Source organism: Coenobita brevimanus, chromosome 33 (genome assembly GCF_032717465.1).
Source record: "Coenobita brevimanus isolate Jiangsu-jjx chromosome 33, ASM3271746v2, whole genome shotgun sequence".
Taxonomy (NCBI): domain Eukaryota; kingdom Metazoa; phylum Arthropoda; class Malacostraca; order Decapoda; family Coenobitidae; genus Coenobita; species Coenobita brevimanus.
Genome location: NC_136986.1, coordinates 1,595,692 through 2,172,407, shown reverse-complemented (window position 1 = coordinate 2,172,407; position 576,716 = coordinate 1,595,692). Strand labels below are relative to the sequence as shown.

Below are 576,716 nucleotides of genomic sequence, written 5' to 3'. Positions count from 1 at the left end.
ACAACTATAGCACAATTCTGTATTACCAGTATCATCATACAAGTTAGGTGAAATATTAGACATTACTAAAGTGATAACTCAATATGTAATGTATAACCTGGCAGTATTACCATTGCACAATTATATGCGTATGTCTGTTATACATACACATCTCACAAAATGTATACAACTTGTTTAAAATGTAATATTACTGAATAATTGCTATTTACTATGAATATTATATGTATACAATATTCATACAATTATGTTACTTTTACAATATTATGTATTTCACTTAATTAGCTTATAAGTTCATTATAATGTGTATATAATATGTATTAATATGTTATGACTATTAACTGTCGATGGTACGCCATTTTCGCGTGACCGAGCATATGTTAGGACTCCATATTATAATTACAAATCATAATAGATAGATAAATAGATAGTTAGAGAGACAGATAGAAGCAGCAAGTCAGATGATGAGAAGGTATTGCGTCTGCAAGAATCGAGCAATGCTAAACATGCTTACACACTCTTAACTCAAGGAATGCTTTATATGCACACGACAGCGCCTCGTGACCATACACACACATACACACATACTCACACACAGGCTTCTAGAACTTTCCAACCACGGTGGACACACGTGACACAACCCCTGCTACAACGGATTTTAGGAAAGAGAGCTCAGAAGGAGAGAGGCCATAGAAGCGGCAGGGAGTGGCAAGAAAGGCTTAGCAACTTGGAAAAGAGAGAGAGAGAGAGAGAGAGATAGGGAGATAGCTAGCGGGACTCTACTTTATACTTCGCTCTGTGTGAGAGACTTGTTAATATTTCCAAGACAAATAAAAATAGTCCCATACTATTCTTTACCTCTCCTTGTCATTGAATGACAAATGGTAAAGATTATCTACTTACAAAGCTACTCAAGTATAACAACCGCTCATCGACAAGTCTAATATATATAACTTCTCTACAAGTAACTACAAAGTCTTTTTTTTTTAGACAAGGTGCGTTCTTGATATGTTAGGACTCCATATTATAATTACAAATCATTATAGATAGATAGATAAATAGATAGATAGAGAGATAGATAGAAGCAGGAAGTCAGATGATGAGAGGGTACTGTGTCTGCAAGAAAAAAAGACTTTGTAGTTACCTGTAGAGAAGTTATATATATTAGACTTGTGGACGAGCGGTTGTTATACTTGAGTAGCTTTGTAAGTAGATAATCTTCCTTCCCATTTGTCATTCCATGACAAGGAGAGGTAAAGAATAGTATGGGACTATTTTTATTTGTCTTGGAAATATTAACAAGTCTCTCACACAGAGCGAAGTATAAAGTAGAGTCCTGCTAGCTATCTCCCTATCTCTCTCTCTCTCTCTCTCTCTCTCTCTCTCTCTTCCAAGTTGCTAAGCCTTTCTTCCCACTCCCTGCCGCTTCTAAGGCCTCTCTTCTTCTCAGCCCTCTTTCCTAAATTCTGGTGTAGCAGGGGTTGTGTCACGTGTGTCCACCGTGGTTGGAAAGTTCTAGAAGCCTGTGTGTGAGTATGTGTGTATGTGTGTGTATGATCACGAGGCGCTGTCGTGTGCCTATCAAGCATTCCTTGAGTTAAGAGTGTGTAAGCATGTTTAGCATTGCTCGATTCTTGCAGACACAATACCTTCTCATCATCCAACTTCCTGCTTCTATCTGTCTCTCTATCTATCTATTTATCTATCTATTATGATTTGTAATTATAATATGGAGTCCTAACACAATTACAGGGGAGAGGGAAAAGAGGAGACATGATTATGCTAAATCAGTGCATTACAGAAAATGGGTACATAACCTATGGGAAAGCAACATTAAGAGGACACTGCAGAAAACTGTACAAAAAGGGAATAAAGACATAAGGAACTTCAGTTTCTCAAATAGATCAGTTGATCAGTGAACTGCACTACCGAATGAAATAGCGTGCCAAAATAATTCATAAATTTAAAGACGTATTATAAAAATGTTTTGAAACATGGACAGTACAAGCTTCACTCATTCCTATAAACATACAACTAGGTAAGAACACACACACACACACACACACACACACACACACACACACACACACACACACACACACAGAGGGAATCAAAGGAGGCAGACGTGCAACATCGGCGCTCTGTACCGAACCAACACGGCCAGTGGCATTACCTAAATTAGTACCTATATATGAGTCAAGCTCTGTACCAGGTTAGACTAGATGATTTTTCATTATTAAAAGAAAAAAAATAAGAAGTTTAAACAAGACTTGTTCAAACAGAAAAGAGAACCAAGACGAAAAAATGCGCTCAGTCAGCTGAGGTTTGTTTTAGACTACAGCAGCACGGGGAATGTAAGTACATACTTTAGTAAAGGAAATTTGGAAAAGAAAAGGGATAAAGGTAGAAAGCAAGATGATGATTTCTACCAAGAACTGGTTGAAGTGGAGACTCACAATAGACTGGTTGAACGTGTACACAAACTAGAAATGGCTTTCAAAATTGAAATTGATGAAATAAAGAAGCAGATGCACTTGCAAAAGGAATAAATAGAAAAACTAGGAAGGGAGGCCAACAAGAAAGACACAACCATCAGTGAACTAACAGTGGAATTGAGTACACTTAGGAAGAAAATGAGTGAAATGGCAAGTACAGTAGTCAATCACAAGAGTGTTATGACACAGAGACAATTAGGCAAGTAAGCAGTCTGACACACCAAAGCAGTGATATTGAGGAGAAGATAACACAGGTGAATGAAGCTGTGCAAAGCTACAAAAATGATGTGGAAACCACGTATGCTGAAATGGTGAAAGTAAAGAAAGACTTAGAAACAAGGGTGGAGGAAAAAAGCATTAAATAGGAAGTGAAAAGAACAATCCAAAGTTAGTCAGAGATTCAGTAGATATAAACAAATCTATAGTAATCACTGGTATAGATGAGGAAGAAGTAAAAAACAAGATCACAAGAGACAAAAAGGAGATGGCAAATGAAATGAGCTTGTTGAAGGAAGTATCAGAGGAAATCTGTAGTAAAGACATAGAGGAACACAAAAGGTTAGGGAAATACGAGAAAAGCAGGACAAGACCTCTAAAGGTGACTTTCCAGAGTGTAAACACTGTGGAGGAGATACTAAAAAATGCAAAGAATCTTATGGAAAAAGAGGAGTTCAAAAATGTATGGATAAAAAGATGCCTAACACAAGAGGAACTGGAATTACTGAAAGAGAAAAGGGAGGAAGCAAAAACAAAAAATGAGAGAAGATCAGAAGAGAAGAAGAATTTTTTTTACAAAGTAATAAGATTGCAGGTACGAAAGTGGTACACAAACAGGATGGAATAAAAAGAAGGAAGGTAGTAAAGCCATGTCATGACAAGTATATAAACAAGATAATAAAGTTGATGTACTCAAATGTGGATGGAATGGTATCTAAATTACTAGAGATGAATGATTATGTCAGAGAAAATGAACCACAAATAATATGCCTAACTGAAACAAAATTAACACCAAGGATATCCAATGACATACTAAACTTAGAGGAATACAATATATGGAGAAGAGACAGAAATTTAAAAAAAGGAGGAGGAATTATAATATTAACTAAGAAAAATAAAAAAGTCAATGAAATAAAACTAGATATACCATCACAAGTAGAACTGATTGCAGTAGAGATCAACACATCTGAAGGGAAAGTAATTGTAGCCAATTTGTACATGCCACCCAGATCAAACACATGGGAAAGAGACGAATATGAGGACCTGGCAGAGAGTACAATTCAGAGTTTAAGATCATTACTACATAAAATGGAAGAGAAATCGGAAAGAATTATACTAACTGGAGATTTTAATACAAATATAAATTGGAATACTTTAGATATAATTAGCCAAAAAAGCTGTTGGGACCAAAAGCTCATGCATCTGGTGCAAGAGTTTTTCCTAATGCAACATGTGAGGGAAACCACCAGAAAAAGAGGACTCGATGTACCTTCAGTGCTAGATCTAATATTTAATAGGCAAGAAAATGATATTGACAGTTTAATATATCACCCTCCACTCGGCAAAAGCGATCATGCAGTACTAAATTACAACTTCAGGATAGCATATGACATAGTTAACAGCAATGAAAGTTACAAAAAGAGACTAACTATAAAAACGGAAATTATCAAGACCTAAAGAAGTATTTCTTAGAAGTTGATTGGGAAAATGAGCTTAGAGGACAAGATTTAAATGCTGTATATAAAAAATTCTGTGAATTTTATGAAATAGGAGTCCAGAAGTACATCCCACAGCACAAAGAAGCAGATAAGAAAATACAGAAATGGTTCAATACAGAATGTAAAAAATCAAAAGAAAGAAGAGATTTGTTGTGGAATAGATACAGAAGACACAATAGTGAAAGGGCATATAATAATTACAAACAGGCAAGAAACGATTACACAAGAATAAGGAGAGAAGCCCAAAAACAGTTTGAGGAGGATATAATAAATAAAAGTAGTGATCAACCAAAGCTGTTTTACAGCTACATCAGAAGTAAAACCAAAGTAAAAGATATAATACAATCCATTACGGATGAGGGAATCACTTATACACAAGAGAAATATATTTGTGAAGCACTAAATAAGAATTTCCAATTAGTTTTTACAGAAGAAAAAAATTTTGAGAGGGACTATGTGGAACATGCATGTCCACACATACTACCAGATATACAAATAGCAGAAAAAGTAATACAGGAGGAGTTAAGTAAATTAGACAGAGGAAAAGCAAGTGGTCCTGATGAAATTTCATGTTGGGTACTACGAGAATGTGCAAAGGAGTTAAGTAAACCATTATTTTTAATTTTCAAGAAATCCTTGAGTCAAGGTAAACTACCTGATATTTGGAACAAAGCAAATATTGTCCCCTTATTCAAGAAAGGAAATAGACAAAATCCACTCAACTACCGACCAGTATCACTGACCAGTGTTGTAAGCAAGGTATTAGAAAAGCTTATAAGAAAAGCTTGGGTAAATCATCTAGAAGAACACAGTATGATAACAGAAAGACAGTTTGGTTTCACAAAAGGAAAATCATGTGTTACTAATCTGTTGAGCTACTATGACAGAGTAACAAACACAATACAGGAAAAAGAAGGCTGGGTAGACAGTATCTATTTAGATTTCAAGAAAGCTTTTGACACAGTACCACACCAAAGACTTTTATGGAAACTGTACCATTAAGGAGGAATTCGAGGCAAACTGTTTTGTTGGATGCAAGATTTTCTCATAAAAAGAGAAATGAGAACAGTACTAAGAGGAAACTAATCATGGAAAGAAGTGACTAGTGGAGTACCACAGGGTTCATTGCTGGCACCAATCATGTTTTTAGTGTATATAAATGATATAAACAGTAACACTGGAAATGAGAGCTATCTGAATATTTTTGCAGATGATGCAAAAATACAAAGGAGAATTACTAACACAGACTCTTGTAAAGAGCTACAAGAAGAATTAAATAAACTTCATGAATGGAGTAATACATGGCAAATGGAATTCAATGTGGACAAGTGTCATGTAATCAAGTCTGGTAAAAGTGGAAAAAGACCTGATTGGGATTATAAGTTAGGAAATAAAACCCTATACACATCAGAAAGAGAGAAGGACCTAGGTGTGATTATCAATAACAGACTATCTCTGGCTGACCACATCAGCGAGAAGGTACGGAACATGTATACACTGCTTGCAAATATGAGAATAGCATTCACATACATAAATGAAGACATGCTAAGAAGGATACTAACATCATTCATTAGACCAACCCTGGAATATGCATCAGTAGTCTGGAGTCCTCATCTCAAAAAACACATAGATAAGATTGAAAAAGTTCAAAGGGCCGCTACAAGATGGATACCAAGCTTAAGAGACCTAAGTTACGAAGAAAGACTAAATAAACTGAATCTACCAACACTACAGGAGAGAAGGAAAAGAGGTGACATGATAATGCTATATAAGTGTATATCAGGGAAGGAGAAAATAGACATAAATGATTACTTAACATATGGAGAAGCATCAGCAAGAGGACACTGCAAAAAAATGCATAAGATGAGAGGTGATAAAGACGTAAGGAAATTCAGTTTCCCAAACAGAGCAATTGATCAATGGAATGCACTACCGAATGAAATAGTGTGTGCCAAAACAATTCACAAATTTAAGGATATGTACGATAAATATGGTTTAAGACACGGGACGTTACGAGCTTGACTCATTCCTGTAAAGATACAATTAGGTAAGAACACACACACACACACACAAATTTATCGCCTCTCCTTGCTAAAACCAGACGATAAAAATCATTTCTTGTCTGTATGTAGCATCCCAGCTCCGTTTATGGGTCTGGTAAGAGTGTGTGCTATGAAGAAGTATGAATATCAAACTCTAATACCAGATTTATGTTAAATAACCAGCATGTGAAGAGAAAACCATGATGTAAAACGGATATATGACTGATCTACTTATGGTATTTTGTTATTTTCCTCTCAACACTACCCAGTGACTAAGTTACTTTTATTATAATAGCCTTGTTACTCTATCTGAATCGGTTGTTGATACCCCTCCAGTGACGATTCCACATGATACGTTAGGCATTTTTTTTTTTTTTTTCACGTATAAGATCTGTTGTATCTGGAATCATCTTCCAGCACAGGTAGTTGACACTTTGTCGACAGAGTAGTTCAGGGTTATGCCAGACCTGACTTTGTAGTTCTTTGAATATTTCTTTCAATTTCATAGCCTATCCTTTTTCTCTCGGGTTAGGTGTGCTTCCTTTTACGTGCCCGTTCCGCAGGGGGAGGAGGTGGGTGGAGAGAGCCATCATCTCTGTTGTACTTTCGTCATACGAACTGAGTAGCAACCTATATCTGGTAAATTCATTCATGGTACCTCTGAGGTACAGGTCGTAAGACCTTCTGTGGTATTAATTCTTGGAAAGCTCCCCCCTCCCTCTCTCTCTCACTTTGTGTTTGTTTAACCCGTCACATCCCGAGGTTTTCCGCACCTCCGACATCCCCCAGTCCCGAGGTATTTTCGATTTTTTTTTTTTTGGCTAAAACCTTCGCTTTTGGTGAGAAACATCGAAAATTCATAGAGAAATCGCTCACCTGAGGTTTAAAGTGCCCAATCCAGGTAGGAGTTCCTCCTTACCTGAGTGGGTTTTCTAACATGCTGGCACCAAAGAAAACGAGTTCTATGGGAGGGTAACTATTTTATCCACTCATAAACGGTATTTATTTATTTACTTGGTACGAATGTATATGTAGTATGACAGTATATTGGTTTTCAAGCAGTAATAAAGGCATTATAAGCATTGTTTCACTCACTAACTAATCACCATACCTGACCTATTTTTGCCACACTACCTGATCATTATTTCTGGCTGTTTCTTCTTCTAATGCTATGTAAACATTGTCCTCCACATTGTCATCGATTGGGGAATCACTCTGGCCCTGAATAACTTTACTAGCCAGGTCACTGGTAACAGGTCCTTTGCCAAGACAATGGCGTGAGGGGGGGAGGGGGGAGGTTATGCAGTGTAAGGCATTGTCCCTGCTTGGTATCTTGTACAGGAATAGAGGAAGGTGTCCCGTATATACATACGAAAAATCACATGCGAAAATTGAAAATTATGCAAATTAGGTACCTTGCAATTGCACGACGTACTGGTACGTCGCCGGGACTGGCAAATGCAAATCGTGGTGACGTACCCATACGTCGTCGGGACGGGGCGGGTTAAGAAACATTTCCTATAATGTGTTGCACAGGAATCGTATAGGCGAAAATCGGTGTAATCTGCTTATACAATTACTTTATCTGGGTGTCATTACAGGTAAAGTTTTCTTTGATGAATAAAATATGCATTAACATGCACAGTCATTTGCAGTGTTTTATACAGGCATTTTATCAGCATAAACTAATAAATGACTGATTTTACAAGAAATGTTAACGGACTGTTCTAGTGGCTTTTCATGTGCCCGTAGGAGCAGGTGTGTAAACAGTTATGTCAGTTCGTGGCAGGTGGCCCTTGAAAACGTGACATACTTCATATGTAGCCCAAACATGTTATTCATTGAAATTTATACCTGTATCCCCCAGTAAGAGTAGTAGACTGTAGCACCAGTCGAGCAGGGCAGTACTCCCGAGGTGGATGGAAAGCTGATGACAGGGAGTGATGGAGCACCCGTTTCATCAGCCCTCAGGACTAGTTCCTGACCATCCCCCTTTGCTGAACTTTTTCATTGTCTCAGTTACACAGAGAGTAGGCCAGCATGCTCTCCAACACAAATTTCTCTATCTACACCAAACTACATGCACAGTACACACTGCACTTCCTTTTCCAAAATTCAAAAAAATCATGGCGTCTCATCACCCAGCCTCGGAGTCCCCAGAGGGGGGGACCATAAACGCCCCCACCTTCCGCCCCTCCCCCAGTGACAACTCGAGATGCCTGGAACCACTGTCTGACTCTCTTCTTCTTCATTTCTGCAACATTCGCAGCCTTTCCGCTAACTTTCGCTCTGTTCAGCACCACCTCTACTCCTCTAAACCTCACCTTTTTCTGAGATACAGCTGTCTGAGGCAACTGAAAGCAAACCCCTTTCTGTATCCTCCTACTTTCTCTATACTCATTTCAAAGCCAAAGGTGGCTGTTGTGTATATATACGCAATGTCTTATCTTGCTCTCATGTTCCTGAACTCGTTTCTTCTGAAGTCTCTACACTCTGACTTCGGCTTTCCTGTCATTTTCTGACTAAATACATCTGTCCTGTTTACTTATCCCCTAATTCTACTGACTATCAAAAATTCTTAGACTGTCTTATTTCTACGATGGAACACATTCTATCCATTTCTTCTTTCTCTGAAATCTCCATTCTAGGAGATTTCAATGTTCACCATCACCTTTGGCTGTCATATCCTTTCACTAATCCACCTGGTGAACAAGCCTACATCTTTTCTATCCTTAATGACCTAGAGCAGCTTCTACAGCACCCTACCCATATCCAAGACCGCCTTGGAGAGAGCTCCAACATATTTGACCTCTTCCTTACAACTAATCCTTCTGCTTACACTGTCAATCTTTTCTCTCCATTGGGCTCCTTCAATCACAACCTTACCACCTTAACCTGTCTTATCACTTCGGTACGGCCTATGGACCCTCCAGCGAAACGTCGTCTGTGGCATTTTGGAGCCTCGGATTGGGAGGTCCTCAGGCAGTACTTCTTTGATTTTCCCTGGAATGATTATTGCTTCCATGGCCGGGAGCCATCTGGGTGTGCCTTGCGCATTACGGAGGTTATTCTCTTGGGCATGGAAGCATACATTCCTTTCTCATATCCTTTGACTAATGCAAGAAAGCCTTGGTTTAACCCGCGGCATCCCGTCGACGTGAATTAACATCCACATGTTTTGTCACTGCCAATCCTGTTGACATACATAAAAGCAAATCAATTGCAAGGTCCCTAATTTGCACAATTTTCAATTTTCGCGAGTGATTTTTGGCACATATACACGGGACACCTTCCTCTACAAGATGCAAGGCAGGGACAATGTCTTACCCAGCATGACCTCCTCCCCCCCCCTGCACACCATTGTCTCAGCAATTCACCTGTTATCAGTGACCTGGCCAGTAAAACCATGTCATGCCACGGTACGAAAATCAGGGCCAGAGTGATTCCCCAATCAAGGACAATGTGGAGGACAAACTATACATAGCATCAGAGGAAGAAACAGTCAGAAATGATGATCAGGTAATGTGGTAAAAAAAGGTCAGGTATGGTGATGAGTTAGTGAGTGAAACAATGCTTATAATGCCTATATTACTGTTTGAAAACCAATATACTCTCTTACTACATATAAATTCGTACCAAATAAATAAATAAATACAGTTTATGAGTGGTGTGAAATAGTTACCCTCCCATAGAACTCGTTTTCTTTGGTGCCAGCCTGTTAGAAAACCCAGTAAAGTAAGGAGTTACTGCTACTTGGATCGAGTATTTTAAACCTCAGGTGAGTGATTTCTCTATGAATTTTCGATGTTTCTCACCAAAAGCGGAGGATTCAGCCAAAAAAAAAAATTTTTCCAAAAATGGTCGGGACTGGGTGGAGTCAGTAGTGGAAAAGTGGTCAGGATGGGGCGGGTTAATCACGCTTGTTCTAATGCTGTCCGCAACAAGGAGAGGGCCTACAAAAGGTACCAGAGCCAACCCACCCCTGAATCACATAATCTTTACGTTTCTGCCCGGAATCGTGCTAAATCTGTTCTTCGCTCTGCTAAAAATATTTTCAGCCGTACTAAATGCTCTCAACTCTCCAACTCGAATTCTTGCTGCTCCTTCTGGCACCTTGCCAAAAACCTTTCTAACAACTTTACCTCATCATCCTTCTCTCCTCTTTTCTACTCTAATGGTTCTGTAGCCATTTCTTCTACTGATAAAGCAGATCTCTTCACACAGACTTTCTCCTCCAATTCCACCTTAGACGATTCTGGTGCTGTTCCTCCATCACTTCCTCCCTCTGACTTCCTCATGGCTGACATTAATATTTCTTCAGCTGATGTATTTTCTGCCATCACTGGCCTCAATACTAACAAGGCATATGGGCCTGATAGTGTCCCTCCTGTTGTTCTCAAGAATTGTGCTTCTGTGCTTACACCCTGCCTAGGCAAACTCTTTCGCCTTTGTCTGTCAACTTGTACCTTTCCTCCTTGCTGGAAGTTTGCTCTCATTCAGCCAGTCCCAAAGAAGGGTGACCACTCCCAACCCTCCAACTATCGTCCAATTGCTTTAACGTCCTGTATTTCAAAAGTTTTCGAGTCAATTCTCAATAGAAAAATTTTAAGGCATCATTCTTATCACAACCTTCTTTCTGATCGTCAGTACGGGTTCCATCAGGGACGATCCACTGGCTATCTTCTCACCTACTTTCAGACTCCTGGTCATCCTCCTTTCGGGACTTTGGCAAAAGCTTTGCCATTGCTCTTGACATGTCAAAGGCTTTTGATCGAGTCTGGCATAAATCTTTAACTTCCAAACTGCCCTCTTACGATTTCTATCCTACTATCTGTGCCTTCATCTCTAGCTTCCTTTCTGGTCGTTCTATAGCTGCTGTTGTAGACGGCCATCGTTCTTCTCCTAGATCTATCAACAGTGGATTTCCTCCGGGCTCTGTCCTATCACCAACTCTCTTCCTTTTATTCATCAATGACCTTCTAAGCTGTACAACAAACCCTATCCACTCATATGCTGAAGACTCCACCCTTCACCTTTCCATTCGGTTTCCGCAACGCCCATCTCAACAGTTACTTCAACAAACAAGGAATGAGGCTATGACACACCTAATGTCTGACTTGGCTCGTATCTCTGACTGGTGTAAAAATAATCTTGTTTTTAATGCATCAAAGACTCAGTTCTTACACCTATCAAACCGACAAAATCTTCCACAGGTATACCCACTAATATTTAATAATATTCAGCTTAATCCTGCATCATCCTTGAACATGCTTGGGGTTTCATTTACTCGGGAATTATCTTGGAAAGATCATATTACATCTCTTGTAAAATCTGCTTTTAAGAGATTGGGTGTGCTAAGCTGACTCCGTTCTTCCTTTACCCCTGCACAATTGTTGATTCTATACAGGGGTTTCATCCGCCCCTGTGTGGAGTACAACTCTCATGTGTGGGGAGGCTTCCCACATACAGCTCTTCTCGATAGGGTGGAGTCAAAGGCTTTTCGTCTCATTATCTCTCCTCCTCTTACTGACTCCCTTCAACCTCTGTCTCTTCACCGCACTGTTGCATCTTTATCTCTTTTCTATCGCTAATTTAATGGTCACTGCTCCTCTGAACTATCTGCATGCATTCCTCCACCTCTACGACGGGCGCGTAGCACCCGTCTGGCAGCAAACTCTCATGCCTTTTCTGTCCAACTCTCCAATGCAAAAGTTAACCGTTACTCCCAGTCCTTCATTTATGCAACAGGTCAGCTCTGGACCTGTCTCCCTTTGTCTGTATTTCCTGCTGCCTATGATCTCCACATTTTCAAACGCAGTGTTTCCAGGCATCTCGAAATGATCGGATCTTGAATTTGGCTCTCTATTGTATTTTGTTTTTCTCTTGGAGGGAACTGTTATTGCGGGCTCATGGCCTTTGGTTCCTTCTTCCTCGCATAAAAAAAAGTAACAGTGGAGATACATGGGAATATATCAAACGGCTCTATAAATCACATTAGTCCTATATAGGCCTATGTACCGAAGAATTATCAAAAGTTCATAACATGAAAATAATGCTTTAAATTGAAAAATTAAGATTTTTGAGGATTGTTGACATTTACTTGTATACAGGTAATGTGATGTGGTTCATATTTGAACGAAAGCTATATGAATTAAATGAGATAATCTGTTCCAAAGAAGACTCCGTTCAGCGATAAAACACCAGTGTTTTACAGATTTCTACTGAATGTAACTTGAAAATATATTAGCATTGATATTATTTAAAAAGTGCCTTCTTATATTTCCACCCTGTAACAAAGCAAACATTCTTTTCAGATTCATTATACAGTATATAATATAGATAATTTTCCAGCATTAAAAAGTATAGGATCTCATTTCATTGCACTAAGATCTGTTTTAATTTTCCGAAATACTGCACATTTTACCTTATGTGTACGATTCACATGCACCGTACCATTTTCCACAGAGTAAAACAAGGATAAACTGGGGACGAAGAATAAGTTCCTAATAATAAAATAAAGAAATACTGACAGTGTGGCCTGACTGTTCAAAAGCATGCTACACAGAAAGAAGCAGCGACCACATTGTTTTAGGCCACGTTACTGTATATCAAAATAGTCCAAACAGCCCGATAAAATGTGATGGTACCACGGAGTACGAGGGACCGGTACAGTATTCTTAGCAGTTATCTTAGTTACAGCCCGAGCAGCCACTTTTCTTTGAATGAGAGACAGGAGTGACCAGCCTAGATTGATGCATTATATTTAATGATTTTGCTATATCAGAGTAATAGAACAGATTGTTGAATCGATTCTTAACATGTTGTATTGTCATTATACACTGTGCATGTACCGCTATGCGTACAACTGGTGACTATGCATAAATTCATTATGTCCAATGCATCAGAATACGGAAAAATAAATATATGTGTCATAATACTATAGGTTAAGAAATGAGAACATTTGCTACACTGGGACATGACGATGGCTATTTTAGGTTCTTCCATGACTCACTACTGCAACTTTCTGTTCTCAGGCTGGTCTGTATGAGCAGTGGAAAAAGGAAACACTGGAAGCCGCTGCACGTGAAAGTCGAATGGAACGGAGGGAAGAAATAAAACAGCAAGGGCAGGATGGAGCAGAACACAGCCAAACTAATTTCAGGAGTCTGTCTGTTTTCCATGTGCAGGGACCTCTGCTGCTTCTCCTGGTGGGCATCACCCTGGGCAGTGTGGCCTTTGCAGTGGAGAGGTTGCTGGTGTCGGAGCCTCACCCTTCACATACACCTGGACCTACGAGACTAACAAACTGATTAATTTTCCATATGACTCCTGCTGGCAGATTTTTTTTATTATTGATATGAAACAGGCCCGTAATATAATTTAGTATCTGACCTCTTCAGCCTTAGGGCATCATTACTGTTGCATTCATAACATTAGTAATGATTTGGAGGAAACATGAATAATGTAGAAAAGGCGTCTAGGGGTACACAGTGTATTAATATTGTATTTTTTGTCCAGAGAAAATAAAAATAGTTCATAAGTCCTTTTGCTCTTATGAGGTGTATGTAAAGTCTGATTCAGAAAAAAATAAACACGAATTAATTCACATGATATATTTTTTTTTGTCTGTAACAGCTCGTAAGAGAAAGGTGTTAACATTAACTATTCTTGCTACTTTTAGGCAATGATTATACTATAAAGAGAAAGAGGTATGACCTTACTTCTTAACATACTTTTTTACCATTTTATTAATAGCAGAAAATAAAAATGCATTTTATTCTTCTTCACCCTTCATGCATTGAATTGGTGACAGTACAACAAGACAGAAATGTATTGTTGACATTTGATAAGCCTTGTATCAAGAGAGGTATTAAAGAAGGAAGCCCTCATGATGTGCCATCGATATAATTGGGCAGTTCCATTGCCTTCCTATAAACGTCCCTTAACACCCTGTCCCCCGAAATGGCAATGCTGGATCTCAAGAAAAGGACGGCTTTAAAATTCACTCTATTGAGTTCATGTTCAGATAAACCTGTGACAACAAAAACAGTAACAACAACAACATCACCACCATCACTATCAACCACCACCACCACCACCACCACCACCAACAACAACAACAACAACAACATCACCACAATCACTATCAACCACCACCACCACCACCAACAACAACAACAACAACAGTATCAATGAAGCAGATAGTTCAGATAAAGGCATCAAGTATTTCAGAATTTTAACATGGTGGTAGGTGGGGGCGCTCACCATCCACTCACTCGATGTAGTGCTGCTCTCGGGTGTTTGCCCTTTCCTCTCCTCCCTGCTTTCCTTCCTTCTTCTTCCGTCTTTCTTTACTTCATTCTTTCCTCCTCCTTCTGCTTATGGGTGACTTTACACTCCCTCTTTTGTCTATCTTTCTTTCTTTCATTCCAGTTCCCTCTGCCTATTGGTGACACTACACCAGTGCTTCTTAACCTTTTTACTACCACACCCCCTCTAGCAGTTGGTCCTTCCCTCCACGGCCCCATCACATCCTCAACCAGCTTGATAAAATTCCCTCCCAGACTTTAAAAACTGAAAAGAAATTGGTGTTTTTAGTCTTTTTACTGAGCATGAATTCTGTGTAAACAATATACCCAGCATATTTAGTCAGGTTACATTCTTACAAATTAAATGAGTTACTTGACACTGCTTCTTAGCTACCAGATCTTGAATGCGTGGTCGGAATGTCAGAGATCACACAACGTAAGTCCCCTTCATCGTTCAGCCGGTTGCTGTACTTGGTGTTGACAAGAAGCGTGGATCCAAACATTGTCAGAATCCGAAGTACTTGATGTGAGATCAGAGGGTAAACAGGAAGGTACTTGACCCAGAACGTCTCAAGATTCAGATCTTTGAAGTCTTCCTCAGCTGAGGAGTTGAACTTTAACTCAAGAAACTCCTCTTGCACTTCATCCGAAACATCAGCTACTTCTTACTGGAATGGGTTCCTGATGAATTTCCAGGCTTCACGTTTCTCATCTATATCTGGGAAGTATCTGATGGATTCTGCTTTCAAGTCAGTCAGATGAGTGATTATTTGTTTCTTTAACTCATAATCAAGGTAACTGTGAATGAGAGCAGAATCCAAGTTACAAAAACTGGCTGTATTTCCATTCTCAATTCAATATTTCCAGAGGTCGTGTTTGGCCGTGAAGGCTCGAATGGTGTTGTGGTGCTTGATAATGTTGATGTTTTTCCTTTGTAGTTTAAGGTTGATTGCATTAAGCGCTTCGAACATGTCCACCAGGTAAGCTAGAGATCGCAGAAAGCCTTCAGACTGGAATATGTCATGGAGATCTGGACTGTGCTGCGATTCTAGAAATGTTGCTACTTCTCGTAGTTCATAAAGCCATCGAAGCATGTTTCCCTTTGAAAGCCATTGTAAGTTTGTGTGAAAAAGCAAAGGCTTGATGTTCAGATTCCATATCCTTACACAACAGTTTGAAGATACGACTGTTTAAGGCTCCAGTTTTGATAAGGTTAGCTACCTTGACAGCCACGTTCAGGACATCCCTCATTTCAGTAGATAGAGTTCTGGGTGCTAAGGCTTCACGATGAAGTATGCAGTGTATACCAACAGCAGATGAGCTTCTTTCTTTCACCCTTGTTATGAATCCAGACTGCAGACCAAGCATGGCTGTTGTTCCATCAGTACACACCCCTACCAGCGAGTCCCAGGAGAGTTGATTTTCCTGAAAGAAATCTGATACCACATGAAAAGTAGCTGCTGCTGTTGTACAACTTTCCATGGGGTGGCAGAAGAGCATTTCTTCTATTATGCTGTTTTCTGACACGAAACGAGCATACATCAGTAGCTGAAAACACTAAGCGATGTCAGTCGTTTCGTCACACTGGATGGGAAATACAGGAGAACTCTTACTTGGTCAAGAATTTGATCTTTGATGTCTTAAGACATTTCATCGATCCATCTCTTGAAGGTATCGTTTGATAGAGAAATTTGGGAAAGCTTGTTTGCACTATCTTTCCCCAGAACCTTTAAAGTTTGTTGCCGAAGTGCCCTACTGCCGTCCGTCTTAGCTTGCTTCAAGGATTGCTTTTTTGTTTCAAAGAATGCCTTAGGCTTGTCGGCAAGAGCAGGATGTGTTGTCCTCAAGTGGCGTTCCAAGCATGAGGGCCGCATTCCATCATTATTCAGATTCTTGTAACATATCACACACTGGGGGACCTCTGTGTCACTCTTTTGGAGGGACAAGAATCCAAATCGAATATATTTATCAAGACACTTCCGCTTCTTTGCACTCATTGGGAATTGTTTGATGTGCATCGAACAACGCAAATCTGTGAGCAAAACATAACGCACGTGTAAGGTAAGATAAACATCACCATATGAAAAAAAAACACCACAACATGATTATTATCAAACACAACATGATCATAAACACCACAACATGACGATAATCACAACCATATGATCAAGAACAAACACAACATGATCATAAATACTACATGATCATAAACACCACCACATGATCATTGACAAACATCACGTGATCATAAACACTGCATGATCATAAACACCACCACATGATCATTGACAAACATCACGTGATCATAAACACTGCATGATCATAAACACCACCACATGATCATTGACAAACATCACGTGATCAAAAACACTGCATGATTATTAACAAACATCACAACATGATCATAAGCACCACTACATGATCAAAACGCCACCACATGATTAACAAACATCACAACATGGTCATAAGCAACAATACATGTCTCGATAGCAGGACAAAGGTGAAATGCATGTAATGATGTGCGACATGTGTGTTCAGCTGTTGTTTCACTAGTGAATGTAAGAGCGTCCTGTTTCTTGGAGACCACGATGACTTCTGTTTTGATGTTGATGGCGACTAATGAGTCATCTTTCTTAGGAAGAAATGGGTATAATTGATAGACTGTGAAAAAAATCATCCGTTACGAATGGTACATGAACTGCTATTTATGTTGTTGTGAGTGTTGCTTCCGAATAGGGATAATATAACATCAGATTTCTTTCCTCAGACAAAGGTTTCAATGCATGCGGTGGCTCAATCGGTAGAGAGGTGGCCTGCAGTCCTTACGGACCCAGGTTCGAATCCTGGCTGGGGCAGGGAACAGTTTAAGGATTTGAATTTCTTTAAATCAGGCTTTACTGATCTACCAGAAGACCCGCCGACATGTCATAAAAATACCCCCGCTAATACCAATACACCAGTCCTGTATGAGACAGCCCTAGCATGTATTCAATATGGACGGTGGGTGTTAGCGCCGAAGTGGTGACATGTAGAGGTGTATGGTATGTAGGAGGACTGCTGGGCCTTGATAGCAGGCTGTGAAGCCTATGCCCAGAGTCGGACACATAAAAAAAAAAAAAAAAAAAAAAAAAAAAAAAAAAATGTCTTGATTAATTATTTGCCGGAGGTTGTGAATGGGTAGTAAATTAATGGTGATCTTTCTGTTACCAGCATTAACAATTCCTTTCATGAAGGCCTGATACTGAGCTCTTGTATTGTCTAACTGTAGTATTATTACATCAATATGTTCTATGATCACAGAGAGATGTTGGAATAGTGTACTGTTACCTTCTAGTGCATTTACTTTCTCTGCAATTCCTAGAGTTGGTGCCTCTGTCTTCCTTAGGTTCTTTACAATAGTCATCATTAAGGTGTTCTGAGTATCAGCTAACTAATATTGGTATGAGAGAATTTGTGCTATTTTGTTAAATCTTATTTATTTCCTCTAGATCATTTTCTGTAGCTAGTCCAAAAATGTTGCCCAGAATTGCTCCACCTTGGTCGAACAAACCGCGTCTGTTACGTGTATTTGTGACGTCGTTTCTTGTCTCAAGTGTGTTACTCCCAGCTGATGGGATATCCTGGATCATGGTGATCATTACGTGCTTAGCCTGTTCTAGCTTTCAGTCGGTTAATTTAATTAATTCAGCTACTTCGTGTGTGGGGTGATCATGTGAAGAGGGGTGTTTTAATACCACTTCCAGAGTTCTACGTGGTCCTGATATTTTCTGTAACATTATTGGTATGTCTTGCGGGACGTCCAAACTAACTTCGGTACTTATTATGTCCTGTACTATTGCTGTTGAGGCTGTTGGAGCTATTAGGAACCTTTGTCGGACTACATATTGAGGATGTAAGTGAGGTGATTCTCTTGATATCAACAGGAACATGATCCATGGAATTATTCGCCTCATCTTTATCTACCGAAAGAACAACTGTATTAGAGATCTAATCCACTGTTGTTAGCAAGCTATGCTAAGGGTGATGATAGTGATGATGAATAATACAGATATCTTGGCCTGTTTAATCCTATTACCTATAAAAGGAGTCTAAATCGATTCCTAAGTCATGCAAATGCCTTGTTATGGTGAGAGCTGTATTGGTTGCACCCATGTTTGTCCATTTGGTATGCGACCGCAATTTATTCCGATGTGTTGATTGCTTCAGGCATATTTACACCGTGTGAACTAGGGTTTTCGGTCGTTTCTGGTGTTTTATAATTGCAAGCTGAATTTATTGAGATCTTTTTTAAGTGATCAATATGTGTTTCTTTTCTTCATCACTCGATAGTGACTTAATCGCTACCTTATTGTCTCTGCTCTTGATTACCCTGTATGGGCCTTCAAATATAGGTGACAGTTTGTTATTTCTAGTGTGAATGAGGCTATAGACAATATCACCTATGCTGATGTTTGATTCTTTTGCCATCTTATTAAATGATTCTGTCATTTCTTCCTTGCACATCGCTAACTGTTTCTTTACCTTTGTGTGTATTTCTTGAAATTCACATAGCGAAGTTTAGGATAATCGTCATAATTACATATGGGACTTTGCTCGCCCTTTAACGTCTCATAAGGGAGAAGTTTGTCTTACCCGTAAATGATGAAATGAGGTGTATCTCCTATTGATTTGTTAATTGCACAGTTAAGTGATGCTTCAACTCTAGGGATCTATTCATACCAGTTTGCGTAATTTTCACTGAGAATGTGCCGTAGTACATCTAATACTTTTTTATTCTGCCTTTCCATTGGAAGCTGGATGGTAGGCCAAGATATTAACTTCTTTATATTGTATTGTTTACATATTTCTTGTCGCTTACTAGCACCTTTGGCGTGGTGAACCTACAGATCACACTATCAATGAATACTCGTGCGACTGTTTCTGCTGTTTTATCCTTAACTGGAACCAAGATCACATAACATGAGAAATGATCAGTTGCAACAAAAAAGATACTGACTGCGATTGGTAATTAAGGGTAATTTAAGTAAATCGACCGTGACAGTGTCCCACGGTTGTCTAGGTACAGGATATTCTCCTATAGGTGCAGGTGATTATGTATAACGTTTATGTTTCACACATGACTCGCATCTGTCTATGTGATTATGTATGTCTTCTGCGTAACGTTGGCCAATAATACGATATTCGGGCCTGCCGGACTGCCCTGTCCTTGTCAGGATGCCCTGCATGTGGACTATCGTGTATTACCCTTAAAATGTGAGGTAACACTGTACTAGGGATAACTAAATGCCTATTATTTTTTCTATGATTTGTTTGTCCTGGATTTATTCTACGATTTGTTTTTCCTGTATTTACCCTATATAAGGCATTGTTTACCATTGTGAATTGTTCAAGTGGTACCTGTAACTTGGGTAATGGTAGATCATCGCCTGACTCGAGATGATATATTACTTTAGACGATACTGGATCCTGTCTTTGTGCCTGTGAAATTTCTTAATTTATGGGGATCGTTTTATCATTGTTGGAGAGTGATTCCCGTGGACTGATTGTAGCAACACTGGCTAACGGGTTTCGTGATAAGGCATTGGTAGCTAAATTTACCTTACCTTTTATGTAGTGAATGTTTACATTGTAATTCTGGATTTTACATTTCCATCGTGCTCTCCTCCCAGAGAGGACTTTTTCTTGGAACATGCCCACAAGAGGTTTGTGGTCTGTGTATAGGTGAATTTCGTATCCGTACACGAGGTCACGAAATTTCTGTAGAATTAATACTACTGCTAGGGCTTCAAAGTCTGTTGTACAGTAATTTTTCTCTGCTCCTTTTATTTGTCTACTGGCAAAAGCAATGGGTTGGTATTTTCCTCGTTTATCTTCTTGCATCAATACAGCACCTAAACATTTGAGGGAGGCATCTGTGCAAATTATGAATGGTTTTGTGAAGTTAGGATTGGCCAAGCAAGGGGCACATGTAAGTTTATCTTTTAATTCATTAAATGCGAATTTTTGTTCCTCTTCCCACTGGAATACGGCATCCTTATTTAGTAGAATGAATAGCGGTTGTGCTATATGAGAGAATTGGTTAATAAAGCAGCGATAATATCCCACTAGCCCCCAAAATGTCTTACTTCGTCTATATTTGTTGGTTCTGGGAAATTCCTTACCACACGTATTTTGTCCTCAGACGTGGGAATACCTTGGGCATCTAGTCTGTGGCCTAAGAATTTTATTTCCCTAAAGCAAATTTTGCAATTAGATAGCTTAATTTTTCATCCAGCATCAACAAGCTTTTGTAGGAGCTGGTCTAGTTTCAGAAGATGATCGTCTATACTTCGAGTAGCTATAATAATATCATCTAGATAGACAAATATTCCTTTTCCCAGCATTTCACACAATATGTAATTCATCAGTCTCTGGAAAGTGTCTGGTGCCGTCTTCAACCCCAAAGGCATTCGTTTATATTGGTAGTGCCCTGTATTCGTGGAGAAAGCAGTGTATTTGGGTGACTCTTGCTCGAGGCTAATTTGGTAATAGCCATTGAGCAAATCGATTGTGGAAAATACATTATCTTCTGGTCCAATATATTGTAAGACGTCACTTAACAATAGCATAGGAAACCGGTCAGGGATTGTGTGCTGATTTAATTTACGGTAATCTACTAATGCACGCACTTTTTCGTTTCGTTTGGGCCTAAAAAATAATGGGGCATTCCACCGGGATCAGATGGTTCAATAATACCTAGTTTTAACATTTCCCCAACATACTGATTTGCCAGGGTGCATTGAGAATGCACGACCCTATAAGCTGGTATATATACTGGTTGTGTGTCCGGATGTACAGTTGCGGACATATCAAACAGAAACACCCCAACCACCAGGGAGGTGTTGTAGTGCTTTCCGCATCTGGCAACACTGATTGGTATAGAACTTCACGAGTTTTGTTCGGTCGCTAGGACAAACTGAACGTGGTGATTATTGTCACTGTGCGCAATTATTGGTGGTAATATATGAGCAATGTTCTGTCAGAAAATATACTGATGATGGCAAGTTTTTTAACCCCTAAACCGCGGGGTTATTTTGGCTTGACTTGCGTGTCCTGCTTCCATATTCGCACTCCAACAGACTCTCTAAAAATATTTACCAAAAATCAGTTATTAGTCCTAGAATATTAAAATTTTATATGCATATGGCACATACCTTCAGCTTTCTCCTGAGCCTTCATCGAGTACCGTAGGACTTGTGGAGACTTCTGAAGTTGGGTAACGAAGTCTCCATTTTACACTTCCCGACACCCCGTAATATGATTACCACAACCTGATATTATCACTAGAAACACTATTCTATGATTTTCAAATAGTTTGGAATCCATACTCCAAAAAAAAAACCCACTGTGAAAGCAATGAAAAATACAAGTGTTATGAGTCCATATCATAATTACAAATCATAATAGATAAATAGACAGAGAGACAGATAGAAGCAGCAAGTCAGATGATGAGAAGTATTGTGTCTGCGAGAATCGAGCAATGCTAAACATGCTTACACACTCTTAACTCAAGGAATGCTTGATAGGCACACGACAGCGCCTCGTGACCATACACACACATACACACATACTCACACACAGGCTTCTAGAACTTTCCAACCACAGTGTAACACACGTGACACAACCCCTGCTTCACCAGAATTTAGGAAGCAGGGCTCAGGAGGAGACAGGCCATAGAACCAGCAGGTAGTAGGGAGAACGAGCCTAGCAATATGGGCGAGAGGAGAGAGAGAGAGAGAGAGAGAGAGAGAGAGAGTGAGAGAGAGAGACAGACAGACAGACAGACAGACAGACAGACAGAGACAGAGAGGTAGCTCGCAGGTCTCTACTTATACTTCACTCGTGTGTGAGAGACTTTGTTAATATTTCCAAGACAAATAAAAATAGTCCCATACTATTCTTTACCTCTCCTGTCATTGCATGACAAATGGGAACGAAGATTACTTACAAACTACTCACGTATAACAACCGCTCGTCCACAAGTTAAATATATATATAACTAATCTACAAAACTTCTCTACAAGTTTATACAAAGTCTTTTATGACATTTGGTTGGCAGCGAAAGTACGGACCTCGTCTTTGAATCAACAGTGAATTTCTATAAAAGCAGGCGAGACTCTACAAGATTAGCTTCAGTTCTACAATGAATTCCTACAATATACATGCCCACGAGTGTACAATTGATTCTGCATTATAAAGATTGAAAAAAAATACCTCTCACAACCAACAACTCACAACCAGCTCCTGACAGTATTCTCTCCAACCCCCCCTCCGTCTCCACGATCATCATGCTGATTTAGAAGTGATCACAGGACGCCTTGCAAGTAGTTTAACAAAATACTGATACAAACGATCTTGCAATTTCTACGACCAACCAACGAACTACAATCATCTACAATCAACTACAAGTAACAACTCTACGAGTCGTCTGTATGTCAGGACTGCAATTATTACAATTGTGTAACTACAAACGATATGTAACAATTATGTAACGACAAACGATTGCATTATGTTACACTTGCTACAATTATGTAACTACAAACGATATGTAACAATTATGTAACAGTTGCATTAACAAGATGTAACTTTTATGTAACTTTAACTACAATTATAAGGCCAACACAATTATGTAACAGTTGCATTAACCAAATGTAATTACAATTATAAGGCCAACACAATTATGCATTACCACAATATTATGTAACAATTCATAAAATATTACAATTATGTATTACTACAATGTTAATACAATGTAACAATTACAATACAGTTATGTAACAATTCATAATGTTACAATTATGCATTACCACAATGTTACTACAATATTATAAGTCATACAATTATACCACAATTCTTTATTACCAGAATCATCTTACAAGTTAAGTGAAATATTAGACATTACTAAAGGGATAACACAATATGTAATGTAATAACCTAGCAGTATTTCCATTGCACAATTATATGCCTATGTCTGTTATACATACACATCTTATAAAATGTCATACAACAACCATTGCATTTATTCAAATATGTATACAACTTGTTTAAATTGTAATATTACTGGATCATTGCAATTTACTATGAATATTAGATGTATACAATATTATAATCAATATTATGTACTAATAGATTAGCATATGTCAATAATGATTGCTGTTGGAGGACCTGCAGTGGCGTGGCTGAGCAATATTATGAGTCCATATTATAATTACAAATCATAATAGGTAAATAGATAGATAGAGAGATAGATAGAAGCAGCAAGTCAGATGATGAGAAGGTATTGTGTCTGCAAGAATCGAGCTATGCTAAACATGCTTACACACTCTTAACTCAAGGAATGCTTGATAGGCACACGATAGCGCCTCGTGACCATACACACACATACACACATACTCACACACAGGCTTCTAGAACTTTCCAACCACAGTGTAACACACGTGACACGACCCCTGCTTCACCAGAATTTAGGAAGCAGGGCTCAGGAGGAGACAGGCCATAGAACCAGCAGGTAGTAGGGAGAACGAGCCTAGCAACATGAGAGAGAGAGAGAGAGAGAGAGAGAGAGACAGGGAGGTAGCTCGCGGGTCTCTACTTATACTTCACTCGTGTGTGAGAGACTTTGTTAATATTTCCAAGACAAATAAAAATAGTCCCATACTATTCTTTACCTCTCCTGTCATTGCATGACAAATGGGAACGAAGATTATCTACTTACAAACTACTCATGTATAACAACCGCTCGTCCACAAGTTCAATATATATATAACTAATCTACAAAACATCTCTACAAGTTTATACAAAGTCTTTTATGACACAAGCGCATTATGACCTTCCCACTTTCGCTCGTTCGCCGCTGGTGTTCTGTCATTTATTATTCATAAAAATACTCACACTTCATATTTCTATTACTATATAACACTTAAATATATCTACAGTCTTTATCCATAAGTTTCCTTCAGTAATAGTAGTTTTTTGTCAATGTAGGCATTCAATTTCTCTTTCATTAAAATACGTAGCATTCACTTTCTCGTCCTGTATACTAGCGTTGAGAGCAAATCTGTCACTTTCACTTTCACTTTCAAAACTCATAGTATTCATACATGCTAGAGTGAGACTTTCACTTTCATTACTCCTAGTATATATACTCGTATTCTTATATTACTACTCATTTACATTTCTATTTACATTCTCTATTTTATTTACATCATTTACATTTCTATTTTATTTACACTGTTATGCACTGTCACTTGCAGAAACTTATAAAACTATTATCCACTGTTCACTTATATTTACATTCACTGCTTTCACTTGCTGTTTACACATTATTTACACATTATTTACATTTCCACGTGCAGTGTTTTAGTCACCAAAAAGTTCATAGTAACTGTCCATCATTTTCATTGATAAATTAGCCAGTTCGTGTTCCACAGCAGTCACTTAGCCCTTTACCCCTTTCCACACGAGGTATAGTAGGGGTAGAGGTCACAGGGCCCTTTGCATGGGGCTAAAAAGCGGCGAAATAGACAGGCACGAATCCGACGTGGTTTCACCTTGAAAGACGACAGTAAACTGAATACTGTGGTGGCCTAGGGGGAGTGCAATGCTGCCAATGTCAGCGTGGTGACAGCTGCTAATATATACGCTATGAAATGATTGGCAGGAAATCTAGACAATACATAATAAATTAGGTAGTTCCAGGTGAATGTAAATATCACTTAGGCTTCTCCCTTCCTTTCTTATATATATTTTTATTACGAGAATAGATTATACGGCATAATTCAAGGGGAAATAAACAGGGAAAATTAGCGAACGAGTGCATGTGAGGTGTTGTCAGGTGATAATTAGCCCATAAACTGCGGGCTTGTTTTGCTTTGACTTGGGTGTCCCGCGGGTATATTCATCCTCCGACAGACTCTCTAAAAATATTTGCCAAGTATCAGTTATTAGTCCTAGAATACTAAAATTACATATGCATAGGTCACATACCTTCAGCTTTCTCCTGGGATGTTTGTTGAGCCTTTGTCGAGTACCACAGGATTGGGTAACGAAGTCTCCACTTTACACTTCCCAACAACCCGTAATATGAATACCACAGCCTGATGTTATGACTAGAAACACTATTCTATGATTTTCAAATAGTTTGGAATCCATACCCCCCTCCAAAAAAAAAAAAAAACTGAAAGCAATGAAAATTGCGAGAGAGTATGACCTTCCCACTTGCGCTCGTTCACCACTGGTGTTCTGTCATTTATTATTCATAAAAAAACTCACACTTTATATTCCTATAACTATATAACACTTATATATATCTTCAGTCTTTATCGATAAGTTTCCTTCAGTAATAGTAGTTTATTGTCAATGTAGGCAATCAATTTCTCTTTCAGTAAAACACATAGAGAGCCACGGTTTCAATATCACTGTCATAACTTCAAGTATTTGTACTCATATTCTATATTACTAATTATTTACGTTTCTATTTACATTTTCTATTGTATTTTCAATATTTACACTTGTATTTTACTTGCACTATGTAATGCACTGTCACTTGCAGTAACTTACAAAACAATATTACACTGTTCCATCATATTTTCATCCATTGCTTTCACTTGCTATTTACACATTATTTACACATGATTTACATTTTCCACTTGCACTTTTAGAACTGCTTCAGGCTGTGGTAATCAAAGAAGCAGGTAACGCAGAAGGGAACCTGGCACTCAGCACACTGCCAAGAGGTGCGTTTGTGCTCAGGTGTGCATCAGGTGGTATGTGCACACACATGGGACCTGCGAATCGCAGCCTTCCTCTTGGTTATGGCAGGCATTTGCACCAGTCTTTGCCCATCCATGTACGTCCTCTGCTCAAGTCTGTCAGGAAGTCTTACTGCATGGCGCCTTGGAGCTGCTGCTGTCACCCTACCATATCTTTTAAGCAGCTGCTGAACACAAGTCCTGGCGAACAACCTCAGGGAGAAGGACTTGGATTGCTTTACCTTCATCTTGTACAGGATGAAGGCGTTTAGCATCGTCATGTCTATGAGATGCAGAAAACTTTCCTGTACCACCTAGTGTTCTTCCTGAGGCAGTCGATTTCTCCAGTCATCATGTCAGACTTGTCCACCAGCCGCATGTTGATATTATAGTCTATGACAGCATGAGGTTTCCTCACAGGTTCGCCTGTCCTACCACTGTCTTTCATTTTCCCCCTTGTGTACGGTGGTGAGCATGTGCACGACCCTCTTGTCATGCCACCGTATTGCCAGCATCTTCTCAGACTTGTGTAGGTGCACATCTCCTCCCTGCGAGTTTCCTGCGTCTAGGAATTTGGGGAAGTGGGCACGATAACTCTTCACAGCGCCACAGGAGCCGATGCCGTGCTCTGAAAGATATTTAGCAAGTTTCGGTGCTGTATAATAATTGTCTGTATAGAGCACATGATTCCCACCAAAATACCTTTCAAGCAGCACTTTCACTACACAGCTTGAGAAGCCAAGGGGGTGTGTTTTGTCCAGATCGACAGTGCTGGCTGAACAGATGATGAAGTCAAGGATGTTCCCCGCCTTACAGTCGCACAGTACAAAGAACTTGATTCCAAAGCGATGGCGTTTGCTTGGAATGTACTGTACAAACCTAAGACGTCCTCTGAACAAAAGCAAGGATTCATCTATGACAACCTTCTGAAAGGGGTGGAAGAATGACATAAACTTATCCTTCATTCTGCTCAGAATCTCCCGGATCTTCCAGGGTGGGTTGGTTTGGGAAGGTACATCGTTGTTGGTGAAGTGCAGGTTTCCTATGATGTTCCGGAAGCAATCTCTGGCCATGTACTTATTGAAGGTGGGTGAGGGTAGTAAGTGATCCATGGACCAGTATTCTTCCAACTCATGCTTCTTTGAGTGTGGCATGAGAAGCATGAGGGCGAAGAACACATACAGCTCCTGCACTCCCAGCACGGTCCACTGTTGCATCTTCGCTGCACTTGCACAACTTGCAGGACGTTGTGATTCATACCTGTTTGTCTCATCACATATGTGCTGCATGACTTCGTCATCAAGGAAGGCCAAAAGGAAGTCCACACACTCAGCATCCTCATCAAGAGTGAAGGCAGGCTGTATCCCTGAGGAACTCTCGTCAAAATTTAGATGTTCAGGGACGAAATCTGAACCTTCTGTCCACGCAAAGGCATGCAGGATTCCCTGTCGTGCCGGTGTAGGGTGGGTGAGGGTGGAGGGTGGCTGTGAGGCAGACTGGGCTGTTTCAAGGTCACTCGCACTGACCCTAGGTTGCCGAGTAGCACTAGCAGCCCTTACTCTACTTGCTACTCTAATTTTATGTGTCAGGGATTTACCTCTTCCCCTACGGCCTGCCTTCACTGTTGGTGCTGGTGGCGACTCTGACGATGAAGACTCAGGAAAAAATTCCGCTGAAGATGAGGAAGAAATTAGTGAAGTAGGGTTGGGGGAGTGGGGAGGTGATTCACCTCGGGACTCGTGACAGGCTGGGTCACGTGGGGCCATTGTTCCGGGGCTAACACGCTGCCTTTTCACTCCCTTCCCAAATTCCTTCCCTTGCTGCACTAAGGGCTCCTTTCCTTTGGAGCTAGGGATAACTTGGGACACTGAAGCACTCGTACTAGGAGTTTCTGTCACGATTTCCTCCCCCGGCTCATCACACGATTATCCCGAAAGATCAAAGTCACTATCCATCATTATCATTGATAATTCAGCAAGTTCACATTCCACTGCTGAGTCACGTAGTCCTTTCCTGCTTCCCCCACGAGTTTTTCTAAGGGTTGAGGTCACAGGGCACTTTGCAATGGGCGCAGAAGTGGCGGAAATGGAGGGGCACGAGCGCGACATGGTTTGACCTCAGATGACGACAATGAACTGAATGGCTAGGCGTATATGGCCAGGGAAGGGTTGACAATGACAACAGGGTGACAGCTGCAAACTTACATGCTAAGAAATGACTGGTAGGAAATCTCGACAATACATAAAAAAATAGGTAGTTCCAGGTGAATGTAAATATCACTTAGGCTTCTCCCTTTTCTTATATATATTTTTATTACGAGAATAAATTATACGGCATATTTCAAAGGGGAAATTACCATGGCAAATTAGCGAACGGGTGCACGTGAGGTGTTGTCAGGTGATAATTAGCCAATTCCAGGTGTATAGCACTATCACTTACCTTATTTCTTTTTGGTATATATTATTTTGTATAAGAATAGGGCATAGGGCTTATTCAATGGATGAAATCAGTGGAAAATTCAGGGGAAGCTTTGCTCTAGCGCAGCGCGGCCGGGCAGGCAAGAGGAGAGGGTAATGGAGGATAGGTAGGGAAGGGAGTCAAGAACGAGGGAAAATGGCTAAACTGTCAACAATGGATGGGAGTACAGATGAGAGAAGGAGTGCTGACTATTGTAGGACATTAGCAGTACATGGTAAAAAAAAATGATTGGTAGGAAATCTCGACAATACATAAAAAAATATGTAGTTCCAGGTGATTGTAAATATCACTTAGGCTTCTCCCTTCCTTTCATATATATATTTTTATTAACCCTAGTTCAGTAGCGTCATCCGGGATTCCTAATTTAGGCCTACTTTGCATTGCAGAGGAGACGCCCCAAGGCCTACGGCACTCAGCTGCCATGACATCTCAGTTTGTACCCTGTCCTGTGTGTGTGAGGTGTGTTCATGTTGCTCCCGTTTTTTTCTCATCTGCTGTAGCCAATTGTCCAGTATTCAATATAACGCTATTAAAATAGGACCTTGTGAGTGTGCCTACGAAACATATCCTGTAATGTGCCAAATTTTGTTCCAGGAAAAATAAATTTTTTCAGGATTCAGCCTAGGGAGGCTGGACCACATCAGGGGATGTCTGGACTTCATTTTATGTGTTTTTTTTTTATAATGTTGTTTTAGTGAAATACATTTAGTTCATAGTTCCTAGAGTTAAGATTAGCATCTAATTTAAGTGAAAATTTTTACAAATAAACTGTACCATACCTATATGTATATTTCTACCCCCAAAGTTTGTCCGGGATTCCGGACATCGCTAGTAGGCACTTGATGCTGACAACGCTACTATAGCAGGGTTAAGAGAATAGATTACACGGCATATTTCAAACGGGAAATTACCGTGGGAAATTAGCGAACGAATGCACGTGAGGTGTTGTCAGGTGATAATTAGCCAATTCCAGGTGTATAGCACTATCACTTACCAAATTTCTTTTTGGTATATATTATTTTGTATAAGAATAGGGCATAGGGCTTATTTCAATGGATGAAATCAGTGGAAAATTCTGGGGAAGATTTGCTCAGCACAGCACGGCCGGGCAAGCGAGAGGAGAGGGCAATGGAGGGGAGGTGGGGAGGGGAGTCAGGAACAGAGAAAAATAGCTAAACTGTCAACAAAGGATGGGAGTACAGATGAGATTTGGAGTGCTGACTAGTGTTGAACATGGGCAGTACTGACAGATGATACAAGCCACCACTTGTAAGCCTGGGAGAATTCAAAATAACACAGAATCACAAAAGTGATGCCCCCCGGTATGATCCATTGTTTCCAAGCATCACGAAAGTGACGCCCCACGGTTAAGGGGTTAGCCAATTCCAGGTGTATGGCACTATCACTTACCTTATTTCTTTTTTGTATTTATTATTTGGTATAAGAATAGGGCATAGGGTTTATTTCAATGGATGAAATCAGTGGAAAATTCCAGGGAAGATTTACTTAGCGCAGCACGGCTGGGCAGGCGAAACAAGAGGGTAATGGAGGGGGCGTAGGGAGGGGGAGTCAAGAATGGGGAGAAATGGTTAAATTGTCAACAATGAATGGGAGTACAGATGAGATTAGGAGTGCTGACTAGTGTTGGACATTGGCAGCACTGATAGATGATACAAGCCATCACTTGAAAGCCCGGGCGAATTCAAAATAACACAGAATCACAAAAGTGATGCCCCGCGGTATGATCTCTTGCTCCCAAGCATCATGAAAGTGATGCCCTGCGGTTAAGGGGTTCATACTGTCACACAGAATACTCTCTGCATAATGGCAGTTATTATGAATGACACGGATTTCATGAAGCACTTAAGGTTGCTATTCAGCAGGAGATAGCCGCTGTTCCACCCAACATGACCTGTCGAGCCATGGCAACCTTCAGAAATTGCCTCCAAGCATGTGTAGACAAAGACGGCCACCATATGGAGGATGTCATCTTTAAAACAAGATGAATAAAAACTGTGTTGAATGAAGTTTCATTTGTGCAAATAATATTTTGATTATCTTTAACCATTTTTTTTTTCATTAACCTTTGAAATGTGGGAGTTTTTTCTGGGTCACCCTGTATTATCAGGAGATGAAATTTCCTCTATGAATTCTTTGTCATAGTGAATTACATTGAAATGTGGCATCAATATTGTATTTTATGTTCTCATTGTGTTAAGTCCAAGCAGCATTTCTCATCTAACTGATAATTTTTCTACTACATAAAAGGTGGTAGTGAATGATTTTGTGGTCTCTGTGAAATTCATGTTTAATTCAATCACACCAATAACTGGTATTTCTTTACTATCCACTGTGTATAAATTTAAGTCCGAGTTTTCCAAAAAGTCACTTTTTTTCTATTTCAAAAAATTCTTGCTAACTCATCTTTTGTTATTAAATTAACTGGTGAGCCAGAATCCAAAAATAATGAAATCTCTTCCTCCTCACATAAAACAGGGACCAAAAGCATTCATTTCCAAAGAGACTTCCTATGCTGACTATTTGTTTATCTGGGTGTTTTATGTGTCATCGTCTTTTGTGCTGGTACGATCTTCCCCCGACCTATAGATCGATAATAATATTTTTATCGTTCTACAATCTGAGGTCCAATGACCGGAGGACCAATGGTATCTGCAAAATGCCTCGAAACTTCTTGCTTTTGCCTATCTTCTGTCGTTTTAATGTAACACTCCGATTTTGTGTGACAAGGCTTTGCACAATAGTAACAAAGAGTGTTACTTAAGTTCGACCTATAAGGTGATATTCCATTTGATTGTCTTTGTGCTGATCGATGTCTACTGGGACTGCGGCCAGACTTTTGTACCGCCCTGTTACCTGGTGTGCGGGAACGAGTCCTTGAGCTACCCTGACTGTGCATGTTTTTGAACTGGTCGAGACTGTCTCTGGTCCTTGCCAGGACTTGACTTATTTATCCCTGCTACGATTTCTGGCACTTTGATCCCAAACCTGTTTGCCTGTGATGCGTTAGTCACGCCAGCTTTACTGCAGTTTAATTCCACCTCATAAATGAAATCAAGTAAACTCATCCCTGGATTATATGGGATGTTTTTTTTTCAATTTTTATTATCCTGTCAGGATATTGGCCTAGGGCTGATACTTAGCCAATGATGTCAACGACATGCACTGGTGATATATTACCATCCTCTGTGACCCAGTCGTTTTCTAGGCTAGATAAAAGTGTCTTCTTATGGTGGAAATATCTGCTGTAATCTACCCTAGATCTGAGCCTGAGTGTGTTTGCCTAAGTAGGTTTGCAATTTTGTTTAATTCTGGGATTATACCACCAAGAAAAATCTTGCTTCCAGAGAATTTCCTAAGGAAATCTGTCTTACACTGCTCAAATGTTGAAGCTCTCAACAGCTTGTCTGACTGTAGCAGATTGCCCGCTGGGCATCGTTCTTGGTTTTTTCTAGCTGAAAAAAAACTAGTCCTTTCTCATCTGTAATGTGTCTCCTAATGAAATACTGCTGATATTGTTCAATAAGTGTGTTTATGTCGATCTTGTCTTTTTCTGTACCGGAGAATTTTCGCAGTTCATTGTCTTCATGACATATATACACTGGAAGTGGAGTATTACTGAGATTCTGTGGAGAAGGTACTGCACTAGTACTTGCTTCATCTACATTAGCCATCTTTACCGTGTTTTTCTTGCTGATGATTCCACCCTTCACCTTTCCATCCAGTTCCCGCAATGTCCATCTCAGCAGTTACTTCAGCAAACAAGGGATGAGGCTATGGCACACGTTATGTCCGACTTGGCTCGTATCTTGGAAAATCATATTGCATTTCTTGTAAAATCTGCTTCCAAGAGATTAGGGGTGTTAAGCCGACTCCATACCTTCTTTACCCCTGCACAGTTGTTGACCATATACACTGGTTTTATTCATCCCTGTTTAGAGTACAACTCTCATGTGTGGGGAGACTCCCCCCATACAGCTCTTCTCAATAGGGTGAAGTCAAAGGCTTTTTGTCTCATCAACTCTCCTCCTCTTACTGGCTCCCCTCAACCTCTGTCTCTTTGCCACTGTTGTATCTTTATCTCTTTTCTATCGGTACTTCAATGGTCACTGCTCCTCTGAACTGTCTGCTTGCATCCCTCCACCTCTACGACGGGAAAGTAGCACCCGTCTAGCAACAAACTCTCATTCCTTTTCTGTCCAGCTATCTAATGCAAGAGTTAACCGTTACTCCCAGTCTTGCAACAGGTCAACTCTGGAACTGTCTCCCCCTGTCTGTATTTCCTACTTCCTATGATCTCCAGTCTTTCAAACACAGTGTGTCCAGGCATCTCCAAATGAATGGACCTTGAATTTGGCTCTCTTTTATATTGTTTTTGTTTTTGTTTTTTCTTGGAAGGAATGGTTTGCAGGCTCCTGGCCTTTGGTTCCTTCTTTCTTGCATTTAAAAAATCGTCATTTACAGGTAATTTATATGTGTTCCCTGATTTTAATACTCTATAGTCTAAGTTATAGTAAACTGGAAATAAATTTTTATAAAGTTCACTATCTACATCTGAAATTTCTGACAGTGTCATCGTCATTTACTTCAGCATAAATTGCATCTGTTTGCTGTTCTTTATCTAGTGTGTGTTTTGTTTCCTGAGTTTGGTTTTCCGCTTGTTCTTGTGTTTCTGATGGTTTCTGATGGTGTTTCGAATTTATATTTTGTTGATCGTTTTCTTTTGTTTATGTCAGGATATTTGTCATTGTTAAGGTTGATCCTTTGGACACTAATTGTGGAACTTTACTTAGCATAATGGGAATACACAATGAATCATATTTTACTTTTCTCTTGATTGCTTATAAAATTAAAATTATAAAACACATATGTAAGTGTAAATAGTGTAATTGTCTCTCACTGTGTAGTTTGTAATATTTATGATGATATATATATATATATATATATATATATATATATATATATTATATATATATATATATATATATATATATATATATATATATTGTGAAAAATGTTTACTAGTTCTGGTAAACAAATCGGGGCCCGCTTTCTGGGCACCAAAATGTGGAAAATATTTAACGTATCCAAGTCGGTATCCCTGCCGGGACACCGCAATGCAAGAATTTTCTGGCACACAACTCGTAGGGTGTTACCTTTCCCTAAAGTTGTCTAAGTAAATTAAACAAGTCTCATAGAGTTAGGCGAAACGTAAATTAAACTTAACTCACCTACAATAACTATCTTCTATTTCATAGCTAATCCCCCCTTGAATTGGCCAATTCGTAAAGGTTACTTAGCTAGTGAAGAGGGAGTGATCGTTAACCGATGACGATGAGGCTGCTTGGTGAAGTTGCTTGAGCAAGCAAGCGTCCTTATGGTGCTTCTGTACAACCTAGCTTGAGAATGACTAGGAACAAAGTGCTAACTCCACGAGATCTAGGAGCAGAGTGTTAACTCCACAAGGTCTGGGAGCAAGGTGAGTGAACGCGGCAAGCCCCAACTCTTCATCGAATTGTGGGTTGCCAACTCTGATTTAATTACAGTACTAAATACAGTTATATTACATCATGATATGTACAGGGCAAATCTAACAAATTAATCTTAGTTTTACTTAAACTAAAGTTAGACCAAATATTCCCTTTACCTGTGTAAATATCTTAATTCCACATCTGCCTTAACAGCAGAATCTTTCCCTGCTTGCCACGTCACCTAACGCGCAGACGCAGTTTAGGTCAGTGGAAAATACCACATAATTACATGTATTTACAAAGTATAGTTGTCCACTGGGGTTAAATGCAGTAGCATTTAATTTATCAATAACAAGAATTATTAAAGAGAACGTAATTTCTGTGTTATTAAAACCGCTTGAACAATTAACAACGGTCTCAATTTTTCCTCTGCCTTTAACCAGGGATAACTATGATAAAAATAGAGCGCAACTACTCTGGGGGAAAATATTTCACACACACACACACACACACACACACACACATATATATATATATATATATATATATCATTGCTTTTCATTAACTATCTGATAGCATTATATGGATAGTTATGTAAGTGGTGAAGCATTAACTAATACAAACTTGGTTAGAATAAATCAACTCACTAGAACAGCAGTGGAGAAACAGTCGTGGTGTCTGTTGATTGTTGATTACATCTGGGGTCCAGACTCTCTCCTCTTCCTGATGGTGGAGGTCAGATGTCACACACGTCACTTGGTAGAGTTTAGTTGAGGTAGGTCAGGTCCTGGTATGACAGCATCAGCACTCGGTGTCGTTGCTAGTGTAGGCAAACAGGCTGGCAGGCAGCAGGTGTAGGATGGCAAGCTGGTGTTGTCAGGCACTCGGACTGATTGATGGGTTATGACGACCTTAGCAAATGATGACAATGCTGACCTGCTTGCCTCACTGTGGTAGTGGTGGTGGGGAAGAAGACGGTGGGGATCGTGGTGGAGAAGGTGGGGGCCGTGGTGGAGGTTCAAAGAGGGAGAAAATGTTCTGATGTTACATGACCAGTTTAGGTCAACACACAGATGCACTTCCTCCTTTCACACTTTACTTGTCCACTTGTAGTGTTTGATTTTCCTTACTCGTTGACATTAACTTGTAGGCTTGTAGAGTTGTTGATCAACGTAGTTTATCGTTGATACTGTTTCTCGCGCCGGCTCTTGCGCTCTGCTTTGCTTGTTTGTTTTTGTTTGATTGCGTGAAGTCGCCAAATAGTGCGTAGTCGTAGATTGCTCTGATTGAGACGTTAATCAGCATCGTTTACAGCTCGCCACCACCCTCAGTGAACGTAGTGAGGTAGATATCATAGTTTACCATTGTAGCGGTTGTGTAAACTCGTAAGGCGTAGTTTGTCTCGTAAGGCGTAGCTTGATTGTGGTTCGTCTTTGTCGCTTGCCACGTCTTGAGTGGCGTAGTTTATCGTAGTTGGTTCGTTGTTAACGCCGTTCACCAATCTCGATGGCGTAGTTTATCGTACTTGGTTCTTTATTACCGCTTGCCACCAATCTCAATAGCATGGTCTTAAGTACTTGTAGGGAGATAGGGCAATCGATTATGGATCGTTAATCTCCGCCAGAATAAAGTAGTGAGACGTAGTGTCAATGAGGTGAGTTACAGCACTCTTGAGTCACTAAGTTTATTGAACACAGTTATGAAAAGTGAGTTGCAGTTTAGCAGAGCGTGACACTAACGTCAGACCTTCTCCCTAGCCCTTCTCTCTCTGAAGGGAATCTCTTTGACATTATATACAGCGTGGGGAGAATGTGTGTGTCTAGTAACTTTCCTATCACATGGACTAACTGGCTAGGGCTGGTTACTCCACGTGTTTGAATACGTCATGAAATTCTTGTTCATCTGGACTATGAGGAAGTTTGAGATACATTGTATGGTTAAGGATTCTTGATGGTCTGAGACAACAAAGGTTGTGGATATACATTATGTGAAATGACATTCCTGGTTCGTCTAGGTAACAGGATGAGTTCTGTAACTCTTCCTGAAGAACTCAGACATAACTACCTGTTTTACATATTGTTACCTATAGCTATATAGTTACATACAGTATTGTGTTATATTATGCCTACACATGATCATAAACACCACATGATTATTAAAACACCACAACATTATAGTAAACACCACGTCATGATCATAAACTCAACATTATTAAGTCCTAATTGCATCAATTCATGCGATTTGAGTTCTATGCCAAAATGCCTAATCGCATCAATTGAACGCGGCCTGTAAAAACTGTGGAGCGCCTGCTCCACCCCGATTATGATGTATATGGCTTCAGGCAAAAGAGAAGTCACCCCTGATGTTGCGTGAGGGGGGATCGGACCAACCCGGGCAGTGGGGGGCACCCCCCTCTCGGCTGCCTCCATCCCACCCTCTACTCCACTCCCTCACACCCTCCTTGTCCCCCATCACTCTCCCACCCCTCCGCGCAACTGCATCTCTCCTCCCACAACAACCTGCGTCCCTTCCCACCCTCTCTTGCCCCTCCTCCCTCCCTGCTAGCCTCGTCCCTCCCCAAACCCCACCCCATCTCTCCCTCCCTGTCCTTTACTACCCTTCCAACCCATAGAGGTAGGAGTAGGTAGAGGTGGCATATGGGATTAACCAAGGGTAGGTCAGAGTGAGGCCGACAGACTTGACTCGACCAACATGGCGGCGGCCTCTTTGACAGCTGTCTGACTTGGTTTCACTGACCAGGCGCGAGTGTTTTCTTAGTTGCAAAAAGAAAAAAATATGTTTTATCTTTATTTATTTATTTATCTATTTTTGCATACTAACCTACAAACTATAATTCACTCTAAAGGTACTCACCGGTGAAATGTAATGGGTGGGTCAGATTTCTTATCTCCTCTTTCATTACACCCAAATGCGGCACAGGTGGTGGGCATTTTTGAAGACTTAGGTTATTTGATGGTGAGTTACAACTTAGGACAGAACGTCTCACACCCACAGCTGAACTACAACTAAAACCAGAGGTAGAATGAAGTCTACTTTGTTTCTGGCATTCTCCCTGAGGAATACCAGGTGGACACACAGCTGGAGGTATTAAAGGCTTAATAATCTCATGGCCACACCCATGGAGGTAGGATTAGGACTCGTACCTCTATGGGCACAATCATAGAGGTAGGAGTGCACAGCAATCTTCTTCAAGTCAGGTAGGTGTTGCCGTGACCTCTTGACTTGACCAATATGGCCGTTTGACAGTTCTCTGGCTTCACCGGAGCCTTCTCACGCCGACTCTACCCTATTCCTACCTCTATGTTCCAACCCCTAACAGGCCCCCGAGTGTCAGGCCTGATGTACGTACCTGTTTCATATTATTTCTACTTCTTCCCAAGTTTTTACACTTCACTCTGTTCATTTCTCACTTCGTACCTACCAGTTTCTGTACATACGTAGTTGGAGAATGCTTTATGTTGTCCTACAAACAACAGATCTTTTTTTTTTTTTTTTTTCATTCTCCCTACCTGCCCAAATTAGCACCTCTGAGTAGTGTCCGTGTTAGTTTTTGAAAGACTATGAGGCCTTGTAGGGCTACTCCCCGCACCTGTTTCATCTCCCCACACATACAAACACTCCTGTTTTCATGGCTGGTGTGATAAATTCCAATGAAATGGAGAGTTTCCACAAGAGAATTTGGTTGTTGCCGAAATCGTGATGATAAGTGTGATGAAGTGTAATGATAATGTGATAATTGTAAAGGTGTGATAAATGTGTAACGAGAAGAGGGACAGTAAAAAGAGAAATCGGAAACAAATTATTGTTTATTTTTTCCTTTCTTATGCATGCATTTATAATATTATTCAGCTTTATTTTGATGTGCTTGATGGTTATAAACATTTATATGCGTCTGTGTTAGAATGACTATGAGGCCTTGTAGGGCTACTCCCCGCACCTGTTTTATCTCAATACATCTACATACACACCTGTTTTTATGGCTGGTATGACAAATCCAATTGAAAATGGAGGGTTTCCACAAGAGAATTTGGTTGCTGCCAAAATTTTTCTCCCCAAGTACCACCAAGGCCTTGTAGGGCTACTCCCCACACTAGTTATCTCCCCACACCTACATACACACCTGTTTCCATGGTAAATGTTACAGAACACACTGAAGTGCTTTCTTTTCATGCAAAAAGCTGGTTTTTTCCAACCCCCGGACCTATCGGCCTATTCTTCACGGCCTACTTTATCTCCCCTAAACCTAGTAATCTCCCCACACCTACATACACCTGTTTTCATGGTTGGTATGACAAAACATTTTGAAATGACCTGTTTCAATAAGAAAAATAGGTAGTTATAAAAATTTTCATGTTTTCGATTGTTTTCGAGGGGTAACTATCATAAACTTTTTGAAATTGACGCACGATTGTGCGGTAACCATTAGGCCTACGAGGGTATGGACTGCATTGTTAGGTGTGTAAATTCTTCCTCTTTAGCCAGAACACAGTCAATTTGCCCTTGGTGAAAGTTGCTAAAACACCCCCGAATTGCGACTGTGGGAGGTACCCTGCCTAAAACAATTGCGGTCTTAAGGGGTTAAGAAACAAATCAACGTGATCATATACACAGCATTACCATAACCACCATATGATTTTAAGCACCACCAACTACTAATAAAATACAATCGGAATTCAAAACTTGCGACGAACTGCATGTTCACATGTTTGAGGGCCGCTTAAACCATTTTTAGGTAAATATAACAACTGAGATAAAACATACCTTAACAGGCTTAGCTGAAGAAATATGTGAAAAAAGAGGAGTAATTGTCATGCGTGCGTGTGGGAGGTGACTGACAGTGAAGGCCCAGTAACGCATAAGGACATTTAAATTTAATAAGTGCAGAAAATGGTAAGCCTAGAAGAGTATAGAAAACTCAATTAGTAAAGGCAATACTTTTGTATTTTTTTTCATAATCATCTTGATATTAGCAACGATCTTGTTAAAAGACTTACAAATAAAATTAAAGAAATTCCTGGGGTGCACCCCCCAGGTTAGGAACCTCTGCTTTAGACATTTCACACCACACTCATCCACACATGCAGCTTTCCCTGCTTTCATCTCCTTAATTGCTTCCTGCACTTCCTCCTTCATGATCAAAGAATTATTCAGCTTTCCCAACACATTTATTCCTTGCACCCTTCCATCCACCACAATCTTAGCCTCCCTTTCCTCCTCTACATTTGAGTCTTTCAAAAAACTCTGCCTGTATCTTCCTTCCTGCATCCATCTCAGTTAACATCCTTCCATCCTCTGCTTTTACTCGCTTTTCCTTCCCAGACTCTCCCCTTCACACTCTCCTCAATTTCCGAAACATTTTCTTATTCTGTCGAAAATTCTGTCAACCGCCTACCCCACCTCTCATCTGCTGCCACTTTAGCATCAAGCACAACCCTTCTTGCCCTTTTCCTCTTTTTCTTATACCTCTCATGTGACACTTCATCCTTCCTATGCAGCCATACTTCATATGAACCTGTCTTCTCAGCTACAGCCATACTTACTTGCTCGCACCCCCATTCACTTCTTACACCACTACCTACTCGTCTCACACTACACATCTCTTCTGCATATCCCACTACAGCACACTTAACCCGAGGTGTCCCGTCGACGTATGGGTACGTCGCAACGTTTTGTCACAGCTAGACCCATTGACGTATTGGTACTTCGAGCAATTGCAAGGTTCATAATTTGCACAATGTTCAATTTCCATGCATGATTTTTGGTATGTATACATGGGACACCTTCCTCTACAAAATGCCAGGAAGGAACAATGCCTTACCCCGCACGACCAGCCTCCCTCCCGCACGCCATTGTCTCGGCAATTCACCTGTTACCAACGACCTGGGCAATAAAGACATTCAGGGCCAGAGTGATTCCCCAGTCGATGACAATGTGGAGGACAAAGTTTACATAGCATTAGAGGAAGAAACAGTCAGAAATGATGATCAGGTAATGTCGCCAAAAAAGGTCAGGTATGTTGATGTGTTAGTGAGTGAAAAATGCTTATATTGCCTACATTACTGTTTGAAAACCAATATACTCTCGTACTACTTATAAATTCGTACCAAATAACTAAATAGATACCGTTTGTGAGTGCTGTGGAACAGTTACCCTCCAATAGAACTCGTTTTCTTTGGAGCCAGCCTGATAGAAAACCCTTTAAGGAAAGGAGGTACTCCTACCTGTATCGAGTATTTTAAACCTCAGGTGAGCAATTTCTCTATGAATTGTCGATGTTTCTCACCAAAAGCAGAGGTTTGAGCCAAGAAAATTTTGTTTCAAAATTGGTTGGGATTGGGGGGAGTCAGTGGTGGAAAATCGGTCAGGATGGGGCAGGTTAAACAACTGCCATTCCTTCTCCACACCGCCATTTTCCTGACTTCACTGCGTTCCACTCATCTTTCAACTTCTCCCGATTCTCCACCATTTTCTTTCTTTTATCCAACTCAGGGACTTTCAAAACCTCTGCACCTAACTTTCCTAGATCTCACCCACCTCATACCTACTCTCATCTTTCCATCCACCAGGTAGTGGTCAGACATATTTCCACCCTCCCCTCTCAAAACTCTCACATCCAGCAATCTTTCTTATACATTCCTGAACACAACCACATAGTTTATGAATGTTCTGTCAACAACTCTTCCACCCTCCTGTCTCACCCATGTATACTTATACCTTTCTTCCCAAACAAGGTATTTCCAATCGTCATCTCTTGCACAGCAGACAACCCTTTCATACTTTCCCCATTACCATTTATTGCAGGCACATCATGCATACCAACGAAACCTTCAACTGCTACATTTCCTACTCTAGCATTCAGATCTCACATCATTACCACATTCACATTTGCTCCAAAACACTGCAGACACTCATCAATATCATTCCAGATAGACTTTCTCAGTCCTTCATCCTTTTCACTACCAGACCCATATGCACTCACAAATATTCACAACTCACGTCCAAATTTCGTTTTCACCCACATCAAAGTCAATGACATCTCCTTCCATTCAATCACACACTGCTGCATTTCTGGGCTCACTATCAAGGCCACTCCTTCTCTTGCTCTCCCTCTATCAACACCTGACATCCTTCCAGTCACACTTCCAAACTTAGCTTCATCTTTCTTTTTCATCTGTCTTTCACTCAAAGCTAACACATCCAACTTTCTTTTCACAAACATTCTTCCAATCACTTCCCTTTAGGCCTGAATTATACTACATCCACTCACATTCGTAGACCCAGTCTTCAGGGTACGGGGATAACTCAATCCCCCCTCTCTTTCTATGCCTCTTCTCATTGTAGGAAAAATAAAGAGGAGGGGGGTTCCTTGTCCCCTCACCCCGTCGTCTTTAGTCGTCTTTTACGACACGCTGGGAATACAATGGCAGAATTCTTCCTAACACAACCTGGTCGCAGAGTGGTGGTACCACCCCATCATATGGCCAGATTGTGTTCCCTAAGCCAACGCCACTGGGATGGAGACAGTCATGCATACTAATAAAGAAACAGGGAAAATATCAATAGTCTGCCACCAGAGGGCAGGTTAGTCGCACACGTCCACTCCCCCCCCCCCCAAACACACACAGAAACACTGTCCTCACCCCCACCAAAGCACTGATTTGCAAAGTGCATGAACAAATCGAAATCTTCTCTCTCTCTCTCTCTCTCTCTCTCTCTCTCTCTCTCTCTCTCTCTCTCTCTCTCTCTCTCATGTAATAATGGTTTCATTTATCCTATAAGGTTTCTTGTTACGTATACAGATGCATCTTCACTTCCAGGTTAAGAAATTATTTTAAAGTTTTAGCAGGATTCTGTAAAATGACCCAAGTGTACCATATCTATTCAAACTTTGTCCATTGTCTTCTAAACTATATACTAAAATCCAAGTAAGAGAGACATATTATATAATTACAAGCGGTATAAGTCCATCTCCTGCCTTGTTATCTGGTGAGCCACATACCTACCTACCCACTCATCCACCTACACACTCACCCCACCAAACATAACCCCACCTAGGCCGTTTATGTTTTTTTTTTTTTCCCCTTCGGCAGCACTCATTCCTTCGGCAGCACTCATTCATTCAGTCCTGTTGGCAACATTGGAGTGAGTTCAGTGTGAATGATTCGGCATCGTCACACCTTCGCTTGTAAATAATCGAAACAATTGGGGAAATTGTTTTCCCATAAGGACTTCCTCATAAGGTTTTCAGTAACCATAGCTTGGTAAAGGTTTTCAGTAAATGCAGCTCAGTAATGGTTGAGAATTGAAGCCATGTAGATCAACATTTATACCCTTCACCTGACAGAGTCAGAGCAGGGTGTTGTTATCACTGGGATCAATAAGTGTTGGGTGGCAAGGCGATTTCCGGGCATCGAGATTTCGTTTCCGGGCCAGAAATCAGAAAGAATTCACTATAGATTCATGAAATTTTACATAGTCATGTGTCTTATAGTGAACTGGTGTATTTTGATAGGTAGAATGCTGTGTCTTAGTTTTTTTTTTTTTTTTTTTTTATAATGGAAAAAGTAACAAATATCAGGACTCCATTTATAATAATACAAATCATAATAGATGGTATGATAGATAGATACAAGATTTTACATTATCATAATACAACTCATAATAGATAGCATAACAGATAGGAACATCACTCAAGCTAGATGTGGGAAAAGGAAATGAGCTTGCAAGATATAAGTGAAGGAATGCTAGAAGTGCACTGGAAATGCTACATACACACAGACATACAGGCTTCTAGAAACTCCACACACAGCCATTACACGTGACACTAGCCCTCGCAGAGAAGGATGGCAGAGTTAGAGAGTCAGAAAGGGGCTAGCCATAGAACCGAGAGGTTGTGCAGAGAGGAAGAGAGAAGAGGGGTCCAGCGAGAACTTAGCCAGTATATTACATTCCTGTTTAATACATACACTGCTCAACTTAAACTTTTCCTTGAAGATAATAAACTACGATCAAGACCCTGTATCCATCTTTACCTTCTCCTGTCTTCGACTACACGATAACTAAAACCAAATCTCAGGATTTACATATTATTTTACATATTATATGGTTAAGATTTTACATATCATAGTTGGTGGCAGCGGTGGGGTCGAACCCACGCCTCCAAAGAGATTGGTGGATCAATAATGCCAATTTTTAGTATTTCATCGACATACTTGTTTGCAAGTGTACGTTGTGATTGTGGGACTCTATAGGCAGGTACAAAAACAGGTTGTGTGTCTGGGTGCACGTTAATTTTGTGATTGATCAGGTTAGTACACCCTAACTGTTCTCCAGGTAATGCTACCATTTGCTTATGTTTTTATGACAGGTTTAACAAATCAGTTTCTTCATGAAATTCACCTGAGTGAATTAAATGATCTTACTTGTCACTCCAGCTAAAGTTATTTCCATCACGGGGGCGGGACATTTTCAATATTAACTATACAAGTCCCCTTTTTCAACTGTAATTCCCCATTCATGTAACTAATTAGAAAGATATGAGTTCACCCATCGTTATTCATGTGACATAATGCGTTTTGTACTGATCCTTTCACTTTACATAATTCATCCAAGACAAGAACAATGCTATCCTTCAGTTTACTCTTAATGGCAACTTTCATGTATGAGTTAGGAGGAATAACTAAATCACTGGTGAGATGGGCGGGAAAAACTGATGAGTCAGTACTGTTACCTCGGTCTCTAGTGCAGGAGGCTGGGGGAGGTGGTGTGAGTGGATCTATACACTCATCTGTTTGTGTATGTTTGTTTAGGCTTTTAATATTTAGGGTTTTAATATTTCCAATTCATTTTGGTTATGTTTTACTAATAGGGGAGAAATCTGGTGGTACCGGTATTTCTTCTATGAATTCATTATCAAAGTCTTTTCCATTCATTTGTGGGAGTAAAGTTATTTTCTCTGTTCTCATGGATCGGAAGCCCAGTAACATATCAGCTTTTATTGCTAAGTTTTCAATAATATAAAAAAATGCAGAAATTCGTCTTGTAGTCTCTGTGAAACTGATATTTAACCGTATCAGGCCTTTTACTGTAATTTGTTTGCCATTTACTGTGTATAAGTCTAAATCAGATTCTTCCAGAAAAGTTACTTTCTTCTTATTTCTAAAAATTCTATTTAATTCTTCTTCTATCTATCTATTGCCAGACGCCTCAATCCCGTTTGGGGTGGCCACAAACAAATCGCCTCCAAGTCGCCCTGTCCCCCGCCATTTCACTCCCCTGCTCCCAACTCACACCCCCCTCTCTCATATACCTCTCCACCCCATCCCTCCATCTCATCCTCGGCCTCCTCCTCCCTCTTCCTCCCTCCACCTCACTCACATACACTCTCTTCGTCAGTCTTTCACCCTCCATTCTCTCCACATGGCCAAACCACCTCAGTGTGTTCCTCATAACGCTTCCTATCACATTCTTCCTATCACATTCTTCTTGTGTTAATAAATTCACTGGAGAGCCTGTGTCTGATAACAATGAAACGGTTTGACCTTCACATACAGCTGGTATCAAGATACACTCACTTTCCAACATGCCTCCTATGTGAACGTTAGACTTGCTTTTGTTTACGATTGATCGTTTTTTGTAGTGACTTGGCCTTCCTCCGATTTGAATATTGAAACTATTTTCTTTACTGTCTTACAATTGCTGGTCTAGTGACCTTGGGACCGATGATGCCTACAGTATGGATCACACCCTTGCGCCTCTTGTTTACCTTCTTTTGCATTGATAAAGCAGTCATTCTTTGTGTGTCCTGGGTTACCACAGTAATAACATAGAGTGGACCTATCTCCTGAATGTGATCTTCTAGATGACTTCCCATATTTAGTGGTATCTGTGGCGCGGCTTCTGCTCGGACTGTGCTCAAACTTGTGTGACTGCCTGTGACCTGGTGTTTGAGAATGCTGCCTCGAAATGTGTGGGCGTTTGTTTTGTCTGTTTTCGGGTTGCAATCGATTTTGTTCTTTGTTTTGGGTAGTTGTAGTTGTTTTCACAGCTGATACTGTGTCTGGCACCCTCATTAAAGTAGCATGTGGTTGTGTTTCGGTCACCCTTGCTTTGCTACAATTCATCTCTACCTCGATCATAAAGTCTAGCAAGCATATTCCTGGGGTGTAAGGAATCGTCTTAGCGATTTTGAGGATCCTATCAGGTAATTTACACAAGACAGCTACATAACCAGTGATGTCTACGACAAGCTCTGGTGACATCTTTCCATCTCCTGTTATCCAGTTTGAGTTTCCTAAAGTAGCTAATAAGGTTCTTTTAATCGTAGAGACAACAGTTGTTATTTCACTTAGCACAAGAACTGTAGTGTGCTCCTCTACAAGATTCACAATCTTATGTAATTCTGGGATTATGCCTGGCAACAAGTTTATGCCTCCAGAAAATTTTTTCAGGAATTCTGTTTTAAACTCATCATATGTCTTAGCTTTAAGAAGCTTATCTGACCTAAGCAAATCACCTGCCGGGCATCTTTCCTGACTAATCCAGGAGGAAAATAATGCTATTTTCTCCCTCCTGTTCATCCATTGCCTCTTTACAAAGCGTTGTTCAGACTGGTTGATCAAAGACATTACATCAATGCAATCTTTTTCTGTGCCTGACAGTTTTGGGATGTTTTTTATCCTCATGATACACGTAAACATGAGGTGGGGATGTTTGATCTGTGGTATTGCTTGTGTTATTCATTTTGACTGGTTGCTTTATTAGGTTAACTTGGACTTGTTTATCGTTGTGTGAGGGAATAGTGGAATAGGTTTTACCTGAGCGATGAACTCTGTTAAGTATATTTTCATAGACGTGCAAGTCAGAGACAAAATCCTCACTTGCTACATCAGAGGGAGTTTTCCAATCATCATCATCATCATCTAGAAATGATGTATTTCTTTCATTGTCTTTAGAGTGCGGTGAATTTTGTAGAGTGGATGTGTTGTCCTGTTGTTCTCCTAATTGTGGATCTGCAGTGGCCACTAACTGTGTATCATTTGTTACTAACTCGGGTGGAGACGAAAATATCCTGGTTATCTCACTCATCTAAAATGAACTCATGTTGCTAGGGTATGGTGTTATGAAACACTTCTTTTATTTATGTCTTAATTGAATAGATGCGTAAATGAGTTGTAATGAATGAAAGATATTAAGTATATAAAAATAAGTCAAGGAGGTGATTGTGCCTAATTTAAAGCATTGGGAAGAAATAAGTAAAGTATAATCACATCCACTTGATACAGATGATGTCACTCGGAGAGGCGTGTTGACAGATGTCAACCTCGGAATGTAAGTGCTTGGTTGATAGAAGATCTCACTCTCGGTAACTCTAGGGCTGTGTTGATAGATGATATTACTCCCGGAATGTTCAGGGTTTGGTGATCTCAATGTTGACTATAGTGCACAACAGGTTTAGTCATAGTTGAACCTCACCATACACATCGAATTCCCACTCAATAGCTGTTGGAAACAAATTAGTATGAGTAGGAATGTGTGAATAAGGATGAGTAATGGGCAGTGGGTGAGAGGTATATGGTGTCAGACACACGTTGACTGACGCAGCAGCGTCTCAGCAAACACGCACAGTGATGTCGACTTCCCACCCTCTGGTAGCTGTGGTGAGTAAAGTGAAGAAAGGTGAGTAGGATGAGTTGTAAATATGGGCTTGGTATTTGCTGCTGTCGTCTTGACCTTCTTGTACTCCTGCATCAGCTTGGATGGAGGTAGGGGGGCAGTTGGAGAGAGAAGTGGGGGTCAGGTGGTTGTTGCTGTGATCTTACTTTATACAACAGTTCTCTCACATAGCTTTTCCTCTATTCAGACTACTCAAAAAAGATGCTATATTCCAATGGGAAGAAGAACAAAAACAAGCATTTAATGAATTAAAGGATAAACTCACAAATGCCCCGTGCTTAGCCTATCCTGATTTCACAAAACCATTTATAATTTCCACAGACGCATCTGTTAAAGGATTAGGGGCTGTATTAATGCAAGAAGATAAGAGAGGAAAGAATCAACCAATTGCATTTGCCAGCAGACAAACAAAAGGTGCAGAATAAAATTATTGCACTGCAGACTTAGAGGCATTTGCAGTAGTCTTTGCATTACAAAAGTTCCGAGATTTGATATATGGTTACGAAATTCATTTAATCACCGACCACAAAACCCCTAGTGGGTATGTTTAAAGAAAAATTCCTCTCTGGGAGGACAGCAAGATGGAAATGTACAGTCGAAAACTACAATGTACACATTCATTACATACAAGGCAAAATGAATCTAGTAGCTGATGCTCTATCTAGGAACCCGGATACACTTCCTGTCGCGGCATTAGATCTCGAAGGAAACATCCCACACCATGATGAAATGACGAAAGCACAGAGACTTGATCCAACGTGGTCTAAAGTTATATACAAGTTAGAAAGTGGAGATGACATACAGTTACCCAAGCTACATGTACCACTCGAATAATTCACAGTAATCAATAATGCCTTATACAGAATCAACCCAGGACAACTGAAAAAAAACGCCGAAGAAATAACAAACAATTAGTGGTCCCTAATGACATGATGCCCCAAGTATTACGAACGATACACGATAGCCCGCATGCAGGACACCCGGGAAAAGACAGGACATGTAAACTAGCCCAGCTGTTATATTACTGGCCATCATTACGAAAAGATATAAGCATTCATATAGACAGATGCGAATCGTGCAAAACAGAAAGGGTACCCAATCATACCTGCACCTATAGGTAATTACCCTGTACATCAACCTTGGGACGTTGTTGCGGTTGATTTTCTTAAGTTGCCGTTATCATACAGTAATAACCAATACCTATTCGTAGCAACGGATCATTTCTCCCGCTATGTAATCTTAGCCCCGATTAAGGATAAAACAGCAGAAACAGTAGCAAAGGCAATAATAGATAATGTAATATGTCGCTTCACTACTCCAAAGGTACTAATAAGCGATAATGGAGGTGAATTTAATTCTGATATCTTACAAGAAGTATGTAAACAATACAATATCAAAAAGGTTAAAGTTTTGGCCTATCACCCAGCATCCAATGGATTAGTAGAGAGACAAAACAAAAATGTATTAGATGTACTACGACACATTCTCCATGAAAATTATACCTTGCTGAGATGATTGGATTCCCAGAGTAGAAGCATCAATTAATAGATCTATAAATAAGTTTGTAGGAGACACACCACATTTCATTATATTTGGGACAGATAAAAAATTACCGCATGAAATTCTAGGTGAAAATCTGCTCATATGCAACTACGATGATTGCCCTAAACTCCGTTTACGTGAATTCCAGGACATATATAAGAGAGTGAAAAAACAATTATCGATGTCCAAGGAAGAAATGACGGAGGCAAATAATAACAAGGCGAAAGAATCACCTGTCAGCTTAGCAGACATTGTCAATGGTATCATTCATACGAGAGACAATAAATTATCCCCGAAATTTGAGGGTCCATACAGAGTAATCAATAAGACAGGAAACAGAGTTGTAATTAGGTCACTGTTAAGTGATGAAGAAAAACAACTTCATGTTGATCATTTAAAACGGGTACCAAGGTAATTAGCGAACAATTATACAACCTCGGACACCACCAAAAAAACGAAAATTACTCATGAAACCAATCAAGAAGACAACAACAATTACAAAAATAAATTAAAGTTGCATACCAAACAAACAAACATAGGCGCAACTGATCCTAAAAATGCTACAGTACAACATTTACACGATCTAGATATCGATTTAAACTCCCTCTATAAGTGAAACAACGAGCAAGTTATTGTTCTCCATGAGCCAACCGTAACGCACATCATCACTATCATCGACCACAGCATGACTGGATTATGAAATTAATAGATTTTTTTTTTTCCGGTAGGTAACGATGAAGGGACTTATACCATGGATTTTCCTCTACATAGCAAGAGGATATGCTCACTTAGACCCTCAACATATAGTACTGCAAGGATGCCTCATAGCTCCAACGGCCACGACGTCAATTGTGAAAGATGTCATGAGTACTTATATAACCTTAGACGATTTATACGAATTACCTACTTCTTTAGAGAACATTGCCAAACCAATGAGAACCCTGGACTTCATGATAGGAGGCTATGTTTCATAAACACATAACGCAAAGGAATTGATTGAAATAGTGAAGTTAGCGAAATGGAAGATAGAACAGGCTAAGTCAGTTACGCTCACCATGGTCCAAGATCTCCCATCTCATGGAACAGAGATATTGAGTGACACGAACAACATCACACATGCTTGCCAAAGGTGCGGTTTGTTTGACCTGGGTGGTGCAATTCTTGGGAACATCTTTGGATTGGCTACAGAGGAAGACCTTCAAGAAATAAACAACATATTTAATAAAATAGCTCAGGTACTAACATACCAAAACAAGTTCGTCGCCAGACAAAACTCAGCGCTGAAGGCAATCGTGAAAAAAAAAAAAAAAAAAAAAAGGCAGAAAATATAACTCACCAGAGTGTAGACGAAGTAAATGCCATGGAAGGGAACATAACACTTTTTGAACACTTCTCCATCATCACAGAACATATTGACACAATTATACTCCAGGTAGATAACACTAGAGTTCATTACAGGGGACTTATGCAAGGAATTGCAAATTCTGGTAATGGTAGGATCACAATTGACCTACTTCCAGTTCATGAGCTATGTCAGATAATTAGTCAAGGCATACATAAACATGGTTTGATGCCTTTGTTCCAGAGTAGTGATTTCATGTTATATTATCCATATTTAGAAGCAACACTAACACCAACATCATTAGTAGTTCATGTACCATTCATAACTGACGACCTGTTCACTGTGTGTCAAATATACCCCTTCCCTTCTAAGAATAATGACACCTTGGTCATCATCAACATCAACACAGACACCGAACTCATCATGGTCTCCAAGAGACGGAACACTGTCACTATCGCCAGTGAATCAACGATTGAACGAAAGTACCGTACATCTTTACATGCTGTTCACCTTTGTCCTGCGTACATCTTCACGTTTCAGCCTATTGGAACAGTCCCTTGTGAAATGACTGTCATAAGAAATCATGACATTCAACACCACTGCAGATAAGCTTATACAACATCAGCACATCGGACACTCAAAGTTTTTTGTATTTCACTCATAACACATCAGTTTACATAATATGTCCAGATATACCACCATCTCATACTTCAGCATCAGGATTATACATGGCGCCACTCTACTGTGCAGTAATTAAACCATCCATGTCCACTTTATCCACCATCAATCACTATGCCATCCTTAATCATACACACAAATATTTCCTCCCTCTGCCTAATAATGTCTTAAACAAGAGCACAAGTATTACGTTGACTTCACCTAAGTTTGAAACTATGCAACTAATCAATGAAACAATGAAGCCCTGGGAAGATCTGAGTTTGAGTATGTTCAACCCATATTATGTGAATAGCCCAGCACCTATAGTTTTTATAATCTTCTCTGTTGTATTTGCAGTAGTGCTGTTCGCAATGCACAGAATGCATGCAAGATATGCAAACTTGGAGTTGGTATTTACTGGAGGGAGAGTAAACATTCAAGTGAGACCCCCGAATGAAGTGTAAATATTTTGTAAATAGTTAATTTTATTTTAAATAAAGAAAAAAAGGACAACAATTGAATTAATATTACCATGATACCTATACAGAATACAAATTTATCAGTAACTCTTACTATAATCTTAACTTTGAACTATTTTTTGCATATATGTGTCTATTATACATACACATTTTACAATATGTTATACAATATTCCATACTCAGTTTAACTATAATGCATTTGCTTCATTATGTATAAAATATGTTTACAAAGTAACATGTTTTTAGAATATTATTAGGTCATTACAATATTATCATGAATATTATGTCTATTCAGTATTATAATCAATATTATGTATTAACAGATTAAAGCATGTCAATGATGAATGCTGTTGGAGGATCGCCAGCTGGCGTGACCGAGCGATGTCAGGACTCCATTTGTAATAATACAAATCATAAGAGATAGCATGATAGATAGATGTAGGAATTTACATCATCATAATACAACTCATAATAGTTAGCAAAATAGGAACATCTCTTGAGCTAGATGTGGGAAAAGAAAATGAGCTTGCAAGATTTTAGTGAAGGAATGCTAGAAGTGCACCGGAAACGCTACATGCACACAGACATACAGGCTTCTAGAAACTCCACACAAAGCCATTACACGTGACACTAGCCCTCATAGAGAAGGATGGCAGAGTTAGAGAGTCAGAAAGTGGCTAGCCATAGAACCGAGAGGTTGTGGAAGAGAGAAGAGGGGTCCGATGAGAACCTAGCTAATAAATTACATTCCTGTGTAATACATACACTGCTCAACTTAAACTTTTCCTTGAAGAATATAAACTACAATCAAGACCCTGTAACCATCTTTACCTTCTCCTGTCTTCGACTACGTGATAACTAAAACCAAATCTCAAGATTTACATATTTTATGGTTAAGATTTCAAATATCACAAAAATAATTTTTCCATAGATTTCAATACGACCTGCACAAGAAATCTGATGGAGCCACATTATGTGTTCTCAAGGCGTTCTCCTTACGCCCACCTTTAAAATAAAAGATTGGAGGGGGGGGGACGGCCTTTATGTGCTTGGTTAGGTGCACAGGGAGGTAGGAGGGTATGTGCTTTGTCAGGTGGAAAGTTGCAAAAGCGTAATGTTGCCCATGTCTTAGAATTATTTCGCATTTTATTTCCCAACTTTATGTCCACCTTCCATACTCGTATTTTGTTGGTCTTACACCTGCCAGACGCTTACGAACAATTTATAACTACCTGCTAGATAAGTTAGTGAGGGCTATGTCCAACTTCTCGAGTTTAATGGTCTCTAAGGTAAATGAAGGTCTTGGAGAGGGACACCTTCATGTAGGGGGCATTGGTATAACTGAGCTGAGGTATGTGGAAGGTATTAAGAATACCGGTATATGGAGTGGAGGGGAAATTGTTGAGTGCTATGAAGAGTATGTATGAGGGAGCTAGGGCTACGGTGCGAGTGGATGGTGAGCTGAGTGAGTTCTTTGATCTCAATGTGGGACTGAAACAGGGTTGTGTGATGTCTCCATGGATGTTTAATATATACATGGATGGGGTTGTAAAGGAGGTGCAAGGTAAGGCAGTGGATGTGGGGGTGGCTCTAATGAATGAGAGTGAGCTTTGGAAGATTCCGGGTGTTGCTGTTTGCTGGTGATACAGTATTGTTCAGAGAAGATGAATGGGAGTGGCAAGGTTTGGTGAATGAATCTGGGACAGTGTGTAGGAGGAGGAAGCTGAAAGTTAATGCAAACAAGAGTAAAGTTATGGTGTTTGAGAGGAATGAAGTCACAGAATGTACAGTGAGGCTGGATGGTCAGGGTATGGAGAATGTGAGTGCATTCAAGTACTTGGGTAGTGTGATGAGTAAGAATGGAGCTTTGGGGGATGAAGTGCGTGAAAGGGTACAACAGGGAAGGAAGGTTGTTGGCTCACTGAAAGCAGTGATGAGAAATAGGGAGGTGAGTATGGAAGTTAAGAAGTCACTGCATGACAGTATTGTGATCCCTACCCTGACGTATGGAAGCGAGGCGTGGACCTTGCAAGAGGGGAACAAGTCAAGAGTGAGAGCAGTGGAAATGAGTTACTTGAACATGTGGAGTGACATGGAGGGACAGGTTGACGAATGAAGTGAAGGAACGTTGTGGAGTGGATGTGGATGTGGTTGAGAAGATTAGGAGAAATACACTGAAGTTTGTTTGGACATGTGGAGAGAATGGAGAATGAAAGACTAACTAAGAGGGTGTATGTAGGTGAGGTGGAGGGAGGGGTAGACCGAGGATGAGGTTGAGGGATGGAGTTGAGAGGTATATGAGGGAGGGGGGGGTGAGTTGGGGGGAGGGTAGTCAAATGGTGGGTGACAGAGCGACTTGGAGGCGTTTTGTCTGCGGACACCCTTTGCGGGATTAGGGCGTCGGGCTATAGATAGATAGATAGATAGACTATTTATACTTTTACCAATAAATTAAGTCAATCAACCGTTCGTGTAGCCGCCTTTATTATCACATTTTTGTAGATTTTTTTTTTTTTTTAATGTTAGTCGTCTGTAAAATATTTAAATGTATGTTGCAAAATTATTAAAAGTTAGACATCAAATTAAAGAAAAATATCATCACATCGACATTAAGTATTGTGATTATTTACACTACCCATGTCAAAATATTATAACCTCACTAACACGATTATTTACACAGCAGTAGCAATCGCCTGGAGGTTAAGGAGGTGTTGCCAATATATCTGTAGTCACAGCGAAGGTCAATTTGCAGTTTCAACAAACAGTAATTTTTACATTGGTTCTAGGCTTTCCTAGTTTATAGTGCAGAAATTTGGTCAATGGTAGTATAAGGTTGGGCTGTAATATTTCTACCTTTTGGTGTGTGTGTGGGTGTACTTAACTAGAAGGCCTTTCTGATGAGCGAAAATGTCTTTATTTCAGTTTGTCTTGCTAACGGCGAGGTGAGGTTCGGGTGATAAGAGGCAGTTAATTACTCTTTTCCATGGCAAAGTAGTGCGATCTGTATTATCCAGCAACTTTCTGATCTCTCCAGGGTAAATTTGTAGTTTTGGACAGTCAGGGTTTTTTTTTTTTTCTTATCCATATCTCAACATGGCTAACTTAGTCTGCTTACCGCTTGCTGGTAGACCTACCTGCTCTAATCTGTAACAAAACTAACCCAATCTAATCTAACCTAACCAATAACCAAGAAGCGTGACTGTCCGAAACTGCAAAAATACTTTTTTTTAGGTTAGGTTTGTGTAGGTTTATTAACCGAACTATAACATATCCTGATTTAGGCCTAACCAACCAAACCTTCGCCGTATAACTGACTAATAAAGATCTCATTACCTTATGAGCAACTAAATTTAAAATGAAATCCTACATCACCTTACGAGAACACAATTCCTATGACAATTTGTCTTTCAGGGCGCGAAGAAACCAATATATAAATAAAAAAGATCTTTCCGTATGTCAGTAGAGTCTCCTGAGTAAGGGAAAAGCACAAAAAAGAAATCCCGACCAAACGGTAACAACAATGTAAAATAGGTGAACCTTGTAATGCTATAAAAAAAAAAAAAAAAAAAAGTCCGTCATTCGATTTTGTTGTTCATGCAGCTTACATGAGCACTTTGTCACGCTGAGCTTCTGGTGTATACTATCTCATCAGGAGCAGCAACTTTTACCAATATACTGTACCATCTCTATCGGAAACCGAGATATCTCGGAAAACAAAGGAAAAATATAAGGAAGCCTGCAGACTAGGTACTGTGTTTAAATATACTGAACATTTTGCCGCCCATTTATTTTCTTTCACGTGATTGCAGATGATACTGTGTTGTTGAGTGAAGACGAAGGGGAGCTGCAAGGCTTGATGGATGAGTTTGGGAGAGTGTGTAAGAAACGGAATCTAAAGGTGAATGTAGGGAAGAGTAAAGTGATGGTCTTTGAGAAAGGTGAAGTCAGTGAATGTACAGCGAGGTTGGATGGTGAGGAATTGGAAAATGTGAGTACGTTTAAGTACTTGGGTAGTGTGGTGAGTAAGGATGGGGGTTTGGAGGGTGAAGTGCTTGAAAGGGTACAGCAGGGAAGAAAGGTTGCTGGTTCCTTGAAAGCAGTGATAAGAAACAGGGAAGTGAGCATGGAAGTGAAAAAGTTACTACATGACAGTATTGTGATACCAACTCTAATGTATGGAAGTGAAGCTTGGACGTTGTTGGAAGGGCACAAGTCAAGAGTGAGAGCAGTGGAAATGAGTTAAGAGGAGCCTGTGGAGTCGCATGGAGAGACAGGCTGACAAATGAGGATATAAAGGAGCGTTGTGGTGTGGATATGGATGTGATTGGAAGCGTTAGGAGGAATGCACTGAGGTGGTTTCGCCATGTGAAGAGAATGGAGGGTGAAAGACTGACGAAGAGAGTGTATGTGAGTGAGGTGGAGGGGGGGAGAGGGAGGGGGAGGCCGAGGATGAGATGGAGGGATGGGGTGGAGAGGTATATGAGAGAGGGGGTGTGAGTTGGGAGGAGGGCAGTGAAATGGCGGGGGACAGGGCGACGTGGAGGCGATTTGTTTGTGGCCACCCCGAACGGGATTGAGGCGTCTGGCAATAGATAGATAGATAGTGATTGTTACACATTTACGACAAAATTACAGTAAAAGAACCCTTTATTCCAATCTGAGAATTTATGAGTGGTTTTGGTTTCGCTACGAAAGCCATATGAGTCCCCGTAAGAAAAAAAAAAAATCAATTTATGCTACAGTTGGCTCGTATTTTAGTTTTCCAAGCCTGAGATGGCCTAATCTAACATGAGCTACATTGGACGGAGCATTCTTGCTTTATCCAAATGCCTCTGCATAAGGCCAACTTTCCTATACTACTATAGTGACTTTACAAAGCACCGATGTCACATACACTAAGTTCGTGCGTGCTCAGAATACCCATGAACTCCTCTTTTTCGACGATTCTTTCATTTTTATCAGCATTTTCCTGTGTGGGTTGATGTACGTAATCGGCAGTGTGGTTTTAGAGTACGGTATAAACTCAAATCATTTGTTCCCTTAGTATATATATCATCAGCCGCTGAGGTCCACTGCAAGACCCGCCTATCCGTACCGAGGCAGGGACGACACAGCCAATGTATCTCTATTCAGTGGCTTAGGCTGTCTGGTAGAGAATGTACAGTACGTACTGTAGGCTGAGATGTGCTTGTGGGTGTGACTGTAGTGGCTTTGGATGTGTGTGTAGTCTGTGAACCATGTGTAGTGAGCCCGCCTTAAGCCGATCGGGTGCAATCATACTAGTATGCGACACTGGTTCAACCACAGCGCCCCTCATGTCCGCCAAAGTAGCAAGTGGCTCGGTGAACGCTTCCCGAAGTTTTTACAACTCTGGGGGGAGGCGAACCCCCGTCCGCCAGGGTGCGAAACGCACACTCTACCACTGTACCACAGAGGCGCTCTCTCTCTCTCTCTCTCTCTCTCTCTCTCTATATATATATATATATATATATATATATATATATATATATATATATATATATATATATATATATATATACTGTATATATGAAAATTTTGATTTTTTTTTTGCGCGTGTCGAAACAGTGGGTTTTATATGAGTAATATCCCTAGGCTAGGTTAGTTGAGGTTAGTTAATATCTAGAAATACGTATTTCCGACCTCCTATAGCACCAGATAAATTCATTTAACTAATAATCTGTTGAAAAAAGAAAAGAATAGGACCTCGTGGGTACTTCATCCCTCCGCCAATTGTTGAGACTTGGGGAACACGTATGGGTTAGTTATATGGTTACTCCCCAGCGTTGTAAATTGTTTCCTGGCTGTTAGGCTTGTCACTCAATGCAATGTCACCTGAAAAGGAAAAAAAGTAATAAAAATTGACAGGAATGATAGGAAAAATAGGAAGAAAGGAAGGCAGGCACTGAAGCAAATGATAAAGGTGAGGGAAGTAGGCAGCACCACATACATCAAGTGTGTGGCATGATGGTCGCCACCACCTACCATTTGCACAAACTTGAACACGTGACACCAGTAATGTGGCGGGGGAAAAAAAAAAAAAAAAAAAAAAAAAAAAAAAAAGCAATGAGCCGGATGTACAGTCACCAAACTTTCCACCTGGGCCACCTAGCCGCGAGAGGTGGGTAACGGGTGCTGGCAACAGTGTATCTGATTGTTCGTGTGTAAATGCTCGACGAAAGTTCGGATCATCAACTCTCGTCTTCTGTAGTGAACCTCAGTCAGAGTTCATCCTGATGTTCAGTCGACAATTTTTAGCCAGTAGAATTTCAAAGGAACTTCTTGAAAGTATTGGATCATGCGAGTATTGAAAACAATAAGTAAAATAATCTAAAAGACTGCATCTTTACATATATTACATATTTATAAACGTATTCTTTTTCATTATTACATGATAATCCCATGGCTGAAAATTGTCTACTGAATATTGGGGGGAAGAACAAGAAGATACCGGTGTCTGACTATTCGTTTTGCATTCCGCCAGTCCTGGGCCGGTCTCAATTAAACCTATTGAAATATCATTCTCGATTCGAGAGATGATTAGATAAGTTAGGTCATTAATCGATACAAGATTACTCATTGGGTGGATATTAATTTAAACTAAGTAGGAGAGATAGTAACTGTAGATGTCGGGGGTTGAAACTCGTTCGTTGAGGCAGAGCACTGCCTCGAGTCAGCTAGTCTTGAGTCCTTTCGTTAACAATAGAAAACCCAAGCATCTCATCACTTAATCATTACGTGGATCACTGTGCTTGCAATGCAAACGCGGCAATTGTTTTAAGAATTGATATATATTAAATATGTGAAACAGTACTGTGGGTGACGTGGTAGTTAACGTTTCCGCCAGCCGGTCCGTGTGACGTGGTTCCACCCCCGTCAGAAGAGATGGGTTTCGCCTATTAAACACCAAGCCTTTATCTTATGACCCAGGTCTTAGTAGCAGCCAGTCAGCAACCAACATCACATATCCTCGCACCTCGGGCCTCGGTGACGGGCGCCAAAGCGCCTAGGTTCGTGGGATAACAAAAAATAAATAATAAATAAAAATAATAATAATAAAATAATCAGTGTTCCAGCCTGTAATGATAATTTCATGTTCATTTACCAATCACATACGTAATATCACAGGCAATGGTGATAATGTCCCAACATTTCATGAATCAATAGCAATTGTGCTTAAAATGACTTGAAGCTTTTGCATACTGTGATGGAGAGGTGGTGTCTTCATCTTGCTATAATGTGAGATAATGTTGCGTGTCAAGTGGGGTTGGTGGAGGATTAGTGCCCCTCCCTGTAAAACAATTAACTCTAAGCCGTTGGCCACCCCGTTTGGGATACATGGCGTCTGGCAATGAATGAATGAATGAATGAATGTTGCTCGGTGAATAATCGATGAACTTATAAATGTGTGACCTCACACATAAGCGGCACCACTCACAATCATTTTTCCTTGTAATGTGTAAATCAGTCATCCGTTAGATGAATGGACTATGAAGGTGTGCTGTAATGACCATAGTCAAATGAAATATGATACGGTAAGTCATTATCATAGTTAATATAATAGCCACATTCGACAACAGTATGCATAAACTCTTTGCCTGTTGAGATGACAGTATTTTAACCTCCTGCCTCTTCGTGGTGCACCATAGAACACACAAAAAAACATCTACCTGAAGCTACCAACGAGGAAATAAGCAACGGTTAACAGTGTCTGAACATCATCCTAATCATTATTGGTCAGTGTCATTCATGATGTGAATATGGCAGGTAATCTTACTTGTAACTGGGCGTAGATGTTAGGTAAATGCATTCCCCATCAACCTATACTGATAATGGTATCAAGTGGATAACCCTATGAAATGGAATGACTGATATAAGGAGAGAGCGAGAGAGAGACAGGCTGGGAGCGATTCCAGTATTTAGTGAATGAACATGTTATGGTGACAATGTAAAAACAACATAGAAAATAAAGTGTTTAGTGTTTTTAAGAAAGCAAATATTTAGTAGAATGCTAATGGATCTCAAAAACTCCGGCGCCTGCCCTGGCCTTCACTATGCCAAGCTTCCCCTTTAAATAGCTCTCCCACGGCTCGACCAGTTGCAGAAAACCAGTCGCATGGAATTGTTGTGTGTCACACGTAGAACGGACCAAGGCCAAATAAGTATAGTATAATATATATTATTGTATTACATACTGTATAACAGTATATATTTATATCATATTATATATATTACCTTATTATAAAATTAATATAGTCGTGTTTACTTGGCCTTGGTCAGCGCGACCTGTGGCACGCAACAATTTTCCGTGCGACCAGTTTCATGCAACTGGCTGAGCCGATGGGAGAGCCGCCATACTCCTGAGACATTTTTCTCCTCACCCAACTCCGTACCCAGGCATCTATGGGATGAACTCTGACGGAGGTTCACTACGGACGAAGAGAGTTGATGATCGGAACTTTCGTCGAGCATGTACACACAAACAAACAGGTACACTGTTGCCAGCACCCATTACCCACCTCTCGCGGCTAGGTGGTCCAGGTGGAAAGTTTGGCGACTGTACATGGAGGACAATTTGGCTGAAGATTTAGACCCTAAGCTTGTGGAAGACCCAATAAACAAATAGGTAAATAAAAACTGGTACTTTGCAGGCTCTGAGTTTTGAACATTAAAAAAAAAAAAAAAAGTTTGAGGCAACCAGAAAGCCCTTATTCGAATATTAATAGACTGAGAACTCCATTTATACACCTTAAGCCTAATAGCTAATTTTACTCCTATTTAGCCTACACTTCATTTTGTCTGTCCAGTTTATTATCAACGGAAAATAAAATCATTTTGTGTGTGTGTGTGTGTGTGTGTGTGTGTGTGTGTGTGTGTGTGTGTGTGTGTGAGAGAGAGAGAGAGAGAGAGAGAGACATGAAAGAGTATGTACGAAAATGTAAGTATGTAACTGAAAGGGTTTTCACGTGACAAATACATGCATACTCAAGAGAAATTAATAATAGCGATATATATATATATATATATATATATATATATATATATATATATATATATATATATATATATATATATATATATATATATATATATATATATATATATATATATATATATATATATATATATATAATGTGTATATATGGTGAGTTCTTAGATAAATATATTTTTTATTTGACTATAAAGCCAAAATTATATATTAGTGTGAAACTGAAAACTGAGCATTACGTCCCACATCCACTTAAATATTCATTGGGTTGGTGTGATAGCAAGAAAACTCCAGAAAGAGGCCACTATTTATTCAGACGAAGAGGCTACTCGAGGTGAGAAAAAAATAGGACGTAAGTGCCAGAAACTTGAAGTGGAAGCTTAGTTCGTGAGTGGTAGAAAGTTGGCATGGAATCCCCCTACAAAAATATGAAGCTTGTTGATCCTGTTTTTATTAGCAAGATAGTAAAATGCACTGCAAAGACTATCCTAGATATTTCGAAGGATTTAGTGGAGTGTACTGACATGACTGAGACTGTAAATTTGTGCTCACGATTGGTCGATGATGGCCCATACATTTACATTGATAAATACGATACCCTGGGCCGGACGGAACCACTTTACAGCGAGAGGATTACCATTCTGGAGGCTCACTTCCGAATTGCCTCAGCCATTAAACTATTGATTGGTGAGAAGGGATTATCAATGGTGCCGGAAATAGGAGAATGGGTATCTGCGGCTCAAACCCCACTTGGCCCAAACCGACCTGACCCACGCCACCCACATCTTGACATTCTCCTCGCTGCCCTTCCGAAAGTGCACGAAGAACAAGTGAGACATCCAATGATGATGAAGGAGAGACGAAAAGATCAGAACAGCTGGATGACGGATGATGAACAATGGGAAAATGAGGAGCAGAGGGAAGATGAGGGGCAGAAAGAGGATGAGGAGCAGCATGAAGATGAGAAACAATGGGAAAATGAGGAGCAGAGGGAAGATGAGGAGCAGCATGAAGATGAACAGAGGGAAAATGAGGAGCAGAGGGATGATGAGGGGCAGTATGAAGATGAGAAACAATGGGAAAATGAGGAGCAGAGGGATGATGAGGAGCAGCGTGAAGATGAACAGAGGGAAAATGAGGAGCAGAGGGATGATGAGGGGCAGCATGAAGATGAACAGAGGGAAAATGAGGAGCAGAGGGATGATGAGGAGCAGCATGAAGATGAACAGAGGGAAAATGAGGAGCAGAGGGATGATGAGGAGCAGCATGAAGATGAACAGAAGGAAAATGAGGAGCAGAGGGATGATGAGGGGCAGTATGAAGATGAACAGAGGGAAAATGAGGAGCAGAGGGATGATGAAGAGTGGAGAGAGGATAAGGAACAGAGGGATGAGGAGCAGAGGAACAGGCGAAGAGCAGATGGATCAAAGAAAAGCAAGAGGAAGGAGGAGTGGGAGCAGGGTGAGCGGCCTAGGAAATGGAGGAAGATGGAGGAGGAGCAAAGGGAGAGAATGAGGAAGGGTGAGCAGTTCAGGAAAAGGAAAAGGGAGGAGGAGGAGCGGGTGGAGGGTGAGCCGCCCAGGAAAAGGAAGAGGGTGAAGAAGCAGCAGCAGCAGCAGTGGGAGGGAAGTACATTTAAGGATCAATTGGAGTTTTAAAGGGATGAGGAGTTTGAGAAGCTGATGGCGATGCAACAAGAAGTGGAGGAGGGAGGAGAAAGAGCAGAAGAAATGGAAGTTGGGAGGTAAACACTAGGCTTTGTGCTGGTTTTAATTTCCACTTCGATGACATATTATACGTTTTATTCTTGCTGTTGTCAGATATTTTATTTATATTAGCAGACTTTTAATAATGAGGGGAACAGAACAAACTTCACTAACCCCTTTTGCTACGAGAAAGCTACCAAAATAAAAATGAAATTAAGGCAATAGTATGGAAAAAACGAAAAATAGGTCATTGGACTGAAAGGGTTAAAAAGTATGGGCTAAGCAGTCTGTGGGTGACGTCATGCAGTCCGTTTTGTTTTAGTATTGTGTAGAAATGTATTCCAGTCTAACGGAATATTTTATTTGGTTAAAATGTAGCCTATACCATGCAGTCTAATGAAATATTTTGTTTTAGAAATGTATCCCATTCTAACAGTCATATTTATTACGGAAATTTACCCGTTATTGAAAGATCAAATTTTCTTCTGTTCGAAAATTCTCCAAAGCTTTAGGTTATATAATCGTTTGGGGCTGCCACAGAGAAATATCAAATAGGTCTAATAATCTAAGTGTGGTGAGTAACCTTTTCAGCCCAAAGATATTTTATTTCATTCTCCTATTACCCAGCGATTTCATTTTTCTCTGGGGAGACCTTCACAGTGGAGGAGTTTAATGAAGAGCGTTTCAAACTCCTTCAACGTGAAAGGATTGTCAGGGTTAAATAAAATTATCGAGAGAGAGAGAGAGAGAGAGAGTGTGTGTGTGTGTGTGTGTATGTGTGTGTGTGTGTGTGTGTGTGTGTGTGTGTGTGTGTGTGTGTGTGTGTGTGTGTGTGTGTGTGTGTGTGTCACCATAGTGCATAGGTATAAAATGTCACTCGGTATGTTTTGGTTTGCTCATTGTGTATTAATGAGTTATCCATTTAGCTCGTAAATATCATTGGCCTATAGTAATATATATTTGTGTTGATGCTAGATGATAATCAGTGGCCTTTGAGATTTCGCAACACCCCTTCTTTAGCGACTTACTCTACATATTACAACTCAGTAACATTTTGTGTTTTGTTGACAAATTATATTGATATTAAAGCTATATAAATAATTTACAGGAATTTTAAGGTACCGTATAATATAACAGTTCAATAAGGAAACCTCCTGTGCTACGTCAAATGCCTTATCCATTCCGTTCCCTGATGTTTTGTAGACTTTTTTTTTCCTTGTGTCCATTTAGCCAAATGATTTTATTCAGCTCGAGATTTATTATTATTATTATTATTATTATTATTATCATTTTTATTTATTTATTTTTTTTGGAAATGGAGTTGTTCGATATAGGCTACTATGCATTACTCCCCTCTCTACTGTGGCATCTGTGTTGATTATAATCGTATGGTAGTGGCCAATACACGATATAAATAAAGACGTGACACACTAATTGTTTACCAGTTTATATACATAAAGACGAGTAGATAGATAGATAGATAGATAGATAGATGCGTAATGACGGTTAGGACTCTGACCTACCTTGCTTCCATCAGACGATTTGATTCGGCCTTGGTCTAGGAGGTAGTTTTGCAACTGGAGACATTGACCTATTTATCTATCTATTGCCAGACGCCTCAATCCCGTTTGGGGTGGCCACAAACAAATCGCCTCCACGTCGCCTTGTCCCCCGCCATTTCACTGCCCTGCTCCCAACTCACACCCCTCTCTCTCATATACCTCTCCACCCCATCCCTCCATCTCATCCTCGGCCTCCCCCTCCCTCTTCCCCCTTCCACCTCACTCACATACACTCTCTTCGTCAGTCTTTCACCCTCCATCCTCTCCACATGGCCAAACCACCTCAGTGTGTTCCTCATAACGCTTCCTGTCACATCCACATCCACACCACAACGCTCCTTTATATCCTCATTCGTCAGCCTGTCTCTCCATGTGACTCCACAGGCTCCTCTTAAATAGCTCATTTCCACTGCTCTCACTCTTGACTTGTGTCCTTCCAACAATGTCCAAGCTTCACTTCCATACGTTAGGGTTGGTATCACAATACTGTCATGTAGTAACTTTTTCACTTCCATGCTCACTTCCCTGTTTCTTATCACTGCTTTCAAAGAACCAGCAACCTTTCTTCCCTGCTGTACCCTTTCAAGCACTTCACCCTCCAAACCTCCATCCTTACTCATCACACTACCCAAGTACTTAATCGTACTCACATTTTCCAGTTCCTCACCATCCAACCTCGCTGTACATTCACTGACTTCACCTCTCTCAAAGACCATCACTTTACTCTTCCCTACATTCACCTTTAGATTCCGTTTCTTACACACTCTCCCAAACTCATCCACCAAGCCTTGCAGCTCTCCTTCGTCTTCACTCATCAACACAGTATCATCTGCAAACAACAGTACAGGGAGTTTCCAAACACTATCCTCTCTCACCAGGGCCACTCCAACATCCACTACCCTACCTTGTACCTCTTTTATTACCTCATCCATGTACAGATTGAACAACCATGGAGACATGACACATCCCTCTTTCAACCCAATCTTCAAAGAGAAAAATTCACTTAGTTCACCATCCACACGCACTGCAGCCTTCGCACCATCGTACATACTCTTCTCAGCATTCAACAACTTCCCATCTACTCCATACATTCTTAATACTTTCCACAATCCTTGTCTATCCACCCTGTCATATGCTTTCTCCAAATCCATGAAAGCCGCATACAACTTCTTTCTCTTCTCTAGAAACTTTTCCACTAAAGATCTAAGAATGAATATCTGATCTACACAACCTCTTCCCTTCCTAAAGCCTCCCTGTTCTTCTCCAACTAATTCCTCTGTTCTTTCTCTAACTCTGTCAATAAGTATCCTACCATACACTTTTCCTATCATACTAAGAAGACAAATGCCCCTATGATTACCACACACTTCTTTTTCCCCTTTTCCTTTGTACGAGGGAATAATTATAACTGACTTCCAATCCTCCGGGACTCTACCTTCCTCCCAGGCCAATGTGCACATCTTCCACATCCATTCTACTACTGTCTCTCCCCCATGCTTCAGCATTTCACCACACACTCCATCAATTCCTTGGTCTTTCCCCAATTTAACTTTCTTCATTGCTTCCACAACTTCTATCCTACTGATTTCTTCCTGTCTTCTCACCTCCCTCCTTCTCCCAGCCATTCCCCAGCCACTTATACTCGCATTACTTCCATCCTCTATGTTCAACAATTCCTTAAAGTGTTCTCTCCATCTGCTCACTTTTTCTCCCTTCTCCACTAGTAATCTACCATTTTTATCTTTCACTCCCCTGCTAACCTCACTTCCACCCTGTCTTACTCTCTTCACCTCTTTCTAGAACATTTTCTTCCAGTCCCTCCACTTTACACTCAAATTCCTTCCAAATTCCTCATCCACTCTCTTCTTACTCTCTCTTACTAATCTTTTCACCTCTCTCTTTCTTTCTACATATAACTCTCTCTTCTGCCTCTCAACTTCTTCCACGCCCCTATTTCTCATCCATTCATTGTATGCTTTCTTCTTTTGTGCCACAGCCTGTTTCACCTCATCAGTCCACCACTCTGTCCCTGGCACCCCCCTCCGTCTTCTCTTCCTTCCACACACCACATCACATGCTGCACATATTTCTTCTGTAAATATCCTACACACACCTTCCACGTCTCCCATCTGCTCCAATTCATACTTGCCCAATCGTTCCTCCACTTCTCTCTTATACTCTGCCTTTTTCTCATCCTCTTGTAACCTTTCCACTCTCCTTGCAACGACTCCTTCCTCTCGTCTTTCCCTTCTATTGATATGACCATTAATTCCTTCACTACTATAATAGGGGTTCATCTTCGCTAAATTCATTCATGTGTTATTAGCAAGAATTATGTACAGTATATATATATATATATATATATATATATATATATATATATATATATATATATATATATATATATGTGCGTCTTTCTGCCTGTCTGTCTGCCTCTCCGTATGTATGTATGTATATATGTATGAATGTACTGTATGTACGTGACATCAAATTAACTTGTAACTTAGCGATATCCTGACTGTGATCCAGAGGCTTGCTCTCACCAGACGGTTTGACTCAGCTTAGGAGAGATTTTTCGAACTCTGCGGGTTATAATGCTTCATTTATTTCATTCATTCATTCATTCATTGCCAGACGCCATGTATCCCAGACGGGGTGGCCAAGGGCTTAGAGTTGCCTTCACTAATTTTGTTGAAAGTCGGCTGGACGCAGCAATATATATATATATATATATATATATATATATATATATATATATATATATATATATATATATATATATATATATGTGTGTGTGTGTGTGTGTGTGTGTGTGTGTGTGTCAAAGGGTCATCAGATTATCTCAAACTAAAACTAAACAGTTCAATGGTTTCCCAAGTTAAAAAGGCTTAGAGAGTGTGGCATTAGTAATTATTAGTCCGGAAGCCAAATCAAGCTTTTAGGGGTACCTTCAAATATTGTCTATAGTTCTTGGTGCCATATGAAAGTTTGCATAGAGCAGGAATCTACCGGGTGCCCTCTTGTCATACCTGAGCATTTTGAGTAATTTAAAATGGCGTCCAAGGTGGGCGCCAAGTACAAAATGTGGTGATGTGATGCTTGAAAAACCTAACAAAATGTACAGCAGTGGTACAGTTTCCGTCATTTCCATGAACACCATGACAATGAAAATATTTTGTTTATAGAAATTATTCTCTGATCAATCATCTAAATCAAACTAGTAAATGAATGGAGAAATAATGATTTCACTACACTGGCTCATTGCATTTTTGCATGTTTGTTCCTAACACATAGTATTTATTTCAGGTATCTTATATATCGATTGCTATATGACTGATGGTGGCAGTATTAAATAATGCTTTCATGGCCATAGTAATTTCTGCAGAAGAAAAGGAAAAGGTACAAACATTATATGAATGTGATTGTCCAATAACATCATGTTTGATTACTCCATAAATTACCAATCAAATGAATGTAAATTTCAGGTAGAAAAACTGTGCAATGCATGATGGAGGATTTGGTGGAAGAGCAATATATAGTATGTGGTGCGGGGTGATCGCTTAATATCGCAGGGTTGAAAAATGACTGACCGCATCTGTCTGACTATTTCGCATTTAAATACAATTGCTGTGATAAACAAGACCAACTGATTGAATATGGTTGCAGTCGGATTAGCAATATTAGTAAGCGCAGTAAACGTTACAGTGATGGGGAAGCAGATCACCTTGAGGAAAATATGGTCACAGACTTTAAAATACTGTGCTTTATATACGTCAAGACGCACATACAAAGACAGCTAAAGAGAAATGAAAAGCAAGCGTTTAGGGAACCAGGTCCATAAAAAAGAACAAGACTCTCGGTGGATATGGAATATTCATTCCGTGAGCATTGCACCTTTTGTAGTGAACATTGTTCGTTAAAAAAAAAAAAAAAAAAAAAAAACAGGATGGAGACCAGCTTATGTGCCGTGTAATTGTTGGGACAAGGACCAAAAAGCCTTTCAAAGATACCATCCTCAACATCTCTACAAAAAGAAATGATGAGTGAGCTGCTGATGTTAGACCTCGTCTGGAGGAAGCTGTCAGTGAACTCCATGCAGCTGGTGCAAGATATGTAGACAACAGGTCGAAATTCATGCCTCCAAATTCAATAGCATCAGCTGGAAATTTGTTCATGCCATGACAGAAAAAAACACGTGTTTGTAATTCTGTTGAATTATTTGATAGCCTACTTACAGAGCATATGATGGTACAATTAAATATGTCAAAATGGTTTGTAGTTCAAAAAAGGCAAGGAATACTTTGGTTCAGACCTGCTAATGTTGACATCTTCAGGTTTATTTAGCATAATCATCTTTCGGTGTAAAACATCAAAATTCGTGACACTGGCTGATGACCAGGAAGATGAAATAGATGATGCATTGTCCAAAGCAGTTAAAGGTAGCAAGTCAGATATAAAAGGTACAGATGTTCAGAAATCTCACTAATCCACAAAAATCAGTTTAAACGAGGCATTAGGAACGACAGGCAGTACTATACTAGAACTTCTTAGGAAGTTATCTCCCAAATTAGATAAATCGCTGTCAGCTGTTCTTATAACAAATTTTGTCACCGGTGTTTTCGTTAACCATCCAACGAGCCTGCAGGTGACTCTGGGGGGTTTTGTGAAGGAATCTAAGCAACTCATAAACTGTTTACATGCTTTCAGTGTCTTTTCACAAGTGACAATGAATATCATTTCACAAGAGGGCTTTTTTTTTTTTTTTTTTTATCTAGGCCTAATTAAGACGTGATTTAGGTTTGGTAGTTTTGTGGATGTAACATTTAGTCATATATAAGTAGAATTACACTGCTGTGTTGGTCGTAAGAGTGGTATTTTCATGGTGTTTCGATAATGTTGATTAATGTTCATTTTAATCTATATAGAACCTTAATATGCATTTTATGGTACATACAAATAAAATTTTCCTGTTTTGAAATGTTAGAAACGATTTGACTTAATGCTTCACCAGCATCTAGATTTGATATGATCGAATATTTTTTTTAAGTAGTTGTCATTTCTTGGATATTTTATTTTCCATCTTAATTATCTGCATTACCATGCAACATTTAGTTGAAATACTTCTCACAAGGTTTTGGTTCACAATTACCACAGAAATATGCAAACTTACAAAATTGAAATGTATATTACTTTTTGAATGCAATTTAAATCATTGCTAATGCGACGGCCATTTTGGACGCCATCTTGAATTATGCAAAATGCTCAAGGGTGAGAAGAGGGCTCTCGCAGATTCTTAATCTACACATTTTTAGCTTTCAAACGACAGCAGAACCAAAACTATAGACAACATTGAAAGTTCGTCCCAGTATCTGCTACACTATATGTATTAGATGTCATCAGATCAACATAAAGTATAACTATACTGTCCTCTGTCCTGTCACCCTATCTTGCACAGCCAGGGACAAAATTTCTCCCAGTATTTCATCTCTGCTTCCCAGTTTCCTCTATTGGCTGATAGTCATAAGCCAAGAAAGGCTTGTTATGTTTTTCTTGCCCTAGATGATTCTCTGATACGATGCGCCATGAGTGAAAAGTTAAGTACATATCCTAAGCAGAGTGGAATAGTGGGCGAACTTTTGTACCTAACTGTACATCCTAGGCTCTTCCGTAACACACGCAACACACTCCCATACCATCCTTCCAAACGACTGTGTGCAGTTTGAGGTTTTTTACTTTCCGTTATTCTTACTACATCAGCCGCTTTTATTAAGCCAGGGAGATATTTTTCGAACAGGAGGAGTAATGATATAACCATCATTAATACACTGTCACATGGCAGGTCTGCAAAGCAGGGGCGTACCTAGAGATTTGGGGGCCCGGGGGGCTAGGTTCTTTGCGGGGCCCCCCTCCCACAAACAACCTAGCCCCCCTAATTTTCAAAACTTATCTAATATCTCAACCGGGATTGTCGGGATGATAAATATATATATTTTTAAATATTAATTTAAAAGCTTTTAAATTTTTAAGGCTTTGGGAGACCCCCCTCAATTGGGGGCCCGGGGGGCAGTTTCAAACAGACCCCCCCCCCACCCGCCCCCAACTCAGGTACGCCACTGCTCCAAAGTTGAATTTAGTCATAGTGTGGCAGTAGCAAGAAATTCAAGAATGAAATATACATACAAAAAGTCGCCATTAAATTACCATAAAATATAATCCTGACTAGGACCTACCGTACCCTGTCATTAATCCATTCACTGTTCATTTCACTGCCTCTAGTTTGAATTGTGATCTATAAGAAGGGATTAATATTAAAATAAGGTGCTAGTCACGATGCAGTGGTACGGAAAGGACATAGAGGCGACTATTGTTTGATTGTCTCATTAAGATATGTGAAAAACTTCATGTTAACTAAAATCGGGGCCAAATTATGGTGAAAGAACTATGGTAGCAACTCTCTTGAATTCAGTCGTGTGGTAATGGTAAATCTAAAGTATGTATGTATAAAAAAGACGACCAAATTATCATAAAATATAATGCCGTCTATAACCCAACCTATTTATACGAGACTTCCATATCAGCCATTTGCCATTCGTATCATCCCCTCTGAAACACCTGTTGGCAGTTTCACTCCTTTTGATATTCCAATACACCAACTTAGCTTTAATTACCCTAGCCTGGTGACATATAGGTGTGTATGCCGTGATGGGAGAGCATTACTCGACGCGTGGTAAATAGAGATGAAGGTTTTTGATATCACTGATAGATATGTATGTGATGGATGTACGTACCCAGGCTAGTGGGTTTTCTGAGTGTGGTAATAGCCCTTATATGTAATCGTCTCCTCCGCTCTGATTTGCCACAGAATATATATATATATATATATATATATATATATAGATAGATAGATAGATAGATAGATAGATAGATATAATATATATATATATATAGTATATATATATATATAGTATATATATATATATATATATATATACATATATATATATATATATATATATATATATATATATATATATATATATATATATATATATATATATATATATATATATATATATATGTGTGTGTGTGTGTGTGTGTGTGTGTGTGTATGTATCCATTGCATGTGCGTCTGTGTGTGTGTGTGTGTGTTATATTTAATAATAATAATAATAATAATAATTTTTGGTTTATTTATTCATCGCTGCTAGTGGCAGAAAGTACACAGGTCTTTAATCAAGTATCCTGCCCTAAGGGGATCAACAGTCTGACCCTGGCTGCTCCTGAGGAGCGATAACACACTACCAAGTCTCACCGAGGCTGGGGTGAGGTGTAGGCACAAGAGGACAAACCGCTTAATCTGATTCCCGCTGAGTTTCGAACCCTTGCGGGTCTTCCACCACAGTGCGGCTTGAGTTGCGGTTGACAGATGAGCTCACCTCACCCACGCTAGAAGCGCGGCCTGAGCAGGGCTCCAACTGGCTCGAACTCAAGTCACCTGAATTGGGAGTCAGGTGCTCTTAAACCGCGCCACGAGGCACGCGCACTTTTTTACCTAATTGTTCTTACGTAACTGTATCTTTACAGGAATGAGCCAAGCTCGTACTGCCCCGTGTGTGTGTGTGTGTGTGTGTGTGTGTGTGTGTGTGTGTGTGTGTGTGTGTGTGTGTGTGTGTGTGAAATTCTTACTATCTCCAGACGATTTTTCAACTTTGGAGAGCCACCTATATGAAGGCCGCTTTTAATCCTTCCAGTTCCCAATGTTCCCTATTCTGTATTCATCTGTTTGGACGAAGCAAGAATGTCAATATGTATGTCATTAATATGAAGAGGTTATCGTGTTCATTACGGTTGTACAATCGTCTTCAAAACTTATTTCTGTTATAGCCAGACTGCGGCGGTTAAAGGTGGCTGTACGAGTATCTAAGCCCTCCAGTTCAAGATCTGCCATTCCTAAGACAGAGAGAACAGTGTGGCTGTAGCAGAAATAATTACTAAAGACGTGCGCTGGCTGTAGAGGTTGGTGTTCTTCTTTCCCTGCTTTTATATATTGATATTAACCCTGTCAGTATAAATAAATCATTATAGTTTATTTCATGCCACCTCCACACCACTGCACTCAGTTATGGAGTATTAATGGGGTTACTAAAGGGGTTACTGAAGGCTATACGTCACCCTTACCATTGGAAGTCTTTCCTATGCTATGTAAAATCGTGTTTGGGTAGCAATTAAGTCTTCGTAGGTTAAGGGGTCTTTACTTCCCTTTTCTTGTTGAATAAAATAAATATAGTAAATATAATTCGTTGACGGTGGCAAGCATATAGAAACTAAATTTTGCCATCACTACTAAAGTAATGCAGGTTGGTCTTCACACCGCAACAGCGCGTTGACTCCATACATACATACATAAGTACATACGGTACATACATGTGTGTGTGTGTGTGTGTGTGTGTGTGTGTGTGTGTGTGTGTGTGTGTGAACGTCAGGTTGCGAGAGGCAGATCGAAAAAGACCTGGGATGAGGTCATAGAGTGTGACCTCAGGGACAAGGGACTGAACAGGAAGGCTGTCAGCGAGCGAAAAACGTGGGGAGCCGCCACTGGGTGACCAAGGCCGATGCGTGCAAGCATATTGAAACCTTTGTAAGCGATACAATATATATATATATATATATATATATATATATATATATATATATATATATATATATATATATATATATATACACACACACGAGTATAATCCCATGTGAATTGGTGAGGAATTGAAGGAACGGCATACGTTAAAAGTGTTTGGAAAAAAGAGGAAAGAGAAAGAAACTAAGAAAATACAGTAGGTCTCTACCATTGTGTGGAGATCTAAAGAGTATCCTCGTAGTGAAGGGGTAAAAATGAAAGGATAAAAGTGTATCAGCCTGTTGAGAGGTAGCAGCAATACACTAAACTATATGCTCGTGGAGAAGGATTTAATACAACCATTAATTTCTCGCCACAGTTGGAACTCTTACGTTAGATTACTTGCTACAACCGCCTCAGAGAGATTTGGATTATTATACAGAATCCGGAACTTCTTCGCTGACCAGCAGCTGGGTATACTTAACAAGAGGCTTGTGCGCTCTCTGCTCGAATACTCGTATTGCCAACCCTTGTGGAGTGGATAAGGAGGAGTTACCACCAAACAATTGGACAAAATTCAAAACAAAGCTATAAGAATAATTAATAACCCAGCAATTATAAATGAACTACCTGCCCTACAGGGAAGACGGAATGTTGCCTCCCTTGCATTATATTACAGATACTTTTATGGCAAATGCTCAGACGAAGTTGCATCCATTGTGCCACCTCTCCTCACCTCCCGTGTTACACGGGGATCTGGTAGCGCTCATGACGACTGTCACATTCCCATGTTGTAAAACTTTTGCCTATAAGAACTCCTTTATTCTCCGAGCTGCTTCTCTTTGAAACTCGCTTCCCCAGATGAGTTTTTCCCCAAACTTCAACCTACAGCACTGCAGGTCCAACTGTTACTTTTTTTTTTTTTCCAATGAATGAAGGAAGCTTGTAATCTGGTGCATGGAAGATTTTTTTTTTTATTCCTTTATTCATCTTGTTTTTTAGAAATCCACCATGCTTGCTCCAATTTCCTTTCACCTGTTTACCGTCTCTATATACATAGCTTGCATCTTCAGTCCGGTTTTGTCCTGTTCCTTTATATTGTTTGCTATTTACAGATGGTTTTGTTCGGCTTAGGGGAACTTTCGAACTCACAGGATTGGCTACAGCCTTCGATAACCCATACACTGCTTTGGCACTAGAAATAATTAAATTGTCAGACTGTAGCAAGAATAAGCTATCAAATACGCACCGGATTGAAGAGGTTAATAATTTCATTGCGATATCGTATTTTTTACATTCTACTGAATTCTTGCTACTTTCGGGGAATTTTCTTCAGCTTTGGAGAGACTTCGAACTTTAAGAGTCAGATATAGACCTCGCCTCGGTAGTTAAAATACTCGTCTCGCGATGTATAAGGTGTGCCATGGTGGATAATGAATGTGGGTGCTGGTAGTATGTCCTTTCATATGCTGATGTTCGCACCGTGTCGGTTCTACCAGTGACACACACACACACACACACACACACACACACACACACACACACACACACACACACCTATTACTGCACTTCAACTTCTACAGGCATCGCTTTTCCTATATACAGCAGTTGTTTAGCTATCATTCCCCTTCCGACAAGGAGTTCCGGTACTCCAGTGGACCTAACCGTCAGGTACAGACCCTCACCCCGGTATGAGAGGCCTTTCCTAAGTTGGATCAAATCGCCTGGAGGTAGCAAAAAAAAAAAAAAAAAAAAAAAAAAAAAAAAGGCTATGGGATTAAAAGGAACCAGTCCTGCGTGGCCCGACCTTACTGTTCTCCGGCCTGATGCCCTGGTTATCTAATATCATTTCATTATTTCTGTTTTCCATTTCGTAAATATCTCAGTATATCATCTTTCCTTTCTTAACTCCTTCATTCCGAGGACATTATTTTTTGTAATTTTGCTGACAGTAGACGATTTTATTTTATTCAGCTTTGTAGACACCAAAGTGGTGAAGGTGTTGATGAAAACTATAGTTAACAATTCCAGTTTGACACGTCTCTCATACGTTATACAAAACTGTGTGTGTGTGTGTGTGTGTGTGTGTGTGTGTGTGTGTGTGTGTGTGTGTGTAGTGAAGATGTTGATGAAAACCACAGTTAATCATTCCAGTTCGACACGTCTCTCTTACGTTATACAAAACTGGAAACTGCAAACCCAGTCCAATGATATGCATGCCGATTTGAGAGAACAAAAAAATAATATTACTGCATCAGAAAAGAAGCTAATATCCTTATTGAAAAGCCACATGATCGCAGTGATGGTATATGTGAAGGGATGGTATCCCAGGATACATTCAGTGAGTCGTAGTAGTAGTAGTAGTAGTAGTAGTAGTAGTAGTAGTAGTAGTAGTAGTAGTAGTAGTAGCAGCAGCAGCAGCAGCAGCAGTAGTAATAGTAGAAGTAGTAATAGTTGGCGGACTGGAGCCTGTTGTACAACATGTGTTAAGATATCAAAGCGATATCTGTCCTCTTTACTTTGTGTTCCTTATATAAGTTTTGGAGGGGGGAAGACATTATCAAGGAACCAGACAAAGTAACCTGATAAGCTTCGTCGAAATCCATGTGCTCACTTTCCCTTATTTCTGATTGTTCATTAATTATTTATTTGAAAGGGCTCCCTCCCAAGTATCGCTGGAGGAGTCACGCTCCCCAAATATTGCATTACGGATGAGAGTCCATGGTACAACATGAACTAAGATATCAAAGCCTTATCTGCCCTCCTTTCACCATTTCTGAGAATTTTTCATTTGGTGAGGATAGCTGAACCCCCCTAAAGATCATGATTGGAAAATTGTATATATATTTGAAAACCATCGGGGTAACTAGATGAACTCACCTGGAAAGTTACATTTAAATCTGTCGAATAGTTACAATAGTCGCGGCGCACGACTCTGAGGTTGTCATTGTCGTACCCTGGCAACCTATCATTCAAAATGTGCGTTCGATTTCATATCGTATTATACACGAATCATATTATTATGCATGAATATATTATACAAAAATATTATTATGCACGAACATATTATACAAGAATCACATGCGTCTCATATTATACACGAAATCAGACGCACTTTTGAATGTTAGGTTGCCAAGGCACGATAATATCAATCTCAGAGTCGCACGCCGCGACTGTCTATCTATCTATCTATATACCTAGGCTGCTTCCCCCAAGGAAAGGGAGGTAGCCGAGACAGGACGACAGACTCCCTGTAGGGGGACAAATACACACAGAGGGTGTATCTCGTGCATCGTTATATGCCGAATTTCCGAAAATACCATTCTGCTTCGCAGGATAGATAAAAAATCGTTGTGAAGGAATTAATGATGGTTTTATAACCCTCGCATCACGTAAAACTTCCACATGTACTGTAGATTAAAATCGTGTGGCGTTAAGTGATTTAGAATGCTACACCTTAGACGATCGAGTGAAGAAAGAGTGACTATCCATTTCTACACATACCAACAGGTAATCCCTCATTTATTTTCAGACCTATTCATTTCATGCAGCTAATTTTTTGTGTCCACATATTTACAGAGGTCCACAAATTTACTGAGGTTGGGGGAGTGGACTTTCTGACCACTACTTGGTGGAGGCCAGAATTAGAATTCAAGTAAGATGGAGGAATAGAAGAAGGGAAAGACGAGAGGAAGGAGTAGTTGCAAGGAGAGTGGAAAGGTTACAAGAGGATGAGAAAAAGGCAGAGTATAAGAGAGAAGTGGAGGAACGATTGGGCAAATATGAATTGGAGCAGATGGGAGACGTGGAAGGTGTGTGTAGGATATTTACAGAAGAAATATGTGCAGCGTGTGGTGTGGTGTGTGGAAGGAAGAGAAGACGGAGGGGGGTGCAAGGAACAGCGTGGTGGACTGAAGAGGTGAAACAGGCTGTGGCACAAAAGAAGAAAGCATACAATGAATGGATGAGAAATAGGGGCGTGGAAGAAGTTGAGAGGCGGAAGAGAGAGTTATATGTAGAAAGAAAGAGAGAGGTGAAAAGATTAGTAAGAGAGAGTAAGAAGAGAGTGGATGAGGAATTTGGAAGGAATTTGAGTGTAAAGTGGAGGGACTGTAAGAAAATGTTCTGGAAAGAGGTGAAAAGAGTAAGACAGGGTGGAAGTGAAGTTAGCAGGGGAGTGAAAGATAAAAATGGTAGATTACTAATGGAGAAGGGAGAAAAAGTGAGCAGATGGAGAGAACACTTTAAGGAATTGTTGAATGTAGAGGATGGAAGTAATGCGAGTATAAGTGGCTGGGGGATGGCTGGGAGAAGGAGGGAGGTGAGAAGACAGAAAGAAATCAGTAGGATAGAAGTTGTGGAAGCAATGAAGAAAGTTAAATCAGGGAAATCCCCAGGAATTGATGGAGTGTGTGGTGAAATGCTGAAGCATGGGGGAGAGATAGTAGTAGAATGGATGTGGAAGATGTGCACATTGGCCTGGGAGGAAGGTAGAGTCCCAGAGGATTGGAAGTCAGTTATAATTATTCCCTTGTACAAAGGAAAAGGGGAAAAAGAAGTGTGTGGTAATCATAGGGGCATTTGTCTTCTTAGTATAATAGGAAAAGTGTATGGTAGGATACTTATTGACAGAGTTAGAGAAAGAACAGAGAAATTAGTTGGAGAAGAACGGGGAGGCTTTAGGAAAGGAAGAGGTTGTGTAGATCAGATATTCAGATCCTTAGTGGAAAAGTTTCTAGAGAAGGGAAAGAAGTTGTATGCGGCTTTCATGGATTTGGAGAAAGCATATGACAGAGTGGATAGACAAGGATTGTGGAAAGTGTTAAGAATATATGGAGTAGATGGAAAGTTGTTGAATGCTGTGAAGAGTATGTACGATGGTGCGAAGGCTGCAGTGCGTGTGGATGGTGAACTAAGTGAATTTTTCTCTTTGAAAGTTGGGTTGAAACAGGGATGTGTCATGTCTCCATGGTTGTTCAATCTGTACATGGATGAGGTAATAAAAGAGGTACAAGGTAGGGTAGTGGATGTTGGAGTGGCCCTGGTGAGAGAGGATAGTGTTTGGAAACTCCCTGTACTGTTGTTTGCAGATGATACTGAGTTGTTGAGTGAAGACAAAGGGGAGCTGCAAGGCTTGGTGGATGAGTTTGGGAGAGTGTGTAAGAAATGGAATCTAAAGGTGAATGTAGGGAAGAGTAAAGTGATGGTCTTTGAGAGAGGTGAAGTCAGTGAATGTACAGCGAGGTTGGATGGTGAGGAATTGGAAAATGTGAGTATGTTTAAGTACTTGGGTAGTGTGATGAGTAAGGATGGAAGTTTGGAGGGTGAAGTGCTTGAAAGGGTACAGCAGGGAAGAAAGGTTGCTGGTTCTTTGAAAGCAGTGATAAGAAACAGGGAAGTGAGCATGGAGGTGAAAAAGTTACTACATGACAGTATTGTGATACCAACGCTAACGTACGGAAGTGAAACTTGGACGCTGTTGGAAGGACACAAGTCAAGAGTGAGAGCAGTGGAAATGAGTTATTTAAGAGGAGCCTGTGGAGTCACGTGGAGAGACAGGCTGACGAATGAGGATACAAAGGAGCGTTGTGGTGTTGATGTGGATATGATAGGAAGCGTTATGAGGAACACACTGAGGTGGTTTGGCCATGTGGAGAGGATGGAGGGTGAAAGACTGACGAAGAGAGTGTATGTGAGTGAGGTGGAGGGGGGAAGAGGGAGCGGGAGGCCGAGGATGAGATGGAGGGATGGGGTGGAGAGGTATATGAGAGAGGGGGGTGTGAGTTGGGAGCAGGGGAGTGAAATGGCGGGGGACAGGGCGACTTGGAGGCGATTTGTTTGTGGCCACCCCAAACGGGATTGAGGCGTCTGGCAATAGATAGATAGATAGATCTTTGCGCCCTATAATTATTCACTAACTCCAGCATCCTTTGCTTGTGTCCTATATACAGTATACTTTATCCGTCACTGCCAGTATCTCCGGGCCATTGCCTCCAATACCACATACGTAAATGCGTTGCTTACATTCGAGAACATCAGGATTCCATGCTCAAATTATGTTATCAGCTTGATCATATGACGGTTGGCCATTAGGGTATCTTTATGTGAAGTGAGGTAGATTTGCGTGGTAGAGAAGCGTGTGTAATGGCCCACGTGTGACGCGGGGTAATGGCTATGTGGCGTGCCAGGGTACACCTACTTCGATCCTTTGAAGTAAAACGAAAAAGCTGTTTGAAGTATTTTGGTGACGTCAGAAGTTTTATTTATATGTTTGCATGAGATTTTTATCATTAGGTTGCTTAAATGGTAGACTTGACAGAGGGTTATTGACAAGTGTTAGACAGATCAAGGGTGGATAGTGGACAGTACTGAAGTAGCGGAGGTAACGTGAATGTCGTTGTATAGCGAGGCCATTGATTTTTTTTTTCTCTACTTATTTAATTATTTCTAATAAGATGGAGAGGGTGGCAGTGTGGTGAATGGCTTCTCATGACTTCTTTAACCACCTAACATCTTTACTCCACCGACAGGAGTGGAGTATAACTACCTTAAAATATTTCATTTTATTTATTCATTGTGTTTTAGAAAAATAATGGAGCATCCACTGTGAATTAAATAAAAGCGAGTTCTTATACGTATATATTATTATGAAGCTTTTTTATCCGGATCTCTCACACATGGGCAGGCAGTGTGACTGGTCACTGATGTAGAACATAATATAAATGTTGTCCTGCTGTGCACAGTACACGAAGGACTGGAAACATATGCTAGTTAAGTCTTTCATCATGTTAGTTACTCTTGGATGAACTGGATGCAAGAAATATTTATGGCAATACACAGGGACAGGTATAAACCCCTTTATAAACTGACAGTCGATGGATTAACTCTAGTTGTTGGGAGAGCTACTTGATGAGACAGAACATATTTATGTAGATGTTTTTGTTTGTGGGATGATGCTGAAAGTTCCAGATGCATGAATGAGAAGTGAATGGATGGATTTCACTGGTTACTCTGATGATAACAAACATTCTTGCGTCTGCTTTCTTTATTCTTTTTTTTCTGGATCTTGCCTCTTTTGTATGAAAAGAGGGAAATTAGGTCAGAGTAATGATGACTGTGGTATCTAATTTTTCTGATCCAGAATTCAGTAAAAGATAAAGAGAAACTCAAACTTAGAAAACTGTCAACACAGCACAGGGCAAGTGTTATTGGAGGGGGAAGGGGGAGGAATATGGCGGCGTCACTTCACACCTGCATCCTCGCACTGGACTAGATATAAACCTCTCCTCAGCCCTCGCTCCTCAGTCCTCTTCACTCCAGCGTATAGGTAAGATGGGTGTTCTTACACCTCGTAGCCAACATTATATGTATCGGTATCACCCATTGCAATTAATTCAGCTACTAAATAAAGCCCCGCCCCTCAACCTTCTCCACGACTTCGTTGACTGAGCCAACCTCTGACAATTTGCCTGCAAAATTCTGTCTCATCTCTCCACCTCCTGTCTGACCTTCGCTTGGAGTCCATTCATTCAGCCTCTTTTTGCATCGGTTATCCCTTATGCTATATGAACTGCTCACCTCCATTTCTGTTCTTTTACAACCCCTATAATGTCTTAAACTTTAGTTTGCTCTCTCACCCAAGTAGATCTCTTCCTTTCTATTAAAGATATTCCCAACATTGACGTTTCCATTGCTCTTTGAGAACAGATTAGTTTGTTTTCCATTGATTTAGTCAGTTTTCAGGTCTCTCAACCGTACGTCATATATGCAATATACTGTACGTTACATACCTTTTGCGTCACACATACCTGCAAGCTACTTTTCATGATGTCTGTATGTTTACCGAAAGCTTTCCGTTCAGTTATAATCCGTCGTTTTACTTCGTTTTCAACTCCCGTTATCATGGACTGCGGTAGCATTTCGTAATTAGGAATGATGCAGGTTCAGAGTGGCTTCCTCTTCTGTAGCATGTAGGAGCATTCGCGGGTAAACTGTCGCAAAACTTGGTTCTAAGCTTATAAAAAAAAAAAAAAAAAAAAAAAAAAAAAAATTGTTATTCAAGTGCAAAACTACTCGCAAAGTCGAACCACAGAAATATCGATTTTGTTTTTTTCTTCTTTCTGTCTTTCTTCCTTTTCAGTCTTAACTCCAAAACAAAAAGGCGTACGCGAGTGTAGGGTACCATACAACAAAATACTGATTGTCAGGTGTAGATATCTCTTTTCATGTTTAGAAAAGTCTTCTTTTTCTTCTTCTTTCAAAGATTTCCTGCACCTATAGTGCAGGCCGGGCCATACTTTAGCCCGGTCAGTGGGGTATGGGCTGGATAAAAAATAGTAAGGGGGGAGGGACAGGACATGGGGATTGCCCAGCACACACGTCCTGTCTCCTGGCTGGCTTTGTGGTGTGTGTGTGTGTAAAAATGTATTCAAGCTACGGTTTATAAGTTACGGCCGAAAACCGCATCGTGGTCACCTGTAAGTACGCCATTTTCCGCAATATTGGTTACCTACAGCTCGCCTGTAGGTGAAGAACGTATCGTACCAAAAAACTTATTTTCACGGGAAGGCTCCCTTGTTTAAATCTTTCAGTATGATTCGTAAGTAACACTCCAAGTCTAACACTTGCTTTATGCATAATTATACTTCCACAAAATGATCATACCTAGAAAACAAAAAAATTCTTCTAAAATGATTGTTAAGAAGTAGAAGTGGCAGAAGTGCACAAATAAGCGATGAAGAAAAAGCACAGGAACAAGAGAGCATTCAGGATGGGAGGAGATATGGAGACTCCCATTACTACGTTCCACACTTTAGTCACAAACTTATAGTTGGTGGAATGTAGCGATGGGTTCAAGTCTCCAAATCGCCTTCCATCCTGAATGCTTTCTTGTTTGTTTGTTTGTTTGTTTGTTTTCATCTCTTATCTGTTCCCTTTTGCCATTCCTACTTCTTATCAATCATTTTAGAAGAAAATTTTTGTTTTCTAGTAGCATTAGCTTCAAGTAATTGTAGCCTACCTCTCAACATCTTCAAGATTTTCATCATTAATTATGATGACGCTCTTAAGTGTATTTGGATTAAACATTAGTTTTACTCCGGTTCATTTTTAGCCATATTTTAGGATTTATTAGGTCATTTAACATTTCTTGCAGTGTCTTTATGTTTCTGAGATTATGACAGTGTCACCTGCAAATCGTAATTATATAGTTAGATTCCTCCATCTATGTTTACTCCTTTGTTCTCCCATTTTAGCTTTCTGAAAATGCTCTCAAGGCACGCTGTTAATAGTTTTGGTGAAACTGTATCTCCCCAACACAAGCCTTTCTTAGTGTTATTTTTTTCAGTCTTTAACTGTAGCAGCTTCCTCTTTGTATATGTTTTCGAGCAGTTTTACTATCTAATTTACTCCTTGTTCCGGCAATGAAATTACAGTTGCACTGTACTCCACGAAGTCGAAAGCCTTTTCGCAATCGAGAAATCCTAAGCACAGTGGTTTATTATATTCTGTAGTTTTCCTAATTAGTAGGTAGTTAAATACCTGCTTTGGAATCCTGCCTGCTCAAGAGATTAATTTTCATCCAAATTTATTGTTATTCTGTTTGTAAGGACTTTAATCAAGAGTTTAAATAACTGACAGTAAGCAAATGGGTCGATAGTTACTAAGATCTTTACAGTCGCCTTATTTATAAAGCAAAAAATGATTACATTAGCCTACACCACGATCTGGAAAGTTTCTTCTTTATACATTGGCTTTTTTTTTTTTTTTTTTTTTTTTTTTTTTGCTAAGAAGAAGGAAGCAATGGCCACGAGCCCGCAAATAACTGTTCCTTCCAAGAGAAAAACAAAATACAAGAGAAAGCCAAATTCAAGATCCGATCATTTCGAGATGCCTGGACACACTGCGTTTGAAAGACTAGAGATCATAGCTGGCAGGAAATACAGACAGAGGGAGACAGTTCCAGAGTTGACCTGTTGCATAAATGAATGACTGGGAGTAACGGTTAACTCTTGCATTAGAGAGTTGGACAGAAAAGGGATGAGAGTTTGCTGCTAGATGGGTGTTACGTGCCCGTCGTAGAGGTGGAGGAATGCAAGCAGACAGTTCAGAGGAGCAGTGACCATTGAAGTAGCGATAGCAAAGTATAAAGATGCAACAGTGCGGCGATGAGACAGAGGTTGAAGGGAGCCAGTAAGTGGAGGAGAGTTAATGAGACGAAAAGCCTTTGACTCCACCCTATTGAGAAAAGCTGTATGTGGGGATCCTCCCCACACATGAGAGTTGTACTCTACACAGGGGTGAATAAAACCCGTGTATAGAGTCAACAATTGTGCAGAGGTTAAGAAGGAACGGAGTTGGCTTGGCACACCTAACCTCTTGGAGGCAGATTTTACAAGAGATATAATATGATCTTTCCAAGATAAGTTGCGAGTAAATGAAACCCCAAGCATGTTCGAGGGTGATGCAGGATTAAGCTGAATATATTAAACATTAGTGGGTACACCTGTGGAAGATTTTGTCGGGTTGATAGGTGTAAGAACTGAGTCTTTGATGCATTAAAAACAACAAGATTATTTTTACCCCAGTCAGAGATTCGAGCCAAGTCAGACATTAGGTGTGCCATAGCTTCATCCCTTGTTTGTTGAAGTAACTGCTGAGATGGACGTTGCGGGAACCGAATGGAAAGGTGAAGGGTGGAGTCATCAGCATACAAGTGGATAGGGTTAGATGTACGGTTTAGAAGGTCACTGATGAATAAAAGGAAGAGAGTTGGTGATAGGACAGAGCCCTGAGGAACACCAGTGTTGATAGATCTAGGAGAAGAACGATGGCCGTCTACAACAGCGGCTATAGAACGACCAGAAAGGAAGCTATAGATGAAGGCACAGATAGAAAGATAGAAACCGTAAGAGGGCAGTTTGGAAATTAAAGATTTATGTCTTACTCGATCGAAAGCCTTTGAGATGTCAAGTGCGATAGCAAAGTATGACCAGGAGTCTGAAAGGTAGGTGAGAAGATAGCCAGTGGACTGTCCCTGACGGAACCCATACTGACGATCAGAAAGAAGGTTGTGATAGGAAAGATAAGAATTGACTCGAAAACTTTTGAAATACAGGATGTTAAGGCAATTGAACGATAGTTAGAGGGTTGGGAATGGTGACCCTTCTTTAGGACTGGCTGAATGAGAGCAAACTTCCAGCAAGAGGAATGGTACAAGTTGATAGACAAAGGCGAAAGAGCTTACCTAGGCAGGGTGTAAGCACAGTGGCACAGTTCTTGAGGACAACAGGAGGGACTCCTTCAGGCCCATATGCCTTGTTAGTATTGAGGCCTGTGATGGCAGAAAATACATCAGCTGAAAAAAATTTAATGTCAGTCATGAGGAAGTCAGAGGGGGGAAGTGCTGGAGGAACAGCACTGGAATCGTCTAAGGTGGAATTGGAAGAGAAAGTCAGCGAAGAGATCTGCTTTATCAGTAGATGAAATAGCTACAGAACCATCAGAGTAGAAAAGAGGAGGGAAGGACGATGAGGTAAAGGTGTTAGAAAGGTTTTTGGCAAGGTGCCAGAAGGAGCGGGAAGAATTCGAGTTGGAGAGTTGAGAGCATTTATTACGGATGAAATTATTTCAGCAGAGCGAAGAACAGACTTAGCACTATTCCGGGCAGAAACGTAAAAAAGATGTGTTTCAGGGGTGGGTTGGCTCCGGTACCTTTTATAGGCCCTCTCCTTGTTGCAGACAGCTTTAGACCAAACGTGATTAAACCAAGGCTTTCTTGCATTAGTCAAAGGATATGAGAAAGGAATGTAGGCTTCCTTGCCCGAGAGAATAACCTCCGTAGCGCAAGGCACACTCAGATGGCTCTCGGCCATGGAAGCAATAATTATCATTCCATGGAAAATCCAAGAAGTATTGCCTGAGGGCCGCCCAATCCGCAGCTCCAAAGTGCCACAGACGACGTTTCTTTTGGAGGGTCCACAGGCTGTACCGGAGCAATAGGACAGGTTAAGGTAATAAGGTTATGATCGGAGGAGCCCAACGAAGAGAAACGATTAACAGTGTAAGCAGAAGAATTAGGTGTAAGGAAGAGGTCAAGTATGTTGGAGCTCTCTCCAAGGCGGTCAGGGATACGGGGAGGGTGTTGTACAAGCTGCTCTAGGTCATTAAGGATAGAAAAGATGTAGGCTTGTTCGCCAGGTGGATCAGTGGAAGTGGGCAAGTCGGTTTTAAACTTCTGCTCCTGCAGCCCAGGTATATAGATAGTATTTATATTCTGTCATCAAGGTGCCAAGTTTGTAATTTGCTTGGCTTCATATATTAAACGTGTAAATTATAATGGACTTCAGCTTGTTTAATGTCCCATTCTCTATTTGCCGAGATGGTGCCTACTCACCTTCGATGGCATACTACTCTTAAGCACAAAAGGCAGTGCGGTTGAATATTTAGTTGAAGATCCAACAGAAGCTCCCGTTAAGTGGTTGCCAGAATAATAACATTGATGTTTGGGTCGGGGGGACTGTAGCAAATAATATCACTTCCCTACCACATAGTTTCTTAAGAGATGTAATTTTTTTGCCACCTTATTCAGTAAACTTGAAGCCCTGTAGCCTATGTCTATAGGGGCTTCCATGATCCGTGCCATCTAAGACGGTACCTCATACTCGTATATCTATAGGCGTTCCCCAATCCGCCACTCGGGGACTCCCAAAGTAACAGTGGGATCCTGCTGCCGGCATATATATGCATATGTACAGAGAGAGAGAGAGAGAGAGAGAGAGAGAGAGAGAGAAATACTGTATATTAAACACACACACACACACACACACACACACACACACACACACACACACACACACACACACACACACACGCGCACACACACACACACACACACACACACACACACACACACACACACACACACACACACACACACGCACACACACACAAACATACACGAAAGGCCTTCAGCCTCTCTTTGGCTTTGCCAGAACTCAAAAAAATGCAAAAGTATCCCATTAAAAAAATTCTGAGTAACTTTCATTCGACTTCGTCGTGACACTTTCCGCAGTTCCTGGGTCAATGGATAATTAGTGTTAGGAGCTCTGAAAACTCCTGTCATTCGCTTGTAAGTGACTGACACTTTTTTCTTCTACACAGCTAGAAGGCGAACTTTGATGGTTTCCCAACATTTGGGGGGCCTAAATTACTTGTACACTCTAAAGGGCTCTTAACAACTTTTGCTTTGGGAGTTTGTTGATATCTCTTGCCGTTTTTGCGTATTGCTCCGCAAGGAGTTGTCACATAGACAAAGACATATGGACGCGATCCGAGGATTACAGAATCAATCACTTCCATCTCATACGGACGATTCCTACGAAATGCACTTGTATCGTCACAAGTAGGCCTATTCCATGTCAGAATTTTAGTACAGCCATCCCCCTCCCCCTCTTTTTTTATTTTTCCATAACCAATGACAAGATGATTAAGTTAGTATATATCATAAAACCAGAGACCCACCGTTACTGTCTGATCTGTACAGCCGACGGCAACTATGTTACGGACTATGAACTGCCAGAGACTGGCTACAAACTACTACTATATGAAGACATTGCATAGCCTTATTTCCCTCGACGTTAATGAATTATGACAGTAATTTATGACAGCCTAATTAGGCCTTTTGCCATAAAACTAGATTAGTTACTAACCAAGTGATGGTTATACAGATAGTCTATGCAATCAACCTGTAATAGTAACAGCAACTCTACTCTCTCCACTTTTACTTGGCCTTAAATTGCCTTCGATATTTTGAATGATAAAGTGTAACAAGAACAGAAGAGAACAGATCTTGAATTTGACTCTCGATTATCTTGTTTTTCTTTTTTTCTTTGAGGGAACAGTCTTGCGGGCTTCTAGCCTTTGTTTCCTTATTCCTTGCATTAAAAAAGAAAAAAAAAATTGATACTTTATGGTGCTAGTTACGAAAAGGCGTTATGGAAATGATGCAGAGCCGGCGTATGGTCTAATTCCGTCAATGAGCTAGGAGAATATTAAGCTACAAAATTACGAAAATCTAGGCCAACTTAAGATGGATGATCTCTAGCAGCCATTTCCATAAATAACATTTGCGAGGAGACGTTTGACATGATTTGTAGAAATGTCAATCACTGAGGTGGAGCCACGAATATGAACATAAATTATGGAGATAAAGGGGGAAGCAGGAAGGAAGACTGATAAAATTTGTGGTTAATTGCAGAAAGACAGAGATGAAGTTTATAGTTAGTTGAAGGAAGACAGATGGAGTTTGTAGTTAGCTGAAGGAAGACAGATGAAGCTTATAAGTAGCAGAAGGAAGACAGATAAAATCTGTTGTTAGGTGAAAGATAAAAGAGACGGTTTACTGTATTTGCACCTGGAAATGACGGAGTCTGTAGTTAACTGAAAGAATACAGATGATGCTGACAACAGAATGCTGTAGCACGTTAAAATCTAACCTGCCGAAGATTCCTAACCCCTTTCAGCTCAATTGATTGTGAATTATTGTAATCATATTAGACAGGTCTATTTTGGCTAGTAACCTAGGAAGCTCATTCTTCCCTTATAGCTAAGGCTCATAGAGCTAAGGCTCATCTATTTTCTTTCAACCACGAGTCAGTGAGCTCTTCAGGTTAAGGGAGTGGTTCAGTTCTGTCAGGTTAAAATACATCATACATACAGTTGTACTACTTCTTAACTCCGTGACACCATCGCAGACAATTTCACACTTGATATTTCAACAGATTTTTGCTATAGGCTGCCATTCCTTCTGTAACAGCCATCACACACTCATATCGCCAATCTGTCGATGTTAGACTCAAATATAACTTCATTTAATTATTTATTTTTTACTCCTAGAATTGGTGGGCTGTACAGACATAACACCTGCAGTGATTTATGTCCAGCATAGGATAATTTTCTCATGCTGCTCACAAACCCAGAACCTGTATATAGAAATATTAGAAAAAAGGTATGAGATACTTTGTTAGAGAATAAAATTTAACTGACCTTTTTTTTAACTTTATTATCGATATGATTATATACATACATACATACATACATTACTCTGCACATCAACAATGGACCTAGTATACGACACACCGGTTGCCACGTCAAGCCAAACAGGAAGGGAAATAATACCCGCCAGCATTTTCCTTTTATATACTGTATTTCACCAAATTTTTGGATACCTCACGTGGCCGTCTGTATCACGTGAGGTGTCCGAAAATTTTATGAAATGTATCAAAGGCAAATGCTGGTGGGAGTCATGTCCATACTTGTTTGCCTTATACCTATCTGTCTGCCTGTATCTATATCTGTCTGTCTAAGAGAATAATTAACAGAGGGAGAAATATACCAAACTTCTCCCAGCTTTGGGATATTAGCTAGCCGACGAAAGTAATGAGATGGGTGAACTTTTCGCTCCGATTGTACCTTGGCACGTATTCTCGTTGGGTAAGGAAGCTCCCTAACACTTTTTCCTTAGCGATTTAATTTTTGGATATGGCTAGTTAAAATCTGATTGTACGTTATGCGTAACATAGAAGAGGACAGTATGGTGTCATAAACAATAGAAATTACTTAGGAAAAGGTGTAAGGGAGCTTCCTCAGCCGACAAAAATGCTGGCACCTGTGTGGATGGATGAAAATTCTTATCTATACTTCACTCTTTCACTCCATGACGCATAATATATCCTGTTAATGCTACCGCCAGACGATTCTATTAAACTCTGGAAGACTTTTTGAGCTGGAGGGGTTCGATATGGCTTTAATTAACCCCTTAAATGCGGGAGGTCTTTCCTAAGTTCAGTAAAATCGTTTCCTGGTAAGAGTATAGTATAAAATACGTCATCGGACTGATGGGGTATTACTGGCAAAAACGTAGGCTCTTGTAGTGGTGCAGGTAGTAATTAGTGAAGAGTTTGTCAGAGTTGTTCATCCTTGCGCGTGTATGGTTGTTACACACCAGGAAGGAACCAAACACAAGAAGCTTGCAGAAGTTTTCTCTCCCAGTGTTAAATACAAATAACCTAAACCCAACATCAGTTATTCTTTGGAAATGAATTTTTAGCTTTTAATTTAATTCTGTATTTGAATACTGTGTGTGTGTGTGTGTGTGTGTGTGTGTGTGAGAGAGAGAGAGAGAGAGAGAGAGAGAGAGAGAGAGAGAGAGAGAGAGAGAGAGACAGAGACAGAGACAGACAGACAGAGACAGACAGACAGACAGACAGACAGAGGCCAACAAAGCAGATGCGCAGTATCAAGTAACGTAAATACCGTCATTACAATCAAGGTCTAAAGAAAAGACCTTGATTACAATAATGCTTTTGTCGTGTTTGTGTGCGTGATCAAGGTCAACAAAGCAGGTGTGCAGTATTGAATAACAATAAATAACGTCATTTCAATGACGCCTTTGTCGTGTGTGTGTGTGTGTGTGTGTGTGTGTGTGAAGCCAACAAAACAGGTGTGCAGTATCGAATAACATAAATACCGTCATTGGAATGATGCCTTTGTCGTGTGTGTGTGTGTGTATGTGTGTGTCGAATAACATAAATCCCGTCAGTACGATAATGGCTCTATCGTGTTATTCTCGCCAGTTATTTCCATCCTATTTGATTCAGATTAAACGGGAGTGTGTGTTTGCAGGAAGGATAAGGAGAATGTAGACTCAATTTTTCTTGTTCTTCCTAAAAAAAAAAAAAAAAAAAAAATCTTAGTTATGAGAGGAATATTATGAGTTTCTCTCTCTCTCTCTCTCTCTCTCTCTCTCTCTCTCTCTCTCTCTCTAAAAAGGTCAAGGAAGGGGGATTGTTGAAATCTCTCGTTCTTTTTCTAGGCTTCTTGTGATATACACCACCACTCCCTTCTGCCGTTCCAAGCCCTCCTTCCTCATGTACTTCTCCATTTTTTCTTCAGCTCACGGCCCCCACACTCCTTGTTATCATTAATTCCACCTTTTTCTCTCTCTTAATCTTTCATTCTTTGTGGTGTAGGCTACTCGTTGTCCCGGTGCATTGCAGACCAACATTGCACAGTATTCTCGTCAGCTTGTTGGAGATTGTCTAACACATCTTCTTTGACGATTTATTTTGCATATAACACCTCAGTTTTCTTTCTTTCTTTCTTTCTTTTTTTTTTTTTACGAACAATGAATCAATAGCATACAAGAAATTACTAACCTGCTATATCGTAAAATACTCTAGTAAGGGAAAGTTGCTGAGTCTAATTTGACGAGAGCATGGATGACTGTAGCCTATATCTATGCCATGTAGTATTAAAAGCAACGTACTGTAAGTTTAATTTTTTTTTTTTATCATGGTAAACTTTTATGTGACTGCAAATTTGACTTGTAGTAGCGTTAAGAAGTGTAAGGTAAATCACTGCCAAGGTTCACCAGCCATAACAAAGCTGATCCATTTACACATGTCATCTGGCTCTTTCCTGCTCCTTAGTCTCCCTCTCTTAACTTCCCTGCCTTAACCCTCATCATACCTCCCTTACGTAATCCACAGCATGGAATAAAGGTAAACATAAGCACAACAGCCAGCAACAATACATACACATATCGACAACAGCATTTAGCAGTAGTAAAGACCACAAATAACTGTGTGTGTGTGTGTGTGTGTGTGTGTGTGTGTGTGTGTGTGTGTGTGTTTTACTTCACACAAGCCAAATCCTCCCTCCCTCTCCCATTCGTCTCTCCTCCACTTACGCTCGTGTTTTATGCCCACAGCTGCTGAGTGAAAATGGGTTCTCATCTCTTACTTGTGGCTGCCATCGCCCTGGGTAAGTCCTGTATACCAGTTGCCTTAAGGTCACTCCACAGTCGATGCTTGTTGTTAAAATGCTAACCAAGGAGATTACCCTCCTGTTTTTTTCTCCCTGTTGCCCTTGGTTGTGTTGGCGATTGCACGAGCCATTATCCCTTCAGTCTAATGACATCTTTAGTTTATTCTTGCTATCTCTTGGCGTCTTGCTCGTATAGCCAGTTTAAGAGGGACATTTTGAACGGGAGGAGTTAGATATAGCCTTCATTTACCTTTCCTTACAAGAAGCCTATCGAAAAGTAAATATGATCACCTGCAGGTAGCAATAAACAATCATGAAACATGTCACCGCACTGAAGGAGTTAATATGAGCATTATTAGAACTGTTACCGTGGCATCCTTAGTGATTTCAGTACTTTGTCCAAGAAGCATACCATGTTAAGGATTAATTTCATTGTAACAAATCGGCTGTGGAGACCCTTGGTTACCGTTGTCCAACGTTGTTACGGTTACCTGGATATAATCCGGCTGACATGACTACATCCGGTGACAGCTTACTGAGCAATTACGGTTCTCTGTTTTACGAGTATTAGAGCTAATTTGCTTTAATGGTGTGTTTCATGGATAATGAATTAATGCATATTTATTCTTATTCTTATCATTATTATTTATTGTTATTATCATTATGATGATGATGATGATGTTTACTACTACTACTACTATTATTATCGTACAGGGTGTGTGGAGGGTGGCCATGTCAGTTGGAGGACCCCGTACTGGATGAATGATATTGGAGGCGTGACGCTGGAGGTTCATGGCTCAGGTAAGTACTCTCTCTCTCTCTCTGCTAGGCTGCCTATATGTGGTCATAGGATTAATTTCATTTAATCTGATGACATAGTTAATTTTTGCAACCTTCAGAATATTTTCTTTAGCTTAGGACAGATTTCGCGAACTGAAGGAAGTAGACAGATTTCATTAACCCTTTCAGGCCAATAGATCTCCTCCAAACTGAATGAAATTGGACAGAGGTTGCGAGAATTAAAAAGACAAAAATGTTTCCAAGAAGAACAGGTAAATCCCTCCGATACAGAGATGTATATTTAGAAGCGGGTGTACCTGTTGGATTTTAGTGACATTATCGATGCCACAGCACAGCACACTACACAGCACCACCGAACACAACACACAACACAGACACCGTACCACCAGGGAGTTCCTTCTTTCGTTTCCCTTTAAGCACACTCACGAATTATTGAAGTATTTCATTGTGATACCATCGATGCTAAGGCTATATCTAACCTCTCTACTTAAAAATCTTTCCCAAACTTAGCAAAATTGCCTCTTGGTATCAAGAATACAATGAACAAGACATCCTCAGTGTGAAGAGGTTAGAGTGTTTGCAACCTATTGATGATTTTATTCCTTTTGGAGAGACTTCGAACTGGAGAACTGAGCTATAGAAGCTCAGGGGTGGAGAACCTTTCTCCTATTAAGGGCCATTAGGATATTTTGATCATTCTTGGGCCAAACAAAATTATCAACTTTATATATATATATATATATATATATATATATATATATATATATATACTGAAATGGCAAAAAATGGTAAAAAATGGCACTGCTAGAAGGCTGTCGTGAGCTCTGTAAAAAATGGTCTGGCATTAACAAAAATAAAACGGAAAAGGCATAATCGCTACTGGAGAGGCTAATGCCAATACAAATTGTTAACCTACTCACTGTCAGAAGCTTGACCTGAGCTCAATAAAGAATAGTTTGGCAATAACAAGAATAAAATGGAAATGGTATAATCCTACTGGAGAGGTTAATTGCCAGTTAAAACAGTTAACCCTTCCTCACCTATATTTCATTCCTGCTGTTTTCAGACAATTTTATTCAGATTTAGGATAGTTTAGTTTTTCGCAGAACTGCTGAGGTCAGATATAGCCTTCAGTAACCCCTTCATTATTATTCCGCATTTACTCTCATCTGACAAACATCCTCAGCTCCATTCAGCCCAATCGGTGTCCAAGTGTACAGTAGTCAGACTGGAGGGAAAATTTGGCTTCTAATCAAGGAGACTCATTCCTACGTCATAGCCAAGCCTCATCGAATTTCATATAACCACTACTTTGAATATAACTTGTGAGGGCGGCCCGGTTCCCTCAAATGAAAATAAACTGACTAGTGATCTTTCTTTAGATGAACGAAATCCTCTACAAGCAACAAGGATAAAATAATAATAATAATAGTAACTGTAGCAGCAGCAGTAGTAGTAGTAGTAGTAGTAGTAGTAGTAGCAGTAATAATAATAATCATCATCATCATCATCATCATCATCATCATCATGCAGAAGGGGATAAGTATAATGTCACGTCCTCCTGAAGTTTAGCTAAAATAATTCATGTTCACTCAGTCCTCAAACAGATCTACCCGGTATTGTTTTTTTTCCACGAGTCCGAGTTCGTAATGTAGGATGCTGCTTTATTAGCACCACAAAACCTAATCGTCTATCCAGTCAGACTTATCAGTTCCAAAGACAGATAAATTGATAGAAAAGATAGGCAGATAAACAGACAGCTAAAAGATATAGACAAGCAGACAGATTTATATATAGGTAGATAGATAGATAGACAAATAGGTAGATATATAGACAGATAGAGACCTAGACAGTATAACCCTTTATCAATATTACTGTAGTGAGGACAGACATTCATGGACTCACACGATTACATAGATCTTTCAGCCTTGCAGGAAGAGGACATATTTTAACATTATAATTTTGTTATACAGCCTTAGTACGATCCTATTACTAGAGGCTCTCCTGTTCCAAACTAATCGTCTGGGATAGCAAGACTTAGAACAAAAGAATAAATAAATAAAAAAGTCTAGGGTCTAGGACTGAAAACCGTGAAAATGAAAGGCATTGTTTGCAAATGTGTGTATGTGTGTGTGTGTGTGTGTGTGTGTGTGTGTGTGTGTGTGTGTGTGTGTGTGTGTGTTTAGTCAAGGCCAGCAAAGCAGATGTGCTGTATTGAATAACATAAATCCCTTCAGGACGATGATGCCTTTGTATTACTCATATTCTCGCTAGTTATTTCCAGTCGATTTGATTTCGTTTAAGCGCGTTTTTTTTTTTTTTTTTTTTTTAGCGTAAACACAACCTCCATTAGCCCCTTCACTACTGAGGCCATTTTCTAAGATGAGTAATGATTATCATCTGCGTTTACCAAGAATCCACTCACTTGATGTGGAGCTGCCTACTTCTTCCTTAGCCTTTACCATTCTTTTTCTGTGCCTGCCCTCCTCTCTTCATATTTCTCCCATCTTTCCTGTCACTTCTTATTGCTTTTCTTTCCTATACAGGTGGCTTTACATTGAGTGACAAGCCAAATGGTTTCCTGTAAGCCAAGAAACCATTTACTACGCTGAGTGGTAACCATATAACCAAACCATACGTGATCCCTACGTGTCAACATGTGGGTTGGTGGAGGATTAGTGTCCCTCCCCATAAAACAAATAACTCAAAGTTAAATGGCCACCCCTTACGGGATTGTGGCGTCTGGCAATAGATAGATAGATAGTTTACCAAGAATAAGATTAAAAACAAATGCGTCATCTGTTGAAAGGGAATTTATCATATGTGGAGCAGGTGGGTCGTCATAAGTTCATTTTCATCATACTGTATACAAGGTGTTCGAATATTCCGCTTTATAGTCTTGTGTGGTGTAGTCTGCTGGTGAACGGAGAAAAACTTGGGCTGCTTTATGAAATTAGTTATTAACTATGTAGGTAAGAATAACAAAAGACCATAAAGAATGAAGTGGGTTATGGAAAGTATAGGAAATGATGCAGGGTTGACACTTGTAACGGTGACTGATTCGCCTTTTCAGCACATAACAGTTTGAAGCGTACTATATGGACCACCTGTAGTTTAGGTATTAGTAGAAACTTGACCCTCACTCGCAAAAATAACTTCATACTTAAGCCATTCAACCCGATGTCGTCATTTTTGTCTTAATCATGCTGTAAACAGCCTATTTCATTCGGTTTAGGAAAGCTTTCTTTTTTTTTTTTTTTATGCGAGGAAGAAGGAACCAAAGGCCATGAGCCCGCAGTAACAGTTCCCTCCAAGAGAAAAACAAAATACAATATAGAGCCAAATTCAAGATCCGATCATTTTGAGATGCCTGGACACACTGCGTTTGAAAGACTGGAGATCATAGGCAGCAGGAAATACAGACAGAGGGAGACAGTTCCAGAGTTGACCAGTTGCATAAATGAAAGACTGGGAGTAACGGTTAATTCTTGCATTAGAGAGTTGGACAGAAAAAGGATGAGAGTCTGCTGCCAGACGGGTGCTACGCGCCCGTCGTAGAGGTGGAGGAATGCAAGCAGACAGTTCAGAGGAGCAGTGACCATTAAAGTAGCGATAGAAAAGAGATAAAGATGCAACAGTGCGGCGAAGAGAGAGAGGTTGAAGGGAGTCAGTAAGAGGAGGAGAGTTAATGAGACGAAAAGCCTTTGACTCCACCCTATTGAGAAGAGCTGTATGAGGGGAGCCTCCCCACACATGAGAGTTGTACTCCACACAGGGGCGGATAAAACCCCTGTATAGAGTCAACAATTGCGCAGGGGTAAAGAAAGAGCGGAGTCGGCTTAGCACACCCAATCTCTTGGAAGCAGATTTTACAAGAGATGTAATATGATCTTTCCAAGATAAGTCCTGAGTAAATGAAACCCCAAGCATGTTCAAGGATGATGTAGGATTAAGCTGAATATTATTAAACATTAGTGGGTATACCTGTGGAAGATTTTGTCGGGTTGATAGGTGTAAGAACTGAGTCTTAGATGCATTAAAGACAACCATATTATTTTTACCCCAGTCAGAGATACGAGTCAAGTCAGACATTAGGTGTGCCATAGCCTCATCCCTTGTTTGTTGAAGTAACTGTTGAGATGGGCGTTGCGGGAACCGAATGGAAAGGTGAAGGGTGGAGTCATCAGCGTATGAGTGGATAGGGTTAGATGTACAGCTTAGAAGATCATTGATGAATAAAAGGAAGAGAGTTGGTGATAGGACAGAGCCCTGAGGAACACCACTGTTGATAGATCTAGGAGAAGAACGATGGCCGTCTATAACAGCGGCTATAGAACGACCAGAAAGGAAGCTAGCGATGAAGGCACAGATAGAAGGATAGAAACCGTAGGAGGGCAGTTTGGAAATTAAAGATTTATGCCAGACTCGATCGAAAGCCTTTGAGATGTCAAGTGCAATGGCAAAGCTTTCGCCAAAGTCCCGAAAGGAGGATGACCAGGAGTCTGAAAGGTAGGTGAGAAGATCGCCAGTGGAGCGTCCCTGACGGAACCCATACTGACGATCGAAAAGAAGGTTGTGATAGGAAAGATGCCTTAAAATTTTTCTATTAAGAATTGACTCGAAAACTTTTGAAATACAGGACGTTAAAGCAATTGGACGATAGTTGGAGGGTTGGGAGTGGTCACCCTTCTTTGGGACTGGCTGAATGAGAGCAAACTTCCAGCAAGAAGGAAAGGTACAAGTTGACAGACAAAGACGAAAGAGTTTGCCTAGGCAGGGTGTAAGCACAGAAGCACAGTTCTTGAGAACAACAGGAGGGACCCCATCAGGCCCATATGCCTTGTTAGTACTGAGGCCAGTGATGGCAGAAAATACATCAACTGAAGAAATTTTAATGTCAGCCATGAGGAAGTCAGAGGGGGAAGTGATGGAGGAACAGCACCGGAATCGTCTAAGGTAGAATTGGAGGAGAAAGTCTGTGCGAAGAGATCTGCTTTATCAGTAGAAGAAATAGCTACAGAACCATCAGAGTAGAAAAGAGGAGGGAAGGATGATGAGGTAAAGTTGTTAGAAAGATTTTTGGCAAGATGCCAGAAGGAGCGGGAAGAATTCGAGTTGGAGAGTTGACAGCATTTAGTATGGATGAAATTATTTTTAGTAGAGCGAAGAACAGACTTAGCACGATTCCGGGCAGAAACGTAAAGATGATGTGATTCAGGGGTGGGTTGGCTCCGGTACCTTTTGTAGGCCCTCTCCTTGTTGCGGACAGCATTAGAACAAGCGTGATTAAACCAAGGCTTTCTTGCATTAGTCAAAGGATATGAGAAAGGAATGTATGCTTCCATGCCCGAGAGAATAACCTCCGTAATGCGCAAGGCACACTCAGATGGCTCACGGCCATGGAAGCAATAATCATTCCAGGGAAAATCAAAGAAGTACTGCCTGAGGGCCTCCCAGTCTGCGGCTCCAAAATGCCACAGACGACGTTTCCCTGGAGGGTCCACAGGCCGTACCGGAGTGATAGGACAGGTTAAGGTAATAAGGTTGTGATCGGAGGAGCCCAACGGAGAGAAAAGATTAACAGAGTAAGCAAAAGGATTAGTTGTGAGGAAGAGGTCAAGTATGTTGGAGCTCTCTCCAAGGCGGTCAGGGATACGGGTAGGGTGCTGTACAAGCTGCTCTAGGTCATTAAGGATAGAAAAGATGTAGGCTTGTTCACCAGGTGGATCCGTGAAAGGAGAGGAGAGCCAAAGGTGGTGGTGAACATTGAAATCTCCAAGAATGGAGATTTCAGAGAAAGGAGAAATGGATAGAATGTGTTCCATCGTAGAAGTAAGATAGTCGAAGAATTTTTGATAGTCAGTAGAATTAGGGGATAAGTAAACAGCACAGATATATTTAGTCAGAGAATGACAGGAAAGCCGAAGCCAGAGTGTGGAGAATTCAGAAGAATCAAGTTCAGGAACACGAGAGCAAGATAAGTCGTTGCGTATATATACACAACAGCCACCTTTGGCTTTGAAATGAGTATAGAGAAAGTAGGAGGATACAGAAAAGGGTTTGCTGTCAGTTGCCTCAGACAGCTGAGTCTCCGTTAGAAAAAGAAGGTGAGGTTTAGAGGAGGAGAGGTGGTGCTCAACAGAGCGAAAGTTAGAGGAAAGGCCGCGAATGTTGCAGAAATGAAGAAGAAGAGAGTCAGACAGTGGTTCCAGGCATCTTGAGTCGTCACCGGGAGAGGGGCAGATGGTGGGGGCATTTATGGTCCCCCCCCCCTGGGGACTCCGAGGCTTGGTAAAACGACGCCATTTTGGGTAAATTTTGAATAGGAAGTGTAGTGTGTACTGTGCATGTAGTTTGGTGAAGATAGTTAGAGAAATTTGTACTGGAGAGCATGCTGGCCTACTCTCTGTGTAACTGAGACACTGAAAAAGTTCAGCAAAGGTGGATGGTCAGGAACTAGTCCTGAGGGCTGATGAAACGGGAGCTCCAGCACTCCCTGTCATCAGCTTTCCATCCACCTCGGGAGTACTGCCCTGCTCGACTGGTGCTACAGTCTACTCCTCCAACCAGAGGGTAGTTGAAAAATCCGTCCTAGGGTAAATTAAATCGTCTGGAGATATCGACAACAGAACAAAAAGGTGCGTTACCGGACCCAGGTACAGATTTATGAAATTTGCTATAGATATGTACTTATGGTAGAATATTACTGTAAGCCTGTTATCGGAGGTATTTTCGGTGGCTCAAATCACTTGGCTTACCCTAAATGTTTCGTAACACCTCTTCCTCAGCGATATCTGTTAGGCTACTCTTTATTTCTTAACTGTTATGGTCCGGATAACTAATATTTTACTTCAGCTAAAGCCAGACAGTTTTATTCGGCTGAAGATGAATCATAGGAGCCTTTGTGTTGTTACTGGTACATGGTTCTGGTAACTGCGACTGTAGTATTTTATTCCAGCTAGCTCCAGACGACTGTAGGCAACTGACGTTTAGTCACAGTAGCCTGAAAGTTTTAGTGTGTAGTATGCTGTAAATCAGTAAATAAATAAAATTAAACCTTGTACGAAGTTTCCCGTGCCGGCAGCAATAGGGGCATCATGTGTCGTCAGCGCATGGTCCTGTGGTCTGGGCATTTATTCTTACGAGATCTAGACAAATTCTTTACCGAAAGCTCTTCTCAATCAGTGTTTTCTATAATTAGAAATCATGCCCTTTGTCACTATTTTTGGTGTTCGTTGTATAGGCTACTTCTTCACATTTGTTAGTAAAATTACCATCTCTGTCTTCAGTGCTGAGTTATAACAAGAAATTGATACTATATAGAATGGTGCTAGTTACGAAGTAGTACGAGAAAGCTGTAGTTTTGTATAATGTCTTATTCTGCCACCGGGCTACGGGAATTAGTTTGCTAAAGGATGCAAAGTATTTGATATCTTAATGAGTGAAGATTAAAATATAAACACGTAGACGTATTGTTACGAATTCTACTGTCTAGAGGACGAACATTCTAATTGTAACATGGCCAAACAAGTAACCCGTAAAAAGTGAACGAATCATATTAGGAATATAAAACTGAGCAAAAAGTTTGATATATATTACACATTATACAATCATTAAATAGTCTCACCAAGGTTAACACTGCCAAACAAGCTTGCAGTAGTAATGGGAGAAACTTCGCTTTTCTCTAATTCGTCAAAACCTAACTGGTTAAGCAGAACAGTAATACCCTAATACATAAATATTAAAAGGTAAGGTTAAGCAATAAACTTAGCTGTAAGGTGACCACATGAAATAAAGTAAACCTCTGGACCACTTGTACACAATCGAGGAAACAGAAGGCAGGAGCTGTTCGTCTCAGGGGTTGCTAACACCACACAGATCAGTCAAGGAGTGAGCCACAGACGAACAGCTCCCTCCCTCGACTCCATCAGTTACCCAAGGTTACCAATTGGTCTTTTAAGATGTTGCAAACTACTGTATTATATAAAATTTCAACCTTACTACAAAATATATTAAAGTTAATATAATTATAAACACAAAACTGGAGAATTACTAAATTCATAAACGAGTTCATAATGAATACTTATTACAGAACAATTAAAACACAAAACAATTGAACCCTGCCAAGCGCAGAGCTCACACAAAAATTAGTAAGCATGTCCATGACACCTTCCCCCCAAGATAATATTTACTGGTAAATTTTATCATAGTCCAGATGAACCTAGTACCTATGAATATAGCTTTACAGTTCAGTGTATTAAACACGAGAAAGAGTATCAGCCAGGATATTCTCTTGCCCCTTGATATGCCTTATTTCTAAATTGTATGGATGAATCAACAATGACCACCTCATTAGTCTCTGATTTCTGTTTTCCATTCCGTTTAGAAACTTCAGTGGATTATGATCGCTGTAAACAATCACTGGATACCTTGCATTACTTACATAAACATGAAATTTCTCTAAAGCTAGTATCAATGCCAAGAGCTCCTTTTCAATGGTAGCATAGTTCCTTTGATACTTCTTAAACTTGGTTGACATATAACACACAGGATGCAAAACTTCATCTTCTCCAGACTGAAGTAAAACAGCACCCGCTCCTGAATCACTGGCATCCACATGTAGACTGAAGGGTTTCTCAAAGTCTGGAGATCTCAGCACTGGAGCAGTGGACAACAAGGCTCGGATGTTTTCAAATGATGTTTGACATTCAGCTGTCCACTTGAAAATCTTCTTTGGACTAGAGAGGTCAGTTAACGGAGCAGCAACCTGAGAAAAATTTGGACAAAATCTTCTATAATATCCAGCCATCCCCAGGAAACGTAACAGGGACTTGCGGTCGGAAGGTGGTGGAAAGTTCTGAATGGCGTCTATTTTAGCGTCGACTGGTTTAATATGACCTTTCCCAACCACGTGACCCAGGAATACTACTGTAGCACGTCCAAACTCGCTCTTTGCAAGATTTAGGGTAAGATCCGCCTCAGCCAGTCTAGTAAACAGTGCCCTGAGTCGTTCAATGTGTTCTTCCCAAGTAGATGAAACCACCACCAAATCATCCAGATAAGCCTGCACTCCCTCCAGTCCTCTGATGACGTTGTTTACCAAACGTTGGAAGGTGGCAGGTGCGTTCCTCAAGCCAAAACTCATGACCTTATACTGATACAAGCCATCTGCCGTGATGAAGGCAGAAATCCTCTTAGCCCTCTCTGTCAGTGCAACTTGATAGTAGCCCTTCAATAAATCCAGTTTAGTAACGAACTCTGCATTTCCAATTCCATCAATCACATCATCCAGTCGGGGTAAAGGGAATGAATCTGGCAGAGTAACGGCATTCACACGACGGTAGTCGGTGCACAGTCTCATACTTCCATCTGGCTTTGGAACAAGGAAGCATGGTGAAGCCCACTCACTGTCGCTAGGTTCCGCCAGATCATGGGAGATCAAAAACGATACCTCCTCTTGAAGCTTCTTTCTCTGGGAAGGGTTGGCTCGGTAAGAGGCTTGCTTGATTGGCTTGGTGTGGTCCAGTAGGATGATGTCATGCATCACACCACGACATGGCCTAGGAACGTCACCGCATATCCCTCTGAATTCCCTCATCAGATTCACCAGATCTGCTGACTGCCGAAGTGAGAGGTGCTGCAATTTAGGACCAAAATTAGACAAAAGCTCACTATTACATAGCTTAAGGGGATCAGCTTCAAAGAATTCTGGATCTTCAACTTCCACTTCGTGCTGTACCATGATTTGTCCTCCTCCTCTACAGTAGTATGGCTTCAGTAAGTTTATATGTACCCGACGTTCCTTTCTTCCACGATCAGGAGTCTCTATTACATAGTTCACAGAGTCAACCTTTTCTTTGACTCGGTATGGTCCAAAATACTTTGCCTGAAGAGCATTCTTAGCTAAAGGAAGAAAAGCTAGTACTAAATCACCGGGATTAAAGTTTCTTTCTACTGCTTTCCTGTCAAAAATCTCCTTCATGGTTTCCTGTGCACCCTTCAAATTTTCTCTGGCAAAATTTCTTATATGATTTAACCTGTCTCTGAACTTTTGCACATATTGTAAAAGAGGCATAGTGTTATCCTCTGATACCCAACTTTCTTTGACTAATTTAAGTGGTCCCCTAACCTCATGTCCATACACGAGCTCGAATGGGGCATAACCAAGAGATTCCTGCTTACTCTCTCTAATGGCAAACAGAAGCAGATGTATCCCTTCATCCCACTCTTTCCCTGCTTCCAGACAATACTTTCTCAGCATTTGCTTATAAGTCTGATGAAAACGCTCTAAAGCGCCTTGTGACTCAGGATGGTAAGCTGTAGCAAAGTACTGCTTAATAGACAAATCATGCATCACATGTTGAAAGAGACCACTTGAAAAATTCGAGCCTTGGTCTGACTGAATGGATCTAGGTATACCATACTGAGTAAAGAATTTGGTCAGTGCCTTAACAATTAATTTAGCAGAAATTTTCCTCAAAGGAATACATTCAGGATACAGAGTGGTAGCACACATAATCGTAAAAATGTACTGGTTTCCACTCTTAGTTTTTGGCAATGGACCTACACAGTCAATTATAATATGACTAAATGGCTCTTTCACTACCTCAATGGGCTTGAGAGGTGCTGGTGGAATAACACTGTTAGGCCTCCCTACCAGTTGGCAAGTGTGGCATGTCTGGCAATACTCTGAGACGTCTCGTTTCATCTTTGGCCAAAAGAAATGTCTCATTAACTTGCTACAAGTCTTACGAACTCCTAAGTGTCCGCCTAGACCATCATGAGCTAAATCTATTAAATCCTGACGGTAGACAGTTGGAACTACAACTTGGTACAAAACGGAAGTCTGATCATTAGCAGGTACATCTGTTGGTCTATACTTTCTCATAAGTATGTTAGAACGAGTGAAGTAACAGGTACCTGAAGGGGAGTCTACCTCATCATATGACTGACGAAAATATTTTAGCAGGTCGGGATCTTCTTGTTGTGCTCTAATAAGCATTTCTTTAGTGATAGGTAAATTCTTTATCTCGTCACTGTCATTAATACTTGTTTGTTTAAACAAATTACTAAGGTCAAGTCCAAGATCATCTTCATTTTCAACAGCCTCATCCTCAGGAGAGGACTCACCTGTATATACTCTGTGTGTAGTCATACTTCTAGTTATGGCACAACTAGGAAAAAGATACGGGTTTTCATTTTCCAATTGTTCTGTTGGATTGTAACCACAGGGTACAAGGGTTACTACAGGATCAGGTACCAGACGATCACCAGCTATGTCATTTCCCAACAAAAATGTCACGCCATCAACTGGAAGGGGAGAATCCTGAACTCCTACAGTGATATATTGCTGCACAAGATCTGACTCTATATAAATTCGTGCTAAAGGAACAGTGACAACTCCACCAACACCCCTCAGAACCACGTGCTCACCAGTATAAGAGTTTTCTATAAATGGAACAGCACTCTTAACTACCACACTGTGTGATGCACCGGTATCCCTTAATATCTGAAATGAGTAAGAAATTTCTAATGAGCTATCACTTGAAACTAATCCCTCAAACATGAATGGACCAAATGAGCCAGTCTTATCACTTGAGGAGGCTACAGCAGTGACACCATTTTCCTTCACTGTACTTAACACAAGGGAAGATTCTGATTTAGCTGCATTCTTTTTTGCCAGCTTTGGACAATTAGCAATGACATGTCCTGGTTGTTTGCAGTAATAACAAACATGAACTGATCCTAATGCAGTTGGTTCTTTTATTGATCCTGAACTCTTAGCATGCTTAGGCAAATTGACTAAGACCTTGCTAACAGACTGAGATTCTTTAAGCTTATCACCCTGATCACTTGACTCCTCACAACCCCCCAGCCTCCTGCCAACTTGTCCATAGCGGTTTTGAGGTTTAAGCTTAGTACGATGTGTTAAAGCATAATTATCTGCTAATGTTGCAGCTTTACTCAAAGTGGTCACCTCACGTTCATCCAAGTACAGCCTGATGTCAGCAGCCACTGAACGTTTAAATTCTTCTAACAGGAATAGTTCTTTTAAGTCATCATAATTTTTTACATTTCTAGACCTAATCCATCGCTGAAATAGCCTCTCTTTCTCTGCTGCAAACTCAACGTACGTTTCTGACTCTGCCTTTCTTAAGTTCCGAAACCTTTGTCTGTAAGCTTCCGGAACTAAATCGTAAGCTTTGAGCACTGCCTCCTTAACCTTGGTGTAATCTTTGCATGTTTCTTCTGAAAGGCTAATAAAAATGGTCTTTGCTTTTCCGACCAATACCGTCTGAACCAGAACTGATCAGTTCTCCTTAGGCCACTTTAAACTATTTGCAATCTTTTCAGATTGAAAAAAAAAAAAAAAAAAAAAAAAAATGTTTAGGATCACGCTCATCAAATGACGGAACTAACTTGGCAGGCTTATTGACATCAAACTGAACCTCAATATTACCTTCCCATTTTAATTCTAACTCTAGTTGTAACTTCTTACGATCATGCTCCCTTTCGTCTCTCTCATGTTCCCTCTGTCTCTGTGAAGCTTCCCTCTGTATAGCTGCCTCAACCAATTCCATCTTCCTCAAAGCAATCACTTCTGAAACATGGCTGTCACCTTCACCAACAGGAGTTGTATCACACAAAGTTAAAGCGGAACTAGACACTAATGTTTGAATTACTATCCTTTTGAGTTCTTCTTTCCTTATTTTACTATCAAATGGTATTTCATAATAAGTAGCAAGCGAAACCCAATCACTTTTTTTCAAAACTACATCCTGTAATAATGGCAATGAAGGGTCAGCAACAAATTCAGCTAAATCAAATACTGCCATAATAACTTATAGAAATGCCAAAGTAAATCAAAATCAAAACAATTACAAGAAAGAGAAGACTCTTCAAACCACCATTACTCGGAATTAAAACGTCTGGCAAAACGAAGAAAAGCTTCACTCAAGGCTTCAGAATTCTCCCGTGACGGGCCCCCATATGTTACGAATTCTACTGTCTAGAGGACGAACATTCTAATTGTAACATGGCCAAACAAGTAACCCGTAAAAAGTGAACGAATCATATTAGGAATATAAAACTGAGCAAAAAGTTTGATATATATTACACATTATACAATCATTAAATAGTCTCACCAAGGTTAACACTGCCAAACAAGCTTGCAGTAGTAATGGGAGAAACTTCGCTTTTCTCTAATTCGTCAAAACCTAACTGGTTAAGCAGAACAGTAATACCCTAATACATAAATATTAAAAGGTAAGGTTAAGCAATAAACTTAGCTGTAAGGTGACCACATGAAATAAAGTAAACCTCTGGACCACTTGTACACAATCGAGGAAACAGAAGGCAGGAGCTGTTCGTCTCAGGGGTTGCTAACACCACACAGATCAGTCAAGGAGTGAGCCACAGACGAACAGCTCCCTCCCTCGACTCCATCAGTTACCCAAGGTTACCAATTGGTCTTTTAAGATGTTGCAAACTACTGTATTATATAAAATTTCAACCTTACTACAAAATATATTAAAGTTAATATAATTATAAACACAAAACTGGAGAATTACTAAATTCATAAACGAGTTCATAATGAATACTTATTACAGAACAATTAAAACACAAAACAATTGAACCCTGCCAAGCGCAGAGCTCACACAAAAATTAGTAAGCATGTCCATGTCTTAAGCTTCAAAAATTTTTTAAATATGTTAAATACGGTTCTCAGATGATCCACAGATTGATAACTTTTCCGCCGACCAATTATCATTTAAATTTTAACTTGCTACCATCAGACGATTTTATTCAGCTGAAGAGAGCAGCCTAATAGTGAATGCTGTGTCTAACCCTTCTATACTTTCTTTAATTAGGTGGAGTTTTGCGTCATTTTTGTAGCCAATTTCCGATAAGTATTCCACATCCTATCTGCAGCACTGCTTGGTCATTACAGCATATTCTAGTTGTTGAGAAGCGGGATTTGCGAGATAGGAAATACTGGAAGGTTCTCAGTATTTCTCGTATTTTCCATTTACAGTACGTGTAAAGCCAGTCAGGAGACAGGATGTGTGTGCTGGGCAATCCCCAGGTCCTGTCCTCCCCACTTACTGTTTTTTAATCAGCCCATACACCACTGACCGGGCTAATGTATGGCCCGGCCTACACTATATGAGTTGCCAGTTAGCTTGCTATTTGTGAGCTGAGGTATTTTGTAAAGTTACGCATTGAATTTTGTGCTGTTTTTCTCTATAACGTTTTATTTATGTAATGGTTAAACTATGTAATTTTTATCTCAGTTTGTATGCGAAATAACTTAGTGTTACACCGTGTAAGAAAACTCTGGATATTTTGGATGTCTCCGGGTTGGTAATTGTTTCACAGAAAATGTAGTAGATCATTTTAGTACATAGGGAGCTTATTTAAGGATGGGGAAGGTACTAGTGGAGTCTCAGTTCAGTTTGAGTTTAGTTCAGTGTCAGTTCAGTGTAGTGCAGTGAAGATTGTGTAACTCCGGTACTTGTGAAAACAATGAAGTTGGCAAGCATTAAGTGTAATTATTTGGAAAATAAAGACAGCGAACTTTAGAAGACAGTGTTTATTTACAACGCCAGAGCCGATCTCGTTGTTGCACACCTAGAAGCTGACCATAAGAACAACTCAACTGGGCAATTTAGCGTCCTTCGTGTACTGATTACTGAACTAATGCTGTTGGAGCACTGAGCTCTATAGTATGGAGAGGCTTTCTCATGGGTAGCACTGCTTATTTTATGTAGCAGCCGCCAGGGCAGCGCTGGTGTACCGGCAGCCATGTTAGAGCCTGTGGCATGTGGAACGGGGACGTGACAGCGTTATTCTGTTATTACAACTCCAGTTCAGAATTCATCATATGCCTGGTTAACGTAAACAGAGTTTATTTCAGAGGGTTTGTTTTAATATAATTAATCATCTGGTGGTAGAAAGTCAAAATGAAGCGTGCGTCATCTGATAGCATGCCGTGGTAGGCTATACAAAGAATATAGTTCATCCAAACATCACCCAATCACTCCTGCATTATCGATGTTCCGGAAGAATTGTTACCCAGTCATTTGTAAGGTAAAGTACAGGAATGTTTTAGAGACACACCTGCATAGTTTATACCAAAAACTTTAATGTATTGCCTGTCAACAGAATGGTGTAACACGTGTGCGGACGTTGTACTACCACGTGCAAGCCATCAGTGATCATTATATACAGGTCGTAAAGCCTACACTTCAAAATGAGCTACAGGATTCAGGTGTCTGACATATACACTGTATATATATATATATATATATATATATATATATATATATATATATATATATATATATATATATATATATATATACACACAGTGTATATGTCAGACACCAGAATCCTGTAGCTCATTTTGTAGACCGTAGACGTTCATATGCTCCAGCTCGCCCTCGCTCGTCCCTCCCTCCCCCTCATCTCTTTTGACCCCAGCTGCTTTAGTGACTGAGCTCTATAAGGTTAGGGATCATTGGCAGGTTAGAGTAAATGTGCTATAGCTCAAACTATCACTCCAACCAGGCTTCAGTGCTGACCAGTTCAACCAGTTCAACGAGACAAAGGGCAACAAGGTAACGCTGGTCAATGAGGTGGACAGCATTGATTGTGACGTCATCAATTACTTAACGACCACTACCAGGATCGTCTGTATTACAGGGTGAGTGGTGCAAATTGAGCGAGAAACATTGAATGGGGAAAAGATAATGGTAGTCAGGAGAAAAGAGAAGGGAGAGATTCAGACGGTGAATTTGAGAGCGTAGGACCACTGATGTAGACAATTTTCAAACCTTATCATAAAATAGAACTGGAAGAAGATAGTGGAGCAATATACTGGTGAAAAAGAAGGTGGAGGAAAAGGACAGAGAGAGAGGGAGAGGACAGGATAGCCTGCGGGTGTCTGTCATAACCATCCCCTTTTCTGAGGTTCTCAGGAGAAAGCAAGGCACCAAAGATGATGATGATGATTATATCAGTATGCCATGTAGTAACAATATACAAACTGGATAGAATTTTTGGTATGAGCATTTATTGCAGTAGGAAGTGTTATGCAATATTGTTGATAGGGTCGAGTCAGTCTGGCAAGTGCCGACATTTTTATTTGGTTATAATATCAAAGATTTATGTGATCAGTGAACATACTATAAATAAGATGCAGACACTATAATGCATGAAAAGGGTTATGGGAAGCAGGCATATATCCAGGATTCTCACAAGAGTTTGCAGTGCCTTGCGCAAGTGACCTCAAAAAACGGATTGTGGGGCCTCCATTTGTGACTGAAGGGGCCTCCATTAGTATCTTACATTGACCCAAGATGCCTCCATGTTACTATACCTCATACCAATTAACCCTTTAACCGCGGGTGTCATTCCAGAATGACAGTGACAAAACTGGACCAAACCGCGGGTGTCATTCTGGAATGATCATGAATATTTTGAACACCGCACGTTTTCCCGGCGCGCAAATAGTCTCACGCAAGAGTAGCTGTCGAGTTCTTTCATGCCAGCCATCCCACACCTCCCTCCTCCAACCCCGAGGGGGCCCCCCCCACCCCTGCCCTGACCCGCGTCAGTCAGTATCTGTCCAGCTCTGTGCGTGATAATGGCGCTCCGTCCCGACTCATCGTCGCTCGCTTCCTCCTCTACAATGATTAGTGCTAGTGTTCCCTCTACCTCTACACCGGTAAAGGAACCGCCAACGGCGAGGCAGAAGGGGTTGAGCACTCCTGAAATTAGAACTGAGCTGGACAAAACTGTAAGTACTACTCTTGATTGTGGCAGTGAAAGTGACACACTCACAGCAAGCAGTGATGATTTGGCAGTGATTGGTGGTGAACCATTTTCCATTGATAGTGACAGTGATGAAAGTGATCGTGTTGATTCCCCCCCACCACCCCCAACTTACTCTGGGAAAGGAAAGGCTCCTATGGGCAAATCTGGTATTGCATGTGGGAAGGGAGTGAAGCGCAGGCTCACGTCTCCCACACCAGGCCCTAGTACGCATTTCCCATCAATTTCCCGTTCCCCTAGCCCTATTGCCCTCACATCATCATCATCATCATCAGTCGTGCCCTCTCCTCAGTCTACATCATCTGAGGAGTACGAATTACCAAAGCCTGCAAAGCGAGGGAAGGCAGGCCGTGTAGGCCGTGCAGGCAGGCCTAGAACAAAGGGGATGCGTGGCAGTTGGAGGGCAAAGCTGGGCGATAAGCGAGGCGATAAGCGAGGTGATAAGCGGGGTAGAAAGGGTCAAGTTTCACCACGCACCAGGTCAGAAACCCCCCCGCCTGCCCACCGCTCAGTTCCCTCACCCGCGCCACCCCCCCCCCGCCCCCCCCCTCACCCCCCTCCCCGTTGCCTCCTGCCTCACCCACCTCCCGCTTGCCTCCTGCCTCACCCATTGCCTCCACATCAGCTCCTTCTCATGGAGAAACGAGTGGAATGCAACCTGCCCCTGCCACTGAACCACGCACAGGGCAAGTGGATGCATTTGTTTGGTCTGACGGTGGAGATTTCCAGCCACACAATCCACCGTTTGATATGACAAATGCTGGAATACAGCCTGCCTTCCCATGCAACACAGGTGATAAGTTTGTCGATTACTTCCTGGCCTTCCTTGATGATGAAATTGTGCAGCATGTCAGCGATGAGACCAATAGGTATGCAGCTCAGTGTGCAGCAGAAGGGCTGGGACCTATTGGCTCACCAAAGCAAGTGTCGTGGTTGCCTGTCGGGATCAGAGAGCTGTATGTGTTTTTTGCACTCATGTTTTTGATGCCCCATATAAAGAGACATGAGTTGGAGGAGTACTGGCTCGTGGATGACATAACTACTATCCCAATATTCGGGAAGTATATGTCATGGGATCGGTTCCGACAGCTGCTTGGATACCTGCACTTCGCTGACAATGACAACCCGTCCCAAACTGACCCTTTGTGGAAAGTGAGGGATTTTCTCAACAGGATTAGGGATCGATTTATGCGATTTTTCAGGCCTATGCAGAAAGTCGTCATAGATGAATCCCTGGTATTGTTCAGAGGACGTCTCAAATTCATGCAGTACATCCCCAGCAAACGCCACCGCTTTGGGATAAAGTTCTTTGTGCTGTGTGACTGTGAGACGGGGTATATCCTGGATTTTGTCATTTACTCGGCTAGCACAATGGATGTGAACAGGAAAGACCCCCTTGGCTTCTCTGGCTCCGTTGTAAAAGTGCTGATGGAGAGGTATTTTGGTGGTAATCATGTGCTGTACACAGACAATTATTACACAGCACCGAAACTCTCCAAATACCTTGCTGAACATGGCATTGGCACTGTTGGCACTGTACGGAGCTATAGGAAAGAGTGGCCTAGTTTCCCCGAAGCATCATCATCATCCAGGGGAGATGTTCACCTGAAGAAGTCAGACAAGCTTCTTGCGATCAGGTGGCATGACAAGAAGGTCGTGAATATGATCAGCACCATCCACAAGGGGGAATTGAAGAGAACTGGGAAGGTCAGCTACAGGACGGGAGAGCCAATCATGAAGCCTGATGCCGTCATTGATTATAATGTAAATATGAGACTTGTTGATAAGTCGGATATGATGATTGGCGAAATCGACTGTCTCAGGAGAAACACCCGATGGTACAGGAAGGCTTGCCTGCACATGCTCGATATGTGCATGCTCAACGCCTTCATTCTCTACAAGACACAAGTCGGGGGCATAAGGCAACCATCACTGAGACAGTTTTCAAAGACTGTCGTGCAGCAGCTACTTGCACGATTTGGTCAGGTGACAGCATTGATCCCGAGGCGACACTCTGACACACAACCTGACCGTCTTGAGTGCCGCAATTACATGAGCCGGCACCAGCTTGTGAAATTGCCTCCTACAGCAGGTGGCAGGTTGTCACAGGGCCGCTGCAGAGTATGTTCTACCACCACACGGAGGCCTAGGACGAGAAAAATGAGCACACACCAGTGCCTTGAATGCCAAGTCGCTCTATGTGTAACTCCGTGCTTTGCCGAGTACCACTCTCTGAGTAAATACTGAAAGTGACAGTGATATATAGTGATGCGACAGTGACGTGCTTTGCCAATAATTGTATAATGGATAATGTAGTAATAAGGGATATTTTGCCTAGAAAATAAAGGAAATATTTGCCAGTATAATAAGTGATATTGTAATAAGAGAATCTGCGGCACTTGTGGAATTCTGCGGCACTTATGTAATTCTGTGATGCGCCAGTGACGCAATGTAGTAATAAGTGCATTGTAAATATAATGTATATTGCCCATATTATATGTAAAATAATATTAGAAGTTAGAAAGAATGAAAAGATCGCATGAAACGTCAGTGAGCGGGTGCCGCCGCAGTGAAGTGAGGCGCAGCCGCAGTGAAGAGCGGGCGCAGCCGCAGGGAAGTGCCTTTTACCTACCTCAGTGAACACAGAGTGGGTGTTTATCGTATGTACAGTGTTCATATATGTTTATATTACTATTATGAGAGAGTGGTTGGCATTTGGTACTGGTGTGTGGGGCATAAAATAGTTATTTCACACCCCTCACTTCTAACGGCTCTCCCCGTCCTGTGAAAGTCAACAAAGTCATGAAACCTACATCAATGGAAAGCTGAAGGTTAGTACTTTCTAATGGTACCTTTTTTTTTTTTTTCTCTCTCTAGCTTTATTCTGTGCAGAGTTATTAAGGTTTAAAGGTTTGTTTACATTTGGCTGAAACCCCCGCGGGAGAGGACAGTCAGACCAAAACAATACCCGCGGTTAAAGGGTTAATCTGGCCAGGCATGTATGGCAACACTGTTCCTGCCGAGATTCTGATTGGCTGGAGGTGTTTGTTCGATTTCGTTGTTCCATAAACCGATACTCTCTTTATTATCAGATGTGATACTGAATTTGTCGACAATACAATCGTGAAAAGCAATAAGAAATCCGTTATATACTGAACAACAATGAAATTTTCGTAGGAAGATAGAGATATGAGTCAACAAAGTATTATAATAGTCCAAGTCAAGGTCAGCATTCGAACAATTCCTTTTAAATCTCCGACACTCCGTTAATATAACAGAAAATGAAGAAAACCTGCTAAATCTAAGCGTTGGTATAACACATTTAAATTTTAAGATCAGTCCGTACTGTGATAATAGAGGATATATAGTGAAATAGTCTTCCTTTAGCCTACTTTGATTTTCGCAGTTTTTTCAAACCTCTCTCCCCGCGGAACTCGTCTTTTCATTAGAATTTGTAATTACTCAAAGTTGTGGCACGATTTGAGGGTGCGGACTGATCTTATAATTTAAATGTGTGTTATACCAATGCTTAGATTAAGCAGGTTTCCTTAATTTTCTGTTATATTAAGGAGTGTCGGAGATTTAAAGGAATTGTTCGAATGCTGACCTTGACTTGGACTGTTGTAATACTTTTGTTGACTCATATCTCTATCTTCCTACGAAAATTTCATTGTTGTTCAGTATATAACGGATTTCTTATTGCTTTTCACGATTGTATTGTCGACAAATTGAGTATCACATCCGATATTAAAGAGAGTATCGGTTTAAGCAACAACGAATCGAACAAACACCTCCAGCCAATCAGAATCTCGGCAGGAACAGTGTTGCCATACATGCCTGATCAGATTAATTGGTATGAGGTATAGCAGTCACTACCCAATAGGAAGTAGAAAATTATGCAGGATAGACTCTGGTAATGCTTACTGAAACGTTGCCGGAGTACACAAGAATTCAACTGACAAGTGGACCACCCTGCCTGTTTATCTGTATGCATTTATGAGTGCATTTATCTCCATCAGGCCCAAAGGCAACACTAACGGCCCCGACCTGTACAAGATTGAGGTGGTGTCTGATGGGGTGAAGGCCACAGGAGCACAGTATGTTCAGGTGAGTGGCAGGGAAGGGATGGCAGAGAGATTTTAGGCGAATGAAAGGGTGTTGAATTGGGAGAGGAGTGTGGATTAGGATTTGGTGAATTGTGGATTTTATTTTGCTTGTGGGTGGGATGTTATCAAAGGAAGGGAGAATTAGAGTGAGAAAGAAATTATAGAGGTGTTTGTGGAGTGGAAGTGGGATAAGTGTGGGTAGGATTTAGAAGTTATAGAATGGGGTTTAGAGGGAGTTGTAGAGTAGGATATGGAGGAAGTTGTAGAGAATTATTTGGAATAACTGTAAAGTAGGATTTGGTTATGATTGGTGGTAGGATGAGTGGAAGTGGGGTGTGATGAAATATCGAATCAGCGGTCATTTACCGAATGGCCACTTTCAACAGGAAAATACTATATTATAATTTTTATCACACATAAGTTCATACACACCTAATTATATGAAATCCGGTCAATATTTTGTGTTTAGTTTAACTTAATAAGAGATCAGGATTCAGAGCGAAACACGCTAAAATTAGCGGAAGTGTTACGCCTTTAGCTCCACAACTCTCCTTGAAAGGAAGTTTGTATATAAAATGCCGGGAATAGCGACTGAGGGCAACACAACACCCCCAGGAGGAGCCTACAGAGGGGCAGACAGAGTGCAACCCGACCCCGGGCGACAGGACACAAGTCTGTCTGGGCCATGCACCCCTATGACCTGGAACTCGCCCGCCGCCGCCATAGCAGGAAAAGGAGACTACCTTGCGGGCGAGCTGACCCTCGACAGGATCGGGATGGAACTATTACTCTAGTTCCAGACAACACCCCAGTGACGGCCGGTAGCTGCGCCCTTCTTGAGACGGCCTGCAGCCGCTCACCTCTTCTTCAGGAGATGTCCGGTAGGCGCTCCGAAGGTGCCCTTGAGACGACCAGTAGCCGCTCATCCCTTCTTCAGGAGACGGCAGGTAGCTGCTCCCGCCTTCATCTTGGGACGGCTGGTAGTCGGTCCGAAGGTGCCCTTGAGACGGCCAGCAGCCGCTCACCCCTCCTTCAGGAGATGGCCAGTAGCCGCTCCCGCCTTCATATTGAGATGGCCGGTAGCCACTCTGAAGGTGCCCTTGAGATGGCCAGTAGCCGCTTACCCCTCCTTCAGGAGATGGCCGGTAGCCGCTCCCGCCTTCGTCTTGAGATGGCCAGTAGCTGCTCACCCCTCCTTCAGGAGACGGCCAGTAGCTGCTTCCGCTTTCGTATTGACATGGCCGGTAGCTGCTCCAAAGGTGCCCTTGAGACAGCCAGTAGCCACTCACCCTCCTTCAGGAGACAGCCGGTAGCCACTCCCACCTTTGTCTTGAGACTGCCGGTAGCCGCTCTAAAGGTGCCCTTGAGACGGCCAGTAGCTGCTCACCCCTCCTTCAGGAGACAGCCGGTAGCTGCTCCCCCACACAGGCCACAGCCAGTAGCCAGGCCCTATGGCAGGAGACGGCCAGCAGCCGCTCCTCCGTCAGGTGCTGCCACACCCCCACGACGTGATATCCTCCAGGAGGAGTCCCAGTCCCGAGGACCTGTGGAGAGGCCCTATGCTATCCCCAGGGTTGTACTCTGCCCAGCTGGCTCCAGAGGGACCCTACCTGAAGGACTCTGATAACGACAGATGCTGCAGCTCACTCCTGACGGCGTCCCCAACAGCAGGAGGGCGCAGTCACTGGGCCCCGGCGTCCGCCCCCAGGACCCCCAGGCGAGGCCTTTCCCCACCCTGATGCCGACGACCGTTCGTCCTCCATCAGGCCTCTGCGTGCGCGTTTCAGGGAGCTGTTCAGCCCCAGCCCTGAGGGCTGCACTCCAACCCCCAGCCCTGACAGTGCAGGGCCCTTCGCCACCCCTAGCCCCGGACGAGAGAGGACGCCCCTACGAGTGATTTCATGGCCGCTGAACACAGAGGCCACAGGCGGGACTCAGCCCCCATCAGGAGTCGGGCTGTGAGTCCTCCCGCCGCCCCACTAACCACGCTGCCGCCCCACTGACAGTGAGTGACAGTGAATAGTGCAGTGATGGTGTGATAATGACTAGATATCGGGGAGGTGATCTCCAATAGAATATAAGTCCAATCTGGGCAAACAGTGACAGTGAGAGTAAGAAGAGAGATTTAATAAGAGTGCGGTGATTTCAGTAAACATCAGACTTGGCCTTTATAGTGTAATTCCTCTGCACTACAAGGCCAGTGTAATACTTGCCCAGCCTAAGTACAGCTTCTATTTCCCTCCAAGTGACAGCGAGCTATTCCCCTGCCCGAAATACTACGAACACCATTTAATGTGCCATTCACCTGCTATCCTGAACTATTGACCAAATAGTATCCTGCGCGATACTACGATACCAGTATGTGACTTATAATTACCCAGATTCCTGTTGTTGTGACATCTACCTGTTCCACAACTAGAATTAGTCAATACACGTGTAAGGTTGTTGCCTTGAGTTTTTGGGTCCTGCCTCTCTCCTATTTGTCTAAGCTCCGGTCTAGAAAGAGAACCCAGCTGCATACTAGGCGTTCAAGGGACGGGAAGCTGACCCTTAAACACCTAGCATAACAGTATAAAAATTGATCTAATATGCAAATACATTTATCTGTACTGTAAATCAAAACTGATGGAAACTAGAAGTCTGTCAAGGCGTGTTGGCCATCTGAAGGAGATATACCTGCAAACTTCAGCACGTTTTCGCTCTAAATCCAGCTGCTTCCCCCAAACAAAGGGAGGTAGCCGAGACAGAACGACACACACTCAGTTTACTCATCTATACACACACACACACACACACACACACACACACACACACACACACACACGCACACACACATTTATTCGTCTTTTAGCCCCAAGGGGAGAAGGGACAGATCCTCACCGCACGAGGGTCAACTGCGCTGTGCTATCAGCGACATCCGCAGCAGGACTCAGAGCTGGTTTACCCCTGCCACATCATAATGGACCCATCCCCTAACCCGCTAGGGACGCCCTTCTCGGTTTTTTAGTTCCTTCAGTGAGACAGGGCATTTTTATTAACAGTTAAACTAAACAAAATTTTGACTGAATTTTCAGATAATTAGGTGTTTATGAACCTATATGGTGATGAAAATTATATTTTCCTGTTAAAAGTGCTGATTCGGGAAATGATCGCCGATTCTGTATTTCGTCGCACTGGTGGAAGTGGGATTTCTGTGTGAAGCATATGTAGAATGAAGGGGTGGGATTAGAATGGGGATATAGAGTTAGAGGGAGAATTAGTGAGTGAGTGGGAGTAGGATTTGAAGTGACTGGGGTTGGGATTGGTTACAAGTGGGAGAGGGAGGAGGCAGGGTGGCTCAGTGATAGAGTGTCTGACTCGAGACCAAAGGATTGAGAGTTCGCACCCCGCCTGGGTAATTGTCCTGCAGGGAGAGGTAGCACTCTCCCTTCACCTAGCGGGGCTATATAATCTATCAGAGTCAAGCTCAGGGAATTCATTTCCCCATATTAAAGATTCCAACTGAGAGAGGAATTTAGAGGAAGTTGTGGAATGGGAGTGGGATTTTTAAGGAAGATGGTAGTTGGATTTGGTGTGAGCTGTGAGGTTGAAGAGAATGAGAACAGGATGAATACAGTGTGGTGATGAATCTGATGATAATGGGTTTACTGTATCTTCTGCATAATGGTAATATGGTTGATACAGTTTTAACCATCATCATCCTGTTTCCCACTAATACTATAGATGGGTTGGACAGGCTCTAGAAGTAGGAAAAGGAAAACTCAAAACAGGAGCGTACCCAATGAATAATAATTATAATGATGATGATGATCTCCAACCCTGCAGTGCACTTTGTGGTTGGCTCCAAAGATATAGTTGATAACTGATTCTGATAAGTAGGAGGAAATTAATATGCCTTCCCCCCATTCAAATCATCTGGTGGATAGCATCCAAAGATTGTGATAATTAAATTAATGATGATGGGGGCCAGCTAATATATCTTCAGCCTGTAGTTCATGTGGTAGTTGTCCCAAAGATACTATACAATTTGCAGTTGATGATGGTGGCAGTGGTGGTGGTGGTAGTGGAGGTAATGAGGAGGATGGTATTGATGGTGATAATACTGTATTGAGAAGGAAGTCAAACTAATGTATCTGCAACTCCCCTCCTCCTGCAGTTTGCAAGGTGGTTGGCCCCCAAGATACAGACAGTGACCCCACACTTTGCTGCTCCTGGGACTGTTGTAAGGTACAGGGGTTGGCTGCAAACCAGTCAGTTTGACAAGCTTAATGTGGATGACCCTGACAGCTCTCCCACCTCAAGTGCCAGAATTACTAAGTGAGTGCTGGTTTTATTGTATTTAGCCTCTGTAGTAGCTATGATCATTTATATCAGTACAGTATTTACATGCAGTCTTCTTCATATGTGTATCTTCAGAATCTCATAACTTTTCTCTTACAGCTCTTGGTACTGCAGATTGAACAGTACAACACTCAGCATGATAGATGGATTGCAGATAGTGGATAAGAAAATAACCGGAGTAAGGAAGTTTTAGCTGAATAGTGTGTTTGGATGGTATGGTCATGTGGAGAGAATGGTTAAAAATGGGGTGGTGGTAGTAGTAGTAACAGTAGTAGTAGTAGTAGCCCCAGATACATCTAAAATGTGAACCAGGTGAAATTCTGACTGAAGTTATTCTCTGGCCGTTCTTCACCTTCCTTTCAGGGTCAGAGTGGGAGTAGGGTGTCACGGGGGGATGTGAATTTATGAATTAAGAATGCATAGATGTTGCTTGAAAAGAGTGACAAGGAACTGACTTGTGAAAATCAAGCAGTAAGTATGACTTTATGCGGCTTACTTCGCCGATTCTCTAAGGACGAGAATTTGTAAACTTTCTCAACAGTACACAGCAGAGACGAATTACTCACGATTGCTGTTTGTAGTACTGTCAGCCTCTAGAGAAAGTGACTCCACCCCTGACAGTCAGTAACTAATGCTAATAATAATAAACAGGTTCTTGCCGGTGCATTAACTTCTGGCTAGCACAACGGATTTAAGCTTGATACAAAAGAACTGGCCTAAGTTCCAGTTATGAATAATGTAAAGCATTTGTGCAAACTAGGAGCAGCAGCTAAAATAGGATTAATGTGGAGAAATAAAGCACGAGTTTAACTACATTAAGCTCAAAGAGAACTGTAAATTTATTAATTACAATGAGATAAATTTACGTTAAATGAGTCTCAAAAATGAATTCAAAATAACAGGGAGAATACACTCACTCACTCATTCAAAAACTAAACACACTTAAACCTAGGAAAAAACGGAAAGAAATATTGGTCATCGGAGGGGAGCTGAGCAAAAAGAATGGGCACCTGTGCAGGACATCAGATGCTGCAATTCGCTTAACCCTCTTCTCCAATTCACCGTCTAGGTGGAGATTCAGGAACTCGCTGTACAACAGCGGCGCTGCCTTACCCTGGACACAAACGATCCTACTCTCGTGACGACTCAAAGCTGACTAACTTCAAACTATGAAAGAGTTCAAAGAGGGCGAGGGATGGCCGTGTTCGAACTTCAACGGTCAACGGAAAGAAAGTGAGCGATATACGCTCACAATAAATCACTCAGTGAAGGCACTAATGTCGTGCATAAGAATGATCACTTGTGAAACAGTGAGAAATGTTCTGAAAACCATTCTGATCGGAGTGAATACGAGGACGGTTGACCTGAGTGATGCGCAGTGGGAATTCCACTAGAATTCGTGGTTTTCTCACTGATGTAAAATGTCACGAATTTATAAATACGCTCACGCAAATTCGTGACATAGGGGTACCTGTATGTTTGTATAACCAGGCAGAGGAGTCCCTGGGTTATATTGTTACCATCATATGAAGCTGTCCCTCTCCAGTACCAAATAGGTTGATGAAAAAGGTACTGGTATGTATGAGTGACTCTGAAAGTGGAAAGAGGAATGGTAGGCCATAAAGAAGACAAATAGATATGGAAGTGTTTGAGAAAATGAGGTATAGAAGTTGATGAGGCTAAGGAACTGACAAGGTTTCCAGCTAGATGGATGGACTTTGTATGGAGGAGTGTACTGTGTAACAGGGGTTTAGCACTCTTTTTAATATAATAGTCATTGAATTGGCTGTCTGATATGTATAGTCGTGGCGCACGAGTCTGAATCATACCCTGGCAACCTATTAGTCAACAGTGGATACGATTTCGCATCATACACAAATCATGTTACAGTATTATACACGAATATATTATACACGGACATATTATACACGAATCACATGCATCTCATATTATACTCGAAATTGGATGCACTGTTGATGGGTGGGTTGCCAGGGCACGATAGTGGCATCTTCAGACTCGCATGCTGCTACTTTATTTTATAGTATGAAATGTATGATGGTGGTCAATGTGTGTGGAAGAATGCCTGTGACGTGGCATCAGGGGTCTGGGGCCTGTAGGGTTTGTGAATGAGAGTGTCACATTTCTTTGGGTATGCTGTTGGTTATTTCTCCTGATATTTTTTGTAATTGCTTTCTGGGCCCTACCATACCCATATTTGGACGGAAAAAAGAGGCCAATATGATGATGATGATGATGATGATTGGTATTATTATTACATTATTACAGTATTATTATTGTCATTATTATTATTACAATATTATCATTAATTTTATGGCAGAAGTCATGGTTTGGAGAAGGAAGTGTGTTAATGTGCTACAGTTTGAATGCAAGAGGTCATCAGAGGTTTTTCTCATGTAAATGCTACCAGAGACATTAAGAAATTAAATGAGCAGGGTTACTATAGTCCAGCCCCAGGGATATCTGGGTTTGATAAGGCTAATATGTTATTGACTGTTACTATTATTATTATTACTGTACTGTTATTATTATTATTTTTTTTTTTTTTTACTGTATTATTATTATACATATTACTACTACTGCTACTACTAATGTTATTAAAATGCGTGAGCTACAGCTTTAATGCTCCCAGAAACTCCCCGACAGGTAACACGCGCGGACTACAGCATAGTGCTCCCGGAAACTCACCGACACCCCCACCTGGACCATACGGAGTAGCCACTGCCGAACCGCAGGATGCAGTGTGACAACGGCACAAGTCAGCCTGGGCTGTGTGCCCCTATAACACTCAACCTCCTCACTCATGGAGGAGCCCCATCCTGGGGAACAGGAGCAGGAACAGGAAAATGAAAGCTCCAGAAAGCTGGATTTTTAGGCCGGCCCCCGCACCAACCCACGGTGGTGGGTGCCATTGCCCCTCAGTATCGTCCCCCAGTGTACCACAAGATGAAATTGAACGGTGTGAAGGCCAGACTGTTAGTTGATACGGGAGCAGCCAGGTCCTGCCTTTACAGTCACTATTTCTCCCGCCATAAATTGACCTTTTGCCCACTCCGCCCCACTGCCACTCACCTTGTGGACGTGGGGGATGGCCCCCCTACCCATCCATGGGGAGACACGGGCCCTACGGGTCGACACCCACCAGCCGGTGTCAACCCAACACCAATTCATTATTTTCGACTCCTGCCAGAGCTACGACAGGTATTTAGGACTGGACCTACTCCAGAGACTTGGAGCTACAATAGACTGCCACTATCGGCAGCTCCAGTTCCGTGCCCCACCCAACCCCATCCAGGCCGTTTGCACCTGTATGCCACGGCCCCAGCCGGAAGATTCGCCCCCTTCCCCCCTCCTGTACTCCCCTCCTCCTCCCTTCCCCCCACCCCCTCTCCTCCTCCCATGCCCCCCCTCATCATCCCTCCTCCCTCTTTCCCCGCCACCGTCTCCGTCACCGTTACCATTCCCACCCCCCACTAGGCCTGGGTGCCCCTTAACTGGCCCTCCGGTCCCTCTGTCTTGTTCTCCCGCCTCCTCCCGCCGGGAGCCCTCTCCGTCTGCCTCTTATCTCCCACTTTTCTTCCCCCACATCGCACCACCGTCCACATTGCTAACCTCACCCCTTCCCCCCTTACCCTCCCCTAAGGGCTCGTCATCGGAGAGATGGAGGAATCTGAGTCCTGTGCATCACCCTCCTCCCACTTCCCTGCCCCCCTGCCCCCCATTCCCAACCATCTCTCCGCCCAGCAGTCAGACACCCTACATCGCCTTCTCCTGGATTTCCAGGATCTGTTTGCAACAGGATCAGCAGACATAGGGCACACCATGTACCTGTCGTATGAGATTCACACAACAGTCCCACCCATTAGACAGCCTTCCCGACAGAAGAATCCCCGACAAAGGGAGGAAGAGGACCGCCAGGTACGTGAAATGATAGGTGGCTGGCGTCATTTCCCCCTCCACCAGCCCCTGGTCCTCCCCCGTCGTTCTAGTGAAGAAGAAGGACGGCATGATGCGATTTTGCATCGATTACCGCCACCTGAACGAAGTCACCATCAAAGATGCCACCCCCCTCCCACGAATCGACGATTCCTTAGATTCCCTTTACAAGGTGTTTTGGTTTTCCGCCCTCGACCTCCAGTCTGGATACTGGGAGGTCCCTGTACATCCGGAACATCGAGGCAGGACGGCCTTTTCCACGAGCAACGACAAACATTACGAATTTAATGTCCTGCCGTTCAGCCTCTGCAACGCCCCTGCCACCTTCTCTAGGCTAATGGAATCTGTCCTGAGCGGCCTTACCTGGGAGATATGCCTGGCTTATTTAGACGATGTCATCGTCTTTAGCCAGACCTGGGCCGACCACCTGCAGCGCCTCTGCCGAGTCTTCACTAGGATTCGCCAGGCAGGCCTCAAGCTCCATCCCTATAAGTGTGTCCTGGCCGCCAGGACTGTCTTGTTCCTGGGACACATTATTTCCCAGGCAGGAATCTCCCCAGACCCCGACAAGCTCTGCGCCATAACGGATATACCGCTGCCACAGGACGTCCATGGCGTCCATGCCTTCCTAGGACTAATGTCCTATTACCGTCGCTTCGTGAATGGGTTTGCTCATATTGCAAAGCCTCTTCACGATCTGACCAAGAAGGGGGAGCCGTTCCTCTCGACGGAAGAGAGGCGAGCTGCTTTTCAACAACTCAAAGACAAGCTCGTCTCCGCCCCCATTGTAGCCTTTCCCGATTATACCCTTCCCTTTCGCCTCTACACCGATGTTTCCCTCACCGCCATAGGCGCCGTACTAGCCCAGGTACAAACCAGTCGGGAGCACATCATCGCCTGCACCAGCTGCACCTTGAATCAAGCCAAGAGGAATTATGCCGCTACCAAGCGGGAATGCCTCAGCATAGTGAGGGCTCTCCAGCATTTCAGGGCTTACCTTTCCGGGACCCAGGTCACACTCATCACGGACCACCAGTCACTCCAGTGGTTACGCCAATCTGATTCTCACAATGCCCAACTCGTCAGGTGGTGCGAAACCCTGGAAGAATTACATTACGAGATCTCTTACAGGCCCGGAAAACTCCACACTAATGCAGATACCCTCTCCCGCCTCCCCATCCATGCGGTACAACCAGACACGGACCTCCTGCAACAATGGCACTGCAAGGAGCGACCCCCCTGGATCTCCTCCCACCTGTTCAGCAAACTATGCCGGCGGGGTGACCACCTCCTAACCCCGTCCGGGCATATCCTCCTGGCCCCCGATGCGGCGCATGACACCCTGCGCCACCTTCGTGCCCATAATGGCATCCACCTGGGGACCAAGAAACTATTGCAGATGTTCAGCAACACCTACTGGGCGCCAAACCCTTCCACCCTCGCCAAGGAAATCATTCAAAGTTGCCTCACCTGTGCACTGGGGGAAGATATCACCAGGACCACAGGACCCTCAGGCCACATCACTGCCCACAAGCCCTGGCAACTCCTGGCAATAGATGTAGTAGGGCCCCTCCCTCCAAGATCTGGGTATAAATGTGATCACCTTCGTGGACACGTATTCAAAATTTGTAGTAGCCTGCCCAGCCAAAGAGCATCATGCCGTCGCCATCGCCGACGCCCTTCTCTGACATGTGTTCCCTAATTTCAGCATCCCCCAGGCCTTCCTTTCTGATAATGCCCCGAATTCTCTGGAAAAATCTGGGAAGAGCTCGCCAGAACATTTGGATATAAAATCTCCCACTCCTCTCCTCATTGGCCACAGGGAAGCGCAGTATGCGAATGTAGCCATCGCACTATCATGAATCAATTGCGCACACGCATCGAGGTTACAAAAGACGACGATTGGCCTGCTCACTTAAAGATTGTTCAGTGGGGCATAAATTCCTGCCCCTGAGAAGACGGGGTTTCCCCATATGATAGGACATTCGGCGAGGCCCCCCTTTTATTACCACTATGCCAACACCTGCAACCACCCGCCTCCGCTCCCACCACAGACCAGTTACACCTTCTGAAGGGCCGACAACACCACCTACGAAAAAATTTAGACCTCGGCCCCGACACAGCCTCCAACCCCTTCCACTCTGGCGACACCGTCGTCGTCGCCCAACTCCCCACCCCACACAAACTTGCCCCCCACTTCACGGGGCCCCACACAATCACCCACGTCCCCAACCCTTACCAAGTTGTCGTGGACTATCACGGCGCCCCACGCACCTTCCGAAACCGCCACCTGCGCCCTTCCTGCACGCCCGCCCCCGCCACCCCGGCCCCACACCCCCAACCTCCTCTTGGCCCTGCGCCACCCCCCATTTCCACATATGAGTGCTACATTTCCTCCTCACCCTCCCCCTCCACTCCCCCTACCACCTCAGCCTCCTCGGCCACCACCACCCCCTGCACCTCACCTGACATCTCACCCGCCACACCAGCCTGCCCTCGCTCTCCCTCACCCCTTCCTTCCGTCGCCCCACCCTCACTGCCCAGCCCCACTTGTCCCGCCCACGCCACCACACCTTCACCACAACCGACTACCACTACCCCCCGCCCACCACCCTTACAGACGCCCACTCTGACAGCGTCACTCCCCGCCGCGCCCCCCACATGCCCAACGGCATGAACCACCCAACCCTGCCCACATCACGCGCCCACCTCCCCACCCACTCCTACCCTCAGAACCACCACCACCCGCTCAGGCCACCTCTCACGCCCACCCACCCGATACACCAGTTCTCCTACACTGCCCGCCTCCCCACAACTTCACCCTGTCATGCTACACCAAGCACAGATCCCCACCACCTACACTCCCCAGAGACCCTACGCCACATTACCACAGCACAAAACCCGGCTCCTACCCTCGGTGTCCAGCATACAGCACCACACCAGACCAGCAGCAACACAGAGCAAGATGAAAGTGCGAAGGGCAGTATGAGCGCCTACCCTAGGCAGGAACCGCCAGCTCCATGGACCACGCCACCTACTGAACCTCCTCCGCTCCACATTCTTCCTCACCTGCGACATAGAGCGAGAAGAAAACCACCCCACTGCTGCCTGGCAGGCCCTTCTCCAGCAACTCCAACCTGTGTAAGCCACCCATGACACTCACATATATCACCTCCAGTCACGGGGACGTGGCTTTTTTCCAGGAGGAAGGTGGTAAAATGCGTAAGCTACAGCATAGTTCCCCCAGAAACTCCCTGACAGGTAACACGTGCAGACTACAGCATAGTGCCCCTGGAAACTCACCGACACCCCCACCCGGACCCCCCTTTTTAGCCGCAGCCGAACTGCAGGATGCAGTGCAACAACAGCACAAGTCAGCCCGGGCCGTGCGCCCATATAACACTCAGCGTCCTCACCGTCGCCCTAGCAGGAAGTCAACACTACCTTCGGGGAGAGGGACTGCCAGATCAGATTGGGGTGGAGCTGTCTGTCCAGCTCCAAACAGCGCCCTTCAGGAGACGGCCGATAGCCGCTCCCGTCTTCTACAGGAGTGCGCCCATAGCCGCTCCGAAGGTGCCTTCTCTTTAGGGACGGCCGATAGCCGTCCACCCCTCATAAGGCAATTGGTGTCTTACCGACCTGAGGGTAATCACGAGATGGCCGATAGCTGCTCTCGCCTTCGTCAGAAGTTGTCCTTCCTGGGACTGCCGATAGCCGCTCTACACCCCCTCCTGCAGGAGACGGCCAATAGCCGCTCCTCCCTCCGGCAGAAGGAGATGGCAAGTGGTCTTTCCCACCTTCGCCAGACGGCCAATAGCCGCTCCGAAGGTGCTGTCCCCGAGTCAGCCGATAGCCGCTCCTCCCTCCGGCAGAAGGAGACAGCAAGAGGCCGCTCCCGTCTTCATCAGATGACCGATAGCCGCTCCAAAGGTGCTGCCCCCGAATTGGCCTATAGGCACTCCCCCTCCCTCCTACAGGAGACAGCCTGGGGCCGCTCCCGCCTTTGTCAGACGTCCAATAGCCGCTCCGACGGTGTCCAGAGGCGCGCTGATTCCCCCACTCAGACCATGGCCAATAGCCGGGCCCCACAGCCAGAAAGAGGTGAGAGCAGTGTCACCACCCCAGCGTAGACAAGTATCCGGACCTCCAATGCAGAAGGACCCCAGAGAGGCCCTGCAGCCTCCCCCGGCCTCTGCTTCTTACGCCTGGCCCTGGAGAAGACCCACCTGACGGACCCTACTTCAGGTCGGTGCTGCAGCCCCTCCCTAACGGCGCCCCTTGACTCTGGGGACCGCAGTCCTAGGGTACTCCAGGCCCTCCCTCGGACGCTCAGGCGCGATCTCCCCATGCCCCAGCGGCGGAAGACTTCCACCTCTGGCCGAGACCTGAGCCAGAGATTCCTGGACCTGTTTGGCCCCAGTCCTGAGGGCCACACCTCTGTACCCAGCCCAGAGAATACGGGCCCCTTTGCCACCTGCAGCCCTGGACGAGAGAGGATGCCCCTGCGAGTCGTCCCGTGCCCTCTCGGCACGCCCTCCCCTGGCGGTGCCCCTGTTCTGGCAGAGCTGTCACTGGTGTGTCTCCCCGCCACCCCCACCATATAAGTGACCCTTGTTAAGTGTGATGTTGCCCCAAAATTAGTGTAACAGTGATACAGTGACTTAGTATTTGTTGAATAACAGGGCAAGGTTCAGGAGAAGATAACAGGAGAATACGTGATATCACAGGGCGGATTAATAAAGATGAATGCAGAGACTAAGTTCTGGTGAATCAGACTCACGAGTGATGCCCTTGTATAAAATCAGTAAGACTCCTAGCACGAGAGATTCTCCTTAGTGAAATATCCAAACATCCCTTGCTACCAGGAAATAGTGAAGAAAATGTGTTAGTAATATCCTCCCGCTCGTATTACCATAAACACATCGAAACTCTCAGTGTCTTCTACCCTCCCTTACTAAATCTCTCAGCAGTCAGTGCGTATGTAAGAACCTGGACTAGCCATATAATCAATTATCAATATCCCCTTGCTACCAGAAAATATTAAGTCAGAATCCGTAACATCAATTCCCTCCCAATATTACAATAACTTTGATCTGACCCTCCGCGAGTCACCCCCCCCCCCCGTTTAAGACCCACTCCTACTCTCCCACGCGCACCGCGACCCTGTGTGCCAAGTGCACCTGTGCACTAAACCTAGAATGTTAGCATCAGCATCTGTTAAGCTAGTATCCTGTGAGATACAGTAATCACTCCAATATCCGGATCAATAGAGCCATCGGTAGGTTCGGATATTGGTTTTGTCCGGATATTGGGCCCCAGCTTATGGACTTGTACTTACGGACCCTAACACAGAGAAACACCTATACAACTCCCTCCGGACATGCATAGCACCTATTTAACACCCAAATCACACCAATAAGGCACATAAATGACTGAAATAAATGCAATAGACACATAAAATGTGGGTTTAGAAGTATGTTCATACATTAATAAACATTCTGGTACTTATGGACTCTAACCGAACCTAACCTAACCGAACCTAACCGAACTCTGAAAAACACATTCCTACTGCACATGCATGAGGTAAGTTTAGTATGGAAAGAAGTACAGTATGACACTTTCTGGTAAGTATAGTATGGGAAAAAATACAATATGAAACATTCTGGTAAATATAGTATGGAAAATAGTACAACATGAAACATTTTGGCTACTTACAGCAAGTCCCTGGCCACCTCGATGAATAACCACCTCCTCTCGGACTCTGACAGTAAGAACGATTTCCTGAAGCACTTGCACTACACTCTTCCTGAAGTCTTGCACTGAACTTAGTCACTAACACACAGAAGTCCGTTCTTTTCACAGTGTTCACTTTAGTCCAAATAATGTTCCATTAAATTTAAGTGTTGCACATTAACTTTTCCCAAGTAATTTTAAGTTTCCAAAGCCAAAACAAAGAAGGTTAGTTACGTTAAATTTCTTTTCTACTTAGTCTTTTCTCCCAACTTGAAAACCTTAACACAACACACCGTTTTTTTCACTGCACAACACTCTAAATTCCCGTGTGGTCTAGTGGAGAAGTTCTTGCTGTTTATTCACTGTCAGAGCCCGAGAGTATCACTGGCAGGCGTCCAAGGGGTGCATCGGTGGGTAGTGGTGATGGCGTACCGACTACAGAAGACTCTGAAGACAGCCGCAAACTCACGTCGAGCGGTGACTCCACTGTAGCTGATGTGCTGGGCTGTGGCTCGGAGCATGAGGGCCTGTCTTGGGGAGGCAACGGAGTGGAACCAGGGCTTGGCACAGCGGGGGTCACGGGCCTGATAAACTGTCAATCGTTGACTGACGCAAGGACCGACGATTCTGGCGATTGATGATGCGCTGCCGGAAAGCACGCACTTCCTCCACGAGTCCCAAGGGCCCCATCTCCCTGTCGCAGTCCGGGTGTTCCAGGTAGTCTAGGACGAACTCTAGATGTTCCCGGAGTGCGCTCAGCTTGGGGATGGCTGGAGTAGTGTCCTGCTGGGCGGAGTCTGCATCATCATCGCCTTCGTCGTCGGAATCTTCAAGTTCGGGACTGACACCAGCAACCGAAGACGCGATCTCGATATCAGACAACGTCTGATACCCAGGATCGCCCTCGTCGTCGTCCAACCACTCACGAACATCGTCCACATCAACATCGTCGCCGTGCGTACGTAGCCGTGCATGGAAGTCATCCACGTCAAACCCTAGGAAATCGTACTCCACATCTGTTCCGAGAAGCAGACGAGACCAACCATTTTCAAGAGTTTTCACAGGGACTTCCTTCCATGCACTAGCCCAGTTGTACAGCGCAGACTTGATGTTGTAGCGGCGAAGGTTTTCCAAAGTCCGCTTGCCTCGAGTGTCACGTCCTTCCCTGCGCTCGTCCTCGTCCTCGAGAACCACCATCACCTCGTCCAGGAACTTCCGACGGTACAGGCGCTTTGTTGCCACGATCACTCCTTGGTCCATTGGTTGAATGAGAGCAGTCGTATTAGGTGGCAGAAACATGCACCTAATACGGCCATTCTCAGCAACCAAGTCCTTGTCGCACGGGTGGGCAGGTGCATTGTCGAGGAGAAGGAGAGCCTTTACCTGGTCGCGAGGAATTCCCAGTGTCTTCGTCTGGTAATGTATGACCTCCTTGACGAAGTGATGGTGAAACCAGTCTTTGAAAATCACAGCTGTGAACCATGCTTTCAAAGAATGGTACCATACGACAGGAAGGACATCCATCACCCCACGAAGGCACCGAGGCTGCTTTGCACGGCCAACAATAACGGGCTTAAGCCAGTGCATGCCGTTAGCATTGGCACAACACAAAGCAGATATCCGTTCCTTAGAAAGCTTGCGGCCAGGTACACGCTTCTCCGTCTCATCGGCGAGAGTGTTCGTTGGCACCGAGCGATAGAATAGGCCAGTTTCGTCAGCGTTATAGACTTGACCGAGAGTGAGGCCCTCCCTGTCGATCAAGCCTTTCACCTTGTGCCGAAACTCGTCCACTCCATCCTCGTTAGCGTCCAATGCTTCGCCATGTGCTTTACGGTTAGTAAGGCCATGTCGCAACTTGAACGCGAAGAGCCAACCCTCGGATGCCTTGAAGTCTAGGGCGTCGTGAAGCCTTGCAAACTTCTCAGCAGCAGCCTTCAGCTCCGTTCCACGTACCATCACACCAGCTGCACGTTGCTGTCGATACCAAATCAACGTGGAGCGGTCGATCTCTGCATACTTGGGAGTAAACATAACCTTCCTCTCCACGTTGCGTTTGTTTCTCGACGAGAAGTCAGCCGTGTACTGCATGAGCTTGTCTCGGGAACGCTTGATATCAAACAAAGTCGACCGGGCCAGGTTGAACTCGCGGAGAATGCGAGAGGAAGACCAACCCGCATCAACCTTCTCCAATATCTCCCGTTTCTTCTCCAGAGTCAACACCACTCTCTTCCTTTTCTCAGGAGGCGGGGCCATCATCACACACACTAAGAGTAGGGCAGAGAGCAGCAGGAGGCCTTGCAGCAAGTACGGCACCACCACAAAAGCGAGCACGTGGGCAGCCATGACGAAGAGCGTAGGTCTTGTCGCGGTGAGAGACAGGCGGGAAGTGGGGAGGATGCAGCGGCGCTCTATCGGACGTCGGAGGAATGACGAACCAAAACAATGCTCTCACGCGGCGCGCGCGGCAAGTTCAAATTACAGACGGCAAAAAATCGATTTTTTTTCCAATTTTTTTGGATTTTCGGACCATTTTGGGAATGTTTGATCCCAGGACGATAAGGTTCGGTTAGTGGGGATGTTCGGTTATTGGGCGTCCGGATATTAGAGGGATTACTGTACTAATTATCTAGTTAAGGTTTTATCCTCTACCATATACTGTGTTGTATTATCTGCTGTTTTTGTCCTGTGTCTGACTGTGGTAATATATGTGTAGAGGTTATTGCCTGGAGTTTTTGTGTCCTACCTCTCTTTATTGCACTAAGCCCCGGTCTCGAAAGAGGACCCTGCCACGCGTTAGGTGTTCTAGGTCCGAGGAGTCGGGCCTTTTTCACCTAGCATTACAGTTATTATTATTATTATTATTATTATTATTATTATTGTGGTAGGTGGTGGCGGCCATCATCCGCTCACTTGATGTAGTGCTGCCTACTTCTTCCTTCACCTTTATCACTTTTTTTTATTTGTCTGTCCCCTCTCTTCCTATTTCTCACCATCATCCACTCACTTGATGTTGTGCTGCTTACTTCTGCCTTCACCATTATCACTCTTTTTCTGTGTCTGCCCTCTTCTCCTCCTATTTCTCCCATCATTCCTGTCACATTTTATTATTCCTCTTTCCATTTCAGGTAGCTTTACATTGAGTGACAAGCCTAATGGTTTCCTGTAAGTCAGGAAATCATTTACAACGCTGGGTGGTAACCATATAACCAATCTATACATGTTCCCTATATGTCAGCAAGTGGGCTGACGGAGGGTTAGTGCCCCTCCCTGTAAAACAACTAACTCAAAGACTAACGGCCACTCCTTATGGGATTATGGCATCTGGCAGTAGATAGATAGATAGATTATTATTACATTATTATTATTATAATTATTATTATTATTATTATTATTATTATCTATCCATCTATCCATCATCCAATCCCATGTTGCCCCATGAGGAGTGTAGGAGACCAGGGCAAGGCAAGTTGGTCTTGACTTTTAAGATGAGAGTGACCAGCCTCACTCATCCCTGAGTGGCTTTACATAAGCAATAAATCCCAACCACCCCTAGGATATAAACCTACAGTGGCTCAATCCAATTGGAGTGCCTCAATAACCTACTAAACCACCAGGCGCCAAAATTTGGTCATATTGTTACCACCTAGTGTAGTAAATGGTTTCCTGGTCTACAGGAAACCATATGGCTTGTCACTCAGTGTAGAGTCACCCATAGGCAGAAGGAAGAGGAAAGAATGAAGGAAAGAAAGATATTCATTATTATTATTATTATTATTATTATTATTATTATTACTATTATTATTATTATTATTTTTATTACAGCTATTATTGTTATTATTATTATTATTATTATTATTGTTATTATCATCCATCCATCATCCAGTCCTATGTCATTATCATCCATCCATCATCCAGTCCTATGTCACCCCATGAGGAGCGTAGGAGCCCGGGGCTAGACAAGTTGGTCCTGACATTCAAGATGAAAGTGACCAGCCTCACTCATCCCCGAGTGGCATTACATGAGCAGTAAACCCCAACCACTCCTTGGATGTAAACCTTCACAGGCCTAATCCGATGAAACCACCAGGCGCCATAATTTGGTTATATCTGTATAGTTACCACCCAGCATAGTAAATGGTGTCAGTCAGTATAAAGTCACCCATAGGCAGAAGGAAAAGGAATAAATGAAGGAAAGAATGACAGAAGAGGAGTGTAGAGTCACCTGTAGGCATAAGGAAAAGGAAAGAATGAAGGAAAAAAGACTGAAGAGGACAAAAGGAAAGGAAGGGAGGAAGAGAGGAAAGGGCAGTCACCCGAGAGCAGCACTGCATCGAGTGAGTGGATGGTGAGCGCCCCACCTACCACTAATTATTATTATTGTTATTATTATAACATATGGATGTGAGACTATGGTGTGGCATGAAAATGAAAAGTCAAGAGTAAGAGCAGTGGAGATGGGACAGCTGGGGAGTGTATGTGGAGTACAGAGGATGGATAGGATGCGAAATAATGTAATTTGTGAAAGATGTGGAGTGAGGAAGTCGGTGGACACAAGAATCGAAGAGAGGTGTACTGAGCTGGTATGGTCATGTGGAGAGAATGGATAACAATAGTGTGGTGAAGAAGGTATATCTGAGCGAATTTGAAGGAGGGAGAGGGTGAGGTAGGCCAAGGAGAAGGTGGAGAGATATGGTGGATGAGTGTGTGAGGAAGAGAGGTTTGGAAGTCGGCGAGGCTAGGGAACTGACAAGAGATCGAGCTGGCTGGATGAATGTTGTGAGGAGAAGTGCATGATCAGGGATGCGGCACCCCTTTTTAATGTGGCAGCGTCCAGATTGACTCAATTGGATACATTAATGTGAAGCTACAGAACATGGTGAATGTTTTTGGTGTATCCAATAGAGCCAGGTTTCTGGGGGCTTGAATGGTGAGTGAATGGAAGTGTGGCCCATTGGATTGGGCAAATTTGGGCTGTCTGGACATTGCTACTCCTCACCCTGCCCTAGAGTGGGAAAAGAGGTCCGGATGATGACGATGATGATGATGATTATTATTTTTATTATTATTATTATTATTATTATTATTATTATTATTGTTATTACAATATCATCTTACTACTACTGCTACTACTAATTTTATTATTATCTATCTCTCTATCCATCTATCTATCTATCTGTCTGTCTGTCTGTCTGTCTGTCTATCTACAGCTAGACACCTCAATCCCATGAAGTGTGGCCACAAACAAATCACTTCCATGTCACCCTGTCCCCTGCCATTTCACAATCCTTCCCCCAACTCACACACTCCTCTCTCATGTACCTCTTCACTCCATCCCTTGTTATTATTATTACTTGTATTATCATTATTTTATCCACAACAGAGTGTTCATGGGCGGGGTGGAATGTGAAATGTATGATGATAATGATGAGCTGTATGGAGCCCTAACAAGCAGACAGCTTTACTGTCGCCCCCTCACCTCCTTCATCGGGGCCATGAACTCCTCAGTGTATGTGACTCAGAAGGGGCCTTCAGTCACAGACAAGTGGGGAATGTATGTGGATTCCCAAGACAGACTATACCAACATCATAACTACCCCAGTGAGTCATGGCTGAGGTGACTGTAGTAACTGTACCTTTTTCTCAGATCTTGCCTAAAATTGCCATCTCCATTTTGAGTTCTGAGATTTAACGGTAGACTAATACAAGAATATGATGCTTTTCATAATGTGGATTGGATTTAGGGCCTTAACATTGTCTCTTTCTGTCATTAATCTGTAAGATATTAACTATAAAAGAATGAAAGTCTGGGACAAGTTTGAGGCAAATTAACTGTGGAATGGTTGTGGTACGGTGCAGTAGTTACACTAGTATGGAATGGTTATTGCAGTAGGTAAGTAATAGTGGTATGGTTGTTGTGGTAATGGTTCTAAGCTCTGTCAGCATCATAACCACCCTGGTGAGTTATTGTTGTAGTGGTCTTGTTAGGTAAAATGATATGGTATTTATAGGATGTAAGGGGGTATGGTAGTTGTGGTAGTGGTTGTAAAGATGGACCATCAGCAACATGGTAAACCTAGTGAGATATGTTTTATCATATATACACAGTGTTATTCAATATACACACTCTTATTCTTGAGGAGAGTAGGCTGCTGGTGGCAATGTCTACAATAAGTCTCTCCATTAATCATTTAGGTTGTACCGTCTAAAAAGGTCCATGAAGTCTGTGTGACCTTTATAACCCCGTCTCTCTCTTCCCTCAGTGGTTTACAATGTGACCCCTACCATGAGCTCAAGCATGGGTGGTGCTCTCATCAATGTCACTGGAATGGGCTTCCTTGGACAGACACAGGTCAGTTACGGATACATTTGTGGCTAATACAGGTACTGGTGTGGCTAATGCAGACACAGGTGTGACTAAGACAGGTACAAGTATATATCATACAGGTACAGGTGTGGCAGATAAGGTACAAATGTGACTAAGATGGGTATAGGATATAACAGGTACTGTATGGGTAAGACAAGTACAGGTGTGGCTAAGACAGGCACAGCTGTGGCTAATACAGGTACAAGTGTGGTTAATATGGTTAGAGGTTAGGCTAATACAGACATAGATGTGGCTAATACAGGTGACTTCAGGTGTAGTTAATGTTTGTTGCTTTATAGAGTTAATTATAGGTATTGTTAATTACATGGTGAAGTGATTAACAGATGAAGGTGATTAAAGGTGGTGATTATATACAGTGGTTTTGTTAATTACAGGTATAAATATGGTGATGATGGTGATCACATTATTTTTAATGTAATTTAAATGGGTGGGATATGTTGTAAAGGGTTAGGAGCTGGTGACATGAGGGGGTAAAATGTGATATAGTGTAAGAGTTATGATGATGATGATGATGATGATGATGTTGATGTAAGGGGTTGGAATATGGTGATGATAATAATCTATCTATCTATCTGTTGCCAGATGCCTAAATCCTGTAAGGGGTGACCACAAACAAATTGCCTCCATTCCACTGCCCTGCTCCCAGCTCACCCCCCCCTCCATGTACCTCTCCACTCCATCCCTCCATCTCATCCTTGGCCTCTCCCTCCCTTTCCTGCCTTCCACCTCACTCACATACATTCTCCTCGTCAGTCTCTCGCTCTCCGTCCTCTCCACATGGCCAAATTACTCAATGTGTTTCTCCTAATGTTTTCTATCACATCTACATCCACACCACAATGCTCCTTCACTTCCCCATTTGTCAGTCTGTCACTCCATGTGACTCCACATACTCCTCTCAAATAACTCGTTTCCACTGCTGTCACTCATGACTTGTGTCCCTCCAACGAGGTCCAAGCTTCACTTCCATACATTAGAGTTGGTATCACAATACTATCATGCAGGAACTTTTTCACTTCCATGCTCACTTCCTTGTTTTTTATCACTGTTTTCAAGAAACCAGCAACCTTTCTTCCTTGTTCCACCCTTTCAAACACTTCACCCTCTAAACTTCCAGCCATACTCATCACACTACCCAAGTACTTAAACGCACTCACATTTTCCATTTCCACCTCGTCCTACCACACTGTACATTCACTGACTACATTTCTCTCTGAGACCATAACTTGACTCTTCCCTGTATTCACCTTTAGATTCCGTTTCTTACAAACTCTCCCAAATTCATCCACCCAGCCTTGCAGCTCTCCTTTGTCTTCACTTAACAACACAGTATCATCTGCAAACAACAGTACAGGGAGTTTCCAAACACTGCCCTCTCTCATTAGGGCTGCTCCAGCATCCATTGTCCTACCTTATATCTCTTTTATAACCCCATCCATATACAGATTGAACAACCATGGAGACATGACATCCCTGTTTCAATCCAACCTTCAAATAGAAAAGTTCACTATCCACATGCATTGCAGCCTTAGCACCCTCATACATACTCTTCACAGCATTCAGCAACTTCCCATTTAATCCATATATTCTTAAATCTTTCCACAATCCTTGTCTGTCCACCCTGTCATATGCATTCTCAAAATCCATGAAGGCCGCATACAACACCTTTCCTGTCTCTAGAAACTTTTCCACTAAAGGCCTGAGAATGAACATCTGATCTGCACAACCTCTTCCCTTCCTAAAACCTCCCTATTCATCTTCAACTGATTCCTCTGTTATTTCCCTAACTCTGTCAATAAGTATCCTGCCATATACTTTTTCTATTACACTAAGAAGACAAATGCCCCTATGGTTACCACACGTTTCTTTTTCCCCCTTTTCCTTTGTCTGTCTATCTATCTATTGCCAGATGCCTCAATCCCGTTTGGGGTGGCCACAAACAAATCGCCTCCAAGTCGCCCTGTCCCCCACCATTTCACTCCCCTGCTCCCAACTCACACCCCTCTCTCTCATATACCTCTCTACCCCATCCCTCCATTTCATCCTCGACCTCCCCCTCCCTCTTCCCCCCTCCACCTCACTCACATACACTCTCTTCGTCAGTCTTTCACCCTCCATCCTCTCCACATGGCCAAACCACCCTCAGTGTGTTCCTCATAACGCTTCCTATCACATCCACATCCACACCACAACGCTTCTTTATATCCTGATTCGTCAGCCTGTCTCTCCATGTGACTCCACAGGCTCCTCTTAAATAACTCATTTCCACTGCTCTCACTCTTGACTTGTGTCCTTCCAACAACGTCCAAGCTTCACATCCATACGTTAGAGTTGGTATCACAATACTGTCATGTAGTAACTTTTTCACTTCCATGCGCACTTCCCTGTTTCTTATCACTGCTTTCAAAGAACCAGCAACCTTTCTTCCCTGCTGTACCCTTTCAAGCACTTCACCCTCCAAACCTCCATCCTTACTCATCACACTACCCAAGTACTTAAACGTACTCACATTTTCCAATTCCTCACCATCCAACCTCGCTGTACATTCACTAACTTCACCTCTCTCAAAGACCATCACTTTACTCTTCCCTACATTCACCTTTAGATACCATTTCTTACACACTCTCCCAAAATCATCCACCAAGCCTTGCAGCTCCCCTTCGTCTTCACTCAACAACACAGTATCATCTGCAAACAACAGTACAGGGAGTTTCCAAACACTACCCTCTCTCACCAGGGCCACTCCAACATCCACTACCCTACCTTGTACCTCTTTTATTACCCCATCCATGTGCAGATTGAACAACCATGGAGACATGACACATCCCTGTTTCAACCCAACTTTCAAAGAGAAAAATTCACTTAGTTTACCATCCACACACACTGCAGCCTTCGCACCATCGTACATACTCTTCACAGCATTCAACAACTTCCCCTCCACTCCATATATTCTTAACACTTTCCACAATCCTTGTCTATCCACTCTGTCATATGCTTTCTCCAAATCCATGAAAGCCGCATACAACTTCTTTCCCTTCCCTAGAAACTTTTCCACTAAAGATCTAAGAATGAATGTCTGATCTACACAACCTCTTGCCTTCCTAAAGCCTCCCTGTTCTTCTCCAACTAATTTCTCTGTTCTTTCTCTAACTCTGTCAATAAGTATCCTACAATACACTTTTCCTATTATACTAAGAAGACAAATGCCCCTATGGTTACCACACACTTCTTTTTCCCCTTTTCCTTTGTACAAGGGAATGATTATACCTGACTTCCAATCCTCCGGGACTCTACCTTCCTCCCAGACCAATCTTCACATCTTCCATATCCATTCTACTACTATCTCTCCCCCATGCTTCAGCATTTCACCACACACTTCATCAATTCCTGGGGCTTTCCCCAATTTAACTTTCTTCATTGCTTCCACAACTTCTATCCTACTGATTTCTTCCTGTCTTCTCACCTCCCTCCTTCTCCCAGCCATTCCCCAGCCACTTAGACACGCATTACTTCCATCCTTTATGTTCAGCAATTCCTTAAAGTGTTCTCTCCATCTGCTCACTTTTTCTCCCTTCTCTACTAGTAATCTACCATTTTGATCTTTCACTCCCCTGCTAACTTCACTTCCACCCTGTCTTACTCTTTTCACCTCTTTCCAGAACATTTTCTTACAGTCCCTCCACTTTACACTCAAATTCCTTCCAAATTCCTCATCCTCATCCACTCTCTTCTTACTCTCTCTTACTAATATTTTCACCTCTCTCTTTCTTTCTACATATAACTCTCTCTTCTGCCTCTCAACTTCTTCCACGCCCCTATTTCTCATCCATTCATTGTATGCTTTCTTCTTTTGTGCCACAGCCTGTCTCACCTCTTCAGTCCACCACACTGTTCCTAGCACCCCCCTCTGTCTTCTCCTCCTTCCCAACACCACATCACACGCTGCACATATTTCTTCTGTAAATATCCTACACACACCTTCCACGTCTCCCATCTGCTCCAATTCATATTTGCCCAATCGTTCCTTCACTTCTCTCTTATACTCTGCCTTTTTCTCATCCTCCTTTGTACAGGGGTATAATTATACCTGACTTCCAGTCCTTCGGAACTTTACCTTCCTCCCAGGCCAATTTGCAGATCTTCCACACCCATTCTACTACCATCTTTCCCCCATGCTTCAACATTTCACCAAACACTTCATCAATTCCTGGGTCTTTCCTGATTTTGACTTTCTTCATTGCTAATAATGATGATGGATAATCTATATGTTCCCCAGGTGTTAGGATATAATAATGATAATGATGATGAATACTGTGGATTGTTCAGGTTGAGGTGGGTGGAGCAGCGTGTGAGGTACAGGAGGTGAACTATCATTGGGTCACCTGTCTTACACCACCACAAGAACTCACTTCAGCAGGATCAGGTAAAAGTAATGAATGGTCCTAATATCAAAACTGGGAATGTAACATTGTAAGCAAGTGTCTAATTTCTTATGACCTAATTACATCAGGGTCAGGTAAAACTAATTAATGGGATTGTCATAGCGCGTGACCTCAGGGATAAGGGACTGAATAGGGAGGCTGTCAGAGATCAAGCAGCTTGGAGAGCTGCCATTAGGTGATCAAGGCTGATGCATGCAAGCATGTTGAAGTCTTTCTTAATCACATGATTACCACAACCAGGAGTCTAAACATATAAGCAAGGGTTCAATATCTCTTGACTTTGCCTCTTCAGGATCAGGTAATACAGTACTGATTAATGATCATAATATCAAAACTGGAAGTCTAAGCATGTAAGCAGGCCCTTAATTTCTTATGACTATAGTACATCAGGTCTGAATTAACTCCTTGAATGTAGATGATGTCCTTTTTAGTCAATTCTTACTGATAACAGATGATTCTATTTGGTTCAGGAAAGGCCTCTCATGTGGAAGTGTTTTATGAAGGCTGTATCAGACTGCTTCAGTTCAAAAAGGTCTATCTTTACGTTAATAAAACATTAGGAGATATCAAGCATAAAGTTTAAAAGAATCCTTGGTCTTAAAGGATTAAAACAGTGTGAATTGTGAAGCAAACTATAATTTTTGACAGCAGTTTTTGAACTCTGTGATGGTAACATAAAATTTCAGACCTTTTTGTATCATTGCTGAATGCACTGTACTGTTGAATGGAAGCTGATCATGTCTAACAATTACAAGTGCTTCATAATGGCATCAAAAATTTGGGTCTTGCTTACACCTTAGTGCATACTCTCTGTTAGTACTAACTTTACACACACACACACACACACACACACGTGAGAAATAAGTCAAGGCCCTTGAAAGCAACCTTCCAAAGGGTGAACACTGTAGAGAAAATATTAAAAGATGCTAACAAACTCATAGAAAAAGAGGAATTTAAAAAAGTATGGATAAAAAGATGCCTAACTCAGGAAGAATGGGGATCACTAAAGGAAAAGAGGGAAGAAGCAAAAGCAAAAAATGAGGAGAGATTGGAGAAGGAGAAGAGCAAATTTTTGTACAAAGTAGTGGGATTGCAAGTAAGAAAGTGGTACATAACCAACAGGGACTAAGAAAAAGGGAGGTAGTACACTCAAATGTCAAATATGTAAACAACATGATTAAGTTGATGTACTCAAATGTAGATGGAATGGTATCCAAATTATTAGAGATAAAAGACAATACCAGAGAAATAGAACCTCATACAGTATTATTTGCCTAACTGAAACAAAATTAATCCCAAGGTTGTCAAATGACATCCTAATCTTTGAAGATTACAATACAGTATATGGAGAAGAGATAGAATTTGAAAAGGAGGAGGAGATCTGGTATTAACAAAGAAAAATCTGCAAGTCAGAGAGTTAGAACTAGATATAGCCTACCCTCACAAGTAGAACTGATTGCACTAGAGTTTGACACATCTGAAGGGAAAGTAGTTGTGGCAAATCTATACATGTCACCCAAACAAACACTTGGGAAAGAGGTGAATATGAAGACCTGGCAGAAAGTACAGTTCAAAGCATAAGCACCCTACTACATAGAATAGAAGAGAAATCTGGAAGAATTATATTAACCAGAGATTTCAGTATAAATATAAATTGGAATACTCAAGATGTAAGAAGCTGTGAAAGCTGTTGGGATCAAAAGCTCCTAGTTCTTGTACAGGAGTTTTTCTTAACACAACATGTAAAAGAAAACACCAGAAAAAGGAGATGTGATGATCCATCATTACTAGATCTTATATATACTAGGCAAGATAATAGTATCGACAACCTCTTCGGCAAAAGCGACCATGTAGTATTAACTTTCAGCATCGGGATTGCATATGATATAGTTAGCAGTAATGAAAGTTACAATAAGACCCTAAACTACAAAAACTACTGCTCCTCTACTCATCATGGAGAGAAGTGACTAATGGAGTTCCATAGGACCCAGTGCTAGCATGAACTATGTTTTTAGTATACATAAATGATATAGACAGGAACAGTGGAAGTGGGAGCTATTTGAACATGTTGGCTGATGATGCAAAAATACAAAGGAGAATTATGAACACAGACTCAAGCAGAGAGCTACAAGAAAAATTAATAAGCTCCATGAATGGAGCAAAGGATGGGAAATGAAATTCAGTGTGGACAAATGCCATGTAATTAAGTTTGGTAAAAGTGGAAAAAGACCAGATTGGGATTACAAGCTTGGAAGTTCAACCCTACACATATCAGAAAAGATAAGGACCCGAGAGTGATTATCAGTAACAGACTATCTCCAGCAGACCATGTAAATGAGAAGGTACAGAACATGCACACACAGCTTGCTAATGTGAGAATAGTATTCATCTGTCCATCCATCCATCATCCAATCCCATGTCACCTCATGAGGAGCATAGGAACCCGGTGCTAGGCAAGTTGGTTCTGACATTCAAGATGAGAGTGACCAACCTCATTCATCCCTGGATGGCATTGCATGAGCCAGCCATCCCTTGGATATAAACCTACACAGGCTCAGTCCAATTGGAGCACCTTAATTACCCACTAAACCACCAGGTGCCATAATTTGGTTATATGGTTACCACTTAGCATAGTAAATGGTTTCCTGGTCTACAGGAAACCATTTGGCTTGTCACTCAGTGTAGTTACCCATAGGCAGATGGAAGAGGAAAGAATGAAGGAAAGAAAGACAGAAGAGGGAGTGTAAAGTTACCCTGTAGTCACATACATAATTGAAGACATGTTGAGAGAGATAATAACATTATTCATCAGACCAACCATGGAGTATGCATCAGTGGTCTGGAACTGTTGTCTAAAAAAAACACACAGGTAAGATTGAAAAAGTACAAAGGGCCGCTACAAGGTGGGTATTAAGCTTAAAGGATCTAAGTTATGAAGAAAGACTAGAAAAACTGAACCTACCAACATTACAAGAGAGAAAGAAATTTATCACATCACCACTCCAAGCCATCCTGCCTCATGCACTCCTACACCCCAAACAGGTGAGATGGGTCTCCTCTTCGAACTGTGGGAGGGCATATCATTTGGTGACCTCCGTAATGAAGCTTTCTGGGCGCCTCTTAATACCTCACACCCCAGCTACACATCTTCTGTCATCATTGACATGGAGCATCAGATGGAGATTTCACAAGATTCAGTTGGCAAGATTAGAGGTGTGTTCTTTTCAAGCTATTATACTTTAATTACTTATTTATTTTTTGACCCTGCGCCTAGTATTGTAGTGGCTAGAATGCCTCAGTCAGGGTGACAGCCTTGCATAGTATGATTCCCTAGAGGTGATCAGAGGATTTTTTTTTTCTCATGTATTGCCATCAAGGGAAGAAGGCTAATTATCAACCCATTAATGTACTTTACATCATAAATCATTAAAGTAAATTCACATAACACCTGCTTGCATTTTCAGTTACTTGGTAAATGAGGCTGTTAATGGATCAGCCAGTTAAGCAGCATGAAGGAAAAACAAAAAAAACAAAAATGCACTTTTATGCCATCAAGACAGAGCTTTAGTCAGTAACCTCACTCATGTCTATGTGGAATATAGCTCTAATTGCCATCTGCTTTCCTTTACCAAAAGTTTTACTCCACGAAATGTGGCTTTGGGGAATATAGTGCTGTACACAATTCATGATATGGTGTTGCTTAACTAGTTTTTCCACTGAGTGCCTCAGATGTAACACACGGAAACTTGGATTACTATCATTCATTTCCAGTTCCATTAGTACTGTGGGTAGTGATACATATTTTGTTGACTATATGCCTTTAGCCTTCTATGGACACTATTCTGTTACGGACCATTACTGAGGAATATTATACCATTAAATGGGATGAAAACTATCATGATTAATACTTTGCACTGCTAGGACTTTCCTTAGCATGATAATATAGTTTGGAATTAGTCTGAGTATAATACAAAAGTGTGTCCCTGGCCACATAAGTGTTAAACAGTATGTCTTTATCTTTTTGTTTTTTAGGTTACCTGCACGTTGCTCACGATGGCCTGTATTCCTTTGAACCTCATGTGGCAAACTACCACGTTCTTTATCTTGCAACTGATGGCAACACCAGCAATACTGTGAGTTGGTGATGGTGCTGTTGATTTATAAACATATCTTTTTGAATTTAAGGACCCTCAAGATATGTTAGAGTATAAAACCCTTTGAAATGCAGTGTGGCCACAGTGTTCTGTTACCCCTAGGCAAATGATTCATATGACAGAATACAGTATAGTATGGTTTTAGTAAGATTAAATGAACACACTATCATGCTTATAAAATGACAAGGTTTGACTGTCTAGTGGACAAGTAGTTGTGTGCTCCTTCAATCTTGGCCTTTGTTGAGGGTATGAGTGAAGGCCAACAGATCATTAGCCTTGTCTTCTTGCATCACAGCTGGAGTGGGGGATTGCTTCATATCCAAGATTTTTAACCCCATCTCCCTGGGAAGGTGCAGCTAAGCTGGACAACAACCATGGGGGTGTTGGGCCACATAACCATCACACTGAACACAGAGAGTAGGCGCATCAGATGCATAGATGCCTAGTTGGGTCAAATGATGATAGACAGCAGCATGAAGGGAAAAAGAACTTAGGGTAGCAGAGCAAGAAGTGTTCAAATGAGTCCTCATGTTCATGACACCACAAACAACATGGGTCATCTGCCATGCTCGCCTGGTGAAGATGCTCTCTGTCCCCAGTGTCCGATAAAGTCTAGCAAGGACGTTGATATCCAATGACCTCAGTCTGTGATAACCCCACAAGTGGGCCTCGGATCTGACCTCAAGGATTCCTAAGTACCGTACATACAAGTGTGACCTATTCAGTACTCCACCTCTTAGAAAGCCCTGCAAGCCCATATTGACACCTGCCAAAGTGCTGTTGAATCAGGGGGAAGAGGTGTGACACTTTGAACATCAAGGAAAATGAAATGGCTAGGTTAGCAGTTTCATTCTCCTTGATGTCAACATGTGATGGAAGCCACTGAACAGATAAGCTAGAAGGATGACTGAAAAGCTACGAGAAGGTGCTGTATGGCAAAAACAAGATCCCTTTGAGAGAAAGCTGACAGAAGGGCAAGAAATGAGAATCCCTGTAGAACATGATATTCTGGGGGAGGGGGGGTGGGACTGGTGCCCGACAAAGGAAAGTTCTTGTAAAATGGCAGGTTATGCCATAAGAAGATCATGCCAGCCTTCTGGCCTCCAGGTCTGGCATATAGAGTTCCTTCAAAGACACTGCTGAACTCTAGGTAGCAGGAGTGTAGTAACCATAAGAGATCTCGACATACTTCAACAAACCCTCAATATATCAAACTAACTAGGATAAAGCCAGATGATATAGCCAGTAATTCAATATAGCTGATGTTCATTAGGGGGTACTATGTTGACCCCAGGTATGATTTATACAAAATCATAGTTTGGTAGATACCTAATGAGTTGTAGTTATACATCAGTTTTTTGTGGTGCTTACACTCTGTATCTTGATACTGTATAAATAAGTATTAAATGTTTCCACTAAGTAATAAACAGCAGAACAGGAAAAGCATCAAATATTACTCATTACTTTCCTTTTGTTCAGTCTGTCAAGTGCATTACCTCAGTTAATGCATTTTACAGTATTTGATATATTTAAAGGCTATTAGATAGGCTCACAGAGTTCACCATAGCCCCAGGTTGGGCTGCTTCTGGTATAGCAAGGGTTTACTAAGTCATTGATTGGGATGGAAATCAATTGTAGGTCCTGCGAGATCTAATTTTGAGAAGTAGCCACTGAACCAAGGCTAAATTAGCTTTTTTATAGTTCATTACAAGGAGAACGTGCAAGCCATCAGTGAAGATGGGAAAAAAGTTTTATAACCTGAGTTGCCAACATGAGGAAAATATGAACTCTGTGCCTAGCAGTGGGAGACAGCTGCATTCAGGTTGATCCAGGGGGGGAGAGTGCCCCCTCATTTTTGTCATAGAATAATTCATCTAGGAGTTAACACATAACAGAACTGTGGAAGTACTTTTGAGATCAGCTGTGGACATTTTTGAGATTATGACCCATTTCTGTGTAACATTAACTTATGGTTCAGCATAGTGTAAATGAATTTATGACTCATTATGCTTAAGTTTATTGTCTATTTTAGTTGAGTATTTGTCATTTTATGATCTGTGACCAATCTTTGTATACATTATTTGAGTTTTTGTTCCATCTCAGTATATTTATAGAGTTTGTGGTCCATTTCACAGTGCCTGAGTTTAAGGCCAAGCTTACTATATTTTGATTAATAAGTTTATATATACATCATGACTCATTTACATGTAATAGACAGAAATTTGGAAGGTAGTGAGCATGCTGTATCAGTATTTTATTGTTTTCATTCTCTTTCCTTTCTTCCTAAGCTCATTGTTGTCCTATCTTAATGTGGTAAAAAGAGGTCAAGATGATGATGGTGATTTAACATTGTATTTAACTGAACACGAAGGAGCTTGTGCAATCTCCTAAATGTTCAGTGTCCGGTCTCTCTCTTCATCAAAGGAGGCACGTCATTGTAAGGGGGACAGAAAGGAGGAAGGCTGTGTTAAGTGATAATGAGCATACTGTACAGCAAAAATTACAGTGTTTTTAGTTGCATTTCTGCCTCTGTTCCAAGGCATGGTATAAGATGCTTATGTAATTTTTTTTTCTTCATTCTCCAACAGCGCTATTATGAGTATAAGGAAAAGTTTACAATGATGAAGGACACTCCAGCATACTTTGAGATCAGATTTCGATCATATGGTAAGACCAGAGTGGTAATTTGTTGTTGTGTGACTACTGTTTGTGATTTGTGCCAGGTGTGTGAGTATTCAAATAATGTGATATGATGACTTACAAGTGTACCAGGCTTTACTTGGTCAAAAGGAAGATCTTTTATTGTATATACAGTATATTGTCTTGAACAGAGTGCAAAATCAGGAGAGACCATTCCTTCCTCCCATTCCCCCCCAACTTGCCTGCCCCTTCCCTCCCGATTCTCCACATCCTTACCCTTCACATGATGTGAGTAATTATTTAGAGAAATATGAATTTAGTGCACATTAGAGACCAGAGTTGTTAGCCATATATGAATGTCATATTAGACATGATTGAGAAAGGTCTGGGATTGGAGATGAGTGTGTGTTAATGTTCCGCAAATCTAGGAGGTGACTCAGGGTTTTTCTGTAATCTAGATGCTAGTAGGAAAGGAGGATGGGTTTCTACAGCTTCAACAATCTAGACTACAGTAGCTTAGTCTTGGATCCTCCTTTGCTCTAAAAGGGATAATAAAGGATTGATTGTTAGTTTCCCTCTTTCTTTTTAACCTGATTAGGAATTGTTTATATAAAGGGAAACTCAGTGCTCTAAGGCATCACAGCATCTCATGTGACATTATAGATAGGCAGGTCATATTTCACCAGAGTTTACAAAGTTCTTGTAAGATTTCTAAAGAATGATAATGAATCAGATCATAGGTTTCTATAGATATTTGTGTATCTGTGTGTAGTATATATGGTTCAGAGATAGTTTTTAGGAATTCATTTACACTCTAGGCTCTCATTTTATGATAAGCATGTTATCCATTTAATCATGGCTCTGTCCCCTGCCCAAAAATGCAAGGAGGCTTTTTGTCTTATGAAACTTGTGATATTTCAGACAGGTACCTTTTCCGGCTGGTGATGCATGACTTCAACGCCAAATACTCATACGCTCAAGCGAGACATGGCATTGATGAAAGGCAGAAAGTCACCCTCAATCCCAGAGAAGTGTATGAGACACTAATGATCACTGTTAATGGGGATGGTGGCATGGCGAAACTCTATGTTAATGGTTTCAGCTCAGATGCAGTTAATGTGTCTGATGCTGATGAGGTGAGTTTATGTCATGGGTGCCGTGGTTATGATAGAGTGTTATAGAGTCCTTTCCTCTTCTTTAGTGCATGTTTGGCCTTGTTCCCCTCATTCTCCCTTTTTGTGCACACTTATGTTAATTTTTGTATTTTATTCTTTTTTGGCAGGCATATAAGGAGCATATCCATAAAAAAAAAAAATGCCCCCAAAAGACAAAAGAATGTGTTGATGGCTAGATCTGTGAGATGGAACCAAGCTTCAAGGGGCATGATTGATGTACTGTATGAATGAGTGTCTGGCCCATTTCATTGGCAATACTATTCAGAAATTTCCCTTAAATGTGTTTTGTATTTCATGATTTGCTACTTCACCCCATCCCAAAGTGGGACATGCTGCTGCTGATGGTGATGATTGGTTATAACAACACCATATTTACCCCAACCAGGTACGTAACGGGCTGAAGGACCTGACAGAACAAAAGTGTGTGCTTAATGGGGATAATCCAAAGCTCATCCAAAAGACAAGCTTTGAGGAGGAGGATGAAGAGTTGCCTGGGATATTGGGAAAAGATACAGATGTGGTGCCCCCCTTCTGTGGCAGGTGAGGGCTGAAAGGCAATAGAGTACAAAGTATAGGAATTACTTATATCTAGAGAAAGGAAAAAATTATATAAAGATCATTTAAACCCATCAGTCTGATGACAGCTTTTATTTAATTTTAGCTAACAAAAGATAATTTGATGCTGTTCACGAGAGACCTCCTCTTGTATCGAGGAGGTTTATGAAAGCTGTGTCTAGCCCATCTTGTTTGAAAAGCATATCTTTAGGTGAGCCAAATCATCAGGAGATTACAAGAATATTGTTTAAAGTACTGTACTTCATTAGACTTTAGGGATTAACAGAACTTAGTCTTTGAAGCTAATCAGATTGAGGGTCAAAAGGTGATATTTCTTTTAGTTACTGAACTTTAAAGAGACAGGATAATAAGGCACATTAATTTTGTTCAGCTTGAACATAGTAGAATTAACCCCCCATTACATTTTTGAGTTAGGTGGTAGCCTTATACTGTATGCAGTAAAAGGATGCCTGATGGTCTAGCAGGTTGAGGTGCTCCAGTCAGATTTGACCCAGAATGGTTTAAATCAGAAGATTGGTTGCATACTGCCCACTTAATGCAGCTGTGGAAGGTAACTGGTACTGTAACTCATCTTAACAGTAGCATAGCCCTGAGCTGTTATTCTCCTGATGGAATGATAGAAGATGATGGGTGGATGTTAGTTTTCAGTGTAATAAAGTAGAGCATTTCCTGTTCAGTCAAACTATGATTTAAAAAAAAAAATGTCTTTAAAGCTGTACAGTATAAGTATTAAGGGCTAGTTTTTAAAATTGGGTTTTGTCATGTAGACATAATCTACATTCAGCTTTCCAGCTAAGCATGTTCAAGCTGGAATGATGAAAATATAAACTGTTCTAAATTTTGCAGAAGTGATTATGATAAAAAAAACTTTCATGTCTGTCATCTTTAAAGTTTGTGTCTGTTCTCTTTGTAAGAGCTCTAAGGAAATATACTGGTATGCAGTATATTAGTTTTTTATGATAATATTATAGGTATCCATAGTTTCTCATTACAGATTACAGTTGACTAGGATTATTCTAGCTTAACTATCTTTTCTGGTGTATGATCTCAAAGGAAATTTCTGCAGTAGTCTAGTAACTATGTATGACAGTTTCATATCTCATGTTTCTCATTACAAATTGCAGTAAACAGAGATTATTCTAGCTGGTATTTCTGATAGTTTAGGTAGACTAGTGATCATTCTCATTTTATCCTACTGGGACTGGCAGGAGAAATTATTGGTTGGGTTCATGGGAGGTGGAGTATTGGCTTTACTGTTGTTCTTACGATTTTGTAGATAGATACTGCCGTATTGTCTTATAGCCTGTTATGAAGATCCCTGTCTGGTCAAACTTGGCCACAATTGATACACAATTCTATGATTGAAAGTCATCTGAAAACTTAGTGGAAACTGAATCCAGGCCCATTAATTGATAGATCAGTATCCTTCCACTGTACAGTACCAGCATAACAAAACTCCCTGATTCTGAGGGGTAGCCACTGCACAGAATAAGATCATGTGGTAGAAGCACAAGAGGTAAAATATGTTGTCATATTGAGGTGTTTAATGGAAATACATTTGAGCACTTCATTACAAGAAGTCCCCCCTGACATGAATGAACTCATGGGATAGTACAGTAGTAAGATCTTACAACTTCTTGTCTAAACATTACCTGATGGGATTGGTGCAGTTCCAGGAATATTCTGTGTAGTTGAGATATAGCATATTACATTACAGTATTTCCTTTTTTTCCTCTGAACCTAACTTCTTTTGTAGCCTGACTTAAACCAATCTGACCCAGCTTAACCCAGCCTAATCTGGCTTCTCCCACAGGCGTGTGAGACATGTCCATAGTTCTGATCCTCGCATTTACCTCAGCAGTAATAAGGGGGAGATGGATGCCAACACCTACCCTTATGTTAGTACTTTATATACTGTACTGTGTGAGAAAACAGAAACAGTGTTAGTGGTTACTGTATGACAGTGATTTTAATCACCATGATCACAGTTCAGTAGTGGGTAATTACTGAACCATTTTGAGAGGGCAACAAGTGTCTTCACTGACTTTAAATTTTGCTTTGTGGTGTAGTAAAAAAAGTAGCAAATGTGCCAAGAGGTTTGCATCACTGATAGTGTATGCCCTACTTCTTGTTAGATTAGTGCTGTGTCCCAGGATTGTAAGCCATTAATTTCATGGAACTGTCATATGTTCCACTTTGAACTAATTCCGTAATCTTAAGTTGTAAATGGCCTGGTGACCCAGATTGCCACAGACTAAGGATACATGCACATTTTTTTTTTTTTTTTTTTTTAAATAACAGAACGGAGGAAGGAAAAACAAATGGAGAAAAAAAAAAAATCCGTACACCAGATTACTGGTGTCCTCTGTTCATAAAATATCTGTAACAGTTAGACTTGAACAGTTGTAGGTTGAAATTTGGAGGAAAACAACTCTGGGGAAGCGAGTTCCAGAGAGATGCAGTTCGGGGAATGAAAGAATTCTGATAGGCAGAAGTCCTGCAATATGGTTGAGTGACATTCCAGTCATGAGCGCTACCAGATGCCCGTGTAGCACGAGGGAAGGCATGGAGAGGTGGCACCATGGACGCAACTTCGTCTGAGCATTTGCCAAAAAAATATCTGTAAAATAATGCAAGGCAACATTCCTTCTTACTTGCAGGGGAGGTAGTTTATATGTAATGGCAGGGTTGTTAATGATTCTAACAGCTTTATTCTGAATTTTGTCTAGTTGTCTTAATGCAACCTCTCCACAACCATTCCACAAGGGTGAGCAATATTCAAGCTGAGAGCGCACATGACTCTTATAAATTATAGCTAACTGCTCATCGGCGAAGAAGTTACGGACTCTGTACAATAATCCAAGTTTCTTTGAGGCGGTTTTAGCAAGTGATCTGACATGAGAGGTCCAGCTGAGGGCACTGTTAAGTGAGACACCAAGAATTTCAATACTTTTGGAGATGGGAACATTAGTAGCACTGAAGGTAATGTACGAATCTGGCAATATCTGTCTATTAGTAAACTGTATATACTGTATTTAGTTTTACTAGCATTAAAAGAGACAAGGTTGTTTTGTCCCCATTCACTGATTGTAGATAGATCTTGATTTATGGAGATGGCTGTATTGAGTTGAGAGGTAGAGATATTAGACTTTGTAAATGGATGTCTGAGTGTGAATGAACTATGTAGTGTTGAGTCATCTGCATATGAGTGAATGGGATTGTGAGTGACAGATAAGAGATCATTAATATGAACCAGAAATAGGGTTGGCGCCAGAACTGATCCCTGTGGCACGCCGGCGTTAATTGAGTGGAAATTCGAATATACATCATCTACTTTTACTCTTATTTTCCTGTCACTAAGATAAGAAGAAATCAAAGGAACAAAAGACGTTAGTCCATAGCAAGGGAGTTTGGACATCAGGGAACGGTGCCATACTCTATCAAAAGCTTTAGAGATATCAAGAGCTACTGCATGAGTTTCTCCAAAAAGATCAATTGATTGATGGATGGTATGAGTTAAGAGATTGAGTATGTCAATGGTGGATCTTTCGTGGCGAAAACCGTTTTGTCTATCACTAATTAATTTGTTGGATTCAAGATGTTTAACAATATGCTTATTAATTAAAGTTTCAAATACCTTACCAAGAGAAGATGTGATAGCTATTGGTCTGTAATTGGAGGGGTCAGACGAACTTCCTTTCTTCGGAACTGGGTGGATATTGGCTTCTTTCCATGAATTTGGGAATAAAGAAGTACGTATGCATAGTCTGAATAATTTAGCTAGGACAGAGGCAAGTTCAGGGGAACACTTTTTTTTGATGGAGTGATTTGTAAGTCTTTCATATTTAGGCATGGACTAGAGTATAGTTTTACGTTGCTGCATTTTTCTCATAGGAAATCTTGTACATGATTACATGTGTAATCTTGAAATTGTGAAGGGATTATTAGATGAATGTTTCACAGTTCTGCTCTCAGCTATAATACTGTATACAGTGAGATATTTATGTTGTCCTGGGGCATATATTCCCATATTCATGTCTTTTACATTGCTCCTGTTACAGATTGTACTTGAACATAAATATATCAGTGTAACAAGAAAATATTTGAAGTAATAAGTCACCAGTCATGGATTAGACTTTGGGATCAACCAAAAGATGTTAAGAATAAGGACCTGTTATACTGTAGACCCTCACCTTACTGAACTAACTTGGACGAAGCCTCGTTTGATAAAGCCAAAAGTTCAGTAAATCTGAGCCCACCTCCCCAGGTGGGAATCCAAGTTTATGTTTGAAAGTAAATGAGTACAATTTATTCTAGTACTAAAAATGAACACTATGCCCATTTTACATTAACTTTCCCCACAATTTTGCTCTTTTGTAGCATCTTTAACATCCTTGTCATAGCACTTCATGATTAGTACAGTATTACTTTAATATTTTATTACAACTCAGTAATCACAATGGGAAGAGGGCAATTTCAGGCCAAGTTAGAGTAAAAAGGGTAGGAAACACATGTATTGTACACTGTACAGGTACCTATATAGGTACACTACTTACATTGCCACTCGTATGCTGTGCACTGAGCAAAGTGTCACTCATCATCACTGTTGGCAGTAAAGACTTGTGGTGGCTCTGGTGTCTTGTCTGGTTCTCAGCACAGGAAAGATTCCTCCTCTTGGCCTTCCCAGAAGAGGTGTTGGGAGATTACTTACTAGAAGCCATTATTCACAGTGACAATGGAAAAACACTTGGCAAAGGTGAGAGACGTGAGATGCGAACACGGTTGTCTGAACACAACAAAGGATGTGGCGAACACAACAAAGGATGTGGCAAGACTGGGGCTGATTACTTGCGATACAGTATGTCCACAAACTCTGGTCCCTCCCAGTCCTACCAGAGGCAGCCCACATATAGCTCAGTTCGTCACCTTTTCCCATCAGCAGGTCTCCAACCTAGTCCAAGTGGGTGGGAACTGCTGCCAATCTTGACAAGTGTGCTCTGAGTCACCTTGCACATGAAGAGCAGTTCTGAAGGGCTGCGTAATGCACCCCATTTATGGACCATTGTTTGGTATAGCTGAAAAATAGCTCAGCAGGTTCAGAGGTGTTTAGAAGGGTGACATGATTCATTTCGTTTCGTTTTTAAAGGCTCCAACACGCTTGCATGCATCGGCCTTGGTCACCTAATGGCAGCTGTCCATGCTGCACGATCCATTGCAGCCTCCCTGTTCAGTCCCTTAACCCTGAGGTCACACTTAATGACCTCGTCCCATGTCTTTCTCGGTCTGCCTCTCGTAACCCCACCCCCAATATTAACACTTCTCACCTTCCTCACCCAATTAGCATCCCCCATCCTCTCCACATGTCCAAACCATCTCAATCTACCTCTCCTCATCACAACACCAATACACTCCAGTCCCATCCTACCTCTCAACTCTTCCATCGTGAACCCAGCTCCCCCAGACCTTGGACGCAGGGACGCACTACACATCCGCCTAATCATTGTCATTTCTGTACATCTGAGCCGGTGAATATCCTCCTCCTTCACTGCCCAGGTCTCACTGCCATACAGCATTACACTCCTAACACATGCTGCATACAAAGACCCCTTAGCACATAGGGAGAGTCTCCTCAATGTCAGGAGAGGCAAGAGCTCCCTGAACTTCTTCCAACCACTTCTCACCGTAGCCACAGAGGTAGCTCCAGCCCCACCTCCAGCACACAGCATGTCTCCCAAATAACAAAACTCTTCCACACACTCAAGAGATTCACCAGCAAGTTCAATTCTTTCACATCTGACAATCTCCACCTGTTCTCCCCAACACGCCGTACACATAAAATCAGCATTATCTCGCAGTCTGCCTCTGATACCACCACATCTCTTATGCACCCATTTATCACAAACACCACACAAGATGGAATTACTTCCCGCACCCTTGTGGCAAACTGCACATGGCCCCTTTCCCTCGTCTTTGACAGTACCGCCACCAACCCTAGATATCATCACGTTTGTTTTATCTGCATTTACCCTTAAGCCCTTGTGCCCCATACCATCTCTCCATTTCCTAAACCCCATTTATCAGCTGTTGTTGTTTCACCAGCTAAACTTTGGTGGGCTCTGAGGCATTTAGTAAATCCAAAATTCATTCTGTCAAAGTTCAATATAGTGAAGGTCTGCTGTAGCCTATAGCCTTTATAACTTAAATATTTAGAGAAGGGATGAGGGCATTCTTACTTACCCCTTCTAATCAGCAGTGGTCTCTCAGATTACACTTTCACTCTCTTTCCCACTTAACAGTTTTATTCTTCCACCAACTTAGCAGTTATACTCTGCCTCCAACATAGCAACTTTATTCCTCCTCCAACATAGCAATTTTATCCTGCCTCCCACTTAGCAATTTTATTCATCTTCCAACTTGGCAACTTTTTTCTACCTTCAACACAACCATTTTTTCTCAGCTTCCAAGTTAGCTCTTTATTTTTCCTCCAGCTTAGCAGATTTATTCTGCCTCCAACTTAGTACTGTATTTTTTTTTTTTTTTTCTTACTCCAACTAAGCAAATTTTTTTTTCTGTTCAACTTAAGCAATTTTATTCTGCCTCCAACATAAACAGTTAGTTCTGCCTCCAACTTAACAGTTCTGTTCTGTCTGAGCATAATATTTTATTAACATTATGCAAGGTCTTTAGAATTAAATGGATAATATTTTCTCATTCCTCTTTGTTTCCCCATTTTCTGAGCTCAGCATCTACCCACCTCCATGTAATTAGTTAGAAAAAGTGCTGTACAGTATTGCAATGATGATGATGGTGATAATGATAATAGAAATAATGCAGTAGCAGTACGATAATGATAATAGTTTAATTTTATTATTGTTATAATTATTACCAAATGTTGTTATTTACCTTTCAGCTGTGTTTTGCTCTTCTTGGCAACACTCAAGATGACATGCTAGTGAGGTTTCTGTGGCATGATGGGCGTAGGGATCGAGTGGACACCATAACATTTAAGCACCAGCAGCCATATTCTAGTGACAGGTAAGAGAGAGAGATATTGAAAATTTCCTTATTCTTGTTATCCATATGAAACTTTGCATAATGAGATAGGTTGCTCTGGATTATTTTCATCTCCTTTTACTCTCTTATCCATTTTTATCCTTACCCACAGAAATTATTCATTCATTCATCATGTAATCATGTGTTGCCCTATGAGGAACATAGGAGCTTGGGGCTAGGCAAGTTTTTTGTGACATTTAAAATGAGCATGACCAGCCTCACACATCCCTGAGTGGCAGTAAACCCCAACCACCCCATGGATATAAACCTGCCCAGGCTCAATCCAGTTGGAGCACCTTAATTACACACTAAACCACCAGGCTCCATAATTTAGTTATATGGTACAGAAAGTATTAACTCTTGCAACAAGCTAATTCATCTCATTCCCATAACATTGTCTTTTTCAGAACCTGTGAATTGTTTGGCTCAAAGATTATAATTCATTACCTCTGCAATACATTTATTCCCTTCAGCAACAGCATAGTATACAGTATTGCCTCTTGCAGAGTATTTGTTAGCCTCAGCATCACAAGTAATCAAACTTGGCCATGAAGTGTGTAAATGTAAAAAGTGGTTGGAGGTTATTGATCACATAAGGCCACTTGGGATAGTAACTGGTTATTCTGGCCTTAAATGGCTGTGCTGAGAAGCCTAGCCCAATGCTTCTGTGCATCTGATGGGACATTAAAGATATAATCCTTATAAAATAGAATTATCTATCTATCTATCTATCTTTATATCTCGATCTCTATTCGTCTGTATGTCTGTGTACCTATGTCTGTCTGTCTGTTTGTCTAATTATCTATCTAATTATGTTAACAGTAAGGACAGTAATGTAACTAATTTTTGTGTATTCAGGAACACCTATTTTCAGAGTTCATCCATGGTAGCCATGACAAAAACGCCTCCAAACTTATTCATCACAACCTCACCACCTCTTTCTCTTGCTACCCAAACTCCCTCTCTCAGGTTCAATTTTTTTTCTTTCCTTTTTCCATTCTCCTGTCCAGTACTTGTTCCTTCCTTTTCCCTGGTCCCTCATCCTTTTCCTGACCTCATAAGAACCTGTCATTCCTTTATCCAGACACTCATAGTATCAGACATAAAATTTCTCATGATCAGCTTTTTTTTTCTTTTCTCCATTATCCTTCCCATCATCCATTATTCCTGCCATAATCCTAGTCTGTCTACCATATCTTGCCCCCATATTGACCCACCATTACCTAATTCATCATCCATAGCCAGATAAAAACTTATTATTATAATTATCATCAGTCAGCTATCGGTTTTCTCTTTGTACTTGTACACTTCCTATTCTCCATTATCCCTTCCTCATATCCTGCCCCACAGATGAAGTACTAGTGCCACAGCCTTATCTAGGTATGTGTTGGAGGTAAAGTAAATACCATCATCATCATTGTCTTTATCATCATCATCATCATCATCATCATTATGTCTCATGACCATTAGTTTTATTATTTTTTCTTTTCCCTCTCTTTCCTGTCTTCCACACTCTGTCCCATATTCCTTTTCCATACCTTTTATTCTGGCCTGCAGATGGACCTACCACTGCTACAACCTTATCCAGATAGCAAAGGACTCATGGATATCGAACCATTGGTACCAGGAAGGCAAGCAGCTGGAGGTGTACGGGGTATGGATACCCAAACCAGAGGGGCGCTTTGATAGGGTATATGTTGACGAGTTCACCTTCAGTTCTGAGGATGTCACTGGTAGGTGCTTTGAATTGTTGTTGCTCTTTTCCTTGTAGTTCTAACCCCTTGATACTTTTTTTAGTACTTTCTCCTTCCAGATGATTATAATCCACTTAGGGGAAATTTCTTGAACCAGAAGGATTAGATGCAGCCTTCATTAATTTCATCACTACCTGGGCACTCTCTGAAGCTGGGTAAAATGTCTGGTAACAACAAGTGTAAAATAAAAAAAAATAAAAAAAACACCATCTTAAAGAAACTGAATCCATCAGTTAGAAAACACACTTGTGTATTGTCATGCCTTGGTATACGACAGTTTAGTACACAATAAATTGATAGAACACAGAACACTAAAATAAAAGTTACTCTCAGTCTCAGCACAACGATGGTGGAATTAGCCCGTATAATTGTGATGGCCAGGTACGACAGTTCCATGTAGACACGGTGCCACACACAAGCTGACAGTCAGATATTCCACTCAAGATGGTCATCCAGTTTTTGCATGCGCAGAACCCCCATCTTAGGCCTCTGTTCTTGTGGCCTCCTTCACACCATCCCTTTGAAGACCCTATCTTGCTTGTCCACTTTCATCCACTGACTCACTTGTCCTGCAGTTGTGATTGCCTCCTTTGCATTCCCAATGTTACATCACCATCTTATGTGTGCAAGGCCATCGAAACACCATTGGTCTCACCAGATAACAGTGCAAGTGCACAATGAATAATGCAGTGTGTGATGTTAAATGGAGAGAAAACTTTTTGTGTGTGAAATACTAAAACATGTGACTTGGAAATCATGTCTGGTACTACCTCGAGTGAAAAGTGTGCTGCTACTGATGGCGCTGAAGTCAAGCCTAAAAGTGTGAGGCATAGCCTTTCCCTTGATGTGAAATTGCACATTGTCAAGTGCCATAGGGATTGCAGGGGGCAGGCAAGATCACCAAGGCCCTAAGCTGCCCAAGTCCACGATTTTGGCCGTAATGAAAAAATTTAAGACTGTCCTAGTGACATCATAGATTGTGCCTATCCTGACTGCTGTGTGCCTAACAAAAACTAGGGAACCCACTATGGAGGAGATGGAGCATCTAGCACTGTGGGATAATGAACTTAACTGTATCAGGTTTCTGGGCTGGGCGGATTATGTCTGTGCTAGAGTCAGCCACTCTCGCGCTGACCCACATCTTTGCACCGTGATATTTTTCTTTGATCACTCTGTGTAAATACACTTTTCATGATAGAATGTTGGATTTGGTGCCATTTTAAAGCTGAATAGTTGTATTTTATCGAAGTATGTTCAAAAAAGGAAGACAAAGAAAATGAGTGTTAAAATGATGAGATGAAGTTAATCAAAAATGAAAAATGTTATACCTTGCCGTAGAAAAATATTTGGCAAAAAAAAAAAAAAAAAAAATGTAAATCTGGTTTCAACCCTGCAAAACTACAATAAATTACCTTTACTATGATATCTATCTATTTGTCTATCTATCTATTGCCAGATGCCTAAATCCCGTAAGGGGTAGCCACAAACAAATAGCCTCCATATTACCCTGTCCCCCACCATTTCACTGCCCTACTCCCAGCTCACACCCCTGTAATAACTGAGATGAAACTTAACATATTAATCACAATGTCCTGACCGAGCTTTGATCTCAGGCCCCAGCGCATCATACGTGCACACTTTACCACTGAGCCAAAGAGAGGATCCCCACTTTGCCTCTAGGCAGCACGGGCTTTTATACACCCCATTACATCCCTCTTTGCTCCCCTTGATGATTAATTTGGTGAGTTTCGAATACACAAGGTAGCGTAAGCATCAGAGGCCACCATGGGGAGGCTGCGGACCACACCGAAACAGCCCATCTCCGGGATGTAAGGACAGGGACGCTGTCAGCTAACCAAGGACCAACATCAAATTGCCAACCAAACCCTGCCTCACATCCCACACCGATGCCAACCAGTGTAATAACCGAACTGAAACTTAACAAATTAATCACACTGTCCTGGCTGAGATTCGATCTCAGGCCCTCATGCTTGATACACGCACACGTCACCACTGAGCCGAAGAGAGGATCCCACCTTTGCCTCTAGGCAACGCGGACTTTTATACACCCCTTTACACCCCTTCTCTCATATATCTTTCTACTCCATCCCTCCATCTTATCCTTGGCCTCGCCCTCCCTCTCCCCCCCCTCCACCCCACTCACATACACTTTCCTCATCAGTCTCATGTTCTTGTTCCTCTCAACATGGCCAGACTACTTCAGTGTGTTTCTCCTAACGCTTCCTATTGCATCTGCATCCACACCACAATGCTCCTTCACCTCCTCATTTGTCAGTCTGTCTCTCCATGTGGCTCCATATGCTCCTGTCAAATAACTCATTGCCACTGCTCTCACTCTTGACTTGTGTCCCTCCAACAAGGGCCAAGCATCACTTCCATACGTTACAGTTGGTATCACAGTGCTATCATGCAGTAACTTTCTCACTTTCATGCTCACTTCCCCGTTTCTTATCACTGCTTTCAAAGAACCTGCAACCTTTCTTCCTTGTTGGACCCTTTCAAGCACTTCACTCTCTAAACTTCCATCCTTACTCATTACACTACCCAAGTACTTAAACGCACTCACATTTTCCATTTCCTCCTCATCCAACCTCACTGTACATTCAGTGACTTCATTTCTCTCGAAGACCATAACTCTCCTCTTCCCTACGTTCACCTTTATGATATATAGATTATGGTTATTTCTGCATTTTATCGTTCAGTAAAGCGAAAGAGAAAAAAAGCACAGTTGTTTTTATGATTCTTGGCCACATATTCACTTTGTGACCTTTTACTTTGGTCAGTCAGTGTAAATTCACTTTTTATGATAGGATGCTGGTTGTAGTGTTATTTTGAAGCTGAATAGTTTTACTTTATCGTAGTATGTTCCTAAAAGAAAAACAATGAAAATAAAAAGTCAGAATGACAGGTTGAAGTTAGGCAAAAACCAAAAACTTTATACCTTGCCATAGAAAAATATTTGGAAAAAAAAACAAATAACAAAGATATGTAAATCTGGTTTAAACCATGAAAAACTACAATAAATTACCGTTAGAATGATGTATAGCTTATGGCAGTTTATGCATATTACTGCTCGGAAGGCAAAAGAGAGAAGATGCACAATTTTGTATGATTCTCTGTCTCATATTCGCGTAGCGATCTTTTTCTTTGATCGGTCTGTGTAAATATAGTTTTCATGATAAAATGCTGGTTTTGGTGTAATTTTAAAGCTGAATAGTTGTATTTTATTGCAGTATATTCTCTCTGTCTATCTAAATACCTAGGCTGCTTCCCCCAAGGAAAGGGAGGTAGTCAAGACAGGACTATACACTTCCAATATACTCATCCACTCAAACACATTCATTTGCATCTTAGCCCCAAAGAGGAGAAGGGGCAGATCCTCACCGCACCACACTGCTTGAGGGTCAACTGCTCAATGCAATCAATGACATCTGCAGCAGGGCCTGACAGCATAGCTGGTTTACCCCTGCCACATCATACTGGATCCATCCCCTTACCTGCACCTGACCTGATCAACTGATCAGACATAATTTGGGAGAATATCCCCTCAGGGCTGCTTCATCATTTATTCTTTCACAATTTCTCTCCATTCATTTCTGTCATGTACAGCCACTCTTCCTTGCCCAACAGATATCCCTCTCGCATTCTAAAAAGGAAGACAAAGAAAATAAAAAATCAGAATGACGAGTTGCATTAGGCAAAAACCAAAAATTTTATACCTTGCTGCAGAAAAATATTTGCCAAAAATAAAGTAATAAAGAGACAAAGCCATGAATGAGACCAGGTGTGCTGTTCCAATCATGCTTAGAGCAACCATTCCGTGACTTCACGATCGAGTCTCTTTGTTATGACGTTTAAACGCAATGTATAGTGAATATTTTACAAAAATATCTTTAAATGATGTATAAACGCGTCATTGGAATATCTGAGGTTGGATTTGGAATGACGTGAAAACGTGTCATCGAAATCTCAAAGAGGTAATAGAACAAAGCAACCCCTTCCTCGTAGTTTCATCTGTACCAAGGCTCTTGACCTGCGGAAGGATATCAAGGAAAAGAAAATGTGGCAAAGGAGGAGTTCAAGACAAACTCATGGTAGTTCAAGTAGTTTCAGGGCTGTGCTAGTCTTAGACATTTTTTTTGTTTTTAATGCTAGGAAGAAGGAACCAAAGGCCACAAGCCCGCAAAAACTGTTCCATCCAAGAGAAGAACAAAATACAAGATAGAGCCACATTCAAGATCTGTTCATTTCGAGATGCCTGGACACACTGTGTTTGACAGACTGGAGATCATAGGAAGCAGGAAACACAGACAGAGGGAGACAGTTCCAGAGTTGACCTGTTGCATAAATGAAGGAGTGGGAGTAACGGTTAACTCTTGCATTAAAGAGTTGGACAGAAAAGGGATGAGAGTTTGCTGCTTGATGGGTGCTATGCGCCCATCATAGAGGTGGAGGAAGACATGCAGACAGTTCAGAGGAGCAGCGACCATTGAAGTAGCGATAAGAAAGAGATAAAGATGCAACAGTGCGGTGAAGAGACAGAGGTTGAAGGGAGCCAGTAAGAGGAGGAGAGTTAATGAGGCAAAAAGTCCTTGACTCCACCCTATTGAGAAGAGCTGTATGTGGAGAACCTCCCCAGACATGCGAGTTGTACTCCACACAGGGGCGGATAAAACCCGTGTATAGTGTCAACAATTGTGTAGGGGTAAAAAAGGAATGGAGTCGGCTTAGCACACCTAATCTCTTGGAAGCAGATTTTACAAGAGATGTGATATGCTCTTTCCAAGATAAGTCCCAAGTGAATGAAACCCCAAGCATGTTCATGGATGATGCAGGATTAAGCTGAGTATTATTAAACACTAGTGGGTACACCTGTGGAAGATTTTGTCGAGTTGATAGGCGTAAGAACTGAGTCTTAGGCATTAAAAACAACAAGATTATTTTTACCCCAGTCAGAGATACGAGCCAAGTCAGACATTAGGTGTGCCATAGCCTCATCCCTTGTTTGTTGAAGAAACTGCTGAGATGGACGTTGCGGGAACCGAATGGAAAGGTGAAGGGTGGAGTCATCAGCATACAAGTGGATAGGGTTAGATGTACAGCTTAGAAGGTCATTGATGAATAAAAGGAAGAGAGTTGGTGATAGGACAGAGCCCTGAGGAACACCAATGTTGATTGGTCTAGCAGGAAGACGATGGCCGTCTACAACAGCGGCTATAGAACAACCAGAAAGGAAGCTATAGATGAAGGCACAGATAGAAGGATGGAAACCGTAAGAGGGCAGTTTGGAAATTAAAGATTTGTGCCAGACTCGATCAAAAGCCTTTGAGATGTCAAGTGCAATGACAAAGCTTTCGCCAAAGTCTCGAAAGGAGGATGACCAAGAGTCTGAAAGGTAGGTGAGCAGATTGCCAGTGGAGCATCCCTGATGGAACCCATACTGATGATCATAATGAATGTCGTGATAAGAAAGATGCTTTAAAATTTTTCTAATAAGAATTGACTCAAAAACGTTTGAGATACAGGATGTTAAAGCAATTGGACGATAGAGGGTTGGGAATGGTCACTCTTCTTTGGGACTGGCTGAATGAGAGCAAACTTCCAGCAAGAAGGAAAGGTACATGTTGAAAGACAAAGATTAAAGAATTTACCTAGGCAGGGTGTAAGCATAGAAGCACAGTTCTTTAGAGCAACAGGACGGACTCCATCAGGCCCATATGCCTTGTTAGTATTGAGGCCTGTGATGACAGAAAATACATCAGCTGAAGAAATTTTAATGTCAGCCATGAGGAAGTCAGAGGGGGGATGTGAAGTAGGAACAGCACCGGAATCATCTAAGGTGGAAGTGGAGGAGAAAGTCTGAGTGAAGAGATCTGTTTTATCAGTAGAAGAGATAGCTACAGAACCATCAGAGTAGAAAAGAGGAGGGAAGGATGATGAGGTAAAGTTGTTGGAAAGGTTTTTGGCAAGGTGCCAGAAGGAGCGGGAGGAATTCGAGTTGGAGAGTTGAGAGCATTTAGTACTGATGAAATTACTTTTAGCAGAGTGAAGAACAGACTTAGCACGATTCTGGGCAGAAACATAAATCAAAACTTTTCTCTTTTTCTTTTTTCATTTGTTCTGACTTGAGCAAAAGTTGATTGTCTGCCTTGACGATGCTCGTGTATTCAACAGGCATTAACCTTTTGACCACTGTACTGTGACTTCTCTCAGCTAATCACAGTTGTTTCATGTTTGTCTGATTATAATTCCTAGCCATACTTTAAATAGTTTTGAAGTTTAAGTGTTAGGATTTAGTTTAGTAAAATTTTCTGGTTGAGTATTAACCTGAATAAAGTACCCAAGTGCACCAACCCCAGCAGAAGGGTTAATCTTCAACTGTCTTCTTCCTTCAGTGGTGCAGACTAGGCCCTCAGCGCTGAAATCCTCTGGTGGGATCCTGGTAACTGATGTAGAGGTGACACAGGGCAGCACTACTGAAAACTCCACATCCTATGAGATCAAGTACATGACTGCAAACTGTCTCTCTGGATTCCCACTTCTTGGCATCTATACAACAGCACGTGAGTTGGTGGGAGAGAGATAGACAAGGGGATGGGTTGTTGTTGTTGGGTATCCACGGTCTGATTGACCGAGCAAACCTATATGCCGCAAGCAAGCAGTTGTCCCTGCAGAGTCATGCCATGTAATGAACTGAAGTTCCCATGCAGTAGACAGCTCCTTGCCATAGCAAGGCAAAGGGAAGAGTGTGGGGAGATGCCATATTTGTGTCTTTCCACTCAGTTAACAGGGGCACCATTGTAGGCTTACACTTCACTCCATTATTTGGTTACTGGTATATGGTTACCACCCAGCATTGTAAATGGTGTCCTGGGTTACAGCAGATCATTATGCTTGTCAATCAGTGTAGAGTCACTTAAAGTGGAGAGAAGAATACAGCAATATAATATGACACAAAGGATGGAAGAAAAGAGGAAAAGAGGTGGGCAGACACAGAAAAGGAATTATGGAAAAGTGAAGGAAGAAGTAAGCATTACTACATCAGGTGAGTGGATGATAGGTAAATGGATGAATGAATGGTTGACAGAGTGAAGGATGAATGAACTAATGAACAGATGAATGGATAAAAAGGTAGCTAGAAGGGTAGGTAAAAGGATAATAGAGGAATAGGCTGATGGATGAGGGAAAAGGTAGATAGAGAAACTGACTGACTGTATGATGGTTAGATTGATATATTAATAGTACAATAGGTCATCATCCCTGAGAACACCACATTGTATGAGATCAGGTACATCACCTTGAAGTGTTGTCCTGGTCACTCACTCCATCTTAATAATGGCATGTGAGTTGATGTAGGGTGAATGAGTGGATGGATGGATGGATTCTTATCTGATTGTATTTTTACAGGGTTTGGTATGGTTCATAATGTCTCATCTTCTGTTAGTACTTTATTGTATATTTATTAAATTTTATGAATGGTTTTGGCACTCATAACTCTATTAGGTGGCTGGTTCCAAGAGTCAGTTGCTGTAATTGAACAGCTGTACATCCTTATTTTTTATCACTTCCTACTTTGTGAAATTTCTGGTTGTGTCTTCCTGACTTTCTGTTTGCGGGTGCTGTGGAGTCTCTTATGATTGGATGGAATGATAAGGATGGGTTGGGTAGATAATGATGGTAATGGTAAAGGTAAATGATGATGGTCATGATTAAATGCATATTTTTCCCTGACCCTACCCAAAGGTGGGAAGGGAGGGCTGGATGATGATAGTGATGATTTTTTTTTTTTTTCAGCGGACCCCACATGGCCTGGATCACTAGCTACAGCAACCAACAATACATATGATCTTGGTGATGGAGGTCATGTGACGGTGGTGAAACAAGCAGTGTCCACAGGTCCCATGGGAGGCACCTGGGATCTCCACATACAGGGCAGAGTGGTTCATGGTGAGATGTGGAGACTTTTTTTTTTTTTTTTTAATAATGATAATATATACCATACTGCATTCATTCATTCATCATCCAATCCTACATTGCCCCATGAGGAGTGCAGGATCCCGGGGCTAGGCAAGTTGGTCCTGACATTTAAGATGAGAGTGACCAGCCTCACTCATCCCTGTGTGGCATTACGTGAGCATCAAACCCCAACCACCCTTTGGATATAAACCTTCACCGGCTCAGTCTTATTGGAGTGCCATAATTACCCACTAAACCACCAGACACCAAAAGTTGGCTATATGGTTACCACCCAGCATAGTAAATGGTATCCTGGTGTATAGGACACCATTTGGCTTGTCACTCAGTATAGAGTCACCCACAGGCAGAAGGAAGAGGAAAGAATGAAGGAAAGAAAGACAGAAGAGGAAGTGTAAAGTGACTCGTAGGCAGAAGGATGAGGACAGAATGAAAGAAAGAAAGACGGAAGATGATGGAAGGAAAGAAGGATGGAGGAGCGGAAAGGGTAGACACCCAAGAGCAGCACTACATCGAGTGAGTGGGAGATGAGCACCCCTACCTACCACAGTTACCACACAAATTGGTTGATGTGAGGAAGGACATCAAGTTGGAAAGGACTACATGCGCCAGCCAGTATTCTCTTAATAGGAGCCCTGCCTTTGCTCCCCAGGAAGGGAGTGCATGGCATAAAGCTGGATCAATCAGTATGCTATGTTACTGTACAGTTAACTCCCAATTATCGTGCATAAATCAGCCAAGCCTTATGCCGGTTAAAGCACAATGCCGGATATTGCATAATACCCCCAACAGCTCAATATTCGGCATCGAGCCAGATGTTACATTACTATCCATCTTGAACCTCAATCCTAAAAACTTTCCTATGGGTAGAAGATGAAAATTCGGGATAAAACACAATAAATTAATGATACAGTACAGTAATGCAGCGTTGGTTAGGTACTGTTAACGAGCTGGCCGATACACCTCAGTGCTGGATATTGCATAGAACTCCTGGTTACGTCCTGTTTCGGCACCAGATATTGCTTTAATACAGCTGAGCCAGCAGTGCCAGATATTGCATTGGGCCAGATACTGTGATGACGGATAATTGAGAGTTTACTGTACTTTGTCAGCTTAATGAAAATGCGCTTACATAGTGTTTCTATTCCAAATCTTATTAAAATGAATGATAGCATGTGATTAGTAAACTGTCTTTACATTCATTCTTTCTCATACTTCCTTCCAACTTTCCCTTCCCTGCATGGCATCAGGAGAAACTACAGTAAAGATGATACATAACACTTTGCTAAAAACTCATTCCCTTAATCTTTCATGCTTATCAATCACATTTTTCTGTCTCTGATCTCTCCCACCAAGTATTACCTTCCTTCATTCACAGGTCACCCTTAATCCCCTCTATACTCACCCTTTTCCTCTCTTTCTTCCATCCATCATACCTTTGACCCAACAGATGATACTGAACAGTGTGCAGGAAGTTCTTACATTATTACCCCTTTGCTTTTCTCCCTTCCTAGTCCCTTTCCCTTCTCTCCTCGCCCACCTCCCTTCTCAGATCACCCTGAAACTCACACATATTCCTTACATATTTTATACTTATCTTCCAAACATCCCTTCCTAGATGATCGTGTCTTTCTTTGCATTTTCCCTCTCCTTACATAATCATCTTTTCCTTCTGCATTCCTCTCCTTACATGGTCATCTCTTCCTTCTACATTTTCATCTCCCTACATGATCATCTCTTGTACATTTTCCTTCTCCATACTTGATCATCTCTCTCTTTTACATATTTCCTCTCCCTTTTGATCATTTCTTCCTTGTAAATTTTCCTATTCCTACATGATCAGTTCTTTTTTTCTATACATTTCTCCTTGCAACTTGATCGTCTCTGTTGCATTTTCCCTTCCTTTACTTCATCATCTCTGTACATTATCATCTCCTTACATGATCTTCACATTTCCACATTTACTCTTTCTGTGTGCCCTCATCACCCTAATCCACTCCTCACTCACTCATTCCCTCCCTGCCTTCCAGACATCCCACCCTATGTGAGTGGGGAGAGACTAGAAGTAATGCTGGACACTGTGATGGGAACCTCAAAGGGCTTTCAAGTATCCGAGAGTATAAATTGTGGCTACTCTAATTGGTACATCAAGTGGCTCCGTGACCCAGGCTTGAAGGACCTCATTTACACAGACATCTCCAAGTTGATCTTTGATGGGTAAGTTTGGTAATGAGAAGGTACTAGTTTAACAAACATGCCTTGCACATGGGTTTGAAGCTCATAGAGGTGACTGTATTCCTCCCCCCCCATCTTCCATATGATACTGTCAGTGATAGACCATTTTTTTTTTTTCCAACTACACCCCCAGCAGTGAGGTTAATTGCTACCATCCATGAAGTAACTTTTGTTTAACTCCACAGATTTCACAGCTTCCCTGAATCTATAGTTATCTCTTTATCTTTTGATAACCTCATATAACCTCTAACAAGTGTCTACCCATGAACAGTGAAAAGGTGAGCAACTACACTTCCCGTGAAGAAGAGGGCCGTGTCTATCACTATCCCATAACACCTGACTTCGTCACTGCATACACCTATAAACCTAAGGTAAATAGGAGTGGATGCATATAACACTGAAGTACGGGCCTGGATATTAAATTTCACAGTTGTAATGTAGGGGCAGACTGGAACTTAGTACTGGTACCCTTGTGCTGTCAATAGGCATTCATTCTAAGCCTTGTTGTTGTTATTGTTGTGGCCCCAGCTTCATGCCAATGAGAACTAATGAACTGTAGGTTGAAGCAGCCTTATCAGTCCACCATCTACTTTTGGGGCATAAGGAGGGAGATGAGGATATGGGGGACAATTCTCTGTCATTGCCGTACATATGGAGGAGTTCCACTCCATCGCCAAGCCTTCTTCTTAGTATTACCACATCATTCATTCCCCAGGTGACTGTGTGGACGAACAGGTACCCAGCAGCGTGTGATGGGCAGTGTCACCTCTCCTATGATGACACTGGTGCCCCCTCCCTCACCTCCATCAGTGGCACCCCAGGTGAGTAAAGCTTGCTGTACACGTCAGTTTAGTTCAAAGGATGTGCAGTTATAATCCGTACTCCATATAATCTCCCATCCATACCTTCATCACCAACACTCAAAATTCTATTTTATTCTATATACCTAGGCTGCTTCCCCCAAGGAAAGGGAGGTAGCCGAGACAGGACGACACACTCCCCATTTACTCATCCATTCAAACACATTCATTCACATCTTAGCCCCAAAGGGGAGAAGGGACAGATCCTTACCGCACCACATCGCACAAGGGTCAACTGCGCAGTGCAATCAGTGACATCCGCAGCAGGGCCCGACAGCAGAGCTGGTTTACCCCTGCCATATCATATTAGATCCATCCCCTTACCTGCACCTGACCTGACTAACTGATCAGACCAAATGCGGGAGAATATCCCCTCAGGGCTGTGCCATCATTTATTCATTAAAAATTTCTCTCCATTTATTTCTGTCGCGCACAGCCATTCTTCTTTGCTCAACAGATATCCCTCACGCATCCAGCGCTCTCTTCACACTGTCCACCCATCTAATTCGTGGTCTCCCTCTCAGCCTTACACCTCTCACATCAGATCTAGTTATCTTTTTCACCAATCGCTCATTATCTATCCTCTCCGTATACCTAAACCATCGCAACACCCTCTGCTCAACTCTACCAGCCATCTCCCGAACAACTCCAGTTCTCCTTCGCACTTCATCATTTCGCACTCGATCCATACGCATCACTCCACACATACCCCTCAGACACCTCATCTCCATTACATATAAACTTTTACTCTCTGCTACACCCATATTCCATGTTTCAGCCCCATATAACGCAATCGGTACCACAACACCCTCATACAGTCTTCTCTTTACATCCATTCTAAGTGAACGACATCTAAACACTTTTTCATTCCTCCCAGCACCTTACCTACTTCATTCATTCTAAACTTCACTTCTGCATCTATTCTTCCATCCACAGCAACATGTGACCCTAAATATTTAAAACACTCTACCTCCTCAAGCAACTTACCATTCAGCACTATGTTCATCCTCCTACCATCTACCAACCTCGAACACTTCATCACTTTACTCTTATTTACTTTCAATTTCCTCCTATCACACACCCTTCCAAACTCCTCTACCAACTATCTCAATCTCTCTTTTGAATCAGCCACCAATGCGGTATCATCTGCAAACAGCAGCTGCTTCAGATTCCACTCTCCACCATCAACATTCACCAGACTCAGACCTCCACCTAAAACTCTTGCATTCACCTCCCTTACAACACCATCCATATAAATATTAAACAACCAAGGCAACATCACACATCCCTGTCGCAGCCCCACTCTCACGGGAAACCAATCACTCACAGCATTTCCCACTCTTACACATGCTCAACTATTTACATAAAAACTTTTCACCCCTTTTAGTAACCTCCCATCAAGTCGTACAATCTTAAAACAGTCCACAAAGCCTCCCTATCAATTCTGTCATATGCATTCTTTAAATCCATGAATGCCCAAAACACATCCTTGCCTTTCGCTAAATACTTTTCACACACTTGTCTCACAGCGAACGCCTGATCCACGCATCCCCTCCCTCTCCTAAAGCCACACTGCTAATCACCAATCACTCCCTCTGTACCCTCTCTAACTCTCATAATTAACACTCTACCATCCACCTTACCTACAACACTCAACAGACTTATACCCCTAAAACTTGTACATTCATACTTATCACCCTTGCCTTTATACAACGGGACCACACAAGCACTTGCCCAGTCAACTGGCATCATACCTTTCACAAAGCACACATTCAACAGTCTTACTAACCAGTCAACAATAGTCACTCCACCACCCTTCAGGCATTCCACAGCACACCCATCCATACCTGCAGCTTTCCCTGTTTTCATCTCCTGTACTACCTTCTCCACTTCCTCCTTCGTGATCAAAGAATCATTGAACTCTCCCAACACATTTATTCCTTGCACCCTTCCATCCGCAACAGTCTCAGCCACCCTTTCCTCCTCTACATTTAACAATCTTTCAAAATACTCTGCCCATCTCTTCCTTACTGCATCCATCTCAATTAATATCCTTCCATCCTCTGCTTTTACTCGCTCTTCCTTCCCAGACTCTCCCTTTCGCATCCTTTTCACCTCCTTCCAGAACATTTTCTTATTCTGTTGAAAATTCTCAGTCAGCTGCCTACCCCACCTCTCATCTGCTGCCACTTTAGCATCACGCACAGCCCTTCTCGCCCTTTTCCTCTTTTCCTTATACCTCTCATATGACACCTGATCCTTCCTCTGCAGCCACACTTCATATGCACGTCTCTTCTCAGTCACAGCCATACTTACTTCCTTGCACCACCATTCACTTCCTTTTCATACATGACAACCCACACGTCTCAAACCACACACCTCTTCTGCTTGCCCCCCCACAGCACTCTTAAACAACTGCCATTCCTCCTCCACATTGCTAATTTCCTGATCTTTCACTGCATTCCACTCATCTTTCAATTTCTCCTGATACTCTATCAATTTCTCTCTTTTATCCAACTCACTCAATTTCAAAACCTCCCTGCCACACCTAACCCTCCTAGCTCTCACCCATCTCTTACCTACTCTTAACTTTCCCTCCACCAGATAGTGGTCAGACATACCTCCACCCTCCCCTCTCAGAACTCTCACATCCAACAATCTTTCTATTACATTTCTAGACACAACCACATAGTCCATCAATGCTTTATCCACAAGTATTCCACCCTCCTGTCTCACCCATGTATACTTATAAATATCTTTCTTCTCAAACAGCGTATTTCCAATCACCATCTCTCGCTCAACACATATCCCTATCATTCGTTCCCCATTTTCATTTCTTCCAGGCACACCATGCATACCAACTACACCTTCAACTGCTACATTTCCCACTCTAGCATTCAGATCTCCCATCATTACCACATTCACATTCGCTCCAAAACTCTGCAGACACTCATCAACATCATTTCAGAAAGACTCCCTCTTTTCTTCATTCCTTTCATTACCAGGCCCATATGCACTCACAAACACCCACAACTTGTGTTCAAACTTCGCTTTCACCCACATCGGTCTCGATGACACCTCCTTCCAATCAATCACACACTGCTGTACTTCCGGACTCACTAACAAAGCAACACCTACTCTTGCCCTTCCTCTATCAACACATGACAATATTCCATTCACACTTCCAAACATAGACTCACCCTTCCCTTTCATCTTCGTTTCACTCAAAGCTAACACATCCAACTTTCTTCTCACAGACATTCTCCCAATCCTCTCTCTTTTAGCCTCAATCGTACTACATCCATGCACATTCATAGACCCAGCCTTCAGGGTACGGGGATAACTCAGTCCCCCATCCCTTTCTCTGGCCTGTCTCTTTTTAGGAACTAAAAAACAGATGAGGGAGTCCCTAGTCCCCTCACCACGCCCCTTTTAGTTGCCTTTTACGACACACAGGGAATACGGTGGCAGTATTCTTCCTAACACAACCTGGCCACAGAGTAGTAGTACCACCCCATAGTGCAGCCAGATTGTGTCCCCGCCGCTTCAAAGTATTACCTCTGCTTGATATACAGTAGCAGAATAATCTCTTGCTTTTAGCTGATTCAAAGTATAGCCTGTTGCCTGATATATGTTTTCTGCTGTGGAACAAATGGTATTTATAATTCCAGTCCTTCAGCTTCATCTATTTCCTCCCTCCTGCCTTGCATTTTCACTTTAATCTCTGCTTCATCTCAAGCTTCCATGTTTCTGCTATACCCTGCTTTTTGCTTCCACATACCTTATATTTCCACCACTCTCTTAACTTGCCTGGGCCCATTTCTCTAAATTTCCTTCCTCATGGTTCTCCCATTTTTTTTCCCTCTTGCTTTGGATTAACACCAAATGCCAAGCCTGCCATAGGCTTCCTTTTATCTACCAGACAGTTTTATTCAACATAGGAGAGGCATTTAACTGAAAGGGTTAAATGCAGCATCATTATCCCCTTACTGTTGGAAGTTCTTTATGAGTTAAATGATATTTCTAGTGGTAGCTTTGTTAATATACAAATTTATCATTATGAAGGAGCTCTCTTCTTCCTCACCTCCCTCCACCTTCTTCCTCACCACTTCCCACTTCCTGTTTCTCTTCACACTGCCTCCTACCTCTCTTCTCACTGCCTTCTGCCTCTCTTCTCTCTGCCTCCTGCCTCACTTCTCTCTGCCTTCTGCCTTTCTTCTCTCTACCTCCTGCCTCACCTCTCTCTGCCTTCTGCCCCACCTCTCTCCACCTTGTACCTCATTTCTCTCCTACTTACCGTGACTAACCTCAGCCTCTTCCCCCAGACTCCTCAGGGACTTACAGCATGACAGTGAGTGGGTTGGGATTCACAGCCAGCAAGACTACTGCATACACGGTCAAGTTAGGAGACAGGAACTGTGCAGTTACCTCAGTCACCGGAGGACAGGTGGGTGATTCTTAACTGTACATTTCCACCTTAACTTAGCAGAGATTTTTGTTGCTTTGCAGCCATTTCCAGTAGTTTAATGACAGAATAAAGTAATGCTGTAGCTCCACATTCCTTTTCAGGAACATTTTCATTACTAGCTTTGTATTCTACTTTTAATATCTTGTTACACTTCAGTAATTAAGATGAAGTGATAGCTATTTTATACCAAGTTAAAGTGAAGAGTATAGTTGAATACGCCAAAGAAAACTGGAGTAATAGTTAGTATAATTTCATTGTTGTGGTAGGTGGGGGTGCTCACCGTCCACTCACTTGATGTAGTAATGCTTTGGGTGTCAGCCCTTTCCTGTCTTCCTTCCTTCCTCTTGTCTTTTTTTCCTCCATTCTTTCCTCTTCCTTCTACCTGCGAGAGACTTTACACTTCTTCTTCTGTCTTTCTTTCCTTCATTTTTTCCTCTTCCTTCTGCCTGTTGGTGACTCTACACTGAGTGACAAGCCAAATGGTATCCTGTACACCAGGAAACTATATATTATGCTGGGTGGTAACCATATAACCAAGTTATGGTGCCTGGTGGTTTAATGAGTAATTACAGCGCTCCAATCAGATTAAGCCAGTGCAGGTTTATATCGAATGGGTGGTTGGAGTTTGTTCCTCACGTAATGCCACTCAGGGACAAGTAAGGCTGGTCACTCTCAACATAAATGTCAGGACCAACTTGCCTAGTCCCGGGCTCCTGTGCTCCTCATTGGACAACATAGGATTGGATGATGGATGGATGGATGGATATTTTCATTGTTTGTTTGTATCCATTCAGTTATTGCAGAAGCCCATAAAAATATGGATACAAAGACTTCATGGTTCTTCCCCTTTTCTTAAAATCTCCAAAAGAAAATAAATGTGGTCCATCATATAAGAATCTACCATCAAAAATATTATGATAACTCCTTGTGTTCTCTCTTATATCCATGTGTTCCTAATAAGTTATATGCACAGTTAAACTCAGCTTGGACACACACATTTGGTCAAGCCTTACAATGAGCTCCTTTGTCAGCACAGTCATGTATGATATTCCTTTGTTCATACCCATATCTCTGAAATTATATAGTATGCTGTTTAAGTTCTCACCTTTATTCCAGACAAAAAACTCTCTCCAGAAATTCTACATTTCTGTCTCTTAGAAATCCCCTCTCGAAACTTTTCAGTTCTCTGTCCAAAACCCTTCACTGTATACAGGATACTGTACCGGTAGTCAGTTTTTCTGCTGGGATATACAAAATTATTGTTGCAGTGAAGCCCATTGACTCGGCTCTTGGCACCCTTGCTTATGATATTCACTCACTTCACCGTCTTTCTGATATACCTTTCTGTCTTCTACAAAGCTCTAATTCCTCTTACATAACTTTTTACATCTTTTGTAAAACTCTGTTTTCCTTCCCGTAACTGTGCAAAAATGTTTTCACCTCAAACTCACAATTCCATTTTCCCATAGCATTGCTCTCTTGAAATCATCTAGCCATACCAAGTATAACATGTACTTTGTCCTCAGCAGGTTCTCTGCAGAGTTCAAATCTCTACCCATGCTACCCACTGACTTAGTTCTCAGTGCCTTCAGTTACGATATTCTCTCACTTTGCCATCTTTATGTATATCTTTCTCTCCTATGCAGAACTCTCAGTACCTTCTACATATGTAACTTTCAACCTTCCTACTAAAACTCATTTCATTTCATTTATAAAGGCTCCAACAAACTTGCATGTGTTACCTTTGGTCACCTAATGGCGGCACTCCATGCTGCTCAGTCTCTGTCAGCTTAAATCTCCAAAAACTCCAACTTCTCACCTCCTCAACTCAGCTTTTGTAAGTCTGCCAGTTCTCCATTCTGTAATACATGATCTACCTCCAACAGGTTCTGTGCACAGTCCAGCTTTCCGCAAAGCTGTACACAGTCAGCTTAGCCATGCAACCCATTGGCTCAGCTCTCAACACTCTCACATATGATGTCCTGTTGACTGTAACTGCTATCAATCCAGCTACTGGGGGTACTGGAGGTGGATACCAAGTTACCATATCTGGCCAGGGGTTTGGGAAGGTGGATGAGATGGAGAGTGAGGATGGGGTGACCATTGGAGGGAATGAATGTAAAATTATGACCAGTGCCTATGGGGAACTGAAGTGCATAGCACCACCTGGGGTGAGTTGTAGTTGTTGATGTTGAATGTTAACAGCATAAGTTTGATGACTTTCAGTGATATTTTTTTTTTTTTTTTTTTTTTTTTTTTTTATGTAAGGAGGGAGGAACCAATGGCTAGGAGCCCACAAACCATTCCTTCCAAGAAAAAACAAAAACAGTACAAAGGAGAGCCAAATTAAAGATTCATTCACTTCGAGATGCCTGGACATACTGTGTTTGAAAGACTGGAGATCATAGGAAGTAGGAAGTACAGACAGAAGGAGACAGTTCCAGAGTTGACCTGTTGCATAAATGAAAGACTGAGAGTAATGGTTAACTCTTGCATTAGAGAGATGGACAGAAAAGGGATGAGAGTTTGTTGCTAGACGATCGCTATGCACCCCTCATAGAGGTGGAGGGATGCAAGCAGATAGTTCAGAGGAGCAGTGACCATTCAAGTAGTGATAGAAAAGAGATGACGATGCAAAAGTGCAGCGATGAGACAGAGGTTGAAGGGAGCCAGTAAGAGGAGTAGAGTTAATGAGATGAAAAGCCTTTGACTCCACCCTATTGAGAAGAGCTGTATGTGGGGAGCCTCCCCACACATGAGAGTTGTACTCTATACAGGGGTGAATCAAACCCATGTATAAGGTCAACAACTGAGCAGGGGTAAAGAAGGAATGGAGTTGGCTTAGCACACCTAATCTCTTGGAAGCAGATTTTACAAGAGGTGTGATATAATCTTGCCAAGATAAATCCCGAGAGAATGAAACCCCAAGTATGTTCAAGGATGATGCAAGATTAAGCTGGATATTATTAAACATTAGTGGGTATTCCTGTGGAAGATTTTGTCGGGTTGATAGGTGTAAGAACTGAGTCTTTGATGCATTAAAAACAACAAGATTATTTTTACCCCAGTCAGAGATACGAGCCAAGTCAGACATTAGGTGTGCTATAGCCTCATCCCTTGTTTGTTGAAGTAACTGCTGAGATGGACGTTGAGAGAACTGAATGGAAAGGTGAAGGGTGGAATCATCAGCATATGAGTGGATAGGGTTAGATGTACAGCTTAGGTCATTGATGAATAAAAGGAAGTGAGTTGGTGATAGGACAGAGCCCTGAGGAACACCACTGTTGATAGATCTAGGAGAAGAATGATGGCCGTCTACAACAGCAGCTGTAGAATGACCAGAAAGGAAGCTATAGATGAAGGCACAGGTAGAGGGATAGAAACCATAAGAGGGCGGTTTGGAAATTAAAGATTTATGCCAGACTCGATCGAAAGCTTTTGAGATGTCAAGTGCAATGACAAATCATTCGCCAAAGTCCTGAGAGGAGGATGACCAGGAGTCTGAAAGGTAGGTGAGAAGATCACCAGTGGAGCGTCCCTGATGGAACCCATACTGACGTCAGAAAGGTTATGAAGAGATGCCTTAAAATTTTTCTGTTAAGGATAGATTTGAAAACTTTTGAGTCTATGTCCCAAAATATAACATATTCTCTATACAGTAGCTAGTACTGTAACTTGGGGAACTGGCAAATGGTAGGGCAGCTTTAATACAGAATTGTACATAAAAAAAAGTGGAATACATGGAGAACCACCTATTGTGTATACAGTGACCCTTCTTCTTATAAGAACCCCACTTGCATGGATTCCACTTACACAGTGCCCATGAGCTGTTCCAAAATCTATGAAGGGCCCATTAACTGTGCCAGAGATTGGTGAGGTGTTCCAAAAAACCTGTATGGTAACATCTTGACTGCCATCTTGACTTTTGTCATGAATGAGGGGTTTGAGGCTAACAGCTAGGACTCCTGTAGAGGGGTTAGGATTAAAGAGGGCTTTTAGTTAGCAGACTGGAGTCTCTTATGGTGAGATTATTAAGTTTTTTTAATGCCAGCATTTTATGTATGCTTTACTTCTTTACAATAGGCTATTAGAAAACATACATGTAGTCAAGTTGGGGCCAGAGAGTGTTTTTAACCAGCAAGTTAGAGTCTTATGATGGTGAAGATTTTCCCACTTTTTTATTCCTTTAAGCCTTTTAATTGTCACTGTCTTAGGTCAGCTTTACCTCTGCACAGTAGGCAGTATCCTTAGAAAGCATGTCTGTAGTCTAGTTGCCATCACAGAGGGTTGTTCATAGGCAAGTTGGGGTCTGGCCAAGGACTTGGTTAACACATCAACTTTATTATAATAGTCTGCACTTACTTTGAAAGCCAGTTTAGCACTGTACCTGTGTACAGTAAATGGAGGTTGTCACTCTTGCTATCTCCAGACAGCTTCACTCAGCTTAGGAGAGATCTTCTGAATCAAAGGAGATAAGATACAATTTTCATTAACCATATTGATTCCTGTGTGCATTCTTATGCTCTTTATTTCTTCTCAAGTGTAATCCATTTCTTTCCTCTGCTCAGCCTTCTGGACCAGCAGATGTGGTGGTAAAATTTGGTGGGAAGACAGTGGCCTCTAGTGGCAATTTCACCTATGATGCGTCCCTCTCTGCTACCATCACCTCTGCATCACCTCCCACCCTCTCTGTCCTTGGTATTACAGTTATTATTATTATTGTTATTACTATCCCTCTTCTGTCTTTCTTTCCTTCCTGGTGTACAGGAAGCCATTTGGCTTGTCACTCTGCACTAAGTGACAAGCCAAATGGTTTCCTGTAAACCAGGAAACCATTTACTATGCTTGGTGGTAACCATATACCCAAATTTTGGCATCTGGTGGTTTAGTGGGTAATGACAGCGCTCCAATCGGATTAAGCTGGTGAAGGTTTATATCCAAGGGGTGGTTGGGGTTTATTGCTCATGTAATGCCACTCAGGGGTGAGTGAGGCTGGTCACTGTTATTTTCAATATCAGGACCAACTTGCCTAGCCCCGGGCTCCCACGCTCCTCATGGAGCAACGTAGGATTGGATGATGGATGAATGAATTAGTAGTAGTAGTAGTAGTAGTAGTAATAGTCATAGTACTGTATAATTAGGTGACGGGTTGACAGATGAATGACAGGATAGACTGAAGAAGATTACAGTGTTGAGTGCATAAGTGTTATTATGATAATATTTTTATTATTGGCTCATGTAATTCAGATGGCTTATCCCTTTGCCCATATATTGTATATCCAGATTCCTTTATTGGTTTACTAATTATTCTTACATTTTTTGCTTCTTTGTTTATTGGTTTATATAGCTGTTAATTCTTGTTTATGCATTGCATTTGTAAAAGTGCTGCTGCCTTTGCTTGAGAGGTGGAGCCAGGTTTCTAAAGGCCTGAATGGTGTGTGAATGACTATGGCCTACTTCACTGGGCATGCTGTTGATATTTCTCCCATTTTTATTTCCTCTTTCTATATTTTGAGTCTTACTCCATCCTGTATTTTTAGAAGGGAATAAGTATTGGTATGATTATGCTGATGGTGGTATTGATACCTTTTCTTCCCCCCCCATCTTGTTTTCTCTCCAGGAGGACAGGAAATCACCATCACTGGATCAGACTTGGGCAGTAGTGGTTCAGTCAAGGTACAGTACTTTATCTCAACATAATTGTATTAATAGGATGTTTTTGTGACATTCTATATAGTGAATAACTCCTGGGGGTAGGGTTTTTTTTTTTCAAGAATACTCCCCCAGTATCCCTGCTTGTCGTAAAAGCCTACTAAAATGGTTGGCGGAGGGTTAGTGCCCCTCCCCGGAAAACAACTAACTAAAAAGACAAACAAGAAGCCTCGGACAAGGACTGACCAAACGATGACGACCCAGGACCAGACAAAGGACTTGGTAATGGCAACATGGAATGTAAGAGGTGCGAATGATGAGGTGAAAGAGAGAGAGATTGTCCAGGTGCTTGAGGGTGCGAAAGTGGATGTATGTGGAGTAACTGAAACAAAATGGAGAGGAGAAAGTGTGAGAGAATGGGAGTATGGATGAGGTATATGTGCGGGAGTAGGTGAGAATGAGAGGGCAAAAGAGGGAGTATGTATAGTTGTGAGTAAAAGATGGAAGAGGAGCATAAGACAGTATGGATCACTTGGGTTAAGGATTGTGTGGGTAAGGTTGAAAGTTGGAATACAAATGTGGGCGATTGTGTGTGTGTATGCGCCAACGCAAGATCGTGCTAGCAGAGTGAGAGAAGAGTTTTGGACAAATGTGGACGTGTGCATGGAAAAGTTTGGAAGGAATGAGAGAGTGTTTTTGATCAGTGATATGAATGGTAAAGTAGAGAATGTGAAGGTGGATGGAATAGTCGGTGAGTGGGGTGTGCCTGCTGAGATAGATGAGAATGGCAGTGCATTAGTGGACATTTGTGCTGGGAGGGATTTGGTAATAGCCAATACCCTCTTCAGGCATAAAATGAGCCACAGGTATACATGGCAAGTGATGAGAAGGGTGGGTGGTGAACTGAATGAAAGGAAGGCAATGATTGATTATATGTGTGTGGATGAAAGGATGCGAAGATGTGTAATGGATGCAAGAGCTTATAGAGGTTGGAGGAGTGGACTTTCTGACCACTGCTTGATGGTGGCCAGAATTAGGATCCAAGTAAGATGGAGAAATAGAAGAAGGGAAAGATGAGAGGAAGGAGTAGTTGCAAGGAGAGTGGAAAGGTTACAAGAGGATGAGAAAAAGGCAGAGTATAAGAAAGTAGTGGAAGAACGATTGGGCAAATATGAATTGGAGCAGATGGGGGACGTGGAAGGTGTGTGCAGGATATTTATAGAAGAAATATGTGCAGCATATGATGTGTGTGGGAGGAAGAGAAGACAAAGGGGGATGCAAGGAACAGCTTGGTGGAATGAAGAGGTGAGACAGGCTGTGGCACAAAAGAAGAAAGCATACAATGAATGGATGAGAAATAGGGGCATGGAAGAAGTTGAGAGGCGGAAGAGAGAGTTATATGTAGAAAAAAAGAGAGAGGTGAAAAGATTAGTAAGAGAGAGTAAGAAGAGAGTGGATGAGGAATTTGGAAGAATTTTGAGTGTAAAGTGGAGGGACTGTAAGAAAATGTTCTGGAAAGAGGTGAAAAGAGTAAGACAGGGTGGTAGTGAGGTTAGCAGGGGAGTGAAAGATCAAAATGGTAGATTACTAGTGGAAAAGGGAGAAAAAGTGAGCAGATGGAGAGAACACTTTAAGGAATTGTTGAACATAGAGGATGGAAGTAATGCATGTATAAGTGGCTGGGGAATGGCTGGGAGAAGGAGGGAGGTGAGAAGACAGGAAGAAATCAGTAGGATAGAAGTTGTGGAAGGAATGAAGAAAGTTAAATAGGGGAAAGCCCCAGGAATTGATCAAGTGTGTGGTGAAATGCTGAAGCATGTGGGAGAGATAGTAGTAGAATGGTTGTGGAAGATGTGCAGATTGGCCTGGGAGGAAGGTAGAGTCCCGGAGGATTGGAAGTCAGGTATAATTATGCCCTTGTACAAAGGAAAAGGGGAAAAAGAAGTGTGTGGTAATCATAGGGGCATTTGTCTTCTTAGTATAATAGGAAAAGTGTATTGTAGGATACTTATTGACAGAGTTAGAGAAAGAACAGAGGAATTAGTTGGAGAAGAACAGGGAGGCTATAGGAAGGGAAGAGGTTGTGTAGATCAGATATTCATTCTTAGATCTTTAGTGGAAAAGTTTCTAGAGAAGGGAAAGAAGTTGTATGCGGCTTTCATGGATTTGGAGAAAGCATGTGACAGTGTGGATAGACAAGGATTGTGGAAAGAATTAAGAATATATGGAGTTGATGGGAAGTTGTTGAATGCTGTGAAGAGTATGTATGATGGTGCTAAGGCTGCAGTGCGTGTGGATGGTGAACTAAGTGAATTTTTCTCTTTGAAGGTTGGGTTGAAACAGGGATGTGTCATGTCTCCATGGTTGTTCAATCTGTACATGGATGGGGTAATAAAAGAGGTACAAGGTAGGGTAGTGGATGTTGGAGTGGCCATGGTGAGAGAGGATAGTGTTTGGAAACTCCCTGTACTGTTGTTTGCAGATGATACTGTGTTGTTGAGTGAAGACGAAGGAGAACTGCAAGGCTTGGTGGATGAGTTTGGGAGAGTGTGTAAGAAACAGAATCTAAAGGTGAATGTAGGGAAGAGTAAAGTGATGGTCTTTGAGAGAGGTGAAGTCAGTGAATGTACAGCGAGGTTGGATGGTGAGGAATTGGAAAATGTGAGTACGTTTAAGTACTTGGGTAGTGTGATGAGTAAGGATGGAGGTTTGGAGGGTGAAGTACTTGAAAGGGTACAGCAGGGAAGAAAGGTTGCTGGTTCCTTGAAAGTAGTGATAAGAAACAGGGAAGAGAACATGGAAGTGAAAAAGTTACTACATGACAGTATTGTGATACCAACTCTAACGGATGGAAGTGAATTTTTGACGTTGTTGGAAGGACACAAGTCAAGAGTGGGAGCAGTGGAAATGAGTTATTTAAGAGGAGCCTGTGGAGTCGCATGGAGAGATAGGCTGATGATTGAGGATATAAAGGAGCGTTGTGGTGTGGATGTGGATGTGATAGGAAGCATTATGAGGAACACACTGAGGTGGTTTGGCCATGTGGAGAGCATGGAGGGTGAAAGACTGATGAAGAGAGTGTAGGTGAGTGAAGTGGAGGGGGGAGAGGGAGGGGGAGGCCAAGGATGAGATGGAGGGATGGGATGGAGAGGTTTATGAGAGAGGGGGGTGTGAGTTAGGAGCAGGGCAGTGAAATGGCGGGGGACAGTGCGACGTGGAGGCGATTTGTTTGTTGCCACCCCAAACAGGATTGAGACATCTGGGAATAGATACTGTAGATAGATAGACTATATAGTGAATCATTACCATCACACCAGTCCTGAATGTAATGCCCCTAGCATATCATAGTTGAGAGAGTCTGTACTAGTGCCCAGTTAGTGATATGTGAAGGCTGTTGGTAGTTCTTTTCTGTTTGAACTGCGAATGGGCTTCATAATGTATGTCCAGAATCAATGAAGCATTTCAGTCACATATCGCCAGTCCAGTTTTACCCCTTGTAAGATGTAAGTGGTAGTGGGATATATATGAAAAACTAATTAGCTTTACTAATAAATATTGTAAATGACTTTATTACCCCTTGTAATATTTAAAAGAATGAAGGATACAAAGGAAAAGCTAATTACTGTACCAGTAAATAAAAGGCTATGTTAACCTCATTGCAAGAAGTTCTTCCCATGCTTTGAAAAAAATAATATGGCAGTAGCATCATTGTATTGAAGGGAATATTGGAGCTTGTTCTTGTCCTGTTGAGTGGAAGAGTTTGTTCAGTGATTAAAAACAAAAAGTTTATTATAATATTGTATATATGGTGTCTTGGTACAGAAGAAGTTAGTGACAGAAAACCAGATGATAAACAACAAATAATTTGTAAAGATAAGGTGATGTCATATTGAGGAAACTTCTAACAGAATACAAGCTATTAATTGAGAAATATTGTGCGATAAATGAAGGCTGCACCCCCAAATCACAGATTGGTGAGGCAGAGTGTGAAGTGGCCAGCTGGAGTACAACCTCAGTCACCTGCACCTCACCTTCCCTGCCACCTTCCACCTACCTTGTCACCCTTACCACCTCACAGGGATTTGCTAGGTTAGTATTTGTTTTATAATTACTGTATTGTTATTTTCATATTGGAGAACAAGCATCATTGCCTTTGCTATGTTGGTGACAAATTTTTCACCATATATCTTTTCATGATTTATTAAACTGTTCTCATTCTTTCCTGGCCTTTATCAGCAATGTTCTCCAGAGTTTGAGGCTTCCACCTGATGGTAAAGAATTTGAATGAAAAAAATATGTATGTATATATATATATATATATATATATATATATATATATATATATATATATATATATGTCATTCAAAATATGATGGATGAATAATTAGTTAGGATAAAGTAAAAATAAATAACTTTCATGTGTGAAGTGCTTAAAATGGAAAGGACAAGAAGCAATTCAGTTCATGAAAAGATGCTACTTGTGTCTGAGTAGGCCAGCAGTTTCTCTGTTTTTTGGGGTTTATGAGTCCTTTCAACTGCTGATGTAAGAATGTTAACCATACATCATCTTTTTCCTCCTCATCACACAGTGGTTCAGTGTCTGTGACCTACACCTTCAGCCTGACTTCATCCTCACCACTTCAAGGCTCCACAAAGGGTGGCTCCCTCATAACTCTGCATGGCCAGGGCTTTGGGTCAGACTGTTCCCTCCTGCAGGTCAAGCTGGGTGAGGATGATCGTTGCGAGGTCACTGAGTGTTCAGATACTTCGCTTGCATGTCAAGTTCATCTTGTGGCCAAGACTCATGTGATCTCTAATGAGGGCAATGACTCAGGTGAGTGGTAGGTGAGAGGTGTCGGGGAGAGGCTGATGGGATGTGCGAGGTGGCTTTGGGTATGGATTAGATGTGCTAGGTGAAAAGTAAAAGGATATAGTGTGTGGTTTAGAAGTGGGAATGAGTGGTGAGTGAGAGGTATTGTTGTGGGATCAAGTAGATGTTTGGTAAGGGATGCTGTGAGTGAGGGTAGAATAATGGGGAACATGGTGAAGTGTGAGTAGGATAAAGTAACAGGTTAGGTAACAACCTTGTGACAGGTAAAAAAAAATTGCATATTTAAAAACTATCTATCTATCTATTGCCAGACACCTTAATCCCATACAGGTTGGCCACAAACAAATTGCCACCATGTCGCCCTGTCCCCCGCCAGGGAGAAGTGATTTTGTGTCTGCATTACCATCCACTTCAATGTATTGCTGCTCTTGGTCAATGCCCTGCTCCTAGTTCACATCTCCGTCTCTCATATACCTCTCCTCTTCATGCTTCCACCTCATCCTTGGCCTCCCCCTCCCTCTCTCCCCCTCTGCCTTGCTCACATACACTCTCCTCATCAGTCTCTCACTCTCCATCCTCTCCACATGGCCAAACCACCTCAGTGTGTTTCTCCTAATGCTTCCTATCACATCCACATCTACACCACAATGCTCCTTCACATCCTCATTTGTCAGCCTGTCTCTCCATATGACTCCACAGGCTTCTCTCAAATAACTCATTTCCACTGCTCTCACTCTTGACTTGTGTCCCTCCAACGACATCCAAGCTTCACTTCCATACGTTAAAGTTGGTATCACAAGAAATATCATGTAGTAATTTTTTCACTTCCATGCTCACTTCGCTGTTTCTTATCACTGCTTTCAAGGAACCAGCAACCCCTCTTCCTTGTTGTACCCTTTCAAGCATACCCTCTAAACTTCCATCCTTACTCATCACACTACCCAAATACGTAAACGTATTCACATTTTCCATTTCCTCATCATCCAACCTCACTGTTCATTCACTGGTATCACTTCTCTCGAAGACCATAACTTTACTCTTCCCTACATTCACCTTTAGATTCCGTTTCTTACACACTCTCCCAAACTCATCCACCAAGCATTGCAGTTCTCCTTCGTCTTCACTTAACAACACAGTATCATCTGCAAGCAACAGTACACTGCCCTCCCTCATTAGGGCCACCCCAACATCCACTGCCCTGCCTTGTATCTCTTTTATTACCCCATCTATGTACAGATTGAACAACCATGGAGACATGACACATCCCAGTTTCAACCCAACCTTCAAATACAAAAACTCACTCAGTTCACTATCCACACGCACTGCAAGCTTAGCACCCTCATACATACTCTTCATGGCCTTCCACAACTTCTCATTGACTCCTTATATTCTTAATACTTTCCACAATCCTTGTCTATCCACCTTGTCATATGCTTTCTTCAAATCCATGAAGGCCACATACAACTTCTTTCCCTTCTCTAGAAACTTTTCCACTAAAGATCTAAGAATGAATATCTGATCTACATAACCTCTTCCCTTTCTAAAGCTTCCCTGTTCTTCTTCAACTAATTCCTCTGTTATTTCCCTAACTCTGTCAATAAGTATCCTACCATATATACTTTTCCTATTATACTAAGAAGATGAATTCCCCTGTGATTACCATACACTTCTTTTTCCTCTTTCCCTTTGTACAAGGAAATAATTATACCTGACTTCCAATCCTCAGGGACTCTCTGTTGCTCCCAGGCCAGTCTGCACATCTTCCACATCCATTCTACTACCAGTACTATCTCTTCCCCATGCTTCAGCATTTCACCACATGCTCCATCAGTTCCAGGGGCTTTCCCATTTTGACTTTCTTCATTGCTTCCACAACTTCCATCCTACTGATCTCTTCCTGTCTTCTCCCCTCCCTCCTTCTCCCAGCCAATCCCCAGCCACTAATACTTACATTACTTTCATTTTCTATTTTCAGCAGTTCCTTAAAGTGTTCTCTCCATCTACTCACCTTTTCTCCCTTCTCCACAAGTAATCTACCATTTTTATCTTTCACTCCCCAACTAACTTCATTGCCACCGTGTTTAACTCTGTTTACCTCTTTTCAGAACATTTTCATACATTCCCTCCACTTTACACTCAAATTCCTTCCAATTTTCTCATCCACTCTCTTCTTACTCTCTCTTACTAATCTTTTCACCCCTTTCTTCCTTTCTACATATAACTCTCTCTTCCATCTCTCAACTTCTTCCACACCCCTATTTCTCATCCATTCATTATGTGCTTTCTTCTTTTGTGCCACAGCCTGTCTTACCTCTTCATTCCACCATGCTGTTCCTTGCACCCCCTTTCGTCTTCTCTTCACCCCATACATCACATCACATGCTGCACATATTTCTTCTGTGAATATCTTGCGCACACCTTCCACATCCCCCATCTGCTCCAATTCGTATTTACCCAATTGTTCCTTCACTTCTCTCTTATATTCTGCCTTTTTCTCATCCCTTTGTAACCTTTCCACTCGCCTTGCATCTGCTTCTTCCTCCCATCCTTCCCTTCTTCTATTTCTCCATTTTACTTGGACCTTGATTCTGACCACCACCAAGTAGTGGTCAGAAAGTCCACTCCCTCAACCTCTATAAGCTCTTGCATCCATTACACATCCTCTCATCCTTTCATCCACACATACATTATCAGTCATTGCCTTCCTTTCATTCAGTTCACCACCTACCCTTCTCATGACTCGCCATGTATACCTGTGGATCATTTTATGCCTGAAGAGGGTATTGGCTATCACTAGCCCCCTCCTGGCACAAATGTCCACTAATGCACTGCCATTCACATCTATCTCAGCAGGCACACCCCACTCACCAACTACTCCATCCACCTTCACATTTCCTACTTTACCATTCATATCACCAATCAAATACACTCACATTCCCTACTTTACCATTCATATCACCAATCAGATACACTCTCTCATTCCTTTCAAACTTTTCCATTCACGATTCCACATTTGTCCAGAACTCTTCTCTCACTGTGCTTGCATGATCTTGCGTTGGCGCATACACGCACACAATCGCCCACATTTGTAGTCCAACTTTTAATCTTACCCACACAGTCCTTGAGCCAACTGATCCATACTTTCTTATATTCTCCTTCCATCTGTTACTCACAACAATACACACTCCATCTTTTGTCCTCTCATTCTCAACTTCTGCACATATACCCCATCCATTCTCCCATTCTTTCACACTCTCACCTCTCCATTTAGTTACTGTTAATCCACATACATTCACTTTTGCACCATCAAGTACCTGAACAATCTCTCTCTCTTTCACCTCATTATTTTGCACCCCTTACATTTCACATCGCCATTCATATCATGTCCTTGTTTCGGTCCTTAGTCGTCATCTTTTGGTCATTCCTGGTCCAAGTCTTCTTGTTTGTATTTTTAGTTAGTTGTTTTCCGGGGAGGGGCACTAACCCTCCGCCAACCCACTTGCTGTCATGTAGGGAACACATGTCGGTTGGTTATAAGGTTACCACCTAGCATTATAAATGCTTTCCTGGTTTGCAGGAAATAATTTGGCTTGCCACTCGATGTAGAGCTACCCTAAAAACAGAGTACCACTATACTAAGTGGGTGATGATGGACATCCCCACCTACTACATAAAAAAAATTTAAAAACTAGTATGTGATATTAATTAATAATCAGATACATAACACATATTTCCAGACATACATTCTTCCTGTACAGCTTTTGAGATACAGCAAGAACTTCTAAAAAGAAAAAAAAAATGACTGTGTAATCCTGTGATTCTTAAAGCTTATTGTTAGACAAATATGCCTGTGATAATGTGAAAGTGTGTAAGCATGCTTCTAAGACTTCTCACTACATGTTTAGTATAATACAGTGCTTTTACCCCCGAGTTGTAAAAGGGTTTAGGTTGAAAAGAAGATATCTGAAATAGCAAAAATTAGGTATTTAAGTGGATCTGGAGCAGTGAAAGTGTTAACAGGGGGAAGTAATTGTCATTATCCTTACTTTGTTTTAATTGTTCACTAGCGAAACATGCAGTGCAAATGTGGGACTGTTTGTTTGCAACATCACCAGACCAGTACAAGGAGTAAAGAGGAGACTAAATATACAAAAATAGTTATTAGGATGGTATAGGTCAGAGGTCATTTATAGTGAGGAAAAAAGGTTATGATGGTGATGACAATGATTAAAAATAAAAAGTAAGGAAGTTTTGCTGATAGAACCTTTGCCTCTGGGGTACACGATCATCCACCCTGAGTCCCACTGTCATACAAGCATGGGTCATGGAACAGCAGTGGCAGAGAATTTCATGGACTAATGATTCAACTAGACTAGTGGACAAAAGTGTTGTAGACTGGCTTGGGAATATTGTGCTAGGATGAATAGGAAGGTGAGGTATGGTATATAGCTGGCTGTAGTTGTAATTGTAACTGTTGTAGAAGTAGTATTAGCTCTAGGAATGTCATGGAAGGTTGCTTCCTTAAGGTCTGTAGAGGGGACTTTGTGTGTGTGTGTGTGTGTGTGTATTTGTGTGTGTATTTACCCAATTTCCCTAATTGTATCTGCCTAATGTATTATACAGGATTTGAGCTAAGCTTGTATTATCCCGTTTCTTTTCTACAAATATTTATTATCCGGTCTAGATTTAAACACATGGATGCTCTTTGCTTGCACAACCTCTCCCTCTAAATTATTCCAGTTGTCTGTAGTTCTGTTTGGAAAACTGAATTCCTTTAAATTACTGAGGCATTAACTCTTCATCAGCTTGAATTTATGTCCTCTTGTTCTTCTATCATCTTTCACAAAGAGGTACTCTCTGTCCATACATTCTATTCGTCTTACTCCTCTAAACATTCCAGTCAAATCTCTCCTCTCTGTTCTCTCTCACAGGGTTGGCAGTTTCAGCTTTTCTAATCTCTCCTCATAAGACAACTCCCTCAGGCTTGGTGTCAATTTTGTGGCTATCCTTTGTATTCTTTTTAGCTTACTGGTATGCTTTTTCGAGTGCGATGACTACATCACTACTGCATATTCCAGTCTCGGTCTTATCAAAGTCACTATTAACTCTCTCAGCATCTCCTCATCCATATAATTAAATGCCACTCTTATGTTGGTCAGTAGCCCATAAGTTCCTCCAGTAATCCTGTTTATATGATTCTCTGGGAATAGATTATCCTGTATAGTCACACCAAGGTCTTTCTCTTTTTACCTTCCTTATTATATCATCTCCCATCTTATACACATACTTTGGTCTTATATCACTGACTCCCATTTCCAATACATGACATTTATTAGTGCTGAATTTCATTCTTCACATTTGACTCCACTTTTAGAGTTTATCTAGATCGTTTTGCAATTCCTTTCAACAGTTTGCTCCTTTGATATGTTTCATAATTTTTTAATCATCAGCAAATAAACTCATATAAGTACTCAATCCTTCTGGCATGTGTGTGTGTATTTACCTATTTGTATTTACCTATTTGTAGTATACAGGAATTGAGCAATGCTCGTGTTGTCCTGTCTCCATATCCACATTTATCAAGTCTACCTTTACACACATGAATGTTTTTCTCATGCACCACCTCTTTGTCTAAGTCTTTTCAAATATTTAAGAATATACCTAATTGTGATATACACGGAATGTACTATGGTCGTGGGTTTCCGTCGCTGTTTCTCAGTAAGTCGAATTTAACTTTAAACTCGTTTAAGTTTTTAGACTGGACGATCTCTTTGTCCAGGCTATTCCATAAGTCTATACTTCTGTAAGGAAAGCTATATTTCTTGATATCCTTCAAGCAGCTTGACTTTTTCAATTTCATTCCATGTCCTCTTGTTGCTCTCTTATCCCATACAAACAGATCTTCTTTGTCAATTTTATCTACTCCCACCATGGTCCTGAACACCGCAATCATGTCTCCCCTCTTTCTCCTTTCCTCTAACGAAGGCAAATCCAGTTTTTCCAGCCTCTCTCTGTATGACAGGTCTGTCAGACGGGGGACCATCTTGGTTGCTGTTCTTTGTATTCTCTCAATCTTGTTTATATCTTTCTTTTTGTGTGGGCACCACACTACCGCTGCATATTCTAACCTGGGGCGGATCATGGCCACTATCAGTTTTTTCATCATTTCCTCATCCATATAATGAAATGCTACTCTTATGTTAGTCAAGAGCTTATAAGTCTCTCCAACTATCTTGTTAATGTGCTTTTCTGGTGACAAACTATCTTGGACCAGCACTCCCAAATCTTTCTCTTCTCTCCTTTTTGTGATTAATTCATTACCCAAAAAATAATTCAGTGATGGTCTCCTGGTACTTTTACCCATTTCCAATATTTTACATTTCTTTACATTAAATTTCATTTCCCACGTCCGGCTCCAATTGTGTATCCTATCCAAATCCTCCTGCAGTATTTTACAATCCTCCTCAACCTCTATCTTCCTCAAGATCTTTACATCATCAGCAAACAGACTCGCATAACTGTTCACTCCATCTACCATATCATTTACGTAAATCAGGAACATTACTGGCGCCAACACTGAGCCTTGAGGGACTCCACTTGTTACTTCCCTCCATCCAGACATCTTTTCCTTTATTACTGTCCTCATTTGTCTGTCTCTCAAAAGTCTCTCATCCATTCCAGAAGTTTCCCCTTTAGTCCTCCTATATATTCTAGTTTCCACATTAGTCTCTTATGAGGTACCTTGTCAAAGGCCTTCTCTAAGTCTAGGTACACACAATCCACCCAACCATCTCTCTCCTGTACCACATCAATCGCTCTTGAGTAAAAGCTCAACAAGTTTGAAACACATGACCTTCCACTTCTGAATCCAAACTGACATTCAGCCAAAATATTCATCTCTTCCAGATATTTTATCCATCTGTCTTTCAGGATTCTCTCACACAATTTTGCGACCATGCTGGTTAGAGACACTGGTCTATAATTCAGAGGTTCTTCCCTGTTTCCCCCTTGTAAATTGGTACCACATTTGCCCTCTTCCATTCTTTTGGCACTTTCCCCTCTTCCAGTGAGCATACAATTAAGCTGTGAATTTTATCCGCCAGTTGTTCTCTGCATTCCTTCAGTACCCAATTAGAAATTCCATCAGGTCCTGGGGCTTTCCTTACATCTTGAGTTTCCAGTAATTTATACACTTCCTGCACCTCCACTTTTATATCTTTCATCACCGGAACATTTCTAATCACTCCCTCCCCTTCCACAAGCTCCTTTTCTTTAGTGAAAACTGACTGGAAACGTTTGTTCATTATTTCTGCTTGCATTGCCGCATCCTTAAAGACCTCTCCATCTACTTTCAGCTTGGTGATTCCTTCCTTTTGTTTCAGTTTGCCATTAACAAATCTATAAAACAGTTTGGGTTCATCCTTGCATTTGTCAATTATACCTTTTTCAAAATTCCTTTCTTCTTCCCTACGTATTCTTGTGTATTCGTTTCTTGTTCTTTTATATTCTTCCTTTGTTCTGTCGTTACCTCTCTTTCTCCAATTGTTCCACGCCTTATCTCTCTCTTTTTTGGCTATCATACACCTTCTATTAAACCACTCCTTTTTCCTGTTTTCTTTCCCTCTTACTCTTGGTACAAATTTTTCCACTCCCAAGTTGTAGAGGTCTAGAAAGATATCCCACTTCCTCTGTATCTCTCTTGTTTCTCTGAATTTTCTCCAATCCGCATTTTCAAAAAAGTTTCTCAATCCTGTAAAATTTGCTTTGCCAAAGTTGTATCTTCCCTGTCTATGAAGCTCGTCTCTTGGCTCGACGTTTCCTATTAACATCTGGAACTCAATGACCACGTGATCACTTTTCCCAAAGGACAGAGATATTCCAATGATTCTATTACATCGGGTTCTTTGGTGAACAGTAAATCTAACCTTGCTGGTGTGTCCTCACCTCGAAACCGTGTCTCTTCTTTGACCCACTGCGTCATCACATTATTCATTATTATATTTAATAACATAGTACCCCACGAATCCTCGCCGCCTCCCGAGTACCATTCCTCCCAGTTCACCTCTTTACAATTAAAGTCACCCACCAAAATTATATTATTGCTTTTCTCAATTATTTTTTGCAAGTAGCTAGCCATATCTGACAACATCTCATGGTATTCGTCATCCTTCCATGCTCTCGTCTTTGGGGGAACATACACTACCGCCATATCTCTCTTCACATTCTCTCCAGTTTCTAATTTCATATATATCACTTCAGCCCTGCCTTCTCCCATTTCCACAGTATCTACATTTATGTTGTTCTTCACTGCTATCATCACTCCTCCTCCCTTTTTTTTCTTTCCTGTCTTTTCTCCACAGTTTGTATTTACCATCTCCCAAATGAACATCAATATCTTCTCTTAATTTGGTCTCTACAAGGCACATGACATCAGGTTCATGTTCTCTCAAGAAATCATTAATTTCGATCCTTGTCGATATGAAACCATCAACATTAGTATATATCACCTTCAAATTATTTTTGACATTATTAATACCCTCTTCTCTCCTCCTCTCTGTCCGTACCACTTCTTCAACTTCTGATCTTTCACAACCATCCCCCCTAGTTTCCTTCACTTCTATTTCCTTAAATACCATTTCCTTACTTTCATATCCAATACTCTCCAAAAAAAAGTATTACGTTCTTCCTCTGTCCTCTTATCATTTTTTTCCTTTACTTCTTCCTTTAATGATTTTAAAACTTCTCTTTCTTCTTCATTCAGATCTTTTCTTATTATAATATTTTCCATCCCCGCCTCTTTGCTTAATTTCCAGGTCACTTTAAGTATCTCATTTATTACACTTTCTGATGTAAACTTGACTCTCATTAGTCTTGTTTCCCCTTTCTTATAAGGCCCTATCCTCCTTACTTCCTCAATTTCTTTTACCCACTTGTCTCCTTCGGGGTCAATCTTGCCTAATATTCCTCTCACCATGTTCGTGTCTTTCTCGAGTCTTGCGAACCTAACCTTTTCTTCCTCTTCCCTGTTTCCAAATACTACCACACATCTGTTCCTTTCTACAGTTTCTCTCACTATTTTCTCTTTTTTCTTCAGTATTTTCACTACATTTTCTTCCATTTCTTTCTTGTTCATTTCCCTTTCTTCCTGGATGATCTCTCTTAAGCTGACCACTTCTTTCTGTTCTTCTTCTACGTGTGCCCACTTTGCCTTGTGTTCTTCTAGTACATTACTCACCTTCTCCGTTTTATTAGTACTCTCTTCAAGTTTCCTCCTCAGTTCAACATTCTCCCTCTTCAAATTCTTAATCTCTTCATTGGCTGTTTCGTTGGACTGGATTAGACTCTGTATGGTGGTTTCCGTATTTCCTGACACATCCTTTATCACTAGATTCTCTACTTTTTTTTCGAGTTCACTAATCCTCATAATTAATGTTTTCACCAGGTCCATGACATTAGTATTAGCATCAAATCCTTGAAATTCCATTCCCTCATTGTTTACATTTTCGGCCATCTTTAACGTACCGGTAAAGTACCTAAACAGCTGTTACCGAATAAGCCACAAACATTCATGTATACTATTGCCAACAAATCTTTACATTTTTGGTAGTCTACCAACTTTCATTATTTTAAATTTAAAGAAAGACCCTAGGAGACAGGACAGACAAAATTCCTGAAACTACTCAAGGTTAGGAGCGATGCCTGGGACGACCTCTCTCTCCGGCTGTGTGTGTGTGTGTGTGGAAGTAGTATTAGTAGCTAACAGTAGAAGTAGCAGTAGCAGCAACAGTAACAACTGTTGTAGTAGAACTGGAAGCAGCAGCAGCATTTGCTTCACTCTTCTTGTCTGTGATAGGTATGCTGTTGTAATTTGCATCACTAGAAATATGTAAGGGGAACTTGATAGTGTGGGAGTTGTGATTGTAGTACACTAGTACAGTATTGTAGATGTTATTGTATCAATGTAGCATTATAGTATTGGTATTAGCCTTGTTAACTCTCTACAGAGGTGGGCGTGTCCTGGACACCTGCAGTGCTGGATGTTCGTGAGGGTGACATTGTAGTGTGGCAGTGGAAACCAAAGTTCCCCACCAGCCAGCTCACCCATAACATCTACCAGACTGCCACGCCGAGTGATGACGAGTACAATGGCTCTGGTTTTTACTCTGGGGAACCTGTGGCCTCTGGTAGGTGGTTATGTTTTTAATTTTTACCTTCTTTACTCTGATGATTTTATTTGTTCTCACTACTTTGATAAAATTGTGTTCATTCTTGGTGATACTTTTTGAACAGGGAGGGTTGGATATAGCCCTTCATTCGCACCTCTGCTGGAGCTCTTCCTTAAGCTGAGTCAGATTATCTGGAGGAACCAAGACTAAAACAAACCCATATGTCATCAGAGTGAAGGATTAAGTTGTAAAGTACAAGGTGAATGGCCCATGAACTGTACCTTCATTACATCATAGTTGGTGAATTTTTCCGTGCTTTGGAGACAACTCAGTGTGTCTGTCTTGCACTTTTTTTCTACTGCCTGTAATCTTTTCTGTGTATCATAGTGTCTGCTTTTGTATTTTATTCACTGCGTGATTGATTACTAGTTTCATGGATCAGCCAAAATGTCTACATTCCTTACACCAGCAGACTGAGTCATTTCTGGAACGGATAAGAAAGGGGGTGGCTCTGACAAGGAGTCTAAGCGCTTTGATGCTGTGTGCTCTGGGTGGAGTGGAGCTGCTGTAGCATCCACCCAGGAGCCAAACCTCCCCATAATTCCCACCACCTTGCTGTAGGAAAGGACCCTGGTCATGGGAGAGTTAACCACCTTCTTTTCAGTGAGGTCGCTGAGAGGTAACTTCTGTGTCTCAGTGAATCATAGGAGGTTGAGAGATTTAACTGCTTTCTTTTCATTGAGTTCTAGGTGCAAGGAGAGTTAACCACAGTGTACCTTCATAAGAGAGTTAATTGACTTCTCTTCCCCCTGACCACCAAACAGGCAGCTTCCAACAAACCTTCCCTCACAAGGCCACAATTTACTACGCTAGCAGTCCAATCAACGATGCTCTGGTGCTGCGAGGTCAGGTCAATGTGAAGGCACCTCAGCAGATGGCATATAAGATCACGCTTACCTTGGATGGCATTGAGGCCTCCTATGACCTCGATAGATCAAGTAAGTCGTGGGTGTGGAGTATGGAACTGTACGCTTGTTCATTTTTAAATAAGTATGAAATTGCCATTTGTCCTCCTCGTATACTGAGCTGTAACAAGTCATAACCATTTAATTGGCATAAAATTGTCATCTGTCCATCATGAATGCTGAACTGTGCAAGAAATTAACACTTTAATCAGGTGCTAATCACAAAGAAGTGCTGTGGAAAGGATGCAGGGCCATAGTTTCTTCTTATTCTGTCACTGAGCTGTGGGAAAAAAGCTGAAAAAAAAACAAAAAATCTCTGCTAAGAAAAGATGAAGGAATGATAATGATCCTTTTTAAGAGAGTGGGTCATAGTTTAGGACAGGAATATGCAAATAATGAGTTGAATCTTAGGAGTGGGTGATGGTTGGGATTGGAATGTGATTGTGATAAAATTAGTATTGAGGAATGGTGGAGTGGATGATGCTTGGTGATTGAAATGTAGTACTAATGAGTGTGCTTGGGGGAATGGATGATAGTGTAGGACTGGAAAATGAATGTGATGAAACTGTTTAGGACTGGGGGAGTGGGTGATAGATTGAAGTTGGAATGTGATTGTGATGGACTTGTTTTGGATTGGTGGCATGGTGATAGATGGAAGTTTTTAATGGAACTGTTTAGGATTGGGGAATAGATTGAAGTTGGAATGTGATTGTGATGGAACTGTTTAGGATTGGGGGGAGTGGGTGATAGATTGAAGTTGGAATGTGATTGTGATGGAACTGTTTAGGATTGAGGAAATGGGCGGTCAATTGAAGTTGGAATGTGATTATGATGGAACTGTTTAGGACGGGGGGGATAGACAGAAGGTGGAGTGTGATTGTGATGGAACTGTTTAGAATTGAGGGAGTAGGTGATAGATTGAAATTGGAATGTGATTGTGATGGAACTGTTTAAGACTGGGGGGAGTGGGTGATAGATTGGAGTTGGAATGTGATTGTGATGGAACTGTTTAGGATTGGGGGGAGTGGATGATGGATTGAAGTTTGAATGCAACTATGATGGAACTAGTGTTCCATGTGGCTGATAATTGGGGACTGGAACGTGGTTGTGATGGAACTATACCCCGTTTGTTTTTACATGGTGGATCTAGGCTGCATACTCTTTTAATACCAAGTTGTGATTCCTTGAGGTTTACTGAGCCTCAATTATAAAACTGGAGTGAATCACTTACTTGTCAGATTGACCCTTCAATCTGACTGCACTTGGGTATCATTGAGATATCACTGGATGTGTCACTGGGGCCATGAAGCTTCTTGCATCACATCCCTGCACCTTCCCTTTTAGCTTAAATGTAGCCCAATAAATTTCAGTATATAATATTTCCCTTTTGATAAAATATTATGTCAGGTCTGGATATTCTGGTCTGTTTTGTTATTCTTCAGTCCAATTAATCATAGATGCTGTCCAAAGAAACTGTAATGTATATTTTTTCACGATTTTTATCAAAGTGACATACATATTCAAACAAATTGTCAGTGACTATACCACATTTGTTCTATCCTGACATAAATTCTCTAACTCCATTCAGCTGAACTAATGGCCAAGTGTAGTCAGATTGGAGGGTTGATGTGAGTAGTAACCAAGGTGACTCATTCTCCACATACCTTAGGCTCACTGGCTTTCATGCGGTTACAACTTACAGTAGTATTCAAGTTGTGGGGGTGGCCCAGTGCTCTCAGGTGAAAACAAACCAACAAAAGTACACAGATCTATCTATCTGTCTATAGCCAGGTCCCTTAATCCTATAAGGGGTGGCCACAAACAAATCACCTTCATGTTGCCCTGTCCTCTGCCATTTTGCTGCCTTCCTCCCAGCTTACCACCCCCCTTTCTTGTATACCTCTCTGCTCCATCCCTTTATCTCATCCTCATTCTCCTGCTCCCTATTGCCTCATCCACCTCGCTCATAGACACTCCTAGTTAGTCTCTCACTCTCTGTCTTTTTCACATGGCCAAACCACCTTAGTATAGTTCTCATAATGCTATCTGTCATATCCACATCCACACCACAGTGCTCCGTCACTTCCTAATTTGTCAGTCTGTCTCTTCATGTGACTCCACATGCTCTTCTCAGATGACTTCCGCTGCTCTCACTTATTACTTGTGTCCTTCCAGCCAGGTCCAATCTTTGCTTCCATGCAATAGAGTGGGGATCATAATACTATCTTGTAACAACTTTTTGTACATCCATGGTCACTTCCCTATTTCTTGTTAATGCTTTCAGTGAACCAGCAGCCTTTGTTCCCTGTTGTACCTTGTCAAGCACTTCATCCTCCAAACTTTTTCCATCCTTACTCATCACACTTCCCAGGTACTCAAATTCATTCACATTTCGATTTCCTCACTGTACAGCCTCACTCTGCATTCAGTGACTTCATTTCTCTCAAAGACCAGTAGACAAATCTGGTACTAATACCCAAATTAGCCCAGATACAGTATATTAGCTGGTTTTATTCAATTTCTGAGTCAGATATCAAATACAGAATTTCACTGATTGTTAGTAATCAAAACAGCCAGTCAGTAAGTTCCATGTATTGTATCATTAAATACAGTATCCAGTCTAGAATTTCACTAAATGTTGTAGCTAGTCAGAACACTAAATCTCAATGTCTTAAACCTGTCAGTCCAGTCACATGTTTTGTTCCTGATATTTGTGAACAGTTTTATTTACTTTAGGCTTTAAAAACTAGAGGGATTAGATGCAGCCTTCATTCATTCCCTTCACTGCCAAAGACTTCTCTCAAAGCTAGTTAAAATTATCTGGTAGCAGCAAAAATTTATAAAAAATGATGCACTCGGGTTGAAGGAGTTGATATTTAAATACTGTAGTCAGAATAGGTATTTCTCATTATATTTCACAAATTTGTCACAAAATGTCATATCTTTTATCATACAGTTGGTACTGTAGATTTGAGAGAACTGTCAAATCAGGTTTTATAGGCAGCAATAGAACATTAATAGACAGTTTTTCTGTAGTTTAGGCAATGTTTAAATTTTAATAGGCAGTTTTTCTGTAGTTTAGAAAATGTTTAGAATTTAAAATTTAGAAGCCTCGGACAAGGACTGACCAAACGATGACGACCCAGGACCGGACAAAGGACTTGGTAATGAGGACATGGAATGTAAGAGGAGCGAATGATGAGGTGAAAGAGAGAGAGATTGTCCAGGTGCTTGAGGGTGCGAAAGTGGATGTATGTGGAATAACTGAAACAAAATGGAGAGGAGAAAGGGTGAGAGAATGGGAGTATGGATGGGGTATATGTGCAGGAGTAGGTGAGAATGAGAGGGCAAAGGAAGGAGTATGTATAGTTGTGAGTAAAAGATGGAAGAGGATCATAAGACAGTATGGATCAGTTGGGTCAAGGATTGTGTGGGTAAAGTTGAAAGTTGGAATACAAATGTGGGCGATTGTGTGTGTGTATGCGCCAATGCACAATCGTGCTAGAAGAGTGAGAGAAGAGTTCTGGACAAATGTGGAAATGTGCATGGAAAAGTTTGGAAGGAATGAGAGAGTGTTTTTGATTGGTGATATGAATGGTAAAGTTGGGAATGTGAAGGTGGATGGAATAGTTGGTGCGTGGGGTGTGCCTGCTGAGATAGATGAGAATGGGAGTGCGTTAGTGGACATTTGTGCTGGGAGGGGGTTGGTGATAGCCAATACCCTCTTCAGGCATAAAATGATCCACAGGTATACATGGTGAGTGATGAGAAGGGTGGGTGGTGAACTGAATGAAAGGAAGGCAATGATTGATTATGTGTGTGTGGATGAAAGGATGCGAAGATGTGTAAAGGATGCAAGAGTGTATAGAGGTTGGGGGAGTGGACTTTCTGACCACTACTTGGTGGTGGCTAGAATTAGAATGCAAGTAAGATGGAGGAATAGAAGAAGGGAAAGACGAGAGGAAGGAGTAGTTGCAAGGAGAGTGGAAAGGTTACAAGAGGATGAGAAAAAGGCAGAGTATAAGAGAGAAGTGGAAGAACGATTGGGCAAATATGAATTGGAGCAGATGGGAGACATGGAAGGTGTGTGTAAGATATTTACAGAGGAAATATGTGCAGCATGTGATGTGGTGTGTGGAAGGAAGAGAAGACGGAGGGGGGTGCAAGGAACAGCGTGGTGGACTGAAGAGGTGAAACAGGCTGTGGCACAAAAGAAGAAAGCATACAATGAATGGATGAGAAATAGGGGCGTGGAAGAAGTTGAAAGGCGGAAGAGAGAGTTATATGTGGAAAGAAAGAGAGAGGTGAAAAGATTAGTAAGAGAGAGTAAGAAGAGAGTGGAGGAGGAATTTGGAAGGAATTTGAGTGTAAAGTGGAGGGACTGTAAGAAAATGTTCTGGAGAGAAGTGAAAAGAGTAAGACAGGGTGGAAGTGAAGTAAGCAGGGGAGTGAAAGATAAAAATGGTAGATTACTAGTGGAGAAGGGAGAAAAAGTGAACAGATGGAGAGAACACTTTAAGGAATTGTTGAACGTAGAGGATGGAAGTAATGCGAGTATAAGTGGCTGGGGAATGGCTGGGAGAAGGAGGGAGGTGAGAAGACAGGAAGAAATCAGTAGGATAGAAGTTGTGGAATCAATGAAGAAAGTTAAATCAGGGAAAGCCCCAGGAATTGATGGAGTGTGTGGTGAAATGCTGAAGCATGGGGGAGAGATAGTAGTAGAATGGATGTGGAAGATGTGCAGATTGGCCTGGGAGGAAGGTAGAGTCCCGGAGGATTGGAAGTCAGGTATAATTATGCCCTTGTACAAAGGAAAAGGGGAAAAAGAAGTGTGTGGTAATCATAGGGGCATTTGTCTTCTTAGTATAATAGGAAAAGTGTATGGTAGGATACCTATAGACAGAGTTAGAGAAAGAACAGAGAAATTAGTTGGAGAAGAACAGGGAGGCTTTAGGAAGGGAAGAGGTTGTGTAGATCAGATATTCATTCTCAGATCTTTAGTGGAAAAGTTTCTAGAGAAGGGAAAGAAGTTGTATGCGGCTTTCATGGATTTGGAGAAAGCATATGACAGGGTGGATAGACAAGGATTGTGGAAAGTGTTAAGAATATATGGAGTAGATGGAAAGTTGTTGAATGCTGTGAAGAGTATGTACGATGGTGCGAAGGCTTCAGTGCGTGTGGATGGTGAACTAAGTGAATTTTTCTCTTTGAAAGTTGGTTTGAAATAGGGATGTGTCATGTCTCCATGGTTGTTCAATCTGTACATGGATGGGGTAATAAAAGAGGTACAAGGTAGGGTAGTGGATGTTGGAGTGGCCATGGTGAGAGAGGATAGTGTTTGGAAACTCCCTGTACTGTTGTTTGCAGATGATACTGTGTTGTTGAGTGAAGACGAAGGGGAGCTGCAAGGCTTGGTGGATGATTTTGGGAGAGTGTGTAAGAAATGATATCTAAAGGTGAATGTAGGGAAGAGTAAAGTGATGGTCTTTGAGAGAGGTGAAGTTAGTGAATGTACAGCGAGGTTGGATGGTGAGGAATTGGAAAATGTGAGTACGTTTAAGTACTTGGGTAGTGTGATGAGTAAGGATGGAGGTTTGGAGGGTGAAGTGCTTGAAAGGGTACAGCAGGGAAGAAAGGTTGCTGGTTCTTTGAAAGCAGTGATAAGAAACAGGGAAGTGAGCATGGAAGTGAAAAAGTTACTACATGACAGTATTGTGATACCAACTCTAATGTACGGAAGTGAAGCTTGGACATTGTTGGAAGGACACAAGTCAAGAGTGAGAGCAGTGGAAATGAGTTATTTAAGAGGAGTCTGTGGAGTCACGTGGAGAGACAGGCTGACGAATGAAGATATAAAGGAGCGTTGTGGTGTGGATGTGGATGTGATAGGAAGCGTTATGAGGAACACACTGAGGTGGTTTGGCCATGTGGAGAGGATGGAGGGTGAAAGACTGACGAAGAGAGTGTATGTGAGTGAGGTGGAGGGGGGGAGAGGGAGGGGGAGACCGAGGATGAGATGGAGGGATGGGGTGGAGAGGTATATGAGAGAGGGAGGTGTGAGTTGGGAGCAGGGCAGTGAAATGGCGGGGGACAGGGCGACTTGGAGGCGATTTGTTTGTGGCCACCCCAAACGGGATTGAGGCGTCTGGCAATAGATAGATAGATAGATAGAAGATGTTGGAAATTTGATAGGCAATTTTTCTGTAGTTTACAATGGATTTAATTTTAAAAAATTAGAAAAGACAACTAATAACAAGGACTGAGTTTGTCCTAACCCAAGTCTGTAAATCTATTCACGTAGATGTGACAGTAAGTGTGAGTGGATGTAGTCCCCTGGTGACCTCCCCACTAGACTCCTGCAATGTGACTGCTCCCACCCCACCTGCCAGCTCCACACACCTCTACTTCACCTCCAGCACCTGCCTCTCCCCACATCTCACAGGGATTGCTGCAGGGGCCACTGAGAGTATCCCAGGGCTCAGGTGAGAGTGGATTAGGACAGTTGTATTGCTTATTGTAATTAGAGTTTTTTTGAAAGGTTTGTTTTGAGATGAATTTTCTAGCAGGTGCATCAAGGTGTGTGATGATGGCAGGTTTACAGTACTGGCAGACCCCAATATAACGATCCCCCCATATGTGATATCCCAGATTAGCGGTGGGGGTAGAAAAACCACCCTACCGCGCCTAACGATGGCCAAACCCCGATTTAATGATGGATTTTGATTTTTTAAAAACCAATTTTGATGATATTTTAGACTTGAATTTTATGTTTAGGTTGATTGATAAACTGTTTTTAGACTTAGATAATGTGTTTCAGCCATAGGTGGGGTGAACTTTGACATTTGGGGGTACAGTTTACTAAGTTTGATTTTTTTCCAGAGTTATATTTGACCAGATGCTGTTGGCATCCCTACGTGTCAAGTGGGGTTGGTGGAGGATTAGTGCCCCTCCCTGTAAAACAATTAACTCTAAGCCCTTGGCCACCCCGTTTGGGATACATGGCATCTGGCAATGAATGAATGAATGAATATTTGATGATTTTCAAATTTTAGTTTTTGCTTTAGATGCATTCTAAATTGCTTTTAGGCTTAATTTAGCTTGTTTTAAAGCTATTTGGGGGTTAAAGTTAGCTAGAAACTTGTTTTTGGACTCATTTGGTTGGGTTTAGGACTTGGTTAGTGGGGAAACCCAAGGCTCAAACATGCATCCTTATATTTTACATGTTAAATCTACCCCAAGATACAATGCCTTGCCTAGTGATGGGTTTTTACTTAACCAGTCGCATTATTAAACCAGGGTATGCCTGTAAATGATAAATGTGGTTAGGGCATGTCTGATTCTGCATATGTAATAAGGACAGGTGTGGAGGTACAGTTAAGGTAGGTTTGATTACGTAGATATAAGTAAGACAGGTGTAGCGTGGACAGGTGTCATAGACATCCAAGTGCACTGATACAAGAATCACAGAGTCATGCATAATTGTTTATGATTTGTGTAGTGTTTTTATAGTCATATTCATGCACAGTTGCTTACACTCAGTCATGCACAGTGAAGAAAGTATGATTTGTGGTCTGCCTTCACATTTCTGATAAGGGCAGATACAGTACTTCTACCACATTTGAAAAAAGCACTTTCTTATTCTTGAATGGCAGCTGAGCATTAGAGTTGATGGACACCATTTTTTGCCACCGGAAAAGCAACCAACCTCCACCTAGTGCTACATTCATGAGTAAAGGTGTGAGAGACTTTTGAAGTGTAGGATGTGGATTAGATTTTGAAATGTGTTGTTACAGTGGCAGTGTTAGGAAGAGATAGAGTATATATCATAGAGAGAACATTGGCGAATTTCTTAACCCACTAAATGTCTATCGTGTCATCAAAGTGATTGGTAGGCAAACACAATATGCACCTGATCACAAGAAGCATAACATCCATAGAGAGTTACAGTTAGTGTCATGTATGAAAACTAACAGTCAGATGTTGATATCCCCAGGTATGCACAGTAAGGGACAAAAGTTCATTCATTATTACTCTGCCTCTATTCCACATTTATAGCAGGGCCAACACTTGATCATCTTGCACATAATATCAGATGGAATCATTTGTGGGCAGAGAATCAGACCAAGCATTTCTCAGCTTAGAAATATTAGTAACAAAGAAAGGTGACAATAAGAGGTGAAAAAGTATAAGCCAGAAGATGATGATGAGAAGTGCAAGAGATGAAAGAATGCTAGCCAGCAAAGGAAGGTGAGAAGTAGAAGTGATGAAAATATATTAGCCAGCAGAAGAAGGTGAGAAGTAGAAGACATGAAAGAATATTGGTCAGCAAAGGAAGGTGAGGAAATAGAAGTTTTTATTTTTTTTATTTTTTATAGCAGAGGAAGGAAAAACAAATGAATAAAAAAAAAAAAAAATAATCCATACACCAGATTACTGGTATCCTCCATTCATAAAAAGTCTGTAACAGTTGGACTTGAGCAGCTGCAGGTTGAAGTCTAGAGGGAAACAACTCTGGGGAAGTGAGTTCCAAAGAGATGCAGTTTGGGGAATAAAAGATTTCTGATAGGCGGAAGTTCTGCAATATGGCAGTGTGACACTCCAGTCATGAGTGCTACCAGATGCTCATGTAGCATGGGGAAGGCATGGAGAGGTGGCACAATGGATGCAACTTCATTTGAGCATTTACCATAGAAGTATCAGTAAAATAATGCAAGGGAGGCAACATTTCTTCTTACCTGTAGGGGATAATTCTAACAGCTTCGTTCTGAATTTTGTCTAGTTGTCTTAGTGCGGCCTTCCCACGTCCAGTCCACAAGAGTGAGCAGTATTCCTGTTGAGAGTGCACATGACTCTTATGAACTACTGTATAGCCAACTGCTCATCAGTGAAGAAGCCATGAACTCTGTACAATAATCCACGCGTCTTTGGGGTGGATTTAACAAGTGCTCTGACATGAGAGGTCTATCTGAGGTCATTGGTAAGTGAAACACTGAGAGTATCAGCCAGTAGAGGAAGATATGAAGTAGAGGTGAATGATTATTATTCAACAGAGGAGGGTGAGAAACAAGAGATGTCACCTGTGGCAGGCAAATATCTGTCCTGAACAGCTCAGTTCCTCACTGTCTCTCTCTCCCCCTATCCAGAGGTATACAAGTGCGGTCAGGCAGCAACCTCACACTTACGGGGTTAGGCTTTGGAACTGCTGCCTGCCAGAACCAGGTCACCTTGGGGAGTGCCACCTGTTCTGTCACCTCTGCTGCTGTGGACCAGTTGACTTGTGACCTGGATGATCTTACTAACATAGTATCTGCTAAGCCATTGCCAGTCAGGATCATTGTTTTGAATAGGTGAGTCTCTTTATGACTCTTAGAGTTGCCAGGTTATCTTTGTGTGTCTCAGGCTGTTTAGGTATTTGTGTCTTCATTTGTCTGTTTCTTTGTTTATCTTCCAACAATTCAAGTACCATCATCTGTCTGTCCATCTAGCTTAGTCTTCACTTGTTCTCAGATTCATTCTACTTAATTCTACAAGCCTGTCCATCACCACTAATCATTACTTGATCCCACCACTCCATGCTCTCATTCCTTATGTGTCTCTCAGTTCTGTCTTTGTCTTGACTATGGTATGTATGCCAGAGGATATTTAGATTTACCTGCACTTGCTTGCCAAGCTTCATGGTTTACATGTAGATGTTCTGTCATGAGCAAAAGGTCAGTGACACATTCCTGTCATTATTGAATCTTGCCATCCATATATTTTTATTCTTCCTCAAAAATCAATGTATAATTCCTTTAACATGCTCTTTTTGTTAAGTGCATTGTTTGGCTATCACTGAAAAAATGTTAATACTGTACTTTCCAATGCCACAACCAACAGGTAAATGTCAGGGAACTTTTGTGATAACATCTTTACTAAATTCCTTCACATACTGTATACTGTATATCAAGGCCATGTTTATGGGGGGGTTAACCCCCCCATTTGATAAGAATGAAAAATTTGAATGAAAATAATGCTAAAAATGCAGCTCATTAATTTAATGATTAATTAAATTATAGAAGAGGTACAAGGTAGGACAGTGGATGCTGGAGTGGCCTTAATAAGAGAGGGCAATGTTTGGAAACTCCCTGTACTGTTTGCAGATGATACTACTGTGTTGGTAAGTGAAGACGAAGGGGAGCTGCAAGGCTTGGTGGATGAGTTTGGGAGAGTGTGTAAGAAATGGAATCTAAAGGTGAATGTAGGGAAGAGTTAAGTTATTGTCTTCAAGAGAAATGAAGTCACTGAATGTACTGTACAGTGAGGTTGGATGAGGAGGAAATGGAAAATACGAGTGCGTTTAAGTACAGTATTTGGGTAGTGTGATGAGTAAGGATGGAAGTTTAGAGGGTGAAGTGCTTGAAAGGGTACATCAAGGAAGAAAGGTTGCTGGTTCCTTGAAAGCAGCAATAAAAAATAGAAAAGAGAGCATGGAAGTGAAAAAGTTACTGCATGACAGTATTGTGATACCAACTCTAATGTATGGAAGTGAAGCTTGAAAGTTCTTGGAGGGACAAAAGCCTAGAGTGAGAGCTGTGGAAATGAGTTATTTGAGAGGAGTATGTGGAGTCACATGGAGAGACAGACTGACAAATGAGGAAGTGAAGGAGCATTGTGGTGTGGATGTGGATGTGATAGGAAGCGTTAGAAGAAACACATTGAGGTGGTTTAGCCACGTGGAGAGGATGGAGAGTGAGAGATTGACGAGGAGAGTGTATGTGAGTGAGATGGAAGGAGAGAGAGGGTGGGGGAGGCCAAGGATGAGGTGGAGGTATGGAGTGGAGAGGTATACAAGAGAGGGGGGTGTGAGGTGGGAGCAGGGCAGTGAAATGGCAGGGGTCAGGGCGACATGGAGGTGATTTGTGTGTGGCCACCCCTGACGGAATTAAGGTATCTGGCAATAGATAGACCTTTAAATAATGTAAATTAATTAAATCCTGTTAAGAATGTTATGAGATAGAAAACTTATAGAAATGGAGTTAGAAAATTCTACAAATTCGAAGGGGTGGTTGGGGTTTATTGCTCATGTAATGCCATTCAGGGATGAGTGAGGCTGGTCAGTCTCATCTTAAATGCCAGGACCAACTTGCCTTGCCCTGGGCTCCTACACTCCTTATGGGGCAACACAGGATTAGATGATGAATGAATCAATGAATGAAATATTGTGAAGATACTATGTTATGAAAATCATATATACAGTTTTTTTTTTTTTCAAAACTATCTATCTATCTATCTATAGCCCGACGCCCTAATCCCGCAAAGGGTGGCCGCAGACAAAATGCCTCCAAGTCACTCTGTCACCCACCATTTGACTCCCCTCCCCCCAACTCATCCCCCCCTCCCTCATATACCTCTCAACTCCATCCTTCCACCTCATCCTCGGTCTACCTCTCCCTCTCCCTCCCTCCACCTCACCTACATACACCCTCTTAGTCAGTCTTTCATTCTCCATTCTCTCCACATGTCCAAACCACCTCAGTGTATTTCTCCTAATCTTTTCAACCACATCCACATCTACCCCACAACGTTCCTTCACTTCTTCATTCGTCAACCTGTCCCTCCACGTCACTCCACATGCTCCTCTCAAGTAACTCATTTCCACTGCTCTCACTCTTGACTTGTTCCCCTCTTGCAAGGTCCACACCTCGCTTCCATACGTCAGGGTAGGGATCACAATACCATCATGCAGTGACTTCTTAACTTCCATACTCACCTCCCTATTTCTCATCACTGCTTTCAGTGTACCAACAACCTTTCTTCCCTGCTGTACTCTTTCACGTACTTCATCCCCCAAAGTTCCATCCTTACTCATCACACTACCCAAGTACTTGAATGCACTCACATTCTCCATATCCTCACCATCCAATCTCACTGCACACTCTGTGACTTCATTCCTCTCAAACACCATAACTTTACTTTTGTTTACATTAACTTTCAGCTTCCTCCTCCTACACACTGTCCCAAATTCATTCACCAAACCTTGCAACTCCCATTCATCTTCACTCAACAATACTGTATCATCAGCAAACAGCAACACCGGAAGCTTCCAAATCTCACCCTCATTCTACCTGCTTACAGAGGTGAGGCGGAGGTGGATATAACCAACTACATGGCAGAGGGGCAGGTGACTGTGGTTCCTGTAGTTACATCATTTTCACCCAAGGAAGGTTCTGTCTATGGAGGAACCAAGATTACCATCTCAGGTGGGTTTGGTTGAAGTGATCTGAATTTTTTGTAGATTTGTTTTCCAGATTATCAGGTAGATGACAGAATCAGGGTTTTGCAAATGAATGGGGTGAAAAATGCCAAAAGAGAAAAATTATGTGTGGATGATTAAACCTGCAAGGTGGAGCAAGAATTCAGGGGTGTGAATGTGTGTTGGACCTGTTTCACTGGGCATACTGTTAATAGTTGCCCTCGTTCATGCATTCTTCCTTGTTTTCTAGATCCTGCCTTACCTCATCTGTGTGAGAAAAGGTGACTGGTGGCAGTGATGCTGTTACATGCATTCATACATCATCTAATCCTGTGTTGCCCCATGAGGAGTATAGGAGCCCGGGGCTAGGCAATTTGATCCTGACAGTTAAGATGAGAGTGACCAGTGTCACACATCCCTGAGTGGCATTACGTGAGCAATAAACCCTAACCATCCCTTGGATATAAACCTACACAGACTCAATCAGGTTGGAGCACTTTAATTACCCACTAAACCACCAGGCATCATAGTTTGGTGGTATGATTACCACTTTGTGGTAGGTGGGGGTGCTCACTATCCATTCACTCGATGTACTCATAGTGCTGCTGTCGGGTGTCTGCCCTTTCCTCTCTTCCATCCTTCTTTCCTTCCATCTTCGTCTGTCTTCCTTTCCTTCATTCTTTCCTTGTCCTTCTGCCTACAGGTAACTTTACAATCCCTCTTCTGTCTTTCTTTCCTTCATTCTTTCCTCTTCCTTCTGCCTGTGGGTGACTCTACACTGAGTGACAAGCCAAATGGTTTCCTGTACACCAGGAAACCATTTACTACACTGGGTGGTAACCATATAACCAAATTTTGTGATTTAGTGGGTAATTATTGCACTCCAATCGGATTGCACCGGTGAAGGTTTATATCCAAGGGGTGATTGGGGTTGATTGCTCATGTAAATGCCACTCAGGGATGAGTGAGGCTGGTCACTCTCATCTTAAATGTCGGGACCAACTGCCTAGCCCCAGGCTCCTACGCTCCTCATGGGGCAATGTAGGATTGGATGATGGATGGATGGTTACCACTCAGCGATGTACATGGTTTCCTGGTGTACAGGAAACCATTTGGCTTGTCATTCAATGTAGAGTTGCCCATAGACAGAAGGAAGAGGGAAGAATGAAGGAAAGAAAGACAGAAGAAGAGGGAAAGAAAAAAGGAAGGAAGAGAGGAAAGGGCAGTTACCTGAGAGCAGCACTTCATTGAGTGAGTGGATGATTGCTTACTGTAAATTAATTCTTACTTTGTCCCCAGGTTCCGGACTGAGGGATGAGAGTGGTACAGCCACTGTGACTTTGGGTGGAACAGCATGTGTGGTGGAGAATGTTACCTCCACAACCATCATCTGTGTCACAAACCCTCGTAGTGAGTCATCCGTCACACTGGCTGTTGTTGTTGGACAGGTGAGATATGAGGAGATTTGTCAAAGCTTTTGTTGGAATTATTTGAACATTTTCAGGACTTCTAGAGAGAATTATTAGAAATTCTTTAACAGTTTTGCAGCGCCTTTGTTCAGGTACAGATGACTCGGTAGTCACATTTCCACCCTTCAGCAGACTCATACCTCAGACTCCAGTTTATCATCAGTGTCACATTTCATTATCTGTCATGAGTTTTATCACAGCCTGTTAAAATTTTCCTTCACCTTCCAGTATTTTTTTTTTTTTTTTATAACTTCATCCCTCTTTGTTCTCATTAATCTTTTTGAGAGGAAGAGGTCTCATTAGCTGAATATAATTGCCTTTCAATACCCATAAATACCTTGCTCTTGCCATTTAAAGAGTTACCAATAATTCACTTATTCTTATTACTGTATTATGTACATTACCCACTAACCTTATTTTAATTACCTTACCACCTTGTGTGGGCATTAACTCTTAAAATCTGAAGAATCCTGTTATCTAACTATCCCATTAACCCCATTTCTGTTACCTTTGTCCTCCCATCCTGCAGGTGTCAGCAGTAATTGACCTTCCAGACAACATGTACAATTACACCATCTCCGCCACCCCCGCCATTGCCTCAGTCACACCCTCTGGCTCGTCTGTCACCATCACTGGATCAAACTTTGGCTCTGATGCCTCAAAGGTTTCTGTTGTTCTCACCCCCGCAACAGCAAGGAGTGTAAGAGCTGAAGGAATATTGGAGGAAGACACAGTGGTCGGAGGAAACATGGAGAACTTGAAACTTGTAGGAAACATGGAGAAGGGTGTGGAGGCTGAAGGAGATATGAACTTCAAAAGTTTTGCAGATGATGATGATTTAGGTGTGGAGGAAGAAGAGGAATTGATTGGAGAGGAGGAAATAGAGGAGATCTCAGAGGAGTACAAGGAGTATCTGAAGCAAATGGGAGGCTCACAGGCACCTATCAGGATGAAACGCCCCAGAATACAAACAATCCACACAAAGCTATTTGATGAGAGGTCCAGTTTCTGGGGTAGGTTTACAAAGACAGAGGCAAGGACCTATGACGACACCTTAAGGCTCGGGGTGTGGAAGGTTGGTGGAAGTGGTATGAGGGCAGAAGAGCAGAGGAAGAGGATTGCAGAAGAGAGAGTCAGGAAAATGAAAAGGACTGCAGAAGAAGGGAGCAATATACTGAGCAAGAAGTCTTTCAAAGAGGAGGTTGAGATTAGGACTGCAAAAGATGACATCATTACTTGCACCCCTACCACTGTCACTAACACAGAAATCCAGTGCAATGCCCCTGACATCACTGCTGGGTCTTACAGTGTAAATGTCAACATTGAAGGCAGTGGCAACTCAAACTCCAGCCCATTAACAGCTAGTCCACAGATCACCAGTGTGGATCCAACAGAGGGCAGCACTAATGGTGGGGCAGTCATAACCATCACAGGATCTGCTTTTGTACCCTATGATATTGCTGTAGGCATTGATGATGTTGACTGCCAGGTTCTCAATGCCACCGCAACTTCCATCACCTGCCGTACGAAGCCACACACTACTGCCAGGTTGTCAGTAAAGGTGACATCAGGAGGAGTCCAGACTACATCACCAGTTAACTATACTTACAGCGATGCTAAGACACCAAATCTGACATCTGTGAGGTAAGCTTTATTCACTTTGAGAGAGAGAGAGAGAGAGACTCCTTTCCTCCTGTGGCCCCTTTCACTGGCCATTTTGTTAATTAATTATCCCTCTGTTGTGTTTTAGAGAGACTCCTTTCCTCTTGTGGCCTGTTTCACTGGCCTTGCTGTTAATTAGTTATCCCTCTATTGTGTTTTTTATTTTTCTTGCCTTCTGAGCCTGACTTATCCCATTCTTTGCCAGAAAAAAGAGTTCAGGATGATGATGATGATGATGATGATGATGAAGAGGCTCCAAGAAGTTAAAAACTATTTTCAGAATAAATAAAACAGTCAAGCATCAGCACAGTGAGTGATGGAATGACTCATAGTTAAAAACTTTTTCTTCCCTCATGTACTTTCTTTGTTGTCTTTTTTCCACCTCAGCCCATCAACCACTACAGTGGGTGCCTCCCAAACCCTCTCTGGCAGCAGTCTGACCCCATCTCTCCTATTCCTTTTCTGACTCTTCCTTGCCTCCTCTCTCTCTCTCTCTCTCTCTCTCTCTTCCTCCCCGTTCCTTGCCACTCTCCCTTTTTCTCTAGTCTCTAACCTCCTTCCCTCTCTCCTCCTACTCTCTCCTTCCCTCCATCCCTTTCTTTATCATAGCCTCCTCCTCCTCCTCTTTCTCCCTCACTATAGTCTCTCCTTTCCCTCTCTTTAGTCCCTCCTCCCTTCTTCTGTTCTCCCTTCCTTCTCCTCTCTCCCTCCCTCCCTTTCTCCCTCTTTCATATCTCTCTTTCCCTCCCGCCACAGCCCATCTTCCACAACATTTGGCGGCTCCCTGACCCTCTCCGGCAGCAACCTGACCCCGTCTGGTGATGACCCTGAGGTACTGGTGGACGGGAGTGCCTGCACCCTCACCTCCACAGCGTCACCCACCACAGTTTCATGCAGGGTAAGGTGAAAGAAGAGAGAGAGGTTTGGGAAAGACAGTAATCCCTATACTATCCAGACGCCCACTATCCGGACTCCCCACTTACCAAACATTGTGGGCCTGGACCTTCAGAACCTTCAAAAATGGCCAAAAAAAGAAAAAAAATCCCCCCAGAATCCTAATTTTTTCCCACCCATAATTTGAAATTGGCGCGCGGAGCCAAACAGCTGTGTTTGCCACGGCCCCGTCACTCCTTCCTTCCTCCCTTCTCACCAGTTACTGCTTAACCACCGTCATGAGTAGGTGTTCATCACAGTGGATGTTGCACATGCTCATTTTTGTGAATAAACAGTGAATAAACTGCAATACCTCACCACTAAACCACTTGGGAATTTACAGTGTTGTGCAGTGTTAAGAAATTAAAATTTAGAGTGCAAAGGGTTAAGTATGGAGTGCAAAGTGGCGGTTGAAACTGACAGTTGAAACTCGCATGGTGCAATTAAGAACAGAATGTGCAGTGTTAAACAGTTATAACTCACAGTGCAGAGAATTAAGTGTAGCACAACACTGGATTACTGTATGTGCTTCAAGAGCATTTTCACCACTGCCAGAGCCTTAGAGGGGCAGTCACAGACGTGCTGTAAATACCCTGTACACTGCTAAATATTTTCCATCCACACTTCTAATTCCTCATTCTTTGGTTCCTTTTCAGTTATTTCATGCTTTTTGTCCATTATTGATGTGAATAGGGTCTTAAATAGGTGCTATGCATTTCCAGTAGGGAGTTATTTAGGTGGCTTTCAAAGTCAGGCTGGGTTAGGGTCCATAAGTACCAGTCCAGGAGGCAGGGGCCCACTATCCAGATGGACCCACATTCCGGACATGCCTTTGGCTGTATTACATCGGATAGCGGAGAGAGTACTGTATACAGTAGAGAAAAACTCGGGGAAATGAAGGGAGAATTTCAGAGAGTGTAGGGAGAAGTTGAAGAAGTGTAGAGAAAAGTTGATGGAGTATTGGAAAAATAATGGAAGACACTGAGAGAGGTTGGAGAAGTGACTGGAGAATGTTGAGAGAAATGGGAGATCGTAACAAGAAGTTCAGGAAAATGTAGGAAAAAGTTGGGTTTATGTTGAGAAAAGTTCAGAGAATAAATTCAACTTTTAAAACTTTGAGAAAAGTTTGGAAATGTAGGGAAAAGCTGAGAGAATATAGAGGGAAGTGGAGGTAAATTTAGGGAGAAGTTGGAGACAGTGTAGGAAGAAGCTGGGGAATATACGGAAATGTAGGGAGAAGTTGGAGAAATTAGGGAGAGGTTGGGGAAATGTAGAGAGATTTGAGAAGTGTAGGGAGAGTAGTCAGTACATTTTGTCAAATTGATACACTGTATCACCAGCTTTTGCATTTTTTCTGATACCGAACAGACTCTGATTTTTACTCAATACAGCGCACCCTCCTGTTATATGGTATCCTATAACATGGATTTGTACTTACACGGTCACCTACAGTTTGACCAAAAAGTATTTACCGCTGTCACAAACAGATATATCGCAGCGAGTTGTCAGGCACTGAAGCTCAGACAACCCACCAAAAGTCAAATGCTATGCATGATGACATCAGGCGAACGGTGCACTGTGATTTGTTGCATGAAGTCACATCCATATGTATCCCCATTGGCCACTGGAGGCGTCCACCATTGTTTTTTGGTGGTCTCCCTTCTCATGCCCGCGTCTGAGGTAGCTACTCCCATGGTACAGAGCATTGTTACCTCTGTCAGAGCCAGTCAGGTTAGTAGCCTAAACTTTTTTTTTTTATTACAGTAGAACCCCATAATTACCAAACTCGTAACAAATTACTAATTAGCAATTTCTTCCTAAAAAATAGAAAAATACGAAAATATACTGGAGGAATTTGAACTGAATTGGCAAGGTCTTTCCGCGAAAGTTGGGCGTACATTTAACGTTCATTCTTTTGTTCGTTTTTGTGTGCATATGTGATAGAGTATTGATGCAAACAATAATGTATTCCATTAACCCCTTAATAACCCCCGGCGTTGAACAACCCTTTTACGAGACTGGTGTCAGTGACGTTGAGGTAGCGCTAGCTATAAAATATTGTGAACAGTTAAGGGAAGGGAACGAATGTCACTGGTATGTTTACATGACTCTACACTACCATCCCAAGCATTCAAGTGGTCATTTAATCTCAGATGTTTTAACCCATATGGCACATTAGCCATAATTTTATGAATTCTTCCGTGAATCATAGCAAGGGACAAGATGGGTTTAGGAAGCAAAAAAACACATTGTTAGGTGCGCCAGATGATTCTCTTCACATCTTTAAGAAAAATATATTGATCGTAGAACTCTTTAAAAATTGTTCTGGGGCCGGCCAGGGGTGCACACAGATTTTTGAACCCACGGCCATCGAGGGGTTAAGCCAATAAGCCTTACCTATGACTGTTTGTTTCCCGTGCAGTGGGAGAAATTTATTCTGTTTACTCAGATTTGGATTTTGTTTCCCAATTTCCCAGTTGATGAGTGCACGTGTGAAATATAGAGCACTATAATACAGTATTGTTCTCTCCCAGTAGATGGTATTTGGGGGAGGCTGTGGCTCAGTCAGTATAAAGGTGGCCTGCAGTCCTAATGGACCCCGGTTCCAATCCCTGCTGGGGCAGGGAACAGTTTATGGATTTGAATTTCATAAAAAGTAGGCTTTACTGATCTACCAAGAGGCCTGCTGACATGTCGTAAAAACACTCCCACTAATACCAATACACCAGTCCTGTATGAGACAGCCCTAGCATGTATTCAGTATGGATGGTGGGTGTTAGTGCCAAAGTGGTGACACATGGAGATATAGGACTACTGGGCCTTGGGGATATGCCCTGGGTATAGGCCCTGAAACCTTTGCCTGGAGTCGGACACATAAAAAAAAAAGGAAAAAAATGTAAGTTAGGTTAGGTTTGGTTAAATTATTAAGTACAGTTAAACTAGGTTAAGTTAGGTTTAGTTAAACACTTAGGATAGTCCCATTACTCAGATGCATGAGACAGTAGTTGTCACAACCAAGCAGCTAAAAACATTGGGGAAACAGGTTTTACAAGAAACATTTGTTATGGGTAATGCATTACAGTGTCAGTGGTTCATAGGCTACACAATTACCGGTAAATGTCATTTTCAGGAAGGCATTAAGATTTAGCGAAGTTCAAGAATTAGTGAGGGGAGGTTTGGAACATACACCCTTCGCAAAAAACCTTTATCGCATCGCCCCTCTGAGACCTATGAAAAACACATTTAAGGTAGGCATAACTCCAACCATCTCCCAAGTTAATCCATCAGTTAATGTACATCTGGCAACACCTTGGACACTCCCAGACTCACTGATGTGCAAAACTCACCAGTGCTGGCTGAGCTCTTCTCATGGGAGGATGTATGCTGTTGATGCTCTTGCTGCATAAATTCTCAACTTCTTCCCTACATCTTACAAGCATTGTATTTTCACCTGACATATTCAAAGCTAGTTAAATGATATAGGAAAGTCAAAAATATTAACTCTGATAGGCGGAAAGTCACTTTAAAGTAAATTTCGCCTATCAGAGCTATGTTATATTGAAGTTTTCTAGCTAAATATAGGAGAATATCAAGTTTTTTTGCAGTGGGTGTAACCCTCGCCAATTTGGGGGGTTACTGTCATGTCTAGGAACATTTCTTATGTATTTTTACTAACTTCCTTTGTATGAGTACCAGAGTGAATGTTAGTAGGGTGTTTTTTGGAAGGTTTGGGTGAGATTTGTGGTGAAAAGGGCAACTTGGGAAAATGTCCAGTCTAGCTTAGCCCTTTATACAGTAATGGAAACATATGGAATGTATGACGCAGAAAAGTATACCACAGCTTGTGGCCAGTCTACGTTACCAGAGCTGTAGGAGGCACCACTGTATTGACATCAGATACAGACAGAAAAAACATTATTTTGCCTTTTATTCAAGATTTTGGCCACTGTGTAGCCTGTTTCTTTGTGAAAGAGTGTTGTTACCTTCATACCGTTTTACAACCTGTTAAAGAACAGTCCTAACTGAAAACCATTAAGGATGCAGAATAATAAGTGGGTCAGTCCTAACTGAAACCATTAAGGATGCAGAATAATAAGTGGGTGGGTGGGAAAGGAGTGGGGGGGGGAAAGAGAGAGAGAGAGAGAGAGAGAGAGAAGATAAGTCAGTGTCAAAAGCGGTGAGTTGAAAATTGGGTATACTGGGCCCACTGTACCAGTGGTGTGAAAGTGTTGTGGCAGTATGGGTTTCTGTACATAGTTTACACACTTACATGCTGTCGACATGAACTTGAACTGCCTGCATCCAGTAGTTCTTGCACTCGTTATTTTATTGCAAAGTGTTTTTGGGACGCTCACCATCCACTCGCTTGATGTAGTGCTGCTGTCAGGTGTCTGCCCTTTCCTCTCCTCCATTCTTCTTTCCTTCCATCCTCTTCTATCTTCCTTTCCTTCATTCTTTCCTTGTCCTGCTGCATACGGGTAACTTTACACTCCCTCTTCTGTCTTTCTTTCCTTCATTCTTTCCTTTTCATTCTGCCTGTGGGTGACTCTACACTGAGTGACAAGCCAAATGGTTTCCTGTACACCAGGAAACCATTTACCACACTGGGTGTTAACTATATAACTAAATTTAGGTGCCTGGTGGTTTAGTAGGTAATTATTGCGCTCCAATCGGATTGAGCAGGTGAAGGTTTATATCCAAGGGATGGTTGGGGTTGATTGCTCATGTAATACCACTCAGGGATGAGTGAGGCTGGTCACTGTCATCTTAAATGTCGGGACCAACTGCCTAGCCCCGGGTTCCTACGCTCTTCATGGGGCAGTGTAGGATTGGATGATGGATGGATGGATATAGTCACTCATCTCATTGTATTCTAAATAAAGAAGTGATTTGCTGCATGTAATAAGGAAGAAGGCAGTAGACAGGGGCAATAATTGGACAGTCACTCTGAGATGAGGGGATGAACAACATTTGGCAGCTTTATTTAAGATCAACTTCTGTAGTGACAGAATAATGTTACATATACAGTAGATCTTGCCAATGCTTCTTCATTACTACACTGTGTTGTAAAAGGTGTGCAGCTTTGCACTCAAATCTAAAAGAAAGATGGTAACTCAAAGATAGACTGTGAATGTCTTCTGATGATGTGTATGGATGGGCAGTCATGTGTAAGCTACTTGTACTTGTGTGCGTAAATGATGCTTAGCTTCAAATGTAACTTCAAAATGAATATTTAACCTTCAAAATAAATATTTAGGATGGCAGGAGACACATACCGAAAAGCATTGCTCACCCTTTTTTTTTTATGGAAGGAAGAAGGAACCAAAGGCCACAAGCCCACAAACCATTCCTTCCAAGAAAAAACAAACAAAATACAAACGAGAGCCAACTTCAATACCCGTTCATTTCGGATGCCTGGACACTGCGTTTGAAAGACTGGAGATCATAGGAAGTAGGAAATACAGACAGAGGGAGACCATTCCAGAGTTGACCTGTTGCATAAATGAAGGACTGGGAGTAACATTTAACTCTTGCATTAGAGAGTTGGATAGAAAAGGAATGAGAGTTTGTTGCTAGACGGGTGCTACATGCCCGTCATAGAGATGGAGGGATTCAAGCAGACAGTTCAGAGGAGCAATGACCATTGAAGTAGCGATAGAAAAGAGATGACAATGCAAAAGTGCGGCAAAGAGACAGAGTTTGAAGGGAGCCAGTAAGAGGAGGAGAGTTAATGAGATGAAAAGCCTTTGACTCCACCCTATTGAGAAGAGCTGTATGTGGGGAACCTCCCCACACAGGAGAGTTGTACTCTACACTTGGGTGAACAAAACCCATGTATAAGGTCAACAACTGTGCAGGGGTAAAGAAGGTGCGGAGTCAGCTTAGCACACCTAATCTCTTGGAAGCAGATTTTACAAGAAATGTAATATGATCTTTCCAAGATAAGTCCCGAGAGAATGAAACCCCAAGCATGTTCAAGGATGATGCAGGATTGAGCTGGATATTATTAAACATTAGTGGGTACTCCTGTGGAAGATTTTATCGGGTTGATAGGTGTAAGAACTGAGTCTTTGATGCATTAAAATCAACAAGATTATTTTTACCCCAGTCAGAGATACGAGCCAAGTCAGACATTAGGTGTGTCATAGCCTTATCCCTTGTTTGTTGAAGTAACTGCTGAGATGCATATTGCGGGAACCGAATGGAAAGGTGGAGGGTGGAATCATCAGTGTATGAGTGGATAGGGTTAGATGTATAGCTTAGAAGTTCATTGATGAATAAAAGGAAGAGAGTTGGTGATAGGACAGAGCCCTGAGGATCACCACTGTTGATAGATCTAGGAGAAGAACAATGCCCTTCTACAACAGCAGCTATAGAACGACCAGAAAGGAAGCTGTAGATGAAGGCATAGATAGAAGGATAGAAACCATAAGAGGGCAATTTGGAAATTAAAGATTTATGCCAGACTTTGTCGTAAGCCTTTGAGATGTCAAGCGCAATGGCAAAGCTTTCGTCAAAGTCTCAAGAGGAGGATGACCAGGAGTCTGAAAGGTAGGTGAGAAGATTGCCAGTGGAGCGTCCCTGACGGAACCCATACTGACGGTCAGAAAGAAGGTTATGATAGGAAAGAGGTTTAAAATTATTCTCTTAAGAATTGACTCAAAAACATTTGAGATACAGGATGTTAAAGCAGCTGGACGATAGTTAGAGGGTTGGGAATGGTCACTCTTCTTTGGAATTGGCTGAATGAGAGCAAAATTCCTGCAAGAAGGAAAGTTACATGTTGATAGACAAGTATATATATATATATATATATATATATATATATATATATATATATATATATACAGTAACCCCTCCAATATCCGGATCAATAGAGCCATCGGTAGGTTCGGATATTGGTTTTGTCCGGATATTGGGCCCCAGCTTATGGACTTGTACTTACGGACCCTAACACAGAGAAACACCTATACAACTCCCTCCGGACATGCATAGCACCTATTTAACACCCAAATCACACCAATAAGGCACATAAATGACTGAAATAAATGCAATAGACACATAAAATGTGGGTTTAGAAGTATGTTCATACATTAATAAACATTCTGGTACTTATGGATTCTAACCTAACCGAACCTAACCGAACTCTGAAAAACACATTCCTACTGCACATGCATGAGGTAAGTTTAGTATGGAAAGAAATACAGTATGACACTTTCTGGTAAGTACAGTATGGGAAAAAATACAATATGAAACATTCTGGTAAATATAGTATGGGAAATAGTACAACATGAAACATTTTGGCTACTTACAGCAAGTCCCTGGCCACCTCGATGAATAACCGCCTCCTCTCGGACTCTGACAGTAAGAACGATTTCCTGAAGCACTTGCACTACACTCTTCCTGAAGTCTTGCACTGAACTTAGTCAATAACACACAGAAGTCCGTTCTTTTCACAGTGTTCACTGTAGTCCAAATAATGTTCCATTAAATTTAAGTGTTGCACATTAACTTTTCCCAAGTTTTTTTAAGTTTCCAAAGCCAAAACAAAGAAGGTTAGTTACGTTAAATTTCTTTTCTACTTAGTCTTTTCTCCCAACTTGAAAACCTTAACACAACACACCGTTTTTTTCACTGCACAACACTCAAAATTCCCGTGTGGTCTAGTGGAGAAGTTCTTGCTGTTTATTCACTGTCAGAGCCCGAGAGTATCACTGGCAGGCGTCCAAGGGGTGCATCGGTGGGTAGTGGTGATGGCGTACCGACTACAGAAGACTCTGAAGACACCCGCAAACTCACGTCGAGCGGTGACTCCACTGTAGCTGATGTGCTGGGCTGTGGCTCGGAGCATGAGGGCCTGTCTTGGGGAGGCAACGGAGTGGAACCAGGGCTTGGCACAGCGGGGGTCACGGGCCTGAAAAAACTGTCAATCGTTGACTGACGCAAGGACCAACGATTCTGACGATTGATGATGCGCTGCCGGAAAGCACGCACTTCCTCCACGAGTCCCAAGGGCCCCATCTCCCTGTCGCAGTCCGGGTGTTCCAGGTAGTCTAGGACGAACTCTAGATGTTCCCGGAGTGCGCTCAGCTTGGGGATGGCTGGAGTAGTGTCCTGCTGGGCGGAGTCTGCATCATCATCGCCTTCGTCGTCGGAATCTTCAAGTTCGGGACTGACACCAGCAACCGAAGACGCGATCTCGATATCAGACAACGTCTGATACCCAGGATCGCCCTTGTCGTCGTCCAACCACTCACGAACATCGTCCACATCAACATCGTCGCCGTGCGTACGTAGCCGTGCATGGAAGTCATCCACGTCAAACCCTAGGAAATCGTACTCCACATCTGTTCCGAGAAGCAGACGAGACCAACCATTTTCAAGAGTTTTCACAGGGACTTCCTTCCATGCACTAGCCCAGTTGTACAGCGCAGACTTGATGTTGTAGCGGTGAAGGTTTTCCAAAGTCCGCTGTTCGAGTGTCACGTCCTTCCCTGCGCTCGTCCTCGTCCTTGAGAACCACCATCACCTCGTCCAGGAACTTCCGACGGTACAGGCGCTTTGTTGCCACGATCACTCCTTGGTCCATTGGTTGAATGAGAGCAGTCGTATTAGGTGGCAGAAACATGCACCTAATACGGCCATTCTCAGCAACCAAGTCCTTGTCGCACGGGTGGGCAGGTGCATTGTCGAGGAGAAGGAGAGCCTTACCTGGTCGCGAGGAATTCCCAGTGTCTTCGTCTGGTAATGTATGACCTCCTTGACGAAGTGATGGTGAAACCAGTCTTTGAAAATCACAGCTGTGAACCATGCTTTCAAAGAATGGTACCATACGACAGGAAGGACATCCATCACCCCACGAAGGCACCGAGGCTGCTTTGCACGGCCAACAATAACGGGCTTAAGCCGGTGCATGCCGTTAGCATTGGCACAACACAAAGCAGATATCCGTTCCTTAGAAAGCTTGCGGCCAAGTACACGCTTCTCCGTCTCATCGGCGAGAGTGTTCGTTGGCACCGAGCGATAGAATAGGCCAGTTTCGTCAGCGTTATAGACTTGACCGAGAGTGAGGCCCTCCCTGTCGATCAAGCCTTTCACCTTGTGCCGAAACTCGTCCACTCCATCCTCGTTAGCGTCCAATGCTTCGCCATGTGCTTTACGGTTAGTAAGGCCATGTCGCAACTTGAACGCGAAGAGCCAATCCTCGGATGCCTTGAAGTCTAGGGCGTCGTGAAGCCTTGCAAACTTCTCAGCAGCAGCCTTCAGCTCCGTTCCACGTACCATCACACCAGCTGCACGTTGCTGTCGATACCAAATCAACGTGGAGCGGTCGATCTCTGCATACTTGGGGTAAACATAACCTTCCTCTCCACGTTGCGTTTGCTTCTCGACGAGAAGTCAGCCGTGTACTGCATGAGCTTGTCTCGGGAACGCTTGATATCAAACAAAGTCGACCGGGCCAGGTTGAACTCGCGGAGAATGCAAGAGGAAGACCAACCCGCATCAACCTTCTCCAATATCTCCCGTTTCTTCTCCAGAGTCAACACCACTCTCTTCCTTTTCTCAGGAGGCAGGGCCATCATCACACACACTAAGAGTAGGGCAGAGAGCAGCAGGAGGCCTTGCAGCAAGTACGGCACCACCACAAAAGCGAGCACGTGGGCAGCCATGGCGAAGAGCGTAGGTCTTGTCGCGGTGAGAGACAGGCGGGAAGTGGGGAGGATGCAGCGGCGCTCTATCAGACGTCGGAGGAATGACGAACCAAAACAATGCTCTCACGCGGCGCGCGCGGCAAGTTCAAATTACGGACGGCAAAAAATCGATTTTTTTTCCAATTTTTTTGGATTTTCGGACCATTTTGGGAATGTTTGATCCCAGGACGATAAGGTTCGGTTAGTGGAGATGTTCGGATATTGGGCGTCCGGATATTAGAGTGATTACTGTATATATATTTGTATATGTACAAACGAGTATAAATACTGGTATATAGATATGTATATATAAACTGTATATTAAGTGTCCAACTCTGGACAAAGGCTTCACAGCCTGTTCCCAAGGTCAAGTAGTCCTCCTGCATACCATACACCTCCACAATTGGTAAGATTTGGCTTAGTTTTCAGAAGTCAAAATGTTGTGTGTTTACTAGTTGTCTGATGACTGAGTGTTACATACTCTTCTTTTAGGGAAGCTCAGAAGTCATGTGCTGTATGTTGTTTTCTATTATTTGGCCATTGGCAAAGACATTACTCACTTTTAAGTAATAATGTATCTTAATGGCATTTTAGAATATAAATTTTTAGTACAGTAATCACTTTATAGCTTGTAAAAATGAACATTCAAATTAAAAAAAGATCTGAGGTACTCTGATATTTCAGTCTACAGTACTGTACTTTAATGTTATTATGTATAATTCTGTAAAGTACCAGCATTAGTAATGCAGATATTCCTTTCATATTAGCTAAACAAAATTAGAATTGCAAGCAGTGACGGAATATGACACTAAATTTCTTAAAATCTGAGAAAAGCAGCAATAATAGAGTTATGTATACAGTACAGTATTGTTTAATCATACCAGTATACTATATGGTACATTATACCGAAGATTAAAAGAAAAATAGGAAGAAAGAAAAGAAACAAAAAGCAATTGATTTTCAGATAAAAATTTAACTTCAGCTGTTGAGATCTCTTGTACCATCGAAAGTAAACATGCCATTAATGGAACATTGCTAGTGTGGGTTCTGTGTGTACATGTGGTCAGTCTACCGCCTGACTCACTGGTTCGTCCTTGTCAGGTGAAACACCTTTACAGAAGTCTACTGTCTAGGTATTGTTTTCATGTTGTGTTACATTCTAGCCACAGTGGCATCATAATATGATATAAATTTCCCTGTTTTAGTTGAATTATTTTGACATTCAAGACAATGAACAGAGTATGGGTTACAGCCATATTTTTAAAAAATAAACATCATCGCAGCCTTAGTTCACACTTAAAAAGGTGAGGAAATAAGGGCTAGAAGATTTTTAAGGGTCTAGGGTCATTGGATAAAGCAAAAATATATTTATTATTCATCATTACTGAGCTGATCCTGATACAATTCTGATTAGTGGATAACTTTCCCATCCAATGTGGAAACCAGCATTACTCGACTTTTACTTGCCGACTTACGGCACGAAGGGAGAAGTTAGGGAAAACATAGGGAGGTTGAGGAGATGTAGGGAGAGGTTGGGGATATGCAGAGAGAAGTTCAGGGAAACGTAGGGAGAGGTTGAGGAAATCATAGGAGAAGTTGGAGAAATGTAGGGAGAGGCTGGGAAAATGTAGAATGAAGTTCAGGGAAATCTAAGAAGTTCAGGAGAGAAGCTCATAATTCCCTTTCCTCATCAGGGAAATGTAGGGAGAGGTTGAGGAAATCATAGGAGAAGTTGGAGAAATATAGGGAGAGGCTGGGAAAATGTAGAATGAAGTTCAGGGAAATCTAAGAAGTTCAGGAGAGAAGCTCATAATTCCCTTTCCTCATTCATCATTTCCTTTTTTCTTTAGGCTCCAGACCTGATGGGTGGGGAGCACAGTGTGGTGGTGAGGGATAAGACCTATGGTGACTCCAATATCCTCACCCTCACCTACACCCTGTCTGTCACCTCTGTCTCACCTACTACAGGTCAGAGAGGGAGGGGGTTGGGGAATGTGCTTGTAAAATTATGGCACTTTGTGTGGGAGGAAATAAGTTTCTGTGTGAAAGAAGGTGTATTTTTGTGGGAGAGAGTGAGTTTAGTTTTTATTTATTTTTATTATTATTGTCATCATTTATTTTTGTTATTATTGAGAGAGAGAGAGATGGTATGTTTATGTGTTTGGGGATGTGTGAGTGAAAATATTTGCATGTAGGTAAGGATGAATGTGTATGAGAGAATATGTATATTGATTGACATGCATGTGTGGACCAAGTACTTGAGAGAAAATATATTAATGTAGATGATGAATGTGTGTGAGAGTGCATTGATGAACATGTATCTGTGGACCAAGTATGAATCTGTATAAAAATGTGGTTAGAATGTAAGGAGAAAGGGTAACTGCAGTAGCTTGGATTACCTATGTTATGTAGCATATTTCTTAAAGTCTCGACTACACAACAAAAATTCAACAGCTCTGTCAAAGAAGAAGTCTCCCACTAGTCCACCAAACCATTATGCTGTATACTCAAAGTGTTGCTTATAATGCAAAAATGTGTAGCTGCTGAATTTGAGTAGGCTGTGTTTAAGTGGAACAAAAAGTGTGGGGTAGATGTATTTTTATGTAAATACAAGTGTGAACATGAAGAAACACCCTGTCTCATTTTCATAACCTACTTTCAAAGCAGTTTCTTACACTCCCTCTATTTTTACTCAGAATCCTACAAACTCCTCATCCACTCATTTCTTTCTCTCATTACACTCTTCATCTCATTACTCTTCTCAACATACAGTTGTTTCTTCCACTTCTCCACATCCACAACCCCATTACTTCCATCAGAACATTTGTTTTGGTTTTGATACTTCCAGGAGGTTTTGGAGGTGCAGAAGTTACCATCACTGGTACTGGCTATGATCCTGCTGGCACCTCCACTGTCACTGTCTGTGGCTTCCCCTGCAGCTCCATCACCTCCGCATCATCTTCACAGATCCTGTGTATTGCTTCACCAATTGATGCAAGTAAGGACATTGGAGAAGTTGAAGAGAAAGTATTGCAAATTTGATAGTGAGGAAAAATGTACTTGTTTGTAAGCTGTATGAGTTGAAAAGTCAGTGTTTGAATGTTGTTTTTGTTGTTGTGCTTGTTAGGAGAACTGAAGGAAGAGTGATGTGAATTTGCTTTTGGGGACCTGCTTGTTGATTTAAGGCTACACAAGATCTGATTATTGTTGTTACAGAGCTGAGGGAAAGGTTGTGAAACTGATTTGGGGGGATTGGCTGCTGTATTAAGTGAAAACGAAAGCTGACTTTCGGAAATACAGGAAGGTTGTCCATCATATACAATATACTATAGAATAAGTCAAAAGAATGGCTTCTGAAAGAATTTAGTTTTAGAATTTAAGCAGTCAGTCAGAGGCTTTTTAAGTTGAAAGGGCAGTTCTGGTACCCTTGGATGAAAACAGAGATAGAGAGAGAAACAGAGAAAGAGGATAGAAGGATGGGTAAGAGGAAGGAAAACAATAAAGATGGGAGTGAGGAAAAGAGGATAAAAGGATGGGAGGAAAATAAGAAGGATAGAAGGGAGAGAGAAAAGAAAAACTAGAAAGAAAGGAAAGGAAAAATAAGAGAAACGAGGGAGTATCATCTGTAACTGAAGAAATAAAAGAATAAACTGCTTTAACTCTACTTCTCCCTGTGGCCAGATGGAAGCAGCACCATTGCTTGTGATGTTGCGGTAACAAACCCAGATGGCGCCAACACAACACTCTCCTCCGGCTTCACTTATGACGCCTCCCTCTCCACCTCTGTTACCTCCATCATCCCCAAGAGAGGTGGCACTGCAGGAGGCACCACCATCACTATTACAGGCACTGGATTTGCGTGAGTAAGAATATTCATGGATGAGTGTCTAAGAAAGTGAGTTATGGAAATTGATGAGGTCAGGGAGCTGGCAAAGACTGAGTTGGTTGAATGAATTCAGTACATAGAAGCATATGACTAAAGGTTTGGGCAGCTACCTTTTTTGTAACTTGATAAACAGTGGATTGACTACCTGGCAAGTAATGTAAGGTGAATGTATGTAGAAAACTACCAGAATATGTGCAGGAAGTAATTCATTTGAGGTAGCTTCAACTAGGATTCCAGGGGCTTGGATGTTGTATTATTGGATGCTTGGCTGGTTCCACTGGTCATGATGTATAAGGACCACTCCAAGCTGTTCTCCATGTTTTCTGTAAGTCTAAGTAACTGCCATGAAAACATTAAGCCTTTATTATGATCATAACCCCTTTTTACCATTCCAAGTCTCCTCCTCCCAATTATTTCATGACTATTTCACACATCATCTAAGTACCATGAATATAGTACCCTAAGTCACCCTGCAGTCATTTTAGTCAACCACTTGAAGCCATTTTCCCTTAGGTACCGGTACAAAGAAGTGATGACTCAGTTCCTAGTACCTTTCACTCAGAAAGTGATATCTGGCAACTTCCACAGCCTAGTTATATTTCCTATATTGCACACCGGAAAGAGCAGTACAGTATTTAGGTAAACAGCACCAAATAGCAATATATAAGTGTTGTTACCATGTATACCTCACATTACGCGAGAGGAAACCACAATACAGTATACTAATATTGAGGCTCAAACTGTACGAAAGAATATGAAACACACAGCCTATTGCTCAATGGCTTCAGGGTTAAAACGCAGAGAAACTCTCGTAATGCTTGTTTTGCATCCTAAATCAACAAGACTGAGGGGAAAATATTAGATAAAATGAAATCTATTGTTAAAAGTAATATCCAAATCACAAGTGTCATCAGATCACAAAAAAATATCTAAAACTATATTCCTATCCACATTTAAATCTCTATGCAGGATGAAATTCAGGCAGGAAAACAGAGCCATAAGTGCAAAACCATGAGCACTGTGAGCAAACAGTGGAGTAACAAAAGGCAACAAAGAAGGCTAGCCACTGAATTTAGTGAAAACATGAAATTACTGGAGAATGACTATACCCTGTTACCTTAACCTGAGATTATTGTCCTTTTGCAGCTTCTCATGTAGTCCAATGGAGGAAAGACAATACTATGGCACCACAGTATTTCCAAGGCACTTCTTCAGACTAGTTTCATAATTTAATATTTATATGTTTTTATAAGTCCGCATTCAAGATGGAGATACGGCAACTTTAGGCCAAGTAAAAAGGGAAGCTATTTCTGCTGACAAAGAAATTTCAACATGTAACAGAGTCTATAGGGCAGTCTTATGAAAGAAGGTGGAAAGGGTGCAGGTCAAAAGCAGAAGTGACAATGAAGAGAACTAAAGAATAAGGGGGGGAGGGGGTTAGTGACAACAAAGGACAGAGTGACACACTCCCCCTCACTGTGTGATCATTACTGACATATGGGAGGTAGGCTGGGCCGCTGGTGCTTGGGTGTGACTGAGAATGTGCTAGATATTGCGTACTATTTAATTAATGTTATTAATCTAAAATACCAAAGATGAATGTTAAGTTACATTTTCACAAGATCAAATAACTTTTATTTCTTCAACGCCATCAGTTAAGTTTGGAGAACAGGCTAGTTATGGAAAACATTAAAGAAAGGTTGTCAGATTCAGGGAGTTTTGTCCAAAACTTAAAGAAAGTGAATCATCACTTGGTAGGGTGATTGTACTTCCATATTTCATCCAAGTGGTCACAGGTAAAACACCAAAGCATCACAGTTGCCTCAACCCACTGCTTCAAGTTAACCATCCTTACAAATTCCGTGGTTCTGCCATTGCAGGAAGGGGAGAGGGAACTGTCCTTCCAGGCCACCTTCCTTCATGTATTATTTGTAGTATACCCAGAGACCAGGCAGGAAGAGAATGATAAAGTTTAAGGTAACCAATCCCCCTCTGCCACTCTAAGCTATCCTCCTTCAAATTCAAGCCCTCTTCTCTCCTGTGCAAGCTACCATCCCTCCACTCCAACCCATATTCTCTCCACTCCAACCCACCTTCCATCCAGTCCAGTCACATTCCTTCAAATCCAGCCACCCTCTCTCCATATCATCACCTTTCCTCATGGTCTTTTTTTTTTCCCCAGGTCAAGTGGGAACAGTGTGAAGATTGGAGGGTCAGTGTGCATGGTAAAGACAGAGAGCAACACCACCATCACATGCACCACAGAGGCTCACCAGGGGCCCGGTCGGTTCCCAGTGCGTGTTTCTGTACCTTCTAAAGGAATTGCCACCACAGTAAGTGCTTTTCCAGGACATATGTTCGTGTTGGCTGAGGAAGTTCACTCGCGCGTTTTCCTTTGTGATTTATTGTGCATATGTGACCTTGATATTCTAGTTCCTGTAGTTCATGCCCTTTAGATAGCAAAACAGATGATAAAAATAATTTGCAAGTGAATAATAATGACCTGAAGTAGGAATATACTGGCTGAGAATAAGTGCCTGTAGGCCCCTTGAAATCACAAAAATACAGACACACACAGCACACCTGAAGTCCCTGTATTAGTAACTGTGAAGTATAAAGAGCTTGTATGATGTGTACATGTGACTGTGGTGTTAAATTTACTTCAGATAAGAAATTGACAGGTAGTAGTAGTAGTTGTTCCCTAGGCAGTCTGGCCGAACAGCCCCAAGTCCCTTAGGAAGGCCATGGCTGAGACCGGCTTTCCCACAGAGCTCTTAAAGAGTGCATGTTGTGTTGTTGGCGTAGGTGATTGTGTGCAATGCAGTCTTCCACAATGTGTTTAATAGTATGGGGTGCTGTGTTGCATCCTGGACAGGCATCAGCGACAGAGTCATCCAGCCTCTTCTGGTAGCGTAAGAGGGCTGGATGGTGCCCACATCTCAGCCTGGCCAGGTGGACCCTGTCCTCACGGGGAAGTTAGGATTCAGAAGGGTGGATGTCAGGAGCCGTGCATGCAGCTGTGTGTTGTCTTTAAGTGACTGAATGGACCGGCGAGTGATTTGAGTGTGGATGTGCTTCTGGAAGCTGGTCTGAGGTGGGCGAGGGGGGAGAGATGACAGTATTTGTGTATGATATCGTGTGCTGAGTGTTGTTTTGATGTTCCTTGGTGTGGGTGGATGTGCCGCCATGTACTGTAGTGGATGTTGTGGGTTTGTGGAGGCTGCAGCAAGGAACTGGGTGCCTCTCATGTCTAGGTGATCCTTGACTTTGAGGACTTTGGTTTCTTGATGTAGGTGGTTTGTGGGTGTAATAGCTGTGAAGCCTGTGATTATTTTTAGGGCCTTGTTCCGTATGGTCTGTAGAGTGTTGTAGTGTGTTTTGGTGAGGTTAGAAGCCCAGGCAGGGCTTGCATAATTCATCACTGAACATAAGTATTGTTTGTATAATGTGGTGGTGGTTTCTTTGTTGTGTCCGAATGTTGTATGGGCAAGTGACTTCAAAGCGTTGAGTCTTGGTGTTATTTTATTTTTAATGTTTGTGATGTGTTGTTTAAATGACATTGATGTATTGTATGTTACACCAAGGATTTTTTTTTTTTGGGGGGGAGGGGGGGTGGTAGGGGAGTGTTGTTTATGGTGAGGTGTGGGATGTGACTGTGTTCTACTGTCCAGTTTGTGAGAAGGGTCACTGTAGATTTGGCTGGGGCTATTTTGAGCCTGTTTGTGGTGAACCATTCGTGTAGTGTGTTGAGGTAAGGTTGAATGATGTGTGCAGCTGTGTTTGCGTTTTGGTGCGTACATGTAAGTGTTATATCATCTGCATAGGAAGCTATGTGTATCTGTGGTGTGCAGGGTGTGGGTACATCGTGCATGTATAGGTTAAAGAGTGTAGGGGACAAAACAGATCCTTGGGGGACGCCGTTTGTGAAGTTTCTGATGTTAGAAGACTGACCGGCAAATGTTACGTGTGCACATCTGCCTGCTAAGTAGTTTGCCAGCCATATTTTTGTGTTATTGTGCATGTTTGTGGTGAGTATTTTGTTTGTGAGGTTGTGGTGGGGGATGGCATCAAAAGCTTTGCTAATGTCTAGTGTGACTAGGATTGTTCTGTGTGGTGGCCTAGCTGAATTTATGCCATCGAAAACTCTCTGTGTAAGGTCTGTAAGAAGGGTGTTTGTGGAGTGTAATGGCCTAAAGCCATGTTGTGACTGGGCTAGGGGAATGTGAGGTGTGACTAGTTGTAGTATCAGTCGTTCAGTGACTTTAGAGGGGGTGCAGAGGAGTGTGATGGGGCGATGTGAGGAGGGTAACGTGGGGTCTTTGTTGGGTTTAGGGATGGTGATGATATTGCCATGCTTCCAGATGTTGGGTATTATGTTGTGTGAGTAGCTGTAGTTTGATATGTTGGTGAGTGCTTGTATGCCTTGTGGTCCTAGGTGTTTAAGGCGAATGTTGCTTATGTTGTCTGGTCCACAGGCAGATGAGTGCTTGAGGTTGTTAATGATGTGCTTCGTCTGGTTGTAAGTGAAAGGTGCATAGTCTGGGTCTGTGGGGAACTGTCTCTTACGTCTGATGATATGTCGGTCTTCCGGATGGGGGGTTAGATGGCTGACTTATGAGAAGTGATTGATGAGAGTGTTTGCTTGTTGTTTGTTTGAGGGTATGGTGTCTGTTGTTGTGATGGCAGCGTGTGTTTGTGTGGTGTTGCTGTTGGAAAGTGTGATGCTGTTTAGTGTTTTGTAGAGTTTGCTGATGTTTGTTTTGTGGTCAAGTGTTTGGAGGTAATTTTTCCAGTTTAGTGTTTGCTGTTCTGATATTTTATTGTTTATTTGAGTGTTGAGTTCTTGTATTTGTTGTACGATATCTTGTGTATGGGGTGTTGGGGAGTGTCGCAGTGTGTCCCGTTGTCTGATGAGGCCTTGAATTTCTGGTGTGAAGTTGGGGTTGTGTCTCTTTCTGTTGCCTCTTGGGATGTGTCTTTTGTCTGCGTTTTGTATAATTGTATTGAAAGTGTGCACAGCAGTGTTGATGTTTGTGATGGGTGTACTGTTTACTGTTTCAAAATGTTGTTCTGTTTCAGTTACAAAGGTCTTCCAGTTGGCTGTCTTATAATTAGTGTATGTGTGTCTGTGGCTAGCTGGGGTGATTCTGGTTTTGGTAGTGATGATGATTGGGAGGTGATCCGAACCTAGGGTTTTGACCACTCTCCATGATGTAGTGGGGGCGAGGTTTGGGGAGCAGAAGGTGATGTCTGGAGATGATGGGAGGAAGAGGGCTTGGTGTGGGATATGGGTATGTTGGTCTAGATTGTTTAGTATGAAAAGATGGTCTGTCTAGGATTGTAGTACCAGCCCTCTGTCTGTGTCAGGGTTGTTGACATGCCAGGCCAATGACTTGGCGTTGAAATCACCACCCAGGATGATGTTGGGTATGTTAGTGATGTGGTGTATCTGTGGTGAGTAATTGTGTGGTACTGTGGGCGACGATTGGGGGGGAATGTATGTGTTAGCGATTGTTATGTGTGATTTGTTACCAGTGCGTATTTTGATTGATTGTATTTCTGTTGTGGTGTCATGTGGGGGGAGAAGTGACTTTGTGTGTGCACTGGTATCTGCAAAGTTGATGGATTTGTGTACCAGGGTGATGAGTCCACCGCCACCGCCGTCGGCCCAGTCTTGTCGAATGGTGGTGAAGTTATGAAATGTTGGTGTTTTCTGTGCTCTGAGTAGTTTTGTTTCTTGTAAGATGGCAATGTGTATGTTCTGTTGCTTGATGAATTGTGTGAGTTCTTGTTTTTTGGTGTTTATGCCATCTATGTTTAATTGAAGGATGTTTATGTTGTGTGTGCGATGTGTGTTGGCTGCTGCAGCACGGGGGGGAGGTGGTGTGGGTGGAGGGGAAGGGGTAGGAGGAGGTTGTGATGGAGGTAAGGGTTGAGGTTGATTCGGATGGGTTGGAATGGGAGGAGTTGGGGGACTGGATGGTGTGGGAAGGATCGGTGGGTTTGGCTGTGGAGGTGTGAAGGAAGTAGGAGTAGGATTGGAAGGGGGGTTGATGGGTGGGGGGAAGGAGCATAAGGAGCAGGTCCAGGTGTTTGTGTAATGTTTTTTGGATGCAAGTGTTGTGCAGGTGTAATGGGTCCAGTTCTTGCAAGAGTTGCACTGAACTGAACCCTTTGTCTGTCGGCTCGATGTGATAGGTTTTGAGCACGTTGGACATATGTATTTGTTGGTGGGTCCTGGATTGCTCTCAATGTCCCCGGCTAGAAGAAGTTGTCAAGAAATGACAGCCGAGGAGTCATTTCTCGGTGTAGAAAAAACGGTGTTGTTGTGTGTGTTGTGTTGGAGATGTGTTACTTGCCCGGGCGACCGAAGCCACTCCCAGGTACTCGAGCCCCGTGAGGGGCCGGGGGGGGGGGTTGCGGTGGTTTGGCCCCCATGCTCTCCTCCTCTTCTCTTCGACAGCCTCTGGGGGGTGGACCCACGACGAAGACGCCACATGAGGGGCCCCACACGCCCAAAATATGCTTCTGAGTAGCAGACACTCAGACAGATGGAAATATCATGAACTCTGAATCCATTCCCATTTATAATTACATACATCAGTCCTCTTTTCACATCCTCCTAACAGGATGAGAATGGCATCTTCTTCTACATTGATCGGTGGAGTTCTGTATACACATGGGGGGGAGGGGCACCCCCCTCCATTGGCCAGCTGGTGGTTATAGAGAAAGATCAGACTATCCTTCTTGACCAGTCCACTGAAGTTCTGAAGTTGTTGCTGATTAAAGGTAAGGGCACAGTTTTGTAGTTTAGGGGACTATTTGAATAAAGGAGGTAGTTTTGATTTTTGGCTGTGCATGTGCTGAAGATGGAATGATAAATAGTTGGATGTCTTGAACTTGTGGCATTAAAGAGGCAAATGGCTTTCAGTGTGTTATAGTGGAATGGATGAAAGGGTATAGTGAAGTGGTATAAATATATAAATATTTGGACAGCAGGAATATAGACTGGGAAGGAGTGTATGAAAGTGCTGAATGATCATCTTGGTTCTGATGATGTTTACTATGTATCTGAGCCAAGGATTTTGATGCCAAAGATAATCATAACAGTCCTCTTATATTCCCTGGATGACTCATTTATCATTCAAGGCATTCTGAAGAACAGCAACAAACTTTCATTGCTTGTGCCCTATGGATAGAGATTTGCACTCTGAACCTCTTCTTGACAGGAAGTAAGAATGATACAAAAATTGTCTTAAAGATGCCTGCTGAAGGGTGCTTCTTTATCGTAGAACAGAGCAATCACTGTACAGTACATCTCTGTAGGTCTCAGAAGATGCTGTGCCATTGATACTGTGGGTTACTCAAGTGCCATCAGTGCCAGGGTTTTGGTTACACATCTGGAAAGTGTACAAGAAATAAACAGTGATGATCCCAAATGTGTTTTTTGTGCTGGAGCCAATGGATCTAAATATTGTTGTCAAAAATTGTACCCCAAATGCATAAACTTCTTTTCCAGAAGTCACAGAGAAGTTGATTTCAATTCTCAGTTAGCTGCTTATTTTGCATCTGGTAGACAGTGTCTGGTTGTTTCTTTCCCATGGAAATTGCTAATAGAACACATCAACTTTGTCCATTGAAAAAACTAACTGGGGGGTCAGTAAAAACTTGGTCTTCTAAACATTAGTACCATCTGTATTAAGGTAGACTGTTTTAATGAAACTCCACTGAAATCTGGTTGTATAAATCTGATATTCATATTGTTCACAATGCTTTGCCTATGACCAATTCTATAATAAGTATTCCCAGGTCTGGTGCCAGTCATCCAGGTGGAGTTGTAGCACTCATCTACCCAGTGGCATTCACGAATGTTTCATGAATTTGGGCTTTATCCCATCATTATTGAATTTATGAAAGTATTAATAAACTTCCATCAGCAGAGTATTAGAATTGCAATAATAAAAATTATCATATACTGACCAGGTCATCCAGGCACTGATTGAGGTTTCATAGAGGAGTTTGGTTAATTTCTGGAAGCCATTTTTTAATCTGCTGGCCTGCTTGTTTGTGGAGACTTCAGTTACAGTACAGTATTGGATCAACAACCCTCTCATGAAAATTTTTCCTCCCTAATTTCTCAGAATAATCAGCTAGAATAATAATTATTTTTTATTATGTTTCCTAGTAAACTCACATCCTGAGATATGTCTTTGATTTGATCTTATCCCCTGTCGGTTGGAGGAAGAAATTGACCCTTTCATCCCAGACCATGCTTTGATCACTTTTGTTTTAGAAATTCCAGAATCCCCTTGTTATGAAAAGGTTATAAGGTTCAGAAATTATAGGATTATGGACCAGTTTGATTTATTGTGAAGCTGATCAGTGTTTAATCCACTCTGACTTTTCTGATCTCTCATATAATGGTTAGTGAATATAAAGTACACCCTCACTGTTGTGGACTAATTGGGGCCCAAGCCATTTGAGAAAAAGCAAAAGTCTGATGAAAGCGATATCTGGACTTTCCCCTGCTAACCCAGACATCTTCTGATGTCAGACATTAGTCTGGATCGCACCAACGGTTTTTCACTGTGGCATCACCAACTGTTTTCCCTACCATTTCAGTACTGTACTGTATTATACATTCACTACAATAATCAAATGGTATACAGTAATTTCTATAATAATACTGTGCTGTACACTTATTGTGGTGAACATAGCTGAAGTGGTCAGGCAGCCTGGACCACTTCTCGCTTTATCGGACTTTTTCCGAAACATAAGAATTTAGTCTGGTTGGCTCCTCGACTCCAATAAAAGCGAATCCCGGTATATTGAAGTCTGTTATATTGAGATTTTACTGTACTGTATATAATAACGAGGTTAAGTCTGTCTTTGATGCTCACTATCCTGAAGCAGGAAAGACAACCATTGTACATGATAATTCTCCATGGTTTGGTCCATTCATTAGACCTTTGCATGGACAAAGTAGGAATGTGGAATATGAGTGGTGCTTGCAATGTACCAACCTGACTTAGTTGCATTATGTGTCCACAGGAAGAGCTGTTGTTCGCACTGTAAAAGCCCCAAAATGGTTTATCCAGTGTTGATCAAAAGGCTGTTTGTGGTTATGAATAAGCTGGTTTTTTCAGTATTAATACTGAATAAGCTGGTTGGTCAGAAGAATGTGACTGTCAGAACAACCTTTGTATATGATGCCCAACTAGCTTGTATATGATATGAATTGGACAGTACTTCTTTGAGTCAAGAATTCTCAATCAAATTCCAGTCACAGTGCACAAGAAGTCATATGCATACATCATTTAATTTACTGGATGTTAAGTTAAATGTTATATCAGAGACCTTAATAAAACATTTAGCTTGCTTGCTTCATTTAATGTGTCACAGTTGTCAGATATGTGCAGACAAGCAGAAGACTTCATTAGTAAACACATGCTTCTTAGAAGGAAACTTTGTGCAGTCCGAGAACGTGCCTTACTCCAGCCTGTTCTTGAAGAAACATGGTCTCGATGTTGAGAGCATGTTAAACTACCATCATGTCTCAAAACTGTCATTCTTGTTGAAGATTATTGAGTGAGCTATAGTCGATCAACTTCTACTGCTACTTGGATGAAATACAGTTGTTTGCCCTGTTCACTTTACATATTGGAAATATTACTTAACTGAAACTGCTTTAACAAAGATTCATAATGACGTGGTGGCAAAAATGTGTAGTAGGATGTTCTCTCTCCTTGATCTATTAGGCTTGTCTGTGGCCTTTGACACAGTGGATCATGAACTATTGCTGGATGATCTGCATTTTTATGATGTCTGCAGTGATGCCCATTTACTCCTAAAGTTGTACCTGTCTGACAGGTCTCAGAGCGTGGTACTGTTGACCATGCTTGCTCAGACTCACTTTCCTTTTTGTTTGGAATCTTGTGAGGATCTGTTTCTGGTCCGGTTCTGTTTTACAGTTTATGCATGTAGTTTATCATCTATACTTGGTGCACATGATGTGTCTTACCATTTTTGTGCTGATGACATGCAGGTTTATGATTAGATGACTGATATTTATTATACTAAGAATAATCTGGAATCCCTGATATCCTGTGTTAATATCTGGATGGCCAAGAGGAGACAAACTGAATTATTATAAAACAGAGATCATTATAATTCGGGAAAACAGAAAGGAGGGTGGCGCTGATAATGCCCTGACTCTGAAGACTGGCAAGTCACAATTTCATCCAGTCTGCTCTGTTGGAAATCTGGATATCTTAATTAATTTCAGACTAAATTATAAAGACCATATTAATCAAGCAGACAGATGTCATAACCTGCACATTAGAAACCTGCATACTCTATAACAGTTTTTAAATAGATGATGCCTCTTATTATTGGTCCATACAGTGGTTTTGTCATGTGTTGATTATTACAACTTCTTAAGCATTGGTCTGAAATAATCTACTAGAGAAGGTTCAGTCTGTGTTGAATAGAGGAGGAAGGCTTATCTTTGACCTTTGCCCAAGAACCCCAGCAACCTTGTACCTCATCTCCAGTTGAGTTGCACTGGTTGTCAGTAAAGGCTAGAATAGAATTTAGACTGTGCTGTATTATTTTCAAGGTTCTAAAGTTTGGCAAACTAAAGTATCTTTCTACATTGTTGAAACTTTCATTGGCACGCTTAGTTGTGACTTTACAAAGCAAAGGTAATCCCTTGTGTTTTTATGAACCTAGTACTGTTCAGCAATTCACCAGTTATCTTTCTCCGATCAGTCTATTTCCTTGGTTATATAATAGCTTGCCATTACCCGTGAAGCAATTAACATCTGTTTAATCTTTTAAGAGGAAACTCAAAGATTTTCTTATTTCAAGGAGCTGTGAGCTGGGGAGAGGTGTTATGATGGATGACTATCCTCTCAAACCGCGATTCAAGGGACCTCCATTTAAGGGATTTCGGATTTGAGGGACTTCATATTCTACCTGACAAACAGACAAGACCACTCAAAAATGATACTTAATATCAAGGTTATACACATTAATATGTTTCTTTATACAGTACCCATAAACTAATACAAGTATTCATTATCACATAAATAAGTAAGATAAGTGAAACAGTCATTGCATTTCATAATAAAATTGTCTTTATTTGTGGTAAAACAATGGACATTTTCAAGTAAGGGACAAGTTGATTCCTCATTTAGTCCCTTAAATCGAAGTTTGAGTGTAGTTTAAATTGCTGCCACTATTGATGTTGGAAGTGTGTCAAATGCTAGTGAATTCCATACTGGAAGAACTGGAACTTTTGAGAAACAAAAGACCAGATTAGTTTAGACTGCTGCCACTGTTGATGTTGGAAGTGTGTCAAATGCTAGTGAATTCCTTAATGGAAGAACTGGAACTTTTGAGAAACAAAAGACCAGATTATTAATATCATTATTATTATTATTATTATTATTATTATTATTATTATTATTAGGATGCTCACCATCCACTCACTCAGTGTAGTGATGCTCTCGGGTGTCTCTCCTTTCCTCTCCTCCCTCCTGTCCTCTTCTGTCTTTCTTTACTTCATTCTTTCCTCATCCTTCTGCCTATGGGTGACTTTACACTCCCTCTTTTGTCTTTCTTTCCTTCATTCTTTCCTCTTCCTTCTACGTATGGGCAACTGTACACTGAGTGACAAGCCATATGGTTTCCTGTACACCAGGAAACCATTTACTACGCTGGGTGGTAACCACATAACCAAATTATGGCGCCTGATGGTTTAGTGGGTAATTGCAGCGCTCCAATTGGATTGAGCCAGTGAAGGTTGGGGTTGGGGTTATTACTCACCTAATGCCACTCAGGGATGAGTGAGGCTGGTCACTTTCGTCATAAATGTCGGGACCAACTTGCCTAGCCCCGGGCTTCTACGCTGCCCGTGGGGCAATGTAGGATTGGATGATGGATGGATGGATGAATTATTATTATTATTATTATCATCATTTGTGGTAGGTGGGGGCGCTCACCATCCACTCACTCGATGTAGTGCTGCTCTCGGGTGTCTGCCCTTTCCTCTCCTCCCTCCATTCCTTCCTTCCTCTTCTGTCTTTCTTTACTTCATTCTTTCCACGTCCTTCTGCCTATGAGTGACTTTACTCACCCTCTTTTATCTTTGTATCCTTCATTCTTTCCTCTTCCTTCTGCCTGTGGGTGACTCAACACTGAGTGACAAGCCAAATGGTTTCCGGTACACCAGGAAACCATTTACTATGTTGCATGGTAACCATATAACCAAATTATGACGCCTGGTGGTTTAATGTGTAATTACTGTGCTCCAGTCAGATTGAGCCAGTGAAGGTTTATATCCAAGGGATGGTTGGGGTTACTGCTCACATAATGCCATTCAGGGATGAGTGAGGCTGATCACTCTCATCTTAAATGTCAGGACCAACTTGCCTAGCCTCGGGCTCCTACGCTCGTCATGGGGCAATGTAGAATTGGATGATGGATGGATGGATGGATTATTATTATTATTATTATTATTATTATTATTATTATTATTATTATCATTATTGTTATTACTACTATTAAATCTGGAAGTAGAACATCTCCAGCTAGGTGAGAGATAAGAGTTTAGTCATTTATAATAAACTTGATCATGGAGTGAATGCAAGGATAAGATAGATATGTCATACGAAACAGATTGGAGACTTCTCTATTTATAACTGGTAAATAGTTCAATTACAGTTGATTAATAGATTGATAGGTTGTTCAGGTACATATGGTTAATTCTTCAATTCTAATAATTATTGTCCTGCTTATGTTGTTTTTCTAGGTGGACATGTCGTATTTGACGAAGAAGCCACAACTGAATTGGTGCTGCGAGCAGAGTACATTCTCATCTTGGATGATGGCTCCCTCAACATTGGTAGTGAAGACAAGCCATTCCAGGGGCAAGCTGTCATTGAACTTCATGGCAACACAAAGTCAATTGAGCTTCCACACTATGGAGCAAAGGTACTGTTGGCCAGATTATTAACCCCTTGTATCTGGGTGACATCATTATTAGCACGTCCTAGCTGCTACTAGACGATTTCATTCAACTTAAAAGAAAGTCCTGCCTAATTGAAGGGCTTACCAATGCCATTTGTAATCCCTCCAGTTTATTGTAAGCTGAAGAAAGTCGCCAGAAGATGGCAAAAATAAAGGAAAAAGAATTCCCCAAACTCATTGAGTTAAAACCAAGTATCTACAGGTGTAGGCACATCCTTAATTTGTGATTGCCTGTTTTTAAACATGTATGAGGATAGGAAATTATTAGACTGGATTCCACGTAATCATAGAGGCATTTGTCTTCTTAGTGTAATAGGAAAAGTATATGGTAGGATACTTATTGGCAGAATTAGGGAAATAACAGAAGAATTAGCTGGAGAAGAACAAGGAGGTTTTAGGAAGGGAAGAGGTTGTGTAGATCAGATATTCATTGGTAGGTCTTTAGCGGAAAAGTTTCTAGAGAAGGGAAAGAAGTTGTATGCGGCCTTCATGGATATGGAGAACTCATATGGCAGGATAGATAGACAAGGATTGTGAAAGTACAGTATTAAGAATATAATTATGGAGTAAATGGGAAGTTGTTGAATGCTGTCAAGAGTATATATGAGGGTGCTATGGCTGCAGCACGTGTGGACAGCAAACTGAGTAAATTTTTCAATTTGAAGGTTGGATTGAAAGAGGGGTGTGTCATGTCTTCATGGTTGTTCAATCTGTATATGGATGGGGTTATATAACAGATACAAGGTAGGGCAGTGGATGTTGGAGCAATTTATAATTCTCATTTACCATCCTTCAACATACCCATCAATATATCCTTCTTTCCATTCAGCTTACAGTCTTCTCTGCCCACTTTTTCCAGGTGTGGACAGTTATGGCAGGCAGCCTGTCCTTCTGTTTGCTTCATGTATCAACTTCTCCCAGATGTTGGCAGTGAGGGCTGGGAGCTGTTCATCTATTCAACCTCATACAATTTTCTCTACCCAATTCTCTCAGGTGTTGGCAGTGAGGGAGGGTAGCCTGGAACTCCATGGAGCCCACATCCCCATCACGTGGACACACCTGGCCACCACTGCCTCACCTGGGGACACCACCATCACAGTTAAGCTGCCTGTCACATGGAAGGCTGGGGACAAAATAGTTATTGCCACCACAGAATTCAGGTGAGTGGAGGTAGTAGTCTAATTACATACATACATACATACATACTATACATACATACATACATTCATACATACATACCATACATACATACTATACATACTTTACATACATATCATACATACATACATACATACATACATGCAGAGATACAGTACTGTATGTTTAAAAATTATGTCCTGCTTCCTCTTAAGGTATTGGGCTTGGGCATGGTGCAGCTGTTAATTTTTTCTATGAACTGGAACCCGAACCAAGTGCCAGAACCTGTTACCTACATTCTAATGTTGCTGGAAATCATTGGGAGAAAAATCTAAGATGTATAATAAGATTAGTAAAACAGAGTTCCAGCATACACCTTGATCCTATTTACTTATGTCTGAATATTACCTGCCTAAGAATTATGATTATGTGGCTACACTTTACTCTCATGGTAGCACCTCCCAGAGTCAAATGTAGCCATCCTTTATTACCTCAACATAACTAATCCAGTTCTGTAATGCAAAACTGTGCAATCTTATTTCTTCATATGCACAATTGGTCAGCTCCTGTCTACCACACTACCACAGCATAAATAATCCAGTTTTGTAATGCAAGACATAATCTACTGTTTCATACACAGCTGGTCAATTCTGGCCCTGAATCAGTTCTTTCTTTCACTACATATGACCACTGTTTTAAGCACAATGCCCAGCATCTTGAAGTGAGTATTTTTTTTTTGTTTTTCCCCTCAGCTCTATTAGGAAAGGGCAGTTTTGCAGGCTTGGGTTATTCCTGATATACAGTATATTAAAAAAAAAAAAAAAAAAAAAAAAAAGTCTTCATCTGTCTGTTGCCAGATGCCTTAATCCCATAAGGGGTGGCCACAAACAAACAGCCTCCATGTCACCTTCTCCTCTGCCATATTGTGACAAATTTTCTACTGTTCATAAAGTTCAGTAAAATAACTGTAATTTAATATGTTGGCAACAAAAATGATAACAGCCAATCCCATTTTACCTCTTTTGTCAAGAAAGGACCCAAAGCTTTGGCCATCTTAGTTCATTACATGCTCTATAAAGGTAGATGACCATCATACTTTCCTTGTTAACAGAAAAATAAATACAGCAAACAAATGAATATCAGAATAATGATGATAATAATGATGAAAAAGTTATAAATGATGATGATGACGATAATGAACTTCCCAGATTCATGGAGAATCAGAATGAGGTGCGTGAGATTGCCTCAGTGTCTGCCGATAAGAAGATCCTGACTCTGACAGAGGCCCTGCAGTATGAACACATCTCCTTTGAACAAACCTTTGGTGGCCGCACTGTAGAGACTCGTGCTGAAGTCGGTTTACTGAGCCGCAATGTGAAGATCCGGGGTGCAATCAACACAGACTTTTCAGGGACCATTGAGGGCTGCGACGAAAAATGGAAGCCAGGTGAGACCTTGGAAATGAGTTTATTGTTTACAGTAAGATAGAGAATGAGTTTGGGAGTGTGTGTAAAAAAGAGAATCTAAAGATGAATGTAGAGAAGAGTAAAGTTATGGTCTTTGAGAAAAGTGAAGTCAGTGAATGTACAGTGAGGTTGGATGTAGAGAAAATGAAAAATGTGAGTGCATTTAAGTACTTGGGTAATGTGATGAGTAAGGATGGAAGTTTAGAGGGTGAGTGCTTGAAAGGATACAACAGGAATGAAAGGTTGCTGGTTCTTTGAAAGCAGTGATAATGAACAGGGAAGTGAGCATCGAATTTAAAAAGTCACTGCATGACATTACAGTATTGTGATACCAACTCTAACATATCAAAGTAAAGCTTGGACCTTGTTGGAAGGACTCAAGTCAAGAGTGACAGCAGTGAAAATGAGTTATTTGAGAGGAGCATGTGGAAGTACATGATGAAGAGACAGACTGACAAATGAGGAAGTGAAGGAGCACTGTGGTGTGGATATGGATGTGATAGAAAGTGTTAGGAGAAATACATTGAGGTAGTTTGGCCATGTGGAGAGGATGGAGAGTGAGAGACTGATGAGAAAAGTGTATGTGAGTAAGATGGAGGAGGGAAGAGGGAGGAGGATGCCAAGGATGAGATGATGGGATGGAGTGGAGAGGTATATGAGAGAGGGGGATGTGAGCTGGGAGCAAGGCAGTGAAGTGGCATTGGACAGGGCAACATGGAGGCGATTTGTTTGTGTCCACCCCTTACGGGAGTGAGGCGTCTGGCAGTAGATAGATAGAAGACAGAGATTTTACTTTTTGTCTGTTTCATCCTCATATTTTTCTGACATGTCATTGCACTAAGTCCTCATTATTAGTTGCTGTACTTATACAAGTATACTTGGGTTTAATGATGCAACTGTTTAAGTAAAAACCCATTGCTAGGTGGGGTATTGTATATTGAGGTAGATTTAACATGTAAAGTATAGGGATACGTTTTTGAGCCTTGGGTTTCCCCCCCAACCAAGTCCTAAACCCACCCAAATGAATCCAAAAACAAGTTTCTAGCCTACCTGAACCCCCGGATAGCTTTAAAACAAGCTAAACTAAGCCTACAAGCAGTTAATAACTCACCTAAACCCAAAAGTAAAATCTGAAAATCATCAAATATGTCTGGAAAAAGTCAAACTTAGTAAACTGTACCCCGAAATGACTATGTTCACCCCATCTATGGCCAAAACACATTAATTTAAGTCTAAAAACAGTTTATAAATCAACCTGAACACAAAATTTAAGTCTAAAATATCATCAACATTGGTAAAGAAAAATCTAAACCTATCGTTGAACCGGAGTTTGGCCATCGTTAGGCGAGGTATGGTGGTATTTCTACCCCCATCGCTAAGCTGGGGTATCGCTACTAGTGGCATCATATACTGGGGTATACCTGTATATGTATACCTGTCACTCTGTATATACAGATTATAGATATATACTGTAGATAGATGGATAAATGGATATCTTTATTTAGGTATACCCCAGTTTAACCCATACCACGTTAGCAGCGCAGATCTTCATCCCCTTCAGAAACGCTGGTGTTGTACATTTACGTCCTGCAGCATTGAGAAGTCATTGCAAGCAACTGAAGTAAAATGGAAGGTAATAACGTACATCTTGCTAACTTCGGACATTTCTCCCCTGCGTTTTCAACACTGATTTAGGAGCGTGAGAGGCGAGTGAGTCTTACAGCCTCACAGCCACTCTGTTCTCTCAGTAACCTTGAAGATTTCAGAGGTCAAGTGGCACCAGCCTGACGATTCAGCTTACTTTCTGACTTTGATAATTGCTTTTATTAGTGCCAGGACTCTTATATTGATGTATTAAGCCCATTTACCTGCAAAAAAATCCAAAATCGGTTCACAAGCTCACAGACGCTTTGCTGTCTTAGTAACCTCGAAGATTTCAGAGGCAGAGTGGCACCAACCTGACTCGTTTCAGCCAACTGTCTGGCCTTAGTGATTACTTTTATTAGTGCCAGGGATCTTATATTGATGCATTAAGCCCATTTAACCAGAAAAAAAAAAAATCAGCCAGCATAGAGGGATATTAGTTTTTTTTTTTCTTCCCCAGTGCAGTATAAGTTAACAATGCAACTGGTCAAGTAAAAACTCATCACTAGGCTGGGTATCATATCTCAGGATAGATTTAACATGCAAAGTATAAGGATGTGTTTTTGAGCCTTGGGTTCCCCCCCCTACCAAATCCTAAACCCACCCAAGTGAGTCCAAAAAAATAGGCTTAAAGCCAATCTAAATGGCCTAACAGCTGTAAAAGAAGCTAACCTAAGCCTAAAACCAGTGCCCTTCTCACTTGTACCCAGTCAAAGTCACTGGAGAATGCGATCTCCAACTCGTATTCAAACTCGGTAGTGAAGATGCAGCAGCATTTTATACAATCCTTCCATCAGACGGTCCCAGGACAAATTGATAAACATCTGCTGTGCATAATGATTATGTATGAATGATGCAGACTCGTCCAAGGTGCGAATTGTTGTGATGGAAAATCATTGATGTTTTGAAAGGGAATTCTCTTGACGGGGAATGCGATCGATGATGCAGTCGGGATAGCCTTTTCAACGGCCCGTCTTAATGCTGTTTTTGTTACTGTTCTCATTGCAGAGCTCCTTTATTTTCTTCACTCTTATTTTCCAACATTTATTTAGAAATTCCTTTGTATTTTCAAAGCATTTCCCCTTCAACAACCCGCATGTAAATACAGTACGTGATTTATTGATCGATGATGCAATCAGGATAGCCTTTTCAGTGGTCCCTCTTTATGTCGGTTTAGCTACTGTTATGGTTGCTGACATTTATTTTCTTCTCCCTTATTTTCCAGCAGTTATTTTGAAATTCCCTTGTATTCTCAAAGTGTTTTTCCTTGAACAGCCCGAACGTCAACACATGATTTATGGATGTCACAGTTTTTGTCAGTGCATGAAATATTTACTTTTTAAAGTTTTCATAATTATTAATATTAATTTAAAATTATTATTATGTGTTCCATGATAAGTTGGATGACAGTTCAGTGGTCAAACACGAATTATTCTTTGTTGCATCTCCTAGTTGTCCACACTACTTTATACCTCATCAGATGGGCAAGAATCTGTACCCTAAATGACAGTGTTCACTCCACGTATGACTAAAACACATTAATTAACCAACCAAAACACACAATTTAAGTCTAAATTATCACAAAAATCGATTTAAAAAAAAAACTCATCGCAAAACCATGGGTAAGGTGGTATTTCTACCCCCATCACTATTCCAGGTATTGCATCTAGGGGTATGGTAATCAGGGTTTGCCTGTAGATATGTATATACAGTATATATACATATATATATATATATATCTATATATATATATATATATCTATATATATATATATATATATACTGTATATATATATACATACAGTAAAACCTCAATGTAACGGACTTCAATAGACCAGAATTCGCTTTTATTGGACTTGAGGAGCTACCGGACTAAGTTCCTATACTGTATACAGGTATTGGAAAAAGTCCGATAAAGCCAGAAGCAGTCCGGACTGCCTGACCAGTTCAGGTATGCTCACCACAATAAGGTAAATAAAAGACATGTTTATCAGTGTACAGTACAGTATTATTATATATACAGTATTTTACCATTCGATTAATGTAGTGAAGTTATAATGCAGTACAGTATGGCAATGGTAGTCAGAACAGTTTTAAAACGTTCATATGATCAGGACTAATGTCTGATATATCGGAAGAATTCCGGATTAGGGGTGGGAAGTCCGAATGTCGCTTTTATCGGAATTTCGCGTTTTTCAGACTGGCTTGGGCCCCAATTAGTCCGTTATAGTGAGGTCTTACTGTATATATATATATATATATATATATATATATATATATATATATATATACACAGTCATCCCTTAACATCTGTGGGGGTTAGGTAACAGAGACACCCACAAATGTTAAAAATCCATGGATATCTGCTGCCCCCCTTAAAAGCACCTCTGGACCCCCCATTTCCTTAGATATCTAAAAGAAAAACCCAGTGTGCATGTTTACAACCACTTTATTTAATACAAGAACACTAAACAACTACTTTATTTAATACAAGAACACTGAAAGTTAAAAATAATGAATAGCGTACTCTTGCATGGCCTTTTCTGAATACTGTGCTCATCCCAGTGCCCTCCAAAAGGAAGAGTGTTACAGTATATTTCATTCACTGGATAATGCCAGTTCTGTACCAAAACAGCCATGAACTGTGCCTGGGATAATGTTACAGTGTCAGCAGAGTTCAGCAAGATATTTTTTTTCTTTCTGTAGCCATCCCTAGATATTCAAAACCATGTATGTTAAAACCGTGGATGTTAAGGGATGACTATATATATATATATATATATATGTATATATATTGTTACGGTAGCGCCAGCCCGGGGCTATTACAAAAAGACAACAAGGCAGCCTTAGATAGTCGGCCTCCGCTGCGTTGCAAAAATAACGCAGACCCCGGCACTCACACTCCGCAAACTAGAGAAAAACTGCGCAACGGAAAAGTACTTACTTAAGAACGCAACAGTGTGTACTTTGACTAACAAACGGAACAGCCTACCTATAAATCTAGCCTACTATCGTCACTACCGGAAGTAATGCCGCCCGAGACAGTCTACAGGAACACCTCCCACTTACTTCCGGTGGTGACGACTTTCTACTTAACCCGTGTCCAGGGGGGAACGCAGTTGACGGCTCACGATAGTTCTCACTAGCCCTGTGCAAGGAGATGGGATTAAAATGTGTAGGGGTTAGGGGTGTGTGTGTATGTACGTGTGTTGGGGGAACGTTAATTAAGGCAGCGAGAGACTACGGTGAGCCAGACTGGCCCCCCAAAGACAGCAAGGCACAAAACAAATAAAATAACTACTTCCCTCAGTCAGCAACAAAAGAATAAAATAAACTTAAATGGAAACGCCAACTCGGCACAAAAAATGACTGGGGAGAGAGAGAGAGTGTACAAACACCCGATACTGAAGCTGGTTGGGAAGACACTGCCTGATCAAGGCTCGTGCAGTCAAGCGCGAACGCATGAATCAGATTAATTAACAAGGAACTTAAATTCATGCCCCTCTCTCTCTCTACAATGAATTGGTACTTCTAATGCAAGCAAAACATCATTAAATATACTGGTAGCTCACATAAGACAATCAAAATAATCAAATGCATACTCAGCATGGTATGAAATAAAATTGCCCTCAGTGGCGGGAACGAAAGAAACAAAAGAACTTGTAACACTCGCTAATTTAAACTCCACGAATGACACGGATACATACTGCATAATCCCCTAGCCCAGCTGTAACGGCTGCACCCGTGGGAACGGAAAGGCGGACAGCGTAACAATATATATATATATACAGTATATATATATATATATATATATATATATATATATATATAATGCCACGTTGAGTACACCGCTTCCCGTCCAATCAGTGAAGTTAAGCAACGTTGGGTCTGGTTAGTACTTGGATGGGTGACCGCCTGGGAACACCAGATGCTGTTGGCATCCCTACGTGTCAAGTGGTGTTGGTGGAGGATTAGTGTCCCTCCCTGTAAAACAATTAACTCTAAGCCCTTGACCACCCCGTTTGGGATACATGGCGTCTGGCAATGAATATACACACAGTATAGTAAGACCTCACTGTAACAGACTAATTGGGGCCCAAACCATTCTGAAAAATGCAAAATTCCGATATATCAGACATTAGTCCAGATCGCATGAACGGTTTTTAAACTGTTTTGACATTGTGGTACTGTACTGTGTTATAACTTCACTACATTAATCAAATGGTATAATATAAATAATAATACTGTACTGTACACTGATAAACATGTCTTTTATTTACCTTATTGTGGTGAACATAGCTGAAGTGATCAGACAGTCAAAACTGCTTCTGGCTTTATCGGACTTTTTCCGATATGTAGGAAGGACACAAGTCGAGTGAAAGCAGTGGAAATGAGTTATTTAAGAGGAGCCTGTGGAGTCACATGGAGAGACAGGCTAACAAATGAAGATATAAAGGAGCGTTGTGGTGTGAATGTGGATGTGATAGGAAGCGTGAGGAGGAATACACTGAGGTGGTTTGGCCATGTGGAGAAGATGGAGGGTGAAAGACTGACGAAGAGAGTGTATGTGAGTGAGGTGGAGGGGGGAAGAGGGAGGGGGAGGCCGAGGATGAGATGGAGGGATGGGGTGGAGAGGTATATGAGAGAGGGGGGTGTGAGCTGGGAGCGGGGTAGTGATATGGCGGGGGACAGGGCGAAGTTGAGGCGATTTGTTTATGGCCACCCCGAGAAAGGATTGAGGCATATGGCAATAGATAGATAGATAGATAGAGCTCCTCGAGTCCGATAAAAGTGAATTCCGGTCTATTGAAGTCTGTTATATCGAGGTTTTACTGTATATATATATATATATCATCATCATCATCATCATCTTCATCATCATCATCATCATCATTATCCAAACCTCCTTTCCTACCCAAGGGCAAGATGAGGAATATATATATATATAGATCATTAGTGGAAAAGTTTCTAGAGAAGGGGAAGAAGTTGTACGCTGCATTCATGGATTTGGAGAAAGCATATGACAGGGTAGATAGACAAGGATTGTGGAAAGTATTAAGAATATATGGAGTAGATGAGAAGTTGTTGAATGCTGTGAAGAGTATGTATGATGGTGCTAAGGCTGCAGTGCATGTGGATGGTGAACTGATTGAATCTTTCTCTTTGAAGGTTGGGTTGAAACAGGGATGTGTCATGTCTCCATGGTTGTTCAATCTGTACATGGATGGGGTAATAAAAGAGGTACGAGGTAGGATAGTGGATGTTGTGGCCATGGTGAGAGAGGGTAGTGTTTGGAAACTCCCTGTACTGTTGTTTGCAGATGATACTGTGTTGTTGAGTGAAGATGAAAGAGAGCTGCAAGGCTTGGTGGATGAGTTTGGGAGAGTGTGTAAGAAACGGAATCTAAAGGTGAATGTAGGGAAGAGTAAAGTTTTTGTCTTCGAGAGAAATGAAGCCACTGAATGTGCTGACAAGCTGGATGAGGAGGAAATGGAAAATGTGAGTATGTTTAAGTACTTGGGTAGTGTGATGAGTAAGGATGGAGGTTTGGAGGGTGAAGTGCTTGAAAGGGTACAGCAGGGAAGAAAGGTTGCTGGTTCCTTGAAAACAGTGCTAAGAAGCGGGGAAGTGAGCATGGAAGTGAAAAAGTTACTACATGACAGTACTGTGATACGAACTCTAACGTATGGAAGTGAAACTTGGACGTTGATGGAAGGACACAAGTCAAGAGTGAGAGCAGTGGAAATGAGTTATTTAAGAGGAGCCTGTGGAGTCACATGGAGAGACAGGCTGACAAATGAGGATATAAAGGAGCATTATGGTGTGGATGTGGATGTGATAGGAAGCGTGAGGAGGAATACACTGAGGTGGTTTGACCATGTGGAGAGGATGGAGGGTGAAAGACTGACGAAGAGAGTGTATGTGAGTGAGGTGGAGGAGGGAAGAGGGAGGAGGAGGCCGAGGATGAGATGGAGGGATGGGGTGGAGAGGTATGTGAGAGAGGGGGTGTGAGTTGGGAGCGGGGCAGTGAAATGGCGGGGGACAGGGCGACGTGGAGGCTATTTGTTTGTGGACACCCCGAACGGGATTGAGGCGTCTGGCAATAGATAGTTAGATATATATATATATATATATATATATATATATATATATAGATAGATTGATAGTATACTGTATACAGTAAATTCTCGATTTTCGTTGCTTGGATGTTCTGCCAAAACCTCGCAAACCGTGAAGCGTCAAAGTGTGAAGTTAAGAATCAGTGGGAAAAATAGAGGAACGTTATGGTAGGACACGTACCTACCCTATCAGAAAGTACAATAACACCAAACAGGCCCTACCCAAAATTCAATGAAGCGTGTTTGTATATGAGGGAGGGGGGGGTGAGTTGGGGGGAGGGGAGTCAAATGGTGGGTGACAGAGTGACTTGGAGGCGTTTTGTCTGCGGCCACCCTTTGCGGGATTAGGGCGTCGGGCTATAGATAGATAGATAGATAGTGTTTGCTACTGCTAAATCAGCATGACACAATAAACATGTGCCTGAAAAGACATTAAACCGATTATAAAGAGCTGTAATACGAAAAATCCTTACCAGAAATAAAGTGAAGACTGGTTTGAGTGGCAAGTGAAGGTGTGTTGAGAGTGGATGGGCTAGTTCCCGTGTCACTATCCAAGGAAAAGCTGCCACTTTTCACAAGATTATTTAATTTTCGACATCAAAGTAGGTCATCTAAACCCCAGTCATTTTATGTGCCGTCCTTCACTAAAAGGAAGGGAGAAATTTTAACAACATTATTTTACTTGCTGCTACAAGGAAGAGAGGTTGTAATATAGTCAAATAGAATAAAAAAATGGTGGGCTGAGTCTACCATCTCTGTATTGGGACGGTTATTACCTGTATTCTTTCCTTCCTTAAATATCGATAAGCTTTATTTTACATCCATTGCAGGTATTTGTTCATCAAATCAGAAATAAATATTGTTACAAGAAACATGTAATGATTCTTTGTTAAGATATGGTAGCACAACACAGCTGAAGATCGTACATTACGATCACAAACAATAACAAACACGTGTGTCTACTGCCCAGCTGGACCTGCCGTGTATTCACGAGACGGCTGAAGATCGTACATTACAATCATAAACAATAACAAACTCACGTGTGTCTACTGCCCTGCTGGACCTTCTGTTTAAAAATTATGGAAAACTGTTGCATAGAAAAATGGACAGTGCCTAGACTGAGCATCAGTACACATCGTCTGCTGAATGTCAGCTCTAGCTGCCAGCTGGGAGCATCGAATTGTGGGGTAATTCGCGAATTGTGAGATAACTCGGAATCTTACGCGAAAAACGAAGCGTCAAAGTAAAACGCATCCAAATACAGTACGAGGATTTATTGTATATATATATATATATATATATATATATATATATATATATATACAGTATATATGTATATATATATACAATGCTCGTCAGAAGTATTCAGCGTTGTCCGCCGGGCGCGCAATACTTATGGCCCAAAAAGAATCACCCATTTTTGGGGGTAAGAATTGAGCCATAAGTTTGAGCTCCGAGCATGACGTCACGGTAGCCTGAGGCCTTCTGACGCACTGGTTGGTTCCCGCCTCAGTCGCCCACGGGCTGCCTGAGAGAGAGGAACTCCGCCGAGTGTCCCTCTCAAATTGCGCCATTTTTTACCGAGTGTCCCGCAGTGTTTTGGCCTTCAAAACTTTGTTATGGCACCTACCCGTGAACTATCGAGTGAAATCATATCCCAGATCATTGCTCTAAAGGAGGCAGGCCACCACACAAAGGAAATTAGTGAATTAGTTGGTGTGGCACGATCGACAGTGCGTCGTTGGTGTGCGCGGTTTTGGGAGGAAAACAGTGGCGAAGTTCCCACAAAGAAACTGAGGTCTGGTAGGCCTAGGAAAACTTCCCCAAGGTCTGTTAATGTTTTAAAACGTGCAGTGGAGTTTAATCCTTGTGTGAGTGCAAGGAAAATTAAGGAGAGCAACCCAGAAGTGTTTGGTGAGGTGTCAGTGAGAACAGTGTCTCGTAGGGTGCATGAGCTTGGTTACACAAGTCACAGGCCTGTGAAAAAGCCTCTTCTCTCTAGCAGCCAGAGAATTCGTAGGCTTGCCTTTGCTATTAAATATCTAAATTGGGGTGAGGAGCAACGGTTGTCAGTGTTGTGGTCTGATGAGGCAACATTTAGTGTTACCTGTAACAGAGGAGCATGCAAAGGTAGTGACCCACTTGACCCACGGTATGTAGAAAGCACAGTTAAACATCCTGATTCACTCATGGTATGGGGTTGTTTCTCAGGGAAGGGTTTGGGGAAGCTTGTTGTACTTCCCAAGAACCTCAGAGTGAATCAGGATGTTTACCTGGAGCTTCTGTGTGATCATTTACCAGACTCCTTCGAGCTAACAGGTGCACGAGTGTTTCAGCAGGACAGTGCACCTGCTCACAAGGCCAAATCGGTCACCAATTGACTTCGTGACTGCGAGGTATCATTCATGACAGACTGGCCAGGAAATAGCCCAGACCTCAACCCGATTGAAAACCTCTGGTACCTCGTAAAGAAGAGTCTCCAAGGGAAGGACGTGAGCTCTCTGCCTAAGCTGGAAGCCGCCATTCGTGACTCCTGGGACAAAATACCCCTCCAGCACCTCAGGAGCCTCGTCCTTTCATTTCCAAGACGTCTCAGGTCCGTGAAGAAACATAAAGGCTACCCTACGAAGCACTAAAGGTAAATAAAATGCATTATTTATATGTTTTTTCAATGTTGAAAGGTTTGTTTCTCAGGAGGGACGCAGGGCGCCCCATACTTCTGACGAGCACTGTATATATATATACAGTGCTCGTCAGAAGTATGGAGCGCCCTGCGTCCCTCCTGAGAAACAAACCTTTCAGCATTGAAAAAACATATAAATAATGCATTTTATTTACCTTTAGTGCTTCGTAGGGTAGCCTTTACATTTCTTCACAGACCTGAGACGTCTTGGAAGTGAAAGGGCGAGACTTCTGAGGTGCTGGAGGGGTATTTTGTCCCAGGAGTCATGAATGGCGGCTTCCAGCTTAGGCAGAGAGCTCACGTCCTTCCCTTGGAAACTCTTCTTTACGAGGTACCAGAGGTTTTCAATCGGGTTGAGGTCTGGGCTATTTCCTGGCCAGTCTGTCATGAATGATACCTCGCAGTCACGGGCCAATTGGTGACCGATTTGGCCTTGTGAGCAGGTGCACCGTCCTGCTGAAACACTCGTGCACCTGTTAGCTCGAAGGAGTCTGGTAAATGATCACACAGAAGCTCCAGGTAAACATCCTGATTCACTCTGAGGTTCTTGGGAAGTACAACAAGCTTCCCAAACCCTTTCCCTGAGAAACAACCCCATACCATGAGTGAATCAGGATGTTTAACTGTGCTTTCTACATACCGTGGGTCAAGTGGGTCACTACCTTTGCGTGCTCCTCTGTTACAGGTAACACTAAACGTTGCCTCATCAGACCACAACACTGACAACCATTGCTCCTCACCCCAGTTTAGATATTTATTAGCAAAGGCAAGCCTATGAATTCTCTGGCTGCTAGAGAGAAGAGGCTTTTTCACAGGCCTGTGACTTGTGTAACCAAGCTCATGCACCCTACGAGACACTGTTCTCACTGACACCTCACCAAACACTTCCGGGTTGCTCTCCTTAATTTTCCTTGCACTCACACGAGGATTAAACTCCACTGCACGTTTTAAAACATTAACAGACCTTGGGGAAGTTTTCTAGGCCTACCAGACCTCGGTTTCTTTGTGGGAACTTCACCACTGTTTTCCTCCCGAAACCGCGCACACCAACGACGCACTGTCGATCGTGCCACACCAACCAATTCACTAATTTCCTTTGTCTGGTGGCCTGCCTCCTTTATAGCAATGATCTGGGATATGATTTCACTCGATAGTTCACGGGTAGGTGCCATAACAAAGCTTTAAAGGCCAAAACACTGCGGGACACTCGGTAAAAAATGGCGCAATTTGAGAGGGACACTCGGCGGAGTTCCTCTCTCTCAGGCAGCCCGTGGGCGACTGAGGTGGGAACCAACCAGCGTGTCGGAAGGCCTCAGGCTACCGTGACGTCATGCTCGGAGCTCAAACTTGTGGCTCAATTCTTACTCCCAAAAATGGGTGATTCTTTTTGGGCCATAAGTATTGCGCGCCCGGCGGACAACGCTGAATACTTCTGACAAGTACTGTATATATATATAATGGGAAGAGACTAAAGGATATGTGTCAGGAGAGGAGGTTGTGCATTTGTAACTCGTATTTCAAACACAGAGATGCACATAAATATACATGGTATAGAGGGAACGAGGATCGTGTTGAAAGAAGCCTGATTGATTACATGCTCATAGAGAGGTCAATGATGGGAATGGTTGCTGATACGAGGGCTGTGAGAGGACAATGTGGAGGTCTGTCAGATCACATGATTGTGGTATGCAAGATCAAGCTGAAAGGAGTAAGGTGGATCAGGAGAGAGAGAAGCAGTCAGGGAGAAAGACTGAAAGTTGAGAAGCTGAGGATCAAAGAAATGGCAGATGAATACAGGACCAAAGTAGAGGACGAGTTTGAATTACTGAATTGGAATGACATGGATCTGGACAGACTGTGGAATGCACATAGGGATTGCTTAATTAGGAATGCTAAGGCGGTATGTGGTGTGGCAAGAGTAACAACAAAGAAGAAAGGTACGGCATGGTGGGATGAGGAGGTAAAGAGAGTGGTGGAGGAAAAGAGGAAGAAGTGGCTAAAGTGGTTACAGGATAGGGGTTCAGTTGAAATAAGAACTGAATATGTTGAGAGAAAGAAGCACGTAAAGAGACTAGTGAAGAGGAAAAAGGAGTAGGTAAAAGAGGTGCGGAAATGTAGAAGTGAAAGCGGTAAGAAATAGGATGGTGTGAAGGATGCAGGTTGTAGATTATTAACCCATGGAGATGAAGTAGGGACCAGATGGAAAGAATATTTTGAAAGCCTGATGAATGGGAATAGGGAGAGCAGAGCAACTGTAAACATGATTGGTTTTGGGGGTGTGCAGAGAAGGAATGCAGTTCAAGGAGATGTGACACTCGCACAGGTGAAGAGTGCTGTGAAGCGGCTGAAAAATGGGAAAGAAGCTGGGGTTGATGAGGTGTATGCAGAGATGCTTAAATGTAGTGGAGAGAATGGAATGAAGTGCTTGTTGGAGATATGTAAGAAGGCATGGATGAGTGAAACTATGCCTGCAGAGTGGAAAAAGGCTGTGATTGTACCCTGTACAAATATAAAGGTGAATGAAGTGAGTGCAAGAATTATCATGGCATAAGCTTACTGAGTGTGGTAGGAAAGTTATATGGAAGAATTGTTATAGAGAAAGTAAGAGAGATATCAGAAGTCCTAGTGAGTGATGAACAGGGTGGCTTTAGGAGTGGCAGAGGATGTGTGGACCAAATATTTGCAGTGAGACAGGTAGTAGAGAAGGATTGTGAGAAGGACCATGAGGTGTTTATGGCATTCATGGATCTGGAAAAAGCATATGACAAAGTGAATAGAGAAGGATTGTGGAAAGTTTTGCGAATGTACAGTGTAGAGGGTAAGCCGTTAGGTGCCGTCAAGAGTTTTTATGATGGTAGTGAAGCATGTGTAAGGGTTAATGGGCAACTAAGTGAATGGTTCACAATCATTGTAGGCGTGCGACAAGGCTGTGTGATGTCCCCATGGTTGTTCAATGTATATATGGATGGGGTGATGAGAGAGGTGAAAACATGAGTAATGGAGAGAGGGATGGCATTGGTAATGAATGGTGATGGCTGGAATATCTCAAATTTGATGTATGCTGATGATGCAGTACTGCTTGCAAGTACCGGACAAGAACTTGGTAGGGTAGTGCAGAGTTATGCTGATGTCTGTAAGCGTCGTTCCTTGAGAGTAAATGTAGAAAAGAGTAAAGTGATGGTTATTGAGAGAGTAGGTGACTCCCAGTGCAAAGTAACAGTGAATGGAGGGAGACTGGAATTGGTGAGAGAGTTCAAATACCTGGGTACAGTGATAGAAAAGAGGGGAAAATGTGCAAAAGAAGTTGAAAGTAGAGTGACACAAGGAAGAAAATGTTCAAAAGAAGTTGAAAGTAGAGTGACACAAGGAAGAAAAGTAGCTGGTGCAATGAAGGCCTTGATAAGAAACAGAGGCTTGAGTGTTGCAGCTGCACGAGGCTTACATGAAGGAGTGTTAGTGCCAACTTTAACATATGGATGTGAGACTATGGTGTGGCATGAAAATGAAAAGTCAAGAGTAAGAGCATTGGAGATGGAACTGCTGAGGAATGTATGTGGAGTACAGAGGGTGGATAGGATACGAATGTGATTTGTGAAAGATGCGGAGTGAGGAAGTCGGTGGACACCAGGATTGAAGAGAGGGTACTGAGATGGTATGGTCATGTGGAGAGAATAGATAACAATAGAGTGGTGAAGAAGGTATATCTGAGCGAATTCGAAGGAGGGAGGAGGCGAGGTAGGCCAAGGAGAAGGTAGAGAGATATGGTGGATGAATGTGTGAGGAAGAGAGGTTTGGAAGTCGGTGAGGCTAGGGAACTGACAGGAGATCGAGCTGGCTGGATGAATTTTGTGAGGAGATATGCATGATCAGGGATTTTTGGCACCCCTTTTTAACGTGGCAGCGTCTGGATTGACTCTGTCGGATACGATATGTGAAGCTACAGAACGTGATGAATGTTTTTGGCATATCTGATAGAGCCAGGATTCCGGGGGCTTGAATGATGAGTGAATGGAAGCGTGGCCCATTGGATTGGGCAATTTTGGGCTGTCTGGACATTGCTACTCCTCACCCTGCCCTTGGGTGGGAAAGGAGGTCTGGATGATGATGATATATATATATATACCTAGGCTGCTTCCCCCAAGGAAAGGGAGGTAGCCGAGACAGGACGACACACTCCCCATTTACTCATCCATTCAAACACATTCATTCGCATCTTAGCCCCAAAGGGGAGAACGGACAGATCCTCACCGCACCACACCGCACAAGGGTCAACTGCGCAGTGCAATCAGTGACATCTGCAGCAGGGCCCGACAGCAGAGCTGGTTTACCCCTGCGACATCCTAACAGACTCATCCCCTTATATATATATATATATATATATATATATATATACTGTATATATATATATATATATATATATATATATATATCTCTATCTATCTATTGCCAGACGCCTCAATCCCTTTTGGGGTGGCCACAAACAAATCGCCTCCAAGTCGCCCTGTCCCCCGCCATTTCACTCCCCTGCTCCCAGCTCACACCCCCCTCTCTCATATACCTCTCCACCCCATCCCTCCATCTCATCCTCGGCCTCCCCCTCCCTCTTTCCCCCTCCACCTCACTCACATACACTCTCTTCGTCAGTCTTTCACCCTCCATCCTCTCCACATGGCCAAACCACCTCAGTGTGTTCCTCATAACGCTTCCTATCACATCCACATCAACACCACAACGCTCCTTTATATCCTCATTCGTCAGCCTGTCTCTCCATGTGACTCCACAGGCTCCTCTTAAAAAACTCATTTCCACTGCTCTCACTCTTGACTTGTGTCCTTCCAACAACGTCCAAGTTTCACGTCCGTACGTTAGAGTTGGTATCACAATACTGTCATGTAGTAACTTTTTCACTTCCATGCTCACTTCCCTGTTTCTTATCACTGCTTTCAAGGAACCAGCAACCTTTCTTCCCTGCTGTACCCTTTCAAGCACTTCACCCTCCAAACCTCCATCCTTACTCATCACACTACCCAAGTACTTAAACTTACTCACATTTTCCAATTCCTCACCATCCAACCTCGCTGTACATTCACTGACTTCACCTCTCTCAAAGACCATCACTTTACTCTTCCCTACATTCACCTTTAGATTCCGTTTCTTACACACTTTCCCAAACTCATCCACCAAGCCTCGCAGCTCTCCTTCGTCTTCACTCAACAACACAGTATCATCTGCAAACAACAGTACAGGGAGTTTCCAAACACTATCCTCTCTCACCATGGCCACTCCAACATCCACAACCCTACCTTGTACCTCTTTTATTACCCCATCCATGTACAGATTGAACAACCATGGAGACATGACACATCCCTGTTTCAACCCAACCTTCAAAGAGAAAAATTCACTTAGTTCACCATCCACATGCACTGCAGCCTTCGCACCATCGTACATACTTTTCACAGCATTCAACAACTTTCCATCTACTCTATATATTCTTGATTCTTTCCACAATCCTTGTCTATCCACCCTGTCATATGCTTTCTCCAAATCCATGAATGCCGCATACAACTTCTTTCCCTTCTCTAGAAACTTTTCCACTAAAGATCTGAGAATGAATATCTGATCTACACAACCTCTTCCCTTCCTAAAGCCTCCCTGTTCTTCTTCAACTAATTTCTCTGTTCTTTCTCTAACTCTGTCAATAAGTATCCTACCATACAATTTTCCTATTATACTAAGAAGACAAATGCCCCTATGATTACCACACACTTCTTTTTCCCCTTTTCCTTTGTACAAGGGAATAATTATACCTGATTTCCAATCCTCCGGGACTCTACCTTCCCCCCAGGCCAATCTGCACATCTTCCACATCCATTCTACTACTATCTCTACCCCATGCTTCAGCATTTCACCACACACTCCATCAATTCCTGGGGCTTTCCCCGAATTAACTTTCTTCATTGCTTCCACAACTTCTATCCTACTGATTTCTTCCTGTCTTCTCACCTCCCTCCTTCTCCCAGCCATTCCCCAGCCACTTATACTCGCATTACTTCCATCCTCTACGTTCAACAATTCCTTAAAGTGTTCTCTCCATCTGCTCACTTTTTCTCCCTTCTCCACTAGTAATCTACCATTTTTATCTTTCACTCCCCTGCTAACTTCACTTCCACCCTGTCTTACTCTTTTCACCTCTCTCCAGAACATTTTCTTACAGTCCCTCCACTTTACACTCAAATTTCTTCCAAATTCCTCATCCACTCTCTTCTTACTCTCTCTTACTAATCTTTTCACCTCTCTCTTCCTTTCTACATATAACTCTCTCTTCCGCCTCTCAACCTCTTCCACGCCCCTATTTCTCATCCATTCATTGTATGCTTTCTTCTTTTGTGCCACAGCCTGTCTCACCTCTTCAGTCCACCACGCTGTTCCTTGCACCCCCCTCCGTCTTCCTTTCCTTCCACACACCACATCACATGCTGCACATATTTCTTCTGTAAATATTCTACACACACCTTCCACGTCTCCCATCTGCTCCAATTCATATTTGCCCAATCGTTCCTCCACTTCTCTCTTATACTCTGCCTTTTTCTCATCCTCCTGTAACCTTTCCACTCTCCTTGCAACTACTCCTTCCTCTCATCTTTCCCTTCTTCTATTCCTCCAACTTTCTTGTACTTTAATTCTGGCCATCACCAAGTAGTGGTCAGAAAGTCCACTCCCCCAGCCTCTATACACTCTTGCATCCATTACACATCTTCGCATCCTTTCATCCACACACACATAATCAATCATTGCCTTCCTTTCATTCAGTTCACCACCCACCCTTCTCATCACTCGCCATGTATACCTGTGGATCATTTTATGCCTGAGGAGGGTATTGGCTATCACCAACCCCCTCCCAGCACAAATGTCCACTAACGCACTCCCATTCTCATCTATCTCAGCAGGCACACCCCACTCACCAACTATTCCATCCACCTTCACATTCCCAACTTTACCATTCATATCACCAATCAAAAACACTCTCTCATTCCTTCCAAACTTTTCCATGCACACTTCTACATTTGTCCAGAACTCTTCTCTCACTCTTCTAGCACGATCTTGCGTTGGCGCATACACACACACAATCGCCCACGTTTGTATTCCAACTTTCAACGTTACCCACACAATCCTTGACCCAACTGATCCATACTGTCTTATGCTCCTCTTCCATCTTTTACTCACAACTATACATACTCCTTCCTTTGCCCTCTCATTCTCACCTACTCCTGCACATATACCCCATCCATACTCCCATTCTCTCACACTTTCTCCTCTCCATTTTGTTTCAGTTATTCCACATACATCCACTTTCGCATCCTCAAGCACCTGGACAATCTCTCTCTCTTTCACCTCATCATTCGCTCCCCTTACATTCCAGGTTCCAATTACAATGTCCTTTGTCCGGTCCTTGGTCGTCATCGTTTGGTCAGTCCTTGTCCGAGGCTTATTGTTTGTTTTTAGTGCGCGAGAGATTGGGTGGTGCACGAGCTCACGCACAGGGAATTCGCGTACTGGGAATACATAATCTTATGGGAATAATTACATATTGGCGGTACCCCCTCATACCTGGACATTTTTTGGCCCTTAGAGACATAATAAAGGTCATATGTTTCAGACATTGTACTAAAGCTATAGCTACAATAACAAAATATGGGTAGTCACCTTAACAACAGTAGACAACAGGCCTGATGACCTTTAATAACAGGGGTTCCAAGGCGCGGCAACACTTACAGCGCCTCATTGCCCACCGCACCTCCCACCACACCAACACTTCCCTCCACAGACTCCTCTTGAGCACCTTCCCCAGGAGCATCAAAGTCACTCACTTCGGCCATAAACCCTTCAAAGTCCAATGCTGACACTTCTGACATTGCATCCTCTTCATCCTCAACAAGAACAGGAGCAGATGATGTCGATGGTTCCGCAATTTCACCAACTTGAGCCCGTTGTGTGTAGCTTGTTATGAGCGTCTGTCTTCTGTTTCTTTCTTCCCTGTGCCTGTCTGTGTAGAAACGGAAGAGTTTGTCGATACAAACCAGAAGTTCCTCCGTTCTTAGGTTGCTCACTTCCTGTTCCTTCACCTCTTCCTTGAGCTCATCCACGGCAGCAAGGATCTTGCTAATGTTTGACATACACAGCTCAGTCCTGCCTTCCATCACGCATCAACATGACAACACGTGACGCACTGTGTGAGGGTTGGTCGCGCACTAGTAGAAAATGGCATTTTTGAGCCACTCCTTGCCTCTGCCTCGCGTTCTATGCAGTAAACTCACGCATTGAAGGGTTTTTGGTTATGATTTTTGGTCATTCGTGCACAAGGCGTATTGCGCACTGCGATGACGTGCACTGTGCAAACCTACTGTATATATATATATATATATATATATATATATATATATATATATATATATATATAGTAGACCACATTGGAAACTTAGAACTGTTTCTGGTAGTCAGAATTATTTGGTCCAATTCTGGCACTCATGTTTGTTTTAATTCCATAAATCTAGTTTTGTTCAGTTTCAGTTTTACGTGCCCTGTAGGCTGATTTTAGCAAAATAAGTTCCAGTAATTCCATCCAGTGTAGGGTAATTCCACCAGAATTTAGCCATGTTTCAGCTTTGACTTGTTGAGTGCGATGATGTAGTTTTCATTTTAAATAGGCTACTACCATATGGTATTACTCAGCTTATGTAGGAGAGGTTAAAGAAAGCTTTATTAAACATCTCAAGTACAAAAATCTCTCCTAAGCTGAATAGAATTATTTAATGGAAGAAGGAAGAAAATAAAATGTAATCACATTGAAGAGGTTAAAATGGGGCAAGGGGGGAACGATTTATATAATTACCTAGCCACAGGAAAAATTTGGTAATAATCTTGTATTTTTTATCTGGTTGTGGTCCAGTAAGAGACATGATAATTTGTCTGTCTGTAATCAGATACTTTAATTCTGAAGAGAGTGGCCACAGACAAATTGCTCCCATGTTACCATGTCCTCTGCCATCACTCTGCCCTTTCTCCAGTCGCCACCACCCTCATTCATATATTGTACATTTCCATTGTGTCCTTCTGTGTTATCCTCAGTTACTCTCTCCTATCTCCCCCTCGACCTCACATCTACACTCTTCTGGTCAATATCTCTCTCTCCATTTTCTGCTCACTGCCAGATAGTATCAGGTTACTTTTCTAAAGTGGATTGCAGTCTTGTAATATGGTGCAGTCTTTGGCTATGGCAAAAATTCATTCAGTTCAGTTTCTCATTTCAGGTCAATTTGCAACACAGTCATGCTTCAATGGACGTTTTGGGGATGAGGAAGGCAGTGACCAGTTTGGTGCCACTGTAATGCTCTTTGGCAAGAGGAAGAACGAGAACTTGGTGCAAGGCAGGATAGAGTACGTTGAGGTCACTGAGGCAGGACAGGTTAGTGAGGCTACAACTGAACTACCACACTGAATGCCCTATTTGGGCAGTCTTAGGAAGCTTCCTAGCACCTCTTCCATGGCATTAGTATGCATATTGCACCTTGTCATTGTGTTATTTTTGTCTTTAATACTGTACTAGGATAATTTTATTTACCTTACTTCCCACCATATACTGTAATGCACATTTAACCAAAACATTTTGCTTAAAAAAGTCACCCTGTGTATTGTACACAAAGGTTATGGTTTGGGATGAGCATGTGGGTTAAAGTGAATGGTACCCACAAAGCCGTTTGCCAGAATGCTGAAAATACATTCAATCCTCGTAAATCGCGGCAATTTGGGTCTGGACCACTGCTGTGATTTACAAATTTCATGATTTATGAATAATAACTCTTATGTGAAAAATTAATTTGGGCCTGGACTTTAGCCAACCCACCCCCACAGCACCATACCTACACCTATCTAGGCACCATCAAACACAAACATACAAATTTAGGAATATTCAGTGCATGTATTAAATAGAAACAAGCCATGTTAAGGGATCTCACCTTAATCGTATGATGAAATTGCTTATGTGAATGGAGTGGGATGGTGTTGGGAAGAACTTAGAACCTCTCAGTACTTGTTCTTCCCAAACTCTTTCGCCAGCTTTGAAAGCTTCTCTCCCCTCTCACCACGACGATTGAGCTCCAAACGTTGACTGTACAACAACTGTGGCAGCTTCTTGACGCCACACTGCTTAGAGCGCTTCATCTGGGGGTCGGGAGGGGTCATGGCAGGTAGGAGACGGTGGGAAATTGCACAAAAAAGGCAGGTAACTCTCGTACTCCACGGCGACGGTCTGTAGAGTGTGGACTGGCGGGACAAGAACAACAACAACATGACGGCGTTAGTATGCACATATGCCACCAGGGACACGCGGTGATTGGTTGTTGGATCACGATTTTCAATTTGAATGCCATGGTTTACGGTTCTTCTCGGAAAAGGCCCACTTGGGTGCCTAGATCCGTGATATTCGTGACTTAACAGTGATTTAAGGTTGCTGGCAGTCTGACGGCCACCTAGCCGTGATTTACGAATCTGTGATTTATGGACACGCGATTTACGAGGATTGAGTGTAATGATGAAATATGAGAGCAATGGCTGCAATCAGTCAGAAGCGACTAACTTGATGGCCTTAGTAATTACTCATTAAATTTCAACAATGCAGACTTAGAGGAGTGTGCATTGTCATAAATATATCATAAATAAACAGTAAACAAAGTATTGTGTGAGTTATATATACACACACACACACATGGAACAATTATGCCATCAGTAGATTGTAAACAAAAGAGAGCTGAGCACATGTTGGCAAATGCAAGGTGGCAGTGAAAGATTTGTTTATTTGTATATTTCCACTCTAATCCTCAAAAGTCTGGCTATTTTTACTGGGCACCACAGCGCGCTCTTTCTCCCTGCTTGGGAATGATTCCGAAAGTAGCCTGTTTTGAAACCTTAATGTCTCAGAAATTATAGCACTTAGGGAAATAAATTAACCCTTTAACCGCCGGCTTGTTTTGCTTTTTCTTGCGGCTCCCGCAGGCATATTCGTTCTCCGACAGACTCTCTAAAAATTTTTGACAGAAATCAGTTATTAGTCCTAGAATATTAAAATCACATATGCTTATGGCACATACTTTCAGCTTTCTCCTGGAATGTTTGTTGAGCTTTCGTTGAGTACCGTAGGACTTGTGGAGACCTCTGAATTTGGGTAACAAAGTCTCCACTTTACACTTCCCGACAGCCCGTAATATGATTACCACAGCCTGATATTATCACTAGAAACACTATTCTATGATTCTCAAATAGTTTGGAATCCATACTCAAAAAAAAAAAAACGCTGTGAAAGCAATGAAAATTACGAGGGCGTATGACCTTCCCACTTGCGCTAGTTCGCTGCTGGTGTTCTGTCATTTATTCTTCATAAAAACACTCACAGTTTATATTTCTATTACTATATAACACTTATATATATCTACAGTCTTTATCAATAAGTTTCCTTCAGTAACAGTAGTTTATTGTCACTGTAGGCATTCAATTTCTTTCAGTAAAATACGTAGCATTCACTTTCTCATCCTGTATACTAGCATTGAGAGTGAATGTCACTTTCACCTTCATTCTCATAACTCATAGTATTCATACATGCTAGAGTGAAACTTTCATTTTCATTACTCCTAGTGTATATACTCGTATTCTTATAATACTACTCATTTACATTTCTGTTTACGTTCTCTATTTTATTTACATTATTTACATTTCTGTTTTATTTACACTGTGTTATGCACTGTCACTTGAAGTAACTTATAAAACTATTTTCCACTGTTCACTTATATTTACATTCATTGCTTTCACTTGCTGTTTACACATTATTTACAATTCCACTTGCACTGGTCTACTCAATAGAAAGTTCATGGTCACTCTTTATCAATTGTCAGCCCTTTACCTCTTTCCACACGAGGTTTAGTAGGGGGTAAAGGTCACAGGGCCCTTTGCATGCGGCTAAAAAGCAGCGGAAGTTAGCAGGAGCGAATCAGACGTACTTTCACTTTGAAAGACGACAGTGAACTGATAGTGGTGGCCTCCTGAAGCCTGGCTAGGGTAAGTGCAATACTACCAACTTCAGCCTTATGAGACCAACTAATATATAACAGTGAAATGATTGGCAGGAAACCAAGACAATATATAATAAATTAAGTAGTTCCAGGTGAATGTAAATATCACTTAGGCTTCTCCCTTCCCTCCTTATATGTATATTTATTACGAAAATAGATTATACGGCATATTTCAACGGGATATAAACAGTGAAAATTAGCAAACTAGTGCACGTGAGGTGTTGTCAGGTGATAATTAGCCAATTCCAGGTGTATGGCATTATCACTTACCTTATTTCTTTTTTGTATATATTATTTGGTATAAGAATAGGGCATAGGGCTTATTTCAATGGATGAAATCAGTGGAAAATTCCAGGGAAGATTTACTTAGCATAGAATACAATATGGTGGCCTGCAATAATTAGGTAGTTCCAGGTTAATGTAAATATCACTCAGGCTTCTCCCTTCCTTTCTTATGTATATTTTTATTACGAAAATAGATTATACGGCATATTTCAAGGGGAAATAAACAGCGAAAATTAGCGAACGAGTGCACGTGAGGTGTTGTCAGGTGATAATTAGCCAATTCTAGGTGTATGGCACTCTCACTTACCTTATTTCTTTCTTGTATATATTATTTGGTATAAGAATAGGGCATAGGGCTTATTTCAATGGATGAAATCAGTGAAAAATTCCAGGGAAGATTTACTTAGCGTAGCACAGCCGGGCAGGCGAGAGGATAGGGTAATGGAGAGGAGGTAGGGAGGGGAGTCAAGAATGGGGAGAAATGGCTGAATTGTTAACAATGGATGGGAGTACAGATGAGATTAGGAGTGCTGACTAGTGTTGGACATTGGTAGTACTGATAGATGATACAAGCCACCACTTGAAAGCCCAGGCGAATTCAAAATAACACAGAATCACAAAAGTGATGATTCCTTGCTCCCAAGTGTCACGAAAGTGACGCCCCACGGTTAAGGGGTTAAAGACCACATTACTCACCAATTCTTCTTCTTGTGAATGAAAGTATCCTCTTGTTAGTAGGTTGTTGTGTTGATGAGTGATGACATGATGAAGAGGACTTATTTGCAGTGCGAGAGGTAGGATGTATCCGTGTGTGTGCTTACATCCCAGACCATGACTTTGCTTTCAGTGTGATAACTTCTCCATTACTAGATAAACTAGACACAGTGGCATCCAAGGCATGCCCTATGGCACTATCACTGAGCCCTTTCCTAATGTCCTTGGAAAGAGGCTTGGCAGGGGTGGATGAGGCAAAAGTCCATATGGGGCAGGAACGGCATTGAATGAGAAGGTTAAGAAAACATCTTACACCTGGCAGAGTCAGACAGGCAACTGACGTGTGGTTAGCTCAGCTGGCTGGACTCTCTCCCTAGCTTTTGGTGACGAGATAAAGTGGCAGCCACTTCAAACAATGGCAGAAAAACACTTGTGGTTATAGCCATCCCCTGGTGTCCCCAATCCATGAACATTTCGTTGGATATAACCATCACCTGGCATCTAGGGATTAATAAATAACTTATTGCAAAATGTTTCTTTTACAAGTTATTGGTGTATGTTGAATATAAATAATGAGTAAAGTAAATTGAGTAATAAAAAAAATCCATGCCAAATCATAGGTGAGCATTATATGGTGGGAAATACAGTACTGTAAAGACTTTAATATACAGAAAAGGTAGGCACAGGATATGAGGTCCTAGGGAAGCTCATAAGTCCATGAAAATACTACAGTGAATTTATCTAAACCTTGCAATTTAACCCTACCTGAGTTTCCGTTCTTGCAGCTGATTGGCTATCTTAATGAGGAGGACCCTGGTAGTAAAAAGCTTGTTGTGTTTCCATTTTCATTTTTATATTCTGTAGCTGTAATTAATATTAACATGTGAGTGTTAATAACAAGTGATAACCTAATTTGGGAAAGTAATAAGTAGCATGTGAAACAATAGTATAACATATTTTGGAAAGAAGTACAGTACATGTAAATTTTAAATTCAACACTGTTGATCCCGCTCAACCACAAATTCCCGGGTTTACAAGCGGGAGTTTGTGTATCTGTCAGAGTTTACAATTAAGTCAGTGGTGTAGTAATATTGTACCAGGTGGTCAAGGTAGAAGGGGCTTTACAGGGAAATTACAAGGATGCTTTCTTGACATTTTATTTCTTCTACTACTGTTCAGCCCCTAGCTCAGTCTCATTCAATCCCTTAAAACTGAAAAGTAATAATTTTTTGTCTAAGAAACAAACTCAAACATTTAACTTCTTATTTTGCATAACATCAGTACTCAAACATATTACTTCTTCCTCAGTTATGTCTCAACATTATGATACATCATTCATGTATTTTTCTACAAGCATTCATCACAGGACAACACAGATATTTTGAAATTTAATACTGTACATCAGTCACCTTGTAGCATGGCCCCTGAGTCCATGGTGTTTGTTATGGTAATGACAACATGTTGGCCCGTTTGCACAAGACAGATCAAAACAAATCTGGATTGAAGAGCTGACACCTTTTGCACATTGTTACTAAACTACAAATGAAGATATAGTTCTTATTATTAATATACATACAATACAGTATACGGTACAGTACAGTATATCTGTAATTGCATGCAAATAATGAATGTGATGTTAACGAATATAAAAACCATTTACCACTGTCATTTAGCATCTTCTAGTTACATAGCAAATTTAGTGTAGGAACTCAATTGGACAAATATGACGCAGGCTTGTAGAAGTGTAAGCAAGAGAGGGAGCGATGAATACCTTCGATAGTTCTGCTATGCACACAGATCCATAAAATAAAAAAATTTCAATACAAAAATCTTCTTCTTTCTCTGTACATCTTTTTCCACTTCCATGTGGGGTTGATGTTTCTGACTGCCCTCCTCTACCTAGCCTTTTCCTACACATGATCCTTTGACAGCTCTTTTTTTCTCAAATCCTACCTTACGCTGTCCATCCTCCTCTGCGTCGGTCATCCTCTCTTTTTCCTACCCTGTATCTCCATCTCCATCATTCTTCTCCCCGTATATGTCTCGTTCATTCTCATCACGTAGATGTACCTCTGCGGTCTTCTTTCCTTTACTTTCTTTGATATATCCACTACCTTCAAGGTTCCTCTTATTCTTTCATTCCTGGGCTTATCCATTTTAGTTGCCCCACACATCCATCTAAGCATCTTCATCTCCGCTACATCCAACCTCTGCGCTTTCTTCACTTGCCATGTTTCATCTCCATACCTCATTGCTGGCCCTACTACCATCTTGTACACTTTTCCCTTAACATTTACACTAATTCTACGATCACATAGAACCCCAACATCTTTTTATACATATTCCACCCTAATTGCACTGTGTGTGTTATCTCTGTGTCTAGATTTCAATCCTCAGCCACCATCAAACCTAGGTATTTAAACCTATCTACTCTCTTCAACCTCATCCCTTGCTTACTAATCCTAAGGTCTTGATCTTCATTGAACCTCAGGTATTCCATCTTTTTTGTACTTAAATCTTTTGTTTTCCAAAGCCTCTCTCCACTGCCCTAATTTTAACTCTACTACATCTCTGCTGGTACTGCATAGCATGATGTCATCAGCAAACAGCATGCACCAGGGAGACTGATTTCTTTTTCCATGAAACATCACATCCATAATCAAATTAAAAAGATATGGGCTTAAAGAACATCCCTGATGTTAACCAACTCCAACTGGTATCCATTCCATTAATCCAACACTACTTCTAACCTGTGTTCTTGCTCCTTCATACATATCTTGGACCATCCTCACATACTTCCCAGCACTCCCTTCTCTCTCATACACCTACAGACTTCTTGATGTGGCACTGTATCGTACGCATTCTCCAGATTTATAAAGAGTATGTGCAGTCCCTTCTGCTTTTCCAAGTGTTTTTCCATCATCAGTCTAAGTGCAAACACTTCATCCGTCGTCCCCCTACCTGGCATAAAACCATATTGTTCCTCTCCTGTAGATGTTTCTTCCCTGATCCTTCTGTACATTACACCTTCCCAGATCTTCATGATGTGAGACGATAGCTTTATCCCTCTGTAATTTCCACAGTCCCAGATGTCACTCTTCTCTTAGTAGATGGGCATGATAACACTCTGTCCATTCTTCTGGCATTTTTTTCTGGTCGTATATTTCCTGCATGAAATCCCATGGCATATAAATCCTGTCTTCCCCTAAGCTCTTCCACACTTCTACTGGTACAATATTTCATCTGGTCCAGTTGCTTTACTGTTTTTAATTTTCATTAATGCTAATTTTACCTCCACTTTGCTAATATCCAGTGTTACACCAAGGTTCTGGACTCATTCCCCAAAGACTACCCTCAGATTTAAAAGGTTTTCATAATAGCCTTTCCACCTATCCTTGATCATATCTTTGTCACTTAAAACCACTCCACTCTCATCGTTAACCTATTTTATTTGAATGAAATCCTTGGTTTCCATATCCTGGGCCTTGGCAGTCCAAAAGATCTCTCTTTCTCCTTCAGGCATTTCCATCTCTTCATACATTTCATCCAGCACCTGCACCTTCATTCTTGCTGCTGCTGTCTTTGCTTCCTTTTTAGCCCTGGTGTAGTTCCTGTCTTCTTGCTGTCAAGATTTATCCCACATCATCTTTGCAGCTTTCTTGGCTTTCACCACCTCCTGCACTTCATCATTCCACCACTACATCTCCTTATCTCCAGGAGGTCTCTTTTCGGATGTTCTCCCTAGCACTTCTTCACTCACTCCTCTTATCACTTGGCTGTTATGCCCCCACCACTCTTGCATTCCCTCAAGCGATCTTATTTCATCCAACATTCTCTCTTTAAACTCCCACTTTGCCCCTTAATCTTTGAACCTCCACCACATGATGTTCGGTGAAAACGGTACAGGTCTACTTTTCTTTCCGTTCTTTATCTCCCAATCCTTTACTACCACCCTGTGCTGTCCTGCCACACTTTCTCCATTTATGACCTTGCTGTTCATCTCTTTCAGCTGGGATCTCCTATACATGAGAAAGTCAATCTGACTTTCTCTTTCTCTGCTCTTGTAGGTCATAAACTGATTTACTTTCTTTTCAAACCAAGTATTGACAGTCACCATATTAAATGACAAAGCACAATCCACAATCCTTTCTCCTTCATCTTTCAATACAAAAATGGATTATATAGATATAAAGGAACTTAGCTAATTGAATGAAGTCCGTTGTGTGTAATATACTAGGATAATAGGTTATGAGGAGTCATCATAGTAAAAACTGTCAAAGTACACAACTGAGGAAAAAACTGATGGGAAAAGTGGACCATTTTCTCACAAACTTCTGTACCAAGGGTGGCACCTGTTGTTATATCGGATCTGAATTTGCAGTTGACACTGTTTTAAACTTCACTGCAGCTAGCTTTGATTACTCACTGTATAAACTATCTAAAAATTACCAAATATATCTCTGTAGTCTGTCGCTCTCCCAGTGCTTCTTCAGAACCTAGTGTATTTGACTCCATATCAACACAGTTGAGTAACCTTAACCTTACCCTTAGCACTGAAATTACCATTTAGGGTGATTTTAAAGAACGTAATGTAGAAAGGTTATTGCACTCTGCCAGGACAGACGATACTGGTCTAGAGTGCGAGCTGTTTGCAGAATCGTTTAATCTCGTGCAGTTGGTAACGCAACCAACCAGAATACCAGATAATCCTTACCATAATCCCCATCTCATGGATCTGTTCCTGATAAATAATCCAGATCAATACAGGATAGAAGTGCTGTCACCACTTGGATCCTCTGACCACAATCTCATCAAAGTCTCATTAGTTGGCTCCCCGAACCCACCTCATTCTGAACCTGTCAGGATGACCCAATGGCACTTTGACAGGGCAAACTGGGATGGATTTAGAAATTTTCTTGCTGACATTCCATGGTAGTCTTTCATCACTAGTAATATCAGTTCTATCCAGTCACATTTTAATGACTTAATACTAACTTGTATGGATTAATTCACACCAAGTCAACAGTTCACTAAATAATCAAACTCTCAAAATGGTTTGATAGCAGTTGTGCCAGAGCAATGGCCCAAAAATCATTAGCATGTAACATCCATCCATCCATCCATCATCCAATCCTATGTTGCCCCATGAGGTGCATAGGAGTCAGGAACTAGGCAAGTTGGTCCAGGTATTTAAGATGAAAGTGACCAGCCTCACTCATCCCTGAGTGGCATTATGTGAGCAATATACCCCAACCATCCCTTGGATATAAACCTGCACTGGCTCAGTCCTAGTGGAGTGCCTTCATTACCTACTAAACCACCAGGCTCCATAATTTGGTTATATGGTTACCACCCATCGTAGTAAATGGTTTCCTGGTGTATAGGAAACCATTTGGCTTGTTCATTCTCATCATGTAGCTGTACCTCCATAGGCAGAAGGAAGAGGAAAGAATGAGGAAAGACAGGAGAGGGAGTTTAAAGACACCAGTAGGCCAAAGGAAGAAGAGAGAATGAAGGAAAGAAAGACAAAAGAGGAAAGAAGGAAGAGAGGAAAGGGCAGACACCCAAAGCATCACTACATCGAGTGAGTGGATGGTGAGCACCCCCACTTACCGTCTATAACTTGTACTTAAAATCTAAAACATCTGAATCACTTTGTCAACTTAAAATTGACAGAAACCATGCAAAAACAGCAATAAATCTCGCTAAATCAAACTTTCTTAAAAACCAAGCATCAAAACTACTCAACAGTCCTAATGACAATAGAATATTCAAGTCATCTCTCAGTTCGTTCAATAATAACTTTAACAAGTCATCACCCATTCCCACACTAGAATCTTCAGATGGTAACATTACAGATGACCCATGTGGTAAAGCAAATATCTTTGCCAGTACTTTTGCCAGAAACTCTGCCTTAGAAGATGTCAGCCAGAATGTCCCTGTACTAGAACTTGACTCTCCAAAATTGTTCCACTTAAAATACAGACTAGATACATAAAATACATCCTTGACAATTTACCAACCAACAAAGTTTCAGGCCCAGATGGAATTCATTCAGTTGTTTTGAAGTTCTCCCCATAACTTTCCTCCTGTATAGCTAAATTATTCAGACTATGCATACGTACATCTTCATTCCTTGATGCATGGAAAGAAACCAATATCCACCCAATTCCAAAGAAAGGAAGTTCCTCTGACCCCTCTGATTACAGATCAATAGCTATCACATCTTCTCTTGGTAAAGTATTTGAAATTGTAGTTAATGAGCACATACAGTAGTTAAACATCTTGAATCCAACAACTTAATTAGTGACAGACAGTATGGTTTTTGCCACGAAAGATCTATCTATCTACCTATCTATAGCCCGACGCCCTAATCCCGCAAAGGGTGGCCGCAGACAAAACGCCTCCAAGTCGCTCTGTCACCCACCATTTGACTATCCTCCCCCCAACTCACCCCCCCCTCCCTCATATACCTCTCAACTCCATCCCTCCACCTCATCCTCAATCTACCTCTCCCTCTCCCTCCCTCCACCTCACCTGCATACACCCTCTTAGTCAGTCTTTCATTCTCCATTCTCTTCACATGTCCAAACCACCTCAGTGTATTTCTCCTAATCTTCTCAACCACATCCACATCCACCCCATAGCGTTCCTTCACTTCTTCATTCGTCAACCTGTCCCTCCACGTCACTCCACATGCTCCTCTCAAGTAACTCATTTCCATTGCTATCACTCTTGACTTGTTCCCCTCTTGCAAGGTCCATGCCTCGCTTCCATACGTCAGGGTAGGGATCACAATATTATCATGCAGTGACTTCTTAACTTCCATACTCACCTCCCTATTTCTCATCACTGCTTTCAGTGTACCAACAACTTTCCTTCCCTGCTGTACCCTTTCATGCACTTCATCCCCCAAAGTTCCATCCTTACTCATCACACTACCCAAGTACTTGAATGCACTCACATTCTCCATATTCTCACCATCTAACCTTACTGATCACTCTGTGACTTCATTCCTCTCAAACACCATAACTTTACTTTTGTTTACATTAACTTTCAGATTCCTCCTCCTACACACTGTCCCAAATTCATTCACCAAACCTTGCAACTTCCATTCATCTTCACTCAACAGTACTGTATCATCAGCAAACAGCAACACCGGAAGCTTCCAAATCTCATCCTCATTCATTAGAGCCACCCCCACATCCACTGCCCTACCCTGCACCTCCTTTACAACCCCATCCATGTATATATTAAACATCCATGGAGACATCACACAACCCTGTTTCAGTCCCACATTGAGATCAAAGAACTCACTCAGCTCACTATCCACTCGCACCGTAGCCCTAGCTCCCTCGTACATACTCCTCACAGCACTCAACAATTCCCCCTCCACTCCATATATTCTTAATACCTTCCACATACCTTGCCTATCTATTTTGTCATAAGCTTTCTCCAAGTCCATGAAGGCAGCATACACTTTCCTTCCCTTCTCTAGATACTTCTCCATTAAACATCTTAGAACAAATATCTGACCTACACACCCTTTTCCCTTCCTAAATCCCCCTTGTTCTTCTCCAACTAGCTCTGTTATAAGCCTAACCCTATCAATGAGTATTCTACCATATATTTTACCAGTCACACTAAGAAGGCAAATACCCCTTTGGTTACCACATACTTCTCTCTCCCCTTTTCCTTTGTATAAAGGAACAATTATACCTGATTTCCAGTCCTCCGGAACCCTTCCCTCTTCCCAAGCCAATCTACACAACTTCCATATCCACTCCACAGCAATCTCACCCCCATACCTAAGCATTTCACCAAACACTCCATCAATTCCTGGGGCCTTTCCCAACTTAATCTTCTTCATCGCGTCCACTACTTCTGCCCTACTGATCTCTTCCTCCCTCCTCTCATCTCTTCTTCTCCCAGCCATTCCCCAGCCACTTATACTCACACTGCTCTCACTCTCTACATTCAACAAATCCTCAAAGTGCTCTTTCCGTCTCCTCAGTTTCTCTCTCTTCTCCACCAACAATCTATTATTCCTATCTTTCACTCCCCTACTATTTCCCCTTTCACACTGCCTTACTTTCATTACCTCCTTCCAAAACAATTTCTTACTCTCCCTCCATTTCACACTCAGATTCCTCCCAAACTCTTCATCCACTTTCTTCTTACTCTCCTTCACCAGTCTCTTCACCTCCCTTCTCCTGCTCACATATACCTCTCTCTTCTCTCTCTCATCTTCTCCCCTACCTCTACTCGCTAACCATTCACTATATGCCTTCTTCTTTTGTTCCACAGCTCGTTTCACCTCATCATTCCACCATGCTGTCCCTTGCACACCCCTGCATCTCCTCCTCACTCCACAAACCAACTTACACGCTGCGCTTATCTCTTCCATGAATATCTTACATACGTCTTCCACCTCTTCCATCTGCTCTAGCTCATACATTCCCAACCTTTCTTCCACTATGCTCTTATACTCTGTCATTTTCTCACTATCTTGCAATTTCTCCACTCTTCTCACAGGAGCTGCTTCTTCCTGTCTTCCCCTTCGTCTCCTCAACCACTTTCTTTGCAGCTCTACCTTGACCATCACTAAGTGATGGTCCGAGACTCCATTCCCCCAACCTCTCGACACTCTTGCATCCAACACTTGTCTTCTCATTCGCTCATCCACACACACGTAGTATATCATTGCCTTTCGTTCAACAAATTCACCATCCATCCTCCTCATTACTCTCCATGTATACCGGTGGATCATCTTATGATGAAAGTAGGTGTTGGCTATTGCCAACCCCTTACAAGCACAGATGTCCACCAAAGCACTTCCCTTCCCATCTATGTCAGCTGGCACACCCCACTGACCAACCACTCCACCCACTCGTACATTCCCAACTTTGCCATTCATGTCTCCAATCAACAGCACTCTCTTGCTTCTCTCAAACTTGTCCATACACGCTTCTAGTCTCGCCCAAAACTCATCTTTCACTCTTGCCACTCGATCCTGTGTCGGAGCATACACACATACAATTGCCCATGCTTGTATACCTACTTTCATCCTCACCCATACAATCCTTGCACCCACTGTTCCATACTCTCTTATATTCTCCTTCCACTTCTTGCTTATCATCAGACATACTCCCTTTCTTGCCCTCTCATTCTCATTGACTCCCGCACATTTACCTAAACCATATTCCCATTCTCTCACCCTTTCACCTTCCCATTTAGTTTCAATCAATCCACATATATCCACTTTTGCATCCTCAAGCACCTGAACAATCTCTCTCTCTTTCACTTCATCATTCAGTCCTCTCACATTCCACGTTCCCACCCTAAGAATGTCCTTTGTCCGTTCCTTAGTCATCAACGTATGGTCCGTCCGGGTCCAAGGCGCTTTATTCGCTTTTTTAGTTAGTTCTTTTTATGGGGTGGGGCACTAACCCACCACCAACCCTTTTAGTCACCTCGTACGACAAGCAGGGATACTGGGGGAGTATTCTTGAAACCTGCCTACCCCCAGGTATTGATATACTCAATCTCCTGACTCATACCATCCATCAATCAATTGACTAACATGGAGAAACTCATGCAGTAGCCCTTGATATTTCTACAGCTTTCAGCAGAGTGTAGCACTGTTCCCTGCTCTCCAAACTCCCTTGCTATGGACTAATGTCTTTTGTTCCTCTGCTTTCCTCAAATCTCAGCAACAGAAAAATAAGAGTAAAAGCAGATGATGAATATTCCAATTTCCACTCAGTTAATGCTGGCGTGCCCCAAGGATCAGTTCTGGCACCAACCCCATTCCTAGTTCATATTAATGATCTCTTATCTGTCACCCACACTCCCATCCATTCAAATGCAGATGACTCAATGCTTCACAGTTCGTTTACACTCAGACCTCCATTCACAGAGTTTAATATTTCTGACTCTCAACTCAGTGCAGTCATTTCCATAAATCAAGACTTATCTGAGGTCACTGAATGGGGACAATATAACCTTGTCTCATTCAATGCTAGCAAAGCCAAATGTGTACAATTTATTAATAGACAGATATTGCCAAATTCATATATTACTTTTAATACTAGTAATATTCTCAACTCCAAAAGTATTGAAGTTCTCAGTGTTTCACTCAACAGTGCCCTCAGCTGGACCTCTCATGTCAGATCACTTGCTAAAACTGCCTCAAAGAAACTTGGATTATTGTACAGAGTCTGTAACTTCTTCATTGACAAGCAGTGAGCTACAGTGTATAAGAGTGATGTGTGCTGTCAGCTGGAATATTGCTCTCTTTTGGAATGGATGTGGAGAGGTTGCACTAAAACATCATCATCATCCGGACCTCCTTTCTCACCATAGGGCAAGCAAAAAACAACTAGACAAAATTCAGAGCAAAGCTGTTTGAATTATTAATATCTCTGCTGTTACAAATAAACTACCTCCCCTACAAATAAGAAGGAATGTTGCCTCCCATGCATTATTTTATGGATACCTTAATGGCTAATGCTCAGACAAAGTTGCATCCATTGTGCCACTTGTCCATGACATCCCTCATTCTACACAGGCATGTGGTAGCACTCATGACTGGAATATCACACGTCCATATTGCAAAACTTCTGCCTATCAGAATTCTTTTATTCTCTGAACTGCTTCTCTCTGGAATTCACTTCCCCAGAGTTATTTCCCCCTAGACGTCAACCTACAGCCATTCAAGCCCAACTGTTACAGATTTTTTTATGAATGGAGGACGCCAATAATCTGGTGTGTGGATTATTTTTTTATTCATTTGTTTTTTCTTCTGTTCTCTTATCTAAGAAAAAAAAAACTTAATCCATCCTTCACCACACTGCCTGCCACCATCAGTGAGTTTTAGTAGGTATAACAATCAACTGTTAGTTAATATACTGTTCAAACTTGGATACAGATATATGTCTATCTATCTATCTATCTATCTATCTGTCTGTCTATCTATTTATCTATCTGTCTATCTGTCTATCTACATATACTATATATATATATATATATATATATATATATATATATATATATAGTGGTAGGTGGGGGCTCTCACCATCCACTCACTCAATGTAGTGCTGCTCTCGAGTGTCTGCCCTGTCCTCTCCTCCATCCTTCTTTCCTTCCATTCTCTTCTGTCTTTCTTTCCTTCAGTCTTTCCTCATCCTTCTGCCTATAGGTGACTTTACACTCCCTCTTCTGTCTTTCCTTCCTTCATTCTTTCCTCTTCCTTCTGCCTGTGGGTGACTCTACACTGAGTGACAAGCCAAATGGTTTCTTGTACACCAGGAAACCATTTACTACGCTGGGTGGTAACCATATAACCAAATTTTTGTGCCTGGTGGTTTAGTGGGTAATTGCGGCGCTCCAGTGGGATTGAGCCGGTGCAGGTTTATATCCAAGGGGTGGTTGGAGTTTATTGCTCAAGAAATGCCACTCAGGGATGAGTGAGGCTGATCACTCTCATCTTAAATGTCAGGACCAACTGCCTAGCCCCGGGCTCTTACTCTTTTCATGGGGCAATGAAGGATTGGATGATGATGATGATATACATATATAGATACATACATACATACATACATACAGTAGTCCCTGTACTATCCGGACGCCCACTTTCCACACATCCCCACTTACCAGATATTTTGGTCCTGGAATCCAATATTCCCAAAATGGGCCAAAAATCGCAAAAATTTCGAAAAAAAATCCGACTTTTTCCCCCCCGTAATTTGAACTCGGCGCGCACAGCATGGACCAGCTGTGTTTTGGTGTGTAGTTCCGTCGCCGTCTGCTAGCGCCCCTGCGTCCTCCCTACTTACTGCCCATCTCTTGTTGTGAGTGCATGCTCGTGATCAGCCCCGTGACCCCTGCTGCACCTAGCCCTGGCTCCACTCCATTGCCTCCCCAAGACAGGCCCTCATCCTCCGAGCCACAGCCCAGCACATCAGGCACAGCGGAGTCACCACTGGACGTGAGTTTGCCTGTCTTCAGAGTCGTCTGCAGTGGGTAGTCCATCACCATGACCCAGCAATGCACCCCTAGGCCACCTTCATCAGCTACTCTCAGACTCTGACAGTGATTAAACGGCAAGAACTCTCCACTGGACCACACGAGAATTTACAGTGTTGTGCAGTGAAGAAAACAGTGCATAGTGTTAAGAAATTAGAATTGTGAGTGCAAAGACTAAAGTGCAGAGTGCAACACTGATTTTATTGACGTTCAATGGAGCGCAAATTAGACTAGAGTGTATAATGTTAAGAAAATGGATATATGAGTGCAAAGACTTAAGTGCAGAGTGCAACACTTATTTCATTAAGGTGCAATGGAGTGCAAGTAAGACTAGAGTGCACAGTGTTAAGAGAATGGAATACTGAGTGCAAATGACTAAGTTCAGTGCAAGACTTAATGTACAGTGTACTGCAGGTGCTTCAGGTACTCTTTTTTACTGTCAGAGTCTGAGAGGAGGCAAGTTATTCATCGAGATGGCCAGGGACTTGTTGTAAGTACCCAGAATGTTTCATATTGTACTGTATTTTCCATACTTACCTCTAAAACCTCATTTCACTCTTTTATGTCCCTTATTGGTGTGAATAGGGTCTTAGGTGCTATGCATGTGCAGTAGGCAAGTGTTTTTCTGAGTTAGGCTTGGTTAGGGTCCATAAGTACCAGTCCAGGAGCCAGGGACTTGCTGTAAGTACCCAGAATGTTTAATATTGTATAAACTTACCTCAAAAACCTCATTGTTTGGTTCTTTTGCATTTATTTCAGTCTTTTATGTCCCTTATTGGTGTGATTTGGGTCTTAAATAGGTGCTATGCATGTCCAGAGGGAGTTGTATAGGTGTTTTTCTGAGTTTGGGTCCATAAGTACAAGTCCAGGAGGCTGGGGCCCACTATCCGGATGGGACCACTTTCCAGACATGCCTTTGGCTCTATTACATCGGATAGTGGAGGGATTACTATATATATATATATATATATAAATATACTATATATATACATTAGAGAGAGAGAGAGAGAGAGAGAGAGAAAGAGAAAATGATGGTAACAGTACTCAACATTGATGGCATTAGAAATAAAGATTTCCACCCCACATCATTAATGACTGTTAACCCGCCCCGTCCCGGAGACGTGAATTCACGTCCTCACATGATGTGCACTCATATCCCGGAGACGTAAATTAACGCGGCAACATTGCAAGGTCCCTAATTTGCACAATTTTCAATTTTTGCGAGTGATTTTTGGCACGTATACACGGGACACCTTCCTCTACAAGATGCCAGGCAGGGACAATGCCTTACCCAGCATGACCTCCTCCTCCTCCCCCCACATGACCTTTTCTCAGCAATTCACCTGCTATCAGTGACCTGGCCAGTAAAGCCATGTCATGCCATGGTACAAAATTCAGGGCCAGAGTGATTCCCCAATCGATGACAATGTGGAGGACAAACATTAGAGGAAGAAACAGTCAGAAATGATGACCAGGTAATGTGGCAAAAAAGGTCAGGAATGGTGATGAGTTAGTGAGTGAAACAATGCTTATAATGCCTATATTACCGTTTGAAAACCAATGTACTCTCGTACTACATATAAATTCGTACCAAATAAATAAATAAATACCGTTTATGAGTGGTGTAGAATAGTTATCCTCCCACAGAACTCGTTTTCTTTGCAGCCAGCCTGATAGAAAACCCTGTAAGGTAAGGAGGTACTCCTACCTGGATCGAGTATTTTAAACCTCAAGTGAGTGATGTCTCTATGAATTTTCGATGTTTCTCACCAAAAGCAGATGTTTGAGCCAAAAAAAAAAGGTCCAAAAATGTCGGGACTGGGGCGTACCACTGCCCAGAAAACGTCAGAATGGGGCGGGTTAAACAGCACTATTGGCACTCTACTTCTGTGGCTAAAATGACTAGATGTTAGGCTGCTTCTTTCCTTTGTTAAGAAACAATGCATTACACATAAAAGACCAAGAAAATATCATGATTAATAAACGTCATGGAAACTCTGATGTCTTCATCAGCATGATGATGTCATAAACCCAGGAATCTGTGGCTGTGTAGGATTGTCCTTTTCACATGCCACTGATTTCTTTCCCAGAAAGAAATAAGTGGCATCATTAATACTCACCTGTTGATATTATTTATAGCTGCAGAATATAAAGATAGAAAGAGAAACTTGATGAAGTTTCTATTACCCAAGTTCCCCTCATAATGATATCCTATTAGATGCAAGAATGGGAACTCAGGTAGGCATTAATTGCAAGGTTCAGATGAATTAACTATAGCTGACACACTGATTTCATCTGTACACAGTACCTTTTAATATGTATAGAAGTGTCTGTTTTCTGTCTGGTATTTCTCATTCTGAAAGTTAAGTAATACGGAAAATAAGTTGGGGTTTATTTCTAACATAATGCCACTCACAGGTGAGAGTGGTTGGACACCCTCACCTTAGATTCTGGGACTGAGTATCATAGCCCTGGGCTTCAGTGCTGCTGATGGGACAAAACAGGATTGGATGATAGATACAGTAGATAAATATTTATAATTTGCAGTTTGGCCACTGCCTTCTGCATTTTAGTTTGGTTGGTATAAACACAGTCCTTCCCTGTTTAGTATTCCAACGATCATTCTTTCCTGCCTTCTGTCTCCATTTCTTTGGTATCCCCCTTTATATCAGCATTCTGTTCCCCTTCCTACCTATCCACCTTGGCCAGCTACATCCTGCTCAACCATCTGATTGGCAGTAGAGTATGTGTTGGTTCCTTCTTCAGCCCTGTGTTCCAAGCTCATCCAGCGCCAGATTGTAGTTCCTCTCTGTACAGTGATCCTTGGTTATTATGCATAATTGGTACCTAACTTTGGTGAGTAATAATGAGATTGCATGATAACAAAATCACAGAACCTTTGGGATTTATCCTAATTGGTGCCAGGCACCCCATTTATAAACCCAAATTTTCCCCTTTACAACAGTTTAGACCCACTAAATATATACATACTGCTATGGTATCAGACACATACAGGCATGGTTAGATTAATAGCAAATGATGAAAAGGATACAGTAAGGATGTAACACATACCATATAGAGACCTGACATGGTCTTGATGTATAGGGTTCTGAGCCTAAGAGGTGGAGAATTAGTGGTCTTCACCACCTGGGATGAACGTCTTGAGTAGGGCCTCATCTTTGAATCCCTCAGAGTCACCAGAAATCACAGATAATGCAACAGTATTGTCGGCAAAAACCTGGTGAGGTGTGTGATAATGGAAGTTTTTTAGCAGAAAAATGCACAATAATGGCAGGAGTGCAGAGTTTCATCTAGCAGTGATAACTAGAACCTCTATAATTAAGTGCGCGATAACCAAAGAATCAGTGTACACCATCTCAAGCTTTTAATCATTCCACAGTAATCACTCTTTTCCAGGCATTCGCAGTCTTAATTGCTATCTCCTTAATTTTCCTGGGAACAGCAGAGTCAGCCTTGATTCCATTTTCTGTAGCTGTCATCTGAACACCTTTGTTGGTTTTTGTTGGTTCTTTTTTCAGTACTTTATTCTGGCTACTGTTCCGCTCTTCTCTGGTCCTGTCTGTGTTACGTCCCTCATCTTTTATGCTACAGTAGATGTGTTTAGGCATTTGCATCAAATACAGTAATACCCTGCTATACAATCCCCCTCTATGCGATACCCCACCTTTGTGATGTAAAAAAAGTAACACCCTTCCCTGCCCGTGGATGGCCAGTCCCCAGTTATCTGATGGATTTTTTTCTGATGTTTTTTTTATTACCGGTACCAATTTTGATGATATTTTAGACTTAATTTTTGTTTAGATTGATTTACAAACTGTTTTTAGACTAAGATTAATGTGTTTTGGTCATAGGTGGGGTGAACACTATCATTTTGGGGTACAGTTTACTGTTTAATTTTTTCCAGGCTTATTTTTGATAATTTTCAGTCAATATTTTTGGGTTTAAGTGAATTATAAACTGCATTTATGCATAGTTTAGCTTGTTTTAAAGCTATTTGGGGATTTAGGTGAGCAAGAAACTTGTTTTTGGACTCATTTGGATGGGTTTTGGACTTAGGTTGGGGGGGGAGATCCCAAGGGTCCCAAGCGCATCCCTATACTTTTCATGTTTTAACATCCCCAGTGACTGATAACCCGGCTCAGCGATGGGCTTTCCCAAACGCATCTCATCACTATAACGGGGACACCCTGTACAAGATGATTTTTGCCGAACTAAGTGAAGTTGTAGTATTCAGAGGGTAAACACCGTGTAGATATCCATTCAGTTACCTCTTTTCCATAGGCATTCCAACTTGGCCGCTACCCTCTGCACTTCCATCTGGTGGGCAACGTAAACACTTCATATATTCGAGGGTGTGCAGTCCATCGAACCTACAACCGTGCAGTGACCATCCATGCAGCAGATTACCTGACTGTGGAACGCAATGTGGTGTACAACAGCATGGGTCATGCCATCTTTACAGAGGATGGTATTGAAGAACACAATATTATTCAATACAACTTGGCCATCTACACACGTACTTCATCATCGCTTCTCAATGTTGACATTACACCATCCTCTTACTGGGTGAGGAAGTGTATTCTGTATTTAGCTGATCATTTGTTGCATGTGTAGCTGTTGTTGGTGAGTAACTGTGATCTGTCTGGCCAAGCAGACCCATCAACTGAAGGTAAGCAACCATCCCTGCAGGGCCATCCTGTACAGTGACCTGATATTCCTTTGTGTTGGCCAATACATTGCTGACCTGATATTCCCTTGTGATGGACAATGCTTTTGCTGACATGATACTGTATTCCCTTGTGGTGGACAATGCTTTGCTGACCTGATATTTCCTTGTGGTGGACAGTGCTTTGCTGTGGGGAAGATTGTGGAGGTTCAGTTCCTGGATGGGTGCTGCATTTGCATCTCTCCACCCAATTTACATGGGGGCCATAGTAGGCTCCACATCACAGTGTTATTTGGAAAGTTTAGTTTATGCTTTCTACAGTGGAAATGGGAAAAACAACATAGTTTTCATACCAGTCTAGCTAAAACTGTAGCATAAGATGGTAATGGTTTTTATTAGTTATTTTATTGGTGCTGTTAGAGGTTAGTAACTGCTAGTAGGCTACTGTATTAGAGAAAGCATTTGGAGACAGCCATGCCTTACATTATCAGTTTGAAATGAAAAGGTATCTGGAGAATTTTATTCCACTTAACTTCTTGAGCCATAGGTCAATTTCCTAAAACTTGAATGTTCTGGACAAAGAGAATGTAGACCCTGATCTTCACAACTTGAAGGAGGATATGGGACTGGTTGGTAGTAGCAATGGTGGTAGAAGTGTTGTTTAACAGCATGATTTTCTATATTTATCATTATTGGTAGTAGTGTAACAGTATGTTTTTCAATGTGCATCATTAGTGGTAGTAGTGCAACAGCATGTTTTTCTCAGAGGTGGGCGGTTCTGCCGGGACTTGTACCGACAGTGCTTTGTTAGTGCTGCTATCGGTGCCGGCAGTACTGTACTTTTGGGGATTTGTACCGCTACTGGTATTGCCAGTACTTTCTTAGCCATTTCCTTAGCGTTAGCAATAATTGGTACTTTTTTGTGAGAATGTGCTTATTGACAACAGACTCAGTGTGGAAGAAATGAAGAGGAGAGTAACAAACCAAATAGTTAGTTTGTTGGAGAAAGCCAGTAATGAAGCAGAAGAAGACTTGCAGTGTACCAGTGGCAGAGAGCTCAAAGCAGAACAGTCTAAAGAGAACAAGGTCAGTATGGAAGACCATTTCAAAGCATTGTATGACAGCAGAAAGGAAAACATGGAGACTGGGATTTGGTGAGAAGTTTCCTGAAAGAGAGGCCAGAGAAAGATGTAAACAGCTACGTGTTCCCATGCAAAGCATTGTTGGATTTATTCATTAGGTTAAAGATGCCAATCCCCTCCAGTGCTGCAGTACGATGACTATTCTTGATGGGAAAAGACGTCCTTAAACCAAAATAAGCAGGACAGAGTGATGATCACTTCGAAATGCTTGTACTAGTAATAATACAAAAGTACAAAAGTTGTAGACAGGAATATGTGGAAAGCGGTTTTATGAGATGTAATACATTTTTTAAGCTTTTATTTAAACCTGGGTACAGTGATAGAAAATGTGCGAAAGAAATGGAAAGTAGAGTGACACAAGGAAGGAAAGTAGCTGGTGCTATGAAGTGCTTGATAAAAAACAGAGGCTTAAGTGTTGCAGCTGCACGAGGCTTACATGAAGGAGTGTTAGTGCCAACGTTAACGTATGGATGTGAGACTATGGTGTGGCATGAAAATGAAAAGTCAAGAGTAAGAGCAGTGGAGATGGGACTGCTGAGGAATATATGTGGAGTACAGAGAGTGGATAGGATACGAAATAATGTGATTCATGAAAGATGCGGAGTGAGGAAGTCTGTTGACACCAGATTTGAAGAGAATGTCCTGAGATGGTTTGGTCATGTGGAGAGAATGGATGACAACAGAGTGGTGAAAATGGTATATCTGAGTGAATTTGAAGGAGGGAGGAGGCAAGGTAGGCCAAGAAGAAGGTGGAGGGGTATGGTGGATGAGTGTGTGAGGAAGATAGCTATGGAAGCCGGTGTGGCTAAGGGACTGACAAGAGATCAAGCTGGCTGGATGAGTTTTGTCTGGAGAAGCACATAACCAGGGATTTGGCACCTCTTTTTAATATGACAGCATTCAGATTGACTCAGTCAGATAGGGATATGTGAAGCCACAGAATTTGGTGAAGTTTCTTTTGGCTTATCCAATGGAGCCAGGATTCTGTGGGCTTGAATTGGGCAAACGTAGAATGTCTGGATGTTGCTACTCCTCTCCTTGCCCTAGGGTGGGAAAGAAGGTCCGGATGATGATGATGATGATGATTTATTTAAACCTGTAACCCCCAGCTATTCTCGTACTAAGACTTTTGTATAGGTTTGGTTAAGGGAAGCCTCAAATAGTTAATAAAATAGTACCACTAGCAAGTACCGATATTGCTACTACCAGTACTGTTTAAAAGTTATAACACTGTCGCTACTGCTGATACTGTTTTTGACCAGTACCGCGATCGCTACCGCCGTTACTTTAAAAGTACAGCTTTCCCACCTCTGGTTTTTCTGTATGCATCATCAGTTGTAGTAGTAGTAGTGGAGTACTGTACAGCTAGTAGTCAGAGTTGATTAATAGCAGTGGCTGTAACTGAATTGATATCCTAAGACTTTTTGACTTTAAAAATTATATATAATCAACTCACACATTTAATTCTTGAACTGTATAGGTTGTGAATCCAAACAACATTGTGCAACACAATGCAGCAGCTGGAGGGACCCACTTTGGCTACTGGTACCGGCTGGAGCGCAACCCCTCAGGACCCTCTGCTACTAATTCCTACTGCCAGAACAATGCACCCATGGGAATCTTCACCAATAACACTGCACATTCCTTTGGCAGGTGTGTATGTGTGTGTGTGTGTGTGTGTGTGTGTGTGTGTCTGAGGGTGTCTGATTAACTTAGCTGCTTATCGTCACCATAATTAGTTTTCCCAGTGCCTGCATTTTTTAATTTTAGATACATCTTGTTCAGCCATGGAACATTTTCTGTATCTATTCTATCTATCCTCATGCATATATCATTCAGTCTTTCAACCATTTTGTGTTCAGGCCTCTTGAACTGAATGGTAGAATTTGATTTATACATTTATTTCAGTACTAGTTTGTTTTCAGTAAGTTAACACAGTACGTGTGATCACAGTACGCGAATCGCATAGTACATGAGTGCCCAAAAATCCTAACCATTAAACTTTGAATGTGTGAATTTAGCCCACAATACGCGAGGCAGAAGCAAGGAGTGGCCCAAAACCGTTATTTTCCCAGACTATGCAACCCCCCTCCCCGCACGATGCACCCATTGTGATTTAGAGGCTTGTGGGGAAGTTGCTCAAGAGGAGTCTACAGTAAGATCTCACCAGAAGCAATTTCAACAATAACGTTTTTGGCAGAAACGGTAAGTTATAATAGATACCCAGTTTCTATAATAATGTTTGGATTCACTTGAATAACGGTTATTTCGCAAATGCCAAGTTGTTATACTGCAAATATGAAGTGCTACCCAAAAGTTTCAGTAATCTGAACAGAGGGAGCAAACTGTTTGCAGTTTTGCCTTTTGCTGCTAGGAGGAGTCAGCAGCACCCCTTGTGCATCAGTGTGGCCCTGGCTGTGTCTGTGAGCGGACGTGTTGTTGAGCTAAACTTACTATTGTAATGTAGTGTGTAGGTGGTTTGGCAGTTTTGCAATGGTGAACCTCACGGAACAAAGAACCTGCATCAAGTTCTTAAAAATCAACAAGACAGCTGCAGAAGCTCACCGCTTGCTTCAGCAAGCCTTTGGTGACAATGCTATGTCCCAAAGCAGAGCATTTTTCTGGTACAAGCGGTTCAATGAAGGATGAATGTCCGTCGAAGGCGATGACCATTCTGGACGACCTTCAATGGTAACAACACCAGAAAATGTCGGAAATGTTCGTCAGGCTATCCTCGCAGATCATAGACGAACTATCCATGATATTTGTGATATCGTTGGACTGTCGTATGGGAGCATGCAATGCATTTTGTCGGACATGTTTGGCATGAGACGCATCACTGTCAAATTTGTGCCAAGACTGCTAAGTGACGAGCAGAAGGCACATTGCGTTGCAGTTTGCAGGGAGCTCAAGAATTAGGTCGGAGATGATGCTACCTTCATCTCCAAAATCATAACTGGTGATGAATCATGGGTTTATGGTTATGACCTGGAGACAAAGCAGAAGTTATCGCAATGGAAGTCTCCCAATTCACCGAGACCGAAAAAAGCGTGTCAAGTTTGCAGCAATGTCAAGTCAATGTTGTTTGATTTCTTCGATATCCATGGGATTGTTCACAAGGAATTTGTCCCACTCTGTCAATCTGTCAGCAGAAAGTTTTACTGTGAAATTTTGCAGTGTCTGAGAGAGAACATCCTCCGCAAACGTCCAGAACAGTGGAAGAGTAAGGACTGGGTTCTGCATCATGACAATGCCCCTGCTCACACATCAGTTGTTGTCTGGCAGATCCTGGCTTCCACTAACACGGTATTCACTCCCCACCCACCCTATTTTCCTAACCTTGCCCCCTGCGAGTTTTTCCTGTTTCCCAAGCTGAAATTACAACTGAAAGGGCATTGATTTAACTCGATTGAGGAGATGCAGATAGAATTGCAGGATGCCCGAAGCCTTCCAGGGATGCATAGACTCGTGGAAATAATGCTGGGACAACTGTATACATGCCCAAAGAGACTACTTCGAAGGCGGCAGTGAAAACTAGGAGGTAAGATAACTTATTTTCCTACAATATTCAAATTACTGGAAGTTTTGGGTAGCACCTCGTACATCCATAACAAGATGAGGAATGAAACAGACAAACAAGAAGAGATGAACGAAATTGCTGAAAATGTGAGCAGTAGTGAGAAGGAGATGAAGGATCCTCCCCTCACCACCTCCTCTGACTTGCCCGCTGCTGTCCCCTCCACCTCCGTTGCCCCACCTGACTCACCAGTTGCCTCTCCCTCCACCTCTTCAGCTCCACCTCTGCTGCCCCACCTGACTCACTTGTATCACCTGACATGCCTGCAACCCCAGCCATAAGGACTGTCCTTGCATTCTGGAAGAAATATAACATTTGACAGGCTGTAAGTTTCTTCGTCAAAGCCTGGAATAATACAACACTGGGAACTGTTAAACACAAGTGGTGTGGTAGGTGGTGTGGCTGGGACACTCTAAATGTGTTGCTGTGCATTGGAACCCTTGCTATTTGAGTCCATCAGGCCTGTCATCTACTGTTTTTAAGGTCTATCTGTCTATCTATCTATAGCCTGATGCCCTAATCCCGCAAAGGGTGGCCGCAAATAAAACGCCTCGAAGTCGCTCTGTCACCCACCATTTGACTACCTTCCTCCCAACTCACTCCCCCCTCCCTCATATACCTCTCAACTCCATCCCTCCACCTCATCCTCAGTCTTCCCCTCCCTCTCCCTCCCTCCACCTTACCTACATACGCCCTCTTAGTCAGTCTTTCATTCTCCATTCTCTGCACATGTCCAAACCACCTCAGTGTATTTCTCTTAATCTTCTCAACCACATCCACATCCACCCCACAACGTTCTTTCACTTCTTCATTCGTCAACCTGTCCCTCCATGTCACTCCACATGTTCCTCTCAAATAGCTCATTTCCACTACTCTCACTCTTGACTTGTTCCCCTCCTGCAAGGTCCATGCCTCATTTCCATACATCAGGATAGGGATCTCAATACTATCATGCAGTGACTACTTAACTTCCATACTCACCTCCCTATTTCTCATCACAGCTTTCAGTGAACCAACAACCTTCCTTCTCTGCTGTACCCTTTCATGCGCTTCATCCCCCAAGGTTCCATCCTTACTCATCACACCACCCAAGTACTTGAATGCACTCACATTCTCCATATCCTCGCCATCCAACCTTACCGTGCATTCTGCGACATCATTCCTCTCAAACACCATAACTTTACTCTCGTTTACATTAACTTTCAGATTCCTCTTCGTACACACTGTCCCAAATTCATTCACCAGACCTTGCAACTCCCATTCATCTTCACTTAACAGTACTGTATCATCAGCAGACAACAACACCGGAATCTTCCAAATTTGACCCTCATTCATTAGAGCCAGCCCCACATCCACTGCCCTACCTTGCACCTCCTTTACAACTCCATCCATGTGTATATTAAACAGCCATGGAGACATCACACAACCCTGTTTCAGTCCCAAGCTGAGATCAAAGAACTCACTCAGCTCACCATCCACTTGCACCATAGCCCTAGCTCCTTCGTACATACTCTTCACAGCACTCAACAAATTTCCCTCCACTCCATATATTCTCAGTACCTTCCACATACTTTGTCTATCTATTCTGTCATAAGCTTTCTCCAAGTCCATGAAGGCAGCATACACTTTCTCTTCTTTCTCTAGATACTTCTCCACTAAACATCTTAGAACAAATATCTGATCTACACACCCTTTTCCCTTCCTAAATCCCCCTTGTTTTTTTCCAACTAGCTCTGTTATATGCCTAAGCCTATCAATGAGTATTCTACCATATATTTTTCCAATCACACTAAGAAGGCAAATACCCCTATGGTTACCACATACTTCTCTCTCCCCTTTTCCCTTGTATAAAGGAACAGTTATACCTGATTTCCAGTCCTCCGGAACCCTTCCCTCTTCCCAAGCCAATCTACATAACTTCCATATCCACTCCTCTACAATCTCACCCCCATACCTCAGCATTTCACCACACACTCCATCAATTCCTGGGGCCATTCCCATCTTGATATTCTTCCTTTTTTCCACTATTTCTGCCCTACTGATCTCATCCTTCCTCCTCTCAGCTCTCCTTCTCCCAGCCATTCCCCAACCACTTATACTCACACTGCTGTCGCTCTCTACATTCAGCAAATCCTCAAAGTACTCCTTCCATCTCCTCAATTTCACTCTCTTCTCCACCAACACTCTATTATTCCTATCTTTCACTCCCCTACTATTTCCCCTTTCACACTGCCTTACTTTCTTTACCTCCTTCCAAAACAATTTCTTACTCTTCCTCCATTTCACACTCAGATTCCTCCCAAATTCTTCATCCACTTTCTTCTTACTCTCCTTCACCAATCTCTTCACCTCCATTCTCCTGCTCACATATACCTCTTTCTTCTCTCGCTCTCATCTTCTCCCCTACCTCTACTCGCTAACCATTCACTATATGCCTTCTTCTTTTGTTCCACAGCTCGTTTCATCTCATCATTCCACCATGCTGTCCCTTGCACACCCCTGCATCTCCTCCTTACTCCACAAACCAACTCACACGCTGCAGCTGCACCTATCTCTTCCGTGAATATCTTATATACGTCTTCCATCCCTTCTATCTGCTTTAACTCATACCTTCCCAATTTTTCTTCCACTATGCTCTTATACTCTGCCATTCTCTCACTGTCTTGCAATTTCTCCACTCTTCTCAGAGAAGCTGTTTCCTCCTGTCTTCCCCTTTGTCTTTTCAACCATTCTCTTTGCAGCTTTACCTTGGCCATCACTAAGTGATGATCTGAGACTCCATTCCCCCACCCTCTCGACACTCTTGCATCCAACACTTGTCTTCTCATTCGCTCATCCACACACACGTAGTCTATCACTGCCTTTTGTTCAACAAGTTTACCATCCATCCTCCTCATAACCCTTCATGTATACCTGTGGATCATCTTTTTCCGAAAGTAGGTGTTAGCTATTGCTAACCCCTTACCAGCACAGATGTCCAACAAAGCAATACCATTCCCATCTACTTCAGCTGGCACACCCCACTGACCAACCACTCCATCCGCTCATACATTTCCGACTTTGCCATTCATGTCTCCAATCAAAAACACTCTCTCATTCCTCTCAAACTTGTCCATACATGCTTCTACACTCGCCCAAAACTCATCTTTCACTCCTGCCACTCGGTCCTCTGTCGGTGACTGACAATATTTTTGTTATTTTAGCTGTATATGTAATATGTCTTTAAAATTTTCCCTTTATTATATCTCCAAGGATAAAATAATATCAAGGTTTAAGGGGTCCCGCCCATATGTTATTTTTCCCATAAGATTATGTATTCACAGTACGCGAAATCACAGTGTGTGAGGTTACAGATCGCCCATCCACTTGCGCGCTGTGTGAGCCCTCTGTATTGTACTTCTTACATTTAGCTCAAATCATTGTGTATGCTCTGTATAGTGCCAGTCAGTGCACACATTCTACACAGCACCCTACAATCAACCTCATGTTGTGATACTCATGTGCCATCGTCATTTGTTTTTTATAGGTATGGATTGTGGATCTTCTCTATGGATGGCTATTTCCCCAAGACTGGAACATGTTCAGGTAGAGATGAGGTAAGGATGAGTTTCTCATTTTATAAGTATCTTTGTATGGCAGAGGATTAGGAGGTTTTGAAAATGGAACTTTATTTCTCAGCTGATTCACATCCCCAGCCGTAACAGAGAATCATGTTTTTGTTATGAGTGCCCAGATTTTTAAAGTTCCTCATCTTCTTATATGTCATTATTTCCAGATTATTTTGTTGCTTGTCCAAACTTTAAACTCAGATTTTGATTTTATTTCCCAAATAGAAATATCCACAACACCCAGGTTCTCAAATGCACACAGTGTCCAAGTTCTCAGATGTTCACAATATCCAGGTGCTCAAATGTCCTCAGTATCCAAGTTCTCAGATTTCTACCATATCTAGGTTTTCAAATGCTCACTGTATGCAGGTTCTCAAATACTCACAGTATGCAGGTTCTCAAATACTCACAGTATGCAGGTTCTCAAATGCTCACAGTATCCAGGTTCTCAAATGTCCACAATATCCAGGTTCTCAGGTGTCCACAGTACCCAAGTTCTTAACCCCTTAAACGCGGCCGTGTACAGTCGTTACCCCCCGAGTTGCGGGCTTGTATCGCGGTCTGAGTACCTGTAGGAAAATATTCGCCAAAAATCAGAGATTAACCCTAAAACATTATACTTGGTATGGCAGATAGTACTTACATTCAGCTTTCTCCAGAGACAGGTGTTGAGCCTTCATGGACTACCCAAGGACTTGTGGAGACTTGCAAAGTTGGGTAACCAAATCTTCACTTTCACACCTCCAGCAACCCGGTTTCCCCTCTACCACAGCCTCATTCTGTCACAGTAAACTTTATACTACAACGTAATGGTAGTTAGGATTCCGTATTTGTACAGTAAGCACTGAAAATAAGGCTAAAATCAACGGAGCGTACGGCCGACATGCACTGTGGCAGCGGTCTTCCCGTCACTCAACAAACATTTCCATTTTCACAGCTAAAAACATGTATACTACATTATTTTCAATCATATTACTTCCCAAAAGATCACCACGGCGCGCTTTTTATTCTGCCTTACGCCCGCCACTTTATTCTCGTTCCTGTCGGCCGCTTGCACTGACTGGGAAGAGCTAGAACTCGCCATAATGTCACTTTGAAAGCCTGCAGTAAACTGACGCTAAACAGGGGCAAACCGTGAGAAAAAAAGCTAGTGTTACAACTGGGGAAACAAGCGTTTCCTAGTAGCATAAACTGCTTGTGAGAGGAGAGTGCAGATTTACAGTTCTGAGCGCTCAGAGCGCTGCCATGTATCACAGCCAGGCTGGCCGGGCCGTGGTGGGGGGGGGACAGGGGGAAAACGCGATACTTGGCAACAACTGAGGTCAGTAGTACAAAGGTAAAGTATGCTAGTTGTAGCTAGAGGGTGGTGGTACTGATAGACAATACCAGCTGGAGCCTGCTTCCCGCGGTTATTCAAAATTTACTAGAATCGCAAACGCGACGATCCGCCATTATGTCCTTTTCGGCGAGTGTCGCAAACACGACGATCCGCGTTTAAGGGGTTAAATGCTCACAAAATCCAAGTTCTTGCAGAGTCCACAATATCCAAGTTCTCGAATGTCCATAATATCCAGGTTCTCAAATGTGCTTAGTATGAAGGTTTAGTCTGCAATACAGTCAGTCCCTGGTAAGAAATGTGGTATGTCAAGTGAAACCAGATCACGTATTGAGAAATTGCATACTGGGGTCAGTTTAGCATGGGTTCAGTGGGGATAACGAGATCAGGGGCCTCCATTGTTGGTTTTGTTTATAAAGGCTTCAGCGTGTTTGTATGCTTCAGCCTTGGTCATCTAATGGCGGCTTTCCATGCTGCACAATCTCAGGCATCCTCTCTGTTCAGTCTCTTATCCCTGAGGTCACACTCTATTACCTTGTCCCAAGTCTTTTTCATTCTGCCTCTTCTAACCCTACCCCTGATGTTTGCACTTCTCACTTTCTGCAACCATTTGTCATCCCCCATCCTATCCACATGCCCAGACTACAGTATCTCAGTCTACTCTTCCTCAGCACAACACCCACACACTCCAGTCCCATCCATCGTCTTAATTCTTCTATCATAAACCAAGCCTCCCCAGGCCTCGCATTCAAAGTCACACTGCACATCCACCTAATCATTGCCATTTCTGTATGGTTGAGCCTACAAATATCCTCTTCCTCTACTGCTCAGGTCTCACTACCATACGGCATTACATTCCTAACACATGCCACATAAAGAGATCCCTTAGCATCAGGGGTCAGTCTTGGGCCCCTCATTGTTTATCACGGTGCATGAAGCCCCATCACATCATATCAGAAATGGACTCCCCTGGGAGATGTCTGTTAATGATTTGGTGTTGATTGCAGAAAATGAAAGGGAGCAGAGGAAAGATTTTGGACGTGGAGAGATAGTATGAGGCGCAAGGGCTTGAGAGTCTGTCTATTTATTGTCAGACACCTTAATCCCGTAAAGGGTGGCCATAAACAAATCGCCTCCATGTGGCCCTGTCCCCCACCATTTCACTGCCCTCCACCCATCTCAATCCCTGCTCTTTCATATACCTCTCCTTTCCATCCCACCATCTCATCCTCGGCCTTCCCTTCCCTCTTTCCCCCTCCACCACAGTCACATACACTCTCCTTGTTAGTATCTCACTCTCCATCCTCTCTACATGGCCAAACCACCGCAGTGTATTTCTCCTAATGCATTCTATAACATCCACATCCACACCACAATGCTCCTTCACTTCCTCATTTGTCAGTCTGTCTCTCCATGTAACTTCACATGCTTCTCTCGAATAACTCATTTCCACTGCTTTCACTCTTGACTAGTGTCCTGCCAACAAGGTCAAAGCTTCACTTCCATACGTTAGAGTTTGTATCACAATATTATCATGCAGCAGCTTTTTTACTTCCACGCTCACTTCCCTTTTTCTTATCATTGCTTTAAAAAAACCAGCAACCTTTCTTCCTTGTTGTATCCTTCCAAGCACTTCATCCTCCAAACTTCCATCCTTGCTCATCACACTACCCAAGTGCTTAAATGCACTCACATTTTCCAATTCCTCCACATCCAACCTCACTGTACATTCAGTGACATAATTTCTCTCAAATACCATAGCTTTACTTCTCCCTACAGTCATCTTTAGATTCATTTTCTTACACACTTTCCCAGACTCATTCACCAAGCCTTGTAGTTCCCTTTCCTCTTCGCTTTACAATACAGTATCATCTGCAAACAAGAGTACAGAGTTTCCAACTGCTGTCCTCTCACATTAGGACCACTCTAACATCCACTGCACCATCTTGTATCACTTTTATAACCTATCCATATACGAGTACAGATTGAACAACCATGGAGGCATGACATATCCCTGTTTCGGTCCAACATTCAGATAGAAAAATTCACTCAGTTCACTATCCACACACACTGCAACCATAGCACCTTCATGCATACTCTTCATGGCATTCAGCAGTTTCTCATTTATCCCATACCGGTATATTCTTAATATTTTCACATTCCTTTTCTATCCACTCTGTCATATGCTTTCTCCAAATCCTTGAAGGCTGCATGCAGCTTCTTTCCCTTCTCCTGAAACTATTCCACTAAAGACCTTGAGAGTAAATCCAGATAAAACAATAGTGATGGTATTTTGGGCTGGTGGCGGTACTGTACTGTCAAAGAAGAGAGAGGGTGGCCATGTGCAGTTTCCCACTATGTATGGGAAGTAATTCCATCTTGTGCAGTATTTGTGATAAGTCAGTGCATAAAAGATGTAGTGGTATTAGAGGTAGACTATGAGATAATGCTGATTTCATATACGCAGTTTATTTACCTAATTGTATTATACAGGATTTGAGCTAAGCTTGTGTTTTCCTGTCTCTTTTCTACAAATATTCATTATCCAATCTAGATTTAAACACATGGATGCTCTCTGCTCGCACCACCTCTCCCTCTACCACAGTCATTGGTAAGCTGGTGGGCTAGGGGTCCCAGATCTATTGCCTGGACCTGGGACTGCACAGTGAGTGGGGCCTGTGGTATGTCTATCCCCCTTTGTTAATACTGACTATGACTAGTGCAATGTTGTATGGTAGTGAGACCTGGGCAGTAAAGGAGGAGGATATTCGTAGGCTCGGAGGTACAGAAATGACAATGATTAGGTGGATGTGTAGTGTGTCCCTGCATGCAAGGTCTGTGGGGGCTGGGTTTACGATGGAAGAGTTGAGAGGTAGGATGGGACTGCAGTGTATTGGTGTTGTGATGAGGAGAGGTAGATTGAGATGGTTTGGACATGTGGAGAGGATGGGGGATGATAATTGGGTGCAGAAGGTGAGAGGTGTTAATATTGGGGGTGAGGTTATGAGCGGTAGACTGAGAAAGACATAGGATGAGGTCATTAAGTGTGACCTCAGGGTTAAGGGACTGAACAGGGAGGCTGCAATAGATCGTGTAGCATGGAGAGCCGCCATTAGGTGACCAAGGCCAACACATGCAAGCATGTTGGAGCCTTCAAAAATGAAAACACGAGAACACACACATCACTGTGGCATCGACTCTACTTCAGGTTGAATGCATGTCCTCTTGTTCTTCCATCATCTTTCACAAAGAGGTCCTCTCTGTACACATATTCTGTTCCTCTTACTCCTCTAAACATTGCAATAAAATCTCCCCTCTCCCTCTCATGGTTGGCAATTTCAGCTTTTTTAATCTTTCCTCATATGACAGCCAACTCAAGCTTGGTGTCAATTTTGTGGTTATCCTTTGTATTTGTTCTAGTTTACTGGTTTGTTTTTCAAGTGTGGTGACCATATCACTGCTGCATATTTCAATCTCAGTCATATCATGGTCACCATGAACTCTCTCAGCATCTCTTCATCCATATAATTAAACGCCACTCTCATGTTGGTCAGTAGCCCGTAAGTTCCTCCAGTAATCCTGTTTAGATATTTCTCTGGTGATAGGTTATCCTGTATAGTCACATGAAGGTCCTTTTCTTCTCTTGCCTTCCTTATTATTTCATCTCCCATCCTATACACATACTGTACCATAGTCTCTTATCACTAACTCCCATTTCCAATACATGACATCTATTAGTGTTGAATTCCATTTTCCATGTTTGATTCCACTCGTGGAGTTTATCTAAATCTTTTTGCAAGTCCTTACAACAATTTACTCCTTTAATATAATTAATAATTTTTGCATCATCAGCAAATAAACTCACATAAGTACTCAACCCTTCAGGTATGTCATTTATATAGTATCAAAAACATGATTGGGACTGGCACTGAACCCTGGGGCACTCCATTAGTTGCATTTTTCCACTGGAAAAACTTGTCTCTTATTACGGTTCTCATTTGTCTTCTTAGCTAATAATTTCCATCTATTTCAACATTTTTCCACATACACCTCCGTAGGCTTTCAATTTCCATAATAGTCTTCTGTGTGGCACTCTATCAAAAGCCATCTTTAAATTTATTTAAATACAGTCTACCCATCCTTCCATTTCTTGAACACTGTGTGTCAGGGAGAGCATGTGGAGATACGTCAGACATGAAAGAATTGATCTTACTGGTGAGTCTCTTGAGTATGGGGAAGAGTTTGGTTACTTGGAAGACATGTTATGTGCTGTAGGTGGGGCTGGAGCTAGCTCTGCATGTAAAGTGAGGAGTGGTTGGAAGAAGGTCAGGGAACCGTTGCCTCTCCTAACACTGAGAGGGCTCTCACTACGTGCTAAGGGATCTTTGTATGCAGCATGTGTTAGGAGAGTCATGCTGCACAATAGTGTGACCTGGGCAGTAAAGGATGAGGATATAGTTTCAGACGTACAGAAATGACACTGAGTAGGTAGATGTACAGTGCGTCTTTGAATGCAAGGCCTTGTAGGGACTAGGTTTACAATGGAGGAGTTGAGAGGAAGGATGGGACTGGAATATAACGGTTTAGTGATGAGGAGAGATGGGTTGAGATGGTTTGGGCATGTGATGAGAAAGGAGGCTGACAATTGGGTGCAGAAAATGAGAAGTATGAATGTTGAGAGTGAAATTGTGAGAGGCAGATGGAAAAAGACCTGGGACAAGGTCATAGAGATAAAGGCTTGAACTGAGAGACTGCCAGAGATCGAGCAACATGAAGAGCTTTCATTTGATGACCAAGTCTGATGTGTTTAAGCATACTGGAGCCTTTATAAATGAGATGAAATGATATATATATATATATATATATATATATATATATATATATATACAGTATATATATAATCTCCTCTCCTCTCCTCTCATCAACTGTTTGAGTGTCCACTGCAGGACCAGCCTATCCCTACCGGTGGGGATGATACAGCCAATTTATCTCTACCAAGTGGCTTAGGCTGTCTGGTAGAGACTGTATGCAGGGTGAGAAATGCTTGAAAGTGTATTGTTGTGTTGGAGTGGCTTTGGGTGTGTGTGTAGTCTGTGAACCAAGTGTAATCGGCCCACGCAAGCCGAGTGGGTGCAAGCATACTTTACAGTATGCGACACTGGTTCGACCACAGCATCCCTAATGTCCGCCAAGCAGTATGTGGCCAGAAGAATGCTCCCAAAGTTTATTACCCTGGCGGGGTGCGAACCCTCGTTCTTCAGTGTACGGTACGAAAATGCACACTTTACCGCTGTACTGTACCACAGAGGCTACGCACATATATATATATATATATATATATATATATATATATATATATATACAGTAATCACTCCAATATCCGACGTAATAGAGCCATAGGTAGGTCCGGATATTGGTTCTGTCCGGATATTGGGCCCCAGCTTATGGACTTGTACTTATGGACCCTGACTCAGAGAAACACCTATACAACTCCCTCTGGACATGCATAGCACCTATTTAAGACCCAAATCACACCAATAAGGCACATAAATGACTGAAATAAATGCAAAAGAAACATAAAATGAGGGTTTAGAAGTAGGTTCATACAATAATAAACATTCTGGTGACTGGCTCCTGGACTGGTACTTATGGACCCTAACCTAGCCTAACTCAGAAAAACACCTTCCTACTGCACATGCATAGCTCCTAGCACCCTATTCACACCAATAAAGGACATTAAAGAGTGAAATGAGGTAAGTATAGTATGGAAAAAAGGACAGTATGAAACATTCTTATGTCCAGATAGTGGGGATGTTCGGATATTGGGCGTCCGGATATTAGAGTGATTACTGTATATATATATATATATATATATATATCCTTCCATCCATCCATCATCTAAACCTATGTTGCTGCATGAGGAGCGTAGGAGACCGGGGCTAGGCAAGTTGGTCCTGGCATTTAAGATGAGAGTGACCAGCCTCACTCATCCCTGAGTGGCATTGTGTGAGCAATAAACCCCAACCAACCCTTGGATATAAACCTTCACCGGCTCAGTCCGATTGGAGCACCGTTATTACCCACTAAACCACCAGGCACCAAAATTTGGTTATATGGTTACCACCCAGCATAGTAAATGTTTTCCTGGTGTACAGGAAACATTTGGCTTGTCACTCAGTGTAGAGTCACCCACAGGCAGAAGGAAGAGGAAAGAATGGAGGAAAGAAAGACGCAAGAGGGAGTGTAAAGTCACCCGCAGGCAGAAGAAAGAGGAAAGAATGAAGGAAAGAAAGACACAAGAGGATGGATGGAAAGAAGGATGGAGGATAGGAAAAGGGCAGATACCCGAGAGCAGCACTACATCAAATGAGTGGATGGTGAGCGCCTCCACCTACCACAATATATATATATATATATATATATATATATATATATATAGTTTATATATATATATATATCTGGTGACCATCATCCACTCACTTGATGTAGTGCTGCCTACTTCTTCCTTAGCCTGTATCATTCTTTTTCTGTCCCTGCCCTCCTCTCTTCCTATTTCTCCCATCTTTCCTGTCACTTCTTATTGCTTTTCTTTCCTTTACTGGTGGCTTTACATTGAGTGACAAGCCAAATGGTTTCCTGTAAGCCAAGAAACCATTTACAATGCTGGGTGGTAACCATATAACCAAACCATACGTGCTCCCTACATGTCAACAAGTGGGTTAGTGGAGGATAAATGCCTCTCCCCGTAAAACAACTCAAAGTCAAATGGCCACCCCTTATGGGATTATGGCATCTGGCAATAGATCTATCTATTTATATATCTATCTATCTAATCTATCTATCTATCTATATATATATATATATATATATATATATATTTTATGCATATATATATATTTTATGTATATTGTATACTGTTAATTACGTATAAGTCTGGGGGAATTAACACTCAGATAGATTATTTTCTGGTTAGGAGGGCTGATGGGAGGTTAGTGAGGGATGTTAAAGTTATAGGAAGTGAGGAGTGTGTGCAGCAGCACAAAATGTTGATCTGTGATATGGTGCTGAAAGAACAAGCTATGAAAAAGAGGACTTATGTACCTAGGAGGAATATGGAAGCTGGAAAACCAAGTAGTAAGGGATGCCTTCTATAGCGAGATGAGGAGAGTGGTGGCTGAACAGGGAGCTGTAGACGGAGGCGTTAATGAACAGTACAGAGCCCTCAAGAACAATCTCTTGAGAGTTACTGATGTAACATATGGTTCGACAAGAGGACCACCAAGACATAAAGTAGCTTGGTGGTGGGATGAGGGTGTAGAAGCTGTAGTTAAGGAGAAAAGAAGGCTTTTCTGGGAATGGAAGAAGGGTGGTAGCAAAGACAAATACTTGGCTGCCAAGCGTAGGGCTAGAAGAGAGGTATACAGGGCAAAGTCTGAGTCACAGAGACTTTTACTTGATAACCTAAATTATGGGGAAAGGAAAATTGTGATATTTAAGGTGGCAAATCAGATGAAGAGGGATAATCGGGATATTATAGGTGAGCAGTGTGTGAAGAATGGTGAAGGAGGGGTAATGGTGAACAGTGAGGATATTAAATATGCATGGAGAGAGCATTATAGCTGGTTGTTGAATGAGGAGTTTGACTGGGACAGAGAAGGTTTGGAACCATCAGATCCAGTGTTTGGCCCTTGACCTTTGATTGATGCTGCTACTGTGAGAGAGGCAATAGGCAGGATGCAGATGGGGAAGGGAGCAGGTGTGTTTGGGTTGACTGCTGAAATGTTGAAGGCCTCAGGAGATATAGGAATGAGATTAGTCACTGAACTGATAATATGATTAGATATGTGTGTGTAATCCCAGATGGTTGGCTGAAGAGTATAATTGTAAATGTGTACAAGGGGAATGGTGATACCCTGGAAAGAGGAAATTATAGAGGTATAAAGCTTTTAGATCAGATAATGAAGGTAATGGAGAGAGTTGTAGAAGGTATGATTAGAGATAGAGTGAATATTGATGAGATGCAGTTTGGGTTTACGCAAGGCAGAGGGACCACTGATGCCATATTCATTGTTCGACAGCTTTAGGAAAAATATATAGGAAAGAAAAGGGAACTGTACTTTGTTTTTGTTGATTTGGAGAAGGCCTTTGACAGAGTCCCTAGAGAGATGATGAAGTGGGCAATGAGAAAGCTTGGGATGGAGGAGTGGCTGGTTAGGGTGGTTATAGTCATTTGTGTGGGTGTTCACACCCAGGTAAGAGTGAATGGAGGTTTGAATGATGAGTTTTCCATGAATATTGGTGTGCATCAGGGGTCAGTTTCTGGTACATGAAGCACTCTCACATGACTTCAGAAATGGACTCCCATGGGAGATGTTGTATGCTGATGATTTGGTGTTGACTGCAGAGAATGAAAGGGAGGCAGAGAAAAGATTTAGGTAGTGGAGAGATGGTATGGGGCACAAGGGCTTAAGAATAAATGTAGATAAAACATAAGTGATGATATCTAGGGTTGGTGGCAGTTCTGCCAGAGAAGAGGGAGAGTGGCCATGTGCAATTTTCCACAAGGGCATGGGAAGTAATTCCATCTTGTGCAGTGTTTGTGATACGTGGGTGCATAAGAGATGTAGTGGCATTAGAGGTAGACTGCAAGATAATGCTGAGTTTATGCGTTCGTTGTGTTGGGAAGAGCAGGTGAGATTGTCAGGTGTGAAAGGATTGAACTTTCTGGTGAGTCTCTTGAGTGTATGGACGAGCTTTATTATTTGGGAGACATGTTATGTGTTGGAGGTGGGGCTGGAGCTAGCTGTGTGGCTAGGGTGAGAAGTGGTTGGAAGAAGTTCAGGGAGCTGCTGCCTCTCGTGACATTGAGAGGGCTCTCCCTACGTGCTAAGGGATCTTTGTATGGAGCATGTGTTAGGAGTGTAATACTGTATGGTAGTGAGACCTGGGCAGTAAAAGAAGAGGATATTCGGAGGCTCAAACATACAGAAATGGCAATGATTAGGTGGATGTGTAGTGCGTCCCTGCGTGTTAGGCCTGGAGAGGCTGGATTTACGATGGAAGAGTTGAGAGTTAGGATGAGACTGGAGTGTATTGATGGTTTGATGAGGAGAGGTAAATTGAGGTGGTTTGGGCATGTGGAGAGGATGGAGGATGGTAACTGGGTGCAGAAAGTGAGAAGCAATAATATTGAGGGTGGAGTTGCGAGGGGTAGACCAAAAAAGATGTGGGACGAGGTCATTAATTGTGACCTCAGCTTTAAGGGACTGAACAGGGAGGCTGCCATAGAGCGAGCAACATGGAGAACCGCCATTAGGTGACCAAGGCCGATGCATGCTAGCACATTGGAGCCTTCAAAAACGAAACGAACTTAGCTTTGTAAGTCATTGCTTGCTGTTTTGCTGTTCACTGTTAATGAGTGGATTAGTATTTATGTCCACAACTGTGCCTGCTTCCTCCTAGGTGGCAGAGTGGCACAACTTCACAGTGTGGCGGTGTGAGCGAGGGGCAGAAGTGGTGTTTGGAGGAGCCCTGCAGTTCCACAACTTTGTGACACTGGACAACCTTCATGCCGGCATGGAAATGGTTAAGGTCAAGGGTGGCTTTGGCCAGGACAATGGGCCAGGTTAGTTTTGGGGGTCAGATCTAGAGCTAAAAAAAACATGGATGTGTTTTTGGAGCCTATAGATCTCCATTCCTGTGGATCGTTTTTTCTTCAGGACCTGTAAAATGTGTTTGTTATTTTAAAAAATTGCACCCTGGTCATAAAGTGCATTTTGTACATATACTGTAGTATTAATTATACCTTAGTGTTGAAACTTATGTAAAATTCGTTTGTCAAAACTGAAAGCATATCGTAAGTGATCAGTACTGTAAGCTTATCAGTAAGATCTTAAGGCATGAAAGTGAGGATCATTAACTGACTGATAAAATATAAGAAAAGGAAGAAAATACAGTACATAACTAATAATAACACGGTCTGAGCATGCTGCTGATAGCTCTCCCACTTTCACATGTTCTTTTGCCTTAAGATCTTACCACGCCCCAACCTTACATGGGAAAGAAGGTAAATATGATGATGATGATGGTGGTGATGATGTACCTGAAACAGTCTCCTTTCCTTTGCACCAGGTGTCTTTAACTCTCTGGTTGTCGGCTACTCAGCTTTGTCTTCTGATGGCTGCAGAAGTGGGACCAGTGGCATTGTGGCTCCCAAGCAGGACATCTTCAGCATTGCAGATACCAAATTCGTAAACTTCGACAGTGGGACCTGCTCGGCACTGTCAGGGTGTTCACAGTGCAAGAAGCGACAGGGAGGCTTCAGGTCTCTAGTGAAGGGATTGTCATTTCATAATTCACCAAACAAGGCAAGTTGGTCTGTTTTGCATTATTCCTGGTGACATTCTATCTCATCTCATCCTGAGGTGGGAAAAATGGTTATGATGATGATGATGGCTCTATCAATTTATCTACCATTTATAAATTTCTCAGAGAAACTTTATTGTACTCTGTAGGTAGGAAAATTGGAAAGCCAGTACCTGCTGTAATAGTTATAGTAAAGAGAGAGTGATGCAGTGTTGTTGCTAAGAGAGAGAGGGATGACACTCCTTTTCTTCACCTTGTACGCTGTTATAAAGAAGTGTATATGAAGGAAGTTCCGTTGTACATGAGAGATGCACAGCACACAGTTGCAGGTAGTGGTCTTATTACAAGGTATATTGCTATGAAATTTACAAATGTCTGAGTTTCTTCTTCAGAGATTATATATTGTTATTCTTAATTTGAATATTCTCACAACTTTATCACTTGAACTTGAGAATACCTTTATTTCCATTCTCCACCGCAAATTAAAATGGCTGCATGATGCACCCTGGATACTGTAGGATTTGCATTGCTCCTGAGCTCTGATTCCTTTTCATCAAACCCCATGCCTTCTCAGTGTATCAGTCCATACTTCACTTACAACCTTTGCCTTGTAACCAAAATCCATGGTTTTCCTGCTGTAGTGTAACACTTTCACCATTATTACTTGTTCTTTTGTTTAATTTTTCTTTTCTACAGTTAGGTGATTTGGTTTACATTAGTGAAAATATCTTGTAATGAAGTACTGAAAGGTTTAGAAAGTCTTGTTAAACACCTTCAGTATGATGACTATATGGTATTTCTTTTTAATTTAGTTATGCATCCACCTGGCAATTTATTCAGCCTGGAGACCTTGTAGTGAAGAAGTTAAGACTGCAGAATTAAGCATAATTCATGGTGCATGTGTATGTTGTCCACAAGCATTTTTCATAATATATTAATGAGGACCTTGTTTACCTCAGCCTTCTGCCAAACTAATAAATCAAAAATTCTCATTTTGTGGCATAGATTCATGAAGTAATACAATACTTGCTTACCCAATCCATGCTTTCATTCGAAAAGTTATTGGTCATTCAACACTTTCTAATCTAATGATTCATGTTTGCTTTCATTCCAAAGGTTAGTAGATCACTCAGCACTTGCTAATCTCACAATTCATGGTTAATATTTTACATCTTAATCCCTTCACTACAAGAAATCACCCTCAAGTGTTAGGTACCTGGTACTTGTCTAACAGTAGCCAGAACAAAGTTTTAAAATATTGTATCATACAACAGTACATGCATTAAGTTAACTTGTTTAGTTTAGAGACATATTTTTATTTCTTTCATGAACATTCCAGATGATTTTATTCTGTTTGGGAGGGGGCTTTTTTTTTTTTTTTTTTTTTATTATTGGAAGTAATAGATATTATCTTAATTAACTTCTTTGCTAATAGAGGTCCTTCCTAAGATAAATAAAGTTGTTGATAGCCTGAGTAAAAAAAAAAAAAAAAAAAAAATTATGATAATGGTAAAGGTGTTAATTGTAGTATCACACCTACTGTACTCATAGCTTAAGCTGCCATCTCTTCACCTTCAGTAGTGAGTAATAACAGGAGATTAACACTAGAATATGATGTTGGTCATGAAAAAGTGCTATGGGAAGGATGTAGAGCAGTGGCATTGTCTTTTCTGGTGTTAAGCAGAAATATGTTGACGAGTATTCATGCAAAGTTAAGGTGAAAGAAGAATAATATAACAATCAGAGCATGTGTTCTCCAGCTGAAGTTTAAGTGGGAGCACGAGACCATCTGGATTGATGCTGACGGCTCACTATCAGGGGCTGCTGAGAACCGTGTGGTGCCATCCATGGGCATCTTACCACCCGAGAAGTGCCAGGAGGAAGATGCTTTCTCCATTAATCCTCAGGTAATGGCATGGGATTCTTTAAAGTAGTGACAGAGGAGTAACTTCAGTCTATCTGGCTGAACAGACCTGTTGCCTGAAGGCAAGCTGCCCATGTAGGGCCATCCTGTGCAGTGAACTTTTGTTCCCTTGCAGTGGACTGCACCTTACTACAGCAAGCTGTGGGGAAGAGTGTAGAGGCTAGGTGCCTGAATGGATGCCACAATTGCATCTCCACCCAGTTAACAGGGGCACTAAAGTAGGTTCCACATCACCCTGTTATTTGATGGTATGGTTATTTCCCAGTCATTTCCTGGGTTACAGGAAACCATTAGGCTTGTCACTTGGTGTAGAGACACCTAAGAAAGAAGTAGGCTGCATTACATCAAATGAGTGGATGATGGTCACTACCACCCACCACTACTCCACCAACCAGACTGTGAAGTAAAATTGCTAAGTGTTAGCTTCCATTACTCTAGTTTTAATCTCATCTCAACTTCCTTTACTCTTTTTTCCTAATCTCAACTTCCATTACCACTTTTAACCTCAAATCAGTCTCAGTTACACTCATTTAATTTCATCCCAACCATCATTACTCATGTTTTAACCTCATTTCAACCTCAGTTAGTCTTGTTTTACTTTCGTCTTAACTTCCATTACCACTTTTGTAACCTCCCCTCATCATCCATTATTCATGTTAGCCTTCCCCTCAGCATTCTTAATCCCATTTCTGACTTAATCCCGGCCATCATAAGTTATTCTACGCTCTTTCTAACTGTCATAATCTATGCTCATACCTCACCCTTGCTATCATAATCCATTTAACCTCACCTTTACCTTTATAACCCTACCTCAGAGCTCATTCTTGCCTTCATACCATAATCTGTTTAACCTCACCCATACAGTTATTAATTCAGTGTTAACCTTAGCTTCACATTTACCTTCATAACCCCAGTTCTAACCTCACCCTTAATTTCATAATCCTGGTTCTAACCTCATCTTTACCTTCATAACCCCAGCTTCACTCTTACTTTCCTAACAACCTCACCCTTACCATCATATCCCTACTTGTAACTTGATCCATTCCTTCATAACTCCAGTTCTGACCTAAACCATACTTTCATAGCTTTACACCTAACCTCAACATTACCTTCGTAATTAATCTTAACCTCACTCTTACCCTCAGGGTCTCGTTTTTAGCCCCACCTTTATTTCCGTAACCCAGTTTACCTTTTTTCCTACCATCATAATCCAGTTTCTTACCATACCACTACCTTCAGGCCCTATTCTAACTCCCCTTCATGTCATAACCAGGTGAAGGGATCTGTATGCAGCAACCTCAAGTTCCTGCGGTTCAATGTGAAGGGCCCCAACATTGAGCCCCAGTCCCTGCAGGGCAAGAACTTGATAGTGTCCAATGCTCATGGCAATACATCTGTTCCATACCGTGTCAAGAGGCTCACCACTGAGGGATGGATGGGTATACTCTTCATCAACGACACATACAAATGGCAGTTTGAGAACTCGGAACAGGTGTGTGTAGTTAAGGAACTGTACAGGCAGACCTCATTATCTGCCTGGGATGTGGTTCAGAATACTGTATCACAGCCAAGTTCTTAACATTCGAAATTGGAAATTGGGGAATCTGGTAAACTGGCTGTATGGTAACAATGGAATATTAACAAGTTTTTCTGTAATTAATGTGGACTTACTTGCAAAGAGTGTGGTAAAAAAAGTTCACTCATAAGTACACTTTACTGCATGTAAGAAAGATTTTGTGCATACAGTAAAACCTTGATATAACAGACTTCAGTACAGTAAAACCTTACTATAACGGACTAATTGGGGCCCAAGCTATTCCGAAAAAAGGGAAATTCCAATAAAATGACATCTGGACTTCCCCATGCTATCCAGGTGCTGTCCAGGACATTTTCCAATATATTAAACATTAGTCTGGATCACACCAATGGTTTTTAAACTGTTTTCACTACCATTGCAATGCTGCACGGTATTATACATTCACTACAATAATCAAATGGTATAACATATATAATAATACAGTACTGTACAGTACACAGATAAATATGTCTTTTATTTATCTTATTGTGGTGATCATAGCTGACGTGGTCAGGCAGTCCAGACTGCCTCTGGCTTTATCGTACTTTTTCCGATATATAAGAATTTAGTCTGGTAGCTCCTCGGTTCTGATAAAAGCATATTCCGGTCTATTGAAGTCCGTTATATCAAGGTTTTACTGTAGACCGGAACTCACTTTTTTCAGAATCGAGGAGCTACCGGGCTAAATTCTGATACGGTAAAACCTCACTAGAACAGACTAATTTGGACCCAAGCCAGGCCCAGATTTGGGGGGGGAGGGGGGCATCCCTGGTGCACACCCCCCTGTTTGGCTGCTCAGATAAGATTGGCAGCATGCAGATATTTAGGAAATAAACACGAGTATAAGCTTTCTCAAGTTGTCACTATCCCACGAATGCTGGACATTGGCTGAAGACAGTTTATATAGACTAATAAAATGTAGGCTTGTACACTGGGAATTATTATCCTCTCACCTGCCCCACCCCCACTTCCTATCCATTGATCCCAAGAATAGCCCCCCCCCCCCATTCCCGATTTTCTGAATCTGCCCTGCAAGCCATTCTGAAAAATGCAAAACTCCGATAAAAGTGACATATGGACATCCCCTTGCTAAGATATTTTCATACATGAAAAGCCTCATGGCCACCATCCTGTTTCACTCCACCATTTCCTTGTAACTGGGGGCAGTATCCCATTTGCCTCTTAACTTTGCTCAAATGCCACTATAAATAATTTACTGCATAACACAGTACGGTATAATTTCAGCAAAGTTTAGACTTGATAAAGGCCATGTGTAACACACAAAAAGATATTTTCATACAGTGTACAGTACAGTATTATTATATATATTACACTGTTTGATTATTGTAGTGAATATATAATACAGTACAGTACTGTACTGTAATGGTAGTGAAAGCAGTTTAAAAACTGTTGGTGCAATCCGGACTAATGCCTGATACAATATACTGGAAAAAGTCCAGGTTAGCAGGGGGATGTCTGGATGTCGCCTTTATCGAAATTGTGCTTTTTTTCAGAATGGCTTGGGTTCCAATTAGTCCATTATATTGAGGTTTTACTGTATATATGTATCTACATCAGTCTGTGAAAATCTGGAAGAGATGTCTGCACTGAGAGCCTTGCTCTCACTATGCACTTTCCATTTTTTGTAATTTCTAACTCCATTACCTGATCTTTTGGCCTGTGCTGTACTTTCCTACTTTCTTGCCTACGTTTTGTACTTTGACATGATCTTGAATGCTAGGAGTAAACACTACATAGGAAAACTTGACTAAACAGAAACTAGTGCCATTCTAGTCAGCCCTGTGTCCATTAATTCCAAAGTTTCATGTTTTAGCGACTGGTGTATGTGATGACAATTTTACATTTTGCTTTGTCATATTAATGGATTTTCACTATTTTCAGATCACTAACCTTTCATACAGTGCATCCACCCAATTTGTTGATCGAGGAGACTACTACTATGTTCAGCACAAGTTTTTGCAAAATCCAGATGGATTTAGGTGAGTTTACCAAAAAGAAGTTGTCATGTATTTTATTCTCTATATACCCCTTAAGCCCTTCAACCAGAGGGCATCTTGCAACATTTCTTTTTTGCTGTCTCCACACTATTTTATTCAGGTTAGGATTGTCAGTTTGATCTAGAAGGGCTAGATACAACTTTCAGTAACCTCATCACTGCAGTGCAACCTAGAAAAGTTGAATTCAAAAGTTTGTATACATCGAAAGTTCAAATGCCGTAATATTTGATATATTTTTCATTTTAGCTTTCCAAAATAACTTTCAGATTCAGTATGCCAGTGGTATGTGTAGAGGATGAGGTAAAGATAGCTTATTATTACTAAGTTTATAAAACGAGTATAGGGACATTGCTGTACCTAGACTGAGATAAGCTATTGAAAATCAGTTAAATACTACCATTGAAGTTTTATGAAGGAGTTTGGGCAATTTCTTGAAGTCTTTTCTCTTAAGTCAGAAGGACTTCTTGTTTGTGGTGATTTCAGTTATTGGGTTGACAGTCCACAGTCAAAACCATTTTCTTCAGAATTCCATGAGTTGATCATGTGAATGATTTGACCATACCCCTTGTTGGTTGCAGGTGTGTTTCTGATGTGGAGGTTGACTCAGTTGACCCCCTCATCTCTGATCATGCTCTGCTCAAGTTGACCCCCTCATCTCTGATCATGCTCTGCTCAAGTTGACCCCCTCATCTCTGATCATGCTCTGCTCAAGTTGACCCCCTCATCTCTGATCATGCTCTGCTCAAGTTGACCCCCTCATCTCTGATCATGCTCTGCCCACTTTTAGCTTTGATATCCCAAAATCCCCTTCCTACAAAAATGTCATCTGGTTCAGAAATTTGAGGAATGTTGACCACCATTTAATGTGTCGTAAATTGATCAGCGTTTAAAATCTTTCTTCTGATGGTTTGGTTGATATTTATGACAGTGAGCAAAGGTCAGTTTTTTATCATTATTGTCCTGAGGTGGTAAAAACAGTCATCGTAAGTGATGATGCTCTGTGGTAGGGTCCATCCATTAATTCTTTGCGTAGACAACATAGAAAGGCAGAACGTGAGTGGCGCTTGCAATAGACCGAATTAACTCGTTTGCATAATGTTTGTGCGAGAAGAGCAGTTATTCATACTGTAAAAGCTCAGAAGGTTAGGTATTATCAAAATAAAGTTGATTCATCTGGTGGTGATAAAAAAAAATTGTCTGCAATAGCAAACAATTTGGTTGGTCGGAGGAATGTAATTGTTAAACCAACTTCTGTATCTGATGCCCAATTGACTTCTGATTTTGCTTCATTTTTAAAAACTAAGATAGCTCGCATAAAAAAATATTTAGACAACAGTTCTTCTAGTGAAGTTTACTCAGTTGACTTCCAACCATGGTGCACAGGGGGTCATTTGCTTTCATCATTTTATCCACTGAATGTAAATACTGTAAACTCATTGTTACATCAGAAAACTTAACAAAACATTTTCCCATTTGATTCATGTAACTTTTCACAACTGCCTGATTTGTACGAGCAGGCAGCGGACATTATCTGCAGCATAATAAATAGATGCTTTTTAGAAAGTAATATTGTGCAGTCTAAGAAATGTGCTTTGCTTAGGCCCCTAATAAGAAAACCTGGCCTTGGTGTTGAGAGCATGACAAATTATCATCCTGTCTCTAACCAGTCTTTCTTATCCAAAATTATTGAGCAGGCCATACTTGATCAACTCTTACCACTACTTGAACATAACAGAGTTGTTCCTGTTGTTTAATCAACATACAGGAAATACCATTCATCTGAAACTGCATTAACAAGGATTCATAGTGACTTAATGGCAAACACCTGCAGTGGGATGTCCTCTCTCCTAGTTCTGTTGGATCTGTCTGCAGCTTTTGATACAGTAGATCATAAACTATTGTTGGATGATCTGTATTTTTGTGGCATTCATGATAGTGCTGTTTTGTTCCATAAGTCGTATCAGTGAGATAGATCTCAAAGAGTGGCTGTTGATTATGCTAGCTCTGATTCTGCTCCCCTTCTGTTCGGAGTCCCTCAAGGATCAGTTTTGGGTCCTTTTCTATGTACAATCTACACGAGTAGTGTGTCGTCTTTACTTGAAGCTCACGACGTGTCCTACCATTTTTATGTTGGCGACACCCAGCTCTGTGTTAAGATGTCAGATATCAACGATACTAAGACTAAGCATGAGTCTCTAATGTCTGATATTAAGATTTGGCTGGCTAGGAGGAAGCTTAAGCTGATTGATGGTAAGACTGAGAACATCAGAGAAAACAGAAGGGGTGATGACACTGATAATGCCCTGCCTTTGAACATTGGTGTGTCATAGCTTCATCCAGTCAGTTCTGTTCGAAGTCTGAGTGTTTACTTTAATTCAAAGTTAAATTACAAATAACATATTAATCAAGTTGTCAGAGGGTGTAACTTGCATATCAGAAATCTGTACTTTGTGAGAAAATTCCTGAATAAATGTTGCCTCTTAACATTTGTCCATGCAGTGGTCTTATTTCTTGTTGACTATTGTAATTCACTGTGGATTGATCTTCCAAATGATATGCTAACAAAAGTTCAGTCTGTGTTGAAGAGTGTAGCACGGCTTATCTTTGGTCTTCCCCCGAGAACCTTGACTACCCCATTCCCAATTGAGCTGCATTGGTTACCAGTAAAGGCTAGAATTGAATTTAAACTGTCTTATTACATTCAAGGTTCTTAAGTTTGGTTAACTAAAGTATCTTGCTGAATTGTTAAAACTCCCACTGGCAAGCCAGGTGTGATGTTACGTAATGAAGATGATTCCTTGCGTCTTGACAAGCCTGGAGCCATTCGCCAGTCATCATGCTCTGATTGTTCTTTTGTGTATAGAGCCCCTAGATTATATAGTAGATTTCCATTGTCCATGAGACAACTCTCTTCTCTTGAATCCTTTAAGAGACAGCTGAAAGCCTTTCATTTTTCAAAATGCTATGACCTGGAGAGAGGTACTATGATGGATGATTATAGGGTTTAATTATTTGCCACATTCATATTTTTTTACTGATGTAGTTTGTATTGTATATGAGATGTCACAATTCTTGTAACTGCAAAAGTGTGTCGAGCACTAATGAATTCCCTAGGGAAGAACTGGCACTTTTGAGAAACAAAAGGCCACATAATTATTATTATAATTATTATTGTTACTGTAAATGTAACATAAGAATAACCACTGTCGGTAGATTGGTCTGTCAGTGTTATGTCTAGAATTCGAGACCAGACATGAATAGTCAGTTAAATATTTCTACAGACATAAGTTGAGGATAACTGCAGGAACTTAGGTATGTCTAGACTATGAGATAAGACAAGGATAGCCAGTTGAATACTGTAGCTATTGCTTCTAAGGTTCAAAAATGTCAGTCGATGTAAACTGTCCTTGGCCCTCATAAATATAAAACTTTTAAAGTTGTATTGCACCGGGTGGCTCTCCGAAGCTAAAGAAAATTCTCGTTGCACCATAAATAAACTATAAAAACACCTCATTGTCTTGAACAGGTAAGCACCTGATGACATCATAAATTATCTGAGTTTTCAATAAGAAAAATTTAATTCCTAACCCGAGTACAGCTATATAAATTTTTTAGTATTGAATGTATAATGCCTTTATAAAATGATTTTGAAAAGAAAAATTGTGCAGATGCTTGCATGTGTTGTGAAGCCATGAACTATCTAGGCTGTGATGAGTGAATGTATTTGTGGTTTATTCACTAGGTATCATGGTGATGGTCTACCTAGTTTTATGCTTTTCTGTTTTTGCTTTTGGCTCACTCTATTGGTTTGTTGGAAGTAGGTGTCAGATGAGAATACTGTGTTGCATCTATATAGCATTTGTTTAGATGTATTTGTAACATACTGCTGTAGAAGTAATAACACTTTTAGATAACAGTCTCACTTCAGCAGCTGATTTTGGCAATCACTCGACAATTATGTTCATCTCAGGGTTATCCCTTTACAGATGTAATACTTCCAGAGAGATTCAGCATTTTAGGAATTTATTCTCAATACCACCAGACAAAATTAATGGCATCTATTAGATGATTTCATTCTAGTTATTCTATCTATCTATCTATTGCCAGATGCCTCAATCCCATATGGGATGGCCACAAACAAATCACCTTCACGTCGCCCTGTCCCGTGACATTTCACTGCCCTGCTCCCAACTCACACCCCCCCTCTCTCATATACCTCTCCACCCCATCCCTCCACCTCATCCTCAGCCTCCTCCTCCCTCTCCCTCCCCTCCACCTCACTCACATACACTCTCTTCGTTAGTCTCTCACCCTCCATCCTCTCCACGTGGCCAAACCCCCTCAGTGTGTTCCTCCTAACCCTTTCTATCACTTCTGCATCCACACCACAATGCTCCTTTATATCTTCATTTGTCAGCCTGTCTCTCCATGTGACTCCACAGGCTCCTCTTAAATAACCTATTTCCACTGCTCTCACTCTTGACTTATGTCCTTCCAACAACGTCGTAGCTTCACTTCCATATGTTATAGTTGGTATCACAATACTGTCATGTAATAACTTTTTCACTTCCATGCTCACTTCCCTGTTTCTTATCACTGCTTTCAAGGAACCAGCTAGTTATTACCAGGTAATTTTATTGGTCACTACTAGATGATTTTATTCTGTCATCAGATGACTTCAGTTACATTTACATAAAAATTTTTATATGCTATATTTCCTTTTAATGAACTCCCAGTGTTGAGATTGGCCCTGGTACTGCTGATGCATTTTAATGGACAGAAAGCTAAGTATAATTTGGGAACCAGTCATTTACTTCCAAACTGTTGCTGGAAATTGTTGGAAAAGAAAATGGATATGTAATAAATTTAGAGTTTCACCTTGGACTTGGACTCTGTACTTGTGGCTGAATATTTCCTGCCTGAGAGTGATGACTGCATAGCCAATTATCAAGCTTGTAGCCACATTTCATTTCCCATGATGGTATCTCCCTGGGTCAGTGGTAGCCAGCCATCTACTGCTGATGTATGATATCTTGTACATGTAGAAGGAACCTCCTAGCAAGTAAATTAAATTGGCCACTAAAAAACTTGGGACATGGTCATAGAGTATGACCTCAGGGATAACGGACTGAATAGTGAGGCTGCCAGAGATCGAGCAGTGTTGAAAGCTGCCATTAGGTTACCAAGGCCGTTGCATGCAAACATGTTGGAGCTTCTTTAAATGATTCGATATAATATGAACATTGGCAGGAATATTAGGTGTATATTAAGAAGTTTTAATTTATATTTCGATGTTGATGAGACACACATGGTGGCACTGGGCACCCTGGATGAAGCTAAACAGCTTCATTGTCCACATGGGAGCCAAACCTCCAAATACTTCTGTGCATATCACCATGGGGAAGAACTCTGGTCCAACTCTGGCAAGGCACTGCCCACCACAAGGGGATGCTGGTTCCCTGCACAGTGCACATACTGTATTGTACTTGTAGAATGGTCCCACAGAAATACCCTTACTTACCTATGGTCAGTAGGTCTGCTTGGCCCGACAGATCAGGATTAATCAACAGCAATTTTATACCTCACTGATGAAATAAAGCTTTGTGTGAAGAGTATAGTCTTTGCTGTGTAACCCAGAATTTTGGGCTTGAATGAAGAGTTTTTATGTGCATGGTTCATTTTGCTGAGTACCACTGATAACGGCCACTGTTTGTTTTCCTTTTTTTCCAGATCTAACACACCCTGACTCTCCCATACATATCTTTTATTGTATTCATCTTATAGCCAAGTAATATTTACTGTATTTTGAAGTAAGGAATTTTGATGTAGCCATCATTAACCTCTTCAGTACGGTAAGCCTCTCTTAAGTTGAATACCATCACGTGGAGGTTGGAAGAATATACTGAAAATTCCCCATAACACTCTCTGTCTCAGCACGGTGGATGAAGAGCGTAACAGCAGCACAAGCCTGCCAGACCCTGATGCTGGAGGTGTCCACGGTGACTATTACTGGGATAATGCCACGAACACCATGACATACCTGGTGGCCAGGAATAGGGCCAGGCGCTCCACATTCAATGACCGAACCACTGGTGTCAGCCGCAGGATTGACTTTAGAGTGTACAGGTAGGTGGGAGTGTTGTTTGTGACTAATTAATGTTATTCTTTGTTTGTGTTGGAAGCTGTTCAGGAGAAGCCAACTCAGTGACAGAACAAAACACACATCACAGGATAGAACTCAGAGTGAATGGAGGATCCTCTACCACTGAACCAACCTCCCTTGATAGGTTGATGACAGTAAAGATGTATTGCTGTAAAAAAAAATTCCCTGCAGCCTGATAATGGACATGTTGGTGACCAAGATTAATGCATGCAAGCATGAGCAGGGCATTTTGGAATGAACAAATGAATGAAGGAACCTGGTAATATGCCTTTCTCTATACTGTACTTTCCATTTGTCTACTCACAGCACACTTCCCCTCTACCAGGTGCCCCAGGTCATCATAGTAATACTGACTGCTCCACCGGGAGACATATAACCACTCTTCAGACTTCACATTGGAGGCACTTCCTGTGGGCAGTGACCCAGAAGGCAACAGAGTTGGAGTTTAGGATTATCATACAGAAAGATTTAATTACGATGGAACCGGTCCATGTTTAACAGTCTCATGTCATGATCCCTAAATGTAATAAATTGTCAGGATTAAGAAGTGTTATGATAAGCTCAGGTTAATTATTGGTTTCTGCCTTGTCAGAAATTATTATGCCTTGCTGATGGTGACTTCCAACACCCTGCTGCCATCCCAGTCATTATCAGATTAGCAAAATACCAGTTCATATCTCAATGAACCTTTTAACAAACTGAGACTGTGACAGGCAGACCATCCATTTGTGTTCCTAACCTGCTTCCACTGCATGGTGGAGAAAGTTGCTTTTGTTATGATGCTAACAGCAAACAATCTGGTCAGCAATGATTAACCTCAAAACCCAGTGAGGTATCACTCATTCATCATACTGCTACTCTGAAGTAGAGTGAGCTGTGACCAAACTGATGATTAGTGCAGTCGCTTGTTGTTGTTATTATGGCCCCAGACTTCTCAGGGTGTGCATGTGGTTGATAGGAGACTGAAATTGCCCTTTTCCTGCTGTCCTTGATTTCCATTTGAGGGGATAGGGAGGGAGTTGAGGGAAGTTTATGTAACCTAGCAGCAGAGCTGTCTAGTGTGCTACCATGTGAAGGGTCCCTTTTCAACAGTGCATTTGGTGGTGAAAATTCTAATCAAGCTTGCTCAACTCCATGTTTTTTTTTTTTTCCTACTCTGGGCATAGGCTTCACAGCTTGCTCCCAAGGCCCAGTAGTCCTGTCCTCCTACATACCATACACCTCTACATGTCACTACATTGGCGCTAACACCCTCTGTCCAAATTGAATACATGCTAGGGCTGTCTCATACAGGACTGATGTATTGGTATTAGCGGGGGTAATTTTATGACATGTCAGCCGGTCTTCTGGTAGGTCAATAAAGTATGATTTTATGAAATTCAGATCCTTAAACCTTTCTCTGCCCCAGTGGGGATTTGAGCCTTGGTCCGGTAGGATTGCAGTCCACCTCTCTGCTGATTGAGCCACTGCCTCCCCCATGCTTATACTGCCAGTAACCAATGGTTGCCTGCTTTCACAGTGTATTAGAATACCCACAAGATGCTCTCTTCCATTCTTCCTCCCTGCTTGCCAATCATCATATTTATTTATGCCTTCTTCCATTCTTCCTCTCTGCTTGCAAATTATATCATATTTATGTTCTTTTGTATGTGTCATTGTATTACTAGTAAATGTGTGGTAGTTTTGTTGATTATTGTTTGGTATTGAGAAAATCCTGTTATTTGTACTATGCATATTTACCTCCAGTAACAAAGTTGGGAAGAGATTATGTATTCGTCCCTGTTTGTCTGTTTGTCCACAAGATATCTCAAAAAGTTATTGATGGATTTTAGTGAAATCTAGTGGATATGTGTGTCATGGTTCAGGAACGAGTTGGCTAAATATTGGTGGTGATCTGAGTTCGAGCCCTGTTTCAGGACTGTTTTTTGTTTGTTTTTGTTTGTTTCTTTATTTGTCCACAAGATATCTCACAAAGTTATTGATGGATTTCAGTGAAATTTTGTGGATATGTGGGCTATGGGCCAAGGAAGAGTTGATAAATTTTGGCATTGATCTGAGTTCAAGCCCTGGTTCAGGACTGTTCTTTGTTTGTTTATCCACAAGATATCTAAAATGTTATTGATGGATTTCAATGAAATTTTGTGGATATGTGGGACTTGTGCCAAGGAAGAGTTTATTAGATTTTGTTGGCGATCTGAGTTGTCTGGTATATGTGTTGGCAGAGGTTTGTGCTTTTTGAGTGCTGTCTGCATGTACTGACTTAGTTCTTATGCTTGTTTAAGCTCTAATCATGGATTCCCTATCATCTAACTTAAGCTGATGTGACTGATTTGTAGTGACAAGTGTGTTAATGAGTAGGAGAGTAATGTCATTTTCTTGCAATATGTCATTCTTACTCATTAACCTGACAAAGCTCTTAATCTGCCACAGATGCAAATACACAAATTGCATCCCCCCAACGGTGCCACCAGTACCCACTGGGCGACCTGACAGCATCTACCGATGGTCTGACAAGGAGACATGGAAGGATGTGCCTGTGGGATCTGGTGGCCACCCCAATGAATCATATTATGGGCTGCCAGTGGAGGGTGACAAGATTATTGTCCCAGCAGGTGAGAGAGAGAGAGAGAGAGAGAGGGGGGGGGGTGATGAGAGGAAAAAGTTAATCATAGAGGGGAAGGCAAAAAGAAAGAACAGTAGAAGTGGATGTTTGGAAAGACAGAGAGGGGAAGGGGAGAACCAAGGCTTGAAAGAGTGAAGGAGGAGGAGGGATAAAGTAATGGAGAAATAAAAAGAGGGAGAGGGAAGGAGAGATGGAAGGATTGGAGGGAGAGAATAGAGACCTTGAGAAAATCTGTTGGTGGGATTTGATAGTTGCCCTCAGTGTTGTGTTTTGGTCTGTTTGTGAAGTTGGGAGAAGGAGGGGACAAGATTATTATTTTGGGTAGGTGAGAGAGAGCGAGAGAATGGATGGATGCTTGGAGTGATAAAGATGGAAAAGGAGAGGGGGGAAGTCTAAATTGGAAGAAGGAAGGAAGAAGAGGGAAATAATGGAAGGAGGGAGCCAAGGAGATGCAGAGGAATGTGCCAATGGCATCCATTTTCTAGGAAGAAAAGATGTGGAGGAATAAGTGGTTGGGATCCATTGTGTGAGGTGGGTGACAAGATTATTGTTCTTTCTGATGTGTGTGTGTGGGGGAGGGTCACTTCTGAGAAACAAAAGACCAGATTATTACCTTTAGATGATTTTCTCTAGATAGGTGAAGCTCATTGATTGGATGGATGTTTAAGAAAACTGTATGCACCACCTCAGAGTCTTCCATTACCTAAATAAAATCACTGGAGATGGTCAAAAGGAATACAAATTTGATGTTGTCAGACTATTTAAAAAATGAGTGAACCATGTGAGACCTCACCCTAAATGAAAATGTAATGACGCTATGATGTTGGTCATGACAGTACTGCACATGTTTGTTTTTCCACATTTATTATGTATGGTAATTATTTCTGCAGGAATGTGGTTGCTAGTGGACATAGCAACCCCCAGCCTTGGCCGAGTGTACGTGTACGGCACAATAGAATTTGAGGACACCATGGACCATGTCTTTAATACCACCATCATCTTCATACAGGTGTGTGTGTGTATGTGTGTGTGTATTTACCTATTTGTAGTATACAGGAATTGAGCAATGCTCGTATTGTCCTGTCTCCATGTCCACATTTATCAAGTCTGCCTTTACACACATGAATGTTTTTCTCATGCACCACCTCTTTGTCTAAGTCGTTCCAAATATTTAAGAATATACCTAATTGTGATATACACGGAATGTACTATGCTCGTGGGTTTCCGTCGCTGTTTCTCAATAAGTCGAATTTAACTTTAAACTCGTTTAAGTTTTTAGACTGGACGATCTCTTTGTCCAGGCTATTCCATAAGTCTATACTTCTGTAAGGAAAGCTATATTTCTTGATATCCTTCAAGCAACTTGACTTTTTCAATTTCATTCCATGTCCTCTTGTTGCTCTCTTATCCCATACAAACAGATCTTCTTTGTCAATTTTATCTACTCCCACCATGGTCCTGAACACCGCAATCATGTCTCCCCTCTTTCTCCTTTCCTCTAACGAAGGCAAATCCAGTTTTTCCAGCCTCTCTCTGTATGACAGGTCTGTCAGACTGGGGACCATCTTGGTTGCTGTTCTTTGTATTCTCTCAATCTTGTTTATATCTTTCTTTTTGTGTGGGCACCACACTACCGCTGCATATTCTAACCTGGGGCGGATCATGGTCACTATCAATTTTTTCATCATTTCCTCATCCATATAATGAAATGCTACTCTTATGTTAGTCAAGAGCTTATAAGTCTCTCCAACTATCTTGTTAATGTGCTTTTCTGGTGACAAACTATCTTGGACCAGCACTCCCAAATCTTTCTCTTCTCTCCTTTTGTGATTAATTCATTACCCAAAAAATAATTCAGTGATGGTCTCCTGGTACTTTTACCCATTTCCAATATTTTACATTTCTTTACATTAAATTTCTTTCCCACGTCCGGCTCCAATTGTGTATCCTATCCAAATCCTCCTGCAGTATTTTACAATCCTCCTCAACCTCTATCTTCCTCAAGATCTTTACATCATCAGCAAACAGACTCGCATAACTGTTCACTCCATCTACCATATCATTTACGTAAATCAGGAACATTACTGGCGCCAACACTGAGCCTTGAGGGACTCCACTTGTTACTTCCCTCCATCCAGACATCTTTTCCTTTATTACTGTCCTCATTTGTCTGTCTCTCAAAAGTCTCTCATCCATTCCAGAAGTTTCCCCTTTAGTCCTCCTATATATTCTAGTTTCCACATTAGTCTCTTATGAGGTACCTTGTCAAAGGCCTTCTCTAAGTCTAAGTACACACAATCCACCCAACCATCTCTCTCCTGTACCACATCAATCGCTCTTGAGTAAAAGCTCAACAAGTTAGAAACACATGACCTTCCACTTCTGAATCCAAACTGACATTCAGCCAAAATATTCATCTCTTCCAGATATTTTATCCATCTGTCTTTCAGGATTCTCTCACACAATTTTGCGACCATGCTGGTTAGAGACACTGGTCTATAATTCAGGGGTTCTTCCCTGTTTCCTCCCTTGTAAATTGGTACCACATTTACCCTCTTCCATTCTTTTGGCACTTTCCCCTCTTCCAGTGAGCATACAATTAAGCTGTGAATTTTATCCGCCAGTTGTTCTCTGCATTCCTTCAGTACCCAATTAGAAATTCCATCAGGTCCTGGGGCTTTCCTTACATCTTGAGTTTCCAGTAATTTATACACTTCCTGCACCTCCACTTTTATATCTTTCATCACCGGAACATTTCTAATCACTCCCTCCCCTTCCACAAGCTCCTTTTCTTTAGTGAAAACTGACTGGAAACGTTTGTTCATTATTTCTGCTTGCATTGCCGCATCCTTAAAGACCTCTCCATCTACTTTCAGCTTGGTGATTCCTTCCTTTTGTTTCAGTTTACCATTAACAAATCTATAAAACAATTTGGGTTCATCCTTGCATTTGTCAATTATACCTTTTTCAAAATTCCTTTCTTCTTCCCTACGTATTCTTGTGTATTCGTTTCTTGTTCTTTTATATTCTTCCTTTGTTCTGTCGTTACCTCTCTTTCTCCAATTGTTCCATGCCTTATCTCTATCTTTTTTGGCTATCATACACCTTCTATTAAACCACTCCTTTTTCCTGTTTTCTTTCCCTCTTACTCTTGGTACAAATTTTTCCACTCCCAAATTATAGAGGTCTAGAAAGATATCCTACTTCCTCTGTATCTCTCTTGTTTCTCTGAATTTTCTCCAATCCGCATTTTCAAAAAAGTTTCTCAAGCCTGTAAAATTTGCTTTGCCAAAGTTGTATCTTCCCTGTCTATGAAGCTCGTCTCTTGGCTCAACGTTTCCTATTAACATCTGGAACTCAATGACCACGTGATCACTTTTTCCCAAAGGACAGAGATATTCCAATGATTCTATTACATCGGGTTCTTTGGTGAACAGTAAATCTAACCTTGCTGGTGTGTCCTCACCTCGAAACCGTGTCTCTTCTTTGACCCATTGCGTCATCACATTATTCATTATTATATTTAATAACATAGTGCCCCACGAATCCTCGCCGCCTCCCGAGTACCATTCCTCCCAGTTCACCTCTTTACAATTAAAGTCACCCACCAAAATTATATTATTGCTTTTCTCAATTATTTTTTGCAAGTAGCTAGTCATATCTGACAACATCTCATGGTATTCGTCATCCTTCCATGCTCTCGTCTTTGGGGGAACATACACTACCGCCATATCTCTTTTAACATTCTCTCCAGTTTCTAATTTCATATATATCACTTCAGCCCTGCCTTCTCCCATTTCCACAGTATCTACATTTATGTTGTTCTTCACTGCTATCATCACTCCTCCTCCCCTTTTTTCTTTTCTGTCTTTTCTCCACAGTTTGTATTTACCATCTCCCAAATGAACATCAATATCTTCTCTTAATTTGGTCTCTACAAAGCACATGACATCAGGTTCATGTTCTCTCGAGAAATCATTAATTTCGATCCTTGTCGATATGAAACCATCAACATTAGTATATATCACCTTCAAATTATTTTTGACATTATTAGTACCCTCTTCTCTCCTACTCTCTGTCCGTACCACTTCCTCAACTTCTGATCTTTCACAACCATCCCCCCTAGTTTCCTTCACTTCTATTTCCTTAAATACCATTTCCTTACTTTCATATCCAAAACTCTCCAAAAAAAAGTATTACGTTCTTCCTCTGTCCTCTTATCATTTTTTTCCTTTACTTCTTCCTTTAATGATTTTAAAACTTCTCTTTCTTCTTCATTCAGATCTTTTCTTATTATAATATTTTCCATCCCCGCCTCTTTGCTTAATTTCCAGGTCACTTTAAGTATCTCATTTATTACACTTTCTGATGTAAACTTGACTCTCATTGGTCTTGTTTCCCCTTTCTTATAAGGCCCTATCCTCCTTACTTCCTCAATTTCTTTTACCCACTTGTCTCCTTCGGGGTCAATCTTGCCTAATATTCCTCTCACCATGTTCGTGTCTCTCGAGTCTTGCGAACCTAACCTTTTCTTCCTCTTCCCTGTTTCCAAATACTACCACACATCTGTTCCTTTCTACAGTTTCTCTCACTATTTTCTCTTTTTTCTTCAGTATTTTCACTACATTTTCTTCCATTTCTTTCTTGTTCATTTCCCTTTCTTCCTGGATGATCTCTCTTAAGCTGACCACTTCTTTCTGTTCTTCTTCTACGTGTGCCCACTTTGCCTTATGTTCTTCTAATACATTACTCACCTTCTCCGTTTTATTAGTACTCTCTTCAAGTTTCCTCCTCAGTTCAACATTTTCCCTCTTCAAATTCCTAATCTCTTCATTGGCTGTTTCGTTGGACTGGATTAGACTCTGTATGGTGGTTTCCATATTTCCTGATACATCCTTTATCACTAGATTCTCTACTTTTTTTTCGAGTTTACTAATCCTCATAATTAATGTTTTCACCAGGTCCATGACATTAGTATTAGCATCAAAACCTTGAAATTCCATTCCCTCATTGTTTACGTTTTTGGCCATGTTTAATGTAAAGTACCTAAACAGCTGTTACCGAATAAGCCACAAACATTCATGTATATTATTGCCAACAAATCTTTACATTTTTGGTAGTCTACTAACTTTCATTATTTTAAATTTAAAGAAAGACCCTAGGAGACAGGACAGACAAAATTCCTGAAACTACTCAAGGTTAGGAGCAATGCCTTGGACGTCCGCTCTCTCCGGCTGTTCGTGTGTGTGTGTGTGTGACTGAGTGGTACATTTTAACTTGATTATTTGATGGATTGATTGTTTGCATTCTGGGGGTTTGAATGACGTGTGAATGAATTTTTGGCCCATTTCACAGGTAATACTGTTGATAGTTCTCCCCATTTTACCCATTCTCATCCCTTAATTTCTGGATCCTGCATCATCCCATCCTTAGTTTGGAGAAATGGTTGGGATGATGATGATGATGAAGATAATGTATCATTGATGCAGAAGCAACCGGTAAGAGTAAGAGAAGTGGTAGTACTAGCAGGAGTAGTGTACTACAAGTCTTTTAATAGAACTAAGAGTTAGAGTAGCTTGGTTTAATTTCATTTCATTTATAAAGGCTCCAACATTGGTCTCTGTCACCTAATGGCGGCTCTCCGTCCTGCTAGATCTCTGGCTGCCTCCTTGTTCAGTCCCTTATCCCTGAGGTCACGCTCAGTGACCTCGTCCCAGGTCTTTTTCAGTGTGCCTCTAGCAACCCTTCCCCTAATGTTAACACTTCTCACACTCAGCACCCATTTGTCATCCCCCCATCCTCTCCACGTCCCCAGACCATCTCAGTCTACTTCTCATCATCACAACACCAATATCCTCCAGTCCCATCCTACCTCTTAACTCTTCTGTCATAAACCTAGCCCCCTCCAAGCCTCTCATTCTAGGATGCACAGCACATATACCTAATCATGTAATAATAGTTGCAATTCCAGACTCATCTGAATGTGAACCTGGTGGACTGTTGACTGAAGTTGCCCTCCTCCTGCAGTCCACTGTCCTCTTTCCATGGAATAGGGAGGGAGTTAAGGGACATTTGTGTAACTGGACAGCAGAGCAGCCAAGTTATATCAGTGCCACTGGATGAAAGTATACCTTGCTGGCACCACATGTAGTAGTAATACCTATATCCCAGTCTTATTCTCTTATTTTCATTTCATCTTGCTACCTCACCATGACTTTATTAAATTAAGTAGGGATGCAGCTAACCTCTCATGTTAGAGAAGTGTCTCCTAAGCTAAATAAAATTGTCTGAAGATAGCAAGACAAATGTGAAAAAAGTCAGTTGCAGTGAAGGGATTAACTGCAGTAGCAGTAGAAGTAGTAGTAGTAATAGTAGTAGCTGCAGTTATATTTTCCTTGGTTCCAGGGTGGGACACTGGTGGCAGGACTTTCAAAAACTGACCCCTTCACTCATACCCTCAACATCATCCTGCGAGGCTCCCTGGACCCCACAGATCCAGACAACATTGATATGCCCATGCCTGCTGGTACTCCAGATGTAGGGTGGAAGGCCATTGGTACGTATCTCCCTTCGTGTATATAATTTGCATTCCGTCATTCTGTCTAAATTTAATTTCTCTCTCTAGTACAATAACAGTTTTGGTACATTAGGTTAATGCAGTTACTAGATTATTTTACTCTGTTTGGGACTTTTGAAACTGGAGAGGTTAATTATACTTTTCATTAACCCTTGTATTATTAGGGGTAAGGTGAATAAAACAGTCTCATAACAGCAAGAACTGGGTAAAAAAGATGTTATCATATTGAAATTCCCCCATCTGTTTTCATTTTCCAAGTTTGCCCGCCCTCCCCCAGTACACCTGGATCAACCCTTCTGTGTTGTTTATTACTTCAGCCTCACATTTTGGCACCATTTGGTCTGTTGGTTAGAATGCTGTAATTGGAGTGACAGCCCTACCATTGTGTGTGGGTTTCTTTCTCAGGAAGTGCATGGGACTTTTGAGTTATGTAATGCCACCAGGGGAAATAGGCTGGTCATCCATCCTTTGATGTACAGTACTCAGCTTGACTGTGATAGCTTAGCCATAGTCCCCCATACCTGAGAGGGCACATCATAATATTGGATCAGTTGTTACCATGTTCCCATTTTTCTACTCATTTTTCATGACTGACCTCCACTCCCTTAACTCCAGTTTATTCTGGTTTTCTGCATCTACTTCCTTGCTTTTTGTATACTGTTTGTTCTGTATCTTCTTTGTTTTGGCCCAGTTGTGTTCCCCCTTGCCTCTTCAGCTTGAAGATGTGCTTTCTGTTTTATATTTGATATGTTAAGATTACAGTACTTTATTCAGGTTAGGAGGAGTTCCTTGCATTGAAGGGCTGTATATGACCCAGAGTGAAAAGTAGTTTATCCTAATCTGGTAATTATTTAAAGGCTGTAGGAATAAAATTAAAAAGATGTCATCATGTTGGAAGAGGTTAAAAGTATCCATTGATCTGCCTCCATTTTCTGTATCTTAGCCTTCCATTTTTCATCCCTGCATTATTCTAAGATAGCTGAGAGAAGTAAAACATGAGTAATGGAGAGGGGGATGCCGTTGGTTATGAATGGAATATCTCAAATTTGTTGTGTGCTGATAATTCAGTACTACTTGCTTATACTGGACAAGAACTTGGTAGACTAGTGCAGAATTTTGCTGATGTCTGTGAGCGTCATGCCTTGAGAGTAAATGCAGAAAAGAGGAAAGTGATGGTTATTGAGAGAGAAAGTTACCCAGTGTGATGTTACCGTGAATGGATAGAGACTGGATTTGGTGAGAGAGTTCAAATACCTGGGTACAGTCATAGAAAAGAGAGGAAAATGTGCAAGAGAAGTGGAAGGTAGAGTGGCACAAGGGAGGAAGTAGCTGGTGCAATGAAGGCCTTGATAAGAAACAGAGGCTTGAGTTTTGTGGCTGCTCGAGACTTACATGAAGGAGTGTTAGTACCAACTTTAACATATGGATGTGAGACTATGGTGTGGCATGAAAGTGAAAAGTCAAGAGTGAGAGCAGTGGAAATGAGACTGCTGAGGAACATATGTGGAATGCAGAGTGGATAAGATACAAAATAATGTGGTTCATGAAAGATGTGGAGTGAGGAAGTCTGTGGACACCAGAATCAAAGAGAGTGTACTGAGATGGTATGGTCCTTTGGAGAGCATTGATAACAATAGAGGGGTGAAAAAGGTATATCTGAGTGAATATGAAGGAGGGAGGAGGCGAGGTAGGCTGAGGAGAAGGTGGAGGGATATGGTGGACAAGTGTGTGAGGAAGAGAAGTTTGGAAGTCGGTGAGGTTAGGGAACTGACAAGAGATCGAGTTGGCTAGATGAATATTGTGAGGAGAAGCGCATGATCAGGGATTTGGCACCCCATTTTAACGTGACGGCATCTGGATTGACACTGTCAGTTACATTTATGTGAAGCTACAGTATGTGGTGAATGTTTTAGGCATATCAGATAGAGCCAGGATTCTGGGGGCTTGAATGGTGAGTGAATGGAAGCATGGCCCATTGGATTGGGCAAATCTGGGCTGTTTGGGTGTTGCTACTCCTCACCCTGCCCTAGGGTGGGAAAGGAGGTCTGGATGATGATGATGATGATGAGCTGCAGTCATTGAACCACCTTTATCCTCCGTTGATTCATATGCCTTTTTTATTTTTCTTTCTTTCATTTTCTCCGCTTCTGTTTTCTAAACGAGATTTTTTTTATTAGCATAAATTATAACTTTCTCAATTTTTTTTTTTTTTCACTCTTTTTCCTCAGTTTTTCATGTAGATGACGGTTTCATATAGCTTTGATGAGATCTTGGTGGTAGGTGGTTGTGACTATCATCCACTCACTTGATGTAGTGCTGTCTACTTCTTTATCATTCTTTTTTGTGTATGTCTCTCCTCTGTTCCTACTTCTCCCATCTTTACTTTCACTTTTTATTCCTCTTCTTTCCTTTTCAGTTGGCTTCATTCAGCGACAAGCCTAATGGTTTCCTGTAAGCCAAGAAAACATTTACAGTAGTAGGTGGTAACCATGTAATCAAACTATATGTGTTCCCTACATGTTAACAAGTGGGTTGACAGAGGGTTAATTCCCCTCCCTGTAAAACAATTAACTCAGAGACACAAGGCCACCCCTTACAAGATCATGGCATCTGGCTATAGATTGAGATCTTTCCATGTGGAGAAGTTTAGTGAGGATTGTTTTAACCTCCTTACTGTAAGTGCTTTCCCACAAGTGAAGTTATTACCTTAAGATAGCAAGTATTTTAAAAAAGACATCATTGGAGTGAACGGGTTAAACACTTCAGTCCATTGATGTATTTCTTATCTTTTCTTGCTAGCATCAGACAATATTAAGTTTAGATAAGAATTTTTCAAGCTGGAATAGTTAGATATAGCCTTCTTTAGCCCTTTCATTGCCCCAGATCATTCCTAAGTTGGATAAAATAACCAGAAAATACTGTACCAATAACAAAATATTTAATTAGGTTAAAGGAGTTAATTTAGCATATTGATCCACCAGGTGTGTTTGGTAACTTGAAGCTACATGGTTTGGTGCCGAACAAGACATGGGTGAAGTTGGGTGCCACCTCTGTCACTGGAGCCACCACCCTCACACTGGCTGAACCCGTCAGTGCTGCTACATGGCTGGACAAACAGGTCGGGGAGTGTTAGGTTATATTAAAGTAAAGGAAGTTATACCGTATCAGTTTGTACTATATTATGTCTGGGCAGTCAGGTCAAAGAATGGTAGCCCAGTTTAAGTTAGATCACAGAAAGCTATTTCTGGTTGTATTATGTATTTCACCCTTGACTCAAATGTTGGAACCAAGTATCCTGGCCACAGGTTTCTGCACTCATAATTCGGCAGTAAAGAATTGGATATTGAATGAATATATAATGTGTTCTCTGGACAGGCAGATCAGATAATGTTATGTTATATCACAGAAAGTTGTATCAAGTTCTTGTATATCACATCGGTCATGGTAGAAAATGATGAAAGATGATAGATTATATTTACATTATCATTTGTTTTTCCTGCAACCTACCAGCACACAAGGTAATGTGTATTTTTATTAAAATGAAAAAGGTGGATGGGATGCATGTATTTTGCCTCATATAATTGTGTTCTAGCTTTGCCATGCCATGACAAGTTGTAACCCAGTGACTAGTGAAGTTACAGCTACTTGACAGATTCAGTTTTAGTAGTTTGACAAAAACTGTTTCCCCTTCCAAACTGCAATGAGTCAGTGCGACTGGGTTGCTTTTCAGTCCTATGTACAAACTGCTGTGATAAGTATACCTGTTCCTTGACCCCAAATTCCCAGCTGTGATGCAGCTGCTAGTCACATCTTTGGTCAGACCTGAAGAGCAAAGTGGCAAAGTTTTTCTAGGTATGATCAAGTGACCTTAGCTAACTGAATGTGGGAATGTAAAAGTTGGGGTAGGCTGTATCACATGATATGCTGCATCATCATATTACAGTAGGTCACATCATCATATTAAACTAGGGTAGGTAATTTTAGATTATATTACGTAGATAAAACTGTGGCACTTCAGATCTTATTGAGTCACATTAATTATTTCCGTATCAGGTTAGATTAGTTGAGGTTTTATCAGGTCAGGTTACATCACATTTTTTGAAAATGGGGTGGGTTATGTCATGGCATGTTAGACTGTAGCACATTAGCTGTATTCCTTTCATATTGTTAAAGTTCTCCAACTGGATGTGGTCCATGGGGATCTGTTTCTTAGGGGTAGTTGGGGTATCTTGCTCACATAATGCTATTCATTGGCAAGCAAGTATTCACTCACCTTCAGTGTCTGAACTGAGTAGTCAGGTTCTTGATGGGGCAGTACCATATTATATGATGCATGGGTAAGTAAAAAAGGCTATGACAGGTTATCTTTAGCTATGTTAAAACATTATAAACCATACTGTGGTTTACTGTTTAAGACCATGTTGGGCTATATTGGATTGTGAAGTTTTGTCAGGCTGTCATGAAGGTATTGGTGAGTTGTATGGATCTTGTTAGATCATATAAAGCAACATTATTTTATATTAGACCATATCAGGTTCTGTGTTGGGTCATCATTCATTGTCAGTAACTCTGATCCTGTTTCTCCTACATGGTACAGGTGGTCATCACAACCACCAGCAAAGAGACTCTGGAAACGGAGGTACGCACAGTGACTGCTGTGTCTGGCACATCCATCACCCTGGACTCTCCACTCACTTATGAGCACATAGGTAAGGTTATAGGAAGCTCATATCAAACCTGCCATGCTGTAGGTTTTCCTTAAGCTGAATAGTCATTTAACAGTGGCAAGAATAAAAATCAGCTGAGAATTCTTTCACCATACTAAATGGAAAAAAGAAACCCTTAACCCCTTCACTAGAAAAGGTTTGCCCTATACAAAAATTTTATGTTATGAATTTGATGAGCCTCAGTTAAGAGGTGGGAATGAGTCTTTGGTTACTAGTCATATCAAATCCTCAGTGAGACTTCATTTAGCCCGGTCATCAGCTGAGCTGAAAGGGATTGAGGGTCTTAGTCAGGTTAGAACAGATAGGCCATTCCGGAACTAGCCCCTGACCTGACAACCTGACCCGACTTCCTTCAGCGGCAAGCCACGCACTGACTGGGGTGAGTGATGCTGTGAACCTGGCTGGGGAGGTTGGACTTCTGACTCGCAACATCGTGGTGGAAGGCAACACATACCCTGGCTTTGAGAAGAAGCTTGGTGGTCGGGTTTTGGTCTCCACACTTACCCAGGATGGCCTCGAGTATAAGGGTGAGGGATGGGAGTGTCTGTTATAAATTACCCCAAGTCTTCATTTTTTGCCAGTTATGTGTCTCAGAATATAATTGCTTTTTCCATACATATAGTGCTGTAAATTAGATGAAATTAACAAGTCCACTGCAAAAGTACTTGTGCACTTTTAATAAACAATGTCTCTGCATGCTGTTCTGGACTTCATTTGAAAAAAAGAACTTCAAAAAAGGTAGTGTGTATTGAGGACTTTCTGAATTATTGAGAATTATTTATCACACAGGCTTGGTTTCATTATGCAAGCCAGACAAAGCAGTAGAGCCAAAAGCTATTTCATATATAATATACAAGGGTCATCATGCCAACTGCATGCATCAGCCCATTTACAGTCGAGTGAAAAGATACTGTAGAGGTCAAAGAACAGTTTTAACTTTAATACATTTATAAAAATGATAATTCACTTACTTACTTGTATAGAAACACACTTTAGTAAGTGTTGGGAAGGAAACATCATCAGAGAATTTATCCCTATTAGACACCCCAGAAGTGTTCATTGATGTGATATGACGATTGCCATTCATGCAAGGTGCCACAGTCATGATATCTTCATAAGTACCCCTCTCCAAGCCAAATTTCTCTCTCTCTCTCTCTCTCTCTCTCTCTTTCTCATACACCCTACATACAATCTTTCTCCAGCTTTAAGAGTAGTGATTTCCAAACCCTCCTTTGTAGTTTGGAGCAGCTCAGGGATCAGTTTTGACTCCACTTCATTTTGTCACCCACACCACAACACTAGTCTTGCATCTTGTGTAAGCCCATTGCGTTATCTTTCATTTGTGTGGAGATGAAAAAGGTTTTATTTGAAAATAACAAATGATAAGGATATTGAGACTTTTTATGAAATATCTGATGTCTGATGTTAAGATCTAGATGGCCAAGGGAAAATTTTAGTTACATGGCAGTGAAACTGTGAGTGTCATTATTTAAGAAAACAGAAAAGGCAGTTACACACACGCACAACTAAAACACTATTTTACAAATTAATTTCCTCATTCTGACAACCCCAGGCAGCGCTCAACTATCCGGTGTTGAGTTCCGCACCATGGGTCAGCTGGGCTTCGATGACCCTGACGACCCAAGGTTCTCCCTAACCTTCCATTCCCTTGGCACCAACACTGATGATGCCAACTATGTTTCCAAGTGCTCCTTCAACAACAACTATAACACTGCACTCGGATTTTTCCACACTGGCAGTGTTCCCGTAGAGGATAGTGTCATTTACCACACTGTTGGAGGAAGTAAGTGGCTGGAAGGGGGGTTCATTTGTGTGATAGATTGTATGAAAGAAGTGGCTATTTGAAGTATTGTTTATATGTTAGATTTGAGAAAGTGAGTGGCTAGTGGGGGTTATGTTTGTGTGTTTGATTGGTGAGTGGATAGGAGGGGGTTCTGTTTGTTAGATTGGAGGAACTGAGTGGCTAGGAGAGAGATCTGTTTGTGTGTTAGATTGGAAGAAGTGAGTGGCTAGGGGGTAGTTTTGTTTGTGTGTTAGATTGAAGGAAGTGAGTGGCTTGGAGGATTCGTATGTTAGCTTGAAGAACGTGTGTGGCCAAGGGAGACTGTGTGTTAGATTAGAAGTGAATGACTGGTAGCTTCTATTTGTGTGTTAAAGTATTGGAAGTGAGTGGCTGGGAAGGGGAGTTCAGTTTTTGTGTTAGATTGGAGGAAGTGTGTGGCCTGGAGGATTCTCTTTGGTTCATATGTTTTTCCATCCAGGCATTAAGCCACTAGTTCATCCATTCATCATTTCCTCTTTCCACCAAACCATGAACTTAACTTCCAAAGAACCATCTCTCCACCTACCCTTCCAGCCAGGTATTAGATGTCATTGTAGTCACCCTTTAGTTAACTCCTACAGTCAGTGGAGATAATTTGTATATGATCAAGCTAATGTTAGAGTATTAAATTCATTTTAACAGAGTCTTCCTTTGAGAAGAGAGAGTTAACAAGAATTTCCAATAACCCCTTCAGCCCAGGGATGTTCTTTGTGTCTATTGTGGCTAACACTACAGGATTTTGTTCAAGTTAGAAAGCCCCATCATAATAAAAGGGTTACATTCACCAGTTAGTCCACTCTTTTGCTTATCACTTTATCCCCATCCACAGGCATAATAGATGAGAGTGAAGGCAACATATACAAGAGGAATCTGGTGTCCAGCATGCTCTTCCCAGGGACTTTCAATGGAGCAGCTGAAATTCAGAACTTTGACTGGTATGGTGCCTTCCACCTCAACAAGGCACATGATACGGTGCTGGATGGTAATGTGGTGGCAGGTGAGTGGCAAGAGAGAGAGAGAGAGAGAGAGAGTAAAATTAAGATACAAAAACAAAAATTAATTGGCAAGAGAGCACCTAACAATTAAAATGCCATAAGAGAATGACAGAAAACTGAGTGCAATGCCAGTTCAAAATAAAATGGAGTAAAGATGTGATTGACTCTTTGCTTCTTAGTAACCCCACCCATTATGCCAGCCCAACCCCATCCTAACCCCATTTACCTCCCACAGGTTCCCAGCAGGCAGGTGTCAAGACCTATGGTGAGGACTGTGATAAGACCACACTCTGGACAAACAATGAAATACACAGTGCCATCTTTGGGGTCCTGGTCAGTATGAGAGAGAGAGAGAGAGAGAGAGAGAGTAAATTTTTAATGAGTGCATCATAATGCTATTATAGAAAGAGAGTAAGAAAGAGAGAGAATAAGAATCTTATAATGTGTACATCACAGTATGATGAGAGAGAGAGAGAGAGAGAGAGAGAGGATATTTTATTGGGTACGTAATGCAATCAGTGAAAGGGATAGAGAGGAGGGGAGGATCTTTTAATGAGTATGGGAGAGGATATTTTAATGGGTTCATAAAGCAATCATAGTAAGAGAGGGAGAGTGAGAGGAGAGGAGGAACTTTTAATGAGTAGGTATTGCCATCTTCAGTGACGGAGAGAGATGTTGTGGGTAAGTGTTATACATTTGCCTCAGACTGAGAAAACTTTTTTGTATCGTATCGTATTGTTTATAACGGTCCCATCATGCTTGCGCATATCGGCCTTGGTCACCTAATGGCAACTTTCCATGCCGCTCTATCCCTGGCATCCTCCCTGTTCAGTCCTTTGGCCCTGAGGTCACAATGACCTTGTCCCAGGTCTTTTTTGGTCTGCCTCTCACCACCCTACCTCCGGCATTCATGCTTCTCACCTACAGTACCCAGTTGCCATCCCTCATCCTCTCAATAATGCCCAACCATCTCGCTTTACCCCACCTTATCACAGCACATTCAAGTCCCATTCTTCCTCTCAACTCTTCAGTCGCAGTCCTATCCCCCCCTAGGTCTCGCATTCAGTGATGCGTTACACATCACTATAATAATTGCCATTTCGGTTCATTTGAACCTATGAATATCCTCCTCCTGTACAGCTCACATCTTGCCGCTGTACAGAACTGTTGTGCCCTACACCCCCTACATGACTCTTGGTATACTTCGCATTCAGTCTCGCTGAGCACGGTTAACGGCTGCCACTAATTTGTAGTAGGTAGCGTTTAATAGTAGCAGCGGAGAGTGCAGAGACAAGCCCAGAGGGGGGCCTACATCCTCATAGGTTAGAACAACAACATATTAAGTATCCCTTTCTGCTCCAGACTCCTGAACTACCAAAAATAACTAGGTTGTAAAACACAGAAATGATTTTTACTGTAATTTTAACAATTGTATGCAAATCAGAGTGCAGAGACAAGCCCAGAGGGGGGCCTACATCCTCATAGGTTAGGACAACAAGATATTAAGTATCCCTTTCTGCCTCGGACTCCTGAACTAGGATGTAAAACACAAATTGATTTTTACTTTAATTTTAATAATTGTATGCAAATCATTTACACTACTTTACAAACAGGTTATACAGTACAAATCAGTTTTGTTAATACAAATATGGCAAATTACTTGATATACTGAGTCTCAACTCGACACAAGGGAAAGCTCAACACCTTATTTATGGCTTGACAGCAACTCAGTTACTTAACTTGATAATTATGTACTGTATAACCTAAGTGCAAATTAGTCACTTGACTAGGTAACTCATCCATTGAGTAATTAATGTTCACTTGAATACAGTATTACAGAGCCTTACACTAAGTTAATTCTACTACTTAATTAGTACTTCCACAACCAGGGACATACACGTCAAAGTAATATTGCTGGTTTTCTGAGTACTTTACGTCATACTAACGGCACTTATTCACCTTGCATTACACTCTCGCAAAACTGTTCTTCAAACACCTCTACTTGCCAGAACTGTGAAGCCCATGGTCGTGACTGTATTCCTTCCCATCTATCCAAGTCGGACACAAGACTTTCTGTATGACCGCCAAATTCTCTCTGACTACATCTCTCTTATGAGCATACTTATATACATCTTCATACGGATTATTGAGTTATTGATGCACCCCTAGACTACCTCAGTTCCTACCCTCTGAGACTCTACCCTCACTCACTGGCACACGACCAGTGCATTAATCTTTGCATCCTCGCAGATGACATTTGATTAAAGCAACCTCTCCAGTACATTAACCTTTGTACCGTGACCCGGAAACATTGTATTCCGCTTTTAAAGGGCTGTTTATAAACTCTACGCCTTGGGTGTTTTTTGCCTCTTAACTAACCATCTGCCTTCTCCCACAATTCCCTCATTCGCACCTTACCCTAACCACAGAGCTTACCCTAACACAGTATATCCCTCAAACAACAGAACTCCTCCATGTACTTATGACTTTTTTGATATATAGAAATCAATCCACCAAAAAAAAAGAGCAAAGCAGGTTGTTTATGAATATATATATATATATCTATTGCCAGACACCTCAATCCCGTTTGGGGGTGGCCACAAACAAATCGCCTCCAAGTCGCCCTGTCCCCTGCCATTTCACTGCCCTGCTCCCAACTCATACCCCCCTCTCTCATATACCTCTCTACCCCATCCCTCCATCTCATCTTCAGCCTCCCCCTCCCTCTTCCCCCCTCCACATCACTCACATACACTCCCTTCGTCAGTCTTTCACCCTCCATCCTCTCCACATGGCCAAACCACCTCAGTGTGTTCCTCATAACGCTTCCTATCATATCCACATCCACACCACAACGCTTCTTTATATCCTCATTCGTCAGCCTGTCTCTCCATGTGACTCCACAGGCTCCTCTTAAATAACTCATTTCCACTGCCCTCACACTTGACTTGTCTCCTTCCAACAACATCCAAGCTTCACTTCCATACGTTAGAGTTGGTATCACAATACTGTCATGTAGTAACTTTTTCACTTCCATGCACACTTCCCTGTTTCTTATCACTGCTTTCAAAGAACCAGCAACCTTTCTTCCCTGCTGTACCCTTTCAAGCACTTCACCCTCCAAACCTCCATCCTTACTCATCACATTACCCAAGTACTTAAACGTACTCACATTTTCCAACTCCTCACCATCCAACCTCGCTGCACATTCACTGACTTCACCTCTCTCAAAGACCATCACTTTACTCTTCCCTACATTCACCTTTAGATTCCGTTTCTTACACACTCTCCCAAACTCATCCACCAAGCCTTGCAGCTCCCCTTCGTCTTCACTCAACAACACAGTATCATCTGCAAACAACAGTACAGGGAGTTTCCAAACACTATCCTCTCTCACCAGGGCCACTCCAACATCCACTACCCTACCTTGTACCTCTTTTATTACCCCATCCATGTACAGATTGAACAACCATGGAGACATGACACATCCCTGTTTCAACCCAACTCTCAAAGAGAAAAATTCACTTAGTTCACCATCCACATGCACTGCAGCCTTCGCACCATCGTACATACTGTACTCTTCACAGCATTCAACAACTTCCCGTCTACTCCATATATTCTTAACACTTTCCACAATCCTTGTCTATCCACCCTGTCATATGCTTTCTCCAAATCCATGGAAGCCGCATACAACTTCTTTCCCTTCTCTAGAAACTTTTCCACTAAAGATCTAAGAATGAATATCTGATCTACACAACCTCTTCCCTTCCTAAAGCCTCCCTGTTCTTTTCCAACTACTGTAATTCCTTGGTTCCTTCTCTAACTCTGTCAATAAGTATCCTACCATACACTTTTCCTATTATACTAAGAAGACAAATGCCTCTATGATTACCACACACTTCTTTTTCCCCTTTTCCTTTGTACAAGGGAATAATTATACCTGACTTCCAATCCTCCAGGACTCTACCTTCCTCCCAGGCCAATCTGCACATCTTCCACATCCATTCTACTACTATCTCTCCCCCATGCTTCAGCATTTCACCACACACTCCATCAATTCCTGGGGCTTTCCCCTATTTAACTTTCTTCATTGCTTCTACAACTTCTATCCTACTGATTTCTTCCTGTCTTCTCACCTCCCTCCTTCTCCCAGCCATTCCCCAGCCACTTATACTCGCATTACTTCCATCCTCTATGTTCAACAATTCCTTAAAGTGTTCTCTCCATCTGCTCACTTTTTCTTCCTTCTCCACTAGTAATCTACCATTTTTATCTTTCACTCCCCTAATAACTTTACTTCCACCCTGTCTTACTCTTTTCACCTCTTTCCAGAACATTTTCTTACAGTCCCTCCACTTTACACTCAAATTCCTTCCAAATTCCTCATCCACTCTCTTCTTACTCTCTCTTACTAATCTTTTCACCTCTCTCTTTCTTTCTACATATAACTCTCTCTTCCGCCTCTCAACTTCTTCCATGCCCCTATTTCTCATCCATTCATTGTATGCTTTCTTCTTTTGTGCCACAGCCTGTCTCACCTCTTCAGTCCACCACGCTGTTCCTTGCACCCCCCTCCGTCTTCTCTTCCTTCCACACACCACATCACATGCTGCACATATTTCTTCTGTAAATATCCTACACACACCTTCCAGGTATATATATAAGTAATCCCTGTAATATCCGGACGCCCATTTTCCGGACATCCCCAATAACCAGACATTTTCGGCCCGGGATCCAGTATTCCCAAAATGGGCCAAAAACCGCAAAAAATTAAAAAAAAATCTGACTTTTTTCCCACCCATAATTTGAAATTGGCACATGGCTCCGAACAGCTGTTACACCATGGTTCCTTCACCCCTTCCTTCCTCCCCCCTCCCCCTACGCTTGTCAGGGTTGCCATTTGGTATTTTTCATTACCAAATGTGGGCCAAGTTGGTAATGAAAAATTCGTTTGGTAATGAATCAGAATAATGCATTACCAAATGAATTTTTCACACGTATGAGGATACACAGGATGGAGATGGTGGATTGTTTGCTTTCTCTGATTAATTTGCTAGCCTATGTAGCGTGATAGTAATCAACATACTGTTAATTATAAGAAGAGCGATTACTGTATCCACTTGTGTATATAATTAGTGAAGAATAGATGCTAGCTTTACGAATTTGGTAATGAAAGTTAAAAATGGTAATGAAAATTGAGGAGTTTGGTAATGTAGCCATTGCGATCTGGCAACTCTGTTACCCCGCCATCATCAACAGTCACAGCCTAATTCCGATCAAGAGCAGATGCTTATAGCAATGCAAGCCACAGGTGCTCGTTTTTTGTGAATAAACAGTGAATAAACTGCAATACCTCATCACTAGAACACATGGGAATTTACAGTGGTGTGCAGTGTTAAGAAATAAGAATTTAGAGTTCAAAGGATTAACTGTGGACTGCAAACTGGCGGTTCAAACCAGTCCAGGAGCCAGGGACTTGTTGTAAGTACCCAGAATGTTTATTATTGTATAAACTCACCTCTAAAACCTCATTTTATGGTTCTTTTGCATTTATTTGTCTTTTATGGCCCTTATTGGTGTGATTTGGGTCTTAAATAGGTGCAATGCATGTCCAGAGGGAGTTGTACAGGTGTTTTTCTGAGTTAGGATCCATAAGTACAAGTCCAGGAGGCTGGGGCCCAATATCCGGACAGGATCACTATCCGGACATGCCTTTGGCTCTATTATATAGGATATTGGAGAGATTACTGTATATATATATATATATATATATATATATATATATATATATAATATATATATATATATATATATATATATATATATATATAAGATGGAGGGATGGGGTGGAAAGGTATATGAGAGAGGGGGGTGTGAGCTGGGAGCAGGGCAGTGAAATGGCGGGGGACAGGGCGACTTGGAGGCGATTTGTTTGTGGCCACCCCAAACGGGATTGAGGCGTCTGGCAATAGAGAGATAGATATATATATATATATATATATATATATATATATATAGTATATGTATAATATTATCTATCAGTCTATCTATTGCCAGATGCTTTTATCCCATATGGGGTGGCCACAAACAAATTCACCTAAAAAAGTGAGAAGCAGGTTGTTTATATATATATATATATATATATATATATATATATATATATATATATATACTGTATCTGTATATATATTATATTCATCCATCCATCATGCAATCCTACTTTGTCCCATGAGGAGTGTAGGAGCCCGGGGCTAGGCAAGTTGGTCCTGACATTTAAGATGAGAGTGACCAGCCTCACTCATCCCTGAGTGGCATTACGTGAGCAATAACCCTGACCACCCCTTTTATATAAACCTTCACTGCCTCAGTCCAATTGGAGAGCTGCAGTTACCTACTAAACCACCAGGCGCCATAGTTTGGTTATATGGTTACCACCCAGCATAGTAAATGGTTTCCTGGTGTACAGGAAACCATTTGGCTTGTCACTCAGTGTAGAGTCACCCACAGGGAAAAGGAATTGGAAAGAATCAAGGAAAGAAAGACAAAAGAGGGAGTGTAAAGTCACCCGTAGGCAGAAGGACGAGGAAGGAATGAAGTAAAGAAAGACCGGAAGGAAGGAAAGGAGGGAGGAGAGGAAAGGGCAGACACCCAAGAGCAGCACTACATCAAATGAGTGGACGGTGAGTGCCCCAATATGTCTGTATACATGTATATATAAATACATATTTATCATCATCATCACCACCATCATCCAGACCTCCTTTCTCACCCTAGGGCAGGTTGAGGAGTAGCAGCGTCCAGACAGCCTGAGTTTATGTGCTTCTCCCACAAAATTCATCCAGCCAGCCTGATCTCTTGTCAGTCCCCCAGCTTCACTGACTTCCATACCTGTCATCCTCACACATTCATCCCCTATATCCCTCTACCTTCTTCTTGGCCTACCTTGCCTCCTCCCTCCTTCAGATTCACTCAGATATACTGTACCTTGTTCACAACTTTATTGTCATCCATTCTCTCCACATGACCATACTATCTCAGTACACACTCTTCAGTTATGGTGTCCTTGTTCACGTCTTTATTGTCATCCATTCTCTCCACATGACCATACCATTTCAGTACACACTCTTCAGTTATGGTGTCCACAGACTTCCTCACTCTGCATCTTTCACGTATCACGTTAGACAGTATCCTATCCACTCTCTGTACTTCGTGCAAGGTCCCTAATTTGCACAATTTTCAATTTTCGCGAGTGATTTTTTGTACGTATACACGTGACACCTTCCTCTACAAGATGCCAGGCAGGGACAATGCCTTACCCAGCATGACCTCCTCCCCCCCCCTGCATGCCATTGTCTCAGCAATTCACCTGTTATCAGTGACCTGGCCAGTAAAACCATGTCATGCCACGGTACGAAATTCAGGGCCAGAGTGATTCCCCAATCAATGACAATGTGGAGGACAAACTTTACATAGCATTAGAGGAAGAAACTGTCAGAAATGATGATCAGGTAATGTGGCAAAAAAAGGTGATGAGTTAGTGAGTGAAACAATGCTTATGATGCTTATATTACTGCTTGAAAACCAATATACTCTCGTACTACATATAAATTTGTACCAAGTAAATAAATAAATACCATTTATGAGTGGTGTGAAATAGTTATCCTCCCATAGAACTCGTTTTCTTTGGTGCCAGCCTGTTAGAAAACCCAGTAAGGTAAGGAGGTACTCCTACCTGTATTGAGTATTTTAAACCTCAGGTGAGCGATTTCTCTATGAATTTTCGATGTTTCTCACCAAAAGCGGAGGTTTGAGCCGAAAAAAAACAAAAAAACAAAAATGGTCAGGATTGGGAGGGAGTCAGTGGTGTATCGGTTCACGGCTAGCACTAAATATCGTGCCACCGCTAGCACCAATAAAATGTATCGTCGCACTGCTGGCCAACAATTTAATGTAGCCGTTATGGAGTAGCAGTTGACTACATATTAAGTGTTCTGCTATGTAGTATAACTAGACCACCGTGTTGGATCGACGACACTGTCTGTAGTACACGTCAGCTACTCGCCGTCACTGCCCGACACTTCCCACCAAAGGTCCTCTGCCACGAGAAGATGGAAGCTGGTCTGTTATTAAGTGGTAGCGTAAGGTGATAGAAATGAGCAGATTAAATCTCTCTTTATTGGATACAGAATAATATAACTGCGACCCGAGAGATATGTAGGAGCGACACCACCTCCCTTTATAACTGTCAAGCAGCTTCTCTGACGCTGTACAGTCACCGAGCCGGACAAGGGCGCGGTGCTGAGGTCAGCTAAAAAGTGAGGTGCCGAGCATTACATATACCCTGGGCTTATGCAAAAAGTAGAGATAAATGACAACTCTACTAGCACATTATACACCTCTATAAAATGGTATTAAGTACATTCACATATACCAACATAATAAATGGTTCCCCAGGACTTTACACTTACGCACTTATTCAGATATCTTTTCACTTCTCCTAACCTTCATTCTATAATTGAAACAGGGTGGCTCCTTGTGGTCTGCCATCCACCTTCTCTATACCACAGCTAACAGCGAAATGATATTTGGTTGTTCATCATTCACACTTCATTACACACTGTTAATTATGACTAAACAACTTTAAAAATTATTATGTAAAATGTGTGATACTACAACTTCATATGGAAAAAGATGTTGACACCAGAACATCGCTCGGCCACACCATAGACGTCCTCGTCGACATTGTTGTCCTAACTACCGTGTATCCTAACCATAGTGTAGGGTAGGTAACTATTCAGGAACATCCACTTGCAATCCGCGAGTACAGACACGTGGTATCAGTGGGTTCCTTAATTGGCGCCTTAAATAGTAGCCTAAACCACAAACACAGGACAAGACCACAATAAGTAGAAGACCAACGCCAGGACCAAAATAGAAAGGTATGAAGGAAGATAAGACAGTACATAAGGCTCATCAGTCCTGTTCAGGTGGGAGAGGAAGGTAAGCTCCTTTAATACATGAGACAGCCTGTTCGCATTCAAGGAGTAACATTGAATGAAGGTAAAAAGGGTCGTAACTGGGATGAGAAGTTCACTGTCAAAGCTAGATGATGCTTGCTAGGCAGAACTGCTATCTCTTTACTGTGTAACTCACAAAAATCAGGTGCAACATAGTACCCCTTTACTGTAAGGAATTGATTCTGTGAGGCACGAATCACAGTTACATCCTCTGTCTGAGGAAAATTCTGCGTCTAGTGGGATTAATCTCTATTTCCCTAAATGGAACACATATACAATACACAGAAAGTATATTTATTTCAAGGGAATTCTGAGAAACCTTTATTTCCACTCATCAACTAACTAACGTGTGTTGATTCAAGTGTGTGTGTGTGGATTACTAATGCATGGACGCTACCTAGATATGAAAGTCCAGGATGATGTTCCACATTCCACGTTCCACACTCCACCAGACTCCTCGAACCATGCAGCACACGCTCGCTGTGGGAGTTAGCAGCACGCCAGGCAGTGACGCCACTCGACGCACCACATACGATCGTGGCACCACATACGCCCGCTCTCGCTCTCCCTGGGCTCGCTGCGGCCGTCCGCGCCTCTGGAGTTGCCAGAAGTCGCTCGCTAGTTGACCCACTCCTCACCGCACTGGCTTGAACTCTCCTTATCTCGCCTCTCGCACACGAGAGCAAGATTCTTGCCAGTTTGCGTTTGAAGATGGAGATATCTCGCACACCACAGGGCGAGATAACTGCCAGTTTGTGCTTAAGATAGGAATCTCGCACTGGCAGAATAATGGGAGGAATTAATATTCACCACTCCAGTTTATCTGCTCCACTTAACTCACTAGTAATTAGTCCCCTTACAATAGTAGAGTAAGATTTTCTGTTTCACCTTCAGGAACGAGCGATTGCAAGGGTTACTGGTTCACAGCATAAATCCCTTTAGCACGTATCGTATCCCAGCACTGAGCACCAATTTAATATATCGGTTCACGGCTAGCACTAAATATCATGCCACTGCTAGCACCAATAAAATGTATCGTCGCACTGCTGGCCAACAATTTAATGTAGCCGTTATGGAGTAGCAGTTGACTATATTAAGTGTTCTGCTGTGTAGTATAACTAGACCACCGTGTTGGATCGACGACACTGTCTGTAGTACACGTCAGCTACTCGCCGTCACTGCCCGACACTTCCCACCAAAGGTCCTCTGCCACGAGAAGATGGAAGCTGGTCTGTTATTAAGTGGTAGCGTAAGGTGATAGAAATGAGTAGATTAAATCTCTCTTTATTGGGTACAGAATAATATAACTGCGACCCGAGAGATATGTAGGAGCGACACCACCTCCCTTTATAACTGTCAAGCAGCTTCTCTGACGCTGTACAGTCACCGAGCCGGACAAGGGCGCGGTGCTGAGGTCAGCTAAAAAGTGAGGTGCCGAGCATTACATATACTCTGGGCTTATGCAAAAAGTAGAGATAAATGACAACTCTACTAGCACATTATACACCTCTATAAAATGGTATTAAGTACATTCACATATACCAACATAATAAATGGTTCCCCAGGACTTTACACTTACGCACTTATTCAGATATCTTTTCACTTCTCCTAACCTTCATTCTATAATTGAAACAGGGTGGCTCCTTGTGGTCTGCCATCCACCTTCTTCTCTATACCACAGCTAACAGCGAAATGATATTTGGTTGTTCATCATTCACACTTCATTACACACTGTTAATTATGACTAAACAGCTTTAAAAATTATTATGTAAAATGTGTGATACTACAACTTCATATGGAAAAAGATGTTGACACCAGAACAGTGGTGGAAAAGTGGTCGGGATGGGGCGGGTTAAAGTTGGCATTGACACTCCATCATGTAAGCCTCGTGCAGCAGCAACACTCAAACTTCTGTTTCTTATCAAGGCTTTCATAACACCAGCTACCTTCCATTCTTATGTCATTTCACTTTCCACTTCTTTTGCACATTTTCCTCTCTTTTCTATCATTGTTCCCTGGTATTTGAACTCTCACCAATTCCAGTCTCTCTCCATTCATTGTAACATCATATTGGGAGTCACCTTCTCTCTTGATTGCCATCAGTTTACTCATTTCTACATTTAAAGGCATGACATTCACAGACATCAGGAAAACTCTGCACTAGTCTACCAAAGTCTTGTCCAGTATTTGCAAGTACTGCATCATCGGCATACAACAGATTTGAGTTTGTCCATCCATCACCATTCATTACCAGTGCCATCCCTCTCTCCATTACTCGTGTTTTTACTTCTCTGTTCACCCCATCCATATACTGTATATATTGAACTACCATGGGGACATCACACAACCTTGTCACATGCCCACACTGGTCATGAACCATTCACTTAGATGCCTGTTTACCCTTACACATGCCACAGTATCATCATAAAAACTCATGCTGGCACCAAGCGGCTTACCATCTACACCATACTGTGCAAAACTTTCCACAGCCCTTCTCTGTCTACTTTGTCATATGCTTTTATCAGATTCATAAATCCCAGTAACACCTTATAGTCCTTCTTACAAGCCATCTCCACTCTCAATCTCACTGCAAATATTTGATCCACACATCCTCTTGAGTGTGTGGAAGAGTTTTGTTATTTGGGAGACATGTTGTGTACTGGAGGTGGGGCTGGAGCTAGCTCTGTGGCTAGGGTGAGAAGTGGTTGGAAGAAGTTCAAGAAGCTCTTACCTCTCCTGACATTGAGAGGACTCTCCCTACATGCTAAGGGGTCTTTGTATGCAGCATGTGTTAGGAGTGTAATGCTTTATGGTAGTGAGACCTGGGCAGTGAAGGAGGAAGATATTCGCCGGCTCAGACTTACAGAAATGACAATGATTAGGTGGATGTGCAGTGCGTCCCTGCGTCCAAGGCCTGGAGGGGCTGGGTTTACGATGGAAGAGTTGAGAGGTAGGATGGGACTGGAGTGTATTGGTGTTGTGATGAGGAGAGGTAGATTGAGATGATTTGGACATGTGGAGAGGATGGGGGATGATAATTGAGTGAAGAAGGTGAGAAGTGTTAATATTGGGGGTGGGGTTATGAGGGGTAGACCGAGAAAGACATGGGACAAGGTCATTAAGTGTGACCTCAGAGTTAAGAGACTGAACAGGGAGGCTGCAATGGATCGTGCAGCGTGGAGAGCCACCATTAGGTGACCAAGGCCAACACATGCAAACATGTTGGAGCCTTTAAAAAACGAAAACAAAACAATCCTCTGCCACTCCTAAAACCACCCTGTTCATCACTCACAAGGACTTCTGATATCTCTCTTACTTTCTCTGTAATAATTCTTCCATATATCTTCCCTGCAATACCAATAAACTTATGTCACGATAATTCTTGCACGCACTTTGCCCACCATTGTTTTTGTACAGTGGTACAATCACAGCCTTTTTCCACTCTGCTGGCACAGTTTCACTCATCCATGCCTTCTTACATATCTCCAACAAGCACTTCATTCTGCTGTCTCCACTACACTTAATCATTTCAGCATACACCTCATCAAATCCAACCACTTTCCCCTTTTCAGTTCATTCACGGCATTCTTCATCTGTGTGAGTGTCATGTTTCCTGGCACTTCATTTCTTCTCTGCACACCCCCAAAACCAATCATGTTTACAGCCACTCTGCTCCCTCTGTTCCCATTCATCAGGCTTTCAATATATTCTTTCCATACTTCATCTCCATGGGTTAATAATATACCACTTATCCTTCACACATTTACATTTCTTTCCACTGTCACTTCAACATTCCACACCTTTTTTCTAGAATAACTTCCTATTTTGAGTGTAGTTTGCATTCATTTTTTTTTTCCAGATCATCATTTATTTCCTTCTTTTTCCTCTTCACTAGTCTCTTTATGTGCTTCTTGCTGTCAATATATTCAGTTCTTATTTCAATTGAACTCCTGTTCTGTAACCACTCTAGCCACTTCTTCCTCCTTTCCTCCACTGCACTCTTAACCTCTTCATCCAACCATGCCATACCCTTATTCTTTTTTGTTACTCTTGCAACACCACACACAGCTTTAGCATTTCTAACCAAGCAGTCCCTGTATGCATTCCACAGGCTGTCCAGATCTATTTCATTCCAATTTGCTGATTCCAACTCCTCCCCTACTTTGGACTTGTATTCATCTACCATTTCTTTGATCCTCAGCTTCTCGACTTTCAGTCTCTTTCCCAGGCCGCTCCATTCTCTCTTGGTCCACCTCATTCCTCTCAGTTTGATCTTGCTTACCACAATCATATGATCTGACAGACTTACACGTCGTCCTTTCATGGCCCTCGTATCAGCAATCATTCCTAGCATTGACCTCTCTACGAGCACGTTATCAATCAGGCTCTTTTCAACACGATTGCTTTTCCCTCTAAACCATCTATATCTATGTGCATCTTTGTGTTTGAAATACGAGTTACAAATGCACAACCTCCTTTCCTGACACATATCCTTCAGTCGCTTCCCGTTATTATTTTCTCCTGGTACTCCATTACAAGCCATTATGCCATTCTAAGGACCAATGCTTACTTGTCCATTCAGATTGCCCATTATGATCACTTTATAGCTCCCAGACATTTCTCCCACTGCTTCATTCAGCTCATCTCAAAACCTGTCTTTCTTTCCCTCACTCCTGCCTTCACATGGTGCATACGCTACAATCACTCCCACTTTCACCTTCTCAAACTTGAACTTGACATACATACATCTCGAGCTAACATATTTGTAATCTCTCATTTTACTCTGCCATACCTCATTCATCAACAAAGTAACTCCTTCCTTGCATCTTCCTCTCCCATTCATGCCTGATCTTACATATTTCACACCCTCCCACTCCTCCATTTCACAGCCTTTCATCTTTGTTTTACACATTGCCATCACGGCATATTTCGCACTCTTGAACACATTCACCACTTCCACCCTCTTGCTATTCTCATTCATACCTTGCACACTCCACATGACCATGCAAATCTGCCCCATTAGGTTTGGGCCCTGGGCACGTATTGGTTCCTTCAAGGTCCTCCGAAACATCTGCCGTGATTAAGTGATTTTAGGTAGGGGAATCTTTGGGACACTTAACCCAGCCATAAACTCGGGTTATGTGGTTACTACCCAGCTTAGTAAATGGTTTCCTGAACACAGGAAATATATATATATACACTCAAACCTCGAATACTGTGGGCAATAGGGACTGGACATGGACTGTGGTACTCAAATCCGCATCTCTCAGACGGACATGGACTGTGGTACTCAAATCCGCATCTCTCAGACAATATGTTTGTATGTATAATGGTACAATGTGTTCTGGCAACTTTCCCAAACTCTCACTTTTACCCCTTCTTACCACCTAACCCCACATATATTACCCCCACTTGCACCCACCATCAGGTAAAACACTGAAACAGATATAACTGTTGTAATTAAAAACATCAATGATATTAAGAATAGCATTAACAAAAACAGAAGTTGGGCTGGGTACCCTTTGTTGATACATAGCTCCCTAGTATTTTCCTCCCTCCCCTCACCCCCAGTGTTGTTGTCAAAGTTTCACCTTCTCTCCATTGCTCGCCACGCCCAGCGAGTCCTCTGGTGGGCTGCCGGGTTGCCCTGGCGGACAGCTGGGTGGCCCACCAGCAGACCCTGGTGGGTGGCAGTTGCCCACCAAGAGATGCCCCTGGCAAAAGCTATCCCCACTGACTGGGCTAATGTATGGCCTGGCTTCCTCCATAGGAGGGAGATATCTTTAAACAACTACAGCCTTCTCTCATATCATGTGGCCTTCAGGAGAGACCTTAGGCCATTTGGTTAGATGAAAGTTTATGGGTCAGGCAGTTTTAGGGAACGAAATAGAATGAAAATTTGTGCTAACCAGAAAAAATTACTTTCGTTAATGTGTTCTTGTGAGTTAGCGTTCAGTTTCACATTCTTTGTTTGATATCGCACTTCCCAACACATTTCAGACAGACTAAGCATATGGCTAAATTGCTCACTCAGTCCGAAATTTGTTGAAAAGAGCGATACCAAACGAAGAATGTGAAACGGTAAGCTAACTCATGAGAACACATGGATGAAAGGGTGCTGTATATATATACATATATATATATATATATATATATATATACACACAGCAGTTCTTTAAATATTTAAAAGGGTAAATGTATGGAAAGAACAGACAGAAAAAACAGGATGTTTTTAATGGTAATAGGAACCATTTTTTTTTTTATTATTATTTTTAAGGCACTCATTTCTTCTTTTTTCACCCCTTTCTGAATTACAGTTGTGGAAGAAGTCTGGCTCAGAATCAGGTGGATGTAAGCGTGTCAACAATTTCTATGCATGGAGGATTGAGGACACTGCCTTCTACATGCAACACTATGCCTCTCTAGTCCTCTCCAGTGTGAGTAATTTAGTCCACATTATCATGACCATGTACTACATTCAGTAGTAACCAAATAACCAGGCAATAGGTACCTGGCAGTCTAGTGGGTTGAGTCACCCCAGCTCAATGTGACTCACAAAATATTTAATTCCAGGGAGTGGTTGGGAATTACTGCAGATGTAATGCCCTCATGTCTGGACAGACCAGGTCCCTGTGCTCCTGATGAGGCAGGGAAGGTGTAATACCACGATGAATCCATGATTTTTTTTTTTCTTATTTTAATCCTCATGAACCTTTGTAGTTACCCTGAGTTCAGTAAAATTAAAATTACATGCCAGATATAAATAATATTTTTTTCATTATCATCATTATCATTACTTCATTTTCCCAGCTGCAGGTAGAAAGAGGTAAGGTACAGATGGCTTGCATAAAGAAATAATACAATAGTGGGAGAACCAATCAACAGCATGACCAATGGAATAGACCACATATGCATTCATTCATCATTCAATCCTGACTCCACCTGATAGTTAACTTATTCACACATAGCTTTCTATTCACCTGTCCAGCATCATTTTTTAGCAATTTTTTTCCCCTTTGACTCCATCGGAAACATCTTGGTACATGTATGGACAATATTTGTAAGAGACCAGTGTTCTCAAAATGTGTGATTTCTATAGGATGCCATGCAGTCCTCTATTGTTATACTTTTGCATGTGTTGTCTGAATGTTATTCCAGTTCTTAATAGTTCTGTAGGTCATTTTAACCCTGTATAACTCAGCCATCTGGTCCAAATATGACCTGAAGTTTTTCCTGAAATACTATTTCAGGAGTACATGGGGGATGTGCATATGGTATAAGGAATGCGGAAGGGGAAAGGATACTCGAGTGTGGGGAGGCAACGGACACGATTGTGTGCAACACATATTTTAGGAAAAGAGAGAGTAGGTTAATTACGTATGAGTCTGGGGGAAATAGCAGTCAGAAAGATTATTTTCTGGTTAGGAGGGCTGATGGGAGGTTAGTGAGGGATGTTAAAGTTATAGGAAGTGAGGAGTGTGTGCATCAGCACAAACTATTGATTTGTGATGTGGTGCTTAAGGAACGAATGATGAAAAAGAGGACTTATGTACCTAGGAGGAAAATATGGAAGCTGAAAAACCAAGTAGTAAGGGATGCCTTCTATAGCAAGATGAAGAGAGTGGTGGCTGAACAGGGAGCTGTAGACAGAGGCATTAATGAACAATACAGAGCCCTCAAGAACAATTTCTTGAGAGTTACTGGTGTAAAATGAGGTTCGACAAGAGGACCATCAAGACATAAAGTAACTTGGTGGTGGGATGAGGGTGTAGAAGCTGCAGTTAAGGAGATAAGAAGGCTTTTCCAGGAATGGAAGAAGGGTGGTAGCAAGGAGGAATACTTGGCTGCCAAGCGTAGGGCTAGAAGAGAGGTATACAGGGCAAAGTCTGAGTCACAGAGACTTTTACTTGATAACCTAAATCATGGGGAAAGGAAAATTATGATATTTAAGATAGCAAATCAGATGAAGAGGGATAATCGGGATTTTATAGGTGAGCAGTGTGTAAAGAATGATGAAGGAAGGATAGTGGTGAACAGTGAGGATATTAAAGATGCATGGAGAGAGCATCATAGCTGGTTGTTGAATGAGGAGTTTGACTGGGACAGGGAAGGTTTGGAGCCATCAGATCCAGTGTTTGGCCCTTGGCGTTTGATTGATGCTGCTACTGTGAGTGAGGCAGTAGGCAGGATGAAGGTGGGGAAGGCAGTGGGTGTGTCTGGGTTGACTGCCGAAATGTTGAAGGCCTCATGAGATATGGGGGTGAGGTTAGTCATTGACCTGATAAATATGATTATATATGAGTTTGTTGTCCCAGATGATTGGCTGAAGAGTATAATTGTAAATGTGTATAAAGGGAAGGGTGATGCCCTGGAAAGAGGAAATTATAAAGGTATAAAGCCTTTAGATCAGATAATGAAGGTAATGGAGAGAGTTTTAGAAGGTATGATTGGAGAGAGAGTGAATATTGATGAGATGCAGTTTGGGTTTATGCCAGGTAGGGGGACCACTGATGCCATATTCGTTGCTCGACAGCTTCAGGAAAAATATGTTGGTAGGAGAAGGGATCTGTATTTTGTTTTTGTTGATTTGGAAAAGGCTTTTGACAGAGTCCCTAGAGAGGTGGTGAAGTGGGCATTGAGAAAGCTTGGCTTGGAGGAGTGGCTGGTTAGGGTGGTTATGGCTATGTATGTGGGTGCTCGCACCCAGGTAAGAGTGAATGGAGATTTGAGTGATGAGTTTTCCGTGAATGTTGGTTTGCATCAGGGGTCAGTTTTGAGTCCCATGTTGTTTATCATGGTACTTGAAGCCCTCTCACGTGACTTTAGAAACGGACTCCCATGGGAGATTTTGTATGCTGATGATTTGGTGTTGACTGCAGAGAACGAAAGGGAGGAGGAGGAAAGGTTTAGGAAGTGGAGAGATGGTATGGGGCACAAGGGTTTAAGGGTAAATGCAGATAAAACAAAAGTGATGATGTCTAGGGTTGGTGGCAGTACTGTCAAAGATGAGGCAGAGTGCCTGTGCAGTTTGCCACAAGGGCGTGGGAAGTAATTTCATCTTGTGCAGTGTCTGTGATAAATGGGTGCACAAGAGATATAGTGGTATCAGAGGTAGACTGTGAGATAATGCTGATTTTATGTGTATGGGGTGTCAGGGAGAACGTGTGGAGATTGTCAGGCGTGAAAGGATTGAACTTGTTGGCGAATCTCTTGGGTGTGTGGAAGAGTTTTGTTATTTGGGAGACATGTTGTGTGCTTGAGGTGGGGCTGGAGCTAGCTCTGTAGCTAGGGTGAGAAGTGGTTGGAAGAAGTTCAGGGAGCTCTTATCTCTTCTGACATTGAGAGGGCTCTCCCTATGTGCTAAGGGGTCTTTGTATGCAGCATGTGTTAGGAGTGTAATGCTGTATGGTAGTGAGACCTGGGGAGTAAAGGAGGAGGATATTCGCCGGCTCAGGCGTACAGAAATGACAATGATTAGGTGGATGTGTAGTGCGTCCCTGAGTGGAAGGTCTGGGGGGGCTGGGTTTACGATGGAAGAGTTGAGAGGTAGGATGGGACTGGAGTGTATTAGTGTTGTGATGAGGAGAGGTAGATTGAGATGGTTTGGACATGTGGAGAGGATGGGGGATGATAATTGGGTGAGGAAGGTGAGAAGTGTTAATATTGGGGGTGGGGTTATGATGGGTAGACCGAGAAAGACATTGGACGAGTCATTAAGTGTGACCTCAGGGTTAAGGGACTGAACAGGGAGGCTGCAATGGATCATGCAGCGTGGAGGGCCGCCATTAGGTGACCAAGGCTGACGCATGCAAGCATATTGGAGCCTCTAAAAACGAAACGAAACTATTTGTTACTGTAATGTTAGACAGTGTCATTCTGCTTCAGATCTTTGCCTTGACCTTGAAGATCCAGTACATTCCCAAGCTTTATTATTGTCTGGCATTAGCATGAAATACATAAGAAGATATTCTTGAGCTGAAATGTTATTGAGACTGTTTTTAACCATTTTAGTCTGTGAATGATTTTCCAGAGATGAGAAACATTGCCTGATACAGTATAAGCCAGAATAAATGCAAAAAATCTATTCATGGGGAGAAAGCATCAAGTAAATTAACATAGGCCTACTCCATCTCAAACTCATTCAGACTAATCATGCATCCACTGTCTATGCACTACTGAAAAATCTACAATACTCATGTGTATGATTTACAGGTGGTCTCAGTGGACAACAAACTGGGCACAAACCAGCTGGTGTACCAGCCTGCAGCCCTGTCCCATGTTTATGAGGCAAAGACTGCCATTGTGGAGGACTCCCTCTTCGTAGGTGCCACCCCATCATATTCCTGTGCATTCCACCAGACCTCATCCATTCTGCTAAACTTCCTCGGTCAGGACAAGTTCTGGGAAGGTGCACCGGATAATGGAACCACAGCCATTCTCTTTGCCTCCTTCACCTCCAGTGTTAACAGTGAGTTTGTGTGGCCTGAAGGTCTTCGCAATTTGCTAGTACAGTAATCACTCCAATATCCGACGTAATAGAGCCATAGGTAGGTCCGGATATTGGTTCTGTCCGGATATTGGGCCCCAGCTTATGGACTTGTACTTATGGACCCTAACTCAGAGAAACACCTATACAACTCCCTCTGGACATGCATAGCACCTATTTAACCCCTACACCGCGGGCTTGTTTACCAATGACTTGCGTGTGCAGTTATTTGGGCTCCGACAGACTCTCAAAAAATATTTGCCAAAAATCAGTTATTAGTCCTAGAATAATAAAATTACATATGCTTATGGCACATACCTTCAGCTTTCTCCTGGAATGTTTGTTGAGCCTTCGTCGGTTACTGTAGGACTTGTGGAGACCTCTGAAGTAGGGTAACGAAGTCTCCACTTTACACTTCCCGACAACCCGTAATATGATTACCACAGCCAGATACAAACACTATAAACACTATTCTACAATTTTCAAGTAGTTTGGGATCCATACTCAAAAAAAAAAACACTGTGAAAGCAATTGAAATTACGAGCGCGTCTGATCGTCGCACTGGCACTAGTTCGCTTTTGTTACTCTGTCATTTATTATTCATAAAACCCCTCACACTTTATATTTCTATTACTATATAACACTTATATATATCTACAGTCTTTATCCATAAGTTTCCTTCAGTAGTATTAGTTTATTGTCACTTTAGGGATTCAATTTCTTTCAGTAAAATACTTAGCATTCATTTTCCTGTCCTGTATACTGGCATTAAGAGTGAATGTCACTTTCATCTTCACTCTCATAACTCATAGCATTCAGACATGCTAGAGTGAAACTTTCACTTTCATTACTCCTAGGGTATATACTCGTATTCTTATAATACTACTCATTTACATTTCTATTTACGTTCTCTATTTTATTTACGTTATTTACATTTCTATTTTATTTACACTGTGTTGTGCACTGTCACTTGAAATAACTTATAAAACTATTTTCCATTGTTCACGTATATTTACATTCATTACTTTCACTTGCTGTTTACACATTATTTACACATTATTTACAATTCCACTTGCACTGTTTTACTCAATAGAAAGATCGTAGTCACTCTTTTATCAATTGTCAGCCCTTTACCTCTTTTCCACACGAGGTTTAGTAGGGGTAAGGTCACAGGGCAGCCCATTTGCATGGGGGTGAAAAAAGGCCTTGAAGTCAGCAAGAAGAAACATACGTACCCTCTCTTCGGAAGATGAGAGTAAACTGATAACGGAGGGCCAGCGTGGAGGCCTGCTTAGGGTTATTCAGAGTTACCAATGTGTGGTTCTTGAAACAGCTAAGTCTAGCACTGATATGATTGGCAGGAAATCTAGACAATACATTATAAATTTGGTAGTTCCAGGTGAATGTAAATATCACTTAGGCTTCTCCCTTCCCTCCTTACATGTATATTTATTACGAAAATAGATTAGAGGCCTACTTAGGAGATATATATTCAGAGCTACCAATGTTAGATCTTGAAACAGCTTTGTCTAGCACTGATATGATTGGCAGGAAATCTAGACAATACATTATAAATTAGGTAGTTCCAGGTGAATGTAAATATCACTTAGGCTTCTCCCTTCCCTCCTTACATGTATATTTATTACGAAAATAGATTATACGGCATATTTCAAGGGGAAAAAAACAGCGAAAAGTAGCGAACGAGTGCACGTGAGGTGTTGTCAGGTGATAATTAGCCAATTCCAGGTGTATGGCACTCTCACTTACCTTATTTCTTTCTTGTATATATTACTGTATTTGGTATAAGAATAGGACATAGGGCTTATTTCAATGGATGAAATCAGTGAAAAATTCCAGGGAAGATTTACTTAGCGTAGCACGCCGGAGCAAGGAGCGAGAGGATAGGGTAATGGAGGGGGGGTAGGGAGGGGGGTCAAGAATGGGGAGAAATGGCTAAATTGTCAACAATGGATGGGAGTATAGATGAGATTAGGAGTGCTGACTAGTGTTGGACATTGGCAGTACTGATAGATGATACAAGCCCCCACTTGGAAGCCCGGGTGAATTCAAAATAACACAGAATCACAAAAGCGACGCCCCGCGGTATGATCCCTTGCTCCCAAGCGTCACGAAAGTGACGCCCCGCGGTTAAGGGGTTAAGACCCAAATCACACCAATAAGGCACATAAATGACTGAAATAAATGCAAAAGAAACATAAAATGAGGGTTTAGAATAATAAACATTCTGGTGACTGGCTCCTGGACTGATACTTATGGACCCTAACCTAGCCTAACTCAGAAAAACACCTTCCTACTGCACATGCGTAGCTCCTAACACCCTATTCACACCAATAAAGGACATTAAAGAGTGAAATGAGGTAAGTATAGTATGGAAAAAAGTACAGTATGAAACATTCTTATGTCCGGATAGTGGGGATGTTCGGATAATGGGCGTCCGGATATTAGAGTGATTACTTATGATAAAATATTCTGATGATAGTAGTAATAAAAGTACTACATTGAGTATAGATTACATTACTCTTCCTGGTGATAGGGGAGGCAGCATACTACCTGTGTATTCCATCTGTAATGTAACAGGTGACTACATGGGGTAGGAGGGCATGGGGAGGGGAGAGGTCTCTAAATCTTCATCCGTTTGTTGTTGAGGAATGTGATGACTCGAACTCTCACCACTTCAGGTGTGAGCAGCCCTGTTCTTACAACATAGGAGTGTTGAGATTGTGACCGATACTAGCTTCTCTGATTTATGTTCCATGAGAGCTCAAAGAGAGCTAGCTATACTCGTCGTATCATTGCCACTTTTGTCTGTGAGTAACAAGGTTAGGATGGTTATATATGATAAATATATATACCATATATATATCAAATTACCATTTCTATCTCGTACAGGTATATATATGTATATATGTATATATATATATATATATATATATATATATATATATATGTATATATATATATATATATAGTAAAATCTCAAATTTCGACAGTTTAGAATTTGATGAATCAAATTTTGATGCATTTTGCAGTGGTCTGCCTATCTTACTTTTCGATGCAAATTCACGAATTTCGATGCTCTCAGGGCCTGACTCCAACCAAAACAACCAAAGATAATATTTTTGATGGAAACCAAAATGCTAGAAGTGAAGGAAAATGATAAGAAAAAGTATGAACCTAACCTAATATCGTATGTAACATGTGCTGTCAGGGCCAGACTCCAACCAAAACAAGCAAAGATAATATTTTTGATGCGAACCAAAAGGCTAGAAGTGAAGGAAAATTATAAGAAAAAGTATGAACCTAACCATATGTGGACACCATTTCACTGCAATTTAGTTGTATGTATTTTCTTTGTATTTTCGTCGCAACTTACCTGTTTCAAAATGGCAAGAAAGAGTGTTTTTTTGGGTAGCAGTGGTAATGTACGAGAGCAGCATGGCACCTCTAAGTCTTCGCTGCCAAAGGAGAAATCGCAGTACAGGAAAGGGCAGAAATACACCAAGTATACACTTGCTGACAGTATGGCAATACAATGCAGAACTACAGTTACTTAACCACAATTGTAGTTCATAAAGTTTACAGGGGGTGTGGGCAAAAAATCATGATTTTAGGTAGTTAGGTTCGGAGGCCCCCGGACCCAAACTAATTTTTCCCATAAGAAGTTCAGTTTAAATTTCAGTTATTTGAATTTCGCGGTGATTTTTAGGTACATATATCCATTAAAATTTGAAATTTCACTGTATATATATATATATATATATATATATATATATATATATATACACCCACTGCTAATTGACTTAGGACCTACACACAGAATTGCTATTGGAGAGTTGTCTGTCTTTGCTTTGTGTTTCCACCGCTACCAAGTGATTTTTGGGGGGCAAGAAGTAACTGGCCACTGAGCATATCAGTGCTTGCCCAGAAGCAAGGGTGGGAGTGTATGTTCCTGTCGCTCCGAGCTTGCACCTCCCTCTTTTTTTCGTATACATTACTGTTTGCCCTGTTATTTTCCTAGAGTTGAGTTGTCATGCCTGGCAAGTACTGCTCAAGGGATGAGAGGGTCCGTATCATTGCATGGAGGCAGGATAATGTCCCTATCAACACGATTTGTGAACGCACTGGACACGCAAAGTCAACCGTCATGAAGATTCTTGTTGCAGGGCACATGATGTCATATCAGAGCACAAGCATGATAGTGGAAAGAAGAGGACGACTGCCAGAGGTACAGATACACTTTTGAAGAGGGGAATAATCAAGAATCCTTGACTGACAGCAACAGAATTGAAGAGAATGCATCCCCAGCTGTTACAAAACGTCTCAATTCGAACTATCCAACACCGCAGGCAGAAGGAACTGGGTTTGCCAAGCCGCACTGCAGCCAAGAAACCACTTCTCACTGACCACATAAAGAAGTAGCACACTCACTTTGCCAAGAAGTATGCTCACTGTACATTGGATGAGTGGAGAAAAGTTATGTTTTCCGATGAAAGCACATTTCAAGCATTCCAGGTGTGCTCTGCCAAGGTTCGTCGCCCTGCCTCCCGTAGTCAGTATGACCCTGCTTACATGGTGCCAACTGTTAAGTACCCACAATCAATAGTGGTATGGGGGTGTTTCTCAGGTGAAATGGGAAGGGGAGGTCTCTGCTTTCTTCCTAAGAGCTTGATGAATGGTGGCTGGTACATTCAAGTTCTGGAAGATCATTTGTTACACTTTTTTGCTATTCATGGGTGTGGCTTTTTCATGCATGATTCAGCTCCATGTCACAAGTCAAGAAAGGTGGCAAAATGGCTTCAGGATAATCAGATTGAGGTCCTCGACTGGCCTGGCAACAGTCCGGATCTAAATCCGATAAAACTGCTGGGCAAAAATGAAGAAAATCATGGCAGAGAAGAAGACACCCAATCTGGACAACCTCAAGACTGAACTGACAAATGTTTGGTGCAAAGAAATGTCTTTAGATTAGAGATCTAAGTGATTCCATGACAAAACGCATTCAACTAGTCCTGAAAAACGAGGGAAACATGATTTCATAATAATGAATGGTTCCTTGAAAGCAGTGATAAGAAACAGGGAAGTGAGCATGGAAATGAAAAAGTTACTACATGACAGTATTGTGATACCAACTCTAACATATGGAAGTGAAGCTTGGACGTTGTTGGAAGGGCACAAGTCAAGAGTGAGAGCAGTGGAAATGAGTTATTTAAGAGGAGCCTGTGAAGTCACATGGAGAGACAGGCTGACACATGAGGATATAAAGGAGCATTGTGGTGTGGATGTGGATGTGATAGAAAGCGTTAGGAGGAATATACTGAGGTGGTTTGCCCATGTGGAGAGGATGGAGGGTGAAAGACTGACAAAGTGAGTGTATGTGAGTGAGGTGGAGGGGGGGAGAGGGAGGGGGAGGCCAAGGATGAGATGGAGGGATGGGGTGGAGAGGTAAATGAGAGAGGGGGGTGTGAGTTGAGAGCAGGGCAGTGAAATGGTGGGGGACAAGGTGACATGGAGGCGATTTGTTTGTGGCCACCCTGAATGGGATTGAGGTGTCTGGCAATAGATAGATAGATAGATTTCATGAACAAACATTGTGATATACTATGATTTCTTTGTTTTTTAATACCTTGTGGGGGGAGGTCATAAGTCAGTTTGCGGTAGCTGTATATATATATATATATATATATATATATGATATATTGGTATACCCCAATTTACGATACCCCTAGATGCAATACCCGGGCTTAACGATGGGGGTAGAAATACCACCATACCCCACCTAACGATGGCCGAACCTTGGTTTAACGATGGGTTTAGATTTTTTTTTTTTTTACCGAGTTTGGTGATATTTTAGACTTAAATTTTGTGTTTAGGTTGATTTATAAATGGTTTTAGACTTATATTAATGTGTCTTGGTCATAGGTAGGGTTTACATTGTCATTTTGGGGTACAGTTTGCTAAGTTTGATTTTTTCCAGACATATTTGACAATTTTCAGATTATATTTTTGGATTTAGATGAGTTATAAACTGCTTTTAGGCTTAGTTTAGCTTGTTTTAAAGCTATTTGGGGGTTTAGTTAAGCTAAAACTTGTTTTTGGACTCATTTGGGTGAGTTTAGGATGTGGTTGGCGGGGTGGAAACCCAAGGCTCAAAAACGTATCCCAATACTTTACATGCTAAATCTACCCTGATATACGATACCCGCCTAGCGATGGGTTTTTACTTAACCAACTGCACCATTAAACCAGGATACACCTGTAGTACAATGCAAACATCTCTTTATATTATATTTGTATGTGGGTGTTAATTCCTGCACTGTTAACTGCCAGGAGCTATATGAACAGAGCTGTTATTATGGAACTATTTTGGGAACTAAAAGGTATGTATGATAAAAGTCTTGTAATCCGAATGGCAGCGGACTGAGGGTCTTTGGGACTATTGTTTTTTTTGGACAATTGGGAGGGACTTCTGAAAGTATTAGGAATATGTACACTCACAATCACTAATTTCTGTTCAGGGGTGCCCCCTTCCCACCCCTGTACACCCAGGGAAGAGGGGAGGGGGGATGAAATGAGCTCCATCCACCTCTACCCCAGCCCCCAATCCTCCCCCATACCCTTACCCAGCCCCTCCCACCCATCATTCTTAACTGGCAGTTACATTTCAAGTTGATTTCATGCTTAACACACTTGGTCCAGCTAATAATTCAAACATAGAACACATGGATAGATAAATAGTAAATAATATAATTATCAGCATGCTGCAGCATGAAATTAATGCATTATGACATTGACAGTAAAATAAAACCGTTAACAACGGCCACCTCAGGCCTCACGTGTTGGGTGCACTGCTTTGCAAACACACACACACACACACACACACACACACACACACACACACACACACACACACACACACACACACAAAATTACTTACTTGATGGTGATGCACCAGTGATACTGGAGATACTGTACATGGCACCCATTATCAGTTTAAGTTGCCATCAGTGAATGAGGAAAGGCTTACATGTGCATCCATTGTCAAAGTTGTCAGATGTAAATGTGTGACTGATGCCTACTGCTACATGCCATCTTCCCTCCCATCTTTCCTCAGTGGCACCAATGCACAAGTTCAACGAGGCAGCCAGCTATCCTGCACTGGGTGGGGCCCATCACATCCACAATGTCACCTTCTCCTCCTTCGCTTCACGCAGCTGTGGAAAAGACATTGCTTTAATGACCAACAAGGATTCAGATGATGCTATTCACCCTATCTTCACAAGTGGCCTTACATTCCTGGATACACCGCAGAATAACCAGGTGTTCATCCACAGGGCTAACTTAGGTAGAGTGAACCCCTCTGACTGTGTGGACATGGACTGTGATGGACTTAAGAAGGTGGTGGTGCAGGACATGGATGGCTCCCTGCTAGGTGAGGATTTTGATAGTATTGTGAGTGGTTTCTCTGTCTCTTTCTTTCTCTTTTAAATATCTATACATTTCTCATAGTATAACACTGAAAAGGTAGGTAACAGATGGAACACAGTGCTGGAAATTGACCCATCTTTCTTGACTATGGTGTCTAGGTACAAATCAGTCTACTTTAAAAAACTTGGTTCAAATCCTTTTCCAAATATTTTGCTGAGAAAACAGGTCTGAATGATGATGATGATGACTGAATTTTGGACTACTGAAATACTGCATGAAATTCTGAGGTACCCAGATGCCACATTTCATCATTAAAATTACTGTCATAACATAGTATTCTAAGAACTGTGTTTTCACCACCAATAGTTGACATTTTACAAATGTCACTGTCATACTTATCCTTCATAAAATTGGTTTACTTTTTTTCTTGTTTGTATATACATTGGTTCCCTGGTTATCGCGCATAGTTGGTACTGTGCCTAGCACGTGGTAACAAAATTGCTCAACAGCAAAAGGAGAACCTATGGGATTTATCCTAGTTGGTACAGGGCACCACACTTGTAAACTCAAGGTTTCCATTTTACAACAGTTTTAGCCCACTAAATACATACAGTACTTAGAAGTATCAGAAACACACACAGACATGGCTAGTTTAATAGAAATTTTGAAAAGGGCACAACATGGAAGTAACACATATTGTATAGAGATCTGAGGTGAGCTTGAGGTAAGGGATTCTGAGGCTTGGGGATGAAAAGTTAGTGGTCTTCACTAAAAATGTGTGATAATGAAAGGAATGCAGATTTTCATCAAACAGTGACGAAAACCACTATAACCAAGTACATATATATATATCTATATATATATATATATATATATATATATATATATATATATATATATATATATATATATATATATGTATACTATATATATATATATATATATATATATATATATATATATATATATATATATATATATATATATATGTATACTATATATATATATATATATATATATATATATATATATATATATATATATATAAATCCATCCATCGTCAAATCCTATGTTGCCCTATGAGGAGCGTAGGAGCCTGGGGCTAGGCAAGTTGGTCCTGACATTTAAGATGAGAGTACTGTGCTGTATATATATATATATATATATATATATATATATATATATATATATATATATATATATATATATATATATATATACAGTATCCTCGCATCCAACACGGTAATATTGTCATGCATGGGTCCCGTGCTGGACCAAAAACGTGTTGGACAAACAACAGAGCTTATGGGGAAAAATGAATTATGTCAGCAACCCTAGGAAAAGTCACCCTAAATACCTACCATATACCTATACATATGATGGTACTACTGCAATTATAATAAGTGGTACTGTACTATGAATTATAATGAACCTTTTAGGATAGTGTTGGTGGGCTTGCTGGGAATGGAAGGTGATATCTGAGACTGTAGGTAGTTCTACTGGGTCCCTGGAGGATGGCTGCTGGCGTCACTAGCGGGTAATGGCTGCTGCTTCTCCTCAACCTCCCTCATAAATCCTTTGAAATTCCTCTCCCCTTTCTTCTGCCTCTCGATGAATTCTAGCTTGGTGGCCTGAGGGAGGTGCCGCCACTTCTTAGGGTTCTTAGAAGGCTTCCTAGGCATCGTGAGCAGGGTAAAATGCAGTAGCAAGGGCAGAAAATGCAGCGAGAAAAAAAGTACCGTCCAATGCAAATTATGCGACTGAGTGGCGCTGTGGCGGGAGAAATTTAAACAAAACATCACGTGAGAACAGAAGCGTTTTTCATTGGGCGACATCACGATCTCGTCACAATAGCGGGCGGGGGAGGCTACTTGATCATATGTTTTGATTGGCTGTCAGCGTCACGGGAATGTCCAATATGACCGTGTTGGACCGGGAGTGATCGTGCTAGAGGCGAACTCCGCGGATTTCGCCCACTTCTCGGAGCTTCGTCAGTGTTATGCTTATGCACCCGCTTTACAGTACTTAAATCATATTAAATCGTATTAATTTTTTGCTGTCCGTGCTGGACGCGAATCGTGCTGGACAAACGCGTGTTGGATGCGAGGGTACTGTATATATATATATATATCCATCCATCCATCCATCCATCATCCAATCCTACATTGCCCCATGAGGAGCATAGAAGCCTGGGGCTAGGTAGTTGGTCCCGACATTTAAGATGAGAGTGACCAGCCTCACTCGTCCCTGAGTGGCATTACATGAGCTCTCAACCCCAACCACCCCTTGGATATAAACCTTCACTGGCTCAATCCGAATGGAGTGCAATAATTACCCACTAAACCACCTGGTGCCAAAATCTGGTTATATGGTTACCACCCAGCATAGTAAATGCTTTCCTGGTGTGCAGGAAACCATTTGGCTTGTCACTCAGTGTAAAGTCACCCACAAGTTGAAGGAAGAGGAAAGAATGAAGGAAAGAAAGACAGAAGAGGGAGTGTAAAGTCACCTGTAGGCAGAAGGACAAGGAAAGAATGAAGGAAAGAAAGACAGAAGAGAATGGAAGGAAAGAAGGATGGAGAGGAAAGGGCAGACACCTGAGAGCAGCACTACATTGAGTGAGTGGATGGTGAGCGCCCCCACTTACCACATAATATATATATATATATATATATATATATTTTTCTCTTCCTCTCTCTCTCTCCAGGCTCAACAAATGCCACCCTGACATCCCAAGCAGAGCACGAGTGGGACGGAGACAGGAGCCGTGGGGTTGGGGATTATCGCATTCCAGTGGCCCTCAGGCAGAATCCTGATGGCTCAGAGATTCCAGAGGCCTCGAAGTTCCCCAACAAAGGTCAGTCAGTCAGTCAAGGAAAATGTTAAATACTGTATTTTAAAAGAAATTCAGTTATTTAGTTTGTTTATTGTTTGTATGTTTTCAGTGTATGCTAATCTCTAGTGTATGCATTCTAGTCTGGCTGATCCCTAATCCTTCTCTGCTCTGTTAATGACCAGGTGTATTCAGTTTGGAGAATTAGCATGATCATTAATCAAGGAGACTCAGTCATGCCTCATAACTAAAGCTCATGGAATTTCATGCAAACACAACTTAGTACAGTATTTACATTTTGGGAGTTTTGGTAGGTCAAACAAACTGACCGTAGTGGTTCAAGGCACCGGTCTGAGTGTTGACCTTGATTTGTGTGCATGGCCTCTCACACGCATTCCTCTCACAGGTCACCGCACTATACTCTCTCATTGCTCCCTATTGTCCCACCAACACAGCTTCTTTCATCCCATACCATACTCACCACACTGTCCCCTCCCCCTCACTCCATCACTCCATTCTTCCTTTGTCAGTCCTTCTCTCTCCCTCTAGTTACATGAATCACCTCTTACCCCTATCACCATAACCCATATTCTCTCTTACCACACTTAGCGCAGTCCCCTTCTTACCCCACTCTTCCCTTAAATACACTCAGCTTTGACCCAACATCACCTTTCAGTACACCTGACTCTTACCCCCCACCTTTGCCACCTTGTCTTAATCACCACAGTTCATCCCTGTTACATCCTTCTTCCATTACTCTCATGCTGGACATCATCCACTCCCCTCTCACCTATGTCAACACACCTTTTCCCACCATCATCCCTGTCACCATACACCTTTTCCCTCCTCTCCATTCCCCAGTCCTTTCCATCTCATACCTCCTCTGTGTCATTTCTCTCCATCGTCACCCCTATCGCCCCATTCCTTCATCTCTCCCCCCCCCCTTCATTCCATTTTCCTCCTTCTTCTTTCATTTCACTATCCTTCCTCTTCATTCCTTCCATTTCCCTCCTTCTTCTATCATTTCATTCCTTTTGCCTTCTCACTTGATTACTTTTCCTTCCTCTCCCCTTTCTCATATTATCCTCCTCTGCCAGGTATTGTGCGTAACAGTGGATGTGTGAACATGACGGTGTGGCAGGGGTGGAAATGCACTGGACTGACTCACCGCATGCTTATCATTGAGAGCATGGACAGTGATACAGAGATACGACGTCTGTCTCCCATTGCTCTCATTGCTGATCCTGGTAAGTTGTTTCAACAATTTCTAGTCTATTTAACCCAGGGCTGGGTTGATGCGGTTACCATAAGTTCTCATTTTAATTCATCTGTTCTAATATTATTATTTGGTTCTTAATACTTAATAAACTGCAGATAAATTTTGTATTATAGTTCCATTGCTATCAGTAAAGCTGATTTGCCTGTTTTGCCTGTTTAAGGTACCATTTGTAGGGAAAATGTATGGTACAGTATTATGGAACCCTTGCTTTACGTAATATGAGGACTGCCTATGTTGTTTTTCTGGAATGAGAAAGCTGAAGTTAAAAGAAAAGAAAATGTAATACAGACCTTCACTGTAACGGACTAACTGGGGGGAAGCCAGGTCCAATAAAGTTGATAATCCATTATATCTGATGCCCCCCCGAAGGTGCGATTTCAAGAACATCATTGAAAATAAATGAGTATAGTACCATATTTAAGTACAAAAAATGAAAACAACACCCATCTTGCAATAACTTTGTCCATAATTTTGTCCTTTTGAAGCGTATTTCACATCCATGTCATAGCACTGCTTCATGACTTGTACAGTATTATTATAGTCTGTTATTATAACTCAGCAGTCACAATGGGGAGAGGGTAATTTCAGTCCAGGTTAGAGTAAAAAGGGTAAGAAACACATGTATTGTGACCCATTGCCCCATTTAACAGACATTGTTATAACAGATGGAAATCCGGGGGCCTTCGTAGTGTCTGTTAAATCTGATATCCGGTCTACCGAGGTCTGTTTGATCGAAAACCTACTGTATACCAAGAATAAGGTGGAGGAACAAATTCAGATAGTACCAGCATATGAAAGAGAATGGTGCACCATTGGAGGAGGAAAAAATAATGAATAGGTACAGAACAGCTTAGAGGCCTTGTTCAAGTAATCCTTCACAGAATGGAGCATAGTGCTAGACAGTGAATTTTATCACATCCTGAAGCATTTCTGAGTGTAAGGTGATTTGAATGTGGAAGACTGCATATATTGTGTGTTCTTTCTTATTCTGTATGGAAAATAGGTTTAGGATATTACAATCTGTCATATTCATGAGCTTAATTAGTAATTTGTTTGGGTAATAGTAAAATTGGTTGGGGCATGACTGAATGAAAGTGTAAGTCATCTCATATAGGGAACATTACAAACTCCTAGCTTTGACTGGAGAATCATATCATATTGTTTATAAAGTCTCCAACATGATTGCATGCTTTGGTCTTGGTCACCTAATGGCAGCTTTCCATGCTGCTTGATCTCTGGCAGCCTCCCTACTCAGTCCCATATCCCTGAGGTCATGCTCTATGACCTCATTCCAGGTCATTTTGGGTTTGCCATTTGCAACCCTATCGCAAGCGTTCACACCTATCACCCTCCGCTCCCAACTGTCATCCTCCATCCTCTCAGCATGCCCAAACCATCTCAATCTACCCCTCCTCATCACAACACCAATACACTCCAGTCCCATATTTCCTTTCACCTCTCCAGGCAGCCAGCCCCAAACCAACCAGTTCATCTTGACCTAATTGTAGTCACTTGTCATCCTAACTACATCTGACCCAGCCAATACACACCTAAGCTAAACTGACCAAACCAAGCCTAATCCAGCCACCACACTCCTATACCAACCCAAAGTAGGTCAAGCTACCTAATGTACTAAGCTAATGTAACCAAACTTACCTGATGTTGTACTAGGCTAATGTAACTGTACTTAACTAATGCAGTAATCCAACCCAAAGCAAATCAATCCAGCCTTGGCTGACCTATCCCACTCTGCTTATTCTGTGCCCTCCCCACAGGCCCCAATGGGTACGTGGACCTCGTGAATGGACCAATGGACCGAGGATGGTGTTTCGGGTACACGTGCCAGGAGCGCATCTCCACCTTCTACACAGTTGTTGCTGCACAATTTGTGTATGATGTGGCCATGACCAGCACACCACCACAGGTATTTTAGGACTGGGAGAAGAGGATTTGGGAGGGATTAGAGGAATGACTGGGGGTCAGAAATGCCGGTAATTAAAATGGCAGGTAGTAGGGAATATGGATGTCATAACAGGTGTTCCCAATGTTTTTAGTGGCATCCCTTCCTCCCCTCTCAGTACATGCACATGAATATGTTACTTAGCCTGTATATGTGATGTAATGAGACAAAGTTTGCCATTGTGATATTGGCTTTATTATTCAGAGATGTAAAACACTTTGTTTTAACATAATTTAGAGTCACTGGATGAGAGAGTTATAAAAGAGGCTGGGTTAGAAAGGCCTTTCTCCCATTTTTGAATCCCTCCTTTCTTACCTTGCCTCTCACTCTTTCTCTTCTTATTCTGACTATCTTTCCTTGCTTTATATGCTCTCACTCACTTCCCTCTCCCACCAGCATATTCGCCTGCGTCTCCTACACTCAGACCCCAGTGAGTCGGTTCTTCTGCGCATCTTCTTCCCCAAGACCCAGCGTTATAATGTCTACAAGGGCCAGACCTTTGTACCCCCCACCAATATTGACAACACCAAAACTGGCTACCAACTCCACCCAGAAGATGCCAAATATGAGCCAAAGCTTAGTGATGTGAGTACTGTACTAATGTATTAAAATGTATTTTTTTTTGTTTATTGTTGATGTTAATTAATTTAGTGATCCTACAAATATTAATTGTACCAGTTTTAATTACAGCACTGGCTTTCATATAGGTAGTTTTCATGAAGAGGTGAAACAAATTTGAAATGGGTCTCTGAATTTCAAAGACTTGAATGATGGGTGATCAGATGTATGGTAAATGTCACAAAGCATTCTGTACATAGCTTCTTACACTTTTGGTTTCCTTTCTTGTGTATCTGGATCATGGTACAATACGATGCCACTCAGTTGACGTATTGTACTGTAATGTGAATTTGGGTCATGGTGATTATATTTTCTGAGGGTTTGCTATTAATGTTTTTGTGGTCCATGAGCCACAATAGCAACAGCAGCTCCATTGCCATTATGATATATTCCTTTTCCATACTGGACTTGTTATTAGGTCTTCAAATAATTGCTGTATCCAAGGGCTGTTTAGGTGACTTTGGTGTTGGATGGAGCCAAGAATTTCCAAGGACTGAATGGATAGTAATTGAATGTGTGACCTATTTCAGTAGGCACCTTTGATAATGTATCATACTTGCATGTTTCATTTTCTTGTTTCTGAAATTAACCTGTGCTGTGTGACGGGAACCAGAATAGGCCGGTAATACTGGTTATAATGTTTTGCCCTCTCACCCCATTGTTAATGTGTGAAAAAGAGGCCATGATGTTGATGATAATGTATAAGAGCAAGGGTTCTAGTTATTAGTATGTTCAAAGTGAACTTGCTATTGGTCTTCATAACCATTACCAATCCATCCATCCATCCGTCAGCCAATCCTACATTGCCCCATGAGGAGCATAGGAGCCCTGGGCTAGGCAGATGGTCCCAACATTTAAGATGAGTGTGAACCATTACCAATCACTTTAACCAAACTAATTATCCTTAAATGTCATACAACAAGATTTTGGAACCAATTACTGTTAAGTACCAGAGAAGCAGCTACACATCATCATTAGAGAGGATGAGACCACTGTGATTGTTTTTTCTGCCTGGTGAAATATCTCACATTTTTCTTTAGGCAGACATTGTTGTTCAGCTTCCAAGGGACTTTTGGAGCTGGATGAACTATACTGTATATATAGTTTTCAGTAATGCCTTCAGCTAGAGATTCATCCTGAATTGAACAGAATTGTCTGGTGATAATCTCAATATTAAAAAAAAAATTTACATAGTGAGTCAAGGTTAATCAGCCTCATACCTTATGCTAGCCACCATAAATAAGCTGATTACAGTAATTTCTCAGTTATCCGTCGTCAAAATATCTTGCCCAATGCAATATCCAGCGCGTTTTGCCCAGCTCTAATAAAGCATTGTCTGATGAAATTAGGCAATATCATGCTCAGAAATGGAAAGCAATCGGTGGTACTATGCATGTTTCGGTGGTGATGTGTATCATGTGACTCAGACATGGGACCCAGTCAACACGCAGGCAGACCCTGCAACACACCAGCCAATCACAGGGCATTGCGGGAGCTGCCCATCTGACATGCCAGGCCTACTGTAGCTCTTTCATTCAGTCCCGTGAGGACGTATCTGTGCACTGTGTATTGTGACCCACGTGTTGGCTACACCCTAGTGCTGTGACTTAGCCTGTGACCTCTTGTGCCACGTACATTGCTGTAGCATTGTGACATCCCTTATGGCCCCTCAGTGCCCCATGCCCAAGGGCTCTGACTACTGTACACTAGTTCTGCATGATGGCACTGGGCCTGAGGATGAGATAATAGATTGTTATGGAGTACCTGGAGAAAATTTTAATGGGAAACGACTAAAGGATATGTGTCGGGAGAGGAGGTTGTGCATTTGTAACTTGTATTTCAAACACAAAGATGCCCAGAAATATACATGGTATAGAGGGAACGGGGATCGTTTTGAAAGAAGCCTGATTAATTACATGCTTGTAGAGAAGTCGATGATGGGAATGGTTGCTGATATGAGGGCCGTGAGAGGATGATGTGGAGGTCTGTCAGATCATATGATTATGGTATGCAAGATCAAGCTGAGAGGAGTGAGGTGGATCAGGAGAGAGAGAAGCAGTTAGGGAGAAAGACTGAGTGTTGAGAAGCTGAGGATCAAAGAAATGGTAGATGATTACAGGACCAAAGTAGAGGAGGAGTTAGAATCAATGAGCTGGAATGAAATGGATCTGGACAGCCTGTGGAATGCATATAGGGATTGTTTAGTTAGGAATGCTAAAGTGGTGTGTGGTGTGGCAAGAGTAACAACAAAGAAGAAAGGTACGGCGTGGTGGGATGAGGAGGTTAAGAGTGGTGGAGGAAAAGAGAAAGAAGTGGCTAAAGTGGTTACCGGATAGGGGTTCAGTTGAAATAAGAACTGAATATACTGAGAGCAAGAAGCATGTAAAGAGACTAGTGACGAGGAAAAAGAAGGAGATAGATGATGATCTAGGAAGAAAAATGAATGCGAACTACTCGGAAAATAGGAAGTTATTCTGGAAAGAGGTGCAGAAATGTAGAAGTGAAAACGGAAAGAAATGTGATGGTGTAAAGGATGTAGGTGGTAGATTATTAACCCGTGGGGATGAAGTAAGGACCAGATGGAAAGAATATTTAGAAAAGCCTGATGAATAGGAATAGAGAGAGCAGAGCGGCTGTAAACATGATTAGTTTTGAGGGTGTGCAGAGAAGGAATGCAGTGCTAGGAGACATGACACTCGCACAGGTGAAGAGTGCTGTGGAGCAGCTGAAAAATGGGAAAGCAGCTGAGGTTGATGAGGTGTATGCAAAGATGCTTAAGTGTAGTGGAGAGAGTGGAATGAAGTGCTTGTTGGAGATATGTAAGAAGGCATGGATGAGTGAAACTGTGCCTGCAGAGTGGAAAAAGGCTGTGATTGTACCCCTGTACAAAAATAAAGGTGAGCGAAGTGAGTGCAAGAATTATTGTGGCATAAGTTTATTGAGTGTGGTAGGGAAGGTATATGGAAGAATTATTATAGAGAGAGTAAGAGAGATCTCAGAAGTCCTAGTGAGTGATGAACAGGGTGGCTTTAGGGGTGGCAGAGGATGTGTGGATCAAATATTTGCAATGAGACAGATAGCAGAGAAGGCTTGTGAGAAGGACCATAAGGTGTTTATGGCATTCATGGATCTGGAAAAAGCATACGACAAAGTGGACAGAGAAGGATTGTGGAAAGTTTGTGCATGTATGGTGTAGATGATAAGCTGCCAGGTGCTGTCAAGAGTTTTTATGATGGTAGTGAAGCATGCGTAAGGGTTAATGGGCATCTAAGTGAATGGTTCACGATCGGTGTGAGCATGTGACAAGGTTGTGTGATGTCCCGATGGTTATTCAATATATATATGGATGGGGTGATGAGAGAAGTAAAAACACGAGTAATGGAGAGAGGGATGGCATTGGTAATGAATGGTGATGGATGGAATATCTCAAATTTGTTGTATGCCGATGATGATGTACTGCTTGCAAGTACTGGATGAGAACTTGATAGGCTAGTGCAGAGTTTTGCTGATGTCTGTGAGCGTTGTGCCTTGAGAGTAAATGTAGAAAAGAGTAAAGTGATGGTTATTGAGAGAGAAGGTGACTCCCAGTGTGATATTACAGTGAATGGAGAGAGACTGGAATTGGTGAGAGAGTTCAAATAGCTGGGTACAGTGATAGAAAAGAGAGGAAAATATGCAAAAGAAGTTGAAAGTAGAGTGACACAAGGAAGAAAGGTAGCTGGTGCAATGAAGGCCTTGATAAGAAACAGAGGCATGAGTACTGCAGCTGCACAAGGCTTACATGAGGGAGTGTTAGTGCCAGCTTTAACATATGGATGTGAGACTATGGTGTAGCATGAAAATGAAAAGTTGGGAGTAAGAGCAGTGGAGATGGGATTGCTGAGTAAGGTATGTGGAGTACAGAGGGAGGATAGGACATGAAATAATGTGATTTTGTGAAAGGTGTGGAGTGAGGAAGTTGGTGCAAACCAGAATCAGAGTGTACTGAGGTGGTATGGTCATATGAAGAGAATGGGTAACAATATAGTGGTGAAAAAGGTATATCTGAGCAAATCTGAAGGAGGGAGGAGGTGAGGTAGGCCAAGGTGAAGGTTGAGAGATATGGTGGATGAGTGTGTGAGGAAGAGAGGTTTGGAAATTGGTGAGGCCAGGGAACTGACAAAAGATCGAGCTGGCTGGATGAATGTTTTGAGGAGAAGTACATGATCAGGGATTTGGCACCTCTTTTTAATGTGGCAGCGTCTGGATTGACTCAGTCGGATACGTTTATGGGAAGCTACAGAACGTGGTGAATGTTTTTGGCATATCTGATAGAGCCAGGATTCTGGGGGCTTGAATGATGAGTGAATGGAAGCGTGGCCTATTGGATTGGGCAAATTTGGGCTGTCTGGACATAGCTGCTCCTCACCCTGCCCTAGGGTGGGAAAAGAGTTCCGGATGATGAGGATGGTGATGATAAACTGCGTCATTGAAACTGAACACATTAACAATCTCTCAACAGGTTTCTGGCACCAATTACCTCCAGCGATCACAGAAACTGCTACACGTTGTCATCAAGGGTAGCGAAGAAATAAACATCAAAATGTTGCCCATGATCATCCTCTCGACTGGGGTGGTGGTAGACCCAGACAGCTTCTTTGAGGAAAATGTGATTCAGAACATGGCAGACATTCTAGGAGTGACCAAGGAGAATGTTAGAATCGCCAACATTACCAGGGAGGACTCAGGTGCCAGGAGGGCAGAGAGAGCTACAGAGACTGTGCAAATGGAGGTGAGATTACAAGTTGAATTTTCTCAGCTAGGGAAACTTTTAGCATCTATTCTTTTGTTATTTATTTTGCCCATTACACTTCATTATTCCCATGTCTGTTGTTTAGTCATGTCTTTTTGATAGTGGCGTAGAGAGATAATTAATACTGTATGCTGTTTTCAGATATAAACTGGTAGCAGGGGCAATTAGGTTTATGATTAAAGAATTGAGAGGAAGGATGAGACTGGAGTGTATTGGTGCTGTGATTAGGAGGGACAGATTGAGATGGTTTGAGTATGTGGAGCAGATGGAGTGTATGAAATGAAATGAAACATAACAGATTAACCACTGGTCTGGGCAAGATTTGAACTCAGGCCCTCACGCTTGATACACGCACACGTTACCACTGAGCCAAAGAGAGGATCCATGCTTTGCCTCTGGGCAACACGGGCATTTATAGACCCCATTACACCCTTCTTTTTTCCCCCTGGTGATTAATTTGGTGAGTTTCGAACACACATGGTAGTGCTGCATTGGAGGCCACCATTGGGGACACTGCAGACCACACTCAACAGCTCATCCTCGGGATGTAAGGACAAGGACACTGTCAGCTACTAAGGAACAACATCAAATTGCCAACCAAGCCTCACCTTACATCCCACACCGTTGCCAACCAATGTGCAAACTGAAATGAAACCTAACAAATTAATCACTGATCTGACCAAGATTCGAACTCAGGTCCTTGCGCTTCATATGTGCGCACATTACCACTGAGCCAAAGAGAGGATTCCCTCTTTGCCTCTGGGCAGTGCGGGCATTTTAGACCCCATTACAGGAGGATGACCGTTGGAGGCAGAAAGTGAGAAGTGTGAATGTCAGGGGTAGAGTTGTGAGAGGCAGACCAAAAAAGACCTGGGATGAGGTCATGGAGTGTGACCTCTGGGATAAGGGAATAGGGGGACTGCCAGAGATCGGGTAGTGTGTAGAGCCACCTATAGGATATTGAGGTTGATGCATGCAGGCATGTTTGAGCCTTAATAAATGATATGAAACTGGTAATGAAAAGTTTCTAGATAGTCTCGTAATAAGAATATAGTCATTAGCAAAACTGATGGTAGAATTTGAAGAGGAGGATTGAGATCAGAATTAGATGAAAAATGGAATGCCTTACAGGGAGGAGGTTTAGTATAGTAGGATACCTGAGAGGATGATGCAGATTTAGGTAAGATTATAGATGAAGCTGATGGGAGAATGAGGAGAGGAAGATGGAAATTAGGTGGAATGATGGAGGAGAAGAGGAGACCTGAGAAAGAGAGAGAGAAAGAGAGAGAGAGAGAGTGAGTTATAAAGTTTTTGAAAGGGTTGTGGTGCTTGGACTTGAGAATGAGGCAAAGACTGAGAACCAGGCAAAGGAGGCTACTTGTGAAGCTGATGGGAGACTGAGCAGATGAAGACTGAGATTAAAATAATGTGGAATGGTGGAGGGAGGGATATTTTGAGTGGCAAAAATTGAGGCCATAAGGCTGTAGGACTGGTACATACTGAGGCATGACAGTGTGTGAAGCTGATGAAATCATGAGAAGAATATAAAAAAAAAAGGATCTGTCATGACAGATTTGAAGAATACACAAGGGCAGAAAACTTATTATTGGGCAGGGGGAGCAGGATTGGGATGGTGATGATGATGATGATGATGATAATAGATCTACATTATTTCTGCATCATGTCTAGTGTGTGTTTATTATTCATGTATTTCTTCAATACCTGTTTATTTTACATTGCAGTACAGTATTTCTAAAAATTTCCAGAGTATAATGTATGTACTGTATAGGTGTGTCTTCATTTTTCTCTAATATTTCTCCATCCCTTTCATGTTTCTGTGTTTTCTTTTGTATTAGGTCATTATCTTTAAAGCCTCTACATTATATGTGTAGTTCACCCACTATAAATAAGTGGAAATTTTTATGCTTTTGCTGGGCTTTGTCTTACCTTAATGACAGAATATGGCAATGCTGTGCCTCTGTATCATTTCCATAGCATTTCCATTAACATCATATCCTAATTTAATCTTTTGTTACAGAGCAGAATTCAAGCTGGAGGGATGGCAGGCATTAGACTGCATTAACCACCCATTTGCACCCAGTGTCCACAAAATAGGATGGAACTGGGCATATTCCAAAGTTGATAAAGTAGGGAACCCAGGGTAGGGACCTATGAGATTTGTGACTATGAGCCGATAGGCGGAGGGCAGTACGCTTATAGTTGTGGCGCACGACTCTGAGGTTGTCTTTATAGTACCGTGGTAACCTACCATTCAGAAGTGTGTCCAATTTCTTGTCATATTATACATGAATCATAGTACAGTGATCCCTCCATTATCCGATGTAATAGAGCCAAAGGCATGTCCAGAAAGTGGGTCCGTCCGGATAGTGGGCCCCTGCCTCCTGAACTGGTACTTATGGACCCTAACCCAGCCTGACTCAGAAAACCACCTACATAACTCTCTACTGGACATGCACAGCACCTATTTAAGACTCTGTTCACACAAATAAGGGACAGAAAGTATGAAATAAATGAAAAGGAACCAGAGAATGAGGAATTAGAAGTGAGTATGGAAAATATTTAGCAGTGTATAGGGTACTTTGCGCAGTGGCAGTATCGTAACCAATGAGGTCTTGCCTAAGTGACGTATTTGTTGCTGCTGTAAAGCTCGAAATTGGGAAAAGTTTCAGTACCATCTCAGCACTTCTGCGGCACCTCGGTTTGGGTTACCTTTCCTAGAAGGGTAGTCAAGTCATACCGCACCTGCTCGTGGTGACCTCGCAGACACCCTGTTTTTTTTTTGTTTTTTTCCATTTCTGTTTTTTGTGCTTTTTTCCTTCGGTTTTCTTTTTTCCTCCTAAATTAGGGTGACACAAACGGGGGCGGCGCTGCCCGGGTTTTTCCCGGGTAGTATTGTATATACGTTTTGCCGTTGTTGTCATTTTGTTTTTTTTGTTCTCCCTTATCATGAGTAAACAACACCAGTGCCCTCGCTGCAGTAGGTCTGTAGCAAAAAGTGCACAAGCACTGAAGTGCGCCTACTGCAGCGAGTGGATTCATATAGCTTGTGAAAATTTGGATCCAGGCGACTATCCATTCATGAAGAGGAGCCACCAGCTGGGCTTTCGCTGGCTGTGTAGCCAGTGTGTTGCACCAGCAGACGAGGTCTTGGCTGGTGGAGGAAGTAGTACCAAGAAGGAGTATGAAGATAAAGTCATTGGGCCAATCTTTCAAGCAATCAGAGACGTATCAAATAGACTGGAGGCACTAGAGACCAAGGTCTCATCACCTATGGCGGTCACACAAGATCAGGCCATTTTGCTTCAAGTAGAGAATGTCCCAAATATTCTGAGAAAAAACAATAAAATTAAGATGCTCGTTGATCGAGGTTGTACCCTCAACCTTCTCTTCACAAGGACAAGGAATGACACCAAAACTGCTGTCTTGAAGATGTCGCCAGAGGTGAGATCCTCCATTGTAGAACAGGGCAATTACATCTATGTGGATCTTACAAGATGCTGCGCTTTCGATAGATTCTGGGTTACACAGTGTCATCACTGTCAAGGCTTTGGTCATACATTTGAGAGATGTTCTAGGAAAAGTGATGAACCTAAATGTGTCTTTTGTGCTGGAGCCCATAAATCTAAGGACTGTAGTAACAGAAATTCTCCTAAATGCATCAACTGCTCCTCTTTAAGACATCAAGATGCTAATTCAAAGTCACAGGTGGTTGCCCATTTTGCTTCAAGTAGAGAATGTCCAATTATGATTTCTCATAGGAATAGATTGATTGAAAACACCAATTTTGACCATTCAAAAACTGACTACGTCCCTCTTGAACCAGTTAAGGATGGGTCTTTTAAATATTCGTTCCATCCGTAATAAGATAGACTATATTAATGAAACCCTAAATCAGCACGAGCTTGACATATTGTGCTTGACTGAAACCTGGTTGTATGAGTCTGATATCGATATTATTCGTAATGCCTTGCCTACGACACATTCTATTATTAGTATTCCCAGGCCTGCTGCTGACTATCCAGGAGGAGGCGTAGCACTCATCTACTCTGCAGCACTTGCAAACGTTTCTCTCATTGACTCAGACCTGACCCCATCATCATTTGAATTTATGGAAGTATTAATAAATTTCCATCAGAATACCATTAGAATTGCAATTGTCTATCGACCAGGTCATCTGGGCAGAGATCGAGGTTTTATGGAGGAGTTTGGGCATTTTCTTGAAGGGTTTTCTCTTAGACCTGGAGGACTACTTGTTTGTGGTGATTTCAATTATTGGATTGACAGTCCAGAGTCAAAACCATTTTCTTCATAATTCCTTGAGTTGATCACCCAGAACAATTTTTTCAATCATGTGAGTAATCCAACTCATGTCTCAGGACATGTCCTTGACTTGATCTTGTCCCCTGTTGGTTGCAGGCGCATATCAGATGTGGAGGTTGACTCATTTGACCCCCTCATCTCTGATCACAACAATGTTGACTGCCAGTTGATGTGTTTTGAAACTGATCAACGTGTAAACTCCATCGATTCTTCAAGTCTTTCTTCTGGTGAATTGGTTGATATTTCCAACAACAAGCTCAGGTCAATTTTTGACCATTATTTTCCTGAGGTAGTAAAAACAATCACTGTACGTGATAATTCTCCGTGGTATGGTCCATCCATTAATTCTTTGCGTAGACAACGTAGAAGGGCAGAACGTGAGTTGCGCTTGCAGCGGACCGAAGTAACTCGTTTGCGTTATGTTTTTGCGAGCAGAGCAGTCGTTCACACTGTAAAAGCCCAAAAGGCTAGGTATTATCAAAATAAAGTTGATTCGTGTGGTGGTGATAAAAAAAAATTGTCTGCAGTTGTGAACAATTTGGTTGGTCGGAGGAATGTAATTGTTAAAACAACTTCTTTATCTGATGCCCAATTGGCTTCTGATTTTGCTTCATTTTTTACAAGTAAGATATCTCGCATAAGAAGTGATTTAGACAGCAGTTCTCCTAGTGAAGTGTACTCAGTTGACTTCCAGCCACGGTGCACCGGGGATCATTTGCTTTCAACATTTCATCCACTGGATGTAAACAAAGTCAAATGTTACATCAGAGAACTTAATAAAACATTTTGCTCACTCGATCCATGTAACATGTCACGACCGCCTGATGTGTATGAGCATGCTGCAGACTTTATCTGCAACATAATAAATAGATGCTTCTTAGAAAGTAATTTTGTGCAGTCTGAGAAACGTGCTTTGCTTAGGCCCCTAATTAAGAAACCTGGCCTTGATGTCGAGAGCATGACAAATTATCGTCCTGTCTCTAACCTGTCTTTTTTATCCAAGATTATTGAGCGGGCCATACTTGACCAACTCTTACCACTACTGGAACACAACAGAGTTGTTCCTGTTGTTCAGTCAGCTTACAGAAAATACCATTCGACTGAAACTGCACTAACAAGGATTCAGAGCGACTTGGTGGCAAACACTTGTAGTGGGATGTCCTCTCTCCTAGTTCTTTTGGATCTGTCTGCAGCTTTTGATACAGTAGATCATAAACTATTGTTGGATGATCTGTATTTTTATGGCGTTCGTGATAGTGCCCTTTTGCTCCTTAAGTCGTATCTGTCAGACAGATCTCAGAGAGTGGTTGTTGATTACGCTAGCTCTGATTCTGCCCCTCTTCTGTTTGGAGTCCCTCAAGGATCAGTTTTGGGTCCAATCCTATTTACTATCTACACAAGTAGTTTATCGTCTCTACTTGATGCTCATGATGTGTCCTATCATTTTTATGCTGATGACACCCAGCTCTATGTTAAGATGTCAGATATCAACGATACTAAGATAAAGTTTGAATCTCTAATGTCTGATATTAAGATTTGGATGGCTAAGAGGAAACTTAAGCTGAATGATGGTAAAACTGAGATCATCATCATCAGAGGAAACAGAAGGGGTGATGACACTGACAATGCCCTGGCTTTGAACATTGGCGTGTCACAGCTGCATCTAGTCAGTTCTGTTCGAAATTTGGGTGTTTATTTTAATTCTAAGTTAAATTACAAAGAACACATTAATCAGGTTGTAAGAGGGTGTAACTTGCATATCAGAAATCTGTATTCTTTGAGAAGATTCCTGAATAGACAGTGCCTCCTAACATTGGTCCATGCAGTGGTCTTGTCTCGTGTTGATTATTGTAATTCACTGTGGGTTGGTCTTCCAAATAATATACTAAGAAAAGTTCAGTCTGTGTTGAACAGGGCGGCACGGCTTATCTTTGGTCTCCCCCCGAGAACCTCAACTACCCCGTTTCTGATTGAGTTGCATTGGTTACCAGTAAAGGCTAGAATTGAATTTAAACTGTGTCTTATTACATTCAAGGTTCTTAAGTTTGGTGAACCGAAGTATCTTGCTGAATTGTTAAAACTCCCATCGACACGCCCGGGTGTGATGTTACACAGTGAAGATGATTCCTTGCGTCTTGATGAGCCAGGAGCCATTCACCAGTCATCTTTCTCTGATCGTTCTTTTGCATATAGAGCCCCTAGATTATATAACAGATTGCCATTGTCCATAAGACAACTCTCTACTGTTGAATCCTTTAAGAGACAGCTGAAAGCCATTCTTTTTTCAAAATGCTACAACCTGGAGAGAGGTACTATGACAGATGATTATAGGGTTTAATTTTTGCCACTTTCATGTATATATGATGTAGCTTGTATTATATACAAAAAATGTCACAATTCTTGTAATTGTAAAAATAACGAGCGCTAGTGAATTCCCAAAAGGAAGAACTGGCGCTTTTGAAAAACAAAAGGCCAGATTATTATTATTATTATTATTATTATTATTATTACTTACAACACATCCATGGCCGTTCGTTACGAAGGTTAACCCGCCTCCTCTAAGGCTCTGGCAGTGGTGAAAATGCTCCTGAAGCATATACAGTAAGCCAGTGTTGTGCTGCACTTAATCCTTTGTACTATGAGTTACAATTGTTTAACACTGTAACAGTTTGAACCACCAGTTTACACTCTGTACTTAATCTTTGCACTCTGATTTCTAATTTCATAACACTGCACAACACTGTAAATTCCCATGTGGTGTAGCGGCGAGGTATTGCAGTTTATTCACAAAAACAAGCACGTGCTGTATCCATTGAATGAGCGTCTAGTCAGGATGGTAGTTAGGTGGTAACTGGGGAGGCCGGGAGGGATTGGGGAAGCAAGCAGCAAGGGTAAACACAGCTGGTCGGTGCTGCGTGCCAATTTCAAAGTACGGTTGAAGAAAATGTCGGATTTTTTTTTTTTTTTTTTTTTTTTTTTTTTTTTTTTTTGTTCCAAAGGCCTGGGCTCAAAATGTCCAGTAAGTGGGGAGTCCGGATAGTGGGCGTCTGGATAGTACAGGGATTACTGTATTATGCACAAATATATTGTACACGAATTTTATTATACACTAACATATTATACACGAATCACTTGCGTCTCATGTTATGCATGAAATAGGATGCACTGTTGAGATGTAGGTTGCCAGGGCACGATCATAACAACCTCAGAGTCGTGCACTGCAACTATAGTACCCCTCCAGCACAATCTCTCATACAGGATCCCTGGGAGCTAATGGGTTAAAATTCAATTAGTCTAAAATTGTAACTCTAACTCCCCCTGTTCAAGGTAACTCACCCATGCATTCAGGAAGAAGAGATGGCAATTTCACCCATGTTGAATTGGACAGACAATAGTATCTTCCTATATTTTTGAGGTAGCTAGTTTTTCATTCAGGAACGAGAGCTGTCAATTTTATACCATGTTAAACTGGACAAACTATTGTAACTCCCTCATCCACCAGTTTGAGATAGACGGCCTATGTATTCAAAATGGAAAGGTGGCAGATTTTGACAATATTAAAGTGGAAAGGTGGCAGATTTTGACAATGTTAAAGTGGAAAGTTGGCAGATTTTAACCATGTTAAAGTGAGAAGACTGTAGTAACTCCATCCCCCCCAGTTTGAGGTAGCCAGCCCACCCACCTCAACCCTGAATGGCACTGATGCGTCCACAGGAGGGAGTTTGCTGAGCCGGGAAGACCTTAATGCCAGCCAGGCCAGACTGGTCACCTTTTTCCAGACTGGTTCAGCAGAGGGAGTCACCTCTAATCTTACCCTCACTGCTGTTGCTGTAAGGGCATCTGTTTTATTATTTTTTATTTTCTTTACACTCCATTACTGTACATTGTTTTACCTGCCAGATAAATTACATCTATCTGTCTGTCTATTGCCAGATGCCTTAATCCCGTAAGAGGTGGCCACAAACAAATCACCTCCATGTCGCCCTGTCCCCTACCATTTCATTGACCTGTTCCCACCTCACACCCTCCTCTCTCATATACCTCTCCACTCCATCCCTCCATCTCATCCTTGGCCCACCCCTCCCTCTCCCCCTCACCACCTCACTCACATACACTCTCCTCATCAGTCTCTCAGTCTCCATCCTCTCCGCATGGCCGAACCTCCTCAATATGTTTCTTCTAATGCTTCCTATCACATCCACATCCACACCACAATGTTCCTTCACTTCCTCATTTGTCAGTCTGTCACTCCATGTTACTCCACATGCTCCTCTCAAATAATTCATTTTCACTGCTCTCACTTTTGACTTGTGTCCCTCCAACAAGGTCCGAGCTTCACTTCCATAAGTTAGAGTTGGTATCACAATACTGTCATGTAGTAACTTTTTCACTTCCATGCTCTCTTCCCTGTTCTTATCACTGCTTTCAAGGAACCAGCAACCTTTCTTCCTTGTTGAACTCTTTCAAGCACTTCACCCTCTAAACTTCCATCCCTATTCATCACACTACCCAAGCACTTAAATGCACTAACATTTTCTATTTTCTCCTCATCCAGCCTCACTGTACATTCACTGACTTCGCTTCTTTTGAGGACCATAAGTGTACTCTTCCCTACATTCACCTTTAGATACCGTTTCTCACACACACTTCCAAACTCATCCACCAAGCCTTGCAGCTCCCCTTCGTCTTCACTTAACAACGCAGTATCATCTGCAAACAACAGTACAGGTAGTTTCCAAACACTGCCCTCTCTCATTAGGGCTGCTCCAATATCCACTGCCCTACCTCTTTTATAACCCTATCCATATACATATTGAACAGCTATGGAGACCTGACACATCCCTGTTTCAATCCAACCTTCAAATTGAAAAATTCACTCAGTTCACTATCCACACGCACTGTAACCTTAGCACCCTCATACATACTCTTCACGGCATTCAGCAACTTCCCATCCACTCCATATATCCTTAATACTTTCCACAATCCTTGTCTATCCATTCTGTCATATGCTTTCTCCAAATCCATGAAGGCCGCATAGAACTTCTTTCCCTTCTGTAGAAACGTTTCCACTAAAGATCAAAGAATGAGTATCTGATCTACACAACCTCTTCCCGTCCTAAAACCTCCCTGTTCTTCTCCAACCAATTCCTCAGTTATTTCCGTAACTCTGTCAGTAAGTATCTTACCATATACTTTTCGTATTACACTAAGAAGACAAATGCCCCTGTGATTACCACACACTACTTTTTCCCTTTTCCTTTATACAGGGGAATAATTATACCTGATTTCCAATCCTCTGGGACTCTACCTTCCTCCCAGGCCAATCTGCACATCTTCCACATCCATTCTACTAATGTCTTTCCCCCATGTTTCAGCGTTTCACCACACACTCCATTAATTCCTGGGGCTTTCCCAATTTTGACTTTCTTCATTGCTTCAACATCTTCCATCCTACTGATTTCTTTTGCTCTTCTTACATCCCTCCATCTCCCAGCCATTCCCTAGCCACTTATACTCGCATTACTTTCATTCTCTGTGTTCAACATTTCCTTAAAGTGTTCTCTCCATCTGCTCACTTTTTCTCCCATCTCCACTAGTAATCTACCATTTTTATCTTTTACTTCCTGACTAACTTCTTTGACACCCTGCCTAACTCTCTACCTCATTCCAGAACATCTTCTTACATTCCCTCCTCTTTACACTAAAATTCCTTCCAAATTCCTCATCCATTCTCTTCTCACTCTTTCTTACTAATCTTTTCACTACTCTCTTCCTCTCTACATATAACTCTCACTTCCATGTCTTAACTTCTTCCATCCCCCTGTTTCTCATCCGCTCAGTATTGCTTTCTTCTTTTGTGCCAGTGCCTGTCTCACCTCTTCATTCCACCATGCCATTCCCTGCACCCCCTCTTGTCTTCTTTTCATCCTACACACCACCTCACATGCTGCACAGTTTTCTTCTGTGAATATTTTGCACACACCTTCCACACCCCTCATCTGCTCCAATCCATATTTACTAAAACGCTCCTCCACTTCTCTCTTACATTCTGCCTTTTCTCCATCCTCTTGTAACCTTTCCACCCTCCTTGTATGAACTACTTCCTCCTGTCCTTCCCTTCTTCTATTTCTCCATTTCATTTCAACCTTGATTCTCACCACCACCAAGTGGTGGTCAGAAAGTCCACTCCCCCAGCCTCTGTATGCTCTTGCATCCATTACACATCTCATTCCATCATCTACACACACATTATCAATCATTGCCTTCCATTCATTCAGTTCGCCACCCACCCTTATCACTCACCACGTATATCTGTGGATCATTTTGTGCCTGAAGAGGGTATTGGCTATCACCAACCCCCTACCAGGACAAATGTCCACTAAAGCATTGCCATTCTCATCCATCTGTGCAGGCACACCCCACTTTCCAACTACTTCATCAACCTTCACGTATCCATTATTAATATTATTATTATTATTATTATTATTTATTATTATTATTATTATTATTATTATTGGTGGTAGGTAGGAGTGCTCACTGTCCACTCACTTGATGTAGTGTTGCTTTGGATGTCTGTCCTTTTCTCTCGTCCATCCTTCCTCTTCTGTCATTATTTCCTTCATTCTTTCCATTTCCTTCTACCTACAGGTGACTTTACACTCCATCCTCTTTCTTTCCTTCATTCTTTTCCCTTTCTTCTGCCCATGGGTGACTCTACACTAAGTGACAAGCCAAGTGGTTTCCTGTACACCAGGAATATTTACTACACTGGATGGTAACCATATACCCAAATTATGGTGCCTGGTGATTTAGTGGGTATTTAAGGCACTCCGGTAGGATTGAGCCTATGTAGGTTTATATCCAAGGGATGGTTGGGGTTAATTGCTCACATAATGCCACTCAGGGATGAGTGAAGCTGTTCACTCTCATCTTAACCCTTTGAGATTTTCGGCCCTCTGCCGATTGTGCCTGTGCCAGATTCAGCCGGGAGCACGTAGAGCGCGCCGTCGTGCTGCGATATTTGTACTTAATCAGCCACTGTACACTTACTTTTTATGGTACACTAATGAATGTGGTACTGTTTTAAAGCGGATTAGTTGCTCTTTATCGTACTATGGTTGAAAAAGGTAAATACGATAGCTAAAAGGCCAGTAGGACATGTAGAAGTTAGCATAAAAGGAAAATTCGGACACCCTTCTGTAGAAAAATTTTTGTGAAAAAAAAAGTATAAGAGTTATGTGAAATTTGATAGCACCATTTCAGTCTACAGTAAGTTCCCTTTCTACTGATATATAGGTTATGGCTATTTAAGTTACTTTTCACAGAGAAGAGCAAAAGTAAATTAATAAAAAATTTTTTGAGTTTCACACCGCATGTGCTCACTGTGAAGTATCTTTATGTAAACGCTTCCTACACGTTTACTATTCGTGATAAAGTAATAAGTTGAGTATCATTGTAAAGCTGAATAGATGTTCTTTATGTTAGTGTAATTGAAATGAATTAAAGCGATATATAAAAGGCCAATAGGACGAGTCGAAATTAGCCGATAAGGAAAAATCACATACCTTGGCGTAAAAAAATATTTGTAAAAAAAATTGGTTTTAGATTCACATGAATTCTGATTACACCAAATTCTCTTTCCACTGATATTTAGGTTATGGCATTTTACGCTATTTATCCCTGAGATTCGCTGATGGAAAGTTATACTTCTAGTTGGCGCATCAACATCGCACTCTCGCTGTCACGCAGGCAAATATTCATGCAGGAAATACCGATATTAGTCATGGTCAAAACCTATTTACTGTATGATAATGCGAAATTGCATTGTCGGAATCTCAAAGGGTTAGATGTCAGGACTAACTTGCCTAACTCCGGGCTCCTCTGCTCCTCATGGGGCAACATAGGATTGGATGATGGATGGATGGATGGATTATTATCATCATCATCATCATCATCATCTACTCCTGTGTTGCCCCACAAGGAGTGTAGGAGCCCAGGGCTAGGCAAGTTGGTCCTAACAATTACAATGAGAGCAACCAGTCTCACTCATCCCTGAGTAGCATTACATGAGCAATAAACCCCTACCACCCATTGGATATAAACCTCCATTGGCTCAATCCGACTGGAGCACCTTAATTATTTACCCATTAATCCAGTGTTGCTCCATGAGGAGTGTAGGAGCCCGGGACTAGGCAAGTTGGTCCTGACACTGATGATGAGAATGACCAGCCTCACTAATCCCTGAGTGGCATTATGTGAGCATGAGTGAGGCTGGTCACTCTCATCTTCAGTGTCAGGACCAACTTGCCCAACCCTGGGCTCTTATGCTCCTCATTGGGCAATGCTGTATTAGATGATGGAATGAATTAATGAATAATAATAATAATTTTCATTCATTCATTCATTCATTCATCATCCAATCCTACGTTGCCCCATGAGGAATGTAGGAGTCCGGGGCTAGGCAAGTTGGTCCTGACATTTAAGATGAGAGTGACCAGCCTCACTCATCCCTGAGTGGCATTATGTGAGCAATAAACCCCAGCCATCCCTTGGATATAAACCTGCACCGGCTTAGTCTGATTGGAGCACCATAATTACCCACTAAACCACCAGGCACCAAAGTTTGGTTATATGGTTACCTCCCAGCATAGTAACTGGTTTTCTGCTGTACAGGAAACTGTTTGGCTTGTCACTCAGTGTAGAGTCACCCACAGGCAGAAGGAAGAGGAAAGAATAAAGGAAAGAAAGAATTAATTGATAATAATAATAATAATAATAATTAATAATAATAATACAATAATAATAATAATAATAATAATAATAATAATAATAATAATAATAATAAAATATTCATCCATCCATCCATCCATCATCCAATCCTATGTAGCCCCATGAGAAGTGTAGGAGCCTGGGACTAGGCGGGTTGGTCCTGACATTCCAGATGAGAGTGACTGGCTTCACTCATCTGTGGGTGGCATTATGTGAGCAATAAACCCCAACCACCCCATGGATACAAACCTACACAGGCTTAGTCTGATTGGAGTGCCTTAATTACCCACTGAACCACCAGGTTCCATAATTTGGCAATATGGTTACCACCCAGCATAGTAAATGGTTTCCTAGTGTACAGGACTCTGTATGGCTTGTAACTCAGTGTAGAGTCACCCATAGACAGAAGGAAGAGGAAAAAAAATGAAGGAAAGAAAGACAGAAGAGGAAGGAAGGAAGAGAGGAAAGGGCAGACACCCAAAGCAGCACTACATTGAGTGAGTGGATGGTGAGCACCCCCACCTACCACTAATCAATATGATGATGATGATAATAATAATATTATTATTATAATAATGGATATGTAATTTATTATTGTTTATTATTATTATTATTTATTCATTTTTTTTAAATTTTTATTATTATCCATCCATCCATCCATCATCCAATCCTATGTTGCCCCATGAGGAGTGTAGGAGCCTGGGGCTAGGCAAGTTGGTCCTGGCATTTAAGGTGAGAGTGACCAGCCTCACTCATCCCTGAGTGGCATTACGTGAGCAATAAACCCCAACCACTCCTTGGATACAAACCTTCACCGGCTCAGTCTGATAGGCGTGTCATAATTACCCACTAAACCACAAGGTGCCATATTATTATTACACTCAACTCTCGGCTATCACGGGCTCCGCTATAGTGTATCTCGCTATCACGCCTATATAAACAACTACCCAAATACCTTTATCGTGCACTAAATGCCTGCTATCGTGCATCGCAAATGTTTGAAAATTTAAAAAAGGCCAGGCTCCAGTGCTCCACCCAGCCAACAAAAGCTTCACTCCGTGATTGGTCGTGTGACGTCAGCGCCAGCCGAGAGCTGATTGGCCGCCCAACTGAGTCTCCTGCCCGCTAAACCATTCAAGTGCGTGCCCTCAGACCGTGAACAGTGATAACGAGAACAATAACTTTTTTTATGATATGACCATGCAGTTGGTCCCGACATTTAAGATGAGAGTGGCCAGCCTCACTCATCCCTGAGTGGCATTACATGAGCAATCAACCCCAACCATCCCTTGGATATAAACCTTCACTGGCTCAATCCGATTGGAGCGCAATAATTACCCACTAAACCACCAGGTGCAAAAATTTGGTTATATGGTTACCACCCAGCATAGTAAATGGTTTCCTGGTGCACAGGAAATCATTTGGCTTGTCACTCAGTGTAGAGTCACCCACAGGCTGAAGGAAGTGGAAAGAATGAAGGAAAAAAAGGCAGAAGAGGGAGTGTAAAGTCACCCGTAGGCAGAAGGACAAGGAAAGAATGAAGGAAAGAACGACAGAAGAGAATGGAAGGAAAGAAGGATGGAGAGGAAAGGACAGACACCCAAGAGCAGCACTACATCGAGTGAGTGGATGGTGAGCGCCCCCACCTACCACATAATTATTATTATTATTATCATCACATTATTATTATTGTCATTATGATTATGATGATGATGATTATTATTATTATTACATTATTATTGTCATTATGATTATGATGATTGTTATTATTATTATTATTATTATTAGTAATAGTAGTAGTATTATCATGTTATTATTGTTGGAAACAAAAACAAGAATAATGAGGACAGTTACATAAAGAGTTGAGTAATGCAGAGAGTAGGTATTATAACAGCAGCAGTAATAATAACAGAAAGTGATAATTTACTGTTATATAGGATACAGATAGGTACAGCATTATTATTATTACTAATAGTAGTTGTAGTAATGAAAACCATGTGCCCAATTCATTGCAAGATAACCCTCTAAGGTAAATAGAATTGCTTGGTTACTGCAAGAATTTAATTTAAATAACATCTTGAAAGAGTTAATATACATTGTTAAGAATATAATTTAAATACAGGTCGCATCTTGAAGGAGTTAATGGGCATTGTTTCTAACCTCTTCATAAAAAACTGGCGCACATCGAATAAATCATCTGCGCTGTTAAGAATGAAACAGATAAAAATTATCATATGGAGAAGGTTAATTGCCAGTCATTTGTCTCACATCCCCCCAAAAATGAAAGTAAAGTTAGCAAAAAAGGTTGCAGCAGCAGCAACAACAGTAGTGAAATATAATTATATGACTCTTAATTAGAAAAGGTAGTTGTAGTACGAGTGTTAGTAGTAATTCTAAAACTATCATCACATCCTCTAACAGATTGAGGAATTTACTCCGGCCCCAGAGGAACCCGGAGAAAAGGCTACTGAAGAGGAGGGGTCAGTGACAGGTGGGGAGCTATATAGTGTTAAGAAGCAAAAAGAGGAGGAGGCCGCCCTGAACAAGAGTCGCCAAGCCGTCACCTATGATCGCCCTTCAGGCTCCACTCTGAGGCAGAGTGTGGCACACAGGGTGTTCACCTACACACTTTTTGACCCATACCCCAGCATCTCAGTTGAGGATACTGATGTAAGTGACAGCATGGGAATGATATCCTTTCCTTCTTATTTCTTCTAGTTAGTTTCTTTTCAGACTTTCCTCCACTTACCTTGTGTGTGTGTGTGTGTGTGTGTGTGTGTGTGTGTGTGTGTGTGTGTGTGTGTGCGTGCATGCATGCGTGTGTGGGCGCATGCATGCGTGTGAGTTTTGGCATCGGTATGGCTGGACGGCTTTGCTTCTCAGTTATATACACATCCCTGTCTATCCCCTTGACTACTAGAGGGGCAACTTCAGCGTTCAGTCTACAGAGTTTATGTTTCAGATGAACCTAGGGCTACAGTAGGCATTTTATACAGCATGAAATAGAGATGGAAGTGTGCAAATACAAGATTATTATAGGTCTTTACTTTTAAATAGTAGAAAATGGCAGTGGGACAACAGCTCAATAGATAAATAAATAAATGAAAATGGAATATGCTATGATGCTACCCCGTACCACGCTAGTGACTTAAATCTACGTCCCTGTGTAAAATGCCAGTGACGTAGATCTATGTCCTGCAACATTGAGAAGTCATTGCAAGCAACCAAAGTAAACTGGAAGGTAATAACGTATCTTGCTAACTTCAGACATTTCTCTGCTATGTTTACAATACTGATTTAGGAGTGCAGGAGGCAAGTGACAGTCTCCGCAGGCTCACAACCACTCTGCTCTCTCAGTAAACATAAAGATTTCAGAGGTCGAGTGGCACCAGCCTGACTTGATTCAACGAACTTTCTGCCTTTGGTGATTACTCTTATTAATGCCAGGGATCTGTATTAATGTATTAAGTGCATTTAGCCAGAAAAAATTAAATCCAAAACTGGTTTACAAACTCATAGCTGCTCTGCTTTCTCAATTAACCTTGAAGATTTCAGAGGTCGAGTGGCACCAGCCTGACTCGTTTCAACCAACTCTCTGGCTTTGGTGGTTAATTTTATTAGTGCCAGGAATCTTATATTGATATATCAAGTCCATTTAGCCAGAAAAAAAAAAAATCTAAAATCAGCCAGCATAGTTTTTTTTTTTTTTTTTTTTCCAGCACAGTAGAGGTCAGTGTAGTGACCACTTAATGTTTACACAGATATGCACACGGGTACAGCCATTCAAATATTCTTTGTGTCTGTAGCTCCTTCTGTGGAAAATCCCAGTGATAAAATTTATTGGCATTCCATTTGTATCTCAGGTTTTTAGTGTGATTATTTTTTTTCCCCTACAAGGTATGATGAGCTTTCTTGGTCACTGAAATTAAAGGCATATTTGCTGGACACTTAGACATCTTGAAATGATGAGGAAGATTAATCTGTTTCATGCATGGTTTCACAGTTCACTGAATGAGAATACTGTATAAGCAAACACGCACAAATGCTGGTTGTGTAAGGCACACAGGCTAAGGTGAGCAGTCAGGAGGTAAACAAAACTTTTGAAATGTTGTCAGTGAACTGATTTACTCAGTGAAAAAAGAGGTATTGATGCCATGCCAATAAATTTTACGTTTTCTTATGAATTGTAGATATCAGTACTTAACAGCAGAGTGTAATAAATGGTGTATATATTTTTTTTAATTGTGGTTTACAGTGGCCATTGTAACAAGTACATATATATGGTGAGTGTACTGTACTACCCTCCATTCATACTTCGTTCAGTTACCAGTCCATCTTAAATTCTTCCTCCTGCTCTCAAATAATACTTGACTTCATATTGGCTTTGGAGGGGGAAGGGGAAATGTGTGAGTGAGCACAAAACAGTAAGGTGAAGTCAAGGTAAATCAAGAATTCCTGATTTTTCACTTGTTGATAAACCTTGTGCCAGTTCATATGCCATATTGTGTAATTTGTTTAATTTCTTCAAGCTCATGTGATTTCTAAACAGCAGAGCAATATGCAACAATTTACCATTATAATACCTAAAGTCAGATGCAGATGAAGTGAAAGTCAAAATGAATTTGACAAAAATTATGCAAAAGCACCAGCCAGTCAGGGTGGTACTCTGAAAGGGAATGGGAATGCTGGTGATAGGGAGAGCTGGAGCTCTTGTTTCACAAGCTATCAAACCATCCCCCTTTGCTGACCTTTTCAGTGTGACACTAACATGGAGAGTAGACCAACATACTCCCCCAAACACTTCCTCTATCTTATACACTACAGGTGCACTTTACATATCACACAACATACCCCACTTCGTCGCAGGGGTTGACTCCAGCAAAGGCATGCGGCCAGAAAATTTTCCCCTGCTACCCTGTGGTGGACCTTTTGAGGGGAGGCGTGATGAGGGCTCCACCATCATAGATCGTGGGGCTGTGGTGAGATGGGGCTCAAACCTGTGCTAGAGGGTACAGGGCATTGCGGTTCCCAGGCTGCTGCTTCCATCCGGTAGAGCGGGGCCTGAACCTGGGAGTAGCACCCCAGTAGGCTGCCTTATCAATGGATGTATAATGGCAGGGCAGTTACAGTGCCAAAACATGCTTGAAGGGTGTCCTTGTAACTGTCCTGGCAGGGTGCTCCAAGGCCTCTACCACAGCCACTGGTCAAGGCTGTTGGTCTAGGGGTCCCACATCCATTGCCTGGACCTGGGACTGTGCAGTGGATGGGGTCTGTAGCATGTCTCTCCCCTTCTTATTTTACTAAAAAGAATATAATTCAAAGCAAGCCTGAGGACATTAAATCACCCAGGGAGATCAGAGTGGCTTTGTGGAATGTGGGAAGTTTGAGGGGTAGAGCGAGGGAAGTGGTTGAGGTAATGAGTAGGAGGTGGGTGGATGTAGGGTATGTGTAAGAAGTCTGGTATAGGAGTGGATCAGGTGGAAAGATTGCTGGGAGGGATTGTTGTTATAAGTTGTTTGGCAGGGTAGGATAGATGGATATGGGAGTGTGGGTGTGTTGGTTAGGGAGAAATAGTTGGAATGTGTCATGAATGTTATGAGAGCAAGTGATAGCATAATAGTAGTGAAAATTTTGTTTGATGGGGTGGTGTTTGTAATTGTATCAGAATATGCTCCACAGGCAGGCTTAGATGAGGTAGAGAAGGATAGATTTTGGGGTGACTTAATACAGTACTTGTAGTAAGTGGTATGGGGGATGATGAAATTGTAGTATCAGGGGGGGATTTAAATGGTCATGTGGGTGAGGCAGCTCAAGGATATGGAGGAGTTCATGGGGGATGTGCATATGGTACAAGAAATGAGGAAGGAGAATGGATACTTAGTTTTGAGGGACAATGAACATGATTGTGTGCAACACACATTTTAGGAAAAGAGAGAGTAGGTTGATTATGTACAAGTCTGGAGGAAATAGCAGTCAGATAGACTATTTCCTGGTCAGGAAGGCTGATAGGAGGTTAGTGAGAGATGTTAAAGTTATAGGGAATGAGGAGTGTGTGCAGCAACACAAGTTGAATTGTGACATTGTGTTTAAGGAGTTGGTGTTGAAAAAGAGGACCTATGCACCTAGGAGGAAATATGAAAGTTGAAAAACCAAGTACAGTTGTAAGGGATGCCATTGATGGCAAAGTGAAGAGAGTAGTGGCTGAACAGGGAGACATGGACAGAAGTGGTGATGAACAGTTCAGAGCCCTCAAGACTAACCTCTTGAAAGTTACTGATTCAGTATGTGGATGGACAAGAGGCCCATTTAGACATAAAGTGGCTTGGTGGTTGGATGAGGGTGTAGAAGCTGCAGTTAAGGAGAAAAGAAGGCTATTCTGGGAATGGAAGAAGGGTGGTAACAAAGAGGAATACTTGGTCGCCAAGCATAGAGATAGAAAAAGAGGTTTACAGGACGAAGTCTGAGTCACAGAGACTTTTACGTGATAACCTAAATCATATGAAAGGGAAGAATATGATACTTTAGGTGGCAAATCATATGAAGAGAGAGAAAAGGGATATCATAGGTGAGCAGTGTGTGCAGTATGATGAAGGAAGGGTTGTGGTGAACAGTGGGAATGTTAAAGATGTATGAAGAGAGCATTACAGCCAATTGTTGAATGAGGAGTTTGACTGGGACGGAAGGTTTGGAGCCAGCAGATCCAGTATTTGGCCCTTGGCCTTTGACGCCACTACTGTGAGTGGGGCAATAGGCAGGATGCAGGTAGCGAAGGTAGCCGGTGTATCTGGGATGACTGCTGAAATGTTGAAAGCTTAGGAGATATAGGAGTGAGGTTAGTTACTGACCTGATATGATTATATATGAGTTTGTTGTCCCAGATGATTGGCTGAAGAGTGTAATTGTAAATGTATACAGGGGGAAGGGAAGAGGAAATTATAGAGGCATAAAGCATTTAGACCAGACAATGAAGGTAATGGAGAGAGTTCTAGAAAGTATGATTAGAGAAAGAGTGAATATTAATGAGATGCAGTTTGGGTTTATGCTAGGCAAAGGGACCACTGATGTCATATTCAATGTTCGACAGCTTCAGGAAAAATATACGGGCAAGAAAAGGGAACTGTACTTAGTTTTTGTTGATTTGGACAAGGCTTTTGACAGAGTCCCTAGAGAGGTGGTGGGGTGGGCAATGAGAAAGCTTGGGATCGAGGAGTGGCTGGTTAGGGTTGTTATGGCTATGTATGTCGGTGCTCACACCCAGGTAAGGGAGAATGGAGATTTGAGTGATGAAGTTTTCTGTGAATGTTGGTGCGCATCAGGGGTCAGTTTTGAGCCCCTTGTTGTTTATCATGGTACTTGAAGCCCTCTCGTGTGTCTTCAGAAATGGACTCCCATGGGAGATGTTGTATGCTGATGATTTGGTGATGGCAGCAGAGAATGAAATGGAGGTGGAGGAAAGAGAGAGATGGTATGGGACACAAGGGCTCTTAAGTAAATACAGATAAAACAAAAGTGATGGTATCTAGGGCTGGGGATAGTACTGTCAAAGAGGAGAGTGGCCATGTACGATTTGTCACAAGGGCATGGGAAGTAATTCCATCTTGTGCAGTGTTTGTGATAAGTGGGTGCATAATAGATGTAGTGGTATTAGAGGTAGACTGTGAAATAATGCTGATTTCATGTGTGCGTTGTGACGGGGAAAGCGTGTGGATATTGCCAGGCATGAAAGGATTGAACTTGCTGGTGAGTCTCTTGAGTGTATGGATGAGTTTTGTTATTTGGGAGACACGTTGTGTGCTGAAAGTGGGAGAGGTGCTAGCTCTGTGGCTAGAGTGAGGAGTGGTTAGAAGAAGTTCAGGGAGCTGTTGCCTCACCTGACATTGAGAGAGCTCTCCCTCCATGCTAAGGGATCTTTGTATGTGGCATATGTTAGGAGTGTAATGCTGTATGGTAGTGAGACCTGGGGAGTAAAGGAAGAGGATATTTGCAGGCTCAGGCATACAGAAATGGCAATGATCAAGTGGATGTGCAGTGTCCTTGAGTGCAAGGCCTGGGGGGGGCTAGGTTTATGTTGGAAGATTTGAGAGGTAGGATGGGACTGGAGTGTATTGGTGTTGTGATGAGGAGAGGTAGATTGAGATGGTTTGGGCATGTGGAGAGGATGAGGAATGATAACTGAGTGCAGAAAGTGAGAAGTGTTAATGCTGGGAGTAGGGTAGTGAGAGGTAGACCGATAAAGACCTGGGACGAGGTCGTTGAGTGTGACCTCAGGGTTAAGGGAATAAATAGGGAAACTGCCAAAAATCTAGCAGCTGACACATGCAAGCATATTGGAGGCTTCAAAAACAAAAATGATATCAGATGACATTTGCAAATGAAAAATTCTTACATTAGTAGTATGTACAATATAGTCTCAGAAATTGTTACAAAAAATAATCTTCATGGATGATGAGCAACTTCTTTATGACAGCCTTCACCTTTAGACTTTGCGTGTAAAATTTTGAAGTGCATTTATTTTTCTTAATGAAAAGTGCTTATAGTGAATATTTTTAACCAAAATACTAGTCATTTACATTCTCATAATGTTATTGTTGAGATCCTTTTGCTCGTCTGAACATGATCCTGTTGAGTGCAGACTGAAGATATCTTCTCTAGTCTACCATTCTCTTTTGGGGGATTGGGAGGGATTTGAAGGACATTTTTGTATGAAGGCAGCAGATTGGGGGATTGGGAGGGATTTGAAGGACATTTTTGTATGAAGACAGCAGACATACCCAGTTATATTGGAGTTTTCAGATGAAGGCCTGAGTCTACAGCACCCCTTCATAAGGCTACCTGGCATATACCTGTATTTAAAAAAAAGTGTCTGTTGGGCTGTCTGTCTGTTCACAGTCTGGAAACAATTACACTGAAGCTTCCCTTGGTAGTGATGAGTACCCCTGCTGTTATAGTTCATGAACTTATTTCAGTTTTAAGATCACTTTATCTAGATGGCACAATCCTTGTCCCATGTAATGACTCAGTAATGCTTTCAGGGCAAAACAATAGGGAATCTAGGCCACTCAAGTGACCCATGGCAGTTCACTGCTACCCTGATTGGTGGACCAAAGGAGACCAGGCTGCTGGGGACTGATACAGTGGCATACAAGGATGGTCGGGCCAACTTCAAGGAGCTGTTTGTTGATTTGCCTGGGAAGGGGTACAAGCTCTCCTTCAGTGTAACACATCCAAACATCACAGCGTCTCTCACTGTCAGCATGAAAAAGAGCTTCCGGTGAGGATGGGGAGGGGCTGCATAATTTTATGATGTTTTGGTGGTGAGTGTGAGGGTGGAGTGTGTACAATGATCCCCTGGTTATTGCACACTTGGTTATAATGAGTTTTGTTATCACTGTGAGATGAAAATCTGCATTGTTGTAGTTATCATGCATTTTTCAGCTCAAAAACATTGTTATTGTGCACTTGGGGTGGTTTCTTCTGACAGTGATGGCCAGTGTCTGTGGTTTCTGATGACTTTGTGGGATTCAAAGATGAGGCCCTACCTGATGAGTTAATTCCAGGTGGTGGAAACCACTCATTCACCACCCTCTAGCCTCAGAACCCTCTGGTCTGTCTATGGTACATGTTTCTTTCTTATTGTGCCTCTCCATCACGTCCTATTAATCTAACCATGCTTATGTGTGTTTCTGATATGTACCATAGCAGTATATGTGTATTTTGTGGCACTAACTTGTTGTACAAGGGAAAATTTTGGCTTGCACCTGGGATACCTGATATCAATTGGAATAATTCCTGCAGGTTCTGAGCTTTCGTTATCATGCAATTCTATCATGATGCACCATGTTTAGTACCAGTAATGAGTGATAACCAAGGGATCATTGTATTAGAGTTGAGGATGAGGGTGTGTCGTAAGGTATATAAGGGTGTTAGTGTCATTTGTAGAGGTCATTTTGAAGGATTGTGTTTGTTGTGTGCATGTGGTGTAGGAAATGTGTCATGCTGCGGTGGTTGATATTACTGTACGTTGAAGGCAAACCTAGTTGTGTGTGAGATATGCATTTGTCACAATAACGATGTAGAGATGGATGATGGCCACATTGGAGTCTGGCAAGTTGAACTTACATCTCTGGCATAGTTTCTGTGGTATGTGTTGTTGGTGGTGGTTCTTACAGGATGCTGTTTTAATTAGTTACTCGGTACAAATGGTTTGATGCTTCTTTTTAGGAAATCATCATGCTGTACTGGGATTGGTCATTTATAGAGCTGTATATGTTCATTTAGTAGTAGTGGTGAGAGAAAGGAGATAGTTCAAGAAATTTTGTATAGTGCAGAGATAAGTATACTGTATATATATGAAAATGTTCACACACATATATATATATATATATATATATATATATATATATATCAGTGCATCCTAATGTAACCTGATGAAGGTTTTGCCCCCCAGGACTTCCCACAGTTTTAACCACTGATTGCCACTAAGACTAAACTTGATAGCCCCCAGTATGAACCAGGAAGAAGCTTCTAACCTAATCAACCTGTAAAAAATTGCCACCCAGCATCACACACATATTTTGCCAAGAATTCCTCTTCTGTCCTTGTTTCCTATATTTTCTCCTCTTCATTCTGTCTATAGGTGACTCTACATTGAGTGACAAGCCAAATGGTTTCCTGTACTCCAGGAAACCACTTACTATACTGGGTGGTAACCATATAACCAAATTATGGCGCCTGGTGGTTTAGTGGGTAATTAACCCTTTAAACGCGGATCGTCGCGTTTGCGACGCTCGGCGAAAAGGACATAACAGCAGAGCGTCGTGTTTGCGATTCTAGTAAATTTTGAATAACCGCGGGCAAGCAGGCTCCAGCTGGTATTGTCTATCAGTACCACCACCCTTTAGCTACCATTAGCATACTTTACCTTTGCACTACTGACCTCCATTGTTGCCAAGAATCGCGTTTTTCCCTCCTCCTCCCCCACCACGGCCCGGCCAGCCTGGCTGTGATACATGGCAGCGCTCTGACTGCTCAGAACTGTAAATCTGCGCTCTCTTCTCACAAGCAGTTTATGCTAATAGGAAACGCTTGTTTCCCCAGTTGTAACACTAGCTTTTTTTCGCACGGTTTGCCCCTGTTTAGCGTCAGTTTACCGCAGGCTTTCAAAGTGACATTATGGTGAGTTCTAGCTCTTCCGAGTCAGTGCAAGCGGCCGACAGGAACGAGAATAAAGTGACGGGCGTAAGGCAGAATAAAAAACGCGCTGCGGTGATCTTTTGGGAAGTAATATGATTGAAAACAATGTAGTATACATGTTTTTAGCTGTGAAAATGGAAATGTTTGTTGAGTGACGGGAAGACCGCCACCACGCTGCATGTCGGCTGTGCGCTACGTTGATTTCAACCTTATTTTCAGTGCTTATTGTACAAATACGGATTCCAAACTACCTTTACGTTGTAGTATAAAGTTTACTGTGACAGAATGAGGCTGTGGTAGAGGGGAAACCGGGTTGCTGGAAGTGTGAAAGTGAAGATTTGGTTACCCAACTTTGCAAGTCTCCACAAGTCCTTGGGTAGTCCACGAAGGCTCAACACCTGTCTCTGGAGAAAACTGAATGTAAGTACTATCTGCCATACCAAGTATAATGTTCTAGGGTTAATCTCTGATTTTTGGCTAATATTTTCCTACAGGTACTCAGACCGCGATACAACCCCGCCACTCAGGGGGGGTCGACTGTTCACAGCCGCGTTTAAAGAGTTAAGGCACTCCAGTCAGATTGAGCCGGTGCAGGTTTATATCCAAGGGATCGTTGAGGTTTATTGCTCACGTAGTGCCACTCAGGGATGAGTGAGGCTGGTCACTCTCATCTTAAATGTCAGGACCAACTTGCCTAGCCCCAGGTGCCTATGCTTCTTATGGGGCACCACTGGATTAGGTGATGAGTGAATGAATGGATGAATGAATGAATTACTTTCAGCTCATTTAGTTAAAAAAAAAAAAATACACAAAGTGAAATGAATGTTTAAATTATCATTAGGCATCAGTAGTAAATGAAAAAATACAGTAAAATTGTTGGCATGGAGTGACTGTGTACAACTTCTACAGTAAACATGAGTCTAGTATCCTGGATATTAAACAAGTCAGCCAGGCATTATAAATCATTCATGTATTATAACATAATTCACAAGAACTGAACTCACATAATTATCTTACCTAACTTCTTACAACAACAGATAAACTCATCACATACTGTAAGAGCAAAATTTGGTAACCCTGGGTCTGTCAGATTATAAATCAGTCACAAAACACTTTTTCACACTCATTACACAAAATGTGCCGACTGTTGAATTTTACTGCTCTCATATGATAAATTTCTTTAGTTTTTATCATCTTCCTACAAAGAGCCTATCCACATCATAAACACCGAACACCTGTTTGTCTGAATGGTACTCACGTTTGCATTACTCCTACACGACATGATAATTTGTCCAGTAATTTTGCATTTTCCTCAGGAAGAAATTATTGTCTATTTCTAGTACTATCACTGTGAGGAGAAGCAATTTCTTGGTGCTTAGGAATTGTAACTAAGTTTGGAACCACATGGTCAGAGTTCTGGGATGAAATGAGGAGTGAGAGAGAAAAAAAAAGGGGGAGGAGTCTTCTAGACACAATGGCAATCAACGCAACAATGAGGCTGAGGCAGGCAGGTATATGACGTGGATCACAAGGGTGGGCTTGAGTAACAGAGCGACTGACAAAAGCACAATGTACTGGTCAAAATTAGAGTCAGCCATCTGAAAATCCAGTACCTAAATGAACCCACTTTGTTTCTCCCACACAGTTGAGTGATATTATTGTGTTATTGAATAATAGAGAAATGCTCATGTTATTTGATGATCATACTTACCTCCATCTTAAATCATGACCGTATTGTATATAGTTACAGAGCTGCAATGGGTCATGTGCTGAAATATTAAACTACTTGCCCTCATCATCTTGTGGTCCTTGGTAGAGAGTACATTTGTTTCCTGATTATTTTTACATATCCTGTCTGTAGTCTCAGTGCTTTTTTGTGTTGGGGGGGTAAGTGTGTGGGTGGGTGGGTAGAGTTTTTCCATGTTTGAATGATGTAACTCAGGCTGCATAATTCATTGTGCAGATAAGGTTTGTAAACTTTATTGACTTTCACTGTCAGCCAGAAAAGTTGCTTGTAAATATTTTAATTGCATTGATCTCAGAGTGAGTAACCTTTGCATCCATATTATTTTTGTGTTGTGAAATAGGCCATGTTTGTATCCATGCACACTGTTTTTCTTTCACTACCCTCTCTTCTTTTACCAATCGTCTTTCTTTTCTTCTATACACTCCTCTTCCCTCCACTAATCCCACCCCTCTTTTTCCTCCCCAACAGTGTGGCTGAGAAGAAAGTGGGCCAAACACTGAGCCTGGATCTACCTAAAGAGCCCCTTATAACCAACCAGCCCTTCAGCCTCAGCCTACAGCTCTATGACAGGAAGACCATGGAGCCATTGGATGACATTGTGCTTAAGGTACAGTATCTCTTGCACTTGATATTATTGCAGTCTTTTTTTTAACCTTTCATTGAGCAGAAATCTCCCATAGCAAAATCATAGGACAGTGACTAGAATAATATACTGTACATGAGTGATTGGTTGCCCTGTAAAGGTTTAATTTGAGGGATGTTAAGTAATAGGAGAGAGCAAAGGTAGACAGACCAATTGATTTAGAGCTTGTTGGATTCATAGACTAAAGGATATAGAAACACTGATCGAGATATAGATACCATAGACAATTGACTATGCAGCTGGTAGATGGATAGATATACTATCAGACAGGCAGACATGTGAATGAAAAAGATATCAGTGCTAATGCAGGCTTGGTTGATGTGGATCTGTATAACCATAACAGTTGTAATCTACTCTTCTTTCTTTCTTGACAGGACCAGGTGATGAGCATTAGCTTGACTCTTGTCCCCCAAAATGGAGCCGTGCTGGAGGGAGACACCAGGTGAGTTGGGAGGTTGAATCTGGGATTGTGTGCCGGCTAGGAGAAGGTGTTAAGGGAAGGGGGAGTGAGAGGGGCTTAAGGTGAAGGGTAGATAGGGAGGAGGTTGAGAGAGGGAATGGGGAGGGGGGGTAGAGGTGAAAGTTAAATAGGGAGGCCACTGGGAGAGGGGAAATGAGGAGGGAGTTGAGGTGAATGGTCAATAAAGAGGGCATTGTGAGAGGAGGGATGGGGAGGGGGAGTTGAAGTGAAGGTTCACTAGGAATAGGGTATAGGGAGAGGGGAGATGGGGAGGAAGGGTTGATGTGAAGGGCAACTAGGGAAGGGATTTGAAGAGGGGGAGATGGGCAGTGGACTGGGATGGAGGGTTGAGGTGAAGGGTGGATAATGAGGATGTTGAGAGAGGGAGGACAGAGAGTGGGAAAAGGAACAGGGAGGGGGGTTGAAGTGTAGGGTAAACAGAGGGCATTGGGAGGGGGGTTGAAGTGTAGGGTAAACAGAGGGCATTGGGAGGGGGGTTGAAGTGTAGGGTAAACAGAGGGCATTGGGAGGGGGGTTGAAGTGTAGGGTAAACAGAGGGCATTGGGAGGGGGGTTGAAGTGTAGGGTAAACAGAGGGCATTGGGAGGGGGGGTTGAAGTGAAAGGTAAACAGAGGGCATTGGGAGGGGGGTTAATGTGAAGGATAAATATGGAAGGGATTGGGAGAGGGAGGGATGGAAAGAGGGAGTTAATGTGAAGGGTGAATAGGGAAGGATTTGGGAGAGGGGGGGGATGGGGAAGAGCGAGGTGTTGGGTGGCTGGGTGTGAGGAGTGGTTAGGCTGTGTTAGCATGTATGGATGATGGCAAGCAGGAGTTAGAGGTAGAATCTTGGATAGTACTAACTCCTCCTGTACAGGTGACATCTGTATTTTGATTCTTGCCACCCCAGACTATGTTACTTAGGAGAGATTTTTAAAATAGAGGGGTTAGATATCAAAATATAACCTTCAGTAGTCCCTTAAGTACAGTAAGCCTCTCCTAAGTTGAATGAAATTGTCTGGAGGCAGAAAAATTAAAATGAGATGCAGTTTACTGCAGGGGTTAAATAGGGAGTGGGAGAGGAGTAAAGTAGGTGGGGTGAGGGGTAGTTTAGGTGAATATATGATGAAGTAGGGATAAGTGATTGTATTCTAATTGGCTTAGGAAGCTTTCTAGTACCTCTGCCTGATAGTTTATTTCTGTACATGGCATATCATTTTCCTTCAGATTTTTTGTTTCTTTGGGTTAGAAGTATTCCTAATATTTTTTGTAAAATTTTGGGGCATTTCAACCCAAAATGTGAACTCATTAGATCAAGTTTCTAGTTTATTATTTCCATGTACATTATTTATGTAATCTGTGTAACTATTATCTCTTGCTTACCAGTAAATTCCTGTATAACACATATTAATATTATCTTGCATAATGTCAGTGCAGTCTATGATGATATTTAAGATAAGCAAATGATATACAAGACAGTAGTAAGGTGTAGTATGTAAAACAAATAATTCAGAAAGGGGTGTTAAAAAGCCTCCTAAGTCATTGAGAATGCAGTACTGTACAGTGTGTGACTAGAAATTTGGGTGAGATACAGTACAGATTTTGTGCTGTTCTCTGGGGAGGGAATAAGTGTGTGCTTTCCTCAACTTTTTTTTTTTTTTTTTTTTTTATCTGGGGGGCAGGGTGGGGGGGAGAGGGAGCAAATTTTTGGAATAAGGGTGAGAAGGTAGTTGAGAAACTGAATCAGTATGTGACAAGGTAGGAGTGAGGTAGAGTAGGTATAGTGGAGGATGACTGGAAATATGAAGTTATTATTGTTGTTGTTGAATAACCCCAGTCAGTTTGGCTTAGCAGACTCATTAACTGCAGTTAAGCACTCACCCCTGCAAGGCCATGCAATGCAGTGAACTGATGTTCCCTTGCAGGAGACTGTGCCTCGCCACAGCGTGGTGTGGAGAGAAATGCGAAGCTCTTGTTTCTGAATGGATGCACATTTGCATCTCTCCACCTAGTTAACAGGGGCACCATAGTAGACTCCACATCTTTCCATTATTTGGGTATATGGTTACCACCTAGCAATGTATATGGTTTCCTGGGTTACAGGAAACTGTTAGGCCTGTCAATCTGTGTAGTCACCTGACATGAAAAGAGGCATCATAAACAGTGACAGGAAGGATGTGAGAAATAGGAAAAAATGAAGGCAAACACAGAAAAAGAATACCAAAGGTGATGGAAAATGTAGGCAACAGAATACTAAGTGAGTGGATATTGGTCACCACCACCTACCACCAAGGGAAGATGATGTAAGAGTAAGAATGGGTTTGAGGTAGAAAAGGAGTAAGACGTTGAATCTGTGATAGTATGTGACTAGGAGTGGGATTAGTAGGGAAAGGATTAGATTATTAAGAAATAAGCAAATATTATTTATAGCTGTCTGGTTATCTCCTTACCTGCCATGGTTTTCCTTCTGCCAGATAAAATCTGACATTCTTAGTATCTCCAACACACAACACATCCCATCCTACAAAGAACAAGCAAACATACTCATAAACCATTACACAAACGTAAGTCACTTAATGCCAACAAATGCCAACACGTACTGAGTCTGAAAAAGAACCATCTAAACCAGTGATCCCTAAATTATGTGCTGCAGTACATTAGTGTGCCATCCTTTATATCCTTATTGTGTTGTAGAAATTTGCTAAAGATTGAATGCAAATCCAATCAAAGTCCTGTGTCTTTATATGTCTGTGTTAATAATGTAATTTTCATATTATTTTCAGTATATATATATATATATATATATATATATATATATATATATATATATATATATATACTGTATTTATAATATACTGTATTGTGATACCAACTCTGATGTATAGAAGTGAAGCTTTGACCTTGTTGAAAGGACACAAGTCAAGTGAGAGCAGTGAAAATGAATTATTTGAGAGGAGCATGTGGAGTTAAATGGAGAGACAGACTGACAAATGAGGAAGTGAAGGAGCTCTGTGGTGTGGATGTGGATGTGATAGAAAGCATTAGGAGAAATATATTTAGGTGGTTTGGCCATGTAGAGAGGACAGAGAGCGAGAGAGTAACAAGGAGAGTGTATATGAGTGAGGTGGAGGGGGGGAGAGGGAGGGGGAGGCTGAGGATGAGACGGAGAGATGGAGTGGAGGTATATGAGAGAGAGGGGTGTGAGCTGGGAGCAAGGTAGTGAAGTGGCGTTGGACAGGGAGACATGGAGACGATTTGTTTGTGGCCACCCCTTACAGGATTGAGGCGTCTGGCAATAGATAGATAGATAGATAATTATAATAATAATAATAATGGTAATTATTCTACCTCCTAACTGTTGACCACTTTTCAGTTTCACAGTGACTGGTGGTAATATGACCAATGTAACTCTGGATGGCCTGAGTGTGAACAAAGAGGGTCAGTCATACCGAATCAGAGCTGCCTCAGTCGTGCAACCTGTCGGATGGAAGATCAATGTCTGGTCCCCTCGTAAGTCACAGCAGGAGTAGAGCATTTGTATCTTCATGTGCATCAGTTCATATTAGGTCCACTGCAGGACCAGACCTTCTCAGAAAAGGAAAGTGATTACTAAGTGTAATCCTTCCTCATGCTAGTGAAGTACAAATGAGGAAGGGGTGTCCATAGGAAAGCAGTGTATGTGAAAGTGAAGGTGTTGTACTGTGTATGGTTATGTGTGTCAGTCTGTATGTCATTGGTAAACTGACAGGGACAGACATATGCAAGCATATGAAAGGACATATTACCAGTACTTACTTTAAATGTCCACCCTGGTGTGAGTTCAAACCCTAGACTTAGGGCACATGCATTGTGAGATGGGTACACAAACCACTGAACCACTGCATTAATCCCTTTGCTGTGAGCCTTTCCATAGCTGAAAAGAAATGGTCCTCTCTGTATATTAAGGATGTTCTAGAATCTCAACTTTTTCCCTACATTTGGCACTGTAATAGTAATTATAGCTCCAGGTTTATATGAAAGTGAACCCAGTGAACTCCAGACTGAAGCTGTCCTCCTCCTGCAGTTCACCATCCACTTTTCAGGGGATAGGGAAGAACATGAGGGACATTTGTATAATGGAGAAACAGAATGGGGCACAAGGGTTTCAGAGTAAATACAGATAAAACAAAAGTGATTATATCTAGGGCTGGTGGCATTACTGTCAAAGCAGAGGGAGAGTGGCCATGTGCAGTTTGCCACAAGGGTGTGGAAAATAACTCCATCTTGTGCAGTGCTTGTGATAAGTGGATGCATAAGAGATGTAGTGGTGTTGGAGGTACACTGCGAAATAATGCTGATTTTGTGTGTGCAATATCTTGAGGAGAGCATGTAGAGATTCTCAGGTATGAAAGGATTGATCTTGTTGGACAGTCTCTTGAGTGTGTGTGGAAGAGTTTTATTATCTGGGGGACTTGTTATGTGCTAGCAGTGGGGCTGGAGCAAGCTCTGTAACTAAGGTAGGGAGTGACAGGAGGAAGTTCTGGTAGTTGTTGCCTTTCCTAACACTGAGAGGGCTCTCCTTCCATGCTTAGGATATTTGTGTGTGGCATATGTTAGGAATGTAATGCTGTATGGTAGTGAGGCCTGGGCATTAAAGGAAGAGGATATCCATAGGTTCAAATGTACAGAAATGACAGTGATTATAGATGCATAGTGTATCCTTGAATGTGAGACCTGGGGGGGGGGGAATGGGCTAGGATTACGATTGAAGAGTTGTGAGGATGGACAGGACTGGAATGTATTGGTGTTGTGATGAGGAGGGGTAGATGGAGATGGTTTAGGCATGTTGAGAGGATGGAAGAGGACCTTTAGGTGCAGAAAGTAAGAAGTGTGAACATTGAGGATAGGGTTGCAAGAGGCAGACCAAACAAGACCTAAGATGAAGTCATAAAGTGTGTCTTCAGTCTTCAGGGATAAGGGACTGGATAGGAAGACTGCCAGAAATCAAGCAGTGTGGAGAGCCACCATTAGGTGATCAAAGCCAATGCATGCAAGCATGTTGGAGTCTTTATAAATAATACGAATGATATGCTGATGCAGTGGAGCCGCACAGTTATATCAGTGCCACCACATGAAGGCGTCCCTCTCCAACTGTAAATTGGGAGATCGATTAAAACAGAGCTGGTTTGTCTCTTTTTAAAGACTAAAAAAAAACAAACAGAGGAGAGGGTCCCTAGTCCCCTCACCCTGCCCCTTGTAGTCGCCTTTTACGACACGCAGGGAATACGGTGGCAGAATTCTTCCTAACACAACCTGGCCGCAGAGTAAGAACATAAGAAGAGAGGATAACTGCAGTAGGCTGGTTGGCTTATGCTAGGCAGCTCCTAGAAGAGTACCTGAACTACTAGAATGAGATAAGGATAGTACCACCCCATATTGCAGTTAGATTGTGTCCCCCCCACCACAGGGATGAGTAAATTGGGAGTGTGTCGTCCTGTCTTGGCTACCTCCCTTTTTCCTTGGGGGAAGCAGCCTAGGTACAGTATATAGATAGATAGATTAAATCAGCTTTATATGTATCAAATGAAAGTTTATAGATCTGTCTGCTTCTCTAATTTAGTGAGGAATTAACAGAGAAAAAAGCGATAAAAAAGGCAATGTATATACAGTTGTCAGGTGATTCGCAGTTATTTTTTGTTTTAATACCTACTGTGACTTAGATACTCCGCAAATTATAAATAACATAATGTGGAGAAAATTACTTATGAATCTAACCTTTAGGCAAAGTTGCCCCCTACCACTATACTTACACCAGACTAGTCATCAGTAAATACTAACACCCTTTCAAAACAGTGTGTAGTGCATGTATTTAATGGGAATGAACAGTATTATAAGGTTCTTACCTGACTCTTACTGACAACAGTGCCTAAATGGACAGGGAAGGAGGAGGGGTTCCGAGGCTTGAGGCACACTATGGCTTCTCAGCATGAGGCAAATGTGGTACTGCAGTAGCAGGGACAACAAAGTGGACTGCAGTGCCCGCTTGCTGCTAGGCATGGGTGGGGAGCGCTGTGATTGGCCGTCATTCATTAATATGATGGTTTCTCACCGCGACAAGTGTAAATGATGCCGCAACCTGGAAAACTCCTCGGAAATGAATCACTTGGGACAGTGACCATGGTTATCAAATTAGTTAAACTGGTTACTGCGATTTACAAAGTGATCTTGATTTGGCTGGAAAAGTACAGTACTGGGAATTAGAAAACCGTGACTAACAGACTCATTGTATATGCATGTTGACTGTACAGTGCTCGTCAGAAGTATCGAGTGCCCTGCATCCCTCCTATGAAACAAACCTTTCAACTTTGAAAAACATATAAATAATGTATTTTATTTACCTTTAGTGCTTCGTAGGATATCCTTTATGCTTCTTCACGGACCTGAGACGTCTTGGAAGTGAAAGGGCGAGGTTCCTCAGGTGCTGGAGGGGTATTTTGTCCCAGGAGTCATGAATGGCGGCTTCCAGCTTAGGCAGAGAGCTCACGTCCTTCCCTTGGAGATTCTTCTTTATGAGGTACCAGAGGTTTTCAATCGGGTTGAGGTCTGGGCTATTTCCTGGCCAGTCTTTCATGAATGATACCTCGCAGTCACGAAGCCAATTGGTGACCGATTTGGCCTTGTGAGCAGGTGCACCGTCCTGCTGAAATACTCGTGCACCTGTTACCTCGAAGGAGTCTGGTAAATGATCACACAGAAGCTCCAGGTAAACATCCTGATTCACTCTGCAGTTCTTGGGAAGCACAACAAGCTTCCCCAAACCTTGACCAGAAAAACAACCCCATACCATGAGTGAATCAGGATGTTTAACTGTGCTTTCAACATACCGTGGGTCAAGTGGGTCACTACCTTTGCGCCCGTACACACATGCTCCTTTGTTACAGGTGACACTAAACGTTGCCTCATCAGACCACAACACTGACAACCATTGCTCCTCACCCCAATTAAGATATTTGTTAGCAAAGGCATGCCTACGAAGTCGCTGGTTCTTGGTGAGAAGAGGCTTTCTCACAGGCCTGTGACTTGTGTAACCAAGTTCATGGACCCTTCGAGACACTGTGCACACAGACACCTCACCAAACACTTCCAGGTTGCTCTCCTTTATTTTCCTTGCACTCACATGAGGATTAAACTCCACTGCATGTTTTAAAACATTAACAGACCTTGGGGAAGTTTTCCTGGGCCTACCAGACCGCGGTTTCTTTGTGGGAACGTCACCACTGTTTTCCACTTGAAACCTCACGCACCACCTATGCACTGTCGATCAAGCCACACCAACCAATTCACTAATTTCCTTTGTTTGGTGGCCTGCCTCCTTTAGAGCAATGATCTGGGATATGATTTCACTTGATAGTTCATGGGTAGGTGCCATAACAAAGTGGCAAAAGCCAAAACACTGTGGGACACTCGGTCAAAAGGGCACAAAAAGAGAGGGAGACGCAGCGGAGTTCCTCTCTCTCAGGCAACCCGTGGGCAACTGAGGCGGGAACCAACCAGCGCGTCGGAAGGCCTCACGCTATTGTGACGTCATGCTAGCGCCGCAAACTTCTAGCTCAATTTTTACTACCAAAAACGGGTGATTCTTTTTTGGCCATGAGTATTGTGTGCCCGGCGATAGGCGCTCGATACTTTTGACAAGCACTGTATATTTATACACAGTAATCCCTCAATTATCCAAAATAATAGAGACAAAGGCATGTCCGAGTAATGGCTCCGTTCGGATAATGGAATTCTCCCCTGGTCCCCATTTGTACATAACCTAACTTTGAAAGCCAGTGTAAAAGGCCAGTACAGTATGTCATACAATGCTTGTTCCTGTTGTTTAACACTACTCCGCCTGGTCAAGCAGACATATAAACCACAGCTAAGCAATTACTGTACCATGGTCAAGCAGACCCATCAACCACAGACAAGCAGTCATGATCGCAGTGATATGAAAAAAACATGAGGAAATCGGCTACACAAGAAAAATGCAGTGGGCACACAAAACATAATGGTAGAATGGTATAAAATCATGGTAAAATAGAATAAAATCATGGTACATACAGTAAGCTAGAATAAAATCAACGTCAACACTTACGATTCCTCACAGGGCGTCATGCTAAATAACCTGCTAGCTCTGTGACTCTAAATGTTGTACTGCAGCTGGCAAAGCTGTTGCACTGCACAGTACATCCCATGTGGTCTATTGGCATACCCTGGAGAGCTTAGTTGGAGTCAGAGTCAAGGAAGATCTCTAGCAGTCAGCCCAGGGGAGTGGCTGTGGGACGTGGTGATGGACTGCCTACTTCAGGTAACTCAGAAGACAGTCGCAAAGTCACATCCAGGGGAGACACAACAGCTAACGACATGTTAGGTTGAGACTTCATCACTGAAGGCATGGTTTGATGCTGTGATAGTGGCAAAGAGGTGGACTGGGCAGGGGTCAGAGGCTTGAAAAGTCGATCTTGGACTGGCAGTAGAAGGGGTGATTCAGGTACTAGATCAGGTGACACTCTGCCGCACAGAACACAGATCCTCCACATGGCGAAGAGGCACCATCTCTCTGTCACAGTCCAGTTGTTCAGGATACTGAAGCACCTGTTTGAGATGTACCTGGAATGTGATCAGGCGGGGAATTGCTGGAATACTGCAGTTCTCTGGGTCATCCGTGTTGTCCTTGTCGCACTCTTCTGGCCAGGCAGTAGCAACAGAAGTGCCGTTCTCAATGTCAGACACAACCTGAAAGCCGGGATTGCCCCCATCCTCGCCTAACCATTCCCACACATCATCAACATCCACAGCCTCACCTACATTACGATGGCGAGTGTGGATGTCGTCCACATCAAAGCCCAGAAAGTTGTGTCTGCTCCCTCGTCCTGGAAGGAGACAAGACCAACTACTTTCAAGGGTTTTCACAGAGACTTCCTTCCATGCACTCGCCCAGTTGTACATTGCAGCCTTGAGGTTGTAGCGCCGCAGGTTTTCCAGTGTTCTCCACCTTTGCATGTCCATCCCCTGACTCTGCTCATCCTCGTCCTTGAGAACAATCACCACCTTGTCCAGGAACCTCTGTCAGTACAGCCTCTTTGTGGCCATGATAACACTCTGCTCCATTGGTTGAATCAGAGCAGTGGTATTAAGTGGCAAAAACCTGCCCCTAATGCAACCGTCATCTGCAACCAATTCTTTCTTGGAGGGATTCACGAGGGCATTATCCAGGAGAAGAAGAGCCTTTACCTGGTCACGAGGGATTTCAAGTTCCTCCGTTTGATAAGGGACGACCTTGACAAAATGCCTGTGGAACCAATCTTTGAAGGTCTTGGAGGTAAACCAAACTTTCACAGAATGGCACAACACAACAGGAAGGACATCCATGAGCCCACAAAGGCAGCGGGGTTGCTTTGCTTGACCAACAATAACGGGCTTCAGCTGATGTGTCCTGTAAGCATCAGCACACCACAAAGCAGAAACCCATTGCCTGGACAACTTGTGGCTAGGCACACACTTCTTTTCACCTACCAGGGTGTTCGTGGGCACTGAGTGATAGAAGAGGATAGTTTCGTCAGCATTATAAACTTGACCAAGAGTGAGGCCCTCCCTCTCAATCAAGCATAACAAATTCTGGCGAAATTCCTCCACTCCCTCCTCACTAGCGTCCAAAGCTTTGCCATCGGTCTTATGATCTGTAAGGCTATGTAGAAGCTTGAACCTGAACAACCAACCTTCAGATAGCTTGAAGTTGGGGATGTTGTGAAGGTCAGTGAACATCTCGGCAGCGGCCTTCAACTCAGTACCCTCGCACTAGCATGCCTGTAGCCTGTTGTTGGCGTTACCAGATCAGTGTTAACAGTTGACTTTGACATGCCAGGGCAAGCTCTTAGTCTTCCATTCAGTATTGTGTATGTTCTTCTCTCCCAAGTCTGCCGTGTACTGGGTGAGTTTGTCATGGGCTTTCCCTGTGACATGTAGGGTTGAACGGGCCAGGTCATACACCTTTAAGATGTGGGAAGTGGACCATCTTGCATCAGTCTTCCTCAGGGTCTCCCGCTTCTTCTCCAGAGTTAGCATTTGCGTATGTTCTTCTCTCCGAAGTCTGCCGTGTACTGGGTGAGTTTGTCGTGGGCTTTCCCTGTGACATGTAGGGTTGAACGGGCCAGGTCATACACCTTTAAGATGTGGGAAGTGGACCATCTTGCATCAATCTTCCTCAGGGTCTCCCGCTTCTTCTCCAGAGTTAGCACTACCCTCTTCCCTTTCTCTGGTGTAGGGACCATCATCACACACCCCTGGAAGAGGCATGCAAGGAATAGCAAGGCCTGAATCAGGTAGGGAACCACCAATAAAGCCACAATGTGCACCAATAGAACAACTGTCTGGAAGGAGCTGTTCACTAAACGATCATCATGTAGGACCTGAGACCAAGTGAGGGGGTCTCTAGCGGACGCTGGGTAAACTACCCAGCCAGACATGGCAATGCCAGTAGGCCATTACTGCCAGTCTGGGCAGAAATATTCGTGCAGCCATAATTTCCACCCGGACGTCAGCAATTTTGTCCAGATATTATGGAAAAATGTATAAACAATGATTTCGAACAGCCAGATCACAACGTTCGGGTAATGGCTTAATTTAGCCAAGCCCCATGCCAGTTAAAACGCCGGATATTGCATAGTACACCCCATCGGCTCAATATTTAGCATCACGCAGGATATTGCATTACTATCTGTCTCGAACATAAATCCTAAAAACTTTCCCATGGGTAGAAGATGAAAAATTAAACATAAAATACGATAAAATAATGATACAGTACAGTAATACAGCATATAATACAGCACCAGTTGGCTGTTGTTTATGAGCTGGTTGATACACCTTGTGCCAGATATCGCATACTGTAGAACCGCTGGTTACATCCAAGTTCGGCACCGGACATTGCATAATTTTGCCGGATAATGCTTTAACAGTGCTGAGCCAGCAGCGCTGGGTATTGCATTAGGCCAGATATTGTGATAATGGATAATTGAGAGTTTATTGTATTATATACAGGCAGACCCCGAGATATGATACCCCTAGATGCGATATTCCAGCATAGTGATGGGGGTAGAAATACAACACTACCCTGCCAAACGATGACCAGACCCCGATATAACGATGAGTTTGTTTTTTTAACCAATTTTCATGATATTTATACTTAAATTTTTTGTTTAGGTTGATTTATAAACTGTTTTTAAACTTAGATTAATGTGTTCTAGTCATAGATGGGGTGAACATTGTCATTTTAGGGTACAGTTTACTATGTTTGATTTTTTCCAGACTTATTTTTGATGATTTTTAGAGTTTAAATTTGGGTTTAGGTAAGTAATAAACTACTTTTAGGCTTAGTTTAGCTTGCTTTAAAGCTATCTGGGGCTTAGGTTAGTCAGAAACTTGTTTTTGGACTCATTTAGGTGGGTTTAGGACTTGGTTGGTGGGGGAAACCCAAGGCTCAAAAACGTGTCCCTATACTTGTTAAATCTACCCCGAGGTATGATACCCCACCTAGTGATGGGTTTTTACTTAACCTATTGCATCATTAAACAGTGGTATGCCTGTGTATATACAGTATATATATATATATATATATATATATATATCTATATCTATATCTATCTATCTATCTATCTATTGCCAGACGCCTCAGTCCCATTCGGGGTGGCCACAAGCAAATCACCTCCACGTCACCCTGTCCCCCCTCCATTTCACTGCCCCGCTCCCAACTCACACCCCCTTCTCTCATATATCTCTCCACCCCATCCCTCCATCTCATCCTCGGCCTCCCCCTCCCTCTTCCCCCCTCCACCTCACTCACATACACTCTCTTCGTCAGTCTTTCATATATATATGTACTGTATATATATATATATATATATATATATATATACTGTATATATATATACTGTATATATATACTCTTGGGTGTTTGACCTATCCTCTCCTCCATCCTTCCTTCCTTCCTTCCATCTTCTGTCTTTCTTTCCTTCAGTCTTTCCTCGTCTTTCTGCCTGTGGGTGACTTTACACTCCCTCTTCTGTCTTTCTTTCCTTCATTCTTTCTTCTTCCTTCTGCCTGTGGGTGACTCTACACTGAGTGACAGGCCAAATGGTTTCTTGTACACCAGGAAACCATTTACAACACTGGGTGGTAACCATATAACCAAACTTTGGCACTTGGTGGTTTAGTGGGTAATTATTGTGCTCCAGTCGGATTGAGCCGGTGAAGGTTTATATCCAAAGGATGGTTGGGGTTTAATGCTCACGTAATGCCATTCAGAGATGAGTGAGGTTGGTCACTCTCATCTTAAATGTCAGGACCAACTGCCTAGCCCCGGGCTCCTACGCTCCTCATGGGGCAACGTAGGATTGGATGATGGATGGATAGATGGATGTGTATATATATATATATATATATATATATATATATACAGTATATATATGTATATATATATATATATATATATATATATATATATATATATATATATATATATATATATATATATATATATATATATATATATATATATATATATATATACAGTATATATATATATATATATATATATATATATATATATATATATATATACAGTATATATATATATATATATATATATATATATATATATATATATATATATATATATTTATTCTTATGCAGTGAAGAAGGACCTAAGGCTAGAAGGCCACAAGATTGTTCCTTCCATTAAAAAAAAAATAAAATCTATCTATCTATCTATCTATTGCCAGATGCCTCAATCCCGTTTGGGGTGGCCACAAACAAATCGCCTCCAAGTCGCCCTGTCCCCCGCCATTTCATTGCCCTGCTCCCAACTCACACCCCCCTCTCTCATATACCTCTCCACCCCATCCCTCCATCTCATCCTCGGCCTCCCCCTCCCTCTTCCCCCCTCCACCTCACTCACATACACTCTCTTCGTCAGTCTTTCACCCTCCATCCTCTCCACATGGCCAAACCACCTCAGTGTGTTCCTCATAACGCTTCCTATCACATCCACATCCACACCACAACGCTCCTTTATATCCTCATTCGTCAGCCTGTCTCTCCACGTGACTCCATAGGCTCCTCTTAAATAACTCATTTCAGGGCCAAATTTAAGATCTGTTCCTTTTGAGATGCCTGGGCACATTGCATTTAAGTGAATGGAGGTCATATGCAGTTGGAAATACAGACAGAGGAAAAAACTTCCAAAGTTGACGTGTTGCATACATGAAGGACTGGGAATAACGGTTAACTCTTGCACTGGACAGAAATGTGATTGGGGTTTGCAGCCAGACAGGTGCTATGTGCCTGCCATAATGCAGGAGGGATGCAAGATGGCAGTTCAGAAAAGCATTGACAGTTGAAGTAGCAATAGAAAAGAGATAATGATGCATAATGCAGCAGGGAGATGGAGGTTGAAGGAAGCCAGTTAGAGGATGGAAGTTAATGAGGCAAAAAGGCTTTAACTCCAGCCTGTTGTGAATAGCTTTATGTGGGGGAGTGTCCCCACACATGAGAGTTGTACACAACACAGGGGGAAATAAAACCCCTGTATAAAGTGAACAATTATGCATGGGTAAATAAAGCATGAAGTTAACCTAGCACACTCAATTTCTTGGAAGCAGATTTTATAAGAGGGGTAATATGATCTTTCAAGATAAATCATGAGAGAATGAAGTCCCAAGTATGTTCAAAGATGATGCAGGATTGAGTTAAATACAGTAAACTCTCAGTTATCCACCGTCACAATGTTCAACCCAATGCAGTATCCGGCGCTGTTAGCTCAGCTCTTTTAAAGCAATATCCGGCAAAATTATGCAATATCCGGTGCCCCAACGGGACATAACGGGTGGTTCTATGAAATATCTGGCATTGAGGTGTATCAACCGGCTCGTAAATGGTAGCCAACCGGCGCTGTATTACTACATTACTATACTGTATCATTATTTTATTGTATTTTATGCATAATTTTCATCTTTTACTCATGGGAAAATTTTCAGGATAGAGGTTTGAGATGGATAGTAATGCAACATCCAGCTCGACGCCGAATACTGTATCGAGCTGATGGGAGGTACTACGCAATATCCGGCGTTTTGCTTTAACCAGTGAAGGGCTTGGCTGAATTACACCTGATAATTGAGAGTTTTCTGTATTGTTAATAATAAAGGATTCTCTTGTGGATGATTTTGATGAGTTGAAAGATGTAAGAACTGAGTTTTTGGTGCATCAAAAATAAGATTGTGTTTACCTCAGTTAGAGATATGAGTAAAGTCAGATATTAGGTGTGTCATAGCCTCATCCTATGTTTGTTGAAGTATCTGCTGAGATGGATAATGCAAGAAGTGAATGGAAAGGTGAAGGGTGAAGTCATCAGCATATGAGTGTCTTGGGTTAGATGTGCAGTACCACTAAGAAGGTCATTGATGAATAAATGGAAGAGAGTTAGTGACAGCACAGAACCCTGAGGAACACCACTATTACTGACTGTAAAAGATCAGTGGTCATCTACTATTACAGCTATACAACAGCCAGCAAGGAAGCTAGAGTTGAAGACACAGATAGAAGGATTGAAACTGTATAAGGTCATTTTTGTATCTTGAAAGTCTCTGGTATATGCAAAAATAAAATATATATCAGTGTCATCATACCAAAGGAATTAAAATAAAAGTATAGAAAAAGTGGAGCAGGTAGAAGGAAGGTTGATATTTGGTCAGGCATTAAGTTGTAGCTAAAGACAGGTAGAAAAAAAGTGGAAACAGGATACAAAATTGAGAGGAGAAATGAAGATTAAGAAGTGGGGTAAAAATGGAGGCAGAGAAGAAATGAAGTAGAGAGGAAATTAACATTTAATTAAAATGGAAGATGAGATGTGAAGGCAAGAGTTGAAATGGATGTAATTAAGGTAGTGAAGTGAAGGTTTAGTACTAATGATGGTAGATTAAGAATGAAGGTAGAGTAAAATAAAAGTAGAGAAGTGAAGAAATCTAATTTTGTAGAGAAATGAGGCAGAGTAAAATCACAGGTAGAGGGAAAGGGAAGGGTGAGTATAATTGGAGGTAAAGAAGTGGAAGGAAGAGTACAAATGAGGGAGAGGAAAGTGAAAGTGAGAGAAAGTGGAAGCACAGCAAAAATGGAGTTAGAAGTTGAAATGAGTGTCAGTAAGAAGAGAGGTAAAAAAAAAAAAAAAAAAAAGTAGAGGGTCTACACTAAACTGAATAAAATCATATGGAGGTAGCAAGAATAAGATGAAAAATACATCAGGGGAATGAAGAGTTTTATTGAATAAAACTATCCTTGGACCTCTGTACTTCTTGCAGTTAAAGCCTAGTTATGCTAATGGAGTTTTTTTTAAGGCTTTTTGATGCATAAGAGGTGAAACCACATAGAACTGTCCATTAGACCCATTGGATATGCTTGCATTAGCGTGAAAATATCATTCTGCTTGTACATTGCTGTAGTTCTATTCTTGAAACCTTGAGGATTGTTTATTCTACTTTATCCACTCATTTACTGTCACTTTTTTCCCCCTCACTACTATGTCCCCCCCCCCCTCCTTTGCCACCATCTACTTCCATTTCTTCTCCCCACTTTTATTCTCTTTCCATCCCATTCCCTCCTCAGTCTTGCTATGCATTCCCATCTTTTTCACTTCCCCATTCTTATACCCATTGATTCACATTTTCCTTCCTTCCTCCTTTCTCTTATTCACATTTTCCTTCCTTCCTCCTTTCTCTTATTCACATTTTCCTTCCTTCCTCCTTTCTCTTATTCACATTTTCCTTCCTTTCCTTCCTCCCTCCTTTCTCTCCTTCTGCTTCATACCTCCATCCAACCACTCCCTCTCTCCTGCCTCTCACTTCCATCCACATCCCCCTCCCAGCCATTCCCTCTCACCCTTACTCACCCATGCTCCCTCCTGCCAGCCTTCAGTGTGCGTGTGAATGAAAGTGAAGCCACCAACACCACGATAAAAGCCAAGATCAGAGCTTCCAAGCGGAGGCTTACCAAGTACAAAGACCAGGTGAGTACGGGGTTACAAGAGCACAGGCAGTCTTTATTAGATGTTTGGGGTGTTCCAAAATGTTACAGCTTTTTCCATACAGTTGGTACAATGTCTTCCAGAAAATCTGGTGAATATGTCTTGAAAAAAGCAAATCATTGTAGACAATTCACAGTAGTCCAGTTAAGGTGCTGGTCATGTTTTCATACCATATCGTATTGCATCGTTTTGGTAGTTTTAAATCCTCTTCTGAGAAAGTAGAACAATGCTTGATTCCCTGACTGTACTTTTAATTAGAGGTGACTGACATATCCTTAGGTTTCAACATATTATAATTGCCTGAAGTTTACTTATTATAATTGCCTGAAGTTGACTAAAGTAAAATTCAGATTAGGCAATCCACAGTTAAAGGATTGAGTACTTGGTTTTTGTCAGAGAATGAGGTTATGTTAATGAAAACAAAGATGTAATGGTGACAAACAAGAGATGCAGGATAATAGTGGATACAGAATGCGAAGCACTAGGGAAGGTGTTTGGGGATTATAGATGGATGGTTAACATTCACTTTAAAATACAGGGTTACTGTGTCTACAATTTAACATTAGGTATGGTGTCCATTCTGTGGATATACAGTGCCTGTGAAAAGTGTCCCAGATCCCTAGTTTTTCTGTCTTTGTTTTTTAATCAGTGGTTGAAATTTTGGAAATATTCTGCAGTAACTTATTTATGTCCATGCGCACTCTTGCTATCCATAGTGCTTTAAGACAAAACTTTATATACTGTACGATATAAAATATACTTCACCATAAATTCAGAATTACTGTATTTGCCATAAAAAAGAAAAAAGCAACAGTGCTTATGGTGAAAATCACCCGGGTAAGGATGATTCTTAAAGACATAGTAAGAAGACCAAGTGGGAAAAATAATACAGTATCGAAGTACACTGGGGTCAAGATTCAGAACACTGTTACAGGATTAGTCTGGGTACATTAGGAAGAGAAGGCTACTGTTACAGTATTGGACTTAATGACCTAAAGAATATAACCATAATATTTTTGCTTCACAGTGCCATGAATTGATCAAAAGGAAGAACTAAACCCAAATTTGGAAAAGTTGTATCTTCAGAAGATATAACAGTTTTGGTTCAAGTATAAATTATGCTGAAAGTGTTATACCCTCTGAATAAGCTTTTTCAGTGGGTGTATTAGTAATTCTTCCAGTACCATTATCAACATTTGTCACTCCATTGCAGTGCAAAGATTTCTCCAAAATTTGTTCATGTTTACTATGTGATTGTCAGTCATTTCCATCCATCCCCATCCTAACTTATGTTCAACCCCCAACTTATTCAGTGTATAAACCTTGCCTAACCTCTTCTTCCTTGCCTTTTCCCTTCATAACTCATGTGTAACCCGTTCCACCCTTCTAACCCTGTCTAACTTAGCTTTTCTTATCCCTGCATGTCCTCATTTATCATAATGTCCATAATCTAAGCCTATTTTTTGCCCTGTGCATAATCTTGACTTAACCTCTGCCTGACCATGTCTAATTTGTGCCTAACTCTGCCTGATCTCTAATTAACCTTGTCTGATCTGACTAATCTGGCCTGATATTTCTCTAACCTTGATCTAACCTTGTCTGATCTTTCTCTAGCTTTTGCCTAACCTTGCCTAATCTTTGCCAGACCTTGGCCTAACCTTTTCTGATTTTTGCCTAACCTTTGCCTTACCCTGCATGAGTTTTTCCAAACCCTGTCTGAGCTTTGCCTAACCTCTGCATAACTTTATTGATCTTTGTCTAGACCTGCCTTATCTTTTCCTTAGCCTGCCTAATCTCTCTGTAACCCCTGCTTAAACAGTACACCCAGAACCTGCTGGATAAGCTGAATGATGAGGTGGGCATTGTCACGTGGGGACCTATCGAGATCACAGTGACCAGAAGAATGGCTTATATTCAGGTGAGAGAGAGAGACAGAGAGAGAATAAAAGATATTACCAGCCTGAGATATGATATTTTGTGCTAGTGTGGGAGAATTTTCATAATAATAATAATAATGTAGTAATAAGTAGCACTCTGTTCTTCTAACAATCACATTCATCATTCTGACATCATCAAACTCTGCCCACTAACCTCCGTAACATCTTCCCTTAACCAGTTAACTCTTCTTCATAACCTTAAACTTTCCACCTGTTAACACTAAACCACTGCACTTCAGTGGCACATTTTATAGTTTATTTTTGTTCCTATTGGATGAATTTATTCAACTTAACCCCATTCTGATGACATACTTTTTATTTTTATTTTTCTTACCACCAGATAATTTTTGTTCGGCTTTAAATATACCATTTATTTTAATGGGGATTCAAACAGTGTCCTTTAACCGTTTCACAGCCAGCTGTATCTCCTTAAGCCTGAATAAAGTTATCTAAAGACAGCAGGCATAAGCTAAAAAATGCATCATTGGACTGAATGGATTAGGAACGCCTCCTGGTGGTAGTTGTAGTAGTCACAGTGTAGTAGTGGTTGTAGCAGAAGTAGTAATGTAGTAGTAAGTAGTGATGATGGTGGTGGTGGTAGTAGTAGTAGTAGTAGTAATAGCAGCAGCAGCAACCCCAAGCCCATCAGAATGTGAACGCAATGAACAGCAGGCTGAAGTTACCATCCTCCTGCAATGTATCATCATCATTAGGATAGGGAGGTAGTTAGGGACACTTGTATACAGTAACTGTAAGCTTAATTATATCAGTGCCACCATGTAATGACATCCCTCTCCAGCATCCCTCCCTGGTAGTAGAGAGGATAATTAAGGCGCTACCAAACCTTCTCCAGTTAGGAAAGTCTGACAAGCACTGAACAAAGTTGACAGGAGATGGTACATATAATATATAAATGATCTCCTTGTAGTGAAAGGGTCAACCTCTAACCACCACTCCTGCCAGCTAACTTCTAACCCACTTTAGCTCTACCCACTAACTTTTAACTTCACTGACCACTAACTCCTACTTCCACACAAACCATTAACCCCTCTGTACTAACCATTAATCTCTGTATCCACTACCACTGATCTATTGCACTAACTCCACTCTAACCACTAACTTTCAACTCCATACTAACTACTAGCTTCTAATTTCACACTAACCACTAACATCTAACTCCTCACAAACCACCAAAACCTAACTCCAGACTCCTCACATACCTGCAACTCCCAGCTACCCACTTACTCCTAACTCCTTACTAACTTTTGACATCCCACTATCTTCTATCTTCTCACTACCCACAAACCTCCAGCCCTCCACTAACCTCTAACCTCAAAATCCCCCACTAAATTCTGATTGCACACTAACCACTAACCTTAAAACAGGCCATGGGCACAGTTGGGTCGGTGAGAAATGCTATGTCCAAACTGTGTGAACTGGTGAGCTCAAAAGAAGGATTCGCAGCTACGTACAATGGCAAGAAAAAGTTCTGGATCAAGTGGGCTAAGCCAAGCAATAGTCGGAAACCAAATCAGAAGTGCAAGTGGAAGAAGAAGAAATAAAGAGAGACAGAGAGAAAAGAAAGAAAAAGAGAGAGAGAGAGAGAGAGAGAGTCATACATAAACTTATAGCTGCAGGTGAAGAGTAAAATGAGTGACAAGCATCCATCACAATAAAAATGAGAGAGAGAGAGTGAGTCATACATAAACTGATAGCTGCAAGTGAAGAGTATAATGAGTGAAAAGCATCCATCACAAGAGAGAGAGAGAGAATTTATATACCTAAAATCCCTGTGTAAGAGTGGGAAAAATTCAATATTTTATCAACTGAGAGAGAGAGATAGAGAGAGAGAGAGTATACCCCAAGATCCAGAAACTAAATTGCCACCCATCTCTGAAAACAACAGATTATAAAAAAAAAAAAAAAAAAGTTTGGTGTTGGTTGTGTTGATTTATTCCTCAACTTCACTTACAGATGTTATGACAAAAATGTCAAGTAATCTGAGAAGGTTTTGCGTGAAAAACTGTGTGCTTTTAAAAGAAAAATAATGTTAATATAAAAAGTACAGGAGCATTGTAATAATTGGTCAAAGTTAGAGTTTTCATGTTTCATGGTGCCATGTATAGCTTTAATTCTGTACTGGTATGATTCACTCAGTTATTCAGTGAAGTTATTCATATGAGCCAGTTTATTAAAAAAAAAAAAATTATGTCCATCTCTGTCTTGGTCACCATCAGTATTTAATTTTACATTATAGAAGATTATGCATTACAGTTTTTTTTTTTTTTTTAATGCAATTCAAGCAAATTCCTCACCTGGTTTAGATAGATGAAGAGATGTTTAATGATTTGAGGGGTTCCAGAAGGATGATTTTAATCTTTTCATATTTCAGTCATTTTACCATGACCTAAGCAATTACAATAAAAAGTTTGATCCATTATACAGTATACAGGTATTTTGAAAGGTTCTGGTAGCTTAGGTAAGAGAAAATTATAATTGTATCTTTGACAAGTTATATAAAGAAAATGATGCTGTATTTGCACCTGTGCCTTTAATAAAGATCAGAAACACTCCCGTGGTTTATATTTTTTTCGCTGAGCATCAGATCTCGTTATGAAAAATGCAGAAACCCCACAGATGAAGACTGACCTGCTTCATGTCTCACTTGACCCTGATTGTAGTTAAAATCTCTCTTCATCAGATGACATATTTTTAAAGACAGTTCTCACTGCCTCTAGACGATTTTATTCAACTTCGGAAGGGTGTCTGCAATCGTCTTCCCACACCTCACCAGGATATCTGGAATCCCCTCCTCCCCCCCACACACACACACCAGGATATCTAGAATCCCCTTCTCCCCCCCACACACAGAAGGATATCTAGAATCCCCTCCTTCCCCCTCCACACATGCCAAGATATCTAGAATCACCCATCAACACCACACTAGACTCACCCTGTCACACCACACTAGGGTGTCTAGAATCACCCTCTCACACCAGATCACTGCTCCCCTGTACTGACTGCTTGCATCCCTCCACCACTGTGGCGGGCACATAGGCCCCGTCTAGCAACAAACGCTCATCCCTTTTCTGTCCAGCTTTCTAATGCCAGCATTAACCATTACTCCCAGTCCTTCATGTTTACAGCAGCTTAACTTTGGTCTCCCAAAGTCTGTATTTCCTACTGCCTATGACCAGTCTTTCAAACGCAGTGTGTCTAAGCATCTCCAAATGAACAGATCTTGAATATGGTTCTCTGTTATCTTGTGTTTGTTTTTTTTGTTTTTCTCTTGAAGGAAGCAGTTTTGCAGGCTTCTGGCCTTTGGTTCCTTCTGCCATGCATAACAAAAGGTTGCTCATATGCTCGATCGAGTACCAGAATGAAGTAAATGTTACTATAATTGGTTTTGATTTCATCTGATGGAACTGGGCAAATCCCAGGCCTTGAATGGTAAATAGTGGCTCCATAAACTTCGATGAGCCATAGATATCAAGGTAACATAGGGATGAGTTTCCTTGGTTACCAGTCAAATTAACTCTCCAATCTGACTACATATGGCCATCAGCTGGACAGAAAGATTTTAGGGGTCTTTTTTTCCCATCTCCAAACGATTTTTTCAACCGAGAAATTATCCTTAATAGTGGATGGATTAATGAGGATTAATGGAAATTCTGAATCGTTCATTACACCTCTTCATTAGCAATTCATTCTGCACACTAGACCTCAGTCTTTTCTTGTATGTTATTGATGGAAACTGCATTGATATAAAAGCAATATAAATGGCATACAAGAGAATGTTAAAGTTTAACTGGCAAAATAAATCGCTAAATAAGAGAAGCTACAAATCCTCTATTTTGCCTACATTACGGCCCTACACCTACGCCTGTATTCTAGTCAGTTGAAGAAGTTCCCTAATGCTTTTTCCTAAGTGATTTATTCTGCTTATTACACCTTACTGTCCTGATCTCACCATACTCTGCATAAGTACATTACAAAAGCATATTAACCAACCATATCTAAAATTAAATTGCTAAGGAATAGGTGTTTGGGAGCATTCCTAACTTATAAGATTATCAGCCCTTGCCCTTTACAGTTCAAAAGTCTCACCTGAACTTTGAAAAAATAAAATAAAAATGAAAGTTGGAAGAATTAATTGGAAATGTACATGTATTAGATTAAGGAGGCAAAGCATTTCAGAATGATGCTGTCTCTGTAGCTTATACTTTTAGCACCAGGTGATTTTATTCAACTTATGATTGTTATGGTTGTTCAATCTGTATATGGATGGGGTAATAAAAGAGGTACAAGGTAGGGTAGTGGATGTTGGAGTGGCCCTGGTGAGAGATGGTGGTGTTTGGAAACTCCTGGTACTGTTGTTTGCAGATGATACTGTGTTGTTGAGTGAAGACGAAGGAGAGCTGCAAGGCTTGGTGGATGAGTTTGGGAGAGTGTGTAACAAATGGAATCTAAAGGTGAATGTAGGGAAGAGTAAAGTGATGGTCTTTGAGAGAGGTGAAGTCAGTGAATGTACAGCGAGGTTGGATGGTGAGGAATTGGAAAATGTGAGTACGTTTAAGTACTTGGGTAGTGTGATGAATAAAGATGGAGGTTTGGAGGGTGAAGTGCTTGAAAGGGTACAACAGGGAAGAAAGGTTGCTGGTTTCTTGAAAGCAGTGATAAGAAGCAGGGAAGTGAGCATGGAAGTGAAAAAGTTACTACATGACAGTATTGTGATACCAACTCTAACGTATGGAAGTGAAGCTTGGACGTTGCTGAAAGGACACAAGTCAAGAGTGAGAGCAGTGGAAATGAGTTATTTAAGAGAAGCCTGTGGAGTCACATGGAGAGAGAGGCTGACAAATGAGGATATAAAGGAGCGTTGTGGTGTGGATGTGGATGTGATAGGAAGCGTTAGGAGAAACACATTGAGGTGATTTGGCCATGTGGAGAGGATGGAGGGTGAAAGACTGACGAAGAGAGTGTATGTGAGTGAGGTGGAGGGGGGAAGAGGGAGGGGGAGGCCGAGGATGAGATGGAGGGATGGGGTGGAGAGGTATATGAGAGAGGGGGGTGAGAGTTGGGAGCGGGGCAGTGAAATGGCGGGGGACAGGGCAACGTGGAGGCGATTTATTTGTGGCCACCCTGAACGGGATCGAGGCGTCTGGCAATAGATAGAAACTGTATGTCTTTCACAATAACTTGACCCAAATTTTCGTTCTTTGGTAGCTTATAATGCATAGATCATTGGCAGAAAGACAATAGTATGGTTTTACATTCTTCCCGTAGCACTTCTTCATGACTGGCCTCATTTTCTAATGTAGGTATTAATCTAGTATTACACCTTAGCATTCAAGATGAAGAGATAGCAATATTAGGCCAAGTTAGAGTAAATGCAGTACAGACAGTGATAGGGTTGTATCAAGTGATAAGATTATATATCATCAAGTGATAGGGAGAAAAAGTGAGCAGATGGAGAGAAAACTTTAAGGAACTGTTAAACATAGAGAATGAAAGTAAGGCATGTATAAGTGGCTGGGGAGTGGCTGGGAGAAGGAGAATGGTGAGAAGGGAGGAAGTGATCAGTAGGATGGAAGCAGTGGAAGCAATGAGGAAAGTCAAAATGGGGAAAGCCCCAGGAATTGATGGAATGTGTAGCAAAATGTCGAAGCATGGGGGAGAGATAGTAGTAGTAGAATGGATCGGGAAGATGTGCAGATAGGCCTGGGAGGAAGGTAGAGTCCTGGAGGACTGAAAGTCACATAAAATTATTCCCCTGTACAAAGGAAAAGGGGAAAAAGAAGTGTGTGATAATCAGAGGGGCATTTGACTTCTTAGTGTAATAGGCAAAGTATATATATGGTAGGATACTTACTGACAAAGTTAGGGAAATAACAGGAATTAGTTGGAGAAGAACTGAGAGGTTTTAGGGGGAGAAGAGTTGTGTAGATCAGATATTCATCCTTAAGTCTTTTGTAGAAAAGTTTCTAGAGAAGGGAAAAAAGTTGTATGTGGCATTCATGGATTTGGAGAAAGACAAGGAATGAAGAAAATATTAAGAATATACATAGTAAATTGGAAGCTGTTGACTGCTGTGAAGAGTACTCATATGTATGAGGGAGCTAGGGCTGAACTAGGTGAATTTTTCTATCTGAATGTTGGACTGAAATTGGGATGTCATGTCTCCATGGCTGTTCAGTTTGTATGTGGATGGAGTTATGAGAAATGCATGGTAAGGCAGTGGATGTTGGGGTGGTCCTAATGAGAGAAGGCAGCCTTTGGAAACTTCCTGCTCTGTCGTTTGCGGATGATACTGTATTGTGAAGTGAAGACGAAAAGGAACTGCATGGCTCGGTGAATGAGCTTGGGAGAGTGTGTAAGAAACAGAATCTAAAGTGAATGTAGGGAAGAGTAAAGTTATGGTCTTTGAGAGAAATGAAGTCACTGCATGTGCAGTGGGGTTGGATAATGAGGAAATGGAAAATGTGAGCACATTTAATTAGATAGTGTGATGAGTTAGGATGGAAGTTTGGAGGATGAAGTGTTTGAAAGGGTACAACAAGGAAGAAAGGTTGCTGGTTCTTTTAAAACAGTGATAAGAAATAGGGAAGTGAGCATGGAAGTAAAAAAGGTGGTGTATCATAGTATTGTGATACCAACTCTAATCTGTGGAGTGAAACTTTGACCTTGTTAGAAAAACACAAGTCAAGAGTGCGAGCAGTGGAAATTAGTTATTTGAAAGGAGCATGTGGAATTACATGGAGAGACAGACTGACAAATGAGCAAGTGAAGGAGCGTTGTGGTGTAGATGTGGATGTGATAGAAAGCTTTAGGAGAAATACATTGAGGTGATTTGGCCATGTGGAAAAGATGGAGAGCGAGAGATTAATGAGGAGAGTGTATGTGAGTGAGACAGAGGGGGGGAGGCCAAGGATGAGATGGAGGGATGGAGTGGAGAGGTATATGAGAGAGGGGGGGTGAGCTGGGGGGAAAGTAATGAAATGGTGGGGGACAGGCAATAGTTAGACAGATAGGGTTATAACATCATCAAGTGATCGGGTTATGATATCATCAAGTGATAAGGTTATTATATCAACAAGTGATAAGGTTATAATATCATCAAGTGATAGGGTTATAATATCATCAAGTGATAGATTTACAATATCAAGTAACTGGGTTATATCATCAAGTGAGAGGGCTATAATATCATCATGTGATAGGGTTATAATATCCAGTGACAGGGTTATAATGTCATCAAGGGATAGGGTTATAATATCAAGTGATAGGGTTATAATATCATCAAGTGACAGGGTTAGTATATCGTCAAGTGATAGGGTTATTATATCATCAAGTCATGAGAATATAGTATCATCAAGATTGAAGTGTCTCCTTAGCGGAATACTTCTGACTGGAGCAGGCACAGATTTTATTTTTTGGGGGGTGGGGGGGGAGTGCAGGGGTACACCCTCCTATTTTCAACAGACCAATGATGACTTATAAGGGAATAGGGTCATATACCAAAACATATGCAATAAATATCCAGTGACTTACCCAGGTCTCCACAAATGGGGGAGAGGGGAGGGACAAAGTGGTTCCAAGGCTTATTCTGCAGGGCCCCACTAGGTCCACTGTGTACTGTAGATGTGTTATCCAAACTTTAGGTGGGAGGGGCCTAAAAGTCTGACTGCCCTTCCCCCCTCATAGCTATACCATTGTAAACATCTTACACAAATGTTACCACAGAAACATTTCAGGAAAAAAGAGGGATATGGTGACTAGTCAGCATCAGTTTTGACCTGTGGCAATCCAGCTAGCAATCACAAAAGTTCCTGGGATGAGACTTACCTCAGTCTATGTTCCAGGCACAACCATGGAAAACCAGTGCTCCACAGAAAGCCACGACCATGGCAAACCAGTGCTCCACAGAAAACCACCACCGGCAGCCAGGTGTGATGGCCAGGATAGCTACAATATGAATGCCCAGACAAGGGGCACAAGGAGCAGACCTTCTAACCCTGAGTCATCGCCTACTCACTGCTGTAGCTCAAGCCCCAGTTACTGCCAGCGACCGGAGCTCTCCAATCTAGTGCTCGCAGGAGGCAACACTACAGGGAAAGCTAGAGGCTTCCCTGCTACTGGGTTTGCTAGAGGCGACCCTGATACATTTGTTAAGAGCAACATATTCCTTGGACTTGCTAAACACGGTCCAGCTACGCAGAAGCACCGACGTTCCTTTCTGGCCACAGAACTTGCTAGATGCAGTTTGGCCTCTGGAATTATTACACGCGGTCCAGCTGCACAGGAGCACCAATGTCTCTCTCTGGCCACTGAACTTGCTAGGTGCAGTTTGGCTTCTGGACTTGCTAGACGTGGCCCAGCTACGCAGGAGCACCGACATCCCTCTCTGGCCATTGAACTTGCTAGATGCGGTTTGGCCTCTGGACTTGCTAGACGCGGTTCAGTTATGCAGGAGCACCGACGTCCCTCTCTGGCCACTGAACTTGCTAGATGCAGTCCAGCTACACAGGAGTCCAAACACCCCTCTTCGACTGTTGAACTAACTAGAGGTGGTTCAGCCACAGCGTGTCCTGGTCTTGGACCTACTACCACCAGATACAGCTTCCCTCGGAGCGGATCCCCTTCCAAAACTTCCCCCCTTCACCCCTCCACAGTTCCCTTCCCCCTGCACCTGTGCTTACACCCTGCCTAGGTAAACTCTTTCAACTTTGTCTGTCAACTTGTACTTTTCCTTCTTGCTGGATGTTTGCTGTCATTCAGCCAGTCCCAAAGATGGGTGACCATTCCCAACCCTTTAACTATCATCCAGTTTCTTTAACATCCTGTGTCTCAAAAGTTTTCAAGTCTGTTCTTAATAGAAAAATTTTAAAGCATCTTTCCTATCACAACCTTCTTTCTAATCGTCAGTATGGGTTCCGTCAGGGACGCTCCACCGGTGATCTTCTCACCTACCTTTCAGACTTCTGGTCATCCTCCTTTCGGAACTTTGGCAAAAGCTTTGCCATTGTACTTGACATCTCAAAGGCTTTCGATCGAGTCAGGCATAAATCTTTAATTTCCAGACTGCCCTCTTATGGTTTCTATCCTTTTATCTGTGCCTCATCTGTAGCTTTCTTTCTGGTCGTTCTATAGCTGCTGTTGTAGACAGCTATTGTTCTTCTCCTAGATCTATCAACAGTGGTGTTTCTTAAGGCTCTCTCCTATCACCAACTCTCTTCCTTTTATTCATCAGTGACCTTCTAAGCTGTATATCTAACCCTATCGACTCGTACGCTGGTGGGTCCACCCATCACCTTTCCATTTGGTTCTCTTAACGTCCATCTCAGCAGGTACTTCAACAAACAAGGGATGAGGCTAGAGCACACCTAATGTCTGCTTTGGCTTGTATCTCTGGCTGGGGTAAAAATAATCTTGTTTTTAATGCATCAAAGACTCAGTTTTTACACCTATCAACCCGACAAAATCTTCCACAGGAGTACCCACTAATGTTTAATTATATCCAGCTCAATCCTGCATCATCCTTGAACATGCTTGGGGTTTCATTCACTCGGGACATGTCTTGGAAAGATCATATTACATCTCTTGTACAATCTGCTTCCAAAAGATTAGGTGTGCTAAGCTGACACCTGCCTTCTTTACCCCCGCACAGTTGTTGACTTTATATACTGGTTTTATTCACCTGTGTAGAGTACAACTCTCATGTGTGGGGAGGCTTCCCACATACAGCTCTTCTCAATAGGGTAAAGTCAAAGGCTTTTCGTCTCATTAACTCTCCTCCTCTTACTGGCTCCCTTCAGTCTCTGACTCATCGCCGCACTGTTGCATTTTTATCCCATTTCTATTGCCACTTCAATGGTCACTGCTCTCCTGAACTGTCTGTTTGCATCCCTCCACCTCTACAACAGGCGCGTAGCACCTGTCTAGCAACAAACTCTCATCCCTTTTCTATCCAACTCCCTAATGGAATAGTTAACCGTTACTCCCAGTCCTTCATTTTGCAACAGGTCAGCTCTGGAACTATCTCCCTCTGTCTGTATTTCCTACTTCCTATGATTTCCAGTCTTTCAAACACAGTGTGTCCAGGCATCTCGAAATGAATGGATCTTGAATTTGGCTCTCTTTTGTATTGTTTTTGTTTTTTTCTTGGAAGGAATGGTTTGGGGGATCCTGGCCTTTGGTTCCTTCTTGCATAAAAAAAAAAATGGAAAGGAGATCTCAGGGATAACAGCAGATGACCGGGTCTCTTCTGGCTTCCTCGTATGCCCACTCTGGGAACAATGCACATTTACGTCTGTCCTGCACAAGGTCCGTAGAGAAAGCCAAACAATGGGTTCCTATCCTTCAGAACTAGAGTCGTAGTCTCTCCCCATGGGCTTTACCAGTATCTTACTCTACACGCCACAGCACCCACCCTTTCAGACGTAGACTCGAACCCCCAGGTTTCCTCACTTTCCAGTGCGAAGTTCTGGTGGTAATCTCCAGTACGAACTATGATGGAAGAGAGGGCTTCCCTCCAGACCCTCAGATTGAGACCCCACACCCAAATCAGCCATTTTCCCACTCTTGTTGCCTATAGTCATTCACTCCACTTATCTGAGTTGTATAAAGAGTAAAGAATAATAATAAACCTGTAATTTAGCCATCAGGAGTTTGTGTGTCCTCCTTGTGCTACCAGAGTATATTGAAAGCATACTTTGTGTGTTCCTCCCTGTTTAGAAGAACCCAGAGGAACTAGGATTGTGCCAGCATGACACTGGAGGCTAGCGGTGGTTCTAAACAAGGACTATACACAACTCTATCATCCTTTGTTCTAAATACAGAAGAAAGGCGAAGCAGAGCCGCTGAGCTTCCATCACCCATGTACACGGTAGCATGGGTTGGGAGCACATACATCACAATGGCAGCCCAAAGGTCCCACATCCCCATACCTTAGGATGGACCCGAACTATGTGACATAATTACTTACATGGAAATGGTCAAACCGGTGTTGGACTTGGCTTATGAAGAGGACACACTGAAAATCGTGGTATTACTGCCTCATCTAAGCAAGTTCGTAGCCTGGTGGCAGAGAAAATCAGTGCGGCCCTAACATGGGCATAGTTCCTCAAAATAGTGATCGATGCTGTCAAACCCTTCCTCGGGCTGGTCGTCGCACTCTCACAACTAAATGACGTAAAATTTGAGGGAGACCTTGAAGCTACGTTAACCTACTTATTGAAATTCACAATGTCTGCCTACTCTTAGCTGACTGAGGAACAACACAATCAACATATTTCTGCACACCTCATACATATTTTACTTAGTGCCATTCGGGAACACTTCACAATCCACGACATATTTGACTGAGACATCATGACAGTCCGGCGATTGCTGGCAGCACATGCTGGTAAGCAGATGCAAATCATGGCTGTGCGCTATGTCCCTACCCAACCAAACCAGAGGACGGACGACTGGTGCAATCGAAACCTCCCCATGTCTACCCCAGGATCTTCCTGTCACCACAGGAAAAACAGATGCAGCAAGACAGCCTGATCTTCATTGACCCCTGGGAGTTTAAGGCCTGCAGTGCTTCTGCACAATATGCAGGAACAAGTTAAAGCTCGGCACAACTGATCCAATCCCCAGGGTCCACCACAGAAGCACCATCCCCTCCAACGTCATGTCGCCAACAAGGGTGCCTGGGTAGATGACACAGGATTGGATTCAGAGGAAGAGGTCACCACAGAATCCACCTACTATGACATAGATGAGCAATTACCAGAAAAAGGATCCTCAGAAGCTGGGCTGAATTTTTTAGGTTCTCCCCTGTCAGTGCTGGCTCTGGTGGGGGCAACCAGCACCAAGCTTAAAACACCCAGTCACACTAAGATCAAGCTCTAGGGAGCCCTCTGAGATTTGCATGTACATGTGGTTCTATAAAGTACATTAAAGCAGGCAACCCTCAAAGCCCTTCATGCCTCGCCCACTGACATTATGTCAGGGGACGAGCCTCTGGCCCCTGAGGGGTGAAGCCATTCCCCTCTCGGTGACCACCCCCAAGTCGTCAGTCTACACCAACCACCCATTCACTGTGTTTGACTTGAGGTGCACAGGTTGGACCTGCTACAAAGACTGGGAGTCACGACTGACTGTCAACACCGATGCCTCCGTTTCAGGGCCCATAACCCCACTGTCGGCCTGTACACCATCGTGCAGGCAATCACACACACACACACACACACACACACACACTGACGTCTCCTTGTTTGGGATTGTCGCTGTCTTCGCTCAAGTTAGGGAAAGGAAAGAGCTCATCATCGCTTGTGCAGTGGTAACGTTCTCTCTTGCCAACTGGTGGACGGGAGTTTGCGCCTCGCTCAGGTTGCGAAAAGTTTCACTGATGAAGTGGGTGGTTACTGTCCCCCTTGAGCAAAGGGACGGGTGTGTGCGTGTGTGAAGGTCACAGCCTTGCCCTTAGATCGGACTATATGAGCTCTCAGCTCCCTTCCGGGAGGGTAAAAGCTGACAATCACGACCATCAGGTGATCCTGACTGACCCGGTGAATTACACACAAAAAAAACATCTAACCTTACCACCAAGCCTGGGTGCCACTGGGAACCTCGGCCCAACACTCACTCCTGTTCTTCCCGCAGGTGGAGCAACCTTTTGTCATCAGCTGCCTCATCACATCAGTGATAGTTCCCCCCCCCCCGACCTCAGTGCCATCAGGAATGCCAACATTTCAAATGAGCCCCTCATGCATCCCAGGGGCTTGGTCATGGGAGAATTAGAAACATTTGATACCCCCCTTGAGCCCCGAAATTCTACTGACACCCCCTCCCTACCACAAATTCCTAATCACCTCACCACCACAAGACTTAGAACAGCTGCTTCTTCACTACCAAGATGTCTTTGCCTCGCACCCGAGATCTGGGCTGGACCAAAGTACTGCATCACCCCATACACACTATGGGGTCCCCCATACGCCAGCCGTTGTGCTGGAAAATCCCGGTGCAATGCCAGGAGGAAGACTGCCAAGTTCGGGACATGTTGAGCGTAGGGATCATCACACCCTTGACCAGCCCTTGGTCTTTCACCATAGTTTTAGTGAAAAGGAAGGATGGATCCACAAGGTTTTGCGTCAACTATTGACAACTCAACGACATGACCATCAAAGATGCCACCCCTCAGCCTTGACTCAATGACTCTTTGGACTCACTATATGGTGCTCGATGTTTCCCACTCTGGACCATCAGTCGGGCTACTGGCAAGTACCCATTCAGGAAGAACACTGACAGAAGACGGCTTTCTCCACCAGCGGTGGATGACTGTACGAGTTTAATGTCCTTCCATTTTGCCTCTGCAATGGACCCACCACCTTCTCCAGGTTGATGAACTTGGTCCAGTGAGGACTAACCTGGGAAACTTGTTTTGGCTACCTGGATTATACTGTATTATTGTCTTAGGACAAACCTGGAAGGAGCATCTCCAACGTTTAGGGCAAGTGCTGCACCATATTTGAGCAGCGCAGATCTCAAGCTCAAGCCATTGAAAAGCAACATGGCTTTGGAATCAGTCACATTCCTTAGCCATATCATCTCACGTGAGGGACTCTTCCCAGACCCCGACAGGCTTCAAGCCATTGCAGAGCTCATCCCATCAGCCGATGTTGTGGAGTCGTGCCTTCCTTGGCCTAACCTTCTACTACTGACGTTTCATGAAGAACTTCACTACCATCGCCAAGTCACTCTACAATATGACAAAAAAGGAGGCCTTCCATTAGACAACCCGCAGACTTGAGGCCTTCAAAAAACTCAAACACACCTCACTACAATGCCCATAGTCGCCTTCCCCGACTACACACAACCTTTTAGACTGTATACCGACGCGTCCTTGGTCGGGATTGGCGCCGTCTTCGCTCAAGTTAGGGAAAGGAAAGAGCTCATCATCGCTTGTGCTAGCCAGACCCTGAACCCTACTGAAGTGAATTACTTGGCCATCAAATGTGAATGCCTTGGAGTAGTCTGGGCACTGAAGCACTTCCGGTCCTAGTCTTAGGGACTCCACTCATGATCATCACAGACCATCAGTCCTTACAGTGATTGCAGTGGTCACACATGACCAACGCTGCCTTAGTCTGTTGGCGAGATACCCTGGACGAGTTCAATTTTGACACTGCATACCACCTGGGGAAACTCCACACCAACATGGATGCCATGTCCAGACTCCCCCTGAAATCATTCACCGAACCACTGAAAAAGAGTTGCCACACTTCAAAGAACACCTTACTCCAACATTGGGAAGCTAAAGTAAAAACCAAAGTGGATCCCGCCCAACATCTTCATTAAGTTGGAACTGATAGGGGACTACCTCTATACCCCTCTTAGGCCACATTGTCATAGACCCTGCAGAAGTTGAGAACGTTATGGGGCAGCTACACTCCTGTAACGGAATCCACCTTGGCCAGTAGAAACTGCATGAAGTTTTCAGGGACGTCTACTGGATGCCCCAGCCATCGACCATCACCAGGCAAGTAGTCAAAGCCTGCAGGGCCTGTGCCTTAGGGAAGGACATATCCCGCACCCCAGGACCAACAGGGCACCTTACAGCCACCAAATCGTGGCAGCTGCTGGTAGTGGACGTGATGGGACATCTTCCGTCCAAATTGGCGATCCAATTCATTGTCACATTTGTAGACACCTACTCCAAGTTTATAATCGCCTGTCCAGCTAAGTTACACTCCATCACAGCCATTGCCGAGCCCCTAATCACCGACTTCTTCCCCTACTTCGGTCTTCTGCAAGTGCTCCATTCTGACAACGCCCTGGAGTTCTCTGGGCACATCTGGGAACAGCATCCAAGCTATTCGGATACCGCATGTCCCACTTGTCCCCTTACCGTCCTCAGGGGAACGCCATGTGTGAAAGAAGCTACCGAAGCCTCGCCAATCAGCTAAGAACTATGCTGGTAGCACTCAACACCGAAGACTGGCCGTCTCAAGTTAAGATCCCACAGTGGAGCTTGAACACCTGCCCTAGGAAACACGACATCACTCCCCACGAACGCTTTTTTGATTCCATTAAGACACTTGGCCCAGCCACTACCAACCGGGCCACTCCGAACAGACCCACTCTCGCACCTTAAGAACCTTCTCCATCACATGCAACGCTGCTAAAACCTGGAGCAGGACGAAACCACCACCAACAACCCGTACCTACAGACAACCTATACCTAGAAACCAAAGTTCTCATCATTTGTGTGCCTCTCATCTAGACATGAGAGGCACACAAATTCTTGCCACAGCCTCCACAAACCCACACCATCCCCTACACTACATGGCAGCACATCTAAACACACCAAGGAACATCTACACAACACCCAGGACACGACATCATACACAAATACTGTCATTTCTCCCATCTCTCTCTCTCAAACCAGCTTCCAGAAGCATATCCATGCTCAAGGCACTAGCTGCCCCATTCAGACACTCAGTGATAACACACAGCTGCATGCATGGCCTCTTGAAATCCACCCTTCTGGATCTTACCTCCCTCATGAGGGTGGGGTCTATCTGGCCGGGCTGAGATGTGAGCATCATCCAGCCAGCCCTCTTAAGTAATCAGAAGAAGCTGGATGACTCCGTCGCTGATGCTTGTCCAGGATGCAACACAGCACCCCATACTAGTAAGTACATTATGAAAGACTGCACTGCACACAATCGCCTGCACCAACAACACGACATACACTCCATGAGAGCTCTGTGGGAATGCCTGGTCTCGGCCGTGGCCTTCCTTAGGGACTCAGGGCTGTTTAGCCAGACTGCCTAGGAAACAACAACAACAACTACTACTACTACTGCTACCCATACCGAATAGGTCAACAAGTTATGATTACTAGAATACCCCTCGACCACAAGCTCCAAAGTTTCTTGGTCTTTTCCATGCACGTGCCGAATTGTTAGCAGGTCGTCACTGATTTTCACGTCGAAGCCAGCATATACCGCAACTGACGTGTCAGACGATACAACCCCCTCGAAACTGACCAGACCAACATACCATCTTCTATTACTTCCGACCACCCACAACCACCGTTGTTCATCTACTCCTAAATCCATTATCCAATCTTACCCGTTATAATGCCTTAAACATGAGCACAAGTATTACGTTGACTTCACCTAAGTTTGAAACTATGCAACTAATCAATGAAACAATGAAGCCCTGGGAAGATCTGAGTTTGAGTATGTTCAACCCATATTATGTGAATAGCCCAGCACCTACTGTTTTTATAATCTTCTCTATTGTATTTGCAGTAGTGCTGTTCGCAATGCACAGAATGCATGCAAGAACTGCAAACTTGGAGCTGGTATTTACTGGAGGGAGAGTAAACATTCAAGTGAGACCTCCTGAATGAAGCGTTAATATTTTGTAAATATTGTTAATTTTATTTTAAATAAAGAAAAAAAGGACAACAATTGAATTAATATTACCATGATACCTATACAGAATACAAATTTATCAGTAACTCTTACTATAATCTTAACTTTGAACTATTTTTTGCATATATGTGCCTATTATAGATACACATTTTACAATATGTTATACAATATTCCATATTCAATTTAACTATAATACATTTGCTCCATTATGTATTCAATATGTTTACAAAGTAACATGTTTTTTGAATATTATTAGGTCATTACAATATTATCATGAATATTATGTCTATTCAGTATTATAATCAATATTAAGTATTAACAGATTAGAGCATGTCAATGATGAATGTTGTCGGAGGATCGCCAGCTGGCGTGACCGAGCGATGTCAGGACTCCATTTGTAATAATACAAATCATAAGAGATAGCATGATAGATAGATGTAGGAATTTACATCATAATACAACTCATAATAGTTAGCAAAATATGAACACCTCTTGAGCTAGATGTGGGAAAAGAAAATGAGCTTGCAAGATTTTAGTGAAGGAATGCTAGAAGTGTACCGGAAATGCTACATGCACACAGACATACAGGCTTCTAGAAACTCCACACACAGCCATTACACGTGACACTAGCCCTCATAGAGAAGGATGGTAGAGTTAGAGAGTCAGAAAGGGGCTAGCCATAGAACCGAGAGGTAGTGGAGAAAGGAAGAGAGAAGAGGGGTCCGACAAGAACTTAGGCAGTAAATTACATTCCTGTGTAATACATACACTGCTCAACTTAAACTTTTCCTTGAAGATAATAAACTACGATCAAGACCCTGTATCCATCTTTACCTTCTCCTGTCTTCGACTACACGATAATTAAAACCAAATCTCAAGATTTACATATTATATGGTTAAGATTTCACATATCACAAAATAATTTTTCCATAGATTTCAATACGACCTGCACAAGAAATCTGATGGGCCCACGTTATGTGTTCTCAAGGTGTTCTCCTTATGCCCACCTTTAAAAGAAAAGTTTGGAAGGGGGGGAGGGTCGTTATGTGCTTGATTAGGTGTGCAGGGAGGTGAGAAGGTATGTGCTTTGTCAGGGGGAAAGTTGCAAAAACGTAATGTTGCCCATGTTTTACTTAGAATTGGTTCATATATTATTTCCCAACTTTATGCCCACTTTCCAAAATATCCTGTATATACTCGTATTTTGTTGGTATTACACCTGCCAGACGATTACAGTCAATTTAGAACTTCCTACTAGACAAGTTAGTGAGGGCTATGTCCAAGTTCTCGAGTTGAATGGTCTCTAAGGCAAATGAAGGTGTTGTAGAGGGATGCCTTCATGTAGGGGCATCGGTATAACTGAGCTGCTTCACTGTCCGGTTATGTAAGCGTCTCTCGGCTCCCTCCCCATCCCCTGAAAGGAAGAAAGTTAGTTGCAGGAAAACAATCTTAAGCCTGCAGTCCACTGGGCTCATATTTCAGACGAACCTGGTACCACTTTTAATTCAAGGTAGATACATTTGCTCTGATAAATAATACAAACAGAGAAGGACGTCATCATATTGGAAAGAAGACTTAGTATTTATGCCTACTGACTCCACGAGGGTCATTAAGGAAGACAATGTTTTACTAAGTTTAAAACTTCCCTATACTCTGTTTGTTACTGGCCACTGCCTGGCCACTAGTCTGGGGTTTGGCCAGTTGAAGTTACCATGCGAAGACAGTCAAGTTACCTGACTATAATGCAACCTGGTTTGGAGCACAGCGTATCACCAATAATAAGGGTTAACTTATGTCGAATTACAGAAAGAGAAACCAGGTGGAGCCGAACTCAAGCGATGAGCACCGCCCATCTAGAATGCAGTAGCCAAGTCCAGCTGAAAAAGCTGGTGGTACAATGCTCTTTATGGGCTGTTGGAAACATAATGCTGCTGCTTCGATAGGTCAATGAAAGAAAAGAGGCATAGCTACTGGGATAGATGAACAGTGGCATGATGTTGAAGAGCGCCTGACTTTCGATTTCAGCCCCCTCTGAATCCTTCTCTCAGTTGATGATTTAGTATAAGATGTACTCCAAGACATCGAGTTGTCAGTTTTTGTAAGATTTTGTTATCAACCTGTACACAACAGCCAAGTAATATAACCGTTCCCATTTAGAAAACTATCAGCTGAAGGTTGATGGATTTTACCTGAGTAGTTTGTAGATTTGGAGAAAACATATGACAGTGTGGATAAACAAGGATTGTGGAAAGTATTAAGAATATATGGAGTAGATGGGAAGATGCTGAATACTGTGAAGAGTATGTATGAGGATGCTAAGGCTGCAGTGCGTGTGGATAGTGAACTGAGTGAATTTTTCTATTAGAAGGTTGGATTGAAACAGGGATGTGTCATGTCTCCATGGCTGTTCAATCTGTATATTGGTGGGGTTATAAATGAGACACAAGGTAGGGCAGTGGATGTTGGAGTGGCCTTAATGAGAGAGGGCAGTGTTTGAAAAGTACCTATACTGTTGTTTGCAGATGATACTGTGTTGTTAAGTGAAGACGAACGGGAGCTGCAAGGCTTGGTGAATGACTTTGGGAGTGTGTAAGAAACGGAATCTAAAGGTTAATGTTAAGAAGAGTAAAGTTATGGTCTTCGAGAGAAGCGAAGTCAGTGAATGTAGAGTGAGGTTGGATGAGGAGGAAATGGAAAATGTGATTGTGTTTAAGTATTTGGATAGTGTGATGAGTAAGGATGTACGTGTGAAGTGCTTGAAAGGGTACAACAAGGAAGCAAGGTTGCTAGTTCCCTGAAAGCAGTGATAAGAAACAGGGAGTTGAGCATGGAAGTGAAAAAGTTACTAAGTGACAGTATTGTGATACTAACTCTAATGTATGGAAGTGAAGCTTGGACCTTGTTGGAGAGACAGAAGTCAAGAGTGAGAGCAGTAGAAATTAGTTATTTGAGAGGAGCATGTGGAGTCACATGGAGAGACAGACTGACAAATGAGGATGTGAAGGAACGTTGTGGTGTGGATGTAGATGTGATAGGAAGCGTTAGAAATACACTGAGGTGGTTTGGCCATGTGGAGAGGATGGAGAGTGACAGACTGACGAGGAGAGTGTATGTGAATGAGGTGGAGGGGGAGAGAGGGAGAAGAGGCAAAGGATGAGATGGGGGGATGGAGTGGAGAGGTATATGAGAGAGAGGGGCGTGAGCTGGGAGCAGGGCAGTGAAATGGTGGGGGACAGGGCGATATGGAGGCGATTTGTTTATGGCCACCCCTTACGGGATTAAGGGATCTGTCAATAGATAGATAGACAGATAGCTTTGTGATTCTAATTAAGTTAGAAGTGTCCCACGGTGCACCTTATATTATAAAAAAGAACCTAATTCTGTTTTGTGTTGTATTGAGATTTTGTAAGTACAATAATGTATATATGTGTAAGTGTCACTGCCTTTAATTTGGCCCTCAGAGCCAGATATCCTCTTGCACAGTCCGTAGCAGAATTACAATGGCGACCTCTGCCAGGATAGCCTAATGATTTTGGTCTGTACCTAATTACGAAATTATCAATGATGTTGATGAATTTGGTGTCGTTAGAGCATTTTTGCAAACTGACCCTCGACAATATGAAGCAGAAAATCTTGCTAAATTTGAGCTTAAGCCGACTACACAGGTCTTATGAGTGAAACTTCTCAGTAATAATAAGCTTAATTTAATTAGCATCCTTCCTCAACCAGTAAGCAAAGTGACTCTCCCAAAGACACCCAGTTTGCTAGTTTCATTTCTAAAGGACTAGTGATAATTAATAATCAACAATATATTAACGAAGTCCCAATTTCCCGAGACAGGTGCTTCGCAGTCTCTTAGGCTGAAGGGGATAATAAACGTTGCTGAGCCTGATGAATGTATCTCATTACAGGGAGTAGCTGATTACGTGTCTGTTCCCTTGGCTGAAGTGGAGCTTCAGGTCCAGTATGTGTGGTCATCGTTAAAAGTTTCCCGTAAAATGGGTCTTTTTCCTTTTGGATAATGACTTTGCAGGGCAAGTGAGTGCAGTTCCTTACGCATCAGAAAATCCCATAAGCGAGGAGAGGACAAAAGCACTGGAGGTAGAATGCCTTTCATTGTGCCCTGCCTGTGCTGTAACTAGAGCCATGACGGCAAAATTCCGTCTTGATAGTGATAATATTCATACTAAAGGGGTGCCAGATGATATTTCTCTGGCTGATACTTACTTCGCCCAGTTGAATGACTCTGAGGTTGAGGACTCCTCACGTAGTAGTGCAGGTCTAGCTGGGATTGGATGAAATGCAGAGATCTGATACAGAGACTACAGTTTTGACTGACTCTAGAGTGAGTGAGGAAGAACGTGAGGCTGAGTTGTCTGAGTGTTTCTACCTGTGAGCAAATATTATGTTGATGCATCGTTGGAGACTTCCCCGTGCTGCTCATAATGATGAGTGGGAGAGTATACATCAAAATTGTTTGTTGCGAAGGTGTGGAGGCAAGAGATTCTAGCAATTGCTCATTACTCTTCTTAGGCAGGTCCCTTGGGAGTGAGGAAGACATCCTCCCATCTTGCAAAATTTCTACTGGCCTGGAATTCGTTGTGACTTTTCTCGTTGTAGCTCATGCCACACTGCTAGCTGGTCGGTAAGAGTAACAAGCCTGTTCTTGTAGCGCCACTGGTTTCACCTCCTGTCTCTGATGTCCCATTCACCACTAGAGTTCGACTAGATTTCCTCGAGAAGAAAACGCTAAAGTAAAATGCATTCCTGTCAAGGACCGTACCTTACTGCTTCCTCTGTATGTAAATGTGTATATTATTAAGCGTGCTTAAACGATTTCTACTACCTACGGATTGAAGTGGCCAGACTCAGTTCGTGGTATAACAGTGAGCTGTATTTGGGCTGGAAGATCATCGTTCATAATTCCGTTTCAGTGTTCTTCTACCGTTGTTTTATGCAGGACTTTTTCAGTAACAGTGATGAAACTTGATATTGGAAAAAAAAGTACAGCGATTTGCATCTTTGTTTTCTCCTTTGAATGTATTATTTAATCACAAAATCATTGGCATTCAGCCTATAAGACATAGGGTCACAGTGGACGACTTGATAATGGATTGGCCAATTATTTGGTTTTGCACGAAAACCTTGATGTCACGACCTCCCAAACTATTACTGATTCTTAGTGTCAGACCGACATGTTAGAAGAGTATTTCTTTACATGATCTTGATTTGTTAAGACATAGTTTGTTTATGTCTTGAATATGAAGTAAGAAATTAACATTCCTCTCTCAAACACACACATACACACACACACACACACACACACACACACACACACACACACACACACACATTTCAGCTGCGTGAGGGCATTGCTAGCTGTTGGTAGCTCTGTTTTCCTTGTACAATTTAACGTGAATTATAAATGACATGTCCTGTTGTGTGTTTTACGTAAATATTTTGCATGAATTAACCAAAAGAATACTGTATTAATCTCTACTGTTCAGATAATTTTGGAGTAAGCATAACTAGAGGGGCAAACGAGACTATGTTCATTTACATTTACATGACATCATACGTGAGCCTGACTATGGATATATGGTCTAAAATATTCCTCCAAATACAACACCATTTATTTTCAAGCCTCGATACACTAAAGAAAGAATAATAACAACAATGATCAGTTCTCTTGGGAGGCATTTACTGTTATTTCTAAGGTAAGTTTGCTGTTTTTGTTCTCGTCACGTTGTTTATTCATCCCGGAAAACAAAATGTCAAGCCAAGCAAAATGCGGCAGAGCAGAGCATGTTCTGCGTCGTCGCTCTGTGCCTGGCGCTGATGTATAAAAGTGAGATGATCGAGAAGACACTCAGTAGGGAAGGTATCCGAGTGATGGAAGTTTCTGCTGTTTGGAAACCTGACGAAGACAAGGTAGGCCCTGCCATGCCCTTAAAGAGGTGTGTTAATACTTCGTCTTGTGATTTTTTTACAGTTGCAGCATTACTCTCTCTCTCTCTCTCTCTCTCTCTCTCTCTCTTTCACACACACACACACACACACACACACACACACACACGTTGAAATAACAGTTGGCTGCATTATTGATTTTACACTACATCGCCAAAATTACTGGTGTAATCTGTATGTTGTCGTGTAACTGGCTATGTATGCAATAAGTATAAATATAACAGACTGGAAGCGAACCTGTTAAGTTAGTAACGAACCTAGTTAGTTCATCGTTAACATATTCCCAAATATATACACAATAATCCAGTCTGCAGTGGGGAATCATGTCTGCCTTAATTACCTGTCCTCGCCCCGGAGAGGCTTTGGGACGGGTATTGTTTTCACTCGGTTTGTGTGCCCGCTTGTTTGTTTGTTTGTTTGTCTGTCCGTCTGTTAACAGCTTTGCGCGAAAAATATTGTTGCGATGTTGGCTAAAATTACGGGAATGATGGGTTATTATCTTCTGATCACATGATTCAATTTTGGGCCAAATTGGACTAAGGCACAGGCTGTAGGCCCCCCAAATGTAAAATGTATTTCACGTTTTTTCGACATAACTCCTTTCAAATTCGTCATATCGACAAGAAACCAAAACCTAAAGATGCATCTTTCAAATCTGCATCCTATAACACGCCTCATTACATCAAGGGGGTAATCCCCCCCCCCCCCAGTTAACGGCAGGGGAGTCAGTGTCAGGTGTGTCGGGCCTAAAATTCCAAATGGGCATAAAATCGTCAATTTTCACGCGATTTACTCCAAATTTTATATGTGACATCTTTGACTAGATGTCACTGTTTCGTTTATACGTCAGCACTAAAATGCCTGCCGGAGACGGGTTTGCTGTGCCTGGTACAGCTTCTTGTTTTTTCATGTTTATTCCTCGACCATACATAAACTTATATTTTGTAGTTAATCACCGTCGATTGTTATACCGTTTATTCTGGTCACTTCATCTCTCTCTCTCTTTCTCTGGCTACAGATCATTGACCGTGAATCTCAACGCTTTCTGTCTCCTCCCTAGACATCAGTACATTCCACTCCGTTTTGCTCCATACCCGCCTCACCTAGATATGTGAGACACTGTACTTCGAAGCCCCTGCCTCTTTTACACAATCATTCCATCTCCTCTTTGGTATCCCTGTTCCGTCATTGCCTCTACCTCTAAGTTTCTTATTTCTTTGCTAATCTATCATCACTCTTCTCACAAGGCCCCTGTCAGCCATAGATCCGTATAATTGACGTATCAGGAAGCTCCCTAACACCTCTGTCTTAGCGATGTAATTTGGGATATGGCTAGTTGATATGTTCCTACGTTATATATGATGAATATCGTGCTATTTCAGTGATTTAAATGACCTACAATTTGATAATATGGAGTAGTATGCAATATAAATCGCTTAGATGAGGTGTTAGGGAGCTTCCTTAAGCGACGGGAAAACGGGCATTATTGTTACAGGAAAAGGAATGGCACCATGAATGTTGACTATTCCAGTTCAATACAACAGAACTATTTATAATATGCATGAAGGAATGAAACTAACCATTAATAGATAAACTAAAACTATGAGCACAAGAAACAGAGGTGAGTTTATAGACTGATTATATAGTGTTACTAACCCGATTTTGATGGAGACTGCAGCTAACATAATCACAACAAAAGTTTTGATTATCATAATGATGCTTGAAGGTACAGGGGATACAAGCACAGAAAACATCACATTACTGAAGGACCAGCAACCAAAGAAACAACGTCAGAAGAGCGATGTTCTCCATATTAGTGAAAACAGTAGTGACGAATTATTGCACAGAACTGAGTCCAAGACAGGACTGGAGTCGATGAAAGAAGCCTTAGAGTACAATATGTTTTACAGAGCAGATATTACCCATACACGACATCTGTACACTGCACAGGGGACAATACGGATCCTGTATAGAGTCGGTCATTGTGAAAGGTGTAAAGAGATGCCATGCACCCACACCCCCAGTACCCACAAACTCTTTGAAGTCCAGTTGGCAAAAACAATAATGTTACCTTTCCCAAAGAACAAACACAACTTTGCAACCACTTATCAGAATAAATGAAAATAATAAGGAGAGTGAGAATGATAATTCAAATAGTAGCCAGTCTATTAAAGGTAAGGCGATAGCCATATATGTGACTTTGGACATAGACTCAGCAGTCCATACGACACTGGCAGAGAGAATCATTCCACCACATGTTAGATCTTGGACATTCGTACTAAATCACCTATACGCAAACATTCTAAATTGAATGTGATGGAATTAACGGGAGTATATTACATGACGTGCCGGTTATTCCTGTGGAAGTTTAGTAAACAGTCAGAAAGAAATGCAACTCCTTAACTTACTTCCTGATCCAGCTGGGACTTATCTCACGATCTTACCATCAGGAATCCACTCCACTCCACTCTCATCCTATAATCAGTCTTTAAATATATATATATATATATATATATATATATATATATATATATATATATATATATATATATTACAATCATCATCATCATCGTCATCATCATCAGCTATTGCAAGTCCACTGTTGAACAAAGACCTCCCCCAACCTTCTCCACGAATTCCTTAACTGAGCCAATCTTTGGCACGTTTTCCCTGCAAATTTCTCTATCTCATCTCTCCACCTCCTGTTTGGCCTTTTTTCCGCTATGGTTACAATCTCTTGATGTCCAGTCAGTCAGCCACTTGCTCCATCGGTTATCCCTTATTCGTGAGACATGGCCTACCCACCTCCATTTCTGTTCTTTTATAATTTTTATAATATCTTTGCCTTTAGTCTGCTCTCTCATCCAAGTTGATCTTCTCCTGTCTCTTAAAGATTTTCCCAGTATTGATCTTTCCATTGCTTTCTGAGAACTGACTAAAATATTTTCCATCGATTTTGTTTGTTTCTAGGTCTCACAACCATACGCCATAGTTCGAATTATACATTCGTTTTATACTTTTCGTTTCATACAGACTGGCAAGCTACTTTTCATAATGTCTCTATCTTTACCGAAAGCCTTCCTTCCAAATATAATGCACCTTTTTATTTCGCTGTCATGATGTTTCTTTAATTTTAGTATTTGCCACAAGTAATTATACTCCTCCACTTCTTCAAGAATTTCCTCATTTATTCTGATGATGCTCTTTGGTGTTTGTGGATTAAACATTTAGTTTTACTCAGGTTCATCTTTAGCCCTGCTTTGAGACTTTCTTTGTTCAGGTCATTTAACATTTCTTGCACTATCTCTGCTGTTTCTGAGGTTAGGACAATGTCATCTGCAAATCTTAAATGCTTTAGTTTTTATCCATTTATGTTCACTCCTTTGTTTTCCCAGTCAAGCTTCCTGAAAATACTTTCTAGGCATGTTGTAAATAATTTTGGTGAAACTGTATCTCCCTGAAGAACACCCTTCTCAATCTTAACTTTTTCCGAGTCCTTATGTATTTTAACTGTAGCAGTTTCTTCTTTATATATGTTTTCGAGCAGTTTTACAATGTTCCTTGTTCACACAATGAAATTATAATTGCTATGTGCTCCACTGAGTCGAAAGCCTTTTCGTAATCAGCAAAATCTTAGCACAGTAGTTTATAATATTCTGTAGTTTTCTCAGTTAGCTGATTCATTGTGTGTAGATGATCAGAAGTCGAATACCCTCTTCGGAATCCTGCCTGTTCATGAGGTTGGTTTTCCTCCAAATTTTGTTATTTTGTTCGTAAGGACTTTAGTGGAGAGTTTGTAAATGACTGATTATAAGCTAATGGATCGATAGTAAGATCTTTTTAGCCTATATTTTTGTAAAGCAATATAACTGTGGAGAGGATGCAGGGTGAAAGACTGACGAAGAGAGTGTATGTGAGTGAGGTGGAGGGGGAAAGAGGGAGGGGGAGGCCGAGGATGAGATGGAGGGATGGGGTGGAGAGGTATATGAGAGAGGGGGGTGTGAGTTGGGAGCAGGGCAGTGAAATGGCGGGGGACAGGGCGACTTGGAGGCGATTTGTTTGTGGCCACCCCAAACGGGATTGAGGCGTCTGGCAATAGATAGATAGATAGAATATAACTATTGCGGTACACCATGCTTAGGGAATTTTCTTCTTTTTTACGCACTGAGTGAATAAGTGAGCAAGTCTGTTTCGTACCCCTTCTCCTGCATCCAACAGTAAATCTGCTACTATTCCATCTCTTGGAGCCTTCCCTTTTTTCCTATTTTTAAAAGAAAGATTTACTTCGTCTGGTGTTACGTCAAGTATTTCTCTAGTTTCAGCTGATAAGATAGCTATTGCTACTACGGTCTTTGATGCATTCAGTTCTTTGTAAATTTCATCACCTCCCTTCACCATATTATCTCTGCATTTAATGACTTCACCATTATTGTTTTTCAGTGATGTAGTTTGTTGCTTTCCTAGTGCCATTTTACTTCGGACCTGATTCAGACTTTTTCCTTTTCTGATTGTTCCTTTGATCTGATCCATGTTTCTTTTTTTTTTTTTCTTCTTCTTCTCATTGTCTCTTGTTGATAAGCTTATTTAATACCGCTCGTTCTGTTTCATTTTCCTTTGCTTATAATTTCCTTTCCTTTCTTTTTTTAAGTGCTCGAATGTCTTTTCTGAATTCTTCTTGGCTTTGGTTGCATTAGGTTTTCCTACTACCTCCGCTGATTCTCATAGCACTTTTGTTATTCTGTCATTCAGCTCATCATTGTCACCTTCAGCATTAATTATAGCCTGAAATCTGTTCCTTATTTCCAAATGAAAGTTTTTTTTTTTTTTTTTTCGTTTACTTTTATCTTTAACCTTCTTTCTTTCACTTCTGAAAGAGAATCTGGCTATGCAACCCACCATTCTGTGGTCACTTCCTACATTTATTTTATTGATAACAGTGATATTTGTGATCGTGTTATTCTTATCTGCTATAACGAAGTCGATTTCATTCTTTGTTTATCCATCTGGGCATCTCCAGGACCACTTTCTCCCTGTTCTTTTGTGAAAGAATATGTTCATTATTCTCATGTTATACATTTCAGCAAATTTTACCACCTTTTCTCTTTGATTCCCTTCTCCCACTCCAGATTTTCCCATACATGCTTCTCCATTTCTTGATTTCCCAACTTTTGCATTGAAGTCTCCTATGAGTACAACATATATAATCTTTTCTTCTTCCATAATCTGCCAGATGTTGTCATAGACTGTTTCTGTTTCTTCATCTGAGCTTTGAGAAGTTGGTGCATATACTTGTATTACTTTCAGAGTTTATTTTTTGCATAGTCTAATTACAACCAATTCTGCTCTGCCAGATACACTGCTTAATTTAACAATGTTGTCTGCAAGATTTCTGTTAATTAGAAATCCTACACCACTAACTCTTTCATTTTGCCTTCATCTGTAGCAAAATCCGTGATTGCTGTCTTCGAGCTGAATTACTTTTTCTTCTTCTCTGTGGATTTCACTCAAACCTACAATGTCCCAACTAATGTTTTCCAGTTCAGTCATTAAGTTATCAAGATTGTAATCTTCTGCGAGGCTTCTTAAATTGTATATATAGATCTTCATGGATTTCAGTTTGTTTAATATCGCAGTCTCTAACTTGTCAACACAGTGCCTACTCACTTTCGGTGGCACACTGCTCGTAAGCACAGGGGACAGTGAGGTTGATCTATTAGTAGTCAATGATCCAACAGGAGCACCCGTCAAATCAATTGCAATAGAACTCATGTTTGGTTGGGAGGATTTTGGCAAACAATCTCACCTCCCTGCCACATAGTTTCTGGTGAGATGTAATTTTTGTGCCACCTTATTCAATATATTCGGTGGAGCCAATACATCAATAGTGGGGTCCCATGGTCCGCACCGTCTAAGACGGAACCTCATATATCTACAAGGCCTTTGCCTATCCGTCATCCAGGAACGTGCCAGGTAGCAATGGCATCCTGTCCCTGGATATATATATATATATATATATATATATATATATATATACCTAGGCTGCTTCCCCCAAGGAAACAGAGGTAGCCGAGACAGGACGACACACTCCCAATTTACTCATCCACTCAGACCCATTCATTCGCATCTTAGCCCCAAAGGGGAGAAGGGACAGAGCTTCACCGCACCACACTACATGAAGGTCAACTGCGCAGTGCAATCAGTGACATCCGCAGCAGGGCCCGACAACAGAGCCGGTTTACCCCTTCCACATCATAATGGACCCATCCCCTTACCCTCACCTGACCTGATCAGCTGATCAGACAGAATGCGGAAGAATATCCCCTCAGGGCTGTGTCATCATTTATTCATTCAGTTTCTCTCCATTGGTTTCTATCATGTACAGCCACTCTTCCTTGCTCAACAGGCATCCCTCTCACATCCAATGGTCTCTTCACACTGTCCATCCATATTCGTGGTCTTCCTCTTAGTCTTACACGTCTCACATCAGATCTAGTTATCTTTTTCACCAATCGCTCATTATCCATTCTCTCCATATGCCCAAACCATCACAACACCCTCTGCTCAACTCGATCAGCCATCTCCCGAACAACTCCATTTCTCCTTCGCACTTCATCATTTCTCACTAGATTCATACGCAACACTAATCTCAGACTTCTCAGACACCGCCTCTGCATTACATTCAAACTTTTCCTATCTACGACACCCATGTTCCATGTTTCAAGAATATATATATTGTGCGTTATTTATCCGATGTTTGGCGATATTAGAAGTACCGGGTATTTACGAATATGTAACAGATGAGGACAGTAAGATGTAACAAATAAAATGAATTGCCTAGGGAAAGATATTAAGGAGCTGCCTCAGCTGACAAGATGCGGGCCTAAGTCGTTTACATATTTCATCACGGTACTATCTTAAATTAGTTTTTTTGCTGGCAGTTAATATTATTTTAGGAGAGACCACAAGTAGAGGTGAAGTTAACGAAGACTTTATTTTACACAGGAACTTTGGTATTCCAGATTTCCGTATTATAATGATCCAATTACTGTATGTATATTTGTTACCGTAACACAGCAATAAAGGCGCAGCGTAGTACAGTTTTTGTTATAGCAAGATACTGTTTTAGTACTCTAACTTGAATAAAACAATTTCCTGTCCATTCTTGCCACCGCTTCCCAAGTTCTGACTCATTTCTGGCCTTTTGCTTTAAGTTTAGTACTTGCTTTTTTAGTGAAGGGGATGCATTCGTTTTTGATCTGGCATAAAGCGATTGGTGAGAAAGATAACTAGATCTGATGTGAGAGGTGTAAGGCTGAGAGGAAGACCACGAATAGGATGGATGGACAGTGTGAAGAGAGCGCTGGATGCGAGAGGGATGTCTGTTGAGCAAGGAAGAGTGGCTGTGCGTGACAGAAATAAATGGAGAGAAATTGTGAATGAAAAAGTGATGACGCAGCCCTGAGGGGATATTCTCCCGCATTTGGTCTGATCAGCTAGTCAGGTCAGGTGCGGGTAAGGGGATGGGTCTGTTATGATGTGGAAGGGGTAAACCAGTTCTGCTGTCGGGCCCTGCTGCGCACTGATTGCATTGCGCAGTTGACCCTTGTGCGATGTGGTGCGGTGAGGATCTGTCCCTTCTCCCCTTTGGGGCAAAGATGCGAATGAATGTGTTTGAGTGGATGAGTAAATGGGGAGTGTGTCGTCCTGTCTCGGCTACCTCCCTTTCCTTGGGGGAAGCAGTCTAGGTATATAGATAGATAGATAGATAGATTAACATGACCAGCATGACAGAAGAGAAAAGACTGACATGTTTGTTGTATTAGAATTCTATTCCCCCTCCTTCCTCCCTCCCTGTGCTCCTAAATTGTATTCTATAATGCTATAATATAATTTAGTATAATAGCAAACACTACTATGCTTTCTCTCTCTGTCTCTCTGTCTGTCTGTCTGTCTGTCTGTCTCTGTCTCTGTCTGTCTGTCTGTCTCTCTCTCTCTCTCTCTCTCCTCAACCGGTGTTCCAGCAGGATAAGAACAAGGGAAAATTCCTCGCCCTGTCTCGCTGATGGCATGAGTAATTCAAATTTCTGTTACTTTTCAACTAAAAGGAATTGACTTGATATCGAACGGAGGGCGCCGAAGGCGACCTTTCAGCGAGTAGCAATAGATATCTTTCATGATACGATCTTGAAATCTCCAGGTGATTTCAATGAGTTTGGGAGAAACAAAAATAAAAAATCTGAGCTTGAACTTGGGCGGTAAGATTTATCTTTCATGAACCCCTTGAATACAAGAAATTCTTCCTGAGTTTAATATTATCTTTGGAGGTAACAAGAAACTAACGACGTTATCGTAGTGATCAGATTAAGAATCTAGACGGTTTTATGCAGCTTGTAACAGACTACATTAAACTCATCAATAAACGTCCTATATACTTTCAGTACGGTTGTTTAGTGAGTGCCTGATAAATCTGAAAAAGATGTCTTCAGATTGAGGTTAACCCTGTCCCTCATATTACGTTTTCTTTACGTAATTACTAACACAGCCCGGTGCTTGGAGAGGATGCTTGTGCAATGGGGAGGGATGGGGGAATCCTGTCCTTTGTGCTGGCACCCAGACTCCTTTGTAAGTTTTGGTGTTCATTGCTTTTAATGTTATATTTTTGTTTGTTTTATTTATCGTATCATCTATTTCATTGCTGTCCGGTGCCACACAAGGGAGTTGCACTGCCAGTTTTAATACAGGTTCATCAATAAATCACTCAATCCTAACAGCACCAGACGATTATGGTCAGTATTGGGAGTGGTTTCCCAAACTACCTTGACTGGATATACCAGTAAAAAACTCCATAACAAATTAAATCCTTTCTAATCTGAAACTAAATTATTTGTATAGAACACAAATACACTGAAATGACGCTATCGGACAGAAGATAAATACAGTGCTTATTGAAGGTCTGTCCGCATTTCGGATGCGCAAAGTTTTTAATCATCATCATCATCACCATCATCAAAATCATCATCATAATCATCATCATCTGAATCTCTTTTCCCTCCCTATGATGGGGTGTGGTTAGGATCAATAGACCCACACACACACACACACACACACACACACACACACACACACACATATATATATAAACTAACGAAAGTCTGCTCAGTTGAATTGGCCTCATTCACATTCACTCACAATTAATAATCGCGGAATCCTGACTCCACCTCACAGATATTAACATCCATACTTACGCGTTTTCCATAGGTCCCTCTTCAACCAAGGCTTACGGCTCCCCTGAGGGCTCTGGAATCTCGAAGTTCGCCAATTCGTATCGGACGTCCTCGAAGACTGACTCCATTTAACTACAGCAAACAATGTAAGTAGGTCATTATGTACACCGATCAGTTGTAATGCTCTTTGATTTATTTAAATTTGCCATCTAGCCTATTCATATTTTTCACACTGAAGTTCTTATTCATATTATTTTGAAATCTGACTTTGGCAGTTGTGCTGCAAGCTCTTCTTTCGGTTATTATATCAGTCAATCAATAACTTTATTTTTTAATAGAAATCTCTCAACCTTTTACTGCCTGAATGTGCTGGACATAGTGCTTGGGAGGGATGGTTCATAGTCTGCCGTTTTTCACCTACAGGTTCATAGTTCATAAGATCATTTCTTCAGACGTCAGTGATCCGCACATTTCACAGCGACCCTCAAAAAAAGGAGTATTCCTTCTGGAGCAGTATAGAGTTAACAGTAAGAACATTACAACAGAACTGCTTTTACATGTGCCTCGAAATTGACAGTTTATAACTTGAGTGTTTGTGGCCCCGGGTTCATCTGATTGAGAACCCAGTGAACTGCAGGATGAAACTGCGTTTCATCTAAAGTCCACCATCCTCGTTTCTAGTGATTGGGAGAAAGCTGAGGAACGTTTTTATAACCAGGAAGTGGAGTCGCCCAGTCATACAGGTGCCACTGCGCCAAGGCGTCCCTGTGGAGAACCTCGGTACAATAGATAAAAAATGACACTTTACTCCTTAGTGGAGTATGAATATACTGTACTTGTCCTATTTTCCTTGAGGATCAAAGCCGAAGTTTTCTTATTTTGTCATTACATAAATCTGTTTCTGAGGAAGAAATACAGGCATAAGGAGGATGTGTACTCACATTTCCTTATGCTTTAGCAAAGAATACAGGAGGTAATAGTGGTATTGTTACCTCTATATTAATGTAGTAATATCTCTTTATTTCAATATATTATGCATTGTGTATAAATAACCTTTAATTTACTGTAAGGTAAGTTGCGGTAACTAGTCCAGTAATGGGGTAACTTAGTATGGGTTAAGGCACATTCAGATCTTGTGAACTTGAGCACTAAAATGAGATTTTTTTTCTTTAGATAATGAATGGAGGAAGGAAAAACGAAGGAAAAAAAAAAGTCCATGTGTCTAAAGGCATCCTCCATTCAAAAAATATTTATAACAACTGGATTTAAATTGAAGTGGATTAAATGTTTGTGGGAAACAACTCCCAGGAAGTGAATTCCAGAGAGTAGTAGTTCTGGGGATAAATGAATTTTAATAAGCAGAGGTTCTGCATTGTGGGGGACAGAGTGTGAGTTCATGGATGCTCCCAGCTGCCTGAGTATTTCGGAAGAAAATGTGAAGGGGAGGCACAATTGAAGCCAGTTCGTCAGAGCACTTACAGAAAAAATATCGATAAAATAATGCTAAAGAAGCAACATCTCTGCGTACTGATAATGGAGGAATGTCCTGCGTAATGGCAGGAGTATTGATTAATCTAATGGCTTTATTTTGAGTTTTGTCCAACTGCCTCAATGCAACCGTTCCACATCCACTCCACAGTGGTGAACAGTATTTGATCTGAGAACGCACATGACTTTTGTATATTTTGGCCATCTGCACTTCAGTGAAGAACTCACAAACTCTGTGCATAAGTCCTAATTTTTTGGAAGCATTTTTAGCAAGGAATTTAACCCGCTGCATGCCAGTGCCATTTTAAAATGGTCTGACATAACTCCGCAGCCAGTACCAGTGCCGTTTTAAAATGGTCTAAAATAAAAACATTCACTGTGACCACATTTTTCAAGATTCGAGGGTAAAAATTGGCAGGCTTGTAAGGTAACTGCTCCTCTACCATACCCCAGGCTGTCAAGGCCATACACTCACTCGCTCCCCCGCTCACGCTCGACCTCCCTCACTCTGCCTGTGTGCTTTAGCCAGTGCTGTACAAAGAGAAGGCATTTTATAAATATTTTCATGTATGTGTAAGTTGTAAATATTTTCTTGTAAGTGTAAGGACTATATAGTGAAGTCAAGTTGTGAATACCTTCTTGTAAGTACCAGGACTGTACGTAATGAAGTCAGGTTGTACCTATCTTCAAGTAAGTGTAAGATAATGCATTCACAGTGAGAAAGACACATAAATTGTGACAGATGCTGAAGTAATAAGTAATCAGAAAAGTGTACTGAACATTGCTATACCTTCCCAGCATAAATACCTGAGTATACCTTACATAGAAAACGGCTTTCTCTCACGTACATGGTGAGCATGAGAGAGCGGCTATACCTGTATATGGGTATGTCGGACTCAATGAAACCCATTTCCGAGCCTCGGTGAGCATTTTAACAGCGAAATTCATTGTTTCCACATCAAAATCTATCATTTTAGCCCCCCAAAAAAGGGTAGAAAAATGGCCGGCACTGGGGTGACCCATAGGGCTAAAAATAGCTGGCATGCAGTGGGTTAACATAAGCTGTCCAGCTTAGGTTGGGGCTTAGAGTAACACCTAGGATATCAACTGTAGTGGATATGGGAATATTGACAAAATGTGAAACTATATGAGAGTCTGAGAGATTCATTCTGTTGGAGAAATTAACGTATTTATTTTTCAGAGCATTAAATGAGACCAGATTTGTTTGTCCGCATTGATTAATTTTAGAAAGATCCTGGTTCAGAGAAATTGCTATGTTTATTTGGGAATTTATAATACCAAATTGTGTAAAGAAGGTACTAAATGTGAAAGAACTATGAAGGGTCGAGTCATCAGCATACGAGTGTATTGGGTGGTGAGAAACAGATAGGAGGTCATTTATATGAATGAGAAAGAGGGTTGATGCCAAAACTGATCCCTGAGGTACGCCAGCATTTATGGAATGAAACTGAGAATAAATTCCATCTACCATGACCCGTATTTTTCTATTATGATGGTAAGAAGAAATTAGAGGAACCAGTGATGCAAGGCCATAGTGTGACATCTTAGAAAATAAGACCCAGTGCCATATTCTCTCCAACGCTTTTGATATATCAAGTGCTATTGTGTGTGTTTCACTGTGTTGGTCTATTGTTTTCTTAATCTGATGGATAAGAAGGCAAAGAATGTCTACAGTTGAACGTTCTTGTCTAAATCCATACTGCCGATCAGTGATTAATTTATTGATTTCTAGATCCTTGATTATGTGTTTGTTGGTTAGTGGCTCAGAAACTTTACCGAGAATGGAAGTTATTGCAATTAGTCTATAGTCTGATGGACTTAATCTGATGGATACAAAGGCAGAGAATGTCTACAGTTGAACGTTCTTGTCTAAATCCATACTGCCGATCAGTGATTAATTTATTGATTTCTAGATGCTTGATTATGTGTTTGTTAGTTAGTGGCTCAGAAACTTTACCGAGAATGGACGTTATTGCAATTGGTCTATAGTCTGATGGATCACAAGTTGCCCCCGTTTTAGGAACAGGATGGATATTTGCTTCTTTCCAAGAGGCTGGAAAACTTGAGGTACGGATGCATAAGCGGAAAAAGTTTGTCAATACAGGAGCCAACACTGGAGAGCAGTTCTAAAGTACTATTGAAGGAATTTCATCTGGACCAGTATCTTTCTCTGCTGAGAGATTCTGTAATACAGCTTGTACGTATCTGGTGTGAATCATGAAAGGAGGTATTTGAGGGGAATCAAAATCAAGTACAGGAATATCGTGATTTTCTGTATTTAGGGTTGAGTTTGTTGAAAAAATGTCAGCAAGAAGTTTGGGTTTTCCACGTGGGTCACTTACTAGATTTTCATTGGGGGCCCGTAAAGGTGGAATGGAAGAAGAGGTAGTGAAGTTAGATTTGAATTAATTAAGGGTTGATCAGAATATTTTGTTATCATATGGGTTGTTTAGTAGTTTCTTAGCCTGTCTATGTAGAATTTAGAAAGATTGATAATAGTTTTGGCATGGTTTCTGATATTTCTGTAATAGTTTAAGGCTTCATTGGTTTTGGTCTTCGTATAAGTGTTATAGGCTATTGTTTTATGTTCTGTTACTCTAGCACAGTTGTGGTTAAACCATTTAGGAGAATTACATCTTTTTCTGTAACTATGATGGGGAATGAACGTTTCCATGCCGACTTTAACGAAAGCCTGTATGTAGCCCAATATGAAATTTGCATCTTGGGAGAAAAAGGAGGTCCAAGGAACATCCATGAAAAAATTATGGAGTCCCTCCCAGTCTGCCCTGTCGTAGTGTCATTTGGTCACCACGACAGGTTCAGAGCAGGAGGGTGTGGTAGGTGTTAAACTGGTGGTTTGAATCAGACAGTGATCCTAGGATCCGAGGGGGGACTTCACTTCGACATTATAAGTATCTGTTGGATTTTGATCGGGATTGTCTGGGAAATGAGTGCGTTGACTGACTAACAGAGTGAGATTAAATGAGTCTGCAAATGGCTCACATTCAAGACCAGAATTACTAGTTCTGGCTAAATAAGTGAGCCATGCAACATTATGGACATTAGAATCACCCAGAATAGTAATTTGTAATGCAGTATTAATGCTGAGGACACTTAGCGGTGAAGACAGAGAGTCAAATAAACTTGGCTTTGGAGGTGCATTAGGAGAACGATAAACACAACAGAAATACTTAACTTTACCAAAAGAATTTAATTTATTTATGGAATAGTCGAAATAAGGACAATTAAATTAAGTAATCTCCTCCAGGGCAATTTCTGATTTAGCAAGACAACATACACCTCCTTTGGGTCTGAAATTTTGAATCAAGATATTACCAGGAAAATTAAATCTAGCTAAATCAGAGGTGGAGCTTACTTGTGTCTCTGTCAAAAATAACAGATCAGGGGATTCAAACTGGAGGAAATTTTGAACAGAGTTGATGTTGGAGTGAAGTCCCCTAATATTGCAAAAGAAAATTTTACTGCACTGACGAGCAGATTTAGGGTGCCGCAACACAGTCGCTTGATGATGACTGGGAGGGCCCTGTGCAGACGATCCAGCCCTGCTGGTGGTGGTCACCCAAGAAACCACCACACTAGTTCCCAGTATTGCAGCAGCCATGGTTCTTATTATGGGAGGGAGAGCAGGGATGTGTTGTGGAATGTGTATGATATGTAATGACAAGATCTGTGTTTTATGGAGAGAGGATGGTTGGTTTAAGGCAATGTGATATAATGTGGATGTGTGAATTGTGTAAAGAGGGCAGCCTGATGCCCTCTGATGTTTAAGGCAGAAAGATGTGTAACCAGCTACCAAGGCCTAGGAGAGAAAATGGAATCCAGGCTATTCCTTGAGTCTCCCGTTACCTTGGTGGTAGTACTTCCCTCGGCGGGGCTACCTACCCCTACTACACATAATCTGCATAAGCATATACGATTGAATATATGCTTATACCATACTGTATATGGTGTAATAGTTCCAACCCTTGGCTCATGTGAACATAAACCTGGTGGACTGTAGGCTAATGTCTTTCGGATGTAGTCTAGCACCTTTCAATCGTAGGATAGAGCGAGAGTTGTTGGATGTTTGTGCCGCGCGCGTGCGTGCGTGTGTGTGTGTGTGTGTGTGTGTGTGTGTGTGTGTGTGTGTGTGTGTGTGTGTGTGTGTGTGTGTGTATAACCTCCCACAGGAACCATCTTGTCATGGTGGAGTGCATGTGTACCCCATAAATCTTGTGGGACATCCCAGTGAGGGGACATCCCCCCAGCCTTAACAGGTGGACAGGGCTACCCACACTGAAGAGGCCGTCAGTGAGGAGGCAGTGATGTCCTCCAGAAGACAGGCCTTGACAGACAGAGCTCGGAACAGACTCCTGCAACCCTGATCAGTAGATAGTCATCGTGAAACTTCTTGCCACTATTACATGCTTAGAAGGGCCAAGTAATGAGGCGGTAGGACTGCACACTCTCACTACCACACCAAACGCTTTCATTGTACAAGCCCACTGCTATTTTCACTTCCCAATCATCCCAATCATCAAACCTAAATGGCCTTGGCTACAGCATACAATGATGGTGACAGGCCATGGATGTGGGTGCAAGTCGCTGCCTCGAGTCCTGCATACTGGCCTCATTAACCCAGTGGTCGCTGGCATGATGGCATAGGAGCATGCAATACCTTCAGCAGCATCCAGAGCGATTAAGCAGCCAGAAACGGACACCCATCTGCTTAATCTGATGGGGAGGGGTTTAGAGAAGGTAACCTAAACATTTGCTTCTCTACACCTGGGCAGATAACCACTTTTGTCGAGGCATTCCATGCTACAGCTGAAGAACTAAGAGAATTTCTCTGACTCTTGCTGCCAGCAATATACGGATCATGCTTGATTCTGACCAAGTCCTAGGACCACACCGTAAGACTCCCCTTATTGTCCATGAACAGAAACGATAATAGACTGACACTGCTGCTGTACCTGAGACTCCCCTCTCAGAAGAGGGCAACCTAATTGGAGAAGGTATAATTATTTCTGAAGAGGATACTCAGACAACCTACTATAGAAGATCCAAGAATCACCTGGGAGTATATCAGAGACGCTGATGTCCTGGCACAATTTGGCTCTTGAATTTGTCTCTCTCTTGTATTTTGTTTTTCTCTTTGAGCGAACGATTATTGCGGGCTCATGGCCTTTGGTTCCTTCTTCCTAGCATAAAAAAAAAAATCTCTCTAAAGCCAATGTACACCACTCATTAGTGTGTATGCTCCGACGCTTGACTCTGAGTATGGCGGCAAAGATTCCTTTAACGACTCTCTGGATGGTACTATTTCCCCAATACTACATAATGACAAACTCATCCTGCTTGAAGATTTTAATGGCAGAATTGGAAAAGATAATCACCTCTGGCTAGCCATTCTAGGCCTCCATGGAGCTGGTAACATGAACGACAATGGCCTTACACTGCTTTCATTATACTCATAACACAGTCTGGCCATCACCAACGCCGTTTTTCAACATTAGAATAAACGCAAGACACGTGGATGCATCCACGATCTAGACGCTGGCACCTAATTGATAATGTCAGTATAAGGCAATGAGATCAAAGAGAAGTTCTTGTAACCCAATCTATGAGGGGTGCTGGGTGCTCAGTAGACCATAACCTTATACTCACCAAACCGCAACTGGTTATGTGCCCACGAAGGAACCGTAGACCATTATCCAAGAATCTAAACTTTACTATTTTAAAGGATACAGCAACTTGTAACAGTTTCCCCAGTACTATTACAGACAATCTCTCTCAATGACCACCACTTGAACTAAGCAACAATGCTACAAACCTAGACATAGAATGTCCAAACATTAAGACAATGCTTCACGGCACTGCAGAAGGAACCCTATATTTCTTCACCAACTGCCATAATGACTGGTTTGATAATCATGCTGAGAGTATACATTACCTTCTTGCAATGAAGTATAGAGCACATAACAACTGGTTGGCTCATCCTAGCTCCCAAACCTTAAAAACTGAAACCCAGAGGAGGCTGCCTGACATGGAGAACAATTGGTGAACTGAACATGCAAAAGAGCTGCAAACCCTAATTGATAGTTATGATAAACCTGAACCTTGATTCTACAAGTCGATAAAAACTAAGTCCAAATCAAACACAACATAGACACTACACGTTCACTCGAGAGAGAGAGCCTGAAAGACAAGGAAGCAATCCTAGAAAGATGGGCAACATCTCTTCAATGCCATACTAAACTGAAGAAACCCAGGGGAGCACAATATCCTTGATAACATCCCAAGTGCTCCTCATGCTGCAGATCTCAGTGTCGCACCTACACTTGCAGAAACTGTTTAGGCCATCCGAGCTTTAAAAAAAATATAAGTCCATGCCCTCGTGGCATACCTTTTGATCTAATAAAAAAGGGTGGCTAGTTACTCCACCGGTGCCTCGATAATCTCATTCTGACTATCTGGAATAAAGAACAAATTCCATCTGAATCGATTACTTGTGATAATGTAACCATCTAAAAGAAAAAATGGGACTGCTCAAATTGTGACGACAGTAAAATTATTTCCCTCCTGGTGAATGCTTCCAAAGTACTAGCCAAGATAATGTTATCGAGACTGAAAAATCATCTGACTGAGTCAACACTTCTTCACACACAATATGGATTTGGTAGGGAAAAAAGTTCCTGTGTTAAGATCTTATGATCTTTGTTGCCAGACAGATACAAGAGAAATGCCACGAACAGAACTGTGAATTGTTTATATATTGCATTTACGAGTGCTGATTTTGCAAAAGTATTTGACACTGACAACAGAGAACTTTTATGGAATGCTCTTTCAAAATTCGGAGTTGAAAATAATTTTTTACCATCCTGAATAGTCTGCATGACAACATGAATGTTCGTGTGTCCATAGGTGGGAGCAAAGCCGAGCCCATCAAAGTGGATATTGGGATAAAGCAAGGATGTGTTCTGGCTCCTGTCATTTTCAACATCTGTCTCACTGCAGTCGCCCTTCTAAGTCACCAACAAATGAATCCTGATGACTTAGTAGAAATCCATTTCCGCCTAAACGGTAACTTATTTAATCTCGGACGTCTTCAGTCACAGTCAAAGACTTCTTTCCTAGAGCTGAGAGCTGTGCTATCCTTACACATACCGCAGAAACCCTACGGAAGAGTATTGCCATCGTTAATATATACCATGCAATGGGATTCTGAAGGTCAGTAAAACAGAAAAATATATAAGAGAAACAACTTAGGAAAGCCTCATACACTCTAGATAAACGGCTGAAATGTAAAGCAGATAAGAAATTTTACCTACCTTGGATGTGTGCTCACAGGTATATGTATCACTGTTGCGAAGTCCTTGCACGGATCAACCATGTCTCGGCTTTTTCTGGACGACTCAGACCTAGTGTCTTTGAATGTATCAGGCTAAGCATCAAAACAAAGGTTTCAGTAAATATATTTGTATGCCCCTCCACTCTCTTATACGGAGCTGAATCCTAGACTAGCAACAAGTGTCATATCAAACAGCTTGAGTCATTTCACATGCAATACGTACAATGCACCCTAGGATTCAAATGGGACGGTAAAGTCCCTCAGTTACAAATCTTACAGTGGGCAAAGTCAACCAGCATAGAAACCATGATGTAAAAATATCTGAGATGGGCAGGACACATGTTCCACATGCCAGAGCACCACTTCCAAGCCAGGTTCTGCATGGCAAACTCCTTGCAGCACGTCACAACCCAGGGGGACAGAAGAAAGATATAATGATCATATAAGGACAACTCTGAAGACAGGCAACATCAAACCAAAAGATCTTGAAACCAACACCTCGAACAAAGAACAATGCCAAGCCTTCTGCAGCGAAGGAACAATTCATCTTGAAAATGGTCGGAAACTGGCTAGAGAAAAGCGTAGACAATGGAGGCACAACCAAAATAGAGTTCTCTCACCAAACCAGGATGAGATATGCCGACTGTGGAGTAAAGTTTGTGGATCCAGCATTACAGTAGTCCGCACAGTCAAACCAAAGACAAGGAGAAACACACCATCCTAGTGAGTATGGCAGGCGTTGTCTTCTATAGCAGGACAGCTTTAAGTACGTAAGTGTGTGTGTGTGTGTGTGTGTGTGTGTGTGTGTGTGAGAGAGAGAGAGAGAGAGAGAGAGAGAGAGAGAGAGAGAGAGGTATTATACTCTTGTTACTCCAACTTCAGATCTCACAAGAAAGTAATGATGCTTTATTTTGCCCTAATTTTCGTTTCATACCTCAGCATATAAAAAACGTTGCATGAGTATTTCGCCTGACACTGTAAAGTCCGTAACTTCTTCACTGACGAACAGTCAGCTATAATTTATAAGAGTCATGTGCGCTTTCAGCATGAATATTGTTCACCCTTGTGGAATGGATGTGGAAAGGTTGCACTAAAACACCTAGACAAAATTCAGAACAAAGCTGTTGGAATTAGTAATAACCCTGCTATTACGAATAAACTACCTTCCACAGAAGTAAGGAGGAATGTTGCTTCCCTTGCATTATTTTACAGATATTTTTATGGCAAATGATCAGTCGACGTTGCGTCCATTGTGTCAACTCTCCATGCCTTCCCTCGTGCTACGCGGGCATCTGGTAACACTCATGACTGGAATGTCCCACAGCCGTATTGCAGAACTTCTATCGGAATTCTTTTATTCCCCGAACTGCATCTCTCTAGAACTTGCTTCCCTAGAATTGTTTCCCCCCAAACTTCAACCTACAGCTCTTCAAGTCCAACTGATACAGATATTTTGTGAATGGAGGACGCCAGTGATCTGGTGTATGAATTATTTTTTTTATTCATATGTTTTTCTTTCCCCTGTTGTTAAAAAAAAAAAAAAAAGTAAAGTCATAAGCGCCTAATCCATTACCCATGTTTGATGGCAGATCGTTTGCATATAGTGAGGATGTGGCTGGAAGGCGTATCGGTGAAAGATGTTGCCCTGGAGACTGGTGCAAGTGTCTCCTCGGTTTACAGATGGATTCACCGCTGGCAGCAGGAGAGAAACGTGGATGCCAAAGCTTGTCAGAGAATACGTCGTCTCGGCACCACATCCTGGAGGACGAATACAGTGACAGGAGACGACACACTATCCCAGCAACGTCATTTCATTTCCTTGCCCACAGCTTTTATTGCACAATTAAACATCGTCTCTTGGGACGCATATCCTCTTCCTTTCCATGCTTGAGAAGTCAGCACTCTTGGAATCGCCAAATAATCATTGTGGGGCTCAAAAAATAATACGAAAATCGCGGGATATCTCTTGGAGTCTCGTGCCTCGATCAGTTGCCAGGTAGTCTTGATTTGTGTTTACAGAAAAGCGTGACAGACTAAACTGGCGGCGAAATTTGAAACGCAAGACACCAAAAACTCTTTAGGAATATCAAGAAAATTGTGTTTTTAAAAATAAGGCAAAAGTTTGCTTAAGTAACAAATTATCCTGTCTACGTATACGATCCTAAGTGTAAATCTCCTTACGTTCTTCATATCAGTGTTGCCCTCACTTGACGATAATTTTTTTTTTATTATATATTTTACTGAAGGAGTTTAATTGAGGATGTTTTTGACTCCTTCCCGGCAAGAAGAATTCTTGTCAGTAGGTAAAAAAAAAAAAAAAATCTGCAGTATATTGCAATGTAATTATTTAGCAGTTTTGTATAGTGTGCATTAGTACCAGATTAGCTTCTTTGGCAGCAGGATACCCCTGCATATCTCTTATATCAATCACTGCGTTGTATTAGCTACTATGGCAACCCACAACCTATTTCATTCAACTGAGGGCATATTTCATAGTGAAGGGGTGATTGACGTTATATCGAACCCCTCCACTTTGAAGGCAACGTGAATGAGTTCACTTTCAACATATAGTTTGCTCATCTTCAGAATGTGAACTCGTATACCAGTAGATGATAATATATCTCAAGTGACTCATTAGTACCTTGTCCTAGTAACTGCTTAACTGGTCCCAGATTTTCTATGTAAGATATTGTCTAACTGAATAAAAGTAAATAACTATCTCATTCAGTATCATGACATGCTTTCCATGCAATTTCATTCATTGCTAAAGTGGGCTCAGATAGTGAAAAATTTGACATCACGTTCCTCCAGTTCTCGAAGACGAAAACAGCCAAGCTGTTTGTTGTCAGACACTCTGGGCTCTTGGTGTAAACGAATCTTTTTGAATACAGAAATAATTCATGTTCATCATCTTGGGGGATCCAAGGAAGGTACAGTTGCGAGCAGATGACTCGAGGCCACCTAGTCCACCAACATGTTGGTGTTATTTCTGGTATATATATATATATATATATATATATATATATATATATATATATATATATATATATATATATATATATATATATGAGTATATATATATATATATATATATATATATATATATATATATATATATATATATATATATATATATATATATGAGTATATATATATATATATATATATATATATATATATATATATATATATATATATATATATATATATATATATATATATATATATAGTAGGCTCGCACAGTGCACGATATCACAGTGGACGAATCGCATTGTGCGCGAGTTACCAAAAATCATAACCAAAAACCTTGAATGCACAAGTTTACCACACAAAACATGAGGTAGAGGCAAGGAGTGGCTTAAAAATGCCATTTTCCATCATTACACGACCCTCATCCCCACACAACGCGCCAATAGTGACCTACAGGCGTGTGGGGGAAGGTGCTCAAGAGGAGTCTTCAGTAAGATCTCGCCAGTAACAACTTCGACAATAACGTTCTCGGCAATAACAGTAAGTTAGAATAGATACCCAGTTTGTATAATAATGACGTTTATTTCGCGAATACCAAGTTGTTATACTGCCAGTACGTGCATAACAAGATTAGGAATGAAACAAACAAGCAAGAAGAGATGAAGGAAATTGCCGGAAATGTAAGCAGTAGCGAGGAGGAGAGGGAGGATCCTCCCCTCACCACCTTCCCTGACTCGCCAGGTGCCGTCCCCTCTTCCTCCACTGCCTCACCTGACTCACCAGCCGCCTACCCCTCCACCTCCACAGCCCCACCTGACTCACCTGCTTAACCTGGCATACCTGCAACCCCCACCATAATGACTGTTGCTGCATTCTGGAAGAAATGTAACATTCGACAAGCCGTAAAATAATTTCTTCGTCAAAGCCTGGAATTATACAACATTGGCAACTGTTAAACAAGCATTGTGCGGCCGAGGTGGTGGTAGGGGCACTGTAAGTGCATTGCCATGCGTTATACTGATTGGAGACCAGTGAGAACTGCATATTAACAAATTATCACTGGATTTGTTTCGGCAGAACAACCGACTGGATCTCGGTCAAGTTTATAGCTACCATTGTTACCAGATAAAACACCAAACATGTTGGTGGACTAGGTGGCCTCGAGTCATCTGCTCGCAACTGTACCTGTAACCATCCAGGAGGCTCTTGGAAGACTAATTTATGACCAGTTTCTCAGAGACACGGACTCTATTAGACTGGCCTCTGGGCCGGTCCGCCACAGAACAAAACTGTAATGTGTTATCAGCGGTTGGCATAGGGGGGTTTCCCCCAGTGTCCCTGCTTGTCATTCGAGGCGACTAAAAGGGTTGGTGGTGGGTTAGTGCCCCACCCCATAAAAAGAACTAACTAAACAAGCGAATAAAGCCCCTCGGACCAGGATGGACCATACGATGATGACTAAGGAATGGACAAAGGACATTCTGAGGGTGGGGACGTGGAATGTGAGAGAAGTGAATGATGAAGTGAAAGAGAGAGAGATTGTTCAGGTGCTTGAGGATGCAAGAGTGGATATATGTGGATTGACTGAAACTAAATGGGAGGGTGAAAGGGTGAGAGAATGGGATTATGGTTTAGGTACAGCCTATGTGTGGGACATAATGAGAATGAGAGGGCAAGAGGGGGAGTATGTCTGATGATAAGCAAGAAGTGGAAGGAGAATATAAGAAAGTATGGAACAGGTGGTGCAAAGATTGTATGAGTGAGGATGAAAGGAGATATACAAGTGTGGGCGATTGTATGTGCGTACGGTCCAACAGAGGACCGAGTGGCAAGAGTGAAAGATGAGTTTTGGGTGAGAATAGAATCATGTATGGATAAATTAGAGAGGAGCGAGACAGTGCTTTTGATTGGAGATATGAATGGCAAAGTTGGAAACGTACGAGTGGATGGAGTGGTTGGTCAGTGGGGTGTGCCAGCTGAAGTAGATGGGAAAGGTAGTACTTTGGAGGACATCTGTGCTGGTAAGGGGTTGGCAATAGCCAACACCTACTTTCGGCATAAGATGATCCACCGGTGTACATGGAGATTAATGAGGAGGATGGATGATGAACTAGTTGAACGAAAGGTAATGACAGACTACATGTGTGTGGATGAGCGAATGAGAAGACAAGTGTTGGATGCAAGACTGTGGATAGGGTGGGGGAATGGAGTCTCAGACCATCACTAACTTAGTGATGGCTAAGGTAAAGCTGCAAAGAAAATGGTTGAAGAGACGAAGGGGAAGACAGGAGGAAATAGTTCCTGTGAGAAGAGTGGAGAATTTGCAAGATAGTGAGAAAATGGCAGAGTATAAGAGCCTAATGGAAGAAAGATGGGGAAGGTATGAGCTAGAGCAGATGGAAGGGGTGGAAGACGTATGTAAGATATTTACAGAAGAGATAGGCGCAGCGTGTGAGGTGGTTTGTGGAGTGAGGAGGAGATGCAGGGGTGTGCAAGGGACAGCATGGTGGAATGATGAGGTGAAACGAGCTGTGGAACAAAAGAAGAAGGCATATAGTGAATGGTTAGTGAGTAGAGGTAGGGGAGAAGATGAGAGAGAGAAGAGAGAGGTATATGTGAGCAGGAGAAGGGAGGTGAAGAGACTGGTGAAGGAGAGTAAGAAGGATGTGGATGAAGAGTTTGGGAGGAATCTGAGTGTGAATTGGAGGGAGAGTAAGAAATCGTTTTGGAAGGAGGTAAAGAAAGTAAGGCAGTGTGAAAGGGGAAATAGTTGGGGAGTGAAAGATAGGAATAATAGATTGTTGGTGGAGAAGAGAGAGAAATTGAGGAGATGGAAGGAGCACTTTGAGGATTTGTTGCATGTAGAGAATGAGAGCAGTGAGAGTATAAGTGGCTGGGGAATGGCTGGGAGAAGAAGAGATGAGAGGAGGGAGGAAGAGATCATTAGGGCGGAAGTAGTGGAAGCAATGAAGAAGATCAAGATGGGAAAGGCCCCAGGAATTGATGGAGTGTGTGGTGAAATGCTGAGGTATGGGGGTGAGATTGTTGTGGAGTGGATATGAAAGTTGTGTAGATTGGCTTGGGAAGAAGGAAGGGTTCCAGAGGACTGGAAATAAGGTATAATTGTTCCTTTATACAAAGGAAAAGGGAGAGAGAAGTATGTGGTAACCATAGGGGTATTTGCCTTCTTAGTGTGACTGGAAAAATATTTGGTAGAATATTCATTGATAAGGTTAGGCATATGACAGAGGAGCTAGATGAAGAAGAACAAGGAGGATTTTGGAAGGGAAAAGGGTGTATAGATCAGATATTTGTTCTAAGATGTTTAGTGAAGAAGTATCTAGAGAATGGAAAGAAAGTGTATGCTGCCTTCATGGACTTGGAGAAAGCTTATGACAGAATAGATAGGCAAGGTATGTGGAAGGTATTAAGAATATATGGAGTGGAGGGGAAATTGTTGAGTGCTGTGAAGAGTATGTACGAAGGAGCTACGGCTACAGTGCGAGTGGATGGTGAGCTGAGTGAGTTCTTTGATCTCAATGTGGAACTGAAACAGGGTTGAGTGATGTATCCATGGCTGTTTAATATATACATGGATGGGGTTGTAAAGGAGGAACAAGGTAGGACAGTGGATGTGGGGGTGGCTCTAATGAATGAGGGTGAGATTTGGAAGATTCCGGTGGTGCTGTTTGCTGATGATACAGTATTGTTGAGTGAAATGAATGGGAGTTGCAAAGTTTGGTGAATGAGTTTGGGATAGTGTGTAGGAAGAGGAATCTGAAAGTTAATGTAAGCAAAAGTAAAGTTATGGTGTTTGAGAGGAATGAAGTCACAGAATGTACAGTGAGGTTGGATGGTGAGGATATGGAGAATGTGAGTGCATTCAAGTACTTGGGTAGTGTGATGAGTAAGGATGGAACTTTGTGGGATGAAGTGCGTGAAAGGGTACAGCAAGGAAGGAAGGTTGTTGGTTCACTGAAAGCAGTGATGAGAAATAGGGAGGTGAATATGGAAGTTAAGAAGTCACTGCATGATAGTACTGTGATCCCAACCTTGACATATGGAAGCAAGGCATGGACCTTGCAAGAGGGGAAGAAGTCAAGAGTGAGAGCAGTGGAAATGAGTTACTTGAAAGGAGCATGTGGAGTGACATGGAGAGACAGGTTGACAAATGAAGAAGTGAAGGAACGTTGTGGGGTGGATGTGGATGTGGTTGAGAAGATTAGGAGAAATACACTGAGGTGGTTTGGACATGTGGAGAGAATGGAGAATGAAAGACTAAGAAGGTGTATGTAGGTGAGGTGGAGGGAGGGAGAGGAAGGGGTAGACTGAGTCTGAGGTGGAGGGATGGAGTAGAGAGGTATAGGAGGGAGGGGGGAGTGAGTTGGGGGGGGTAGTCAAATGGTCGGTGACAGAGCGACTTGGAGGCGTTTTGTCTGCGGCCACTCTTTGCGGAATTAGGGCGACTGGCTACAGATAGATAGATAGTAAAGGGCTTGACGGACCAAGATAATTTCAGCAATATATTCTATCATCTATAATAAGAAATGACCAGGATTTCCCCTCTTCCATAGAAGACATATTAGCAGAGAGTGAAACAGATGAACCCAATGAATAATAATATCATTTTGGCACCAACTTAAATAGACTACAGTCTCCGAAAGTCCCGCTTCACCTCTTGCCGGTCAGCAACTCGTAACCTTATATTAGAGTAGGGTTGCATACCGTCACTATGATCTGTTTGGTTACTTACACAATTTAGTTTTACCCAGTTAATTACAATTACTATAACTAATATAATACCTAAGTTACAGATGGGCAGCAGAAGGAACGAAAAATTTTGAAACAATAGTGTAATTAGGTGAGTTTCAAAATATAATTAACATTCATTGTCATCATGTTTTTCATCCTCTTTCAATCTGCGTTTCTTGGGAGGGTGGCATATCTCGACCATTGTTAAGTGAAGGGAACAATGAGGACAGTTAATATGAAACAAAATTTTCAATAAAGCTTTACGATAATGAGTACTTGAAGGTCAGATGGCAAAGGCTCGGGTTTTTGTCGATTAAGGAAGCTCCATACCACCACTTCCTTAGGGACATCTTTTTGGATATGGGTAGTTACTATTAAGCTGTGTAACAAAGAATTTGTTTATTCAATTTTTTTGGTCTTGTTAGACTCAGTTTTCCACGATGATTCCAATGGTGTATGTTTTGTTTGTGTATATCTAGGTTGTTGTCAAGAATTGGCAATTGTTTACTTCCTGTCTTGTTACCACATGCCGATGTAATGACAGACGTAATGGCTGACCATAAGGACATCGTCGATGACGGAGGGGAAAGTGATGATGAATCGTATGTTGGAGAATGTTCCGGAGACACTCCAAACTTTCCCAATCAGCAAGAAGTGGATGACTTGGTCCGAGATTTAGAAATCACCAAGTCCAGCGTTGAGCTGCTGGCGTTACGTCTAAGTGAATGGAACTTGTTGGATCCCAGTTGCAAGATGAGTTATAGGAATTGCCACAGTAAGTTTGCATCCTTCTTCTAATTTTGTGAAGAAACCTTGTTGTGTTATTGTTCTGATGAGGGTTTGTTCCAAGCCATGGGTGTGGATTACAAGGCCTCAGAATGGCCACTCTTCATAGAGAGTTCCATGAAGAGCCTAAAAACTGTACTTTTGCATAACGCCAACAAACTCCCATCAATTCCAGTTGCACATTCTGTGGAAATGAAAGAAGGATATGAGAATGTGAAGATTTGTCTCACAAATATCAAGTACTCAGATCACAACTGGGAGGTTTGTGGGGATTTCAAGTTGATTTCTTTCCTACTTGGAATCTAAGGCAGTTATACGAAGTACTCATGTTTTTTTATGCCTGTGGGACAGCCGGAGCAATGCAGAACATTTCGTGAAGAAAGACTGGCCTCTCTGAGTCAGTCTCGCACCAAGGTCGTGCAACGTTGTAAGAACTCCACTGATCTCCAGGGAGGTGTTACTACCACAACAACACATAAAACTTGGTCTTGTGAAAGAATTCGTGAAAGCGATCAACAATGATGGTGATGTATTCTGCATATCCGGTCATTGTTTCCCAAACTAAGCATGGCAAAGGTGACGGCTGGCCTATTCACCGGGCAGCAGATTCGAAGAATGCTTGTTAGTCGCGAACTCCAGGGTAAAATAACCGATGATGAAGAGCGCACATGTAATGCTTTCAGAGGGGTTGAGGAAAGTTTTTTGGCAACCAGAGGAGGCTAGATTCCGCACAGCTCGTCGATGACCTGATCGGCACATTTCACCGGCTTGGATGCAGAATTTCAGTGAAATTGCACTATTTGCATTCCCACCTTGATTTCTTCAAAAGCAACTTGGGTGCAGTCAGCGAGGAGCATGGCTGACGGTTCTGCCAGGACGTTCTGCTGATGGAAACCAGATATCAGGTCAGGTGGAACGAGGCAATGATGGCCAATTACCTCCGGGGATTGTTGTACGATTGTCATCGCAGCTACAGATGAAAGTCAAGATCAAAAGTGCATTTCTAGATATTATGTGCCCTGCATTCCTTTTGATGTTACTGTTTGCTCATTTTCTAGATATATTCATAATTTACACCTGGAAATATATAAAGTCTTTGCCATTTCCAACATCCTAGAAATGGTAACAAGTTGCAGTTCCTGTCCTTGTATGATACATACTATTACTTCCTCACCCAACACTGCCACAGGCTCCAACAGCGGTAGTACAGTATAGAAAGGACGTTGCCGAGTGGGTTGCTCTTCCTATAGTCGGCCTATATATGTGCAGTACACAAGATTAGTTGAGGCAAAAATAAACACTGGCTCCTTAAAGTTCACTGTCTTTATTTTCCAGGTAATTTCACTTAATGCTTTCCAACTTCACTCCACTGTTCCCACAAGCACTGGAGCTGTACGAACTTTACTAACTGCTATTAATCTTAATGCTTGTCAACACTTCACAGTTATTACACTTCACCGTTTTCTCAAGTACCAATGATATACAAACTTCAATAACTCGTCACTGTTTGCCACTGTTTTTACAAGTACCGAAATTATACAATCTTCACTGACACTGCACTACACTCAAACTGAACCAAAACCGACTGCACTTTACACAAACTGACCTGAAATCCGGCTAAACTCAAAACAGTCTCTACTCCATCCTTATATAAGCTTGCAGTGCGTGTGGATGGTGAACTAAGTGAATTTTTCTCTTTGAAGGTTGGGTTGAAGCAGGGATGTGTCATGTCTCCATGGTTGTTCAATCTGTACATGGATGGGGTAATAAAAGAGGTACAAGGTAGGGTAGTGGATATTGGAGTGGCCCTCGTGAGAGAGGATAGTGTTTGGAAACTCCCTGTACTGTTGTTTGCAGATGATACTGTGTTGTTGAGTGAAGACGAGGGGGAGCTGCAAGGCTTGGTGGATGAGTTTGGGAGAGTGTGTAAGAAACGGAATCTAAAGTTGAATGTAGGGAAGAGTAAAGTGATGGTCTTTGAGAGAGGTGAAGTCAGTGAATGTACAGCGATGTTGGATGGTGAGGAATTGGAAAATGTGAGGACGTTTAAGTACTTGGGCAGTGTGATGAGTAAGGATGGAGGTTTGGAGGGTGAAGTGCTTGAAAGGGTACAGCAGGGAAGAAAGGTTGCTAGTTCTTTGAAAGCAGTGATAAGAAACAGGGAAGTGAGCATGGAGGTGAAAAAGTTACTACATGACAGTATTGCGATACCAACTCTAACGTATGGAAGTGAAGCTTAGACGTTGTTGGAAGGACACAAGTCAAGAGTGAGAGCAGTGGAAATGAGTTATTTAAGAGGAGCCTGTGGAGTCACATGGAGAGACAGGCTGACGAATGAGGATATAAAGGAGCGTTGTGGTGTGGATGTGGATGTGATAGGAAGCGTTATGAGGAACACACTGAGGTGGTTTGGCCATGTGGAGAGGATGGGGGGTGAGAGGCTGATGAAGAGAGTGTATGTGAGTGAGGTGGAGGGGGGAAGAGGGAGGGGGAGGCCGAGGATGAGATGGAGGGATGGGGTGGAGAGGTATATGAGAGAGGGGGGTGTGAGTTGGGAGCAGGGGAGTGAAATGGCGGGGGACAGGGCGACGTGGAGGCGATTTGTTTGTGGCCACCCCAAACGGGATTGAGGCATCTGGCAATAGATAGATAGATAGATAGATTACTTGAGAAACGTCTACTTTTTTCTATATTTGTGGTGTATTCTAGAGAAAGAGCACAGTTGCCAACTCGGAAACAGCCCCCAAAATGCCAGTGTTGTCTTACATTACATAACAGTCTAAATCATTTGCCATACGAACTTAAGTGACATAATTTAACAAACAATCACTAAAATAAAACATTATAAAGAAAAAGAGCAGAAAAATTAATGCATAACTTACGAAATAACTACGCTCACAAACTTCAGGCAAACTGGCAACTGACTCGTACTGATACTGGAACTACTGTAAACATCGGGAAACATCGCTATACTTCTGCGCTACCTAAGTGGCAAATATCGCTTCTTAACTCTACCCCCTCCCTAATTCTTTGTCGTCCCGACAAAACTACACAGTATACACAAACAAAAACCTTAATCCTACTTAAGCATCTAACTATACACAAAATAATCCTTCAGCTTATCAGGTCTTCTTCTTTGCCACTTCCGAGGACGTCCTTGCTCCTCCAAACAGTCCACTCTTCCTGGAAGGTCTTGGTCCTCTTCTTGATTCGCTTCTTCTCTTGGGGAACTGTCACCATCCTCTTGCACTTCAGCTCCTTGGTCCTCCTCAACATCCTCAGCTGCAGGTGAGCACAATTCCCCGGAGACGTCCCAGCTGTACTGTCCTGGCCCATGATACTGCCACAGACGATTCACGTGTACCCTCTTTGGGTGAGACTTCCTGCCTCCCCGAATCCGATACGTTATGCCTGATAGGCGATCCAGCACAGTGTAAGGCCCATCCCATGGGCTCTGCAGCTTCGGTGACTGTCCCTTCTTACGCTGAGGATTGTATAACCAGACTTGGTCACCATCCTTGAAGCTCACTGCACTTGCCTTTGCATCATACTTGCACTTCACCTCTCCTGAAAACTTGAGGGCTCCTCGCACTTGATGGTGTACTTCAGCCAGCCTTTCCTGAAGGTGTTTCACATAGCCGGTGGTGTCTGTAGGCAGCTCTTCACCAGGTGGTCTTCCCATTAACAAGTCGGTGGGTAAATGTAACTCGTGACCCAACATCAGTTTTTCAGGAGTGTAGCCAGTAGACTCATGGGATGCAGACCGATATGCCATCAGCAATGCAGGTAACTTCTGGTCTCATTCTGTTTGTCCATCAATGCAGTACTTGGCCAGTTCTTGTTCCAGGGTCCAGTTGAATTTCTCCATCCCAACTGACTGTGGCCTTAGTGGGGTCGTTCTGGTTTTCTTGATCCCCAATAACTTGCAGCACTCACGGAACACAGCAGACTCGAAGTTTCTACCCTGGTCTGAATGTAGCTCTTGTGGCATCCCAAAACGACAGAAAAACTGATCAACCAACACCTGATCAAGTCACAGCCTCTTGATCACGGATTGCATAGGTTCTGGCCGCTTTGTGAAGTAGTCCATGGCGACATATATACACTGGTTTCCTCTCACAGTGAGTGGCAAAGGTCCAGCAATGTCCACTGCGACTCTTTCCATCGGTGCACCCACTTGGTACAGCTGGAGAGGGGCACAACCACGTTTCTTGGGTCCCTTCTTGGCACAGCACACATCACAGGCCCGGCACCACTCTTCAACTTCCTGACGCATGCCAGTCCAGTAGAACCTGTGTTGCAGCCAGCTTAGAGTTTTCTTCACTCCCGGGTGCCCACTAGTGAACTGGTTACGGGACTCATCCAAGATCTTGGACCTCATTTTCCTCGGAACCACCAGTTGCCAATACTTGCTGAGGGCATCGGGTGTCTTCCACTGATGCTCCAGTAGCCCATTGTTCAAACGAAGAAGGTCCCACTGACTCCTGTAGCTCTTGGTCGTTGGGCTTAACCTGGATAATTCTCCCCATGATGGTCACACTGTACTCCACTGCAGCCACTCTAGCACTGGTTGTAAATCTACATCCTCCATCTACATCCTCTTCAGGTCTTCATCTAATGCTGGCCCTGTCACTGCAGTACGGCTGCATTTCTTCCTATGATTCCCATTCCTACTACACTCCTTGCCGTCTGCTCTTCTGTCTTCTTGCACACTATTCATCAAGGCTCTCCCGCACCTCTTCAGCGGTGGGTCTTCTGCAGCCTTCTTCTTATCATTCCAACCATTCTGATCTGCTTGTAACTCAAACTGTGCACAGTAAAGGGGCTATCACATGGCACCTCATACGAGGTTTGCCGAGGATACGATGGTAAATCGGAACGGTAACATGGTAAAATTGCCGACGATACCACGGGCATTTGGAACCCATCTGTATGGATTCCTGCCGACGATACGACGGGCAAAACAGTGTGACCAAAACCCAGGCTAGTCGACAGAGAATATATCATACTACATTATTAAACATTTAGCCTAACACTGAATACTTATTAATATTTTATAATAAATATCAATCGTTTTGAAGGCCTTATAAAGAGTTAATATTTCCTACACCGAGGAAACTGTGATGTCGATAAACTATCACGTGTTTACAACTGAGGACTCCACTGCAGGTAGAGTAGACGAACCAGTCGCCACCTGAAAACACCACCACAACAACAACGTACTGATGGCTTTATCATCGATTTCCTGGACAAGGGCAGCTGAATTCGCCCTTATAGAGAAATTGAGGCAGTTCCGCGTGTGTACCAGTTTGTAAACAAAAGTTGCTTCTCCTTATTCTTTATCGAGTCAGCAACAGCGATCACTGGCCACAGTCGCGAGACGGGGCTCTGGCAACAGTGTGAGAAGCATGTCCTTTGCCGAGGATACGAGGAACATGTGTAATAGCGTCCAAGTTTTGTTCCACTTAAATCTTCCTCGGCCGTTCCTGGTACGAGGTACCATGTGATAGGGTCTTAAGCTTCCCAACATACTCTACCTTCAAATTCTTGAGGTTTCACTTTAATTGGACCCCTATTATAGCCACGCACTTCACTAGTTTGGAGCCTAAAAACTGGGGCATCATAATTAAGGCCAGGACTTCTGATTATTCAACCCTGTAGTGCTACCTTTAGATGCCTGCGATCCGTCAAGCTTCACCATACGCTGTCCATCCTCTTCATATGCTCCCTGTATACTAACCTGAGGCTCAGTAGTACAGTATTTCTCTACAGCCTCAATTTTCTCACCAATTATTTTCACATGGTCAACTACATGCTTCAGCTGGCTATCTACGTGCTGTGTGCCCTCTATCACAATTCCCTTACTGATCTTCAGCTGGTTGTCCACATGCCATTTGCATGCTGTCACTATTTTCTCACTAACTGACTTCAACTGGTCATCTACACGCTGTTTTCACTCAGTCACATTACTGCTTACCTCATACTTCTGCTGCTGTAGCTCAGCGTATACCTCCTCCTTCAATTGTTCCTGTTCTTCCTTCATTTTCCCCATGAAATCATCTCGCTGTCTTTGCATCCTCAGTTGTAGTTCCCTCTGTAATGCCTCCTGAAGCTGTTCATATCGTTCTTTCTGTTCTTTGTTCTCTGCCTGCAATTGTTCTTTGATTTCTTTCTTCTGTGCCTGTAACTGTTCTTTTTGTTCTTAACGTTGTGCCTCTAGCTGTTCACTCTGTGCTTGTAGTTGTTCTTTCAGTCCTTCATTCTGTGCCTGTAGTTGGGCACTTTATGCTTGTAACTGTTCTTTAAATTCGTTCCTGAGCTCTTCACTTTGGGCCTGTAACTGTGCTTGGAGTTGTTTCTGTCCTTCACTCTGTGCCTGTAATTGGGCTTGGAGTTTTTCACTCTGTGCCTGCATTAGCTTCCCGACTGTCACCAGGGAAATTTACTCCCCTGCCCAGCTTGAGGCCTTGTCATCACACCTTTCGCTTCCATGTCGAAGATTAGACTCACTGCAGCCCTTAATAATCCCAATTCTAACACCAGTGTTATGTCCTCACCCCACACTGCCACAAGCTGCAACGGCAGTAGTACAGTATAGGAAGGACGTTGCCCAGTGAGTTGCTCTTCCTATGGTCAGTCTTTAAGCGTGCAGTACACTAGATCAGCAGAGGCGAAAATAAACATTGGCTCCTTAACCCGAGGCATCCCATAGACATATGGGTACTTCGCAACATTTTGTCACAGCTATACCCGTCGATGTACTGGTAAGTCGCGCAATTGCAAGGTTCATAATTTGCAAAATTTTCATTTTTTGCGTGTAATATATTGGTACGTATACACGGGACACCTTCCTCTACAAGATGCCAGGCAGGGACAATGCCTTACCCCGCATGACCTCCCCCCCCACACACCATTGTCTCGGCAATTCACCTGTTACCGGTGACCTGGCCATTAATAGGGAGGAGTGAAAAAACTTTTTTTTCCATTTTCAAAAGGCCTGGGTGGGGAAAAGTTGTGGGTTCATAATACAAATACTGAGTTAAAATTATTTTCCTCTAACATAATATTTGGACTATGCACACTGAGCTTTAAGTTCTTCCCTATGACACTAATTATGACGCGTTTCTTCCAAATGCGCCAGGTATCTGTTGTCAACGACTATTTTGTAAAATAAGATATTTTAACTAAATGTGTAATAGAAATAATAGAATGAAAAAAGGCATTTGTTATCTACTGTCTCTTCAATTTAATGTAAACTAATTTTGTAATTATTTAAACATATTTTCCTTTTCAGACAGAACTAGAACAGGTACCTTGTCCCATTATGGCATTTAAAACTCGAACTAGTCATTGGTGCTCTATCCTAGGAACTTCAGCTATATTAAAAGAAACTCAGTTACCTACAACTATTGATGTACTGAAATACTGCCTTCATGTGAATAATGAAATGAGATGTAATGGTGATCAAAATCCTTTGCTTAACCCGCCCCGTCCCGGAGACGTGAATTCACGTCCTCACATGATGTGCACTCATATCCTGGAGACGTAAATTAACACGGCAACATTGCAAGGTCCCTAATTTGCACAATTTTCAATTTTCACAAGTGATTTTTGGCACGTATACACGGGACACCTTCCTCTACAAGATGCCAGGCAGGGACAATCCCTTACCCAGCATGACCTCCTCCCCCCCCCTGCATGACCTTTTCTCAGCAATTCACCTGTTATCAGTGACCTGGTAAGTAAAGCCATGTCATGCCACGGTACGAAATTCAGGGCCAGAGTGATTCCCCAATCGATGACAATGTGGAGGACAACATTAGAGGAAGAAACAGCCAGAAATGATGATCACGTAATGTGGCAAAAAAAGGTCAGGAATTGTGATGAGTTAGTGAGTGAAACAATGCTTATAATGCCTATATTACTGTTTGAAAACCAATATACTCTCGTACTACATATAAGTTCGTACCAAATAAATAAATAAATACCATTAATGAGTGGTGCAGAATAGTTATCCTCCCATAGAACTCGTTTTCTTTGCAGCCAGCCTGATAGAAAACCCTGTAAGGTAAGGAGGTACTCCTACCTGGACTGAGTATTTTAAACCTCAGGTGAACGATTTCTCTAATAATTTTTGATGTTTCTCACCAAAAGCAGATGTTTGAGCCAAAAAAAAAAAAAAAAAGTCCAAAAATGTCGGGACTGGGGCGTACCACTGACCAGAAAACGTCGGGATGGGGCGGGTTAATGCTATTGCTGATTTAGTTGCATTCAAAGTTGAAAACCTTTGGGATAAGGCTTCAATCCCACATTTGTCACATCAAAGAGTTGTTGAATTAATCAAAAAGTGTAATGAAAAATATAAGAAACTATTGAAACTACCAGTGAATAGAAAAAACAGTCCTTCTTACAAAACACGAGTGGAAGTTTTTCTGAAAACCAATGCTGAGCTTTTTGATATTGCTGCATGCAAATGCCGTACCTTCTTAGAGTGTTCGTGTGAGAAGCAATGCCAAGTGCCCAAGGCTGAAAGAAACTTCCTAACTGATCAAAGAAATGAGAGAAAAATGATGATCACAGGAATTGACAAGAAGGCAACCAATAAGATGAAACAAAAAGTGATGAGAATGGAGGCTGAGAAAGAGCGCAAGGAAAAATATTTTGTAACTCATACATGTGATTAAAGTGTTATGCATATTGTGGCTGATGATGCAGAGGAAAACAATGAAAGTACTGATAGTAATGACAGTGAATGGTCTCCACAATCCAAGAAACAGAAGTCTGAAAATATAGAACCTAGTACTCGTAAGTGCACCAATATAACCATATTGGTTATATCAAGCTCAAGTCCTCATGCACAGAAGGGCCCAGACACTTGTGGAGTATGATCCGATCATCTCGATATCTGCCCTCAAGCCTTAAGGAAATAATTGATCCAGTCATCCAACGCAACGGATATTTTGCACATACTCAGGCAGTGGAAAGAACAGTGCGTCTTGTTACAGAAGCATGTCAAGCTGTCTCCTGCAGTGACGAGAGAGACGGATTCATTAGATCTCGGTTGAAATCTCGGTCGGTTATTCCTAAGTACAACACTAAACATGAATACAATATAAATAAGTTCAAAGTAAGATAAAGTGTGCCCAAGGTAGAGTGGTTGGGTGGGCATGGGTGGAACTTGAAATGCAGCCACCTCCTCGTGGTGAGTTCTGGGTGATTTGGATAATATGAAAAGTACAGAAATATCATTCAATTAGCGAAGAGCTGCATATACTGTATGTCTTAGAAAGCATTTTGGTATGAAGAGACAGAAGATAACAAATACCTTTTCTCATTCTATTATTTCTATTACACATTTAGTTGTTAAAATATCTTATTTTACACAATAGTTGTTGACAACAGATACCTGGCGCATTTGGAAGAAACGCGTCATAATTAGTGTCATAGGGAAGAACTTAAAGCTCAGTGTGCATAGTCCAAATATTATCTTAGAGGAAAATAATTTTAACACAGTATTTGTATTATGAACCCACAACTTTTCCCCACCCTGGCCTTTTGAAAATCGAAAAAACAGTTTTTTCACTCCACCCTATGGCCAATAAAGGCATTCAGGGCCAGAGTGATTCCCAATCGATGACAATGTGGAGGACAAGTTTACATAGCTTTAGAGGAAGAAACAGTCAGAAATGATGATCAGGTAATGTCACCAAAAAAAGGTCAGGTATGTTGATGTGTTAGTGAGTGAAACAATGCTAATATTGCCTATATTACTGTTTGAAAACCAATATACTCTTGTACTACATATAAATTCGTACAAAATAAATAAATACAGTTAATGAGTGGTGTGGAATAGTTACTATCCCATAGAACTCGTTTTCTTCGGAGCTAGCCTGATAGAAAACCCAGTAAGGTAAGGAGTACTGCTATCTGTATCGAGTGTTTTAAACCTTAGGTGAGCGATTTCTCCATGAATTTTCAACGTTTCTCACCAAAAGCGGAGGTTTGAGCCATAATTTTTTTTTTTTCCAAAATTGGTCGAGACTGGGGGGGAGTCAGTGGTGGAAAATCGGTCAGGACGGGGCAGGTTAAAGTTCAGTCTTTATTTTCTAAGTAATTCCACTTAATGGTTTCCAACTTCACTCCACTGTTTCCACAAGCACTGGAGCTATACGAACTTTACCAACTGGTATTACACTTAATGCTTGTCAACACTTCACAGTTATTACACTTCATTGTTTTCTCAAGTACCAATGATATACAAACGTCAATATCTCGTCACTGTTTGCCACTGTTTTTACAAGTACCGAAAGTATACAATCTTTATTGACACTGCACTGACACTGCACTACACTCAACCTAAACCAAAACAACTGCACTTCACACAAACTGATCTGAAACCTGACTAAACTCAAAACAGTCTCTAAACCATTTCTTATAAGCTTGCATTATTTGAGAAACGTCTACTTTTCTTCTACATATGTGGTGTATTCTAGAGAAAGAGCACAGTTGCCAACTCGGAAACAGCCCCAAGCATGCCTGTGTTGTCTTACGTTACATATCAGTATAAATCATTTACCATACGACCTTAAGTGACATAATTTAACAAACAATCACTAAAATAAAACATTATAAATAAAAAGAGCAGAAAAATTAATGAATAACTTACGAAATAACTACGCTCACAAACAGCAGGCAAACTGGCAACTGACTTGTACCGATACCGGAACTACCGTAAACATCAGGAAATATTGCGATACTTCTGGACTACCTAACTAGCAAATCTCGCTTCTTAATAATACTGTTTGTTGTTGCATAATTCCTGTAACTCTATATTTACACACAAACAAATAGTATATTCGAAATCTACGCTTTGACATTGATCAGAAATAGTGTGAAAATCAACATAAAAAAGCTTGTTACACAATGTTCTTGTCTACGTTATTTGTGCAGAGTAAGACAAAATTGGTAGAATTAATGCAACAGAGAAGAGGACAGGAAAAAAATTTAATATATCACAGACGAAAAGGTACTATGGAGCTTCCTCAACTAACAAGAGTATGCATCTAATTAATTGTAGGTGATGAAGCAGGCCCTGATAAATGACATGGCTTTCGGTGATGATTATACAGTCTCCTTCAACTACCCGTCTCTACCAGGTCCTTAATATGTACAGTTACATTCATTAACCCCTTAAGCGCGGGCATGTCGGAGGCGATCGATGCACCCCACGTGGGGATATTCGTGCTCTGACTGACTTTTTAAAAATATTTGTCAAAAATCAGTTATTAGTCTGAGAATACTATAATTATACATGCATATGGCACATACATTCATCTTTCTCCTGGGATGTTTGTTGAGCCTTCTTTGACTACCGTAGGACTTGTGGAGACTTCTGATGTTGGGTAACGAAGTCTCCACTTTACACTTCCCGACACCCCGTAATATGATTACCACAGCCTGATATTATCACTAGAAACACTATTCTATGATTTTCAAGTAGTTTGGAATCCATACACCAAAAAAAAAAAACACCATGAAAGCAATGAAAATTGCGAGCGCGTACGAGCTTCCCACTTGCACTCGTTCCCCGCTGGTATTCTGTCATTTATTATTCATAAACACACTCACACTTTATACTCCTATTACTTTATTACACTTATATATATATATATATATATATATATATATATATATATATATATATATATATATATATATATATATATATATATATATATATATATATATATATCTTTCTCGTTCAGTAAACTAGCGTAGAGAGCAAAGCTTTCACTGTTATTCTATCTATCTATCTATTGCAGACGCCTCAATCCCGTTTGGGGTGGCCACAAACAAATCGCCTCCAAGTCGCCCTGTCCCCCGCCATTTCACTCCCCTGCTCCCAACTCACACCCCCCTCTCTCATATACCTCTCCACCCCATCCCTCCATCTCATCCTCGGCCTCCCCCTCCCTCTCTCCCCCTCCACCTCACTCACATACACTCTCTTCGTCAGTCTTTCACCCTCCATCCTCTCCACATGGCCAAACCACCTCAGTATGTTCCTCATAACGCTTCCTATCACATCCACATTAACACCACAATGCTCCTTTATATCCTCATTCGTCAGCCTGTCTCTCCATGTGACTCCACAGGCTCCTCTTAAATAACTCATTTCCACTGCTCTCACTCTTGACTTGTGTCCTTCCAACAACGTCCAAGCTTCACTTCCATACGTTAGAGTTGGTATCACAATACTGTCATGTAGTAACTTTTTCACTTCCATGCTCACTTCCCTGTTTCTTATCACTGCTTTCAAAGAACCAGCAAACTTTCTTCCCTGCTGTACCCTTTCAAGCACTTCACCCTCCAAACCTCCATCCTTACTCATCACACTACCCAAGTACTTAAACGTACTCACATTTTCCAATTCCTCACCATCCAACCTCGCTGTATATTCACTGACTTCACCTCTCTCAAAGACCATCACTTTACTCTTCCCTACATTCACCTTTAGATTCCGTTTCTTACACACTCTCCCAAACTCATCCACCAAGCCTTGCAGCTCCCCTTCGTCTTCACTCAACAACACAGTATCATCTGCAAACAACAGCACAGGGAGTTTCCAAACACTATCCTCTCTCACCAGGGCCACTCCAACATCCACTACCCTACCTTGTACCTCTTTCATTACCCCATCGATGTACAGATTGAACAACCATGGAGACATGACACATCCCTGTTTCAACCCAACTTTCAAAGAGAAAAATTCACTTAGTTCACCATCCACACGCACTGCAGCCTTCGCACCATCGTACATACTCTTCACAGCATTCAACAACTTCCCATCTACTCCATATATTCTTAACACTTTCCACAATCCTAGTCTATCCACCCTGTCATATGCTTTCTCCAAATCCATGAAAGCCGCATAGAACTTCTTTCCCTTCTCTAGAAACTTTTCCACTAAAGATCTGAGAATGAATATCTGATCTACACAACCTCTTCCCTTCCTAAAGCCTCCCTGTTCTTCTCCAACTAATTCCTCTGTTCTTTCTCTAACTCTGTCAATAAGTATCCTACCATACACTTTTCCTATTATACTAAGAAGACAAATGCCCCTATGATTACCACACACTTCTTTTTCCCCTTTTCCTTTGTACAAGGGAATAATTATACCTGACTTCCAATCCTCCGGGACTCTACCTTCCTCCCAGGCCAATCTGCACATCTTCCACATCCATTCTACTACTATCTCTCCCCCATGCTTCAGCATTTCACCACACACTCCATCAATTCCTGGGGCTTTCCCTGCTTTAACTTTCCTCATTGCTTCCACAACTTCTATCCTACTGATTTCTTCCTGTCTTCTCACCTCCCTCCTTCTCCCAGCCATTCCCCAGCCACTTATACTCGCATTACTTCCATCCTCTACGTTCAACAATTCCTTAAAGTGTTCTCTCCATCTGCTCACTTTTTCTCCCTTCTCCACTAGTTATCTACCATTTTTATCTTTCACTCCCCTGCTAACTTCACTTCCACCCTGTCTTACTCTTTTCACCTCTCTCCAGAACATTTTCTTACAGTCCCTCCACTTTACACTCAAATTCCTTCCAAATTCCTCATCCACTCTCTTTTTGCTCTCTCTTACTAATCTTTTCACCTCTCTCTTTCTTTCTACATATAACTCTCTCTTCCGCCTCTCAACTTCTTCCACGCCCCTATTCTTCATCCATTCATTGTATGCTTTCTTCTTTTGTGCCACAGCCTGTTTCACCTCTTCAGTCCACCACGCTGTTCCTTGCACCCCCCTCCGTCTTCTCTTCCTTCCACACACCACATCACATGCTGCACATATTTCTTCTGTAAATATTCTACACACATCTTCCACGTCCCCCATCTGCTCCAATTCATATTTGCCCAATCGTTCCTCCACTTCTCTCTTATACTCTGCCTTTTTCTCATCCTCTTGTAACCTTTCCACTCTCCTTGCAACTACTCCTTCCTCTCGTCTTTCCCTTCTTCTGTTCCTCCATCTTACTTGAACTTTAATTCTGGCCACCACCAAGTAGTAGTCAGAAAGTCCACTCCCCCAACCTCTATAAACTCTTGCATCCAATATACATCTTCGCATCCTTTTATCCACACACACATAATCAATCATTGCCTTCCTTTCATTCAGTTCGCCACCCACCCTTCTCATCACTCGCCATGTATACCTGTGGATCATTTTATGCCTGAAGAGAGTATTGGCTATCACCAACCCCCTCCCAGCACAAATGTCCACTAACGCACTGCCATTCTCATCTATCTCAGCAGGCACACCCCACTCACCAACTATTCCATCCACCTTCACATTCCCAACTTTACCATTCATATCACCAATCAAAAACACTCTCTCATTCCTTCCAAACTTTTCCATGCACACTTCTACATTTGTCCAGAACTCTTCTCTCACTCTTCTAGCACGATCTTGCGTTGGTGCATACACAACACAATCGCCCACATTTGTATTCCAACTTTCAACTTTACCCACACAATCCTTGATCCAACTGATCCATACTGTCTTATGCTCCTCTTCCATCTTTTACTCACAACTATACAAACTCCTTCCTTTGCCCTCTCATTCTCACCTACTCCTGCACATATACCCCATCCATACTCCCATTCTCTCACACTTTCTCCTCTCCATTTTGTTTCAGTTATTCCACATACATCCACTTTCGCATCCTCAAGCACCTGGACAATCTCTCTCTCTTTCACCTCATCATTCGCTCCCCTTACATTCCACGTTCCAATTGCAATGTCCTTTGTCCGGTCCTTGGTCGTCAACGTTTGGTCAGTCCTTGTCCGAGGCTTATTGTTTGTTTTTTTAGTTAGTTGTTTTCCGGGGAGGGGCACTAACCCTCCGCCAACCCTTTTAGTCGCCTTTTACGACAAGCAGGGATACTGGGGGAGTATTCTTGAAAAACTGTTATTACTCCAAGTATTTGTACTCATATTCTTATATTAGTAATTATTTACATTTCCCTTTTATTTACACTATGTTATACACTGCCACTTCCAGTAACTAAGGGCCCCTTTCCCTTGAAGCCAGGAAGAACTTGGGACACTGAAGCACTCGTAGTTTATCACCATTTCCTCCACTGGCTCATCACACGGTTCACCAGAAAGATTGTAGTCACTGTCCATCATTATCACGGATAAATTAGACAGTTTACGCTCCACAGCAGAGTCACTTAGTCCTTTACTTTTTCCCACAAGAGGTTTAGTAGGGGTAGAGGTCACAGGCCCCTCTAGAGGTGGCGGAAATGGGGGGGCATGAGTGCTACATGCTCTCATCTCAAGAGACAACACTGAACTGAATGACGAGGCGTATATGGGGCCGCGAACAGTTGACAATGTCAGCGAGGTGACAGCTACCAATTTATATGATGTGAAATGATTGGCAGGAAATTAGGTAGTTCCAGGTGAATGTAAATATCACTTAGGCTTCTCCCTTCCTTTTTTATATATATTTTTATTATGAGAACAGGTCATACAGCATATTTCAAGGGGGAATAAACAGGGAAAATTAGCGAACGAGTGTACATGGGGTGTTGCCAGGTGATAATTAGCTAATTCCAGGTGTATGGCACTATCAATTACCTTTTTTCTTTTTTATATATATAATTTTGTATGAGAATAATGCACTGGGGTCATTCCAATGGATGAAATGAGTGGAAAAATCCGGGCAAGATTTGCCTAGCGCGGTGCAGCTGCGGCAGGCAGGAGGAGAGGCTAATGGAGGGGAGGTAGCGAGGGGAGTCAAGAACGGGGAGAAATGGCTAAATTGTCAATAATGGATGGGAGTAAAGATGACAATAGCAACACTGACTGTTGTTAGACACTAGCAGTACTGACAGATGATACAAGCAACCACTTCAAAGCCTGGGCGAATTCAAAATAACACAGAATCACAAAAGTGACGCCCCGTGGTATGATCCATTGCACCCGAGCATCACAAAACTGACACCCCACGGTTAAGGGGTTAATACACATGAATTTTACTATCTTATGTTCACATTTGAAGGATATTTGTGGTGGGTGTGGGGAGAGCACATGCTATAAAAGTGTGTGTGTGTGTGTGTGTGTGTGTGTGTGTGTGTGTGTGTGTGTGTGTGTGTGTGTGTGTGTGTGTGTGTGTGTGTGTGTGTGTGAGATGACTGATCAAGGTAGTATTAGTTGTAGTACCAGTAACTGAGGGTAAGGGCAAGGGGATGGGACCATTACAATGTGGCAGGGGTAGACAAGCTCTGCTGTTGGGCCCTGCTGTGGATGTTGCTGATTGCACTGCACAGTTGACCCTCGTGCAGTGTGGTGCAGTGAGGATCTGTCCCTTCTCCCCTTTGGGCTAAGATGCGAAAGGTTTGTGTGGATGAGCAAACTGGGAGTGTGTCGTCCTGTCTTGGCTACCTCCATTTCTTTGGAGGAAGTTGCCTAACTATATAGATAGATAGACAGACCAGTAACTGCAAATCCCATCTCGTCAGAAATGTGAACCCAGTGGACTGGAGACTAAACTTACCTTCCTGCTGCATCTCAAAATTCTCCTTCTGGGAGATAGGGAAGTAGATGAGGGACATCTGTATGACAAGGTTTTGGAGCTGCCTGGTTCCATCTGTGACACTGCATGAAGGTGTCCATCTTTACCACATTGCATTTCTCCATTTATTAATTTATTCTGAGTGTCTGTCCAGGCACTTGTATGTATGTGTGTTTTTTTTTCTTTATGCACGGAAGAAGGAATCGAAGGTCGGGTGCCTGCAAGTTGTTTCCTACAGACGAAAACAAAAACAAGATAACAGAGAGCCAAGTTCAAGATCTAATAATTTCGAGATGCATGGATACACTGTGTTTGAAAGACTGGAGATCATATTCAGTAAAAAATACAGACAGAGGGAGATAGTTCCACAGTTGTCCTGCTGCATAAATGAAGGGCTGGGAGTAGTGGTTAGCTCTTGCATTAGAGAGGGACAGAAAAGGGATGAGAGTTTGTTGCTAGACGGGTGCTAAGTGTTCGCTGTCGTGGTGGAGGGATGCAAGCAGACAGTTCAGAGGTGCAGTTACCATTCATGCAGTGATAGAAAAGAGATAAGGATGCAACAGTGCGTCTAAGAGTCAGAGGTTGAAGAGGACCAGTAGGAAGAGAGTTAATGAGACGAAAAGCATTTGACTCCACCTTGTTCAGAACAACTGTATGTGGGGAGCCTCTCCACACATGAGAAGTGTACTCCACACTGGGGAGAATAAAACCCGTTTGTAAAGTCAACAACTGTGCAGGGGTAAAGAAGGCACAGAGTTGGCTTAGCACAACCAATCTTTTGGAAGCAGATTTTACAAGAGAGGAATTATGTTCTTTCCAAGATAAATCCTGATATGATGAAACCCCAAGTATGTTTAGAGGTGATGCCAGATTGAGCTGGATATTATTAAAGATCATAGGGTACTCCTGTGGAAGATTTTGCCGGGTTGATAGATGTAAGATCTGCATTAAAAACAACAAGATTATGTTTTCCCCAATCAGAGACTTGAGCCGTATCATACATTCGGTGCGCCATAGCCTCATCCCTTGTTTGCTGAAGCAACTGTTGAGATGGAAACCGCAGGAAGTGAACGGAAAGGTGAAGGGTGGAGTTATCAGCATATGAGTGGATGAAGTCAGATGTAAAGCATATAAGGTCATTGATGAATGTTAGAAAGAGAGATGGTGATAGGACAGAGCACTGAGGAACACCACCACTGAAAGCTCTAAAAGAAGAACAGTGGCCGTCTACAACAGCAGGAATAGAACTATCAGAATGGGAGCTAGAGATGAAGGTGCAGATAGAAGGATAGAAACCATAATGGGGCAGTTTGTAAATTAAAGATTTATGCCAGACTCGATGGAATGCCTTTTAGATATCAAGTACAATGTCAAAGTTTTTCCCAATAGTCCCTAGAGGAGGACGACCAAGAGTCAGAAAACTAGGTAAGGTCACAAATGGAGCGTCCCTGGAGGAAGCCATACTGATGATCAGAAAGAAAGTTATGATAGGAGGGATGCTTTATTTATTTATTTATTTTTTTAGTTACAAAGAGTCTTGAAATCTTTTGAAATACAGGATGTTAAATTGGGGGCGATAGTTACAGGGCTGGCAATGGTCACCATTCTTTGGGACAGGCTGAATGAGAGCAAACTTTCAATAAGAAGGAAAGGTACAAGTTGATAGACAAAGGTGAAAGAGTTAATCTAGGTAGGGTGTAAACACAGAAGCACAGTTCATGAGGACAAAAGAAGGGGTCCCATCAGGCCCATCTGCCTTGATAATATTGATGCCAGTGATGGCAGAAAATACATCAATTGAAGACATTGTAATGTCAGCCATGATGAAGTCACGGGGGGGGAAGTGATGGAGGAACAGCACCGAAATCATCCAAGGTGGAATTGGAGGATGAAGTCTGAGTGACGAGTTTCATTTTATCTGTAGAAGAAATAGCTACAGAACCATCAGAGTACAAAGGAGGAGGGGAGGATGATGAGGTAAAGTTGTTAGAAGGGCTTTTGGCAAGGTGCCAGAAGGAGCGTGAAGTATTTGAGCTGGAGGGTTCAGATCGTTTAGTACAAATGAATTTATTTTTAGCTCAGTGAAGAACAATTTGCAAGATTCTGGGCAGGACCATAAAATAAATGAGAGCCAGGAATGGGTTGGCTCTAATACCTCTTGCATGCCTTCTCTTTCTTAAGGACAACATTAGAACGAGCGTGATTAAACCTTTTTTTTTTTTTTTTTTTTTGCATTAGTCATATAAGACACGAGAAAAGAATGAATACTTCCATGCCCAAAAGAATAACATCTGTAATGTGCAAGGCACACTTAGATTGCTCCCGGCCATGGAAGTAATAATCATTCCATGGAAAATAAAAAAGAAGTACTGCCTGAGGGCCTCCCAATCTGCAGCTCCAAAGTGCCACAGCTACCGCTTCTTTGGAGGGTCCACAGGCCTTACTGGAGCGATAGGATAGGTTAAGATGATAATGTTCCTATTGCAGAAGCCCAGTGGAGAGGAAAGATAAACAGTGTAAGCAGGATTAGCTGTAAGGAAGAGGCCAGGTGTGTTGGAGCTCTCTGCATGATGATCAAGGATATGGGTTGGGTGCTATACAAGCTGCTCTAGGTCATTAAAGATAGAAAAGACGTAGGCTTGTTCACAAGGTGGATCAGTGAATGGAGAGGAGAGCCAAAGGTGATGGTGAACATTGAAATCGCCTAGAATGGAGATTTTTGAGAAAGAAGAAATGGATAGAATGTGTTCAATCTTAGAAGTAAGACAGTCGAAGAATTTTTCATAGTGAGTAGAATTAGGGGATAGGTAAACAGCATAGATATATTTACTCAGAGAATGACAGAAAGCAGGAGCCAGAATGTATAAAATTCAGAAGATGAAAGTACATATACACAAAAGCCACCTTTGGCTTTGAAATGAGTATAGAGAAAGTAGAAGGATACACAGAAGGGTTTGCTGTCACTCACCTCAGACAGCTGGGTCTCAGTTAGGAAGAGAAGGTGGGGTTTACAGGAGGAGAGGTTGTGCTCAACAGAGAGAAAGTTTGAGGAAGACCGCGAATGTTGCAGAAATGAAGAAGTGAGTCAGACAGTGATTCCAGGTATCTCACTAGGTCGTCACTGGGAGAGAGGCGGATGGTGGGGGTTTTGATGTCCCCCCCCCTTCCCCAGGGGATTCCGAGGCTTGGTAAATATATGCATTTTTGTGTGTGTAAAATTTTAAATAGGAAGTGCAGTGTGTAATGTGCATGTAGTTTGGTGATGACAGTTAGAGGAACTTGTATTGGAGAGCTTGCTGGCTTATTCTCTGTGTTACTGAAACACTGAAAAGGTTCAGCAAAGGGGGATGGTCAGGAGCTAGTCCCGAGGGCTGATGAAATGGGAGCTCCAACTCTCCCTGTGTCTGCTATGCAAGGCAAAAATTGACAAGCTTCAATGCTGCATATTTGTTTGGTTAAGATAAGGACCAGAGGAAAGCCACATGTTCCATATGGACATCGCTTCAGGTTTATTCACGGTTAAAAATATAAAGTGAAACATTGTGTGCCCACAAAGAAATACAAAAGAATTTAAACTGAACCACTGGAATTGCATTTAGATTTTCAAGTGAAGAGGTACAGCCTCCGACACTAATTGTCCTGTTAGATGTATAAATTGTTTTTAAGATAAAAGGATGGAATTTTGGATGGGTCTGCTTACAGGCTAAATTTGGTATTAGATACCATAAGATTGAGGCTTGGAGAGGATGCACAACCTTAACTCTTGCCCCCCCTGCCCCCCAAAGAAGAAGAAAAATAGTTTTCAAGGTTCAGGAATAAAATCTCGCCTTGAATGTCGAGGCTGAGTATCCCAACCCCAGTTTTGTACAGTTCTGGTGAACAACAAAGATTTAGATGAATGGATGGAATGAAATCTCTTGTGAGAATTAATAAAGACTAAAATAGCTCATGGGGACCACTAGATGTAAATACTGACCCTTACTCTAGATTGTAGATCTCCCCCCCCCCCACCAAAAAAAAAAAAAAAGTTCTCCAAATTCAGTGGATGAATTAGTAGGTGTGTCATCCGGTGAAGAAATGTGTGACTACTGTTTCGTTCAACCACGATTTTGTCTACCTTTAAGGATTTCTAAAATACCATCAATATTCCGTAATGTGGCTAACCCTAGCAGCGATGGGTAGCATTGCTGGTTGCATGTAAACACAATTTGGTTTAACATTAAAAGCAGCGGGAGGTTTAATATTGTTTTCGTTGTCAGAGGCTCATCTTCACGTAAGTCCAATGGACTGCAAACTGAAGATGCCCTTCTCTTGTAGCCCACAATCTTCCTTCCTGGAGAAAAGGAGCGAGTTGCAAGATACTTATATAAACAGACTGTTTCCTCAGTGCCAGTCTGTGAATGCACCACTATCATTGTTCTTTTGATAAAATAAAATTAATAACCAGGTGGGCGAGTCAACATCTAGTTTGTTTTAGAGTTAGCTCCTTTCACTTCTGCTGGATGCAGCAGGGAGCAATACCCTCAGACTCGTGGAAATAAATCCAGCCAAAGCATCGGCAGTGCTGGCAAATGCGAGTACAATCCTCCCATATCCTTACTCTATTACCCCTTCTTTTTCTTTTCTTTGCTCATCTCTGGTGTCAGCAAGGCAGGTCATTCTCTCCGGCAACGCATGAGCAACACCTGGGGTCAGCATTTGTCCTCTACGAACTCTGCACTAGCATCTTCACGACTCCATCCTGTTACTTTCCTGGTTGCACGGTAAGCCTGCATCTTGCGACAAGTGCCCATGTCTTTTTGTTTTTTGTTCATCGTTTGTCTTTCCTATTATTAGTCTCTTATTTTCTGGTTTGCAGCTCCACATTGTGCACAGTTTTTCAGCCGGTATGACTGCAGTGGTTTGCTTCCACCATGTTAGGCTGTAGGGGACTGGACTATATGACGTCTGAAAATATGGTTTTTAGTGTAGCTGCTTGCTCCTTATGGAGCACTGATATCCTCAAGCAGGGAAGGCTTCCTGTACTGCCCGGTGCTTATCCTAGACTCTGCTTGCATGCAGCTACAACATGGTTTGTTCCGTTTGTATTATTTTTCGTAGTTACTGGCATTTTGGTTTAATAATGTTAAGCCCTAAGGTCCACACAGTGGTCTGTCTGTGCAACCATGATGAGCTATTTCCATCACCCAATACTTTTCCTCTCAGGCCAGATTTAAGGTTTTTACTCTTTATTATATCAGTATAGTTTAGTTTCTAGTATGCTTTTTGAGCCTGTGGTTCACAGCTTTTTCACTGTATTCTAGCAAGGCAGAATTCTTCTGTCATGCTATGTTTACCCAGGCAATAATTGGTCTAGTATGGTATGTAGCGTGTTCCTTGCATGATGAGCTATTTCCGTTATGCGATGCTCTCCCTTGTTTTCCTGAGTTGCACTCATTTTCTCCTAACGGATTAGCATTAGTTCCAAGTACATCTGGTCCTTCTGTCCCATGTGGCACAGTGTTTAAACTGAGCAAGTAGTGATAATTGCTGTCACTGCCTTAGCCCAGGGCTCAGGCCATGGTTTTACTTTTTAACCCCTTAACCACAGGTCAACACTTTCGTGATGCTTGGGAGCAAGGGATCATACCGCAGGCGTCACTTTTGTGATTCTGTGTTATTTTGAATTTGCCCGGGCATTCAAGTGGTGACTTGTATCATCTGTCAGTACTGCCAATGTCCAACACTAGTCACCACTCCTAATCTCATCTGTACTCCCATCCACTGTTGACGATTTAGCCATTTCTCCCTGTTCTTGACTCCCCTCCCTACCTCCCCTCCATTACCCTCTCCTCTCGCCTGCCTGGCCACTCTGCACTAAGTAAATCTTCCCCAGAATTTTTCACTGATTTCATCCATTGAAATAAGCCCTATGCCCTATTCTTACACCAAATAATATATACAAGAAAGAAATAAGGTAAGTGATAGTGCCATACACCTGGAATTGGCTAATTATCACCTGACAACACCTCACGTGCACTCATTCACTAATTTTCCCTGTTTATTTCCCTTTGAAATATGCCGTATAATCTATTCTCATAATAAAAGTATATATATAAGAAAGGAAGGGAGAAGTCTAAGTGATATTTACATTCAACTGGAACTACCTAATTTATTATGTATTGTCTAGATTTCCTGCCAATCATTTCATAGCGCATATATTAGCACCTGTCACCACGCTGACATTGGCAGCATTGCATTTCCCCTGGGCCACCACAGCATTCAGTTTACTGTCATCTTTCAAGGTGAAACCACGTCGGATTCGCGCCTGTCCAATTCCACCGCTTTTTAGTCCCATGCAAAGGGCCCTGTGACCTCTTCCCCAACTAAACCTCGTGTGGAAAGGGGTAAATGGCTAAGTGACTGCTGTGAATCGTGAACTGGCTAATTTATCAATGAAAATGATGGACAGTGACTACGATCTTTCTGGTGAGTAAAACAGTGCAAGTGGAAATGTAAATAATGTGTAAATAATGTGTAAACAGCAAGTGAATACTGAATGTAAGTATAAGTGAACAGTGGAAAATAGTTTTATAAGTTACTGCAAGTGACAGTGCATAACACTGTGTAAATAAAAGAGAAATGTAAATAATGTAAATAAAATAGAGAATGTAAATAGAAATGTAAATGAGTAGTAATATTAGAATATAAGTATATATATGCTGGGAGTAATGAAAGTGAAAGTTTCACTCTAGCATGCATGACTTCTATGAGTTATGAAAGTGGAAGTGAAAGTGACAGATTCGCTCTCAACGCTAGTATACAGGACGAGAAAGTGAATGCTATGTATTTTACTGAAAGAGAAATTGGATGTCTACGGTGACAATAAAGTACTATTACTGAAGGAAACTTATGGATAATGACTGTAGATATATATAAGTGTTATATGGTAATAGAAATATAAAGTGTGAGTGTTCTTATGAATAATAAATGACAGAATACCAACGGCGAACGAGCGAAAGTGGGAAGGTCATATGCGCTCGTAATTTTCATTGCTTTCACAATTTTTTTTTTTTTTTGAGATTCCAGACTATTTGAAAATCATAGAATAGTGTTTTTAGTGATAATATCGGGCTGTGGTAATCATATTACGGGGTGTTGGGAAGTGTAAAGTGGAGACTTCGTTACCCAACTTCAGAGTCTCCACAAGTCCTACGGTACTCGATGAAGGCTCAACAAACATCCCAGGAGAAAGCTAAAGGTATGTGCCGTATGCATATATAATTATAATATTCTAGGACTAATAACTGATATTTGGCAAATATTTTTAGAGAGTGTCGGAGCGCGAATATGCCCGCAGGACACGCAAGTCAAGCCAAAACAACCCCGCGGTTTAGGGGTTAAGGATTTTAGTTTGATGATTGCCTGTTCCACATGGTGTGCAGCTTACAATTCGCGTGTGCCTGGCAGGCTCCATCCTTCACAGTTTCTTTACCTTATGTAATGTTCGCCCTGGTTGCCGGCCTTGGGTTTCTGCTATGATTTTTTCCATGGGTAATCCAATGTTCTTTTGTTTTTCGTTCTCGACCACGTGGTTACCGACCCCCACACCCCGCCCCTCTAGGAATAGGGGTGAACGGCCTCCTGTGTACCTTCTCTATGAGGAATTTTCGTGCTTAATTTTCTTCCCCCCCAACAACCTGCTTGTCCCCCACTCCTATTTGTTCCTGATGATTTTCTTTCACCTTTTGGGGTATGTCGCTATAGAGGTTCCCTTGAGCAGAACTTCCCCTAGTCCCTCGTGGAGAGTGACAGAGGAAATGGGAGGAGGTAGCAGCCCATTGTTTTTAGCTTCTGTGACATTTGTGCCGGGACGGGGTTGATGATAGCTAATAAGCTAATATCCTCTTCAGGCACATAATGATCCACAGGTATACATGGTGAGTGATCAGAGAGGGGAGTGGTGAACTGAATGAACGGAAGGCAATGATTGACTATGTGTGTGTGTAGATGAAAGGATGAGAAGGTGTGTAATGGATGCAAAAACACATAGAGGTTAGGCGAGTGGACTTTCAGACCACCACTTGGTGGTGGTCAGAAATAACTCCAAATAGAATGGAGAAATAGAAGGGAAGGAGAGGAGGAAGTAGTTCTTACAAGGAGTGTAGAAAAGTTACAGGGGGATGGAAAAAAGGCAGAATATAAGAGGGAAGTGGAAGAGCAGTTGGGTAAATACAGATTGGAGCAGATGGGGGACATGGAAGGTATATGCAAGATATTCACAGAAGAAATCTGCGCAGCATGTGAGGTAGTGTGTGGGGTGAAGAGAAGACGACAGGGGGTGCAGGGAACAGCATGGTGGACTGAAGAGGTGAGAGGCTGTGGCACAAAAGAACAAAGCATATAGTGAGTGGATGAGAAACAGAGGCGTGGAGGAAGTTGAGAGACAGAAGAGAGAGTTATATGTAGAGAGGAAGAGGGAGGCGAAAAGATTAGTGAGAGAAAGAAGAGAGTGGATGAGGAATTTGGAAGGAACTTGAGTGTAAAATGAAGGAAATGTAAGAAAATGTTCTGGAAAGAGGTAAAGTTAGACAGGGTGCCAAAGAAGTTGGCTGGGGAGTGAAAGATAAGAAAGATATATTACCAATGCAGAGGGGAGAAAAAGTGAGCAGATGGAGAGAATATTTTAAGGAAATGTTGAACACAGAGAATGAAAGCAATGCAAGTGGCTGGAGAATGGCTGGGAGAAGGAGGGATGTGAGAAGAGAGAAAGAAATCAGTACGGTGGAAGTTGTGGAAGCAATGAAGAAAGTTAAAATGGGGAAAGCCCCAGGAATTGATGGAGTGTGTGGTGAAATGCTGAAGCATGGGGTAGAGATTGTAGCAGAATGGATGTGGAAGATGTGCAGATTAGCCCTGGAGGAAGGTAGAGTCCCGCAGGACTGGAAATCAGGTATAATTATTCCCCTGTACAAAGGAAAAGAGGAAAAAGAAGTGTGTGGTAATCATAGGGGCATTTGTCTTCTCAGTGTAATAGGAAAAGTATATGGTAGGATTCTTATTGACAGAGTTGGGGAAATAACAGACGAATTAGTTGGAGAAGAACAGGGAGGTTTTAGGAAGGGATTAGGTTGTGTAGATCAGATATTCATTCTTGGATCTTTAGTGGAAAAGTTTCTAGAGAAGGGAAAGAAGTTGTATGCGGCCTTAATGGATTTGGAGAAAGCATAAGACAGGGTGGATAGACAGGGATTGTGGAAAATATTAAGAATATATGGAGTAGATGGGAAGTTGTTGAAGGCCGTAAAGAGTATGTATGAGGATGCTGAGGCTGCAGTGCATGTGGATAGTGAATTGAGTGAATTTTTCTTTTTGAAGGTTGTATTGAAACAAGGATGTGTCATGTCTCCATGGTTGTTCAGTCTGTATATGGATGGGATTATAAAAGAAATATAAGGTATGGCAGTGGATGTTGGAGTAGCCGTAGTGAGAAAGAGTAGTGTTTGGAAACTACCTATACTGTTGTTTGCAGATGGTACTGTGTTGTTAAGTGAAGACGAAGGGGAGCTGCAAGGCTTGGTGGAAGAGTCTGGGAGAGTGTGTAAGAAACGGAATCTAAAGGTTAAGTTTGGTCTTGGAGAGAAATGAAGTCAGCGAATGTACCGTGAGGTTGGATGAGGAGGACATGGGAAATGTGAGTGCGTTTAAGTACTTGGGTAGTGTGATGAGTAGGGATGGAATTGAGCATGTAAGTAAAAAAGTTACTACATGACATTACTGTGATACCAACTCTAACGTTTTGAAGTGAAGCTTGGACCTTGTTGGAGGGACAGAAGTCATGAGTGAGAGCAGTGGAAATGAGTTACTTGAGGGGAGCATGTGGAGTAACATGGAGGGACAGACTGACAAATGAGGAAGTGAAGGAACGTTGTGGTGTGGTTGTGAATGTGATAGGAAGAGTTAGGAGAAACATACTGAGGTGGTTTGGACATGTGGAGAGGATGGAGAGCGAGAGAATGACGAGGAGAATGTATGTGAGTGAGGTGGAGGGGGGAGAGGAAGAGGGAGGCCAAGGATGAGATGGAGGGATGGAGTGGAGAGGTATGTGAAAGAGGTGGGTGTGAACTGGGAGCAGGGCAGTGAAATGGCAGGGGACAGGGTGACATGGAGGCGATTTGTTTGTGGCCACCCCTTATGGGATTGAAGCATCTTGCAATAGATAGACAGAATAGATAGATTCTATGTATCCCTCCTTCCCAGGCTGATAATCTCAATCCAAGGTCAGCCTGCTCCTTCAGAGGATGCTCTGGGAGGCTATGTAGGGATGGCCTTATGCTTTGTAAGTCTCACACCTGATGTACAGAGGGCTATGTCTTCATTTTCCAGTGTTGTGGCACCTGCTGTCCATGGTGTGACGCCCTGTCTACTGCTTCCAACCTGGATAGCCTCCTGGAATACCCCTACCTGGTAGCCCAATGGAAGAGGGCTCAAAGTCAGCAGCTCACCATAGGGGAAGCAGTCTGACATGAAAGGATAGTGAGATGGCTATGAATGCATGTGAAAGATGTCCAGTGACACAGCTCCATCCTTCAACACCTCTGCCTGGTCATATGAGGCACAGTTAGAGGGCAAAACAGTAGCCATAGATGGGGGCATAACAGCACTACCCTGACGACGCCCGTGCACCTGGGGTATCGACCACGAAATTCATCACCTGGGCTCTCCAGCCATCCAGAGCATCGAGGTAGGCGAAGAAAGACCACGACACTCCCCACCCACTCACTACACTGTCTCCCAAACCATAGCAGAGACCACATTCACCACCACCTACAATCCTTGGAGCAAGAGGTAATTGGGGAGATCGATTGCTGCCATTATTCAGCCTCTCTTACCTCACTGACTCAGCTCACGTTACTCCCATGTCTCCATTCCTCCTCTTACTAGATGCTAGTTTTCCCTAAGGGCCCCTTCGTCACTGTTCCTCCGATCCTCATCCCTGGATCCTTCGTCAGTCACTTGACTAGGAGTCCAAACCGGGTTATCCGATGCAGTCCCGAATCCTCTTTAAACAATTACACACCCTTACATTCACACGAGGAAGGGAACGAGGAGAACTAGATAGCCAAACCCAGTGAGTGTCCTGCTTCTTAACTGGCAGTTAGTCCTGAAGGGTTGGAAGCTGCTTGTGCAGGTCTCATCCATCAAAATCTTTATGGAGTATTTGGAAAAATCGTTATTAGAATGTCATGACATGAAATAATGATAAAGCTTAATGGTGCAGGAAACCAAGGAAGTCCAGTTATCCCCTATCTCATGATGGTGCAACCGAGAGCAAGGCCTTTCACGACCAATGCCACAGCCATCACAGACGCCTACAATGGTGTGATAAGTGCTGTATCGTCTGCTGAAGAAGACAGCATTGTGCAACTAATGGCTTCGGAAGACAACACTCTCAGCATTGATGATGATGCCTCCTTCTCCTGGGCTAGGTGAGAACATGACAACCACAGCATTTGGAAAGGGGCAGTGTTCTCAAAAACGTTCACCTTCTCACTCTCACCACCCTACTTCCTTCCATGTCTGGAGGAATGGACTGATTCATACAAAGTTCCCCACAGGGTCATGCCTATCCATTTCCAGTTGTCAGTGAAGAGCAGCGAAACTGTCGTCATTGCTCATCCCTCAGGATTTTAGCACCTGTCACCAAGCAAACTACTCAGGTTCTGTGCTGGTACTGGCATCTCATTTTCAACAATAGTTTAAATGCTTGCTATTAATCTCCATTGCAGACAGTGACAAACTGCATTAATGTTAGAAACATGGTGTTCATCACGATGGAGTGATTGGCCAGGGAAGCAATCATCTGGGAGGCTCCCTTTTAGCCTAACCAGGTCCATAGAGGAGGCATATGCTCTCCTCCCACATACCATACACCTCCCGCCCTCTGTCCTAACTTCTCTCACATGGTGGAGGTCGCCTTCTCCTCGTCACTACAAGCTCTCCAAGTGTACCAGCCTGGACGACAAGGCACCAGCCTCGTTACTGAATACATTCAGCATGACAAAACGGCACCAAGGCCCCCACTTCTCAAAACTTAACAAACAAGAAGCACTGATCCACAGGGGATACTTACCAGTCATCATGCTGGCCTATTGGTGTTTGTCCCAATTGGTCTTTGCCTAGTTCATCGTGTCTTCATCAGATTAACAGAGGTTCAGGTGCATTATCTGGTGTCACAGGGGATCAACGTATTAATGTATCTCAGCGGCTGGCTTCTCACAGCTGCCACCAAGAAGGAGTGTCCCTAAAATACATGCTAAATTATCAACTCAGCTGGGGAGCTCAGCTTCAAAATCAATATGGAAAAACTTTCTTAATCTTTGTGAAGCAAGTAATCTGGTTAGGACTGGAGTAGGACACCAGGCAAATATGAGTGCATCTCTCCCCGAACAGTGTATGTTGCCTTCGGGAAAATTTGTTTCGGACAGTTCACGTCAACCTGATGTCATGAAAACATGGATAGTCACTGCTGTGGGCACTTAACTTGGCAGGTTGTGCTACTGCCACCTACCACGGGAGGTAATGGTGATTTAAGCAAAAAAGGAAGCTGCGCATGAGACATGCTCCATTGAGTTCCTGCCAGCCTCAGGAGACTGCTTTGATGATGGATGGTGCCAGCTCCTATGACTGTAACCAGTGCCTAAGACTTAGGCTGGGGCATGCTGTCATGAGTGGGGCACCAAGACCTGGGGGCTTGGAAAAAGATAGAATGTGTCAAGCACATAAATATCAGGGAACTCAGGGTAATTCAAAGGGAAAACCAACTGCTGGTGATTTGCATCAAACAGTGTGGCACGTCAAGGTCTGAGCCCTTCCTGGCACAGACAGAACAAATCCAGTGTCTCACTCAATATCGCTGTTGGTACCTGTCAGTTGAGGATTTTCTGGGGAGAACCAGAGAGTCAATGCACAATCCAGTTTTAAGTTGGCCTCAGCTGAATGGACTCTCTGGACCGATATCTTTAATTCATTGGTTCTCAGGTGGGGCCACATGCTGGTGAACCTCTTTGTCACCAGAGACACGATGCAGCTACTGCTCTACCTATCCAAGATGCACTGTATGCCGACAGGTTGCCTGAATGCGATGGAGGAGGATTGGATGAACTTGACACTCATATAACTGTTTCCCTCACCTGCATTCAAAGTTCTCCTAAACGCAGTTGGCGATTTCAACCTTGATTGTGAGAAATCTACTCTTATTACCAGAGTGCTACAAAGGGTAAGCCCCAACCCAGTGTCTCTGGCAGTGGCATGCCTCACCAACCCCCTAACAGAGAAGTTCCAAGCAAGATTGAATTTTTATGCATGATACTTCTCCAGCGGGTTGTAACCTTCACAGAATTTCGTGGAGGATATGCTACGAACGTTATGGGCCCCCACCAATCCCTCTGGACTGCTTTCCTCTGTTTCTGAGTGGAATAGAGAGGCCCTTTAATCCGCCACATCCTGACCGATTTTCCACCACTGACTCCCCCCAGTCCCGACCAATTTGGAAAAAAAAAATTTCTGGCTCAAATCTCCACTTTTGGTGAGAAACATCGAAAATTCATAGAGAAATCGCTCACCTGAGGTTTAAAATACTCGATACAGATAGCAGTACTCCTTACCTTACTGGGTTTTCTATCAGGCTGGCTCCAAAGAAAACGAGTTCTATGGGAGGGTAACTATTTTACACCACTCATAAACTGTATTTATTTATTTATTTGGTATGAATTTATATGTAGTACAAGAGCATATTGGTTTTCACACAGTAATATAGGCAATATAAGCATTGATTCACTCACTAACATATCAACATACCTGACCTTTTTTGGCGACATTACCTCATCATCATTTCTGACTGTTTCTTCCTCTAATGCTACCTAAACTTTGTCCTCCACATTGTCATTGATTGGGGAATCACTCTGGCCATGAATGTCTTTATTGCCCAGGTCACTGGTAGCAGGTGAATTGCCGAGAGAATGTCGTACGGGGGTGGGGGGGGAGGTCATGCGGGGTAAAGCATTGTCCCTGCCTGGCATCTTGTAGAGGAATAGAGGAAGGTGTCCCGTGTATACGTACCAAAAATCACGTGCGAAAATTGAAAAATTTTCAAATTATGAACCTTGCAATTGCACGACCGGTACGTCGATGGGTCTAGCTGTGACAAAACGTTCCGATGTGCCCATACGTAGACGGGACGCCTCGGGTTAATAGCACAGTCCCAGGTCCTGTCATTACACCACCAAGGAGGTTATGTTTTACCCTGCATTGGCTTGTTGGTTTGTCTGTCTGTCTGCCTGTCTGTTTGCAGGATTACTCAAAAAATGAATAGATTTGAACTAAATTTTGTGGAAAGGTGGGGTATGGACCAAGGAATAAATTATTTAATTTTGATCCAGATCCAGAGTATCCCGCACAATTTTCTGGAAACATTTTCAGTCAGTTTGAGCGAAGTTTTGTGGAAAGGTTCACCATGGACCATGAATGAAATGATTAAATTTGGGGGTGGATCCAGATCCTATATCCACGGATCTGGATCCGGGATTACTCAAAAAGTTGTGAACGACTTATGATGAAATTCAGTGGAAGGGTGAGCCACTGGTCAGGGAAGAAATGATTAAACCTAGGGTCAGATCCAGACTTGGATCCAGAGTATCCCACACAATATCTTCAAAATTTTCAATGAATTTCAGTGAAATATTGTGGAAAGGTGGGCCATGGACCAAGAAAGAATTGATGATATCTTGGGGTGGATCTGGATCCGGATCCTATATCCACGGATCCGGATCCAGATCCTTTTTAGTGGTAATGACATTGGCGAAGGTATGCTCTCTGTGAGCACTTTCTAGTTTCTATCGAGTTTGGTATAGAGGAAAGGCACGGTGGGGACTGTCTTAGCTTTGTGCACTTCCCAGCATGCACTATCTTTGTACAGGATGGATTGGTGGTGTCCTTAGTGCCATCTCGAAGGTACCTCACAAAAGATGAGAGAGAAGACTTCAGGCTTGTTCCTCTCACAATCCCAGCCAGTAGGATACGAGCTGTCCACCATCATCTATGCCCGGTAGCAGCACTTAAACAGTACCCGACTGCTTCTATAGACATGTGAGACATTGTTCTGTGCAAGTTCGGGTTCCCCCTTTTTCAGTGAGGAGTACTTTCTGCTACAATTGTTCTTAACCTGCAGTTAATTATCTCCAAGGGAGTAATTTTGAATTTTCAAGAGGGTAATATCGGTAAAACTTTGCTGAATGATTTGTCTTTTTCTGTCGTTATAAGACGATAAAAAAAATTATCACGAGCAGGATCTGGCTACGTTCTGGATAAAGCTTGGAAAACTATGCAACATTCTATCATAGTAAGCACACAAGATCCTGATGCCTTTTACAACTACGTACTGCTGTGGAGTGGGTTTTTCTGCAATGCAAAAAGAGAAAAATGTAAGCTTATTGACTGACATGTGTTGCGAATTGCCTCTAATTGAGCCACACATAGAAAAACTAATTAGAAAAAAATATCACCTACCACACCAGAAATCTAATCAAGTTTATTTTCTACTAAAATCACTTTATGTAGTTGAAAACCACATACAGACTTCTTTCTATAGCTTGTATAATCACCTGGAAAATACATTACCAGTACCAATATGTTTTTCTACTCTTTCTCCTGATTTAAGTGCGATAGGGTACTGGGTAGTAACGATCTATCTTGGTGTGCCAAGGGGTAACATGGCAAAAAGGTTAAGAACCACTGCTCTACTATCACCCGTGAAATAATAGTGGAAGCAGACTTGGTAGGTGATCTGTGAGCGCACGACCTTCGGGAAATAGCGGCATCTATGGCATTTCTCCACAAACACATTCAATCTCACTTGTACAGAGAAGTGACTGGTGGAATTCAACGACGTCCTTCATCATGACACACAAATCACGCCGTGGGGGATGCTCCATGCATAGCACTAAGTGTCCTCCCAGTCAGTAATTGAGAAACAACACTGTGCTCCATGCCCCCACAGAAGTGACTCATGCTCACGCATTCTCTCGTTGTCACGCTATTCCACACCAGTTAGGAGCCACCTGTGCAGTATACTCCAACTCCACCACTGGGTGACCAGGGCAGCAGGGATCCAGTTATCACCAGAGGTAGTGCGGTGTGCCCCCTTTATGCTCTCTATGTCATAATTACTTCTCTAATTCATTTGTAGTCTTGGCAGGCAAAGAAAAAAGAAATCAGTACCAGTGAATGAAAGTGAAAAAATATAAATAAAATATGGGTGATACAAAGTGAAAAAGTGAAAATTAACATGTGCCACCTGGATGTTTCTTGTGTGCTATGCAATCTGTCAGTGTAATCACTCGGCCATAGGACTCCTTACCAAGCACATGGCTTGTATCAAACCAGACACTGAAAAAACTTACCTTTTACGCACGTTGTCCACATTAAAAGAAAAAAAAAAAAAAAGAGAGAGCGCGGATTCTCAGTGAATGTTTCAAATGAAATGGCCAGAGCTATACCTAGCCTGAGAGCTACAGTCCGTGATCCTCAGCGTATATGTTCCTGTCAAGCATTAAACTTTACAAAAGAGAAATTGTCTTGTTTTATTACATCTTTCCATCCTTTTGGTATGCAGCTAACTAAATGTAAACTCCCCAACCTTGTCATAACACCAGCTTTGAAGATGAATGTGAAAAGACTCTTTATGTCAGGGGCCAGGGGGGTGTTCACATCATTATTAACCACACTGCTTCACATCCTCCCCAAAGGTGATCTGCTGTTATGGGAATGACCTGTCTTACCATCACCTGCGTTGAGCAAGTGAAGGGCAGAAATGGGGTAAGTGGGTAAGAGTATGGAGGGGATTGTACACGCATTGACGGTTTTGTCCATGTTTTAGTGGGATTTCTGCAAATTCGGGGGTTTAGCTCCCTGTTGCTTCCATCAGAAGTGAAGAGAGGTATCCCTATGGCTAACTAAATGCGAACATCTTCCTTGGCATAAATAGGTTATGTTAGGTACCGACTGCATTATGTGGGGTTGAAACATGGAATATGGGTGTAGCAGAGAGGAAAAATTTGAATGTAATGGAGGTGAGGTGTATGAGGAGTATGTGTGGAGTGACGCATATGGGTCGAGTGCGAAATGATGAAGTGCGAAGGAGAACTGGAGTGGTTCGGGAGATGGCTGGTAGAGTTGAGCAGAGGGTGTTCCGATGGTTTGGGCATATGGAGAGAATGGATAATGAGCAATTGGTGAAAAAGATAACTAGATCTGATGTGAGAGATGTAAGGCTGAGAGGTAGACCACGAATAGGATGGATGGACAGTGTGAAGAGAGCACTGGATGTGAGAGGGATGTCTGTTGAGCAAGGAAGAGTGGCTGTGCGTGACAGAAATAAATGGAGAGAAATTGTGAATGAATAAATGATGATGCAGCCCTGAGGGGATATTCTTCTGCATTTGGTCTGATCAGTCAGGTCAGGTGTGGGTAAGGGGATGGGTCTATTATGATGTGGCAGGGGTAAACCAGCTCTGGTGTCGGGTCCTGCTGCGGATGTCACTGATTGCATTGCGCAGTTGACCCTTGTACGGTGTGATGCGGTGAGGATCTGTCCCTTCTCCCCTTTGGGGCTAAGATGCGAATGAATGTGTTTGAATGGATGAGTAAATGGGGAGTGTGTCATCCTGTCTCGGCTACCTCCCTTTCCTTGGTGGAAGCAGCTTAGGTATATAGATAGATAGATAAGGGCCAGATTATCCTGAACATACTTATGAATTTTCTGGAAGTCGGATAAGTGGACTCGCACATAGTCATTGTGATTGTATATCGCATCAGGTTTGGAGTGCAATAATGAATAAGGTAGCATTTTGTCAAAGCCATAGATGACAAAGAATCGTGTTTCACCAACTGAACTATTGTTGGATGAATTAACTGAAGCAGCTACCTGTGGGATCCACTTGTCTCAAGTGGAAGTCTGATCTCCCACTATGAGACGCAGACTCTCCAACATCTTCCTATTCTGGTGCTCTACTAGGCCATTCGAGGCTGGATGATGGGCAACTGTGTTGCATTTCCTAATTCCATATCGAAGACAAATTTCTTCCAGCACTGAATTGTTGATCTCTGACTCATTATCAGTTAGAATGACTTCTGGTGTTGTGAGAGGGCACATTATGGAATTAACGAAGGCATGTGCCACTGCATTAGCAGATTTGTCATGTAATGGGGCTAAGATAACGAATCTAGAGAAATGATCGACTACCACTAATAGACAGAAGAAGCCAGATTCTGTACGAGGCAGCTTCAGAAGATCAAGAGAGACAGTTTGCCAAGGCCTTGACGGTACTGGGTATTGCAATTTAGGAGCAGGTTGACTGGTTGTTCCCTTATGACGGGCACATGATAAACATTCATCGCAGTGTGCTTCTATATCCTTTTGCATAGTGGGCCAATAATATGAAAGATGTGCTTGCCATAAGCTTCTGTCTTTGCCAGGGTGTGATGTATGTGGGGTGTCGTGGATTAAATGAAGAGCAGCAGGAATCAAGCCTGTTGGAATGACTAGTTGCTTAACTTTGCGAAGAGGTACGTTGTTACCTTTGAGTACTGAGTGTTTATAGACCAGATCATTGTTGAGGGTGAAATCAGATACAGAGACTGGTAACTTGGGCAAGGAAGAATCATCACTGGACTCTAGAAAATATACGATCTGAGACCACATAGGATCCACACACTGGAACGCATGGAGTGTGTCATAATAGAACGCTAAGTTTACGTCACAACCAGTCGAGACTGTGGCTACATGCCGGGAGATGGCAATGGCTACGACACTGGACTTCTCAGGAATGTATTCAATTGTTGGATTATAGTCATTTACAGTGACTGCCCAACGTGCAAGTCAAACGGTAAGGTTATGTCTCTGAAACAGGTCACACAGAGGAAGATGGTCTGTTTGGATGTGAACAGGGTAACCGTAGATGATGTCGCAAATATGTTTTTGTGACCAGACAAGGGCTAGAGCTTCCCAACGAATTACACTGTAATTCTTTTCTGTGGAGTTTAACACACGGCTGGCATAAGCAATGACACTTTTCTTTCCTTTGGAGTCATATTGCATGAGAACGGCACTTAAACCCACTCCAGAAGCATCAGTACAGAGAAGAAATGGTTTGAATAATCAGGGAATGCTAAAACCATGGCTTGTGCTAGGGCATTTTCCAGGGATGTAAATGCAGTTGCTGTTCATCAGCCTACACAAAAGGCGTGTCCTTCTTGAAAAGTTTTGTTAACGGCACAGCAATTTGGGCAAACCCTTAGATAAAATGATGATAGTAGCCACTAAGGCCGAGGAAACTGAGTACTGCACCGATGTTGGTTGGAGCAGGGAAGTTTGTTATGACTCTGACCTTATCATCTGATGTATGAATTCCTTGAGCGTCGATGACATTTCCTAGGAATTGTAGTTTCTTACGTAAGAAGTGGCACTTTGACAGTTTGATTGTAAGTCCAGCTTGTTTGAGTCTAGTGAACACTTTAGCCAATTTTTCTAAGTGTTCCTCTACAGAATGACCAGCGATTATGACATCGCCTAGATAACCAAAGACTGAGTGACCTATCATGCCAGCAAAAGCTGTATGAATTAGCTGCATGAACACCGATGGTGCATTTCTCAAGCCGAATGGGAATATACGGAATTGGTAATGCCCGGATGGGGTGCTGAAGGCAGTGACTGGACGAGATGATTCTTCCATTTCTACTTGCCAATAGCCCCTCAAAAGATCCAGGGAGCAGAAAACACAATTGTTTTCACCTAAGGATTCCAATAAATTAGTGAGTACAGGAGCTTGAAATCTGTCCAGGAAAATCAGCACATTCATGCGTCTGTAATCTATCACTGGTCGTAACTCACCACCTTTCTTTGGAATGAGAAATAGTGGACTGTTCCACCGACTGCCAGTGTTGAATGACTTCGTTGTCCAACAGTTCCTGAATAAGACGATCAGCCTGTTGCCATTTGCTGTGTGGTAAACGGTAGGCATGTATATATAGCCTACTGGCTGAGATCCAGGCTGTAATGTAATGTGATACTGAACTAAGCTTGTTTTGCCCATGTTCTTACCGGGTAGGGCTACTACTTCACGATACTCTCGCAAGAGATTAAGCAACTGACTTCTGTATTCTGGATAATCACTCTGTTTCACATGAGATTCAAGATTAGATGGAATGTCGGTGGACTGAGTACCTGAGCACACGTCTGCAACAAAGAATGGGAAGTCTTGCCACACACATACGGCAGCTGGGTATACCAAGAAATCACCAATCTGGGTCCCCGTACGCAGCTTAAGTGGGGCAATAGTAGTGTTGGCTAAATATTGCATAAGCTATCCTCCAGCACCGTACACAATGTCGACTCATAAGCTAAGCCATTCACACAACATGTCTCAGGTAGAGTTAGTACATCCACTCTGCTTTCGCATCCACAACACGAACAGAGACTTTGGTAACTTTATGTGGTAACAAAATTGTGCACTGATTTGTTAGTGCACACCTTGTCTCTTCGTGTTGTAAAACATCGTTCACACTATGTGAGGTAGTTAAATGAGACGTGTCTGAGTCAGCAGATGTGCCACTGTTAGAGTGGTTGACATGATCCACAGTTGAATGCTCAGAGGGTGTATCCACCGGTAAATGCTCAGAGGGTGTAGTACTAGATGTTAGTGAATTTGGCTGTTCAAGTAGCAGTGTGTCTACCTCTTTACTCTCGGGTAATGATGGAATCATGTGAGAGTGAATAACTGAATTTATTTGGCAGAGTTCCGGATGTGGATACTCCATGCTAGATATAGGGAACCCATTAATATCTATGCTATGACAAGCTGGTAACAGGGGAATTGCTTGTTGAGCCATTGTTGGAAAGCCAATGAGATTATCTGCTGGATATTCAAGGTCATTGGTGACGTGAAATTAAGCGTCAAAAGGTTTTAAGCCTTTATGAAGTTTTACTTATAAAGTGACTTTTCCCTTGACCTGAAATTCTGAGCCATCCACGCCGTGTAGGCGAATGTCAGGTGGTTTGAGGAGCCCGACCCTTTTGGTTGTTTCCCTAATGTTGTTTAGAGAAGTATCAGATATCAGATTTAGCGTAGATCCGGTGTCCATGAAGAAAGAGCTTTGTACCCCTTTGTTCCATCCAAGAATGACTAGGCCTAAAGAAGTTATGGGTCCCACCTGGCTAATGGGGAGTTGATCTTCTGTTACCTTACTTTCTGGCACCTGCGGATCTTTCGCTGTTATGTTACATTTTTCGATGCGAGCACTCCTCTTCCCCCGACTGACGGCTCTTAAGGTAACGACACTCGTCAGTGGAGTGAGTTGTACTATTCTTGTGATATCTGCATGTATGATGAGGAGATCGCGAAGGTGTGCACTGCTGTTCCTGTGAGCGAAATTGTCTTTGTTTGCATGCACAACTAGACTCTCGATGACCTACGTTACTTCAGTGCCAGCACACAACTGAGGATTGTTTGCTTTGTTGCACATTAGATTTGTCATGACTGCTAGATGGTGATCGATACTATGAGTGAGAACGATTACTAGGTTTCCCTTTTGTAGTTAGCAGCGAACGTGAGGAATCTGATGAAGTGGTGGTGGTGTGCAGTACTCTCGCAGTACTGCCTGCGGAGTGAAAGGCTGAGGTGTAAGTACTGGCCTGGTGGGTGACGTTTGATCCCGATCTTTCCACTGTGGCCTTTGAGATGTTAACTATTTTGTCACCGGGATTAAAGCCAATATGTAGGGCTATTTCCCTCTGGTGATCTGTGAGCCAGTTAATAAATCTTAGGTAATCCCACAAATCTCTAAATTTGTCTAGTGTAACCATAAGCTGGCCATTAACTTCGTTACCCATTGAGTACCACGGAACAATTGGCGCATCTCAGAACTCGTCGCCTTCATCGTAGCAGCTGCTTCAATTACCCTTGCATGTTGGAGAGGTATTTTCATATCCTCTTGCATCTGTTTAAAGAGATTTGTCAAACCGATGAGACATGCGGCATTGGAATGTTGACAACAAAACTGAAGCAATTGTTGGTGGCATGCATCAAATATCTGACAATCTTCAAAGTGCCCTGCACAAATAGTGGCTCCTATTAGTGACCTGCCTTGGTGTAGTCGACCCATTTGATAAAAAAAACTTATAGGGGTTCATTTGTAATTTGCCGATTACAAATGTCTGTTTCGACCTGTCTGAGGAAGACGTAGGTGGAGAGTGTACTGTCCTCTCATGTAAATTTGGGTCAGTTAGCATCGTCCAAATAAATGGACTGGGGAGGTGGGAGGTCCTGATTCGGCATCGTAGGAAGAGAGTGAGGTTGCGAAAGTCAGGAAGCAAGTACGGTAGTAAGATGAGACTGTGCGTGAGAAGGAACTGTTGTAGTGGTAGTGGTGTGTATCGGGGTTGGTGTTGGTGTATGTGTAGTAGAAGGTATGGATAGAGGCTGTGGAGAAGGCTGTGTGACTTCAAGACAATCAGTTGGGGAAGCTGATAGAGTATCTGGGGTTGATATATCTGGATTAAGGGCAGCAGTGGTAGGGTTGGCATAGGTGTGGTAGGAGTAGTAAGAGTAGTCGTAGTAGTAGTTACAGAACTTAAGGTATTCTTGTTGTAGTATCTGCCACGACGAAGATATGTTACACTGCCATCACACACACGATCATTATTTTCACTATCAGATTCAGTTAGGGAGAGATCTACCCTTTTAAAAAAGGACATTAATAGAATAGGAAGCAAGTGAAAACAAAATGAATTATTAAATGAAAAAAGGAATGAATAAACGAAAATATTTATAGTATATGAAGAAATATGATTTATATACAATGAATATGAGTGGAAATGAATGCATTATTTACAGCTGAGTATGAATGTAATTGGGAGAAAATGGGATGAAGTAGGAGTGAGTGAACGAGAAATTCTGAGTGAATGAAAAATGAGGGAGAATGCAATGAATGAACAGGAGTAAATGAATAAAAATCACAATCTATAGAGATAGCTCACCATCTCTTTAGAAAGGAATCGATTAATTTGATAAGAAATTGCGTGAAGATGCACACATACCAAAAAAATAATCACAATAATAACTATACTTGAGGTAAGATGTCTTTGATGCGAGAGCTGGACTTAATAAGTGAGCAGCTCTCCAGCAACTGTCTCATCCCCCCGATGGCTTTGATTTGGTAGACAAGATCGTGACATAACTGGGCGGCAGAAAGGTTGTGGGGGAAGCGAGAAGCTGATAGGAGCGTGAGGGTGTGACGTAACTGTCTGTGAGTGGCCACGCTCTCTGCGTGACTGGCTGGTAGGGGAGAACGATGATGCAACAGCGTTAGGCGGCGGTTGGGGGGCTACTTCCTGGAGTGGGGGTTTGGTTGGGGTTTGTGAGGGCTAAAACTAGCCCCGTACAGCGTGGTAATGTAAACAGGTCACACAGGAACAGCAGATGAGGCAGGTAGTGAGGTTAGTGGTGAAGGCTCACTGTGGCTGTGGGGGTGTGGTGGTAGGTGGGGTGTTGGTGTGGGGTAGAGTCCCAAAACCACACCAAAACTGCAAGGATATTCCAGTAACCACGGAAGAACCACACCAAAACTTCAAAAAGGGCTGGAGGCAGGAGCAGAGATAGGCTGTGTCATCGTGGGAGAAACAGGAGTGTGGGAAAGTGGGCAATAGAGCCGAGATTGCCCGCAGAAGATGTGAAATGATGTTTATCCCACTTGCTATCCACCAAGTGTTAAAATCCACTTGATGTCAGTTGTAACTCATTTCCACTGCTGTCACTCATGACTTCTGTCCCTCCAACAAAGTCCAAGCTTGACAACCATATGTTAGAGCTGGTATCACAAAACTGTTATGTAGTACAGTAGCTTTTTCACTTCCATGCTCACTTCCCCGTTTCTTATCACTGCTCTCAAGGAACCAGCAACCTTCCTTCTCTGTTGCACCCTTTCAAGCACTTCACACTCCAAACTTCCATCCATACTCATCACATTACCCAAGTACTTAAACGCACTCACTTTATCATTTCCTTCTCATCGAGCCTCACTGTACATTCACGGACTGCATTTCTCTCGAAGACCATAACCTTACTCTTCACCACATTCACCTTTAGATTCCGCTTCTTACACACCCAAACACATTCACCAGGCCTTGCAGCTCCCCTTCGTCTTCACTTAACAACGGTATCATCTGCAAACAACGGTACAGGTAGTTTCCAAACACCACCCTCTCTCACTAGGGCTACTCCAACATCAACTGCCCTACCTTGTATCTCTTTTATAACCCCATCCATATACAGATTGACCAATCATCGAGACATGATACATCCTTGTTTCAATCCAACCTTCAAATAGAAAAATTCACTCAGTTCATTGTCCACATGCACTGCAGCCTCATACGTACTCTTCACGGCCTTCAACAACTTCCCATCTACTCCATATATTCTTAATACTTTCCACAAATCTTGTCTATCCACCCTGTCATATGCTTTCTCCAAATCCATGAAGACTGCATACAACTTCTTTCCCTTTCTAGAAACTTTTCCACTAAAGATCTAAGAATGAAAATCAGATCTACACAACCTAATCCCTTCCTAAAACCTCTCTGTTCTTCTCCAACTAATTCGTCAGTTACTCTCCAACTCTGTCAATAAGTATCCTACCATATATTTTTCTTTTTACACTAAGAAGACAAATGCCCCTATGATTACCACACACTTCTTTTTCCCCTGTTCCTTTGTACAGGGGAATAATTATACCTGACTTCAATCCTCCGGGACTCTACCTTCCTCCAGGGCTAATCTGCACATCTTCCACATCCATTCTGCTACAATCTCTACCCCATGCTTCAACATTTCACCACACACTCCATCAATTCCTGGGGCTTTCCTCATTTTAACTTTCTTCATTGCTTCCACAACTTCCATCCTTTCGATTTCTTCTTCTCTTCTCAAATCTCTCCTTCTCCTAGCCATTTCCCAGCCACTAATGCTTGCATTACTTTTATGTTCTATGTTCACAACTCCTTAAAGTGTTCTCTCCATCTGCTCACTTTTTCTCCCTTGTCCACCAGTAATATATCATTTTAATCTTTCACTCCCCGGCTAACTTCTGTGGCACCCTGTCTAAATTACTTTACCTCTTTGCAGAACATTTTCTTACATTCCCTCCACTTTACACTCAAGTTCCTACCAAATTTCTCATCCACTCTTTTCCTGCCCTCTCATACTAATCTTTTCACCTGTCTCTTCCACTCTACATATAAATCTCTCTTCCGTCTCTCAACTTATTCCACGCCTCTGTTACTTATCCACTCACTATATGCTTTCTTTTGTGCCACAGCCTCTCTCACTCTCTCTCCTCTTCAGTCCACTATGCTGTTCCCTGCACCCTCTTTCGTCTTCCCTTCACCCCACACCACCTCACATGCTGCTCAGATTTCTTCTGTGAATATCTTGCATACACCTTACACGTCCCACATCTGCTCCAATCTATATTTACCCAGCTGCTCCTCCACTTCCCTCTTATATTCTGCCTTTTTCCATCCTCCTCTAACTTTTTTATTCTCCTTAGAAATTCTACTTCCTCCTGTCCTTCTCTTCTTCTATTTCTCCATTTTATTTGGACTTTAATTCTGTTTGGTGGTGGTCCGAAAGTCCACTCCCCCAACCTCTATATACTCTAGCATCCACTAAATCCCGTCTCATCCTTTCATCCACACACACATAGTCAGTCATTGCCTTCCGTTCATTCAGTTCACCACCCACCCTTCTCATCATTCGCCATGTATACCTGTGGATCATTTTGTGCTTGAAGAGGGTATTAGCTATCACCAACACCCTCCCGGCACAAATGTCCACTAAAGCACTACCATTTTCATCCATCTCTGCAGGCACACCCCACACACCAACTACTCCATCCACCTTCACATTCCCTACTTTTCCATTCATATCTCCAGTCTTACATTTCCAATGAGATATATATTTTTCACGAACTATATGGTAGGTGGGCGTGGCCACCATCCATTTGCTTCATGTAATGTATCCTTCTGGTGACTCTACCCTGAGTGACAAGCCAAATTGTTTCTTCTAATCCAGGAAAACGTATTGCATGATGGGTGTTGACCATTTATCCAGATTGACGCTTTCCGGTCTATTGGGTTCAGATGCTTTAATTGGACAAGAACCATAAGGGTTTTAATCTGAGGGTTGTTTCGAGATCATTGCTAAAACAATGCCGCTCGGGCTCGTTGAAGCTTGTCACCCTTGTCTTAAACTCCGGTACTTAGTATCCTGGCTCCGGACCCTTATCTTGCTGATGAGGAAAGGAGTATTACATGATCTTTCGACATTGCCAAAAGACTGATTTCCTTCACAGATATTTGTCCTAAGGATGATGAAGCATGGTCTGCTGCTGATCATTGTCTTCCAAGATCTATGTGATGCAAGGAGCTCTCTGCTTACACCGTTTGCAGGTACAGTTGCTTAAAATATGCACACACATTTTGTGCACATGTATGCCTATATGCATATATGGTAAGTCTTCCATGATTTTCAAGTAATTTTCACTCATATACTAGTCGGTCTCACACTATGCCTTCTTGGGCTCACCAGCACGTACCTAATTTCCCTTGTGAACCTTTTTATTTGATCTTTTTCACCCACGGACCTAAATCCTCAGGAGCCTTTTTCCCTCATGGACCAATTATCCGCCACTTACCCAGACCTATATTTTGCCACTAGCCCATTTTCTACACGATACTTATTCCTCCCTCTGAGCTTAGGTTTACATTATACCATATCCCTCTTAGGACTCATTTTTGTCATAGATTTATTTCACATCATGACCTGTTTACTACATGGACCTATTTCTAAACTTTGGAGACATTTTTCTTTTTCATAGGCATATTTTCCTGAATGGACGTTTCTTCCTTCATGGGTGAAAGTCCTCAAGTACCGGTAATTAAGTTTCCACAAGAGAACTATATTCCCACAGACCTATTTCCTTTCTGTGGAATACTACTACTACTACTGCTACTACTACTGCCAGTAATCATGATGATGATGATGATGATGATGATGATGATGATTATTACCACCACCATGGAGGTTATGTTTTCACTCCTGTCGGTTTGTTTGTTGGTTGGTTGGTTTGTGAGCAAGATTACACAAAATCTACTGGACGGATTTCCACGAAACTTGGTAGAATAATGGGCCTTGGTCCAAAATAGACTCAATTAAATTTTGGTGTGAATCCGTATAAAGATGCGGACCCAGGGTTTGTTTTTCCTTTTTTTTTTTTTTTTTTTTTTTTTCACGCTGCGAGATAGGGCGTTTTTCGAGATTTTTGTAAAATTTTCAGTGATAATTGCATGGATCTTCATAAAAATAAATCGGGTATATTTAGGATGTTGGTATCTACGAATGTGTACAGTTTGGCACGGATCCATATAAAATTCCGGATCTAGCGGATTTAAATATGCTTTTATAGTGGGATAGTCTTTTTCCATATTGGATTAGACTTGACTGAATTAACCCGCCCCATCGCGGCAGATTTCTAACCACTGACACCCCCCCCCATCCCGGCAGATTTTGGAAAAATTGTTTTGGGGCTCAAACCTCTGCTTTTGGTGAGAAACGATGTCAGATCACAAAGAAAGTGCTTACCTGAGCCTAGAAGTGGTCTAACAGGTGAGCCCCCCTCCCCCCTGGGGGGCTTACCTGTTTAAACCACGTCTATCCCCCCTAGGGGTAGGGGGATTTCAAGAATACTCCCCCAGTATCCCTGCTTGTATGAGGTGACTAAAAGGGTTGGTTGTGGGTTAGTGCCCCACCCCGTAAAAAGAACTAACCAAACAAGTGAATAAATCGCCTCGGACCAGGATGAATCATACGTTGACGACTGAGAAACGGACAAAGGACTTTCTAAGGGTGGGGACATGGAATATGAGAGGAATGAATGATGATGTGAAAGACAGAGAGATTGTTCAGGTGCTTGAGGATGCAGGAGTGGATGTATGTGGATTGACTGAAACTAAAGGGAAAGGTGAGAGGGTGAGAGTGGGAATACTGTTTTGGAATATGTGTGGGAGTTAATAAGAATGAGAGAACAAGAGAGGGAGTATGTCTGATGATAAGCAAGAAGTAAAAGGAGAATACAAGAGAGTATGGAACAGTGGTGCAAGGATTGTATGGGTGAGGACGAAAGTAGGTATACAAGCTTGGTCGACTGTGTGTGCGTATGCGCCAACAGAGGACCGAGTGGCAAGAATGAAAGATGAGTTTTGGGCAAGTGTAGAAGCATGCATAGACAAGTTTGAGAAGAGTGAGAGAGTGTTTTTGATTGGAGACATGAATAACAAAGTTGGGAATTTAAGAATGGATGCAGTGGTTGGTCAGTGGGGTGTTCCAGCTGAAGTGGATGTGAATGGTAGTGCTTTGGTGGACATCTGTGCTGGTAAGGGGTTGGCAATAACCAACTACTTCTTTTGGCATAAGATGATCCACAGGTGTACATGGAGAGTCATGAGAAGGATGGGCTGTAACTTGTTGAACGAAAGGCAATGACAGATTACGTGTGTGTGGATGAGCGAGTGAGATGACAAATGCTGGATGAGAGAGTGTGGAGAGGGTGGGGGAATGGAATCTCGGACCATCACTTAGTGATGGTCAAGGTAAGGCTGCAAAGAAAATGGGTGAAGAGACGAAGGGGAAGACAGGAGGAAACAGCCCCTGTGAGAAGAGCGGAGAATTTGGAAGTTAATGAGAAAATGACAGAGTATAAGAGCATAGTGGAAGAAAGATTGGGAAGGTATGAGTTAGAGCAGATGGAAGGGGTGGAAGATGTATGTAAACGGAAGAGATAGGTGCAACATGTGAGGTGGTTTGCGGAGTGAGGAGGAGATGCAGGGGTGTGTGAGGGACAGCATGGTGGAATGATGAGGTGAAACGAGCTGTGGAACAAAAGAAGAAGGCATATAGTGAATGGCTAGCAAGCAGAGGTAGGGGAGAAGGTAAGAGAGAGAAGAAAGAGGTATACAGTATGTGAGCAGGAGAAGGGAGGTGAAGAGATTGGTAAAGATGAGTAAGAGGAAAGTGGATGAAGAGTTTGGGAGGAACCTGAGTGTAAAATGAACCGAGAGTAAGAAATTGTTTTGGCAAGAGGTAAAGAAAGTAAGACAGTGTGAAAGGGGAAATAGCACCTGAGTGACAGATGGGAATAATAGATTGTTGGTGAAGAAGAGAAACTGAGGAGACGGAAGGAGCACTTTGAGGGTTTATTGAATGTAGAGAGTGAGAGCAATGCGAATGTAAGTGGTTGGGGAATGGCTGGGAGAAGAAGAGATGAAAGGAAGGAGGAAGAGGTCAGTAGGGCGGAAGTAGTGGAAGCAATGAAGAAGATCAAGATGGGAAAGGCCCCAGGAATTGATGGCGTGCGTGGTGAAATGCTTAAGTATGGGGGTGAGATTCTTGTGGAGTGGATATGGAAGTTGTGTAGATTGGCTTGGGAAGAGGGAAGGGTTCCAGAGGACTGGAAATCAGGAATAATTGTTCCTTTATACAAAGGAGAAGGAGGGAGAGAAGTATGTGGTAACCATAAGGGTATTTGCCTTCTTAGTGTGACTGGAAAAATGCAAAGTAGAAAACTCATTGATAGGGTTAGGCATATGACAGAGGAGCTAGCTGGAGAAGAACAAGGGGCTAAATCTTAGGAAGGGAAAAGGGTGTGTAGATCAGATATTGGTTCTAGAATGTTTAGTGGAGAAGTATCTAGAGAAAGGAAAGAAAGTGTATGCTGCCTTCATGGACTTGGAGACAGCTTATGACAGAATAGATGGGCAAGGTATTTGGAAGGTATTATGAATATATGGAGTGGAGGGGAATTGAGTGTTGTGATGAGTATGTATGAAGGAGCTAGGGCTACAATGCGAGTGGATGGTGAGCTGAGTTCTTTGATCTAAATGTGGAACTGAAGCAGGGATGTGTGATGTCTCCATGGCTGTTCAATATATACATGGATGGGGTTGCAAAGGAGGTGCAAGGTAGGGCAGTTGACGTAGGGGTGGCTCTAGTGAATGAGGGTGAGATGTGAGAGTTTCTGGTGTTGCTGTTTGCTGATGGTACGGTATTGTTGAGTGAAGATGTATGGGAGTTGCAAGGTTTGGTGAATGAATTTGGGACAGTGTGTAGGAAGAGGAATCTGAAAGTGAATGTAAACAAGAGTAACGTTATGGTGTTTGAGAGGAATGAAGTCATAGAATGCACAGTGAGTTTGGATGGTGAGGATATGGAGAATGTGAGTGCATTCAAGTACTTGGGTAGTGTGATGAGTAAGGATGGAAGTTTTGGAGATGAAGTGCTTGAAAGCGTACAGCAGGGAAGGAAGGTTGTTGGTTCACTGAAAGCAATGATGAGAAATATGGAGGTGAATATGGAAGTTAAGAAGTCACTGCCTAATAGTATTGTGATCCCTACCCTGACCTATGGAAGAGAGGCATGGACCTTGCAAGAGGGAAGCAAGTCAAGAGTGTGAGCAGTGGAAATGAGTTACTTGAGAGGAGCATGTGGAGTGACATGGAGGAAGGGGTTGACAAATGAAGAAGTGAAGGAACGTTGTGGGGTGGATGTGGATGTGGTTGAGAAGATTAGGAGAAATACACTGAGGTGATTTGGACATGTGGAGAGAATGGAGAATGAAAGACTGACTACGAGGGTGTATGTGGGTGAAGTGGAGGGAGGGGAGAGGGAGGGGACCACCGAGGATAATTTGGAGGGATGGAGTTGAGAGGTATTTGAGGGAGGGGGGAGTGAGTTGGGGGAAGGGCAGTGAAATGGTGGGTGACAGAGCAACTTGGAGTAATTTTTTCTACAGCCACACTTTGCGGGATAAGAGCGTCGGGCTACAGATAGATTGATGGATATGATTTGTCTTGACTGAATTAACCAGCCTCATCGCGGCAGATTTCTCACCAATGACCCACCCTCAATCCCAGCAGATTTTGGAAAAAAATTTTTTGGGGCTCAAACCTCCGCTTTTGGTGAGAATCGATGTCAGATCACAGAGAAAGTGCTTACCTGAGCCTACAGTAGAAGAGGTCTAAACAGGTGAGCCTCTACACACCTGGTACCATGTTCACTGGAGGCACTAGACTGCTATCTTGTTTTCTATGGTTGGGGTAATGTTTGGAAATCATTCAGAATAGGTAGATATTTATTAATTTGGTACAAAATAACATGTAGTACAAGAATATATTGGTTTTCACACAAAAATGTAGGCGAAATAAGCATTGTTCCACTGAGCAAGCATAGCAAAATCGCCAAAATTGGTCACGTATGATTCACTGTGACTTGTTTCAGCATACATTTCATTTTTTCAACTCACATAATACTTTTCGACTAACATTATACCCGTTTCCATTGTATATAACTTTCATCACATATATACAGGCATTACAATTATATTTGGCATAATATTAGTGCATATTTACACAGTGAGCGAACTGGTTATGACTGTTGTTCCAACTTATATCATTTTCAACTTATATAATGTTTTTCCGGTAACATTACACCCGTCTTCACTTTATATAACTGTTATCACATGTTTAGGGGCCTTACAATTATATTTTGCGTAATATTAACGCATATGTACATATTGAGTAAACTCTCTATGGCTGTTGTTTCAAGTTACATTCTGTTTTTCAACTTATATAATACTTTTCCACTAACAATACACCCGTTTCCACTTTGTATAACTGTTATCACATATTTTACAGGCCTTACTATTACATTGCATGTCATATTATCGCAAGCACACTCAGTATCAGTAACGTACCAAGGTGTGATGTTCCCTGAAATATGGCTTAAGGCACAACCCTATGTTGCATTCCACATACTCGTACCTCGTGTCTTCCTCTGCCTGGCTGGTCTTACTTAAGAGTGCTTGCATATGTGGTAGTGGCACTGGGGTCTACGACGGTTTGGTTGAGGAGGGATGCTGCTAAGGAAGTGGTGTCCTGTGAGGGATAGGGGAGTTTGGCTGGCAGTGGGGGGGCGGGTGCCGTGGGGGGGCCTGTCCTCTGTGTACCTGCTGATAATTTCATGAGACAGATCCCTCACATGCCCCTCGAAGGTATCAGAGGTTCCTGTTGTCAAGGCATGGAGGTAATGTGCATTGAGGACTGTGATGTCGAGCAAGTGGAAGAAGAGCTTTTTGTACCACTTCGTGGTCCTGGCACACTCCACATCGGAAATCTTGGAGTCAGACTGGTCCACTTGCCTCATGTTGACATTTGCAGTCCAGTACCAACTCCGGTTTCCAAACATGGTGCCTCCTCTTGCTGCGGTGATCCATGGAGTCTGTGCAGTGCATGAGGGGGTGGTGTACCATCGGCAGGAGGCAAACTTCCCTGTTGTGGTTTCATACAGTGGTGAGGATGTTATTCGCCTGGAAGAAAATCACCTCATTCTTGTCGAGTTTCCTCCCAACCTTGACCATATGGGGACAGTTTCTCTTGACTGGGCCACAGACTCTGGTGTCATGAAGGTGGAGGTACCGAGCGAGAAGGGGGTAGTGTACCAGTTGTCCAGGTACACGACATGACCAGGATGAAGGTACTCCTCTATCATTATCCTCACCACGGCCCCAAAGGGTCCAATACTTCGATCTTATATTATGTGTGTCTGTGCACTAATGTAAAAGACTATATCTTGCACATAACCAGTCTTACAGTCACACATAACAAAGATCTTGAACCCAAAATGGTGTCTCTTGCTAGCTATGCACTGGCAAAAAGAGCTACTACCTCTCCACAGCATAAGACTCTCGCCTATGACAATGTCTCTGTAAGGATAGAAGGATGAACAGAACTTTTCATGCAGGTGATCAAATACCATCCTTATTCTCCTCATTTTGTCAGTGTTATCAACATTAGCAGGGTCGTTGGCATCATAAAAGTGGAGGCAGCTGAGAATTTGCTGGAATCGATTACGACCCGTAAAGAAAGGCGTGCTGGTCATTGGATTCATGGCCCAGTATCCTGGAATTTGTTTTTTCCATTCAATACCCATCAAGAGAACCAGGGCCAAAACATGAACACCTCACCTAGGGTTACTGGGTAGTCATATTGTTGGGAATGCCTCCTTGTCGTATCATGGTGCTGGCTGCTCACAAATAAATTAGTCTGTTCCACATGTGGCCCACAAACTCCTCACCAAAGATTAGGTGGAAGAAATCCACCCTGGTGGAGCCTACATGGATTCCAGGAACTGCGCAGCCAGACTGCCACTCCTCAGTGAAGTAGTGAATGATGGGAGTGAAATCACTCCATCTTCCCAGTCCAACGACACACCAACATCCCAATCTTCCACTTCTTCTGGGTGGGGAGGAGATGATGGTGGGGGAGGTTGGGGAGATGGGGAGCAGCACCCTTCCCCACTCGCACTCCTCTTCCCTCTCCTTTTTTCCTTCCCCTTTCCCTTCCCTTTCCTTCCTTTCTCCACATCATGGGGCTGTGGGGGGGAAGCGCGGGAATCTTGTGGGGAGAAAGAGGTGCTAGGGAGCTGCTCCTCACCTGCTCGCTGCTTGGGTGCACCACGTGCTCGCGCTACCTCCTTCCTACCACCACTTTCCCTTTCAACGCTCACTCTTGCCACATCATTGGCGCCTTTCCCAGACAAAACAGGACCATACCTTATTTTCCTTCTTGCCACACCTTCGGGTCCCTGCAACAAAATCCTCTCCCTCCCCAACCACGAGGTAACACAACGTCCTACGGCACCATCCTTGTCCTCGTCCTCGTCAGACCCTTCGTCTAGGGGCTGGAGAGAGGTGCATGCACATGTACAGTATGGTGTCCAGGCTGGCCTTCCCTCGCCTTACAGCATGTGACATACCACACCTTCCTCACCGACAGTACTTTGTCATTAGTGCTGCTCTTTTCGTCATCAGGCAGCGTGTAGTCCTTGTCTTCCACATCGTAATCTAATGAAAAATCACTATCGCCTGCGAAGGCATCAAGGGTCGTCAGAGAGACCTTGGCATGCCATGTCTGTTCTGGGTCACTGGTAACAGGTGAGTGACTGAGACAAGGGAGCGTGTGGGTCACGTGGGGTCTGGGAACATCCCTGCCTGGCAGCACTTAGAGGAGGCTGGCCCATGTATATGTAGCAAAAATCATGTGCAAAATTTGAAAAATGTGCAAACGACGGACATTGCAATTGCAGCATGTTTATAAACGTCAATGGGAGCCACAGTGACAAAACGTTCGGGCACCTATATACGTCAACTGGAAGCAGCGGGTTAAAAGGAACAGTATTTGGGCCTTGGTGGAAGTATGTGCTCTACTGAGTGCCATTCTAGTTATTATTATTATTATTATTATTATAAATAATAATAATACTGATAATAATAATATTATTATTGCTATTATTATTACAAATAATAATAATATTGATAATAATAATAATAATAATAATAATAATAATAATAATGACAATAATAATAATAATAATAATAATAATAATATTATTATTATTATTATTATTATAAATGGTAATAATAATGATAATATTAATAATAATAACTAGAACACCAGAAAGTTTTCAAAGGAATATTTCTATAAATACAAACTTTCACCCGCCATTACCTACTGGAAGCGGAGCTATAAAGGGACGTTGAGATCAAGATCACTGATATTGTGTATGTCACCTTAGCCATCATAGTCTATTAGTCAACCAAGTTTGGTGGCTGTAGCTTTAATCCTTTATTGAAAATTAGGTGAAATGTGGAATATAGGGAAAAGCTCAATTTTCTTTTTTTACCCCACCAATCTAAAAGAATAATCAACTGATTAACATCACATTCCTATCTTCACTGCATCTTCCGTGATTCTGTTTTGCAGTAAAATTTTAGCTTCCTAGCTAAAACGATTCTTGTGAGAGGATGTCTGAATCACTATTCCGTATTCTGGGTAACTTTAGGAAATCTGGTTGATGGATTGCCACTGTTATTGGCCAAAAGAAGTGGACAGCTCTCTGACCAAGTTGGCCAAGTTACAAGGCTCTAGGCCAAATAGCCTAGGAAATACAGCTTTTCTACGAAAGTAATAATAATAATAAAAATAATAAAACTAATAATAATAATAATAAAAATAAAGATAATAATAATAATATTAATAATAATAATAATAAAAATAATAATGATAATAACTAGAAAAAAAATTCCTACAGGGAAGTGGAAAATTTTAATAAAAATTATTTGCCACCGGGATCTATCTTTAGTCTTTTATAGACTTACCTTCGCATTTGGGCCTGATTACCCCAAGAACCTATTACTTCACAGGCCAGTTCCAGCGACGGATCATTTATCAATGATACTCTCCGACTGGACCATATTTAACCTATATTACTGACTGACTGATTGAACATAATTAAAATCCAGCGGCACAACTACCAGAGTCATGTGCCACCGGACAGCAAGATAAAAGATGCCACAAATTAAATGTGGATATTTAAAATAAGGTAATATACGCATTAGCAGAAATAAAAACTCTTTAAATAGGAAAAGAATAGTTTGTAAAATATCAGGTACTTATAGAAGTGGAAGGAGGCCTGACTCCTGGATAAAAATAAAAACGTCAGTTAAATCACCCAAGGTTCCACCAAGCACCGACGACAGACTATAGGCATCATCTGCTCCATGATGCCTATGAAGAAATCCCTGACGGAGGTCCCCCAGACTTGGACACTCGACCAGCAAGTGACAGACAGAAAGGGGAACAAGGCAATCATCACAGTAGAGTTGACTTCCACCACTCATCTGGAACCCATGTGTATGCCGAGAGTGGCCAAAGTGAAGCCTGGCAAGAGCCACCTCCAAACATAAAATTGCAGAGACATGGAGGGAAGAACCCTCGGCATGACCACAGTTTGAAAATTTTCATTTCGCTTATTATTAGCGACACCATCCCATGTCTCTTCCAACACTTGTGAATCGCGTACCGTAAGTACTGCGTTAAACCGGAACTGGGAAGCGGGTAGTCGGTAGGGGTCCATTGAGAAGACAAAGCTTTAGCAAAAATATCTGCCCTCTTATTGCCCACCACACCAACATGTGCAGGAACTCAACACAAGTTCACAGGACAGCCACAAAGAAAAATTCACTCTAAAATCGATGAAACCAGTGGATGGGATGCATTATAAGACTCCAGGGCAGGTAGAGAGCGTTACGGGAATCACTAAAAATCATAAAAGCAGATTGGGGGAGTGTAAAAATTATTTGGAGAGCATACCTGCATAAAATCACGGTCAGTTCCAAGGACAGTAGTGCATCAGGGGTAGAACCACAGACTACGAAAACCATACAGGACAGATAAGAAGTCACCTCTCTCCAATAATCACACAAGCCTACAATAACACTGACCATCTTTTCCAGAACCTTACATACACAAGAAGTCAGAGAAATGGGTTGATAATTCGTCACCTGTAGGTGGTCCTTACCTGGCCTGGGATGGGCATAACTACAGTAACACCCCAACAAGCCGGAAAATCACCAGAACACCAGGTCTTATGAAATATCGACAGCAAAAACGAAAGGGACTCATCAGGTGACGTAGAAAGGCATAAGGAATATCATCATAAACAGGAGAAGAATCATGACACTGCGACTGAGTTTCCTGGGGTTCAGAAATGGAAAAGGGGACATTATAAAGTTCTCTCCCAGAACAGACAAAACTGAGACTGCGAGACTCTAGGTGCTGATGGTGACAAGCCGTAGACGAATCTGCAGCCTTCCGCGACATGCTGGCAAAATGACCAACAAGCAACTCTGCAACAGTGAAAGGATCAGCCTTATTTCCACCTGCTGAAAAAAAAAAAAAAAAAAAAAAAAAAACAGGAGGGGAAAGAATAGTAAATTTTCCTGAAATTTTCTTTATATGGTTCTACACTTGAGTGAGGGAACTCCTCGAACTGATGGAGGAAACATAACCCTTCCAGGATGAACGCCTGGTCTCCTTTACAACCTGCTGTATATGAGCTCGTGCTCTCTGATATGCCATCAAATACTGAGGATCCCACTGTGATGACAAAGTCAAGAGAAGGTGGCTCGTTTGGCTCCTACTGCAAAACTGCACTCAGAGTTCCACCTAGGAACCAGACGTTTAGGAAACTGACATATCGTTTTTGGAATAGATAATAAGGCTGCAGAGTGCAAAACATCAGTGAAATATGACACACAGTGAAACATGTCAGTGAAATGACACGGAGTGCAACACGTCAGTGAAATAAAACACTGCCTCAGTAAGATGGCCAAACTCACTGACAGAAAGGGTAATGAAATTTAATTCCCTTTATAGTGGCCAGTCAGCCTTATCCAGAAGCCAGCGAGGAAGATGAGGTTGAGGTCCACCTCCACTAGCAGTAAAGAGTAATGGAAAATGGTCACTGCCATACAGGTCTGGCAACACATCCCAGGTAAAATCTAAAACAGCATCAGCTGAACATAAGGACAAATCAGTGGCAGTAAAAGTTCCAGTCTGGCTATGGAAATAAGTCATTATGGTGTTTAAAATGCCCTACTCCTCATCTTCCACTAAAGATGCCAGCATAACACCTTGACGGTTGGCCTCAGTGTTACCCCATAGTGGATGATGACCATTCATATCTCCTAGTAACGAAAAGGGAAAAGGAAGGACGTGATTAAAAAAAGGCATTCTAGATGTGCCCTTTCAACAACAGCACTAGGAGGAAGATAAAGGCTGTAAACTGAATACTGCCGATGTAAACATATCCGGAGAGCAAGCGCCTGCAGGGGAATGAATATGCCCAGATGACTGTATGGAATATCCTGGCAAAGGAAGATAGCAGCACCTCCATGACGACCTTGGCACAGCACAGACCAGAATAAAAGGCATGGTAGCCACTGGGACCAGAAGGAACAGCATCACTTACCATGGTCTCCTGGATGCATATGCAAAGACGAGTAAGTTGAGAAACAAGATGACACAGCTTCTCATAGCTAGCACGTAACCCCTACAGTTTCACTGGGTGATAGAACCCATATTGGGGGGATGATGATTAAGTGCAGGACAGTACACCTCTTGACATGTGAGCAGTTTTGGACTGATGCTTAGGAAGGCCCTTGGTAAGAGACTGCCCAGCACAAGGAATCCGCACCTTATGTTGAACATCCATGGGAAAACATGAGGAGAAGGAAGAGGAAAGTTTTACAATGCTCTTCCTCTGACGTGGAATAACACTTGGCTTGAAAAGTGGCTTGGAGGCCGCCCTGGATGATGTATGATGGCCAGTGCCAACATTAGAAGCCCCAAAAGTGGAAGGAGTGTCCACAGGATTAAAGCCCTGTGAGGATAACAGTGTATGTTTCAGAACTGAAGCACCAGTGGTTGGTCTAACACCATCCTCAGTTGGGGACCTGACCACAGGTGAACCATCAGCTGCAGCTTCCACCTGGCTAGGCCCCTCAGCCTCTGTGGCAGAGGGAACAGGATAGAGGTCGACATATGGTTCGACAAAGCAGACCGAATCATCGAGTGCAGATTCCACCTGGCTAGACCCTCAGCCTCTGGGACAGGGAACAGGAGAGAGGTCGATATGAGGTTCGACAACAGAGACCTTGGATGGCCTGTCTTCATGCTCAGATGACTCTGAAGAACCACGGTGACATTTGTTTGATACAGATAGAGCCTTAGGCATACTAGACAAGAATGGAAAAGAAGTCAAGTCACGACAATGTGTACATCCACCACCACCCCGGAAGTGTGCAAACCGTCAGCTACTGATGTGCAGTGGAAACATACTGAGTAGTGGGCGGACAAACATCAGTTTCACAAACTGTATGAACCACGGGGACCATATCTGGTAAATCACTAGGTGGTGGAGTGGGAACTGGATTGGGTCAAGGCTGTCTGTGAGACACAGGGCGGTGCACTGGCATTCCAGAAAGGACAAGCATAAGTAACCCCAGACTGGAAGAAGTGGGTCTGGGCTCTCTTCTTAGCCTGAGGAAACTTTCTCAAGTGTTTGAATTGACAAAGTCTCTTCTTCCAGGCAGTAGCGAGAACAGATTTTAGAAGATACAGCATGAGGACCCCCACAGTGAAAGCATTTAAGGGGTCCTGGACAGTCACTGGTATGGCTTGGTCCACCACGGGAGATACAGACACCAGGAAGGTCAGCCTGTGCATAGTGGCAAAATCGGGTAACATGTCCATACCCCTGGCAGTGGAAGCAGTGCATTGGGGTTGGCACATATGGCTTCACAGGAAGCGATACCCATGCCAGTTTCACAGATGTAAGCAACAATAATTTGTCAAATGTCAAAAACAAGGTCAGGGTCGGGGTCAAAATTCCATCAGTTTTCTTCTGAAGGTGCACAACCTTCACCACAACAGACGACCACAGTTCCTCCAACAGCCATGCCTCTGAGTATCGGAGGAGGTTGATGGAAAATATGACACTCTTACATTGATTAAAACTGCCATGAGGAACACATGAAATGGCTGCATCAGAAACAGAGGTCAGAGCTAGTAAATGAGAGCTGTCTTCAGGGGAGGAAAATTCAATAAGTATGCTCCCATCACCCTGGGAAGAGATCTTAGGCTACCTTCCAGAAGCTGACACTATGGCATGGTGTAACACAAAAATATTAACATCTAGCCCTGAACCTCCCACAGAGGGTTTTAGGACTAGATATTTGATATATGGTGCCAGCACTGTTTCATCTGCTCTTAATCCCAGAGCCGCAACACCCAACGCGAACGCATACCAGCTTCAGCTGAATGCTGAAGCAGAGGAAGACACTCACCAGGGGCCTGATAAGGTTCCAGAGTTGGAGTACAGGAGTGGCCAGGGACAGTGTCAGAGTCGTCAACTGAGTGGTTTTTAAAATTTCCCATAATACAGCGAAAAAAACAAAAAAAATCATTCCCTCACCCTTCCATCCACCATGGAGCCCAAAGAGTACAGGTCTTATGCCAGGAATAACATCACTTGTGACCCCAGCGGTAGCAGGAGTGTGTATGTGGTTAGCCACCGGGGGACTTGGGTAAGGGTGAGCCTAGGACAATAGGAACCACCTGGCCCCACAGTGCCCACTTGACCCTGGTCAAAGCATTACCAGCCAAATGACCTGGTCTCCCAGCATTACGGGACGCCACGCACTGCAATCACGTGGGGAGGAAAAGGCCTTGCCCTAGATGGCAAATGGACAGGGAAACATCACCAGCAGGCCTCCTCCACCAGCGATGTAGGGAGTACTTAGTCCACGAGGCAAACAGGTGCCGGACCCTCCAAAGGTAGGGGACTGCCAGCCATGCTTCAAGCCCCGTCACCACGTCAAGGGGACCTTCTATCTATCTATCTAGATATCTAGATATAGATATAGATATATAGATCAATATATGTGTCTATCTATCTTTATCTATCTATCTGTCTCTGTCTATCTATCTATATGTATCTGTCTGTCTGTATCGATATCTATCTATCTATCTGTGTATGAATGTATGGAGAGAGAGAGAGAGAGAGAGAGAGAGAGAGAGAGAGAGAGAGAATTTCATTACAGATTCCAGTGATCGTCTGTGGGAATCGGTACAGATGGTTGGTTCAGTGTTGGAAACTTGGCTGGAAGGGAGTTGTTTTCCAATGCTGCTTACGGACAACATGGTAACAAACAGCACCATAATAAAGGTAATACGAGGGAGTATGTTAATGGATGTTAAATAAGGGCCTACAACTGGATGAGATCATTAATTTAATAGCTCATTTAATTACCACACTCATTGGTTTCACAGCCAGAACTGAGTTTTAACACTGGAAGTTTCCTTTAGTACTTAAAAATATTCAGAAAAGAATTTATTCTTTTATTAAGTATATTACTGTACTCTAATAAATACTCTGATAAGTAGGAAGGAGATAATGAGAGACAGAATGAAGAAGAAGGAAGTAAGGGAGTGAAAGATAACAAAGGTAGATTGCTAGTGGAGAAGGGAAAAAAAGTGACCAAACTGAGAGAACAATTTAAGGAATTGTTAAACATGAAAAATGAGAGTAGTGTGAATACAAGTGGTTGGGGAACAACTGGAACGAGGAGGGAGATAAGGGAGGATTGATTGACTATTTGATTGAATATAATTAAAATCTGTCGACGCAACTGCCAGGGTCATATGCTGCCGGACAACAAGGTAAACTACGCCACTAACAAAAAGTGCATATTCAAAATAGAGTTAATACCCATTAGTTGAAAAAAAAAACAGAAAATAACAATGAATAGTTTATAAAATATCAATTATAAAAGTGGAAAGAGGCCGGCCTCCTCGGGAAAATTAAAAACACCATTAAAATCCCCGGAGGCTTCACCAAGCATCGAGGAGAGACAGTAGGCACCATCTGCCCCCTTATGCCGATGGAGGAATCTCTGACATAGGTGCCCCAGACCTGGATGCTCGACCAGCCAGTAAAAGGAATAAGGCAATCATCACAGTATGGTTGAGTCTCATCACGCACCAGGAACCCATGTGTAAGCCAAGAGTGCCCAGTGGGAAGCCTGGCAAGAGCCACCTTCAATCGCCAAGGCATGGAGGGGAGAACCCTTGGCACAACCACCCTCTGAAAGATTTCTTTTAGCTTATTATGAGAAACACCATCCCAGTATTTCTGCCAACACATACGAATTGCGTACTGCAAGTAAGGTTTTACATCAGAAGCAGGAAGCTGGTAGTCAGCTGGAGGCTGTTGAGAAGGTGCAGCTTTAGGTAATGTATCTGCCCTCTCATTGCCCAGCACACCAACAAGTGTGAGAACCCCACAGAAATCCACATGATGGCCACGACGGCTAAGAAGAAAAAGGGACTCTAAAATTAATAAAACCAATGGATGGTGAAATACGAGATGGGTATGGGGTAATACCAAGGGGAGACCATATAGAGGTGCAAGAAGAGAACGAGCAATCAGGACAAGAGGGACATACATCCCCAACCACCACATGTCCCTCTTCCCCTCATCAGAATTGACTAGAGGTACATCGCCCTGCCACATTACCCTCCACCTGGACCAGCGCTCAACAGAATCGGGGCAGGATCTGTGTGCTGGCAGACTTCCCAAGTAGGACCGTGATGATGCCCACCATGCTCATGGGGGAAAAAGATGCCCACTGTGCTCCCTTTGCCTACAGCCCCCAGTAGGACCGTGATGATGCCCACCATGCTCGTTGGGGAAAGGACACCCACCGTGCTCCCTTCACCAACTGCCTGTGGGCTCGTTGGGGAAAGGACACCCACCGTGCTCCCTTCACCAACTGCCTTCTGTGGGACCGTGACGACACCCACTGTGCTCGTCGGGGAATGGACGCCCACCGTGCTCCCTTCACCTACTGCCCTCTGTAGGACCGTGACGAACCCACCGTGCTTATCAGGGAAAGGACATCCACCATGCCCCTTTCACTTACAGCCACCAGCAGGACCACGATGACGCACGCTGAGCTCGTCGGGGAGAGAACATCCACCGTGCTTCCCTCACCTGCAGCCCCTGCCCTGAGCAGGACCGCAGTGACACCCACCATGCTCGCCAGGGAGAGGACACCCATCGTGCTTCTCTCGCCTGCAGTCCCAGTGCCTAGCAGAACCACGGCTGCACCCACAATGCCAGTTGGGGAGGGCTGTCCACTCTATTTACCTTGTCTGTGAGGCCTCGGACAGCGGGGGAAGGTTCGAGGAAAGGACGTGCCATTCGAGCACACCACCCTCCAGGCAGAACCACAGCGGTGCCCACCGTGCCCACTGAGCAGGCCCCGCCCACAGTGTCAGCCTCATCTGCTGAACCTTTGGCACTTATAGAGAGTCACGACCATTGCTCACCTCACTCCCCCAGAGGATGAGCGGGTCACACCTCTTGCATGCCTCACTCCTCCAGAGGCTGAGCGGGACGTCCCTCTTGGTCTCCCCACACTACAGGGGGTAGTGCGGGCTCCCCAGTGGATTCATTGCTGGAAGAGGTCCGTAGTGGCCCTGTAGTGAGTCCTGGGGTACACTCATTACAACCAATGCCTGTAAGTCACCAGTCACATATGGATTCCTGAAGGAGGCAAGACCACAGAAAACTTCTGACAGGCTCCCTGGAAAGGAGAGACCGCAGGCAGCCCCTGTCAGACTCCCGACGAAGCCGAGACCACAGACATTAGACGAAGAAGGACGCCCCCAGAACTCCTGGTCGAGACCTCCCTACACAAGCTGGCGAATCGTCCTCCACCAAGGGCAGGTGCAAGGCAGTGCGCCTACTAAACCTGTTCGGCCCCAGCCCCAAGGGCCAACACACCGATGGAGGCCCCTCCAGTGAAAGGCATCCCTCTACACCATCCAGCAACTCTCGCCCGATGATCAAGAGTAAAATAGTGGTCCTGCACTCCTTCAGAGAGCACACACCTGATGAGACACCTCCCACACCTGGGTGCCACCTGCAGTTATCTTACCAGCCCACTAGTCCCAGACTCAGATCCTTATAATTCATATAGTATGTCTAATCTATCATATTGTATTGTCTCAAGTCACTGTATTCTTCATGAGTAATATATGTGTAAGACTTGTTAGCATGTGTTTTTTTAAGCCCTGTTCCTTTGGTTGCATGCTCTGGACCAGTCTTAGAAAGAATCCAATATCAGACCCATATAAACAGAGAGTAAGAAGTTGATCTCTGAGTATGTGGCAAAACACTGGTGGCAGCAGTTGTTCTAGATCCAGTCAGGAGAAAGCACAACCAGGAATGAAAAGGGAAAATCTGACAAAATGTCAGCCAAACCACACTTACAATTACCAAAATTTGACCCTGAACAGTGCGATATAGACACATATACGTGTATGATTAAGCCACTATTGGATATTGGATTTCAACACGACAAGGAAAAGATGGCTGTAACACTACCCCACCAGGGAAAAGCAGTCTCGTTTATCACCACGAAGATCGTCCCCGAGCTGACTTGGGCACAATTTACATGAATTGTGACACAAGCAGTCACACCATCACTTGGAAAAGTAGTAGCTTTGTCCCAGCTTGATGCCGTTACCTACGATGGCAACCTGGATGACACTCTCAACCAGGCTAGGCGACTAGTCACCACTGCTTACCCGGAGGCCGATGCAGCCACCTGGGAACATCATATTTTCAACACTCTTGACCTCTTCCTTACAACTAATCCTTCTACTTACACTGTTAATCTTTTCTCTCCATTGGGCTCCTCTGATCACAATCTTATCACCTTACTCTGTCATATCGCTCCGATATGGCCTGTGGATCCTCCAAAGAAACGTCATCTGTGGCACTTTGGAGCTGCGGATTGGGAGGCCCACAGGCAGTACTTTTTATTTTCCCTGGAATGATTATTGCTTCCATGGCCGGGAGCCATCTGAATGTGCCTCGCACATTACAGAGGTTATTCTCTCAGGCATGGAAGCACACGTTCCTTTCTCATATCCTTTGACTAATGCAAAAAAGCCTTGGTTTAATCACGCTTTTTCTAATGCGGTCCACAACAAGGAGAGGGGCTATAAAAGGTACCAGAGCCAACTCACCCCTCACATCTTGCTTATGTTTCTGCCCGAATTCGTGCTAAGTCTGTTCTTCACTCTGCTAAAAATATTTTCATCCGTACTAAATACTCTCAACTCTCCAACTCGAATTCCTCCCACTTCTTCTGGGACCTTGCCAAAAACCTTTCTAACAACTTTACCTCATCATCCTTCCCTCCTCTTTTCTACTCTGATGGTTCTGTACCTATCTCTTCTACTGATAAAACAGATCTCTTCTCTCAGACTTTCTCCTCCAAGTCCACCTTAAACGATTCCGGTGGTGTTCCTCCTTCACTTCCCCCCTCTGACTTCCTCATGGCTAACATTAAAATTTCTTCAGCTGATGTAACTTCTGCCATCACAGGCCACAATACTAACAAGGTATATGGGTCTGATGGAGTCCCTCCTGTTGTTCTCAAGAACTGTGCTTCTGTGCTTACACCCTGCCTAGGCAAACTCTTTCATCTTTGTCCCTCAACTTGTACCTTTCCTTCTTGCTGGAAGTTTGCTCTCATTCAGCCAGTCCCAAAGAAGAGTGACCATTCCCAACCCTCTAACTATCGTCCAGTTGCTTTAACATGCTGTATCTCAAAAGTTTTCGAGTCAATTCTTAATAGAAAAATTTTAAAGCATTTTTCCTATCACAACCTTCTTTCTGATCGTCAGTATGGGTTCCGTCAGGGATGCTCCACAGGTGATCTTCTCACCTACCTTTCCGACTCCTGGTCATCCTCCTTTCGGGACTTTGGCGAAAGCTTTGCCATTATACTTGACATCTCAAAGGCTTTCGATCGAGTCTGGCACAAATCTTTAATTTCCAAACTGCCCTCTTACGATTTCTATCATTCTATCTGTGCCTTCATCTATAGCTTCCTTTCTGGTCATTCTATGGCCGTTGTTGTAGACAGACATCGTTCTTCTTCTAGATCTATCAACAGTGGTGTTCCTAAGGGCTCTGTCCTATCACCAACTCTCTTCCTTTTATTCATCAGTGACCTAAGCTGTACATCTAACCCTGTCCACTTGTATGCTGATGACTCCACCCTTCACCTTTCCATTCGGTTCCTGCAATGCCCATCTCAGCAGTTACTTCAACAAACAAGGGATGAGGCTATGGCACACCTAATGTCTGACTTGGCTTGTATCTCTGACTGGGGTAAAAATAATTTTGTTGTTTTTAATGCATCAAAGACTCAGTTCTTACACCTATCAGCCCGACAAAATCTTCCACAGGTATACCCACTAATGTTTAATAATACTCAGCTTAATCCTGCATCATTTTTGAACATGCTTGAGGTTCATTCACTCGGGACTTACCTAGGAAAGATCATATTACATCTCTTGTAAAATCTGCTTCCAAGAGATTAGGTGTGCTAAGCCGACTCCGTTCCTTTTTTACCCCTGCACAATTATTGACTCTATACACGGGTTTTATCTGCCCCTGTGTGGAGTACAACTCGCATGTGTGGGGAGGTTCTCCACATACAGCTCGTCTCAATAGGGTGGAGTCAAAGGCTTTTCGTCTCATTAACTCTCTTCCTCTTACTGGCTCCCTTCAACCTCTGTCTCTTTGCCGCACTGTTGCACCTTTATCTTTCTTCCATTGCTACGTCAATGGTCGCTGCTTCTCTGAACTGTCTGCATGCATTGGTCCACCTCTTCGACGGGTGCATAGCACCCGCCAAGCAGCAAACTCTCAACCCTTTTGTGTCCAACTCTCTAATACAAGAGTTAACCGTTACTCCCAGTCCTTCATTTATGTAACAGGTCAACTCTGGAACTGTCTCCCTCTGTCTGTATTTCCTGCTTCCTATGATCTCCAGTCTTTCAAACGCAGTGTGTCCAGGCATCTAGAAATGATCAGATCTTGAATTTGGCTCTCTTTTGTATTTTGTTCTTCTCCTGGAGGGAACAGTTTTTGCAGGCTCATGGACTTTGGTTCCTACTTCCTAGCATAAAAAAAAAAATAACTCTCATAAGGATCCTCCCCAGCACTGTATGAGAACATTTCAGAATCTGTGACCCAATAGGAGACCTTGACAGAGATATTCAACTAGTCAGGCATCTTCTCGCCGCCCGCACCACCCCACAACACATTAGTGCTGTGAGCAGAGTCCCAATGCATAAAGGACAATAACCAAAACCACAGATGCCCCCCACCAACACCATTTCACCAACATCACCCAGTATGCCCAGGGCGCTCCCCACCAAAAGGCTCCCCCCTCCTAAGGAAAATACCAACCTGATCTCCATAAATCCGTGGGAGTTTTCAGCATGTAATCACCAGTGCACCGTTCATGACATACAAGAACAACTTAAAGCTGCCCAACCAAAAACAGCTACCCAAGGGCACTGCAAGGTGTCCTCTATAGATGATAATTACGAAGAAGACAACGCACCCTCCACTGAGTACTCCTACCCTGGTGAAGTAGGGCCGGATGAAGAAGATGCCCCACAACAACTGGATTTTTAGAACCACCCCCGCACCTCCCCATGGTGGTGGAGGCCACCTCCCAAAAATATCGACCCCCAGTCTACTATAAGATGAGACTGAATGGGGTGAAGGTGAGGCTACTGGTTGACATGGGACTGGCCATGTCCTGCCTCTACCATCATTTTTACCCCCGTCACGCCTCGGCTCTTGGCCCACTTCTCTCCACCTCAGCTCATCTCATAGATGCATGAGATGTCCCCCTGCCTATCCGCGGGGAAACTCGGGCCTTGCGAGCTGACGCTCACCAGAAAGTATCAGCCAAACATCAATTCATCCTTTTTGACTCAGTGTGCCGTGCTTATGATGGCTACCTAGGGCTGGACCTCCTGCAGAAATTACACATCAACATCGACTGCCACAAGCGATGTCTCCACTTCCAGAAGTCTCCAGACCCCTCCCCCCAGTCACACTGCACGTGCATTCCCACACCCTCTCCCTCATCTCACTCTCCTCCCGCTATGTCTTTTACCTTACCATCCCCTATTCCTAACCTTCTCACTCCTCAGCATACCACTTTCCCCGCTACCATCACCTCCTCCCTTACTATCCCTCCTCAGCACGAGGTCTGACTCCAGCTTAAGAGGCCCACCAGAACCTCAATCTTATTCTCCCCTAACCTGTCTTCTGGAACCATCTCCTGTCTACTGTCTCCCACCTTCCTTCCTCCCTCACCTTGGAGCTGTATGCATTGCCAACATTTCCACCATCCCTCTCACCCTCCTTAAAGGATTATTGGTCGCAGAGATGGAAGAAGCTGAACCATGCACACCCCCCCTCCACCCCTGCCACCCTTTCCCCTCTACCTGAACACCTGAAACCGCATGAAGCCGACAGTCTCTGACGCCTCCTCCTGGACTTTCAAGACCTGTTCTCGTCAGGACCTGCTGATATCGGCCACACAATGTACCTGAAACATGAATTCCACACCACAGACCCACTGATTCGCCAACCATCTCAGAGGAAAAACCCTAATCAGGACTGAAGATTACCAGCAGGTCCAGGAAATGCTCAATGCCAGTGTTATATACCCATCCACCAGCCCCTGGTCCTCTCCAGTTGTGTTAATTAAGAAGAAAGACGGCACCATGCGCTTCTGTGTAAAATACTGATGCCTTAACGACGTGACCACAAAAGATGCCACCTCCCTACCCAGGATAGATGACTCCCTTGACTTCTTGTACAGAGCACCTTGGATCTCCAATCGGGATGCTGGCAGGTCCCGGTACATGGAGGACAGAGGGAAAACAGCTTTCTCGACCAGCAACAGAAAGCGTTACAAATTTAATGTCCTCCCGTTTGGATTCAGCAAAGTCCCTGCAACATTCTCCCGATTGATGGAGTCAGTGGTCTCACCCAGGAAATCTGCCTGGTATACCTAGATGACGTTATCATCTTCAGCCGATCCTGGACTGAACACCTCCAGTGCTTTAAACAAGTCCTCATTTGCATCCAACAGGCAGGGCTTAAGCTCAAGCCATCAAAATCCATCCTGGCTGAATGGTCTGTCTCCTTCCTAGGACACATCATCTCCAAGGAAGGCATAGCACCTGATCCTGACAAACTGCATGCTGTCACAGACCTCCTCGTACGACGAGATGTCCACAAAGTCCGTACCTTTATCAGGTTCACGTGCTACTACCAACGCTTCATAAATGGGTTCACTAAACCCCTCCATGACATGGCTAAAAAAGGCAAATCTTTCACCTGGACAGACGATCCCATCAACACTTTTCACACCCTCAAGACCAAGCTCATCACCGCCTCAATCATTGTATTCCCTGACTACACCCTGCCTTTTCACCTGTATACCGTCGGCACTGTCCTTGTCCAAGTTCAGGAAGGACGAGAACACATCATCACCTGCGTCATTCGTACTCTCAATCAGGCAGAAGAGGACTATGCTGCCACAAAACGAGAATGCCTAGGGATCGTCTGGGTCCTGACCCACTTTCAAGTCTTTCTGGTGGGCACTCATGTCACTACAGTGAGAGATCACCAATCTTTGCAGTGGCTACGCCAGTCTCAGACCCACAACACCCAGTTAGTCAGATGGAGAGAAAGCCTTGAAGAATTTGATTGCGATGTAGAGTATCAGCCTGGCAACTTACATGGAAACGCTGACGCCTTGTCCCAGCTGCCCATCAACTCCATCAGCACCACCACCAGGCTCCTACAAAAATGACAAAGCAAAGATCGCCCTGACTAGATACAACCACAAATATTCTCTATTCTGCACCAACAGGGTGACCACCCATTCACCCAAACTGGACATACAGTGCTCAATCCTGACACTGCCCTAGAAACGATGACTCACTTACACTCAGACAACAGCATACATCTAGGGACCAAGAAACTCTTATTAGTATTTAATATGTATTGGACACCCAGCCCCTCCACCTTGGCCAAACAAGTCATACGGGCCTGCTGCACTTGTGCACCAAGAAAGGACGTGACACAGACGCCAGGCCCTTCAGGAAACATCACTGCGTACAAGCCATGGCAACTCTTGTCCTTAGACATAGTCAGGCGCCTCCCTCCTAAAGCAGGTTGCATCATAACTTTCAGGGGCACCTCGAAATTCCTGATTGCCTGCCTGGCCAAGGAGCACCATTCCATTGGCGTGGCCTTGTCCTCCACTTTTTTCCCCTAGTTTGGCATTCCCCAGGCCCTTCACTCTGACAACACCCCGGAGTTTACTAGCAAAATATGGAAAGAACTCACCACCATCTTTGGGTACAAGCTATCTCACTCTTCCCCATACTGGCCACAGGGAAATGGGATATGTGAAGGAAGTCACCATACCCTTCTCAACCAAGTACGAGCCAGAATAGAAGAAACACAAAACACAGATTGGCCAGCCCACGTAAAAATTGTGCAGTGGGGGATGAACACCTGTCCCAGAGAAGACGGCTTTACCCCTCATGAACGAGTATTTGGAGAAACTCCCCTTCTCTTAAAACTCCAACAGCACCTACAGCACGCCTCCACATTCTCCACAACCGACCATCTTCACCACCTCAGGCGCCGACTGCAGAACCTACAAAACCAACAAGACATTTAGCCTGACATCACCCCCATCAATCCCTACATGCCTGGGGACTCAGTTATGGTGGCCCAACTACCCATCCCCAACAAACTACACTCCTATTCTCAGGCCCCTACACAATCATCAATGTTCCCAACCCCTACCAGGTCACCATCCAATACCACGGCACTCCATACACATACCGGAACCGCCACGTGCATCTCTTCCACCCCTCACCACCCACCTCACCTACTGCCTTCCAACCATGCTGCACCCACTTTCCCACCCAGCACTCCACACCACCACTCATATCCCCTGCCAACACAACTAATTCATATGCGTGGTATATCACACCTACACACTCCTCCTCCTCACTCACTCCTCATTCCACACTCACATCCTCCACCATACCCCCCACCAACTCCACATCCTCCCCACAGACTCCCCCCCCCACCCACCCCCGGTGACCTAACCTCCTAGATCACAACCACCAACCACAGCAGCACAACCACCACCAAACACAAAGACATCGCCACCCAACCCAGGAACCCCCCACCCACACCTGGCCAACCCATCTCGTGACCCGAGCTCCTCACCACCAACACCTGTCCTCACCACCAATGCTACTAGATTCGGCCGTCTCTCTCCCCCACCAGCAAGATATGCACCAGCACCCTCACCCCTACCTCCACTAGTTCCAACACCAGCCAGAAAAACCACCTCTAGCTCCCCCACACCAAACACTTCCATAAACCTCAAAATGCATCAGGTGGGAAATAAAATTCTGGTGGCCAGACCAACCAGGACAATTAATGTGTGTCACTCCAATACTTTTCCACCCACGTGACCTCATAAAACCCAGGTCATCTCAACCATCTCCAGCATTCAGCCCAGAATCACCAGCCAGTCACTACACACCACACCTCTAGAAATGAAGATGAAGCATGTGCTCTGGCCTGCTAGCCAGGGAAACAAACAACATCTCCAAGGGACACCACAACTTCTGCATCTCCTGTGGAAGACCACACACACCTCCACCCTCGAGATAGTGTACCAACCCCACCAGGAGCCAAATATACCCACTCAACACTGGATCTCACTCCTCCAACACCTCACAGCGGCCTATCAGACCTCTACCACTAACATGTACGACCTCTAGTTACAAGGACGTGACTTCTTCAGCCACGACTGTGGTGAAATACGCGAGATGGGTAGGGGATAGTACCAAAGGGAGACAATAATAGAGGTGCAAGAAGAGAATGAGCAATTGGGACAAGATGGATGTATGTCCCCAACCATCACGTGCCCCTCTTCCCCTCAACGGAATCGACTAGAGGTACATCGCCCTGCTGCATTACCCTCTACCTGGACCAGTGCCCAACAAAATCAGGGCAGGATCTGTGTGCTGACAGATTCCTCAAGTAGGACCTCATGCTTGTTGGGGAAAGGACGTCCACTGTGCTCCATCGCCTACAGTCCTCAGTAGGACCATGGCAACACCCAACATGCTCATTGGGGAAAGGATGCCCACCATGCTTCCTTCACCTACTGCCTTTTGGAGGACCATAACGATGCCCATGGTGCTCGTCGGGGAAAGGACACCCACCATGTCCCTTTCACCTATAGCCACCAGCAGGACTGCAGTGATGCCCACTGTGCTCGCCGGGGAGAGGATGCTCACTGTGCTTCTCTCGCCTGCAGTCCCAGTGCCTAGCAGAACTGCGGCTGCGCCCATTGTGCCAGTCAAGGAGGCGCCAAACACTGTATGGACCTTGTCTGTGAGGCCTAGGACAGCATGGGAAGGTTCAAGGAAAGGATGAGCTCTTTGAGCACACCACCCACCAGGCAGAACCACGGTAGCACCCACTGTGCCCGCCGGGGAGGCCCCGCCACCATGCAGGCCTCATCTGCTGAACCTTCGGCACATATAGAGCGTCATGACCCTTGCTTGCCTCACTCCCCCAGAGGGTGAGCAGGTCAAGCCCCTTGCTCGCCTCACTTCTCCAGAGGCCGAGTGGGATTTCCCTCTCAGTCTCCCCACACCACAGGGGGTAGAGCAGGCTCCCCAGCGAAGTCACTGCTGGAAGAGGTCTATAGTGGCTCTGTAGTGAGTCCTGGGGTACACTCATTACAACCAGCGCCCCTAAGTCACCAGTCACTGTCGGACTCCCGAAGGAGGCGAGACCGCAGGAAACCTCTGACAGGCTCTCTGGAAAGGAGAGACCACAGGCAACCCCTGTCAGACTCCCGACAAAGACGAGACCGCAGACGAAGGACCCCCCCAAAACTCCTGGATGAGACCTCCCAAGACAAGCCAGTGAACCATCCTCCATCAAGGACAGGCGCAAGGAAGCGCACTACTAGACCTGTTTGGCCCTAGCCCTGAGGGCTGACACATCAACAGAGGCCCCTCCAGTGAAAGGCATCCCTCTACGCCACCCAGCAGCCCTCACCCAACGATCAAGAGTAAAATAGTGGTCCTGCACCCCTTCAGAGAGCGCACACCTGACGAGACATCTCACACACTTGGGTGCCACCTACAGTTATCTTACCAGCCCACTAGTCCCAGACTCAGATCCTTATAATTCATATACTGTGTGTAATATATCATACTGTACTGGCCAATCTGCTGTATTCTTTGTGGGTAATATACGTGTAGGGCTGGTTAGCATGTGTTTTTGAAGCCCTGTTCTTTTGGTTGCATGCACTGAATACGGTCTTAGAAAGAACCAAATATCAGACCCATATACTTAGAGAGGAAGTTGATCTCTGAGTATGTGGCATAGCAGATGGGATCCATTAAAAGACTCCAGTGCTGACAGAGCCCTACAGGAGTCACTAACAATCACAAAAACAGATTGGGGGAAGGTAAAAATTATTTTGAGAACATATAAAATCGCAGTCAGTTCCACCATATACACTGGAGTAATACCAGGAGGGCTACCTCCCCTACTAAAGGAATGGAAGACAACACCAAAGCCTACTCCAGTATCTGCCTTAGAACCGTCAGTATAGACGGGAACAGAACCTTCATGAGTGGAGTCACGTTCTAAAAAGAGAGACAGGGACACCTGAAAGAGAAGTGATCTATTTTTACCAACAGTGGACCTACAAAATATCAAATGACGGAGTAGCCAAAAACCAACCCTTGAGATCTGATGAGGACAAACTGCCAGTCTCGGAATAGAGAGGGCTAACAGGGCTAACATAACCGACCAGACCCTCTAACCAGAGGGCTTTGGGAAACCAGGATGGGTCCCATAAACAGAAGATTGGGAATCCTGGGAGACAATGGCAAAAGAAATTAAGTCTGGAATGCTGTGAAGGTGACACCAACACCTCACGATCAACGACTGGCGACACAAATCCAAGGGGAGTACACGAACATCCATCAACAAATTTGAAAGCGGGGATGGCCTGAATGCCCCGGTTGCCAGACGTACACCAGCATGATCCACAGAATTTAACAACCAGAGACTGGCATCTTTTGCAGAGGAGTAGACCTGACACACATGCACAAGTTTAGGAAGAATAAGTGACCTATGCAAGAGGAGGAGAGTCTGACGGTCTGCTCCCCAAGAGGTATGGGCGAAAATTCTCAAAAGACAAGCCGCCTCTATAGAACAAATCTGAGGAACCCAGGTTAGTCATCTATCAAACGGAAGACCCAGAACCCGCATCTCTTCCATACAGGATATTCTCCGACCATAGAGATAAAAGTCAGGGTCTGGGTGAACTCCCCGAAGACAACAAAAAAGCATAGCCACTATCTTTGTTAAAAAATGGAAGCCGTGAGACTCTGCCCAGTCAAATATTCTATTAAGAGCCAGCTGCAAGTTCCTCTATATCAGAGACATTCTAGAAGTGGTGAAGGAAACTGAGGGGTCATCAACATATCCTCGTACACCATCAGGAATTACACTGATTACCCTGTTGATGGTACTCCATCTTCTAGTGCATGGGCATTAGAAAGCACTCCACCCACTTTTTTTTATTTTTTTTATTTATTTTTTTTTTTTTATGCGAGGAAGAAGGAACCAAAGGCCATGAGCCCGCAGTAACAGTTCCCTCCAAGAGAAAAACAAAATACAATAGAGAGCCAAATTCAAGATCCGATCATTTGGCCCTTAAATACTGGTTAAATAAAAACTGCTGAATAAAAATTAATAGGTGAGCGCCACAAAGGCCAAATTCATTAAGAGAAATGAAAATGCCATGACGCCAGGCAGTGTTACATGCTTCTCCAGATCGAAGAAGACTGTGACCTGCTGTTGGCTAGTGGAGAAAGCTTCACAGACAAAAGATTCCAAGGAGCTAGCCAGCCTTATCCAGAAGCCCGCGAGGAAGACGAGGCTGAGGTCCACCTCTACTAGCAGTTACAAGTAATGGAAAATGGTTGCTGCCATACAGGTCTGGCAACACATCAAAGGTAAAATCTAAAACATCATCAGCTGAGCATAGGGACAAATGAATGGCAGTAAAAGCTACTCTCTGGCTGCGGAAATAAGTCATTATATTGGAGCTACAAATGCCCAACTCCTCATCTTCCACTAAAGAGGCCAGCATAATCCTACTGTTTCCCTTAGTGGATGGTGACCATTCATATCCACTAATTACAGAAAGGGAGAAGGAAGGCCTCAAATAAGGCATTCCAGATCTGCCCTTTCAACAGCAGCACTAGGAGGAAGATTAAGACTGTAAACTTTATACTGCTGACATAAGAACATCCAGTCAGCAACAGCTTGTAGGGGGGGTGGAGATGTCCAGATGACTGTATGGAATATCGTGCTGAAGGATGATAGCAGCACCTCCATGATGACCTAAGCTTGGCACAGGATCAGAATATAAGGCATGATAACCACAAGGAACAGCCCATGGTCTCCTGGCTGCACATGCACAGAGGAGTAAATTGAGAAACAAGATGACAGTTCCTCATAGCCAGCATGTAAACCCCGACAATTCCACTGGATAATAGAACCCATAGTGGAGAGATGTTGATCATTAAGTGCGGGACTGTGAACTTGACATGCGAGCAGGTTTGGATTGATGCTTAGAAGGCCCTTGGGAAGAGACTGCCCAACATCAAGAACTCGGAACTTATGTCAAACGTCCATGGGCAAACGTGAGGACGAGGAAGAGGAAAGTTTTACAACACTCTTCCTCTGAGATGAAATAACACTTGGCTTGGAAAAGGGCTTGGCGGCCTCCCTGGGTAATGTAGGACGTCAGTGCCAACATCAGAAGCCCCAGAAGTAGATGGAGTATCCACAGGATTAGCTCGCTGTGAGGATGACATTGTATGTTTCAGAAATGAAGGACCAATGGCCTGTCCAACACCATGCCCAGTTAGGGACCTGACCACAGGCGAACCATCAGCTGCAGCTTCCACGTGGCTAGACCCCCCTCAGTATCTGGGGCAGAGGGAACAGGAGAGAGGCCGACACAAGGTTGACCTTGGGTGGCTGGTCTTCTGGCTCAGGGGACTCTGAAGAACCACAGTGATGTTTGCTGGGTACAGAAGGAGCCTCGGACATATTGGACAAGGCGGAAGGAGGAATCACATCAATGTGTACATCCGCCACCACCGCGGAAATGTGCAAACCCTCAGCCACCGAAGTGTAGGCAGTAACAGTTGGAGTAGAGGGTAGGCGTGCACCATTCTTATGTGCATGACTGACCCCAGGGAGAGACTCCAGCGAATCACCAGATATGGAAGAGGGCACTTTATTGGGTCAAGGCTACGTTTGTGACATAGGAAGATGTACTGGTGCTCCAGAATGGACAGAAGCATAAGTAACCTGGGGTTGAAAGAGTCTGGGCCCTCTTCTTTGCTCCTGGAAATGAAACCTTCTCACATGTGTGAATGGTCAAGATCTCCTTTTCCAGGCTGTATCTAGGACAGTTTCTAGAAGATACAGCATTAGGACCTCCAGTGATAGTATTTAAGGGGTCCTGGTCAGTCAGTGGTATGACTGGGGCCGCCACATGAGACACAAACACCAGGAAGACCAGCCTGTGCATGGTGGCAAAGTCGGCTAACATGCCCATACCTCTGACAGTGGAAACAGTGATTTGAGGTTGGCACATGCGACTTCTCAGAAGCCAGGATCAAATTTGGAGTTGGGGTCAAAATGCCATCTATCTTCTTTTGACCACGCTCAAGCTTCACCACACCAGACGTCTGCAGTTCCTTCAACAGTTTTTCCTCTGAGTATCAGATGAGATCACGCGAAAATACTACACCCTTACATTGGTTGAACATGGCATGTGGGGCACAAAAAACACTGGCACCCGCAACGGAAGTCAGAGCCTACAACCGGGAACTCTCCTCTGGGGAGGACACCTCAAGAAGGATGCCTTCGTCCTCCTGCATAGATATCCAAGGTTCCCTTCAACTAGCAGAAACAATAGCATGGTGCAAATAAAATATATCCATTTCTAGCACTGGCCCACCCAAAGAGAGCTTCAGCACTTCTTATTTCGTGTAGGATGTGGGCACTGCTTCATCTAGGCTGAACTCCAGAGCTGCACCAACCCAAAGTGAACGTCTCCCAGTCCCAGGTGAACGTTGGGGCAGAGAAGGACATTCACCAAGGGCTGGAAAGGCTCCAGTGGCAATAAGAGAGTGTCCAGGGACAAAGCCAGAGTCGTCAACCATTTTTTTTTTTTTTTTAAACTTAAGCCATAATACAATATAACAAATTTCATTTCCCCACCCCTCCACCCACCACCGAGCCCAAAAAGGGGAGATCATATGCCAGGGATAACACCCCTGGTGACCCCAGAGGTAGCAAACAATACAAAGGGTAACCACTGGGGGACCTGGACATAGGTGACTCAAGGATGACGAGCCACCAGGTCCCCCAGTGCCCAATTCACCCTAGCCAATGGATGACCAGCTGATTGACCTGGTTGGGGCTAACCAGGCCACCCATCTAGCCAGAATAATGGACCAAAGAGGTGTACTGCTAGCTGTAGGGTGCAGTGTGCAGCACTGCTCAACCTCCAGGACTCCTGTCTCCCAGCACTACAGGACTCTAGGCATGGCAAACACGTGGGGAGACAACAGTCCCGCCCTAACTGGCATATGGGTAGGGACTAACATCATCAGCAAGCCTCCTCCACCAGTGATGTAGAGGGTGCTTGGTCTTCTAGGCCTACAAAGGTAGGCAGGCCTCCAAAGTAGGTGGCACTGCCACCAACACTTCAAGCCCTGTCACAATGGTCAAGGTGACCCCCCACAATGGGGAGATAAGGGAGGAAGTGATCAGTAGGATTGAAGAGGTGGAAGCAATGAAGAAAGTCAAAATCGGGAAACCCCAGGAACTGAGGGGGTGTGTGGTGAAGTGCTGAAGCATCGGGGAGAGATATTAGTGAAGTGGATATGGAAGATGTGCAGATTGACCGGGGAGAAAGCTAGATTCCCCGAGGATTGGAAGGAATACTTATTCCTTTGTATAGGGGAAAAGGGGAAAACGAACTGTGTGGTAATCATAGTGGCATTTGTCTTCTAAGTGTAAAAGGAAAAGTACATGGTAGGATACTCAATGACCGAGTTTGGAAAATAACAGAGGAATGAGTTCGAGAAGAACAGGGAGGTTTTAGGAAGAGAAGAGGTTGTATAGATCAGATATTCGTCCTAAAATCGTCAGTGGAAAAGTATATACAAAGGGAAAGAAGATGTATATGACCTTCATGGATCTGGAGAAAACATAGGACTGAGTGGATAAACTAGGAATGTGGGAAATATTAAGAATAAATGGACTAAGTGGGAAGCTACTGAATGCCGTGAAGAGCACGTATGAGGACATTAAGGCTGCAGTGCATGTGGATGGTGACCTGAGTATATTATTCAGTCTACATTTTGGATTAAGGCAAAGATTTATCATGTATCCATGGTTGTTCAATCTGTAGATGGATGGAGTTATAAAAGACATACAAGGTAGGGCAGTGGATGTTGGAGCGGTCCCAATGAGAGAGGGCAGCGTTTGGAAACTTCCTGTTTGGAGATAATACTGTATTGTTAAATGGGGAAGAAAGGGAATTACATGACTTCGTGAATGAGTTTGGAACAATGTGTAAGAAACGGAATCTAAAGGTGAATGCAGAGAAGAGTAAATCTGTGGTTTTCGAGAGAAATGAAGTCACTGAATGCTCAGTAAGGCTGGATGATGAGGGAAAGGAACACGTGAGTTTATTTAAGTACTTAGGTAGTGTGATGAGTAAGGATGGAAATTTAGAGGATGAAGTCCATGAAAAGGTACAACAGGGAAGGAAGGTCCCTACGTCTTACAAAGCAGTGTATGGAATAGGGAAGTGAGCATGGAGGTAAAAGAGCCTCACCATGATAGAATTGTGATACCAACTCTAGCGTATGGAAGTGAAGCTTGAACCTTGTTGGAAGGGCACAAGTCAAGAGTGAGAGCAGTGGAAATGAATTACCTGAGAGGAGGATGTGGAGTTACATAGAGAATCAGACTGACAAATGAAGAAGAGAAGGAGCATTGTGGTATGGATGTGGATGTGATAAAAAGCGTTAGGAGAAAATACACTGAGGTGGTTTGGCGACGTGGAGAGGATGGAAAAGGAGAGACTGACAAGCAGATCGAATGTGAGTGAGGTGAAGGGGGGGAGGGGAACAGGGAGTGGGAGACCAAGGATGAGATGGAGGGATGGAGTGGACAGATACACAAGAGAGGATGCTAGAGCTAGGGGAAGGCAGCAAAGTGACTGGGGACAGAGTGACATGGAACCAATTTATTTGTTGCCTTTCCTTGCGGGATTGAGAATCTGGTTATAGATAGATAAATAATTAGGAGGAAATCTTAAAGTAATAATAAACTTTCCTCGCCAGGTTCTTAATCCTATGAAAACTAATTTACACTACATAATTATATACTGCTTTTTATTAGAGTATTGGTGATGTTGGAGCGGCACGGGGTGTGGGTGTGTTCGAGGTGGGTGTGGACGGCCAGGACGGTAACGTGACGCAGGCACAGCTCTCCCTGATGGTCAGCCAGTCTCGTCGGGTAGGGTACTCTTACATTTTTGCTCATGTGGGAAGGTCACTCTAACACTTCTGTTGTGATGAGTAGGTCACTTTCACATTACTGTTAAGGCAGTCAGGTATTCTTTCATTACTACTGAGATGGGTTCACCACTCTCACATTACTGCTTAGGAGGGGAGTTCACTCTCGCATTACTGATGAGGAGGGTAGGTTTTTCTCACATTAATAATGAGGCGTATAGGTCACTTCCACATTAGTGCAGAGGCGGCTTGGTCACTCTCATTGCACTGCTGAGGTGGGTAGGTTATTCTTGCATTAATGCTGAGGTGGGTTGGTCAGTCTTACCTTACTGCTGAGGCAGGTAGGTCACACAGCTAACTTATACCATGGTGACGTCAGCAGCTGCGGCAGGTGTCGTGGTGCGTGATGGTGGTGGTGGTGAGTGACGATCCAGCCTTCCTCACTGCTTTCGCCGATTGGTCCCTCAATGGCCGCCTCCTGGTGTGGTCGACGAGGCTCCTGGTGGTCACTCGCCTGCCCAGGAAAGACCTCGGGGCTCTACTCGTTTCCCACTGGACATTTTCCATGATGAACACCTCGGTTGTAAATGATGAATCCTCAGCATCTGACAAACGGTAAGTTACTCAGCAACCAAGAACGTACCTCTAATGCCAAACTTTAATTTGTAGTTGTTTTGTAGGATGCCACATATTCGAAAGTGGAGTATGATTACCTTTTTTTTTTATTTACCATGAAAATACAATTGATTAGATCCTTTGTCAAATTTATATTAATCTTCACCTTGTGTACTACACTCACTCCTCTTCAACACTTAAATATTCTAATCTTTTCTGATCATTCGTCTCAGCTCATGCAACCCTTTTTAGCTCCCTGTGCTTGACAAAGAGTTTCTAATCAAAATCTTAAATGAATTGCCAGTGCTACCTGTCGTACAGCACCAGTCTACAAAAAGTGTAGATCTACTCAAGCCCCCTGAACGGGGCTTCAGTCACCATCGTTACCACTCCTGTTCATTATCATATCTCCAACAGCTTCAGAATGTTGTTACCCAAGCATTACGCTCACTTCAGTCTTAACCCCTAAACCCTGGGAGTCTTAGAGGCCAAGCCATTCTCGTACACATTTTTCTCTTGAAAGTAGGATTTTTCAACCAGTCATAGCTGCATAATTATAGTATAGTGAACTTTAAATTAAAGACCAGATTGTTCATCTATCCTTCATCTCTCTGCTGTAAATGTCCATAGGTCGGCTGTAAGTTTTTTTTTTTTTTTTTTATGTGACCGACTCTGGAGACAGGCTTCACAGCCTGATTTCAAGTCCCAGTAGTCCTCCTACGTAACGCACACCTCTACATGTCACCACTTCGGCGCTAACACCCATCGTCCATACTGAATACATGCTAGGGCTGTCTCATATAGGACTGATGTATTGGTATTAGCGGGGGTATTTTTACGACATGTCGGCGGGTCTTCTGGTAGATCAGTAAAGTCTGATTTTATGAAATTCAAATCCTTAAACTGTTCCCTGCCTCAGCGGGATTTGAACCCGGGTCCGTCAGGACTGCAGGCCAACTCTCTACCGATTAAGCCACCGCCTCCCCCAAGTGGAGGCATTGTGGAGGTAGGAGATGATGAATGGAGGTAATTTGGGGAGTCAAGAAAGGATGTTTTCGTACGGAGGCGAGTCGGTTGTTACAGCCCATAGCCCTTGCACCAGCCTGGGACAAAGAGGGATTCCGTGGTCGCTTACACTCATGCTCCCCCTTGCCAGACTTGTCCTTGACACTCCTCTCCACTACCCCTGGCCACTGCCACATCAATGAATCATCACCCCTTATACGTTTTGGTAACTCTGTTTATTTGCCCAATTTTTCAAGTTTATTCAGAATGACAATCAGTGGCGCAGCCAGTGGGGGCCACGGGGGTCCGGCCCCCCCCCGACATTTCTACGTGTGTTCGAAAATAGACTGCGAATCATAAATGTCGAATACTTGTTTAATCCAGGGTGTAATACTCAGTATGTCACATATTTGGAGAACTGAAAAAATGTCCAATTCTGAGTAAAAATTCTTATATTAACATATACTTTTTAAGATATTCTTTACTTTAGGTGCGAGGTAGATATTCAAATTTATGCATGGGGAGCCGTTGGCGCCCGGACGGGTGAAGAGAGGAGACAGGAAAGAAAGCAAGAAATGTGTGCTGCTCTTCGAAATGTTCAATTTTTATAGGTACCTTATGACACACTGTCTTCAAAACGGGAAACTCCGCTACTAATAGGTTCTTGTAATTAACTAGTTAGGAGTACCTGTAGGAATGTAGGCCTACATGTGGCAGAATTGGCAAGAAAAATTAACTATCGTGGCAACTTTTACCGACCATCAGCTAAGTGTCACTGGCTCATCACCCACCTGTGCCATCAGTCATCAGTCAACTCTCATCAGATTGTGTTGCACCAGTGACCAGTCTATACAACTTGCTAATTACGCTACTTGCATGCTGTACTGTGACAAGAAGTGAAAAGATGTGTTCCGTAGGTCTCCCTGGATCACTTTATTATGAAACGGAAGCAGCTGCAGCAATCAAGTATATTGGACTTCATGAGTTCAAGTTCTGAAGGGTCAGTTTATATTTAGCAAATGCATTACAGTGTAGAGGATATTATTACTGCCCGTAATAATAACAAATGACAATGTCATGCCATGAGCTCTATGTAAGCGTAGGTGCACGTAGAAGCAGGAAGCCAATGATTGCTTAATATTATCCTTGTTATATATTTCAGACTTTAGCTACCTGTGCCCTGTGTGGCAACCATCACTTAAGTAAACTAATCATCACTGAACTAAGTGAAGTATTTAACAGATGATGGATTTTCATAGACATTAGCATTGAGCGTGGTGAGTTGGGACAGTGCGGGACATGGGGTGAGTTGGAACAGTGGGCACTACAATGCCAAATGCCAAGACATTTCCATTTTATGATGCCCATTCAATAGCCTTGCCCCAACTTTACAAATGTTGTCAATACTAGTTTTCTGTAGAACCACGAATAATGCATGAAAAATGTGCAAATATGAAAGGGTAGGATTTTGACCTTTGTAGAATTTAATTTTTGAAAATACACATATATTGCCAATTTTCCTCTCCCACAGTCACTTTTAAAGCTAAAGATCTACTTTTTGGTAGGTGAAATCTTGAATTGTTATAGTTTTTTGTGATTTATCCAGAAAATGTATTTTTTTTCAGCAGAGCAGTCCTGAGGGATTAATAGACAATTGTGGGACTGGGACGAGGGTTAGAATGATGAGGAAGGTTCTTGAAACTCCGAGTAAGACGTGGAAGTATAATTAGTGGAATATTACAGGCTGACAAACTGGACATAACAGGCCGGCGTGCGGCCAGGAGGAAGTCCTGTGCTGATCTGATAGGCGGGACAAAGTTGCCAGATGCATGATCAATGGGACTTAACATTCTCGGTAGGCATTGTGGGTAATACATGGTAAATACGGACATGTGATATATAATAAAGTAAATGAGGACCTTGTACCAGTTCATGGAATCACGTATCTCACACCTCCCTCCCCCCTATGCGCTCGTAGTGCAATCTCGAGCAGACTTTCTACTCGTTTCAGCGAGTCGAGGAGAACGGCGAGGGATGGTGGGGAAATCAATTGATGGCCTTCTTTCCTGGCCTGAGCAAGGGAGCACAGGGGACTGGGGCGGAGGGTCGTCACTAGGAGGGGACACTGGGGGGTCGTCACTAGGAGGGGACACTGGGCGGAGATGGTGTCTGTTCCTCCACCACACACGACCGCTGGGGAGGCGTACCTCATACTGTCGAGACCTGCCACAGCCCATAATGACCCCGACTTTGTCCCAGTGGTGTGATGTCGGGTCTTGGATCCGGACTCGCTGGCCGACAGTCAACCTGGGGAGGGGGCGGGCATGTACGTCGTAACGACTTGTTGCTTGGTCGGTCCGGGCTGCATCTCGGCGGTCACACTCTTCTGCTTTGGCCTGCCATTCGTCGGAGAAAGACTGGGGGTGGGCTGGTACACAGGTTCGAAGGGGGGGCCAATAAGACTTGTGCAGGAGAGCGTCCAGCAGGGGTAGGAGTGTTGCGGAGTTCTAGGAGGCCTCTGTCAAACTCCTCGCAGTCAAGGTTCCCTGTCGGTGCTGTCTTCATGATGAGGTGTTTGACAGCCTTAACAGCTGCCTCGGCATGGCCGTTTGACTGGGGGTAGTGTGGTGAGGTGATGATGTGATGGACGCCCCAGCATTCTGCAAATTGTTTGAAGTTGTTGCTGGAGAATGGGGGTCCGCCGTCGGTCCTGAGGCAGAGAGGTACTCCAACTTCTCGAAAGTAGCTGCAAAACATTCGAACAACCCTGGTGGAAGTGGTGTCCCGGCCACAGGGGACAACCACAGGCCACCCAGAGAGCCTGTCAGCGATCACCAGGAAGGATTTCCCGGCCATCTGGAAAAAATCAGCAGACACAAACTCAAAGGGTCGCTTCGGCTGGTCATCACACATGTATGGTTCCTGCTGTTGGCTGGGTTGGAGATGCTGGCAAGGCTTACAGGCTTCCACCGTGCTTTAGATGGCATCGATGCTAGGCCAGAAGACTGTTTGTCTGGCTCGACGCCTGGTGGCTTCCACACCTCGGTGGCTGTCGTGGAGGCGGGCCAAGGTGCGTCAGAGGAGGGCGGCGGGGACAATGATCTGGGGGCCATACAACACAAGCTCTCCGTCTGCGTAGAGGCTGTCTCTTAGCTTCCAGTAGGGGAGGACGGAGGCATATCATAGCGGTTGGTAGGGAACCCTATGGAGATGTAGGTGAGGAGACGACTGTAGGCTGGGTCTTGAGTGGCGGCGGTGCGGAGCTCCTGGAGGGTCCTGTCGTTGTCGATGAGAGACGCCTCTGTCTGATCATCTGGGGAAGTGGTGGTGTGTGTGACTAGAGACCGGACGTGTGCAGCTGTTGTTGTACAGTCCTCTTCATCATCAGGCTTGGGGTGGCTAACTGGGGCTTGGGAGAGGGCATCTGGTATGCACAGTTGCTTCCCGGCAAGCCACACGGCCGTAAAAATGTAGGGGGCAATCTTCTTGAGGCGTTGGAGGTGAGGATTCTCGATGGCATCCGGCATGTAGTGGTTCAGGATCAGCACTAGAGGGCGATGGTCCGTCATGAAGGTGAAGTGCTGTAGGCCAGATAGGTAAAGTCGACACTTGGCCATGGCCCAGACAACTGCCAGCATTTCGAGCTCAATTGTGGCGTAGCGGGTCTCAGTGTCAGTCAAAAATCTGGAGCCACACTGAACTAGCCGCTGCTGGCCTTGGCCATAATCCTGAAGGAGGGCATATCCAATGCCGTAGAGACGGGAGGCATCTGTCTGGAGGACCACAGGTAAGGTCGGGTCGAAGGGTGCCAAAACTGGTGGTGAGAGTAGAGTTTTCTTGACATTCCTGAATGCTTGATCGTGGTCTGGTGTCCATGTGAAGGAGCGCTTGGGGCTCATAAGGGGGCGTAGGGGCTGGGCTGTTGTTGCTATGTCGGGGGTGAAATCTGCCAGTTGGTTCACCAGGCCCATAAATGAACGAAGGTCAGTGAGGTTTGTTGGAGTAGGGAAGTCTCTGACCTTCTCCTTGTCAGCTGAGATGCCCTCTGCTGAGATGGAGTAACCACAGAAGTTGACTTGAGGGGCGGCGACCACAAATTTCTCTTTGTTCAGGGTTATGCCGTGGGCACAACATCTGGTGAGCATCTGGTGGATCCGTTTCAGGTGGGCAGGGAGGTCATCGTCAAAAAGCAGGATGTCGTCTACAACTTTCACACAGTTGGTGACACCCTGCAGGGCCATGTCCCCATGGAGACAATATGTGTCCCCAGTTGCTGCGAAGCCCATCAGTCCGCAGCAGTGTTGGAAGCGGCCGTAGGGCGTGATAAATGTGGTGAGGTGGCGGTCTTCCTCCGCAAGCTCCATCTGCCAGCATCCATGCAGTGCATCCGCTGTGGTGAAAAATCTTGCAGATGGAGTGACGCTGCGGACTGCTGCAATGGGCGTAGGCGAGGGATGGGTGGGACGGGAGACCTGGGAGTTGAGACGGGTGAGGTCCACTCTGATGCTAATGCCTTTGGGCTTCGCTACCAGGACCATCGGGTGACACTACTCAGAGGGCTCATCGCCTGCAGGTGTGATGATCTCCTGCTGCACCAGGGAGTCTAGTTCCTCCTTCACCTGATCCCGGAAGGCGAAGGGGATGGGCCTGGATGTGTGGATCGCGAAGGGCATTGCACCTGGCTTGAGGTGGATCCTCACTGGGGGGCCTGTCATCTTTTTAAGCGGCATTGTCTGGAGGTCAGCCTTGGAGACGAGGACGTTGCTGAACTGTTGAAGAAAATATTCCCTTGCGGCAGCAGGTGAGGTCATGGCTGAGACAGGCAATTCTGCGCACCTGTTGATGTGTGTCACAGCGAGGATGGGCTTAGGGAACTCGAGTGGGACTATGGCCAAGTCCTGACAATGGCCATACGACAAGAGAGGAGTTTGGATGCTCTCGTGGACTTGGACGGTGGCGAGGCAAGACTTGGGACCGAGCTGTAATGTTGCCTGGGAGCATCCCAAAGCTGGAGACATCGAGGAACCATCTGCCGTGAGCACATCTGTCATGAGTGGGGGTGATAGGTTGCTCCTGGGGATGTCGAGTGCATCCAGGTGTTGTGGGCCAATTACTGTAATGTCTGCGCCTGTATCAGAGATCATCAGGAGGCTGGAGGACGTGTTGCCGTGGGACAGACGAACATTGACAGGCTTAGGGGATCTGTCGCTCGAGGCATCATCTACACGTCGACATCTGCTGTTGTTCTTGGGAGAGGGTGGTGGGGAAGTTCTGTTGGGGTAGGAGGAGCCATTTTGATCCTTAATTTGACTCTTCTCCATGGATCTCCAACACTTGGCAAAGTGTCCCTGCTTGTTGCAAGCATTGCATTGGGTATCCTTGGCGGGGCATCGAGGTGCGCGGGTCCAATGGCCTTTAAGCCTGCAGCTGGAACATGTGCTGTCAGCCGCAGGGCACTTCCCGGGGCTGTGCTGGTGCTGACAACATCGGCATGGGTTAGTAGCTGAGGCTTGTGATGTCGGATGTCGCTGAGAGGATGCAGTCTTCCTTTGACGTTGGGTCTTCTTATATAAGGAGATGGCATAAAGTTGGCCCGGTGCGGCTTGTATTGCTGAAGCTGCCACTCTTGTAGCTTCATACAACCTACAGCAGGTTAAGTGAAGAGGTGGCGTTGAGGGCGAGGAGTTTCTGCAGTAGTTCCTCGTCTTGCACACCCGTCAGCAAAATCATCTTGAGCTGGATCTCAGCACAAGTAACAGAGTCGCCAGGGCAAAGGTCTACCTCAGAAGCTATGTCCTTAAGTCATGCATAAAAGTCTGCAAATGATTCCCCAGCTGCTTGCTTGCAGGAGAGCAGTTCCCAGCGGCGCAAAGCTTCATTGTGGACGCCCCGGAAATGTCCCTGCAAGGCATCTAATACCTCTGTCATGGAGAGGTGGGAATCTGGGGGAATGGCGAGGGTGTGCTCCAAGAGACGTTGGACATCTAAAGATATGCACGATCGTAGCTGGATGAGCTGTTTATGATGTGGCATCCGGTGTAGGTCCATCATAACAGCAAAATCCTCAAATCGACGGCGCCATTGTCGGTAAACTTGATTCGTGGCGTTGGCTTGGAGAGGTGGGGGGCTGGGGACTGTGGGCTTGCTCTTAAGAGAAGGAGTAGTGGTGGTGTCAGACGGTGGAGAGGGTGTGAAGGGGTTGACAAGAGTTGATACTCGGGCAGGTGAAGGGCGAGTAGGCGATGTCTGAGGTTCAGATGGTTGAAGAGGCATGGAGGAGTCGCCAAGAGGTGATGCTTGGACAGGTGAGGGGTTAGCAGGTGATCTCTGGGGGGGCTGAGGATGTGCTGGGGCTGGTGGGCTTGTCCTCGTTGCCAACAATGTGAAGAGATCCATAAATTTGCGATTATCCTCTTGTCTTTGCTGTTCTAACTGACGACGGTGGGCTTGCTCTTCTATGCGTCTTGATTCGTCCTCTTGTCGTCTTCTCTGTTCCTCTTGGTGGTGGGAGACTTGTAAGTAGTGGATGAGATGAAGTATGTCTTGGCTTCCGTCCCGCGGAGCGGGAGTATCCGGCAGGTGGGGGGTGAGGGGAGGAGGTAGAGGTGGGGAAGTGCTTTCCTCATACTGTTCCTCATTCTCCCCGAATAAATCCTGTTGGTCAGACATGTTGAATGTGGTGTCCTTGCAGTCGGGAAGAGACGGAGAGGAGCTGGCAATACTCTAGTCATGTGCAAGTACTTGTGGGAATTTACAAAATGCAAGAGAATTTGCGGAAGATTTGTAGGAGTTGTGGCGGCGCGTTGGTGTGTGCGTTTGTGTGTGTACGTGCGTGTGTGGCAAGATGGAGGGCCAGTCGGGCTGGGAGGGGGGCCACGCTCAGTCACCCCAGAGGCATGGACGGGGGGGGAGGGATGTCTGAGTTGCTCTCAGCTGGGCTGTGTTGCAAGGGGTCCTCTGGTTTGCTCTGCCACACCAGAAAAACTTGAAAAATGCACAACACGGCACTAACACTGCACTGAGACACTAGAGCACTGTAAAATCCCCTGCAATGAAACACTGGGGCACTGTAAAATCCACTGCACTGAATCTCTGGGCAGGAAGCCGGTGAACTGTAACCGCCTTTACTGCAAAAGTCTTCCATTGGGGAATGGAGTAACTCACTGCGCCATGTGGGACTGGGACGAGGGTTAGAATGATGAGGAAGGTTCTTGAAACTCCAAGTAAGACTTGGAAGTATAATTAGTGGAATATTACAGGCTGACAAACTGGACACAACAGGCCGGCGTGCGGCCGGGAGGAAGTCCCGTGCTCAGTGCTGATCTGACAGGCGGGACAAAGTTGCCAGATGCATGATCAATGGGACTTAACATACTCGGTAGGCATTGTGGGTAATACATGGTAAATGCGGACATGTGATATGTAATAAAGTAAATGAGAACCTTGTACATGGACTGACTATATAATACGTGGTTGCTTAGCTTATTCAGTTCATGGAATCACGTATCTCACAACAATAATTGTCCCAACTCGCCTATCATTTATTTATTTATTTATTTTTTGTTTAACCAGGGTGAGTTGGGACAACAATTTCATTTGTGATTTTAGCAAGGGAAAACCTACCTTTCATGCATTATATACTACTATTATTTTATAGTTTCCTGTATTTATGGTGGTTTTCGGTGTCAAGAAGTAGATATATCACATTTTCAGGTTGCATGCATCCCATAAAGAGAGAAAATACTGTGATGTGGATTATGACCAAAAAACATATATTGCTATAGTGTTAAAAGTAGGGAAAAAGAGGTAAAGAATGATACTTTTGGAAAGGAGAGGGACTGAGAAATGCAAATGGCCAGTTTGTGATGATATACTGTGTACTGATGACGATTTTCGAAAGTTCGTTTGTCGACCTCTCTTATTAGCAGGAACTGTACCTTTACGATGCAAGAGGTGGACAAAGCCTTTCATGGTTAAAAAAAAAAAAAAAAAGCATATTTCTTAGTTAAAATTTTCAGTATAAATAGTACAGGCAACTTAGTGGTGCTTGAGGATGCAAGAGTGGATATATGTGGATTGACTGAAACTAAATGGAAATGTGAAAGGGTAAGAGAATGGGAACATATTTTTAGGTATATGTGCGGGAGTTAATGAGAATGAGAGGGCAAGAGAGGGAGTATGTCTGATGATAAGCAAGAAGTGGAAGGAGAATATAAGAGAGTATGGAACAGTGGGTGCAAGGATTGTATGGGTGAGGATGAAAGTAGGTATACAAGCGTGGGTGATTGTGTGTGTGTATGCTCCGACAGAGGACCGAGTGGCAGGGGTGAAAGATGAGTTTTGGGCGAGAGTAGAAGCATGTATGGACAAATTTGAGAGGAGTGAGAGAGTGTTTTTGATTGGAGACATGAATGGCAAAGTTGGGAATGGATTGAGTGGATAGAGTGGTTTGTCAGAGGGGTGTGTGGCAGCTGAAGTAGTGCTTTGGTGGACATCTGTGCTGGTAAGGGGTTGGCAATAGCCAACACCTACTTTTGCCATAAGATGATCCACCGGTATACATGGAGAGTAATGAGGAGGATGGATGGTGAGCTTGCTGAACGACAGGCAATGATAGACTATGTGTGTGTGGATGAGCGAATGAGAACACAAGTGTTGGATGCAAGAGGGTGGGGGAATGGAGTCTCTGACCATCTCTTAGTGATGGTCAAGGTAAAGCTGCAAAGAAAATGGTTGAGGAGACAAAAGGAAAGACAGGAGGAAACAGCTCCTCTGACAAGAGTGGAGAAATTGCAAGAGAGTGAGAAAACGGCAGTGTATAAGAGCATAGTGGAAGAAAGATTGGGAAGGTATGAGCTAGAGCAGATGGAAGGGGAGGAAGATGTATGTAAGATATTCATGGAAGAGATAGGCACTGCACGTGAGGTGGTTTGTGGAGTGAGGAGGAGATGCAAGGGTGTGCAAGGGACAGCATGGTGGAATGATGAGGTGAAATGAGCTGTGGAACAAAAGAACAAGGTATATAGTGAATGGTTAGTGAGCAGAGGTAGGGGAGAAAGTGAGAGAGAGAAAAGAGAGGTATATGTAAGCAGGAGAAGGGAGGTGAAGAGACTGATGAAGGAGAGTAAGAAGAAAGTGGATGAAGAGTTTGGGAGGAATATGAGGGTGAAATGGAGGGAGAGTTAGAAATTGTTTTGGAAGGAGGTAAAGAAAGTAAGGCAATGTGAAAGGGGAAATAGTAGGGGAGTGAAAGATACGAATAATAGATTGTTGGTGGAGAAGAGAGAGAAATTGAGGAGATGGAAGGAGCACTTTGAGGATTTGTTGAATGTAGAAAGTGAGAGCAGTGCGAGTATAAGTGGTTGGGGAATGGCTGGGAGAAGAAGAGATGAGAGGAGGGAGGAAGAGATCAGTAGGGCGGAAGTAGTGGAAGCAATGAAGAAGATCAAGTTGGGAAAGGCCCCAGGAATTGATGAAGTGTGTGGTGAAATGCTGAGGTATGGGGGTGAGATTGTTGTGGAGTGGATATGGAAGTTATGTAGATTGGCTTGGGAAGAGGGAAGGGTTCCAGAGGACTGGAAATCAGGTATAATTGTTCCTTTATACAAAGGAAAAGGGGAGAGAGAAGTATGTGGTAATCATAAGGGTATTTGCCTTCTTAGTGTGACTGGTAAAATATACGGTAGAATACTCATTGATAGGGTTAGGCATATGACAGAGGAGCTAGTTGGAGAAGAGCAATGGGGATTTAGGAAGGAAAAAGGGTGTATAGATCAGATTTTTATTTATTTATTTTTTATGCAAGGAAGAAGGAACCAAAGGCCATGAGCCCGCAGTAACAGTTCCCTCCAAGAGAAAAACAAAATACAATAGAGAGCCAAATTCAAGATCCGATCATTTTGAGATGCCTGGACACATTGCGTTTGAAAGACTGGAGATCATAGGTAGCAGGAAATACAGACAGAGGGAGACAGTTCCAGAGCTGACCTGTTTCATAAATGAAAGACTGGGAGTAACGGTTAACTCTTGCATTAGAGAGTTGGACAGAAAAGGGATAAGAGTTTGCTGTCAGACGGGTGCTACACGCCAACCGTAGAGGTGGAGGAATGCAAGCAGACAGTTCAGAGGAGCAGTGACCATTAAAGTAGCGATAGAAAAGAGATAAAGATGCAACAGTGCGGCGAAGAGACAGAGGTTGAAGGGAGTCAGTAAGAGGAGGAGAGTTAATGAGACGAAAAGCCATTGACTCCACCCTATTGAGAAGAGCTGTATGTGGGGAACCTCCCCACACACGAGAGTTGTACTCCACACAGGGGCGGATAAAACCCCTGTATAGAGTCAACAATTGTGCAGGAGTAAAGAAAGAGCGGAGTCGGCTTAGCACACCCAATCTCTTGGAAGCAGATTTTACAAGAGATGTAATATGATCTTTCCAAGATAAGTCCCAAGTAAATGAAACCCCAAGCATGTTCAAGGATGATGCAGGATTAAACTGAATATTATTAAACATTAGTGGGTATACCTGTGGAAGATTTTGTCCTGTTGATAGGTGTAAGAACTGAGTCTTAGATGCATTAAAAACAACCATATTATTTTTACCCCAGTCAGAGATACGAGCCAAGTCAGACATTAGGTGTGCCAAATCCTCATCCATTGTTTGTAGAAGTAACTGTTGAGATGGGCGTTGCGGGAACCGAATGGAAAGGTGAAGGGTGGAGTCATCAGCGTATGAGTGGATAGGGTTAGATGTACAGCTTAGAAGATTATTGATGAATAAAAGGAAGAGAGTAGGTGATAGGACAGAGCCCTGAGGAACACCACTGTTGATAGATCTAGGAGAAGAACGATGGCCGTCTACAACAGCGGCTATAGAACGACCAGAAAGGAAGCTAGCGATGAAGGCACAGATAGGATAGAAACCGTAGGAGGGCAGTTTCGAAATTAAAGATTTATGACTCGATCAAAAGCCTTTGAGATGTCAAGTGCAAAGGCAAAGCTTTCGCCAAAGTTCCAAAAGGAGGATGACCAGGAGTCTGAAATGTAGGTGAGAAGATCACCAGTGGAGCGTCCCTGACGGAACCCGTGCTGACGATCGGAAAGAAGGTTGTGATAGGAAAGATGCCTTAAAATTTTTCTATTGAGAATTGACTCAAAAACTTTTGAAATACAAGACGTTAAAGCAATTGGACGATAGTTGGAGGGTTGGGAGTGGTCACCCTTCTTTGGGACTGGCTGAATGAGAGCAAACTTCCAGCAAGAAGGAAAGGTACAAGTTGACAGACAAAGGCAAAAGAGTTTGCTTAGGCAGGGTGTAAGCACAGAAGCACAGTTCTTGAGAACAACAGGAGGGACCCCATCAGGCCCATATGCCTTGTTAGTACTGAGGCTAGTAATGGCAGAAAATACATCAACTGAAGAAATTTTAATGTCAGCCATGATGAAGTCAGAGGGGGGAAGAGATGGAGGAACAGCACCGGAATCGTCTAAGGTGGAATTTGTTCTAAGATGTTTAGTGGAGAAGTATCTAGACAAGGGAAAGAAAGTGTGTACTGCCTTCATGGACTTGGAGAAAGCTTATGACAGAATAGATGGGCAATATTTGTGAAGGTATTAAGAATATATGGAGTGGAGGGGATATTGTTGAGTGCTGTGAAGAGTATGTACGAAGAAGCTCGAGCTACAGTGCGAGTGGATGGTGAACTGATTGAGTTCTTTGATCTCAATGTAGGACTGAAACAGGGTTGTGTGATGTCTCCATGGCTGTTTAATATATACATGGATGGGCTTGTAAAGGAGGTTCAAGGTAGGGCAGTGGATGTGGGGGTGGCTCTAATGAATGAGGGTGAGATTTGGAAGATATCGGTGTTGCTGTTTGCTGATGATACAGTATTGTTGAGTGAAGATGAATGGGAGTTGCAAGGTTTGGTGAATGAATTTGGGACAGTGTGTAGGATGAGGAAGCTGAAAGTTAATGTAAACAAAAGTAAAATTATGGTGCTTGAGTGGAATGAAGTCACAGAATGTACAGTGAGGTTGGATGGTGAGGATATGGAGCATGTGAGTGCATTCAAGTACTTGGGTAGTGTGATGAGTAAGGATGGAACTTTGTGGGATGAAGTGCATGAAAGGGTACAGCAGGGAAGGAAGGTTGTTGGTTCACTGAAAGCAGTGATGAAAAACAAGGAGGTGAGTATGGAAGTTAAGAAGTCACTGCATGATAGTATTGTGATCCCTGCCCTGACGTATGGAAGCGAGGCGTGGACCTTGCAAGAGGGGAACAAGTCAAGAGTGAGAGCAGTGGAAATGAGTTACTTGAGAGGAGCATGTGGAGTGACATGGAGGGACAGGTTGACGAATGAAGAAGTGAAGGAACGTTGTGGGGTGGATGTGGATGTGGTTGAGAAGATTAGGAGAAATACACTGAGGTGGTTTGGGCATGTGGAGAGAATGGAGAATGAACGACTGGCTAAGAGGGTGTATGTAGGTGAGGTGGAGGGAGGGAGAAGGAGGGGTAGACCGAGGATGAGGTGGAGGGATGGAGTTGTTAGGTATATGAGGGAGGGGGGAGTGAGTTGGGGGGAGGGTAGTCAAATGGTGGGTGACAGAGCGACTTAAAGGCGTTTTGTCTGCGGCCACCCTTTGCGGGATTAGGGCGTCGGGCTATAGATAGATAGATAGAACTTAGTGGAACTCTTAACTAAGGAATATGGTTAGTCACTGTGCCCGCCCCCCTCCCGAATTATATTTCTGGCTGTGCCCCTGGTGACAATGTGCATTACAGTGTGTTGGATGGGAAAGAGAAAAGAAATTCTAAGGTTTATAACACATGACTAGCCATTACAATTGCTTTTACATTCTCTGTGAGAACGTTTTCTGTGTCGCAAAAGATCATGTCCTTATCTGACACATGTAGTATTCTTTTTTTTTTTTTTTTTTTTAATGCACTTATTTGGCTAAGTTCTTCCTGCACGAAAGGAATTGCACAAAAAGAATACTAGTTTACTATTATAACAAACCCAGTTTCCATGTATGATGCACTATATCGCAGCAAGTCCTTTTTTTTACTGCAAGAAAAAGAGATAAATGCTACAAGCCTGCAAATTGCTTCCTCTAAGCAAAAATAAATACTCGATAATCGAGATCCAAACTGAGGATCTGTTCAAGATGCTTGGACAAACTGCGTTTAAAAGACTGGAGGTCATAGGCAGTAGGGAATACAGACAGGAAGACAGTTCCAGAGCTAACCTGCTGCACAAGTAAAGGACTGGCATTAACAGTTAATTCCTGCATTAGGGGGTTGGACAGAAAAGGGATAAGAGTTTGCATCTACACTGGTGCTACCTGCCTACCATAGTGGTTGAAGGATGCAAACAGAGAATTCAGAGGACCAGTGACCATTGAATTAACGATAGAAAAGAGATAATGACCCAACAGCACGGCAAAGAGATACGGGTTGAAGGCAGCCAGTAAGAGGAGGGGAGTTAATAACATGAAAAGTCTCTAACTCCACCTTGTTGTGTGTGTGTCACATCCCCACACATTAAAGTAGCGGTGTACACAAGGGCGAAAAAAAAAGGTTTAAAGTCAAGAACTGTGCAGGGGTAAAGAAGGCAGAGAGTCAACATAGCACACCTAATCACTTGGAAACAGATTTAATAAAGGGAGGTAATATGCTCTTTCAAAGATATTTCCCGAGAGAATGAATCCCCAAGTATGTTCAAAGATGATGCAGGAATGAGTTGGGTATTGCTAAAAATTAGAGAATATTCCTATGGTAGATTTTAATGGGTCAAAAGATATAAGAACTGAGTTTTCGATGCATTAAAAACAAAATTACTTTTACCTGAATCAGAGGTATGAGCCAAGTCAGATATTAGGTGTGGTATAGCCTCCTCTCTTGTTTGTTGAAGTAACTGTTGGGATAGACTCTGTGCGAACTATAGTTCGATGGAAAGATGAAGGGTAGGGTCATCAGCATGTGAGGGATCAGGGTTACACGTAAACCTTAGTAGGTCATTGATGAATAGAAGGATGAAAGTTACTTGTAGGCCAGTGCCCTAAGGATCACCATTATTGAAACCCCTAGGAGAAAAACAGTGGCAGTCTACAACAGCAGCTATAGAACAACTAGAGATAAAGGCACAGATAGGACTGAAACCGTAAATTTAAGATTTATGCTAGACTTGATTGAAAGCCTTTGAAATATCAAGCGCAATGGCAAATTTTTCACCGAAATCCCGAAGGAGGAAGACCAGGGGTCTTGAAGGAAGTGAAAAGATTACCAGTGGAGCACCTCTGCCTGAGTCCCTAATGACAATCAAAGAAGGTTATGATAGAAGAGGTGCTTTTTATTTTTTATTTTTATTTCAGAATAGTTTCAAACACTTTACAAATATAGGATGTTAGTGTAATTCTTTAACAGCATGTATTTCAAGAGTTTTTGTGTCTAATCTTAACCAAAATTTTTTAAAGCAACTTTCATTTTTTAATGTTCTTTCCGATTGTCAGTATGGGTTCCGCCAGGGGTGCCCCCTTTGCGATCTTCTCATGTCCCTTTCACACTCCTGGTCATCCTCCTTTCGGAACTTTGGCGAAAGCTTTGTCGTTGCTCTTGACATCTCAAAGGTTTTCGATCGAGTCTGGCATGAATCTTTAATTTCCAAACTGCCCTCTTATGGTTTCTCTCCTTGTACAGTCATAATAAAAACTATCGTTACCCCCAGGAAAGTCCGATGCGAAACGAACGTTAGCTGGGCTATGTGGGCGGGTCCTTGCTGTTCGCCCCTCCCCTATCTAGTGTTGCCATATCACAATCCCAGTACAAGAGTTGGAATTATGAGCAAGAATGAGCCATATGGTGGGGAAATATATAGGACGTGTTTGCGTTACCCTGAGTGCCTCGCCGGGGATTAATAATGAAACCCGGCACATTTATTATTTTCCTACTATTCAACTTATTATCTATAGAATACAATAAATTATATTGAAGTGTATTAAATCTATAGGCATCGACTGTGTGTGTGTTTTTTTTATGATAGTGTAGCAGGGGTGCACGAGTCCACTTGTTTGCTTTAGATGGGTGGTTAAATGCTTCAGATGGATGCTTCAGTTAGTAGCATCCATGCGTCAATGTCCTGAGGCTGTTTTGGAAGCAGGGGGTGGGTATACAAAATATTAAAGCAATGAGACTGAACACGTATTATTATTTTCCTTCTACTCAACATTTATTATATGAAGAAAGCAATACATATCATTATTACATTGAAATTTACTAACTTGGCTTGTACCAACTGAATTACTACCATACGTCTGGCATGGGTGCACATACTCATTGCCAGTCTGCATGTGTGTTGCTGACTGTACACTATTCTGTTATATTTTTATACAATGAATTCGGTACCGGAAAATAAAAGGTATTGTCTCTATACACAGAGGCCAAACAAGCTAATTAGCATTGATTACCTCTAGCACATATTCTAATATCTGTGTCTCACATAACTGACACTGACAGGTTTATGGTACAAACTTTTCTTTACGGTCATTCCACAACACTTTGTCTTTGTGTCCTAGTGCATAACTCTGAAGGGTAATGATAGTTTTTCTTATGACTGTACCTGTGCCTTCAGCTTCCTTTCTGGTCATTCTATAGCTGCTGCTGTAGACTGCCACCGTTCTTCTCCTAGTGGTGTTCTTCAGGGCTCTGCCCTATCACCAACTCTGTTTCTTTTATTCATCAATGACCTTCTAAACTGTACATGGAACCCTATCCACTCATACGCTGACGACTCCACCCTTTACCTTTCTATTCACTTCCCACAGTGCCCATCTCAGCAGTTACTTCAACAAACAAGGGATGAGGGTATGGCACACCTAATGCTGACTTGGCTCATATCTCTGATTGGGGTAAAATTAATCTTGTTGTTTTTAATGCACCAAAAGCTCAGTTCTTACATCTACCAACCTGACAAAATCTTCCATAGGAGTTCCCTCTAATTTTCAACAATAGCAAGCTCAATCCTGCATCATCTTGAAACATATTAGGGGTTTCATTCGCTTGGGATTTATCATATAGAGAATATATTACCTCTGTAGTAAAATATGCTTTCAAGACATTACGTGTGCTAAGCCGATTCCGTGCCTTCTTTATCACTGCACAGTTGTTGACTTTACAAACGGTTTTATTCATCCCTGTGTAAAGTATAACTCTCATGTGTTGGGAGGTTCCCTACATACAGCTTGTCACAACAAGGTGGATTCAAAAGCTTTTTCATCTCATCAACTCACCTCCTCTCACTAGCTCCCTTCAACCTCTGTATCTTCCCCATCCTCTTGCATCTTTATCTCTTTTCTATCGCTACATCAGTGGTCACTGCTCGTCTGAACTGACTGCTCGCATCCCTCCTCCACTACAGCGGGTGTGGAGCACCCTTCGAACAACAAACTCTTATTCCTTTTCTGTCCAACTCTCTAATGCGAGAATGAAACATTACTCCCAGTCCTTCATGTACGCAACAGGTCAACTCTAAAACTGTCTCCCTTTCCCTGTATTTCCTACTTTCTATGATCTCCAGTCTTTCAAACGTAGTGTGTCCAGGCACCGCGAAATAAACAGTTTTTGAATTTGGTTCTCTTATCTTGTTTTATTTTTTTCTTGGAGGGAACAATTTACAGGCTCCTGGTCTTCGGTTCCTTCTGCCTAGTGTGTAAAAAATAGGACGATAGTTAGAGGAATGGAAATGATCACCCCTCCATAAGAGCAATATTCCAGCAAGAAGGAAAGGTACAAGTTGAAAAACGTGACAGAGATTACTTAGCCAGGAGGTATGCAAAGAGCACAGCACTTGAGGACAACTGCAGGGACTCCATCAGCACCCCATCACGCCCATATGCCTTGTCAGCATTAACACCAGTGATGGCAGAAAACACATCAACTGAAGAAATTTTAATGTCAGCCATGAGGAAGTATGAGGGAGGAAATAATGGAGGAACAGCACCAGAATCCTCTAAGGCGGAAGTAAAGGAGAACGTCTGAGCAAAGAGTTTTACGTTTTCAGTAAATGAAACAGTTACAGAGTCGTCAGAGTGGAAAATAGGAGGAAAAGATGATGAAGGAAAGTTGTCAGAAAGGTTTATGGCAAGCATCAGAAGGAGCTGGAAGAATCTGAGTTAGTACGACTGATATTATATTTAGCAGAGTGATGGACGGATTTAACACGAATCAAGCCAGAAACATAAAAGAGATGAGATTCAGGGATGGTTGGCTCAGGTGCCTTTGGAAGGCCCTCTCCTTGATGTGGACAGCATTTGAACAAACGCAATTAAACAATTTTTTTTTTTGTATTAGTCAAAGGATAAAAGAGAGAAATGTATGTTTCCATGCCTGAGAGAATAGCCTATGTAAAGGGTGAGGCACACTCACATGATTCTCGGCCATGGAAGCAACAATCTTTCCGGGGGATAAAAATATGTACTGTCTGAGGTCCTCCCAATCAGCAACTCCAAAATGTCATAGTCACCACTTATTGGGATGGTTCATAAGCCATAATGAGGTGACAGGACAGTTAAAGTGATAAGACTGCAATCAGAGGAGCCCAATGGAGAGAAAACATTAACAGCATAAGCAGAAAGATTAGTTATAAGGAAATGGGCAGGTTTGTTGGAACTCTCTACAAGACGGTTAGCGCTATAGTTGGGTGGTATCCAAGCGCTCTAGGTCATTAAGGACGGAAAAGATGTAGCCTTGTTCTCCAGCTGCATCAGTGATAGAAGAGGAGAGCCAAAGGTGGTGGTGAACACTGAAATCAACTAGAATGGAGACTTCAGGGAAAGAAGAAATTGACAGGATATACCATATTAGAAATCTGATTGTCAAAGAATTTTTCATCAGCAGCAGAAGTAGCAGATAAGCATGTAACACAGATATACTTAGTCAGAGAATGGTAGGATAGCAGTACTAGAGACTAGAGAATTCAGAAGACTGAAGTACAGGAACATGGGTGCACGATATGTCGTTATGTACAGTTGGCCGCACTGTATTTGTCTGGATCTTTGGACACTTAGCAGTATGAAGTGCTGGGACCTCGTAATAGTGACATGGCACGGACAGTGAGTAATGGAATTTTCCTCTCAGCGTCTGTGCATTATCGAACCTATGTATCAATTGAATAGCGATAAGCATTAGGATATAACTGGACCCTGTATCGGGTGTCTAGTTTGGTGAGGAGGAGGTATGGCTAGAGGTGGGGTGAAGGGAGGAGGGGAAGGCTCTCCCACTCTGGGTAGCTTGGCAAAGGGTTTCGGGAAGAATGTTCACCAGCAACTATCGTATGAATCTGGTTATGTAATAAACCAACAAATAAACCACCACAAATGTAAGAGTTGCACATCACTATATTGAAATCAACTAAAAATGGAGAATAACCACGTAAACATATCCTGCTGTTTCATTGCAAAATTCAGGTGGCGCACAGAAGGTGCTGACCAAGATGAATATACTGCCACAACATGTCATATGTATGGTATTCCTGGTAGACATAACAGGGATCAGCATTTTGGCACCATGCTATCACCAGACAACCCCGATCAAAATCCCCACCTATTGGACTTGTTTCTAACAACCAATTCAGATAATTATAGTATCGAAGTCAAGTCCCCCCTCGGATCTTCGGATCATTGTCTGATTGAAGCTACCAGTTTAACACCTACCACACCCTCCTGCTCTGAACAGGTCGTGGTGACTAAATGGCACTACGACAGGGCAGACTGGGAGGGACTCCATAATTTTTTCATGATGTTCCTTGGACCTCCTTTATCTCCCAAGATGCAAATTCCACATTGGGCCACATAGAGGATTTCATTAAAATCGGCATGGAAACATTCATTCCCCATCATAGTTACAGAAAAAGATGTAATTCTCCTAAATGGTTTGACCACAATTGTGCTAGAGTAACAGAACATAAAACAATAGCCTATAACACTTATACAAGGACCAAAACCAAAGAAGCCTTTAACTATTATAGAAATATCAGAAACTATCATCAAACTTTCTAAATCAAACTCTCTGCATAGACAGGCTGACAAACTACTAAACAACCCAAATGATAACAAAATATTCTGGTCGGCCCTTAATTCATTCAAATCTAACTTCACTACCTCCTCTTCCATTCCACCTTTACAGTCCCCCAATGGAAATCTAGTAAGTGACCCACGTGGAAAAGCCAAACTTCTTGTTGACATTTTTTCAACAAACCCAACCCTAGATACAGAAAATTACAATATTCCTGTACTTGATTTTGATTCCCCTCAAATACCTCCTTCCATGATTCACACCAGATACGTAAAAGCTGTATTACAGAGTCTCTCAGCAGACTAAGCTACTGGGCCAGATGAAATTCCATCAATAGTACTTAAAAATTGCTCCTCAGTGTTGGCTCCTGTATTGACAAAATTTTTCCGCTTATGCATCCATACCTCAAGTTTTCCAGCCTCTTGGAAAGATGCAAATATCCATCCTGTTCTTAAAACGGGGGCAACTTCTGATCCATCAAACTATAGACAAATTGCAATAACTTCCATTCTTGGCAAAGTTTTTGAGACACTAATTAACAAACACATAATCAAGCATCTAGAAATCAATAAATTAATCAATGATCGGCAGTATGGATTTAGACAAGAACGTTCAACTGCAGACATTCTTTTTGTCTTCTTACCCAACAGATTAACAAAACAATAGACCAACACGGTGAAACACACACCATAGCACTAGATATGAGGTGCCCCCTGCTGAAGTGATGCAAGTGACACAAACAAAAAGTCGAGAAAACAGTTTTTGAAAGTTGGCGGGCTGGCTCACTTCCGCTTGCCCTTGCCTCACTTCACCTCTTGAGCGGAAGTGAAGCAAGGAGCAAATCGGTGGCGCTAACCTCATTTCCAACTCTCATACGCTATTTTCTCGGGTTATTATTCATCTACTTCAAGCACATGGCGCTTTTTTACCTTATATTTTAGGTACTTCAATACGATCTCACTCAACATACGAAGATTTGTCGGAGCTGCATGGATAAAAAAATGGCATCCTTTACCTATTAATAATCCTGTTGTTTTAAACTGTCTGAATAAGTGGCTGATGAAGACTGAAGGCCTACCCAAGCCATTGCGAGACAATGACCCTGATAATAATATTATTGAATGTAATTGTGCTTTGTCTTATTACCGTACTACTTCGTCACTTAATAATATGTTCTTGATGTCAATAGTTAATAATTTCCTCTTCTTAATACCGTGAATATTATTTTCTTGTAAATTAAAAAGAAACAGGTAATGTAAAACTCGTAAGGACTTTTCAAAATAATATTTTTCTTTAATGTAGCCACTTACACACAACTTGCTTTTTACTAAAAAAAGAAAATAATGACTCCTTTCATAATATTATTCTTATTATTTTTTATCACTAACTTAACACTAAGGCTTTCTCTTGGGTACTTCACTTAATCATAGCCGTAGAACCCCTTTGGCACAAGGGCTCAATGCTGAATAATATTTTCTTGTAAAGAAAAAAAAAAAAAAAAGCTAATGTAACGCTCGTAAGGACTTCTCAAAATAATATTTTTCTTTTATGTAGACACGTACACACAACGTGATTGTTACTAAAAAAAATAATGACTCCATTCATAATAATATTACTTTTTTTCTTAACACTAGCTTAACACAATGAACCGTACAGGTCAGAAAACCACACACAAAAAAGAAAGAGAGAGAGAAAAAAAAAAAGGAAAACCAGTTGATACAAGGCACGAACTATGACTGGCGGCCCTTCTGCACTCCCATTGGCTGGCGGGCACCATGATGTTAGTGTGCTGATTGGTTGGGCACCTCTCCCGGGCTCTTGCCTTACTACAGATCGGAAAGTAAAGTCGTGCAGCATTTCCTCCAAAAATTCGTGGTTTTGTGTAGGATTATGAACCTCATGACCACACCACTTCCCTGAATCACTTTGGGAAACTTTCCTTACATAGAGCTATTATCGTACTACTCGATGCAAGTGAAAACTAAATTTCGACCGAGGTGTCACTTGCATCACTTCAGCAAGGGGCGCCTCATATATCAAAAGCATTCGACAGAGTATGGCACCGGGCCTTATTGTCTAAGATGTCACACTATGGCCTTGCATCACTGGTTCCTCTAATTTCTTCTTACCTTCATAATAGAAAAATATGGGTCATGGTAGATGGTACAGTATTTATTCTCAGATTCATTCCGTAAATGCTGGCGTACCTCAGGATCAGTTTTGGCGCCAACCCTCTTCCTCATTCATATAAATGACCTCCTATCTGTCACTCACAACCCAATACACTCTTATGCTGATGACAACTCTTCATAGTTCTTTCACATTAGTGCCTCCTTTACACAATTTGATATTATAAATTCCCAAATAAACACAGCTATTTCTCTGAACCAGGACCTTTCTAAAATTAATCAATGGGGACACACAAATCTGGTCTCATTTAATGCACAGAAAACTAAATACATTAATTTCTCCAACAGAAAGAATCCCTCAGACTCTCACATAATTTTAAATTATGTCAATATTCCAATATCCACTACAATTGATATGCTGGGTGTTACTCTAAACCTCAGCCTAAGCTGGACAGCTTATGTTAAATCCTTTGCTAAAAATGCATCCAAAAAATTGGGACTTATGTACAGAGTTCGTGAGTTCTTTACTGACGAGCAGATGGCCACAATTTATAAAAGTCACATGCGTTCTCAGATCGAATACTGGTCACCACTGTGGAGTGGATGTGGAGCGGTTGCATTGAGGCAGTTGGACAAAATTAAAAATAAAGCCATTAGATTAATTAATAATCTTGCCATCACGCAAGACCTTCCTCCATTATCAGTACATAGAGATGTTGCTTCTTTAGCATTATTTTATAGATATTTTTACCGTAAGTGTTCAGACGAACTGGCTTCAATTGTTCCTCCCCTGCACATTTTCTCCCGAAATACTCGGGCAGCTGGGAGCGCCCATGAATTCACAATCTCTCCACTGCAATGCAGAACCTCTGCTTATCAAAATTCATTTATCCCCAGAACTACTACTCTCTGGAATTCGCTTCCTGGGAGTTGTTTCCCACAAACATTTGATCCACTTCAGTTCAAGTCCAGTTGTCATCTTATGAATCGAGATTGCCTTTAGGCACATGGACTTACTCGTATTTTTTCCCTTTTGTTTTTCCTTCCTCCATTCATTATCTATTTAAAAAAAAAATGAAGGTATTCTGTTAGGTATGCACACAGTGCAACTACTATGTAGGCATACTAACGTGTTTATAGAACTACACAAGTTTTTATTTATGAACGTGTCTACATTCCGTATAATAACATCAGGAATAGTTGGTTTTCAGTAATTTTCATTGTTATTGACTAAAATAGTGTGATTGTGGTGACGGGTCAAGCCAAGTGGCCTCATGAATCAGCCTCCATCTCTGCCGCACCAGTCATACGCCACATCACATGATAAGCCCAGCACTTAACAAACTGAGGTCTGCTGCGTTTTACGTATCACTATGTAGCGTTCATAGCCAAGTAATACATATATTATTTAGCTCTCCATAAAAAGGTGAAAGCATGCCGTGTTTGTGTGGTCCTAACCATGTGAATGTCTGTCGTCTCGCTCGTTTCCCGTAAAGTATTGGGTTCCAGCTTACGACTCGGCATACGACCCAGCAAGAAACAGGAGAGCCCGACCCTCCCCCGTCCATTCCCTCCCCTCTCCCACTAGCCACACTTCCTCCCCACCAAACTAGATATCCGATACAGGGTCCAGTTATATCCTAATCCTTATCACTATTTAATTGATACATGGGTTCGACAATGCACAGACGCTGAGAGGAAAATTCCGTTACTCACTGTCTGTGCCATTTCACTATTGCGAGGTCCCAGCTCTTCATATTGCTGCGGTACGTGTCCGCCCCTGTGGCGGGGGCGACACAACCTGGCCGCACTATGGGGTGGTACTACTACTCTGCGGCCAGGTTGTGTTAAGAAGAATACTGCCACCGTATTCCCTGCGTGTCGTAAAAGGCGACTAAAAGGGACGGGGTGAGGGGACTAGGGACCCCCTCCTCTGTTTTTTAGTTTCTAAAAAGAGACAGGCCAGAGAAAGGGATGGGGGATGGAGTTATCCCCGTACCCTGAAGATTGGGTCTATGAATGTGCGTGGATGTAGTACGCTTGAGGCTAAAAGGAAGGAGATTGGGAGAATGTTTGTGAGAAGAAAGTTGGATGTGTTAGCTTTGAGTGAAACGAAGATGAAAGGGAAGGGGGAGTCTATGTTTGGAAGTGTGAATGGAAGATTGTCAGGTGTTGATAGAGGAAGGGCAAGAGAAGGTGTGGCCTTGTTAGTGAGTCCGGAAGTACATCAATGTGTGACTGAATGGAAGGAGGTGTCATCGAGACTGATGTGGGTGAAAGCGTAATTTGAACGTGAGTTGTGGGTGTTTGTGAGTGCATATGGGCCTGGTAGTGAAAGGGATGAAGAAGAAAGGGAGTCTTTCTTGAATGATGTTGATGAGTGTCTGCAGAGTTTTGGAGCGAATGTGAATGTGGTATGATGGGCGATCTGAATGCTAGAGTGGGAAATGTAGCAGTTGAAGGTGTAGTTGGTATGCATGGTGTGCCTGGAAGAAATGGAAATGGGGAACGAATGATAGCGATGTGTGTTGAGCGAGAGATGGTGATTGGAAATACGCTGTTTGAGAAGAAAGATATTTATAAGTATACATGGGTGAGACAGGAGGGTGGAAGGGTTGTTGATAGAGCTTTGATGGACTATGTGGTTGTGTCTAGGAATGTAATAGGAAGATTGTTGGATGTGAGAGTTCTGAGAGGGGAGGGTGGAGGTATGTCTGACCACTACCTGGTGGAGGGAAAGTTAAGAGTAGGTAAGAGATGGGTGAGAGCTAGGAGGGTTAGGTGTGGCAGGGAGGTTTTGAAAGGGAGTGAGTTGGATAAAAGAGAGAAAAAGATAGAGTATCAGGAGAAATTGAAAGATGAGTGGAATGCAGTGAAAGATCGAGAAAATGGCAGCGTGGAGGAGGAATGGCAGTTGTTTAAGAGTGCTGTGGTGGGGCATGCAGAAGAGGTGTGTGGTGTGAGACGTGTGGGTGGTAGTGTAAGAAAAGGAAGTGAATGGTGGTGTGAGGAAGTAAGTATGGCTGTGGCTGAGAAGAGACACGCACATGAAGTGTGGCTGCAGAGGAAGGATGAGATGTCATATGAAAGGTATAAGGAAAAGAGGAATAGAGCGAGAAGGGCTGTGCGTGATGCTAAAGTGGCATCAGATGAGAGGTGGGGTTGGCGGCTGACAGAGAATTTTCAACAGAATAAGAAAATGTTTTAGAAGGAAGTGAAAAGGGTGCGAAAGGGAGAGTCTGGGAAGGAAGAACGAGTAAAAGCAGAGGATGGAAGGATGTTAACTGAGATGGATGCAGTAAGGAAGAGATGGGCAGAGTATTTTGAAAGATTGTTAAATGTAGAAGAGGAAAAGGTGGCTGAGATTGTGGCGGATGGAAGGGTGCAAGGAATAAATGTGTTGGGAGAATTGAATGATTCTTTGATCACGAAGCAGGAAGTGAAGAAGGCAGTAAAGGAGATGAAAACAGGGATAGTTGCAGGTAAGGATGGGTGTGCTGTGGAATGCCTGAAGGGTGGTGGAGTGACTATTGTTGACTGGTTAGTAAGATTGTTGAATGTGTGCTTTGAGAAAGGTATGGTGCCAATTGACTGGGCAAGTGCTTGTGTGGTCCCGTTGTATAAAGGCAAGGGTGATAAGTATGAATGTACTAGCTTTAGGGGTATAAGTCTGTTGAGTGTTGTAGGTAAGGTGTATGGTAGAGTGTTAATTATGAGAGTTAGAGAGGGTACAAAGGGAGTGATTGGTGATGAGCAGTGTGGCTTTAGGAGAGGAAGGGGATGCGTTGATCAGGTGTTTGCTGTGAGACAAGTGTGTGAAAAGTATTTAGCGAAAGACAAAGATGTGTTTTGGGCATTTATGGATTTAGAGAAAGCGTATGATAGAATTGATAGGGAGGCTTTGCGGACTGTTTTAAGATTGTATGGACTTGATGGTAGGTTACTAAAAAGGGTGAAAAGTTTTTATGTAAATAGTAGAGCACGTGTAAGAGTGGGAAATGCTGTGAGTGATTGGTTTCCCGTGAGAGTGGGGCTGCAACAGGGATGTGTGATGTCGCCTTGGTTGTTCAATATTTACATGGATGGTGTTGTAAAGGAGGTGAATGCAAGAGTTTTAGGCGGAGGTCTGAGTCTGGCGAATGTTGATGATGGAGAGTGGATTCTGAAGCAGCTGCTGTTTGCAGATGATACTGCACTGGTGACTGATTCAGAGGAGAGATTGAGACAGTTGGTAGAGGATTTTGGAAGGGTGTGTGAAAGGAGGAAATTGAAAGTAAATGAGAATAAGAGTAAAGTGATGAAGTGTACGAGGTTGATAGATGGTAGGGGATGAATATAGTTTTGAATGGTGAGTTGCTTGAGGAGGTAGAGTGTTTTAAATATCTAGGGTCACATGTTGCTGTGGATGGAAGAATAGATGCAGAAGTGAAGTTTAGAATAAATGAAGTAGGAAAGGTGCTGGGAGGAATGAAAAAAGTGTTTAAATGTCGTTCGCTTAGAATGGATGTAAAGAGAGGGCTATATGAGGGTATTGTGGTACCGACTGCGTTATATGGGGCTGAAACATGGAATATGGGTGTAGCAGAGAGGAAAAGTTTGAATGTAATGGAGATGAGGTGTCTGACGAGTATGTGTGGAGTGACGTGTATGGATCGAGTGCGAAATGATGAAGTGCGAAGAACTGGAGTTGTTCGGGAGATGGCTGGTTGAGTTGAGCAGAGGGTGTTGCGATTGTTTGGGCATATGGAGAGAATGGATAATGAGCGATTAGTGAAAAAGATAACTAGATCTGATGTGAGAGGTGTAAGGCTGAGAGGAAGACCACGAATAGGATGGATGGACAGTGTGAAGAGAGCGCTGGATGCAAGAGGGATGTCTGTTGAGCAAGGAAGAGTGGCTGTGCGTGACAGAAATAAATGGAGAGAAATTGTGAATGAATAAGTGATGACACAGCCCTGAGGGGATATTCTCCCGCATTTGGTCTGATCAGCTAGTCAGGTCAGGTGCGGGTAAGGGGATGGGTCTATTATGATGTGGCAGGGGTAAACCAGTTCTGCTGTCGGGCCCTGCTGCGGATGTCACTGATTGCATTGCGCAGTTGACCCTTGTGCAGTGTGGTGCGGTGAGGATCTGTCCGTTCTCCCCTTTGGGGCTAAGATGCGAATGAATGTGTTTGAATGGATGAGTAAATGGGGGGTCTCGGCTACCTCCCTTTCCTTGGGGGAAGCAGCCTAGGTATATAGATAGATCGACGTGTCCAAAGATCCAAACAAATACAGCGGTGCCACATCGCTGACTATGGGTGGAGTTCAGGGAACTCGGGAGTGCAGCCAACTGTATAGTCAGCCAAAAAAGCCGTGTCTTCGTTCCGAACCCCGCAAATATTCGAAGAGATAAGTCGAAGCAGAAGGGATGGCTTCACAAGTCTGGCAACTGTGTCAGGCCAGACTGTGATGGGGGTGAGTTGTTTGGGGGTGAAGGTGAAGTAATGAAGTATGTGTGTGCTGTGGTTGTTGTTGGCAGTGTAGTCTAGCATTACACCTCAGAATAAAGGTGCAAAATGTGATATTACACCTCATTTCATACCTGCAAATAATGAAATGTATCGTCAACCTAAAATAATGCCTAGATCGTGTAGCCAATCAAACAAATGAAACGACGAGGTGCAGCCCCGACCCCTCCCCACTTTCCTCCCACACCCCCTCTGCCGTGTATCAACTAGCCATATGGCATCGGAATAAAGGACAGAAAGCTGTGTTTTTACAGTATGTTTACCTTCTGAACATGGCAGGATATATTGTATATATACCATGTTTGGTGTGGCAGAGACATGCGGTGCCTTCACAGAAATAATGAGAAAAGCATTCCACAAGTGGTTAGTGTTTTGGTAAAGGGATAAGGGAAACCCATAGATATAAATAAGCCTAGATACCGCATGACACTACTTTAGATGTGTCTGCCGGGCCGCCACCTTGCAAACGTCGAGGCAGATGATGTCGTGTTCCTGACGATGGTCAAAGTTGACCACCATTTACTTAGCAATGCAGCAACACTGTGCTTCTATAGTGACACCGATAGCATGAGCAGCTCAGTTCTGATTATGCAAACGTCCCTCAGCTGCTTCCCTATCCCCCGAAAGGAGGATGGTGGGTTCCAGAAATGAAATTTAAACCTGCAGTCCACTGAGTTCACTTTTCAGATGAACCAGGAACCACAACCATTACCACCACAACAACAGCCGCCACCATAACAACCGCCACCACAACCTTCACCATCACAACAACCACCACCATCACCACAACCACTACCCCCTGAAGCACCACCATCACAAGAATAATCACCACCACAACAACCACTACCACCACCACCACAACCACTACCCCCTGAAGCACCATCATCACAAGAATACTCACCACCACAATAACAATCACCACCACCACCACCATCATAACCACCACCACCATAGCAACAACCACCACCACCTCAACAACAACAACCACAACTGGAACAACCGTTAACGCAACAGCCACCACCACCACCATATCAACCACCGCCACAACACTCACCACCACCACAACAACAACCACCACCACCACTACCACAACAACCACCACCGCAGCAACAACAACCACCACCACAACAACAACAACAACCACAACCACCACCATAACAACCATGACCACAACCACAACAACAGAACAACCATAACAACAACAACCACCACCACCACCATAACCACCACCACCACCACCACCACAACAACAACAACAACCATTACAACAACAACCATAACAACAACAACCACCACCACCACCATAGCAACCACCACCACCACCACCACCACAACAACAACAACAACAACAACAACAACCAAAACCACCACCACAACAACAACAACCACCACCACCACCACCACCACCACCACCACCACCACCACCACCACCACCATAGCAACCACCACCACCACCACCACCACAACAACAACAACAACAACAACAACAACCAAAACCACCACCACAACAACAACAACCACCACCACCACCACCACCACCACAACAACAACAACCACCACCATCATAATAACAACAACAACCACCACCACCACAACAACAACCACCACCACCTCCACAACAACAACCACCACCACCTCCACAACAACCACCACCACCACCACCACCACAACAACAACCACCACCACCACCACCACCACAACAACAACAACCACCACCATCATAACAACAACAACAACCACCACCACCACAACAACAACAACAACCACCACCATCATAACAACAACAACCACCACCACCACCACCACAACAACAACAACCACCACCATCATAACAACAACAACAACAACAACCACCACCACCACAACAACAACAACAACCACCACCACCACAACAACAACAACCACCACCACCACCACAACAACCACCACCACCACCACAACAACCACCACCACCACCACAACAACAACAACCACCACCACCACCACAACAACAACAACAACAACCATTACAACAACAACAACCATCAACACCACAACAACAACCACCACCACTACAACAACAGCAACACCACTAGCACCTTAACAACAACCACCACCACCACTACCACAACAACAACCACAACAACAACAACAACAACAACAACAACCATCACCATAACAACGACCACCACCACCATAACAACAATAACCACCACCACCACTATAACAGTAACCACCACCACCACCACCATAACCACCACCACCACCGCCACCATAACAACCACCACCACCACCATAACAACCACCACCACCACTACGACCATAATAACCACCACCACCACTACCACCACCACCACCGCCACCATAACAACCACCACCACCACCACCATAACAACCACCACCACCACCACCATAACAACCACCACCACCACCAGCACCATCATAACAACAACTACCACCACAGCAACAGCAACCACCACCACCACCACAACAACAACAACCACCACCATTACAACAACAACAACCACCACCATAACAACAACAACAACAACCACCACCATAACAACAACAACAACTACCACCATAACAACAACAACAACCACCACCACCACCACAACAACAACAACAGCCATCACCACCACAACAACAACAACAACAGCAACCACCATCACCACCACGACAACAACCACCACCACCACCATACAGCAACAGCCACCATCATCACCATAACAACAACCACCACCACCACCACCACAACCACAACAACAACAACAACAACAACAGAAATAACAACAGCAATCACCACCACCACCACCACAACAACAACAACAACAACAACCACCACCACCAGCACAACAACAACAACAACCATAACACCACCACCACAACAACAACAACAACAACAACCACCACCACCACCACAACCACCACCACCACATCCACCACCACAACCATCACCACCACATCTACCACCACAACCATCACCACCACATCCACCACCACAACCGCAACCACCACAACAACAATTACCACGACAACAACAACAAGGACTATAACAACACCAACCACCATCATCACAACAACAACCACCACCATCACCACAACCACCACAACAGCCACCATTATAACCATTATCACAACAACAAAAACAACCACAATAACCACCACCACCACCACAACAACAACCACCACAACAATCACCATCAACACAACAACCACCACTACCAACAAAATAACCACCACTTCCACTACAACAACAAAAACCACCACCACAACCACCACCATCACACCAAAAACTACCATCATCACCACCACCACAACAACACCAAAAACCACCATCACTATCAGCACCACAACAAAAACCACCATCACCACCACCACCACAACAGCAACAACCGCCACCACCACAACAAAAATCATCACCACCACCACAACAAAACCACCGTCACCACCACCACAACAACAACCACCATCACCACCACCACAACAATAACCACTATCACCACTACCACAAGAATAACGACCACCACCACCTCCTCCACAACAACATTCATTTTCATAGTCTGAATTCAGTCTAAAACAAGCCCCACTATTACATGCTTGACCGCTCCAAGATGACGGCCGCACAGACGCACTGCTGCTGTACTGAAGAATGAGCGATGCGGCATCTAGTCTTACTTATGTCTATGGGGAAACCCAGCCACAGGTGTTACGCAAGGTGATGAAACCAAGATATACACCCACCAGCATACAGTCATATCTTCAATGTCATTCGGTTATCTATACTGGACGACGGGAAATAGAGGGAAGATTCTAGTTATCATTAATAAACGTTGTTTTATATTATCATAATCGTGACGTTTCATTAAATTCCAAACACTCGTTATGAAATGTATTCCACTTTATTCCGTCCTCTGTAGTATTTCAAATATCAAAGATGAATTAGACATGACAACCCACGTATATGAAACTGCAGTATATTCTGATTACATGTAAACTCATGATGATGGATATGTAGACATTTAGTGACATAAGTGATAAAAGTTGACCATAACCCTATTACCCAGTATGTTATTCCCAACAATTTCCACCCGACAGTAATACATGGCACCCCAAACCACTCACCCCCACCACCGTCTGGTCTGACACAGTTGCCAGACTTGTGAAGCTATCCCTGCTGCTTCGACTTATCTGTTCGAATATTTACGGGGTTCGGAACGATGACACGACTTTTTTTTGGCTGACTATACGTATACACAACAACCACTTTTTGCTTTGAAGTGAATACAGAGAAAGTAGGAGGATGCAGAGAATGGTTTGCTTTAAGTCGCCTTAGACAGCTGAGTCTCAGTACTGGCAGAAGGTGAGGTTTAGAGGAAGAGAGGGGCGTTCAGCCAAGAGAAAATTAAATGAAAGGTTACGAATGTGCAGAAATAAGTAAAATGTATCACAACAAAACCAGTTTGCATTAGTATTATACTATATTACGGTAGCACATATGTGTACTTGTACTGCAAGTTCACTTGCACTGCAACCTGAAAATAATTTCTTTATTTTTGGCACTTGTATTGCAAGTTCATCCACCATATCCTGAGATCATTTCCTTGCACCCGTACTTTTCCTTATATTCTATATTCTTCTGTGGTAAAAACACTTGCTAGCGTAATTTCTTAGTGTCCTAGAGGAATAACAAGATAATTTCTAGGATGCTATCACAACAAATCCAATTTGCATGTATATTGCACTGTGTTACCATAAAACATATTTGCACTTGCACTGCAAGTTCACTTGCAGTGCAACCTCAGAGTATTTTCTTACCCATACCTTTTTTTATATTATAAACTATGTTATAAATTCTTACATAATAAGATCACTTTATACACTATTTACACTTTCCCACACTCCAGTGACTGAAGAAATCTCCTTTAACTCACTGCACTGGTGGAACATTCCCATGTGAACCTGCTGCCATCACTAACAGTTCAGGCAGACATGGCACTGCCTGTACAGTTTTTAACCTGCAGGTGCCCAGGTTCACCATGCGGTGACACGTGAGGTAGTCTGCCTGGGTGACCCTGTCAGACATTACTGCAGCACTGTGTCCTTGGAGCAGCAGTTATGCCAACAACCTGTAGGAACAGTATGACCCATTTCTCGATGAGTAAAGCACCATTCTCGATTTTGACAAGGAAAACAGGGTAGTGCTTCCTACTTGGCTTGACAGTATCACTGGTTCCTGTCCCTTCTTCGAGGAGAAACTTGGGAGTTACATTATACAAGGAGAAATGCAGGTGGTTACATTATCGCGTCGCTAGGTGGGCGATAATTACAAAGTCCAGCATACATCCAATCTTGCAGTCACAAGCAACAAAGACTGTGATGCATAAGCGATGACGTTTGGATGATGTGTATTGGATAAATGCCAGTCAACAGCAGAACAATACATGCAATTCAACCGCCACCGCCTTATGGAAAGGCGAAAAAAAAATGGTGGAAGAACCTTTTAGCATGGTCAGAATTGGGCGAATTTTCCACACCTTGTCATTGGGTAAGGGTCCCACTGTGGGGGAAAAGTGCAGGAACCATAATATGGCAAAGTATTCTGTAATGTGCCATGTACAGTTACCTCCACTTCTAACGAGTACTGCAGGTGGTGTGTTTGGTAAAATGTGGCACCACTGTGTTTGTTTACATCGTAGTAACAGCAAGTGAATGGGCAGACTCGGGAGAGCTTCCCCTCTGTAATGGTATCTAGTACCCACAGAAACAATGTTCTGTCAAGTCATGCTCTGCAGATACAAGTGTTTGCCACGTAGGAATAATGGAAGGTATAGAGAGATAGAGAGAAATAAAAAAAATAGTAATACCATTGGTTGTCATTTTTTTTCGCTGACAGGTGACTGTGAGACGAGGTGGAACGGAGGGGAGGGGGGACAGGTTAATGGGGCACATGTATCAAAACTTAATCGTGTTTCGTTAAGATGCAGGCTGTGATTATAGAGATGTTCTGAGGTGACCTGTAACTCTGTATGCAGTAATGTGTATTGGATGAATGTTGGAGTCTTAATGTTCGTCTTACAATGTGTTGAACAACAGTAGTCGAGAATAAATGTTAGAAGGAGAGATGCCTGGTGTCTCGAAATGTGGTTCACCTGAGTCTAGTGAGTGTGCGACTCAACTGCTGTAACATTTTTGTGACTGAACCAGGGAGGCCAACAATGATTCATGATTATGCATGTGAGAAAACGGTCATGCCATGTTGTGCATCATCCAGTCTGCTTTATTGTGAAGAAATGTAATCTTTATATTCGCAAAACATGGTATAAGTAGAAGTCCTGTAGCATTGGATTAGAGCTACTTTGAGTGTTATACAGCAATTTGCTTGTTGAGCGAAAACGTTGTGCAGCCATCATACTGAAGGATCACGCGGGGGTAATGAGATACTATATTTGAATAATGAATGCATATCTGGCAGTATAATAATTCAAATAACGGTGTTACAGGTGTCCAGTCCACAAATAATGTCGCTTACTTCGAGTGCTAATTCATTAGTTTGGATGGTAGTAACACAACATCCACAAACATTGATCATCGTTTATTATATTCTCTTGAAGACAATTCATACAAATATTGCATATTCTGATCAGCTAGTCAGGTCAGGTTCGGGTAAGGGGATGGGTCTATAATGATGTGGCAGGGGTACACCAGCTCTGCTGTCAGGCCCTGCTGCGGATGTCACTGATTGCACTGTGCAGTTGACCCTTGTGCGGTGTGGTGCGGTGAGGATCTGTCCCTTCTCCTCTTTGGGGCTAAGATGCGACTGAATGTGTTTGAATGGATGAGTAAATGGGGAGTGTGTCGTCCTGTCTCGGCTACCTCCCTTTCCTTGGGGGAAGCAGCCTAGGTATATAGATAGATTACATATTCATGCACTTCTTAGCTCCAGACTCATTACTGAATCGTGTGTCTACCCTCACATACTTCATCCAGAGGGAACATTTCCCTTACCAACACCAAACATCACATACGTTGGTGATGTCACTACTCCCACCTGCCCACCTAACTTCTCCTACTCCACACCAGTCCGCTTCCACACACGCCATGCCACCAATCAGGGTGGCCAAGCCCCCCCAACCCCACTCTATTCCTGCAACATTTCCTTCCTATACCCGCTGATCAGCCTCTCCTCAGTTCCCCCTTACCTACCAAATATACTACTCTGTTTCTAACTGCCTTGGGAATATTGTTTTCACTGTCATGGGACATGGCATAACGGATTGCTGCAATATCAAAATCTATTGTCGAGCTAGAGGTTGTTATAATTCTCGTATGATGGCACTAAACAACTATACATTGGTGACGCTTCTCTTCCCACCTACAGTCACCAGCACCACAATGCCTGATACACATTACACATAATGATATTTAAGTCCTGCTTCCCTTTGTCAAACGATTGATATATTGTGTGTCCAGTGTCTGTCATGAAATTGCAAGGATAGTATAGGGCCAGTATTCATTGTTACCGAAGCATTTCGGTGATGTGGTGTTCCTAGGAAAACTGCTTAGTCAAACCTTGTTTGCACAGGGGTCCAGTAATGCAACTGACCAATCCAGATCCAGGTTAACACGGTAGATGACGTCTGCAACGTTTGTGTGTGATAAACGGACATACCGTATAATGAACTGCAACACTGGCCACAGTATGCATGTCTGTCCGTTGTCTGCCATTAAGGTTTTAGTATGTAGCCACGGCTACACAAAATATATCGGTAGGTGCAGTGTTGCTGGGATAGCGTACAATTACGTATTGTCGACGTGTGTTTTTACAGGGAGTCTGGTAGTATACTTCACCGACCTATTCACACTCTTGCCAAGATAGCAGTTAAAGTCGCAGTTTGGGCGGCTACACAGACTGACTATTGAACACACTTTCACCTCGCAGCAGTCTGAATGAGGTCCAGTTGACACCTAATACAAACATTAATGCAGTGAACAGTGCAGTTTTATGCATTAAGGACTGTTGTATGCACCGTGTCATCATACAGGCTGATACAGTGTAACACGGCAAAGGATAAGCTGCACCTATTGTAGGATAGAGGTTGAGTGCTGCTAGAGGGTCCAAGTAAACGAAAGCAACATTGGTGCACCAGCAACTTGATGGTAAAACCGAACCACCACGCTTTAGGCAAAATACCCCTGGGGTCTGAAGCTACCCCATGTCATTCACTAGATGGACACAAGGTTATTGATATATATATATATATATATATATATATATATATATATATATATATATATATATATATATATATGGATAGATAGATAGATAGACATATATATATATATATATATATATATATATATATATATATATATATATATATATATATATATATATATATAAAGCCTCCGTGTCACTGTGGTACAGTGTACGTTTTCATACACTGAAGAATGAGGGTTCGCACTCAGCCAGGGTAATAAACTTTGGGAGCGTTCTTCTGGCCACGTACTGCATTGGCAGACATCAGGGGTGCTGTGGTTGAACCAGTGTCACATACTATAAAGTATGCTTGCACCCAGTCGGCTTGCACGGGCCGATTACACTTGGTTCACAGACTACACACACACATCCAAAGTCACTCCAACAATACAATACACTTACAAGCACTTCTCACCCTACATACAATCTCTACATGACAAGCCTAAGCCAGTTGATAGAGATATATTGGCTGTATCGTCCCCGCTTTGGTTGGGAGAGGCCGGTCCTGTAGTGGACACTCAGACGGCTGATGACATATATATATATATATATATATATATATATATATATATATATATATATATATATATATATATATATAATAATATTCGTTCATTCCTGTTACCGCCAGAAAATCTTACTGAGGTGGCAATTTTCGGATTGAGGAGTTAGTTATACCTTCCTTAACGAAGGGGTTAAACTTTAGCCTCGATTGGATATAACTTTCACTTCAAGAATTCCTCGAAAGGCTGCATGAAACTGTTCCTTTACTAGCTAAAGGAAATGATAAATTACACCCTTGTAGTGTCGAGGGAATAAAGATAATTCATTCTGTCTGAAAACTATAAACGTATTGTGCAGGTACAGCATGTTGGTTCACTTGCCGTACAGTCCTGACGGTGCCCAGGTGGTGCAAGTGGCTTCCTGGACCCCCACATCAGGTCTACGCTATCTTACACCTGCCACCCTTTTCCCGGAGAAATACACCAAGTAATGTGTACAGATTACTGGCCATTTCAGAACTGGAGTATCTTACATACTCTTTCGATATTACTGGGCATTACAATACTGGAAAAATGCATGTATGCAATTATTCACGAGGATAGACTGGTTTATGGTCATTTTATTCTAACCTGACCTAAAGTTGTCACCTCTCCATCTCCTATGCTTAGATTAAAACAAGATATTAACACTAGACTATGGTGCTAGTCATGAGAAAGTGTTATGAAAATGAAGTAGAGCCATGGCATTGTATTTTTCTGTGTCTGAGGTATGTGAAATATGTTGTGAAAGGTTGTAAATCTAGTGCAGATTGGTGTAAAACAGGTATAACTTGCAGCTTACAGTATACATGTTGCGGACAATGTAATGAACAAGAATATCGAGCCGAGAAACAACTACCATAAAGTGAATGTTGGTAATCTATCAATAATCAATTATGAAAATTTGTCATGGAGGACTTTTACTTGTTTTGAACTATATACAATTGCCTTTATTTGTATAGGATTATCATAGGCTGAATAAAAAGTCAGTTCCACCCTAATATAGAACTTCCCTACATTCAGAATATTACTTTATTCTCGGCAGTTTCCATGGCGCAACGATAAACGTGTCAGCGATTACATATGAACCCTATTGGAGAGAAACCATGGATGGCAACACCACCAGGTACTCAGGCACTGACTACAACCAGCTGGTTGCAGTTGGCCAGGCCCTGAATTTTACTTTCCGTATTCTTCCATCACGCACCTGGAACGAGGTGAGAATTATATACTTGTATACACTCAGCTTTTTGCTGTTACTATTTGTTGATGTTGCAAAGTAACTAATTTGAATATTACATCCGAATATTATGTCAGCATCGTTTTTCAATGTTTTGTACCCAACTCACTTTCTTGTGTAGTATGTTAGCGATTATTTAAAATGTGATCTCTACAGAAACCACAATGTTTTTCACAAAATTCTTGTTCAGAAAGCATTCACTGCAAGGGTTAGCATTTGATCTCATTTTGCCTGCCACTACCAGAAACCTAATATCAAATAAGAGGTTATGTCTTTTAAGGTGTTATCCGAACTCGATTCAGCTCCAGCATATCAGTGTTATACAATATCATTCTAGATGAAATGTGTAATCTTACTGGAACAGCACCTTAACCTCTCCACTGCCCTCACTGATGATCAATGTCAATCAGTGGAACGTACATTACAAACTGTCGCTAGCATCGGTCTCGTCAGTGCCACCTAAAACTGAATGTTGAACCCCAGGGATATTTAATTTTGTTCTCTTTGGTGTCTTTTATGAACCCCCAGTATATGCACAGATAATTTCAACCATAGTACACCAATGTTTGTGTGTGACGTCGTTTGTTCTTGATTTGATATGCAGCGATATGTTTCTTTCTATCTCTGTTTCGACACATATTTCATTATTTACAGGATGTTATTAAATTTCTTATAAAAAAAGTTTGGTACCGAAAACAAGAATTTGTTTCATTATGACTGATTATTCCTTAACTGGTAAAACTAGAAAATTAAAAGAAAATTGCCTTAGCTCTTCCATTATTTCTGGACAGTTTGCTGGCTTTGTCCAAGGGATATGTTTGGCTTTGTAAGGAGTTCTGCTCTCTCTCTCTCTCTCTCTCTCTCTCTCTCTCTCTCTCTCTCTCTCTCTCTCTCTCCCATTATAAATAGCGTAGGTAAAGGAATAACTTCCTACCATCCCCCAGCTTCTTTGTAGCATCATGCTTCCTGCACTTCACTGAGGCATTGCATATCCTTCCATATTTTACTGACATTACAAATATTACTTTTCTGAAGTGAATGCCTTTGTCCCTCCCCAGTAACAGAAGCCATATAACATCTGCCAAGCAGTGAACCCTAGTGCACTTTCCCGTCTAGCTCTTTCTTGCAGGGTATTATCAGTCCTCATGTATACAGCTGATCAAATAAGGAACTGTCATCATTCTGTATTTCACTCTACCTATGACCTTAAAACTTTTAAATTATGTATCCAATCCAGACATCTCAAATGAAAAGTGACGATTTTTTTAGTTCTTCCTAGGAAGAACAATACATTATAATATTTTGTACCTTTGGCTCGTACTTTATTTTGCACTAAAATGATCAGTTTCTTTCAAATTAGGAAGCGAATCTTGCTGGTCAGCTTTAACCCCTAAACCGCGGGCTTGTTTTGCTTTGACTTGCTTGTCCCGCGGGCATATTCGCGCTCCGACAAACTCTCTAAAAATATTTGCCAAAAATCAGTTATTAGTCCTAGAATATTAAAATTAAATATGCCTATGGCACATACCTTCAGCTTTCTCCTGGGATGTTTGTTGAGCCTTCGTCGAGTACTGCAGGACTTGTGGAGACCTCTGAAGTTGGGTAACGAAGTCTCCACTTTACACTTCCTGACAACCCGTAATATGATTACCACAGCCTGATATTATCACTAGAAACACTATTCTATGATTCTCAAATAGTTTGGAATCCATAGTCAAAATAAAAAAAAATGTGAAAGCAATGAAAATTACAAGCGCATATGACCTTCCCACTTGCGATCGTTCGCCGCTGGTGTTCTGTCATTTATTATTCAAAAAAACACTGACACTTTATATTTCTATTACTATATAACACTTATATATATATCTACAGTCTTTATCCATAAGTTTCCTTCAGTAATAGTAGTTTATTGTCACAGTAGGCATTCAATTTCTCTTTCAGTAAAATAGGTAGCATTCACTCTCTCGTCCTGTATACTAGCGTTGAGAGTGAATGTCACTTTCACCTTCACTTTCATAACTCATAGTATTCATACATGCTAGAGTGAAACTTTCACTTTCATTACTCCTAGTACATATACTCGTATTCGTATAATACTACTCATTTACATTTCTGTTTACATTCTCTATTTTATTTACATTATTTACATTTCTATTTTATTTACACTGTTTTAGGCACTGTCACTTGCAGTAACTTATAAAACTATTTTCCACTGTTCACTTATATTTACCTTCATTGCTTTCACTTGCTGTTTACACATTATTTACATTTCCACTTGCACTGTTTTACTCACCAGAAAGATCGTAGTCACTCTCTATCATTTTCATTGACAAATTAACCAGTTCACGTTCCAAAGCAGTCAGCCCTTTACTTCTTTCCACACGAGGTTTAGTAGGGGGTAGAGGTCACAGGGCCCTTTGCATGGGGCTAAAAAGTGGCGGAATTTGACAGGCGCGAATCCGACGTACTTTCACCTTGAAAGACGACAGTAAACTGATACTGGTGGCCTCCCTAGGGGGAGTGCAATACTGCCAATGTCAGCCTTTGACAGCTGCTAATATATAGCTATGAAATGATTGGCAGGAAATCTAGACAATACATAATAAATTAGGTAGTTCCAGGTGAATATAAATATCACTCAGGCTTGTCCCTTCCCTTCTTATATTTTTATTACGAGAATAGATTATACGGCATATTTCAAGGGGAAATAAACAGCGAAAATTAGCAAACGAGTGCATGTGAAGTGTTGTCAGGTGATAATTAGCCAATTCCAGGTGTATGGCACTATCACTTACCTTATTTCTTTTTTGTATATATAATTTGGTATAAGCATAGGGCATAGGGCTTATTTCAATGAATGAAATCAATGGAAAATTCCAGGGAAGATTTACTTAGCGTAGAATACAGTGTGATGGCCTGCAATAATTAGGTAGTTCCAGGTGAACATAAATATCACTTAGGCTTCTCCCTTCCTTTCTTATATATATTTTTATTAAGAGAATAGATTATACTCCATATTTCAAAGGGAAATAAACAGCGAAAATTAGCAAACGAGTGCACGTTATGTGTTGTCAGGTGATAATTAGCCAATTCCAGGTGTTTGGCACTCTCACTTACCTTATTTCATTTTTGTATATATTATTTGGTATAAGAATAGGGCATAGGGCTTATTTCAATGGATGAAATCAGTGGAAAATTCCAGGGAAGATTTACTTAACGTAGCACAGCCGGGCAGGTGAGAAGAGAGGGTAATGGAGGGGAGGTAGGGAGGGGAGTTAAGAACAGGGAGAAATGATTAAATTGTCAACAATGGATGGGAGAACAGATGAGATTAGGAGTGCTAACTAGTGTTGGACATTGGCGGTACTGATAGATGATACAAGCTACCACTTGAAAGCCCGGGTGAATTCAAAACAACACAGAATCACAAAAGTGACACCCCGCAGTATGATCCCTTGCTCCCAAGCATAGCCCCGCGGTTAAGGGGTTAATGAATGCTACTTCATAACTTATAGTTCGATCCATTTCTCTGAAGGAGTTTACGGTAAAAAAAGACACACGAGAATATATATATATATATATATATATATATATATATATATATATATATATATAAAACAACACAGTATCATCTGCAAACAACAGTACAGGGAGTTTCCAAACACTATCCTCTCTCACCAGGGCCACTCCAACATCCACTACCCTACCTTGTACCTCTTTTATTACCCCATCCCTGTACAAATTGAACAACCATGGAGACATGACACATCCCTGTTTCAAACGCAACTTTCAAAGAGAAAAATTCTCTTAGTTCACCATCCACATGCACTGCAGCCTTTGCACCATCGTACATACTCTTCACAGCATTCAACAACTTCCCATCTACTCCATATATTCTTAACACTTTGCACAATCCTTGTCTATCCACCCTGTCATATGCTTTCTCCAAATCCATGAAAGCCGCATACAACTTCTTTCCCTTCTCTAGAAACTTTTCCACTAAAGATCTAAGAATGAATATCAGATCTACACAACCTCTTCCCTTCCTAAAGCCTCCCTGTTCTTCTCCAACTACAGTACAATCCCAGCTATCCGGTATCCAGACAAACAGAATACTCAGAAAAACGGGAAAATTCAAGGGCTGGTAAAAACGTCAGTAAGTTATAACTGTGCACCATTTTGAATGGACCGCCAAACCGCCGTTTTATCGTGTCACGCGAGGCTGGGTGAAGTCGGACTAAGCGAGGTGAAAGCATTTCTGGCTAATGTAAATCTCTAGTAAATCCTCTTAACCAGCCCTCCTCCTCCCTCTTTCCCCTACTTGAATTCAGGCATCCTCCACAATTTCCACAAATCACCAGTCTGCTTTTTACCACCAGACAGTAAACAAGCTCTCTTGCTGTTGTGTTGATCTGATGGACTGTAATTTCAACATTCCAAAATGCCTAAAGAGCAAACTAAACGTAGGCATGTCGTGCCTACCTTGAAACAGAAGCTGGACATATGCAATAGACTTGAAAAAGGCAAACATTATAAAACACTGATGACCGAATATAATGTAGGAAATCCAACGATTTATATAAAGACCCAGCATCCAAGCTCAATGAATTTTTCATGAAAAGCGAGACAAGTAAGTCCATTGAAAAAAGGCATACTCTTCATCGTTCGAGTGGTTTTGCTTAGAAAGATCTAGGGGAGCACCTATTTCTGGTCCTCTTATCGAAGAAAAAGCAAGAGAGTCTCACAATAAAATGAATACAGAAGTCGAATGTGATTTCAGTGTTGGATGGTTAAATCGTTTCAAAGACAGACATGGAATTTGTAAGCCAGACATCTCAGGAGAAAGCAAATCAGCAAACGCCGGTGTTTTTCTT

At 42.3% G+C, this 576,716-nt stretch overlaps 2 protein-coding genes and 1 pseudogene across 2 annotated transcripts; 2 read left to right on the top strand and 1 right to left on the bottom strand.

Moving 5' to 3' along the window:
- Positions 1-16,198: 16,198 nt before the first annotated feature.
- Positions 16,199-16,555, bottom strand: LOC145395712 (protein FAM200B-like). The gene has a single exon (XM_080269253.1). The coding sequence runs from the start codon at positions 16,553-16,555 to the stop codon at positions 16,199-16,201; it is 357 nt and encodes a 118-aa protein (XP_080125379.1).
- Positions 16,556-105,506: 88,951 nt separating this feature from the next.
- On the top strand, positions 105,507-410,297 carry LOC145395711 (fibrocystin-L-like). Its single transcript, XM_080269252.1, has 88 exons — positions 105,507-105,513; positions 106,114-106,249; positions 111,399-111,486; positions 113,119-113,235; positions 113,404-113,490; positions 115,642-115,802; positions 118,477-118,585; positions 119,628-119,762; positions 120,385-120,761; positions 120,867-121,319; positions 121,489-121,611; positions 130,894-131,111; positions 131,774-131,862; positions 136,225-136,321; positions 139,383-139,553; positions 140,373-140,473; positions 141,158-141,292; positions 143,083-143,161; positions 144,056-144,270; positions 144,695-144,849; positions 146,699-146,783; positions 151,796-151,920; positions 153,496-153,671; positions 160,109-160,276; positions 161,508-161,660; positions 163,718-163,904; positions 164,194-164,293; positions 164,638-164,743; positions 169,108-169,229; positions 171,137-171,421; positions 173,819-173,948; positions 174,871-174,926; positions 178,873-178,991; positions 179,492-179,736; positions 189,738-189,917; positions 190,724-190,897; positions 197,166-197,346; positions 200,008-200,211; positions 202,979-203,103; positions 204,396-204,544; positions 205,095-205,407; positions 205,495-206,209; positions 206,984-207,125; positions 218,703-218,820; positions 219,701-219,850; positions 220,534-220,711; positions 222,921-223,071; positions 225,040-225,048; positions 227,374-227,527; positions 233,553-233,734; positions 234,764-234,930; positions 236,116-236,354; positions 256,128-256,282; positions 276,267-276,551; positions 279,274-279,446; positions 284,897-284,966; positions 295,777-295,939; positions 296,446-296,681; positions 298,440-298,586; positions 299,877-300,095; positions 302,082-302,179; positions 308,132-308,323; positions 310,791-310,972; positions 311,874-311,992; positions 317,389-317,539; positions 320,542-320,678; positions 322,158-322,269; positions 322,644-322,814; positions 323,861-324,091; positions 324,960-325,127; positions 325,361-325,458; positions 340,460-340,579; positions 344,355-344,610; positions 351,761-352,078; positions 354,782-354,931; positions 356,005-356,154; positions 357,962-358,110; positions 358,543-358,731; positions 363,266-363,535; positions 371,557-371,727; positions 379,088-379,336; positions 385,699-385,937; positions 390,075-390,213; positions 390,624-390,691; positions 394,082-394,218; positions 406,683-406,780; positions 408,618-408,716; positions 410,121-410,297. The coding sequence occupies exons 1-88, from the start codon at positions 105,507-105,509 to the stop codon at positions 410,295-410,297; spliced, it is 14,727 nt and encodes a 4,908-aa protein (XP_080125378.1).
- Positions 241,839-241,958, top strand: LOC145395945 (5S ribosomal RNA; annotated as a pseudogene).
- Positions 410,298-576,716: the final 166,419 nt, after the last annotated feature.

Bases quoted from the DNA above. Each gene is read 5' to 3' on its own strand.
- LOC145395712 (XM_080269253.1), bottom strand. From the start codon at position 16,555: ATGAGTGCAAAGAAGCGGAAGTGTCTTGATAAATATATTCGATTTGGA.
- LOC145395711 (XM_080269252.1), top strand. The intron at 139,554-140,372 runs GTGTGTTCTTTT...TTTGTTTTTTAG, and splicing joins TTCAGTTGGCAAGATTAGAG to GTTACCTGCACGTTGCTCAC. The intron at 296,682-298,439 runs GCAAGTTGGTCT...TGTGTTCTCCAG, and splicing joins TTCATAATTCACCAAACAAG to CTGAAGTTTAAGTGGGAGCA.